Source organism: Lemur catta, chromosome 13 (assembly GCF_020740605.2).
Source record: "Lemur catta isolate mLemCat1 chromosome 13, mLemCat1.pri, whole genome shotgun sequence".
NCBI lineage: Eukaryota > Metazoa > Chordata > Mammalia > Primates > Lemuridae > Lemur > Lemur catta.
Window position 1 is genome coordinate 81,370,025 of NC_059140.1, and position 560,124 is coordinate 81,930,148.

Consider the following 560,124-nt stretch of genomic DNA (forward strand, 5'->3'; position numbering starts at 1 on the left):
AAAGGGAAAGAAAATAAGAAACCAGATAAGTTGCCTATAGAAAATAAAAGGACACTAGAAAGACACGCTAACAAAACAGATGGAAATGACAGCCTAATATTTCCAAACTAGTTAAAAGACATTTGAAATGATACAAGAATTGCAAAAACAACATAAATCATAACTGGAGAGACTCAGAAATGAGGTAATAGAATTCAGAAAAGAATCATTTGAGAAATGAAGAAAAAAACTAGAAGTAACACAAAAGTAAATAAACAAGAGAAATGAGGGAAATCAAACAGATATGAAGAAAGAGATAAAAATATTCAAAAAGGACAAATATAAAAGATAGGCAAAGGAAATTGAACATATGATAAGATTGCCAAAGAAGAAATCAAAGAAAGGAAACAGAATAAATATTAAAAACTAAAATTCAAGAAAACTTTATACTAAAATTTGAAAAACCAAAAGGACACACTGTACACCTGGAAAAACTGACCCTGAATGACAAACACTGACACATGTTATTTTTAATTGGTAAACTTTAAAAAAAAGGAGAATATTACTTGAGGATCCACACAAGATACAAGTAACGAAAGAAAACTAGATTGCCACCAGATGCTCTTGACAGTAATATTTTATGCCAAAAGAATATAAATATATTTAAGATAATCAAGGAAAAAATATGAGCCCCGGATCTTGTACCTGGTCAACTTAACTTTTAAATCTAAAAGGATGTGGAGAAACTGCCAACTACTTACTCCATGAATATTGTTACCATGCGCCCTTACTTCCAAATCTATGAAAAAACTATCTTTGGACACTAATAATTACTGGAGTGACATTGATAGAAAGATGTTACTTGACTAGATATTTATATGTAGAACTAAGAATGTATTTGGAATACAAGTCATAGTATTTAATGACTACATGCCCTAACAAAGTGTCATAGATACAACACACCTGTAAAAACAATGGTTAAAAGAGAACACAGGCAAACACATTTTTCAAAACTACTTTCAGTAATTATGTTGACAGTGATAGTGTTGCTACTGTTATTCTGAGTATATTTTATGTGTAATAGGGGATGCAGCATATGAGTAAGTATATTGTTACTATATTCTAATTATATCACTCCAATATTCTTAGTAAATATTTTCACTGTGAGAAAAAGAAGATGGATCTGAGATAGAATAGGTTAAGTAAAGACTTTTAGTTTGGAATTTTAATTGATGGCATCGGGATAAACTTATGAGGTATTTCATCTTTGTGGAGGAGGGAGTACAGATATAGATAAAGATTTCTTAGCTCTGTTGAACAGAGAGGACTAGATGGCTGATTCCACACCTTGGGCAGGAAATTCACAGCATGTACAACCTGAGCATGGAACAGCTTGTCACTCCAGGTAGTGAGGACATTTCTAACACTTTTGGGTTATGTTAAAAGTACTTGTAAGCCAATTGAAAAGGATCCCACTAAACAAACATAAGGCAATGTGGGCAAGAAATAAGGAAAATAATTGCAATAGAATGAAACACATCAGCTATGTTTAGAATCATGAACTCATAATGATATTTCTTGTAAAAAGAATTGGTCACCTTTGCTCAAAACAAGGGAATCAACTCTTCATTTCAAAAACTTAAATAAAGGGAAAGATTCCTATATTTATCCTGCCTTTCCTAATAACTGTACTACTGAGTATCCAAACAAAAAATGAGGGGAAGTTTCTTGTTATAGAAGGATTCCAATAAATAAATCAATAAGACAATAATATAATTTGAGTATTGCCATTTTGTGGTTCCCCAATCTAATCAATGAGCATCAATGGCTACTTACAATGCAAAAAGAGAGACAACCTAACATTACATGCACTTTATAAAAAACATGCCACCATCTATGAAGTAGCCTTCTCTCCAAAATCACATCTGAATATAATTAAACCTCTAGATTTACTAATTTGGGGGAAATTCTGAGGACAGAAAAAAATGTTAACCTATACTGTAGGAATCCAGTCAGCAAAATTAAAACTGAGTGAAATAGACAAATTGTCCAGTTTCTTAAACAAAGACATTGAAAAGAGCAGGGCTGGCTTCATAGGCATGTGGCCTGGCAGTGGTGCAGGGCCCACACTTAGAAGGCCTGTACTCATTTTAACACTCTGCGGTCACTGTCTTGAAACTATTAGTAGTTTTTTAATAGGGCTCGTAAATGATGTAGCTTCTATGGACAAAGGAAGAAAAAAGAAATGCCATCTGAGTTTTGACCAAGCAGACAAAAACATACACTGGGGAAAAGAATCTCTATTTAATAAATGGTGCTGGGAAAACTGGACAGCCACATGTAGAAGACTGAAACAGGATCGGAACCTCTCACCTCTCACAAAAGTCAACTCAGGGTGGATAACAGACTTGAACCTAAGGCATGAAACCATAAAATCCTAGAGGAAAATGTTGGAAAAATTCTCATCGACATTGGCCTAGGCAAAGAATTTATGAAGAAGACCCCAAAGGCAATTACAGCAACAGCAAAAATAAATAAATGGGACCTGATCAATTAAAAAGCTTCTGCACAGCCAAGGAAACTATCATCAGAGCAAATAGACAACCTACAGAATGGGAGAAAATATTCGCATGCTACACATCCAATAAAGGACTGATAACTGGAATCTATATAGAACTCAGGAAAATCAGCAAGAAAAAAATCAAATGACCCCATTAAAACATGAGCAAAGGATATGAACAGAAACTTTGCAAAAGAAGACAGACTAATGGCCAACAAACATATGAAAAAGTGCTAAACATCTCTAATCATCAGGGAAATGCAAATCAAAACCAAAATGAGATATCACTTAACTCTAGTGAGAATGGCCTTTATCAAAAGAGTCCCAAAACAACAAATGTTGGTGTGGATGCAGAGAGATAGGGACACTCTTACACTGCTGGTGGGACTGCAAAGTAGTACAACGGATATGGAAAGTAATATGGAGATATCTCAGAGAACTCAAAGTAGAACTGCCTTTGATATAGCAATTCTACTACTGGGTATTTACCCAAAGGAAAAAAAGATGTTCTATAATAAAGACATCTGCACTCAATGTTCATAGCAGCACAATTCACAATTGCAAAGATGTGGAAACAACCCAAGTCTCATTGATACATGAGTGGATTAACAAAATATGATATATGTACACCATGGAGTATTACTCAGCCATAATAAATGATGAACTAATACCCCTTGTACTATCCTGGATGGAGCTAGAACCCATTCTTCTAAGTGAAGTATCATAAGAATGGAGAAATAAACACCCTATGTACTCACCGTTAAATTGGTACTAATAGATCAACACTTATGTACACATATGGAAGTAACATTCATAGGGTGTCTGGCAGGTAGGAAGGGGGAGAAGGGGATGGGTAAATTCACACCTAATGGGTACAGTGCGTGATGTCTGGGGTTTGGGCACGCTTGTAGCTCCAACTTGGATGGTGCAAAGGCAATATATGTAACCAAAGCATTTGTACCACTGGAAGATTCTTAAATTTCAAAATAAATAAATAAATAAATAAATAAAAATAGATATTATAAAAAGAAAACCAAAGAGTTCATCAATCTTCCTGTGGCCTTCCTCTGATTATTTGATACTCAAATTTATTTTGCAGCCCTAAAAAATAAATAAATAAAAACATTGAAATTTGTATAATAAATTTCTATACTCACTACCCAGATTCTAAATTTCTCACAATTTTTCTACTCTTGCTGCACCTATAACTTTTTGGTTTTTTTCGTTCCTTTTTGTCTGTGAATAATTTTAAAATAAGTCTCAGATTTTAGTATCTGAAATAGAGATATTTCAGAACATATGTCTAAAAAAAGGATCTTTTATTACAGCTCCATATCATTACACATAACAAATTTAAAAATAATTCCTCCATATTACCATATATCCTCTTTCCTGTCTATATTCAAATCTCCCCAATTGTCTTGATATCTTTTTTTCCATTTAGTTTGTCAAAGTCAGGATCCTTCAAGGTCCACACATTGAATCTCGCTGTGTTTCTCCATTTTTTTTAGTCCAACCCCACTTTTTAATTTTGTGCATAAAGCATCCAGGTCATTAGATTGTTAGACTATTCCCTTTTTTTGAATTTGTCCTTTTGTTGTTTGATCATGTTACTTAACTTGTTCCTTGAACACTATATTTTCTGTAAGCTAGAAATTAGCTCTAGGAGTTTGTTTACAGTTTCAACTATTTTTACAAAACTATCTCATAGGTAGTACTGGATAATTTCATTTTTAATTATGAATAGGAAGCACATAATATTCCTACTTTTAGGAGTTTAAGTGATGATACCATGATTCTTCTTTTTAAATTTAATTTTATTTAATTTTATTTATATTTTTGCAGACTGAGTTTCCTCTGTCACCCAGGCATGTGTGTGCAGTGGCGGGATCATAGTTCACTGCAGCCTGAAATTACTGGGCTCAAGTGACCCTCCCCTTGCAGCCTCCCAAGTCACTGGGATTTCAGGTATGAGCTATGCACCCATTGATCCCTCCTTTTTAAAGTCCCCATCACACTCTCACTCAATAAGTTTTTCCCATTTTTTTCCCTTAATCAATTATTTAATTAGAATTGACAAGCTGGGCATGGTGGAATTTATAAAATGATCATTTATTTTAGTTGTTATCTCTAATTTTTTCTTCTTGTATATTTTATTTCTTTTTTTAATATTGTATGTTATTAATTTCTTAAAAGAATACGCTTTTGATTTTAAATCTAGCATTTCTTTCACATTTGCTATTTGGATTTCTTCAGTAAAGAAAAAATGTCCATCATTACATTATTAAATAGGGTTATTTGGTTACTCTTAAATACAGTTTATTTTTTTTAAAAGGCAAGATAAATTCTTAATTCTTTCTCTTACCAATTTTCAGGGTAAGGAGTTGTTGCCTTAATTATTTCCAAAGGTGACCAATGGCTTTTACTTAATTTTATAATGAAAATGATGGCTCTAACATCTTCAACATAATTGCGTATTTACTTTACCTTTAAATCTATTGAATGAATTCAACAATTGCATAATCACTACTAATAAGACTAGTCAAGGAGGTTTAAGATTTCTTTGTAGTTCTATTTGTCTTTATACTATATTCTACTAAATATGTATTTATATTCTACTAAATAGTGTAATGGGTTTTTAAATAATTAGAAATAATTCTTTTTTATGATGCTACTTGTGACATTTCCATTTGTTTTCAGTTCTTAGAGATTGCTTTCTTATTATTTAAAAAAACTTTTTTGATATGTAAACAATTATGAGTTTCCAGAGTCAAACCTACATGTGAAAATGCATGCAGAGAGTCTTTTCTCTATTCTGTCCCCTCTACCCCTATTCCGCCTCTCTCCCATGGGTATCCAGTAGTATTAATTTTCTGATTTTTCCCTCCAGTGTTTCTTTTTGCAAGTGTGAGCAAATATATGTGTGTGTATACGTATATCTATATATGCTTGTGTCCTCACCTTACATAAAAGATAAGGTAATCCAAACAAGCATTATCTGTGAACATTGGTATGAACAGCTAATATAAATTAGCCCTCCTTATTGGTCAGTTGACAATCTCTATTTCTTCTTATTCCAATTTTGGCATTTTATATTTGTGTAAGACTTTTTGAGTTTCTTAAAATTTTCAAATTTATTAGAGTACATATTTGTTAAGTATTTTATTATTATATTTGAATCTCTGTAGAGCACATGTGTACTGCTATTTCATTTATCAGTATATACTGGACATCTCCCTCATTTCTTTTTTCAGCTGTATTGTATTTCAGTGTATGGATGTAATATAAATTTTTACAATGGGTCCCTATTGATTGACATATAGGTTATTTCTAAGTTTTTCCTATTTCAAATAAAGACACAATTGAATAATTTTGTGCATAAGTTATTTAATATTTTCCCTAGGAGATCTTTAAGATAAATTATTAGAAGTGCAACCTGGGCAACAGAGGGAGGAACCCATCTCTACAAAAAATTAAAAAAATTAGCAGGGCATAGTAGTGTATGCCTGTAGTCCCAGGTATTCAGGAGGCTGAGGCAGGAGGATCGCTTGAGTCCAGGAGTTTGAGGTTGCAGTGAGCTATGATGATGCAACTGCACTCTAGCCCAGGTGACAGAGCAAGACCCTGTCTCAACAACAACAATTCTTAGATGAGAATTTCTGGATCAAAGTATAAATTTTATGCGTTTTTATGTATAATATTTTTGCCTATATTGCCAATTCCTCTCCGATGTTGTACCAGTTTGCAATGCCACCAGCAGTAGATAAAAGTACCTGTCTTCCTATGCCCTCTACAATAGTATATTCCTCACTACTTTCTGAACCCTCACTGGTACCATCCAGTGGCCCAAATTTCTACTAACACTTTGTTAGTGAAACATGTAAGTCAATAAATTGGAAAAAATTGATGGATTACATGCAAAGAAACAAGAAGGAAGGGATGAATAAGCATAAATTCAGAAATAAGTGAAATATAGAAAAGGTAAATAATAAAGAAGGTTTGGGCACCTGGAAGTGGGGTGATGCTGTTATAAATTCCTAAAAATATGAAAAGTGGCTTTGGAACCTAGCAGTGGATGGAGGCCAGATTTTGAAGAGCATGCTAGGGAAAATTTCCTGACAAATGTATTTTAAATTACAACTTCCCTCTAAGTTCTGCTTTGGGTCTTTTCCACATATTTTGACACCTTGTGTTCTTACTGCCATTTCATTCTTAAGTATTTTGTAATCTCCTTTACCCCATCGGTTATTTAGTAATCATTTATGTAGTTTTCAAACATCAGAGGGTTTATCAATCTGCCCTTTTGTTATTAATCTTAATTTTATTGGATTATGATTAGAGAATAAGGTATATTTTTGAATTCATTAAGGATTACTTTATGATCAAACCCGATCTATTTTTGTACATATTTTTACGCAGAAAAGAACATTTATTTTCTATTTAATTGTATGTAGGATTCTCTATGTATTTAATAACTCAATCGTGTTGTTCAGATCTCTTGTATCTCATCTTATTTTTAATCTGCTTGATCTATCAATTTCTGAGGGGGTTATTAAAATCTTCAAATAAAATTATTGGCAGATTTACTTACTTCCAACTTCACTTCTTTGTTTTGCTTTGTGGTTATATTGTAGTACAAATTTAAGCCACTTGGGGGCTTAGAACAACTGAAGCTTACTTCTCATCGCTCTGGGAGCCAGAAGCCTCAAGTCAAGGTGTCAGCAGGGCCCGGCTCCAAAGGCTCAAGGGCAGAATAATTTCTTGCTTCTTCCAGCTTCCAGGCATTCCTTGGCGTGTGGCAGCATAACTCCAATTTCTGCTTCCGTCTTCACATGGCCTTCTCCACTGTGTGTTCTCTGACAAGGACCGCCTGTCATTGGATTTAGGGCCCAAATTGATCCAAGATGAACTCATCTCAAGGTCTTTAATTGTATCTACAAAGACCCTTTTCCCAAACTTTCACGGGATCTGGGTGGACATATCTTTTGGGTAGGGCACCCTTCAACACACTATAAGTAGTAAGTTTCAGGTAAATATATGACAGTTATATCTTCTCGCTTGGTTGATTATAATATGCCCTTCACATTACTTTTTTTACATATAAGTATATATAGTAACATATATAAATCTATGTGTATGGGCATATACATAGATACACACATATGTACATAAACACATACATGCCAAGGGTGATGATGTGGGAGTTGTTAAGTAGGAGCTGCATTGTCTGTAGAGAATTTAAAGGCAATGATAAAATCTACTAAGAGTTTAGTCTGCTTTTTATTATCACTATGTGCGGGCAATTATAAACAATGACAGTGATAAAATACTTCTCCCCCCCAAAAATATCTTTTTTTGGTCTACATTCTAAAAATAATTACTGCAGGTACTATTAGGTTTTAATAATAATCTTGTAAGCTCCAAATTAACACGTTTTATTCCTTATCATCTAATAAGCATATTTTTTATAGAAGTTAATTTGGGAAACTCCCTATAATACTATCAGCCATCAATATACATGAACTGTCATACAATTTCATTTTCAGAGTAAGATTACAACAGTCCTAAATCACCATAGCTCATTTCATGTAAAGTTTAGGGCTTCACCATTGTGGTGCTACATATTCCTTCATTTAAACAATAAAAATAATGATGACAGCATAGTTATTGTAAAAGGTAGAACCTAATTCTAATTTTGTTATTGTATGTGACCACTTGGAGCTTTTGTCTGTTTAGAATTTCAAACAGTGAAACAGAATACAAGCTGCAAGGTATGTTTTTGTTCATACAAGAAACATATTTGTTTTACTTCATGATCATTAGAAAAAATAGTTTTGTTATATGAAAAGGTGCTAAAAATAATCTACTCAGCATGTCAAATATACTAGGTATGCCATAGTATCATATATATTTTATATACATTTATACATTTTTTATATTTCACATTTTTATATATTTTTATCCCTTTGTTTTCATTTTTCTATGTTAGAAGATGAATGCAGTGATTTCCTATAGAACTTCCTGCAATGATGGAAATATTCTGTATCTGTGCTGTCCAGTACAGTAACCACTAGCCACGTGTGGCTCCTAAGCACTTGAAATGTGGTTAGTGTGATTGAGGAACTCAATTTTAAATTTCATGTAATTTTGATTAACTTACATTGAAATAGTAATATATGGCCAGTAGCTATTGTGTTGGATTATATAGCTGCCAAAATTTATCAAGCTTCTACTAAATGTACCAGGTGCAGTTCTAAGTGTCATACATGTGATAATTCATTTAATCTTCAAAAAATCTCGTTAGGTATTTTGGTTACCCACATTTTGAGGCTGAGAGTTTAACTTGTCTATGATCACATAGCTAGCTGGTGATAAGTTATGATTCAAAGGCAGGCCATCTCGCTCCAGCAGTGATGTACTCTTGGTCTAATGCTACTCTGCTTTTACATTAGCCAGGCTTCCTTAATTACCAAAAGACAAATGATATTGTTGTTGCTGTTTAAAAGTTTCACAAACAAGTTTTTAACTTGGATCTTACAAAATCCTGTATTATTCTGTTACAAAATAGGAAGTGAGGCTGAGAGTGTAAGAGACTACCAAGGTCGATAATTAGCAGCAGAGGAAACAATAATCTAGATGCAAATCTTCTATCCTAGAAAGCTCAATGTAATTCAGCTACATCATATTAACCTCTATAGTTTGCTCTTGTCGTTACAGGAACCACGGTGTCTACCTTTAATAAAGAAAATTATTTGGAAAATTAATTTTATATGACATTAAATTTATTTAAGCATATATCAACAACGAAGACATTTTTGTTCTAAATTTTCAACGCCCCTTGAAATCATGGCAGCATACTGAAGTGAGAGTGGTTTTTTGTTTTTTGTTTTGATAGAGTCTCACTGTTGCCCAGGTTAGAGTGCCACTGCGTCAGCCTAGCTCATAGCAACCTCAAATTCCTAGGCTCAAGCAATCCTCCTGCCTCAGCCTCCCGAGTAGTTGGGAATACAGGCATGTGCCACTGTGTCAGCTAATTTTTTCTATATATTTTTAGTTGTCCAGATCATTTCTTTCTATTTTTTTTTAGTAGAGACCGGGTCTCGCTCTTACTCAGACTGGTCTTGAACTCCTGAGCTCAAACTATCGGCCAGCCTTGGCCTCCCAGAGTGCTAGGATTATAGGCGTGAGCCACCGTGCCTGGCCTGAAGTGAGAGTTTTCCTTGGCACATGAACCTGGTACTCTTGCCATCTCAGGAAAAACAAATGTTACCGATTTTTGATCTTTGAACCATACCAATGCCAAAGAACTGTGAGAAAAATACGGATTCTTAAAATATATGACATGGGGCTACTGAGTTTAACATGTAGTTTCTGTAGAACTTACTGTAAATTTTCTCTATGGAGACTTTCTCTTTAATAAGCTCAATGTACCACTGACTTTGCGCTTACACACGCCGACTAGAAGAGGGATGCTTGTAATTTATAGCAGTCATTAAAATGTTGACATTACGTTTAATTCATTTATCTTCAACCAGTAATTGAGGACCTAAAAAAAGTTGGCGATATTATAATTGTCTATGAAATACAGTACTGTGTAATATGCAAAGGCTCACAGAGCATCTCACTCATCAATCCATGAACATGCGTTAGTCACAAAGGATTTGCGTCTGATTTTCACTGAACAAACCTGCGCCTTTGCCATACTCCAGAAGAAGTAACAGAGGAGGACTCAAAGTGTATTTCAAATAAATCACATTATTTGTTTCCAAATATGACAACATAGTACTGCACTAACTTCTATCAAACCCAATGTTATGGTCTGAGATGCAAGAAATGACCACCTAAAGACCGAATTGAGCCAAATCAGGAGTCTTTATTAGCTGGCCAATGGCTACTCCCTGAGCTGCCGCCAAAGGCAGCAGCACAGAAAGCAGCCGTGAACTTTTGAAGCAGAAAGCTTTTATTGTGAGTGAAAAATCATGGGGCAGAGCAAGCATGATTACAGGGGCAAAAAGCAGCATTACATCACTCTCATGTCCTGGTGCAACAGGATCTGGGCAGTTTAGGGCTTGGTCATGCAGAACATGGGTGTCGTATTCCCACATTTGGGGCACTGTTTTTAGCAAGCAGTTTTACAGAAGCGAGATAGCAGGTTAATGATTTTTCGGCACAAAACTCACATTATGACATTATAGAAATAGCTTTGACAATGTTAAAATTTCAGCCTTTAACATTATATGGCCAAAAGTTATAACAGTAAGCAGTCTTGCAGCTTTTGGCCCTTAACACCCAACACCATCCGTTGTAATCCCACTGACAGCCGCCAGGGCGAGACGAAAGAGGCATCGCTTCATCTTTAGGTGGAGTCTTGGAAATCGTTCAGCACCATGACGTCCGCCGAAGACGTAGGTGTAGACTAGGAACAAAAGACGAGGCCCTCGAGGAGGCGGCCTGGGGCGCGCCCTCCCCGGGGCGCACGGCGCCGTCCGCACCTGGCTCGGCTCCCGGGCGCGGGGCCTCTCCCCGCGGGGGCCGCCCCGGGTGGGCGAAGCGATGGAGCGGGCTGTAGAGTGGAGCCTCCATCAACCGTTGAGGACCAGGAGCCCGTGGCGGGCGGTGGAGAGGCCGGGGGAGGCTGGGGCAGGGCAAGCGCCCGGGGCTGCGAACGGGAAGGACGGCGGCGCCGCGGGGCGCCCCGGTCCCTCCAACGGGCGGGAGCCCAGCTCCGGGGGAGCCCGCAGCTCCCTCCATCTTGGTTGTGGAGGCGGGGAGCGGCGTCTGGGGCTCCCCACCGTCGCGCCTGTCCCCCGCGGCCCGGCGGACGCAGACGCCGGAAGCTGGGGCCGTTCCCTCGGCCGAATGGCAGAGCCCAGTCGGGGCTTCTCGGGGACGAGTCTCCCGGCCCCACGGGGTTTGGTTTTGAATGGGTCCCAAGTTCCCACAGCAGTTCCGACAAAATGGAGGACGTCGTCTCCTCCTGCTGCAGCCATGACGGGAGGTGGGGGGACTATTCCCCACGGGGGCGCGGCGAGGCTGGAAGTGCCTCCACCGCCCTCAGAGCGCCCGAGGGTCCCACTTCACCCGCGGCCCCGACTGCCCACTGGGCCCCGTTCCAGCCCCTCCCCGGTCTCGGCCCTCGCGGGGGGCTTCAAACAACTGGACAGGGAGGGCGTTGGGGCATCGAGGCCGCGCCTCTCCTCGGGCAGAGTCGTGGGGAGCCGCTGCAGCGGCCTGTGCGCCCAGGCCCGGGCGAGGGGAGGCGGCCCCGCCCCAGTCTCTCGCGCTGTCCCGGGCCCGTAGAGCCCCCTGCCCCAGGGGCCGAGCGGAGGCCGGTGCGGTGGGCCCCCAAACTCGGGCTCCTGACCCCGGCAGACCCGGTGGGTGGGAGCAAGGGGACACGGCCCGGAGCCCAGGGCCAGCGGAGGAAGGAGTAAAAGGGCAGAGTCGAAGGAGGGGGCCCGCCCTGACGGACAGCCCTGCGGACCACCCTACCAAGGGTGGGTCCTGAAAGAAGGCCGACGCAGCCAATGGACGTGCCCGACGCACCTCGGCCCGCCTCCTCCACCAGCCAATGAGCGCGCGGAGAGCGGGGCCTCCCCAGGCCCGGCCGCGCCGCAGCCGCCGCCTCCTCTTCCTCTTCCTCAGCGCTAAAGCCGGGACTGGACCGAGCGGAGTTGTGCGTGTCGCCGAAGGGGGTTGGGTCGGGTGAGGGGAGGTTCGTTCCGCGGAGTCGCAGCCAGAACCGGGTGAGGCTTATCCCCGCTGTCTTTCCAGTCCAGGGCCGCCGAGAGTGGGGGTGGCTGGGAGCAGCGCAGCCTCTGGAGGAGGAGGCGGAGGCGACTGGGGAGGCGGAGATGGGTGAGGGCAGCCTCCGGAGCCTCCCACCGACCGGGGATTAATACCCCGCGGCGCGGCCTCTGGGGCTGCGAGAGTGCGGGCGAGGCCGGGAGGGCTGGGTGAGGCGGGCCCCAGAGGCGGGGGTCGCCGGGGGAGTCACGGGGCATTTTCCTTTCTCTCCTGCTGGGGGGTGGGGCGCCCAGGTCGGCTCTCGGGGCTGCGCTCCCACCTTGTCCGCCGGAGCTGAGGGCCACAAGTTTTTCGGGGTGAGAGTTGCTGCCTCTGCCCCCCGGGTACCCTCCTTCGCTCTTCTCTTCCCCGGCGCTGCGCAGCTTTTTATTCTACTTTTTTCTGAGGAGTTTCTAATGGCGGACCTAGAACCAGTCAGTCATCGACTGCAGGGCGGGCAAATCTTGGGCCCAGGGCAGCTGCGTGGCGCAAATGTGGGCCCAGCGCGGTTGCGTGAGCCGCCCCCTACTCCTGAATTCGTGCTGAGAGTGACGGGGATGACGCTGGGTGGGTAAATTTAGGAGGAAATAAAAATCCCTTGCTGGCGTCGAGGCAACGTTTGCCCTTCCTGGGAGCAGGTTTGGTGCCCTCAGCCCACCCCATCCCTCCCAATTCTGTAATTGGAAAAAGCAGATTTAGTTTTGTGTTGTGTTCCGGTTCCTATAGTTTTTTTCGAACTTGGTTTCTCCGCAACGTTTGGGTGGGGGAGGATAACAGAGCGCTGAAACTCCTTGACCTCTTCTTGTTCATCCGTTTTCCTCCTTCCTCTGTATTGCGAAGTTGGTGCTGCGTCCCGATTAGTCGTCACGAAATCATTCATCTCCTCTCATTCTAGGAGCAAGAATCACTTTCAAGCCAGTCTAGTGAGGATTTGGCAGAAATTAAGGGAAACATTTCGATTGTGAGTCATTTTACCCCGCTTTCCTGTTTAAAATACTTAGTGCAACAGTAGGGTGTTCTTCCTGTGGGATTTGCCTTTGTGTTGTCTTGCAGGCCTTGGCCTTCAAGCTAATTGTTTAGATGCCTCTGTCCCCAGAGCCAAGCCAGGGTAATCCCTGGGAAGGCACTGGGAGTGGGTGCTGGTATTTATTTACACCACTGGTACTCTCTCAAGTTCCGAAACAGTATTTAAAGTTAGCTCTCTTTTAAATGCTTTGCATTTAACATTTTCTTCTTCCTTTCCAATGGATGGGGAAAAAAGTGGTGTTTGATTGTTTGCTGTTGGATTTTTAAAAATTTACTGAATAATTTATTGTTTTAAGGTTATGGAAGAGAAGTTCTTTTCAATGTATTTGTCTTGTATTTGAGAAAGACTGTTAACTTATGTACACTGATAGCCCTCTAGCTAGCATCACGTCAGGAGATATATAATCTCATTGTCACACTATTCCTGATTCTAAGATGACCAGTAAATCCGCAGTGACTGCCTGATCTCCCTCCATTATGAAGTTAATGTTTTTTTCCGTTGCTACCAGAAAGTGATCTATGTGTTCATTTTGGTACAATACAAATGCCCTTTCTCCGATAGCTGTTGGGTTAATGGCTTTTACACCAATCCTTGCCTGAATGAATAATTTTATTAGGAGTCAAAAAAATGATGATTTTTTTTTTTTTAAAGCTCTGCTTCTACTTTCATCATCTGGGAATTTGTAGAGTCTGAGGTCTTACCTGTCTTGTCCTTTTAACCTTGATCAGTTTTCCGTTGCTTATAGAAACGAACTTAAAGTGATTAGTTTATCTCCTACAGTAGTATTCCTGCCTTCGCTTTGCCCTTGTTGCTCCCTGCTAATTTAGTTGCACTTACTGTCTTATATTTAACAGCACATCTCTTTCTTTAATTGATTAATCTTAGGACAGTGTCGGGTTGTAGAATTCTACGTCTAGCTTTTAGAAAAGATAGTTTGAAGTGGATAATCTTCATAGGATACCTGAAGGAGTGATATTTCACATTCCATGGTAGTAGTTCGGTGAGATAATGGGATGTGGATGTGGTCCTAGATGGACTAAATAGAGAAAGGAAACTAACGGGAACTAAGGAAGTTGACAGGGTAGCAGGTCACTAACTCAGTTATCACCACTTAGAACACCATTTTTCTTAGCAGGGTGTTCCTAGGGTATTTATAACACACTGTAGTACAAAGGACTTTGTTTTGGTGCTGGCCATGTTGAGATTCAAATCTCTGTTCCCGCATTTATTTTGGCAAGTCATTTATTCTCTGAACTACGTGCATTTTATAAATGTCTATCTTCTCTATATTGTTATGAGGATTGTAAAGAGTACAAAAATAGGTAAAGTGCTTAGTCCATAAGTTATAGGAGACACGCATATATATATATGCATATATAGTTAGTCGTAGATAGTCTTACCCTCTTTATTTTTTTCCGTTATTTCTTAAGATATCCCCAGCTTTGTCTTTTGGGGACGAGAAAGCAGATGGAAGAATGAGAGGGTAGCTTTCAACCAGGAGCTTCACAATAGGGTAATCTTTTGACTGATAAATGAGGGACCCCATGGGTCATTATCTTTAGGGTTTTCGTTTTTGTTTGTTGTTAGTTCCACAGGGAAGAATCTTTCTGAGAAAGAAGTCTGCCAGAGAATGGTTTGCTGCCTGGAAGGTAGAGGTCTGGATGCCAACTCTTTGGGAATCAAGTGGGAGAGGGGACATTTCTTACGCATAGTATTGAAAATTCACCAGTGCTTGATGAACCCAAGACAAGGATCTTATGTTCTTTCCTCACCAAAGAATAAAATTCTGTTATAGAACTTGTGCTAGGTTGGGCAAGAACATGTCTAGAACATGTCACCATCAACCTGATGGGAGGCAAGAGATTTACAGTCTCCCAACCTCCTCATTTTAGCCATCTACCCACTTGTTTCAGGAATATCTGGTGTTACAGGTTCCTTAGCCTTTTGAGGATTTTTCCATCACTGTTTTAGAGTTTGGCTGTCTCGGGTCAGCTGAGTTAATCACTCATCAACTTGCTCTCATCGTACAAAATTTTGTTGCATTTATTTCTTCATCCTTTCCTGGTGGGTAGGACCTTGACTACTGTTTAGCAGAGTTTTGGAAGGGAGTAAAGTTAGTTGTGTGTGATCAGTCTACCATATTAAACCCTATCAGGCTATTGATTTCTAGATAATAATTTCATACCTAGTCCCTGCAGTAATTCTCTTGTTATTTGTGGTGGTAGTTCAGTTGATTTTTATTTCTCCTATTCATTACTTTTGTTATACCTTCAGAATCATAGTACACCTTTATATTAAGAAAAATCTGTTAGTTGTGGGACAATGTAAATCCACAGAGATGCAACAACCTTCAGGGAAAAAAAGTATGAGGTATTTCTGAAAATAGTCTACCAGAAGAGAGCTAAATACTACCTTTATTTATGTCTTCGTTTTAGTGTTAAGTCTTATCTTTATCCTCAATTAAATATCCTGTTAAATTTACAAGGTTGTTACCCATTCCCTAGGGATAGTTTGCATTTAATCATTTTGCTTGGGTTTCAGCCTGTTTGTATAGTGGTAATATATTGACCACCTCTGTGCAGATTTTCCTTAGATTTTACATTGATGTGTGGTTTTCAGTAGTAATTTTCATTGTACCAAATTAAGTCAATTAAACATTTAAATCAATTAAACAAAAATAGTTATAATTTGTGGATGAATAACATACCACAAGAAGATTAGGTAAATGTTTAAAATTAATTTAATTAGGCACTTTTAAAAATCCTTGGATGTAGGCAAAGTATTTGCCTAAAATACCTTCTCATTGGAAAGGGATTTAATAATTTCTGCACTCTTTAATGTGGTTCAGGCAGTATACTAGGGATTTACATGTCCAGTTATCTCATTAAAACCCGTGAAGTTGGCCCTACACAGTGGCTCATCCCTGTAATCCTAGCACTCTGGGAGGACGAGACAGGAGGATCAGTTGAGCTCAGGAGTTCAAGACCAGCCTGAGCAAGAGTCAGACCCCCTCTCTGCAAAGAAATAGAAAAATTAGCTGGGTGTGGTGGTGTGTGCTTGTAGTCCCAGCTACTCTACTCGAGAGTCTGAGGCAGAAGGATCACCTGAGCCCAGGAATTTGAGGTTGCAGTGAGCTATGATGACACAGCTGCACTCTAGCCCCGGGCTACAGATTGAGACCCTGTCTTCAAAACAAACAAACATAAAAACCTTGACGTCAGGGATTGTTCTCATTTGCAGTTTACAGTTAGATCGATGGAGTGAAATAATTTGCTCAGTGCCACATAGCAAATTTGCTAAACAGGAACTTACCTGTTTTTGGACAGTATTGTAAAAATAGAACTTCTTTGTGGTCTTGTGTTTATGGAATTGAGAAACTGTTTGATGGTTAAATTACAAACACAATGGCTTTGAGTAGTGGTTTAATTTATAATCTGGGACTTAAAAGTAAGTGAATGAATACTTAATCTTTGTTTCAGAAGGAAATGACTGCAGTGAGCTAAGTGTGAAGAATACCCTATTATTTTCTGTGAAAAGAGTAAAATAGGAAGTAGGGGCCAGGGGGATACTGTGGAGTCAGATATATCTCTTTTCCAGAAATTGTTCTTTTCTAAGTTTTATTAGATATAGAAAGGACTGAAGAAATTCATGTATTAACCTCTCATATTTTATAACTGAGTTTATTTAGACTGAATTATTGCCCCTTTCGAACTGGTCCCTTAGTTTTGTTATTTCTTTATCTTTGAAACAGCCTTATTTGAATATTGATTTTTTAAAATTTTTAATTAGTTGGCTTATTTTAGTAAAAGATAAGTGATTTTTTTAAAAAATTGTTTTCCTCATTCATTGCATATAATGCAGGGCTAAGAAATAGGTTCTAGAGTCAGATTTCCTGGATTTGAATCCTGACTTTACCCTTTCCAGCACTCAAGACTTGGCCAGATTACTTATCTTCTAAGTCTTAGTTTCCTAATTGGTAAAGTGGGAAAAATAATAGTTCCTACCTCACTTAAGTAAACATTAACTGAGTTAATATATTTAGTGGCATAGTACATATTAAGAATAAATGTTACTTATTACATGACTATAACTATTACCGATTAAGATTAGGAAAATTTTAGAATAAAAATGTTAGCATATTTCGATATGAGATGTTTAAAATGGAATGATGACTGCCTTATGAAGCAAGTTTTCTTAATCATTCAACACCTTTACAGTTCCCACCCCTTTCACTTGAGTCTACTCTCAAAAAACTGAGGCCAGCATATATAAACAACCGCAACTTCCCGTCATTTCTACATACTTACATACATTTCAATTGTACTTAATTTTGCCCTCTTGCCATTAAGATAGAGGAGATACATATGATCAGTTTTACTACCATCTGTGCACGTGTCCCCATCTCTCATCTGCTTAAGAGCCATGCTCCATCATTTATTCACTTCCCCAGATTCTTCAAGTATTGTCTCTCTGCTGGGTCCTTTCCTTCATCATAGCTTAGCGCATAGTAAGTACACAAAAATGTTTAGTATAACAGGAATAGTTAAGAATTTGGGGCCTATAGTTAGAGCTCTGAGTTAAGTCCCACACAGACTTATCTAGAACAATTTAGTTAGCTTCTCAAAGCCTCAATTTTCTAAACTGTAAAACAGAGTAAATTATACCTACCATCATGAAGATCTGAGCTCATAGCATAATGCCTGACACAAAAGTACTTAAGCTTTCTGTATAAGGACAAGAAAGATGCAAAAAGATAATCACATAGTTACATTGGAAGCAGAGATTTTTGAAAAAACAATGACAAAGATACTAGAGAAATAGGAATTGGACTGGATCACAGATGCTGTAGTAGATGAAAGCATATGGACTATATAAGTGTTAGGACCTTGGATTATTGGTAATTGATAGAATTATTTTGTTACTATTTTCTGGTTCAAAGGAAGACTTATGTATTTTTTCAGTATAAAAAGTTAATAGGGTAAAGTACTGTAAATTGAGTATTTTTTAAAGGGCTGCCAAAAATTGCATCATTAATTTCCATCAAACTCCAAAGAAGTAAATATTAAATGGTTGACAGGAGAGGAAAAACAGGGATGGGTATCAGATAACACATAAAGAACAGAATTTAAAATTTTACTTGTGTCATTTCATTGCAGTAAAATGCAAAAAAACATAATAGAACTTGTTTTTTTCTTTTCTCTGTCTCTTACAGGTTCTTTGGCATGGATAAATGTTCAGTGGGAGGATTAGAATTGACTGAACAGACTCCTGCTTTATTAGGGAGAACAGCTATGACATCTAGTCTCATGAAAATAGGAGATTCATTTGGTGATCCAACTAGTCTTTTAGTCAATAGATCTAGCAACTCATCAGTGGAAGATGATGATGATGATGTTGTGTTTATTGAATCTATACAACCTCCTTCAGTTTCTGCTCCTGCGACAGCTGATCAAAGAAATTTTATATTTGCGTCATCAAAAAATGAAAAGCCACAAGGAAGGTATTCCGTAATTCTTCCTTCTTCAGGAGATTTGGCTTCTCAGAAGGGAAATAGAAGTGAGACAATTGTTATTGATGATGAAGAAGAGATAGAAACAAATGGAGGGGAGGAGAAAAATTCTTCTAGTTTTACTGAATGGGGACTTCCTGGAACTAAAAACAGAACCAAAGATTTGGATTTCTCCACTTCCAGTCATTCAAGAAGTAAGGTAAATTCAGGAATGGGTAATAGTGTTATCACTACAGAATCAACTCTGAAATACATATTACTAATGTTACAACTGTAGAAACAGGTATAAGCTCTGAGTGCTGAGCAAGACACGAACATAACAATTACACATATAACATCACTATAGAATTCCAACTTGGGAGATGTCGCTAAAGGACTGCAGTCAAGTAATTTTGGTGTTAATATACAAACGTACACCCCATCTTTGACTTCACAGACCAAGACTGGAGTAAGGCCTTTTAATCCTGGTAGAGTGAATGTGGCAGGAGATGTATTTCAGAATGGAGGATTTGCAACTCATAGTCCTGGTAAGTAGTAAGTGATGATATTTTCTTTCTACCTCAAGCAAATAAACTTTTGGCTGTTCTTTTTAGTATTCATATCTATTTCATTTATATCCTAAATGTGAAATATTTTATTTCTGTTGACTTTCATATTAAGATAATACATTTTACTTAATAGAACTGTACAGTCTGTTTGGTTTCTGAAATTTGGGGAATTTAATCTGTTTTACCCCATTCATTTACATCTAAAGTGTTTTAATTGAAACCCCCCCCCATAACTACTGCCCCCAGCCTTGTTTATCTTAATAAAAATCATAGAATAAAAAGATGAGTAGTCAACAAAAAGAATAAAGTAATATTATTTAATAATTTAACTTTATTTAATCTGTAATTATGTAACTTGAAGTTTCAGTTTTTGCTTTTTTTTTTTTTATTTCAGCTCTTCATGGGGGTACAAAAGCTCAGGTTATATACATTGTCCATGTCCCGCCCATCCCCCTGAGTCAGAGCCTCAGGCGTGTCCATTCTCCAGACAGTGCGCCTGGCACTCACCATGTAGTCATACCTCCATCCCCTCCCCCCCCAGTTTTTGCTTTTTAAGTGTTTACTTTTGGGCTGCATATCTCAAATTTTAGGCTTTGTTTTATGGTTTGTTTTGGGGGGGGGTATTTTGTTTTTTATTTATTTATTTTTTGAGACAGGATCTCACTCTGTCACCCAGGCTGGAGTGCAGTGGTGTCGTCATAGTTCACTGCAACCTCAAACTCCTGGGCTAGGCTCAAGCGATCCTCCTGCCTCAACTTTCCAAGTAGCTGGGACTATGGGTGCGGGCCACGACTCCTGGCTAATTTTTCTATTTTTTGTAGAGACGAAGTCTTCTTGTTTTGCTCAGGCTGATCTGGAACTCCTGGCCCCAAGTGATCATCCCACCTCAGCCTCCCAAAGTGCTGGGGTTACAGGATTTTAGTTTTTCTTTTTTTTTTTTTTTGCTGAGCTATCTCTTATAACACAAAGGATTTTAGTTTTTAAATCAGTATTTTATTAGTTGTTCGATTTTAAAAGTTGGAAAACTCTCTTGCCTTTAAATCAAAGAATGGTTACTTTTAAAATTTTTATGTGGATAGTCCTGTTCTGATAAAATATAACAAATTATTAAAAAATAACAATTTCCTTTTGTGGCTTTTTTAGGACTTCTGTGGGGTTGGGGGGGCTTTTGTTTTTAACCATTTTAGTACTTTTAGCCTGTTGAATTTTAGGAAACAGCTAAAAAGTAACTGAAACCTAAGAACCTAATCACTGTTGTTGCTTTAATGGAATGCTAGTGGTTTTTTCTTTATTTTTTAAGTCTTTTCCTCTGGTTATGAGAATACTGTGTGATTATTACAGAATATTTGGAAAAAAATCATAGTTAGAAGTAAGAAAATAATATGTCACCTTACCCCAATCACTGTTAAGATTTTGGTTTGTTTTCAGTCTTTTGCTCTGTGGTTTTTATTTATTTATTTGTCTATTTATCCATCTATCCATTCATCCTTGAAATTTCCGAAGTATTAGAAGTATCTGTGCTATATTCATGAGCCCCTTGGCTCATACCTAAATTTATGGTAAAAGATGAGAAGACTCAGGATGGGGGCTGGTCACCACAAAGACCAGCCATGTGATTAGACAGTTGGGTCTTTGAGCTGGCCCAGGCTTGGGGAGCGAGCCTGGACACTGAGTTCATTCATTTGGCCAATGATTTGATCAGTCATGCCTACTCAGTGAAACCCCAGTAAAACTACGGTAGACATTGATGCTCAGTGTAGCCTCTTGGTTGGTGAAAACATCAGTATGCCAGGAGGATGATGCTACTGATTCCACAGAAAGCTGACCCAAAAGCTCTGCATTTGGGACCCTTCCAGGCCTTGTGTGTCTCTTCATATGGCTGTTCCTGGTTTGTATTTTTTATAATAAAACTATAATCATAAATATAGAGCTTTCCTGAGTTCTAGGAGTTATTTTAGCAAATTATTAAAACTTAGGAACCTCCCAGATTTGTAGGCACTGGGAAGTGCAGGTGGTATTTAAAGTGAGGACAGTCTTGTTGGGGACCATGTCTTTAAACTTATGCAATACACTTATATTGCAGGTGTACCAGTTGGTGTTGGAATAACATCCATAAGTGAAAGTGATACTTTTTTTTTTGGCAAGTGCATGATAGTGGAAACTATTTGCTAGTAGTACAATTTGGTTCCACTGCCAGCAGTGTTGCTTTTATACTGTTAGTACAAATGCCAACATAGTGAAAAAAGCAAATAAATCTTGGTATCATTATGAAAGAGTTTGGCCTTGCACAATTCTCTTTTTCTAATACAATGCAGAATGGAAGTGGTAAGCATATAAAACCTTGTCTTATTCTTGGCCTCAGGGAAGCATTGAACATTTCATCAATGTGTTATTAGCTCATATCAAATACAATTATCTTTTTAAGTTTATGAATAATAATTTATTATTTGGGGTTATTTCTACTCTTTGAACTTATAAACAAAGTTTCTCATGAACATCTCTGTGAGTTTGGCATGCTTATTTTCTCGAAAAGTTTCTAGAGGTAGATTTGCTGTCAGAATGTCAACATAATTTTTAAGCATTTGATGGTTAATGCAAAATTCCTCCCACCAAAAAGTTGTATTACTTTTCTTACAACATAAGAGTTCTTTTTCAGTGCTGTCTGTAAAAAAAAAGAGGGTTTTTTTTCTGTATTGTAAGCACTCAGGTGTAGGAATATTACCTAAAGTTTGCTAAACTAAAAGGTGGTATCATCTTAATTTGCATATTATTAACCTTTTAAAAATATATTTGCAACTGTTTAATGAATTTGCTTAAATTCATGTCTGTCATCCATTTATTACTATGTACATCTTTTGTTTATTGATATTTAAACCTGAGAAATAACATAAAAAATTTGTGATCTCTATATTGAAGGATATGTTAGACTTACAGGCAGTGAAGAAGGTATTGAAGACTTTGAAATGATGTACATTGAAAATCATCCTTTAGGATCTGTTTATTTCTCTTACATACTACTTTTATAATTATAAATTTCAGATATTTATTTACTGCTTGTTTTAGATGCTATTCATGTTTATATAAACATGAATTTAATCATATATAAATAGAAGCTCTTCAGTGAAGTTTCAGCTAGAAACATTGCCATTTATTTCTTTTATGTTTTAGTCTTCAAGACCAGTTTTCACCTTCTGTATTAAGTTGATATATATTTAATGGTGGACGTGGGTAAATAGATGTTTTTCAATATAAAAGCATAATATAGACTAATACTTAACTGTAAAAAATCATACAGTAGTTAGATACAATACTATCATTCCACTCAAATTGTGGGCATAATTGACAATTGCCAAGGTTGTTTGAAAGCAGGCTTGATTACTCTTGGATTTATTTTTATTATTGTCATCCTTTTATTAATCCAAAACTATATTTTATATTTCTGATTTTTCTCATCACATGAAGTATCGATAATTTTAAAATGTTAATAAAGACTAAATGCATTAAATAACGCATTTGGCCCTCATTCATAAAAATGAAGCAGAAGGTCTTTATAACTACATCTAAACTATTTTATGATATAGGGCAATGAATTTGTATTGTCTATGAAGTATGGATAAATTTACAATGTTCCTGGGTTCTCTAAAGGTTTATTTTGGGGAACAAAAGTTACAGAACTATATCCTTTAAATAATAAGATTTAATCTGGAATTCTAAAGAAAATGTTTACCAGATTTTCAGGTGATAGTAAAAAACAAGTGAATATTTGAAGTTTTCTTAAAGATTAGGTCACTTGTCAAAAGGATGGTCTTTTTGTTGTCATTGCTCTTTTTCACTGTTTAACTTTAATATAAAATAGTAAAAGCAGTCTATTTTTAGTGTTGACCCTAGATTTTGTTTTTACTTGCTGTCAGCATTAGTAAAACGAATCATTTTTTACCAGGAAACTGTGAGAATAAAATGGCAGTGATTATATTATTATTATTATAATGTTATTATTTGAAGTCAAAACTCCTCCCGAGTGTCTTTAGTTGCTGTATACTTCCCACTTAAATAAATTGAAGGTTTTTTTAGTACCCGCCCCACAAAAGGCAAGGATTTCTGAAGTTGAGTTATATTTACATCCAGGGCTCATAGGTTCAATTCCATCATGAAAAATTATGGCTCTTCATAAAGTACATATAGAACTGTGCTTTCCATTTTATGAAAATAGGGTTTAATTCTTCAGGATGGACCCCTGAGCCATTTAATCCTTTCCAGTGAAAGTTCTCCAGTTACTACATACCTTGATATAAACAGTAAAAAAACTCATGACAGAAAATACTTAGAAATTACTCTTGTATCTATGTTGTATTTTTGTTGCATTATAAACATTTCTGGCCACGATACTGATTCTAGTGATTTGCACCTCTGATAATTAGGTAATTTCTATCCCTCCTGCTGAGAATAACTAGAGGAAAATGGCAAAAGTATATAAAATATCTATTTAAAGGCATCATAGAGTAGAAAAATTAGGGTTCCAAGATCTGAGAGAAGAAGCCTCAGAGAAGTAATCATAGTACTTGGGGCTGCTTTGCCTCGTGAGTATGTGTTCAGTTCCAGAAAAGGCTGCTGAGAAAGGCTGAGAAGCTAAGTGGGTCTTTCAGTAGACTCACAGGGGCCCTACAAGAGGACTACTGGTAAGAAAAAAAAACAAAACAAAAAACTCTTCCAAGCTTTGGAATGAAGTCCTAACATCTAGAACCTTAGAGTTTTTTTACACTTTCATATAAAAATAATAAAAAGGAACCTGAGGTATGAGAAGGCAGGACACTGTATGATAGAAAATCAAAAGAAAAATTCGGGTACAGTGAACATTGTCATGGTGATAGGCACCCTGAACGCCCTGACGTCAGCATTATACAGTGTATATTCATGTAACAAAAACATTTGTACCTGCTTAATATTTTGAAATTTTTAAAAAAAGGAAAATCAATGGCCGGGCGCGGTGGCTCACGCCTGTAATCCAAGCACTCTGGGAGGCCAAGGCGGGTGGATCACTCGAGGTCAGGAGTTCGAGACCAGCCTGAGCAAGAGTGAGACCCCCGTCTCTACTGAAAAACAGAAAGAAATTATCTGGCCAACTAAAAATATATAGAGAGAAAATTAGCTGGGCATGGTGGCGCATGCCTGTAGTCCCAGCTACTTGGGAGGCTGAGGCAGTAGGATCGCTTAAGCCCAGGAGTTTGAGGTTGCTGTGAGCTAGGCTGACGCCACGGCACTCACTCTAGCCCGGGCAACAGAGCGAGGCTCTGTCTCAAAAAAAAAAAAAAAGGAAAATCAAAAGAAAAAAAGACAGAAGTTAGCCTATCACCGTATAATCCCAGCTACTTGGGAGGATCACTTGAGCTATGATTACACCACTGCACTTCTGCCTAAGTGACAGAGCAAGACCCTATCTCTAAAGAAAAATGATTTTAATTAAAAGTGCACCTGCAAGGGTTCAGGGTAAGAGGGTTATCGGGCACAGATTTTAAGAAACTGTACATTTTAACTGTAAACGGGGCACAGCTGAAGAGAGTATGAATATGAACTAGAAGGTATATCAGAAAAGAGTAGCCAGAGTGAATCATAGCCAAAAGGGTGGGAAACACAGAAAAGAATATGAGACCTATGACCCTTTATGAAAAGAACATGTAATTAATGACCCAGAAAGAGCAAGAGACAAATGGAACAGAAAGAGGTGTGATGAATAATTTTCTGTAATAAAATTGAGAAAAAACATTAACACAAAGAGAAATTAAAAGGTTAAATTGTTAACCTGAATGTAAAATTTATTTAGATATACTTGATTTGCCATCCTGAGGAACTGAAAGAATTCCTTTTGTTACTTGCTTTGTACTGTTTTTGCCTGTAAAATAAAATAATTTGAAAATAGGACAAAGGAGGTTTGAAGCAGTAGGTGGTAATTTAGATATGAGTATAGATATGAAATAGTATGTTTGTTAGATAGGTAGGTAGTATTGTGAGAAGCCTTTGCTACAGTGACAGGTGGACAATCACAGGCCTTTTGCTAATGGACAAGTTATTTTTGAGACAGATCACAAAATAATTCTATACTCTAGGGCCTTGTTTCGCAAAGCTTCACCATCATCTGAGAGTTGGTTAGAAGTGCAGAGTATCAGGCCCTTCCTTGACCTACTGATTTTTTTGTTGTTATTGAGACCGAGTCTCACTCTGTTGCCCAGGCTAGAGTGCCGTGGCATCAGCCTAGCTCACAGCAACCTCAAACTGCTGGGCTCAAGCAATCCTCCTGCCTCAGCCTCCTGAGTAGCTGGGACTACAGGCATGTGCCACCATCCCGGCTAATTTTTCTATATATATTTTTAGCTGTCCAAATCATTTCTTTCTATTTTTAGTAGAGACGGAGTCTCGCACTTGCTCAGGCTGGTCTCGAACTCCTGAGCTCAAACAATCCTCCCACTTCAGCCTCCCAGAGTGTTAGGATTACAGGCATGAGCCACCGCACCCAGCCTCCACCTCCTGATTTAGATCTCCATTTAAATAAGATTCCAAAGTGACTTCATGTGCATGTTAAAGTTTGAGAAGCACCTCACCTATAAGTAATACTGTACCATTTTATGTACTCTAGTTTCTCTTTCGATGGTATAAATATTTACCATTTTGAAGCTAACAGTACTATATGATGTAGCAGTCCCTGTGTAACATTAGGAAAGCTAAGGCTTTCCTGAGTAATCCACTGTTTATATTAATGCCTGTGAAATAATATTTTAGAAGCCCGGGAAATAATTGTAGAAAGATTTGCTTGCATCAAAGTGTTATATCTAAAGTATTTTGAAGGGAAGTATACTAATGTCTGCAATTTACCTGAAATATGTTTAAAAAAGATGTGTTGCCAGCCTGAGCAAGAGCGAGACCCTGTCTCTACTAAAAATAGAAAGAAATTAGCTGGACAACTAAAAATATATAGAAAAATTAGCTGGGCATGGTGGCGTCATGCCTGTAGTCCCAGCTACTTGGGAGGCTGAGGCAGGATTGCTTGAGCCCAGGAGTTTTGAGGTTGCTGTGAGCTAGGCTGATGTCACGGCACTCACTCTAGCCCTGGCAACAGAGTGAGACTCTGTCTCAAAAAAAAAAAAAAAAAAATATGTGATAAGGCAAAAACAGTAAAATAGTGTTGAATCTAGTTGGTTGGGTATATGGATGTTAAGTGTAAAATTCTTTCAGCATCTCTGTATGCTTAAAATTTTTCATAATGTTGGGGGAAACTTATGAACATGGATATTATATATATAAACTGCCATACTACCACATTCCTCAAGGGTTCTGGATAGTCAAGCTTTTACTATAGTTATCTGTGTATGTATTATATATGCCCTTTGCTTTGTTCTATAAATGTATTAATACTTTCCGCTTAGGGAAGAAAAAGTTGCTAATATTTGTTGTGTACCCTGTGTGCCAGGCAGTGCTTTGCCATATGCATTGTCTCATTTATTCTTCATAACACTTGGTGAGTTAGGTATTGTAAACCAGTTTATAGCTGAGAAAACCAAGACAGAGCTTAATATATTTGTATAGTATATATATATTTGTATAGCTTAGGAGTTACATTTTGAACCTGTGGAGTCTGACTTAAGAACTGATTGCACAACTCCAGGGGCCACCATGTATTTTTTTATTGTTGTCAGCACAATGGAGTATCATTCACTTGGAATATAAAATGGATATTTCCCTTGGGATTGTGCATGGAGGCTGTCTGGCCTTAACCATGTGCTTATACAGCTGCCTCACTATTCACTTAATCTCTTAAATAAAAATTTAAAATATTTTTCTGATGTAAATTTTGATTTATTCCATGATTTTTTCTTGTATGTTTCATTTTTAAGATTCTTGGATCTCCCAGTCAGCTTCATTTCCCCGTAATCAGAAGCAGCCAGGGGTGCATTCTTTATCACCAGTGGCCTCGCTTCCTAAACAGAATTTCCAGCCTTCAGCCCAACAGCAACTTACTAAACCAGCTAAGATCACTTGTGCATATTGCAGAAAACCTTTACAGAAGGGACAGACAGCTTATCAACGAAAAGGATCAGCTCACCTTTTTTGTTCTACCACCTGCCTTTCTTCCTTCTCTCATAAACGTACTCGAAAGACACGAAGTGTAACATGTAAAAAGTAAGCAGTACCTTTCAACATTTTTCCACATGGTTGAATACTAGTGGTATAAATAAGTATTTTGTATGTAATTGCAGATTTAAATAGATTCATGGGTAGAATTGTTGCAGGAGTGTCTTCAAGTGTATTGCGCTTGAGTTGTATGGTGTATCAGAGCTGTGGACTCACTTGTGCTGTATTTACTCCTGGCAGGAAAATAGAACATAGGTATGGGAGTAAATTGCCCCCTCCCTGCCACTACCTTTGCCTCCCATTTCCCCATGTTACACATTAGTTCTACCAGCATTTTTTAATGATTCTAAAAATCTTAAGAACTTATAGCAAGGTTCTTATACTATTAGTACAAAAGACTTTTACCTCCGACTCTTCTCTTTCCATATTATTTAAGAACTCTTGGCCGGGCGTGGTGGCTCACGCCTATAATCCTAGCACTCTGGGAGGCCGAAGGGGGTGGATCGTTTGAGCTCAGGAGTTTGAGACCAGCCTGAGCAAGAGCGAGACCCTGTCCCTACTAAATAAATAGAAAGAAATTATATGGACAACTAAAAATGTATATAGAAAAAATTAGCCAGGCATGGTGGCCCATGCCTGTAGTCCCAGCAATTGGGGAGGCTTAGGCAGTGGGATCGCTTAAGCCCAGGAGTTTGAGATTGCTGTGAGCTAGGCTAATGCCATGGCACTCTAGCCTGGGCAACAAGAGTGAGACTGTGTCTCAAAACAAAAAAGAAAAGAACTCTTAGCAGTGAAGCCAAAAGTGGGTTTTGCTACATCCAAAAATTATTGTTGGCCGGGCGCGGTGGCTCACGCCTGTAATCCTAGCTCTGGGAGGCCGAGGCGAGTGGATCGCTCGAGGTCAGGAGTTCGAGACCAGCCTGAGCAAGAGTGAGACCTCGTCTCTACTAAAAATAGAAAGAAATTATCTGGCCAACTAAAAATATATATACAAAAAAATTAGCCGGGCATGGTGGCTCATGCCTGTAGTCCCAGCTACTCGGGAGGCTGAGGCAGTAGGATCGCTTAAGCCCAGGAGTTTGAGGTTGCTGTGAGCTAGGCTGATGCCACGGCACTCACTCTAGCCCGGGTAACAAAGTGAGACTCTGTCTCAAAAAAAAAAAAAAAAAAAAAATTATTGTTGATTCCTAGGATTAAATCATAAGAAAATGAAAAGTATCAATTATTGTTCATAAATGTGACTTTTATTAAAATGCAGTGTTCTGAAATTGTGTGTCTATCCCTTGTGTTTCAGAAATGCAGCTACAAAGAAGGCTACAGTTGTTCCTCTGGTGGAATCAAGCAAATCCTTCCCAGAATTTTATAGTACATCTTGTCTGTCTCCCTGTGAAGACAACCAGAATCTTAAAAAAGGAGTTTTTAATAAATCAAGATGTACAATCTGTAGTAAATTAACAGAGGTCTGGATTTTTATACCTAGGTTGTTATTTAGACTAACAGGGATAGTTTTAACTTTTAAGTGCTATTATATGCTCTGTCATCTACATAATGCACATGTCCTAGATGTACACCATTAAGATAAACGGAAGAATAAGGATATGTTAGAACTTTCTTACAAATAAATATCCCATTTGCATAGTATGGAAAATACACATCTGTTTCTGTGGAATTGGTTGTGCTTATAAACAAAACAATTGTTTATAATGGATTTTGTTCGTATTAGCAATGCTAAATAAAAATGTAGTTTCAGGACATGAAGGAAGCAACAGATCCTGGTATGAGAACATGTGGAACGAGTAGAGTGAATGTTCCATTTGCTAAACATTAAGTAAGTGGTATTGCAATCCTACCAGTGGCTAGAAGAGGAAGAAACATGTATATAGGCAGTCCTCATTTTACAAAGTCTTTGGTAACTAGATTTGGTGTTGGTTACCCTGGAGCCATACAGATCAGGGGCACAGTTATATCTCATTTACCACAGTAAGAACCACCCTAGTTATAAATATACAGGCACCATCTTCAATATAGATAATATTGATTCCCTTAGCCCCTCCCATAAATGTTCTAGGGCAGTGTACTTTATAATACTGCCTAAAAATTACTGATCTTTTTCTTTCTTTTTTTTTTTTCTTTTGATACTTAGTCACTCTCTGTCACCCTGGAGTATAGTGGTATCATCATAGCTCACTGCAACCTCAAACTTCTGGGCTCAAGCTATCCTCCTCCCTCAGCCTCCCAAATAGCTGGGACTACAGGCCTGTGCCTCAATGCCCAGCTGATTTTTCTATTTTTAGTAGAGACAGGGTCTTGCTTTTGCTCAGGCTTGTCTCAAATTCTTTAGTTCAAGCAGTCCTCCCACCTAGGCATCCCAGAATGCTAGGATTATAGGCGTGAGCCACCACACCCAGCCTGATCCATTTCCTTTAAGCAGGTCATATCAAAATCACTTGAGCCCAGGAGTTTGAGACCATTCAAGGCAACATAGCAAGACTGCATCAAAAAAAAAAAAAAATCTTTTAAACCAGTTTATTTTCTGTCATTCTTAAATATCTTTAGGGAAGTTATTACTGATTTTATTGCTTTTTGTTCTATACATCTTATTTTTCCTCTTCTAAATTCAAAGAATAATTTTTATAAAGAAAAAATTGAAAGAATAATGAAACATGCTTTTTTTTTCCCCCTGAATATATCTCCCATTAAGATATTATTAGGGGTTCTTTATTTATGTTGCAGAAACTAGTTATCTCTTTGCCTACTGTACTAATGTGGTTCACTTACTTTAGTTAATAAATTCTGGTTTTTCTTTTAGATTCGCCACGAAGTCAGTGTAAATAATGTAACACATAAACTGTGCAGTAACCATTGCTTTAATAAGTACAGATTGGCCAATGGTCTAACAATGAACTGCTGTGAACAGTGTGGAGAGTACATGCCCAGTAAAAGTACTGGAAACAACATCCTGATGATTGGAGGCCAGGAGAAGAGATTTTGCTGCCAAAGTTGTGTTAACAGATATAAACAGGTAATTCTTTTTAATGAGCCTTAAATGATCAGGTGTCAATAGATTGACCCTGTTAGCTTGCATTAGCCAGATTTATTTTAGAATCTCATTTATTAAGTATGAGATACTTGATTTCCTTAAGTACTAAGTTTGACAGTTGAAATCTCTGACATTTCACTTTCATTTGACACTTACAGTTTTATTTTTATTGTGAAGGTACATCCTCAGTCTCTCAAACACATGGTTTGGCTTGTGATTATCTTTCAAATTTCTTTTTAGAGGAATTTTTTGGAAACTATGGATAAGTCAAAAATTTGTGTTATTTTCGAATATGAGTTCCATTGTGGAACCAATGTGGTGCAGATAGCTTGAAATATCAATGAAGTGTTTGAGAAGGATGTGGCTAATGAATGCACAGTACGTCCATGGTTTGAGAGGTTCCATTCTGGTGACTTTAATCTTGAAAATGAGCCACGTTGGCGACCTGAGACCAAGGTGGATAATGATGAGCTGAAAGCTGTAGTGGAAGCAAATCCATCTTAACCTACACGTGAATTAGCAGCAAGATTTGAGGTTACTATTCCAACAATACTGGACCATTTGAAACAAATTGGCAAGGTAAAGGAGCTGGATAGATGAGAAGAGAAATCATCTGAAAGCTTGCCTTTCTCTGCTGTCACTACACAAAGGCGAACCATTTCTACACTATATTGTTATGTATGATGAAAAATGGATTCTTTTTGACAATTGCGAGGGTTTAGCACATGGATGAATAAAGATGAAGTGCTGAAACACAGTCCAAAACCGAATATTCATCAGAAAAAGCTAATGGTGTCTGTCTGGTTGTCCAGAGCTAGTATTATCCACTATAGCTTCATGAAACATGATCAGTCCATTCCAGCAGATGTCTACTGCAACCAATTTGACAAAATGAGGATACTTGCGATTAAGCAGCCGAGATTGGTCAATAGTAACAGGCCAGTCCTCTTGCAAGACACTTGACCACATATTGCACAAACAACACTGCTCAAATTCCAGGAGCTGGACTTGGAAACATTCTGTCTTCCACTGTATTCGCCAGACCTTGCACCAACTGACTACCATTTCTTCCAGGCTTTAGACTACTTTTTGCAAGGAAAAATATTCAATTCTCAACAAGCTGTGGAAAACGCCTTTTGTGATTTCATTACCACTTGCTCTCCAGGCTTCTTCACTGTTGGCATAAACAAGCTACCGTTAAAATGGCAAAACTGTGGCCAGGCACAGTGGCTTACTCTTGTAATCCTGGGAGGCTGAGGCGGGAGGATCACTTGAGTTCAGGAGTTCAAGACTAGTCTGCGCAAGAGTGAGACCAGCTTGAGCAAGAGCGAGACCCTGTCTGTGCTAAAAATAGAGAAATTAGCCAGGCGTGGTGGCAAGTGCCTGTAGTCCCAGATACTTCAGAGGCTGAGGCAAGAGAATAGGTTGAGCCCAGGTGTTTGAGGTTGCTGTGAGCTAGGCTGATGCCACGGCACTCTAGCCTGGGCAAGAGAGTGAGACTCCCTCAAAAAAAGAAAAAAGGGCAAAACTGTGTCAATAGTTTAGCCACGTAATTTCATTAATTGTACTGCTTCTTATTTGACATATAATAAACTACATTTTTGATTCGAAATCAGGCATTTCATATTTAATGACCTAACAATTTTTATGACTCATATCTTCTTTTGTCTATTCACAACTTCAGCTTATTTTAATTTATTTGCTTCTTTTCTTTGCTACTTTTTGTGTCCTATTTCAGGAATCTGGCTACCAAAGTTGTGTATTTTCCTACATTTTCTCCTAGAGACTTTTTAGTTTTAGCTTTTATTTTTAGGTCTGTCATTCATCTTGAATTAACTTTTTTATGGTATGAGTTAAGGAATTATCAACTACTTGATTTTAAGAGATTAAAAAACTACGATAATCAAGGCAGTATGATATTGGAATATAGACAAATAGATCAGTAGGAAAGAAGGTGGTTCAGAAATAGAATCACATAGATAGTGGATTTTAGAAGAAAGTACCAATCATTTTGATAGGAAAAACAAGGTTTTTAAACAAATGGTGCTGGAACAATTTTTTGTTTTTACAGAAATAAGTGAACCCTGACCCCATTTCCTCCCATACACAAAAATTAATTTGAGATGCATCTGGGGAATGGACACGCTTGAAGCTCTGACTTGGCCATGGGCAATATACATAACCTAAACTTTTGTACCCCCATAATATGCTGAAATAAAAATAAATAAGTAAATAAATAATTTGAGATGCACCAAAAATGTTAAACCAGGCATATTCTTAACCCCCATTTCACTGGATAAGAATTTAAGTGGTTATCTTTAGGGAAGAGTAACTGTGAAGTGCCAGGCTTTTACTGAACAGAAGAAACAGTAGATACCCATAGTTGACTTGTATGTTATTTTTATAAGAAAGGCTTACTTAGGTTAAATTTGTTTTCTTCATATGTACTGCACCTAATATTTAATAAGATTTTGGCTTATAGAAAATTATAATGAAAAATTTAAAAATACAGAAAGACCTAATATTTTAAGTTATCTTTTCAAAGAAAACCCATAGCAAAAGTAACCTCATGAGCTTCTAATTTGATAGTATAAAACTGTTAAGTCTTAATATTTTCCAAGTCTTTTTTATTTTTTTACCTGATGATTTACCTGTATCTGAGTTTTTGTTCAGGGCAGTGAGCTCATAAACTTTAGACAAATAGCATAATGCTCTCCTCTGAAAAACATTAGGCTTGCACCTAGATTATAAGTTTTTAACTCCTAAATGGACACCAGAAGAGGGCATAGAAATGAAGAAATATGCATAGTCAAAATAGGCAGCAGCTGTAAATTCAGACTTTCTTTAATAACTATTCCTTGCTATTCTGATCCCATAGAAGAAAGTGTTCATTCTGCTATGTGTATTTCAGTAATACAGAGTAACTCATAACTCATAAACATTTGGCAAATATAACCATGATATTTCTGTATAATAAAGTTGTATGTTTTATAAATGTGCTTCCCAACCCCCACCACCACCATTACTAGCACATAAGTGTTTTGAAATGATTGGTGGCAGGCCTTCTGAGGCCAATAGAGAAAGCCTCAGTGATCTATGAACACCATAAGAAAAAAATCTGAAATCTTGTACTTAGTGGCTTATTGCTGAATAATATACACAGTCATAAAATGCAAAGACTGAATCTGATCTAAGCCAGTGATTCTCAACCGGGGTAATTTTATCCACCGTGGGGTATTTGCCAATGTCTGGAAACATTTTTGACTATCATACCTGGAGGGTGCTGCTGGGATCTAGCAGATAGAGGCCAGGAGAGCTGCTAAACATCTTGCAGTGCACAGGACAGTCCCTCACAACCACCATCCTACCCAAGAAATCCTGTAACCAAAGGGTAAGTAGGTGGTCTGGTGTTGAGCATAGATGATGAGTGTGATGAGAGGAGGGAAAGCTAAGTTTTCATATTCCTCATTGAGAAGTCAATGGACACTTAAAGCTGGGAAGAAAAAAATTAGCAAATAGTGATACAAACATTACTATGAGATTGGGAAGTAAGCACAAAAAGAATCAGCTAAAAAAATTACGAATTCCAGGTGTGGTAGTCTATGCCTGTAGTCCCAGCTACTTGGGAGGCTGAGGCAGGAGAATAACTTGAGCCCAGGTGTTTGAGGCTGTAGTGCCCTATGATCACACCTGTGAATAGCCACTGCACTCCAGCCTGGGCAACATAGTGAGACACTGTCTCGTAAAAAAATATATATATATTGGGCTGGGTGCAGTGACTTTCACCTGCAATCCTAGCACTTTGGGAGGCTAAGGTGGGAAGATTACTTGAGGTCAGGAGTGTGAGACCAGCCTGAGCAAGAGCAAGACCCCACCTCTACAAAAAATAGAAAAATTAGCTGAGTGTGGTGGGGTGTGCTTGTAGTCCCAGGTACTGGGAGGCTGAGGCAGGAAGATCATTTGAGCCCTGGAGTTTTGAGGTTGCAGTGAGCTATGATGATGCCACTGTACTCCAGCCAGGGCAGCAGAGCAAGACCCTGTCTCAAAAAAAAAAAAGTATAATAAATACATGAACCATTAATATAGTTGTTTATTATCATTATCAAGTATTATGTACTGCACAAATTGTGCTGTACTTTAAACAACTGGTCGTACAGTGGGTTACACCAGCATCACCACAAACACTTGGTTGCACGGCTATGACATCATTAGGCAGCAGGAATTTTTCAGCTCCATTATAATCTTAGAGGACTACTGTCATACATGTGGTCCATCATTGAAATTTTCTTATGTGGCACATGAGTGTACTTCAAACTCACTGTGTCTAAAACTGAATCTCTAAAACCTGCTTTATTTCTTTGTTTCCCATATCATTGAATGACCCCGCCATCCAATCAGATCCTCATGCAGAGACTGAATTTTTTTTTTTGAGACAGGGTCTTGTTCTTTCATCTGGGCTAGAGTGCAGTGGCATCATCGTAGCTCAGTGCAATTTCAAACTCCTGGGCTCAAGGCATCCTCCTGCCTTGGTCTCCCAAGTAGCTGGGACTACAGGTGCATGCCACCACGCCTGGCTTATTTTTCTGTTTTGTAGAGAAAGGGTCTCGCTCTTGCTTAGGCTGGTCTTGAACCCCTGGCCTCAAGCGATCAACCCACCTCAGCCTCCCAGAGTGCTAGTATTACCAGCATGCACCACTGGGCCCAGCCTTGAATCATTCTTTACTCTTCCTTCTTCCTTAGCCTCCAGAGCAACTCTCATTTACTAGCTAATCCAGATTCTACTTCGTTAGCATCTCTCAACTCTATACTATCTCTACTGATATAATTTTAGACATAGCTACTGTCTTCTTTTCCCAGAGTTACTACCACAGCTTTCTAACTGATCTTTATACCTCTGATCTTGCTTCCTCATATAAGATTGGAAATTCATAATACAATTGAGTAATCTTTGGAAAGTACAAATTTGATAATGTTACTCTTTTGCTTTTTTTTTTTACTTCATTGCTGCCATATTGCTCTCAAAATTAAAACAGAACCAGGCTCTTTTTCTTCAGCTCCATTGTATATGGTGTTTAAGTTGTGTATACCCAGTAGAATGCCATTCACATTTTATACATCTTTGTTATGTTGAATCTTTTTTGCAATTTCATTATAATTTTATTGACACAAAAATAGGCAATATGTCTTTTTATTACAACAGATTTCAGTAGATGGCAGTAAAATGTTCAAAAACAAAAATTAAATTTGTGACAGATGTGCCAACTCTAACAATGTTAATTTACATACATTCTACTTTGAATTTACATTGTTAATCTGGCAGCATCTGAAAATAGTCTGTGCTTCTGAGCAAGGAGCTGTTCTTTAAGCTGATTGTTAAAATCAGATTTTAAAAGTCTTCTTTGTATTAGTATATGTTAAATCTGTAAGTACTGGCTGGTCCAAAGGTAGTGAGTTATCTCGATTGTTCACAGTTATAGACTGAACTCCTTGTTCTACTATTTCCCCCTTCTCACTACTATACTTGATTAGTCTTAAAAAAAATTAAAATTAAAAATCTATAAGTACTTCATTATGACATTTTAAAAGTAATAACAATTTACCATTAATGATGAATGATGCACAAAGTATTAAGTATAGCTAAATTAGCAATCTCTCTCCATATTACATATATGTGTATGTGTATACATCTGTGTGTGTATATACATACATGTATTGGAATATTTATGGAAATTTCACCATTAAAATGAATTGCTATTGGCCACGTGCGGTGGCTCATGCCTATAATCCTAGCACTGTGGGAGGCCAGGGCAGGAGGATCGCTCAAGGCCAGGAGTCCAAGACCAGCCTGGGTGATAACAAGATCCCTGTCTCTACAAAAAGTTTTTTAAATTAGCCAGGCGTGGTGGCACGCACCTGTAAATGGCTATTAAGTTTCAGTGACTTTTACAGCAACTTTGTTTAGATATTATGAATGTACCCTATAATTCACCACACTCAATTTTAGAGTATTTTCATTACCCCGGAAAGAAACTCCAAACCCAGTAACAGTCCCCACTTCTCCCTCCACACCTTTAAAGTTCTGGGTAATTATTTATCTTCTGTTTCTATAAATTTGCCTATTCTGGACATTTCACATAAATGGAATATATAACATATGGTACTTTGCAAGGGGCTTTTTTCATGTATCATACTGTTTTAAATGTTCATTCATGTTGTAGCACATACTGGTACTTCATTTGCTTTTATTGCCACAAAGTATTTCTTTTTTTTTTTTTTTTTAAACAGAGTCTTACTCTGTTGCCTCAGTTAGAGTGCTGTGGTGTCAGTCTAGCTCACAGCAACCTCAAACTCCTGGGCTCAAGCAATTCTTCTGCCTCAGCCTCCCAAGTGTCTGGGACTGCAGGCATGTGCCACCATGCCCGGCCTGTTTTTGTTCTATATATTTTTAGTTGTTCAGCTAATTTCTTTCTTTTTTTTTTTTTTTTTTTTTTTAGTAGAGACAGGGTCTCGCTCTTGCTCAGGCTGGTCTCAAACTCCTGAGCTCAAGCAATCCTCCCGCCTAGGCCTCCCAGAGTGCTAGGATTACGTGAGCCACCACGCCCAGCCCAAAGTATTTCATTGCGTGGGTAATACCACATTTTAATCTATCAGTTAAAGTGTTGTGGACATTCAAGTTGTTTCTACTTTGTGGTTATTATGAATAATATTGCTGTGAACATTTGTATATAAGTTTTTGTGTGGACATAACATTTTAATTTCTCTTGGTTATATACCATGGAGTAGAATTGCTGGATCATATGGTAACTGTTTAAACTTTAGAGGAACTGCCAAATGGCTTTCCCAAGTAGTGCACTATTTTGCATTCCTACCATCATATTATGGAGGTTCCAGTCTCCACATCTTTGCCAACAGTTGTCATTATCTATGTAGTATAGCCATCCTAGTGGTATGTCATTCTCATGTTGATTTCCATTTTTTTGATGGCTAATGAGCATCCTTTCGTATACTTATTGGGCATTTGTATATACATTGATTTTTTTTAAATTTTAACAATCGTAAAATAAAATTGTAATTTATCCTATTTCTCCCCAGATGATGGAAACAAAATCAAAAAAATTATCAGCATCAGAAAATAGAAAAAGAAATGCTGTTAGAGAAGAAAATGAAAGACAATTATATGGATCATCAGGTACACTTTTGGAAAAATTAGAAGGACTACCAGAAAAAAAAGGAAAGACTTCAGAGCTACAGATTTCAGCAGAGTGTAGCACGGATACATTACTGATTGAGCAGAATGTGAGTTTACCACCTTCTTCCCCATCAACCATATCTGATACATTTCAAGAGCAACTGGAAGAGAAAAAATCAGAAGACTCCATTATACCAGTTGTGCTTTCTACAGATCCAGGTACATGGCCCCGAATTTTGAATATTAAACAACGGGACACTCTTGTTGAAAATGATCCACCTCAAGTAAGAAATTTTAACTTTCCAAAAGACAATACAGGGAGGAAGTTTTCAGAAACTTATTATACACGAATTTTTCCAAATGGTGAAAAAACCACTAGATCCTGGTTACTTTATTCAACCTCAAAAGATTCTGTGTTTTGTCTATATTGCAAACTCTTTGGAGAAGGAAAAAATCAACTTAAAAATGAGAATGGGTGCAAAGATTGGCAGCATTTATCACATATTCTTAGTAAACATGAAGAAAGTGAAATGCACATCAACAATAGTGTTAAGTATTCAAAATTAAAATCTGATCTGAAAAAAAATAAAACTGTAGAAGCTACAGAACACAGATTATATAAAGATGATGAGAAAAATGATGGTGTGCTGCTCTTGTACACATAATATATATGAGGTTTGGTTTTTGACATGACAGGGTCTTATATTACTCAGAAAAAGTGTACCATAATAGTCAATACCATTGTGTTGTAAGGTTCCTATACAAAGTAACTTGCAACAGTTCATTAGCAATAAGTATAATAGCAAATAAATAATAAAGAATATTTTTATTCCAAATCTAAAACTAATTGGATTCTGTAGTCAATGCAAATTTTAATAAAGGCAATTTTTAATTTTCTCTGTCTATAAATTTACACCTTTTTAAAATTGGCATTTGAGGACTGCCATTTGACAGGTCTGGTTAATATTCTGATTATCTAGTAAGAAGAAAGACAGACTTGAATTTATCTGTACCAAATTTGAATAAGATATTTATGTGAACAAGCATTCTCAACATAATTAAAGTAAAAACACTGAAATAGTTTACAGAATGGGATCTGAAATTACAGCTTTTTGCTATTAAACCAAATACTTGTGATTTATTTCTTTTGAGCAATACATTTTTCTTTTTATTTGAGCAAAATAGCATTATTTGTTATATTAAATAAAGGTGGTCAATTTACATTTTATTGTTTTTCTTGTTTTAATTTAACTTATAAATGTTCTAGCTTTTGTTGTATGAGAACTATAAGCATAAAGAATATATACCTATTTTTTAAATTGGTGCAAATATTAAAAAAATAAAAATGTATTGTTAACCTTCAGGTATTGTGGGTTATTTTTTCCCCCTGTGAAAGGAGACTACATGCTTGAAATTTGGGAAACACTAATGAAAATTAAGGATCTAAAGATGATCAGTGTTCCCATCACTGTGTATTTAGTAAATATCCCTTCTGTTTCTTTTTTTTTTTTTTTCCAGCATATTACGGGGGTACAAATGTTTAGGTTATGTGTATTGCCCTTGCCCCATCCAAGTCAGAGCTTCAAGCGTGTGCATCCCCCAGATGGCCTTCTGTTTCTTTTTTTTTTTTTTTTTTTTGGAGACAGGGTCTTGTTCTGCTGCTGCCCAGGCTGGAGTGCAGTGGCACAATCACAGTTCACTGCAGCTTCCAACTCCTGGGTTCAAGCGATCTTTCCACCTCAGCCTCCTGAGTAGCTAGGACTACAGGTATATGCTACCATGCCCAGCTAATTTTTAAAAAAATGTTTTGGAGAGACAAGGTCTTGCTATGTTGCCCAGGCTGATCTCAAACTCCTGGGCTCAAGCAGTTCTCCCGCCTTGGCCTCCCAAAGTGCTGAGATTACAGTGGCATGAGCCACCGTGCCTGACCTTATTTCTGATTTCTGATGGCAATTTTATCATATATTCTTTTTTTTTTTTTTAAGACTAGTCAAGTGCAGTAGTGAGAAGGGGGAAAGTAGAACAAGGAGTTTAAACTGTACCTGACTATGAACAATCAAGTGAGGTAACTTACTACCTTCAGACCAGCCCATATACTCTTACATGTACTTGAGCTTGTTTCCTTTCACGTCTTTTCCAATGAAACAAAATGGCATGTAAACAATGACTACAGCAGATGTATTTTTCTTGGGGGACTGACACTGGGAATACTGCAGGCTTTCAGTGATGCCAGTGCATGAAACTATTTTTGGAATACCCATGAAAATCATTCTCATTACTTTATAACCATTTTGGTTTTTAATAACAAGATCATTTAATTTTTTCAGACTTGGGTCTGAATATGGCTTTGAGATGTTTCCAAAAATCTAGTTTCCTCTCAGAGGCCTAAGAAGGATACTCTAGACACAGGGTTTGATGTTTCCTTGCAAATGATTAATGCGCCCATTATTTCATTAAAGTTTACCAGTCAATGAAATGACACATTGTTGTATAATTATATTAGACTCTTTGGTATCTGTGCAAACTAATGAAATCAGTAAGTGGCTGCTTAAGATAAGTTTGTAAAAACATCAGATTTATTCATTGAGAAAAAATTATTAATAGATCCTCACCTTAAATTCATTCATTTCTAAAACCTACTGCCTATAAGATACCATAAACTCTACCCATAATAATTAGTTAAATATAAAAACTCAAACTGTATTATAGGTGATGGTTGACCTGTATTCACTGTAAATATTTTTCAACTTTTTAGTAGGTTTGACATTTTTCATAATAAAATGTTAGACCAGCTGGGTGCAGTGGCATGCACCTATAATCAGATTATTGGGAAGATGAGGGAGGATCCCTTGAGTCCAGCCAGGAGTTGGAGTCCAGCCTGGGCAACATAGTGAGACCCCATCTCTTAAAAAAAGGAAAAATCAACTGTAAATTCAGAGAAGATAGAAATGCAAATATCTTCAAACAGTTTAAGACTTTTCTACGTTTTTTTGTTGTTTTACATTGTAAAATTAACATGTGCTGACTGGAAGGAAGGAAGGAAACAGAAGTGGAAGTCCTGTTTACATCCCCTACCTCCCCAGCTGCAGGATTTGTCATCAGTGATCTGTACTATACCCAGGGTTTGTGTCTGACTTTGTACTTTCACTGAGAAACATCATTAGAAAAAATTATCTCCTACCACTAACTTAATACCAAAAATGTGGAAGGACAATCTCAGAATAGCAGTCATTGAAAAAATGGCAATGCTGATTAATACTGACTTACTGTTTTTCTCATCTCATAGAGGACAAGTGGAATTCTTTTCATAAACCTCTGATTTTCAAAATTGCTGTCTTTTACAATTCCTACTTTGACTCATTTCCATCTTGTGATTTTCTTGCCCTTCTCTCTTAGTGCCATGAGCCAGTAAGAGGTGGCTAATAGCCACTTAACACATACAAGGTACAATTTGCTAGGTAGAATGTAAAAGTGAATATATAATTGAATGGAAAAGCTGAGACAAGTTCACTAAAACAAATAATGCTGTATCTTTTTAGGTCACATCACTCTTTTTCAAAGCTTTTAAGTTCCCCATTGCTTTTAGTTTAAAACTCCAACTCCTTGGCACAACGTAAGATAAGCAGCTGCAATCATCAGTGGCAAATTAATAGGGAAAGAGGTAGACAAAGACAACATAAAGGTACAAAATTTTAGAAATGGAATAGCGCTCTATAATGACTTATAAGGTGTGACCATGTTAAGGTGAAGTTAAGAATTAGAGGCTGGTCCAAAGTGAGCCAGTGAGATAAGTGAGTTATCTAAACAATTAATTACGGATCAAACTCCTTGTTCTACCCTTTCCTCCCTTCTTACTACTGCTCTTGACTAGTTTTTTTTTTTTAAAGGAAGTTGAGAATTCCTAAACATGAAGGCAAAATTTGAGGCAATTACCCAAGTCTTAATTTTTAAGAATATGAAGTTAGTTCTAGAAGATAGTGGTGTTAATGTTGAAAACTAGAGAAGTTTTTCAAAAAACTTATAGTAGTGGTTTTTTTAAAGATAGCAGTGATTTAAAATGTGAAGAGTAGACGATTATGAACTGATATCCTGGAAGTCACATTTAGAATGAAGAGCAAATTAATCCAGTTTGCTTCTACAGATAAATAAAGCAAGGGGAACCTAAAACCTGGGAAATAGGACTCATACCTTACTCCTGTTGCTGTTAAAAAGACTTCTATAAAACATGCCTATAAATTAATAAAACTGTAAATCTCTAGGCAAAACTGATCAATGGATTAAAAAAAAGAACATCAGGAATCATGTAGAGATTTATGGACATTAAAAACATGAGAAGGTATTTTCCCATGGACATTAAAGGACATTAAAAACATGAGAACAATTTAGGTAAAATAATTTGACAAATTTGATGGACATATCCCTTGCAGTGCAAAATAAATCTGACCCAAGAAGAAATCTGAATAGATCTGTCTCTATTAAAGAAATTAACCCTTCCCCCAGAGCTAAATTTGACTGGCTTTAAAAAAAAATTGACTCTGAAACTCTAAGCATTTTCAGGAAGAAAACTGCAGGCTCAGATTGCTTCTCTGGTAAAATATAAATATTTAAGGAAGAAATAATATCAGTCTTATATGCTCCCAAAGAATAGAATGAAAGGAGCATTTCTTACAAGGTCAGATATATCCCTATTACAAATAAAAAAATGAAAATTACAGGTCAGTCTCATGAACATACTAAAATCCTACCCAAAATATCAGCAATCGATTCTAGGGATAAAAGGGATGATATGTCATAGCCATGTAGAGTTGTCAGGAATAAAAAGTTGGTTTAACATTCATAAATTAACTGATAAAATGTACCACATTAACACAGTTAAAGAAAAACAATATGATCATCTCAATACAAAAAAAGACTGGAGGTGGAGCATGGTAGTTCACAACTGTAATCCTAGCATTTTGGGAAGCCAAGGCAGGAGAATTGCTTGAGGCCAGGAGTTCGAGACCAGCTGGAGCAAGAGAAAGCCCCCCCACCTCCATCTCTACAATAAATAGAAAACTTAGCCAGCATGGTGGTGCTTGTTTGTAGTGTCAGCTATTGGGGAGGCTGAGGCAGGAGGATCGCTTGAGCCCAGGGGCTTGAGGTTGCAGTGAGCTGTGATGATGCACTCTAGCCTGGGCAACAGAGCAAGACCCTGTCTCAAAAAGAAAAAAAAGCAAGATTTGATAAAATTCAACAACGATTCATAATAAAAACTCAGGAAACCAATTGGTTTTTATTAAAATAGAGGGAAACTTTATTAGGTAAAAGGGAATCTACAAAAAACCTACAACTAAAATCATACTACTGAAATAGTTAACCCTTTTTCCCCTGAGTTCAGGAAAACGACAAAGATGTTCACTATTATCACTTCTACTCAACATTGCATGAGGTTCTCACCAGTTCAATAAGGCAAGATAAATAAATTGAGAAGGAAAAGAGAAGGAAAATTAGAAGGAAAGAATGAAATTTATTTTCAGGTAATCTGTCTATATACAGAGAAAAACCAAAAGACTATGGCAAACTGTTAGAATTCATAAGGAGTTTAGCAAGGTAGTTAGCTACAAGGCCAACATATTTAAAAAATTAATTGTATTTCTATATATTAGCAATAAATAATTAGAAAAGTAAATTAAGTAGATATTATTCACAATAGCTTCCAAAAAATTAAATACATAGGAATACTCTAGTGGAAGTTATGAACAGTCTCTACACAGAAGTCTATAAAAGACAGATTAAAGAAAACCTGAATAAAAGGAGAAGTATATCATTTTTGTAGATTGGAACAGCAGTCCCTAACCTTTTGGGGGCCAGGGACTGGTTTGATGGAAGACAATGTTTCCTCAGGGGTTGAGGGGGGGTGGACATGGTTTCGGGATGATTGAAGCACATTACATTTATTGTTCACTTTATTTCTATTATTATTACATTGTGACATACAATGAAATAATTATAAAACTCACCATAATGCAGAATCTAATGCCTCCAGTGATCTGACAGGAAGCAGAGATCGATGGCTGTAAATACAGGTGAAGTTTTGCTAGCTCACCTCCTGCTATGCGGCCGCTTCCTAACAGGCCACAGATGAGTTCCGGTCCAGGGCCTGGGGCTTGGGGACCGCCCGATTGGAAGACTTGATGTTAACATAAAAATGTCAGTTCTTCCCATACTGATCTAGATCCAACACAATCCAGGATAAGATCTCATCACGCATTTTTGTATTTTGTTTTGGGGTGGAAAGTGATAAAATGATTCTGAAATTTATAGGAAATGCAAAAATCTTAGAATAATAATCAAGACATTCTTGAAACAAATTTGAAGGATCTACCCTATCCTACCCTATCCAAATGTATTATAGGCCAGGCACGGTGGCTCATACCTGTAATGCTAGCACTCTGAGAGGCCAAGGTGGGAGGATTGCTTGAGGCCAGGTGTTCAAGACCAGCCTAAGCATGAGCAAGAGCCTGTCTCATGACATAGGTAAATTCCCAGCACCCTCATTTCTTTAGGGATGGACTAAATGGGTGCATCACTTACAAAAGTGTCTTGATGGACCTTGTGTTGAGAAATAAAGTTTATATTTGTTATTTTTGTCTTTTGATTCCATTTTCCATGAATGTTTTGAAGTCCTCACATATTTTCAAATGTTACCAAATCATGCAAGAGTAAAAGATCCATGCACAGTGCAAAATAAACCAATGGATTTTAATGGAACTGAGTATGAAGTTTATTGGTATGGTTTCAGATTCCATTTACAACTAATATTTAAGAAACTACTACTTGTTGTGTTTTTTTTTTTTTTTAATAGAGTCTCGCTCTGTTGCCCGGGCTAGAGTGCCGTGGCGTCAGCCCAGCTTACAGCAAGCTCAAACTCCTGGGCTTAAGCAATCCTTCTGCCTCAGCCTCCCAAGTAGCTGGAACTACAGGCATGCGCCACCATGCCCAGCTGATTTTTTTTTCTATATATATTTTTAGCTGTCCAGTTCATTTCTTTCTATTTTTTGTAGAGACAGGGTCTCACTCTTGCTCAGGCTGGTCTCGAACTCCTGACCTCGAGCGATAGTCCTGCCTCAGCTTCCCAGAGTGCTAGAATTACAGGTGTGAGCCACCGCACCCAGCCCTTATTGTGTTTTTGATTCAGCATCATAGAAGAATATTCACAATGATCTGACAAACCTATTAAAATACTTCTTTTTGAAAAAATATGTATGCATATCTGTGTGAGGCTAGATTTTCTTCATATGGTTCAACCATAACATTTTACTACATATTGAGCACAGAAGCAAATATAATATTCTAGCAGTTTTATATCAAGCCAAGCATTAAAAAGAATTTGCAAACTGTAAAATAGTGACATTCTGTTTATTAAATTTTTTGTTGTTTTGGAAAATGTTTTTTACAAAAAAAGATGCAAGATGACACAATATAATTGCCGTTTTGATTTAAAAATTGAGTATGAGAAATAAAGTATAAAAAAAATGGTGAATGATGATGTAGTAAGGACTTTTAAAAAATAACATGAGAAGACCAAACTAGGATGATGGCTCAGTCCATTTGTGTTGCTATAAAGGCATATCTCAGGCTAGATAATTTCTAAAGAAGCTTATTTGGCTCACAGTTCTGCAGGCTGTACAAGAAGCATGGCACTAGCATCTGCTGCTGGTGAGGATGTCAGGCTACTTCTACTCATGGCAGAAGGTGAAGGGAGAGTCCATGTGCAGAGATCACATGATAAGAAAGGAAACAATTGAGAAAGTAGGCAAGAAAAGGAGGGGTGCCAGCGTCTTTTTAACAACAAGCTCTTGTGGGAACTAACAGAGAACTCATTTGTTACCTTGAGGAGGGCACTGTGTCATCTCTACCAAAAAGAAAGAAAGAAAAAAAAACCCCAGCTGGGCATGGTGGCACATGCCTGTAGTCCCAAATGCCAGGGAGGCTGAGACAGAAGGACTGCTTAGAGCCCAGGCGTTGGAGGTTGCAGTGAGTTACAATGATGCCACTGCACTCTACCCAGGGCGGCAGAGTGAGACTCTGTCTCAACAAAAACAAACAAGGCAACTGAACACTCCTCCTCAAAACCCCACACCCCTTCAAAAAAACAAAAACAAAAAACCAAGCACCAATATTTGGTGTCCAGTGAGGGCTACATAGAGGAACTGCATGTCCTGTGGAATGGCAAGAGGGGACCAACTCCCTCTGCCAAGTCCCTTTATAAGGAAACCTAATCCCATTAATGAGGAAGGAGCACTCACGGCCTACGTACTTCTTAAAGTTCCCACCTCCTAATACTACCACATTGGCAACATCTGAATTTTGGAGGGACTGCATTCAAACCACAGCAAATATTTAAAAGTCTCTTTTTTCTTTGAAATTAGTCAGTCCTAGTTATGGGATTCTCAATAGAAATCAGGTAAGCCTATTTAAAGGGTATTTTTGCTAACATTACATGAAGTTTTTTTTCTTATTGTGGTAAAATGTTCACAACATGAAATTTACCATTTTAACTATTTTTAAGTGTACAGTCCAGTGGCAATAAGTACATTCATAGTATTGTGCAACCATCACCATCCATTGCAGAATCTTTTCTGTGATGACGCCACTGCACTCTAGTCCGGGCGACAGAGCGAGACCCTGTCTGTAAAAACATACATACGTGCAATAACTCCCCATTACTCCCACCAGCTAGCCCCTGGTAACCACTATTTTCTGTCTCTGAATCTGATTATTCAAGACCTCATATAAATGGAATCCTATATTTGTCCTTTCGTGTCTGACTTATTATAATACATTTAGCATGTTTTTAAGGTTCATCCATGATATAGCATGTTTTTTTAAAAACTTTTTTAAAATTATGGTAAATTACACATATAAAATTTATCATCTTAATTTATCATCATTTTCAAGTGTATAGTTCAGTAGTATTAAGTATATTCACATTATTGTGCAACCAATCTCCAGAACTCTTTTATCTTGAAAAACTGAGCTACACTCATAACACAACTTCCCATTCCCCAGTCCTCTGGCAACCACCATTCTACTTTCTGTCTCTATAAACTTGGCTAGCGAAGGTACCTCGTGGAAATTGAATCGGACAGTATTTGTCTTTTTGTGACTGGCTTCTTTCACTGAGCATAATGTCCCTGTTATGGGTTGAATTGAAATACATATGTTGAAGTCCTAACATCTAGTACATCAGAATGGGGCTATATTTGGGGATAAGACCTTTAAAGACGTAATTAAGGTAAAATGAGGTCATATGGGTGGGCCCTGATCCAATATGACTGATGTCTGTGTAAGAAGAGATCAGGGCCAGGCGCGGTGGCTCACGCCTGTAATCCTAGCACTCTGGGAGGCTGAGGCGAGAAGATTGCTCGAGGTCAGGAGTTCAAGACCAGCCTGAGCAAGAGCGAGACCCTGTCTCTAATAAAAATAGAAAGAAATGATCTGGACAGCTAAAAATATATATTGAAAAACTTAGCCGGGCATGGTGGCACATACCTGTAATCCCAGCTACTCGGGAGGCTGAGGCAGGAGGATTGCTTGAGCCCAGGAGTTTGAGGTTGCTGTGAGCTAGGCTGACGCTGCAGCACTCTAACCTGGGCAACAGTGAGACTCTATCAAAAAACAAAAACAAAAAACCACTGTCACTTCAGTATGCTGCCATGATTTCAAGGGGTGTTGAAAATTTAGAACAAGAAAGTCTTCCTTGTTGACACATGCTTAAATAAATTTAATGTCATATAAAATTAATTTTCCAAATAATTTTCTTTATTAAAGATAGACACCGTGCACAAGGCTACTCCTTACAAACACTGTTTCATTGGGGATTAAGTTTACAGCACATGAATTTTGGGGGACACATTCAAACCATAGAATCTTTGGGAAAGTATTCAAATTTTTTGTCCATTTTTGAACTGTTTGTTGTTGCTGTTGAGTTTTTCAGTTGTAAGTATTCTTCATATACTCAAGATGTTAATCCCTTACCAGAGATATGATTTGCAAATGTTTTCTCCCATTCTGTAGATTCACTTTCTTGATAGTGTGCCTCATCATTTTTTATGATTTTTTTTTTTTTTTTGAGACAGAGTCTCGCTGTGTTGCCCGGGCTAGAGTGAGTGCCGTGGCGTCAGCCTAGCTCACAGCAACCTCAAACTCCTGGGCTTAAGTGATCCTACTGCCTCAGCCTCCCAAGTAGCTGGGACTACAGGCATGCGCCACCATGCCCGGCTAATTTTTTCTATATATATTTTAGTTGGCCAGATAATTTCTTTCTATTTTTTAGTAGAGACGGGGTCTCGCTCTTGCTGAGGCTGGTCTCGAACTCCTGACCTCGAGTGATCCACCCGCCTTGGCCTCCCAGAGTGCTAGGATTACAGGCATGAGCCACTGTACCCGGCCTTTGATCTTTTATTTTTTGTTCTTATTTTTAGCTCCCTCTTTTATTTCTGTAAACACTTTAAATAAAATTGTTTTATATGCTACATAATCATTCCAGTGCCTGAAATCCTCCTTCTTTTCCCTATTGACTCTTGCTCATTGTGTATTTTTTTATATATGTACTTTATAATTTTTGATTGACTGGTCTTATATTATGGAAATTGACAAAGATTCTTTGTTTGGCCAAACTTTAGTCAGGCTCCTGGACCTTCTCCTATGCCCATCTGTGTACTTCCTTGTAAAATAGTTTTAGTAAAGAATGCTGCTAAGTCAGTTTAGCAAGAAACCCTTGCCCTTGATATCTGATTGGGTTCTTCATTCTCCACCATGCTCCAGGTAATGTCTGATCATCTTGGCCTATCTTCAGCAAGAACTCTATTGGGTTTGTTTAGCAGAATCTACCTTTACCCCTGATACATCCTCTTAATTTTCCATCCACTAATTGCTCCTTGGCTATAAATTCCCACTTGAAGCTGGGGGTGGTGACTTACACCTATAATCCCAGCATTTTGGGAGGCTGAGGTAGGAAGCTAGCTGGAGGCCAGGAGTTTGAGACCAGCCTGGGCAACATAGTGAGACCCCATCTCCATAAAATTAAAAAAAAATTAGCCAGGCATGGTAGTTCTTGAGTCCTAGGTACTCAAGAAGTTGAGGCAGGAGGATTGCTTCATCCCAGGAGTTTGAGGCTGCCGTTAGCTATGATTGTGCCACTGCACTCCAGCACAGAGCAAGACCCTGCCTTTAAAATGAATACATAAATAAATTCCCATTTGCCCATGTTTTATTCAGAGTTTAGCCCAAAAGACCCCATTGCTGTGGTCCCTATACCTATCTTGATGGACCTGAATAAAAGTCTTCCTTATTGTGCTTTAACAAATATCATTGAATAGATTATTTTTTGTTTGGTGGTGGGGCAGTCTCTCTGCCTTCATCTTTTAATGACCAGTAATAATTTTTTCTTTCACAGAATCTAGATCCTAAACTTTGGGGGAATCTCCTACATTTCCCCAAAGAGCATTTTTGTATTGTTTTGTTTTTCCAGAGCCAAGAGCGGCTGTCTGGGCTCAAACCACCCTATCCTTGAGCATATCACTCCTTGGCATGCTGGGGACTTTTGGGCTGAAGGAGACAGGAGGGCCTCAGAAGCAAGAAAGTCATCCTCTGACCTTCTGCCAAACTCTTGTATCCTCTTTGTCCCTCAAAGCAGGCCATAAAATCTAGAAAGGTCAATCTGTGACTTACCCTCTCTGAAAGTAGGTCATAAGACCCATATGTGACATACCTCCTTCCTTATACCTAGAGGAAAGGAATGCTACACAGAGAGGCCAAGAAGAACCTGAGCAAACAGGACTTGTTGAGTTCCTCCACTTTATTACCATTGGATCACATACCTTTTTGTGCAATCACATTTCTACATAACTATGCACTTCTTTCATTAGACTTAGCATAAAATATACATTTTTCCCTGGGTCTTCATATCTGAAAGCTTCTGTCATGTAAAACTTTGCTAAATAAGTTTGTTATGCTTTTCCTTTGTTAATCTGTGTTTTGTTATAGAGGTGTCAGCCATGACTCTTGTCAATTGAAGAATCAGGGATGCTGCAAAACATTCCCTAACAACAAATAATCATTTGGTTCAAAGTGTTAGTAGTGTCGAGATTTAGAAAACCTGCTGTAACTGCCACCTGAAACATGAAGTGAAATGAAAGGCTTTCCAAAGGTTTCTGTTTAACCCTTAGAGAAGAAAGCCTGATAGTGGTTAGTGAGGGAGGAGATAATGAGGCATGTCCAACCTCCCACGCCATCATGGCTGGGTTTTCAGTTTTTAAGGTTTCTCTAGAGTCCCTTTGTAGGGGTGCTTAGGACTTTATTTTTATTTCTCATAGCACATCTGAGGCACGTGGTGTGCGACGTCTCTCCAGGAAATGAGTGTGGCTGAAGAAGAGAGGGGAGCAGAGGCTTTGGTCCTCCAACATACTGAGGTCAAGACAGAGGACTGAGGAGTGGCAGTGAGGAGGAAAGAATGCAACAGAGTGTGACAGTACCAAGATGGAACAGTGTTTTCAGAAGGGGAAAGGAAAATGATCAACAATAACAGCACCACCTAACATTTACGATACCAGAAAATTTTCCAAGGACTTTAATTAATTAAGCATTTAATAACTTTGTGAAGTATGTAGTCCAGTTTATAGATGACAAAACTGAGGCACAGATCTACAATGTTAAATGCCGGTGAAAAGTTGAATAGCGTTAAGGGCTGAGATCTAACTGTGGCATCTGACAAAGTAGAGGACATTGCTGGCTATGACAAGAGAGGTTTCAGAAGAATGGAATGATGGCAGTAGAAATCTCATTAGTGTGATTTAAGGAGAAAATGAGTGATGACCAAGTGGAGACATAAAGTATAGACAATTCTCTTTCTTTTTTATTTTTATTTTTTTAGAGACAGGGTCTGGCCATGTTGCCCAGGCTGGCCTTGAACTCCTGCCTTCCCAGTAGCTGGGACTACAGACCCGCATCACCATGGCTGGCTCTTTCTTTTTTAAAGAGAAAAAGAAATAGTAGCCAAAGGACAATAAGAGGTCTAAAGAGGATAATTTATTTCCTTTTTTTTTTTAAGAAGAAAGATCAGCAGTTTGTTTTGCAGAATAGTCCAGTACAGATCAAAAAACTTATTATTCAGGAAGGTGATTAGAGAACTGCAGAAGCAAAGTACTTGGCAAGAGGATGGTATTGCATGGACAAGTGAGGGGGCTGGACTTAGAGTGGAGCATTGGCAGGTTGTTCACTAACAGGAAGGAAGGCAGAGCAGGTGGCTATAGGCAGGAGTAGGCTGGTAGATTCTGTACTGATAGGATGAGGCAATTTTATCTAATTGTATCTTTTTTTACAGTGAAATAAATAAAATGTGACATTATGAGCTGTGAGTGAAGCCGAGGAAGAGCGTTGGTCTGAGGAGAGAGAAAATAGTGTGATACAGTTGCTTAGGAAAGTAGGTGAGGGAAATAACCAGGCGCTAAGGTCCCACCTGATATTTGTGGTAACAAATTTAGAGAGTTCAGGGAGAGTAGGGAGGGAAAGTGAACGTGAGCGTGACTTTGCATTGGCATGAGCTTTTTGGAAATGGGATATTTGTCAGAAGAAGGAGGGGAAATGGTCTTGAAGTTGCAAGGGATCAAGGAGAAATGTCATGCATTCTACTCTTAAGTCCTGTGACACATGAGATGTAGGAGAAAACACATTCACTTCTAGACAGGGCTGCAGGGGAAGCAGTTCTCAGAGGCAAACCATGTTCTGGTTAAAGTAGGAAGGTGAGGGAGGAAAAAGTTAAGGGTAGGGGATTTTGCTGATGACAGAGTGAATTTCCAAGGACTCAGTACAGTAGAAGGCTTTGGAGCACCTGGGAGGGGTGAGGGCAATTGGATCAGATTAAGGAATGTACAGAGCTGTATGTGAATCTGGAGGATTAGAATTTGAGTGGTGACTGAGGTAAATAGGGATTAGCCTTGATTGTGTTTTATTTTTATTTTTGGGGGTAGTTTTAACATTGTTGTTTAATGTATAACTTAAATGTTGTAATAGTAACCCTTTTAGTTTATATACTGAGTTTTGACAAATGCATAAAATTGTGTAGTCACTACCACAATCAAGATATAGTTCCAACATTCCAAAAACCTCCCAGTGTCCTTGTGTAGTCAACTCCTCCTCACCCCCCAGTTCCTGGCAACTACTGAGCTATGTTCTGTAGCTGGTTTTGCCTTCTCCAGAATGTCATATAGACAGTATGTAACCTTTGGAGTCATAGTGATACTACTGGTATCAGTAATTTATTCCTTTTTTTTTTGAGACAGAGTCTCATTTTCTTGCCTGGGCTAGAGTGCCGTGCCGTCAGCCTAGCTCACAGCAACCTCAAACTCCTGCGCTCAAGCAATCCTCCTGCCTCAGCCTCCCGAGTAGCTGAGACTACAGGCATGCGCCACCATGCCTGGCTAATCTTTTCTATGTATATTTTTAGCCACCGTGCCTAATTTATTCCTTTTTATTGTCCAGTAGTATTGTATTATATGGATATGCCACTGTTTATTCACCAGCGGAAGGGCATTTGAGTTGTTACTGGTTTTTGTTGATTACAAATTAAGCCCCTATAAACATTTGCATAAGGTTTTTGTGTGAATACACGTTTTCATTTCACTTGGATAAATACTTAGGAATGGGATTGCTATCGTAAAGTAGGCAAACGTTAACCTTTTAAGTAACTGGTGAAGTGTTTAGCAGAATGATTGTGAGTTCATTTCCTTAACACTCATTGAGGAGTTACCATGTGCTAGGATAACCCAACGGGACAGAATGGAATATTTGTGACAACACATTTATTTTATAGAATTAGACTGTTTAATTAGGCATTATAATAAAAACCTTGGCCTTGAAACAGAAATAAAAGTGTTTTTAAGTTACTGGGAAATATCTTGTTATTGAATGCAACGTAGAAAAGATGCATGTTGCCGGGCGCGGTGGCTCACGCCTGTAACCCTAGCACTCTGACAGGCCGAGGGGGGCGGATTCTTTGAGCTCAGGAGTTCAAGGCCAGCCTGCGCAAGAGCGAGACCCCGTCTCTACTAAAAATAGAAAGAAATTATATGGACAGCTAAAAATATATATAGAAAAATTAGCCGGGGATGGTGGCCCATGCCTGTAGTCCCAGCTACTCGGGAGGCTCAGGCAGGAGGATCACTTGAGCCCAGGAGTTTGAGGTTGCTGTGAGCTAGGCTGCCGCCAGGGCACTCACTCTAGCCCGGGGAACAGAGTGAGGCTCTGTCTCAAAAAAAAAAAAAAAGAAAGAAAAGATGCATGTTTTTAATTTCCCATAGTCATTGAAAATTGAGCTTGATACTTAAAAAGGGTAAGGATGTTCCCCAAATCATTGTATTTTTACACAATTCTACACACATCACATAATTTGTCCCAAGAGTACATGCAACAGACACATTTTAGGAGGATGGGAAAGGGTATTTCTCCCTCCCAATAAGCGGCCAGGCCAGTAGTTGGCGTCCAACGTTATGCGCATGCGCAACGCGTGCCGTTGGCGCCAGGAATGCGCAAGCGCGTCGCTCCGGTGCCGGCCTTTGCGGGTGGGCGGGGCCTGCATCTACCTTTCTTCTTCCAACTGCAGCCTGTGGCAGCGCCATTTTGAATGTCCGGCTGCCGCGGGCCAGGGTTGGAGGAGGCAGGGCTGCTGCTGGTTCGCCTGTCTTGCCGTCTGCGATTTTTCTTATTTCATTTCCAAAGATACACGTAGAGACGTATACGTGTGTACAGACCGACCCGTATCCGGTATCCGAGGCGAACTCCCTAAGATGATGTTAAGAGGAAACCTGAAGCAAGTGCGCATTGAGAAGAACCCGGCCCGCCTTCGCGCCCTCGAGTCCGCGGCGGGCGAGAGCGAGCCGGCGGCCGCGGCGGCCATGGCGCTCGCGCTGGCGGGGGATCCGGCGCAGCCCGCCCCCGCGCCCCCGGAGGACCACCCGGACGAGGAGATGGGGTTCACCATCGACATCAAGAGTTTCCTCAAGCCGGGCGAGAAGACGTACACGCAGCGCTGCCGCCTCTTCGTGGGAAACCTGCCCACCGACATCACCGAGGAGGACTTCAAGAGGCTCTTCGAGCGCTATGGTGAGCCCAGCGAGGTCTTCATCAACCGGGACCGTGGCTTCGGCTTCATCCGCTTGGTGAGTGTCGGGTCGCCCGCGCGAGGGAACAAAGGAGCCGTCGGGGTGGCCGCGGGGGCCGGGGCCCGGGCCCTGTAGTCCTGCGGCCTGTGACAGCCGCGGCGTCCCTGGCTCTCCGTTCCTCAGGTGCGGGCTTGGCCGCCTTCCCGGCTCGGCGCCTTAGCGTTCGGTTTCGAGTGCGCGGGCCGGGGCTTCCTGCGCTGCGGGCTGCTTTGCGGTGACTGCGGGCCTGCTGCCGCGCGCTCCGCTGCCCGGCCCGGGCGGGTAGGGCTGCCTGGCTCCCCTGTGCTCCCGGTGCCCGCTGAGGTCGTGGGGAGGGACGGGCAGCCTTTCAGGGTGGGAATTCTTCGAGGCAAAATTGTGTTGTAAAGGAAATAAATTGGGTATGAATTTGGAACAGAAGCTACTGGACGCGAAGGACTAAATAACAGACTTGCTTCTTAAATAATTATTCAGATCATCTCCTTGGTCTCACCCAGGCTTGCATGCGTTTAACGCTAAACCACTTCTCACCTCGGCGTAGCCCGCTATTTACCTTAAACTGCCAAGGTGCCCAAACTACTGGAGAAACACTATTCAATCTGCAGAATGGGGCGGTGTTGAATTAAGTATCTAATGTTTTGCCGCCCAGCATTCTGGAGGTTTCCACGTTTTTCGATGATACTACTTTATACATTACTTAAATATCCTAATGTTAGACTAATATGTATTTTACTCCCACTTAATCTAAATTTTGAAGTTTTCCAATACTTTTTCAAAAACTCTATCTCCTTTATATTTTTAAAAAATTTGAACAGTGAAGAGTTTACATTTACAGGACGAAGTATCTACTTTTTTTAGATTTTCCTGTGTGCTTTGTAGTGAATTCATCAGTGTCAGTTATACAGCATTATTGTCACGTATGTGGAAGCTGGATTTTTTTTCAAAGTATCTTTTTTAGTGGAAGACATTTTTATGCAATAAGTGATTTTTTTTGGTTGTCTTTTTAGTTTAGAACCCTCAAATTTGATATTCATTGCAGTTTGTGAAAGCTTTCTTATTGGAACTTTCAAAATCGAGTTCTTTGTGTGGACAATGCAAAATCTTACTGTATAGAGAAAACTGGTTGTAATTAAATGATACTGTATTTTTTAGTTTTTACAGATAATACAAAAGAGAAAAGTAAATGGAAAGGAGATTTGTCTGGCAGTGGAGAGATGGGATGTTTTGTTAAGATGTAAATATCAGAAACATGGAGAGTTTAGAGAATTCTTTCAATGGTAGTTTCTGGTAATTGGCACTTGGTCTCAAAAAGTAGTATGTGTTTGTTTTAATATATGTAGGAGATTTTAAAACAGTATTGCTTTGAATATTTAACAGCTGGTAACTTATTCATCGAGCATTTAATCATTAAGTGATGACTTTTAACAGGAAAATAGGGTTGGGACTTTTTACTTTTGTTTAAAATGATCTTTGAATAGTTAATAAAAACCTTGTTATACCAAAGTTAAAAGATACAAAACCAAAGTGATCCTATCAGCCATTTCCTAAAAGTATCCAGTTTTCCCTAGAAGCAAACCACTGTTGTAAATTTTTTGTGTTACCATTATCTTTAAAAAATGGTTTTTCTTCTTAAAAAGGAATCCAGAACCCTGGCTGAAATTGCAAAAGCAGAGCTGGATGGCACCATTTTGAAGAGCAGACCTCTCCGAATTCGTTTTGCTACACATGGAGCAGCTCTAACTGTAAAGAACCTTTCTCCAGTTGTTTCCAATGAGCTTCTAGAGCAAGCATTTTCCCAGTTTGGCCCAGTAGAGAAAGCTGTTGTGGTTGTGGATGATCGTGGCAGAGCTACAGGAAAAGGTTTCGTAGAATTTGCAGCAAAACCTCCTGCTCGAAAGGCTCTTGAAAGATGTGGTGATGGGGCATTCCTGCTAACAACGTAAGTTTTAAATATCTTGTCCTTCTTATATTCGGTTACATGTGGGCTTCTCTCTGTTTTGGAATTCTGTGTTTGTTTGCAGTTCATACTGGTATATGGTAAGTAGGTGTTGAGTAATATTCAGTGAATATAAATAAAGAATTTTTCTGTACTGGTAGAAATCAGAAGTTATATACTTTCTTCAAACATCAGTGTACTGATTCATAGTTGAATCTCAGGAATGTTTTGTATTGTATTTTGTATTTCATTTAGCTTACTGAATATCTATATGCAAAGCAAAATCTTATTAACTTAAAGTAACTGTTTAAGAAATTTTAATCAACTTTATTGAGTTATAATTTACATGTATTAGAAAGCATCTTGGGGCTGGGCATGGTGGCTCACGCGTGGAATCCTAGCACTCTGGGAGGCTGAGGAGAGAGGATTGTTTGAGGTCAGGAGTTTGAGACCAGCCTGAGCAAGAGCAAGACCCTCATCTCTACAAAAAATAGAAAAATTAGCCCTGCACGGTGGCACACGCCTGTAGTCTCAGCTACTTGGGAGGCTGACGCAGGAGGATCGCTTGAGCCCAGGAGTGAGCTACGTTGATGTCACTACACTCTAGCCTGGGCAACAACACAGGACTCTTATCTCAAAAAAAAAAAAAAAAAAAAAAAAGAAGCATCTTGTTTTAAATGGAGAGCCAAGTGAGTTTTAACAAACGTATGTACTCATGTAACTCACCGCTATAATCAAAATAGAGAACATTTCCATCATCCCGAAAAAGTTATCTTGTGCCGTTTTGTGATTGTTCCCCACCCTGTATCCTTGCCCTAGACAGCTATTGATATTTCTGTTTCTGTAGATAAGTTTGTCTTTTCTAATATTAAATGAAATCATATAGTATGTTCTCTTCCATGTCTAGCTTCTCTTGCTTAGCATAATGTTGATGAGATTCCATTCATGTCATGGTTTATTCAGTATTTTGTTGCTCTTTATGGCTAACTCATATTCCATTGTATGAACATAACTATAGTTTGTCCAGTGACATGTGGGTGGAAGTTTGAGTTGTGTCCAGCTATTGGCCATTGTGAATAAAGCTACTGTGAACGTTTGTCTACAAGGCTGCTTGTGAACATTATGCTTTCAAGTGGCTTGGGTAAATATTTAGAGGTAAATTGCTCTATGTTTAACTTTATAAGAAACTGCCAAAATGTTTTCCAAAGTGGTTGTATCACTTAACATTCCCACCAGCAATGAAAGAGGCTTCTGGTTGCTCCATAAAATAACAGTGTTGGTGCTTTTAGTCTGTTAGATACTATAGTTAGTGTAGGGGAATCTCATTGTGGTTTAAATTTTATTTTCCTGATGACTAACTATAGGCATATTTTCATCTGCTTTTTGGCCAATTATGTATCTTTTGTGAAGTGTCTGAAGTTTTTTGCCCAGTTAATTGGGTGGTTTGTCTTCTTACTGAATTATTAAGTCTAGGTACATGTCTGTATTATGAATATTTCTCCTAGTCTGTGGCTTGGTTTTTAATTTTAATCACAGTGACCTTCAAAGAGCAGAGGTTTTTATATTTTGTGAAGTCCAGTTGTGATTATTTTTTTCTTTAATGGTTTGTGCTTTATATGCCCTATGTGTCCTTTGCCTATCCTAAGGTTGCAAAGCTTTTCTCGTGTTTTCTTTAAAAACTTTATAGCTTTTATATTTATACCTATCATATATTTTGATTATGATGTGAGTTAAGAATTCTTTTTTCTTCATGTGGATCTCCAGTTGTTTCAGCACTATAAATTGAAAAGATTATGATTTCCCCCTTTGTTACCTTTGTACCTTTATCATAAATTTGGGGGGAAAAAATCTGCATTCGTTTCATTAATTGGTATGTCTGTTCCCAAACTGCACTTACTTAATTACCTGATTTATCATAAGTTTTGAAATCAGGTAGTATAAATCATCCGTTTCCAAAATGTTTTTGGTTATTTAGGTTCTTTGTATTTCCTTATTGTGTGGTGCTGTCAGTTATTGGTTGAGATCATTCAAATATTTTAGTGTTTAGGGAATTGGAATAAAAAAATTGTTTCCTGGCCCCATGGAGCTTAGTTTGGTGATTTGTAAAAACTTTTTCAATTTGTTTTTAACTGTTAAGCATTCATGCTAAAACTGAAACTCGAGTTACATCTGCTATTTTACAACATAGCCAACTTGTTGTTTGTCAGAGACTTTGGTCTTGTTCCTTGTGCTTAGAGAATGCTCTCTCTCCAGATTGTTGCAAGTTTTTTCCATTTTATTCACACTTTGTTAAAAATGTTATCTTCTCAAAAAGTTGACCATTGTATCTTAAAATAGCCATCCTCTCTGCCCTGTCACTGATGACTTACTCCCTAATTTATTTTTCTTCCTAGCACTTACTGTTTTAAGTGCTTTATGTGTCTTTGTCTGCAAGTAGAGTATAAGTTCCATGAGGTCAGGGACTTATCTTGTTCAATAGTATAATTTCAGCACCTGTATTCTAATAATCCCTTGCCACACTGTAAGCTTGTGATAACTGTTTCATGAAGAAACTAAACCAATAGGCAAGGCATGTGATTATTTATGTGATTATTTTTTTTCTATTGAAAGCTTTGATTAATTGGTGTTTTTTATTTTTTTTTTTTATTTTTTTTTATTTATTTTTTTAGGGTTAATTGGTGTTTTTTAAAGTCATAGCCAGGCTTGGTAAATACTTAACTATTTCTTATAGGTGGGTTTTAAATAATTTAAAGACAGTTTTGAGGGAATGCACAAATCATTTTCTCTTGGATTTCTGCAGCAACTCTGGTTATTATTCGTTCCATTTTTCAGATGAGAAAATTGCCTCAGACATGTTATTTGCTTACCGTTGTACAGCTATTAAGTTGTAGTAAGTTGCATTAGTTGTAATAGTTTAATCTGATGCCAGATTCCTTGCTTTTTATGTTGTGCTCTCAGTGGAATGGTTTATTTGCCAATAGACTCTCCTTGCTCAGGAACTTTGTTGCTTGTTAAATAAACTTGCTCGTGGAACTCAGGATGCTCTTTTCCCTGCTGTTGTGTGTAGTCATCCCAGCTGAAATGTCACCTCATGGAGAATTTCCCTGATGGCCGTATCTCAAATGGGTTCCCTCTGTTGTTCTCTATGACAGCATTCTGTTTTTTCCCTTCCTAGCTCTTAAACTGTCTACTTTATTGTTTACTCACGTATTTTTTGTTTCTCTTAAGACATTAGGAACGTTTTTTTATTTACCCTTTGTATCATTGGCCCCAAGTACAGTCTTGGTACAAATTAGGCAATCAAATATTTATTCACTGACTGAATCTCAGATATCTGAATAAATGATAAGTGACTTACAGGAGTAGTACCATAGGGGTTTAGTTTCTAAACGTAAATATCTTGTATAATCAAAATTTCTCTTAAAAATACAGTTGACCCTTGAACCAACACTGGCTTGAACTGCAGGGGTCTACTTTCAACAGTTTTTTCAGTGAAAGTTATACCGAGTGTGCCTGCCTCTTCTTCTACCTCCCCTTCTGCTTCCCTGCCTCTTCTGTTACCCCTGAGACAGCAAGACCAACTTCTCTTCTTCATCCTTCTCAGCCTACTCAATGTGAAGATGATGAAGATGAAGACCTTTCTGTTGACCTACTTCCATGTAATGAATAATGTATTTTTTCTTTCTTAAGATTTTATTAATAACATTTTCTTTTCTCTAGCTTACTTTATTGTGAGAATACAGTATAAAATACATATAACAAAATATGTGCCAGTTGACTGTTATTGGTAAGGCTCCTGGTCAGCAGTAGGCTGTTAGTAGTTAAATTTTGGGGGAGTCAAAAGTAATAAGTGGATTTTTGACTGTGCAGGAGGTTGGTGCCCCTGACCTCTATGTTGTTCAAAGGTCAACTGTTAAGTTGCTGTAAAGTGCTGTATACTATACATGGTTTTGAGTAGATAGTATTATACAGTATGCATAATGAACATAATATGCAAAAGTATGTGTAAATTACATTTTTATGCTATTTTGACATTAGAAAAGAGGCAGACAAATGGGGAAGAAAAGGAAAATTGAACTTTCCCCTATGACGATGATGCTATACCTACATCTTTAAACATTAGAATCACACTTAGAGCATTAGAAATGCTCGCGCTCTAGAGCTGTGTAGAAATTGGGTAGGCATAATGATAAGCATTCACATAGTGAAATTATTTTCTTACCAGCTGCAGGTGCTTTTTTTTTCTTTTAAAGATCATTGCAGGTTAAATTAAATGAAGAGATAGTGATCTGTTTTTTACCATTTTCCAACTGGTATTTTAAAAATGTTGGGGTTGCTGCCACAAAAGCAGAAAAATACATGTTTCAGCTTGATTTAGGGAAGTAAATTTTCCCTGTAAAACAACCCTTTAAATTAACTTACATAGTATATTTTAATATAGAATAGTGTAAAGCCTGTATATGTCTGGCAAGGGAGGAATGTGGCTTGTATGACCTTATTCTCTCAGCTGAATACTGTTAGCCACTTGGCCATCATACAGTTTTCATGCTGGTTTTAGTATTAATCTAATACTATTAAGTGTTCCTACATGGCAGCCACCACCATCCAGGGGGTTATCATCCTGGCCAAGCTCTCCACGGTTGCTGTGCAGCAAGGCTACTAGAGGAATCAGCAAACTCTGTACCAGAGTGGCTCTGTGCTGGTGTGCCTCATTCCCTGGCGAAGTTGCCCAGGTGGCAGTGTAGCCCCTGGCCAAAGTGTAGCAGTTGTCAAATAAACCTTATGATTAATTTATTTCCATAGTGGATCATTGGTTAAAGAGAGTAAGCATAGGGAACACTGATTTTGAAGTATAACTTTTTATATGCAAAAAATTCATACCTATTGAAAAGTTGCCAACATAGTATGTTTAACACCCATACCCTCTACTCACATTTGTTAATTGTTAGCATTTTGCCACCTTTTTGTCATGCTATATATACACAAATTTTGCTGTATCATTTGAGTCAGCTACAGTTGGCATGCTTTATCTGTGAATATGGTATTTGACATTTATTTCCTAAGAAGATTGTCTTATATAGCCACAATACAGTGGTCATGTGAGGAAATTTGCATTCAATACTGTTATCTAACATACAGTCCATATTTAAATTTCCCCCACTGCCAGTAATACCCTTTATAGCTGTTTTTTTCAATACAATAGTCAAGAATCACTCATTGAATTTAGTTATCATGTCTTTAATTTCCTTTTATCTGGAATAGTTCCTCAAATGACAGAAATGGTCAGTATCATGACTTTGGCATTTTTGAAGAGTCCAGGATACTAGCTTTGCAGAATGTCTTTCAATTTGGATTTTTCTTCTTAGGCTTTTGAGAGTTTTTACTGTTAACTTTATTATTGTAGCTTTCTGGGAGAGAACACTGCTAGATGTTTCAGACTTTCCCTTTGCATCACTACCTATTTTATTAACTTTAGGGTGATTGCTTTATGATAAACCCAAGAATTTTTCCTTATTAGTATCCTTTTTATAAAGTGAAGTTTTTCTTGTGAATTATTTCTCATGTCGTTAAAGATTCTGTATAGTATTTCTTTATAATTATGCCAGATTTAGCTGTTCCTCTATTGGTAGGCATTTAGATTTTTTTCCCTTTATTATTGTAATAGGTAAAGTGGTGGTAAACACTACAGTACTTAATATTTGGTCATTCTTTGTTTTCTGGTTATAGATTTCTTTTTTACAATATGCTTAATTAGTTCACTGTTTTTCTTGTCTAAAAATGCTATGTAGTGGCTACAGCTGGAGCCTGGGTTCTTTGTATAGGACACTGGTATGTGTCTGTACGAAATAATCTGTGAATTCCTGATAGGAAGACTTGATGAACACAGTCTCTTACCTGAGGTTAGGGCTGAGGTAGCTGTAGATCTTGGAGATGCATCAAAGGCGACTTTGGCGAAGTTGCCCAGGGTGTCCAGCTCCTGGCCAAGGTGTAGCAAATACTGGCCATCAGCAGAAGCTTCTTGGCCATAGGTGCCCAGACAGTGGCAGTGTCTCTGGGGGCAGGGATGAGGCAAAACAGCACAGAGCCACAGTGGCGAGTCACTTTGCAAGGAATAGTATGGTATTCCCCCAGTAGCCTTGGCTCTCAGCCACCATGGAGAGCTTGGCCAGGATGGTGAATCCCTGGATAGTCATGGCTACCATATTGGAGCAGCACTTAACACTCAGACTAACATGGCCATTGTAGTCCCTGATGGTAACAGATGCCTCAGACCAGGTCTTCTGTCTTCTGAAGGTTTGCTTTTATATGTGGCATAGTCTTCAAAATCTCAGAAAAAGCCAATGGCAGGGAGAAGAGAGATCTCCTCTAGGGACTTGATCTTCATGTCTTTTACCAGGTGGGCCAGCTTGGTGTCTGGGGGCCACTCCATGTCCTCAGCCTTGTCTCTGTGAGCTCTGCATCCTCAGTCCCCAGCTATAGATTTTTATGGGGCAAATTTATTTCAGAATTTCCTTAGAAAAGGCTTAATGGTTTCTTTTAAACTAATTGAATTATGGTAACCCAAAATACTTTGGAAAGTAAAGGATGCAAGTGTCCAAATTAATTGTAAATCCTTTAACTTTGAAGAAAACCTCTTAGAATAATAGATAAGGAATATGTTAGTCCACTCAGGCTGCTATAACAAAGTACCATAGACTGGCAGGATTATTAAAAATGGAAGTTTATTTCTCACAGTTTTGGAAGCTGGGAAGTCCAAGATTAAGGTGCTGGCATATTCGGTATCTGGTGAGGTTCTACTTCTTGATTCATAGACAGTCATCTTTTCACTCTGTTTCTTTTCATGATGGAAGGGGTGAAGGGTCTCTGGAGTCTCTTTTATAAGGGCACTAATTCCCTTCATGAGGAGTCCATCCTCATGACCTAGTTGTCTCTCAAAGGCCCAGATACCATCACATTAGGGATTAGATTTCAGTTTATGAATTTTGAGGGGACACAAAATATCCAGTCTGTTGCAAGGAGTAACCTCTTTTTTGTTATAACTATTAATGTGGTTCAAATGCTCATTGTATGTAGCATTACTCTATTTGCTAATTTTTGTCCCCCTTTATTATTGTTTTTGGGAGGAAAATAATTTACTGTTTATTATTTCTCTCCGACACTAAGTTAAATTTCTGTGCATTTTTCTGATTCAGGAAAGAGATATTTGTGGCTTGGGTAGTTTTTAAGATTGACAGCTAGATATTTAGGGTTTTTTGGTTTTTTTTTTTTTTTTTTGAGACAGAGTCTCACTCTGTTGCCCGGGCTAGAGTGAGTGCCTTGGCGTCAGCCTAGCTCACAGCAACCTCAAACTCCTGGGCTCAAGTAATCCTCCTGCCTCAGCCTCCGGAGTAGCTGGGACTACAGGCATGGGCTACCATGCCCAGCTAATTTTTTCTATATATTATTAGTTGCCCAGCTAATTTCTTTCTATTTTTAGTAGAGATGGGGTTTCGCTCTTGCTCAGGCTGGTCTCAAACTCCTGAGCCCAAATGATCCACTCCTCGGCCTTCCAGAGTGCTAGAATTACAGACAGGTGTGAGCCACCACACCCAGCTGGGTTTTTTTTAATTATTAAAAGACAAAGCAGGCGGGCGCAGTGGCTCACGCCTGTAATCCTAGCCCTCTGGGAGGCCGAGGCGGGTGGATCGCTCAAGGTCAGGAGTTCGAGACCAGCCTGAGCGAGACCTCGTCTCTACTAAAAATAGAAATAAAAATTATCTGGACAACTAAAAATATATATAGAAAAAAAAATCAGCTGGGCATGGTGGCGCATGCCTGTAGTCCCAGCTACTCGGGAGGCTGAGGCAGTAGGATCGCTTAAGCCCAGGAGTTTGAGGTTGCTGTGAGCTAGGCTGATGCCAGGGCACTCACTCTAGTGTGGGCAACAAAGTGAGACTCTGTCTCAAAAAAAAAAGACAAAGCAAAACTTTAAAGAAACTATTGTATTGGCAAAGACTTAAAAATACCCAGGGAATAAAAATGAAGCCACATGAGTGTTTTTATAGATCCTGGTGCTAATGGAAATTAGTTATTTTGTTTCTGGAAGGGATTTAGCTACTAGGTATTAAAACCTTAAGATTCTGTGCTGGGCAGTGGCTCATGGCTGTAATCCCAGCACTTTGGGATGCTGAAGTTGATGGGATGGCTTGAGAACAGGAGTTTGAGACCAGCCTGGGCATCACCAGCCCTACAAAACGTTAAGATTCTTTGATTCATTAATATAAGATATATATATTTTAAGTAAATAATTTGACACCAGTTCTGGTGTATCTCTTTATTTCTGGTTTATCACTTGTGATAAAATTTTGGACAATTTTAAATTAATATGTAATTGCTCAAATAAAAGTATACTTACTATGGATTAGTATGTAATTAATTATTTCCCAAGGAATATTACATGACACTGGAAAATGCAACACTCATAGTAATAGTTTTTGTTTTAAAGGAAGATATGCCATGGAGACTAAAAGTAGACTAGTGGTTTCCAGAGGCTCAGGGCAGGGGAACTTATAGGGAGTTAACTGTTAATGGGTTCAGGATTTCTTTTGGGGGTGAAGAAAATGTTCTGGATTTAGATTGTGATGATTGCACATACTAAAGAACCACTGACTTACATAGTTTAAAAGGGGGAATTTTGTGGTACATGAATTATATCTCAATAAAAATAAAATTAAATAAATTATAACTCTAAATTTGGTCATGGCAGGGCATTCTGCTTATGCGCATGTGCTGTGTAACAACTCTTAAAATTTTTATTTTTTAAAACAAAACTTTCATTGAGCAAGCAAAAAAGGAAGGATGTAAAACTAGATGCATGCTGTGTTCCTAATGTGTTAATGAGCTGACTATAAAAAAAAGACTGGAAATAAAAATGTGAAAACATCTACAGAAGTTATACTTGGTTAGGGTGCTTACGGGTGTATCATGGGGAATCCAAGACCACCTCTGTGTTCCGTGGATCATGATAAGGACTTAGCAGCCTTCAGCATATAGTCGTACTCCAGCTAAGATTTCTTACAGTGAAAAGATAAGACGAAAAATCAGCAAAGGAAAAAGTTGCATGGTGTAGCCTTGAGGAAACTAGGTGCAAACTTCCAAGAGTCCTCTCCCATTAGAGCCACACAGGACATGCTGGATTCATCCAGCAGTGAATTGAGACAACGCGTATGGTGTGTCATCTGAGCCTAGGAGTCCAGGGTTTGTTTGTTTGTGTGTGTGTGTGTGTGTGTGTATGTTAGGGGATTGGTGTCAGTCACAACATTCCTAATTATCTGGCAATTACTGAAAATTCAGACTCTCAGAAAGAAGGATAATTTCAAAAAGGTTTATGTTCACCATAATCTGCATTATTTGTATTAGGTCTATTAGTATGAAATGTCCGATTTCGAATCAAAAGTGTAGTTTATTATATCTCAAACAACAAGCAAAAAGTATGAGCCTAAACTATCAACATAAGTGTTGCCATCTTAACGTTAGCTTGTTTATGCCAGCAACAAAGAAGCCTGGAGAGCAAGTGGCGATTTTTCCACAGCTTGTTGAGAATGGAATATTTTTCCTTGTAAGAAGTGGTTGAAAGCCTCGAAGAAGTGGTAGTCATTTGGTGCCAAGATCTGGTGAATACAGTGGAAAACAAAGTTTCCAAGTCCATCTTCTGTAGTTTGAGCAGCATTACTTGTGCGACTTGTGGTCAAGCATTGTCTTGGAAGAGGATTGGCCTGTCTCTGTCTCAACTGCTTAATCACAGGCATCCTCATCGTTTCATCCAGGTGGTTGCAGTAGACATCTGCTGTAATGGATTGACCAGGTTTTATGAAGCTGTAGTGGCTAATACTAGCGCTGGATCACCAAACACACACCATTAGCTTTTTTTGATGAATATTTGGTTTTAAACTGTGTTTCGGCACTTCATCTTTATCCATGTGCTGAACCCTTGTGATTGTCAAAAAGAATCCATTTTTCATCACACGTAACAATGCAGTGTAGAAATCGTTTGCCTTTATGTCATGACAACAAAGAAAGGTAAGCTTTGAGACAATTTCTCTTTTGACACTCATTTAATTCATGCAGAACCCATCTACTCAGCTTCTTTACCTTGCTGATTTGTTTCATATGGTCCAATATTGTTGCAGTAGTAATGTCTAACCTTGCTGCTAATTCATGTGTAGGTTGAGATGGATTTGTTTCCACTACAGCTTTCAGCTCATCTTCATCCACATTGGTCTCAGGTTGCCTACATGGCTCATTTTCAAGATTAAAATCACCAGAATGGAACCTCTCAAACCATTCTGTGTGTTCATTAGGCACATCGTTCCCAAACACTTCCTTGATATTTCGAGCTTCCTGCACCAAATTGGTTCACGACAGAACTCATATTCGAAAATAACATGAATTTTAGCCTTATCCATGGTTTCACAAAAATTGCTTTAACAAAAAATTTGAAAGATAATCACAAGCAAAACCGTGCATTTGAAAGAATGAGGATGTACCTTCACACACACACACACAAAAAACCCCAGAAGTGTCAAAGTGAAATCTCAGAGATATCAACTGTCAAACTTAGTACTTAAGGAAATCAGACATTTCATACTTGATAACCTAATGTGTATCTTAACAGGAAAGTCTGAAGTGGTATTCATGAAAATGTGTGGAGCTCCTCTCCACATGATAGGGCTTTCAGGGGACTGAGTTTCCTCTACAGAAGTTACTATGTTGCTTAAATTTTTCCAGAGTGGGACATTGTTGAAGTTTACAACCAAACTGATGATTGGTTTGGTGGCAAAATGGGGAGAAAAATAAAAACTCCAGATCCGTAACTCCAGATTTAACATGTTTGAACACTTCGATTTGTTTCCTTTGAGTCTTTTTTTTGGTGTATAATATGTACATACATTCATAAAAAGAATAAATTTAGTAATTGTATAGTAAACAGAATTTGTTAGATTTGACAAACTTTTGTTAGCATCTAAAGATGAACATGAAACAAACAGGTTGGGTGAGAAAATGGACAAAAGGAGCTACTGTAGGAAGTAGTACATACAATGAAATCATAGATGTCAACATTTTAGCATATGTCCCAATAAACAAAAAATAAGACAAAGTTCTTTAAGCATTTCCTTTGTATACCACACATACCCATGTTCCTCCATCCTTTTGTGTTGTATAATGTCATGAATGTGGTTGTGACTGATCTTTGCTCACTATTTCACATCTCTCTTTAGACGTGGAATTGTAGAAATAAGATGACTGGTTTGGGGATGATTATGAATTTTGCATGTATTATATAAGTTCCCTCCCAGAAGGCTGTATTTCCCCTCTCCCCTAATAAGAGTTGTCTAGTGGCCCATATTCATACGTTGAAGACATTCGAGAGTACAGAGATGTCATATTTTTCTCTTAATTTTATTTACCATTTCCCTTGGCTTCATATAATTTTATCAGTTCCAAGTAAGTCTGTCATGTTCTAAGAGACAGATGATCTGCTTAGTTTATTTTCTTTCTTGAGTCCGTTTTTCTGGATTTTCTTTGAGGTAGGATGGCCTTGTGTTATTGGAGGGGTGTGCTCATTTCTTTGATGGCCTCTACTCAGATTTAGCTCTTCTCATCTGGTTCTATTACTGTTCTGATGTTGGTGGTGCTGCCATGGCTTCCAGTGGGCAAATAAATGGTCCATATAATACACTTTCATTTTGGCCCTGGACCCCTTTGTACCTTTAGGAGTACCACACCCCAGATCCCTTTTCTTTTGGATTCCCACTCAGTTTATCTGAGGTTTCTGTAATACCATTCCACTATCCCATGGTATTCTGTACCTGCTTTTAAAATATCTGTAGTAGCTTAGTAATAATTAAAAAAAATCATTTTGTGTCTTTTCCTATAGTTTAGGATCTAAAGTCCATGTTAATCTCTGGAAATTTATGTGTCAAGGAAAGCTTTTGGAATCCAGAATGCCCCCTTCATTTCTCTAGCTTTTCTAGTTAAGTTCACTTAAGTGAAATAACTTAAATAAGTTAAGTTCACTTGTTTCTCTCTGAATGAAGCATCACTGTTCGAAGTATAAATAGATTTTAATGCAGCTTGTGTGGTGAAGAACTGATAGCAAAGAAAATTTTAATATTAGTATCTCATCCATTCTTCTTATTCCTCCCCCTCCAAGAACTCTTCCTCCTACTTGAGAAAATACTAAAGGTTTTCTACTCATAATCTTTGATCATCCTCTCTTGTCTCTTCCCTCTCTTCCTAACTTTCTCCTTGAATATCTAATGTCCTCTGCCTGCCCTCCTTCACTTTTGCTTGGCTGACATCTTTTAGGTCTCATTTTTGGTTTTAACGTTTTTGAATTTTTTAAGCAGTAATGGTAGACACAGGAGACTAGGAGGTAGGCAGAGATCAGTTGGTTGAGGTGGTGGGACATGCGGACAATGAAGGCTACATACATAAAAACAAGGGCATTTTTTTTCATTGTATTTTGTAAAAGTTAACTATAGTGGTTATGCTGGTCCATAATTGTTGCTTTATTTACTCATCTTTTTCTTGCTTTAACATTCATCTATGTCTGACTCAGCAAATGTTTATTGACTGATTTTATGAGTACCTATAGTATTTCTGAGACATTTTCCTAAAGTGAGACATTTCCAAGTATATATCTTTATTATTATAAAAAATTTCCAGCAGGATATTAATTCTAGACACTACATTAATTCTTATTAATGCTTTTATTCCTACCAGGACCCCTCGTCCAGTCATTGTGGAGCCCATGGAGCAGTTTGATGATGAAGATGGCTTGCCAGAGAAGCTGATGCAGAAAACACAACAATATCATAAGTAAGATTTTATTTTTTAAAATTTTATTTATAAATTTATTTTAAAATTTTATGGGTACATAATAATTGTATATATTTATAGGGTATATGTGATGTTTTAATACAGGCATATACAATGTGGATTAATCAAATTAGGCTAATTGGGGTATTCATCACCTTAGGCATTAATCATTTCTTTGTGTTAGGAACATTTCAATTCTACTGTTAGTTATTTTTAAATATGTGTCAACTTATTATTGACTATAGTCACTTTTTTGTGCTATCAAATGTTTATTCTATCTAACTATATTATTGCAGTAAGATTTTATTAATAAAGATATTTTAGATATGTGCTATCAAGGATGTTTATAACATTACATCACTAGACCCTGAACCCTGGAGTACTCTAATGTACAGAGGTTAGGAAGATCAGAAGGAATCAGAAAAGACTGAGAGGGAGCAGTCATGGGACTGAAGGGGACAGCTGTGTCCTGGAAGCAAGGGAAGAGAGTATTTCAGAGAAGGAGGAGTAGTAATTGATTGTAATTCACAACCATTTTAATTTCTCTTATAATGTTATTTTTAAAAGATTTACTATGATTTTCTGTTCACATGACTTTTTTCTTGTTATAGGTTATATTACAAATTTGAAATAGAGCACACTTTTGGATTTGGTAATTAGAGAACTGGAATTACAAGGGTTTTACAAGAAGTGGAATTTATAGGCAATATTTGTTCATATAAATTTAGTTACCCCAGCAAACCTTATAAGAACTAGTTATATTCCCAATTTTTCTACTAAAGAGTAGGGGAAGTGCTTACAAAGCATAACAGCCAAGATTCAAATTCAGTTCATACTCCAAAAGTACGTGTTATTTCAGTGGTGTTTCCTTTGGGAGAAAATGAAGAGTTTTAAACATTTGTATTATAGTCAATCTCTGCCTTAGGAACTGCTAATAAACAATTCTTTTAGAAAAATTAGTGGTTGCTAGATCCTCCTACTCCTTCCCACTTCCTAATCAGTACTTTAAAAAGGAAAAATACAAATAAGTTTTTCCGATTAGAATACCTAGGATCATGGCTAACTTTGATTTTCGTCATATGCCTCTGAAGATCTTCAAAGCTTTTTCGTGTTACTACATCTTTCCCTTTCTGACACCTTCCTTTATCTGTCTCAACTTTGTCCCACCCACTCATGCTCACCTCGCCACCCCAAAATAAAAGTTAAAATTTATAATTGCAGCAAAGTATCTATACTTTTAGCGGTAGAGTGGAGATTATGTTCCTGTCAGTACTTTTTTTTGTTTTTGAGACAGGATGTGACATGCAGTGGCACAATCATAGCTCACTGCAGCCTTGAACACCTGGGCTCACGAGATCCCTTATGTAAAATAGTTCATTGAATGAAAACCAGAAAGGCCTTATAGGAGGTTTTGGTATCAGATTGCATAGCTGTTTTTTTTATTTTTTTACATCCCCCCACCCCAATTGCATAAGTTTGAAGACTGCTTCCATCACTTATTAGTTGGGCATTCTTGGTCAGTTTCTTAAACTCAGGCCCATTAAACTGGCATCACAATATTGCCATGAGGTATTAATAATTCCTGTTAGAGTACCTGCCTGACACAGTGCCTTGAACATTGTAAATGCTTAATAAATGATAGTTGTTGTTATTTCTCATTTGTTGTTGTTTAACCTTTTGAGCATACATTTCTGTATGTTTTACTGTAAATTTAGGGAAAGAGAACAGCCACCACGTTTTGCTCAACCTGGGACATTTGAATTTGAGTATGCATCTCGATGGAAGGCTCTTGATGAGATGGAAAAGCAGCAGCGTGAGCAAGTTGATAGAAACATCAGAGAAGCCAAAGAGAAACTGGAGGCAGAAATGGAAGCTGCTAGGCATGAACACCAGTTAATGCTAATGAGGCAAGGTAAAAATGGATTTTCATATATTTGTGGTGTGATTTTCTTTTTTTCCTTGAGGTTCATTTGTACATACTACTGATAAGTATTAGTATTTAAGTTGCTTAGAGACATAGTTGGAATTCAACGTATTAAATATCAAAATCTCCCTTTTCTGTGAGAACTTCGTTTTAAAAAAAACTTATTAAAAGTAAGTTTTACCTACATGAGTAGTATTGTCAAAGGTAATTCAAGCATGTTAAATTCTGCTAGTAGCAGAACATGATTCTGTTGTCAAAAAGAAAAACCCAGTGGGCAATTCTTGGTAGGCAGACATGGCATAAAGCCACGTAGAAGATTTTGTTTGGTGAAAAGAAGAGTTAGGACAAATGCTGATGATGTAAGATTATTACTACACACCAAAAGAGTACAGATGGATAATTTGGCAGAGATGAAAAAGATGCGTTGGGTGTAGATGGATATGGGGATTCAGGAAGAGTAAATTCTTAGTAGTTGGCAAGAACATTTTAAACCCTTGATCATGGTAACTGAATTTCTAAGAATGGTCATAACAGGTGATAATTTATTCTTATCCACTGGTCAAATACCTAACAATATGACAAGCTGCTTAAATATATCTCAGAAGGTCATTTATCCCCTTTTTCTTCTTTCTTACAATGCCTGTCTATCTTTATTATTTGTGTCTTACCTCCCTTCTTGTCTGTTCTTTAATTTTCCAATTAATTTTTCCTAGTTCCTCCTATAATTTATCTTTTCCACTACCCATAGTAGTTTTATATATTTTTTTTGGCTTGTTTATTTTTGTATTTCTTTCTTTCTTTCTTTTTTTTTTTTTTTGAGCCAGAATCTCACTCTGTTGCCCAGGCTAGAATGCCATGGCATCAGCCTAGCTCACAGCAACCTCAAACTCCTGGGCTCAAGCAATCCTCCTGCCTCAGCCTCCCGAGTAGCTGGGACTACAGGCATGTGCCCAGCTAATTTTTTCTATATATATATTTTTAGTTGGCCAGATAATTTCTTTCTATTTTTAGTAGAGACAGGGTCTCGCTCTTGGTCAGACTGGTCTCAAACTCCTGACCTTGAGCGATCCACCCACCTCCACCTCCCAGAGTGCTAGGATTACAGGCGTGAGCCACCACTGCGCCCGGCCTATTTTTGTATTTCTTAAAATAAATAAGCACCTGGCCAATGTGGTGGCTCACGCACTCTAATGCTATGACTTTCTTTGGGAGGCCAACGTGGGATGATCACTTGAGGGCAAGAGTTCAAGACCTGCCTGAGCACCATAGGGAGACCCCATCTCTACAAAAAATAAAAAAATTAGCTGGGCATGGCCGCACACACCAGTAATTCCCGCTACTTGGAAGGCTGAAGTAGCTAGAGCCCAGGTTCTTGAGCCCAGGAGTTTGTGGATGCAGTGAGCTGTAATGGTGCCGCTGTACTCGAGCATGGGCAACAGAGCAAGACCCTATCTTGGGGTGAGGGAGGGGAGCATCTTCTTGCTTTCTATGTTCCTTTTTATTTTTTTTTTTTTTTGAGACAGAGTCACCACAGAGATCAAGGCACCACAGATGCCTGCCTGAGTTTCTAGAGTAGTCTTACTGAACTTTCTGCCATCTAATCTTGGCCTTCTCTAAACCATTCTATATATTAGAACCAGAATTTTTTTTAAAGGTGAAAATTTGATCATTCATCTCTAAATCCTTTTGGTAAATTCTCATTTCCTTTAGGATAAAGTCAAGGATTTTTTGTGTGTGTGTTTTATTTCATAAGTTATTAGTCAGTAAATGTTTGTTGAGCAGTTATGATCAAGTCACTGAATAATTGTGCTGATGACAAATTTTGTCAAAACAGAATTCAGCTCAGCAAATGATAGAAACTAGTCAGACATTTCTGATTTCATTTGGACCCTAAACCTGGTAGTTCTGTAAGTTCACTCTTCTAACAAAATTGAATTCATTCATATCTTATAGTATGTTTAAAAAGAAACTATCTCTTATTTCACAGAAAACTTGAAAATTGTTTTTTAAGATAAAGGTACTGAATCATTGGCTGTTAGTGCTAGAAGAGAGATCTTAAAGTTTATCCAGTCCAGTGGTTTTGAAATTTTGTTACATATCAAAATCAGCTTGGAAAGTTTTTACAGTTCATTTTCCTAAGGACCTTGGTTGCCCTAACACTTCTGTTCAATATGAATTATATTCTCTCTTTTAGCCTGGTAGACATTTCTCTTTGCTACTTTATTTTCCCATTATCTACAGTCATGCGTTAGGTAGGAGATAACATTGATTAGATGTGAAAGCATCTGTACTAAAGATTTCTTTTGTTACTACTGACAAACAGTAGTATAACTAATTCAGCACATCTTTAATGTTAGTTATAATAGACACTGTCTCAGGATACTGAGGATATATTGATGACAAAGTACATTTCCTTAGACCTTATAGAGTTTTTTTCTTGTAAGCTCTTAGAAAACTTTGCCTCACGTCTGAAAGTATTTTGACTTTTGAAGTAGAGTAATTTTGCAAAGTTATTTCCCATGAGTTTGAATTTTGTTTATTGTATGTGTTCATTTAAAGCCTCTGTTAAGTATATTTTCGTTTATATTATCAGAAAATCACATTGCTTAGTGCATTATATTCCTTGTTTCTGGGTTCACTTCTGCTGAAGTACATGGTGTATTTTAGCAAAAGTCTGCAGTTGGTAAATTTGTTTTAGTTTTAGTTTGTTTAAAAATTAAAAAGAAAATTTACAACTCTGTCCTTTTTGCTCTATTATTTTATATTTCATCCAGCATTTCCAAGAGTGTATTCAGGTTGAGGAGGGACTTTGGATAATCTTAATTCTGTGGTTCTGCAGAAACTCATATCATGATATACCATAGAAGTAGAAAGCTCAAACAGTACAGAAAAAGTGACCTCTCTCTCCCGCCTTCTGCTTTCATATAGGAATCACTTTTCTATGTTTTAACAGTTTCTTTTTTATCCTTTAATGAGAAAAAGTTTGCATGTCAGTAGATGTGTGTCTATTTATCTATCACCCAAAAAAACTATTTACCTTTTTCTGTACCTTTTTTTTAACTTTCTACATAAGTATGTACATAAATACCTGCCTTGTTTTTTAATGGCTGGATGATATTGTTAAATAATTAGTTCAGCTCATCATCTTTTGATTAAGTTTCTCAGTTACTAAAAGCAATGCTATAATGAATATATATGCATATATCTGAGAAAATTTTTGTAAATGTGTATTCTTATTTTGGGGCACACCAGTAGCTAATTGCTTCATTTATACTTTACTGATATTTATTAGTCCTTTCTAGATCCAAATCCTATTACACTTTTTACAAGTTATTTTTTCTTCTTTCATCTCTTTTTGATCACTAGTATAGGGGACAATTCCTGAATTTTCTTCATGGTTATTTTTATGTTACTTTTATTACCATAACTTACATAACTCCCAGTAGAAAGTATTAATGCTTCACCCAGTATTTATTTTATTTTATTTTATTTATTTATTTATTTATTTATTTTTTTTTTTCTGTATTTATTTTATTTTTTTGGAAACAGGGTCTTGTGTTGCCCAGGCTGGGGTGCAGTGACATGATCTTAGCTCCAGTGCCACCTCAAACTTCTGGGCTCAAGCGATTCTTCCACCTTGGCCTCCTGAGTAGCTAGGACTACAGGCACATGCCACTGTGCCATGTATTGTGCTGCTATTCCCTCTCTTTCCACTACTGGATTTTTCTAGATTATATTATGTAGCAGCAGTACTGTGAGGTGGCTGTTTCCTTAATGCTAAATGGGTGTGGATGAAGGAAAGCCGAGCCCGACCTGACGGAAAGCCGTCTGGTCAGCACCTGAGAAGTTGAAGTAAACAGCCATGTCTCCAGTGACTGCAGTCATGTAGGAGGCCTGGGAATGTTCTTTGAACAGCGCGTTCTCAAAGTACAGAGATTGGGGAGTAAACGGCCATTTCTTTCCTGCCCTTAAGTTCCCTCGTTCCCTCTTGAGTTATACTAATAAAAGCAAAGTGTGCACCAAGGACGGGGCACTTTGCTCTTAGAAGCATCGGGTCCCCCGTGCCCACTTATCCAGATAATTGGCTACTTTGTCTTCATTTCTGCGGAACCACTTCGTTTTGGATTCCCAGTGCTTAGCTGGACTCAGCAATATTATCATTTTTTATGTATGCCTTTGTACTTATAAATCAAATAAAAATATATTTAATTCCCATAAATGATATCTTTTGGTGCCTGATTACCAAAGAAAAAGAATGAGGAAATAGGTATATTAGGCCCCTCTTTCTTTCTCTTTTCCTGTCAGATTTTGTTATTTTGCCTCTGTTTTGTTTGTATTTATGACACTGACTTAATGTTCTTTTATCATAATCCCCATATGAGTTTAAATTTTAATCCTGTTTTAAATAGTTTTAGGAATGACTTTTCTGTTCATCACTTGTCTGATATTTATCCTATCTTGATTTGTTTAATAATGACTCATGGTAACAATATTCCATGACCTCTTGTATGTACTAAAATATTATCTGTGATCTCATTGTACTTTGGCTCTTGAATGATATACAATTCATGGTTCTTTTTTCCCCCTTCTTTCTTAAGTTTGTCTTCTAGGATTAAATGTTTCTGTGGGAGAGTCTAAAGTAAGCATGAATTTTTTTTTTTTTTTTTTTGAGATAGTGTCTCTCTCTGTTGTCCTTGCTAGAGTGCAGTGGCATCATCATAGCTTACTGCAACCTCAAACTCCTGGGCTCAAGAGATCCTCCTGCCTCAGCCTCCTAAGTAGCTGGGATGCAGGCACTCACTACCATGTCCAGCTAACTTTTCTATTTTTTGTAGAGACCGGGTCTCACTTTTGCTCAGGTTGATCTCAAACTCTTGACCCTAAACAATCCTCCTGCTTTGGCCTCCCAGAGTGCTAGGATTACAGGCGTGAGCCACAATGCCTGGCCTGAAGTTTTATCATACCTGCTTTTGTTACATCTTTCTGTCTGTCCATCCTTGTATTCAAAATATATCTTGTGCACCATAATATTTCAGCTTTTCCTTGACACTAGATATGCCTTTTCAATCTGCAGATTCAAATCTTACATTTGAATTAGAATTTGTATTTAGAATTGTTAGAAAGTATATATTCAGTTTTCATGACTTGCACAATATCAAATTGAGAAAGCACTTTTCTTCAGAGTCTAGCAAATCAAACTTTAAATGTCTGTGTTCCCTTGTAGTCCCTTTTTCTGTATATCCATATTTATGATATATTGAAATTGCGTATAGTTTTATGTTCTTTTATCATTAAATTTGTTAGGTAATCATTTTAAATATTATTTAGTCTAGTAGTAAGTAGTGATGCAGCTGATGTTTTCATTTCTGTGGATGTTTTTGTTTTATTTTCGTAAGAAAAATTCCTGAGGCCGGGCGTGGTGGCTCATGCCTGTAATCCTAGCACTCTGGGAGCCCGAGGCGGGTGGATCGTTTGAGCTCAGGAGTTCGAGACCAGCCTGAGCAAGAGCGAGACCCCGTCTCTACTAAAAATAGAAAGAAATGATCTGGCCAACTAAAAAATATATATAGAAAAAATTAGCTGGGCATGGTGGCGCATGCCTGTAGTCCCAGCTACTCGGGAGGCTGAGGCAGTAGGATCGCTTAAGCCCAGGAGTTTGAGGTTGCTGTGAGCTAGGCTGACACCACAGCACTCACTCTAGCCTGGGCAACAGAGTGAGACTCTGTCTCCAAAAAAAAAAAGAAAAAAAAAAAAAAAAAAGAAAAATTCCTGAGTATGATTTACTGGATCAAAGGATAAAAACACCTCTAGTTATATATTTATTGTAATTTTTTTCCTGGAAGGATATTATCATGGCAGTGTACAAGTGTATTAACTTTAGTGAAATTTCAGGAACTTGGTTATTAGCAACTTAAAAAAATAATTTAGTAAGTGTAAAGTGGTAGTTTTGTTTTCAGTTCATAGTTCTCCTTCTAAGTATCAGGTGACTGCTTATCTGATAATTTGATTGTTGGAGCCTTGAGCTAATTATACCGGTGTTACAGATCAGGAAATAAGATTTGAGAAGTTAAATCAGCTTTCTCAAATTGTGCAGCTTAAAAGTAGAAAATCCAGTTGTCAGAAAACAAAAATTTGTGTTCTTATTCCTTTTCATGGAAGAAAAGTAGAGTATATTTTCACATTTATTATATATGTTAGGTAGTCCCTTATTTAAGAGCAGCCAACCTACAAAACAAGGCATGGATAAAATTTTTTTTTTTTTAATTTCAGCTTATTATGGGGGTATAAAAGTTCAGGCTATATATATTGCCCATGCCTCCCCCCCATCCCCCCGAGTCAGAGTTTCAAGCGTGTCCAGACAGTGCGCGTTGCACTCATCATGTAGGCAGTATATACTGGATTGACTTTCTTGGATTGGTAATGATAGTAGGACACTTTCTGTACTTTGGCTTGTTGAAGCATTTCCTCTTAGGAAAGTAAGTAGATTATTTATTTTTGTTTTCTACTAGGTTTCCACAGCTAAAATAATTACGTGATAGTTGTGTGTTTTTCAACATTGGTTGCACAATGAAGGCATCTAGAGAGCTTTAAAAATAAATATGCTTGGTCCACATCCCAAGAGATTTTGATTTAATTGATCTGAGGTTAAAAGATATTTACATAATTCTATTGAGCATTTAAGGTTGAGAACTAGTGTTATAAAGATTTGAAATCATTATAGTCATGTTTAATGTTATTTGTTTTCTCTACTGGCATGTTATCACAGTCACCTGGGCCCTGTCCCATGTACTAAAATAGATTTTTCTGAGCAGACTCCCAAAATACATACTTTTAAAAGTTTCCAAGGTGAGTCTGATCAGCCAGGTTTGAGTTACATTTTGGAATAAGGAGAGAACTGGCCAGGCGTCCCAGTTGAATCATGTAATAGCTGGGTGGCAGGGCTAACTTTATAATCTGTCTGAATCCTCATCCTTTTTTTGTTGGTATAATTTAAATATAATTCAATGTTTTTAATCTCTAAAATGGAGAGAATATTTACCTTGTTGAGGTTGGGTTAACTTTAGCTGTAGTATTATATATTAAGTCAGCTATTGAGTATAAGGATTTATTAGGAAGCATTCAATTGATAAGTTATGTTCATATTAGAAATTTCAGATAACATCATAAAGAGAAAAGAAAAATAAAAACAACCAATAATTGTGCCATCCAGAGTATTTTATTTTATTTTTATTTTTTTTGAGACAGAGTCTTGCTATGTTCCCTGGGCTAGAGTGCTGTGCCATCAGCCTAGCGCACAGCAACCTCAAACTCCTAGGCTCAAGCAATCCTCCTGCCTCAGCCTCCCGAGTAGCTGGGACTACAGGCATGTGCCACTGTGCCTGGCTAATTTTTTTCTATATATGTTTTTAGCTGTCCAGCTAATTTCTTTCTATTTTTAGTAGAGACGGGGTCTTGCTCTTGCTCAGGCTGGTCTCGAACTCCTGACCTCGGGCGATCTTCCTGCCTCGGCCTCCCAGAGTGCTAGGATTACAGGTGTGAGCCACCGCGCCCAGCCTCAGAGTATTTTAATATTTTATTATATGCATGTATGCACACATAATTTTATACCATACATATTACAGACAGGATTTTCAAGTCGGAAAATTTTTAGCTTGGAACGGTTATATACTACTACTCAGATGTGCTATACAAATGTACTTTTCATTATCTTACTCTGGAATCGGGGATTGGTGTTGCTGTTGTTGAAAATAGTTTTGTTCATATCAGTATTCAGCTTGGTTTTCCCCTTTCAAAAATTCTCTCTTTGCCCGTCTCCGTAAGACATTGACTTAGTGAAGGAGGAACCTTAATTCTAATTGTGATGGGAAGTTTGTCCTTTGGGTTTTATACAGTTCCCCATCTCCTTATTCTTGTTTATCTGGTCTGGTTTTTAAGTGCCTTCTGCTTGGTGTCTCTCAAAGCATTTTGGGGGGATTTGCATTTGCTGCTGAAAAAAATTACAACTTCTTTAAAAATTATAAATAAAAACAAGTTAATATAGCTATCATTTATTATGTTTTTAGTATGTGCCAGGTCTTATGTTAAAGTAATTACTACCTATTTTAATTTCTTAACATAGAGGTGAATTTTAATACTCTTTTTATTATATTACATGCCCAGAAAGGATATTGATTTGATTATGCATCTTATATTTTTTCACTGCAAAATGATTAGTAGACAAGTATATTGCTGGAGATAGAGAATCTCTGTGCTTATTGATATAAAAGTACACAAAGGGAAGCTATAAACATTAATGTGCAGTCAACATTTTACAGATTTAATGAGACGTCAAGAAGAACTCAGACGCTTGGAAGAACTCAGAAACCAAGAACTGCAAAAACGGAAGCAAATACAACTGAGGTAATAAAAATTCATTGTAACACACACATGAACATTTTTAATTTCAAAATATTTAGGGGGTTTAAGTGTTTGTTGTATGTGGATGAATTGTATCATGCTGAAGTCAGGCCTTTCAGAGTACCTGTCATCAGAATAGTATATGTTGTACTTGATAGGCAGATTTTTGTCCGTGACCCCCTGCCCCTTTATTAGTTTCCAATGTTCATTACAGCTCTTTATCACCATGTATATCCTTCATTTTAGCTCCCACTTAGAAGTGAGAACATGCGGTAACTGTTTTTCCATTCTTGAGATGCTTCATTTAGGATAATGGTCTCCAGTTCCATCCAAGTTGCTGCAAAAGACGTTATTTTATTTTCATTCCATTTTATAGCTGAGTAGTACTCCATGGTATATACATATGCCACATTTTGTTTATCCACTCCTCAGTTGATGGGCACTTAGGTTGGTTCCATATCTTTGCAGTTGTGAATCGTGGGCGATAAACATTTAGGTGTAAGTGTCTTTTTTATAAACAGACTTCTTTTTCTTTGGGTAGATACCCGGTAGTGGGATTGCTACATCGAATGGAAGGTCTGCTTTAGTTCTAGATGGATATATTTGAATTGCTCTTAGTTTTTATTTTGTTTTGTATGTAACGCTACTGTGATTGTCTTTTTTTTTTTTTTTTTTTTTTGAGACAGAGTCTCACTTTGTTGCCCGGGCTAGAGTGAGTGCCGTGGCATCAGCCTAGCTCACAGCAACCTCAGACTCCTGGGCTTAAGCGATCCTACTGCCTCAGCCTCCCGAGTAGCTGGGACTACAGGCATGAGCCACCATGCCCGGCTAAATTTTTTTTGTATATATATTTTTAGTTGGCCAGATAATTTCTTTCTATTTTTAGTAGAGACGGGGTCTCACTCTTGCTCAGGCTGGTCTCGAACTCCTGACCTCGAGCGATCCACCCGCCTCGGCCTCCCAGAGCTAGGATTATAGGCGTGAGCCACCGCGCCCGGCCTTGTGATTGTCTTTATGCATCTTTTTGCTTCTGATAATTTGTTTTAGAAAAGATTTCTGGAAGTGGGCTCCATGGTAAAAAGGATATGAGCCTTAAAAATCTCAGTATCTAAAAGATAAATCATGGTGACCAACTTAAAATCTTTTAGGTTAAAGTAGAGAAGTTTGGGAGAGTGGTTAATCCAAGATGTGTAAACAAAAATTGATAGCTTTCCTTTTGCCTGTAATTTTTTTATTTTTTATTCTTTGTAGAAAAGGGTTCTTACTATGTTGACCAGGCTGGTCTTGAACTCCTGGCCTCAAGTGGTCCTCCTGTGTCCGTCTCCCAAAGTGCTGGGATTACAGTTGTGAGCCACCATGCCCGGCCTTATAATTTTTAATTGTAAAACATAATGAGATAAATGTTTCAAAAATCATGGTAATTAGGAAAAGTTATGAACAAAGCTATGATAGATGAAGCAAATTGGTTCTTCTGAAATTTGGTTTTGAAATATTTATTTTAAAAATAGTGCTTGTGGCAAGAAATAAAGTGGTTCATGGGAACGTGAAGGTAAAGAAGACAGTGAAAAACTGTGCATGACTCTGAAGCTTTTCCACAGTCTGCAGATAGGTGGTATTCAGTACATTTCAATGTATTTTTTCCAACTTTGTCTTTGTACTTGATTTTATCAGTGTATATGTATTTCTATATGATTTTACTGTACACACAACATTCTCAAATTATGGTCCTTAGACAGGAAGCATTAGCATTCTCACCTAGGAATTGTTAGAAGTAGTCTCAAGCCTCACTCTAGAACTTCTAAATCAGAAACTAGAGTGGTGGGGCCTGGCCACCTGGGAATCCTCTGGGTGGTTCAGATGCACCTGAAAGTTTGAGAACTACTGTTGTACACAGCTCCCCATGTGAACAGCCAACTTCTGAGACCTTTTTTCAACTTTTTGTTTCCCTTTTTACATAAACGTCTTCAAATCTCTTCTACTTTTACAAACAAAAGGAAACCTCCCCTCTCCTAACATAGGACCTTATCTAAACCCAGCTTTCTCCTCTAATATTTTGACGTGACGGCAGCTAGGCTTTTTGAAATGGTACCCTACCCTTTATGTTCCCCCAAAATAGACAAATAATGAAAACCAAGCAGAATATAGGGTGAAACCCAAAATAGGATACAAAAATGTAACAAATGAACTTAATTACATTACAAATGAATAACATAATCACACTGAAAGGGGATGGAGAAGAAAGTAAGGAACCTAAATAACTTTGGAAAACAGTATCTTGACTAGATACAATAAGATTAATGACAAGAAGAACCATTTATAAATTCTGTATTCTAGTTGTGGGTTAGCAGTTCTGAAATTACTTTATGTGTATACTTTTTTTAAGTGAACAGAGTAGTAAACACAGTTTGTCCTCCATATCCATAGGTTCACATTTATGGATTCAACCAACCTCGGATGGAAAATATTTGAAGAAAAATTGTCTGTACTGAATGTGGACGGACTTTTTTTCTTGTCATCATTCCCTAAACAGTACAACATAATAACTGTTTACATAGCCTTTGCATTGTGTTAGGTGGTATAAGTAATCTAGAAATGATTTAAAGTATATGGGAGGGCCAGGCTTGGTGGCTCATGCCTGTAATCCCAGTACTTTGAGAGCCTGAAGAGGAAGAGCTCGAGATCAGCTTGGGCAACATGGCTAGACCTTGTCTCTCCAAAAAAAAAAAAATCTGGATGTGGTAATGCGCCTGTACTTGGGAGGCCAAGGTGGGAGGACCACTTGAGCCCAGGATTCTGAGGTTACAGTGAAAGATGGATATGGTACTGTACTCTAGCCTGGGTGACAAGAGTGAGACCTTGTCTCTAAAAAATCTAAAGTATATGGAGTGATGTGCATAGATTGTCTGCAAATACTATGCCACTTTTTATCAAGTACTTGAGCATCTATGGATTTGAGTATTTGGGGGAGGTTCTAGAACTAGTTTCCTATGAGTACTGAAGTATGACTATATATTATATGTAATGAAATCCAGGTTTCTAATTACTGGGGAAAGATGAAAGGCACAAATTAGAATGAATCCTGTGGTGTTGGTTTGGTATCAGAGGTATAATTATGAAATCAATGGTATTTAATATTGATAGATAGGTATAGAAATAAAGATGTGTGTTTATGTATGGGTTTATATGTACGTATTCCATGTTTTATAGCTCTGTTCACTGAGAGGCCCTAAGAAGCAGTGATGCTTCAGTTAGCAGTGAGTACATCTAGTGCCCAGATCTTCATTTCTAAGCACCATTCCCTAATAAAAGGAACTGGAAATTTTTTAAGAAGTGGTTGATTCCAGGACTGAAAAACTAATATGAGACTGAATATCTTGTGTCAGAGAGAAAGGAAGTACTCCAAAAAGGATAGGGCATATCAGAAGAACCCAGGACTCAGCTGGGCATGGTGGCTCACACCTGTATTCCCAACACTTTGGGAGGCTATCCTGGGTGACATATTGAGATCCTGTCTTTACAAAAAAATTAAAAATTAGCCAGATGTGATGATGTGTACCTGTTATCCTAGCTGCTTGGGAGGCTGAGGGAGGAGGATTGCCTGAGCCTAGGAGTTCCACATTGCAGTAAGCTATGATCGCACTACCATACTCCAGCCTGGGTAGCAAAACAAGACCCTGTCTCAAAAAAAAAAAAACCCAAAACACAAAAAAAAACCCTCAAAAACCAAACCCACAGCAAAACAAAACATAAAGAAGGCAAGATTCAACCTGAATTAGCTCCTAATACCCAAAGTTGTAACAATTTCAGTAATAAAATAATAAATGATAATATTAGATTTTAAACCAGAGAATAAAATAAATATGCATGAGTCCATACTGATAAAAGTTTGAATAAATAAATTATGGAGAAAGCACAGCTCTTCCTTATAGTGGAATTCTGATTAATAAATGCAGAAAGAATGAGGGAGATAGAAAATAGTAGACAGGCAAATACTGTAGTAATAATTTTTACAGACAAGCTTTATTGATGGATGCCAAAGTTGGTAGGCAAAAACTGGAGAAACAGGATTTTTGCATAGTCTCAAAGTTGTATTAAATACAAATGGAAAAATAGTAAATTTAAAGTCAAGAAACCCAACAGGTACCACTGTAACCAAATATTAAATTTCATATCACCTGTAATAAGACAGTTGACATCCAGGAGCTCCTTGGTGCAATTCACTGAGTAGGGCACAACATCATTTCTGTGGTGTTTTTGCCCAGTATGCATAACCTCATTCCAGTCATGAGAAAACATCAGACAAACCAAATTGAAGGACATGCTGCAAAATAATCATTTCTCTTTAATAGTGTCAAGTTCATGAAAGACAGAAAGACTGAATCATTATAGTCTGGAGAGGGTAGTAAGGAGAAATAAGAACTAAATGCAATGTGGAATTCTGCTTAAGGTCCTGGAATGGAAAAAGACTTTAGTGGGGAAACTTGAAATTTTAATAAGCTCTATAGTTAATTACAATATTGTACCAATGTTTGTTCCTGGTTTTCATGATTTTAAGATGGTTATGTAAGATGTTAATATTAGGGGAAACTGGATGAAATATATAGTGGAACTCTGTACTGTTTATGCAACTTTTCTGTATGTCTGAAAAAGTTAAAAATACAGAAAAGAGAAAAATAGTACTCTGGTGTGGGGACAAAATGGAGAAAAAAAGACACAAGCTATGCTACTATAGAACTTACAGTAATAGATGAGTAAGGTAGACATTAGTTAGAATGATCAGGTTATTAAAAAGAAAGTAAAGTGCAGAGAAATAGTATGGTGTGCTTATGGGAATTTTTAGTAGGTTACTAATCTAATCACAGGTTGAGCTATTGGATGCTTGGTGTGAGATGTAGTCTGCATATGTGGTAATTTTTTATTGCATGATTTTTTCAATATGTAATCTTAATATCCAAGGATGTCAGATTCAATTTAAAATTTAGATAACTGAATACTAATGGTAAAAATATCTCAGCAATGATGGGTAACCTTTATGTTTGGCTAAATTTTAGCAAATGGAGGCAATGATAAATGTGTTAATACCTCCCTATCCTTGCCTGGTGGTTGGGGAATTTCTTTTGAAATTAACTGTAAGAGTCTTGATTTTAGAAATGTGAGTAACTTGTCTTAAAATTGAGTAGTTTTGCAGCATGTATAAAGGAAAAGAAAAATTGGTTGTGTTTAGAAACTTACTTTGTAGTAAGAATTGTCAAATATATCCCATACTTTCAAGACAACAAATAAAGAAAATTGTTACAATTAAACTGAAGCGATTTATCTGGCTGGGCTGCTACCACATAAGACCACCTTTACTTGTTAACAAGCCAGATCTTGGTTGGAAGATAGAAAAAAATGGCTTAGGAAAGTATATTTTGAGATAAAGAATGTCTTTAGGGTGCACAAGGTTCTAGTTTTCCTTTCAGTGCTACAAATAAATTAGTTTTTCATAGGTCACCTAATTCTTTTGTTTTTGTTTTGGAGACAGAGTCTCCAAAGGCTAGAATGGTGTGGCATCATTGTAGCTCACTGCAACCTCAAATTCCTGGGCTCAAGAGATCCTCCTGCCTTAGCCTCCCACGTAGCTGGGAATACAGGTGTGTGACACTATGCCTGGCTAATTTTTCTATTGTTAGTAGAGATTGGGACTCACTCTTGGCTCAGGCTGGTCTTGAATTCCTGAGCTCAAGCCATCATCCCTCCTCGGCCTCCCAGAGTGCTCGGATTACAGGTGTGAGCTGCTGCTCCTGACCTATGTCACTTAATTTTTCAGAGCCTGTGGCAGTACAGAAAGATGACCAGGATGAGGATCTTAGATGAGCTGGTTTAACTTGTGACTTGATCACTTAGTAGTTCTTTGTTTTGTTTGATCACTTATTTCTTCATTCCTTCTCCTCCCACCTACTTACTCACTCACCTGCCCTTCCACCCATTCATTTCCTTTGTTAAGTCATTAGCAAATTATTATAAAGCCGTTGTGATATCTTGGGCCCTGTGGTAGATGTGGGGGCATAGTACTGAACAAGAACAGCAGGAAAGTTCTATCCAGTAGGCATCATGGCTTAGTGTCCAGGGTCTCTCAGGTTTTCAAAATCTTGCAAAAATAAAAAATAAATTTGTGACCTGTAAATAATTAATGGGCTTCTGAATAAAACAAATTTTAGAATTGAGGGAACTCTCTGAACTTTTCTGGTTCTGAGAGGTGCCAAAAACAAAAAAAGTTGAAATTTTATCAGTTTTCAATAAAATATAATGTAAAGGATGTTAAAATTTGTCATAACCGTACTGACTAGTTCGATTTGTGAATATAACCTAGGAAGTAATCCTTGACCCCATCAGATAATTTATATAACTATAGAAGTGATATTTAAAGCATCTCGTGGAGTAGAAATAATTGAAAGCAAAGATGTGGACAACAGAGAATGTTTCTGTATGCTGTTTAGAAATTTAAAGTATGAAATTGTCATTGTGCTATAACCATAAGTGCAGTGCTCTTGTTCCCCAAATGATTTTCAATGTGGTATAAACTTTTTATTACCCTCTTGTACGCTCATAGAAAAGACTTTTGGAAGCCATAATAGGAATGCCATTCTTTTTTTACTTGGCTTTTTTCCGACAACCACACCATACACAGTCTTTCATGTCAGTAGATACCGACCTACATCTTTGTAACAGTTGTGTTCCTTGGCATCAGTGAACCTTAATTTAATTGTCCCCCAAGTATAACTGATTAATGTGTCTTCAGTCTTTTGCTTTCATAAATAATGCCACGGCATATATCTGTGTGTACATATGTCCTTGCATATGTCCTCTTTACTGGAAGTGGATTTTGCACATTTAAAATTATATATTGGAAATTGAACTCCAACAAGATCATTGTCCACAGTAGTCTCTCTGCAATTCTGAAGACCAAAAAGCCTTGAAACCAAAAGTTTTTTCATGTATCATTTAGTGAGTGGTAGGATCTGACATGAGTCTATTTGATGACAAAGCTTGACCCAAACTCATGTTGTGGTTGTGTAAAACCTTTATCATTTCCAAAGGGTGTGGAAGTTCAGCTTACTGCAGAAATATTAATGTGGTTGATTATGGGGGTGCTGCCCAGATCCCACTGGGAATATAAGTTATATTAGTATATTTTTCCCTTTTTAAAATGGGAAAAACTCTGAATTTGAATATATTTGGCCTTAGAGTCTTTTAATAAAGGAACATTTACCTGTACCTAATATACATTTTCAACAGTGCATGAATGTGAAAGTGTTTTCTTAACAATAAAATGTATGAAATGTGTCAAATGTCCAGTACACAGATTAACCAATTTACTTGAAGATTTTTTTTTTAGGAATGTAATAGAGTTATATTTTGGAGAGATAAACAACAATCTCAAAATAGCCCAGATTTTGCTTGAAAATCCCTTAGGAACATTGTCTTTTTACTTTATGTGGTCTGACATGAGGTCTTAACAGTGAGTTTTTCCTCTGGCAATGGAAGAAATCAAAGTGTCTTTAGTGGACTTGTGTTTAGGGGAGTGTTGTATAACAAACAACAACAAGGTGTCTTGAAATCTGAGAATTACATTATAATTTTGAATGTAGAAAAGTGCTTATAAGAGTAACTTGGAAAATTAGACCCAGTAAAGGGGAGTCAGCTTTACATAGCCTTCAGTATTTAAGTTACTATTACAGTTTTTTTGGTGGCGGTCATACAGATTGAGTATCTCTTATTTGAAATGCTTGGGACCAGAAGTGTTTTGGATTTTTTTCATGTTTTGGAATATTTGTATTATATTTAGTGGTTGAGCATCCCTGTCCTGAAATCCAGAATGCTCCAGTGAGTACATTTTTTTTTTTTTTTTTTTGGTATCATGTTGGGTTGCAAAAAGTTTCAGAATTGGGAGCTTTTTGGATTAGGGTTACTCAACCTGTATACATTTGAATTTGCATTGATCATTTGTCAGTGTAATGTGAGTCTATTACTTCAATATTGTAGGCTTTCCATCTTAATCATATTATAACTTAATTACTGATTTGATAATCTGCATATGCATGCGATTTTTGCTTGAATGTACCTCTAGGACAGGATTAGGCAAACCTGGAATGGGACTAAACCGTAAATATTTCAGTCTTTTTTGAGACAGAATCTCGCTTTGTTGCCCGGGCTAGAGTGAGTGCCGTGACATCAGCCTAGCTCACAGCAACCTCAAACTCCTGGGCTTAAGTGATCCTACTGCCTCAGCCTCCCGAGTAGCTGGGACTACAGGCATGTGCCACCATGCCCGGCTAATTTTTTCTATATATATTTTCAGTTGTCCAGATAATTTCTTTCTATTTTTAGTAGAGACGGGGTCTTGCTCAGGCTGGTCTCGAACTCCTGACCTTGAGCGATCCACCCGCCTCGGCCTCCCAGAGTGCTAGGATTACAGGCGTGAGCCACCGTGCCCGGCCGTATTTCAGTCTTTGCAGGTCATTGATCTCTGTCTCAACTGCTTAACTGCTCTAGCCCCAAAGTGGCTGTAGATAGTAAAGTAAATGATTATCGTGTAAAATTTAATTTATAAAAACAGGTTGTGGGTTACGGGGGATTTTCTTAGTGGGTTGATGAAAATGGGGGAGAGAGCAGTTAGTAAAGTTTCTGTCTGCACATAATGGGATTTTTGTCTAGGCATTGTGGTCCTTTAGGGTGATTTATCTCTCAATATGTTCTTGAGTGCCCTTCTGAACTGTGCTGTGCTAGTGATAATAGATCCTAGACTTTTCTCTTTTTATAGTAAGAGGGTACATGTTTGAGCTTTTTTGAATTCTTGATTTCTTGAATATGAGCAAATAACTGTCCCAGTTATATGTTACTCAGTTTAGTTAACCTCAGTTAAATTCTTTTATTTCTTTGTTTTATTTGATTTATTAAGGGCTTGGAGCAAAATAGAAGGTAGGTAAGTCTAGGACATCATGGCCAATCATTAATCATAGATTTGGCATAATGTAAATGAAATAAAATATTCAGTTGTGACTTACATGTCATGTTGCTGAAATTTATGTTTAAAAATTTTTTAGGCATGAAGAAGAACATCGTCGGCGTGAGGAAGAAATGATCCGACACAGAGAACAGGAGGAACTGAGGCGACAGCAAGAGGGCTTTAAACCAAACTATATGGAAAATGTAAGTAAAATACTAGTTAACTAAAATGGATTTTATATATTGTCAGGTTTACAATGTATATTTAGAATTCTGTAGATTTTGGTTTATGTAGTAGTCAATTTTTTAACCTTTTTGAACTTACCATGTTAAACTAGTAATTTTCTCAACCTCTTACAGGTAGTAAATCAAAATTAGTTTCTGAAGATAATATCTGTTTTATGAAGTGGATGTTATATTTTTTCCACTGATCTTTTAAAAATATTTGCTAATAAATTAGAGATCTATATATGTGTCATCTCCACTTAACTGATTTTTTAACATATACTGATATTAAAAAGTCTTTTTTGGAAGATTTTAGACATATACAGAAGGAAACTAGTATGTGGTCATCATCACTATAACAGTTACATGTGGCTGATCTTTTTCATCTTTAAGTATGCCCGCTTTATTTTGAAAATTATTTTGTGTGAAATTCCTGAATTGATATAATTTTATTAATAATTGTTTTCAGTATATATCTTTAAAAGATGATTTTTAAAAAATAACTTTATCATATCTTTAAAAATTGTCAGTTCTTTATTGTTAACTTCTTAAAGTTCAGATTTGCCTAGGTCTTACAAATATATATTTTTTACAGTTGATTTCTTTGGATTGGTTGATGTAGTCAGTCTTTTTGGTCTATAGCTTTTCTTCCTTTCTTTCCTTCTGTCTTTCTTTTTTTTCTTTCCTTCTTTGCTTCTTATCTATCTATCTATCTATCTATCTATCTATCTATCAACAGAGCTTCATTGTATAGAGTATCTCATATCCTGGATTTTGCAGATTATTTACATCCTTGCAGTCATGTTTAACATGTGCTTTTATCCCTGAATTTCCTGCAAACTGGCGTTAGTTCAAAAGACTTGATCTGACTGACCCAGGTTTTTGTTTTTGTGGGGGCAGGAAGGCGGGGCAAACAAGACTACTTCAAATATGTTAAAGTCTACAAGTTCTTAATGATAACTAAGAAAGAGGCCTCATTATTCGCCTTGAAAGATGCCAGTTTATCTCATTCTGAAAAGTATTTACTATTATTTTTTCTCTGGTGTTCAAAAGCCGTTAATAAGAACTTAAACTTTTAAATAAGTTTCTGAGGCTAAAAGTATTAATTGAAATCATTGGTACTTTTCTTTGGTCCTTTTCTGTCCCCATTCTTTTGTTCCTAGGTAATTAAAAAATTTTTTTTATTACAAAGAATATACACAGTAAAATAAATCCTAACTTGTATACTGATAAGAAATTTTTATCTTACTATCAAGTAAATGTCCTTTGAATTAAAATTACATAGCATTGAAATTCAGTTAGAGAAGTTTTTGTTTTATAAGTCATTCTAACGGTTTGATTTTAAAATTCCATTCCCAAATTAGTTGACTTAAGTTTTTTAAGCATTCTAATTTTTTTTTGAGTTATTTCTTGCATTATTTTGTCATTCTCTTTTCTTCCTTGAATATATAGCACTTAATTAGTGACATGTTAGCGTTTTTGTTACACTTGAATGTAAATTTGCTGGATTTATCAGTGTAAGGGTGTTTTATGATATTATAAAAGAAAAGTGAAACTTTTAAGTTTTCCAGACGTATATTTGAAAAATAGTAACTAGTGTTATTATCTTCAAAGAGAATCACATATAGACCATATATGATAAGTTCTTAGGGAAACTTCCTTTGAGGATTAAGATATTCTGCCTATTCCTTTTGTTTACCTGAATATTTACTAAAGTGCTTGCTTATAGTAAAATTGATGGAATTAACTTTCTAAATATTTTTCTGGCATAAATTTTACATTTTTGGAGTGAATGTGTAGCTATTGTAATAATGTCATACATAAATCATTTAGGGGACTAGAAGGAAATGATTAAATAAAATGTATTCTGCTAAACTTGATTAAGTTGGCTATATCATAAATTCAGTTGCAGACTCCTTATTCTTTAAAATAATTTTACAATTAAAATAACTTACACACCAGGATTTTCTATATGCTTAGTATTGTTTAGTATTGGTATAATTAACAATGGACTATTTAAATTTTACTTTTCCATCTTAAAATGTTTGAGGCCGGGTGTGGTGGCTCATGCCTGTAATCCTAGCACTCTGGGAGGCCGAGGCGGGTGGATTGCTCAAGGTCAGGAGTTCGAGACCAGCCTCAGCAAGAGTGAGACCCCGTCTCTACTAAAAATAGAAAGAAATTATCTGGACAACTAAAATATGTATAGAAAAAGTTAGCCGGGCATGGTGGTGCATGCCTGTAGTCTCAGCTACTCGGGAGGCTGAGGCAGTAGGATCGCTTAAACCCAGGAGTTTGAGGTTGCTGTGAGCTAGGCTGACGCCACGGCACTCACTCTAGCCAGGGCAACAAAGTGACACTCTGTCTCAAAAAAAAAAAAAAAAAAAAAAAACGTTTGAAACATTGCTACAATTTAAAATTGAATTACTGCAAATTCTTATTTAAACATTTTTGTGTTTAAAATTCATTTTTGTGGTAGGCAAAATTTTACAAATACCTAATGAACTTTGAGAATAGATTAATCAGATATTTAAAAACATTCATATTGAGTTTAGTGGCATTTCAAAAATAGATCATATATTGTTTCACAAGAGTATGGTCATGAAAAGGATTAGGTGATAGTGCGTTTAAATATTAAGGTAACTTTTTTTCAAGTAGTTACTTAAAGTTTGTGTTGCATACTTTTGAAGCATCATAATTAATTTGACTAGAGCAGAAGTCAGGAAACCATAGCCTGGGATCACTGCCTGTTCTCATGGAGCTCCACCACAGAGATAGGATTGGTGTTTATATTTTTAAAGGGTCATTGGAGAAAAAAAAAGGATAATAGTACTAGAAACTATTTGTGATCCACAGTAACTTAAAATATTTGCTCTCTGGCCCTTTAGAGAAAAAACCTGTGAACCCTGGGCTGGATTATTTGTGATCTTTTTTAAAATTAGTACTTATGTTAGATAGGCCACAAAGGTATTATGCTCTTGATTTTCTGAAGAGCATCCGTATTTAAGTATGTAAATGAGCTATCATAATTTGGCTAACAGTAAAATTAAATATTTAGAGAGAAATACAGTATGTGTTTTAATATTAGATTTTTTTGAAATTAGAAATTATATGAATAGGCATAAGTTTTTTATTTTGGTGTCAGTTTTATTTGGTTCGTAGCTTCATAATTCCTTGTTAATACAAACTTACCAACTACTAAAAAAAATGTTAACAAAAGCTCTTTACAGTTCTCATTTATTTTGTGTTAACAGGAAAATAGGAAAATATGGTGTTACTAGCAGTAACTTGAGGCAATTGTTATCAGTTATTCTTCATTTACTTTGAAAATTGTCTATGGAGAAAATTGTTAAACAATTTTAATGCTTGTTTGTTTTTTTTTTTAAAAGCTTTGAAATTAGGCCCTCTTATGTGCTTTCTTTTTTCACTGTTCAATTTAAAGGGAGGAGTCAAATGGTAAGTGTTCAGCTTGCCCGAGTAATGAGTAATTAGTTTTCAGATGCCACTTCTCATTTTTTTCTTGTTTTCATATTAGAAATATTCCAATGCAACTAAGAGTATGGGGCTTTGAAGAATAAAATAAATATTGATTTACATATTTTATGTCTTAAATAATATTTTTTTAGTGTAACAGAGGATGAGGAAAACCTCATCATGTTTGGTCATATTTTTCTTTGTCGGCCTTCAACTTGATCATAGTTTTATGAGATACATGGTAATATATTTTTAAGAGTCTCAAGGATATAAGTCACCACTCATCAATTATAAGTTGTCATTTTTATTTCATACCTTTCATACCTTATTTTTCCTTAGAAGTAGAACTTTTTTGATAATTGTTGTTACAATTATAAACATGATATTTTTACTTTTGTAGAATAATATAGTTTTGACTGCTTTAAGAATGCATTTTTATACTGTGTCTTAATTACATTTAGGTTTGTTCTTACTGTAGTGTAGAGTGTATTTGACCATTTTCTAGGCAGTAGTCACTAAGTTGGAAGTTATCTGCTTATCACAATCACATATTAGAAGTGATTATTCTGGAAACAATGAGAATTTTATGAGATTGTCTTTTATAATTGCCTTGTGATTATTTTCATGTCAGGTTGCTCCACTTACTGTAGATTAATTAGTTTAAATACTTAAGTACTACAGTGTACCAGTCTTTATTTGTGGCAACAATTTGCCTTCCAGTAAATGGCAGATTTTAATTCTGATATTTTGTTGATGCAGTTTCTTGGAGTAAAACTTTATTTCTTGGGAAAATGTCATCATAATATCCAAATGTCAGTCTTATTCTAGCTTTAGTAACTGTGTCACGTAGTCGTGAAATACTTTGTTTAGGAAAATTGGGGCAGAGTTTAGATTGTAAATTATTTAGTTTTAAAATCTGAGCAGCTTATTTTTCTCGTATGGTAAATAATGTTTGCTTTTTCAATAAAGAAAAGAATAGCTCTCTAGATCTGTTTCAGATATCCTGCATTAAATTAAATACATACCTGACTTGGTGCCAAAGATTTTTTGGGGTCTTATTTTAGTAGTTGAGAATAGCCTTCGATATTTGAAAATGTGTATAATAAATTTGTTATTCTGTGGTAAGGCAACAGTTTGACCCAGTTATCTTTGTTTGTCAGAGGTGTTCTGTTGTGGCACCCCAGGGATTATGAAATAGTAAGGCCAGAAATATTAAGGAAAGGTTGCCAGAGGCAAACAGTGTATTGCCTCTTCCAAGGACATTAATTTTCTTTTTTATTTTCTCTTCTCTTCTCTTTTCTAAAAAAAATTTTTTTAGAGAAGGGTCTCGTCTCAGCCTCCACAGGCATATGTCACTGGGCCCAGCAGGAGCGCGTTTTTCAAATGTACATAATAAACACTCAGGGAGCTTTTTAAAAATGTAAATTCCTAAGTTATATACTTAGAAATTGGTCTGTTTTGTGATCCAAGTAGATTGTGATGCATTGTTCTTTCACATTTTTTGCTAAGTCCATTAGTTTTCAACCTTGCAACACATCTGTGGAACTTGAAAAAGAACAATGCCTGAGATCCCATGCACCAAGTATTTTGATTTAGTAGGTCTGCATTGGGGCCATGGGATCTGCATTTTAAAAAACTCTACACCTTGCTTATTCTTTTTCTTAACAGGTTGAAACCACTGACTGTACACTGAAATGAGACATATGTTGAAATCAGAATAGTAGTAGTTGAATTTTTTATGGGTCCTGGGGAATGTGAATGGAGAGCATGCTTGGTGTGGTTTAACATGGAGGGGGTAGGATTCATATGGAAGACTATCTATTTCGAGGAGGAGTCTTGCTGTGTTGCCTAGGCTGGAGTGCAGTGGCTATTCACAGGTACTGTCATACTGTACTACAGCCTTGAACTCCTGGGCTCAAGCGATCCTCCCATTTCAGCCTTCTGAGTAGCTAGTACTATAGGTGCATGCCACTGCACCTGTCTTTAGAGCACAATTTAAATAGCACAGCATTTTATGTGAAGAGTGTCCTGTGAAATTTGGGTGTGGCAACATTGAATTAGGCTTTCAGACTATATGTGCAGGAGATAATTGTTTCAAACTATGCATTACTTTTTAGTATTTTAATTACTTCATCTAGACACCAGGGATTGACAGACTAGGCCATGCTCAACCTGCATGCTGCCTGTTTTTGTAAATTTTATTGTAACACAGGACATTTTTTTGTTTGTTTCTTTATGGTTGCTTTGCCCTAGAGAGGCTGATTTGAATAGCTGTGACAAAACTATATGAGACCGCATTGAGACTGTATGTCCTGCAAAGCTTAAAATATTTACATCTGGCCCTCTACCAAAAGTGTTTGCTCACTCCTGATCTAGAGCCAATCTGAGGGCTGGGGGGAATCTATAAAAAGTGGCTCATGTTAACCAAACTCATAGAGTTTGTGAATTATAATGCAAATTTATTAATTTATATATTCTTTTCCAGTGTTTTTAGAAGGCTCACTGAGCACAGAAAGAACCTCATATCCCAGATCCAAGTTTCCTGAGGAATCCAAATTAGTGTCCAGAAGGTTCATTGGTAGTCATGGTTATAAAGAGAAAATGTTATGGGAAGAACTGGTAAAGTGTCATTGCCCTACAGCTGATAACTTGGAGTCTTAAAATCTTTTATAGTTCTAATCAGTAGAGGTGTAAAACATTGTTGTTTCAAATGTTACCTCCTCTTGATCAGTATTGCCAAATTTGACCTATTATTTAACCAGTAACAACTGTGTCAGTCTTTTTTCTTGCTTCCTGCATGGGCATTGTTTTTCTTAATCACCCCTTGATTTAATTGTAACCTGACTTCCCCTGATGTGCCATGAACAAAATTCAAGAACAGAAATTCCAGTCAATAAAAATTTCCATTAATTGCTGCTGGCAGAGAGAAATGATCTCCATTGTTACTTACTGATAGGTACAAACTTATTTTCTGAAATGGGTGTGAAATTTTGAGAGGAGAAGTTAAAATTTTGTGGTTTCCACATGGCCATCATTCCTTTATCTGCAAATTTTTTAGCTCTAACAAATAGTTTATGTTGCAGTAGAAAATATTTTTGGTTTGTTTTTGGAAGTCTAAACACTTGAAGCATTCAAACAAAGGACACATTTTATGAGGGATTTTTATGGCCTCTACATTGTCCTCTGAAAATAACTGAAGAATTATTTGCTATAGGATTTGGTGTCAGATTTAGGTGTGACCTGTTGCAGGTATAATGGTGGCCCAGTCCCAGTGGTTTGGACGTGTTGGTAAAAATCAAAATGGATAATAACAGTAATATCAGTGATTTCACATGTAATGTTCTACTTGTGACCAATTTGGGTTGTTTATATTTTTTATTTATTCACTAAAATAATTTAATTGATTATCACAACAAGCCAAAGACTTTTCTGAATACTTGGATGGTGGTAAACAATTGGAAATTGACTTAGACTTTTGTGTTCAGATGAAAACAGAGATGTAAAGTTTGTAATATTTACACGTATCTGAAATGATCTTTAAAATCTTGACGATTTGGGATATTTGGGTTAAAGATATGTGTCAGATTTAACCAGGTGTTATTTGATCACTTCTCAGAAGGATTATTTAATAGTTTTGAGATTAGTATCATCTAATCCTATATGGGAAACCTTAAAATTTTTCATCAAAACTGGGACCAATGAATATGGATATTATTTAAAATACTTTTTATAGCAGGTGCATAAAATGGGCTTTCTTAGGTAAACCAGGATGTATAGTTACCCTAATCATATATTACAATTATGAGTAGTAGTTTTCTTTTCTCTGTTTTATCATTCATATCTTAAAGACTTTTCTGAATGACAAGGTGGAAATGATTACTGAATCTCTTATAGTCTATATATACTTTTCCAGAGGACTATTAATTGTACTTCATTATTTTTGTACCATATTAGATGACTCTAGTGTCTTTTTTGGTCTTACCTTCCATTAGAGTTTCAGAGAGGTTCATAGTCCAGAAAAATTTCTGTCTTTTTTTCTCATGAAGAACATCTGTGTAGACTCTGCTCGGATATTATCTGATTCCTCACCTGAGTTGTGATCCTTTTCATTTTTAATATAATTTTTATTGTACTACTTACCAAGTTGCAATGTAAGTTTTTCTGACTTTGTCCACTAATTGTGGGGTTTTTTTAAGTCATGAATTTTATATTTGTCATATTATAGTTAGTTAGACATAAAGTGAGAAAATTAAATAGTTGTTGATATCATGTTTTTCAAATGCCCATGTAGCTCAATCATGGTTTTCAGTGTTTTTTATGGTCCATGACATCTTGGTATTTATTGAATACTAATGCCTCAGTTGGTAAACATTTAGTACTTTGGAAAACATAGGTGGCATTGAAGTACAACTCTGTATTTTTATAGACTTCATAATGGAATCACATAATAAGAGTAATTTTTCAAAGCAGATAATTAATAATTATTTTGTACTTGGTTTTCAGCATACCTAACTTTTCAATATGCAGATCCCACTTGAATATTCCTTCAGAGGATTAGGCTTACAGGAAGACTTGGAGGTTTCCATTTAGGAAGAAAAATTTGTTTACTGTTTCCTGTGTTCAAAACATAGTGCAGAGCACCATGGATACAAAGGATATTAGAGGATTTTAGATCAGAATACTTAACACAGGGATAAAAGTTCTGAGAGTTTAGACAAATTCTCTACTGGCGAGTGTTAAGCATGCCATTAAATAGCCTTGCCACTATTGTGGAACTTAATTTGTTTTTTTTTTTAACTGATATGATTCATTTATTACTCTGCTGTGTTGTATTAATAGGTATACCTTATGTCTTTTCATTAGAAATGGTAAGTTCTCATCATTTTTCGTTCCGAATGGTAAGATTTTTCTTTTAGCTAATGTTGACCTTTATTTTTGAGGAATCAGAGAAGAGGAGACTCAAGACTGGTGAATAGAAGTGATTAACTAAAGTAAACATGTCTTGTATAATTTCTAATAAGTGTGATCCAGTTAAATTTTATCTAATTATTAGTTTTAATAATGAAAAGATCCTAGGAAGGCATAAAAATTTAACATGTTACTTCTGCTTTGAGAGTTTCTGAGTGCATTCAGAGCCACCTCACAGTTGTTCTGTATGGTGATTCTGTAAAAATGCTTTTTAGGCTTATCAGTATCTGATATCTTCTGTACTTCATATTGAGGGTGTGAAGCTCTGTAGTATCATCTGAAATGTCAGAATTTTATACTAAAACTAAAAAATGGGAATATCAATATTCATGTTTAATATTAACTACTAGTGTTGGGGTGTGGGAACTTGGTTTTGTAAGCATGTTCTGATAAGATGCATTTATTTACATTAGACTGTTGATAATTATAAATTTTCAAAGGCTTTTAAATATTTCAAATTACTGAAAACATATGGGTAAGTTGCTTCTTTGTCTTAAGGTATCTTCCACTATATTGTTTATTATGTTTCAAACTCTGGCTTTTCTGGTTGTAAATTTACCATATTTTTCATAAGATAACTTATTCATTTGGCATACCGCTTTTTCTAAATCCTGATTTTAAGCAACCAATATGGTTGTTGCAGTAGTTTCTTTTATAATTGTGAATTTTAAGTAACTTCTTAATTTCTATTTTGGTACTACTTAAATATTGAAAAATCACTATGTATTGAATCTGTTGCTTTGAGTTAGCTACTTAGGAAAAAATATATATTGTCAAAATTTCAAAACTTCTGGTAAACTATTGAAATAATTTATCTAATGCCTTAAAATCACAAACAGAAAAAGATATTCTCTAAAATATGTACTTAATTCCTCATACATTGGCCTTTTTTATATATGCCTTGTTTTCTTCTTTCCATTGCTTTCTTCTGTTAATGGGACCAATTTGGAATAGCTTCTTGTGCAGTTTACATTTGTTCTTTTGTTTCATCTTTCATACCTTGACCTGGGCAGTTGTGATAGTTGTTTAACTTTGTTAAGGGAACGTACTGAGTAAGAAAGAGGTTATGGATAAAAAAATGCAAACCAGTCACCAGTATTATGTGAACTTTGGTAAGAGTCTATTAATAGTATTATATTTGTCTTGTAGCTGATGTCATTGCTCGTTTCTTTAGGAGTTTTGTGTAAAGTAACTAAATTTGAGGAATAATTAAATATTGCTGATCAGTTTTAGGTTTTAAAAGCATCTCTTAGGAGAGTTTGCCATGATAATTGAAAATGTCAATCTTATAAATTTTCTCAGGTATATGCATTAAAAATAAAATTCTCAGCTGAATATGTTTAAAAATTAATTTATCTAAAATATTTATCTCCTTCTGTCTCTTTGATGTATGCTAGAGTGTATGTGATTACATTTAATTCCTCTTCAGTTAGAAAGCCACCCTGTGTAATATTAAAAAATAGCCATTAATTTTGCTACACATTCAGTTGAATTTGACAGTAACGTGAGAATAATCTGTTTACTCAATTACCTGGAACTAGGCCTTAAAAAAATACATTGTTGAATATATCTGGTTTATGAGGTGTATGTCAAGTTAATGAACACAGTAAGTCCCCCTACTTCTATTTGTAGTTGCCTCTATTTCTGAATTCAGTATTTAACAAGGAACAACTATTTTTGTTTCATGACTAAACCTTATAATATAAATTAAGATGTAATTAGCCAGTCATCGTGGCACGCACCTGTAGTCCGCTACTTGGGAGGCTGAGGTGGGAGGATTGCTTGAGCCTAAGAGTTTGACTCCAGCCTGGACCCTGTCCCTTAAAAAAGGGGGTGGGAGGAAGAATGTAATTGATTATTCAAAAGGAAACTTTTTTTTTTTAAAGAGGAGTTTGGCTGGGTGCTGTGGTGCACACCTGTAATCCCAGCGCTTTGGGAGGGCAAGGCAGGATGATGGCTTGAGACCAGCCTGTACAACATATTGAGGCCCTGTCTTCACAAAAAATTAAAAAATTATCTGGGCAATGGTGGTACATGCCTGTAGTCCCAACTACTCAGGAGTCTAAGACATGAAGCATCACTTGAGCCCAGGAGTTCAAGGCTGCAGTGAGCTGTGATTATGCCATTGCACTCCTGCGTGGGCGATAGAGCGAGACCCCATCTTTAAATAAGTAAAAAAGAAGTTTTAGGTTTACAGCAAAATTGTGCAAAAGGTACAGAGATTTTTATATAATCCTGTCCCCACTTACTTACTGCTATGCCTCATTATCAAAATCCTGCACCTGAGTGGTACATTTGTTAAAATTGATGAACCTACATTGACATATCCTTATCAACCAAAGTCCATAGTTTACATTTGGATTCACTCTTGGTGTACATTCTGAGGGTTTGACAAACATATAATGACATGCATCTACCATTATAATATCATACAGGGTATTTTTACTCCCATAAAAATCCTCTGTGCTCTGCTTATTCATCCCCGCTTTTTAACCCCTCGGCAACTGCTGATCCTTTTACTGTTATCACTTCCAGAATGTTATATAATTGGAATCATACAGTGAGTAGCCTTTTCAGATTGGCCTCTTTCACTTAGCTATATGCTTTTAAGTTTCCTCCATGTCTTTTCAGAGGTTGATGGCTCATTTCTTTTTAGTGCTGAATAATATTCCTTTGTCCAGATGTACCACAATTTATCCATTTCCTGCAGAAGGACATCTTGGTTACTTCCAAATTTTAGCAATTGTGAATAAAGCTGGTATAAACATTCTTAGGCAGGTTTTGGTGTGGACTTAAGTTTTCAACTCTTTTGGGTAAAAAGCAAGGAGCAGTATTGCTATATTGGATGGTAAAAGTATGTTTAGTTTTATAAGAAATTGCCAAACTCTCGCCCAAAATGGCTATACCAGTTTGCATTCCCATGAATGAGAGTTCTTTTTGCTTGCAATCCTTGCCAGCATTTGTTATTGTTTTGGATTTTGGGCATTCTGATAGATGGGTAGTGCTATCTCATGTTAATTTGCAATTCCCCTACTAATATATGTTGTAAAGTTTCATTTTAAAAATTTTAAAACTGAGGAACATTTTCCCCAATCTTCATTGTTTGAAGATATTTTAGAATGCATGTATTCAAACTGAGGGGAAAAAACCCACCCTAGGGATATATATGTTAAAAGATTGTCTTATATTTCTTAAAATAGTTTCCCTTCCCTATCTATCAGTGAGTAATATAATGTTTTAGAAATTATTGTTTTTAATCACCTGAACTAAAAATGTTAAGTTTTCTTAATATTTCATATAATTGTTCTTCCATTCTTTATGTCTGTCTAAATATGCTGTGTTAGTGATTATTTCTGGATTAACAGTTTTTATTTAATCTTTCTCATGAAAGTTTGGCTAGTTCACTAATATTCTTACTATTTATGTGAACTTCTAGTGTAGGAAGAGATAAAAGAATGCAGTTTGCTAACTCTAAAATACTTTCAAGTGCTAAATGTAATTGATTTTTTTTGGGAAATTTATTTTTAGGAATATTTAATGATAAAGAAGTTGGGCCAGGTGTGGTGACTCATGCCTACAATCCCAGCACTTTGGGAGGCCGAGATGGGGAGGATCACTTGAGGCCAGGAGTTCCAGACCAGCCTGGGCAATACAGTGAGACGATGTCTCTTTGAAAAAAAAAAAGCTGGGTATGGCACCGTGCACCTATAGTCCCAGCTACTCAAGGCTGAGGCAGGAGCATCGCTTGAGCCCTGGAGTAGCTGTGATTGCACCACTGCACTCCAGCCTGGGTGACAGGACGAGACCCTGTGTCCAGATAAAAGACGCAGCTGAATCTTGTTACTTGCTAGAACTTACTATACTTTTCCCTAGAATTACGTATTTTTTAGTGGATTTAAGTGTTCTCTATTATTTTTAGAATTTTCTTTTTTGAGACGTGAAACCTAAATAGCACATGGTGGTACCTAGACAATTCTTAGAAGCTTCAGAAGTCTGTGTGACTAAATCAGAATATTGATTGTGGTCCTTAATACTGTTTACTCAAATAAGAATTTGGATTGGTCAGAGTGTTAGGTGAATACATCTTGTCATTGATCATAAAATGTTCCAGTTTGACACAGGTAAGGCAGTTTTTATTTAGTTCACTGTATCGTTAGGTTTACTGTATCCTGTATCCTTTGCCTTTACTTTTGCCTTACTTGAGTACCATGGAATTCTTTTAAATTAGGTTAACTTGGGGGAAAAACCGCAAATTATACAGATTCAGTATCCCTTATCCAAAATGCCTTAGACCTGAAATATATTGGATTTCAGATATTTTTGGATTTTGGAATATTTGCATATATAATGAGATCTCTTAGAGATGAGATGAGACCCAAGTCTAAAGAAAAAATTTGTTTCTTCTTCTTTTTTTTTTTTTTTTTTTGAGACAGAGTCTCGCTCCGTTGCCCAGACTAGAGTGCCATGGCATCAGCCTAGCTCACAGCAACCTCAAACTCCTGGGCTCAAGCAATCCTACTGCCTCAGCCTCCCAAGTAGCTGGAATTACAGGCACGTGCCACCATACCCAGCTAATTTTTTTTATATATTTTTAGTTGGGCAGATAATTTCTTTCTATTTTTAGTAGAGACGGGGTCTCACTCTTGCTCAGACTGGTCTTGAACTCCTGAGCTCAAACGATCCACCCGCCTCGGCCTCCCAAATGCTGGGATTACAGGCGTGAGCCACCACACCCGGCTCTTCTTTTTTTAAGAGCCAGGTTTTGCTCTGTTGCCTAGCTGGAATGCAACAGCATGATTATTGCTCATCTCCCTGTAACCTCAAACTCCTGGGTTCATGGGATCCTCCTGCCTCAGCTTCTCTAGTAGCTAGGACTACAGGTGTGCGCCACCACAACTGGCTAATTTTAAATATTTTTGTAGAGATGGGGTCTCACTATGTTAGGCTGATCTCAAACTCCTGGCCTCAAGTGATCCAACTCACCTTGGCCTCCCAAAATGGTGGGATTACAAGCATGAGCCACAGTGCCTGGTTTATTTATATTTCTTATGTACATATCATGAAGTTAATTTTATCAATATTCTTAATAATTTTGTGCACAAAACAAAGTTTTGACTGTTTTGACTTGACCCATCACATGAATTTTCCACTTGTGGTGGGCATAATCTTGGTGCTCAAAAAGTTTTAGGTTTTGGAGCATTTTGGATTTTGGACTTTTGGATTAGGGATGCTCAACCTGCATCTTTAAAATCACAGATTGATAGAATTATTAGATATTATAGGAAAAAATCTGTATTTTAAATAAAATAGTGTGTGCCAGTAGTCGCATGTTTATTAGTACTGTTTGGGAAATATTGGTTAGGTTAATTTACACTAGAACAAGTTTTATGTTATTGTATATTTTCATGAAGGAAGTCTGACTGGAGGTTTAAAAATGGTGGTTCTCAAAACTTTTGGCTTCCAGATCCCTTCACATATTTAAAAATTATTGAGGACTTCAAAGAGCTTTTGTTTAGGTTATATAAGTAAATAACATGTTAGAAATTAAAACAAATTTTAAAGAAAATCTGTCGTAGAGGGAAGTGACCTTATTTTACATTTTTTGCAAGTATTTTTAATGTTCAACTTCAGTGTATAAAAATCTGTCGTAGAGGGAAGTGACCTTATTTTACATTTTTTGCAAGTATTTTTAATGTTTAACTTCAGTGTAGTGGGAAGAATGGTAGTTTTACGTTTTGTAAGTTTTTTTAATGTTCTGCGCTATAGAAAATGGTCTGCGTCCCATATTTATTCCATGTCCTACAAAAAGCTCTTTTGGTTAAAAAACATTAAGAAAATCTGTCTTTACATGGATAAGTGATAAGTAAAGAGGAAAATATGTTAATAATATCTTCAGATAATGGTGAATTTTTTTGATACTACAGTAAAACTTAACAAGTGGTAGTATCTTAAACGTACTCTTTTGCATTAAAATTTGTTGCTCTACCTTCAGCTTTTACTCAAGCATGATTTTGTAATGTCCTGTACCAATCAGTAGAAAAATACTGATCCATTGACCTAGGCAGATTATCCAAATGTTAATGTATTTTAGTATGGAAAGTCAAAAAGAAGTCACAGTTCTTAATACCGATCTCATTAGAAAACATCTGGCAAATACTCGAGTCAGTAATCATAGTTTGTCAGATGGTAGTATCTCAAGAAAAAATCATGTTTTATGAAAAAAGTGGCTTATTCAGCATGCAATCCAATTACAAATGCTTTTTCTTAAAATAACCATACTACTTCAGAATGCAGAGTGCTTTGTGTGTAAATTGGGTTTTTTAGAATATTAAAGGCATGTATCCAAGATTTACTAAAATTAATAATTTTTACTAATTCATCCAGGTATTCATAATTTAAATTTTTAAACTTCAGTTTCATGGATGTGACAAATTCAATGCTTATTAGGAAAAATTGAGTTCAAGTACCTTGATTTGTGCTGAAACACTGAGACTTTTCCCAGCCATTGCTTTTGCACCATCAAATGTGAATGTTGATATAGTAAAAAGCCTCATGAGATCATAGTATTATAGTTATGTCTTAGTGTTAATAGAAACATGAAGTGGGTTTTTTTTGTTTTGTTTTGTTTTGTTTTATTCTTTTATTTAAGGCAGGGTCTCACTCTGTTGCCGAGGCTGGAGTGCAGTGATACACGGTCATAGCTTCCTGTGTGGGCTCAAGTCATCCTCTTGCCTCAGCCTCCTCAGTAGTTGGGACTACAGGCATGGGGCTACCACTCCTGGCTAATTTTTTCTTTTTTCTTTTGTTTGTTTCCAAAAGATGTCTGATTGTGTTGCCCAGGCTGGTCTCAAACTCCTGGCCTCAAGCAATCCTCCGAATTGCTGGGATTAACCCACTCGGGCCACTGCACCCAGCCATGAAATAGTTTTAACTTTGAGCACTTCCTGAAAGGGTCTTGGGCATTCTTAGTGCTCCTTTGATATGTGGTTCTGGGAATGGGCCATACTTTTGCTTCCTTTTTTGGTCATCTTTTAGAAATACACCTTTTAGAAATACACCTTCAGTGACACCTTTTAGAAATACATATATGTAATTCTTTTCATGGAAAGGCATACAATCGTATAAACATTATAAGGATAAGTTAAAAATCTTGCCTTTTGGGAGGCTGACACAGGATCGCTTGAGCTGAGGAGTTTGAGGTTGCAGTGAGGTATAATGACACCACTGCACTCTAGCCTGGGTGGTAGAGCAAGACCCTCTTTCAAGAAAAAAGAAAGAAATCTTGCCTTTTGTTAGGTTTCGGTTATTGGAATTACTGAAGAATGAAGGTACCTTGTGAAGGTGGAAATCTTATGAACTGTATTTTAGCAGAATGTTATAGGTTGGCTCAACTAATTACTACCTGTATTACCTTGACCAAGTTATTTAACAGCTCTGTGCCTCAGTTTTATCATCTCTAAAATGCGTAACAGTAGACTTACCTTTCATAGTGTTGAATCAGTAGTTGAAAGCTGAGTTTTTGTTACAGCATTGTTTTACTGCACTGCAGTATTTTGAGATGCTGATGAGAAATAAGTTGTTTCAGCTTATAGTGCAACTCTTAATTTTTAGTAAAAAGGTATCATTAAAATTTGTAAAAATACTACATATTATGTACTAGTTTTAATTTGAATTTATTCTAATTTGAGATATTTTAAAACTAAATCATAGAAGTGAGGGCCTTGTGTATTGCTTTTTGGGTGGGCGACACAGTTGTAGTGAACTTCAAGTGATTTTCCTTATTGACATTTGATAAGTGGTAGTGAAAAATACTATCAGTTTACAGAATCACCTTAATAAATATAATCTCTACCTCTTTTGTATTTTACTAGAAGTATGTGGCAGTGGATTTCTAGAAAGTAACAGCATCCTGAAGACATGAATAGGAAGCTGAAAACTTATTTTGCTCCTTCTAAAATACTTACAAAATGATCCGTCATCAAATTATTCTCCTTTTCATAAACTCCAGTAAAGCTATGTAAAATAGTATTCAGTAATCTTAAGATACTGTCAATATTACTAAGTATAAGTGTACATATGGTGAAAAATGCAATATACAACATGAATTGGTATTTTAATATGGTGGTATGTTATATTAACATGGAACATTCTAAGGCATTCTGATTATCTCATTTACAGAAAGATTGTAGCATCAGAAGGGGAATGTTACTGACACTGAAAATCATAGATTTCTCCATGTTAAAAAGTTTCCCATGAAATTCTCTTAATAATGAAAATGAATTTAATAATAACAGAAAGTGCTTTGTGAATAATTATGTGTTAAACATTGTTCTGAGAATAGAGCTGAAAATATAAAGAGAGATTAAAAAAGATTGGTTATGCTCCTTTTCCTTACCTAGAGTGCTAAAGGTAGTTAGGGATATTTGAAAATTAAAGTCTCAGAGTATAGTAATTACCCTGTATTAGTGGTTAGACACTGCATTTCTGACCTACCTTATTTAAGGCAAATCCAAAAGTAAAAATATAAATTAAATCCATGTCCTCCCACCACCTCCCCACCCCCCAAAAAAAAGTCATGATTATAAAATCCATGTTTTACTCTGTGGTGCTGAAATGTAACCAGGGTCTCAGTAACAAATATCTGAGATTATTTATAGGTGCTTGTCTAGATACTATAAATATTATATGTATAGCTAGAAGACTTTGGGTGTGTTGAAGTCTTCCCTTTATCAGTAGGTTCTAAGTAGTGATGAGATGGCAACTTGATTTGCTTTATTGAGAAGTAGCGATAATTGTTACTTTAAAATAGTTTATTCATATAATGCTTGACTCAGTAGCCAGTGTTACCTTACAGTCTAGCTTTTTTTTTTTGCTGGTCCGTAATAGTATCCATTAATAGTCAAAAGTTTTATGAGAAGAGATTTATTTTTAGGAAAGTTAAAAAATAGCTTTTAGAAAGATTTGATATTTAAATTTTCTAAATAATGTGACAAAATATTTTTTTCCCCATGGTGGTATTTTTGTTGTACCATAGCTTCATTTATTGTACCATAACTTCATTAAAGATTATCTTTGGGTATCTCCATTTAGGTTAGGTAGGCAAGTATTTTATTTTTATTTTTTTAAAGGAGCCATTTGCTGCTTGATAGCATTTATGTTTCCATCATAGGCTTTTATTTCCAGGTATCATGGGTGCTTTTCACCAGTATTTTATATTATTAAATAGAATTTTAAATGAACATTTAGATTTTAGTAAGATTACTTTCCAGAAGTATAATTACCCTTTCTTTAAACATTGCTGCTTTTGTCTCATAATAGAATGTTTTTCATGATTGCTACATTTAGCGTACTTGTCTGTCTGAGATAAAATTGCAATTTTAATGTGATATCTTGAGTAATTTCACCTAGAGATTTCATCAAAGTTAATTCTATATAACTATTACTGGTAAATGAAGAGTTTTTAGGAAGCAGTTTCTGTAATGAAATTTCAAACATTTTGAACATTTGTATGACCTCTTGTGTTGTAGTTACTATCAAGGGCACATTGTTTCAAAACTTGCCAGCTGTGTAATACTTTAATTTAGGTTTTTAAGTAAAATTGCTGCTCAGTTAAAGGAAAGCAGTGTTATGTCAAGCTTTCAATAATTGTTTGTGTGGAGTAGAGACTTTTGTGTTATATGTATAGGCTGGATGAAATAATGCTTGACTAGTTGAATAAATATACAAGAATAAATTATATTTAGACAACGAAAATTGTTACTTTATTTTTAGCTTAGTGCTCTAAAGCTGTTTTGCATTGCATATTTGAATATATTTCAATATACACATGGTAACAGTCATTTCTATTTTACGACTTCAGTGGCCTGGGAGGAAAAAATAATTGGCCCCAGTGGTTATTATTAGTAGATTTTTTTATGCCTGAAATCTAGGCATATGTCTTTGATCTTTTAGAATAAAAATACTAAAAATAATCTGTGGTCGATTTCATGTAATCTGATTCACTAATTAATCTTACAATATAAACTGGGTGCTCTAAGCATTTGTAGTGTATATATGTATATACACTAATATATATGTATATCTGTATATATAGCCTGGGAGACTGAAGTTTCTTTTCAGTGTTCTTGTTAAGTAAATGATGATGGAAAATTTCAAAAATTTTAATGGAAAGTAATGTCCCATTTCACTCTTTTCTTTTTGATTTTAGATGGGAAATATAAAGTCATAAGATCGATAGGTTGACTGTGACAACTATGTTTACTTACAGAGAGAACAGGAAATGAGAATGGGTGATATGGGTCCCCGTGGAGCAATAAACATGGGAGGTAGGGATTTGAAGCAAAAGGCTTCTGTAACTTCCTTGTAATTCTTTGGGGGACTGTATATGCTGTTTGTGGTATCTGCATATCAGTAAGAAACTAAAATATGAAACCAATACTTGTAAAAGTGAAATCTCTTACCTTTATTAAATTGAAATAAAACACAATTATAGTAAAAATAAATTTCCAGGAAGAAAATTTTTATTTTGTTTTTTTGAAGGGTAAAAGCTATGTTATACTTTGATAGGTTTAATGAAAGACATTTATAAACCAGATTTTGATAACAGCCTGAAACTACTTTAGTCATTACATGGTGTAATACAACTCTGTTGTGCTTTTAAAATCAAGTTTCATACCTTTAGATTGGCTTTTTTCCCCTTGGAAATAGTTGGTTTCTGAGTTGTGTTTTTAAACGTTTTTAGAGCATTTTATAGATTTCTATTTTAAACTAGATTTTTGTGTAACTTTGAAGCTGCTAATCACTAAATATTTAACATTTTCCCCTTAACCTGCAGTATTGTGCACAGAAGTACACCATCTGGGGACCTCTGTGATTTGTTAAGGAAATGAGATGTGTCTTGCTAATGCATATCTTTACAATTGATGTGAAGTTTTTAGGAAAATACCTACATTACCTACTTTAATATAGATTGACATATATAGCCAGATTGTCAGGGAAGTAGTCCCAAGTAAATATACTGAGGGAAAAATTAGTGTAAAGTATCATAGGTCTTATTAAAATTGAAATTTGTAAAGCCATACATTCAAATATTGGATAATGAATTAAATTTTGTGTATATATTAATTTCACATTAAGTTGTCCCATGAAAGCTGTCATGAAGTTAAAAATCTTTATATGACTCAAATGTATATATTGTTTTAAAGATTGCATTACCATAGCATCTAATATACCTAACATGAACACATTTACAAAATCCAGTATTTTCTTAGACTATATAGTATTTAAAATGAAACTGAAAACATGTAATATGTGGATTGAGCAATTTTTCTGTGATTAGCTCATTTTTTAAAAAAACCTCTGATGCCAGTTCTTCAGATGATCTGAAATCATTTATTGCTGTTTATAGAACTTAATTGTGATAAAGAACTTAAAGAACGTAAAGAACTTAATTGTGATCTTAGTACATTTGATGCATGAAATAGTGAACCAAGAATATGTAAGTTGTAAATTATGAAGCATAGTTGAGTATATAATAATGTACTACTGGTGCAGTATTTGTCTTTTTTAGAGTAAATTCTGAGATGGTATATAAGATAATGTGGTTTTCAGGATTGTAAAAGTGAGATTATTGTGGATTGTAGGCAGTTTGAAAGGCCATTATAATTATTAGATTGTCGTTAACATCAGAACTAAGCTTTAAAATGGTATAAAACTTAAAATCATTTCTGATGGTGCAGAGAGACTCCAAAAGTATTCTGTTTGCTTGATTAGCAACTTTATCAGAAGTATGAGGACATAATTTTACAGTCCTCATTTAGTTAAGGATTCAAGAGAATTAAAAATTTTCATGACATATCATTCTCCCAGACAACCTTATTTACCTTTTAGCATTTATTCTACTAAAGTTCAGTCCATTTTAACTTTTTCTTTAGTCTTCATGCAATGTGAGGCTTCATAAAAAGGTTTCCTGGAGTTATTAATCATTATCATCCAGTTGGGTTGCTGTTGAGTAGGTAAAACTGTCATATCCCATCAAATTACATTGAAGGAATGTGTCAGCATATTTTCTGGTGTATCATTAGTTTGTATACCAAGTAAAACATAGATTATAAAGCTACTTTTCAGGTAACCAGATAATGCTAACATTTCTTAGATCTTTAAATTTAGTTTATTTATAGCTATGTGGTAGAAGATGTAATTACTAAAAATAAGGGTCTCAGTTAACTACTCATAGTTTGAAATACTATTTTTATTTTTTTATACCCATAGTTATATATAATGATATTCCAAATTCACAAATGTAGCCATTACATTCTGAGACAGAGAGAGAGAGAGAGAGGGAGAGAGATTAGTCCTTAATTTGTTTTTTGGGAGGAAAGATGAGATAAGACACTTCCTAGATACTGTTCTCTACTCTTCTTCGTGTCTCTACTCTTTCATTTCTACATTGTGGAAATTATTAAAAATGGGTATTTATAGCTATACTGAGGAAATGGAAGTATTGAATAAAGAAAGGGGTAGATTTCTCAGCAAGAGCATTTGGGATTAAAAAAATAATTCCTTCCTATGAAGTTGCAAGTTTCCCGGGGATTGGATTCAAAGAACAGAAATATGATACCCCCTGGGAGGAAATGAGACTTCTTTCTCTCAGCTGCTCCTTGGACTCAGCCATATACAGAGTTCAGCTGCATTATGGATTATGTAGAGTTGTGGGTTTGAATAAAGACTTCTACTCCTTTTATAATATAGGTTTGAGAACCTGAGTTCTGAGTGTCAGAAAATTGACCTACCTAATGAAATACTAGAAGAAAACCCTAAATTGGAATTAATCTTTGTTTTGAATTTTTGGTGATAAACAAACATGGCACTTAGGAAAAAAATTTCAAAGAAAATACTTAAAAATGTTCTATTTGTGACCATCATATATGTGGTATTACAGTGCAAACACTATTTCAATTAATAAGAGATAGGTGGATATCTTTTTGATGAAAAAGTTTGAAGTATATCAAATGATTGTCCTCATTGCTAGAATTCGAGCATGTCGAAGAGATCCAAATAGCTGGGTTATGAGTCATTTTAGTTTATTTTTGGTTGGATTGCATTTTTCAATATAAAGTTAAAAAGTACCTCCTGTAATTTTTGGGGGGGGGTTATTCAATAACTATATATAAAACCAAGTGCTTAGTTATAGTGATCTTTATTTATATATATCGCAGGAAACGGTTTTCCCTCTCACAACTTTACTTATTTGCTAATGTTTTTGGCCATGACTTGAAAACAATTAAGTGGTTTTCTAAATGCTGATCCTTTGTTCATTTAAACAGGTAGAGTTTAGTCACCATTGTTAGGGATTATTTGGTTTAAAAGCAGACTATAGCAAATAATGATGTTTTAAAACTTTCAAACTGTTACAGTCTTAAATATCCTAAAATAATTAATAGTTGCCTCATTGGTTATATGTACATTTGTTTTGGGGATGAACATTCTAGAGTGTGGGTAATGCTCTGTTGCAGAATAGATTAATATGTCCCATTTCCCTTCTTAAGGAAGGAAAATGGTTTTTATAATAATGGTCTTGCTATATAGATTGCGTAAGTATTGTTAAATTTTAAATGTTTACTAAACTAAGATAGGACAGCTCTAAGTATAGATTGTTTTACGTAGATGCGTTTAGCCCAGCACCTGCTGGTAACCAAGGTCCTCCTCCAATGATGGGTATGAATATGAACAACAGAGGAACTATACCTGGCCCACCAATGGGTCCTGGTCCTGCCATGGGACCAGAAGGAGCTGCAAATATGGGAACTCCAATGATGCCAGATAATGGAGCAGTGGTAATGTATCATAAACATTAATTTGATTATATACAGTAATATACACTTCTGCCCCAAAGATAACTTCACACTTATTATAATGTGGCATCATTTGTTTTGACAGTAGAGATCAATAACCAGTGAAGAAAAAACAATTTTGTGAAGTTACATGTTGATGTATAAGAGGTAATTTTTAAGTAGCCCACAAATCAGGATTACCACCTGTGGCATGCTGTGGTATCTCAGTGTATAGGAAATACATATATTAATTAGATATTTTTCAGTCTTTTAATTTGCATCCACCTTTTACGAGCATTCCATGTAATGGTCAAATTTTATGATTATGTTCTTTACCCGTGTGACCTCCTTACCTTTGGTGGGGACAGAACTCCAATATGTGTAAAAACACAGATTTCAGTAAATATTTTTGATAAAAATATCACTTGTCATGATTTATTTAAAAGAATTTAACTGTATAATTAACGTTGAAGTTTTTGTGTATATTCTAAACATACGTTGCTGCATCCTTTTCACAGAATTGCTAATTAACATTTGTTATTAAATTTAAAGTGGACAGTTTTACTTCTGGATCTGAGAGTGTGAAGATATCTTCGTGTGGGTTAAATATTATAAAAAGAAGGTTTTTCAGTCGCAGTTTTTATCTTTGAATATCAGTATCAAGAATGATACCTTTTATCATTTCTCTTAAAGTCTATCATTCTATAATTGGGCTTTATATAGGCAAAACAGTTTCTCATTGAGTATTTGGTAATGTTGTTTTAAATGACATTTAGAAAGAAAAATTGGTCGATTGTACATTTTGAAAAGGCAGTTAGTTTTGGAACTGCCATATCAAATCTTAAGGCGCCATTGCTGCTAAGGAAAAGCACTGCCAGTTAAACTCAGACATGTCGTCAGTTTTAAATTCATTGTGATTGTTAAAAAGTAATAAATCGTACATCTTAGAATTGATGAATACATTGTTTATGATTTTTTTAATTTATTTGCTTTATATACTCTTAAGAATTTGGAAAAATTGGACATGCATATAGTTGGGATTTTTAAATGATAGTTTGTACAGGGAGATAAAGAAGCAGTGTGTATCTACTACCAACAGATGGCGCATAATGCAGTTAGTGCATTTGTTCCTTTCATTAGAGGCTTTATTTTACAGTAAAATGTCTGAAAGCTAGTACAGACTTACACTACTTTGGTAAAGTTTTTGTGTTGCATATAATCAGTAGTAACTTACAAGTAACATTAACTGTCCCATTTTTCTACCCCCTCCTTGAAATTGTAAAGTTTGTTTAAATATCACTCTTGGTCTTTTCTGCACTGACGTTTTACTGCTGCACTTTAGGGAGTTCTATTCAAACTTTGAGATTAATATGTGTGGTTATTGTTGTGAAGTTTATTAAAATATTTGATTCAGTACATATTAAGTTATCAACTTTTAAAACTAAATCTATTTTCACAATAATAGTCTTTCAAGGAAAACACCTCAGAAGTTTCCATATTGAAATCATAATTCTTTTTGTGTTTGTACTAGTGCTTTCTGTCTTAAAAGCATTGATGTTAAAAATTTTTATAATGTTTACTTTTATAAAGAATGTGATGCTGCTCCCCAGTTTTATTTCTCTGATTAAAAAAGCAAAGTTTCACAGCATAGTTTTGTGCAATATAAGTTTTTTTTAAAAGCAATCAGCGCATTATTATAATACTGATTAGGCTTAAGATGGCATTTGTTTATGCCATAAAATCAGTTTTTTCATGAAATTGGGGCATAGCATTAGCAATATGTAAATCTTCAGATGCTGCATTTTTAAAAAAAACATAGTAACTAACTAAATTGCTCCTTTCTTCCTTCTATGTGTGATCCTGATTCTGCTGGACTTTCTGCTGAACTTCATGACACCACCACTTGGGATTTTGCCAATTTTTTTGTCACTTATATTTGGCGTGTTCCAAATGGACTTCATATTTATTATGTGGTATTATAGCACAATGATAGATTTCCCCAAGGGCCACCATCTCAGATGGGCTCACCTATGGGGAGTAGAACAGGTTCTGAAACCCCTCAAGCACCAATGAGTGGTGTGGGTCCTGTGAGTGGTGGTCCTGCTGCCTTTGGTAGAGGAAGTCAAGGGGCCAACTTTGAAGGCCCTAATAAGCGTCGTAGATACTAAACATTCTTTCATTCCTGGCAATATAGAAAAAAAAAGTCAGTGGTATGCCTTTATACTTTATCTGTTACCTGGAAGAAATGGTTTTATTGTTAATGTATGTAGACTTAAAGTTTTTTTTTGTAAAACTTGAGGTTTTTGTATTTTTCTTTATTCATAAGCTTTGTAGATTAGAATGGTAATGATGATGCTCATCATTTTGAATGTTAAAATGTGTTTGTGACTTTAGCTAAATATAAGTATGCCATAGTACTGTGAAATCTATGTAGTTACTTAATCTCAATAAAGAAATCATTTTGGATAATTTAAAAATGTTACCAGTGGTATTCTCTTATGGTCTTACTAAACTTTGCTGTAACAGTAATGCTTTGGTTGCTTTAACTAATCCTAGTCCTTTAAAAATGAAGATTATTTTGCTTTTTAGTTTGTGCAAGTAGCCCTGAAGATAGAAGCTTAATGAAAGCTAACGTCAATACGTGGTAGATAGAGTAGTATATTTGGGAGTGGGTGGGTATGGGAGTTTAATTTGTATAAGCCATTAATGTTATGTGAAATGAGTTGCTGCCTACATTTCATATAGATTCTGAATATTCAAGTATTCTAAGAAGGATTATTAAGGATATCTTTAACTTGTGCTGATTTTTCCAAATAAATCTTTTCAATCTTGAAAAACCTGTTTGAAGGCAAATCTCTTTTGCTTATAATGTCTAGTATGAATCTGTCTGCCCGTTTATCATTGTACAGTTAGTGGTACATTTTCTTTAAAATCAATACTGTTGAGTTGGTTGTTAATTAAGGATTTGCTTTGTGATTCATGGTGAATTAGACATTACTGGAGAATGTAGGTTTCTAGACGTATTAAAAAATGTCTTGACTCTGCAGTGTTTAAATATTTCTCCATAGTTTGGTAAGTCTCTCTAGTAAAACTTCTATGATGGGCAGGGACTGTCTTCAAGGACTACAGTTCAGGTGGTGATGTTAAAAAGCAGAGAATTAACTTGAGAAGAATGGGTAGGGTCATAGTAATCTGCTTGGATCCCTCTACTATCAAATACCTATTTTCAATTTTGATTTTCAATGCTAGGGAGAAACTGATTTTATCAAATTATAATGTTTATTCCAAAACAAAATTATACTTAAAAATTTGTATGTTAGTCGTGTTTATTTAAAATTACACTTAAGGAATGATACATTTAACTTATACCAGAAATCTAATTTATCAGACACTGATCATAGCATGGTTATTTCTCATATAACCTTTCAATGTATTATTATATCATGCTTTTAGCACCTTTCTGAAAGATAATATGCTATTTTTAAATAAACAGTGTGTAAATAGTTCTTTTTACTTTTCCCTGGTTTCTCTTTTCGCTGGAAAGCATATTTGGAAAGAAATAAATGTGGTTAAAGTCTTACGTAAAAGCAGTTGGTTGTAAAGCATAATTGAGATGTATTCTTTTGTACCAATTAAGTTTCTCATATGTACTATTTCATGTTCTAGTTTTTAGACACAATAGTGTGGATGGAATTATTTTCTAGAATTTGCACTATTCATGGGCTTTTGTTTTTGGCAGTTCTTTGAAAACATGATTTAGAGATTGTAAAATAATAGTTGAAGATGATTATTACATTTTTCTTGAGTGTGAGGTGATGGAGACTGGGATTTGCTTCAATTTGTGATGTTAATTGGGGAGGAATTTTAATATTAATTATAATTTAAGTGACATATATTGTACTTAAGTCTACCTTTCCCGTCATCTATATTTTATTCATATAATTCTTAGGTAAATTTTAGCATTATATTTTACTTCAAAGCTGAATTAAGATTGGGAGAATCTTGACTCCTTGATGTTAATACCAAGCTACCTTTGGCCAAGGCTGTGAAATTCTGTGTGATTCATTCAAGAACGTTTGAAAGCCAGTGCACAGAGAGATGTCTTACTCTCCTGAACATCTTAGTGTCCAGGCTCAACTCTGGCTCCAAGAACAGAGTTCTACACAGCTTTTTTCCGGCATCAAGAAAATCCTTGTTCCAGTATTTACCAAGTTTACCCTGGGAACAGTCAGCTTCTGAGTGACAGTCAAGTGGAGCATCCCTGAACTCCTAGTTATTCAGTTCTTAGCGTTTTTGTACAGTTTTGTATAGATAAACTTTGCAACTGGCTTAGTCAGTTTTTTTTCCTGTGAATTAGTACACCAAGGAAGATTTTTTTAATGTCATTTGCTTAAAGTGGTAGATATAAAAATAAAGAGGAAATTCAATATTAGCTTTCTAAATTTAACTATGAAGTTATTTATGCTATCATAATTTTTTCCATAAAAGGCAATATGAAACAAGTTTAGTATAATACCACAATATTATGTTTCTTTTTGTGTTGTGATTTGAAGTACTGACTTTAAAGTCTACAGGACTTAGGCTTCATATGCTGTTTGTAATTAATATGCATAAAATAAAGGAACACCCATTTTTCTAATTGTTCCACTCTAGCACTGTGTTATGTCAGAATTTGTGCCCCGTTTTTGTTTCTTTTGAAAATAAATACATTGATTTTCTTCTTGACAGATGCAGGTTTTAAAGTTCACTTGTATTTTGTAAAATTCTATTTGTTTTCTTGAGCTTTTTGGATTTTTCTATCTAAAGATAGTGCTGAGTGGTCAGTGAAAGAGATTAAATATTAATTTTTAACCTTAAAATATTGGTACTGTTAGAAGGAAAATATGTTTTAGCTGGAATTGCCTTTTAATAGAAATAGGAATTATTAACAAGGGCAGTGACTGAAACTTTCACTCTTGATTTTCAAACACTAATTGAAATTATACCTTTACAGTTTATTCAGAAACATACTTGTTGACTATTTCAGTAACTTAGTGTTTATATGTAAAAGTCTGTAATAATTATGAAATATCAATGTGAATGATTAATAATCACTAATTAATACATTGGAATTATGTTGATATTAATAATTACAACATAGATTCTGAATGAGAAAAGGACATAAATGTGTGATTGAAATAAGTTTTGTGAAAGAATGTGATAAAATGTATGGTAAAAGCTTGAAAAGTTTGAAATTTAGTGTCAAATGATACTAGTCAAAAATTAAAAGGGCCAGATCACTTCGAAAAATTAGAGAAAGTTACCTAGAGAGTATGGTGGTATTTAAATTTTTTTGGGGTGTTAATAGTTTTGTTACAACATCTGATATATTAAACTATATTCCTGAAGTGTCAGAGGATACCAGTGATCCAAAAAGTCAGACTTCTTATTTTCAAGAATAAGACAATGAATATCCATATACGTGTTTCCTAATTTAAAAGTTCGTGGTTTCCTTTGTATAATTAGATATTTGTAGGCATGGACTTTTTGAGGGGTGGGAAATTATTTCAGAATGTAGCAGGCTTTCAGAAAGAAGCAGACTTCCCCCCTAAATATTTCAACATCCTCTCTCAAAAAGTAAGAACATTTTAAGTCAGTTTTATACCAGAGAATTTCCTCATCAAATCAAAAAGTCAAGTCTCTTAATTTATGTGTCTAGTGTGGATTTATTTCATTGTATGCAATACATATGATTAAATAAATTGAGACTAGTCTTCTACTTTTAATAGCATTGTTTCTTTTCCAGCAGCCTTCATTATTGAATTTAAAAAATAAATCATTTTCTTGTGTTCATACTTTTTTCTAGTGGTTTAAAATGAAGTATGCCTACTGTTTCCCAAATGACTGTCCTTCAGGTAATTTACAGACAGTTACTCTGCAGAAGTACTGAAGAATTGCAGAAAAAATTTCATACTATCTGATCTTTAGAATCTGGATTTTTAAAAAATATCAAAAGCACTATCCTCTATGTCTTGTAAAAACATTTTAAATTTTTTTGTTTCCATAATTACTGAATAATATTAGTGATTGAAGTTTGAAACTTGTAAGGCAATATTTAAAGGCCCTATTACAGAGCTATGTTATGTTTTGATTTTATTTGACCCTTTTTCCTGTAAAACCATGTTTAGATTATACTTATCTCTAAGGGTTCTTCTTTATTGTTTGATTTTGTTTTTTATTTACCTGGTGAAATCAACAGTGTATGTTTTCTCTGTTTTATGACATCTTGTTTTCTTTTTGAATAACAGAAATGCATTATTTCCAGGTTGAGGATACTGAAATTCTTAAAGTTAGGTAGCCAGAGTTTTGTAAAGAAACATTTAAAAAACTTGTTTCAAGTATGTTGCTTGCTTTATGGATTGAATCACAGTTATCACTACCAGTTCCCCCTTCTGCAACAGATAATTATATTTTGTTGGCTGTGCTTAAAAAAAAGAAAAGTCAGAATTATTCCTTTCAGCTTGTCTTTCTGATTTAAAGAAATGAACTTCAAAAAAGATGGTATTGTTTGTATATATAAATAAAATTTCAGTTTTGTCTCATAGAATATAATCACCCAGATTTCATGTGAGGCACTTTAGTCTCAAAATTAACACTAGAATTCAATAGATTTAAGTGGAAGTGTACTTAACTTGAATACATGGGTTTCTTTTTTTCTTTTTAAATTTTCCCCACATTTTAAAATAAATTTGGTCAATAAGAAAGTTTTTAGAGTTAAAAAATTAATACAGTGTCCTGCATTGCATTGATAATAATATAGGTGGACTTTACATTTCAAAATGCTCTCTATAAGCAGTTTGTTGGTGGCATTGAAGATGTTAAAATTGATAATTTTATGTATATTTAATCTAAATTTTTATTTTTATCTTTATCTATTTTTATTTAAATGTTTGTCTAAAATTTTTTCTAGTCCTGTCAAGACAACGTTGCATTTTGATTAATTTATGTATTGTGTATCCTGTGAGGTAGAAATTATACGTATATGCACTAGTGTCAAATACTTAAATGAGTAGCCACAGTCCTTATGTTCTATGTTTTTTCTCTGACTGGATCTCTGATATGTACTCTGTGTTGTTCTAGCTTCTTTTACGGAAAAAGGCATTGTATGTTTGTTAACAAACCAGGCTTTTGTGACCGTGAATGACTGTATGTTTTTAGTTTTAGAAGAACTATGTAAGTATAATCCTGTGTTTATTAACTTTGTCGTGTTTGGTCTACAAGTTGCCTATGTTTTTATTTTTATGTTTATTTAAATAATTTTTTTTGCTAATTTACATTATCTCATGTGAAAATAGAGAAAACACCTTAGTGTACATTTTGTCAGAATGATTATAGTTTATTTTTCGTGTGGTTTTACAATAGTAGATAATGTAAATCAGTATATCAGACATTCTTTACATTTAAATTTATGTTTGGTGTTTTTATGTAATGAGAAAAAAGTAGACTGAATCTTACATGGTCATGCTATATGAGTTTTAGTTATTTCTGACCTTTTTGGTATTGGGGGCAATAGTAACTTGCTCAGTGGTGTACTTAGTTTATGTTAAATCTTTGAGTGTATTACTAGACTTGAATATTTATGACATTGAAGTGAAAAGTTTAGGAATCTGAAAATGATAATTGGAGTAATTGTTTACAAACGATTTTCTTAGTCATACAGGATTTTAGATTCATGTCATTCAGAATTTCACCATATCCGTAATTCACTGTAGCAATATGTATTGGGGCCCTACGTACTGTAGATTGGGCACTTTTCTAGGGCTTAAGCTAGAACAGTGGACAAAATCCTTCCTTTAAATTAAGGACAGCAGCCATATAGACATCCCTCTAAATCATTGTTTCCCAAACTTTGTAACATGAATTAGAATTACTTGGGAAGTTTATTAAAACACAGATCTTGGAATTCCATTCCTCAGTGGTCAGGAGGTCTCAGGTAGAGCCAAAGAATGTACATTTCTAACAAGTTCCCAGGTGATGGTGCTGATGCTGTTTCGGGAACCTCTCTTTGAGAAACTCTGTTTTAAAACATTGCTTCTCAAAAGAGACATCGTATTTTTGGCTGTGTGATCTTTGTTGTTGTTATAGATGACTGTGCCACTACACTGTAGTTTGTTTAAGATTCCTGACCAATCATTGAGACAATTAAAACACCGCCAACACATTTCCAGCGATTGCCAATTGACAAGCACTGCAAAAGTTCCTTATTTTTGACTAGGAAACATAGTAGCTGTGGAGTGGCACATAATACATAAATGTATTCATTATGCCTTCTCGGGTCTTATTGTTGGCTTTACAAACCTGGTTAATTCAGATGAAGAGAGACTATAGAAAAGTACATTTTGAAAATTTTGTGAAAGTTTTTCAGTTAACTGATCCACATCTGTCCATACCAGTATGAGTGATGAAACAGTGTAATAATCTGTATTTGTATCAGTGTATTTGGACATGCTTATGCCTGATGGATGAAGGTGCTAGAAGACCATTTTGGTCTTTGCTTACTATCCTGATAAATATGAACAGAATGATACAATTTTGGTGGATTAAAATGATGGCCTTTTTCTTTTGTATAAGCTTGTCTTTTGTTTTTCTAGATTGAAGATAAAAGATTTGATAACTATGTTTTCCAAGATGATGAGTATATTTATTACACATAATTTCATTTCCTTTGTAGCCTCAAATATATTTGTGTGATTCGAAGCTATTCAAAATTATGCAGTACATTAAATAATTAACTTGGCTAATAACGAGAGCACATAGTTGCTATATTGACAGTTTTTTTTCAAGATATTGTGACTATAATAGTGCGAAGAAACAGACATCCAATTTTAAGTCTTTGAATATTTCAGAAGTTAAGTTTCTAGAGAAACATTGGCTTTGATGTATGTACGCTAAGAGTATCTGTATGTAGGAAACACTTTAAGTGCAGAGACTTGTTTCTGATTTTAATCCATATATCACCTGGTGTCCTGACTCTGTTTCCCAAAGACCACCCCTAGCATAGAATTTAGTATCTTCTCAGTTTTTCCAGGAAACCTACATTGATCAAATATTTTGAGATTTTTGCAAATTAAATGGTTTTGGTTCTGGGAAGGTGCATCCCTCTGTGCTGAAGGAAGCCATCCTGCCTACCCTTTTTCTTTTAACTTTGCACCAACTCACTCCTCCCCCTTTTTTCTGTTCCAGAGTCAGATTCCTTGTTCAGGGAAGCCCAAAACTAAGATTCCAGGATTCTATCCCAACATGGCTTATTAACCTATTTTCCAACTTAGGAAATCTCAAGCAGACTAATGAGAGTAAAACTTTTTTTCATCTCTTTAAAATAAAATTGTTGTGGATACTTGAACAGTTTTTCTTGTTGAATTATTTATTACTAATTATCTTCAGCCAAGAAATGATTATTTTAACTCCTGTAACACTAAAATGAGTTACATATCTACAAAAATCTGTGCTTTACTTTTAGGCACATGAATGCAGGGAGAAAAAAGGGAATTGCCTTGAGTTTTGACGGTGTCCCATCCTGTACATTACTGAAGATTTGGAATATGTTTCCCACCCTCCCGCCCACATGCAAACTTAACAACCCCACTGTTACGTTATTGGGAAGCCATACAAATTTTAGATTACATTTGATCTGTTGCTAGTAATTGAGATTCATGCATGATGATTAATTAGGAAAAATAAGCCAACATGTTTTTTTTTTTTGTTTCTTAGCTGTGTATTATGCTATGTTGACCTTTATCTGGAGCCATTACATTTTCGTAAAAATTAGTGAGTGGAAGATGGGAAGTTTATGGGCAATGACATGTTCCAAGCTTGGTGGGTGGGAAGTGCAATGTAGAAAAGCTGTGTTCACATTCTTAAATTCTGCCTTGCAATAGTAATGTACTTAATGTATGTCCTGCTGTTTGTGCTACAAGTGTTAGAAGTAAGGTAAATAAAGATAAAGGGAGAGGTTTGTATCACAAACTTTTGGACCTATGAATGGATGAAATATTCCGTAGGTTGATTGAAGATATGGATCTCATAATTTGAATTATTTTGGAATTACTTGACTAATACAGAAGATGACTACTCTATCACAACCAGTTTCTGGTTTTTTATAGGTCATAAATGTAGCATAGATATGCATGTTAAATAATTCAGCAACATTTTAATCTCTCTCAGATACATACTGAGTTCCTACAGTTGCTATGTTGACAATAGTTTCTTGCAGTCTGGGCCCTGAGAATACAGCTGTGAACACAGTGAACCAATCCTTTGTCTCCGTGGCATTTGTATTCTAGACCTAGGGGAACAAATAGAGTGACATACAGTGCAAATATCTTACCACGTAGTTGATAGAGAAAATGACAGCTGTTGTTTCAGATAAGAGGTCTAGAAGATAGCTGTCATAGGAGATAAAGGGGAAACATTCTGACTGTACTGGTTACATGAGCTGTGATGAAGTCAGTGGATGCAGTAAGTCTTCTGTCTGGAGCTGCATTGTCCAGTGGTAGTCACATCTGGCTGTTGGATCCTTTGGATGGGCCTAGGGAGATGAGCAACTGAAATTTTAATTTTATTGTAATTAACTTAAATTCAGTTATTTATAGAGCATTAAGCATACTTGGAACAACTTTTGCATCTTCAATTTTATATAATCTAAGTACAGATGACTATTTTTGAAGAAAAATTTTCACCTGAATTAGATTTGCAAACATAATGTGATGAAAAGAATGTAAAATATCTCAACTTTTTTAATATGGCTACATGTTGAAGTGATAATATTTTGGATATATTGGGTCAATAAAATAAACTATTAAGCTAATTTTACCTGTTGCTTTTTTTCCTTTCATATGGCTTCAAGAAAATACGAGATTTCACATGTGGTTTATGTTTTTCTTCTAGACAGCATTAGTATAGAAGAATAACTGTGTCACAGTTTTTCCTTTCATGATTGTAGTCCCAGAATCCCACTACATGGACTGTATATCATGTAATTTATTTATTGTCACCTTTTAAAATGAACAGTTGTAAGGTTGAACTTCAAAGTTTGTTTATGTATTCATTGTTAACTGTCAGTGTGAGATCAATTTACTGGTATAATTATTTGCTGTAGTGCAGGGAAGGAGTTCGAGCACCAAGTTATCAGGAAATAAATTGTACACATTGATGTTTATGCCCCTTTCACTTTCGTTGCTTTTCTATTTGATAATGTTCATAAAGTTTAAAACAGATATTTAAGTACTGAAAAGATTTTTGTCATGGAAGATTTCTCTTAAACATTTGTGTGAGGTTTTCTTATTCATGTATTTATTCACTTTATTCCATCTAGACTGTCAGGGAATTAGGGACCTTATCATTTACTAATTAATGCTCATTTGCCAGTAAGTCCTTGTTAAATGTTTTCTTGGTGAATGAATGATGCCAACTGTGGGATGAGCACAGTGCTCACTAATGAGGATACAAAAATAAACAAAATATCATCTCTACTCTCTTCGATTTGAAGTTTAATGGGTGTATGTAGAGCTGTAAGGAAGCTGTTTGACCAAGTTATCATAATAAAGGGAATAGAAAGTGCTCTGAAAACCTAGAAATAAACATCCACTTATTTGGGGGGAGGCTGGGAAGACTTCACTAAGATTATATAACCTTTGATTGAGCAGGTCTTAAAGGTGAGTAGGTACTGTCCAGTTGTAGGGTTTTTGGAGGGAGATGGTAAGGAGGGTTGTGGGATGGCAAGATGATGATGGGGTCACAAGGGCTAATGGCAGTCAGCAGAGATCCTGAGACGCAGCAAGCTGGCTGAGGGGAAGGAGAGGTAAGACTGCTAGAGAGCAGAGGAGAAGTAGAGATAAGATTGTGATTGATCTCTGTTAAGTAGTTCAGACCTTTACCTTTTAGGTGACTGGGAGTCAGGACAGTTACCTTAAGTATATGTTCTAAAAAGCAGAGAGACCACGAGGGTCACTGATCCACCCCCATCTCCCTACATGATTTTTGAAAGGATCTTTAGTGGCAATGAGGATTGTTCAGATTCCAGATCTGAGCAATTCAGAGGTAGAGTGAGTTTAATCAACTGTGACTAGTGTATTGGGGGAGAGAGGGAAATGCAGTGTTTTAGGAGTTTCTAGTTTGAATGATTGGTTGAGGATACTATTAACTGAGACACCGAAGGTAAGTGTATTCAGAATCAATGGTGAGACCACATAGCTGCTAGAGGGAGAGGAGGGTATAGTCCCTTGGATTTTTTAATATTTTGGTTTTGAGTGCTGATCAGTGGTTCATTGGGAGTTTTAAAATTTTAGAAAACCTCTCTGCCTGGTGGTAAATACATTCTCTCTCAAGGAACTGCCGAGATGACTGTGATTCCCTCCTAACTTGTCCAGTTTTTACTTTTGCAATTTATTTTCCACAAGATATCCATTGCATCTTTTTAAAACATCAGTCATATCCTGGTCTCTTTCCTTTTTCAAATGCAGTAGCTGCCCATCTGTATGTAGACTACAGGGCTTTATCTGATTTTGACTCATTGCACCTTTCCAACCCCATCTACTCTGCCCTCCTTTTGCTCACTAAGGTGATTCCTCTGTTTCCCAGATATTTTTGTAGGTCTCTTATAAAAGAGCCTTTCCCAACAGACTTTCACATCACCTTTTTTCATTCATGTCATTTTGCCAGTATATGATATTTACTTATTTGCTTGTACCTGTATTACATTCATCTTCATTCTGATCTGAGAAAAATGGGGTAGTGGCAAGTATTTAAGAGTAGAGCTTTTAGTACCAGTTAAGGTGTGTGGATTAGAATCCCAGATTGTTTATTCATTCAACAAATATTTATTGAGTGTTTTTATCTCAGCCATGCATATATAATAGTGAAGGAGGTATACTTCATCCCTACCTTCTTTGAGTTTGAAGTTTAATGGGTGGCAAGAGAAATCATGGGAAGAAAGCCCCTAAAGAAACTCTTAGGCAGTTCCACATTGTACTGAGGGTCACAGCAAGAAGAGCCAGCAGAGAATATGAGTGAATAGCCCTGTTTTTAATAGAGAAGAATATATATTATTCTGTCTGTAGACCCTATCTCATGAAAAAGGAGAGAGGAAAAAGAAACAAAACATTGGGATGGATGGGAGTCAAGACATCCTGCTCTGAGTCTGGAGAGTGGGTAAGGGTGGCAGCATGGGAGAAGACAAGTTTTTAGCAATTGAAATAAAATTTAAAACTAAAATCACAGTGTATGTTCTGTGTTTTGGCTATACTACATGCATTGGTGTTTGGTATTGGTGGAACCCCAAGCATTAAGAAGAACAGAGGAACCTGGGAGTAAGTTTAAAAGGCCTGCCTAAAGTCTCTGTAGGAAAGTAGCCTTTATTCTAATTGAGTGTAAACTGAAGGCTACTGGTTTTACAAGTTTGTGTATTTGTTTTCTTCCTCTTGCATCTGTTCTTTGGTATACGTTGAAGAGAAGATTAGAGGCAACACAAATGGGAAAGGCTGGCTGCCCGGAGCAGCTCATCAGGCCTCCTGGTAAAATGTAGCCACTTGAACTCATCGTTGATGTGATTTTCCGTATACACTTCTACAGACACTGATGGTTTCATTATGTTAATTATTATAGTAATTGAACTTTAAAATGACAAAGTAGTTAAGATTTCCAGGAGAAATGATTTAGTAAAAATTGTATGTGATGAAGGGAATACCTAATCCTCTGGTAGGTTTAATGAGAAATTGGGTATTGTACCAACATAGATTGAAAAACTACCTTTTACAAATATTGGGAGGAAGCAAAGCATGTAATTCATAGTTTGAAGTAATGTTACTCCACAAGACATTTCTTTGACTTGGTCTTTGTGTTAGCAGTCCCTGTTTATGAGTGAATAATTATTCAGATAATCTGAAGACTTCTAAACATCACCAGTTTTCTTCTGCCTCATCCTTTTTCAGTTGCTTGCTGCTTCCTTAATCGTGGTTTTGATTAATATTTATTACTGTTTGGATGAATTATAAGGATTTTTTAAAATTACCTATAAAATAGACATTGTTTTCATTTCTGGTTTTTACAGTGATGATTTTAAGTGTTTTCTAAGAGCAGAAATCAAATTAACATTTTTCTTAGTTATGTGGTAGACATTACTCAGTTCCTCCATTTTGGTTTTTGTCTTCATTTGCAAAATACATTCTTTTTAGTATCCTGAGTTCTAAATTTTGTATAAGTACAAGTTAGGAAGAATGGAAATGCCACCAAGTCTGGGAACCTCTGTGAGAAACATTTTTTTCTTTTGCTATTTCTTTTCTCCTTGACCTTGAGATGAAGAAAAGTTGGGAGATAAATGTGTAATTGAACATTTGGAAAGGATTTTCTTAAATTTTCAGGTTTACGTTGTATAACTTTGCTTAATATAATCAATATCTTACAATGATATATATCTTCTAAGTACTTTAAGAGCTCAGGTAAATGGAATCAAGTTAAGTTAGCCAATACTCTTAATTCATTCTATATAGTTGATATGTAGTATATGAAATGTAAGATTTGAATACATTTAATAGAACCATGGTTAAATTTTATATCCGTAAGCCCACTAGTGTGGGAAAAGAACAAGTTTTAAAGACAATTAATTGTTTGAACTATTTTATATAAATTATTCATACAGTTTTTTTCCCTAGCATTCAGTGTCTTTATCATTTCTTATTTTTCCATATTATTTATCATTCTGTCTTTATTTAGCTCCTGTCTTCACCCCAGACTTCCTCTGGAGGCCTTCCTTTTTCTGCTCCAGCTGAACTGGTTGCTGTCTAGAATAGCTGGAGCAAAAGGACTTCAGTGCTCCTCTGGGTTGGATATGCTCCTGGCTTGGATTATCATTAAATGAACCACCTGATAATTTATTGTGCCAGTTAACTATAATTTTTACCTTTGTCCTTCACTAGTTGTTTTCCTTTGGATAATGGATACACAAACACATAAAATAGCATGGGTGTTAGTGTAGGAGCACTACAATGAGTTTTGAGGTTTTTTCTTTTTGGAATTTTATCACATCCTTTTATTTATTAATAAAATGCTAATTTAATCTGAATGTTTTGTTGCTGTCATATAAGCTAAGCTAACTGTATTTGATCAAATTGTGAGAGATTGTATCATTTTATTTGTGTGAAGTCTAGATTGTTAGTTTAGTAGACACTAGAAGTCATAGATTACGAATGACTAATTCTACAGTAGGTATGAGTGACATGGAATATAAACTCCATCCAGCAAGGATTTGCTCTATTTAAGACCAAGACAGCCAGTATATGGGATAGATAGGATGCGCTCCTGTCTTCAGCAACTCCAAACTACTGGTAAAAAAAAAAAAAAAAGCACAATAACGAAACAATGCAGAAAAGGACTAAGGAAAAACAAAAAGATGGGAAACATCATTTAGCATAGTAGCACCTTTTAACAATCAACTTGAGACTTGGATTACTTATGCGTGAATTGAGAGGCAGACTGAAGAAAGGGAAAAGTCAACCATGCACAAATGAGTACAGAATAAGTGTTGGAATCTTGTTCTCAATAAAGCATGCATTTTGTTAGCATCAGCTTTGGGTGTATCACGTGACAGGAGGTTGTTTTATATGGTATCCCATTATCAGTTTTCTTAAAATCGCCTGCTGTATGTATAGTTCGGTGACAGTACTAAGTATACTTGGATGACTTGACAGATTACACGTAAAACCTGTTGCCCAAAATAAGTGTGTTACAGGGAGTTTGTCAGAGAAGTGAATATGTGAAATAATTGAGAAGGATTTTCATAGGATGAGTTGGGGAGAATGCTCTTGTTTAGAGGTGGGAGTATTAGGTGACCATTCAGAACAAAGAGGGGAAGTAGTATTTTATCTAGGGATTGGGGTTGGTAGAACCCAGGTCTCATCTTCAGATTGAATGAAACTGGAAAACTAATCAGAGATCTTACTCTGTGGTAAGGACCCATTAGGAGATTTTGGGCAAGCAAGTGATGGTAGTCAGATTTGTACGTCAGACAGATAACTACTGGTTTTGGGGAAGGATGCATTTGAATGAACTCAGACTGCAGGGAGGAAGAGCAGTTGAAAATACTGGGTAGTAGGGCTGGAGAGGAAGGGCAGAAAACCAGTCTGGTTAGTTATGAAGTCAGGACTTGGTTAATTGAATGTGAGGGATTTGTGTGGAAGAAGGCAAGGGTGAGAGTTTTTGTTTTTTAACCAAATGACAGGTATTTTGGTGCTACCAACTTGTAAGAATAGTTGGGAGAAGCAAAGGCAGGAGGGAAGGCTTCAGACCCTGTGACATCCAGAAAGGGTGTGCAGCCTATGAAATTCCGGTGTTTAGGAAAAAGGTCTTCACTGGAGAATTTTGATTGTCACCAGTAAGGTAAGCAACAGTTGATAAGTGAAAATATGAAACGGATAATTCAGCAGTGCAGAATTTATATAGGTTAGGAGGTTGTTTAGGTAGGGAGACCCTGCAGGGCTGGTGAACAGTGTTGTGTAGGAATACGTCTAAACCCTTAAAGCTCCTATTTGAATATTGCAGTTGCATTCATTAGTTACGGAAACATGCACACTAAATATATGTACGTTCATTAAAGGTGGTTTTATTTGTACTTATTCAATGTTCGGGATGAGGAAATAGGGAAACCATAAATGGGCTAATCACTATTCTCTCTTACTCCTCAAACTTAGAAAGGTACGTACACAGGCCCTTTATTGTAGCCATCCTTCAAATCCTACTCTGAGATCTAGAGATAATCTTTATTACATCATTGTACTTTAGAAAGCATTAACACCTACTAGAAATCAGCTGGCCTTCAAACACTTTATAAATGTATCATTGGTGTTTTTTTTGTTTTTTGCTTTTTTTTGACAGGGTCTTGCTGCAGCCTCAAACTCCTGGGCTCAGGGGATCCTCCTGCCTCAGCCTCCCCAGTAGCTAGGACTACAGGTGTATGCCATCACAGCTGACTGATTTTTTAGATTTTTTGTGGAGATAGGGTCTTGCAGTGTTATCCAGGCTGGTCTTGAACTCCTGGGCTCAAGCAATGTCCAGCCTAGGCCTCCCAGTGCTGGGATTATAGGCCTGAGTCACCACACCTGGCCCATTTTTGAAGTTTTTAAATAATAATATGTACCTGGTACACAAAAATCAGAATACAAAATGGTTCATAGTGAAAGCAAATTTCTCTGTTGTCTACTAGCTATCCATCTCCCGTTTCTAAGGGCAGCCATTGTTACTAATTTCTTGTGTATTCTTTCGAAAGTTTCTGGGCATTGATAGACATATTTGTATACATTCTTAGTACTCAAGTTTCCCAACCTTTTCTTCATCATTGCTGCCTCCACAGAAGGATTTTAGACAGTTTTTCCTAATCGATTCCTTTGCAATGGCATTTTGACCACCCAGATAACTGTTTATGTACTGTAAATATGTTATATTTCTGCTTTATACATGAAAAAAGTAAGACGTTTGTCCTCTCCCTCCCCCCAACTAATTTTCTCCCCTTTGGGGGAGTGGGGTGATATTGTCCTGTTGAGATGGTGTGGTAAATAGTTGAGATTTTTTTTTTCCCTGAATGAATTGGGAAATCACTGGAGAGGCTTGGACCAGGTAGTGATGTGATCTAGTTTTTGTTTTAGAAAGGAATTATTTTTGCTACTCATGGAGAATTTACTGGAGGATAGCCAGAATCAAAGCAGGTAGACCAATTCGATCTATATAGAGGGGGGAGGTGATGGTGGCTTGGCCTATAAAGATCTCTATTGGTAGATACATAAGAGGAGAGGAAATAAAATAGGTGCAGTACTAATGGTCAACAATGAAGTATGTCTACGTACAATATTGACTAAATCTCGGGGGGGAAGTGCCCTCCAAGACATACAAAGGAAGGTTGCCGGTGAAACATACAGAAAACACTGGGAAATGAGAGACTCAAGTGGTTTTTAACCTTGAGATCATTTTAAGTTTCTTGCTTTTCAGTCATTTAGTATATATGTGAATGATAATGAGAGAAAACAATTTAGAATGGTCAAAATGCCAGACTTATTTCAGCCTCATTTGATCTCAGTGGGAACGTGGCCTCTATTTTGTGCCTTTTATTCCAGTCTCTTTCTTGGAGGAGAATCTGCTTAGAACCTGTTTATTCTTGTTCTGCTATAGTAGTCATGATTCTGCATTAGTATGTGGACACTTTGAGTTAAAATTCTAATACTGTTTCCATTAGATTAAATAATTCTTACCTAATACACAATTCTCAGGGCCTTGATGAGTTATTGAGAGAGATGACTCCATAAGGCATGGAGAGTCTCATAGAGATGCTTCCCCCACCATTTTGTTGACTTAGTAAACAGGCAGTTTGTCTGAGGTCACACTGGAGTTATTAGCAGAATCAAAATGGAGTTTTTTATACACACAGTTTTGCCTGAAAGTTGAGTATAATCACTGCAAAATTATTGGGAGTGCTTTAATGAGCCTTGATTGTGACTGCAAATGGGAAAGAGGATATATGCTTTTAAAAAGGGATGACATGGGATTTTTCAAAGGTTCGCCCACCACTTAGGGAGATGTGGGCCTGCCTTGCCGAGGGCGGGGCTCTGATGAGGCGGGGTGCAGAGCAGGTGTCGGGCTCCTGCTGATGGCAGGATGTTGCATTTACAAATGACGTGGAGGCAGGAAAAGTTTCCTTGTATTTTATGGTTTTTCTTGGGCCTTGTTTTTGTGTTACATATTAATCTAGTTTGTACAGTCTAAATTTATCAAACCTTGTGATAATAAACAGGGAGTTTTAAATGCGACATTTTAAAAACTCTCTTTGTTTTTATACTTCATTTTTAGAAAGTGTATTATCCTGTTAAGACAAATCATTAAAACATTTAATGATCTTAATTTTTTCACATAAATACAGTTGTTGGGACACTTGTGATTCAGAAGTAGTGTCCCGGTGAGGAGTAGGTGTTGGAGGGGCGCTGATCATCGCACCCCACCACAGATTGCCTTTAGGGCCTGTTTCCCTCACATTTAAATAGATGGAGATCAGCACAAAACAGCGCAGATTATACTTGTAGGGTAGTTGAATGATTTTCCCCAATACAACATTCTGGTGTTGGTGCATGTGAATATATAATGGATTTCTATAAGAAATTTTTTTCCTAACAAGTTGATTTACATGTTACCTTCAGAGTAAGTAACGGGATATTTTTAAGTGGTTTTAAGTATATGGTGAAAAATAAACTGTTAAATATCATTTGATAATTCATTTCCAGTGCCCTTTCGTGATAGATGCATATGGTTGATACATTAAATAAGTAACAGTGGGATTCCTGGATGTGGCAATACTGTACTTGAAATATTGAACTTTTAAAGAAAATAGTGGAAGCTGTTCAGATAGGTTCATAATAATGATCTGTTACCTTGAACTAAAAAATGCAGTTTATTGTTAGGATAGTCCAACATCTCTGATTATGCAGTGATCAGTGATAGGTTGTCCTTGGCTTTCTTTGTTTCGTTTTATATTTTCTATGATGCTTGAGAAATTTTGTATGGTCACAAGAGGGTAATGCTGAATTTTGTTTTTGAAATGCCTTTGTAGGAATCTGGGGACAAAATTAAATTAAGATTGAAAATTTTCAGTGGTGTCTTTCATTGCCTAACTAGCATTTACCTTATGACAGTTGCCTTGTGAATGAAACAGATACATGTTTTAAGACCAGATTCACCATTTTCTCTAGAATTTGCTTTTTTCAGGTCTCGGCACTTGAAACAGGGTTAAATTTTTCTTGGAAGTGATGAGTATGTTTGATGAAATCATTAAAATACGAGTCTTTGGACTTTACGTTTCTTTGTTAACTACAGGAAATGTTACCTTATGACCTTGAGAAGAAAAGATGGTGTATAAATATCAGTAAATTATTTTCCTGAAAAACTTAGTATTCTAGCTGGAATGTTTAATTTTTCAATATTTTTCTAAATTTTAATGTAAATTTTTCTTTTTTTTTTTTGGAGACAATCTTGCTCTCTTGCCTGGGCTAGAGTGCCGTGGCATCAGCCTAGCTCACAGCAACCTCAAACTCCTGGGCTCAAGCGATCCCACTGCCTCAGCCTCCTGGGTAGCTGGGACTACAGGCATGCGCCACCATGCCTGGCTAATTTTTTCTATTTTTAGTTGTTTGGCTGATTTCTTTTTATTTTTGGTAGAGACGGGGTCTCGCTCTTGCTCAGGCTGGTCTCGAACTCCTGAGCTCAAGCAATCCTCCCGCCTGGGCCTCCCAGAGTGCTAGGATTACAGCAGCCATGAGCCACCACGCCCGGCCGAAATTTCAGTGTTATTTTTAATACTCACAACTGATTCTCTCCTATATACTTGAACATGACATTATTTTAGGTACTTATTTCTCAATTTTGAATGGTTACATGAACTTTCAAATAATTTTCTTTAATGTAAGAAAAGTTTTGCTTTTTAAAATTGTGGGCAAGCCTGTCAGTTTTTCAAAGTTTGTAAGTTTTGTTCAGTTTGACCAAGTTTTCATAATCTTTAGCTCTTCTGAGCTCTCTTGCAGTTCAATCCATCCTACCCTGGAGCTAGGATGTTTTATCTCCTGTTCTGTTTTGATCGCCATAGATTAATTTGCTTGTTTTTGAACGTCATATAAATGAAATGTTACAATATATACTTTTTTTCCCCTCTGGCTTCTTTCACTCAACATAGTGTTTTTAAAATTTTTCTTTGTTGTTGCATATATGAGTAGTTAATTCTCATATTGCTAAATAATATACCATTAAATGAACATACCATAGTTTGTTGTCTAGTCTTCAATTGATATGCTTTTGGGGTAGTTTCTAGTTTGGGGCTATTATGTGAACACTGTTTTACAAGTTATTTATACATTCATTTCTCTTGGGGAAAATAGGAACAGAATTGCTGAGCATGGGATAGGTATTTGTTTCTTAGAAACTGCCAAATAATTTTCAAAAGTGTCTATCCTGTTTTATACTCCCATAAGGAATGTGTAAGATTTCTGTTGCTCCCCATCCTTGTCAACACTATGTACTGTTAGTCATGTTAATTTTAGCATTTCTAGGTAGCACATAGAGATGCCTCATTTTGGTTTTAATTTGCATTTTCCTGGTAACTTCTGATGTTGGGTACCTTTTATATACTTTCTTTGTGATTCAGATACCTTCTTTTGTAACGTTCTCTTGCTTTCCCTCTAACCACCATATACCCATATTGCTGTAACTAGATTGTGTCGTTTAATTGCCATCTAATGTAAAACTCACTGTTATGTGTATAAATTACGATGATGTAAAAGTGAGTTTAAACATAGATAGCTTTATACGGTTCTGAAAAGCCAGATGGTGTTGAGAATCCAGAATTGAATGTTCGTGTTACAGATTTTTGCTCCTTGCAAAATATCAGCTGAAAGATTGAACTTCTTTAATATTGTCCAGTTAATTTAGCTCAAAGTATATTTTAGTATGCCAAATCATTTTCTTCATCTGTTGAAGTTGAATTACATCAAAAAAGTAGGATGAACTTGTGGACATATTGTGAGGTATCTTAACATGTTTGTTGCTTTCTTGGGCATTTTCTCAAGCTTCCTTGGAAAATGTTGGCTCTTAAATTTTTTGCCTTATTTTTTTTTTTTTCTTTTGCTATGTTGTGTGTTCAATCACACTATTTCCCTACACTTTGGTGATACACTCTTTGTCGCTTAAAGAGAATCTTTTCGTTAACACTGAAATAGATTAACTTTGGTAAAAAGTATACTACATATTTTGACTTTTATGAGTTGCCTGTAACAGCATTTGGTTTATTTATTGCTTTAGCAGCCATTATTGTCATCTGTCTTTGTCATGAAGGCAAAGGATTCTTGTAAAGACTGTTCTATATACAATCTGTCTGGTATCCATGCTTGATAATATGGAAATCCCCACCCCTCCAAAATCTGCAAACTTCAAAACATAACATTTCTCAGAAGGGAATCCCTGCTGTTGAATAATGAATATGCTAATCAAAAATGCTATTCCTAGGCTGGCGTGGTGGCTCACGCCTGTAATTCTAACACTCTGGGAGGCTGAGGCGGGAGGACCACTTGAGGTCAGGAGTTAAAGACAATCCTGAGCAAGAGCAAGACACCATCTCTACTAAAAATAGAAAAAAATGAGCTAGGCGTGGGTGGTGCATGCCTGTAGTCCTAGCTACTCGGGAGACTGAGGCAGTAGGATCGCCTGAGCCCAAGAGTTTGAAGTTGCAGTGAGCTAGGATGATGCCACTACACTCTAGCCAGGGCAACAGAATGAGATTCTGTCTCAAAAAAAAAAAGAAAAGAAAAAATGCTATTCCTTGTGGCTCGATACCCACAGACATCTGCTTCAGAGGAAATCATTGCCTTTTAGTTTGATTTTATAGGAAGGCATCTTTCAATATGTCATTATTAAAATCCTGTTTCTTGGCTTTTTATAATTCATATCTTATAATTTGAACATCTCAGCCTCTATGCTTATTGGATTATATATTATCTATATTTTATACATCCATTCCTTAGAATTTGCTATTATTTATATATAATTTACATATTACATAATATACGTCATGTAATGTATGAATGAGAGTAGACTTGTGTCCTCAGTGGAAAAAGAGCATCTCCTTTCACTCAAAGGTTGGGATGTTAGGTCTGTTGTTACATGGTTGACCATTTTCGTAAGAATGGGGTTTCTGTATCCTTAATGTTTTATTCTTTATCAGAAACAGTGTATGTGGTATTGACCATTTACATTTCTGATTACTCAAATTTTGGGTATGGCTAGAGGGTCTTTGTTCACTCTTAACTATTCAGATGTTTTTGCATGGGAGGGGAAAATCAAACATTAGCTGGGTAGAGTGGTGCACACCTGTAATTCCAGCTACTCAGGAGGCTTGGTGGGAGGATCTCTTGAGGCTAGGAGTTCAAGACCATCCTGGGCAACATAGCGAGACCTTATCTCAAAACAAAACAAAACATTAACACGTACACAGTTATTATTGACCCATTTTTATTCTCAAACTTGTCCAAGGTGGTATCATACAGTCTTGTTACTGTTATGCTTAAGTTTCAGTTAAGGGAGACCTTTTCTTTTAATGCAATTTAGTTGGTTTGTTTTTTTTTCATATTTGGCAATATCATTTTAATGGGGACAGCTGTTCTTCAGGATCAGAAAAGTCTTTCTGTCTTTTGTGTGTCAGCTTTCCAGGGCTTCACAGGTTTTTAAATCCACATTATGGGTATCATTGAATGGATGTACTTGTGTAGTAGCTCGTTGTGATTGTTTTATTAGGGTTAATGACAATGCAATGTATGATTACAGGCATGAGCCACTGCACCCAGCCAAGACTCTCTTTAAACCGAACTTTAGTGATTGTTTTTGAATATTGAATATGAGTATTAAGCTACCTTTTTAAAGATTAAATACTGACAACTAGCATTGGCTAAATTCTGAGGATTACTTTTTAGGTTGCGATAAAATTAATGCTTTGTAAATGCAGATTCACAGTTTTGAAAAGTTGAGAAGGCTTAATTAAAGTTTTTTAATAGTCCAGGTGTCATTGAGAATTAAGTAATTCTCTTATCTAGTTTGGTTTATGGTTGTATTTATTGTTCTCGTTAGCCTTTATTTTACCAAAGGCATGTATAGTTGTTCCTCAGTACCTGTGGGGGATGGTTCCAGTACCTCCGTGGATACCACAGTCTATGGATGTTGAAGTTCCTGCTATAAACTGTGTAGTACTTGTATATAACCTATGTACATCTTCCCGTACACTGTGTTGATTGATTGAGATAAAATCTCCCTGTTGCCCAGGCTAGAGTGCAATGGTGTTGTCATAGCTAACTGCAACCTCCAACTTCTGGGCTCAAGCCATCCTCCCATCTCGGCCTCCAGAGTAGCTGGGACTACAGGCACACACCACCATGCCCAGCTCATTTTTCTATTTTTTGTAGAGATGGTGTCTCACTTTTGCTCAGGCTGGTCTCAAACTCCTCCCGCCTTAGCTTGAAACATGTATACAAGATTTTGCATGTTAAGGAAAGGGGATCTACAGATCCCCCTGTGTACCTCAATGACCCAGTGGTACTCATATGGTCCTTGTTATAAAACCTTAAATATTTTTTGAAACAAGGCACATCATAAGTGAAGAAAATTGTTTTTATGTATTTCCACCAGCAACCAGCATTCTGCTACACAAGTTACTTGTTGAGGATCTCCCCCTAAATTCATTCATATTCTTAAATTGATTTTATAAATATTAATATGTTACTTCTGTATACAGTCAGCCCTACCTATACATGTGATTGAGAATGTAGTTAGGCCTATGATGGTTCCTTCTGTACTGAACATGTATTAGATGTTTTTTCTTGTCATCATTCCCTAAATACAGTGTGACTATTTATATAGCATTTAAACTATGTATGTTAGGTATTACAAATAATCCAGAAATGATTTAAAGTATATGGGAAGGCCGGTCACAGTGGCTCTTGCCTACCACTCTGGGGGGCTGAGGTGGAAGGATCACGTGAGGTCAGGACTTTGAGACCAGCCTGAACAAGAGCAAGATCCTATCTCTACCAAAAATAGAAAAATTTTCTGGGTGTCATGGCATGCACCTGTAGTCCCAGCTACTCATGAGGCTTAGGCAGGAGGATTGCTTGATCCAAGGTATTACTAGGCGAAGAGAGTCTTTTTCTGAGAGAGCACAACAGATATACTTTTATGCCCTGCCGTGGTACAAGTAGAATGAGATTTTGTAGACACAGTAGGAGTTAGGATCCTTTGTAGGGTTTTGCAATGTCAGGTTTCAAGCTGTGTTGTGCTGAGGGAGCAGCAATCCAATCGGAGGGCCTGTGGAAATAGCATTTGGTAAAATACTCTTAAGAAAACACTTTTAAATCATTAGGAGATTTGAAAATGATTTAGTATTTTAAATAGAGTTCAATGCCAAAAGAGAAAATTAAGCTGAATTTTACGTGGGTGGTGCTGGTTCTTTGAAGAAATGGGGGAATATTTTGAGTTAAAAGGAAAGTCCTTACTTGAAGGAAGTAATCTCACCATGCAGCTGCAACAAGATGATAAATTCATAGAACCTTGATTACTCCTAAGAACTTTGAGAGACAAGTTAACATTCTGGTCTTTGGTTGATTACTGAAATCAGTTTTTAAAAGGCTAAATCTGATTTTATTGTATTCCTAGGGTGATAAAAGGCAACATGAATGAAGCTACCTAAAGGTAAGCTTCCAGCGTAATTCAGAAGAGCTTGAAGGCCAGGAGAGCTGGAATTATCCTTCCTTTCAGGTCAGTCAGCATCGTCTGTTCATTATTTTCTGACAGCCCCTCAGTCATTCTTCCTGATTCTCATTCTGTTTACTATAGTGAACATACGTAACGGCTTCAGCATTTTGAGTTAGTAGAATATTTGTGAGTAGTTTATAGCTGAAGCTGCAGCCTCTACATCTCCACCTTGTCTTCATACAGAAACGCCCAGCGTCACTGCCTGTCTTTTGAGCAAAGCTGGTGGAGACTTTCAGCTCCAAATTGCCCTCCTATTATTCCTCATGGGTAGTAGTGTGTATTATCTTTAGGGAAAACTGGACTAAGATGAGGAATGACATAGAGGTTTGGGGGTTAGGAGAGAAAAATAAAAGATCTTACAAAGGGAACAAATTATCTATTGGTTTTTATTGACCCCCAAACCTAAAATTTTAGTTTTATGCTCCTTTGGAAAGTGTTTAATCTTAAAAATGGCATAAAATCCGGGTCCATGTTAGGGATACTAGCTCCATTCTCCCTCTCTGCTTTCAGCTCTCTGGAGAGTGGCCACAATTTTTCTTTCTTTATGTCAGACATTATAAAATTTTATGGAAACATTACATTATGTAATCTTTATGATAAATTTCCAATGGGTATATTGTCATCCTGATAGATCCAGAAAGTATTATTATTTTAACCTGTAGAGTCCTCTTTCCTAGCTAGCTTATCTGATAATAAACATCATTCTGTCTTATTCTTGCTGTTCCAAGTGTGGTGCTGGGGACCAGGAGTGAAGCCGTTGCCTGAGAGCTGCTTGGAAATGCAGCATGTCCCAAGCAGGACACAGGCCTATGACCCAGAACGTCCATTTTCACAAGACCCCAGCAGGTATCTGTGCACTTTGAGAAGCACTGAAGTATTCTGTACCTTTGATAAATGTTAAGTATCTTCGTGTGGCACAAAGGTGTGCGCAGTTCTTTTGCATACTATTACCCAGGTGTAGAAAATTAATCTTAGCCGTTGGCTCTCAAGCCTGGTCCCTAGGCCAGCATCATCATCTGGGACCTTATTAAGAATGCACATCCCCAGGCCTCACCCTTGGCCTACTGAACGGAAACTCTGAGATAGGGGACCTGGCAATATGTTTTCTCTATTTTTTTATTTTAAAGTCCTCCAGGTGATTTTGGTTTCTACTAGAGAACCACTGACCTAAGGAATTACTAATGGAAAAATTAGAATTGCCCTTTGAAATGTGTTTATAAAGTGACTTTATGTTCTGTGGACATTTTGTTGGGATTAAATTTTCAAATTGCTGTATATGTAGATCCCTTAAAATTTAAGAAACAATCTCAAAATATATGGATAGGAAAAAAATCTGTATGTAGGCTACCTGTGGCATAGATAAAAGCTGTAGCATTATGTGGCCTTCAAAAAGAGAGGGGAAGAGATTTTGTAAGCTTGTCAAGCAGATTTGTCGCTGAACTTGAGGATTTTGAAATTAATTGATTAAAAGTTGTGAGTACTGTTTATGATGAAAAGCAGTTATTTTCATTGAGTTTATTTCCTAAGAAAGTGAAAAGAAACTGGGGGTTGATTCCAGAAACATGTAAAGAAAGTTAAATGATTAAAGTGTCAAATATACATTTAATTCTAATAGAAATGGCATTGAGTCTGCTTTTTATTTAAGAAAGTACCATTTCCATATGGTTTCCTCTTTCAAAAATTTTAATATTGAAATCTCTGAATGTTTGTTGGGTCTGCTGCTCAGTCCAGCAAATTATTTTATGACTGAAACCTCTTTCTTTAGAAAAACTATGGAAATTAGTTCCTGTATACTACTGAAGAATTTGTCTTTCAGGTCAAATCATTTTGTGAGAAAAATACTTTTAATAACACAGGAGAAAATGACAGGAAACATTTTATTTCACTTATGAATTTATTATTCCATTTAAGTACATTTTGGAGTAAATCTAACACTTTACATTTTAAAACATGCCTCAAGGGCACATTTTCTGTGGTTAAGGATTTCCATTTTTATTCAGGTTCTTTGTTTTATAAATTAAATCAAGATGCTTGGAGGGAGAAGTCACGTCTGAAAACCCGGCTTTGGTCTGTGAGGAGGAGCGTATCTGCAAGTCGGCGTAAGACGAAGGCAGGCGGTGTGGCTTCCGTAAGTAAGTGGTCTTCACTGGGCAGAGATTTGGGACTAAGTTTAAAACTTTATGCTGTGAAACGTTAACTGCACGAAGTATTAAAATTTCAAAATCCTCTGTCATTTTCATGAATCAGTTTTTTGATAACTGTCGTATGTGTCCTGCTTTTCCTCAGCCTAAGCTACTAACAGAACTGTGTGCAGATTTTCTGTTTGGGTTAGTTTCAATGTTAGCCCTACCTTGATAAAGGCAGATCCTACCTTCTGATCTGGTCCTGTAAGGCTGTTCGTCTTAGGCATAATTTTGAGATAACAGATGACATCCTGAGACTTGAGATAAAAAGCAAATAGACCAACATTGTGTTGTTTTATTGAGGAAACTATGGGAAAAGGCAGTTTTAGGATGTAAAGTAAAATGGTTCTCTGAAATGGCTACACAATGTATGTGGGTGTAACATCGTAATGTGATAGTCTGAAAAACCTGCATTAAAATATTTCATACAGTTATAAACTAATGAGGAACTAAACAATTTTCAAAATCCAGACTGAGCTTGATTTTTATGAGTGTTCGCCAAATATTTAAGAGGATGTAAGAATTAGACCTGTGGGGCCGTCTACAGAAGCAGGAGCTCTTCCCCAGAGGCACAGCCTGACTCAGCCCCTGGGACAGCCAGGCGTGGCTGGGATCTGAGGCTGGTCTTCCCGGTTAGTGTTCACAACAAGGGCACGGGATGTGGCTTTTCAAAATTACTTGAGATTCCAAGAACAAGTCTAAAAGTTTACATTTAATATTCTTTTAGGCCTCATAATGTCCTGGTTTGTACTCTTGCTACATCTTAGATTTTCATTTTATTACCCTGTTAGCATTTGAAAGGATAAGTGATTACTGCACTTTTACTGAGTTACTGCCACCGCCACCCTTTCTGCTTGGGGAATATGTGGCAGCTGTAGATTAGAAAAGATCAGGCCTCTCCCCCATTGCCACATTAATCACCCTTCCAGGGCAGCAGATCCACACTTATTTGGCATTGGGTAAATTGAATATAACACAGCTCCCTTGCTATAAGCAAATGCTTTATAGTTGAATATTCCCCCCTCCCCACCCCCCTTTTTTTTAACACAGAAATTCACTGTGGCTAGTAGAAAATTTCAAGTTAAAAAAAAAAAGTCTTTAATTTCCTTAAATAATCCTCATAGGTACCATCCACATTGTGGAAAAACTGAAAATACGCAGTCTGGACACAACACTGAGATTCCCCAACACTGGCACAAACACATCTGCATCCCAGCTTACAGACTACAACAGACGACAGGCTTACACCACAGGAGGTTTGCAGACAAAACTTTACATGTGAAAGTTTGACATGTGCCAGAAGAATTCCAAACTGCTTCATAGAGAATATTTAGGAATCGGTCTGAAAATAACTGCATCCCAATCCTTTCTGCTTGGTCACTGCAGCTGCACTCTGTATGCTCCTATTAGCAACTTCACCTATTGAAAGAAAAAATGAGCGTGTCAGTACACAGAACTAGAATTTTCCTTTCTTACAAGCAAAAAACCACCACCCATGGCCAAGAATTATTTCTCTAATTTGGCAATATTTTCAACTTGGTTATCAATTTACATTGTTAGATTGATTATTGCTCTTTTATTTTTGTTTTTCTAAAGTAGAGACAGGGTCTTGCTATGTTGCCCAGGCTGGAGTTGAGCGGCTATTCACAGGCAACATCACTGATCAGCACAGGCGTTACTGACCTGATCTGTTTCTGACCCGGGCCAGTTCACCCCTTAGGCAACCTGGCAGCCCCGCACTGCCCAGAGGTCACCATATTGATACCAAGCTTAGTGCGGAAACCAGATCAGCACAGCACACTAAAGCCCAGAGCAGCTGTGACTACAGGTGTGCCGTTTTAATTAATTAAAAAAGAATCCAAGTGCTTACAATTTCATTTTAGGTTATTACGTTAAATAACTATATTATTCGATGGACTGAATATTTCACTCCAGCTCCCTTCACAGAAAGATTGGTGACCAGCCTAAAGATAAAGACATACATACGGCAATTCAATACCGAAGCCTAGAACACGACTCACACTGTTCCATCTTCCAGACAGAGGTTCTTCTCAGCTTCTCCCTTCGTCCCTTTCCTGTCTCACTGTCTGTGTCCAACTAATCCTACATCAGACGCAGCAGTGCGCCTAGCACTGCTACCCCAGGGAGTGCTTGTCTCTAGGACAGGCACACTGAAATTAAGGGGACTAAGGCACATCACGACATTCTTCAAATTTTCTTGTAATGATCCTAAGTGATCTAAGAGTGACAGTTTGAGCAGTAACACTAAATATGATGGAAAGATTTTCACCTTAGCAGAGGGTGCTTCCGACAACCTTATGAAGAGTCTATTGGGGCCTGCAACGGGGCTGAATGAGTAAACAAAATGACTGTCCTGGAGTGGAAAGAAAGAGAGTCACTGTTTCTGCAGACAAACCCACACATCTAGAAATGAACAGCTGGACTGCGTAGAGACCAGAAACCTTTAAAACTCCAGTGGTATAAGAGAATCACATCATGTGTAAGTTTTATTTTTGATTTTATAAGTCAGTATGTTGATTTCTTTAATTTTTTTTCCTGCATTAAAAAGATACAAATGAGAAAAAACAACGGCTAAGAAAATCTTTGGGATTAGACAGAATGCATCCTGCCACATACAGTACCAGTGTTTAAAATGTCCATACCCAGTTTATTGTGCTTAATTCGGGCCAAGGAAAGAATTCTAAAGGTGGCAAGAATCTTGGGGAGCAATTTTTTATGATGTTAAAAAAGAAATTACACAGCCACTAATATTAATTATGCATTAAAACTAAGCATAGATACAACCAATGTTACACTGTGATTGCATTTAGTATTTGAAGTATGAAAGAATGTTTGTTTGTAATTACAATGGTGAAAAAGGGCATAATATTTAAAATCAGACAGTATGTTTCTTGTACTGTTAAGAACTTATATTCAGAACAATGCTGGTTCCAAGACATGTTAAGCATAATTTAAGGGAAAGAAATGAATTAAACATTTAGAAAAATCACTACTGACAAAATTTAGGATAATTTTGTGATTATGGATATTGCCTCATTCCCAACAACTGATTTACTGAATCATTTATTAAATGATTGCGTTTTATTATAACACAGGCATTTAACATTCACTCATCTGTGCTTCTGATTAGAACAATGTACTTTTCAGTACTGAACTATGTAATATCTTACCAGAAAAACAGGAAGTTGAAATTTATCATTTAAAACCACAGCTTGTACACTACATGGTCCACAGAGGCGAGCAATGACTTCTTTACCCAAAAAGTTTGCATGGAAAATGAACAACAGGATGCCAGAGCCTGAAAAAGGGAGATGTGAGTAGATTTATTACACTTACAGCCTTCAGACCCCTGAGGGAGGAGCACCTGTGCAAGAACTGCCAATTTCAAAGCATGTATGAGTTACCTAGCATTTTTCAAACCACAGAACAATTTTTACTTTTTCTTTTTTTTGTGAGACGGGGGTCTTGTTCTGCTGCCCAGGCTGGAGTGCGAAGATGTGATCGTAGCTCACTGCAGCCTTGAACTCCTAGGCTCAAGTGATCCTCCCACCTTGGCCTCGCCTGAGGAGCTGGGACTATAGGTGTGAGGCACCACGCCTAGCCACTTTTTACTTTTTGTCCAAAGTAATCCCTACCGATAGCTCCTGGAAAAGACTTAAATACGATTTTCTAAAGTTAAACAATTTTTTAAAAAGCAGTATTTTAAAGTTGCTGCCAAATGTGTGTACATGTCCTTGGAAGCAAACCCACAGACAACTCTATAGTGGTTATATCTGGGTATGCCTTTGACTGGTTTTCCATTTTTTTCCACATATTGTTTTGCCTTTTCCAAATTTTCTGATTAATACCAAAAGATCTTACTTGAAAAAAAATGCTAACATGAGATGTGAAACTTTTACTGAATATCAAAAATATATAACATTTTTTTTCAACAATAGCCATACTTTTAGTAATAAAACAGAAAATAGGTATATGAACTGTATGACCTGTGAAACCCACCAACCATTTTTAACATGATACAGCATTGCTCTAGGCCAGTAAACAAGAGAAAACTTTACCAGACCCCAAAGAACCAGGAAAAAAGGGCACCTGGGGCCCTGGCTGTTGGGCCTCTTTTCAAGCTGAGGTTGGACACAGTTTGCCCTCTAGCCTTATTGTGCACACACCCCCAGCCCCAATCAAGGGGGAGACAAGGCCTGAATGTAGGGACAGTCTTGTCTCTGTCTCCTTCCCCCAGCCAGGTCTACTGTGAAACAGCACATGGGATGCAAGGTAGGGGGTCCAGGAGAGCCTAGTGTTCCTCAAGTGTCCCCGCCCCATCCCCAGAGGAAAGCAGTGCACAGCCCTGGCAGGCTCAGGGGGTCTGCAGGGCAGTCCTCTCAGGGGATCACGTTTCTATTTCTGTCAACCACAGTGAGTTACATGTAAGGGAGAGATGTTCATCAGTCTGACCAATACTTGAGTTTCATAGATCTAAAATGACACAAGCAATTTGCTAACAGCTGTTTCATTGCAAACTCTGATAGAAGCTTTGTCTTCAGCCAAACTATGCATTCACAAACAAGATTACAGTTCTTAGCAGCCAAAGTCCCTCAAGAGGCCAACAGCAGTGTATTTAAATTTTAATGTGGTTACAAATTGCCTGAGATCTTGCCCAAGAGAAGACTGACATTCTTAGGCCCCAGCCCCTGGCTGCATGCAAAGACCATATCCTGAGCAGCAAAGGCCAGGAAAGTCTACTAGCATCTTAGATTGGAGACTTCACATGAGTAATAAAACTTGGTGGATGCAGACGTTGTGCGTGTGCAGGGAAAACTCTCACCCTAAGCTGGTCCAGTTGTGCCAATCTCATGGACTCATTAGGTGGCCCAGCCCAGCTTGGTGCTCTCTGGCGCTCACACCCGGCAAAGCACATCATTCACATCAACATCAAAACTACAAATGATGAGTCTTCGATGTCAAGTTCACTCAACACCAAGATGTCACAAGTGGTGCTCTTTAATCAGTAGTGCTCTATTTTCTCTAGTAAGTTTATTAATGCCATTTTTAAAATGGGGAGTGGGCGTTTCTAACAACAAAAAAAGGCCCAGTTTCCTCCCTCCTGGCAGAGATAGTGTCACCCCCTCCATGTGTGTGCAGCACTGTGTCCCAGAGAGGGCCAGGGTCGGGCCATGGTCATCGTCCTACCTGACGGAAAGCCTCTGGAAGCACAGGCTAGGAAGAGAACTGAAGTTTCCATCTTTCCCACTCTGCTATGAAGAATTTTTTTCTTTTTAAAAGGGCAAAGACTATCTGTAATAATAACCCAAATTCTGGGTTACAAAGATTCTAGGCTTAGAATTGTGAAGCTAAGCTCGAATAAAATGTAATAAAAACTTGTGTAATTATTTAGACCCAACTTTCACACTTTTTAAAGCAGTGTTAACACAGCGCTCTGCAGACCCTACAGAGTCCCCAATGGGATGGGGGCATTAGCTGGGTCTCTTATGTCACAGTAGCTCTGCTATTATTTCATAGAATTACACATAATGGAATTTCTTTAAGGTTTTGTTCAAAGGATTCTGTCTAAAAATCAGTTAATATTTATAGTATCACACTTCAAACTGAGAGCAGCTTATGCTTACCTTCCGGAATGTTCTGTGGGGGTTTGTAACTAAAATCTGTTGAAAAATCTGGCCCCTCACAGAGTCGATGACATGCTATTGGAAAGACTGGTTCTAGTAGAACAAGACGAGCTTCAAAGTAATCCTTTATTGTTTCTTCCGCTACTCTTGAAAGTCTAGGAAAAAAGGATAGTAAGAATTGTTAATATTAATGCTGTGAAAATAAGTAATGTAAAATTTAAGCTGTTGGGGCTTTTAATTATTTTGAGCCTTGAAGTAATGTGGTTGTGGGCCTGAGGTCCGCGGCCGCCGGCTGTAACCCGGGCTCCTCCGGCGGTAGACCGGCCGCCTTCCTCACGGCGCTGCCAGTGACTCCAGGGCACAGGGAAGACCCCCCCTCTGCACTGCCGATCTTCACCACGGATGAACCCCCTCTCACCGTTCTCACACGGAGACGGCGTGACTAGCACACTGTCTTAAGATTGAATGTTAAATACACTCTTTTAAACTGGAAAGAAAATGAAAACAAGCCATATGGAAAAGAAAAAAAACAAACTGTAACTAATTAAATTGTTGTAACTCATAAAATAAAAAATGTTACAATCCTACCAAACTTGTTTTCTGTCTACATAAACATGAACTTCACTAAAAGTTTGGGACACTGGCCCCATTTCTATGGAGTCTGTGTTTTCCAAATGGCCATTCCCAGCTTTCTGCTTGAATAAACCTTTTAAAACTGGATTCTGACCCTTTCTGTTATTTCAGGTTGACAATGTAGAAAGAGACCCACAAGCCGTATACTGTGGAATGCCAGCGAGGCCTTTCCAGGTCAACCTTTATAAAAAAAAAAGAGCCGCAGCCCTGCCCATGCCCACCCCCCACCCTCCCCCCGACTCGACTCCTCTTCAGCTCTGGGCACGCGGCCGGCCGAGCGCTATCTCTTGTCTCCCTGGAGCTGGGGTCAAGTCTTTTTCCCCACCTGCTACTTCCACGTCCCTGAGCTTCAGAACAGTGCCTGGCACAGAGTGTACTCAAGACAGACTTGTTCACGGTAGGACAGAGACCTGCACTCCCACATTTACCTAAGTGTCCATCGGGGGGAAGGGAAAGAGAATGTGGCGTATATACACAACGGAATACCACTGAGCTATAAAAGAGCAGAATCCTGTCTTCTGCACAACGTGGATGGAGCTGGAGGCCGTTATCTTAACTGAAACGACGCAGACACAGTGAGACAAATACGGCATGTAATCGTGTCCACATGGAAGCAGAGTGTGGACTGACAGACGACGGAGACTTGGAAGAGCTGGGGGTGGGTGATAAGAAATTGCTTAATTAGCGTGGTGTACGTCACTCCAGGGATGCATACACTAAAAACCCTGACTTCACCACTATGCAATATATCAATGCCACAAAATTATGCCCCACAAATTTATACCAAAAACCCCATATTTGTCTAATGAATAGATGGAAAACCAGAAATGAGAACCCCTCAGTCCTGGGCACACAGGAAAGGGGGTCATCCTACCTGCTGGCTCCCCAGGTTTCCCTGCAGCCGGAAACGGCCTGGCACACACTGGGCCTGCTGGGGAGGCCCGGACAAGCCACCGGTCCGGCGAGGCTCCCAGCAAAGGCTGTCAGGACAGAGCAGGTATGCACCTTTTTTGTCTCAACTGAAATTTACCTTACTTTCTCTTTAGAATGTAGACCTTAAGCCTGGAGTTGGAGTAACCATCTTGAGGGCATGACGATACAAGTCATTTCTAAGTGTAGCGGACCAGGAGACACGAGTGGCTACTCCTGCCCAGGGCTGCCCACCCCAGGACCCCTTTAGGTGAAACATAAGCACCTTACTTGAGTTGGCTACTGTCTGTAGAGTTCCTGATGTGTGCTGAGAAAAGAATTATTTTCTTCCCCATTTATTTTTTATTTCTATACATTCACGGGATGGTGTGAGTGCAGTTTGCTGCACTGACAGACTGCACTGTGGTGGAGCCAAGCCTTCAGCACGTACACCACGGAGCCACCTACTGTACCCACCAAGCAACCTCCCACCATACAGCCCATCCCACCCCTCCGAGTCTCCACTGTCCATCATTCCACACTCTGCTTCCAGGTGTACACCAAGAGAATTTTTAAGTGATAAAAAATTATGAAGTATGAAGCTACAATAAAATTTAGAATTCATTTGTCAAAGAATGAACTTGCTGGGTATGGTGGCTCACACCTGTGACCCCAGCACTTTGGGAGGCTGAGGCAGGAGGACCACTTGAGGCCAGGGGTTCAAGGCCAGCCTGGCTGGGCAACACTAGGGACATCCTGTCTTTACAAAAATTTTAAAAATTAGCTGGGCACGGTGGCACACACGTTGTAGTCCCAGCTCCTTGGGAGGCTGAGGTGGGAGGATTGCTTAAGCCCAGGAGTTCAAGGCTACAGTGAGCTCTGATCTCACCACTGTGCTCCAGCCTGGGAGACAGAGCAAGACTCTGTCTCTATTAAAAGAAAAAGAAAAAGAAAAAGAATGAACTTTGATAAACCGTGGTACATCCAAACAATGGAATATTAGTCAGTGCTAAAAAGAAATGAGCTATGAAGGCCTGGAAGGAACCTTACATGCTATTGCTAAGCGAAAGAAGCCAATCTGATAAGGCCAAATAATACTGGATTCCAACTGTTCTGGAAAAGGCAAAACTATGGAGACAGTAAAAGGAGTGGTGGTTACCAGGGGTTAGGGAGAGGGAACGACCAGCAGGTGGAAGGCCGAGGACTCCTAAAGCTGTGAAACTCTCCTGTATGAAACGGTAACAGAAGGTACTTGTCAGCGTGCATCTGTCCAACCCACGGAAGGTAACGCCGAGAGAGCGCGAGCCCTCACGGAAGCCACGGACTATGGGTGGTGACCGGTGTGTCAGCACAGGGCCACGGGCAGTAAGTAACAGCATGCCCCTCTGCTGGGGACCTCAGTGGAGGGGACGGAGGGCCTTTGAAAAAACTCTACCTTCTCCTCAATTTTGCTGTGAACCTAAAATTGCTGTAAAAAATAGTCTATTAGAAAGAAACTAAAGTTTAAAGGGTTTTTTTTTTTTTTTTTTTTTAGACAAAGTCCCACTTTGTTGCCCAAGCTAGAATGCCTTGGTGTCAGCCTCGCTCACAGCAACCTCAAACTCCTGGGCTCAAGCGATCCGCCTGCCTCAGCCTCCTGAGTAGCTGGGACTACAGGCATGCGCCACCATGCCCGGCTAATTTTTTTCTATATATATATTTTTAGCTGTCCATACAATTTCTTTCTATTTTTAGCAGAGACGGGGTCTCACTCTTGCTCAGGCTGGTCTCGAACTCCTGAGCTCAAACAATCCGCCCGCCTCGGCCTCCCAGAGTGCTAGGATTACAGGCGTGAGCCACCGAGCCCAGCCAAGTTTAAAGGGTTTTAAGGAAATGTTTGCTAGCCAAATTAAGAGCATACTTAAGATTTTAAGGAGATATTCCCTGATATGCCAGTGTTAAGTGTGAAATTGTCTAAGACTCCAATAACTTGCAGAAAAATAATTCATATACCACTTATTAAATTCATAATCTAATGGAAACAGAAACCAATCAGGACTTGTACTTAATCTTTTTCTGAGCTGTTCCAATTTTGATGTATCCAAATGAACAGTATACTTTGTGACTTCGCCACGGCAGGGTCACTTGCCACTTACGTCTCTAAATGGCTCTTCAGCAAGTCGTACACGAGCACATTGTTACACTGCTTTGCAAAGTGCAGGGCACTGTTTTGGTGCTTTGACAAAATATTGCAGTCAGCTCCACATTCAATTACAAGTCGTACGATGTCCGAATTTCCCCTCTTACAGGCCTAGGTCAGGAAAAAAGTAATAATTACTTAACTGTAAACCACGGTAACTACCAACTGGCACTGGTCCCTCTCTGCGGGCGTGCCTGGCAGCTCTCCGTGAAGAGGGCGAAGGGCGATGGAGACGCTGAGAGCACCTGGGCCAGGCCCGGCCGGTGCCGGTGGCCGTGCGGCGCTGCAGACGCTCGGCGACAGCACACGAGCGTGAGCCACGTTCAGTCCCCGTCCTCACCGACTCTTCAGGAAACGAGCAGACACCAGGCCCCGCTCCACGGCCCCTCGAGCCAGCGCTCGACAGAGGACCGAGCAGCCGCCCTCAGCGTCAGGGCTTTTCTCAAGAATCTCTGACGTGCAGCTCTCTGGCTCGCAGGGCAGCTCAAACTGTCCCCAGCTGCTGCTGTGACAGAGGCTACCTGAGCACAGGCAGGATTCCGCATTTGCCAGTCTGACACGGAGCTGTGACACGGTCTGGAGACCACTTCTGGAGAAAACACACCTGGGGCACGGGTTCTCTCCCTCTGTCCCTCACCAGCCACGTGCCTTCAGGTAAGTGAGTTTCCATTTGTTAAAAGGGGACCACGCTCCCTGTGTGTCACCACACTGGGGGGAGGACACTGGAGGGCCAAGGCCAGGCCTCCCCTTGGGGCCACTCTGCCGAGCAGGCTCCGCGCACAGCTGAGTCCCTGGGGACGGAGCTGCACTGCCCTCCGCGAGGCGTCACCCAGGGCTCCTCACCGGGGACACTTCTGTATCAGACTACGGTGGGGGTGCCACTGGTGGCCAGTATGGCAGTTGGGGACACTGGGAAACACCCTGCAGTGCCCAGGACAGGCCCAAGACAACCAACCCACACCACAGCAGGGGGACAACCCCTGCTGGGCCCCAACACCAATGGGCGAGGGCAGTTATCTGCATCCCCACTGGTGAGGACCAATTTCACATGAAAAGGTTTTTTATTTTAATTTCTGAAATCTCTATGTTTATCTCTTCTAATTCTAAAATTCAGTAAAACTTAATATACCATTATACATCTTCTAAGCAATTAAAATACTGCTTTTCAGGAATGGGTACCTAACTAAATAAAGCTAATTGTAGGTACGGGCAGCCCATCTACGTTTTTTTTTTTTTCCTGAGACAAGGTCTTACCACTCTGTCACCCCAGCTAGAGTGCAGTGGCCTCATCATAGCTCACTGCAGCCTCCACTCCTGGGCTCAAGTGATCCTCCCACCTCAGCCTCCCGAGTAGCTAGGATTGCAGATACACACCACTGTGCCTAGCTCATTTTTTCTTATTTTTTGTAGAGATGGGGTCTTGCTATGTTGCCCAGGCTGGTCTTGAACTCCTGGCCTCAAGCGATCCTCCCGCCTCAGCCTCCTGAGTAGCTGGGACTGTAGGCATGCACCACGGTGCCCGGCTCATTTTTCTGCTTTTTGTAGAGACGGGGTCTCACTATGTCATTCAGGCAGGTCTTGAACTCCTGGCCTCAAGTGATCTTCCCACCTCAGCCTCCCACAGTGCTGGGATTACAGGTGAGAGCCACCGTGCCTGGCCGCCTGTCTAAACTAGACACCAGTTAAATAAGCTCCAAGTCTCCTCTCAGAGAGGACAGGACACCTCCCCTTTCCAGGCATGGCCTCTGCCCAGTCAGGGCTGCTGAGCGCCAGCCCTCACGGCACGTCCTACACCTCCACTGCCAACTCGGCACACGCCCCTGGCGGGGCCCCAGCCCGCGTCGCGGGCTCCCAGGCACTCTTCCGCCTGGGCCCTGTGAGCCACCTTCTCCCCTTGGCTCGAGACCCCCCCGCCCCCCATCTTCATCTTTCTCTGGTCTTTGCCACACAGCCTCCTTCCCTCTCTGGCCTCTCCTTCCTGTCAATTCTTGACAGGTGACCTACTCAACCAATGGCTATACTGTCACCTCGCTGGACAACTCCAAATCTGAATCTCCAGCCCAAACCTCACTCCTGAGCTTGCGTTTCCTGCGTGAAACGGCTTCGGAGCATTTCTGGCACAAAGGCAACGCCTCAACAGCTCAACTGTCCTGCCCCTGTGCTGCCTGCATCCCAACTCGGAAAACACGATGACCAGGTGTCGTCTGTAGTCACAAGTTCCGTGAATTCTACCTCCTACCAAGCTGGTGAATCCACCCACTTAATCCCTTCTGTCACTACCTGGGCAAGTGCTACTACCACGTCCTGTCATTTGCGGACCCTCCACGTCTGCAAATTGCCTTTCTCTGCGATCCATTGTCCCTACTGGACTAAGACCATTAAAACAAATGAAAAACACTGTAATCCGATTATATCTTCCTCCAGCTTGAACCCCACAGTTCTTCCAGCCGCCCTCAGGATGAGCCCAGCTCCTCAGCCACCAGGAGCTTCCGTTCTCCCTCCCCCACGCTCCAGAAGGCACCGCGGTGCCTGCTGTTCACAGCGCACCGGTCACACCCGTCACTGCTAAGACGATGCTCTGAGAAGCCACCTCTGCTCTAAACATGCAGCAATGACACAAACACGTAAAGGGAAAGTCAAGTCTCAAAGTCCAGGCTCCTAAACAAAGCAAACATTTCCACAAACCGAGCATGAAAGAGAAACACAGAGCAGACAGCAAAGCTTAATTAAGCCTCGTGTGACAGAAGGGACAAGACAGGCAGCGCCCTTTGCTTGTCGTGCACCGCGTGCCTTCACTTGTGACGGGAGCCAGAGACGGGGACTGCAGGCGAGTCCCTGCTTGGCTTACATAAAGCCACGTCCCAGGCCCGGCAAGACACAGTCACCCCCAGCTGGCCGTAGGCCCTGCCATGTGCTACTGACATCTCGGGCCAGGAACCTGCAACTGCCACAGAAGAAGGGGCCAGACTGGGCTGGGGCCCCTAAGGCAAACTCAAACGGCTCAACAGGGAGGGATAATAATAAGGTGTGTGGGGCAAGCTGGGGGCCTCCAAGTCTTCCACTCAAAGGCATCTGCAAACCTCAACTCTAAAACACAGGAAGCGCCTGAGGCCGAGGAGACGAATTCACCAAAATAATACAATTCACCAAAATAATACGGAACACACTGAGCGGGCTCTGTCCCACTCCCAGCCTCCGCCCCTGCCAGGGCTGCAGTGGCCTCCTCCCAGCTCCCGCTCCCTGCAGACCTGTGCTGCCTTCCAGGACACAGCCCGGAGCCTGCCCCGTCTACACTAAGGCTCAGGGAGGTCCCCAGGCCTGAGCTCGGGAGCACCCCTGTGACCCTGCGGCTCCCTGAGCTTGCTGCAGTCCCACCACTGCCACACCGCTCTCCCCTCCCGCCTCGCTGGCCCACTCCTCTCCTCCGTGAGCTGCTGGGTCCGGGGCCGTCTCCTCCCCAGGCTATTCCCAGCCGCAGCACCGGGTCTGGCAGCGCCGGCGCCAACAGCAATACCTGCCCTGCGGCAGGGATCTACCTTCATCAGCGCCGTCTCGCCGTTGCTCTGCTGGACATTCACGAAAGCTCCCGCTTCCAAAAGGATGGCCACTGTGGTTAGAAAGTTCTATAAAAAAAGAAAAAAAGTGATCTGACATCAAAAATTCTTTAAAAGACTTTTTTTATATGTGTTGAAATTTTTATTCATCAGGAAAAATACTCAGCAGACTCTACTGCAAGCGGGCAGCCGGCCTGCGCCTGGGGCTGGACCTGCCCCGGGCACCTGTGCGCGGCTGCCTGAAGCGGGACCCAGGCCTTGTACAGGAGAACCTCTGCATGTAAGTCCTTCCAAGGACGATACATGGGGACATTTAAATCCAATTATTAACCAAAAGGAATACTTCATTTCAGTTGGAAAAGACTTTTAACATTATCTAAGACTAAAATCAATATTAGAATTTTAATCAGAGTACTTTATTTTTTTCAAGACACAGTTTCACTCTGTTGCCCGGGCTGGAGTGCAGTGGCATCATCACAGCTCACTGCAGCCTCCAACTCTTGGGCTCAAGTGATCCTCCTGCCTCAGCCTCCCGAGTAGCTGGGACTACAGGCATATGCCACCACACCTGGCTAATTTTTCTATTTTTGGTATAGACAGGGGTCTTGGTCTTGCTCAGGCTGGTCTCGAACTCCTGACCTCAAGCAATCCTCCCGCCTCGGCCTCCCAGAGTGCTAGGGTAACAGGTGTGGGCTGCCATGCCCGGCCTAATCAGAGTGCTTTAATTCAACATAAATTACTCCCAACGAGATAAATCATTATTTTGAAAATTTGATTACAAAGTACTACTGATGATTAAAAAATCTATTCATTAGAAGTCACAAATCAACTGAAACATGAAGTAACAAAGTTACGTGACCGTATGGCTGCTACATCGCACTACAGAGGCAGACTCTTAGTCCACCGGCAGGAATTCCCACCAAAACCCTCACACCGACCTTCTCAGCAGCGTGAATAAGGGCAGTGGTCCCGTTCTTCTGCCGGCCGTTCACTTTGGCACCTTTAGTGATGAGGAGTCGCAGGAGGTCATCCTGTCCTCCTGCCGCAGCGAGCATCACCAGTGTCATCCCGCTGGCATCCTGTGTTGGTTTTGTGAAATAAAAAAATTGTTCATCTTTAACCAGAACAATTCGAGAGCCATGTCTTTTCACCTAACATGTTTCAATGTGAAGTCACTAAATCGCGTTGATTTAAGCATCTTAGGTCTTTCACTAAAATATCCTAAAAATCAGAAACTGTAACTTTAGATTTTTTTTTCACATATAACTGTTACCATAAAATTGTACAACTTTCCTATACAGGCATACCTTGTTTCATTGCACTTTGCTTTACTGCATTTCAGAGATTCTGCATTTTTACACACTGAAGGTTTGTAGTAACCTTTCACTGAGCAAGTCTGTTGGCACCGTTTCTCCGACGGCATGTGCCCACTTCCTGTCTCCATGCCAGCATGTCTTAGCAGTATTTTTTAATGAAGGCATGTACATTGTTTTTTCAGACATAATGCTACTGCACATTTAATAAGGTCTGTAGTGTTGTATCAACCTAATTTTGTATTCACTGGGAAACCAAAAACTTTGTGTTTGCTTTACCAGACTTGCTTTACTGCAGGGGTCTGGAACCGACCAGCAATATCTCTGAGGAATGCCTGTATTAAATCCTAATGGCACATCAACAGTTTGCATGATAGAAAATGATCAGTGGATTATTTGGGGGCAGATGGTTCTCTACCTAGAAAATCCAAAGACAGTAACTTAAAAATTAAGAGTAAGAGAATTTCATTAATTGACTGGACACACACATACATACACACGCACAGAGATATCAGTAGCTTCAACATCTATAAGCAGCAGTTAGAAAACAAACTCTGAGTGAAAAAGGACTCTAATGACCATAGTAAGGTAACAAAACATTACAAAACTTGTAGAAATATATCTAAAAGAAATGTGCAAGACTACCACAAAGGAAATGATCCACAGAACTTTGCTTAAGGGCAAAGAATAGGCTGAATGGGGGGTGGGACGGTGGGCTGTAACCCTAGCACTCTGGGAGGCCGAGGCGGGAGAACTGCTTGAGCTCAGGAGTTCGAGACCAGCCTGAGCAAGAGCAAACCCATCTCTACCAAAAATAGAAAAATTAGCCAGCTGTGGTGGCGCATGCCTGTAGTCCCAGCTACTCAGGAGGCTGAGGCAAAAGGATCACTTTAGCCCAGGGAGTTGAAGGTTAGAGTGAGCTACAATGACACCACTGCACTCTAGCTGGAGCGACAGAGTGAGACTGTCTCAAAAAAAAAAAAAGAGCTGAATGAATGTATAGAGTTATCATGTTCCTAGATGGAAGAGACTCAAATGTAAATAAAAGTGTCAATGCTCAAATTAATCTATATATTTCATGCAATTTTAATCAAAACCCCAATAAATTTTTTGAACTATAATCCCAAAGGATTAAACCTAAAAAATCCACAACCAAAGGAGAAAATAGAAAAATCTTCTAAGCAGTACAAGAACCAAAACACAAAACTTAAAAACCAGAAGGATTAATGTGCTTCCATATAAAAAAACCCACATACATCAAGATGAATAATCCCCAGCAACAACAGAAAGATGGGCAATTGCTACAAATGGGCAACTATCAAAGAACACAACAGGCCACATGAGAATGGGAGTCATTTTACACTCCTCAAAGTCGCAGAAGGAAGATCATAGACAAAACCAGCCAGCTCATAACCAAACCAAATGGTCATCTGGGAGGAGTCTGGAATTACAGGGACTATAACTGCACATTTACAGAGTTCTACATTTGAATTTTGCACAGTGACCACATATTACCTTTATAAAATAAATGAAAAATCAAATTGAATTCTTTTAAAAGAGCTACTTTCCAACTTCTTTTCATGAGATTTTTTTCAAAAACATATTACCTCTTGGTCCAGGTTATATTCTTCATTTGAATTAAGTGCAACCTTTACAGTAACATAATCCCCATTTTTCACAGCATCCCTCAACAAATCTAAAATGAAGAAAGACAAATTAGGCTGTATGTATACATTTGTGAAAGGGATTTCTACAATTCCAAAACTACTCACTACTTGGAATTGCATCAGCTGTAGCAAAATTCTCATCTTCCCCATCAAGATGCTTTTGAAAATCTTCTAATTTCATCCATTCCAACTGCAAGTCCATGCCCAAACTCAAAATATGTTGCCGGCCATCTGGAACACACAAAAGCCTTATTAACAGACATTTTTCTCAAGTATAAAAAAACCACAATACTATTTACTTAAGTTGTAGTGTCTTAACCAATACCTTATGCATACTTTTTTTTTTTTCCAAAAGAGATAGGGTCTCGACCGGGCGCGGTGGCTCACGCCTGTAATCCTAGCACTCTGGGAGGCCGAGGCGGGTAGATCGTTTGAGCTCAGGAGTTCGAGACCAGCCTGAGCAAGAGCGAGATCCCGTCTCTACTAAACATAGAAAAAAATTATAGAGACAGCTAAAAATATATATAGAAAAATTAGCCGGGCATGGTGTTGCATGCCTGTAGTCCCAGCTATTCGGGAGGCTGAGGCATGAGGATTGCCTGAGCCCAGGAGTCTGAGGTTGCTGTGAGCAAGGCTGACGTCACGGCACTCTAGCCTGGGCAACAAAGTGAAACTCTGTCTCAAAAAAAAGAGATAGGGCCTCACTCTTTGCCCAGAGTGGAATGCAGTGGCTGGACCATAGCTTACTACAGCCCCGAATTCCTGGGCTCAAGGGATCCTCCTGCCTCAGACTTGTGAGTAGCTGGGATTACAGGTATGTACCACTAGACCCAGCTAAATGTTTTAGTTTCTTTTTTTTTTTTTGAGACGGGGTCTTGCTATGTTGCCCAGGCTGGTCTCAAACTCGTAGCCTCAAGCAATCTTCCCGTCTCAGCCTCCTCAGTCACCGGGATTACAGGTGTGAGCCACCATGCTCACTTTTAACATAAGTCATTAAGTCTTTTCTTTAATTGATAAAATTCCTCATTTCTTTGGGAAGTAATACAAACTATCCACATTTAAATACCATGGTGCTCCAAAGGTAACCTGTAACTGAAAAATAGTGAAAGATGAATTTTAAGTGCAGGACTGAGTAGCTCAAGGAAGCAGAAACCACAGGATTCAGTAAGAAGAAAGGTGAGTAATTCTACGTGACTTCTTTCTGTGGCCATTCTTCTTGGATATACATTGCTGCCAACCATTTCCACAAGTAATGTAATTCCCAATGTGTGAAGGAGACCAGCATGTAAATGGAAGTCATCGTTCCAGACTCGCTGGAGCCCCTCCCTCCCGGAAGCCCCTGTTCCCACACCCCACTCACCAAGAAGCTCTGCTAGCCTCTTCCCTGGTCTGGGGACCCACAGGTGCAGTAACACTGGGGGTGGCCATGTCCTCTCACTCATTACCATTGCAATAAATCACTAAGACCTCAGCATCGTTCATGTGGGAGATCCAAAATGGCTCTATGCTATTTCTTTTTCTTAGAGACAGAGTCTCACTCTGTTGCCCAGGCTAGAATGCTGTGGTGTCAGCCTAGCTCACAGCAACCTCAAACTCCTGGGCTCGAGCAATCCTCCTGCCTCAGCCTCCCGAGTAGCTGGGACTACATGCATGTGCCAACCATGCCCGGCTAATCTTTTCTATGTATATTTTTAGTTGTCCAGATAATTTCTTTCTATTTTTAGTAGAGACGGGGTCTCGCTCTTGCTCAGGCTGGTCTCGAACTCCTGACCTCAAGCGATCCTCCTGCCTTGGCCTCCCAGAGTGCTAGGATTATAGGTGTGAGCCACTGCGCCTGGCCGGCTCTATGGTATTTCAAAAAATAAAAGCCAGAAACATTTGATGGTAAGAGTTAAAGGATTTTCACATAAAACCAATTCTTCAAGCTACACAGATGATGTTAGGCAGATAACCTTGTCATGGAAATGAAGTTTGTAAAAGATATACAATAAATGAAGTAACTTTTTTCCAAAGCCCTCAACTCAAATACCTCTCTTTGCTAACTCTGAGAGCTGATGTCATAGGGAAAAAAGCGTAGCCCTTGAGCTGCCACTCTGGCCCAGCTGTGTGCAATCTGTAATCATGTATCTTTTATCATTTAAAATATTGTTTAAGCCTTCATTCTTTTTTTCCCTCAACCGTGTCACGGGCTTGTCTGTTTTATCAGTCTTTTCAAGAACCAACTTCTGCCATTACTGATGTTCCTACTATATCTATTCTTCATTGCTTGGCCTCCAATAGCAGTGCTGCTAACCAGCATCTGCCCTCTGGGCAACCGACTTCCTCCTCCTCCTCCTCCTCACCCTCTGTTCTTAGAAATTATCCCAATTTCCTGCAAACTCAGCAATGCATCCAAAAGCACATTTTACCTACGTATCTAGGATTTAGTTGTTTTGCAGTAAAAGGGTCTGCCAGACCAGCCTGTCATATACTTTCAATTTAAAAAATTCTCTTAAACTATTCCTCAAGATTCATAAATTATACAAAGTTTTATCAGAGTAATCTCTTATCTATTTAGTCCTAGTTATGAACATACATGTTTACTGTTTTCACTCATCCCCATAGCTGTTGTCCTCCGTATTCTATACAAGATCCTCCCCTTCTTCTCAACCAATCCGTGTCCCTAGGACAGCATTTATCATATATCTTTAGTGTTATTTACTGCAAAATTGTAAGGGCAGAATACAAGTAAGTCTCTGAGGCAACACTATAGGAGACAAGGTGTTTAAAAAAAATAAAGAAAGAAAAGAAAAAAATAAGGAATACAAGTAAGTTTGTATTTGATAATTTTCTGAAAGAAATCCAAGAAGATATACAATCAGGCCACCAGGCAAGAGCAGGTAAGGTAGAAAATCAGAAATCTTTATAATTTCTAAATGTGCTGAGACATTCATTATAGGAACTCAGAAAAAGTGGTTTGACCCATTTAGAAGTCACAGAATGACCCAAGTCTTCAATATGCAGGCAATCACATAAAATCTTCTACTCCATTATTTCTGATCAAGATCAGAATTACAGTGAAGAGCAGACTGAAATACTATGGTGCAATACCCTGAAAAAATTCTGCAAAGTGATTCCAAACAAACCCACCCGCATTCTCATCCATTTGGTACAGACTGTCCAAAACCTCCTGGTCACCTTCTGCAGCAATGTATGCCCAAGTATCCGTTTCGTCTCTTGTACTTCTCCTTTCTTTAAGTAACTCCTTGCTTTCCTTGGTTTTGTGATCTTCTGTGGTTTTGCAGTCCAGTGGTATTTCTTCTCGTTTCCGGTTACTATCAGGAACATCATTTTTTTCTTCTGGAGTTAATTTAAATAAGTCAAATGCATTTCTGATTTCCTTAAGTGCTAGTGAAAAAATTAAAATTGATGGTAAGTATGAGTCACAAATGTCTGTTGTAATTGAAAGAAAATCTAGGTTAATGTTTAAAAAAACAGATATTTTCTTTATTTTCACTAACATCTGCCTTGGTCATAAAGCACAGTCAGATTTACTATCGAAGCCACAATCATTTCCACTGATCTTTCTGTTGGCTGCTCCGTATCTACAGAGGACATCCCGAGTGAACGGCTAGGGGCAGTGTTCTGACCCACTCGCCTCCAGGTGTGACTGCGGCTCAATGACAGCAGCGAGCCTCAGAGCGACCCTGCTCACACTGTCACCTCTCCTACCGCTAAAGGCACCGGACTATCTCCAGCTGGATCTCCAAGCCTGTGGCAAAACAGTTTCTGCTGGTGAGCGGGGCCACGGCAGGCTGCAGGCCATGCACCCAGGAAAACTGGACGTGACGTGACCAGCTTTCAACTCAAGATAAAAGTGGGAAGAAAACTGGCAAAGCTCCAGACCTGAGAAGTAACCCTAAAAAGAAGAGAACAAAATTAGGAAGAACTCCCATAACCACTGGGTACGACAGGAGACAGGCCAGTCACTTCATGTGCGACCCACTGAAACAGCCGCTGCTCCTTCCTAGTTTCACTTACCTGCTGCTACGCTGAGCCTCAGCCTGGGCGTACAGCAAAATCCACTTTTTATACTACTTCAGTTACACGTAGCTTTGGAGAAAACGCAGAGAAAATTACCCATCTCTTATCCTAGAATCACTGCTTCCAAGAAAACATGTGTTCCAAGGAGTTTTGGTACATAAACTAAAATACTTACCTGCTAGGGCTTATTCAAACACATTAGTGGTGATTTTTTCCTTTACAAAGTACTTGTCCCAGTATTGATATGTATTATGGAAACCCAATTATGATATATCTTGAAGTAATGCAAAATGTGTATTCGGTATTACGTTTATACAAATGAGAGTTAAATATTGAATATATTAGGTTATTGAATATGAAATGTCCAATTTCAAATTAAAAGTTTAATTTATCTCAAACAAGAAGCAGTACAGTTAATCAGAATATGCACCTAAACTGTCAACAGAGTTTTGCCATCTTAACGGTAGCTTGTTTATGCCAGCAACAAAGAAACCTGGAGAGCAAGTGGCAATGAAATTGAGAAAGGCGTTTTCCACAGCTTATTGAGAATTGAATATTTTTCCTTGTAAGTGGTTGAAAGCCTGGAAGAAGTGGTAGTCAGTTGGTGCAAGACAGGTGAATACGGGAGAAGACAGAGAGTTTCCCAGTCCAGCTTCTGTAGTTTGAGCAGCATTGTTTGTGCGACTTGTGGTCAAGCATTGTTACAAGAGGACTGGCCTGTCTCTACTGACCAATTGCTTAATCGCAAACATCCTCATCATTTTGTCAAATTGGTTGCAGTAGACATCCGAATGGACTGACCAGGTTTCATGAAGCTGTAGTGGCTAATACCAGCGCTGGACCACCAAACACACAGCATTAGCTTTTTTTGATGAATATTTGGTTTTGGATTGTGTTTCAACACTTCATCTTTATCCACCCATGTGCTGAATCCTTGCAATTGTCAAAAAGAATCCATTTTTCATCACATGTAACAATATGGTGTGGAGACGGTTCTCCTTATGACGTGACAGCAGAGAAAGGCAAGCTGGGACGATTTCTCTTCTGATGCTCGTTTAATTCTTGCGGAACCATCTATCCAGCTTCTTTGCCTTGCCCATGTGTTTCAAATGATCCAATGTTGTCAGAATAGTAATGTCAAACCTTGCTGCCAATTCAAGCAAAGGTTGAGATGGATTCACTTCCACTACAGCTTTCAGCTCATCATTATACATCTTGGTCTCAGGTTGTCCAAATGGCTCATTTTCAAGATTAAAATCACCAGAATGAACCTTCTCAAACCATCTAAATACTGTGTGTTCATTAGCCACATCCTTCCCAACACTTTGTTGATGTTTTGAGGTGTCTGCACAGCACTGGTTCCACGACAGAACTCATATTCGAAAATATCACAAATTTTTGACTTATCCATGGTTTCACAAAAATTGCTCTAACAAAAAACTTGAAAGATAATCACAAGCCAAACCATGTGTATGAAAGACTGAGAATGTACTTTCACAATAAAAATAAAACAAGACGTGTGAAAGTGAAATGTCAAAGATACCATCAAAGTAAATTGGACATTTCATACTTAATAACCTAATACTTAAAAAAAAGCTGTTTTATTTAGCATCCACTATAAAGGACACATTGATTTTTCAGCCACAACTAATTTCTTCTATTGGTAACTCTAACCTACTCCCTCACAATACTGAAAAGGAGGAAAAACAAAGTGAACAGAAAGAAAAAATTATATAAATTGTTATATAATAAACTTAGGTATATGGTTAATCAAAAATAGCATGCAACTCTAAATTTCCCAGTCAATGAAATTTTCTATAACATTCCATGTTAGAAATGCAAATGCTTTCATACTCAATTAAGTTCTTTGTAGGAGGATGGCGGTGCAAATGTAACATGTTTGTATTTATACTCACTCTTTAATCCCCTCGGCTCTTTTCGGCCTTTTTCTTCCTTGTCTGAATCATGCCTTTTCTGGTATTTTTCTTTGGGTTCATTTTTTTTGGTCTCTTTCTCCTGAGGAAAACAAACATATAAAACCCAAAACAAGAATGGATAAAGAGCTAACACTGTATATTTGAAAACTGGAAAATATAGGTTCCTCACTTCAGTGACTGCCTTTGTATGCTGCATGTAACTGATCATTAAATCCTTTTCACATAAACTGCCTCCTTAATCAACCATATAATAATTTATAAAATATCAAATTCAAAACCTAACACCGGTTTACCTATTCAAAATTTTATTATTAAAAATAACATACTATAAATTCCCAAAAACATTTCACCTGCAGTCTTATTAAACAAGCATGACTATTTTTATTTCTCCATGTTCCTCTGATTCTTGTACCTCTGCATGGATTTTTTAAAAATCCATTTTTCTTCACATAGATATTTTTACATAATTATGTTAATATGTATGTAGGGTTTTCTTCTCCACATTTTCTAAACTTTTCTGTTTTTGCTACACTGACCTCAGTGCTATACTGACCTCAAAATCAGTATTTCAATGGCTGTAACAGTCGCTCAGTTGGTACACCAACATTTTCTTAACCATTTCCCCCACAGCTAGAAAGTCACACTGCTATCAGTTTTTCACTAATGAAAATAACTGTCATAAATAACTTTGTTTGTATACACAGCTTTTTCCCCCTTTGAAAATGATTTACTTAAGATAAATTCCCAAAACTGGGAATAGTGAATAAAAAGAAAATTACCTTTTGCATAGCCCTTGATAAACACTGCATATGTAAACACTTGCATAATTTGGAAAATATTTCCATTTTGAAAAACCATATAATAATTTTTATAATGGGACAAATTCTCTACTAAATATATTTTTGTAAGAATTAAAAGATTTATAATGTTAATGCACTCTGTGTACTACTATTTAAGTAAACAGTGGTATATTCTTAACGTAACGGGGGAAAATACCAAGTAGGATATGAAAAGCTAACAAAGTAAGCTCATGAAGCTGTAACCCTGACTACACAATGCTACATCTCAGTACCTCTAAAAAGAAATCCTTACTTCTGTTCACACGTTAGTCCTCGATTTTCTAGCTGTAGTTAATCTAGGAGAAAATAAGTCAGACCAAGAGATAAACTTGGTGGGGGTGGTGTCCAACAGCTGGAGGATCTTCAGCACTTAAAACTGCCCATAGTTGTCACACTATTCCATAACTAGCTGATGATGGAAACACTTTTTACAGTTTATCTGTCTCATTATTTGTGAAACTTCCTGACCACTCACAAGGGCACTAGTCTGCTCGGGTATTTCTGTAATCTGCAAGGTTATCTCTCCGCCCGCTGGTAACTCCTCAGCCCTTACCTCCTCCGTCGTCGGGTCAGTGGACCTGAGGCCTCGCTCTTCCCCACCCAACCTCAAACCCTTTTGCTTCTGGGCAGAGGCAGGCGTCAGCTTTTCTAACTCAGTGGTACTTTTGCCTTTATCTTGATTCTTCTGCTTTTTGGGCACAGTTTTCTTCTCTAAGAAAGCATTCCTGTTTTCTAGCTTCCTGTTCTCTTTGGGTTCCTCAGCCTTTCTCAGGGTTTTTTTTTTCCTCTTGGCCTTGACATCAGCATCCTCGTCAGCACTCCCAACGCTGTCCAGCTGTTTATCAGGAGGTTGGTCCTGCCCTGCATCCTGCCCTGCTCTATCTTTTGCACTTTTAATGTTTTGTTTCTCTTCTCTATTGTCAGAATGTAAATCTTCACTGTCTTGCTCCTGCAACGGGGAATCATTAAGTGCACTTGATTCAAATTCCACCTGAGATTCAACACATTTCTCTTTCTTTGTTTTTCTGTTTTCTTTGGGATCTTCTCTTATTTTAATCTTTAAATCTCTTGTTTCACCTTTTTTAACTTTCTTTACTTCTTTAGTTTCTTTTATTTCATCTTTTTTGGGCTTTTTGGACTCCTTTAATTCTTCTTTGGCTTCCAAAATCCTTTTCTTTGTCCTTAAATCAAAGACTAAACTTTCCGAGGGGCTCTCCAGGTCTGGTTTGGATTTATCTCTCAGTTTCCCAGTCTTTACTTTTTTCTTTTTCAGATCATCTGGGCTTTTCTCTTCTCTATACCTTAATTTTTTCTTTTTCTTCCTCGGGGAAGTATCTTCTTTGGTCTCACTTTGCTGATCACTATCGGAGTTTGCCTCAAATATATCATTATTTAAGGATAGTCTCTACAAAATACAAAAAAAGTTAAAAAATACTCGTTAACATAAAAATTAAGGGCTTTGAAAAGTAGTACCAATGAAATCTGGTAGAAGTGTTCTTTTCCCAAACAGAATCTCAACTCCTTAAACTTACTTACCTAAACTGAAGTTACATACTACTTCTTATATATTTGATTTAGCACACAGGTCCTGCTGGTGATGATGAACATCAATTTTTAAAAGCTGACACAGACAGAGGGACAAAAAGCTCTAGTGCTGCTAAAGGCCCCAAACAGAAGCAGGAGTGAACAATAACAGTCTCATAGTGGGTTATAAATAATAGTGGGTTAAGCAGGCGCGGTAGCTCACGCCTGTAATCCTAGTACTCTGGGAGGCCGAGGCAGGAAGATAGCCTGAGCTCAGGAGTTTGAGACCACCCTGAGCAAGAGCAAGACCCTATCGCTACAAAAAATCAAAAAATTAGCCAGGTGTGGTGGCACACACCTGTAGCTCCAGTTACTTGGGAGGCTGAGGCAGGAGGATCACTTGAGCCCAGGAGTTTGAGGTTGCAGTGAGCTATGATGATGTCACAGCACCCTAAAAGAGGGGCAACTCTGTCTCAAAAAAAAAAAAAAAAAAAAAAAAAGACAAATCCATGAAGGAAAACCCAGAAATCAAATTTGTGCATTAGTTTCATATTACCCAACTGCAGCCTACCATCGCAATCTTTTTCCAAACCGCTCATGATAGAGGTCTGACTTATCTGAGTCCCTCTGATTTCTTCACTCTCGCCTACTATCAGGAAGAGCTACTAAAAAGCAATAAAATAGCTAAAAATTGAAGTCCAAATAGAAAAGAAAAACAAGACCCGGAAAATCTGCCTGTGAATAATCTGAAATGGACTAAGATTTATAACCGTATAAAGTGATCTAAGAATTATTTTATTTTAACTAGCAGAAAAAGCAGACATAAAACATAGGCTAATAATGGAGATTAAACATAAAATATACAAAAACAAGTTGCTCACAACTTGGACAAACAAGTTTTGACATGTCTTTTTTCCTACTTTCATCTCACTCTTAACTTAAAGGAAAATGCCAATATTCACATCCAAACTATGCTTGTTTGTCAAATGCAATCATAGGTTGCATACAGAAAGAAGAATTCAGCAAAAATCACTGAAAGCAATTCTGTAAGAATCAACTGGCTACATGGAATTTATACTAAGGAATATTGTATATTTTGTTATTCGTAAATTATTTACAACACATACTTTAAAACAGTAACATTTATAATAAACTACGTACATGAAAAAAAAAAACAAAAAAAACCAAATGTGAGTCAAAACACGATACCTGAATGTCCTTCTTAATTGCTCTGGCTCTGTTCTCCGCAACTTTCTTCCTAAAATCAAGAAGCACCTCTTTACAGTCCTCCAAATGAATCTCAGGCTCCCAGGTATCATCTTCTGACGTATACCCTTTCCAGCGGACTTTGTAAAGCACTTTACCCTGTGCCATAAATTTTAAAAAGGTAAATAAAGGACATTACTGACTTGATTAAATTTCCCAAAACACAAAACTGCTGAGAAGATATGAAAGAACTTTAAAACAAGTGGCTTAAGAAAAACACCATCGCTGATCTACAAACAATGTGTGTAATATTTGAAAAGCAATGAAAATAGGAAGAACCAAATCATCCAAAGATATTGATAACAATTTGATCTATTTTCCTTCACCTATTGCATTTATTAACATATATACAGTATGTTTTTTAAAACACTGGGATAGACCAGGCATGGTGGCTCATGCCTGTAATCCCAATACTTTGGGAGGCGCCAAGGCAGGAGGATCACTTGAGGCCAGGAGTTCAAGCCCTGCCTGAGCAACACAGCAAGACCCCACCCCATCCCCACCCCGTCTCTATGAGAAATAGAAGAATTAGCCAGGTATGGTGATGCGCACCTGTCGTCTCAGCTACTTGGGAGGCTGAAGCAGGATTGTTTGAGCCCAGGAATCTGAGGTTGCAGTGAGCCATGATCATGCCACTACAGTCTAGCCTGAGCAATAGAGCAATACCACCTCTTAAAAAAAAAGGAACTTTTGTACATCATAGGACATTACCAACAGAGTGAAAAGATAACCCACAAAATGAGAGAAAATATTTGTAAATCTTGTATCTGATAAGGGATTAGAATCCAGACTATACAAACAAGTATAACTCACAAACAATACAAGAAACCAATTCAAAAGTGGGTGAACGACTTGATTAGACATTTCTATGAAGAAGATATACAAATCGCTAACAAGCACATGAAAAGATTCTCAACATCATCAGTCCTTGGGGAAATGCAAATCAAAACCACAAAATGAGATAACACTCCACACCTATTAGATGGCTATTGAAAAAAAAAAACCACCAACAGAAAACAAGTGTTACTAAGGATGCAGAGAAATTGGAACCTTCTTATGTTGGTGCTGGGAATGTAAAATGGTACAGCCACTATGGAAAACAGGCAGTTCCTCAAAAAATTAAATATAAAATCATCCTATGACCCAGAAATTCCACATGTAACTATATACCCAAAAGAATTGAAAATAGGGACTCAAATTTTTTTTTTTTTCTTTTTGAGACAGAGTCTCACTTTGTTGCCCGGGCTAGAATGAGTGCCGTGGCGTCAGCCTAGCTCACAGCAACCTCAGACTCCTCGGCTTAAGCGATCCTACTGCCTCAGCCTCCCGAGTAGCTGGGACTACAGGCATGCACCACCATGCCCGGTTAATTTTTTCTATATAGATTTTTAGTTGTCCAGATAATTTCTTTCTATTTTTAGTAGAGACGGGGTCTCGCTGTTGCTCAGGCTGGTCTCGAACTCCTGACCTCAAGCAATCCACCCGCCTCGGCCTCCCAGAGTGCTAGGATTACAGGCGTGAGCCACCACGCCCGGCCGGGACTCAAATATTTTTATACCAATGTTCACTGCACCATTATTCACAACAGCCAAAAGTGGAAGTAATCCAAGTGTCCATCAATGGATAAACGGATACAAAATGTGATACATACACAGAATGGAATATTCTTCAGCTTTAAAAACGAATGAGGCCGGGCGCGGTGGCTCACGCCTGTAATCCTAACACTCTGGGAGGCCGAGGCGGGAGGATCGCTCGAGGTCAGGAGTTCAAGACCAGCCTGAGCAAGAGTGAGACCCCGTCTCTACTAAAAATAGGAAGAAATGATCTGGACAGCTAAAAATATATAGAAAAAATTAGCCGGACATGGTGGCGCATGCCTGTAGTCCCAGATACTCTGGAGGCTGAGGCAGAAGGATCCCTTGAGCCCAGGAGTTTGAGGTTGCTGTGAGCTAGGCTGACGCCACAGCACTCTAGCCCGGATCCCAAAAAAAAAAAAAAGAAATCCTGACACATACTACAACATAGATGCATCTTGAAAATATACTAAGTGAAATAAGCAAAACACAAAAGGACAAATATTTATGATTCTACTTATATGAGGTACCTATAATAGGCAAATTCATTAGACAGAAAGTAGATTAGAGGTTACCAGGGACTTGGGGTAGGAGGAATGGGAAGTTATCGTCTATTAGTTACAGAGTTTCTAGGATGATGAAACGGTTTTAGAAATAATGGTAACGGTTGTACAACATTGTGAATGTAATTAATGCCACTGAATTGCACACTTAAAACTGATTAAAATGGCTGCCAATTTTATGATATATATGTGCATTTATAATAAAAAAATTCATTACCTGTTGTATCTTTTGCCCATTTTTCTTCCTCATCTATAAGAATTTTTCTTTTTACTACTTTATGGCTATTAAATCTTTACCATATAGATTTCCAAATTTTTGCTTTTCCAGATTTCTAGTTTATCTTTTCTGCTCAATACCCTATCTCACTGAGAAGCAAGAACATACAACGTGGTTGTTGTCCACATGAACTGCAGAGCACCTTCTAGCTCTATGCTGAACACTTGTCTGATTTTATTTCTACCACCACCAAGGAAATAAACTGTCCAAGTTGACTGCCAAGAACTGCTCCCTCTCATTTTACCCTTCAGTCATACCCAAACTTCCCTTCACACTCGGCCATCTGTAGAAAGATCCAGTATCAGCATTTAGTAGGATTAGAAACTAAGAAATAATGAGAAAAGAGCAGACTTAAAATCTTTACTTTTAAAGATAATTCTGAAAATCCTTAAAATTTTAAAATAATAGTTAAGGGGACATCAATATACTTTTATGGCTCAGCTACATTAACTGAGAAGACAGTGATTATGTTAGTTGAGAATGTATGCATATTCTTTTTAACAAAATAGTGTACAAAAGGAAAACTACTATTATATACAACTTTAAAAGAGCTTCTATAAAGGTGCAGTTAAAATTGAAGAAATTAAACAAAGGTGAGACAGCATGCATGAATAGGGGGAAAGAAAAGAAATCTTAGTCAATAGCATGCACAACTGCCTAAAAGCAACATGCTTGGTCTTGGTAGAACTATCATATAAAGGGTTATGTCATTATAATAGGGTGCAGGAATATGCTATTTTATCAACAAGAGGTCATGAGAACAAATGATCCTTGTATATGTGTGTGCATAAAAATAACAGTAAATTTGTTATTCAATACAGCTTTTAAAAAACACTATTTACTAAGTCAATTATCAACCAACAGTCATTTACAAAACAACTTTGTATTTGCTATAATCATTAAATTTACTGACTAATAAAAAAAAACACTATTTAGTTTCAAATGGGTCGAGAAAAAAATGTATATAAAAAGAACAAAAGATAAAGCAATTATGATAAATGATTTGACAACTAGGGAATCTGGGTGAAAGTATATGAGACTCTATAAAATTCTTGCAACTTTTCCAATAATAAAAAAAAAAGTAGTGGTGGTTGGGTGCGGTGGCTCAAGCCTGTAATCCTAGCACTCTGGGAGACAGAGACAAGAGGATTGTTTCAGGTCAGGAGTTCCAGACCAGCCTGAGCAAGAGTGAGACCCCGTCTCTACTAAAAATAGAAAAACTAGCCAGGCATGGTGGCTCAAGCCTGCAGCCCCAGCTACTTGGGTGGCTGAGGCAGGAGGATCGCTTGAGCCCAGGAGTTTGAGGTTGCATGATGCCACTGCACTGTAACCTGGGTGACAGACGGAGACTGTCTCAAAAAAAAAAAAAAAAAAAAAAAAATTGAGCAGTGGATACAATAGTAAACTTTACTTCTATGTTAACAGTGTCATAAATTTAAGGCCAGTCACCAATGAAATTTGATTTAATCAACAAGAATACAAGAATCAGGGTATTAACATTCTAAAGTATGAAGAAGCATATCCCACTTCCAGCTCCAGATTTAAATTACTGATAATGGTTATCAGCCTCTATTTCAGCAGTTTTGCTTCATTTATTCAGTAAATATTTACTGAATGTGATCACTATGTGTCAGGAACTTTTTGGGTCCTAAAGGCATAGCAGTATACAAAAACAGATGAAATCCCTGTTAGATGTCCTTTTATAGGAGTTGTGTAGATCCAAATATTGTCCAGGGGGTTGCCAAATATTAGAAAATTTCACAACAGCCTGGAATTTATAAACATGTCTTCAAAATTCCAGAAATAGTCTATTTTCTTGATAGCCAAAGTTTTCCTTTAGCTTAATCAGTGAGCCAAGGTAAAAGGCAGGAGATAATCCTACTATCATATCAGATCGTATACACTAGATAATCAGCTTAAAATTTTTGTTTAAAAAAAAAAAAAACAGCCACGCCTGGTGGCTCACACCTATAATACCAGCACTTTGAGAGGCCGAGATGGGACGATCACTTGAGGCCAGGAGTTCAAGACCACCCTGAGCAACATAGCGAGATCTCATCTCTACGACAAATTTTAAAAATTAGCTGGCTGTGATGGCCCACACCTGTAGTCCTAGCTACTGGGGAGGCTGGGACAGGAGTCTGAGGCTGCAGTGCACTATGATCACACCCCTGCACTCCAGCCTGGGCATCAGAGTGAGACTCAGTCTTTCAAAGAAAAAGAAATCAAGGCCAGTGGGTCTGAATACATTATCAATATGAAATGTTAATAAAAATGCACAACTGTAATTAAGCATTTCAATGGACTTCTACTGAATATTAGCAGTTTGGGTTTTTCCTAAAACCTCCTTAGAACAAGAGCTCAAGCAGCTCTCCACTGTACACAGAGGTTACAGACTATTATCCTTTTAGAAGTATGTTAATAATAGAAGTAAAAATTTAGTATAACTCTAACAAGAATCACATTAAAAAAATGATAGTTACAACAATCAATTTTAGGATTATGAAGTACACAGATTAGCCTGGATTAAAAACACAACCTCCCCACCCCACAAAAGTTAAATGCACCGGAAAGATTTAATAATTCCAAAGTAAAACTCAAAGCAAGTATTTATAGCAGAAATTATATAATTACAAAGGGAAAAAGGACTAAATCAAAACAGGACATTTAAACACATCTCTCCAGGAAAACACATAGAAAATAAAATCAAGCCAAAAAAAAAAAAGGCAAAGCACAATCTCAACAGCACAGCACAGTTAGCAAATCTGACCTATCTGACCAATTTCACTAAACAATTAAAGATCTATTTTCAAGCACACATGAAGTATTTACCAGAAATGACCATATGCTAGACCATAAAGCATGTTTCCACAAATTTCAAAGACCATAATATAGAGAATATCCTCTGACCAAAACACAATTAACCTAGAAATCATTTTTAAAAAGATAAATATAACATCCTCAAATATTTGGAAATTAAACATAATATGCAGTACTGGAATTTAATTTTTTCCGTATTCTATCACCCTAAATAAATTATAAATAATAATGTGTTAGAATGGTATATGTATATATTTCCATAGTTCTTAGGCCAGTTATTCATACATAAGTTAGCAATCAAGAAATATACAAACTGGTAAAAAGTGAGTCAATTTTAAGTTTTTCTGATTAATTTTAAACCCTTAGACTATGAGGAAGCCTAACAAATCACTATCAGAACCCTTATGTTTGTGAATGACTAGATGGCAGACCACTAGCTGGCTCACTCAGTAGCTAATAAAGAAAACTGGCCGGGCGCGGTGGCTCACGCCTGTAATCCTAGCCCTCTGGGAGGCTGAGGCGGGTGGATCGCTTCGAGGTCAGGAGTTCGAGACCAGCCTGAGCGAGACCCCCGTCCCTACTAAGAAAATAGGAAGAAATTATCTGGACAACTAAAAATATATATAGAAAAAATGAGCCGGGCATGGTGGCGCATGCCTGTAGTCCCAGCTACCCGGGAGGCTGAGGCAGTAGGATCGCTTAAGCCCAGGAGTTTGAGGTTGCTGTGAGCTAGGCTGACGCCATGGCACTCACTCTAGCCTGGGCAACAAAGTGAGACTCTGTTTCAAAAAAAAAAAAAAAAAAAAACTGCCACAGCTGTGTTCTTCTGAACTGATAATACCTTCCATCTTACAAACCATTTAGTTAAGAGGACCTAAAAATCCAAGAACTAGAATTTTAACTCAACCTTACATCACTAAAGTCTAACTGCCTTACACATTTAAGTTTCTTAGTTTCATCGACCTTTAGACTAAAAAACACAAGGCCTACAGTGCCTACAATTCTTTGAGGCAAAATTAAACACTGTACGAATGGGTGAATCATCTTAACCCTAAAGATATTACCCACCTAGACAAACATTTTCTAAATATCTTCTATGTGCCAAGCACTGTGTTAAATGCAGGCAATACAAAACAGTCTATGACTGGCTTCTCCTCTCACCTCAAGGTGCTTACAATATATCTGGAGAAATTATAAGTAAACATATTTCTGTCTTTGCTGTACTGCAAATAACAATATTAGTGACACTGGATTTCAATTATTTCCCTGGTCAAGATAACTCTCCAGTGTCTGCAACTGTGTAGGCTTCAATTAATCTCTATATTGTGAGGACCTAACACAGCATCTGGCACACAGTAGTTGATAAAAAAAAAAAAAAGTGCCAAATGAATGCACAAAAAAATTAACACAAAGTGGCATATGACAAATGAGAAATAACAGACAATAAAAAGAATACAACATAGAGACCGCCCACTGCATGGGCCCTCTGGTCACCTAACTATTAAAACATTATTTTCCAATTGTCCATGCTCCGTCCCCCCCCCACCCCCGCCGCTTAAAGGAGTCCACAATCTAGCAGGACAAACAAACACAATGTCTTCAGTGCCCTCACGGAGGTCTTACGAAGTGGAATAGGGACAGAGACGAGAAAGCACCTCACTCTCAGGGTCAAAAAACGCTTTCCCCAGAGAAATGGACCCCGAGGACTTGAAAACTGAGTAGGGTTTCACAAGGACGGGGAAGACAACGGTTCGGGCGAGAACAGCCGAGCGCCCAGGCACGTGCGCGTGCGGAGCAGCCCCAGGTGCCGCTGCGAGGCCACCGCCCCACGGCGCACGGGGAGGGAGCAACGACACCGCCCAGGTTTTGAAGGCTTTTAAATGCCGCCCTCTTGAGAGAGACTGGGACTCCATTCCGAAGGCTGATGGGAATTCCTTAAGGTTTTAAACCAGAGACTCGATCGCGGGTTTAGAAAACCCTGGAACTATGGCGTGGACAATGGACTACGAAGAGCAACATTATTTCGCTACCCTACCACTCCTTCCCGGCATAGCGTAGCGGCCCCTTCACGCTCCCCAACACCGACGACCACCGAAGTCCTTCCCAGGCGTCTGCACCCCCAGACAGCCACACACCACGTCCCAAACTGCTTCATCTCTCCGGCCAAATCAATTCTCTAAAACCTGTTGAAGCATCCTTCACACACGGCCCCAAAGAGTCCATTCGCAACGACATTCCGCTTCTCCCCCGCCCTCGCCCGCTAACGTTCGGCTCCCGCTCTGTCCGCACACACCGCGCGCCGGCTCCGCACCCCACGTCCCCGCTCGGTCTCCACGGCCCGAGCTCCTCCCCGCGAACACAGCCCCGGCCCCCACCTACCCCCTCGATCTTCATGTCCAGGATCTTCTCCACCTCGAACACATCCTCTCCGTCCTCCTCGCTCTCCCCACCGGGCTCCGATCCTTTCGCGGCGGCGGCGTCCTTCTTCTCAACCGCCGCTCCGACTCCTTTTTCGACTTCGGGGGAGTCATCATTGGTGTGGGCACCTGACACAGCGGCTGCGGTCGCGCTCGCTCCCTCCACAGCCGGCTCCATGGCAGCGCAGGAGCTCAGCAAACCGCCGAGGGAAACTGGCTGCGACACACACCCAGCAGCTCCTCGCGCTCCGCGCTCGGCCTTAATCCACTTCGGCGGCGTGACGAAAGCCGGCCAATGGCGGGCTCTGGGCCCTGGAGTGACACGTGCAGGAACCAATCACGTAAACGCGGGCGCGCAGGAGCCCCCGCGGAGCCCACGGGAAGCAGGTGGGCGGGGCGTGGGGGGGGCTGTCCAGGGCGGAAGAACGCGGCCTGCGGGCGGGGCGGAATGGGCCTTGGAGCGGAATGGGCGAGGCCGCTGCCGCGCGGACCTTGGGCAGCAGGAGGAGGGCGGCCTCGGGAGGACGCTGGCGGGCCAGAGCCGGTGACTTTCTAGGAAAGGGACTCTGCTGCTGCCCAAGCCCCGGCCTAGCAGAACAGATGCTCAGGAAATCCTTCGGCCTCAAGGCTGCAGGTTTCCTCTCCCATGCCACGTGAATGATCCAATCAAATATAACTCACACCGCTGTTATATTTTAATAGGTATTGTTTAAAGATAAGGACAAGCACGCCTGGAATCCCAGCAATTGGGGAGGCGGAGTTGGGAGGATCCCCTGAGCCCAGGAGTTTGAGGCTACCGTGAGCTATGATCACACCATTGCACTATAGCCTGGGCGACAAAGAGGAGAAGAACGTGATGAAAGAAACAAATCCTTTCATCACGTTCTTCTATATTTTCAACGAAAAAACAAAAAGGCACTACTAGAACTTGGAAAACGAATGCTTTGTAGCTTCATACATCTCTTTTTCGTTTTGTTTTGTTTTGATATACAGGGACTCCTCTTTGCAAAATCCTGCTAGGAAAATCCACATAAGGGTAATATATTTTTCTCACTTTGAATTTCACATATGCAACTGAAGTCTTTATGGCAGTGAGCTTTTTATTTTTGTTGCTTTGAATGGTGAACTTAATTACAAGATGGTCCTCATTGCCAAATCTGAGGTTTAACTAAAGAATAATCTATGATCCAGCAAATCTCTTCAGAGAGGATCACCAGATCTTTAAGTTGGCTCAATGATTTATTATTTGTTTGGCTTATTAAATGCATCCTATGTACTATCACTATATTAGGCATTAGGAATAGTAATACAAAGATCAATAGAACATAGTCTCCACCTACGTGGGACCACTCAGTCTATAGAGGAAGCCACAACAGTTCTGACAATTATATTTATGTAGAGATTTTAAATAACTTTGTAAAAATATTGTAACCAAATAATAATTAGTTGATGGGGGAAAGCTCATTTTTACAGAAGAATTCCAGATAATAAGTATTTTTTAAAAGTTAGAAAATCATAATATTGCATGAAAAAGAGCCAGAGAACAAAGCCATTAAATGAAAGGTTGATGAGGAACTGGGTATTCACAGATTATTTATTGGTTACAGGGGAAACCCAGTTTCACATTGTAAACCCCACTGATGAATGTTAGCATTACTAAGAGTAGAACAACCAGACTATATGCCTCCTGTTAACAAAAATGTTGATCCTTAATCTACTCAGGCATTTAGATCTAATTTCCAGTTACAGGAGTAAAGGGGAAAGAGGAAAAGGAGACAGTCTGACAAATCCAGAATGTGGGATATCCGGTAGGACAACTGACCCTGTTTCTTCAAGTCAAAGGAAAAAGAAGGCCGGGCATGGTGGCTCACACCCATAATCCTAGCACTCTGGGAGGCCGAGGCAGGCGGATGGTTTGAGCTCAGGAGTTCAAGACCAGCCTGAGCAAGAGCCAGACTCCGTCTCTACTAAAAATAGGAAGAAATTAGCTTGACAACTAAAAATATATATAGAAAAAATTAGCCAGGCATGGTGGCACATGCCTGTAGTCCCAGATACTTGGGAGGCTGAGGCAGGAGGATTGGCACTCTAGCCCGGGCAACAGAGTGAGACTCTGTCTCAAAAAAAAAGGCAAGAGAAGACTGTTTTAGGTTTATAAAAACTTGAGATGAAAAACATGGCAACATATTTTAAATATTTTAAATCTTGATAGGTTCATTAAACTATTCTCTGCTTTTATGTATCTTTGAAATAAAATAATTTTAATACATATATTCATGGTAAAAGTCGTTCAATTAATTTAAAAATACATAAAATAGAAATAAAGTTCCTATTTATCGAAGGTAACCAGTTTGTAATATGACATCACACGTTTGTATCCCATACATATATAAACACCCATATAAACATTTTTTAAATGAGCTCTACAGTATATTGTTTTACAAATGCAATATATACATATATGCATATATTAATATATATAGCATGTGTGTGTTTACATATTCCTCTAAGATAAATTTCTAAAAGTAGAATTTCTATTAGTGGAATTTATAGGTCAAAGAGGGTAGTGATTTATATTTTGATAGATGCTACAGCTTAAATGTCTGTCCCTATCTAAACTCATGTTGAAACTTAATCCCCAATGTGGTAGTATTGAGAGGTGGGGACTTTAACAAGTGATCGGGTAATGAGGGCTCTGCCTTCATTAATGGATTAATCTATTCATGGATTAATGGGTTAATGGATTAATGAGTCATCAGGGGAGTAGGACTCCTGGCTTTATATGAAGAGGAAGAGAAACCTAAGCTAGCACCCAGCCCCCTGGCCATGTGATGCCCTGTGTCACCTCAGGACTCTGCAGAAAGCCCCTACCAGTAAGAAGGTTCTCACCAGGTGCCCTTCCCTCAACGTTGGACTTCTAGCCTCCAGAACTATAAGAAATCAATTTCATTTCTTTATAAATTACCCAGTTTCAGATATTCTGTTATAAGCAATAGAAAACACACTAAGACATTAGACTAAGGCAATAGATATTGCCAAATTTTGTTTTACCAATACAGCTGTCCCTTGGTAACCACAGGGGATTGGTTCCAGGACTCCTGTAGATACCAAAACGTACGGACACTCAAGTCCTGACATAAAATGGCGTACGTAGTATTTGTGGATAACTTACACACATCCTACCCTATAATTTAAATCATCTGTAGATTATATGACCTAATACAATGTAAAAGCTATGTAAATAGTTGCTATACTGTGTTGTTTAGGGAATAATGACAAGAAAACAAAGTCTGTGCATGTTCAGTACAGATGCAACCATCATAGGACTAACTACATTTTTGATCTGCTGTTGGAAGGCCAACTGTATTTGTTTCCAGCAACAATGTAAGGAAGTATCTGTTTACCCATGCTGTCTTTGCCACTGGGCACTATCAATCTTTTAAATCCCTTAATCTAGTAAACCAAGAAAAGACAGCCGATCTGCTGTGATTCTGTCCGGCACACAGCAGGCAAGGCCAAGACCTGACAGATTCAGCCAATAAAGATACAACGAGCCCTCTTTAGATTTGGATGGTTTATTATGTATATAAACAGCAAAAAGAAGAGTAGTCTAAGATGCCAGCTCCTCCTGGTCCTTGTCCCACACCCCAAAAAGGACATGGAAACAAAAAGATCTAGATTATTATGACATGAGTTGTGAGATACCCTGTTGCTGAGGGTCCAGCGCTAGACTGTAGCTTTGAGGATTTGTAGTATGAGCTTCAGACCCCATCAGAACTGGACAGCCATGAGAAACTCTCTCCTGACAGCCTGCCAAGGGCGTGTGGGGAGGCAGGTGGGAGAAGGCCTGGGGCAGCTCCTCTAAAGCTGTCATCCTCTTGTGTTCCAGGGGATCACAAGGTTCACAGTAGCTGTGGTCCAAGCCTTTGCCTGTGTGGCCTATGGTGATAGCACAAGCTGGCTAGGGGCCATGGTGGAGTGGTTCCCCTACAGATCACTAAGCTATTCAGGCTTTTAACATCTTGATCTGATAATTTACATATTTTCCCAGAAAACTGTTCATTTACCTGAGATTTTGAAATTCATGGGCATGAAGTTATATATGGAATTCTCTCATAGTTCTTTTAATCACATCCATGTATGTATTTCCCCCTTCCTCATTTCTGATGTTATATATTTGTGTTTTTTTAATTCTTTCTTGTGCAGGTTTGCCAAGGGTTTGTCTATTTTTTTTTTTTTTTTTAAGATCAAGCCCTTGGTTTTCCTTAGCAATCTATTGCTGTTTGACTTTTTCCTTTGTTTTTTAAATTCATTAATTTGTTTTATCTTCATTATTCCTGCTTATTAATTTCTTTAGGTTTATTCTGTTGTTCTTTTTCTAGACTCCAACATCACTCTGATAAATTCCTGCTTAATTTATTTTTATTGTTGCAAGGACAGAGTCATGCAATTGGCTGATAACTCTCCACTGTCCCTGTCATCTATTCTAGGTCTAGTAGAACAGCCAGTTAGAGTTACAAAAAGCCTGCTTCTCCAAGGTGTGAAGAAGGTCCTCATCAGTCTAGTGGTTGGACTCGTAGACTAGTGTGGAGCTCAGACTAGCCTTTCCCAAACCACCCTCCTAACAGGGAAACTGAAATGCACGATTCCAGGGGCAGGAACAGCTCACAGGTAAGTTCCTAAATCCCATTTTTTTAAAATCCACTTAAGCAGGACCAAATTTTCTATGTGAGGAACTCTCAGTCTCATCTGACTACGTCATATTGTGGCTTTGAGAGCACATGAAACTTGTTCCTCTCTGGACCAGGTCCAAGGCTAAAGCTGACAGCAATCCCACAATATGATTTTCAGGCTGCCTCCTTACAACTGACAGTGGGCACAGGAATAACCTACCTATTAGGAACACTGAAGGAGAAAAGACCAGTGTCAGGCAACATGGCACCCTCCAAGGCCCAAGAAGTCCAACAGCAGCAGGAATAACTTGGTGTTGATCATTTATGTTAAATTATAATGTATAAGTCTGGGGGATTTCTTTTGCCTCATGTTGGATCTCTTGGTTTTTTGGATTCCGTTTCTCCCTCTTTCTTGGCTGACTCTTTTAATTTTGTGAGCCCATCCTGTAGGACTGGGTTTCTCAACTTCACACTATTGACATTTTGGGCCAGATAATTCTTTGTTGTGTGAGGTTGGAGGGGTGATCAGAGACTTTTAAACAATAGGGGTCTTGTAAACCTTTTAAAAGAGATTGGAATTTATCCCAAGACAGTGGAGAGCTGCTGAAAGGTTTTAAGTGGCAGAATAACAGGGCCATATACGCACTTGAGGAGAATCACTCTACCTACAGTTGGGAGACTAGATTGCAGGGGTCAGAGTAGAGGCAGGTAGGCCATTTATGAGACTGTTATAATCATTCAGATAAAACGGGATGGTGTTGTATAGAAGTAAAGAGAAATGGATAGGTTTGATAGCTATTTCTGAAGCAAAATCAAGAATATTTGGTTAATAATTTGATGCGGGGGAGAGGACACAGTCAAGGATAATTCCTAAGTTTCCAGTTTGAGTACTGGATGGGGGCACGGTGCTGCTGTGTCACTGGAGAAGGAACTCTCTGGGAAAACAGGTTTCAGGGAAGATCACAAGTCCAGTCGCGACATACTTGGAAGTAACAGTGCTGAGGGACGTAAGCGAGACGGCAGAATAGGAAGCCCAGGCCCTTGTCCGCCATGGAAACACCAGCTTAACAACAACATATGCACAAGCTTGCCTTTCTGAGAACTCCAGATGAGAGGCTGCGGCTCCCATGAAACTGCCCTTCAATAATGGGGTGCAAGGCAAGAACTGTGGTAAGGGCCTAGCTAAAATAGTGCACAGGCCTACCTAAAAATAATGATAATAATTAGTAACTGTCCCCCTGTAATTGCGACTCCAGAGCCATGCAGCTGGTGTCCATAGAGATTCTTAACTTTCTCCATAGATAACATCACCGTTTCAAAACCTAAAGGTAGTTCTTCCAGGCCCCTCATTCCAGTGGATTGGCTGGCTCACCCAGACCTGAGGCCCATACCAAGAAACCGACTCAACTGGAATTGTGACCCCAGGGACTGAAACAACGCAAGAAAATGATTTCTACATCCCTATAATTTTGCCCCAATTAACAAACCTAATTGCCTAATCCCTTCCCTGCCAAACTACCCTTAAAAACCCTCTCTCAAGCTCTTGGGGAGGCGGATTTGAGAAATTTCTGTCTCCCTGCCTAGCGCTATGTGGAATCTTTCTCAGACTTTCTCAGCTGTAAAACCTGCTGACTCAGTATATTGGCTGTTGCTTGGGCAGGGGTAAATGAAGCTGGTTGGGCGGCAACACCCAGAGGTGCACAAAGCCAAGAAGAGATGTGCTGAAGCAGGTAGGAAAATGAGTGGCATTTTATCTCTCCTTGTCAAAGAAAAGCTAGGATAATTATCCAGTTAGAGGAAGGACAAGCAGGGATTTATAGACAAGGAGTATGGGGACAGTATGAGTGGATAGAAAATTACTAAGAGGAAACATCAAGGGTAGGGGGAGATTCTGATGAAACTGATTTGACAGGATTCTTGCTAAAGACAGGCCAGGGTGATCAGATATTGCCTAGGGGATGGTGGAGGATGAGGAATTTTTTTTTGTAGAGACAGGGTCTCACTATGTTGCCCAGGCATGTCTCGAACTCCTGGCCACAAGGGATCCTCCTGCCTCAGCCTCCCAAAATGCTGGGATTACAAGTGTGAGCCACCACACCCAGCCCAAAGAATTTGATCAGAAATCGAGGGTGATCAGATATCAAGAGTGGAGGATTCCTGATAAACTGATTCAGTAGGGTTCTTGCTAGAACTTCAAGATGCGGTTTTGTGATGAACACAGAAGCCCAAAGGTCAAGGCTTAGTTGCAAAAAGGGTTCAGAGGAACCTGACCAAAGTTTGGTCAAGGAGAGATTCTTTGTTACCCCAGCCACTTCCCCTCCCTGGGATGCTGTAGTGTGATTAGGAAAAAAATCCCAACTCCTATCTTCTCCCTCAAGAGGGAAAGAGAAGAAGGCACCATGCATCCAGTGCTCAGGCTCTTCAGGGACCTGCCTAAGGGACAGGTTTCTGTCTCTTCTGACTTGCAGTGCTGATGACAACAGAGGTTTTGATGCCAGGTTAGGGTCACTAAGAATCAAGGTTTGCACCACAGCTTCTTATGGCAACAGAGACTGTAGTCAGACAGACAGACAGATACCAGGGGCAGCAAGAGATTACAGGCTCCAGATAAGAAGCAAGTAAACCTCTTTAACTGGGAAATTACAGAAACAAGCCCAGATAAGATGCATCACCAGAAAAGGTTTGAAAAATCTCCAAAATCTCTAGCCAGGTTGATTGGTGAAAGTCTTCCCTTATACAAAACCAGTTTGACATGCCCAAAGCTTAAAAAAGGTCACAAAGCATTCAAAAACATGGGGAAATGCGGCCCAATCAAAGGAACAAAATAAAACTTCAGAAACTGAGCCTGAAGAGATGTAGATCTATGAATTACCTGACAAAGGATTTAAAATAACCATATTGATTCTTGGACTTTTGGCTAAGATCAAGTGTAAACATTGCCATCTTAAAGATGCTCAATGAGCTAAAACAGAACACAAATAACTAAACAAAACCAGGAAAATAATGCATGTACAAAATGAGACTATCAACAAATAGAAACTATAAAAAAGAACTAAACAGAAATTCTGGAGCTGAAGAATATAATAACTGAATGGAAAAATTTATTAGAGGGGTTCGGATTTGACTAAATAAAAGAAAGAGTCAGCAAAATTGAAGATGGGTCATTTGAAATTATTGAGTCAGAAGAAGAAAAAAACAGAATGAAGAGAAGTAGGGAGAGCCTAAGAAGCTTATGGGACACTATCAAGTGGGACAATATATGCATTTTTGAAAATCCCAGAAAGAGAACAAAGAGAGAAAAGGTCAGCAGCCTACTTGAAGAAATAATGTCCCAAAACTTCAAAGTTTGAGTAAAGAAATGGACATACAAATTCAAAAAGCTCAATGAACTCCAAGTAGGAGACCCATATGGAGACACATAATAATCACATATTGTCAGAATTGCAAAGAGAATCTTGAAAGCAGCAAGAAAAAGGAGACCCAACACATACAAAGGGGCTCCTGTAAGATTATCAGCAGATTTTTTCAGCAGAAGCCCTACAGGCCACAGGAGAGCAGGATTATATATTTAAAGTGATTTCAAAACAACAGAAAACAAATCCTTGCTGACCAAGAATATTATAGCTGGTAAAACTTTCATTCAAAAATGAAGGAGAGGCCGGGCGCGGTGGCTCACGCCTGTAATCCTAGCACTCTGGGAGGCCCAGGTGGGTGGATCGCTCGAGGTCAGGAGTTCGAGGCCAGCCTGAGCAAGAGCGAGACCCCGTCTCTACTAAAAATAGAAATAAATTATCTGGACAACTAGAAAAATATATATAGAAAAAATTAGCCGGGCATGGTGGCGCATGCCTGTAGTCCCAGCTAATCCGGAGGCTGAGGCAGTAGGATCGCTGAAGCCCAGGAGTTTGAGGTTGCTGTGAGCTACGCTGACGCCACGGCACTCACTATAGCCAGGGCAACAAAGTGACACTCTGTCTCAAAAAAAAAAAAGTGAAGGAGAAATTAAGACTTTCCCAGATAAACAAAAGCTGAGGGAGTTGATCACCACTAGACCTGCCCTACAAGAAATAATACTAAAGGGAGAGCAATATGAAAACATATGAAAATATTATACAAAGCTCTCTGGTAAAGGTAAATAAACAGACAAATATAGAATCACATAGTACTATAATGTTAACGTATAAATCACTTTTAATTCTGGTATAGCATTTAAAAGATAAAAGCATAAAAATACTTACCACTGGCGTCCGTTCGGATTGGGCCGGCAGCATCTGCCTGACTGGTCTATGCTGCAGCTGTCATGAGACGCCGTCACCCTGCTCCTCTCTATCTAGCACTGCAGAAGTAATTTTTCCTGGTTTCTTCTTCCTTATGCTGATACTAACTTAAAATAAGACCTAGACAGAGTTCTCTTACTTTGTCTTTCTGCTTTTTATCTAGTGAAAGGAATGTTTCCAAATACAGGCAAGAACTCTTCACTTTTCCCTTTATTTAATTTCATTGCTCATATTTAGATCACTATAAACAGAACTTAAAAAAGGTTAGTAGTGACAGCCCAGGGCATTAAGCAGGGCATACCTCGGGAAATGGGAAGTCACTGCAGATGAAGGCAGGACAACCCTTAAACACATGACTGAGGGAGGTCCTGGGCATCTGGGGAATGGCAGCAATGAGAACAGGCAGGACTGTAGCCAAAAGACAAGGAAGTCAAAGAAATCCATCTGGTCTTACACAAAGGTCGAGGGGCGACGGCCTGCAAATGTTGTGTAAATGGAAAGTGACCTCACACCTTTCACAAAACGCCACTCAAAATGTTCACAGACCTGAATGTAAAATGCAAACCTAGAAAACTTCTACAAGATAACATAGCAGACGTGCTAGATGACCTTGGGTCTGGTGATGAGTTTTTATACGCAACACCAAAAGCAAGATCTGTGAAAGAACTGCCTGGGACATCTAGTTTCTCTAAGTGATAGGAAGTGGCTCCAGGCACCTGCAGACCAGGAGCCACACCGGGGAGTCTGCACCGCGCCCTGGAGACAGGCTGCTCAGGCCGGCGGGCGGCTTTCCACAAGACCCTGAACCGGAGACAGAAACGAGCCCCGACGACCAGCCACACGTGTCTCTCATCACCTTAAAACTCTGAAACACAAAAAAACTGTAATATTGTAATTTTCATTTTATTATTGCTCGTTAGTTGGTTAAAACAATCTGTTGGGCTTCCATTTATTTGCCTTATTTTAAAGGGACTGATTGCTATACTAAATAAAATCATAATTAAATTTCATGACAGGCATTTATTAACGTTTGATTATTTTCTATACAGAAGCATGAGGAAAGCTTAAAATCCAAATCCAATTTCATTCGGTTCAGCCTTGGCTGTAACGAAGGACTCTGTGAAGAGGAGAGGCGGTGTTTACGGGCTGAAGTCCCAGCAGCTGCTTGGTGGCAGAGTCCCAGTCTTTACCCAGTTCCAGCCGTGGGCAGATAGATGGGTACTGTCCCTCGGTTCTTCTTACCCATTCATTCGCTTTCTTTATTGCCTCGAAATCCCAGGGAATATTCCTAGGTTAAAGAGAATGTTTCCATTGATTTTAGAATATAATTGCATGTGAAAGGTAATGAGATACTAAATCTATCACATTATATTGGACAAAATGATTCTGTCAAAAATGAAGATATTTAACACATTAACTACCATGTGAGTTATATTTAGTTTTGAGCCTGGGGCCTCGTGAAGCATATGTAACTCATAACGTCTCTTTATCCTGGAAGCCGAGAGAACTATTTTTCAAGTTACATATAACTCACGCACAGAAAATGATAAAAAAATAACAAATTTTTCATTAAATTAGAAAGGATCGTTTTGTTTTTGAAGTTTTTATTCTATTTTCATAATAAAACACCGTGGCCCCAAGCAAAAAAATTTTTTTTCTAATGTGGCAGTCAAAGTGTTAATAAAAGCAGTTCTCCTTGACATCATAAGAACGTTCTTTCTACCAGTCTGACTGCTTGAGCTTACTCTCTGCATTGCCAAGTGAAATCACTCCCCGGCTTCCACATGCAGCCTCCAGGACAACTGAAGCTGCTCCCAGCCTCTACGTACTTGTTAATTGTTGTCCCCTGTCCACTCTTCTGGATCTAAATCCACTCTTCTTCAGGCACAAGCCTGAGCACAACTTTACAAATTAGGCTGCAGTTTCTCTTTCCTTTTCATTGTACCGGGATTTCTCAGCTTGATCAGGGACTTGCAGAATCCCTGAGAGTCCCCTGTGGAACTGGCGTACATTTACTTGTGTAACATAAACCAGGAACAACTTACTAGCAAAACGTGCATAACATATAAACATCAAGTTTGTGTCCACAAAATGATGTGGACACAACTGAATATTCAAGACTGTCAGGCCGGGTGCGGTGGCTCACACATCTAATCCCAGCACTCTGGGAGGCAGAGGTGGGAGGATCGCTTGAGGTCAGGAGTTTGAGACCAGCCTGAGCAAGAGGGAGACCCCGTCTCTACTAAAAATAGAAAGAAGTGATCTGGACAGCTAAAATTATATATACAGAAAAAAATTAGCTGGGCATGGTGGCACATGCCTGTAGTCCCAGCTACTCGGGAGGCTGAGGCAGAAGGATTGCTTAAGTCCAGGAGTTTGAGGTTGCTGTGAGCTAGGCTAACGCCACGGCACTCTAGCCTGGGCAACAGAGCGAGACTTTATCTCAATAAAAAAAAGAAAAAAAGCAGGTTGGAAGTTAATCCTTGTTCTAACAGATGTCAGAGTTGGGAAAACTCTACACAGAAGAAGGACCTCATTGGATGTGCCCATTAAATCAAATACTAAGTTTTTAGTCTCATCTACTAGTTGTTCAAAGTGGTTTTTCTTGATATTTATTTAATAAATTCCTACCTTTCTCAAGGAGTTGTTTTGGCAAACTAAAGAGGTGTTGCTTTTTAAAAAATGGAGGTATATATTACATATAGTGAAATGCTCAATTCAGAATTTTCTCAGTACCTACTTTATGTTTGATGCTGTTGGGAATAAAGAATTTAATCAGTCTTTGTGAGAGGCTAAAAATAGTTCTACTTATTTAATTTTACCTGTAAATATGTATCTCACGGGATGAGAATTACTTTTAAACATGTCACTTAAAAATAGTTATTAATAATTCTTTAATATCACAAAATAGCTAAGTAATATTTAATTTTCCTTACCTCATCATTTTTTAATACAGTGGGTTTTCAAATCCAGATCTAAACAAGGTCTACCCTGGCTTTGGTTGAGGTTTTGAGGTTACTTATAGGTTCCACCTGCCCCTGCTTTTTGCTCTTATCTTTTATTTCCCCACATTGCAGACGTTGCTGGTTACACGTCCACGGTGTCATTTAACATGTTCCTCTATTCTCTTCCCTAATTCAAGTTTAGGATTCAAGAGGTTTCACTTAACTTCTTTGATTTTATACATCTTAGTTCCTAACAATATTAATATCTATCTTTCAAAATAACAAAATCAGAAGTGCTCTTAACAATGTGATTACTCACAGTAAGAATTCTTTGTAATTCTTCTTACCCTTAGGTGCTATCCCACTGGGGAGGTATAGACAGATTATGTACTATGTTTTAAAATCATCTTAAAGTATTCCTCTTTGGGTGGTTAAGCCACCGACTTGATCTATAGTTAGATTTGTTTCATTTTGCTTCCTATTTTCATGGATTACTTGTTTATCTATTTGATTAAACATTTTTTTTTCTTTTTCTTTTCTTTCAGAGATGGGGTCTTATTCTGTCACCCAGGCTAGAGGGCAGTAGTGCGATCACAGCTCACTGTAACCTCAACTCTTGGGTTCAAACCATCCTTCTTTTTTTTTGTAGAGACAGGGTCTCACTATGTTGCCCAGGCTGGTGACAAACTCCTGGCCTCAAGCTACCCTCCTATCTCAGCCTCCCAAAGTGCTAGGATTACTGGGGTGAGCCAACATGCCTGGCCTATTTGAGTTTAAACTTTATACATTATTACAACAATTTTTTTTGATACAGAGTCTCACTCTGTCCCCCAGTTAGAGTGCAGCGGTGTCATCATAGTTCACTGCAGCCTCAAACTCCTAGGCTCATGCGATTCTCCTGCCTCAACCTCCCAAGCAGCTGGGACTGCAGGCACAGGCCACCACACCTGGCTAATTCTTCTATTTTTTGTAGAGACTGGGCTGGTGGGTGAGGGGTTGTCTGCTTTGTTGTTGCTCACCCCTGGCCTCAAGGGACCCTCCCACCTTGACCTCCCAGAGCGCTAGGATTACAGGTGGTGAGCTATCACACTCAGCCAATTATTATGTAAAATATTTACATATAGTTCCGAAGTTAAAACTACAAAACAGTAAATTAGGAGAAACCTAGCCCTGCCATTATTGGGAACAGGCCTGGTCCCAACAATCATATGGTGGATCTTCCAAAAGCACACAGGACCAACATGCTGTAGTGACAAGTACCAAGTCAGGAGCCAGGAGAGCCGTGCCCGTGTAAGCCACGCGCTCATGTAAACCACACGTGTAAGCCACACGTAAGCCCCTGGGCCCCAGTCTTCCTGTGCAGCCTCAGGCAAAAATGTGGCGTCAGCTCTGCCTACCTTAGGGGATTGTGGGCAAGCTGCTACCTGTGAATACTTACAAAGTAGTAAACACATGTGAGGTAATTCCCCTATAGCTGCTTGTAAGATTTAAGAAATGGTTGAAAATATAAGTGAATTGCTTAATACTGCAGTTAAAGCCACCTGGAAATGGAAGCAGCGTCATCCAATTTCATCAGTGATTTGAAGACTATTCCCTCGTGTTCCAACCTGGTCCTAAGAAACTGTAGCACTAGCAATGTGGCAATTAGGTCCAGGAGACGTTCTCTTCCTTTTATACCTAAAAGAGAAAAAAACTCCTTTATGTCTGCTGGAAACTCTGCATCTCAAACTGTGCCTGTCTGTAACATTTCCATTAAAGATTTATACTACTGTTAAGCCATAATACGTGAGCAGATCATCAAACTCTGTATTACTCTACTAAGGCTAATTAAGATCCTTAATTAGCCTATTTAAATAAAAAAATGGAACATGTGCCTATCACGTATTCTGACAGTTGTTAGGAAGCTGAGCGGTACCCAGAGTGCCCCTCCCTTGCCGTTGTCAATAACCAGAGCAGCTGTGCGGTACGATGACAAAATGCCAATTTCTAGGCTCAGAAGAGTAGACCGAAATATACAACAGCAAACAACAGATATGACTGATTATGCCGGTCTGTGAAATTAATTCTAGTGATTGGTACCTACAGGTATCCAAATCAAGATATTTTACTGTATTACAACATATCAAAATTGAAAAACGAATGCTTATATATATTGAACTCAGAAATTAACCCATGTTTATTTTAAAAAATGCAAGTCCTCTTTGAAATCATTTCATATAAAAATTAGTTTTGAAATATTCTTATTTTTCCAAGTGCACATTTCATGAAACTAATTTTATTCTAATCCTCCACATCTATCTTCATCGTCATTAGAGCCACAGTGAGGCATCTGATGGTTTCCCAGGTAAGTCACCTTTATTGCCACCAAAGATGTTTGATGCCCAGCACTGTTGTATCACTACAACATACAAAACCATGCAGCCACTTAACGTGGTTCTTTGGTTATGAGATATTTTAAGCATACAGAAAAGAGAGCAGTATGATTAATACCCATCCACTGCCCAGCTCATCACCCTCAACATTTCCCTACACTGCTTCAAAGTCTTTTCCTTAAAAGAAACAAGATATCATGAAGGTGAAGCCTCCCCTTGTATAATTGCCACAATCCACCCTCCACCCTCAACTTTTCAAAGAAAAACACTCTCCTGATTTGGAGATTTCTATTTCCAGGATGAGTTGTTTTTAAAAGTTGTTTTCAAAAAGCTTGTAAATGAATATTCAGTGTTTGCAATTTTCAATTCATATTTCTAGGAATACTTAATAAACCTGTATTAAATTTCTTTTTTATCTTTTTTTTAGGATTTCGGTCAGATAAGTTCTCTAAGCATCCCAAATCTGGCACTAATTAAGGCCATTCAGGCTGAGTACCTTCCTCAATTGGCACTTAGTTATTCAAAACAAAGTAATTGGGAGAACACCTTACAATATTAAATATTTGCAAAGACTCAAATATGTCTACTTTTCTGGGTGATGGTTTTGGGGAAAAGTGGCTTTGGAAAAAAACTCCAAACCTTGTCTTATAATTAAGAATATACAGGCCAGGTGAGGTGGCTCACGCCTGTAATCCTAGCACTCTGGGAGGCCGAGGTGGGGTGGATTGCTCAAGGTCAGGAGTTTGAGACCAGCCTGAGCAAGAGCAAGACCCTGACTCTACTAAAAAATAGAAATTAGCTGGACAACTAAAAATATACATAGAAAAAATTAGCCGGGCATGGTAGCGCATGCCTGTAGTCCCAGCTACTCAGGAGGCTGAGGCAGGAGGATCACTTGAGCCCAGGAGTTTGAGGTTGCTGTGAGCTAGGCTGACGCCATGGCACTCTAGCCTGGGCAACAAACAGAGTGAGACTCTGTCTCAAAAAAAAAAAAAAAAGATTGTGCCCTCTCTAGTTTCTGCCTGTTTTGGATTGTGTTCCAGGCTTTCAAAGAGTGGTTTTCAAATATTTTGTCCAGAGTTAATAACTGTTATTGGCAGGAGACTTAGTCAGATACAAGCTCTTCTGTTTCTCCAGGAGTAAGCACTGCTCCTCGTGCAAACTGTCATTGTCCCTTTCTAGCCTAGCGCAGGACAAGCGGGCTGTGCATCTGCCCGCCCCTCAGCCTGGCACAGGAACACCCTGACATTTCAGGGGGTGTCAGAGCAGTGAGACACTGCTGTTGTATTTATCCTTGACTGCTGGCTAGTTGTTTAATAATGTCTATTTTAGTTTTTAAAAAATCTCCTATCCCAGGGCCAGCGTTTGGCCTTCAAACCACTTGCTGGTTCAAGGATGCCCAGGACCTCCTCATCTGTCCCCTTCATTGTCAAAATAAGAAACAGATCCAGAGGTTGAACAACTGGCTCTGGCAGAGGCTGGCTAGATGCTCACCAAAGCTGTCTTCTTGTCCTGGACACAAGGCTAAAAAGTCCATTTCCCGGCCCCTCTGTACCTGGGCGGGGCTCTGTGACTAGTGCTCTTCCTCTTGTCTGCTGGGGATGACGCCACATGTTGAAGGTGATGAAGCCATAATATGGAAGGAGCCAAGGTCTCCAAATGACCGATATTTGACTGTGATGCAGGTAAGAAAGTAATCTTTGATTGTGCTAAGCTACTGAGATTGTGTTTTGTTTTTTACAGCAATTGGTGCTACTTATGCTAACACATTTGCACAGACAATACTCTAACAAGTGGTAGATATGACAGAAACCAGTCTCCTATTTCCTTTGATGGTTAACAAATATAATTCCATTCATATGTAACTTTCATATTTATTATGTTAATATACTAGTTTACATAATAATTTATGACAATTAGGAGTATGGCTATGAATAAATGAGAAATGAATGAAAATAGTGACTTAATAAATGGAAAGATAGTGACTTACCTAGAGATTGAATGCCTTTTTCTTCAAGAAACCTGAGTAAAGCATCTATATTAAGGTTTAATATAAATCCTAGCTCTGCTGTAAGTTTCCAGAAGCCATCCTATGAAATTGCGAAAACAAATTTATGTTATTGAAATTTCATCACAAAAGATGTTATGAATGTTTCCATTTTCCAATTCAGTTAATTAAGATATTTAAAAGATGTTTATTACTGTAAAATCAAAATTCTTCATAGACTAGTGACATAGTATTGCTTGGAATCCCATAAATACTATGGTCACTAAGTATCTGGTGGCATTTATAAAAACTCTGGAAAGAGTTTCATCTGTAGAGACTTTTTAAAATGGTACTATATATTTTTTTCTTCTAGCAGTTGCATTGCACCAATGTTTCTCAAACTTTTAACTGGCATGATTCCTTTTTCTAAAAAAACTTTTTGTATGATTGACATACAAAAAGCCATATATATTTAATGTATACAACTTAATGAGATTGAAGATAAGTTCACACCCATGACACTATTAAGCCATTATCACTTAATGGCTTAACTTATCCATCACTTCCAAAATTTTCCTTTGTTTTGCTTTGTTTCTTCTTGTGGAAAAAGCACTAAACACAAGATCTACCTCTTAGCAATACTGTTAGCCATAGGCCCTGTGTTGTGCAATAGATCTCTAGCATGATTCCTTTCATGCAACATAAAAATGTACTCTCACATAGTCTGATACATGAAGATGATGATTTTTAAACTACCTTTCCTGTGCCCCACACCCTCTGCCCGCTCCAGCACATAGGAGAGTGTGGTCAGCCTGCACGTGGGGCTCCTGACCTTGCAGGAGACAGACCCCAGGCCCCGGGGAACTAACACAGGGAGCAAAAAGGAGGGTGCAATCCTAGGCAGGGGCACAGGTTAAAGGATCCAGGGCAATAATTTGAAAAATGACAGCAGTGTTAATTAATATGTGCCAACCCATATAAAACTGGGACCAGGTGCTGTTCTTTTATCTTTTTAGCTGCTTCTTGTGGAGGTACTATTATTATACCCACATTGTAAATGAGGACACTGAGGCACACAAAGGTTAAGCAACATGTCCAAAGTCACACAGCTGACAAGCAGTAGAGCCAGGACCGTCTGCAGTTCGCCCCCTAGAGGCTTTCACGTGCACTGCCTCGCCTAGGGAAGCCAGACAGCTGCTATCCTATTGAAACCTCAAAACCACTCCACAAGTAGACACCATCATTATCCCCATTATGTGGATGGGGAAACTGAGACTCAGGTTATCTGACTTGCCCCATATCACCAAGTGGTAGGGCTGGGACTCACACTGGTCTTTTCTTGTTTTGGAGACAGGGTCTCACTCTATCACCCAGGCTGGAGTGCAGTGGTGTGATCATAGCTCACAGCAACCTCAAACTCCTGGGCTCAAATGATCCTCCAGCCTCAGCCTTCTGAGTAGCTGGGACTACAGGTGTGTGCTACCATGCCTGACTAATTGTTTTTAGTTTTTGCCAAGATAGGGTCTTGCTATGTTGCCCAGGCTGGTCTCAGACTCCTGGCCTCAAGTGATCCTCCCACCTTGGCCTCCCAGAGTGCTGAGATTACAGGCATGAGCCACCATGCAGGGCCCACACTTGGCCTTATACTACATTAAGTCCTTTCCACTTCACTAAACTACTTTACATCAAAACAAATAATTTCAAATATGAGGTCTTAGTACCAGTGCAGGAGCTAAATTAAAGGGTGTTTATTAGTTTAACAAATAGAATGATAAGCTCTAACACGTATTACATGTTGAATACTATCTATAGTCCCACAAGCTTATATGAAAATATTTAGAGTATACTTACAGCACTTGTGCTTTATGTTAACATGGGAAATTTATATAAATTGCAATTCATCAGTTCTGGAACCTCAGAAATTAAGGTCTTACCCCATGACCTGTTCAGGGATGCTAATTTTCTACTGACGAACATTAGCACTCACTAGCATGAGGGTCTGGCTCAACAGCGAATGGCTAAAAAGCACGCTGTTCCTTCGGCTGACTCCATTGTTTTGTTTTGCAGCAAGAGTCTCGTGAGGCAGGAAGCAGCGTGATTTACGGGATGGTAGGGCCCCTTACCTCACTACAGAACGGTAAACAAACAGTTCTGTGACCAGCTACTTTGGGTTACATTGTCCTAAACTATGAAGCTAACTACCCATAGATTAAGCAAAAATGAAACAAATACCTCAGTTTGTAGACTGAAGAGTTCAGTCCAAGGCACGACACTGCCCCGGCTTTGTTTGCAGACTATTTCGTCCGTCTGTCCTGCCTGAAGGCTCGCAGGGAAGTCACTTGTTACCTTAAGATATGACTGCCTTAGGAATGGCGCTAAGTCACCACATTCCGTTTCACAAAGGCTTTCAGGACTTGAGTCAGCCCAGTGACCTTCGAGAGAAAGTGACGAGGCAGTTCTAGCAGGCGGAGGTGACAGACGCCCTGGGCCACTGGACGTAAGCTCAGGCAAATCTACTGGCGGCTTGTGACTGGTGCTCAAAGGGACCGAGTAACTTTCAGAACGAAAAGCAAAGGGGGCAGAGGATAGGAGAAAAGTAAAAGCCTCGGTGGGAGGCGCAGCTCTGGGACGAGGGAGAGAAAGAGCCGGCGGCCGGGGCCGGCACAGCGCGGGGGACGTGCCAGCAGAAGGGCTGCCCTCCCCGTCACGAAGCTCACGGCACGAGTGACCCGGAAAAGCGCCGCCAGCGGGGGGCCCGGGAGGCGGTGGGGGGAGAGCAGCTGACCCGAGACGGAAAGAGTCAGCGGCGGCAAAGCCGCCGCTCTCAAAGCCTCGGCCATACTGGGGTGGGCCAAGAAGCCCGGGACGGGGAAAAGAACCAAACAGACCGCACTGAGAGCCGAAGGCGGGGCCGGGGAGGGGGGGAGGAGCGGGGGCAGGCGGAGGGGGGGCGGGGGCAGGAGGGCGGGGCGGTGGCGGGAGGAGGGCGGAGCCGGGGAGGGGGGCAAGAGGAGGGAGGGGCGGTGGCGGGAGGAGGGCGGAGCCGGGGAGGGGGGCAAGAGGAGGGAGGGGCGGTGGCGGGAGGAGGGGAGGGGGGGCGCGGGAGGAGCGGAGGGCGGGGGCAGGAGGAGCGTGGGGAGGAGGAGGAGGAGGGAGGCCGGGGGCGGGGCGAGGGGGGAGTGCCCGGCGAGGCGGACGCGCGGCTGCGGCGGCCGGAGCGAAGCCGCAAAGAGGCGCTTCTTGGTAAAGGGCGCTGCAGGGCTGCGGCGGAACTCCTGTTGGTTTACTTGAACAACGCCGTAGAGCCGAGGGCTTCGCCACACCCTTCCACTCAAAACGGGGTGTGGAGGCTCGTGCCGCTAGTTGCGAACGTGGGCTCGGCCCTTCGGCGTCCGGGGACGCTTTCCCGGTGCGCGGTCTACGTTTCCGTGCAGCCGTGCGTGTATATTCGGTGAAACATACTTCTTCGTTCCTTTCCGAGGATGCTGAAAGAGGCTGCGCAGAAGAGGAAATTGTTACTGTGAGGGGAAAACGGAGGGAAAGGAAGAGTGAACACAGTCCCTAGCAGCTGCCTTCCCGGCAGGCCCCAACCGCGCGTCCCGCGTCAGCGCCGTCGCCGCGGGCGGCCTGGACCGGGGCCCCGGAGACGCCCCGGCCTCGAGAGCACCAGGCCCTGCCCCGGAGCCCGGACGGGCCGGGGAGGACGGCGGCGGCCCGCGCGGCGAAAGCTTTCTCTGTTCCCGCAATCGTGGAACGTTAAACACATGAGGAAACTGAGGACCACAGAAGTGAGCTGCGCAGGATTTTGCAATGAGCAGTATCATAGTATGTAAATCAGCCCTACACTAAGCTAGTAATTTAGATTATTCTAGTCTCTTATATTGCTTTCCAGCAATACTAAAAAAATGAGAAAATGGAAAATTTCAAAAGTTGTAAAGTAACTAAATGAATGTATCTTTTCACCAGAAAATGAACAATATGTAAAATAAAAGGGAATGAGGAATGCTATGTTACTACTATTACTTAAATCTAAATGTAAAGAATGTTCCTTAAAAAGCTGCATGTAAACCAAATCTAGTTTTATATGGATAAATCCTCAAGATATTTTGGAATCATTACCTGTGTACATGAGCTATTTTAAAATAGGAACAGTCCTTTAAAAAAAGCAGTAGTCAAATTTCAACTATACCCTTGAATAATTAATATTATAGAACATATGACAAAACACATTTCAAAATAATATTTAAAAATAATGCTTAGGCCGGGCGCGGTGGCTCATGCCTGTATCCTAGCTCTCTGGGAGGCCGAGGCAGGTGGATCGCTCGAGGTCAGGAATTCGAGACCAGCCTGAGCAAGAGCCAGACGCCATCTCTACTAAAAATAGAAAGAAATTATCTGGCCAATTAAAAAAAACATATATAGAAAAAATTAGCCGGGCATGGTGGCACATGCCTGTAGTCCCAGCTACTCGGGAGGCTGAGGCAGGAGGATCGCTTAAGCCCAGGAGTTTGAGGTTGCTGTGAGCTGGGCTGACCCCACGGCACTCACTCTAGCCCAGGCAACAAAAGGAGACTCTGTCTCAAAAAAAAAAAAATAATAATAATGCTTATCTGGTTAAATTTTTTTTAGTTAGACAAGCAGACTGAAAAAGACCAATAGTGATAGACTGGAGTTATCAGATTTTTTAAATAAAACTATAATAACAGATGGATCAATGGACAGATAGTCCAGCAATAGCTCCTAAAATGTAAGAATTTAGTAGAGAACAAACGTTGAATGTTGAGTCAATGGGAGGAAAAGAAGTATTCAATAAATGATGCTGAGAAAATTGGGTAGGCACCTGGAAAAGAATAGCTTGTCCCATACTTCTTATCTCATACCAGGATAAATTCCAGTTGGATGAAAAACTAATGCAAACATGAAAACATAAAACTAAAGAAATAAGGGGGGAAAATTTAAAAATATAATCTCCAAACAGGAAAGGTACTTCTAGGCATGATGGAAAACAACACAACACAAAATAAAAAGAGGAAACCCAAAGATTAAAAGTTTGACTGCATTAAAAAATCTGCATGACAAAAGGATAATAAGCAACATCAAAATACAAACAGCAAACTGGGAAACAAATTCTCACAACTCCTATCACACAGGGCTAATTTCCCTAACATCTAAAGTCTTCCGAAAATAAATAAGAAAAGGACTATAACACCTCAATTAGAAAAAGGTAAAAGACATGAATAGGTAATACAAAGAAAAAGAGATACATACGGCTCTTAAGAATATAAAACATGCTCCTCTTCAATCATAAGGGAAAATTAAAATGTCACCGTTATATTTTTCATTTATCAGATTTGCAAAGATCAAAAATTTGAATAATACACTGGGTTAAAGAGGGACAAGTAACAGCCTCTCTCCCGTGCTGCTGACGGGGGTGGAACTGATACACCCTATATAGAGGGCAATTTGGTTAGAGCTAATTAAAATTTTCAAAACAGATTTATTTAGGTATAATTGATATACAATAAACTACATATTTAAAGTATACAGTTTGATGAGTTCTGATGTAAGCATACATCCATAAAACCATTATCACAATTGGGAGAGTTAATATGTCCTTTGCTCCTAAAATATTCCTTGTGTTCTTTTGTAACACACCTCAAGCCTCCCCACATTGTTCCCAGACACTGTGAATTGCTTTCAGTAACTATATAGCTCAGTGGTCCCCAACCGTTTTGGCACCAGGGACTGGTTTTATGGAAGACATTTTTTCCACAGATGGGGGCGGGCAGGGAAGAACGAGGGCAAGCTCTGTGGCCTGGTCCCTAACGGGCCATAGTACCTGTACGGGACCCCAGCTATAGACTGTTTTGTATACATTTCATATCCATGGAGTCATATAGTATCTATTCTTTGTTTCATATCTTTTACTCAGCATAATTGTCCTGACATGCGTCCATGCCGCATGCATGTATCAATAGCTAACTTTTTCACTGCTGAACAGCACTGCATCATTTGGCTGTATCACAATTTGCTTATTCACTCACCTACTGATGGTTGTTTACAGCTTCAGGCTACTACTAATATACCCCACAGACATACTGCAACACATAGAGGAATAACGTGCAGGTTATTCACAATAGCACTGTTTGTTATAGACAGGAAACAAACCAGATTGTCCATTGATAAAAGACTTGGCTGAGTAAGTTCCAGCACATGCATATAATGTAATGCCATTCTGCCATAAAGATAAAGCAGCTGTGCTGTACTATACATTTCCAAGGTACAGATAAAGAACAAGGTACCACACGGTGTGTCGTATTAACACCTGCTGCGGTTGGAGAGATGCAGTGAGCTGACTCCTGCACGTGCCGTCTCTGGAAAGACAACGTAAGGGACCTGTCGTAACACGCCCTGGCAGGGACAGGGAACTGGGCCAGGCCCAGGACTCCCGTCTCCCCTGTTGTCCTGTGGGATTTGAAACCATGCTGACCATCCCAAAGCCAACTTTATTAAATGAAAGGGTGAATGACCCAAAGGACACATTTCACACACAGGCCAGGTGGGAGTAACATGGCTGGTTTATTCACCCGGATGCGGGTGGGCTGAGTCCGAAAAGAGAGTCAGCACAGAAGGGGGTTTAGTGAGGGTTTTTATAAATGGGGATAGCAGATCCCCTTCCACCTGCCCTGTTCAGTTCTTTGTTTCTGGGCCAAACTGGCAGGTGAAGAATTGTTTCCTGCTACGTGTAGCAGAGGAAGGTGGGCAGAACAGCTGTTTGTGGTAAATTTTTTTTTAAAAACCCTTTTAGCAAAAGGTTCCCCTCATCATCATGAAAAGGTGAAAGCACAATATCGGTGTATTTGGTGACCAGCACTTACCTGCATCCCGCCGGCATCTGGGTGATCCTCCTGCCAAGTCATGTACGGCAGAAGGTCTACGTCTTCTTTGGCAATAAGTTCAGAAACACTTGGCACATTAGGAAGAGGAGACTCATTCTCATCCTATATTGAATCACAATCAGATTAAATTAAAGCAGACATCATCCAATTCAGTGACCATTACACATTCTAAAGCCTGTGGGTGTTGGTTTGGGCCGTCTGCCTGTACGTCTGGATCCTGTCCAGGCCGCAGACGGGGGAAAGGGGAGGAGGCCGCGGCTGGGTGAGCGGCTTCCTTTTTAAGGAGTGCTCCCTGTGCTGGGCGCCGTGCTAAGTGCTTTGCGTGGATTTTCTCCCCAAACCTACGAAGGGGAAGGGGCCCCTCCGAGAGTCAGGGAAACCCAGGCCTTTTCTGTTTTCTTTTTGAGGGTCTTGGATTAATAAAAGATGAGAAATGCCAAAGATGTAACAAAATTGTAGTGTATCTTAAAATGCATACGTAGCTATGAATAATTATAACATTAAAAATGATAACATGCAATTCATTTAGAAAGATCACCTTAAGTCCCAAAGCCTGGGTCCTCTGTGAATGGGAGGCCCTGGCCCCTGGGGCCTTGTCATTAACCGGCCTTGTCATTAACCCTCAGAGCAAGAGTGACTTTCTTAAGGTGGAAATATAAATAAAATAATTTAACCACGAATTAAAACAATACATACCCTTTTCTCAACTGCCACAAAGCTTGTGAATTGTGTTATGAGAGAGTTTTCTTTACTGAGTTTAATAATCACAGATTTCAAGATTTGTTTCTTCATCTAGGATAAAGCAAATGAAATCATGTCTTGTTCTATTTATTTCTATTTAGCTATATATGACTAATTAAGGGAGCATTCAATCATCTGCAAAGCTATTTTTCTACGATAGTAAGTCATTTTATAATTAGTATTTCAAAATAAATATTGAGTCAAGGGGTCTTATCTAAATATCTTAAGTAGGTGACTAAATGTTCCCTGCAAAATGGGATCAACTGACTCAGCTAAGTCATTAGGAAAAAGTATACAGCTCTCTGTGGTTCCCAAAGCGCTCTCGTACGCAGTGAGCTTCCTCGTGCTTTTACAGTCTGTGGCTCCCGTGTTAGAGCTGAGGGACTGGAGAGACGAGTGACTTGCTCAGTATAAATGGGCCTCGGCATAACAGAGCACAAAGGCTGCTAATCCAAGGGCCCTCGAGGAGAACAACGAAAGCACCAGGCTATCTGTCACCCAATGTGACTGTCTGCAAGGGTATCTGGGTCCTGTGTGGCACGCCGGCACCTTCTTCTGGGGATGGCACTGAAGACCAACACTCGTAGCCTCATTAAGACCACAGTCCCTGAGAGACCAGCTGGACGGTCCTGGTGGGTGGGCTGAGTGGGACCCTCTGCCAGGACCTTCCCTAAGAGGGGGTCAGGTGGGCTGTGGCTCCGCCGTGTGTCCCCAGGGTGTCACGCACACCCTGCACCTGGGCTTCACATCAGTAAGATGGGAATACCAAGGCTACAGCGTGTGACATCTGAGACGATGGGCCTCTTTCTGGTGGGCAAAATATCACAGAATTCTTGGGAAACGGCTGAGATCCCTTCTTTCGTTAATTCATTCAACAAACATTTATTGTGCACCCCACGTCCCAGGCACAGACGCCACAGACACCAGTGATGAATGCCCTGACATCCATCCAGCCAGCCTCCCTTTACATTTCCTAGATAAATCAATTTAAAAATGCTCAAGAATAATGCATAATTATTACTGTGGAAAGAACGAACCTCGTGGCCGGTTTCATTTTCGTGAAGAATGCCATCTTCATAATCTCGGATTAGAGCGCGTGCTGTCAGCTTGTGAATCATCTGTGTTTCAGCAGCAAGGAAAAAGAAAGCTTCAAATGGATTTTAATTAAAGACTTGCAGAGAACATCATTTAAAAAACTGAGGTATGACTTAACATGCAGTAAAATTCACCCCCTTATTGGTACCAACTGTTTAAAAAATTATAATAAAAAATTTTATTAGTATTTTCTTCCAACTGAGTGTTTTAATAAAAAAAAAAAATCACCCCTTCTAAGTGTATGTTTTGACAAGTGTCAATGAACGTATACAGCCGTGTGACCACAACTGATGTGGAGACACAGAACATTCCCCTCAGCCCGAAAGCCCCCCCGGGTCTCTCTGCAGTTACCCCTAGCCCTTTCTTGTCCCTAGAGTTTTGCCTTTTCTGTAAAAGGCCACTTTGTCGATTCAATTTATTTCACAAATTCCAAACTGCTTCCCTGCCGTAGGAAGAGCTGGCTTAGTGCCGACGCCCACCAGCGAATGAGGCCTGCGCTCTGCATGATGGGGCCTTGGATACCTCGAGGTGTGGTCTCTGAAATGACTAAGAAACGGAGCTGATCTGCAGTGGCAATGTCCACTTTCAGTAATTCCAACTCTTGTAACTGTGTCATTGGTAAGGCCACCGTTCACAGAGGAAATACACCTATAAAGACTGTGATTTTATGGAAAAAGACCTCTTCCCAGGTAAAATCCTTTTAGTTTATTTCCCCCTTAGAACCTATTTTTAAAGCAATACAGCTTCCTTTAAGTTCTACACATAAGTCGCTGGCAAGTAATAAGTCAATAATATTGACTCAGTTCCCAAAAAGTAATCTATATTTTATTTTTAAAAAACCTAGCAATGTCTGGGGAATGATTTATCTGGTTATACAAATACTCCTCTGAATAACAAACTACATAAATAGCATACATAGGTTAAGACTTTCCAAGGTTAAACTATAGTGGATTCAGTATAATGCAAATACAGCAAACTTTTTGGTGTTAATTTGTGACATTGTGGTAAGTGGGAAACCAACATATGCCACCTCAAAACCTATCTCCTCGGCATATTTCAAGGTGACTATTCTGAGGGGCTGCGGACACAGGAATGGCTCCGAGGAGCCGTCCTTTTCTAGGGCAGGGTTCCATGCCCACAGGAAACCCACACCAGCGAAGTAAACAGCAGGTGCAAACAGGCTTTCTCCAGACCCTCCTTCCTGCCCTAGCCCAATCTAGCAAAGATGAACCCACAGGAAAAGACTAAAATCTGACACTTTAACGCTGTGACAGAGACGCCGTTACCACAGGCAGCTCTCTGTTCTTTTCTGTTCCTCATTTGTATAGGTACCCATCTCATACTGTGTACTGAAATGTCCACACAGAAAACGGCAACAAAGGAAGCACATGGAGCATTATATACGGGAATTTAAGATCATAATTTTCAAATAACAGGCCCATTGTTTTAAGTTTTGAATCTTACAGTTCCAGTTGTCTTCTGAAGCTCAGTAGTTGACACCATCGTACAAAATTCTTTCTCTTGAATTAGTGCACATAGGGTTGCCTGAAACAGGGAAAAACATTAATTCCTCATTAGCTTTTCCACTCCACAATGCCTTGGTTAGTTTAACAACAATTGTTTCAGTGATTTCCTCTCCCATTTCCATGGAAATTAGAAGCCTCCCCAGAGCCTTGGCTAACCACCAGCTATGCTCCCAGGAGAAAATCTGCCAGTAAGAAGGAGAAGGAAGAAAAAAGGGAAAAAAAGTCACGAGCAAACTATATCAGTCTTCCAGTAGTATAACGCACCGTGCGCCTGCCTACCTGTGTACAATGAGGGATAAACCCATAGACAAGGAGTCGATCGTTGTGGAACAGGGATGGCACCTGGGCTGGGGCCTGCAGGGGCTCCGGCGCGTCTGTGCTGAGTTGCTGCCACTTGACGGAGACAGAGTGACAACTGGGAGAACGTAACCTGGCCATCTGGTCTTCTATCTATTCACAAAAAGGGAGTTGTTCCTCTTTCAATGTTATATCCAGATAAATTACTTAACACAAAACAAAGTTTTCATTCTATCCTTCGGGGATATTGTAGCTCTTTGGTTTCTTCTCTCCTTCTTGCTACACAGTACTTTTCCAAAAAGATTTTAAATAGAATTTTTAATGATAGCACTATCACATCATTTAAATTTACAAAGCATCCTAAAAATCATTCCATTAGCTAATTACTAACATACAACTTTGGTATGGGTAGATTCCAGTTATAAAAATTAACCCTACAAAGGACTTGAATAAACATTTCTCCAAAGAAGCTACATAATTGGCCAACAAGCGCATGAAAAGATGCTCCACATTACTTGTCATTAGGGACATGCAAATCAAAACCACAATGACATACAACTTCACACCCATTAGGATGACTATCATTTAAAAACACACACACACGAAATAGTGGATGTTGGTGAGGACGTGGAGAGACTGGAACCCCTGTGCTGGCGGGAAGGTAAGACGGCCCAGCTGCTGCGAAAGACGGTACGGCGGCTCCTCGAACAACTAAACACAGAATGCTACGTGATCCGGCATCCTGCCTCCAGGTGTGTGCTCAGAATAACTGCAAGTGGGCTCTCAAACAGATATGTGCACACCACGTTCACAGCAGCACTACCACAACAGCCCAGGCGTCCATCAGAGATCAACAGATGAATGAAGAAAACAGAATGCCGAACGTAGACAGGACAGACTAGAGCCTACCCAGCCTTAAAAAGGAAGGACAGTCTGACACGTGCTATGACACTGATGAACTCTGAAGACATTACGCTAAGTGAAATAGGGCAGTCAGAGAGAGACAAATACTGCACGATTCTGTTTACAGGAGGTACCGAGCACAGTCAGAGTCAGACAGAAAGTAGAACAGCGGTTAGCAGGGGCTGGGGGTGGGGAATGGAGAGCTACTGTTTAACGGGGACAGAGTTTCTATCTGGGATGATGAAAACATTTGGAAATAGAGAGAGATGATGGTTGTACAACATTGTGAATGTACCTAAGGCTACTGCACTGAAATACACACTTAAAATGGTTACAATGGTAAATTTTATGTATATTTTATCCCAATAAAAAATTAATCCCAGCAACACATATATAGCACTTTATTTTTAAAAATTCATGACACTTTATAAGGCAGAAATCAAACGATTAGCTCGGAGAATGACCCAATTAAGTATTGACTGTGTTCCCGCCAGGTGCCACATGGGTGGCACGGGGTGGGGGGGGGAACAGGGGCTCACACCTTTGGTGGCTTTTGCCTCTTTATAGCTCCCCTGCCCATTCAAGAAAACACAGAAGTTACCATCACTTAGACTTGTAAGAAGATACTATTTCCACATGTACACATAAAATTAGAAATAAGGTGTTGTATTAATAAAGACCTACCTGTTTTTTCCAATTATGTTTGGATTTTGTGTTAAAATATTCAAATACTCCGGCACCACACTGGGACAGAGTCCTTAAGACATGACGATTTGCTGTAGAACTGACCACATTTCACACGTGTTAGTGTTCAAGACATTTTAGAAACATGTTTGAAGTACATGTTAACAATGCTGAGAAAGCACAAAACTAAATAGGGGAGACACATTAAGAAAAATGTACTCTTCTATGGCTGAGGTGAAACACATAAAATGATAACAGTAGGAAACGTCTGAAGGTTTGTCTAATTTAAGCTCCCATATGTCAGAGAATTTATCTTTCACAACAGGAAAAAGTAGAAATTCTTTTTATTTTTTATTTTTGAGACAGAGTCTCGCTCTTTTGCCTGGGCTAGAGTGCCGTGGTGTCAGCCTAGCTCACAGCAACCTCAAACTCCTGGGCTCAAGCGATCCTCCTGCCTCAGCCTCCTGAGTATCTGGGACTACAGGCATGTGCCACCATGCCCGGCTAATTTTTCTATATATATTTTTAGCTGTCCATATAATTTCTTTCTATTTTTAGTAGAGACAGTAGAGACGGGGGTCTCAAACTCCTGAGCTCAAACAATCCACTAGCCTCGGCCTCCCAGAGGGCTAGGATTACAGGCGAGAGCCACCGCACCCAGCCTAAAAGTAGAAATTCTTGACTTCCAATTTATCAAGGAAGGGACCAGATGGTTAAGAAAAAAAACAAACCCAAAGGTATCAGAATGCTGATAAAGATATCAACCTACTTTCGATAAATACCAGTTACCTGAATCTGATCCCAAAGGCTAAGGACTGGCAAAAGAGTTAATAGTGTCCCTCTTAAAATTTGATGCATATCTACAGAGCAAAAGGTAGCAAGAAGTAACTCTCACTCTAGCAAAGAACATCTTTGATATTTAAATAAGTGCCCTATTATGTTTCTCTCAACAATAACTCTACAACTTTTAAGGACTCCTTTCTTAGAGGGGTTCCTCCTGATACCAAAGAAATGATCAATTATTTTTGAGAGAAACAGCTCATGAAAGTTATTTCTGAAATTTATTTTAGCCTATTGATAAAGACTGGATTTGTCTATAGTCATTAACACTAACTGGTTATGATCATAACATCGACTAGAAAATCGTTAAGATGGGTCCATTTGTATTTCACAGATCGGCTGGTTGGAATCTTTCCTGTGCTGCTGCGTGGCCCTCAGAGGGCAAGTCCCTACACCAGGGAGAAGGTGGGATGAACCAGCCACTCCTGGAGAGCTCAGCTTACTAGAGTTCGTAAAGGCAAACCCGTGTGGGGAAGAGGCAGAAACGCTTAGAGCCCAAAGACTTAACAGAAGAGCAGAAAGGATCCCAGCCCCTGTCACCATCACACCCCCTTGAGTTCCTCCCAGGCACTGGGGAAAACCCCATCCCTGTCCTAGGACAGGCCCCAAGGAGGAAGGAGGAGGGAAGAAGGAAGGAGGGAGGAGGAGGAAGGATGGAGGAAGGAAGGAAGGGGAGAGGAGGGAGGATGGAGGAAGGGAGGAGGAGGGAGGAAGGAAGGAAGGGGAGAGGAGGGAGGATGGAGGAAGGGAGGAGGAGGGAGGAAGGAAGGAAGGAGGGAGGAGGGAGGGAGGAAGGAAGGAGGGAGGAAGGAGGGAGGAAGGAGGGAGGAAGGAGGAAGGAACAAGGAACTTTGTTCCGTGTCCCTGCCTGGCCACGGGCACGCAGCCCCATCCAACACCCGGGCTGCTCGGGGCAGGCTGGAGACTTGGATCCTTAGGTAAAATATGAGCATCTGACACTGATTTGGAGCTTATCATGCGTCAGTTCTGTTCAGAGCGCTTTCTATATGTGAGCTCATTTAATCCTCACAGCAACCCTGTGAGGCAGGTACTTTCATTATCATCTTCCTTGTCCAGGTAAGAGGTTAAGCCACTTGTCCAAGGCTAGTGAGTGGCCCACCTGGGTGGGAGACCGGGCAGTGGCTGAGAGCCCAGACCCAGAGCCTCGCCCCGCTGCGCTACGCTGACATCCCAGCACCGACGCCCAAGTTCACAAGTGCCGCAGGCCAGCAGCCGGCGCTCCCCATGGCCGCCGTTTGCTCCCAGGGGCTGGACCGGGCGACCAGCTCTCCGGGACTCACCCGACGCCGCAGGCAAACAGCCTGGTGTGGGGGAGGCTCCTCCTCACGAGCTGCAGCGTCAGGCTCTCATGCTGGAGGTGCCCGTCAGACACAAGGAGAATGTCCCGTGACCCCTGACTAGGGTACAGTAGACTCAAATATCGGAGCGTTTTCCAGAACTCTGTGTTGCCCATGGTGGGAGTGGCCGACTGGAGGGAAGAAAGGGAGAGATGACGTCCTTTCGAGCTCTGCTTGCCGTTCTGCATCTTTACATCTCCTAAGGAGGGTTTAGAGAATGGATCTTTCCCCCTAATTATACATTTGTGGAACAACGATACTTCTATCCCCTCAGTTTGTTTCATGTCACAGTAACCGTAACATCATCACTTGGCACTTATTTGCTTTTTCACAGTTTCCAGAGAACTACTAGCTCCATGGGAAAGAAACGTCCCAGTAGAGCACCCCTCGCCTTGCCAGCGTGTGTGAGGCACTGGTCATTCTCAGCTTGTTCTATTTTTTGTTTTGTTTTGTTTTTGAGACAGGGTCTTTCTCTTTTGCCCAGACTAGAGTACAGTGGCGTCATCATAGCTCGTTGCAACCTCGGATGTCTGGGCTCAAGCGATTCTCCTGTCTCAGCCTCCTGAGTAGCTGGGACTACAGGTGTGAGCCACCACACCTGGCTAATTTTTCTGTTTTTTTGTAGAGATAGGACCTCGCTCTTGCTCAGGCTGGTCTGGAACTTCTGGCCTCAAGCCATCTTCCCGCCTGGGCCTCCCAAAGTGCTAGGATTATAGGCAGAGCCACCACGCCTGGCCAGCTGGCTCTATTTTAAGAGAAAGAAAATAAAAGACAGAAGAGAACTTTCCAAAGCTGTTAAAGCTAGTTGGGTGGTGGGACCATGGGTGATTGTTTTTGTTCTACTCTTTTTAATTTCCATTTTTTCCTTAATGAGTTCCTATCACTTTTATTAATGAAATAAAGAACCCACCAACACACAGACACTGAAGGACTAGGAGTGCTCTGGTGGCTTCAGGGCAGCGGGCCCTGGACAGCTCCACAAAACCGTGATTGGAAGAGGCCGAGGAAGGCTCTCGTACTCACCATGATGAACTCTGCCGGCACGACACTGCTTGGGACGTACTTGGGATATGAAAATAACTCCTTGTAACCTGTGTGATTAGATCAACATGAGGTGCTGTCGTCCAACGTTCACCTGCTTGACCACCACCAAACAACAATGCTACTTCCTACCTCTGCCATGTAAAGAATGCTACATGTTTATGTGCGTACCTTCCTTTTTAGAAAACCATGTTTGATAATTTTAACATAAGAAATTCTCCACAGTATTCCCCCACATACATTTTAGAGCAATCAAACTGTGCAGTTTGGTGTGCAGAACGTTCTGAGTGAAATTCCACATGGAGCCCTCACCTCTGCAGCACAACACCTGCACGAAGCAAGCTGCAGGGCGTCTCAACAGCACGGACACCTTGGCCCGGCCGGGCTCGGTCTCTGTCCACGCCCCTTGCACTCCCCGTGCCTATGTGACCTCTGTGCCAGCAGCAGAGACCCAGCTCTGTCACACGGGCTGGGCCTTCTGCTGGGTGGCACGGAACATGAGAATCAAGAGGGCGGGATTGTCTCCTGATTCCACACTGTGCTTCTTCTCTCTTCCCTGAAGTGCCACCTTCTAGTGTCTCAGATGTCCCTGGGCTCCAAATGGAGGGTGGCATCACCTTCTTTCCAACAGTGCTGAACTGAGCTCCCTGAGACCATTCCTTACAGATTTTCTATGACGTGCTGATTGCAAATATTCTATTCTTAGCTCTGGGACCCTCCTACTCAACAGACTAAGGGTCTTGCTCTGGTTCAGTTGGTAATAAGAACCATAGTAACATTTACATCTCATCTACTATTGAACAGGCACTGTTTAAAATCCTTTCCATACATTAGGTCAATCCTCATAATAACACTGTGAGTTACAGACGATTATCCTTGGATTACAGATGGGGAAACTGAGGCACCAAAAGTTCCAGCAGCAAGCCCAAGGCGACACAGACACGTGGAGCTTGTGAGTGGTACAGCTGGGATCGGACCCAGCCCCCTCGGATCTAGCTCCAGCGTTCTTGTTCGCCGGCTCCTGCCAGGCAACCTCTCTCCCTACATGTGAGGTCCAGTGCTGACAGTCATCGGTTCTGCATGGCGTGTGCGCGCAGGGAGGAAGCACATGTGGGCCCAGAGCCAGTGCGCACTCACCTGTGCCGAACTGGACGATGTTTACTTTTTGCTTCTCACCCACCAAGGACAGCGCGTGCAAAGCGATCTGCTTGGCTTGCAGGAACGTCACGCCCTCCATGGAATTGGAGCAGTCGAGACAAATGATCACTTCGCTCTCGTCGGCTCGGTCAGGGAGGCCCACCTGGAGGTCGGGTTGAAAGACGAGCATGCAAGCCTGGGAGGACAAAGAAGGTGTGGGATCAGAGCTTCTTACGACTGAAACTGGAAAAGATCTACTTGTAAAACTCTAAAACTTTCTAGTGAGGTGAACCAACGCTATCAAAACAAAAAGAATAAGATTGAGTCAATGGTGAGACGGCCTACTAGGAGTTCGAGTCAAAAGCGTCGTGTTAGAGCTGGAATTTCCAACATATAACTCCCCAGAACTCAAGAATTAATATAGAATTATTAATAATATCTGAAAAATCATATAGCATCAACATCGTCCGCAGAACAAATACGTCTCTCTCCCTCGCACCCACTATTCTAAAAGGAACGTAGATACTATTGCGATTACTAAAATATACCCGCATACCTTTAGTTGTAGTAATTAACCTACACTTCAAGTATAACTACTGTCATACAAGTTTTGGTTCTTATTTTAGCTTTAGAAGTGATTCTTTGTCACAGTCACACAAAATGGTCTTAGGGCCAGACGTAAATAATTTTTTGTTTCTCCAGCATGAATATTTAAAAAGTATAGAAAGTATGCGGACTACTCGATGTAACGTCTGATGGCAGATACTCTTGCTAGTGGGGACTAAGGTAAGAAACAACCACCTTTACAGGGAAATAGGGAACAAGGGGGTTTTGGTTGACAGTTCAGAAGTACTGTCATGCTTGACAGCATAAGTATTTTTAGTTGCAAAATCTTGGGGTGTTAGAGTTCATTTTGTAATGCTACTTTTTCAGGACAGTAAATAATTTCCAAATGTAAATAACCCACTTATTCTAAAATATTTTTCCAATAATGTCTCCTACTTTTCTTTTTATTGGAGACAGAGTCTCACTCTGTCACCCCAGCTAGAGTGCAGTGGCATCATCATCATAGCTCACAGCAACCTCAAACTCCTGGGCTCAGGCCATCCTCCTGCCTCAGCCTCCCAGTATCTCCTACTTCTAAGCAAGAAGAAATATACCTCGCTTTCTTGGTCTGGATGTTTTTCAACCCACATTCTTGGGAGATACGCTTCAGACAAACCGATGCGGAGAGAGAATCCACTGCTGTCCAGGGAGCTGCCTTCCGCAGTGCTGACTACAGCTTTGCAGTCTGTGCGCTGTAGGGCAAACCACCACGACGGCGGGGTAAATAATGCAGTGATACCACTTGCAGTTCGCACTTCCTGGCAAGTAGCAAACCTCTGCACAATTTATATCACTCTATTAAGAATCAATAATGTAGTAATAAATTACAAAGTTATGAAATGCAGGTTTTAGAAGTAAGACCATGATCATATCAGTTACCCTCCTGAAATTCTAAGGTTGATATACACAGTCAAATTTCGGTAGGTTTAAGACAATCTCAAACCCTGGATCCAAAGATTATAGACCTGTGCCTTCAGTTAGACTTATCTGGTGATAGCTGAGAGCACACCAGACATCAAAACCTAGAACAGAAAATTCAACAGATATCTTAGAATTATACCTTATTTGCAAATTATATTTTCATAAATTTTAAAAAACTTTTGAAAATATAAACAATAAGGTTTACAACAATGAAGATGATATGATGGGCTGTAAAGTGGCCCCAAAGTCTCTCCACTCCTGTCTGCTCATGCCTTTGCAATGTGACTTTGAAGCTCCCTCTGTCGAGAGGCAGCATCTATATTTCCACCCTTGAATCTGGAGTTGGCCATTGGGACTTGCTTTGGCCGATGATGGGGTATTGGCAGATGTGATACAAGTAGGGGCTTGCAAGTGTCCATGCAATGAGGCTGGCCCTCTCTTGTTGCTGGTGGGGACTCTTCCACCACTGTACGAATGAACCTGAGCCGACCTGTGGATGGCAGACGTGGCCACCCGCCCCCCCCGCCACTGACGCCGGCGAGCAGCCCCATGGGCGTGAGGCTGTCCTGGACCAGCCTGGCCCAGCCCAGACCTGGGCAGCTGACCCACAGAACTGTGAGAATAACCATGCTTGCCGTTCCCAGTCACAAAGTTTTGGGACCGTTTTTTATATGGCGAAAGCTAACTGATGCAGAGGGCTCCTTGTTCAGGATGGAGCTCATCTCCAGTCCCTAGCAAAATGCTAACCTTCCCTAAAATGAAAGGGAAGCAATAAAAGGTTATGAAGCCACAAAGACACTGAGAACAGTAACGAAGGCAACAGCAGAGGAGCGGTGTCAACACACGTCAGGAAGCTGGAGAGCCGAGGGAGGTGGGAGGCGACTCCACCAGAGTGGAAGCGGCAACTACTCAAGTGCCCGGAGAGGGGACGGCCACAGCGGTGGGCTCGCCAGCCCTGCAGGGGTCTGTGGGGAGGGCTCGCGGGTCCTGCGAGAATGCGGCACCAGTGACCAGACGGCACGGAGCTGTCGGGCCAGGGCCCTCCTGCCCTCCGCAGCCAGGCAGTGGGCGCCGTTCAGCCCTGTTCTCTCACTCAAGACTCATTATTTAGAGAATCCAGCCACACAGAACCCAGACTAGGGAACGTGAGGGATGAGGGGCACCGGGCTGCTTCCTTCGGGGAGTGAGTGCAAGCCGCACCGTCACACGGCCCGAGCTGCCCGCCTGTCACGCGTCATGAACACCCCAGAGCTTCCAACTGACTCTCTCGTGCCTCAGTCTCAATGATTAACACAGAGAGAGATACCCAGACTGTTGAGGAAAAGCCTCTAACACGAAATATGGAGGCCAAAAAACAAACAAAAAGCCAGAGTTTAAAAAAGAACTCAAAGAGAGGAGATACAACACGGGGAACAAAACAAAAAACACATTACAAATGTTTTCAGAGAGACGAGGGGAGGGCGAGGCATCCACAAAACACACAAAGATGCTACAAAAAAGGAAGACTTCTAGAGTAGAAAAGAGCTCTGACAAATAAAACACAGGAGAACTAAAGTGAAAATTTTAGTAGAATGGCTGGAGTGTTAAATTGGAAAAAGAAGCCACCCAGAAAGTAGAAAAAGATAATAAAATGTGCAATAGGAGAAAAAAACAAGAACACAAGGGGCTCACTCCAGGGACACCCGACTGAAAGGCATTGCAGAAAGGAAAAAGAGGGAGGAACAACTAATTTTTTTTTTTTTTTTTTTTTGAGACAGAGTCTCGCTCTGTTACCCGGGCTAGAGTGAGTGCCGTGGCATCAGCCTAGCTCACAGCAACCTCAGACTCCTGGGCTTAAGCGATCCTACTGCCCCAGCCTCCCTAGTAGCTGGGACTACAGGCATGCGCCACCATGCCCGGCTAATTTTTTGTATATATATTTTTAGTTGGCCAGATAATTTCTTTTTATTTTTTTTTTTTAGTAGAGACGGGGTCTCACTCTTGCTCAGGCTGGTCTCGAACTCCTAACCTCGAGCGATCCACCCGCCTCGGCCTCCCAAGAGCTAGGATTACAGGCGTGAGCCACCGCGCCCGGCTAATTTTTTTTTTTTTTTAAGACAGAGTCTTGCTCTGTTGCCTGGGCTAGAGTGCCGTGGCGTCAGCCTAGCTCACAGCAACCTCAAACTCCTGGGCTCAAGCAATCCTCCTGCCTTAGCCTCCCGAGTAGCTGGGACAACAGGCATGGGCCACCATGCCCAGCTAATTTTTTCTATGTATATTTTTGGTTGGCTAGCTAATTTTTTTCTATTTTTAGTAGAGACGGGGTCTCGCTCTTGCTCAGGCTGGTCTCGAACTCCTGAGTTCAAGCAATCATCCCACCTTGGCCTCCCAAAGTGCTAGGATTACAGGTGTGAGCCACCACGCCTGGCCATGAACAACTTATTTTTTGAATAGAATAAAATTTCCTGGAACGAAAGGCCACCAGTTACAAACAATGAGTGACTATCACATTGGTATGAAATTTCAGAATACCGGTAACAAAGGATCTGAAATTTTTCCAGAATTTTAAAAAGCAAACAAAACAGACTAAACACAAAGAATGGGGGGATAAGGATATCATTAAACTTTTCAAAAGTCACCCCAGAAGCTAGACAACACCCTCAACGTTCTGAGAGAAGATGATTTCCAACCCGGGATTCACACCTCACCAAAGGATCCAGATGGCAGGCGGGCGCCACCAGGCCAGCAGGCAGCGGCTCTGACCGACATGTTAGCTCACGGGAGAATGAACAGTCTAGAAACGATGCACATGAAAAACGCACTTTTTTTTTTCTTCCAGGAAATACTATAGGAAGTTTTTTAAAAAAAGAAAATGTCACCATAATACATTTCTTGGCTCAGTGGTAAACACTGTTTACAAGGTCATAATAATTTAAACGCAGACTCTGTGTGCAGGTCTCCTGGAATGAAGGGCAGAAGAAGGGGGAGGGTGAGGTGGGTGGAGGGGCAGGAGCTAGATGTTCACCTACGATAACAGAAAGTCAAAAGATAATTCCTGAAACAGACGAATAAAGAAAAAGCAGTAAAATATTATTATTTAAAACCCGATAGTCTTCTTAGCTGTAAAATGGAATAGAAGAAAAAAAAATAAAATAAAATAAAAAAATAAAACCCGGAGGCAATGCCAGAGAAACAGCTCCAATATTCCAAGTGGTTCTCTGGCTCTGGAAGCTGGTCCTGGGGGAGAGGTATGGGTGGGACCAACTGCTACTTCTTATTAGAAGTTGCTGTCAGCATTATTTCACTTTTAAACCATGTACATGCGTTGCTTTGATAAAATAAAAGTAATGTTAAATTAAGAGCTCTTCTATATGTTTGCTGGCCATTATTTCACCTTCTTTTGAAAAGTTTCTGTTCGTTTCCTTTACCCATTTATTGATGGGGTTGTTTGATTTTTTTCTTGTTAATTTTTTAAAGTTCTAGATAGATTCTTGTTATCAGCCCTTTATCGGATGTGTAGAGAGCAAATATTTTCTCCCACTCTGTAGGCTGTCTATTCACTTTAATGATAGTTTCCTTGGCTGTGCAAAAGCTTTTTAATTTGATCAGATCCCATTTATTTATTTTTGTTGCTGCAGTGATTGCTCAACATCTCTAATCATCAGAGAAATGCAAATCAAAACCGCAATGAGATATCACCTAACCCCAGTGAGATTGGCCTCTATCAGAAAATCCCCAAACAGCAAATGCTGGTGAGGATGTGGAGAGACGGGAACACTCTGACACTGCTGGTGGGACTGCAGATTGGCGCAACCTCTGTGGAAAAGAATCTGGAGATACCTCAAAGAGCTAAAAATAGAGATACCGTTCGATCCAGCAATAGCTCTATTAGGCATCTACCCAAAAGAGCAAAAGACATTCTATAATAAAGACATCTGCACCCGAATGTTTATGGCAGCACAATTCACTATTGCAAGGATGTGGAAACAACCCAAGTGCCCGTCAATTCATGAGTGGATCATTAAAATTTGGTATATGTATACAATGGAATATTACCCGATTATAAGAAATGACAGTGATCTAGCACCTCTTATATTTTCCTGGATAGAGCTTGAGCCCATTATCCGCCGTGAGATCACAAGATCGGAGGAATAGCCTCCACATGTACTCGCCGTCAAATTGTCACTAACTGATCAATACTATGGTGCTCCCATGGTGGTAATATTCTCCAGGCATTAGGGGGTTGGGGGACGGTAAACTCACAACTAATGGACGCGGTGAGCATTGTAGAGGGGAAGGGCGTGCCTCTAATCCTCGCTTGGGTGAGGCAAAAACATAAAATGTAACCAAAACGTTTGTACCCTCATAATATCCTGAAATAAAAAAAAAAATAAGAGCTCTTAAGAAATCAAAGATTTACTAACCTTTTGTTTCAATTCATGTGTGTCACTGGAAATGAATTCAATCACGTATGGCATCTCAATAGACATAGTCAAAGAGAAGCTACCAGAAATGAAGAGAAAGTTGTCTTAGTCTATTATCTTAAATTTCTACCTGAAGTTGTTTCAAATAATTTTAATTTATTGTTATTTTTAATTTTAATTAAAAATTTTTTTTTGTAGAGACAGGGTCTTGCTATGTTGTCTAGGTTGGTCTCAAGTGATCCTCCTGCCTCAGCCTCCCAACGTGCTGGGATTACAAGGGTGAGCCTTCACATTTGCCTGTTTCAAATGATTTTAAATGAAAATTTAAAACATAAAACTAACATCCTACTGAATGACTGACAGGTTATATATTCTAGGTACTAACCTTTGCTTTGTTCCTATTTCCTTTATACAAATCTTCTTTACTGTATCCTATTAAAAGAAAAATATATATGTATAACTAAGGATGTGTTAAGCTTCACAATGAGACTCTACACTGAACATAATACCACCAAGGCCACAACTGGCAGCAGCAAGACTGCTGTTGTCCCTTCCAAGTAGTGAAACAGAGCGTTTGCTCGTGGAATGACAGGAGCTTCTAAAACACAACTGACCATTTGCACAGAGGTTTCCAACTCCACCTATGTCTCTGTGTGTACATGCACATGCACACACACACACACACACACGCATTTTATATGTATACACTGTACCTACACAGTAGGAAGACTGGGGGGAAGGATATATACCAAAGCATTACCCAGAGCCTATCTCTGGGAGAAGGAATTAAGGATTATTTAATTTTCCTCTTTTGGCTTATTTGCATTCTCTATGCTTACCTAAATTCTTCATGATGTACACGTAGTACAGAAACAAAATTTTTCTGACAAAACAAAAATATGCCCACCGAGCATATTCTTTTCATTTTACAGACATAAGGTGTCTAAATGTATAGATGTCAGTAAAACAGACTTTATGCCAAAAAAGATTATTTCAGATATGTTTTTCTTCCCTATGCATAAATCCCCACAAAAATGCTTCTTCAGATCTTCAGTGTACAAACCTGCAGGTTTTCGTTCAGAGCCCTGTCCCGCTGCCAGGGCGCGACGGCGGCCGGCAGGAAGAAGACGGCAGCAGCGCCTTGGATGCTGAGCTCCGTGATGTAGGTAACCTTGATAAGAACCTTAGCCCTGGGGGGTAAGTTCCCAACACTGACGGTAAAAATGTCCTGAAATGGAAACATAGGACTTCGCTTGCAGCTCTAAAGCACACTCGTTCTCGTATTACTTAAATGACCTGAATTACGATCTGCCAAATTCTTCCTCAGAAGACAGTAAAGGAGCCCACAGCACACATGTTGCTGGGTGGGCTCTGCGGCCAACGGCCCCCACCCAGCCACACGGTTCTCTCCCAAGAGCCCATGGGCCCTGACCTGCACGGCACCCAGCCCCAGTTCCACCAGCAGCTGCAGAACCAGAGCAGCTTTCGCTAAGCGTGGCCCTCACTTACTTCTGTCACCTAGAGTAAATCCATCATTTTATTTTTTAGGAAAAGTATTTCACTTTCTTTTAATGGGATATTGATAATCACTATAGAAGGCAGCAACCTCATGACTACCTAGGGCAGAAAGAAGAGGGCTAGATGAATTTTTTCCTGGTACCTACACAGAGATCTCTCGGCATCCTCAACTATGTTCACCATTTCAGCTGACCATGCTATCATGACAATTCTGTATATTTAGGTTAGGAGTAGAGAATATTAATGATTAATATAGGGTTAAAGAGTAAATTTTACTTTTTGACATTAAGGATATCCACCTCAATTAATGAAGAGGTGATCATTAAGTAGTTAATAGTGCTAGCCCCTAAAAGAAGTGTATATGTAAAAACCTGGGGTTCATTTGAAAGACTGCCACTTAGTAGTGTGGGGCAGCAGTTCCATTTCTGGGTGGGATATAGATAGATGCAAGATAACACACCAGATAATCCACAAAATCATACCTTGTCTTGGACCCATCAACCAAGGGAACTGAATTCCAAACAGTGACAAGCCCATCTGAGGACAGGGGACACAGGAACTGTGTGAGTTCCTACAGGCTGAGAATGGGCTAGCATATCGGGTTATAAAAACTGGAGGCCCCCAACCCGAGGGGGGTCTGCACTCTTCCGAAAGCGTTTCTGTGCGGCCTCCCACGGGGCCCACTGGAAGGCCTGGGCAGGGCGGGAGACCAGGGAGCCCCTCTGGGGGAGCAGGGAGTGGGCAGCGGCGGGGGGACAGGCCTGGGATTCATCCTGGATCTTTTCCCCACGGGAAGCAAAAGCCTCAAGCTGCTGGGGGAGGGCAGCACACCCTTCCGCTTCCAGGGCTGCTGGGGAAGGGGCAGAGGCAAAGCAGGGATAAGAAACCTTCCTTACTACCCCCAGCAACCAGGCGAAGCTCCAGCGTCAGAGAGGACGCAGGCAGACGCTGTCTCCCTACCGGGGAGGGCATGAACCCCTCCTGGGCCCAGGACCCTGCGCGACTACAAAGCAGGGGGTTGCTACAACTAGAGGAAACTGTCCCTGGCACAAGTCTCAACAGACATGGCAGAATGTGGCTGCCACTGGGGTGGGAAAATGGGCAAAGTGCCAAGGCCCCGCTGTAAGGCCCCGGAGCACAGGTGCTGCCCCAGATGGGGCTGACCCAGAGCACCCTGCCCTAGCATAAGCCGGCACTGAGCACCAGCAACAGCGGGCTGCTGGCGAGGGGCAGTCTCACAGACCAATGCCAGGCCTCTACACACACAGTTGGCCCAGGGGCCAGCATTACTAATTGTTTAATGATCACCTCTTCATTGCTCATTCCTATCCGCAAATGGGAATCTTAGATGTCAAAAGTAACAATTCACCCCTTAAATCTAAATTAATCTTTAATATCCCCACCCCCAACAGACGTTAAACGTTCACAATACCATGGCGATGTGTCAGTCTCAGAGCTGGTACCTGAGGCAAATGGCCCCATCTGCAAAAACAACTAAAGCACGTGCACCAGAGACACTGCTGCAATCCAGCACCTGCCAGAGGCACGTTTCAAATATCTTATATTTAGGAAAAGAAGTCTGGTGGCCGTGACAGCTGTTCCTTCTTCCAGGCTGTCCACATCACCTCCCTCTCAAAGCTGATCGTCAGAAAGCACAGAAGCTGGGCCTCCCTCCGGACCCCGCAGAAACGCCTCGATAAATTGCTAGGTGAGCCTGCTTCTAGGAAAATTGTAAATATATGATACTCTTTTATCAGAAGATGAAAATTATGTACCCCAAATATTTCCTTTTTGTCATCACTTCTGGGACACTCAGTTCCCAATGACAGGACTGGCTCTTCCTGTTTGTCTGGCGCTACTGACACTGCTCCTCCTTTGTTTAGACAAGTCAGATGGGTCTGACTGGCTTGGCTTATGGAAAGTGAAACGCTGGGGTCTAAAATAGTGTAAGTTGATCTTGGCCTCCAGTACGAATTTCACATTCGAATCCTTTTCCTTTTCCCCCTTTCTCATAAGTGCTCGGACCGCCGGGTGCGTCCAGAGCTGGGAGCCTTACCGGGGCTTCCTGATCCATCAGGTAAGCGCCGTGGCCCTGGCTGACGGCCGCGCGGTACTCCCGCCGGGCTTCCTCCTTCTCCTTCACCTGGAAAGGAGTACGTTAAAACCACTCCTTATATGAAGAGTGACTTCAGACTTCAATAAGGAAAACTACATCAATGATTGTGAAAACCTAGGCAAAACCAGAAAACTAAGAGTCTATGATAAATGGAAACATACAAAGTGATCATCAAAATGTATTAATACTTACCTGGTAAGAATCTGAACCAGAAAAGGCCAACTAAAGAGAATTCTCTTTAGGTTGGGACCAAAATATTCCAGAGTCAATAGTGGAAAAAAATGTTTGTTTGCGACCTCATGTTGAACAAAAAAATAATGAAGTTTATTATCAGTTTAATAAATTGTGGGTTAGGATTGCAACTGTGTGAGCCAGTCCTTGGAATAAACAAAGAGTAAGTCAACTGTTATTTCTTTTTTTTTTTTGAGATAGAGTCTCGCTCTGTCCGTGGCAACAGCCTAGCTCACAGCAACCTCAAACTCCTGGGCTCAAGCAATCCTCCTGCCTCAGCCTCCTGAGTAGCTGGGACTACAGGCATGTGCCACCATGCCTGGCTAATTTTTTTTTCTATATATATTTTTAGATGTCCATATAACTTCTTTCTATTTTTAGTAGAGATGGGGTCTTGCTCTTGCTCAGGCTGGTCTCGAACTCCTGACCTCGAGCGATCCACCCACCTCGGCCTCCCAGAGTACTAGGATTACAGGCGTGAGCCACCGCGCCCGGCCTCAACTGTTATTTCTTTGGGTACAATTTGTTTTTAGAAAGCTACAATGGTCTTCACTTTGGTTTGACTTTTATAGCAGGGTGGGAGGATCAGTTTTTGCAAAAATATATAAGGGTTTCACCAATTTTCCAATGTCCTTCTCTTAAACTTTTGATATTGAAATTTCTCTTTTTTGAAGAGCCCATGCAAAGAATTTGCAAGACGCTGACAATGAAGACTGGATGGGCAGAGGCAGAAGGCAGCTCATCCAGGAGGGGCGTCTGGGTGGGGACTAACTGTGTAAGAGTTGGTTCTTCAAAGATTATTCTTGTTTTATGGTAAGTATGATAAGGCCTCCACTCAACCTTATCGCCATAGGGACTCGGAAAACGAAGATCTGGGTAAACAAGAAACCGACTCTGAAAGCCAAGAGGGGTCACGATGCTTTTCTCTCCTCACCTCTCCGACTATGTGCTTCCCGTTGATGAAGGCCTCAAAGCCACACACAGCCGCCTTCTCATCCAAAGGAAAGACGTATTTTGCCTCAATGGGCACAGGACTTTGATTTGTGTACGTCTGAAAAACCACGACCTGAAGAAGGGAAGAATGCATACATTTGATGAGACCCTATGGAAGAACATTTGCAGGAACAATGACTAATAAAAACAATTTTGCATATTTGTATTAAATTTCTTCAAATTTAATCGCATCCCTCAAATTTCCCAACCCTGGGGGATAGCACGTTCCACCCCGGCACTGTCAGGTCCATATCACGTGATAAAATGCGTCAGCTGCATGTTCAGGTAGTTCAGACACGTCGGACTGGAACATAAGTCACCTGAAGTCATACAAACAAACACTGACTTTGCAGAGACAATGCAGCTCCTGTTAAGACGGCTGGAAAAATAGCCCCTTTCAGAGTTTGATGCCTCCTTAGTGTCACGTGGGCTGGAAACTATTCCAGAAAAGTCCTTCTATCCGATCTGCTTTCAGGTCTTGGCCTTTCCTCCTGGAGCTGTCTCTGTGGCCTTCCCCTCTCCACACAGCCCTCTGGTGGTTTCTCCTCCTCTCTTCCTTCCTCCGTCCTTCCAGAATCAAGGTTTTCCCACTCCTTAGTTCCTGTCATCTATTGTTTTCCGATTGATCTTTCTAACAGACTGGTATTCATTACTTCACTCCTTGCTCAGGAAAAGGCAGGAGGCTTTAAATATTTGAAAATTAAAAAGAAGGCCGGGCGCGGGGGCTCATGCCAGTAATCCTAGTACTCTGGGAGACCCAGGTAGGAGGATCGCTCGAGGTCAGGAGTTCGAGACCAGCCTGAGCAAGAGCGAGACCCCGTCTCTACTAAAAATAGAAAAAAATTAGCTAGCCAACCAAAAATATACATAGAAAAAATTAGCTGGGCATGGTGGCACATGCCTGTAGTCCCAGCTACTTGGGAGGCTGAGGCAGGAGGATCGCTTGAGCCCAGGAATTTGAGGATGCTGTGAGCTAGGCTGACGCCACGGCACTCACTCTAGCCCGGGGGGCAGAACGAGACTCTGTCTCAAAAAAAAAAAAGATTGAGCAAGGATTCAAAGCTAAACCTTTGGACTCCAAATCCTTTGCTTTGTACAATCTGTACCACGTTGCACTACAGAGTGGTAGTGAAGAGCCTGGATGGTGGAATCAGAATGATCTGAGTTCAGATTTGGGCTTTATCTTACTGATAAAATGTCCTGAGCCTCAGCTTCCTCATCCAAACAATGGGCATAATCACAGCTCAGAGTCTGGGAAAAATTAAATACTGCATGTGAAAGACTCAACCCAGGGCCTGATTTGTAGGTTACAGCTCCTAAACGGCTCCAGACGGGTTGGCAGATATAGAACATTTCCCAGGAGCCCACATCCGGGTCTTCCCAAAGACTGCAACCCTGCCCTGAGCTCCCTCAGGGGTGTGGGTGCAGATCCCAGTGGGCCCAGGAGTGGGGGTCGGCTGCATCCAAACTGCTCTTCCTCACCCTCCACCCCCATTTCCCCATATTAAGGTGATCACTGAAGTGAACCTACTTTCCCTCTAAAGGGATCAGAACATCACAGAACTGGACTCATGTTCTCATTCTCCTAAGAGGCCTTTATAGCTGTTCAATGCAATCTTTAGTGCTGGGAGCTGATGACGAGGCCCAACCTCAGCAAACCAATTCAACTGTAGAAAACTGAGAACTTTCCAAGCCCCAGTACCAGGCCAGCTGGCTGCACATGTGCCCCTGCCTCTGCTTGCTGTCCTGGGACCTCAGATGACCAGCTGCAAGCCCCTGGCTGCGGCCTGGCTAGGGACGGAGCGTTAGATCACCCTCCTGCCTGCAGGACAGAGCTCCGCAGATTCCAGAACATCAGCTTTCCCTTCCTGCACCGGCTCACACACACGCTATTGTTTCTTAAGTCTTAACAAAGAAAACACTCAGCCCCACTTCTCTTTGGCCGTGGTCCATTTTCTCTCCTGTCTCCCAATTCTTTCCTCCCATTCTCTCCTGAACTCACTCAGATCAGCTGTTCCCCCGACCACTCCACCAAAAAGGCGTCTGTCAAGGTCACCAATGACCTCCACATTGCTAAATCCAGGGGTCAGGTCTGAGTCTTACTGTACCAGCCCTGCCAGCGGCCTTTTCCTCCCCTCGTCAGCCTCCCCTGGGTGCCTCCAAGGCTCCCTCCCGACCTCTGCACGTTGGCCTCTCCTCTCTCTATGCTGGTTCTCTTGATGAGTTAATCAGGGCTCACGACTCCGAACAGCATCTGAAGGGGATTCCCCATTTCAAGTCCGGCCTGGGTCTCTTCCCTGAACTTAGACTCCCATGTCCAATTGCCTCCGGGCCTTTCCATCGGATGTCCAGTGTAGACGTCTTGCATTCGTGTGGCCAAAGATGAACTCCTTGCAGCCCCCAGCCCCTTCCCCATGTCAGTAACAGCAAACGTGATCCTCCTGGTTGCTCAGGGCACAAACCTTGGCCATCCTTGACTGCTGTCTTCTTCCCATGTCCCATCAGCAAATCTTACTGGTTCTGCCTTGTGCCGGAATCTGTCACTTCCTACAGCCCCACTGCTAACATTCTGGTCCAAGTTGCCACTGGCCTTGACCCAACCCCATCAACAGTCCCCTGTACGTGATGCCATGGTGTGCCCCAACGTCCCCGTCAGGACTGAGACTGCCAGGAGCAGCGCCTGTGGAGTCCCTCCCCAGAAACTGTCCTTGGCCAAAGACGAGCTGCCTCAGCCAAGGTTCTGACCCCTCCCCAGGGCAGCCAAGTCCAGGACTGGCCCCTGCAGAGGCACAGAGCCCAGCCCTCTTGTCTCCATTCAGAACATCTCAGAAGGGCCCCGTCGGCCCAGAGATGGCCCAAGGTCGTCACGGTTCAACGTCTCCTCGGCCGGGGCCTGCCTCCCTCACTCCCTCGCAGGCCCTGCTCCCGAGGGCGCCGTCCAACCAGCTTCCTGAAAACCAACTCCCAGCTAGAGTCTGTTCTCCAGGGAACGTGACCTAAGATGTCTCCTAACTGGTCCTCTGTGACCTTTCTCCACAGAAAGGTCACTGTCCAGAGTGAGCTGTTAAAACATAGATCTGATCACACTGCTTCTCTGCCAAACACCTCCCAGAAGCTTCCATCTCACTCAGAGTCAAGGACAGCATGTCCCGTGTCCTGACGAGAGCCTCCCCCACCCCCCTGACCCAGTCCCTCTCACTGTCTCCTTTCCCACTCTGCTCCAGCCACAGTGGCCTCCTTGGTGTCCCCTGGCCACACCTGGCTCCCACCTAAGGGCCTTTGCGTGTGCTGTTCCCTCTGCCTGGAACGAGTGTCCCCTGAGGTCCACACGGTTTAGCCCCCACTTCCTGCAGGGCTGCAGGCGGCTGTCACCATCGTAGTGAGGCCTCCCCAGCTGCCCCACTCCCAGGTCAGAACCCCCTTCCTGTGCAGCATGTACCCCCTCCTGCTTTGATTCTTCTCTTTAACGCCTGTCCTCACCTAACGCGTTGTGTGTTTTACTCATTTATCTGTTATTGCCTATTCCCTGCACGTGAGGGCAGAGCTCTTGTACTGTTCCCTGCGGGTGCCCAGAGCCTAGGACAGTCCCTGGCATGTGGCGCTCAGGGAATATCTGACGAAATTTTAGAATTTTAGAAATGCATATATTAATATTTTCTTTAGTTCATGTAACTGCAATTAAATTCTGATTTATGATTTACATCCATTTAATTTAAGTATTCTAAGGCCACCAAGAACTTACCTGGGCTACAAAGTCTATTATTCGCCCCTTGATGTGGACATCCTCGAGGGGAACCAGGTTCCCAGAGGGGTCCTGCAGGCCGGCCTTGGTGTCGCTGGGAGGTTTGGTGTCTGGTAACTGGTAATCTGTATTAAACAAGTTACCGTTAGCTTTGAAAAACACCCTGACTGTCTCTTTTGTTATTCTGGCCTTTATTCCTTATCCATCTCTTTATATATTACATTTTAGGGAAAATGAACAAATAGCATTTTATAATCTTCAATAGCCAATTCTGAAAAGGGAACCCACGTGAGAAAAATGGGGGTGCAATCTCAAAGACACTATTGCCTTTTTAATCTAGAGGCTCTGAGGCATTATGTTAAAAACCCACAATTATGCTATCACTTGAAAGACAAACATTTAAACATACACACAAGTACACAGAGATCTCAAGACTATCTCAGTTTCAGTGAGCTCAGCCGGAACACGAATGTAGCTACTTGCATTCCCCGGCTTGTAATGAGGACTCGGCTGGTTACTGTTATATACTGTGCCACAACAGCATTTTGGAGCAATATGAAACTACCTGGATTTTCAACCCAAGGAAGACTGAATCAAACTCCTACAGCACTTTGAAAAATGTTCATATCCTACACTAAGTGGCACGAAAATACAGACAGGGTTAAATATATAAATACATAATGTCTTGCCAGATATTTCTTTTAATGACTCCCAGAGCAAAAATTAGAGTCATCTCCTGGAACATACATGAACTCATACATTTCTGATAAAAAACAATTTGATCACAGTCAAAAATGTTAATGTGTTTTCCAGTCCTATTAATATTAATTCCTATCATAATAGTTTGGGCCCATGATTCTCTGAGCTATCACCCTGTCATATGCGTGTACTACTGCTAACACACAAGCCGCACATGACAGCTCACAGAGAACCTTCCCTTTCTCCTTCAGTCACGTGGGTGTGCTCGCAACCCACCTGAGCGAAGGTGAAGCTCAGATGGTCATGTGGTTCGTCCAAGATTGCGGAGCTGATGAGGTAGCCAGGTGACACCCAAACCTCCTGGGCTCCCTGACTCTACGGCTGGGCCAGATGTCCGTCTACTCACTGTCCAGGGGTGGGGACCTGCGGTCGTGGGGCCACATGGGCCTTCTGGATCCTTGAGTGTGGCCTTTTGACTGAATCCAAATTTTACAGAACAAATCCTTTTAATAAAGAGATTTTTTCTGTGGAGTTTGGATTTAGTTGAGGGGCTACATTTGGGGATCTGGAGGCCACAGGCGGCCTTGAGGCTGCAGATTCCCCACCCCTGGCTGGCTATTCCTGAGGAGAACAAGCTCAACTTCGGTGTGCTAACGAAGTAACGTGGAATTTTGAGATCCTTTAACCTTTTTCAAGCATCTTGGTGTTATGGAATACAAAATAAAAAAGGAAATGAGATATTTATGTATGAGGTATACTTACCAAACATAAATATGAATTCCATTGAAAATATAACATTTGAGTTCTATAAATATAATCACGTAAAATTGCATTCAAGACAATTGTCCTACCTTCAACTTTTGAAAAATCTGAAAACTCGGGTCTGTGTTCCTCTAATTCAGCATTATCTGGAGGATGAAAGTCCTTTATTTGATCTCCAGGCATGCAAAATTTAACAACATATTTCATTTTAACCTGATTGGTTTTATAGACAACAAATTCATCATCCTAGAGCAAACAGAAATTAATAGGTGGTTAAAAACAACAACAATAAGCCTTGTTGGCAGATGTTCTCATAAAAGCATGTTTGCTAATTTAGAAAATATTGAATTCAGGCAATAGAAGTACAATAATTATTTAAACTTCAGCATATTTAATGAAAACAGGAGCAAAAAACCAAGGCTGTTCTTTGGCATTCAGGACCCTTTCTGCCTGTTTCTTGATATAAAAATACCTCAAAGTCTGTGGCGACAGAGGCGGCTTCTGAAACTCCATGCACGCTGTCGTAGCCTGCTGGTGCCTCAGTTAAGGACGAGTCCTTCTTGTGTAAGTCCATACACTTCCCGAGGGCTACGTCACAAACTACCAGGAGCCTGGTGCCGTCTGTCTCCCCTGGGTGTGCATACTTGACACTTGTGCTGTATGGCAAAGGCAATAAGCACATATTTACAACTTACAGTTACCCGTTAATGACATTTTATTGCATAAATAGGAAATATTGTTGAACAGACTTTCTGGTAGACCATTCCAAGTTTTAATTGTGTGATTGAAATATCTCCAAGGTTCAATTTAGAAGTTTATTATGCACCTATTTCCTTAAAATTTTTATGTAACAAACATGTATATTGCCCTTATGTTGTGCCAGGCAGTGCTCAGAGCACTTTGTTCCCAGACACAGATAAATTCTACTGTTGCCCCAGATCTTTGTTAGCTCCTAAAATACACACATTGTGCTATCATAAATACCAGCATGGTTAAAGACAAGAAAAGAAACCCCACCTTCTTAATCAGGAAAAAGCAGATTTAATTCTCTGCACCAAAGCTCAGAAAGAGCTTGGTGTTTTCATTAAATACCAAGTGAGTGAGAACTGGTCAAAGGGACAGACGTGCATTGTACTCCCCCAAAGGCTCCTGAGACCACATGGAAAAGTAAGAATTCCAAACGACACCCAAATGAGAGACGTTGTTTTACCTTTCTTTGGGAATCAGCAACTTCAATAAAGCAACTTTTGCTAGTAATATTAGGAGCACAGGTGAGTACACATCTTTGGGGGCAACATTTTTGTGACACACTTTTATTGTCTTTTAAAGATCAAAACCAAAATGTAAAAGTGTTGCTGTAGGACCCTTCTTTGTTCCACCTCCTAAGACTTGCACTTAAAAAAAAAAAAAAGGCCGGGCGCGGTGGCTCACGCCTGTAATCCTAGCTCTGGGAGGCCGAGGCGGGTGGATCGCTCGAGGTCAGGAGTTCGAGACCAGCCTGAGCAAGAGTGAGACCCCGTCTCTACTAAAAATAGAAAGAAATTATCTGGCCAACTAAAAATATATATACAAAAAAAATTAGCCGGGCATGGTGGCTCATGCCTGTAGTCCCAGCTACTCAGGGGGCTGAGGCAGGAGGATCGCTTAAGCCCAGGAGTCTGAGGTTGCTGTGAGCTAGGCTGACGCCACGGCACTCACTCTAGCCCGGGCAACAAAGTGAGACTCTGTCTCAAAAAAAAAAAAAAAAAAAAATTTCCCCCATTTCTCCCACAGCCCTCTCCCTTCTGAGGGCTCTCTCCCTGCAGCTTACAAGCCTTCGTCCTTCCTCCTCCTCAAGCCCAACCCTGGACTTGGCCCCGGAGCTCCTCCCCTGTCTACCTCCTTCCTGTCTCACCACCTCTTGGTGGGGGTCTGGTGACTGTCTCTTCTTGCTCAGTCCTCTGCAATCTCGCTCGATCCATGTCTCTCCACTAAAGCCACTCTACTGGAAGTCACTGAGGACTTCAATGTTCCCAAAATCAACTGAGTACCAATCTATTTTTTAAAAAATATTGTAACATCTAAAAAATTTTTACTTTGAAGTATTTCATTCATAGGAAAGAGCATTTATATGATAGACGTTTAAAGAATAAGACAGAGGAGGGAGGCAAGATGGCGGACAAGAAACACCTTCAGCCAGAGCATCTCTGCAAGAAGGAGAAATTTTAGATGAAAGAGAAACAAACAAACAAACATAGATCAGATCAGGGTCGGAAGGAAGGTGCCTGAACCTGCAGGAGACTCCAGGGGAAGAGGTTGCGGAGCAGAACTCAAAGGAGAAAGGTATGGGCAGGGATTAAGCCCCGAGAGGCCCGGAGACCAGCGAGATGGGCAGGTGGAGCGGTTGACATTCCCTCCCTTGCATCTGGGACTGCTGGTGGCTCCCGAGCTGCGGGCGAGGCCTGCAGACACCAGCCCAGAGACGGCCACTGCCAGTGAGCGGAGAGCCTCTTGCGGACGGGGCACCTCCCGCCCCACAGACCTGAGCCAGTTGGCAGGTGCCACATTGCCCCACTACCCACTGGGCACTTCTGTCCTCCCTGGGGGGCCTCAGCTCCCCAGGATTCATCTTGCTCATCCCCACACAGACATTTCCCAGCTCTGGCCCAGACTGCAGGAGCCACAGGGCCCTGTGGGCCCCCAGAGATCTGCAGGACCCCAGAGCCCAGTCATTCTGGGAGGCCGGAGAGAGGGTGGAGACTACCCGGTGTGCAGCCCTTCCTCCACCTAGTTCTTCATTCTCCTCCTGCCTTCCCCTACCTGTGGCTGCTGAGAGAGACAATTCAGCCACCACCCAGAGGCATCCACAGGGAACGGGGCTCAGACCTTTCCTTTGGGGCCCTGCAGTGGACTGAGGGGTGCTCGGACTATGAGTTCCACCTGCCAGCCCTCCCTAGAGCCGCTTGTCCAGTGACTCCCGCAGAGCAGGACAGACCCCGAGGCAGAGGGACATTGATCCAGCTTGGGCACCCGTGGGTGACTTGGGATGAGCATTCTCCCTGGCATGGTCAGGGATTGATCTCTGGGGCCGGGGGACAGGCCTGCAGGCCAGGTCCCCTACACCCAGCTCTCGATGGCATTGCCCGGGGGCACAGAGGGGGTATTTGTGAACTACTCTACTGCGGTGTGTGCCCTCAGGGCAGATAAGAGGGGGTCCCAGCCCCGTGTGCTTGTGGGGCACCCTCCTCCCACGGGAGGGCTGAGGTCCCAGCTCAGGCCGGGATCCTGGGCAGGGAACCTCCCGGCTCACGTCACAGTTGTGGGGGAGCTCAGCGGGCTTGAGGTCCTGCCTCCAACAGAGGCCCGGGAGAGACCTCTGAACGGGGAGGGTGCAAAGGAGCGAGGCCGGCCCCAGACAGCCAGGCTGGGGGTCTCGGACAGCCCCACCCCACGCTCAGACTTTCTGGGTCAGTGGGGCCACGTCAGCCCCTCCCGGGCAGCTTCGGCCAGAGACGGGGAACAGACCTTTGACCCCTGCTAAATGCATTTGTGGAGGTGGAGGACAGCCCCACCCAACCCAGCCACCCACCTGCCCCCACCGAGGGGGAGACAGGGACACACCTGCAAGTCCCAGGGCCCCACCCACCACCTGAGGCACTAGAGAGCTTCTCCAGAGGAAGGAGAGCCGGTCCCAGGACCCCAAAACAACCCTGCAGCCTGCCCCTCCCAGCAAGCGCCACCTGCTGACAGGGAGGTCAATCTGCAGCCCCTTTTCCTGCATCTACTGACTCATCATCACACAGGGTGTTTCGATTCTCACCCACAGGCAGCACCTGCTGGCTCAGAGACCAAACTGGGCGTGTCATTATGTAAAGGAAAACCCAAAGGTAAGAAGCAACAGCTGCTCCAGATGGGAGGGAATCAGCGAAAGAACTCCGGAAGCATGAAGAATCACAGCGAAACGACACCCCCAAAAGGGAGCACGAGCTCTCTAGCAATGGATGCCAACCAAAATCAGAACACTGGAATGACAGATGAAGAATTTCACACATGGATTGTAAGAAAACTCAATGAAATGCAAGAGAAATGGATACTCAACACAAAGAAACCACAAAATAACCCAGGAAATGAAAGAAAAATTCACTAAAGAAATGGAAATATTAAAGAAAAATCAAATAGAACTTCTGGAAACAGAATTTATTCGAGGAATTACAAAACACAGCGGAAAGCCTCAAGAATAGGGTAGATCAAGCAGACTCTCAGAGATTAAGACAACGCCTTTCAATTAAACAAGTCAGTCTCAGAGATAGAGCAGAGAAATAAAAGAGCAAAGCCTACAAGAAATGTGGGATTATGTGAAGAGGCCTAACATAAGAATCATAGGCATCGCTGAGGGTGAAGAAGAAAATATACAAGTGTTGGATAAGCTATTTGAGGATATAATGGAGGAAAATTTCCCCGGCCTTGCTAGAGATCTAGATATCTAGGTACAAGAAGCTCAGAGGACTCCTGGGAGATTTACTGCAAACAGGAAGACACCACGACACAGCGTCATCAGACTGGCCAGAACAAACACGAAAGAGGCCCTCCTACGAGCTGTAAGGAGAAAGCGGCAGGTAACCTACAAAGGGAAACCCATCAGATTAACTGCTGGTAACTTCTCAACTGAGACCTTATAAGCCAGAAGGGACTGAGGCCCCATTCTCAGTCTTCTCAAACAGAATAATGCCCAGCCTAGACTTCTGTATCTTGCAAAACTAAGTTTCTTATACGAAGGAGAAATAAAGACCTTCTCAGACAAGCAAAGACCGAGGGAATTCATCAAGACAAGGCCTTACGGGGCGTGATGGCTCACACCTGTAATCCTAGCACTTTGGGAGGCCGAGGCAGGTGGATCGTTTGAGCTCAGGAGTTCGAGACCAGCCTGAGCAAGAGCGAGACCCTCACCCCGCCACACCCCATCCCTACTAAAAAAATAGAAAGAAATTAGCTGGGAAAAAAATTTAAAAAAAAGACAAGACAAGACCTTACCTCCAGGAAGTACTCAGTAATATGCCGAAATTAAAATAATAATAATAAAAATAAATAAATAAAAAGAGGAGAGACACGTCATAGGAGGCCAAAGAAGATTCTATAAAGTGAGGATGAGAATGCCTGCTTCACAGCAGCTGGCATTGTGAGGAACAAATTATAGTGTACATGAAAATGCTTTTAGAATAAATGCTCCCTTGTGTTCCCAGAAGAAAAAACAAAGAATAGTAAGACAAACACCCACACAGCTACTGCCCAGCTTAAGAACTAGAACACCCCAATATTTCCATGCTCCCCAATGACATTACCTTCTTTCCCACCTGGAGCTAATCTAAACACTGTCTTGATTTTTCTGTATATTATTTTCTTTCTTTTATAGTATTGATACACAATGTGTGTATGTATCCCTCAACAATGTAACGTACAGTTTTGCCTGTTTTTGAACTTTACTTATATATAGAATTATATAGTAATTTTTGATCTACTATGCTCCTAAGGCTCGTCCACTTGACACATGCGGCTGTTTGCTGCCCACTTGTGTCACCTGCAGTGCAGGACTCCATGCAGGACTCCATCAGCACTTACGGATCCGTTCTGTCCATGGACACCAGCATCACTTCCAGTGTCCCGTTGTTACAGTGTCCCGTTCTCAGTGACCCTGTGCATGCCTCTGGCACACGCATTCTAGAGCTTTCCTAGGGTAGTGACTCCTAAGCCTGGCTGCATACTGAAATCACCCAGGGAGCTTAAAAACTACTGATGATAGCCAAGCCTCGCCACAGGAGACCCTGACTTAGCTGTTGTGGGGTGTGTCAAGCTTGCCCGGGGCATCCCGTGTGCAGGCAGGACCGAGAGCCGCTGCTTCCTGGCCCACAGGCTCATCAGCAGGACTCCTGGGCCACAGCTGCACCAGATGAGCCAATGCTTTCAAGAGCATTTACCAATTCATACTCTGACCAGCAGCATTTGAGAGTTCAGATTGTTCTAGAGATTCACCCACACCTAGAGATGCGAAACTCATCTTTTATTTTTGTCAGTCTGCTAGGGTGAAATGGTATCCCATTATGGTTTAATTTGCATGGTTTTGATTACTAATCTTTTCAGACATCATCATCCATTTATGTTTCCTCTTCTATTAGGTTTCCATTCACGTCTTTTGCCCATTTGCCTATAGGGTTTTTCATCCTTTTCTTATCATTTGTAGGAACGCTTTAAACATCCTGGATAATTATCCTTTGTCCTGGACCTGAACCCAGCCTCCATCCCTTACCTGGCCCTGCAACCTTAGGCAAGTTACACAACCTCCCTGAGTCTGTTTCCTTTCAGAAAATGATGTCACGAGACCAACTTAGAGCCCTCACCTGGTGCCTAGCACAGGTGGGCACTCAATACATTGTGACCCTTATGAGCAGCTTTAGATATCACCAGGGATGCCGAAGATGAAATAGTATTCCAGGCGTATCGAGGTCACATACGATAGATGAATTGTTTTGATGAGAGATCCTGTGCTGTGGGAGTTAAGATTGCTGTCTCTGGAGAGAGCCCGCCCGGAAAGCTGAGTCCTGCCCGCATCCTATTTTAGCTGCATGACCTGAGGCAAAATACTCTCACTGTCCCTCAGTGCTCCCATCTGTAATCTGGGGACAATGACAGGACTTACCTGAGGGGGATGTTGTAAGGACTCAGAGAGAAAATATATGTAAAAACTCTAGGACAGTAAAATCACTAAGATGATTTCAAATATAATTTTCCCCAATATTTACCACAAAGGACATGGTTCCACAGCATACTGAGAAAACTGGTTGCTTTCAGTGAATTTTTTTGGGTGATAAAGTCCCCTACCAAGCAAAGGCAGAGGAAAACGCATAGCAAGCACCCAGTAACGATTCCTTGATTACGGACAGAACATACCTGAGTGAATCGCTGAAATAAATCCCACTCCCAAGATTTCCAATATCTGTTCTTTTCACGCCACGATCTTCAACTACTTTGGGTAAAAGCAACCCTCTAAAAAGAAAAGGAAATTTTAACGATCAACTAGAAGAAAAAAAGGAATCTTTTGTTATAGTCTTGTAATTCTAGCAGAGGCAGCTACTATTTTAAAAAAGCATAAAATGAAAAGAAAAACACAGAGAAGCTCTGGGTGCCATTAAGATGTCACAGGCTGAGGCCCAGTCCAGTGGCACAGGCCTGTAACCCCAGCACCTCTGGAGGCTGAGGTGGGAGGATCGCTGGAGCCCAAGAGTTCGAGGCTGCAGTGAGCTATGATTGTGCCACTGCACTCCAGCCTGGGTGGCAGGAGACCCCGTCTGTAAAAATACTACTACTACTACTACTAAGAAGAAGAAGAAGAAGTCACAAGCTGCAGCCAGTCTCTTATCACCGTTGGGACCAGCCCCATTTCCTGCACCCTCTAGTCTTAGGCCGAGGTCGGAGTGCACAGCAGGGTGAGGGGTCAGCCCAAAGCTGACCGCAGCTCTCCCTGGCTCAAGAACTGACGCAGAAACTCCTTGCAAACAAAGCGAAACCATGGTTATTTCTGGGAAGGTGGGTAAAGGAAGATTTCTGCCTTTTATTATACAAACATCTATTGTTCGTGGCTTTGGGTTTTCTTATTCAAAGATTATTTTTAAAAATATCCTCCTATTTTTCACTTAGTACTTTTATGTTTTCATTTTAAATATTTAAATATTTGCTGTATCTGGAGTTTACTTACGAGGAATGAGGTAAGAGTGTAACTTGATATTTTTTCCAGGTGGTTACCCACTTATTTCTACATACAGTATTGAAGAAACTATCTTCCACAGAGCTAAAGCTACTTGTATCAATCTTCGATGTTTTTGAGTTCATTTGTGTTTATTTAATATGTTTTAATGTCTGGCTGGTCAACCCTCCCTTACTACTCTTCTCTTTCAGAATTATTCTCATAATGTCAAAAATTTTAAAAATATGTGCTGTAGAATCAGCTTTTTATTTAAAAAAAATCTTAATAGTACTTTTATTATGATAGCACTAAATTTATAGATTAGTTCAAGGAAAATTGGCATCCTTCTGGTTAATCCTTCTGGTTTGTATTTTGGGTCCCTTAACAGCACTTTAAAGTTTTTTCCAGATGGATCTTATTACAGATTTCCTTTGAAGTTTCTTTTAAGTACGTAAAGTATCTAATTTAATCATATTTTCCCCTGTCCCTGTGACCTCAGTTTCAGCTCTAATATTAAGGGATTATTCAAAGCAAGCAGAAAATTAGAGTTATGTTTTGAATAAATAACTCACACTATCTGGGGACTCTGATGTCTAGACCTTTCTCTTTAAGCATTGGGCTGTCCCCAGATTAGACACACATGGAAGAGTCATGAAACGTAGAATCACTTTTCTTCATAGGATAGTCTTCAAGAAGCTATTCATACTCATGTACTATACATTAAAAAAATAATAAATACATAATTTAAGTGACATACTTAAAGCATGTAATTAGTATGTAATTTTCTCCAGAATGCAATAAGCTGGCTGATTTTAACTGAAAAAACTTCTATAATACAGAAAAAAGTAGGAAAAAAAAGTAGAACCCTTCACATTTGTGAGGCTGAAGGTTCTGAAGGGTAAAGACGGCCCTCTCGTACCGAGACAGGATTCCGACGGCGTTTCGCACCGCGGAGCCGTGCAGCAAGGGCCTGACGTTGCCAAGTCTGCTCAGAAACTCTGTGGTTTCGTTCACTCTCCCAACCCTAAATATCTCCAAGATATCCACTGGACTCGCACTGTAAGAACCAGAAGAAAAACCGTGAGATTATATAATTGGAAGCAAAACAAAAAATCAGCATCAGCAGAAGAAATCCTGACGCAATCCAAATGTCCATTATCAGAGAACGGATTCAGTGAATCGCAGCACAGCACATCTTGGAAATACTACGCAGCTATTAGAAAATCACATTCCTAAAAATAAATAAGGATATGAAGTAAAGCTTACAGTGAAATCTAAAATTTATAAGTCAATCACAAAAGTTTATACATAATATGATCTCAAGTTTTGTCAAATATATAATATACAGGATATACAGTTTCATTCATATATATGAATGAATGAATGAACCCATTTACTCTTTTGTCATATATATGAAATGGATATATAGTTTCATTTCATATATATGTGACAACAGAGTAAACGGGTTCATTCATTCATTCATGCCTTCGTTCAATGGACAGTCTGTGCCGAATATTCTGCCAGGCATTGGAAATAAGACAATATGGGCTCTGGCTTCATGGAACTTATATTCTAATGAGAGAGACAAAAATTAAGCTATCAAATACCTTATTTTAAGCACTACTAAGGAAATCAACCAGGTTCAGAGGGAGGGTGGTCAAGGAAGGGCTCCCTTGAGAGGTGACATTTATTGGAATGCGACCCCATACAATGCATGTTTCAAGATCTAACTGGTCGTCGTGGGAAAATGGGTTGGACGGGGCAGGAGTGGAGAACGTCGGGAAGGACGCTGTCCTGGCAGAGCAGACGGGACAATGGGATCTGGACTGAAGACGGCTGCGCAGTAAACGGCAGGAAGACAACAGACGAGGATGACAGAGCACAGTGACGGTGACGGGGAGGCGGGGAGGAGACCCTCCAGGGGCTCTGGTGGGCTCAGACGGGGCAGCCTGGGAGGAGACCGGGGTGCTGCTGAGAGGGTGCCGGGCGGGGCCCGCAGCCTGTCGTGCACGTCCTCCCAACCCCACGCTCAGTGGTGTCACGTCGGCACCTTGGCATTACCCGTGGTGGGAGCGTTCACGCCACAGAAATCAGCAAATATTACAAATATTACTTTCATTTCGGAGAGCTGGCTTCTCAGCACACCACGGGGTGAGGAGAAGATTCAACAGTTGAGTCTGGGTTCATTCTACACCAAAATGCTAACAGGGGTTATATTATCTCTGGGTGGGGAGATTTTGAGTGATTTTTAGTTGTCTTCATATTTTTACATATTTTCCAAGCTTTCATCAAACAACATGAATTTTATAACTAGAAAAAAATTAATATATATTATTAGTGAAATGAAATGGAGAAAATCTGGTTTTCCACAGTGGCAGAATCTGTCCCTCGGGAGCGGCCCGCTTTTGTGGCGGGAAGATTCAAGCCCTGGGAGGCGAGGGGGTGGGGTGTCCCTGAGCCCCCTGGGGCGGCACCAGCTGGCTGGGCTGTAGCTGCCCCTCCCCAGGGCCTGACACAGCCCTTGCTTCCCATCAGCCCTGGAGAAGGCCACTTATTCCCCTCCCAGTTCTACCTTCATTGTCACCGGGAAGTCAGCTAGGGGAGGGTCAAAGGTCAAATCAGATCAAAATAATCTGATGACATATAAAAACTAAATCTGGAGAAGGTGGGTAGGAATGGATTTTTTAAAAATTGAAGTGAAATTCACGTAACATAAAGGTTACCATTAAGTGTATGATTCAGTGGCATTTGGTACAGTTGACCCTTGACCAACTCAGGACTGAACTGGGTGGGTGGACTTATATGCAAATTTTCCTTCCCCTCTGCCACCCCCGAGACAGCAAGACCAACCTCTGCTCTTCCTCCTCCTCCTCCTCAGCCTACTCAGCGTGAAGACCTTTATGATGATCCACTTCCACTTAGTGAATAGCAAATACATTTTCTCTTCCTTATGATTTTCTTGGTAAGTTTCTTTTTTCTAGCTTACTTTGTTGTAAGAATATAGTATGTAACACATATAACATAAACTGTGTGTTAACCAGCTGTTTATGTTAAAGCCCATACACAACCCCAATTTGTAGCATTTTCTGACTTTCGTGGTGCAAATCCTCCCACTGTAGCTGATTTCAAGCTACCAATGGTTTAACAGCCAGTACACAGAATCTCAAGAACTTCAACGAGTTTCTGAACGTGAAGTTGGGCATGAACTCGGCCAAGGTGACCTTCAGAGGTACATGTTTAGATCTTAGTTTAAGTGGATTTTCTCCTGTAATACCCTTCAAAACACAAATTCAAACACATTTTGATTTAAAATTCCTAAATTTAATCCTCAACAAGATTAGGTAACCTTGAAGTCAGAGTGGAATAGTAGGGAGTGTTTTCCAGCACAGAATCCTGCCTCAGGCTCTGTTACAAACACAGAAGAAAGTAATTTGTGATCACCCCATCACCACTGTATCTTGTTGCTGCGGATTAAATTATCCAGGTAATTACTGATCAGCTCTTTAACAGAATCTCAAAGAGTATTACAGCATAACAGATCCTGAGACATTTCCTTTATGCTTACCTGCGATTATTCTGCAATACCACTTTTTTAACCCTGAAAAATTCTTCAGTGTTCTGTTCAACATGCTCAATTTTGCATCTCAAAGCCCGGTATTTGGCAAGAGATGGTGGGTTAGGTTTAGACAAGCTAGTTTCACAGACATTAACCAGGTCTCTGATTAGCTGTGGGTGGAAATAACACACAGCCGTTAGAATCATCACATATCAAAATTAATATTACATTAACATTTTCTCAGAAAGATTGAATCAGTTTTTTTCCCCAAAGCTTTTGATCAATATTTGATGTTAGTCGTGTATTAAAGTTAATATAGTTGCCTCACTGATAGCACAATATACGATCATGGTACTTGTGTACATCACATTAGCATAGCACGTTATTATTAAAAAGTGTTTCCAGATACATTATTCATTTAAGCCTAAGATACTGAGGGAGGTCTTATGATCCTCACTGTATGGGTGAGGAAAGCGAGGCTCTGAGAAGTTAGATTACTCAAGATCCCACAGCAAGCAGGAGATAACGACTGAATGAGATCTCAGGATCATGAGAGTTCAAGTCTAACTCTGCTTAAAAAATTCTTTAAGTGTGCTCAGTGTGCAGACGTTGTATCAGTTTAGGAAGATACAAAGATGCACGAGACCCGGGTCCCCTCCCTGAGAGAGAACCCGAGCATCCCTTCTCCCTTCTCAGGCCCTGGAGCCTGGGGGCAGGGCTGCAGCCCCCGAGGCGTGGACTCTGCTTGGCCTGTGGATCTGTGGACTTGTGGCTTTGATATCTTTGAGAGGAGGGAGCCAGTGAAGGGGGGCACTGGCCATTCCGCTCCGTGCGTCTTTATGACCTCAGCGTGGGTAGGGCCTAACTGTGCCTCAAACCCAGCAGCCATAAAATAAAATACTAATGCATTTTTCTACACAAAAGCAAAAAACTTCTGTAGGGTAGAAACAAAACAAGTCAGCCACTGCTACCACCAACAAAAAAAAAATTCACCATAAGCGAAGTAAAAAGACAAAGGGGGAAAATATTTGCACAACTCACATCGCAGACTAAGCCCCCTAATATGTGAAGAGCTTTTAAAAATCATGAAGAAAAACAGCAAGACTCATAAGAACAAGAAGCAAAGGACACGAATAGACAGTTCACAGAAGAAACAAATGGCCCTTAGGCACCGGGAAGGTGCTCAGCCTCACACGGAGGGGCCGTTTGTCACCCCTCAGATTGGTAAAAGGCTAAGAGTTTGGTGAACTTGCTCTTGGTGAGACTTTGGGAAATGGAAACTCTCCTTCTTTGACGGTGGGAGGACAAAACTGTACAACGCTCGTTAGGGAATCAGACGACAGTATCTATCCGTTAAGCCAGCACTTCTACTTCTGGGACCCTATCCCAGGGATACGCCTGTCCAAGTATGAAGTGACAAATACACGAGGTTATTCACTGTGGCACTGTTTGTTGTAGCAAAATCCAGCAATAATCCAAATGCCTGGCAGTAGACATATATGGCACGTCCCCACAGTGGGATACAAGAACGAGGATGACCTCCATGTGTAGGATATATTGAGAAAAGCGTGATGCAGGACAGCAAAGATAGTCGAGTTATGTAAAAATGAGAATAATAATAATATATTTTAATAAATATATAAACAAACTCTGCAAAGATGAGATGAAAGTAATAATGGTTCCCTGTTAGAGGGGGGGATGGGAGTGGGGCAGGCAGGACAGGGTAGAACAGAGATTTCTCTGAGTACATTTTTTAAATGTAATTTTGGCTTTTGAATCATGTAGATGTTATTATCTATTCAAAATATGAATTTAAAAAGTATTTGGACGGGCACCATGTTCCCTCTTAGCAAAACTGATGATGAGATTCTTTATGTTTAGTGTTAGGTAAATCATATAATTTTTAAAATTTGGAAAGGTCCTACATCTTCTCATTTACTGGTTCTTTCCTTATTTTGGATTACTGACTCCTTTGGGAATCTGTCGAAAGCTGTCATTTCCCCCAAACATGCAAGATTTCACATCCATAAACTCCTCTGAAGCCTAGGTTATGGATCTCTGATCTTGTCCCCACCCCTCAGGCACAGATGAGGCAATTCAGACCCAGAGGGTGACTGTGGCTTTGTCCACGCAGGGGTGGCCACTTCCTTCCTCTTTGCTGACTGAGCCCTGCTCCCTCCCCGCAACCAGGGGAGCTGGCCCGCTTCTGAGAAACTCCACTTTCCTCATCAGACACTGGTGTAGGATGTGCACATGACTCAATTCTGACCAAAGAAATACGAGTCTGCCAGCGTCTTCCTCTATGAGACACAAAAAGAAATATTCCTGATGGGATGCCATGAGCTACCGCAGTCACACACCGACTGTGAGGGAGCCGGGCTGAGGGCGACTTTATAGGAACCACAGAGAGACAGGAAGAGGCTGGCACCCTGACCGTAACTCTGAGTAACTGAGTCACAGGGTGACCTGGGACAGCAACCAGCCCACAGCTGGTCTTTGTATATGCAGGGTCACAAATTGTTTGAGTCAGGTGCAGTTTTCCATTTCTTCTCCAGAGAGAATCTCAGGGTCTGGACAGTCATTTTAGGATGTGGCAATTCTAAACACAGTTCTGCATTTGCAGCACCATGCCAACAGTCACACTTGGGAATATGGTTTAAGTAACTTGTGTGTGCACCCAGAGCATTCTGAAATGGTACAACAATTTATTTTTGAGCACAAATCTGGAGACAACTCTTGTAATTCAGTTTTACCTTATTCATCAGATTTTTAAAGATCCCCCCCAACATATTTTAAATTGAATTCTATATTTCAGAGGTTTACCTGGCAAAGGTCCTCTTTCTTAGCTAACAGTCCCAAGTTAACTTCTTCAGGTGCTGGAGTCTTGTGAGGTATCAGCCTGTAGAACTCAGCCATCGTCTTCTGCAACTGCTCTGCCGTCTCTCCAGTTTTCAGTGCTGTCCTAACTAACTGGAGAATTCCCTCTGCCCTGCTCACCTTTAAACACAAGATCATATATACTTAGTAAAGTGAAATCTTGACAATCACAGAAGGAGTAAAGAAGAATGTACAAAAAAATATTTAAAATAATTGTTGGACGTGTCACAACTATCTGTTTTCTACTGGACAGCACCACAAGACAAACACTGATCTTTATTGGAGACATATCTCAGCTGTCGAGGATTCTTCCAAAACTGGGCTCAGCTTAACTAGAGGAAAGAGCCAGAATCTTATATTTCTACACACATATTGCCAGGCGTACATACATACGTGTACAGAGAGGAGCACTAATGCAACTGCGGGAGACGTGCTTTCCACGTGAGAAATACAGACAAATGTCAAAATCAAACCAGGAGCAAAAACCTCCTGAATGTGTTTCTAATTACACAAGCACTTCACGGACTTTATCCCAAGAAAGCTTTTTCTCCCTGAGAGAGATTAGTTTAATTCCATAGAGGAAATTTGTCCATATTACTTTACTACGATAATGCAATTGCACAAGTCGCACCATTGGGGATATCGTCTTTCATTTGCTTTCACTTGCAATTATACGTAATCAAGAAGAGAAGAGCATTTCCTGGTGGGCTGGAAGCATGCCTGCCTTTCCTAGGACAGTCAGAAGGTACAAGACTGTGAAGTCACTGTGAAGTGGGTTAGGGTCTGGGCCTCTAACTGGGGACCAAAACCATCCGTGTCCCTCAGGCCTCCTGCAAACCTCTTGGCCCAGAGGGTCGGGCCTGCTAAGTAGCCGGCACCAGAAGCCTACCTTTGATCAGCTCTTGGGGCTGACATTTTATAAACAGGGGTGTCTAGTTTTCTCGGAAATACATGGTCTCCTTAGTGCTCTCAGTGCCCCTTTCTTCAGGGTAAAAGGAAAGAACAGTGAGGACTGAATTCCAGAGCAATCGGATCAGCACGCAAATGTAAGGGTTATTATTTAAGCGAATACTCCAGGAAGCAGGTTCGTCGTGTTCCGTTTCCACAACACACTTGACTTACATCGTTGAGGCTGATGCTGTTCACGGGCTTGAGAAGCGTGTGCTCCAGGTGGCCCAGGGCCTCCGCCCAAATCATCTCCACCAAGTCGCCCACCTCTCGGCTCAGAGTGCTTGAATTTATGACCTCCTCCAAGAGCAACTACAAAATAACAAAGAAATGCCACTAAAAAGTCATGAGAGGGGTGAGAAGAAACAACTAACTATAGCCTAGGAGAGTCACCCTCAGCCAGGTAACTGAACCCTCTCCGCTGGGCTCTCCTCCATCTTGGAATGAAATCTGTCAAAAGCCATAGGGTCTGTCGCCATTAAAACAGTCCATGGCTTGCCCTGGAACTCATGCCCCGCTCAGCTTCGGTGCCTTTCTGTGGGTTTACCGTTCCTTTTCTTTTTTTCTTTTTCTTTTCTTGGAAATATTTAGTGAATTTACTCAAATGAAAGATGTTTAAGAGAAACATAAATGAAAAATATTAGAAATCTATATACAATAAAAAGTGCATATGAATTAGCCAAGTCCATGGACATATCCAGTTAAACATTCACACATACTCACTTTTTCTTTAGATAGGGATGAGACATACATATGTGACATGATTCTGGAAAAAAAATCATGAGATACTAAAAATATTCTCAAGTTTTAAAAATGGCGTGGAATATGTTTCAACAACTTTCTACATGACTGTAAACCCCTAATTTAATTCCATGATTTTATCCTGCCAGAAGAATGTTTGGTTTTAATTTTTTAAACAGATATTGGTGTCATAACACATTGGCTTATTAATAATTAAGTCATTTTGCACATGCAGTATCTCAGTGTGGGCAAAAATGTTCAATATTGATTTTTGCCACGATGTTTTTAACTTTCAGTCTTTTCAACATAAGAAAATAGCTGCACACGTTTACGTGGTTTTTTATAAAACAGTCTTTAAAAAATGGAATGATGGCTGGTCTTTGTGGCTCCTAGTAATAAGTCCTGTCTTATGTTTTCACACAGTGTACACTATGTTCTTATGCAGGATTGCACTGGGACCGGGTGGTTCTTAAACAGTGTCCCCAAATAACCATATAAATCCCCAGTCTTCCTAGTGCACTCTCACCTCAGTGAAGCTGCTCCTTTTGGATATTTTCCCACTTCAATGTGAAACAGATTGTTAGGGTTTTACTAGTGGTTTTATTACGTGGCTTTTTAAAAGGAAAAATGGTTGTGATTTCTTCCACAGCTCACAGTTCTCGAAGGAGACCTTTCTCTGTAAACAGTCCGGGGATGTTTTGAATAACCAGGTGGTCTACAGTAGAGGAAACTCTCCACGAAACTGTAATAAACACACATCTCCGTCCTTAGCTATGTTACCAGCGTATCCTGGAACCAAGGTAAGATGTGTTTCTGCTCCCGTAATCCACTTAATTGTTGTTTTAAAATCAGAATATTTCCATCATTTATAATTTCTGTTTTGGATGATAGCTCTGACCATCGCCTTTTTATGACTGCTTGAAGCCAGTTTAAACCAACTATTACATGTGCTTCAAATTTGCTTGCAAGCAGTGGCTTTACTAGACAAGTCTACACAGCAGCCGCGGCAGGTACATTGTTTTTCTCCCTGGAAACTACTGGTGAGCACAGGAAGGCAGTCTACGCCAGCTCCAACCTGCAAGTTCACTTAGACTTCTCTTTCTCCAGAAAGTTAAAGCTATGTTCAATCTCAAATTCCTACTGAACAAAACTTGAGCCACTGTTTCATGGTCCTGAGAAACCTCAGAAAGAAACTCACTATATTTTGATCATGGCTGTCTGTGAAGAACCAGAATCACGGGCGCTAATCAAGTATGTTCGACCCCCATGGCCTGATTTTTCAGGCAAGTAAGTGGCCTGCACAAGCCAGTTCATTTTCTTTATTTGCCATGTCAACGCCCACACTTCGAGGGGACTGTTTTCTTCTGTAACAAGGATTTAGAAAGGGACGATGAGCTTCCCTTCTGTGACAGATCACCTTAGGCAGCTTGTCTGGGCTTCCAGCAGCTTGTCCACTCTCTATTCTTATAAGCAGCCAATTGTTTTGGAGATTTCTTAACCTCCTTCACGTTCTTATTAGTGAAAACAGAGATCCTTTTTCTAGGAAGATCAATGGAATGATCCTTAATATTATCACAAAAGTGCCATTTTTTATCATTGTGGGTTTCAGATGCCATAACCTCTTAAATACCGGTGCCTCGTGGTACCACAGTGCCTCAGCCCCACCTTGGCACTGACGCAGCACTGGCAGCCCAGAGTGCCCCTCAGCTCCGGGCCGGGCCCACTCAGGGCCACGTGCCTCACCTGTCCCTTTCTTAACTCCTCTCCTGCCAGTTTTTTATTTGTAAAAGCAAAAACATTTCTGTTGGAAATAATCAATAACACAAAGTAACATGTATAAATCAATCTTACTGCTTGCAATTTTTCAGATGCTAATTGGGTTGCCTCGGGTGTAAAATGTTCTCTCAGTAGAAATCCTTGTTCCTTCAGCTCTTCAATGTAATTTTCATAGTATTCGCTTGCATCCGCAGAGGTTTTCTTTGCAGTGAACTGTCTTCTATGCTGTGAATTACAGTATAAGCAAAAGTGCAGTAATTATTTACATATCTATCTTTATTGAATACCCACGATGTACCAGGCATAGTAAAGCATTAATTAGGTCCCTGCCATGAAGGAGTTTAAAACTTGTTTTTTCAAAGAATCACTTAAATTTTCAATGCTTCACAAAATCGCCTAAAACCTGGAGGTACGAGGGGAAAAAGCTCAAGAAGGCACAACAGATAGAAAAGACCTATTTGATTCATCCAGAGTCACTCAAAGGTTCGTTCAGAGCCTACAGACTCTTATTTTACAAACCATTTACATAGCTTTGGAATCTGGCTTTCCAGCTTTTTGGAAATGAGAAACATAAATCAGAGGAAGAGAAGAAAAGAAAAATACCTCAGAAAGGAGCTACTGTTGGAGACAGGCACTCAATCAAAGCCAAGTAACAGCTTCCAGCCAGGAGAAAGGCAGGAAAGCCATTAGGTTAGGGTTCAAGGCACAGTAAGGCGTCCTTTGGAGAGGGACAGATTCGTCTGTCATTCCAAACTGTCCATGGATGTGGCATTTTCTGCTCTTCATGGCAATCCCTGCTCCTGCAGTGAGCAGTTATCCTAACATGAACCCCAGAGAACATGGGAGAACCTGCTCCAGCCCTGGTGTCCTTGTAGGCGTTGGCCAAGCCCCTGGCTCGGGGGCGTGTGGCCCCCGGGGAGCCCACACTACTCAGGACACGGATGGGCCCTCCCAGGTGGTGGCCGCAGGACACCTCTGAAACTTGGAATAAAGAAGTGCGTGTTGAGCCACCCCATTTAAGAAGGTAGAGTTTAACATAATTTTGGAAGATGTCCCTCAGAAAGATTCTGTTAAGGAGAAAGGCAAGCTGGAAAATCCTCTTCTGCAGAACATCCTTTCACTGCTGGTTAGATGTGGGTAATTTCTGTCACGGTGGACGGACTTCCCTTCTCCACAAACCAGGCTCCCCCAGGAAAAGTTCTCAGACTCAGGCTTGCTAAGGGAGGAAGGCACCACGAAGGGACGGGTAGCCAGGCAGCATGACAGTTTTCTTTTTGAATGAAGGAAAAGATTATAACACATCCTATCATGATTTTCAACTTGATTTTTGCTTACTCTCTACCCTAACAACTAAATCCTCCACAAAATATAGTATATATTTCTGGGTACCAGGTTAACAAAACCCTTTCTCGTTCTTTCACACTTTTGACCCTGCATTGACTTTCTAGTTTTGTTCCCATGGAAACCAGATACAGGTGGAATGTCAGCTGTAATATCAGCCTAATTGCTTAGGTAATAGTGACTCCGCACTGATAAACTTCACCAGGAATGGGAGTTCATGGTGGGAGCCTTGGGTTTCTCTGAGAGGATGACACATAACTGGGTACATCCCATAAAGGCGTCTGGAACCTAGGCCAACGTTACAAGAGATATGGGCTCCTGTGGGGATAGGAGTTCGAAGCCCCGTGGAACTCATACCCACCTATTGTGAGTCTCCTTCCCCTGTACCTGAGCTGACATCCGGTGTGGGGGCAAAGTGCGATGCTTCCCGAGCCCGCGTGGACCTCGGAGGGGGCCGCTCCCACTCAAAAGCAACTGCGTTTCCCGACCCACGGTAGATCTGTAAGTCTGAGAGTCTAGTCGAGAAGGTACTCTCGTAGGCATCACGCCATTTTGTTTGAACTTCAGGCATCAATTCTGAATCTATTTCTGTGTGTTGATCGTTTTGCATTGGACATGTGCTCTTGAATTGACACTGACCTAGGGCAAAGGTCATGGCGTCTGCAAAGCCTCCTTGCCATTCCCAGGGCTCTGTGACCCTGAGCCGTAGATACTGCATATACATTTGAGGATTGGAACTGTCACAGTGATTTGTAACGATGCACGTGTTGCTTCCTTACAGATGGTGATTCCTGAGGGTCGGGGTGTGAGGCATTTTTATCTTTGGGTCCTGGCCCAGGTAGGTCGCTTGGTACACAGCAGGCACTGAATGAAGTATGGCAGTGGATCGCTTTTAGCGTTGGAAACATTAGGAAAAGAGCCTATAAGTGACGTGGAACAAGAGAGAACAGGAATCCTATACGCCCACACCCAGTGAATATTCTGGGCTGGCAGGACCCTGTGCCGCTCTATCCGGGGGCGAGGTCCTCACCTCCCATATTCCAAGAGAGAACACATTTCCACTCTACCAAGTGTTACCGGCTGAACTGTGCCCCCACAAAATGTATGTTCAAGTCCTAACCCCTAATACCTCAATATGGGATCATATTTGGTAATTAATTAAGTTAAATAAGGTCACAAAGGTGGGCCCTGATCCAATCTGACTGATGTCCTTATAAGAAGAGGAGATTAGGACACAGATTCCCACAGAGGGAGACCAGGTGCGGACACAGCAAGAAGGGGGCCGTCTGCAAGCCAAGGAGAGCGGCCTCAAAGAAATCAACCGTGCTGCACCTTGACCTTGGACTTCTAGCCTTCAGCACTGCAAGAAAGAAACGTGTTGTCTGAGCCCTCAGGCTATGGTGTTTGTTGCGGCAGCCTGAGCTAAGATACCAGGTAAGAAGAAAAAGGTTAGCAGGCTGCCTGGTTCCTTGACCAACTTTAAGGAAACTATTTATGAACAGGGGAAGATAAACACAGGAGTCAACATAAACAGCATTACCTGCATGCCGTCCGCCAGGAGGAAGTGCGTGGATATCAGAAAAGGATGGTCCCCGGGGTCCTGGGAGCACTGCAGCTCCACCACCACAGCTTCCCGGCCTCCCTCCACCCCCACCTGAAAAACAGGACGTGGTTTCAGAAGCCGCGCTAGGGAAATAACAAATCTCACGCGTCATCTGGAAATGTTGATTATAATTATCAAGTAATGCATGTTCTCAACACATTAGATTTATAATTTAGAAAATACAGAAAAGTATCAAGAACAAAATTTAAATAATGTCCGGGCGAGGTGGCTCACGCCTATATTCCTGGCATTCTGGGAAGCTGAGGTGGGAGGATGGTTTGAGCTCAGGAGTTCAAGACTCTGTCTCAAAAAAAAAAAAAAAAATCACCTGAAATCCTACTATAGATATATAATCACTTTTAATATTTTGGTATTTTTCCCTCCTTTATTTTCACTATAGATATATCTGTATACTGTACTGTATGGCACTAATGTTGATTTTCATTTGTGTGACTTTGTTAAAAAAATTTTTGTTTTTCTTTTCAATGCAAAAGGAATGGGAAATTCGACATGGTGTAAATACTTACTAAGTCTACCCTTTCCAAATACTAGAAACTGTTAATATCACGGAAGAGGAGTACTTTTTTTTTTTTTTTTTTGAGACAGAGTCTTGCTCTGTTGTCCAAGCTAGAATGCAGTGGTGTCATCATAGCTCACCGCAACCTCAAACTCCTGGGCTCAAGTGATCCTCCTGCCTCAGCCTCCCCAGTAGCTGGGACTACAGGCTCGAACCACTCAGCCCAACTAATTTTTCTATTTTTAGTAGAGACAGGGTCTCAGTCTTGTTCAGGCTGGTCTTGAACTCCTGACCTCAAGCAATCCTCCTGGCTCCGCCTCCCAGAGTGCTAGGATTACAGGTGTGAGTCACCGTACCCAGCCAAGGACTTTTATTTTCAATGCCATGCTAATACGTTACACTGCTTAAAATTTTTAAACGAGCATGCATTACTCTTATAATAGAAAATTAAACATTAAATTTTAAACACCAAGCTTTTCTTGACTATTAAAAATCAACTCATATTTTAAGGAATATCTGATATTCAAGATATGCACAATTTTTCAAAACAATGAGAAAATGTACAGGAAAAACACTTGTGATATACTCAAACAGTTTGGTTTTTCGCTAGATAGAAATCAGACTCTTACTTTTTCCAAGGTGTTATATTTTGCAACTTCAAAATCTTGAGGAAAATGAGAAATTTCAACATCTTCTGTATAAATCCTGAAGTGAGTACAGCGTATAATTAAAATTTTTACATTAAAATGGACTTCAGGCTAAACATAAAATTTATCTTGTAGATCTCCTAATTCCTTACGAAACACATTATGAGTCTCTAACGCCTCCTCAGGTATCCTAGAAATGGTTCAAGGACCCTGTGATGGGAGCTGGATTCTTCCTCTGCACAATTCCCAGCTCTGACGGCCCCCGGAGGGTGCGCGGCAGGGGCAGGACGGGAACCGCCGCCCCCGGAGACAGGCCGCGGTGCTGCCCTGGGCTCTGACCCGCAGGAGCCCTGTCACGCCTCTCGGGACCACAGTCAACTCCTCTTTAAAACAAGGAGTCAGATTGCTCAGATCTGCATTTTTTATTCTGGATTTTGTTCTCTTTAAACACTAACACCATGGAATAAGATCGAATGTGGTGTCTAATTAACGCTGCAGTTCTGGTAAGCTTTACGAAGCCATATATAACTATAGATTTACATACTCCATTTGAGGAAAGTTGTTATTTCCACTTTTGAAAATATCAGGTAAAGAGTAACAAACCTTTTTTTTTTTTTTAAGAGACAGGGTCTCGCTCTGTCACCCAGGCTGGACTGGGAACACTATAACAGCTCACTGTAGCCTCAAACTCCCGGGCTCAAGCAATCCTCCCACCTCAGCCTCCCAAAGTGCTGGGATTACAGACACGAGCCACCACACCCGCCCAAACTGTCTTTACTCTAAAGGCTGCTCGGTAAAATCACAGAGTGAGCAGGCTGCCCAAATCTTACTGCCAGTGCCTTTTCTTTTGCAAAATCAATTAATCTAATCATTACATTCAAGCTCATATAATACTGAGAAGATGAAAATAATTACCACTATACTAGTTGAAGTAAAAAGTCTTAAATAAATAAATACTAAAGAGTTAAACAAAATAAAATACTACAAAAGTCTACAAATAGTATTTTAGTACTGTGCTTGAGGTTTACAAAACATTTGAGTCCTACAGATCAGAAGTAAGTTACTTAGTGAATTCCACAATGTTTTTCTTCTCTGAGGCACCGTCCAGGGATAGATCGTCTGTTTTCACTTCTAGGATTAAAGCAAACAAAACACTTGTTTACTGCTCAAAGGTTTATCATAATGAGTTCACCTAACTGCTGAATTGTTAAGATTCATGGATATAGACCATATTTGCTATGCTATTGTGATTTAGCCATAGTTATTGCTAATTAAGGACGATACCAGTAAAAGAGGAAGGTGTATAAGATAGAACATATCCTAATCCCATTTTAATAGGCATATGAGGAGAATTCTAACTAGTATTATTTGCAACTCTGTTTTAGAGTGGCACTTTTCTGAAGAGTATGGTAAGCACAGTTATAAAATGCATTTCTAATATACTACAGGATCAGAATGAGTTCCTAAGAGTCCTCAGGTCACAAATGAAGGAGCTGTGGATGTTCTAGTTTATAGAGACGGGAAATTCAAGGGCTCTTTGTGAGCTTTTGCTTCATATTTTTCTTATAGAAGAGTTGTAACACCATAGCATCATGATATATAGGAATAACTTTTTTTTTTTTTTTTGAGACAGAGTCTCGCTCTGTTGCCCGGGCTAGAATGAGTGCCGTGGCGTCAGCCTAGCTCACAGCAACCTCAAACTCCTGGGCTTAAGCATCCTCCTGCCTCAGCCTCCCCAGTAGCTGGGACTACAGGCATGTGCCACCATGCCCGGCTAATTTTTTCTATATATATTTTTAGTTGGCCAAATAATTTCTTTCTATTTTTAGTAGAGATGGGGTCTCGCTCTTGCTCAGGCTGGTCTCGAACTCCTGAACTCGAGCGATCCACCCGCCTCGGCCTCCCAGAGAGCTAGGATTAAAGGCGTGAGCCACCGCGCCCGACCAAGAATAACTCTTTTAATGCAAGCATTTCTTTCCAGTTTTAATTATACTACCAAGATTTCAAACATCATCAGTGTATTTGCAGTAATCTGAAACTGAATAAACTATTCTGAATGTTGAACGAAATGTTTTCAGTCTGAAAGAAGTCTACTGTTCTCCCTATTTATGTTTTAATCACCATTTTCTGAGACAGCAAGAAAGTCTGATGACTGGAGCAGCATTTCTGGGTGACTGCTTGCCTGAAGAGGGTTCACCCTTCCATGTGATTATGATATCTAACATATGCCATATGCTTATTCCAGCTTAATATATATCAGAACTGCTTGGGGTTTTTTTAAGACAGGGTCCCACTCTGTCACCCAGGTAGAATGCAGTGATATCATCACAGCTCACTGCAACCTCAAACTCCTGGGCTCAAGCAATGCTCCTGCCTCAGCCTCCCGCATAGCTGAGACTACAGGTGTGCACCACCATACCTGGCTAATTATTCTATTTTTTGTAGAGACAGGGTCTAGCTATGTTGGTCTCGAACTCCTGGCCTCAAGTGATCATCTCACCTTGACATCCCAAAGTGCTAAGATTAAAGGGGTGTGCCACCGTGCCTGGCCCAGAACTGCTTGATTTTTGATGTGACTCATGAGGAGTGCATTTCTCTATGTCCAAAGCCTTTCTTCTTGGCCAGATTCCAAAATAAAAATCTGGGTTTATAAAGGAGTTTCTTTTGAGAAATCAACTTCTTTAGAAAAATGCTGGTCATAAACTTTCTAGCCATTAAGTTGTGGTAATAATTTTTTAACACAAAGACTCCCCACCCACTCCCTGGTTAAAATGACAATCAAGTTTTCTGAGATGATTAGTGTTTTTGTGGTAAGCTTCAATCTGACCACACTAAACTCAGTATTAAGAAATCTATTTCTATTGCTAAAGTAGTCTTTTGTCCCTCACTATTTCACTGTCCATTTTCTGAGGTACTAAGATGTCTAATTGTTTTCTGTTTTTTTTTTTTTTTAAAAACAAGAGTCTCACTCTGTTAGCTGGGCTAGAGTGCCACGGCATCAGCCTAGCTCACAGCAACCTCAAACTTTTGGGATCAAGCAATCCTCCTGCCTCAGCCTCCCAAGTAGCTGGGACTACAGGCATGTGCCACCATGCCCAGCTAATTTTTTCTATATATACTTTTTAGTTGTTCAGATAATTTCTTTCTATTTTTAGTAGAGACGGGGTCTCGCTCTTGCTCAGGCTGGTCTCAAACTCCTGACCTCGATTGATCCTCCCGCCTCGGCCTCCCAGAGTGCTAGGATGACAGGTGTGAGCCACCGCACCTGGCCCCGGCTAATTTTTTATATATATATTTTTAGTTGTCCAGCTAATTTCTTTTTTTTTTTTTTTCAGTAGAGATGGGGTCTCACTCTTGCTCAGGCTGGTCTCGAACACCTGAGTTCAAGTGATCCACCCGCCTCAGCCTCCCAGAGTGCTAAGATGACAGGCATGAGCCACCATGCCCGGCCCATCTAATTGTTTTTATAGTATTTCTAGACAATTCTCTGTCTCTAATATCTCCAACAAACCCCAGTGTTTATTATAGCACCTGTAACACATCAAGTGCTTGCTGTGACATACTTACCAGAACTGCTCGCCTTTTGATCAGGACATGGTGTGATGTCCAGTGACTGCCTGGGATCATAATTCTCTACATCCAAGAGTCTCCTTTCTTTGACAGATTCCCATATAAAATCTGGGTTTGCTATATGAATGTGGTTCTTTTGGATAGAGTTCAATTGATATTGACTCAGAACATCAGCATTGTCTAAGATTATATGTGTGCACTAAGAAAAACAGAGAAGAAAAAAAAGAGTCAATCCATTATACAATAGTAAAAACAAAATTTAAATAATTTGTATCTGTAATCTCTACCCTTAAAAAGTCTTATTTTAAAGTTGTTCATAATAATTTTCTCAGATTTCTAAAATATTTATAAATAATACAATTTCTAATTATGTAAAAATTTTAACAATCAACAGTTTTTAAAGAATATTGAGATCAATGTACCATAATTGGTTAACCAACCCTAGTGGTTATTTCTAGATTTTCACTATTGTAAACAATGCTGTGAGGAACATCTTCATGTACACATCTTTGTGCACTTGTTCAATTATTTCCTTAGGAGTGGAAAGGGAGGTTCAACACTTATTTTTTATTTATTTTGTGAATTTGTAATTTTGTTTAGTTTTGGATAAATAGTACATGCACATTGTAGAATGTCTAAAAAGTACAATGATAATAAGGTATGTTAACTTCTTCCCCACTGTTGTTCCCAGTTCCTCTCCCCAGAGGCACCAGCTATAACTAGCTGCTCATGCATCTTCCCAGAGCTAGTCTACATGTAGACAAATGGGGGCACACTATAATATTTACACTCTTCTGAACTTTTCCACTTTATTTATCTTGGTGATCATTCCTTATCATTATACACAGAGCTGTCTCCTTCTTTATAATGTTGGTATACCACTTTAAATGCTTATACACGTTGACAAAAAAAACTGCCAAAAGGTTGCACTCACAATATGTGAGAGCTTTGAAAAAGAAGAGAGCATGTTGGCAATTCTCCACCAGGAGGCAACTGAGAAGGCACAGCAGGTACGAATTCCTCACTGGTCCACAAAGGTGGTGAGACAGGTGAGTGAGGGCAGCAGTATGAGGGAGGGAAATAGGGATAGCCCATCTTTGGTATTCAGCTCGAGTTGAATGCACTTCACAGAACAGATGAGGCTCACTGTGGCCAAGACCCAGCGCTGAGGTCCAGGAAGGGGCAGGCCAAGTCAGCCCCTCAATCCATCAGTGACGGAAGGGCCAACCACAGGGGCAGGCAGCCCTGGCACCTGACGCTTTTGGACTTCAATTTTTACTTCTTACAATGAGGTGGTTAAAAAAGAGGAGGTTCACCTTAATTATTTCCAAGATTTCATCCATCTGTGAAATTCTGTATCTGTCAGGCCTACAGTTCATTTCAAGAGATGGAAGGTGGCTTAGCCTTTAAACAAATAAAACAAGCAGCACAAGCTACACCACAAAGATCAGTCTGCACGACATGTCTTTCTGCCCCTGGGAGCCTCACTTATAAACGTCATTCCAGGGTGGATACACTAGAGAGTCACTACGGTGTGGTTTTTGCAAATGCTGTGCACTATGACTTTTCGCATTCAAGAATAGATGTGGCTGGCCTGAAATTCTTTCTATGTTTTAAAATAATAATGAGTGTATGTTATTTTTTACAGCAATAACAATAACAAGTCACCAGCACACCATGCTTGGTCCAGACAGTGTCTCGACAAACAGCGCCTACAGCTTGTGCTGAGTCTGTGGAGGCTGAGAAAGAAAAGTGGCGCAGAGCAGCCGGAGGAATGTGAGGGAGAGATAAAAATAAAATCCTAAGCGCCCAACTGACTGAACAGACCCCCTCTTGGCAAGGGGATCCCAGAAAAAGCTTAAAACTGAGTTCCTGGCCATGACAGGCAGGAGGTCAGATACGCCTCATTGTACCCCCTCCCTTGCTAACCAGAAACTGAGGGCCACACGGAAACCAGCCCTTTAGAAGGGCTTGCTTCCTTCTGATCTCAACCCACCTCCTGACTGCACCTCCCTTTTTGTGGTTTCCACAATTGACCAGTGTTCCTCCCTGGTCTGACACCATCTACCATGGAGTGGTTCTGGTCAGTCTACTGGGGCTGTGTACAGAGGCTGAAATTCTTTCTAGTTTTGTCTTTGGCTGGGCTCTAATAATACCTGCTTCATGAGGCATGTGGAATGACTGTCTCGCAGCTTGGGGGACCGCTGGGCCTCCTATGCCTCTCTGGGCCCAGCCTCTCACAGGGCTGCAGCGGAGTTTCTCCGGCTGTGGCTCACGGCTCACTCACTGTCTCCTGCTGCCAATCCTCTCTGCTTTCTCTTCTAACCCAGACCCACGTTCAACACATGATGTTTATCATACAGCACTTTATGAGATTTGGAAATACCTGAGGATTTAATAAAAGGGAAAACTTTCCCCCATTTTCCGTGATGTCAGTTTGTAGCTTTTTCTTCTGCTGCCGAGGTAAGGACTTGACTTTCAAACAGAAGGTACAATTTGCAAAGATTCCCACAGTCATCCTGTAGGAGAAAAAGTTTCAAGTCATTGTTTTAAGGAGTCTCTTTTAAGTAACTATAATTACAGTGAATTTAGAATTGTTCTACATGCAAAGTGTTGGGAAATTGGGCATGATTTTAAACACACTGCAATCACGTCAAAGCAAAAACCGAACGCCATCCTAGCTTGCAATATGTGTTGGCTTTAGAATCATTTCTAGCTTTCACGGCTAATATTATGATACCAAAAATATCTTTGTACAGCTCATAATATACATCTTAATGAAAACATGACAGATTTCAGTTACAGATCAAGTGTGTGGCTCAAAAACACGGAAGCATTTATTTGTAATTTAAAATTGGAATTATGTGATAGTGAAACCATGGGCTTTTATGTATAATTCTATGAATTCAAAGAGACTCACTAGTTACGCGAGTTTCTGTTAAGCCATTCTGGAGAAGAACTGAATAATAACTGGTAACAAAAACATACAACTTAAGGGGAATGTGTGTGTGTACACACACACTAGAATGCATTGGAGGTGAATTCTTTTACTGTACCACACATTCTCACATATAGAAAAGAATTTCTTCTAAGAAAAACAAGCATATTTTGAATTGAAATGTGTACTTAACAATAAACTAATAAATGGTGAGATGTGAGATTTAACTCCCAGTAGCTGTGTGTCACTTTTTAGGGGCCGGAGTTCCGTCTCACGGGTTCCCCGAAGCAGGCCATGGCACTGGAGTGGTGCTCGCGGTGACAGGCTGCGCAGGTGGCCCGGAGGAGCGCCCCGCGACACTGGCCACTCGCCACTCGTCGCTCGGGAGGGCGCTCTGCTGTCCTGCGGTGCTCTGCCTGCGGTGGGGTGGCCGTCGGCTCCCCCAGCCCGAGTCCCCGCCCAACCCTTCCCCTGGGGGTGCTGGCACCCATTCCCCGAGGCTCCCAGTTGGGGACGCAGGGCCACCTCCCGGACACCCCCCACCTTCAGTTCTGTCCCTGCCCCAGAGGGCGCCTCATCCCCAACCTGGGCGACCCAGCTGGCTCTTGGCAATGGACGCGGCTGTCCCGATGGCCTCTCAAGCTGCCCGGTGCCATCCTTGACTCCAGGCACCCCCAACCCCTCCGCTGGCCGCATCTCCAGCCATGGCCGCCCCGAAATGCAGCCTTTTTCTACCCGCTTGTCCACGCCACTGCCACCCTGACCCACGTCCCGGTCCGTGGAGTCCTGACTCGACCCCAACTTCGGCACACTGTAGTTTGAAGAATCTTGTTTTGTGAAAATCATATTTCAATTAAAATACAAATTGCTTATCATGGTTCAAGGGCCAGCAGGTGTCTGCAGCCTCACCCTGCCAGCTGCTCAGCCTCACCCTCCCTGCCCTCTGTCCCGCTCTGTCGCGGCCACACGGCTGTTCCTTCAGGGGGGTGAAACCCAAAGCTTGGTCCTCTAGGCCTTCACACATGCCAGCCCTTCTCCCTGGAACCCATAACCCACCCCACCCCACACTGTATCCCCCCAACCCAAGGCATAGGGCACTCACGTCCACTGAATGAATAAATTCGTTCACATTCTTTTCCTATGCGTTCTGGTTAAACTGAAGTACCTGCATTTAACGCTGCCTTTCCATAACATTAACATTTACTAATTTCATATTTGTTCATTGCCTCTTACATTCAGATTGATTAATAACTAGCATCTGTTTGTAGATAGGAAGGATAAGATATTAGACCACACTATTTAGGATAATCTATCCTACTCTTAATCTCTGGTAGTTAAAAACCAGACAAAACACTAACACTTTTAATCTTTAACAATGTTCAGGACAGTCCCTATGTGACACCACACCTCTGCCTATGCTGGCCAAGGCCCACCTGCAGATCTGTTCCGGGTGTGCTCTTAAGTCATGTGACCTGTTTTCTTTTAAAAATGTTTTCTAGAAAAGCAATTCATGCTCAACTGTGGAAAATTCAGAACTGAATTAACAACAAAATAATCTCAAAACCCAGAGGCCCCGTTAACATCTTGTTTTGCTTTTTTCTTCCAGGCTGTTTTCTAGGTCTATGTGCTGTAACAGACACATCACCATCACAATGAAATCATCCTGCATATGTAACACTAGTCCCACGGTTGTCAGTCAGCATCGCATCTTTAGCATTTTGTCATTAAACATTCTTGGAAAACACTTTTAATAGAGGCTGTATTTGGTGTGTACCATAAATAAAAGATTTCTTTATTGTTGGAAAATTAAATCATTTCTATAATAATTTTTAGTATCAAAAAAAGCTGTGATGATCATCCTTATGTGCAAACCTTTGTTTGCATCGCCAGTGATCATCTTCAAAAACAAATACTTAAGTAGAACTACCAACAAAGAGTTTGAATAATTTTTTTATATTAAACATTAACCACTATTAAGGAAAAAAAAAGCACCCAAAGTAATGGAAATGTTCAAAATTAGACTATGGTGATGGTGCACAACAATAATTTACCAAAAAAATTGGTAAATTATTAAAAGTCTTAGAATTGTACAATTAAGATGGGTGAACGTAATCATGTTAATTATACCTTAAAAAAGGTTTTTAATAGTTTTTTTATTATTACATAATAGTTGTACATATTTATGGGTCAACAAAGTTGTTTTTAAAAAAGTACCTGATCCCTCCATCCATAAATAACCCACTATTGATATTTTTATGTATTTCTTTCTGCTATTATTCTTTCCTATGTCATTATATTTTATAAATTACTTATTAATATTGTATATTTAATTTTACAGCCAGTTGTTTTTATTTAACTTTTAATGAGAATTTTCCTATGTCACTATTCTTTGAAGGTATTTGTAGTGGCTATATAAGTTTTGCATTTATTTCATTCTTCGTAAGTCATCAGATATTTGGTTATTTAAAACTGTTCACTATTTGTTAGGTTTGTTCCAGGTGGGAACCCAAAAAGTATACATAGGACAGAATGTGGTTAATGCAAAACTTAGGCTTGTAAAACAATAGCTGCAGGAGTCTGGAGAGTCCCCGGACTTTATAAATCTAACAGACAGCTGCAGCCAGCATTCCTCCCTGACAGGGACAAAGTTTATCCCTCCCTAGCTCTCCTGATAAGGACAATGTCAGAGCTGAAGGATGGATGTGACCGGAGAAGGGGTCCTAGGAGTTGGATATTTGAAGAAAAATTTATTACAAGCAGCTGTTCTGGTCCACTTACTTACTCCCCCTGAAAAAACCCTCTATAAAACCCAAGGCTCTCCCCTTTTCTCTTGTGGGCGCTTTTTGGCCCCACCCATCTGCAACCAGATGTTCAAAATAAACAACATTTTGCTATAATTGAGGCTTCATGTGTGTCTCTTTCCACTCCGGACCTAACACTATTAAAAATATACTTTGAGGAAGATGTGTATACATACATTTTTGGCCAAATCTCCACCATTGTTTCCTTAGAATAGATGGCCAGAAGTGGAATTACTGATTCAAAGAGTATAAACATTTTTCAGCCTTTTCTTTATTTGTGGTAAAATATACACAACATAAAATTTGCCATCTTATACTCTTAAGTGCACAGTTCAGTGACATTAAGTACATTTACATAGCTATGAAACCAGAGTATAAACATTTTAAACATAAATCTCTGGCCTGTTCTTAGCATGCGAGGCTACGTAGTGAGTATGGAAACACTTTGAGTTTTGTGAAATCTCAAGTCAGGCCTTGACTTCTGTCTTCCTGCAGATTCTCTCAAGTCTCTCAAATGCCAGACCCCTTCTGGGTTAACAGCTTCCTAACAGACATGCGCCACCAGTCTTTTCTTTCTTCCAAAGCATTCCCTAAACAGACGTCATTCATGTTTTCACCAGTCCTGGCTGCATATATATCCAGGCCAGGGGCTAGTTATCCTAAGGCAAATCCGCACAGGCCACTCCAGTTTGTCCCCTTCCTGGGTCCTTCCTAAAACATTTACTGAGCATCTTCTATGTAAAGAAAGTAGGGCACAGCCCCAGCTCCTGAGAAACTCTTGGCACTTCCCCTCCAATTCCAGGCTACTATACTCATAAACCACTGCTGCAGTTGAAATTAAGAGGCTTCCCGCCTCACAGGTCCTGGTCTCTACTGCTGGCATGTCCTCTAAGAAAGCCCCGGGCTCCCCATCCAGAAAATCTTCCTCCGATTGCCCAGATTTGGGCCTCCTGGAATAACCCTGGAGCTTTGATCACACACCTCTACAATCATTGGCTGTTCTCCATTCTTAACGTCAATTTCTCCAACGTGGGTCAATCCTACGTGAGGGGCAGTGCCTTGTTTATATGCCTGGAATCCAGACCATTTTTGATACACAGTGGGCATTCAAAAAATGCTTACTTACTCTTTTATGCATCAATTAAACCCCAGGATTTTAGAAAAGCCTCTGACACTCCATGCATATTTGGACTGAAATGGCATCAATACCACACCCACCAAATGTGATTATTAAGCCCTTAAAAAGCAAGGGTACTGCTTCGGTTTCACTCCCCATGGGATACAGTAACTCTAAACACACAGAGAGCTCCTAATAAATGCTCACTGAACAAATGATCAAGTCAAATATAATACAACAAATTGCCACACGCACATATTCAAAAGTGAATTTCTCCTCTGTCATAATACCATGCATGGAATATTGCCCTCTATTTATTGTCATTTAGCAGTCCAGAATCGAAAGGGCTTGAGCTTGACTATTGAGCGGCGCCCTGGTTTTCTAGAAGTTGTGATCTACCAGCTCCCTCCCTGGATGACTCATTCAACATTCCCGTAGGAATTGTTTAACTGAGTCGCAGGTTTTCAACTTTGGACCTAGAGAAGCGCATTGTTTCTACCCCGGTGCTCCCAATTACGAGGTCAGATGCTATTTCCTGATTCTTCACCAAACCGCCATGATTCCGCGCAAGTTCCCTCCGAAGCCTCCTGACTTTCCGAAAGACGAGCCGTCTGGACGACGCCCTGGCGCGGGGAGCGCCGCGTCCTCCTGCGACCTGCTCATTTCCCGAGCACGGCAGGGGTCGGGACACTCTGGCCCGAGCGCGGCTCCCGTGGACGATCTCCCGAAGCCCCCAGTGTCCCGTCGCCGCAGGGCAGAGCGGAGCGACCGCGACACGCGCGAGGGCCGGCGGACCCCCGGCACCGACGGCTGCGCCACCGCGGTCAGCAAGGCGCCACCTCCAGGCCAGAGCCACGGAGACCCTCACCGCGCACGGTCTCCGCGGGGACCGGCCTGGCACCCCCTGGCGCCCCGCGGCCCCCGCGCACCTGCTGAGGATCCGGCTCGCTCCGGGGCCCCCAGTTCTGGGTCCTCGACGCTCCCGGCGCCCCCGATCCCGGGCACTCCCCGCTCCGCCGCTTCCGGACTCCGGGCTCCCGGGCCTCCGGCGCGGCCAGGCGGGCGGGGCCGGGCGACGGCGGCCAGAACCCGCCCTGCACCGCGGGCCGGGCGCCCCCAGCCGGGACGTTAGGCCCCGCCAGGCGCGGGGCGGGACCGGCGCAGGCCGGGTTTTTCCTTCCGGGATTCGCCGGAGGATCAAGGCTGGGCGTCAGTTTCACCTTTCGGGCAGGACCTGGCCCACGAGGATAACTCCCAAGTTCGAGTCTGGGAGAGGTGGGTGGGTGGATGGTGCTGTTATTAACTGAGAAACGGCAGGAATCCCCAGGGTGGGAAAGAAGATTTCGGGAAGGTTTGAGATTGAGGAAACAGGAGAGTAAGACAATAAACTTAATTTAGGACTTCCTGGGTTTGAAGTTCGCGGTAGTGCTTGTAAATAGTGCACATCTGTCATTCAAAAGAGGTGGCGGCTGGAGATAGGGATCTAAGAATGCTGAGTAGGAAGTAAAGTAATGGGAAAGAATCAGATTCCCAGGAACGGGCTTGGCGGAATCAGCGGGGGAAAAAAAATTAAATTAAAAATAAAAAAGAATCAGATTCCCAGGATACTGAATGAAATGAGACGAGAAGGAATAGAATAGAAGATTTAGTGGACAGGGTACGGATTTACTTTACTTGTCAAAGGTTTACAGCAAACAAGCAAATGCTGAACCAGGAAAAAGGCCACTGCCAGAAAATCAATCCACACTAGGTAGAGACATGCATGGTATTTTAACTTACCCTCGCTCCACTCCCCTTGTCAGCTCTCATTCCTGGTGGGGATACCTGGTTCCATAAGGAACAGAGCACTTTGTCCCAAGAAATTGTGTTTGTCTATTTCAACCTGTTTGGGGGCTCCCCGAAGGAACGATACAGGGGCTTGCCTTTGTTTTCCTAATTCTGAACTCTTGTCAGGGCAGAAAAGCAGCTGCATGGAAGGGCATGCCTCAAAAACCCCAAAAGGCAAAGCCCGGCTTGGCTGAGGCAGGAGGATTGTTTGAACCCTGGAGTTTGAGTCTCGCCTGGGCAACATAGTATCGAGACCCCATCTCTTTATAGAAAGAATTGAAAGGCAAATGAACAAGCTGCTGCTGCCTGGGGAAAACAAAAACAAAGAAACAAAAACCCCCGAAACAAAACAAAACAATAGGGGCAAAAGTTAGACAAGACCAAAGCTTAGGAGGAAAATGCAGAAGTGAGATATTCGGGAGAATAGGGCTTTGAAGCGCTCCCATTTATACCGGGGCACTAGAAAGCTGTGTGCATGCCAAGGGCAGGAAACATGCTGAGAAAAGACCTGAGAAGGACCTAAGCTTTACCTCTGGTTGGTTTTATGTTTAGTGCAAACAGTAAGTGACAGCTTAAGCAGAGTTATAAATGCCCTGGCTAAGTATAGAATGAACGCCCCAATACAGATTCACTTTGCAAAAACCTGGCAAATATATTTTTTCTTTTTTTTCTCTTTTTCCTTTCTTTTTTCCTACAACCATTTAAGAAAACCATCTCAAACCATTAGCTGAGCACTAAACTAAAGGAACAGAGACTTCAGACACAACAGATGACAAAAAAAATACAATCTTTAAAAAGATAGTTTTAAAAAGTCACTAAACACTGGGAGGCTGAGGCAGGAGGATTGCTTGAGGTCAGGAGTTGGAGACCAGCCTGAGCAAGAGCAAGACCCCTGTCTCTACTAAAAATAGAAAAAATTAGCCGGGCGTGGTGACATGTGCCTGTAGTCCCAGCTACTTGGGAGGCCGAGGCAGGAGGATTGCTTGAGTCCAGGAATTTGAGGTTGCAGTGAGCTAGGCTGATGCCACGGCACTCTATCCAGGGCGACAAAGTGAGACTCTATCTCAAGCAAAAAAAAAAAAAAAAGGTCACTAAACAATCAAACAACTACAACCCACTGCAAGCAACAACAAAAAATCCTGGGGAGGAAAGATAATCTGATTTCAAGAGTTACCACATCATAATGTCCAATTTTCCACAAAAAATTATAAGGTATGCAAAGAATATGAAAATATGACTGATTCACAGGAAAAAAGAAATAAACAGAAACTCAATGAGGAAGCACAGAGGAATTACTAGACGAATACTTTAAATGAACTGTCTTAAGCATGCGCAGAGAGTTAAAGGAAACCATAGACAAAAAATTAAAAGAAACCAGGAGAACAATATCTCAACAAATTGAAAATATGAATAAAGAGATAGAAATTATAAAAAGGAACCAAATAAAATTTTTGCAGTTGAAAAGTATAAAAAACGAAAAATTTCACAAGAAGGGCTCAGCAGTAGATTTGAGCAGGCAAAAAAGAATGAGCAAACTTGAAGACAGGGTAATTGAAATGATCAAGTCTGATGCACAGAAAGAAAAAAGAATGAAGAAAAATGAACAAAGCCCAAGAGAACTGTGAGGTACCATCAAGCATGCCAATATATGCATAAATGGGAGTCCCAGAAAGAAATGAGAAGGTAAAAGGGGAAGGAAGAGTATCTGAAGAAATAATGGCCAAAAAGCCTCAAATTTGTTAAAAGATGAGAAGCAACACATCCAAAAAGCTCCATGAACTGAAAGTATGATAAACTCAGAGAGATTCACACTGAGACATGTTATTATCAAACTGTCAGGAGACGAAGACAAAGAGAGAATCTTGAAAGCAGTAAGAGAGACGTGATCATTACTTACAAGGGATTCCCCACAAGATTAACAGCCAATTTCCCAGCAGAAACCGAGGAGGCCAAAAGCCAGTGGGATTATATGTTTAAGATGCTGAAAGAAAAAAAGAAACTGGCAATCAAGAATTCCATATCCATCAGTACTATCCTCCCAAAATGATGGAGAAATTAAGACATTCCCAAAGAAACAAAAGCTGAGGGAGTTTGTTGCCAGTAGACCTGCCCTACAGGAAATACTAAAGGGAGTCTTTTACCCTGAAATAAAAGGACATGAGATACAGATTGAATATCCCATATCAGATATGCTTGGGACTAAAAGTGTTTTGCATTTTGAATTTTTTTGAATTTTGGATATTGGCATTATACTTAACAGTTGAGCATCCCAAATCCAAAAATCTAAATCCGAAATGCTCCAATGAGCATTTCCTTTGAGCATCATGTTGGTGCTCAAAAAGTTTCAGATTTGGGAGCATTTTGGATTTGGGATTTTCAGATTTGGGATGCTCAGCCTGTAGTAACTTGAAGCCAAATGAAGAAATAAAGAATACTGGGAAAAGTAATACATATAAAAGCCAATAGTGCTGGTTGCAGTGGTGTGCGCCTGTAATCCCAGCACTTTGGGAAGCTTAGGTAGGAGAATTGCTTGAGCCCAGGAATTCGAGGGTGCAGTGAGCTACGATCGTGCTACTGCACTCCAGCCTGGGTGACAGAGACCCTATCTCTAAAACAAAACAAAAAAGTCCAATAGTATCATATTTTTGCTTTGTAATTCCTTTTTTCCCTATATAATAGACAAATACGTATAACAATAATTATAAAGCTATGTTAATGGACACACAATGTATAAAGATGTAATTTGTGACAATAACACATTAAAGGGGAGGGATGGAGATATACTGGAGCATAGCTTTTGTAAGCTATTTTAGCTAAATTGGTATTAATTCAAACTAGATTGTTATAAGCTTAAGATTATAATTGCAATCCCAAAGATAACCACAAAGAAAATAAATAAAAAATATATAAAAAAGATGATGGCCATGGAAAGAAAGTGGTACACAACAAAAAATAAACATAAAAGAAGGCAGTAATGGAGGAATTGAGGAACAAAAACGATATAAATCATAGCATAATGTCTGAACTAAGTCTATCCTTAGCTATAATTAGCTTAAATGTAAACATTAGGTCAAACTCTCCAAATAAAAGGCAGAGATTGGCAGAATGGATTAAAAAAAAAAAAAACAACAACCATGATCTACCTATATGCTGTCTACAGGAAACTCACTTTAGATACAAAGACACAAATAGGTTGAATCAAAAGGATAGAAGAAGATATTCCATGGAAATAGTAACCAAAAGACAGTTGGGGAGGCTATACTAATATCAGGCAAAATGTAATAGATTCTAAGTCAAGAATTGTTACAAGAGACAAAGAAGGACATTGCATATTGATAAATGGGTCAATATAACAAGAAGATAGAACAATCATAAGCTTATACACACCTAACAACAGAGCTCAAAATATATGAAAAAAATGACAGCATTTAAAGGAGAAATAGACAGTTGGACAATAATAGTTGGAGATGCTATTCAATATACAACTTTCAATAACTGATAGAACTAGAGGGAAAATTAATAAGGAAATAGACACTATAAACCAATGAGACCTAACAGACATATACAGAATAGTCCACACAGCGGCAGAATACACATTTTAAATGCACATGGAACATTCCAGGAACATAGACCTTATGTTAGGCCACAAAACAATTCTCAGTAGATTTAAAATAATCAAAATCATATAAAGTACCATCTCTGATCACAATGGAATGAAGCTAAAAATCAATAACAGGAAAAACTGGAAAATAGCAAATATGTGGAAATTAAACAAACACAGTTAACCTATGGGTCAAAGAAGAAGTCACAAGAAAAATTAGAAAATATTTTGAGATAAATGAAAAGAAAAACATGACATGTCAAAATGTATGGGATGCACCAAAAGCACTCAAGGGAAATTTATAGTTGTAAATGCCTACATTAGAAAAGAAAGAAGATTCCAAATCAACAACCTAACTTCACACCTTAAGGAGCTAGGAAAAGAAGAGCAAACTAAATCCAAAGTCAGCAGAAGGAAGAAAATAATAAGAGCAGAGATAAATGAAATGGTGAGTAGAAAAACCACAGAGAAAATCAGTAAAACCGAAAGTTGTTTTTCGAAAAGATCAACAAAATTGACATATCTTTAGCTAGACTGTCAAAGAAATAAAACAAAGACGACTTATTACTAAAATCAGAAATGAAAGTGGGGACATGCTACTGACCTTTCAAAAATAAAAAGGATAAGAGAATCCTCTATGAAAAACTGTACATCAACAAATTGGATAACCTAGATGAAATGAATAAATTCCTAGAAACACACAAACTACCACAACTTAGAAATAAACAGAAAATCTGAATAGATATATACATAAAGAGATAAAATCAGTAATCAAAACCACCCAAAAAGGAAAAGCCCAGGATCAAATGGCTTCACAGGTAAATTCCACTAAACATTCCAGAAGCATGTGCCTGACACAGATGGTTTCAATATTAAGGAATAGGTAGGCCGGGAGCGGTGGCTCATGCCTGTAATCCTAGCACTCTGGGAGGCCGAGGCGGGTGGATCGCTCAAGCTCAGGAGTTCGAGACCAGCCTGAGCAAGAGTGAGACCCCCCCCCATCTCTGCTAAAAATAGAAAGAAATGATTTGGACAGCTAAAAATCTATATAGAAAAAAATTAGCCAGGCATGGTGGTGCATGCCTGTAGTCCCAGCTACTCGGGAGGCTGAGGCAGTAGGATTGTTTAAGCCCAGGAGTTTGAGGTTGCTGTGAGCTAGGCTGACGCCATGGCACTCACTCTAGCCCGGGCAATAGTGCAAGACTCTGTCTCAAAAAAAAAAAAAAAAAGGAATAGGCAGTGGAACAAATGTACAAGTTTTTTGAATAGCTGTGCCTTTTGTAGTTAATGTAATTCTAGGATATGTGAACCACTGATAATTTTTATCTTTGTGAGAAGAAAAATGCTGCTTTAAAAATATGTAATAGTATAAAAACCTATAGAATGCTTGAAGAACCATCAGACCATTATGCGAGGATATCAATTATTGTTATTTTCTTTTTTCTTTTTAATTTTTAATACAATTATTTTTCATGTGGGACCCGAGTCCTCCTGGGGAGGAGGGTAGGTGGGCCCCCTATTGTTATTTTCAAGAAAGCAAAAACACAGGTGTGACAACTATCATGGTATTGCTCTGCTGCTATAGCAAAGATTCCAGCCAGAATTCCTTTATTGTCTATTCAGCATCATCAGTCAGGCATTCTAGAATGTAGTAGATGTGATAATCCCTTTGTTGTGTAGACTCACAGGTTTCCATGATCTTTTGCTTCAAGTCCAATGTACCAGCAATAGTTTTATCCATATTAAAATGCCAAGATTTTAGAAAAAGATTTATTTCAGCATCCAACATTGTTCTTAAAAACTTCTTTAAAAATTCTAGAAATCTGAGGTTTGGGGCCTTGGTGAGGAACTGCCTCACTCTCTTCCCACAGGTGACATAGGCTACTGGCTTTTTTGCCTTTGCCTAGAGGCTGGATACTTGCATTTCAGTGCATCTCCCCCACTTACTGCAGGTACTCTTTTTACCCTGGATGACCCAGCCTTGGGGATTGCCCCTTGGCCAAGCTTGCCCTTCTGTCCTCTCCTGATAGAGCAGTCACTGCTACCACCAGTCCAGCAATGAAAAGTTCTCAATTCTCCAGATATCTTTCATACTCAGGATCAACTTTGTTAAAATAATTACTAAGTAATTTGGAATAACATAAGTATTATTCTGTATCTCACACACCATTTGACATGACCAGTAGAGCTGGGCTCTGGCAGACAAAGTGAGTTCATCAACAGATGAAGTCACCATAAAGATGAAAACACCTCCTGCTCAATGACTTTTTGCTGTGTGCTAGGGGTAGTGCTGTTTCATATATATATTCTTTCTTTTCATGTAATCTTCTTGACAATACTAGGAAGGAGGTATTATTATTACCCCCATCTTGCAGATGAGAGGACTGGTTTCAGAAAGGTTGAGTGCTGAAGACTACAAAGCTCTTGTAAACTTCTAAGCTAGGGTTTCTTTCTAGGCCTGCCTGACTCCAAAGTCTGGGTTTTAACCATCACATGATAATGCTCTCCTGCCTTATATGACAGCATAAAGGATTGTATCATATTGGATAATTTGGGGCTACAACCCCTGTGTAGGAGCTGTTAGTCTAATGTTTCTTTGTGGCAACACCTGAAGATGCAACAAGGATCAGAGCAGCTAATGAGGTCGAAACTTTTATTGTCTGGCAGAGTAGAAGCTGCAGGTTCCTCCCCTCTACCTACCCCTTCCACCTGGTAATGGATGTGGAGGACCCTTCAAGCTTAGTTGGCAGTTTTGAGAATTACCTGGGCTACAGGTGAAAACTATGTATTAGAACTTTAACTTAACAGCCAATGAAGACTGGAGTGTGGTAAAAGACCCACTCATCTTTTCAATTAACAATGTAATACTATACTAGAATAAAAATATAAAAAATATATAGTTTTATCTAGTATATACTATACTAGAATAAAAATATAAAAGGCACAAAAAGTAGAGGATATTGTAATTATCGTCAAAGACACACATTTTAAGAAAAATGATGAGACTTTTGGGCATGCTTTCAAGCTAAAGGGCTATTATCATGAACGAAGATGAAGATTGTTGTGCCCTTGTCCAGCATCTTAGACAGTTGTGTCATCTTAGAAGTCTTGAGCTTTGGTTTCCTTACCCAGAATGAAAATTTAAAAAAATTGAAAACAGCAAAACTAAAACCTTGATTTAGGGAAGAAGGACTGTTTTTGAAATAGAAAGCAAAACAGATTTTGGGGGACCAAATTTCTGTGAAATGTTTTTACTTGTCTTTAATTAGTGGTAGTTTGTTTCAACTTACTATTCTGGTTGCTATAATTGGCAGGCACTTCATTAGATTTCTTTAAAAATTTTACTTGGTTTACTGTTGATTAATTAAACCGACACGAAGCCAGATACGTATCCCCTATGGTAACTTGCGGTGCTGTAACTTTCTAGATTAAAAGGCCGTGGGCATTAAAAAACCATTTCTTGAATTCTGCACTTTCAGTATTCAAAATAAATGGTTGCAGTATTGCTTCCTTCCTCCCTCCCTCCCTTCCTTCTTATTTTTTTCTTGCGCAGGGGCCACGGTAATGTCTGTATCGCCCCAATTTTAGGATATGTGCTGCCGAAGCGAGCACAGTCGCAGTATTTAATGGACACACTGCGAAACCACCCATTAGCCATCTGAGAGAGCGATGACTATCTTGGAGTGAATTCTCAGGGTCATCTTCGCCTTATGAAATAATGTGGCAGACGGCCTTTTTTTCCCCGTTTACTAACTCACACCCAGCCAAAGCAGAAATCAAAGATTAAAAACAAAAATAACCTCCAAAAGCATCGGCCGGTCTCTACGTGAGCTTTGAGTCTCTATGCTCCTGGCTTTGCCGGGAACAGGTAGATCCACTGCTCGCTTAGGCGCCCCTAGTTTTCAAAGGTGTTAGGAGCCGAGGATTAGACCCACCACGGAAGTTCGCGCTGGGTAACCGTTCCCCGTCCCGCCACGCCGCCCGCCAAAAGCAGCCACTTGCCCGCCGCCCCGGCGGAAGGCGGCGCGCGGTCAATCCCCCAGGCAACGTCGCCGCTATGGCCGCTGGGAGTTGTAGTTTGCCTGGGCCCAGCGGCGCCCGCGCCTAAGCGCAAAGAGGCCGGTGGGAACTACACTTCCCCGGGGGCCTCGGAATGGGGGCGGGCCCTGGCCGTGGGGGCGGGTCTCCGACGGGAGGCGAGGAGTGTGGCGGCTTATTTGTAAATGCAGCCGCGACTCCGGAGTGGGCTCGAGATACTGAGCGGCTGGGACGCTGCAGAGCGGTAATTCGTGGGCGCTGAGGGAGCTGAGGAGCTCGTTGTCCGCCGCCCCGCACCTGCGTGGGCCGGGGCGGTGCGCGGGGAGGGCCCCGCTCGGGACTCGGGGCTGGCTCGGCCGGGCGCGGAGGGAGCGGGGTGCCGGCCCACTGCGGCCCAGCGGCCTCGCGCGTTAGCGCCGCTTTGTCCTCCGCAGGGCCTGAGGCGCCTGCCGCTCGGGTGGGCCTCTGCCGGGGCTGCGGCCCGACTTCAGGCTTCCGTTAGAAGCGCGGTAGTAGCGGTCCGCTGCAGCGGGGGCGGGGAGGCGGCGAGGCTCGCTGTCCTCTGTCAGAGCCCGCGTCGCTCAGCCTCGCCAGGGGCTTCTCTCGTGAAGCTTCGTGCGGATTCGTAGCTTTCAAGGACGTGTTGTATTTTGGGGGACTGGCAACTCACCCCCCAAACCAGCTAGTTACTTCTTATGGTCTAAGGGTGGCTTTGAATTTGCTGTTTGTATTCTCTTTTCCCCGTCACCGTACAGAGGATTTATCTCTTTTCCAGATTGCTTTAAAGAATCTTTAAAGCACTCTTTGGAGGTTTCAAGGCTGTCACATTTTTACAAACAGCTTTATTGACGTATAATTGATATGCAGTAAAATGGCACATGTTTAATGCATACAGTTTGATGAGTTTGACGTATTCATACACTGATGTTCTTCAGATTTTGATATCTGTAAAATCTGAGTCCACATACTAGTTTTTTCTAGGCATTTTGCTATGTATGTGCTCCCTTTACCAAGACCTTAGTATCAGTAATAAATAGCAGATTCATGTGAAACAGTTTTTATACTTTTTGCCGACATTAAATATACTTTTAGGATCACGGTCATGAAATTGAAATGAAAATATAGAGGATTTTTTTTTTTTTTTTGAGTGGAGGTTTGGGGAGAAATGTCTTAATGTAGCACCACAAGGGTACTTGCATTTGTCAGTCTAGTAGGGAATTTTTCTTTAATACTTTTCTATGTTATGAAATGACCTTGTATTTTGTCTCCTTTCTAAATGTAGATTTCAAAAGATTGCTTGGTAAGGTCATTGAAATTTAAGCAAGTTTATCTGGTTGATTTTGAAGAAAAGTCATTACATTTTTAGATAGGTTTCCATCTCCAATACAGTTAGAATTAGTTTGATTATAACAGATTTTAAAAAATTATTCATAAATAACAGATATCCAGTAAAGCGTGCTAATCTTAAGAGTACAGCCAAATGTGTACACCCCATGTATTGAGCTTCCCATTTGTGGAAGGCAAAATAAAATTGTAGGACAAATCTCTACATTTAGCATTTTTTTTTTTTTTTTTGAGACAGAGTCTCGCTCTGTTGCCCAGGCTAGAGTGCCGTAGCGTCAGCCTAGCTCACAGCAACCTCAAACTCCTGGGCTCAAGCGATCCTCCTGCCTCAGCCTCCCAGGTAGTTGGGACTACAGGCATGTGCCACCATGCCCTGTTCATTTTTTTTCTATATACTTTTAGTTGTCCACCTAATTTCTTTCTATTTTTAGTAGAGACGGGGTCTCGCTGTTGTTCAGGCTGGTCTCAAACTCCTGACCTTGATGATCCTCCCGCCTTGGCCTCCCAGAGTGCTAGGATTACAGGTGTGAACCACCACGCCCGGCTACATTTAGCATTTTATTTGGGAAGAAAGAATTTAAGTTTGGGCATATGTGCAAGTGGTCTTCAGTAGGTCTAGAAAACAAAGACAGGTTGGAGGTTTTATAAAAAAGAGAAATGTTACATAGGGCTCTTTGAGAAAGTTCATTAGCACTAGTAAGGTTCTAGGGAGCTGGCAAGTTTGATGGGTGAAAGCGGTGGGCTAAAGCAGTCCTAGAGTTGCAGCAAGTTATCTCAGTAGTGAGAGGTAAAACTGGTCTCAGTTTCTAACAGGCAGTTTCAGCAGCCACACTTGCAGAGAATTTCATTCTTGGAGCAATGTTATGTGTCCCGAGTGTTTTTCACCCCTGGCTTCTTGACTGTTTTAGTTGGTTATAACAAAAATAATATAATTTGTATGATCAACTTTCACATGGTCAATACAGCCCCCATCTTCCTGGATAACTGGTCTGACTTCTATAACTATGCATTTATTTTGCCTGTTCTTGAACTTCATATAAATGGAAACATGTAGTGTATGTTTCTGTCTCATTTTCACTCATCATTACTCATCCATGTTGTTGCCTGTGGCAACCATTTTTTGTAGACAAGAAAGGAGGGTAGTAGGTTTTATAGTCTGGTCATATGAGATTCCAAATTGTTTTTTATGGTGGAGGGAGAGAGAATAGAAAGAGAAAAGAAGAGTAAGAACACATGTTCTACCCCCAGGCCCAATGGTTCAAGGATATGGGCCCCATAGGAACAAATGTTCTCAGAAGGTGAGGGAATGCTCCAAGAAGAGGTTGAGGATAATAGGGATTTTGCTGATGCTGGACAGTGAGTGTTCTTATGCTGGGGATGCTTGGGAGGTGGAGGCAGACTGAGGCAGGGGGATTAGAGCGTAAGAGATGAAGGGTGGCCCTGGAGCCTAGGGCTTCTTGTGGTGAGTGATAAGGTAGATTTAAACATAAAGAGATTACTCCTGGAGAATTCAAGGCAGATAGTGGTAAAGAGGCTTTGAGAAAGGGGTTTCTGGAGGAATGGGGTGTTGGTGGGGGGGGGGGGTCATCCTGCTAATGACAGTTAGGAAGTCAGGGCAGCTAAGTCTTCACTCTTGATAGCTGCACAACTTGCACCTTCTACTCTGTCTGGTCCTTAATTTTACCCTCTAGATGAGGCCTCCCTGTCTGCCCTCTCTACACTTGCAACCTCCTTCCCCCATATAGCTTTTATTTTTTCTGCTTAGCGTTTATTACTATTTAACATACTGTATAATTTACTTGTGTGTGTATATGTGTATTTTCCCAACAAGACTCTGATTGATGAACTATGTACCCAGGGCCTTAAAACAATATCTGGCACAGAGTAAGAACTCAATAAATGTTAGCTGAGTGAAATCAGACATACAAAGGGGAAGAGCTTAGCTTCTCTGTGATGTCCTATTTAAGTATATCTATCACACAGTGACAAAGTTACACTAGGAGTTTGGTTATTTTAAAGTCTTGTAATTCATAGAGTGGATATCTTATGGTATGAGTCAATGTAATTTTTATTGTTAAACATTGAACACAAAGAATGCTTTATAGTATAGAATGTATTTTCAATTTAACCTTAGTTCTGATTTATTTTTTAATTTTATTTTACAATTTTCTATTTTTAATTAAGGGTACAGAATGTATATATTTATAGGGTATATGTGATGTTTTGATACAGGCATACAATATGTAATGATCAAATCAGGGCAATTGGAGTATCCATCACCTCAAGCATTTATCATTTCTTTGTGTTATGAACATTCCAATTCCACTCTTTTAGTTATTTTAAAGTATACCTTTATTGTTGACTGTAGTCACTTTGTTGTGCTACAAAATATTGTTCATTCCATCTAATTATCTAACTATATTTTTGTACCCATTAACCATCCCCACTTTATCCCCCCTCCCTGCTACCCTTCCTGGCCTCTGGTAACCATTATTCTACTCTGTCTCCAAGAGATCAATTATTTTAATATTTAGCTCCCACGTATGAGTGAGAATACTTGAGATTTGTCTTTCTGTGCTTGGCTTGTTTCACTTAACATAATATTCTCCAGTTCTATCCATGCTGTTGGAAATGACAGGATTTCATTCTTTCTTATGACTGAATAGTATTCCATTGTGTTTATGCACCACATTTTTTTATCCATTCATCCACTTAGGTTGATTTCAAATCTTGGCTATTGTGAATAGCGCTGCAATAAACACGGGAGTACTTCTGATTTATTTTAACTTAATTTTAACAAACATTTATCATGTTTATCCTATCTGTTAGGCACGGTGCTAGGCAGTAGTGAATATACAGGTATTTTAAAGGATCTCCACAAGTTGGCAGAGTATGAACATGGAAGCAAAATACCATTCATAATGAGATAGATGCTAAAAGAGTGATGTCACTATATTACCCCTAGGAATACAAATGAGGGGCTGCCTGGTGGATGAGGGGTTAGACGGGGGAGGAAGGGACAGAGGAAACATGTGGCAGGAAAAGCTGCGGGTGGTGGTAGTGACTTTTGTTCTGGAACTAGGGAAAAAACCGGTTCCCCAGTTGGGCAAAGAGGCAATGCCAGACTAGGACCAGAAGCAGGAAAGTGCTTAGTGTGGGTAATATCTGACATTAATGAATGGTGGATTTTTTTTTTCTTGTTGTTGTTAACAACAAAAACACCTTAGAAAGGTGTTTTAGGTCCCGTAGTTTAGTTCGACTGATGTAGCACTTGTATAAAATCATGAATAATTGAATGATTCAACCAGAAGGGATCTTAGGTTTTCGATACACTCAATTTGGATATTTTTATTAGGTCCATAGCCAAGAGAGAGACACATGAAGCCTCATGTGCAGCAAAATGCCATTTATTTTAAGCATCTGGGTGCAGATGAGTGGAGGTGAAAAAGCATCCACAAGAGAAAAGGGGAGAGCTTTGGGTTTTTACGGGGGTGAGTAAGTAAGTGGGCCACAACAGCTGCTTGTAATAAATTCTTTTTTAAACAACCAGTTCCTAGGACCCCTGCCCCAGTCACATCTATCTTTGAGCTCCAGAGTCGTCCTTACCAGGGGAGCGAGGAGGAGGGATTAGACTTCATCCCTGTGGTGGGTGGGGGAGGGGGGAGGGATGCTGGCTGCAGCTGTCTGTTCCATTTACAATGTCTGGGGACTCTCTGCACTCCTGCGGCTATTGTTTTACAAGCCTAAGTTTTGCACTAACCACATCTGTCCTATACATACTTTTTGGGTTCCCACCTTATAATTTTTAAGACTCAAAAAAACCCCCATGTATCTTAGTGCTCAATTGCTTTGCTGGTAAAGTCTTGTATGTATGAAATATTGAGTAAATTTTTATGCTGTATGTGAAATACTGAGTAAATTTTCCTGCTGGGTTGAGGTTTGGGCTCATTTTGGGTAGAACATCTAATAGCTTTAACTAATACTTTTTGTTGGCTGTCTTTGTCTACAGGTGTTGGAAATCGATAGCTCTTCTAGCTTGTACTTTATTTAAATATAATAGTATCATTGGACTAAAATGTTCCTGATGCCAGCCTCTTCCGAGTTAAACAGTGGGCAGAACTTCTTAGCCCAGTGGATGGCCAATCCTTCCCGGGCTGGGGTCATATTAAATCGTGAATTTCCTATATTGGAAGCAGATGAAGAAAAGCGAGCAGCTGCGGACGTTTCTGCCAGCTTTCCTATTAAAGCCACACGTTTTTCTAGTAGCTTCAGCTTTATAAGTGAAGAAGATTCACTTCCTGAAGAACAGAGGTTGGAGTCTAACAGCCCTTACAAACTACAGTCAGATAAATCTGAAACCCATACAGTCTTTCCATTAATTAGAAAGGGACCACAAATAGCAGCACGTCAGGATGCTCCTGGACACCAGGAAGATGATAAGCTTAACGTTATCCTGGATCCTGCAGATGAATTCAAAGTGGCTTACAAAGACCCACTTTTTAAAAAACTTGAACAGGTACAGTAGGATTTGGCCTGTGTATTCGTGTTATTGCAGGTTTCTCTTTATGTAGTAAAGTCATCGGTTCCAGGTCCTCTTGTTTGTTTCCTTTATTCTAAGCTCCTCAAAATGCCAGATTTTGCCTTTTGTCTAATGTGAACCATTAAAATGTGTTTAGTATGTAAATTTATATCTTTAAGTTGCTACCTCATTGGTAAAACTAGGTTAGAAATGATTGATCAAGTATTAGAGGGAAAAAGTTGATGTACTGATCCATCCTTTTTTAAGAATCAAAGGATTAATATAGCTTTTTCTGTTTCTTAGTTGAGATAGTTGATATAATTTCCTTCATAAGGAATTGGATTTTATTTTATTTATTTATTTATTTTTAATTTAACACTGCTGGCCCGGAGGTGGGTCCGCCATTTGCGACTGGGCATGTCGGGGTCATGGCTGCTGCTGGCCTGTGCTATGGCCCTGGGGTGCGGACTGTCCCAGGAATTGGATTTCAGAGGTTTTTTTTGTTAGAATTAAAAAAAAAGCCTACAGCACCCTGTATTCCCAGGTTGTCTCCTATCCAAATACTATCGAGGACCAACCCTGCTTAGCTTCTGAGGTGAGAAAAGATCGGGCGCCTTCAGGGAGTGGATTTTAGAGTTTTAAAGGCAGATTTGTTACTTACGGATCTCTCTCTGAAACTTTTTATCAGGGAAGATATGAGAAGGGAGGTGGAGGGATTAAGAAAAATGTATGAAGCAAGAGTCCGTGAGAAATGTGAAATTGGTTTAATAAAGTTAATTTTACATTTAAAAAGCTGAAGGAAGTACAGCAGAAGAAGCAGGAACAACTGAAGAGGCAACAGTTAGAGCAACTGCAAAGACTCATGGAAGAGCAAGAGAAACTGCTTACCATGGTGTCTGGACAGCACACACTTCCAGGTACGCTTGGCCCACACAGGGCCTCAGTCCCATGAGAAACAGTTACGTGTATTTCTCCCCTGTAGTTTGACAGGTCATTTCTGTCATTCCTCTGTTATATGCTATAAACTCCAATTTCTTAAGGGGCCAAGCAGGGATGTGTGAAGTGGTGGTGTTGTAATATTAATATAACTGGGACAGGTAGGAGCTGTGGCATTCTGAAGTGTGCCTGCCTTACTTAAAGGCATTCATGTTTGTTTTTTTGGGGGGAAAAAAAAAAAAAAAAGCCCTGTGGAAGGATAGCCAAATGTGGCCTAGAGCTACTGGTATCCACCCCTGCCTGATGAATGAAAATTGTTTGGCATCATAAAGGTAAATATGTGTAGGGGCCGCTCCGTTCAGCTGAGAGCCACACCAAACATACATTCTGTGGAAGTAGGTGACAGTGTTCTGTTGGATGCTGCATCAGTTAACAGAAAGCATCACGTACTAATCAGGGCAAAAAACTGTTGAAATGTGATCTGTAGCAGTGGTTTGAAAGTTTTTTTTCCCACACTTGATAGTAACAAAAATATTTAAAATCATGACTTACAATGACAAAGAAATTTCATATTATCAGTCCTTATTGGTGTTCATGGCATGTAGTAAGGATATTTTCTATTTTGTTTATTTTAATTCTGTCATTTTAAAAAATGCCAGTCATGACTTGTTGCATCTGATGATAAAATTACTAATGGATTCTGTCCCACAGTTTGAAAAACCATGAGCTAGAGCAGTGTGTTTGCTTTTTGGTGCTGCTTTTTAAGAGATATTTACTGATTCAGGAAAGTGCCTGTTCTGTTCAGAGATTGTGCTGGTCATTGAGAATACAAGGAAGAAAAGACACTGGCAAACGAGTGTGCAAAGTGTGGCTGGGTGCAGGGGTGGGGTAGGTCGTGGTCATGAGAAATTGCAAGTAAAGAATGGCTTAGGAAATTTGGATATATTTATCTTGGTTAGGATAGAGAACGTGGTATGTATCTTAAAATAGTTGAATGGTTTGAAGTTTCCTTATGGAATACATAAGAAGAGTAATCAAGACACTTGAATAATAGCCGTGATACTTAAAGTAGAACCAACATTATGGCAGAATGACAGGGAAGCAGATTTCAAAGCTATTAATATAGGACTAGCCCCATTCAGTCATGGGGCAGTTTGCTTTGGGGCAGTGTTTTCCAAACTTTTTGGTCTCAGGGCCCCTTAGCACTCTTAAATTATTGAGGACCTCGAAGAACTTTTGTTATATGGCTATATTTATCAGTAATTTACTGCATTAGAAATTAAAACAGGCCGGGCGTGGTGGCTCACGCCTGTAATCCTAGCACTCTGGGAGGCCGAGGCGGGTGGATCGCTCGAGGTCAGGAGTTCGAGACCAGCCTGAGCAAGAGTGAGACCCCGTCTCTACTAAAAATAGAAATAAATTATCTGGCCAACTAAAAATATATATACAAAAAAAAATTAGCCGGGCATGGTGGCGCATGTCTGTAGTCCCAGCTACTTGGGAGGCTGAGGCAGGAGGATCGCTTAAGCCCAGGAGTTTGAGGTTGCTGTGAGCTAGGCTGACGCCACGGCACTCACTCTAGCCTGGGCAACAGAGTGAGACTCTGTCTCAAAAAAAAAAAAAGAAATTAAAACAGACATTTAAAGACTAATTCATTTAAAATAATAAACCAAATATATGTTACTGTAACATTTTTAAATGAAAAATCTTTTCAGAAACAAAAGTCAGTGAGAAAAATGACATTGTTTTTATATTTGAAAGTTTCTAACTTCTGGCTTATAATAAGTCAGCCACTTCTCATATCTACTTTTGCATTCAGTCTCTTGAATTATATTGTTTGGTATGTGAAAAATTCCAGCTTCACATGGGTATATACATAATGGGAAAAAAGAGGAGTATTTTAGTAGCCTTTTAGTAATTGTGGTTATTCTTCTTTGATATTATACCTTGACTCAACAGGTAGTCATTTCTTAGTAGTTATTGAATCTGAAACCATATTAATGAACTTTGACTATGTACTCTATTACATTGAATATATTTAATAATTAAATATATAATTAATACATTAAAATATATTGAATATCTTGACATTTTGAGTGGATTTTTTATGATGCATGTTCTAGTACACTGGTGATTTGGAAAATAGTGGTTCACTAAATTATGTATGTCTTGAAAATGTTAACGTGCTACACTCAGTATCATCACCAGTCACATCTTGAAAACCTTAAGGAATTGTTAAGCTTTTAAGCTCATGGTAGTGGATTTGTTCTCCAAAATGCAAATTTTTATTTGAAAGGTCAAATTTTATCATTGGCAACAAATACCGTCAGTTGTTTTCTTTGAAGTGACTGGCTCACTTGTTTCTTTTTTAAGAAAATGTCTGCCAGATACCCACATTGAAATAATCATAATTTGTCATTCATTCATTCAAGTAAAAATGGTGTTCCTTAAAAGAAGCAGCTAGTTGTGTTTGCAGTTAACGGCACAGCCATATCTTGGTTTGCCGCAGAAGTAAATTGTGCATACTTCCCATTTTGTCTGATAAAATGTTCAAAATATATGTGCTTAATGGTTGAGGTTTAATAAAATTAATAATTTTTGCTATTTTATTAGGACATTCTTTTTTTTTTTTTTTTTTTTTTTGAGACAGAGTCTCACGTTGTTGCCCAGGCTAGAGTGAGTGCCGTGGCGTCAGCCTAGCTCACAGCAACCTCAAACTCCTGGGCTTAAGCGATCCTCCTGCCTCAGCCTCCCGAGTAGCTGGGACTACAGGCAGGTGCCACCATGCCCGGCTAATTTTTCTATATATACTTTTAGTTGTCTGTATAATTTCTTTCTATTTTTTAGTAGAGACGGGGTCTCGCTCTTGTTCAGGCTGGTCTCGAACTCCTGACCTCGAGCAATCCACCTGCCTCGGCCTCCCAGAGGGCTAGGATTACAGGCGTGAGCCACCGCGCCCAGCCTAGGACATTCTTAAGTAAAACTTTTTTTAAACTATGAGTGCATGGTGGTGACAAATACAGTGACTGCAAGGACTCAGGTGCTGCTGTCCAGCTTTGAGCAGAGGCTCCAGCAGTTTTCCATTTTGCTTTTGCACCATCAGTGCGTATTCTGTGAAAATAATTTTGTCCTGGTGGATGCCCTGAAAAAGTCTTGGAGACCTGCAAGAGCATATAGACCACACTTCGAGAACAGTGCTTCATCAAAGTCTTCTTCAGGCTGAAGTGGGATGACTGTTGGTCAAAAATATTTACGTGGGGGAAGGTGTTGCTGTGAAGGACGGGAGGTTGAAGCTGGTGTTCAGTGAGGCGCTGCCTGATTTTCTCGTTTTATTTTTGGGCTGGGGTGAGGTAGATGAGTGACAGGTGGCAGTGGCTGTTGTATAAATCATTTCCCATCGTGTCTTCACTTCCAAATTTAGACTAGACAACCTGGGAAAGCTGAGGGCTGGCAGCAGGGCCCCCTGAGAAGTGTGGTTTTGAGAGGGATAGAAGGAGCAGCTTCTGTGTTTATTGCATTGTTTCAAAAGCAGAGACTTAAGAAACAGAAAGTAATACAGAAAACTTAGAAATTAAAGAAAAATGCAAAAAGAAAAAGTCACCCATAATTCCACCACTCAATGAAGTGTAAAGGGCAGTTATTGGTTATTAGGGAACAACAACATGGTTAGCATCATAATCTGCATTGGTGCTCTGTGTCTAATGCGCCAGTCACAGGGCTGCAGAGCTGACACCTGCGTGTCCTCACAGATGGAACAGGAATGGCCTTCTGGAGTCAGGTGGTGCTGCGGCTCTGCTGTGCCCATGCTGTCTGCACAGAAAGTTGAGTCTAAATATGCCCTTACTTAAAATTATATGAAGTTCATTTTGGAATTTGAGAGTTTCATGATTTTGTTAAACACTGCTTCCTGATAAGGAGAAAAAAAATACTTTTATCATTGTGGGGAAGACTAGGGGGGTGGGGTTACTAATGGGTAGAGAAGAGAAAATGTGGAAGGATGTGATCAGCTTTGTTGATTTTCTTAATTGCAAGGTTTGACTTTCCTGCCTGATGATCAGAAGCAGGCATCTCCAGCAAGTTCGGGGACAGGAGAGCGAGCCACGCCCTTCTCACCACCGTCTGTCTTCCCGAATCAAACCCAAGAGAAAACACACTCTTCCAGTATTTTATCCGATGAACAAAACAATTTCTGTAGAACTACTCAGCAAGATTTTGTCTTAACTTCAAAAAGCGCACAGTATCAAGAAGCACTTGTGAAAAAAAATGATTTGAAGGAAGAAAACCATAACCATCCTTCAGGTGAATTACTTCTGTTTCTTTCTTGTGTTTGACTAACCATGTTACCATGTTAAAGTAAGACACGAGAAGGCCTTTCTGCGTGTTTTTTATTTTATGTTATTTTGTATTGGTTTTTGTGTTTTTTTTTTTTTATTTTGTTTTTTTGTTTGTTTTTTTTTTGTATTTTCTTGGAGACAGGGTCTTGGTATGTTGCCCAGGCTGGACTTGAACTCCTGCATTCAAGCAGTCCTCCTCCTTCAGCTTCCCAAGTAGCTGGGACTACAGGTGTTCACCACTGTGCCTGGCTCCTTCTGCATTTTGTTTTTTTCCTGTCTCCTGTAGCTTTAATTATAAGGTCCCACATGCCACAGAGCTGCTGAGTTTGGCTTGGACCCAAAACTGGACTAGGGTTTGACTTTCTAAGAATAATTGCCATGCTTATGTTAACTTCAAACCTTGTATGGTACCATGGGTCTTCAGAAAGGGAGGCAGCGACTTCTGCATGTACCATTTTTCTTTGAGAGCTTAGAAACAGCTTGGGGTTAATTTAAAAATGTGTGTGGTGGTGGTGGTGGTGGTGGTGGGGGACCTGGTGAGATGAGAAATGTGAGAAATAGATTGGTGACGGGAGTTAATTACTCCTAAAAGAAATCCCCTCTAACCCAGACACTTGGGTTGTCTTCACTGCCCTTCTGTATTCTTAGCACCCAGCATGTCCCTGCCAGAGACCTGGTGCCCAGTGTTCGATGCTGTGAACTCATGGAGCGCACTGGGCATTGTGGGGGTATTTTTTTCTAGTCTATTCTTTCAGTCCTGTTCCTGCCTCATTCTTCCAAGCCGCCGCCCCCCTCCCCGTTTTTTTACATTGTTGTAATTATAAAATTTTGTATAATAATATTCTGTCCTTTTCCTACTCAACATGAAAAATTCTTATTAGCATGTTCTGTAGTCTTCATAACCATAATTTTAGTGATTGTCATTATGCTAGCCATGAAATATTAGTATTTTATGTTCCTTGTAATAGGACAAAATTGTTTCCAGTATTTTAAGAATTTAATTTAATTTTTAATTTTAATGATGTTTTCATGAATGTGCTCCTTTGAGTTAAATTATAGGAAAATGTGAATAATATAACAAAAGATTTCTATACTTACTATTTAGGATTGGGCACCTTTGTGCATAATGCCCTATTTCTAATTTAGAGTTAATTCCTTGATATGGAAAGCTCAAATGTCTTTTTCTTTTTTTTATACAATATACTTCCTAACTTTTTATTTTGGAAAACTTTAAATATCCAGAAAAGTTGAAAGACCACTGCAATGATTTCTAATATACCCACTATTTACTTTTGCCCTATTTACTTTTTCAATATATGTATGTGTGTATATATCTGTATTTATATCTATATCTGTACCTATATATCTGTATGTGTATAATTTGGTAAACCATTTCACGGAAAGTAACATGTAGGCATCATGCTACTTCATTCCAATTGTTTCAGTATGCATCAAGTAAAAATTATGGCATTCATCTATATATCCACAATTCCATTGTCATACCTGAGGAAATTAATAATAATTCCTTAGTATTCAAGTCCATTTTGAAATTCCAAAAATGTTTTTTAAAGGTGTTTTTTTAAAAAACCAGAATCCAATCAAGTTCATGCATATCCAGTCAAATTCATGCATGATGCTTGGTTACCTCTTTAGTCTTTTTTATACTAGAAGAGCCCACACTTTTGTTTTTCACTAACTTTTGAAGAATGTCAAGTGTCTTAATTGGGTTTGGTGGTTTCTCTGTATCATATTAAAGAAATCCTTGAGTATTCTCAAATCTTTGGCATACTTTACTTTTAATTAAAATTCTTTTTAGCATGGTAACTTGTAAAATTCTCATGTTTTAAGACTTTAATCTGTTTTTTTTAAACTAAATTCTTCCTGATTTTTATACTAGGAGAAGGTATTTTATCATGTTGGGAGAAAATGACGGAACAAATTCAGGAAGGAAATGATATGAACTTAAAAAAAGTTGGTGATTCCTCAGAAGTGGTTAATATCGAAGAAAGGTATTGTTCATGTTGAAAGGAATAAGAACTGTGACAGTTTACTATAATATGTAGTCTTTATTATTGAGTACTTTCTTTGTTTGAAAGATCCATGCTTTGTTTTTGCTTGAATATGCTTTTTTAAAATATACCATGTTGTCACTAATCAACCGCTTGAATATGCTTTTAAGTATAAGGTTGAAGATACAACTTATCACATACTGTTGGCAAAAGAAAGAGGTTAGGAGGTACATCAAAGTAGCTTTGACATTGTATTGGAAGAACTGAGTAAACTTTTTTCATTTAAGAGAAGCATCTGTATAAAATTAATCTTCTCTCAAATAGTTGAATCCTATTTTGGAGAAGAGAAAAATTAAGTATTGGAGTCTCACATTTGGTGTCATTTATAAATTATAATTGAATAGTTAGTTTAGTTATGGAATTTAAAAATGTTATGGCAAAAATAAAGTACTTCATCTTTTAAATAGTTTGTTATTTTATTATACATTTGAAATATTTTAATGTAATGGTATGGATGAAACAACATTTCTGATAGTTGCTCTACTTCCACTGTAAAGACCTTTCTTAATTTAAAAAATGCATGCATATGGCCGGGTGCGGTGGCTCACGCCTGTAATCCTAGCACTTTGGGAGGCCAAGGTGGGCGGATCGTTTGAGCTCAGGAGTTCGAGACCAGCCTGAGCAAGAGTGAGACCCCGTCTCTACTAAAAATAGAAAGAAATTATCTGGCCAACTAAAAATATATACATAAAAATTAGCCAGGCATGGTGGCGCATGCCTGTAGTCCCGGCTACTCGGGAGGCTGAGACAGTAGGATCGCTTAAGCCCAGGAGTTTGAGGTTGCTGTGAGCTAGGCTGACGCCACGGCACTCACTCTAGCCTGGGCAATAAAGTGAGACTCTGTCTCAAAAAAAAAATAAAAAATGTATGCATACTTAATGAACTATTTTTGAAATATATTTTCAAGTTACATAATAAGCATGTTACTCCAAAAATTAATCTACAGTTAGTAGATAGACTTCAGAAGCGTTCTTGAGGACCCCTCAATCATGTGCAGAGTGTTGTGTATTTCTGTATTTCGGGCATGGTGGGGGATTGTAGCTTTTGTTAGATTCTCAAAGGAAGTCCCTGATTTTGTAAAAGGTTAGTTCTCAGTATTGTCAAGGGTGTCTATATCAGGTACACTAAGTGTAAAATATTCACACATTATGATTTGCATGTTAAATAATTGTTTTTATGATTAGGCCCATTAAAGCTGCTATCAGAGAACAGAAACAGACATTTGAAGACTACTTAGAAGAACAAATTCGGTTGGAAGAACAAGAACTGAAACAAAAACAGCTAAGGGTTAGCATTTGCACTATTTTAATTAAGTTATTCTAAGGCTTTAGAGATTTATTTGTAATTTGCTTTAAAAATAGCTTTGAGATTACTTGGATACACCAGAATTAATTCAAATAATGTCCTTTTATTTTAGGATGCAGAAGGACCATTGCTAATCAAAGTAAAACCAAAACAACCATTCTTGAAACGAGGAGAAGGTTTAGCTAGATTTACTAATGCGAAATCTAAGTTTCAAAAAGGAAAAGAAAGCAAACTAGTGACTAACCAGAGCACTTCAGAGGACCAACCTCTGTTTAAAATAGACAGACAACAACTCCAGCGGAAAACTGCTCTTATAAATAAAGAACTGTGTGCAGAGCACCCTACTGTTCAAAAGGACAATAAATCTAGAACCAAGAGTAGTCCTGTCACCCTCAGTCAGAAGCCAAAAGTGCTTAAGAGCAATAATAGGAAAAATTTTTCTCCGTCAGCAGTGAAAATACAGACCTCGAAGAAATTTGATGGGCAGTTTAGAGACCAGATCAAATTAGAAAAAAAAGTTGAATCTAATGATAAAGAAAATGTACCCGAGTATATAAAACCTTGTGATACTGGTTGCAAAGTGTGGAATAAGACACAAAGTAAAGACAGGCTTCCTCTTTCAACAGGGGCTGTCAGCTGTGTGTCTTCTAAGAGCTCGAGAAGTGAGACCATGAAAGAGGTGGAATCTTCTCTTGACGTTTCTCTTCAGAAAAAGTTAGAGAAGTGGGAACGAGAAAAAGAAAAGGAAAATTTGGAATTAGATGAATTTTTGTTTTTAGAAAAAGCTGCTGATGAAATATCATTTTCTAGTAATTCCTCATTTGTGCTGAAAATCTTAGAAAGGGACCAGCAGATCTGCAGAGGTCACCGAATGTCTTCCACCCCTGTCAAAGCTGTGCAGCAGGAGAAGACAAATCTGGCAGATCCCATAATTCAGTGTAACCGCAGTGAGGAGCTGGCGCATACTGCACGTGAGAGTAAGCGTGAGTGTGAGGTCACCCCCAAACAGGTTGGCTCAGTGTCCTTACCTGACACATTGAGGGAGCAGTCTTGTGAAATCAATAGGAAAGCCTTCCAAAAGAGTACTTCTGAAAATCAGACTCGGTGGAATGCAAGCGATGATGAAGGTGTTACAAACAGTGACAGTAGCACCGACTCTGAGGAGCAGCTTGATGTTACCATAAAACCATTGACTGAGGATAGAGAAAGGGGTTTCAGCAGCAGAGAGGATAGTCCACAAGTCTGCAATGGCAGGGGGCCTTTTAGGGACACCAGGACTCAAGAAGATAAAAGAAGAGATGTTGATCTGGATTTGTCTGATAAAGATTATAGTAGTGATGAGTCTGTCATAACAGAAAGCATAAAACATAAAGTGTCTGAGTCCTCAAGAAGATCCTCATCTCTAAGTATGAGTAAAATCGACTTTGAAGATGAAAGAACTTGGACTGACCTTGAAGAGAATTCATGTCAACATGATGTTATTAAGGATGAAGGCATTTGTGGAATGCCCGAGACACACTACCGTAATAAGAGTGAAATATGTGTCCTGGACAGAACAGTAAAACGGAAAGTTGCACCAGTCAAGAAGGGAGAAGACTTGAACAAGTCCAGGAGGAGCAGAAGTCCTCCTCCTCCATCTGAGTTGATGATGAAATTCTTCCCTTCCTTGAAACCGAAACCAAAGTCAGATTCACACTTGGGAAGTGAACCCAAATTAAACATAAGTCAGGACCAACCACCTGGTGAGTCAGAGCATTATAAAGTATGGATCAGAATTATAAATTTAACATTTATTTTATCAGTATGTTGTCAGAATGCTTAAGATCCTAACTTGTTGCTCAGTTGAAGTCAAATTAATGGGTGATTTGTGAAAATTTGATTTATTTTGTGGGTCTAAATAACAGTCACTAGTGTAAAAGATTAAGGTGAATTGTGCTTTCAGAGTTTTCCAACATAAACTTATGTTTTGACTTTCCCAAGGCTTTAAAATTAATCACTTTATATTACGTGAGATAATATTTGTTTCTAAGTTTCCTGTTTTCCCCAGACCTTGTCCTAGTCTCTTTTCCTAGAGGTACCAGCGTTACTATTTCATTTGTATATTCTAAAGAGTTCACGCATATAAAAGCATGTGTGTGTTATTTCTTTTCTACACAAATGAAAACATGCTATTTATATGCTGTCCAGCACCTTGATGATAAATTCATATGTGTTCTAGCACATACACACATCTGCCTCATTCCACTTAATGGCTGTGTAGTATTCAGTTGATTTGATGGATTTCAAATTCATACCGAAAGACTCCTTTCTTTTATATTATGTTATCTTATAAACTCTGAATGCCTAGCAGAGCATAGGTGCTTTAAAATGTAGATTATAACTTAAACCTTAAGCTATTTTTTAAAATTTTTAATTTTTAAAACTAATACTTTTTGCAGAAAGTTTGGAAGCTTAAAAAGTATAGAAGCAAAAATATTTATTTATAACTAACCTACCCAAAGGTAACGGGTATGCCTTTTTGGAATATTCCCTTCCAGTCAATTTTCTTACGGATTTTTAATGTGATAGAGATGTATGTTATAACTTGTGTCATCCTTTTAGCCTTGTGATATAGGTCAGATTTATTTTCCAAAAGGGTAGTAACTAATAAAATCTTTGTTTCAATTGACGAACAGAAGCATTGGCTATTTTACTTTTTTAAATAGCAAATTTGTTAAGAGAAAAAACTGTTAATTTGCGTTTCTTTGATTAGTAGTAGAGGGGAAGGTACACTTTTATTTCAGTGTTGATTAGCCCTTTAGATCTCCTGTGAATTATTTATTCAAATTCTGGAGCTATTTGCATATTAATATATTCATCTTTTTAAAATTGATTTGAATGATTTTGTGTATCATTGATTCTTAGTTAAATCGGTACTCTTGAAGTAGAATAATTTAATTCTTTGTTAAGTTTAGACTGGTTTCCTCTGGAAAGTTAGGTCAGTTTTTTCCCTTTTTGTTATTTGAAGCATTGTTTCTAATGCATTTTAGTGGCACTGGTGTTTGCCATATTCCTGGCTCCTAGTGTTAATAGCTAGCTAATGTTTTCGCTGCTGTAAGGCATTTTGTAAAGTTCAGTATTTACGGCCTGTTTTAGGTGACAGTGCTCGATCCCAGGTTTTGAGAGAGAAAGTTACTGAGTTGGAAACAGAAATAGAAAAATTTAAAGCTGAGAATACATCTTTAGCTAAACTTCGTATTGAACGAGAAAGTGCCTTGGAAAAGCTCAGGTAAGTTTGTGTCTGTAAGTTGGGAAAAAATATACAGTGATTCAATGACATCTTTAAGACTATATATAAAAATTTAAAACATTTTTAATCAATCCAACAAATATGAATGAAAAAGAGGTGAAATCACGTAAGTTTTTTAATTAAATAAAATGACCCAGTGTAGTCAAAGATGTGTTAAAGGGGAATTTCCTTAGTGATGAGGTCATAAATTGACAACTGAAAAGCAGGTTGGAGCTATGAATTCAGGTGATACCTTGGCTAGTGGATTAGTTTCCTAGGGCTGCTTTAACGAAGTTCCACAAACTGGGTGGCTTCAAACAATAGAAATTTATTTTCTCTTGGTTCTGGAGGCTAGAAGTCCACAGTCGAGGCATCAGCAGGGCCATGCTGTATCTTCGAGCTGCTGGCCATCCTTGCTGTTGGTTGGCTTGCAGCTACAGCACTCTGCTCTCCAGTGTTTTGTTCACATGGTCATCTTCTCTCTGTGTCTGTGTCTTCGTGTGTCATTCTCCTCTGTGTGTGTGTCTGTCTCTGTGTCTCTCCTCCTTTTCTCACAGGGACAGTGTTATACACGCCCTACTCAGTATAACCTCATCTTAACTTTCATCTTAAGTTATATCTCCAAAGACCCTGTTTCCAGTAAGGTCACATTCACAGGGATTAGGACTTCTACATAATTGTTTTAGAGGATACAGCTCCACCCACAGCAGTCAGCAGTATAACATAAGTAGTTTTCCACCCTAGGTCGTGATCTGACCTGAAATTTATTGGATAGGAAAACCTGAACTGGACATACATATTTTTTAAATTGTACTTATTGTCAATAGTCATAGGTTCTGTTGAAGAAATACTAATGCATTTTATTCCAGGTGTTGCTGGGGATATTATATAAAATATAGCATACACACTGTTTTTTTTATTGTTATTTTAATGTTTGAGGTAAAATCCATACAACTTAAAATTAACCATTTTGAAGTATACAATTCAGTCCTGACTTCATGAGTGCCTTGCCAAGAAAAAAATAATAATATACAATTCATTGACATTTAGTGAACCTCTACTTTTTTTTTTTTTTTTTTTTTGAGACGGAGTCTCGCTGTGTTGCCCGGGCTAGAGTGAGTGCCATGGCGACAGCCTAGCTCACAGCAACCTCAAACTCCTGGGCTTAAGCGATCCTACTGCCTCAGCCTCCCCAGTAGCTGGGACTACAGGCATGCGCCACCATGCCTGGCTAATTTTTTCTATATATATATATTTTTTTAGTTGGCCATATAATTTCTTTCTATTTTTAGTAGAGACGGGGTCTCACTCTTGCTCAGGCTGGTCTCGAACTCCTGACCTTGAGCAATCCACCCGCCTCGGCCTCCCAGAGTGCTAGGATTACAGGCATGAGCCACTGTGCCCAGCCAGTATTGAGTTCTTGATTTGACTCTTGGCTTGACTTATTAATATATAGAAATGCTACTGGTTTGTGTACATTACTTGTGTAACCTGAGACTTTACTGAATTTACCAATTCTAGGAGTCTTTTGTTGGAGTCTTTAGGGTTTTCTAGATACAAGATCAAATTGTCGGCAAACAATAGGGAGGGATAGTTTGACCTTCTCTTTCCCTGATTTGGATACCCTTTATTTTTTTCTCTTGCCTGATTACTCTGGCTAGGACTTCCATCACCCTGTTGAGTAGAAGTGGTGACAGTGGGCACCCTTGTCTTATTCCAGTTCTTAGTGATAATGCTTTCAACTTTTCCCCATTCAGTATGATGTTGGCTGTGGTTTTGTCATAGATGGTTTATTATTATTGTTATTATTATTATTAGAGACAGAATCTTGCTGTTGCCTCGGCTAGAGTGCAGTGGTGTCATCATAGCTCACTGCAACCCCAAACTCCTGTGCTCAGGTGATCCCTTCTCCCTCAGCCTCCTGTGTAGCTGGGCCTACAGGTGCATGCCACCATGACTGGCTAATTTTTTCTATTTTCAGTAGCTCTTGCTCAGGCTGGTTTTGAACTCCTGACCTGAAGCGATCCTCCCACCTCTGCCTCTCAGAGTGCTAGGTAGGATTACAGGTGTGAGCCACCGCCCCTGGCCTCTTTTATTATTTTGAAGTATGTTTCTTCTATGCCTAGTTTGTTGAGGGTTTTTATCATGAAGGGGTGCTAGATTTTATTGAATGCTTTTTCTGCTTCTATTGAGATGATCATATGGTTTTTGTTTTTAATTCTGTTTATGTGATGAATCACATTTACTGATTTGTGTATGTTGAACCATCCTTACGTCCCTGGGATGAAACCCACTTGATCATGGTGAATTATCTTTTTGATATGCCGTTGGCTTCACTTTTCTAGTATTTTGTTGAGGATTTTTATATCTGTGTTCATGAGGGATATTGGTCTGCAGTTTTCCTTTTTCTTCTTTTTTTGTTGTAGTCCTTTCCAGGCTTTGGTATTAGGGTCATACAGTCTCCATAGCATGAGTTAGGGAGAGTTCCCTCCTTTTTGATCTTATGGAACAGTTTCAATAAGATTGGCACCAGTTTTTCTTTGTATGTGTGTTAGAATTTGGTGATGAATTCCTCTGGTCCTGGGCTTTTTTTTGTTGGGAGATTTTTTATTACTGTTTCCATCTCACTGTTCACTGTTGGTCTGTTCACATGGTTTCTGTTTCTTTCTGATTCAGACTTGGGAGATTATATGTTGCTACGAATTTACTCATTTCCTTTAGATTTTCTAGTTTGTGGGCATAGGGATGTTCGTAGCAGTCTCAGATGATCTTTTGTATATCTGTGGTATCCGGTGTAATGTCTCTGTTTTCATTTCTAATTGAGCTTATTGGAATTCTTTCCCTTCTTTTGATCAATCTAGATAGCGACCTATCAATTTTGTTTATCTTCTCAACCAACTTTTCATTTCATTGATCCTTTATATTATTTTTTAGTTTAAATTTCATTTAGTGCTGCTGTGATCTTTGTTATTTCTTTTCTTCTGCTAGATTTGGGTTTCATTTGGTCTCATTTTTCTAGTTCCTTGAGATGTAATATTAGGTTGTTAATTGTGATCTTCCTGGTTTTTTTGATGTAGGCATTTAGCGCTATAAACTTCCCTCTTAGCACACTGCTTTTTCTGTATCCTGGAAGTTTTGGCAAGTTGTGTTCATATTATCATTCATTTCAAATTTTTTAAAAATTTCTGTCTTGATTTCTTTGTTAAGCTAAAGATCATTCAGGAGCAGGTTGTCTAATTTCCATGTCTTTGTATAGTTTTGAGAGTTCCTCGTGGAGTTAATTTCTAATTTTATTTCACTGGGGTCTGGGAAGTTACTTGATATGATTTCAGCTTTTTAAAATTTATCGAGACTTTTGTGGTAAAACAGATGGTATTTTGGAAAATGTTCCATATGCTGATGAGAAGAATGTATATTCTGCAGTTTTTGGATAGAATGCTCTATAAATGTCTGTTAGGTCCATTTGTTACAGAGTCCGGTTTAAGTCTGGTGTTTCTTTTTTGATTTTCTGCCTTGATGATCTGTCTAGTGCTAAGACTATTAATTTTAAGTCTTTGAGTAGTAAGTCCCCTGTCTGGCTTCCTCAGTGATGGTTTCTGTCAGTTTCTTTTCTTACCTGTGAATGGGCTGTACTTTTCTGTTTCTTTGTATGTTTTGTAATTTTTGATGAAAAGAGAACATTTTGAATATTGCAGTGTGGCAACTCAGGAAATCAGCTTCTCGCCCTACCCCAGGGATTGCCACTGTTGCTCTTTGAGGGCGTCAGTTGTCCATTAGTAGTTCAAAGGCTTAGTAGTTCAAAGGCTTTATTCCTTGTCATGTGTGGCCACTGAAGTGTATTCTGTTATTTCCATGGTCAGCCAGTGATATGACATTGAATTCCTTAAATGCCTGGATCCAATAACAAAAGAAAATTTAAAAAATTTGTCTCTTAAAATTCTTTCGGCAGGCATCTCCTGGAAAGGGGTTTGACACATCCTGCCAGCTCAGTAATTATTTTGGTGGAGGGACCGATTCCTGGAGCTTCCTATTCCACCATCTTCCCTGACAGCACTCCCATATTTCTTTCCTAAAACCTGAAAAATTATGAATTCTAAAACACACCTGGCCCTGAAATTCCAGATAAGGGATTATAGATCAGTATTAATCCACTTAAAAAGGAAATTCAGTTATGTGCTATATTCTGAGGTGTCTCAGAAACAAATTCTGCAGAGTTTTATTTTTTAATGGAAATATTTTTGTTTTTCTACTGATGGTTTAAATATATGCTTAGTAGGGATAGCTAAGATGTAAGAACTTATTCCAAACCCCTTCTCCACCCAAGGTAACTTTTTAAATGTCTATAGTTCATTATTTTGAAATGTATATTTTTTTCTTTTAAAGAACATTTAAATCATAAAATAATATCTAGTTTTTTGCTTTGTTTTTAGCATTTTTACTATGCCAGGCTCTGTTCTAAGCAGAATGCAATCCTTGAATTTAGATTTTGTATTATCCTTCCCATTTACAGATGAGGAAACTGAGGCACTGTGAAGCTAAGAAAGTTTTTTAAGTTTTCCTCCTTAGTAGGTGACAGAGAGCTTCAATTCCAACCTATGCAGCGTGGCTCTGAGCCCTGGGCTCTGTTACATGTCTTGTTCTTTAATGTGCTTTTTATTTCAACAACATAATAGACATCTTACCCTCTCAGCACACCCTCATCTTCTGCAGCCTTGAAATGACTGTGTGGTGTGAACACTACTGTGATCAGTCTGTGGATGGAAATTTAGCTTGTTCACAGTTTTTCACTGCTACAAATTATTCTTCAGAGAACATTGTTATACATATGAGGCTACTTTTTCTAAAAAACATACCACCCTCTTATGATGAATCTGAGGCTCCTGCTCATCTCCTTGAGCATTAGCAGCCTTTCAAATCTTGCCAACGTGATCATTATGCCATTTTCAGTTTCTAAAATTTCCTTTTCTTTAATTATTGATAAAGTTGAGCATACTTTTATATTAAGTGGTCATCACGTTTATTTTGTAAATTTCCTTGTGACCTTCGCTTACTTTTCTAGTGGGAGTTCTGTCTTACTGACTGTAGTTTTGTGTAGATTTATTAAGAATATTAAACTTTGCCAAATATGCTGCAAGTATTCCTCCCCCAGTTTGTGCCTTTGAATATGTGATTTGTGTGTATGTTGTAGAAGTTTTGATTATTTGGTCAACTATGAATATCTTTAATCTTTTCTGTCTGCTCTCCCTCCTGTGGAGCACTCACCCATTTTTGAGGCTTTAAATAACATCGGGTGCCATCGTGTCCTAAAGCCGAATCTCTAGCCCACATCTGACGTCCTACTGCCTAGTCGGTCTCTCTGGTTGGAGATCACTTCCAAAAAATTAGCCCCCAATACTCCCTCCCGTACCTACTCTTCTCTCAGCCTTCCCTATCTCAGCACATGATGAGTCTGTTCTTGTGTTTGCTCAGGCCAGAAATCTTGAAGTCATCCTTGAATCTTCTGCTCTCTCACTCCACATCTAACCTGACCTTTTTGCACCTTCCTCAGAGCTGCCACTCCTGGCCAGGTGGCTGTCAGGTGTCCCTGATGATTGAAATGACTTCCTTGTGGTCTCTCTGCCGCCCTGTGTCTCCCTGTGCTCTTCACACATACCCAGGGCCAGCTGACTGCAGACAGTTCCTTTGCTTGGCCTTCTAAGGCCGATGCCAGCATCCCCACAGGGGATGTGAGACCCTAACTCATCTGACCTTCTTTTTTGATATCTTCACCTACCTTCCCTCTTTTGCTCACTCTGTTTTAGCCACACTGGCCACTACTCCTCTTCTTTGAATGCCTCAGGCACATTCCTGCCGCAGGGTCTTAGCACGTGCTGCTCCCTCTGGCTGCACTGACCTGTGCAGACATCCTCATGGCTTGTTCTCTCGCCTCCTTCCGGTTTACTTCCTGTGTTATCTCAGCAAGACGACCCCTCCAAAATGCGAACCTTCCACCCTCATGTTTCCTAACCACCTACATAGCTTTATTTTTCTCCTTAACACGTCTAATACTCCATAGATTTTTTTACCTTATTTATTATTGTCTGTCTCTCCCATTTGAATGTAAGAAGCTTCATGGGAGTAAGGAGTTTTGTTTTTTTCACTGTGGTTTCTCCACTACCTCATAGAGTGCCTGAGTCCTAGGAGGCGCTCAGTGAATACTTGGTTGGATGAATGTTTTGGTGAGTGGACTGGCTGGTATTTCAGGCCTATAGATTGAAGATGGGTTCAGCTCCTCCTAGCTTGTCACCAGGTTCAGTTTTGGTGCCATATGTGGATTACTGTACTGAGATGGACTGCTTAGACCGATGGTCCCCAATCTTTTTGGCACCAGGGACCGGTTTCATGGAAGACAATTTTTCCATAGTCGGGGACAGGAGGCAGAGCTCAGGCGGTGATGTGAGCGATGGGGAGCGCCTATAAATACAGATGAAGCTTCACTTGCTCACCTGCGCTCACCTCCTACCATGCGGCCCAGTTCCTAATAGGCCACAGACTGGTACCAGTCTGGCCCCGGGGGTTGGGGACCCAGACTTAGATGATAACGTGGTTTGGTCATTTTAGGAAAGAAATTGCAGACTTTGAACAACAGAAAGCAAAAGAATTGGCTCGAATAGAAGAGTTTAAAAAGGAGGAAATGAAGAAGCTACAAAAGGAACGTAAAGTGTTTGAAAAGTATACTACAGCTGCAAGAACTTTTCCAGATAAAAAGGAGCGTGAAGAAATACAGGTATGCCAGTGCTTTACATTATACCCAATTAGTAAAGGTGACAATCTTGTAAGACTCTCATTAGAGTTGTTTCGTGTGTCAAAGAGAAACTGGATATCAATCTTTTATTCATTCATTCAGCAAATAAGCTGTCTGAGAGACATTGCATCAGGAACATCTTTTGTAGTCTCACTTTTATTTATTTATTTATTTTAAGAGACAGCATCTCTCTCTGTTGCCCAGGTTGGAGGGCAGTGGCCTGATCATAGCTCACTGCAGCCTCACACTCCAGGGCTTAGGTGATCCTCCTGCCTCAGCCTCATGAGTAGCTAGGATTACAGGTGCACACCACCACACCTGGCTAGTTAAAAAAAATTTTTTTAGAGATGGGTCTTGCTATGTTGCCTAGGCTGGTCTCACTCCTGGGCTCAAGCAGTTCTCTTGCCTTGGCCTCCCAGGGTGCTGGGATTGTAGGAGGTGTGAGCCACCATGCTCAGCCTTGTCTGACTTTTAAAGAGTAAAATATATTAGTTTTTTTTTTACTAATAAACGCTTAGAAAAGACCATGATAATGACATAAGTGAATTAAAAAGCCAGGAGTTGGAAATTCATCAGTGTAAAGTTGTTAATCTTTTTGATCCACCGCATACAGAATACTATTAATTCTATTCATTTATAATACTTTCAGACCCATATACTAATTAGGTGTTTAATTCTAAAACTTATAAACTGATAAGCCAAATTATCAGTCCTGTTGATTTCATAATTAGAAATGGACATGATCAGAGGGATGTAGCAGGTAAAAAGAACGAATGCATTTCTTGATAAAACTATGAGCCTTCTAGAAAAAAAATGTAGGCGAATATATTCATGACACTGGCATACACAAAGATTTCTAAGAGAAGACACAACTCACTATGAAAGAAAAAAATGAATACATTGGATTTCATCAAGGTTAAAATGCCAGCTTATCAAAAGAAAAATTTAAAGTAGCTATCCATTGCTTCTAGCATAAAAATGCAAATGTACCTTCCACTTTCTGCATTGTAATTATTAGTAATTTTGAATTCCATCCTTTGCTTTCTTCCTTTGTCATAGTGTAGCTGTCCTGGAGCGATCTCACCTGCACACCTACAGCTTAAGCTACTGCATAGCATACTGCTCAGTCAGGGTCTCTAATTCCATTTATTTATTTTTGTGGGAGAAATGTTTTGGTTAATGCTCAGTTTATTACATCTGATATGTTAGACTTTGGCAACATTAAAAATTTTATTTTGAAAGGTAATATAAATATATTCTCATTCAAAAGGTACAAACAGATGTATAGTGAAATTTCTCCCCCTTGCCCTGGGCACTGAATAGAGCTCTTTTTAAAAAAATTTTTTTTTTTTATTATAGAAAATTCCAAAAGTATATGAAAGTAACAAGAATAATGTAATAAATTCTCACACTTCACCAGTGATCATTTTGTCTTTCTAATTTTATCTTTCTCTCCACTCATTTTTTGTTTTTTAATCTGTAATATTTTAAATTAAATCCCAGATATCTGATCATTTCACCTGTAAATAATCTCCATAACTGAGAAAGTTACCTTCTAAAAGATGTGACTATCATACCTGTGTCACAGCTAACAAAATTAACAATAATTCCTTAATATCTACTAATAATTAGTCCATATTCATATTTTCCTGATTGCTCAGGGTGTCTTTTTACAGTTGATTTGTTTCCATTCCGATTCATCTCTCTTGAGGCAACCAGTGTTATCAGTCTCTTACATCTTCCCAGAGAAATTCTTAGTATATACATAGGTATTCATGGGTTTTTAACATTAATGGTAGTGTACTGAAATCATTATATATCTTAAAAGAGCATCATTATTATTTGTAATTACATAGAGTAGCAATATAATGATGTGCCACAGTTTAATGACCTAAGCATTCATGTTATTTCTGTTCTTTTTCAAGTGACAAGAAGTGCTGTACTGAATAACCTGGTGCATATTCACCCCTCACATTCCTTCTCCTACTAATTCACCCCACATGCGGTTGCTAGTACCTAGTATGGAGCAGGCACGTGCTGGGAGTGCAAATCGTGTCCTATGTTGCTTACATCCTCGAATGTATTTGTAGGACCAATTCCTAGAAGTGAAATTTCTAGGTTAAAGGGTATGTACATTGACAAATGTTGCCAGATTACCCTTCCATAAATATCACGCCAATTTTTAATTCCATTAGCAATTCTTGAGTTTTTTTTTTGCTCTTCTTTAAACAAAAATCTCTCTTGACCCCACAGGCCTATTTCTTTGTTTCTCTTTGCAGCAAAACTCCTTGAAAGCCTTGGCCTTCACTGTCCCCAAATCTCCCAATCTCGGTGTCTTTTGTCCACATGAGCTTCATTTATGCCTCTGGCCATTCCACTGCTCTGAAACCGCCCTGTGGCAGTCACCGTGCTTCCCAGGATAGCTGGGGCTGTGGGTCCCCATGCCTGTGCCCCGTCTCAGTCTCTGCTGCTGCTTCCTGCCCTTGAACTCAGCAGCTGCAGGAGGTTCAGCACCTGTGCTGACGTTAGGATTGACAAGCTGAGGAGCCTGGGCTTGCGCCCCATCCTAGACCAGTGTGGTCTGACTGGCTGCCGGACACTGCAGCACATCTACAAGTGGCCCCCAGACTGTCCCCCTCATCCTCATCCTCCCTGTGCTGAGGCCAGGGGCCTAGGATCGTTCTTGAGGCATCTCTGTCTCTCATATTCCAGGCTGTTCTGTCAGAAAATCCACCCAGATTCGAATTGTCACCTCTGAATTAATGACTCACCAGGCTGCCTGTCCCTGTGGCTTCGTTCAGTAAGGAGGCAGCCGCGTCCTCTGTGTGCTCAGACCCTTTGATGGCTCCACTTCTTTCTTCCTACAGGAACCTCAAGGTCCTATGTGACCTGGCCTCTTCTCCCTTTCCTGTCCTCTGCCAGTCCTCTCGGCATTCCCTGGTCCCCTGCGCTGGCCCCATGCTGTGCTGGGGCTGTGCCCGGCGCCTACACCTGTGCTTCTGGGCACGCTCTTCGTGCAGGTCTGTGTCATGCCGTGCTTCCCGCCCTGTGCGCCCTCTGGCACCTGCCGCCCTGTCACCCTCTCACTTGCCCTCCCAGAGGGCAGCCCAAGGACCTGTAACGGTGCCTGATAGTAGATAGTTAATAAATATTTGCTGTTGAGTTCTTAACTCATTTAGACTTGCATGTTTCCATTTTAGTATTAATAAGTGTATTTTCCTACATGATAAAAATGCTTGTCAGAAATTTCTCATTTATTGGCTATAATCCACAATTTTATAAATAGGGAAGTTGATGTTCAGAGAAGTTCTTGACCTTGTTTTAAGCTTTCACGTTACAAAACTCGTATTTGAGCCTTGATCTCACCAAATCCAAAGTCCACGCAGTCTGTGGCGTGGCGCCCTGAGGGGAAGGTTCCTCCCTCCGTCCCTGGGCTGCTGTGTGGCCCTGAGGTGGCTGGGGTCAGGGCCTCCGCTGGCACCTGTCTGTGCCCCTTTTGTCAGCTCTCGGCCACTCCCCGTCACCTGCACCTACACGTGATCTCAAATTGTTCCAGACATTTCCATCAGTTTTTTCACTTATATGTCCATCTAAAACAACTCATTTTCTTAAAATCTGTTTCTTCTCACAAATTTCAGAGAGAATCAGTTTTAGGGCACGTAGTTTTGACTTTGGCTTCTTATTCTTCCTTTTTCACAACTCTTCCTCCCGTTATTCATGAAATGCTGTTGATTTTTCTCTTGACCAGATCTCTCCCATTTATCCCCTCGGTTCTTCTCAGTGACTGACTGGGGTCGGGCCTTCGTCGTCCTGGCGCGACACGGTCGGCTCCTGCGCGGTCTGGCCCTGTCCCTTTCGGGACTGACGCGGTGTCGCTGCGGGGCCCAGTGTGCTCGGCGGTTTCCGCGCCGCCCCGCGCCGGGCTGTGTGTGTGGCACTGAGCGTGTCGCCGATGTATGTCTTTGCTTCTGTTACATTGGTTTAATTCTACTCAGGCTTTTTTTTTTTTTTTTTTTTTTTTTTTTGGAGAGGCTTTAAAACAGCAAATAGCAGATTTACGGGAAGATTTAAAAAGAAAGGAAGCGAAATGGTCCAGTACCCACGGCCGCCTCAGAAGCCAGATAGAAATGTTGGTGAGGGAGAACGCAGACCTGCGGGAGGAGATGAAGGTGACGCAGCGGGTCCGCCTGGACGCCTGGAGGACCGCGGCGGCCCCGGAGCGCGGCCCCAGGGCGGGTCCCCGAGGGGCCGGGCCGAGAGGCGGGTCGGCGGTAGGTGGCCGGGTAGGTGCCGGGTCGGGGGCCGGGTAGGTGGCCGGGTAGGTGCCGGGTCGGGGGCCGGGTAGGTGCCGGGTCGGGGGCCGGGTAGGTGGCCGGGTAGGTGCCGGGTCGGGGGCCGGGTAGGTGCCGGGTCGGGGGGGCCGGGTCGGGGGCCGGGTCGGGGGCCGGGTCGCGCAGGGCAGGCGAGTGGGACGCGGCCTGAGGCGGGGCGCGGCGGGCTTCAGGCTGGCCGGGTGGGAAGGTTCTGGAGCTGGCGGTGGCGGGAAACGCAGTCGCTGCCCCGGGACCGGGCGCTTAACAGTGGTTAAGCTGGTGAATTTTATGTGATATATATTTTATCACAATTTAAAAGTTTTTTCAAGCATTGCTCCATGCTCTACTTTGAATTCTTACGAAGGAGGGGCACGGTAGGCGTAACCGCAGCTCAAACAGCTCGGGCCATTTCTGCAGAGCCACGCGCTTATCCCTTGTCACCAAGCGTTGGTGGCGAGGACGTGCCGGGCACCGCCTTAGGCCTGGGGCCTGAGCCATGGACGGAACAGACAGAATTCCTCCCCCGGGAGCTCACACTCCAGCCGCGGAGAAAGGCTGGGACTGAGAGACCGGCCACGCGGGGGAGGCCGGGACGGCGGGGCAGACGGGACCCTGCAGGGATTCAGACCGCAGACGACAGTGGCCTGGCGGGGCAGCCGTGGCGGGCGGGGCATGGACGGGGTTTGTTGCTGGGCCGGTTGCGGTGACAGCAGGAAGGCCGGGCGCGGGCAAGGGAAGCTCGGACTGCCTCGGGACATCCGGAAGGTGCCGGCCAGGCAGCCCTGTGTGGCAGAAGTTCCTGCTGGGGACAGACACTGGGACAGCAGGGAGTGAGAAGAGCGGGGGCAGGCCCGGTGTCCTGGGCAAGTGAGGAGGGGACCCCAGGAGGAGGGTGGCTGCTGTTTGTAAGGACAGGACTGGGATTTACCGCCTGGGGAACCCGGGCCTCTCTGAGCCCCCTTCCTTGGGACGGGGGAGGACCCGTTGGGGACGGCGTGGCCGTGGCGCAGTTGGAGGAATTCTGCCGCGAAGTAAGGAGGTGCGGTAGTGGCCGCAGGGGAGGGACGTTTTGGTTTTTTAGGTGGTGATATGAATGGGTGTTTGGGTATCGGTGGGACGAGGGAGGAGAACGCCGAGGCAGGGGACCGTGGGGGGACTGGCGCCAGGGCAGGGGCAGGAGGCGGGGGCCGGAGTCCGATTCCTGCCGCCCCGGGGCCCACCTAGGTTAGCGACGTCTAAAGTGAGAGTTGTTCACACTGGCTTTTTCTTGTTCAGGGGTGCAGGGGGAATACCGCCAGGTGAGCGAGGGCCGGGAAAGCTGGCAGGGTGTGCGAGCTGCCGTGGGAGGGCGCGGGCCACAAGGTTCTGAGGACGTGGCGGACCTGTGGGCCGTGACCTGCGGGCGCTGTCCGCGGTGGCGCCGTGTCCTGTGGGCCCGTGACCTGCGGGCGCTGTCCGCGGTGGCGCCGTGACCTGTGGGCCCGTGACCTGCGGGCGCTGTCCGCGGTGGGCGTGGTCGGGCCGCTAGAGGGTGAGCTGCGGAGACGGGATGGGGTAGTCAGAAAGTGGCCTTCTCCCCTCCCTCTTTTTATTACAAAACTTTCCCAAAATAGAGAACACCTACCTGGATTCAACCACTGTGAACATTCTGCCGTATTTTTGTACGTTTTGCTGAATCATTTGAAAGAAATTGCAGAAATCATGGCATCTCACCCCTAAATACTCTGGCATTTTATTAAATGGTATTGACTTTTTGAAGACAGCAGGCTAATTATCTTTTTGGATCTTTTGAAGTGGAATGCTTTGACATTGAGATTTTTGCAGTCTGATAACTTCAGACAGTGATAGCACCGATGAGGGCAGGTTCTGGGCTGGCCAGAGGAGACTGGAGGGGGCGAGGGGGGCGCGGAGCTCGGTACAGGGACTGAGTCAAAGCCGGGCGGGTGGGGGAGTTGATGTGGTTTGGAAGTGGCAGCCCCCCTCGTCCTCGTGTTCTCGGGGAGAGCCGGGCTTGGCCAGACTTCGTCTGCGCTAGAGCCAGGGAGACGCCGCCGTGAGCACCCTGAGCTGAGGGCCTGCGTTCTCCTCCGCTGGTCTGTAACAGTCAGAGTTTAGGTTACTTTGCCTGTGTTGTAACTTGAAGAATGAATGTATGTCAAAAGGAGTCTGTGTGTATATGTTGTATATATATAGTTCATTCCTGATAACAGCTTGTTCACTGGGGCCTGTTATATTTGAAAGTGACACCAATGAACAGCCTATAGCATTCTCATCGCCGAGTTCTGCTAGTCTCACTCAGCGTACTAACATGCAGACTAACACTTAACATTCAAAATTATCTCCCATACTATAGAACCCATCTGTTCGATCTCAAAAGAGTCAAATTTCTTCAGGAACCCAGCGAGAAAAATGCAAGAAAAATTATTTGCCAACACAAGGTAAGAAGCTGCATGATATTTTTATAAAATATTTTAGAATTTAAAGAATTTATACCTAAAAAATAAAACACTAATATTATCGAAGCCCCTGTGTGTCATATACTCCACCAGTTCATTTCTGCCCCGTTAGCATTCCATGCTTGTTTTCTAAATTCTTTTACTACATTGTGTCCATAATTTAATATACAGGTTGAGCATCTCAAGTCTGAAAGTCCAAAATGCTCCAAAATTGAAACTTTTTGACCTCTGACATGACATTCGAAGGAAACACTCATTGGAGCATTTTAGATTTTGGATTCGGGATGCTCAACCTGTAAGTATTTGCAAATACTTTAAAATCAGAAAAAACCAGAAATCTGGGACACTTCTGGTTCCAAGCATTTCAGATGAGGGATACGCAGCCTCTAGTATTGTTTCACGTTGTGTGTGTCCTGCAGTTTTGCTTTTTCTCTCTCTATGATTTACCCACATTAACACATTAAAAACTCCAGTTGGCTGATTTCAATAGCTACATCGATCCCATCGCAGTTTACTTCCGTGGTTCCGTGTCCTGGTGATGGACATTCAGGTTTCCCTGTTTTGCGTGATCACAAGCAGGGCTTCATGTGGTTTCTCTGGGCCATGCTGGGTCCTGTCAGGTTTGTGTAACTTTAGGAGGTTTTCCCTTTGCTCTGCAATGTGGCTGTTCCAGTTTTTTTACTATCAGCAGAATAAGCTTTGTACTTGCTAACGCTGGATCTGGTAAGAATTTTTACAATTTTGGCCACATGTGAAGTGGTGGTTCATTCCCCTATCACCGGTAAGCCCTCGTGAGCATCTTTTCTTACCTTTAGTGGACGTTTGGGAATCCTTATTTGTGAATTGCCTGTTCATTTCCTTTGCCCATTTAAAATTTTGGGTGTGAGTGTGTGTGTGTTTCTCTTTATTGACGGTAATTATGCTGCATGCTAATCCTTTGTCAGTTACAAGCACTGCCAATATTTTCTCCCACTTGGGGTTTAGCTTTTCAGTTTGTTTTTTTTTTAATATATGTTTTTCCTTGTAATACTGAATTTGCCAGTCTTTTTAACAGTTTTTGCTTTTCATGACTTAAATTCTCAATCCTCAGGTCATAAATACACTGTTTTCTTCTATGAAGTTTTATATTCACAACTGAGTCTTTGGTCTACCTGGAATTTTTAAAGATTATTTTCGTGAAATAAATTTAGAATAGTGGCTATAACATAGGCAATTTGACGATTATAAAATACTTGGGTTACCACCACCTAGGTAAAGAAATAGATTAGCAGCACCCCAGAACTGCCCCTCCACGGTTTTACATTGCTTTTCCTTAAGGTATACCTTGTTTTATCATTGCAATGTATGGATATTGAGTTTTTACAAATCGAAGGTTTGTGGCAACCTTATGTCTAGCAAGTCTATCGGCTTTTTCCAACAGCATGTACTCACTTTGACAATTTTATTCTAATAGGCAATCCACCTCAGAGATCTAATTCTGCACGTCCTCGTGATTTTGGCCATTCGGATAAGGGACAGGTAAATCTTTCTATTTTTATGTATTCAAAAGATTCCTCAAGGCTTGAAATCAATTTGTTAACTGACTTAAGTTTCTAAACCATGTGTAAAGGAGGCTTTTTACTTAAATTGTAAATGTATTACATATAAAACCACACACTAGTCATAGAATTTTACAGCACTGGTATCTGGCTTTTGGAAATACGTGTAGGTTTGAGCTGCCTGAGATGTCTTGTCCTTATAGGCCACCTCACCTGGGGAGCCCCTGGAACCAGGGAACTTACCAGATCCTGATCCTGAATGTAAACAGGAGGAAGAAAAAGAAGAAATACAGGGGGAAATCAGTCATCCTGACGGAAAGGTCAAAAAATTTTTTAAAAATAATGAATTCTGTAAAATAGAATTGAAACACGTAGATTCTAAGATAATTTCTCTTTAAGCCTGCTGATGGTGACTTCACTTCAGTATCTTGGGGCTTGAACCTTTGGGGCTTCTCTGAAAATGCTCAGTGCACAACATGCATTTAGTTGCCATTTCGGGTTTAGAGATGCAGCAAAAGGAGGAACACAGTCCCTTTGTTTAAGCTTTTTCTTCCTGCTCCAAACAGAGCTAAACCGGGTTTGTAATCCTTGGCACATTTTAAAAAGCTCAGTTCATTCTAGGCCTTCCTTTCCTGCAGCCTCCCTTCTGTAGCTCCTGGGTCAGGGGCCCTGTCTCCATCCTCAGCCTGCACAATTTATTCTCGTGCTTAGGAAGTTTCTGAGTGGGAGAACCGCCTAGCGGGGGGTTCTAGCTAAGAGGGGGAATGAGAAGGGAAGGGATATCAACAGGGTTTGTTAGAGGGAGGTGATGAGGGAAAGTTTCCTCAGGTTTACAGAAAATTTACTTTTTCAGAGTACCCCAGTCTGATCCATTTTAATTGAAATCACAGGGTCTGAGTTCATTGCTAGCCTTGAGGAATGAGAGGAGCACACACAACAGTCAAAAGAAGAGTCAGACTTTACAAAGAAAGGTTTCTTTTAGATGAATTCCAGCTAATAAATAAAGGATCTTTTGAGAGAATATTTTACTTATGAAAAACTTTAAAGTAGGCAATTAGGAGAATTACGGTATGTTTTATTCATGTGGTATCTGGAAGAAATCTTCCCTGGTGACAAGCTTATGGGTTTTTTGTTTTTTTTTAGGTGGAAAAGGTTTATAAGAACGGGTGTCGTGTTATCCTGTTTCCCAATGGAACTCGGAAGGAAGTGAGTGCAGATGGGAAGACTGTCACAGTCACGTTCTTTAACGGTGACGTCAAGCAGGTCATGCCGGATGAGAGAGTGGTATGTTTCCACAGGGTCGTTCTCCAAAGCGTAACTGTCTCTGGGGAAAAGGCGTCCTGACTTCGTGTCTTTGCAGATCTACTACTATGCAGCCGCACAGACCACTCACACCACCTACCCAGAAGGACTAGAAGTTCTACATTTCTCAAGTGGACAAATAGGTACAAACTTACCCTGCTCTCTCATTAAATTCTTCCTTTTCTTTAAAAAAAAAAAAAGGTTATTGTAAATACTTTATTTTTTAAACAGAAAAACATTTCCCAGATGGAAGGAAAGAAATCACGTTTCCTGACCAGACTGTTAAAAACCTATTTATTGATGGACAAGAAGAAAGCATTTTCCCAGATGGTACAATTGTCAGAGTGCAACGGTATGACGCCATCACCCAGAGAGGACCACCCTCTAGCACCTGGCATTCTGTTCAGGAGTGGTGATTCCCAGTCTTTAGCCCCAGTCTTGTTTCTAATGGCATATATTGCACCTGCATTTGGGGTTTTAGTTTGAATGTCCCACAAGCACATTACGCAGTCAACTTGGTGTTATGTTGTTCCATTGTTTCAAAATAGATCTTAAGTCTGATCGTGCCCCTTCCCAGAAATACAGCTTCCTTCCCCCCCGATAGAGCAGGCACTCAGATGGTTTTTAATTTAGTGGTAAGAAGGGTCAATTTTAATACAATGATCATTTTTCTTCCTTAGAGGCAGAACACATGTAAAGCTAAAAAAAAAAAAAAAAAAAACCTAAGCATTTTGTGGTGAAAATATAAATTTACTAAAACAGGCTTTTCATGCACACATTTAAGTGCTAATCTGATAATTGGAACTATCAACCCAAAGCAGAAACATTGTAGAGGGAAATGGAACAAAGGACGTATCTAAAAAATAACTGCCAGCATCAAAAGGCTACTTTTAAATAGTTTTCCTGTTGTATGTTTCCTATTTTTTAAAGAAATTCTATTTTAAATTTTACAGTGACGGCACCAAAATCATAGAGTTTAATAATGGCCAAAGAGAACTCCATACTGCCCAGTTCAAGAGGCGGGAGTATCCAGATGGCACTGTTAAAACTGTATATGCAAATGGCCATCAAGAAACCAAGTACACATCCGGGCGAGTAAGAGTTAAGGACAAGGACGGTAACATTCTAATGGACACAGAATTGTAACGACCCTTGTGTGACTAATCGTGAAGTAACACTAACTGATTTTCTTGTTAAAAAATGTACATTTCTGGCGGATTCTGTTTAATTTATGGAGTGTGTGTGTACAAGGGGAAGAGACTGTACGGATTCTAAAATAAAAGTTTGCCCTGTAGCATCTTCATTTTTATATTCTTTGAAATGCGACAAGGACAGCTTTCATTTATAAAATCCACCTGCCCTGTCTTTCTACAGTTAGACTAAGGAAAGCATTATTATTATAAACGGCACAGGTCTTTGGAGATAGTTATAAAGCCCAAAAAGGACCAGGGCCAGGCGAAGTGGCTCACGCCTGGAATCCCAGCCCTTTGGGAGGCCGAGGCAGAGCCCAGGTGTTGGAGGCTGCAGTGAGCTGTGATGACACCACTGCGCTCTAGCTCGAGTGACAGAGTGAGACTCTTTAGTACAGGAAGTACATAGATGTCCCACAAGCACATCAACCACAGAAGGACCTGCACAGACAGGGGACTTAAGCAGTAAAGGAAGGTCTCCAGCCAAAAGATCACTGTTCCGTTAGCACCAAAATTAAAGCATTTGATCTACTACAGAGGTTTGCTAATTGTAACAATGAATGAATACAAATAGGTCAAACAGTACCATAATCATAGGTAATCATAGTGAGGAGAAAGCAATTATAACAAGGTTGATTTATAACTTGTCAAAAATGGTGTCCTTGAGGGAAGGGCAAGTCACCTACTATTTGTAAATTTATATAATAAATGCAGATAGGTGAGACCTTGTCACTTAGTGCAATACAACAATAAATGTTGACAAAAAACCCCAAAGTGTATCAATTCCAGGTGATTTGAGACTGAATATGAAAAAACTTTAAAACTTTTCAAAAATAAGGACTTAACTATATAACCTCAGGAAGGGGAAGGATTTTTAAATGACACACAAAAAGCACAGACTTTAAGGAAAAAGGATGATAAATGAGTAAAAAGTTTACTTGTCAAAAGGTGATACAAAACAGGGAAAAGACATGCCACACATAAACCTGACAAAGGATTACTAACCAGAATATATAAAGAATTTCTACAAGTCACTAGGAAAATCACAACTCACTAGAAAGACAAAGGATATGAACAAGCAATAAACAAAGCACAGAATGCTCACTAATAAGCCAGTGAACGCATAATAAACAATGAGATACCTTTTCTTACTAGTATCACAGTCTGGCAAGTAAAGGCCTGGCCGCACCAAGTGTAGGCAAGGAACTCGGATGGCTGATCGTGAGGTCAATCGGTAGAAATATACTTTTTAGAAACCAATCACCCCCATGACCTGGCAAATTCCACTACTATGTGTATGTGCTAGAAAACCTCTCACTTGTACACAAGGGTCTTACAGAAGAATATTTGTAATTGAGAAAAAACCAGTAACCTCTGAATATCTAACAATAAATTAGGCACATGGATATAGCAGTGAAAATAAGAGCTGTACATACCAACGTGGCTAAATGGTGCAAATAAAATAGAAAGGACAGTTGTGTGATACCACATACAGTAACATGCACAGAGCGATACTACCCCTCATTTATGGATGCGTTCGTATACAGTAACATGAAGACTCCTGTAAGAATGATAAACACCAAATCACAACAACATTATGTCACCTCTACCTGGGAAGGGGGAGACTGTGATTGGAAGGAGCTTCAAGTGTACTGATAATATTTTAGTTCTTAAGCTGAATCATTAGTTATAAAAGGAACTAAAATTTTTTCATGTGTCTAAACTATTTCATTTTGAAATTATGATAAAAGCAAATATTTGAAAGTAAGTATTAACCATTTTTTCTGATGTCGTCCACACAATTCCTAGCAGTTCAACTCGTAAGAAATAAGGCGGGAAAAGCACTATTGCAGAACAAGTCAAAAAAACTAAGCCCAAAATGGTCTAAATACAACAAAACTTCCTTCTGGGCTACTACAGATGCTCTGCACTGTGTACCTGAAAAACAAAATGTGTTCCTATAAATCTCTGCTAAATGTTGATGTTCAAATCTAGTTGTTGAGTCACTTGTGGATAAGAAAAGAGTTAACTGGTTACCCAAGTACTTTCATCATTTGTTACGAGGACATCGGTTGTTCAGGGGTTTGAGGTGCGCACCACATACTCGCGTGTGAATTATGGTGCCCGCTCTGTTCTCTCCTGCTCAGCCCGTGCCGTCTGCTTCTAGGAGTCACGATGCCATTCCCAGCATTACAGATGTGGGACCTCTTTCACACCAGTGCTGAACAGGTGAGAGGGGCCTGTCAGGAAGAAATCTGGAAGAGAGATTCTTGCTGAGCTTCATCGTCATTCCTTTAAACCTAAGGGTGCTTTTAGGAGCAATTTATCATTAATTTCTGCCATAGTAATCCCATGCCTTATGCTGACTGAGGAGAACAAGAACTTACCTCATTCATCCACGTCTGCGAGCCCCATTTCTACTAATGACATGTGAACTGGGTACTGTTCATCTTCATATAATGTCACTGTTTGTTCTGGTGCCTGAGCCTAAAATTAAAAGATACAGTTGTAAAGAAAACACAGTAATGTAAAAGGCTGCTGCCTTTTCCCTCCTACATCTGGCCAGTCACACAGAAGGGAAAAGGCATTCTCTAGATTTATTTATAATTTCTATTCTGTACTTCCAAAAGGCATCTGTGATGGTTTCCTGCTAAATTCCATTCCTTCCATTCTTAAATTCCTCCCCATAAGGTTCTCCTAGATGGAGCCAGTGGGCTTTTAACACCACCGTCCATTAAAGTTCATTTGCATTCCACACACAAAGCATTGTATCTTTACGCATAAATTGTGATTTTAGGTGTGGACCGGACTGAGGGACAGCCCAGATGGCTGCTGAGGCACTGCTCCCGGGTGTGTCTGGGAGGGTGTTTGCAGACGACACTGATGTTGAGTCAGCGGGCCAGGCGGGGAAGACCCCCCTCAGTGCGGGCAGGCACCACCCACAGCTGGGGGCCCGGCTGGGACACAGGCGGGAGAAGGGGGTTCTCTCTTCCTCCCAGAGGTGGACGCCTCTTTTGCTCCTGCCTTGGACATCAGACTGCATGTTCTTCAGCATCTAGGACTTGGACCAGTGGCCTCAGACCAGGGGTAGCACTCTGGCGTCCTTGGTTCTGAAGCCTCTGCGCTGATGCGTCTCCAGCTCGCAAGGGGCCTAGCGTGGGCCTTGGCCTCCATGGTCAGGTGAGCCAGTTCCCCTAACAAATCCCTGTCATGTAGCCCATTGGTTCCGATTCTCTGGAGAACCCCAACATACTGACCAAAATTTGAATGTTACTCATAGAGGTGAAAAAATACATATCTGTAAGAAATACTGGCCCTGTCCACATTCTCACTGTTCTTGAGAGAAACCCTGCATGAACTATTCACATCACTTTGCACACGCAATACATGATACACACAGGGGTTTTCAAAAAGCACTTTCTAGTAACAGCATCTCATTATGAGCTCATTTTTCTTATAGCCAGTATGTCAGGAATCCAAAAATCGTGGGCCCAAGCAGGAACTGCAAAGGAGGGAAGCAGGAAGGGCTTGCGGCCAGTGCTGAGGCCTGGGGTGGGCTGCAGGCGTGGGCCCCTCTGCAGGGCGGCTGCTGCCAGCTCAGCTGACGGCCATTTCCAGGGGCAGAGCCAGCATTCCTAGATTTTATACTTAATCAGAAGCCAGAAATACAGACTTCTTGGGTGAAATTTCCAATTTTACAACACTATACACTAAATAAAACAGGATTTAGGCCAGACTCTGCCTGGGGGTACTGCTTTGTGACATCCTACACCTCAGGAGAAAGCATATCTGCATTAAACAGTCCGGAGTTTCTTACTTGACTTTTTTTGAATTCCCCTTGCAGAACTCAGTCTACTTATTTCATTGTTTGATATGGGTTCTACTACATTAAACAGTTCAAAATTAGTATGATTATGTGATTAGTACCATTAGTATAATTCAAGCCTTTCCATGACCAGAACTCCCTGTTCTTTCCCACTTTTCTTTTAGGATGCAGCTTAAATGCCACATCCCTGTCTTACTCAGTTCAGTACTTGAGTGCCTACTAGCGAGCAGCTCAAACACCCTTTTCTCAACTCTCCGAATGGAAAAAGTCACTCCTTGCCCTCCCCCGATCCTGAAAGGACCTGTATCTCTGGTGTGGTACTTCGTTCATTCAATAATTACATCGATGATTTTTTTTTTTTTTTTTTTTTTTTGAGACAGAGTCTCACTCTGTTGCCCGGGCTAGAGTGAGTGCCGTGGCGTCAGCCTAGCTCACAGCAACCTCAAACTCCTGGGCTCAAGCGATCCTCCTGCCTCAGCCTCCCAGGTAGCTGGGACTACAAGCATGCCCCACCATGCCCGGCTAATTTTTCTATATATATTTTTAGCTGTCCATATAATTTCTTTCTATTTTTAGCAGAGACGGGGTCTCGCTCTTGCTCAGGCTGGTCTCAAACTCCTGAGATTCAAACAATCCGCCCATCTCGGCCTCCCAGAGTGCTAGGATTACAGGCGTGAGCCACTGCGCCCGGCCATCAATGATATTTTATATCACTGTAGGGTAATAAAGTTTGTTAAATATAAACTAAGACAGCCTTTAACAGGCCTTAAAATTAATCCTATAGTATATATAGCTTTATATGCTTTGCTTTATTACATTTTTGCAGGTAGAATTGCACAGAAACAAAACATTTTACAAACTTAATAGGGACCAGACAAATAGCTTTAAAATAATTTTGGCTAATTAAGACAGATATTTACCACGGAAGAAGCATACAGTTGTTTTCCTTGAAGACAGTCTATCATAGCCCACAGTGCCTCCATGCTCCATTTGGGACAGTACGGTATTCTTATCTTTCCCGAGTCCCTTAAGGGAGGTTTAAACCCTGCCAAGAGAACCTTTATGGCTCGGGCTGGGTACTGCATAAGATGAAGAGGAATTTGACACAATCTGTCACAAAAGAAATTCTCAAAATGTTTAGAATGTCACAATTAAAATTATAGCTATAACTATAAAACTCTTAGAAGAAAACAGCTTCATGACACTGGATTTTGCAATGATTTTTTGGATATGACACCAAAAGCACAGGAAACAAAGATCAGATAAAATGGACTTCATCAAAATTTAAAACTTCTGTGTACCAAAGGACACAACAGAGTGTAAAGGAAACCTACACAATGAAGAAAACACACATAAAAATAGACATTTCTTCAAAGAAGATATAGAAACGGCCAACAGGAACGTGGAAAGATGGTTAGCATTATAATGCAAATCAAATCCACAATACCATACTCCCTCATGCCCATAAGGATGGCTACTATAAAAACAAAAAACAGAAAATAGGCTGGGTGCGGTGGCTCACGCCTGTAATCCCAGCACTTTGGGAGGCCCAGGCGGGTGGATCGCTTGAGGTCAGGAGTTCGAGACCAGCCTGAGCAAGAGCGAGATCCTGTCTCCACTAAAAATAGAAATTATCTGGCCAACTAAAATACATATATAGAAAAAATTATCCAGGCATGGTGGCGCATGCCTGTAGTCCCAGCTACTCGGGAGGCTGAGGCAGGAGGATGCTTGAGCCCAGGAGTCTGAGGTTGCTGTGAGTGAGGCTGACGCCACCGCACTCACTCTAGCCCGGGCAACAAGGCGACACTCTGTCTCAAAAAAAAAAACCAAAAAAAAAAAAAAAAAAAAAACACAGAAAATAAACAAGTACTGGTGAGGATGTGGGTAAACTGGAACCCTGGGCACTGTTAGTGGGAACAAGAAGCGGTAGAGCTGCTGTGAGAGCAGCACGTGGTTCCTTGGAAATTAAGCACAGAATTAGTACATGACGCAGCGATTCCATTTCTGGGCATATACCCCAAATAATTCAAAGCAGGGACGTGAAGAGATATTTGTATCATACGAGCATTATTCACAAGAGCAAAAAGGGTTCAGAAGCAACCCAAGTGTCCCTCTACCAGTGAAGGGATAATTAAGATGTAGTGTGTACTGTATGAGGGGACTTCAAAAAGTTCATGGAAAAATGGAAAAAATAAAAGTATAAGGTTTACTTCTCAGCATAAGGTCCGTCAAATTCAAGACACTTTTGTAAGCGATGACACCTGCCATTTAAGTCCATTCCTAAAGAACTGAGGGTCCTGGGAATTTAACCACGTCGATGTGGTCTTTTCTTACATTAACTCATGAAAAATTGGTGCACTACAAAGACTTTTTAAGATTAGGAAACAAAAAAGGAAGTCGGAAGGAGCCAAATCAGGACTGCAAGTGAGATGCCTACCGAGTTCCCAGTGAAACGCTTGCAGAATTGCCCTCGTTTGGTGAGAGGAACGAGCGGGAGCACAGTTGCGGGGAAGAACTCTGGTGAAGCTTTCCTGGGCATTTTCTGCTAAAGCCTCGGCTTTCCCAAAATACTCTCATCATAAACAGACATCTTCATTCTTTGACCTCCGGAAAGTCAACAAGCAAAATGCCTTGAGCATCCCCAAAACTGTCACCAGGACCTTTGTGGCGACCAGTTCAGTTTTACTTTGACTAAACCACATCCACCTCCCGGCAGCCACTTCTCTGACTGTGCTGTCTTCAGCGTCACAGCGGTGGAGCCATGTTCCATCTCCCATTACAGGACCTTGATCTACTTGTTTAACATTTCCACTGCAGTCTCTGCTCTGTCTGCAGCTGTCTGGTGCCCACTGAGGGAAAGTTTGCTCAACTTTAGTTTTTTAGTCAGAGTTGTGAAAGCTGAACCAGTTGAGCCGTCCATGGTGTTGGGTATTGTTTCTGCTGCTAACGGTCAGTCCTGTCCAGTAAGGACTGACAAGTTTCATTTTTTTCTTGCAAATTGAGGTGGGTGGTGCTGCTGCAGCTTCATCTTCAACATCGTTTCATCCCTTCTTAAAATGAGATATCCATCTGGAAATTACTGATTTCTTTGCGGCACTGTCCCATAAACTGTTCGTAAAGCATCAGTGATTTCACCATTCTTACACTCAAGCTTCACCATGAATTTCATGTTTGTTCTTGCTTTGATTTTAGCAGAATTCATGTTGCTTTTTTCAGTCTGACAGGGGCTCTTTTTCAAACTGATGTCTTATCTTTCTTAGTGCCTCAAACTAGATCCTCCTCAGACATGTTATAACAAGTTGGCAAAAGTTTATTTTTTAAGTATGGTTTAGGAGATGTGTTTTTTTTTTTTAAGTTTATTTTCGTGCAAAAAAAATTGAAATCCGTGCAGTTTTTTCATAGTATGCATTTTCTTTGAACTTTTTGAAGACCCTTCATACATATAATGGAATATTATCCAGTCTTAAGGAAGGAAGGAAATTTTGACACATGCTGCACAACATAAATGACTCTTAACAACTTTATGCTAAGTGAAATAACCCAGAAACAAAAGGACAAATATTGTATGATTTTACTTTTATAAGGCACCTAGAACAGACAAATTCATAGAGACAGAAAGTACATTATAGGTTACCAGGGACTGGCTGAGAATGAACTGGGATGCTATGGTTTAATAGGTACAGAGTTTCTGTTGGGACTAACAAAGTTCTGGAAATGGAAAAGTGGTGATAGTTGTATAACATTGTGAATGGTATTTAATGTCTATTAACTGCATACTTAAAAACAGCTAAAATGGTAAATTTTATACATATTTTAACAAAAATCTGGATTAAAAATCCTAATAAACAGCTTTAAAAGAGTTTTCTTTTAAAAGAGGCAAAATTTTCCCAATAAAGAACTACCCAAAAAAACCCAAAAAACAAAAGTAAGAGTCCTAATTCAACTAAGTTGATGATTTTATTTTTTACCTGTTTGCTGTCAGCTTTTCAGTGGATCCGTAATCAACAAATTGTACTAGGACAGTTAAAGGATTAAATTCTTTAATGGAAACAATTTTTGCTCTGTACCATAAGCCATCATCATATTCTGCAAGGCAAGGCATTTCTGGAAAGACAGAAAAAGGGAAAAAATAATATTGCCTTATATTTTCTTAAAATTTTTTTGCTTTATCCTAAGAAAAGGAAATCAGTACATCAAAGGCACATCTGCACCCCACATGGCAGCACCATGCACAGCAGCAAAGACAGGATCAGCCTCAGCACCGTGCCCACCAGTGGAGGACTGGAAAAAGAAGACGGAGCATAAACACAATGGAATACTATTCAGCTGTGAAAAGAATGAACTCCGGTCATTTGTGGCAACATTGATAGAACCGGAAGTCATTATATTAAGTGACATAAGCCAGGCACAGAAAGACTAATCCTGCATGTTCTCACTCATATATGTGGGAGCTAAAAAAGTGGCTCTCATGAAGGCCACAAGTAGACTGGTGGTTCCCGGAGGTTGGGAAGGGCGTGTGTGGTGGGAGTGGGGGATGAAGAGAGGGTCCCTTCTCTTCGTGCATGTTTAGATTTCAGAGCAGATGTGGTTAATGGGTACAAACATACAGTTAGGTAGAAAAAACAAGTTCTAATATTCGACAGGACAGTAGGGTGACTATAGCTAACAACATAGTGTCTATTTCAAAATAGCTACAAGAGAGGATTTGAAACATTCCCAACGCATAGATGTAAATGATACATGCTCGAGGTGACAGATATCCTAAATATCCTAACTTGATCATTACACATTTTATGCATGTAAGGGAATATCACATGTACCCCATAAATATGTGCAGATATTATGTATCAAAGAATTTTTTTCAACAGAAAAGTACAAAGAAGGATATGTAATAACTGTATGCTCACCATCCAGAAATAAACACTGAACTATTGGCCTTATGTTAGCTTTTCTTTTTGTTTATATTTTATAAATCTTTCTTCACTAATTCCTAAGGATTAAGCTTCAAAGAAAGGCACTTCTCCCATTCTTGAGCTCTAGTTCTTCCACCCCCGGGACTTAGCTCAGCCCGCCACTGCCCCACCTCCCATCTGCCCCCAGTCACTTTTACTTTGGGCCATCACCTTTTGCAGAGGATAATAAATATGGTTTCTGTTGTTCTCGCCTTCAGTTCTGTCCTCCAATCCATCCTTTTTAAGACCACTAGGATTTTTAAAAATCCAGTTACATTACCCTTGTTTACTAGTCTTCAGTGGCATATTAGCTGCCTGCGATATCAAGTCCTCAGCATCACAATTTACAGGCTCCTTCAGTTGTCTGTTCTCCCAAACAATCCCTACACATCCCCTCAATGATTTACCTCAACAGAATTACTTAAAGCCGTGGTGCCTCTATTTTAGCCCATGGCTGTCCCCCCATCCAGAATGTTCTCCTGAGCCTTTTTTGTGATAAACATCTCTTCTTTCAAAGCTCAGTGGCAACATAACTTTTATAAAGCCCTGATTACTAACTACTGATCATTGCTTTCTCTGTGATCCCACACGGCCTTATGCGTACTCCTTTAACATGCGCTGTTCTTTCCATACTGTGCTTGGTCAATGTCTCTTCTCTGCTAGACCACCTGTTCCTGAGTGCAGAACTGCTGTTTGTATTTCTAACATGGTACCTGGTACAAGCATGTGCTCGAGTGTGCTAATGAGTACTAGGCTTGAGTAAAACTGGAAAAATTAGTATAGTATGTACTTCCCTTCTCTTAGTACATGTTTATATTTCAGAGTAGATAGCATGTACCTGCCTCAGTTTCCCATCCTGCTCTATATCCTCCCTTATGTCCTCCTACCTTCTTTTATATAATTCCACAAAGAGGAATCTAGTTGTGGGTAAGTGGCATTGAAATACTGAAAGAATAATGTACACAGATTTTTATTTCAAATGTTTTTTATCAGAGATTTATAAACAATTTCTTGAGTATATAAAGCCACAAAGAATCTCATCTAGCAGAGCAGTTCTGCATATCAAGTAACTGAATCACTTAATCAGTCCCAACTTTTACCATTTCCAGCCTTAAAAACATGGTTGAAGTTTCATCTCCTCAAATAGAACTTTAAAACAAAAAACCAAAACATTAGTCGTCATTTTAACCCATGAAAACAACTCCTTCAATAAAAATTCCTTATTCAAATGTAACTATTTAATAGGCACTTGCCTTTGAATCAACTTGACCATATGCATACTCAAAAAATTTTTATTGAATCACAAAATACCTACAGAAAAATACATAATTACAGATAGCTGCATGAATTCTATATCACCTGCACAGACTGTTTGTGGGCTTTCCTTTGAGATTCGAACACAATGAAGGAATTGTTTCTTCCTGACTATAAATCTGAGTGTACGAAAGAAATGGTGAGTTCATTCTTTCACTCATTCAGTATTTATGAGCACCTACTTGTGCCAGGTGCCCTTCTAATTGCTGGTGACACGAAGAGGCCTGTGCTCACAGCACTATTTAGAAAAGGAGAGTGAGAGGGAAGGAGGTGGTGCTGCTGTACTTAGGGAGGCTGGGGAAACCTTCGAAAGGTAAAGGCAGAGCAAAATTGCCCTAGACAGTCTGGAGGAAGAAGATTCCAGGCAGAGGGAACAGCAAGGGCTATTTATCAGTTAAAAGTCAGTTACAACCAATTAAAATCTCATTGAATAGAATCAGGTGAGACATTAGGCTGATGTGTTTTTTTCCTTTGCTAAAATATCTTCTGATACGTACAAAACAGCAAGCATAAATACATCTCTATGTTATCACATGTTGCACTAACTAGATACATTTTCCTCATAGGAGAATCACACACATTTAATAAAGATGGGAAGAATGTATTGAAAAGAAAAAACAGTAGGAATTTGACCTATCCTGACAGAAACAGACATCATCTTACGTGGTTTGTAATTAAAATGATTGCCATTAAGGTCTGAATGACAACTCTCTTAATTTCAGCTACTGGTAAAACCTCAAGCTTAGAATATCATCTTTATGCAATTTTCCAACACAGCCTGATTTTTGGAAAGTGAAAATTTGCCAGGGGCGTCACTTAAGAGAAGTTCTTCTAATCTAGAAAATGGGAAAGAGATCATCTACGGGGTATCTTGAGAAGTCAAAGAAATCATGCACATGAAGTATTTTCCTCAGAAAAAATCAACTGACATTAGAAATAGCCCAAACTCATCAGCCCATTAAAACAAAAACGTTTTATTAAGAATCTTATTTCAGGAAAGTAGTATGGAGATACCCCAAAGAATTAAAAGTAGACCTACCATTTGATCCAGCAATTCCATTACTGGGTATTTAGCCAAAGGAAAAAAGACAGTTTATAAAGAAAGACACTTGCACTTGAATGTTTATAGCAGCACAATTCACAATTGCAAAGATGTGAAATCAACCTGAGCACCCACCAATACATGAGAGAATTAATAAAATGTGGTGTATGTATACCATGGAGTTCTACTCAGCCATAAAAAATGGCGAATTAATACCTTTTGTAACAACCTGGATGGAACTGGAGACCATTCTCCTAAGTGAAGTATTTCAAGAACGGGAAAACAAACATGCTCTCACTATTAAATTGGAACTAATCGATCAACACTCACGTGCACATATGGTAGTAAAATTCAATGGAAATGAAGCAGGAGGGAGGAGGAGGAGGGGATGGGTAAATTCACACCTAACAGGTACAATGCACACTAACTGGGTGACAGACACACTTGTGACTTTGACTAAATTGTACAAAAGTAATTCGTGCAATCAAAACGTTTGTACCCCCATAACATTGTGAAAAAAAATCTTATTTCATTCAAAAAGTAATACACATACCTGTTCTAAAATCTGTCACAGGAGGAAACATCTTTACATTCTTATTACACCTCCGCAGCGCTTCATCAAGGCTCTTGGATTCCGACTCCCAGCTGACTCCACTATCATCTGTGTCACTATGCTGGCTATACTGATTACAATTTTCCACAGAATCAAGGCAAATATACACCTAAGGGGAGAGAGGGAAAGGAAAAAAACTTTCAAATTCTGTAATTTCTAGTATTCATTGATGTGGACAAAATTATTGTGGCAGCCAGCCTCCAAAGACAGTCCCAGGGATCACTGCTTCCTGACGCTCACCCTGTGTCCCCCCCACATTCTTCCACACTTATCTTGTGGTCAGAACATGACTGAGGGGACGGTGCATGACTGCTGGAGACCTGATACAAGAGACATGTGGCTTCTGTCTTGGTGGCACTCTGCCAGGGACTGCACACTCCAGGACGCTGCAGCCATGCTGTGAGCAGACAGCCGGAGATGCCCGGGCACAGGCATGACACTGAACCCTCCAGGTGGCCTCATGTGAGTGAGTCTTTTGGGAAGTGGCTTCTGCAGTCCCCCATCAACATCCTGTCTGCAGCCTCATGAGAGATCCTGAGCTAGAGGACTTAAGCAGCTCCCAGATTCCTCACCCTCATTTGTATTGTTTTAAGCTGCTCAGTTTGGGGTAATTTGGTACGCAGCAAATAACCAATACAAACATTATAAAAACCAGCAGAAGCTGTACACTGCCACGCCTTCGGATGAAGTCAGACAGCAGATCCTTCCCTTGCCTTCAAGGAAACAGCTTACTGTGTGAAAGGCTGAAGCAGCTGCTGAGGCTACTTATCATTTCTTCCTTTCTGCCAAGGACATGCCGCTGGATTTTCTCTAGTGTAATTATTCATTCATTCAATCAATATTCATCAGGTGCCTACTATATGTCAGGCATTATCCTAGGTTCTGGGGATACATCCATGAACAACACAGACTGTCTTCACGGAGTTACATTCCGAGCGGCAGACAAACGTAACAAGCAAAGCAGTGGCATGGAAAGACAGGGCAGGTGAGAAGCAAGAAGAGGGAAGGGGAGTGAGGTGTTCAAGATTTCACAGGTAGAAAACAGTTCCACCTTAAAAATCTAAATATTCACCATAAACATAACATTGAATAAAGCAACACAATACTGGGAACCCAGCAGCTGCTTAAGAAATACTTGCTGCAAATATGAATATCTGAAGAGGACATTATAGGGTGGAACAAACTAGAGGTCACCACATTTCAATTATTTAAAATCAGGAAGGTAGAGAAGTGGTTTAATAAGACCAAGATAGCTAGTTATGTTTTTAATCACCAACTAATCATTCGGATTACATACTTCACTGGGTGAGACAACATGCTTAACTTGCACAGCATAGAGTTCTTCCGAGGGAGGCAGAGCTGAAGACAAATATGGTGGTAAGACAGGAGTCTCTGTTTCAGACAAAAGCAATTCCTAAAACACCACAAATAAATTCAAATTTCAGGATGGCAATTATAAAAATCTATATTATAAAAGTTCACTATGGTGCCAATTTACTTCAATTACCAGAAAGCAAGTTCTTTCAAATACTGAACACCACAAAATGATTTTGTTGCAGTAGGATCAAAATGTGAAGATAAACGAAGATCTTTATATTCTTTTATCCCCCAATTAAAAAAAGTGTTTTGTGCAAAAATGCATGAATGTGTATAGAGTTACATATATCTACAAATACACACATTCTAGAAGAATGGTTAACAAACGGTTAAGAGTAATTGCTACTAATGAGGAGGTCTGGGGTGTATGAGGCACAGAATGGGGAACATATCCTTTTTTTACATATTTTTTTGGTATTCCGTTTAAGACTAAGTACTTTATAATATAATGTAATAAAAATTTTTATTACATTATAAAATGTAATTAATGTATGAAAAATTAATGTATGAAATGCTAACAGAAGGTTTAAGTTAAAACTATCAAAAAGGTGTGCTCTGTAAAAGCTAAATACAAAGCTATGTGATTCCCAAAAGGATCACAGCACCTAGCAGCTGTTAAAAGCAAATACAAATAAAAACATGGGTGTATGTTTTTCTTTAAGTACCAGCAATATATTTTTAAAATATTCTTTTTAGTCTTAAAGAATATGGTAATTATCTTAAAAAGTAAAACCATCATATTCAAATTTGTAGGTTAATTTGTTACTACTTAACATTTCCAAACTGGTGGCTAATCAATCAAAAAACAAAACAAAAAAATATTTGCATCTAGGAAAGTTCAGCAAAAAGTGATTGTCCACTGTTGAATTTTACTAATTTGTTTCAAACCATTATAATAAGCACTTTACAATAACCATACATTATTTTCATGGTTATCATTCACAAGAATGAAAAAGCACAAGTGACAAAAGAAAAAACATACATTGGAGTTCATGAAAACTAAAAACTTTGGTGCTTAAAAGGACACTATCAAGAGAGTGAAAAGACAACCTATAGAATGGGAGAAAACATTTGCAATCATATCTGATAAGGGACTTGAATATAGACTATATACAGAATTCTTATAACTCTACAATAAAAAGATAAATAACCCAACTATAAATGGACAAGTAGATAGGAAGAGATTTCTCCAAAGAAAATATACAAATGGCCAATAAGCCACGTGAAAAGATGCTCAGCATTACTAATTATCAGGGAAATGCGTATCAAAACCACAGTGACACACCACTTCACATACACCCTAGGGTGGCTGGAGATACAGACGACAGCAGTGACCTGGGGTGGAGGGATCCTGAGGCACTACTGGCGTAAATGCAGTGTGGTGCAGCCACTCTGGGGAAGCCTTGGAGTTCCTTAGAATGTTAAGCACAGTTACCATAAGACTCAGTAATTCCACTCCTCAGAGAAGGGAAAACATACACATCTGCATAAACACTTGCACATGATCAGGATTACTCACAATCACAAAAAGGTGGAAACAACCCATGTTTACATCAACAGATCAGTGGATAAACAAAATATATCCACACAATGTAATTTTATCTGTCAATAAAAAGGACTCAAGTACTAACACATACTACAACATGCATGAACCCTGAAAGCACCATGCTAAGTGAAAAGCCAGTGACAAACGACCACATATTATCCGACTCCATTTAAATGAATTGTCCAGGATAGGCAAATCCAGAGAGACAGAAGATTAAGTGGTTGCCATGAAGCTGGGGAAGAGAAGAATGGGGAATGACTGCTGTTGGTACAGAGCTTCTTTCCAGGGTGATGGTATGTTCTGGAATTAGACAGTGGTGATGGTTGCAAAACTCAGTGAATGCTAAAAACCACCAAATTGCACATTTTAAAAAGGTGAATTCTATGGTATGTAAGAAAGTTTCAAGCTGTTATATAAAAAACTCTTATTTCCTGTCCTATATCAGGTCCTTTATATTGATGAAGTATCCAAAGTTTCTAAAATATCTGGATTGCTACTCACCTCAAACCTTATTTCCCATTCTTCTTCCTCATATTTTTTATTGTAATCTGTTGGTTTCTGAAATAATATAGTATTATTAATGAGTAAAACCACCTTTAACTATATAGTGTTATTTTTTATTTATTTATTTTTTTTGAGACAGAGTCTCGCTTTGTTGCCCGGGCTAGAGTGAGTGCCGTGGCGTCAGCCTTGCTCACAGCAACCTCAAACTCCTGGGCTTAAGCGATCCTCCTGCCTCAGCCTCCCAAGTAGCTGGGACGACAGGCATGTGCCACCATGCCCGGCTAATTTTTTCTATATATGTTTTTTAGTTGGCCAGATAATTTCTATTTTTAGTAGAGACGAGGTCTCGCTCTTGCTCAGGCTGGTCTCGACCTCCTGACCTCGAGCGATCCACCCGCCTTGGCCTCCCAGAGTGCTAGGATTACAGGCGTGAGCCACCGCGCCCGGCCTAACTATACAGTGTTTTAAAGCACTTTCATATTTCATCCCCACAAAACCTGGGTGCATGTCCTTGCTGCCATTGATTTAGTTATTTCAGATTAACTACAAGAAACTCTAATGTTCTGAGTAATCTTACTATCTTAGTTTTTCAACAATAAGAATCCTCAAAAATCCAGCCTGAGCAACAACACAGTGAGACCTCATCTCTCCAAAAAAAAAAAAAAAAAAAAAAAAAAAATTACGTGGGTGTGGTGGCATGTGCCTATAGTCCCACTATTCTTAAGAGGCTGAGGCAGGAGGCTGGCTTGGGCTCAGGAGTTCGACGTTACAGTGAATTATGACTGGGCCACTGCACTCTAGCCTAGGTGACAGAGGGAGACCCTATCTCTTAAAAAAAAAAAGAATCCTCAAAATAATGCCAACACATGTCAATGGAATTAGTTTAAAAAAAGAGTGGGAGCTCTTACCTTTCCCTATAAAATGTTCACAGCAAAAAGTCCACCCAGAAGGGAGAGACTAATCTTTATAAAACCAGCTTAACAATAGAACACTTTTATACACACACACACGTCTCTGCTTTAAAGAAAAGGCTGGCAGTGAGGATTATAGGTACAAAGTAATATCAGTTTCTTTTTTTTTTTGATGCAGAGTCCCACTCTGTTGCCTGGGCTACAGTGCCGTCAAGCTGTCAGCAACCTCAAACTCCTGGGCTTAAGCGATCCTCCTACCTCAGCCTCCCGAGTAGCTGGGACTATAGGTATGCACAACCATGCCCGGCTAATTTTTTCTATATATATTTTTAGCTGTCCATATAATTTTTTTCTATGTTTAGTAGAGACAGGGTCTCGCTCTTGCTCAGGCTGGTCTTGAACTCCTGAGCTCAAACAATCCACCTGCCTTGGCCTCCCAGAGTGCTAGGATCACAGGCGTGAGCCACTGCGCCTGGCCCACAGTTTCTATTTGAAAGAAGAAAGTAGTTTTCTATATTGAACAGAACACTCAATGGTTGTGTACTGTCAACAAAATGAACATTTAAAAACATTAACAAGAAGGCCCAGCATGAGTGGCTCATGCCTGTAATCCTAGCACTTTGGGAGGCTAAGGCAAGGGCATCGCTGGAGCCCAGGAGTTTGAGATCAGCCTAAGCAAGAGTGAGACCTCATCTCTACAAAAAATAGAAAAATTAGTGGGGAATGGTGGCTGCGCCTGTAGTCCAAGCTACTTGGGAGGCTGAGGCAGGAGGATTGCTTGAGCCCAGGAGTTTGAAGTTGCTGTGAGCTACGATGACACCACGGCACTCCAGCCCGGGCAACATAGCAAGACTATCTTAAAAAACAAACAAACAAAAACCAAAAAAAATACCCCTTGCAAATAAATTGTAACTCTAGACATAAAAATATCTTGATATAAAATGTTAATGATGCATACCCTATTCCTATAGAAGATTTACAGCAGCTTGAAATAGGAAACCATATCCATAGCAGGCTAATTATCTTTTAAAAAATATTAAACACAGAAGCACCAGGCAGTTGGAATGGACCATTCATGAAAGCTAAGCTCAAAACGTGCCTCTGAGTTTCCTGTGAGAAATTTTATAATATATGGCTTTTCTGTCAAGTAAAAGGAAAAAACATTTCATCTGGGGAAAGAGTCCTCTTCTGGTATTGAATTCTATTGAAGATTTTATAACATGCACCCCTGTACTCAAACAACACTAGATCACTAGGTTTGAAGGTACAGAATCATTAATTGAGTCTTAATGTAATTGAAGTCTTTTTCAGGACATTTACAAAGCATGATATACAGTGTATTTCTTTCTCTATAGAGAATTTACAAGTCCTCTAGACTCTCTTAATAGATCAGATACATAGAATCATATTTAAGACTTTAGCTGTAGGACAAAATGTGACACCTTTAACCAGAATTTATTTTTCTATAGTTTAGATTTTTATAAAAAATATAGTTCACTTACTTCTTTCAGTATCTCCTCAGAATGTTCAGAAGTACAATGTTTATAGTGTGCCATAAAGTAAGAAAGTGACATTCCACCAAAATAAAGATGAATAGATAATTTCTCCCAGGGATTTTTCGGTAATTCCTATTTAAGTTCAATAAAGAAGATTATTATTACAAAAATAGAGTCTATTTGATGACTAAAATTTTATAGTCAACAAATATGAAATTAGGCTTCTGACAATCACAGCATTATCAGTCTGGATAGTGACTCATTTCACAGAATTTTCTTCCTGGTATTTTGACAGGTTATGAGGCAGTAATTCTACTACTTAGGTTTATGTAAAATATATTTACATCTCCATAGTTTTCTAGCTATTTATTACAAAATAACCTATATATATAACTTCCTATATATGTCATCTTTAGATGATACCAGTAGTTTATACTAAGGAGAAAAAAAGGCATGTTCAGTGGTAAAAAAATGAAGTTTCATTAAAAATCCAAAAATAGCAGGCCTTAGAAGAAATTAATAGGCTAAAACAGGCATCATGCCATCTTTAAAACTCTGAATAAAGTCCATTTACAATTATTGGGTATCGACTGTGTCCAGAACTGATGAGCTGGCCCGTGGGGGCCTCTCTCCGTTCCCACTGGCCACACTGCGCCCAAACCCAGCTTCCCGCCGAGCCGTGGCGGCCGCCAGCGCGCCCTCCCGCAGGGGCCGCCCGCCCTCGTCCCCGTCCCCGTGCCCGCGCCCTCGGCGCTCGTCCCCAGCGCCCGCACGCGCTGTCCTCGCGCCTCAAGTGCCACCTGCGCAGCGACGTCTTCCCGACACCGTGTTTGAAATGGAACTTCCTCCCCTCTGATCAGCCTTTCCTGCTGAGTTTTTCTTCCCAGCACTGATCACTGACAGTCCTATAGTTCATGTTTGTTTTCTGCTTCCCACCATTCAACGGGAGCTGCAGGGGCGGCGGGTTCTGGGCGGCGGCGCCCGCGCTCGCGGCTCCGACACACCCGGCAGCTCCGCCGTGTCCCCAGCCACCGCCCGGCCGGCGTGACCTAAGCCGAGCAGCGGGCGGCCGTCTGCGCGCACCGAGCAGGCTCAGCCGCGGCCTCGTCCCGCCGCCGGCGCGGACCTGCCCGCCCGGCGGGGGCTCTGGGCGCCACCCTCAGCCGCTCTTCCTCAAGTGGGGCCGCGCCTCTTTTCACGGCCTCATCACTCTGTCCTCACCATTTTTATGCTTTCCCGCTCTCGAGTCCCCCAACGCAGCAGGCCGACCCGAGCCCACCGCGCCGAGCAGCGACCCCTCACCCCGCCCGCGCGCTTCCCCGCGGTCCCGAGAACTTGCCCGTCTGTTCTTTAAGGAACACCTCACTTCTCCCCGCCTCTAAATTCCTATCACATTTAACCCTTTCTACCAATCACTTGGCTCTCCGCATGTTGCTATGCAGCGTGAATTTTTTTGAGGAAGCGATCGCGGCAGGCTCTCTGGATCGCCGCTTGGACTGCCCCAGCGCTGCGCACAGCGCACCCTGAACACTGCCACCGACATTCATGCGCACACCCAGCAATTCAACACTGCCCTCTGTATTAAAATAAGTTGTTAATAAAAAATCTTCCAAATTACTGACTTCAATGGTTATGAAAATTCTCAGGAAATTGTTTAAAATTAGCTTTATTTAAAATAAGCCTAGGAACCAAAGGGGTAACTTCTTTTAAGTTAATGAGTAATTTACATTCACACAAGAATACACATATACCATTGCTTATCATTAAAAATATCCCTCAAATTATGTTAATTATAACATTTTATGGCAAATAATTTAAACTATATATGCTTTAAACACAAATTACCATAATATGTATTTCCACCTGTCTCTTTGAAAGCAGTTCCTGAAGAAGTTCTATTGCATCTGGTTGCCAGACATTCCCAACCTATTTGAGATTAATAAACTCAGATTCTTTTACACTTTCATAAAATAAGACAAATCAGGAGCAAATTAAGATACACAAAAAGTAGCCATAAACAAGTAATACTAGACAGTAGTGTAAAATACACAGTTTTCAGAGAGTATCATGGGTATATAGTAAAATTGATCTTAAACAAATAATTTTTTTTTTTTGAAACAGAGTCTCATTCTGTCACCCTGGGTAGAGTACAGTGGCATCATCACAGCTCACTGCAACCTCAAACTCTTAGTCTCAAATGATCCTCCTGCCACAGCCTCCCGACTGGCTGGGACTACAGGTGACCACCACCATGCCTGGCTAATGTTTTTCTACTTTTAGTAGAGACAGGGTCTTGCTCTTGCTCAGGCTGGTCTCCAACTCCTGACCTCAAGCAGTCCTCCCACCTTGGCCTCCCAGAGTGCTAGGATTACAGGCATGAGCCACCGCACCCAGCCTTAAAGCAGTAATTTGAATGAGCTACTTCCTATAGTACTTATAACATTTTATGCTTTAAAAATATAAACCTACATTAAAAACAGAACATCACATTGAAAATTTTTAAAAAAGACCAACATGCCAATGTAGTGCTTCTATAAGGCCTATAAAACATATTCATTAAGAAGCAGTGACTGTTAAATTTTTATGTGTTAAGAGGGTTATATGACAAGGAAGTGAGCCTTCTGAAGTGGATCCTCCGTCGCCAGTCAATCCTTCAGATGGCTCCTCCACTCCTGGTGGATATTTTGCTTAAAGTATCATGAGGGACCCCTTGTCAAAATCACCCAGCTAAGCCACTCCCACTCCCTGAGGAGAAATCCCTCACAGAAATTGTATGAAATAATGAAAGTTTATTTTAGACCACTAATTCTTAGCTTAATTTGTCATACAGGAGATAATTAATAAGCTACTCTTTTATCTGATTTCATCTTTAAAATTTATAATTTCATTTGATAAAGAAATAAATTTTTACAATCTTATGCCTTCCCATCTATGAACATATTACATCCCTTCATTTATTCAGATGTTTTATATCCTTCAGTATAATTTTGTAGTTTTCTTCATAAAGGCCCTTTAAGCTGTCTTATTAAACTTATTTGTAGGTATTTTATTATTATACCTATTATTTTTTGTTGCAACTGAGATTTTATTTTACATTCTAAATAGTTCTAAAAATTAATAAAAAATATTTAAAATTAATCATCCCACAAATTATTACATACTCACAGGTATAGTATTATAGAGCTGACAAGGAATACAAAACTGGGGTATATCAGGATACAGCAAAATAGGGTAAAGATGACACTGTGGAATCTTCTCAGTGAATCCATGATCTAAATATTGTACCTGAAACAGGCCAAATAAAATGTATAGTTAAAATTTATAACTAAAAGCTAGGGGACAGAGGGATTTCCTGGTATTAAAAGAAAAGATCCTATAAAGATAACTCAATTTGGATTTGAAAAAAACTTCCAGAAAAAAAGCAACATTGTATTTATTCCCTTATCCTATGGTGTATCAAACCTCAATGTAAGGCTGGGCGCAGTGGCTCACACCTGTAATCCATCCTAGCACTCTGGGAGGCTGAGGCGGGTGGATCGCTCAAGGTCAGGGGTTGGAGACCAGCCTGAGCAAGAGCGAAACCCCGTCTCTACTAAAAAAATAGAAAGAAATTATCTGGCCAACTAAAAATACATAGAAAAACTTAGCCGGGCATGGTGGCACATGCCTGTAGTCCCAGCTACTCGGGAGGCTGAGGCAGTAGGATCGCTTAAGCCCAGGAGTTTGAGGTTGCTGTGAGTGAGGCTGACGCCACGGCACTCACTCTAGCCCGGGCAACAAAGCGAGACTCTGTCTCAAAAAAACAACAACAAAAAAAAACCCCTCAATGTATAAAGGTTTTCTTACCATAATCTATAAATCAAAACTTCTTTAAAACTAGGTCTTATTAGATTTACAAATTCAGCAGCAACTCCTTTTTGAAATGCTTTATATAATTCTGACAATTCAATTTCTAAATTATCTTAAGAATAAGGAATGCCAGTAAGTTATTTCTTCTGCTCCAATGAAAAGAAATGACCATATCACTGTTTAATTAAGATGTCTTCACATTTTAAAACATAAAATAGAATTGAATAAAAAATATCTGAGTGTATCACAGGTAGTTAGGGTGTTATGGTTTCATGAAATGTTTATTTCTTAATGTAGATCACAGGATAAACTATAAAAGATACCAGGTTAAGGAATGAAAGCATTGTGTATACACTTGAAATGTAAAATGTATTTTTCCTATGGAAAAAAAAGGAAATAGGAAAAAGTAGGAAAAAAGAAAAGGCAACAATTAAACTCTCAAAGTACTTTTAAGTAACTTAAAATAAACAGGTATTCAGATAGCGTGAGAAATTTTTATAAAAGTTCACCGTCTTTTTTATTTGGACTTCACACATGTAAAGTTTATGAAGTGTGATAACTTAATGAAAACTGAGTTTCAGTTTACCTCTGTATTAAGGAAGAAAAGGGCAGTAGTTATCTGAACTCAAATGTACGTGGAAAACTGATGCATTTGCATATAAACACTTGGATCTATCATAAGTATCCAGATGCTTAAGTATTCACCCCAAAATCTAAAACTATTGAAAGTTTACAGTCCAGCAGAAGAAGCACAAGACTTAGAATCGGAAGTTCAGAATCAGACACTTGGATGTGAACTCCAGTATCACTACCCACTGATAAGGTGACCATAGCAGGTCACTGAAGCTAAATTGTAATTTTCTTATTAGCAAAATGGGAATCATAATCTATGTCTAGGATAGTTGTAAACAAATTATAAAATATGAACGCACATATATGAAAGAAGCTAAAAAACCTCAAGTGCTATGTACTTGTCAGGTATCATTGTCAAACACAAGTGCCGAATATCTGATAAAGTATTTCATCAGTTTCATTGGTTTACTTAGTAAATACAATGTCAATGGAGGTATTTTCATCTATATTTGTGTGTGTGTGTGTGTGTATACATACACACACACTTTTTAAAGCATGTAGCTATTTTTGAAGATTTTTTTTACAATTTCAAAATATTACAGGGGTACAAATGTTTTTGGTTACATGGATTGCTTTGTTATGCTTGAGTCGGGGTTGTAAGTGTGCCCATCACCAGACAGTATTCACTGTACCCATTAGGCAAGTTTTCACTCATCCCCTCTCCCCCCCCTTCCCCTGCTTGATTTCCACTGAGTTTTACTTCCCTTTGTGCACATGTGTGCTCATCAGTTTAATGGCAAGTACATGTGGTGTTTGTTTTTCCATTCTTTAGATACTTCACTTAGAATAACAGTCTCCAGTTCCACCCAAATTGTTGTAAAAGGCATTAACTCATCCTTCTTCATGGCTGGGTAGTATTTCGCAGTATATATATACACCATTTTGTTAATCCACTCATGAATTGAGGGGCACCTGGGCTGATTCTACATTTTTGCAATTGTGAATTGTGCTGCAGTAAGCTTTCAAGTGCAGGTGTCTTTTTGATAAAATGACTTCTTTTCATTTGCATAAATACCCAGTAATGGGACTGGTAGATCAAATGATAGGTCTATTTTCAGTTCTTTGAGGAATCTCCGTACTGTTTTGCACAGAGGTTGTACTATTATATAATTTGCAGTCCCACCAACAGTGTATAAGTGTTCCTTTCTCTCTGCATCCATGCCATCATGTTATTTTTGGACTTTTTAATAAAAGCCATTGTAACAAGGGTAAGGTGATATCTCGTTGTGGTTTTAATTTGCATTTCCCTGATGATCAGTGACACTGAGCATTTTTTAATGTTTACTGGCCATTTGTCCATCTTCTTTTGAAAAGCTTCTGTTCATGTCTTTTGCCCAACTTTTTAATGGGGCTGCTTTTTTTTTCTCGCTGATTTGCTTCAGTTCTTTGTAGATTCTGGTTATTAGCCCTTTATCGGATACATAGCTTGCAAATATTTTTTTCCCATTCTGTAGGTTGTCTATTTGCTCTGTTGATCATTTCCTTAGCTGTGCAGAAGCTTTTCAATTTAATCAAGTCCCATTTATCTTTGTTGTTGTTTTGATTGCCATTGGGGTCTTCTGCAATAAATTATTTGCCTAAGCTGTTATCTAGAAGAGTTTTTCCAACGTTTTCTTCTAGCATTCTTATAAGTTTCATGCCTTACATTTAAGTCTTTTATCCATCTTGAACTGATTTTTGTGTGTGGTGACAGTTACGAATCTTGTTTCATTTCTCTGCATGTGGCTATCAAATTCTCCCAGCACCATTTATTGAGCAGGGATTCTTTTCCCCAGTGTATATTATTGTCTGCTTTGTCAAAGAACAGCTGGCTGTATGTAGATGGTTTTATATCTTGGTTCTCTGTTTCATTGGTCTACATCTCTATTTTTGTGCCAATACCATGCTGTTTTGGTTACTATAGGCTTGTACTATCGTTTGAGGTCTGGTAATGTGATGCCTCCAGATTTATTCTTTTTGCTTAAGATTGCTTGTCTATTTGGCCTCTTTTCTGATTCCAAACAAAGTGTATAATTATTTTTTCTAGATCTATGAAATATGATGTTGGTATTTTGATGGAGATTGCTTTGAATCTGTAAATCACTTTGGGTAGTACGGACATTTTAACTATGCTGTTTCTATTGATCCATGAGCATGATATGTTTTTCCATTTGTTTGTCTTCTGCGATTTCTTTCCTCAGTGTTTTGTAGTTCCCTTTCACAACATCCTTGCTTAAGTATATTCCTAGGTATGGTATTTTCTTTGTGACTATTGTGAATGGTACCGAGTCTTTGACTTGACTCTCAGCTTGACTGTTACTGGTGTATATGAATGCTACTGATTTGTGTACACTGATTTTGTAACCTGAGACTTTGCTGAATTTATTTACCAATTCCAGGAATCACTTGGTGGAGTCTTTAGGGTTTTCTAGATATAAGATAATATCATCAGCAAAAAGTGATAGTTTGACCTCTTCTTTCCTGATTTGCATACCCCTTTTTTTTTTTTAATTGGAGACAGAGTCTCGCTCTGTTTCCTGGGCTAGAGTGCCATGGCATCAGCCTAGCTCACAGCAACCTCAAACTCCTGGGCTCAAGCAATCCTTCTGCCTCAGCCTCCAGAGTAGCTGGGACTACAGGCACAACCAGCTAATCTTTTTCTGTTTTTAGTAGAGACAGGGTCTCACTCTTGCTCAGGCTGGTCTCAAACTCCTGACCTCAAGTGATCCTCCTGCCTTGGCTTCCCAGAGTGCTAGGATTACAGGCGAGAGCCACTGTGCCTGGCCCCCTTTATTTCTCTCTTTTCCCTGATTGCTCTGACTAGGACTTCCAGCACTATGTTGAATAGAAGTGGTGACAGTGGGGACTCTTGTCGTATTCCAGTTCTTAATGGGAATGCTTTCAACTTTTCCCCATTCAGTATGATGTTGGCTGTGGGTTTGTCACATACGGCTTTTATAATTTTATATGGCCATATAAAAGCCATATGTGGCTTTTATAATTTTGAGATATGTTCCTTCTATGCCTAGTTTGTTGAGCATTTTTATCTTCAAAGGGTGATGAATTTTGTTGAATGCTTTTTTTGCATCTATTGAGATGATCCTATGGTCTTTGTTTTTGCTTCTGTTTATGTAGTTAATCACATTTATGGATTTCTGTATGTTGAATCATCCTTGTATCCCTGAGATGAAGCCCTCTTGGTCATGGTGGATTATTTTTTTGATGTGCTACTGAATTTGGTTTGCTAGTATTTTATTATTTTCGCATCTATATTCATAAGGAATATTGGTCTGTAGTTTTCTTTTTTTGTTATGTCCTTTCCTGGCTTTGGTATCAAGGTGATTCTGGTTTCACAGAACGAGTTGGGAAGGATTCTCACCGTCTCAATGTTATGGTATAATTTCCAGAGTATGGGTACCAGCTCTTCTTTGTAGATCTGGTAAAATTCAGCTGTGAATCCATCTGGTCCAGGACTTTTTTTTTGTTGGAAGCTTTTTTTTTTTTTTTTTTTTTTTTTGAGACAGAGTCTCACTTTGTTGCCCCGGCTAGAGTGAGTGCCGTGGCATCAGCCTAGCTCACAGCAACCTCAGACTCCTGGGCTTAAGCGATCCTACTGTCTCAGCCTCCCGAGTAGCTGGGACTACAGGCATGAGCCACCATGCCCGGCTAATTTTTTTTTTTTTTTTGTATATATATTTTTAGTTGGCCAGATAATTTCTTTCTATTTTTAGTAGAGACGGGGTCTCACTCTTGCTCAGGCTGGTCTCGAACTCCTGACCTCGAGCGATCCACCCGCCTCGGCCTCCCAGAGCTAGGATTACAGGCGTGAGCCACCGCGCCCGGCCTGGAAGCTTTTTTATTACTGCTTCAATCTCATTGCTTGTTATTGGCCTGTTCAGGAGTTCTATTTCTTCCTGATTGAAACTTGGGAGAGGTTGTGCGTTTCCAGGAATTTGTCCACTCCCTCTACGTTTTCAAGTTTATGTGCATAGAGGTTTTCATGGTATCTTTTTCATTTGTGATTGAGCTTATTTGAGTCCTTCCTCTTCTATTTCTGGTTATTCTAGCAAGAAGTCTATCAATTTTGTTTATATTTTCAAAGAACCAACTTTTTGTTTCACTGATCCTTTGTATTGTTTTTTTATTTCCCATTTCATTTATAGTTCTGCTTTGAGCTTAGTTATTCCTTTTCCTTTGCTGGCTTTGGGTTTGGTTTGCTCTTCCTTTACCAGTAAATTTTGAACAAAAATTGAGTGCTATCTCATTATTCTGGAAAGGTAAATTAGCCCTTACTCTGAAAGATCAGCTGGGCCATAAACAAATTTGCTAAGGAGGTATGTAACATATTGGAAAACAAATAACGGATACCAAGTATAACTAAGTGGTCCATCCATTAAGGTACCAGTGATCAAATCCCTACACCTGGAAATTTCTTTGGTTATTGAGGTTACTAAATGTATTTGAAAATAAAAGAAAGATTCTCACTACAAACAGAAGAGTAATGCAGGTGACTAATCTTCCTACACAATTAAATTCATCAAAAAACATTTTAATCAAATTTTCACATATCCAGACTCAAAAGATCACTTAATGCTGTAGCATTTAGCCTGAGAATAGCCACAAAAGAATGTCAGACTCACCCTGATCATGCCGCCTACAACTTCCATCACCTTGCCTCGATACCACATAGTATCGGATCCTCTTACTGCACAGGCTTCTCCCTTTTTCCAGAAATAAGGCTCCAAAAGACCAAGGCATTTTAAATTACACTGAATTTCATTCATCATTTTTACTAGCTCAAATTCTGGAAAAAATATTAAAGACAGAAAAGCATTTAGGAAAAATTTCCTATCACTTTTCGATAAGAAGTCATCACCAATCTTTAATAACTTCATAATTTAGATAATATAAAGAACTAAAAATCAATCCCACAGGACTTTCATAAAAATCTGTGTGTTTCAAAACATACTAACAGCATACAAATAGTTATTCTGATCTTTGATTATTATGATTATTACTTTTTTAAGAGATGGGGCCTCCCTCTGTCACCCTGGCTAAGGTGCAGTGGTGCAATCTAGCTCACTGCAACCTCCAACTCCTGGACTCAAGTGATCCTCCTGCCTCAGCCTCCAGGGTAGTTGGGCCTACAGACATGTGGCATCATACCTGGCTAATCTTTTCATTTTGTTTTCTTTTTTTCTTTTTTTTATGAAAAGAGGTCTCACCATGGCACTTGGGCTGGTTTCAAACTCCTTGCCTCAAGCAGTCCTTTTGCCTGAGCCTCCTTAGCTGCTGGGATTATAGGCATGAGCCACCATACCTAGAACTGATCTTTGATTATATTTTTAGAGTACAAACATCATAAAGAGCTCTAAACACATGCCAGATGGCCTAACATAAAAGAACTACCAACTCAGGATGTCATTTTGGCGGCACACCTAAGTAAAACAGAACATGAGCATGTATTACTTGATGCTTAGATATAGTATAACACTGGGGATATAAAATTAAAATAAAATTAAAATTTTGAATTTTGCTTTAACTGCCAATTCACCCATTATTTCCTCAGTAAATACATATCCCCATAACCGATACATAGAAAGCAAGCTCTGGAGTCCGTTCCCATCCCAGTCCTACAGCTTTAGTTGTGTGATCTTGGATAAGTCCCTTACCTCCATGAGCCTCAGTTTATTCTCTGTAAATTGGGTATTAAGAGCATCTACCTGCATTATCAGCATTGCAGGAGGGTTAGATGAAAGCATCAAGCACGGTGCCTGACACAGCAGTTTCCCAGTTTGAGCAATGACTTTATACATGTCAAAGCTTCTGGTTAAGTACGATTAGTACGGGTCTCAAACACTGTTCATTTTTTCTAGAACAATCAATTGCACAGATTTATTGTCTTTCAAATCAAAAAATGTTATTTAGGCATCAATAAATGACTGAAAAAGTTCAGTAAATTCACAGCTACCCTTATCTGTAGATGGACTTACTAGGGAGCTAATATCACTTAAGTCCTGTGAGTGCTAGAGTTACAGAGTATTCTGCCGTGCCCAGAAAGCATCTGCACATAAGCCTAAGGAGAACACAGGAAGGACGTGAATATTCTCAAAGGCTCCTGAATCTTCAGGCATTTGTTGTGATGTCTTTCCTCATTATAAATACATATAAACTTCTGTATTTTTTCTTAGCCTCCAAACTTCTACAAGTACCAGACCTTACAAACCTAGAACCACTCCCACCCTTATGTTAGTCCCAGTATGGGTAAAATAAGGGAGATTCATGGTGGAAGGCAGGTCAATTTGTGCTAGTCCTGATGTAAGTTGTTTAGCAGCCTCAGCCTCCCACAATGCTCCTCTTCCATGCTGGGAGAGTACTTAGGATGTCCAGATAATCACTGATGGAGTCTCTAAGTCCTAAATTCTGCTAACCACAGTATCACTGCCACCCTGGATGTGCAAAAAAAAAAAAAAAGTGGGGCTCCAGGATTTTTATATTCTCAAAGATCCCAAGGTTCACAGATACACAAAAACACTGGCACCATGAAAGAAGGAGACAAATTCCTGGGGGGCAGCCCTGACATAGCATGATGTCAAAAACCCAATGGCTTTCTGTCAACTATTTGATCACATCCTAATTCCTTTATTCTTATTAAACTTCATTACTTCTATTCTTCCAGCCAGGCTAGACCCCTTTATCTTACTTATGCCCATCCTTGTGTAAGCTCCTTCCCTATCTACCCTACAGTTTCTAACTCTAAAAAGGATTATCAGTTTTAATATTTTTTTCTGTCTATATCTATCTACATTTCCAAAGCCATGGGGTGCAGGGTGTTTCCCAAGAAAGGTTTCCTTCCTTATTTCTAGCCTAACTTTGACTCTGCTTTTTGATCTTGCAACAATTTGCACACAGTGTGTCCCATAGTAACAATAGAGTATGGTGAAGGAAACACAGGATTTAAAGAGCCAAGTATACCTAAAGAAGAATAAGGCAAGGAGCCTGGCCCCAACAGATTTCAAGTGTCATAAAATATAGAACAAATAACTTGTATACACATTACAAACAGTACAGGCTATATTAAGAAAAATATTGTGGTATTGCTGCATGGATAGACAAATAGATCAATATCACAGAATAGAAAGTTCAGAAACAACTTATGCATATATGGAACCTTAATTTTTTACAAAGGCAGCACTCCAGATCAGTAGAGAGTATGTGGAATATTAAGTAGAAGGCTTGGGACAACTAACTAATCCCATAAAAAATGAAATTGGATCTCTTCTTCCCATCTACCCAAAATCAATTCTAGGATGGCTTAAAGATATAAAAAACAAAATTATGAACATTTTTACAAGATCATATAGAATAGCTTTCTGATTTCAGAGTAAGAAAGGATTTTTATTATTATTTTTCTTTATAAAGGTAATCAAATTAAAAGGAAAGGATTTCAACATGAGACACAAAACAACAACAAAAAAAACCCCAAAGACAACTGATAAAATTACATTAAAATTAAGATTTTTATGTTTATCCAGAAAACTCAAAAAGACACTGAAAAGTGAGAAATTGAGAGAAGATATTTGTAACACAAAAAACTGAGAAAGGATAAGCATTTAGGAAACAGTAAGAAATATGAATCAGAAAGCAATGACTTAATGGAAAGTGAGCAAAAGACATGGACAGACATTCCATAAACATGGGAATTCAAATTATTAAAATAGAAGAAAAGATGTTCAACCTCATAGGTAATCAAGGAAATACACATTAAAGCCACAGTGAGACAGTGGCTTTAACGTGTCTCACACCCACCAGATTGGTGAAACTTAATCTGACAATGAGACCTGTTAGCAAGGACATGGAGCAATGGGATTCTGACATACTGCTAGTGATAAATGAAAACTGTTATAAACCACTTTGAAAAACAATATGACACAGTATGACATTACCTAGAAGAGGTGATCATACACACATAATCCCAAATAATCCACCAATTCCACTCACTGGGTATGTACCCTGATTATTATAAAAACTTTGCCTGTGTGTATCAAGAAACAGGTACAAGAATTTTCATAGCAGCATTTTTTGTAATTGTAAAAACCTAGAAACAACATAAATGCCCATCAATAGTAAAATGGATAGAGATATAATCATTCATTGGAATACTATTAATTAGTATTCAGATGCATCAAGGTGGCTGACTCTCAAACATTTTGATTAAAAGTCACAAAAGAATATGTACATTGTGGTTCTGTTTATACAAAATTTGAAAGATGGAAAACCTAAACAATTTGTTTAGTGCTACACACAAGAAATGACAACAGCAAGTTCAGGAGAGTGACTGTCTCGGGTAGTGAAAGAGGCAGACGTGATCAAGTCGGGGCTTCGCACAGCTTCCAAGGCTCTGCTGATGCTGCTTCTTATCCTGGGTAATAGGAACATGGCCACTGCTTTTAATGTTTTTATTTACTACTTTTTGTGCTATATATTCTTTCACATTTGTAAAATTTTACAATAGCTTTTTTTTTTCATTTTCTTGGAGACAGATTCTCACTCTGTTGTCCAGGTTGGAGGGCAGTGGTGCAATAATAGCTCACTGCAGCCTCAAACTCCTGGGCTCAAGTGATTCTCCTACCTCAGCCTCCCAAGTAGCTGAGACTACAGGTGCACATCACCACACCCAGCTAACTTTTCTCTTTTTTATAGAAACAGGGTCTTGCTATGTTACCCAGGCTGGTCTTGAACTCCTGGGCTCAAGTGATCCTCCCACCTGGGCCTCCAAAAGTGATGAGATTATACGTGTGAGCCACTGCACCAGCCTACAATAGTCTTTACAAATTCATTTGAGCATCTACTTTTAGTAATTTTTTTTTTTTTTTTGAGACAGAATCTCACTTTGTTGCCCAGCTAGAGTGAGTGCTGTGGCGTCAGCCTAGCTCACAGCAACCTCAAACTCCTGGGCTTAAGCGATCCTCCTGCCTCAGCCTCCCGAGTAGCTGGAACTACAGGAATGTGCCACCATGCCCGGCTAATTTTTTCTATATAGATTTTTAGTTGGCCAGATAATTTCTTTCTATTTTTAGTAGAGATGGGGTCTTGCTCGTGTTCAGGCTGGTCTTGAATTCCTGACCTCGAGCGATCCACCTGCCTCGGCCTCCCAGAGTGCTAGGATTACAGGCGTGAGCCACTGCGCCCGGCCTACTTTTGGTCATTTTTAGTGTGGTCAGCACACTGACCTTACACTGTGCTGTAGGAGTAATCCTTTGGGATCCCATCTTCATGCGATGGTTTCCAATTAGACTTCCCACTTTGTAAGAAAGGGGCCTTGGGCTTTATGTCCTTTTTCTTAAACTTTGTGTAGTTATCAAAGAGGAAGTTCAAGGTTCTAGTTGTGAGGCAACTCTAAGGATGAACATATTTTTTGGCACATGCTTACCTCCCAGTGTGTAATTTCACTTTGTTTTGGAGCTTGGTATATTTTTTACTTTCATGCTAACTCAGTAAATGTTAACTAAAAAAAAAAAAAAAAAAAAAATAGGCATTTTATCTGACTTGGGGTGTTATTCAATCGACTATAATAATGGAAAATGGAAATTCCAAATTCCTTTCTTCTTATATTGAGAATAGTGCTCACATAATCATTAATAATTGAAAGAAACCTCATTAAATGATTTTTATGTGCTAGGAATTATTAAAAGCACTTTGCACACGTTGTGTGAAATCATTTAATCCTAACAACTCTGTGAAAATGAAGTTCAAAAGGTTAATTACTTGCCCAAGGTATTTTAATTCATGTTCATCTTACTAGAGAACTGGGAGCTGCCAGATCTACTTTTACTGACTAAGCCTACATAACATAGAAGATCTTACCTGATAGTTTAGGTACTACAAAAATAGTTCCATCATCACCAATGCAGCTGACTACTGCCTCAAATACTTGCATGTTAGGAATAGCTGGTGGTTTATAGCATCCAGTGGTTCTTGGTTCTAGAATTTTCTCCTTAAATTCAGACACCTTGTGTTCACTGATTATATCAGCAGCTTTTTTGTCAGGGTCAAAGTCGATTTTAACACACTTAGTAACCACTGAACCTTCTTGTTCCAGGGGGACTTCGGGAGACTTCTCAGATAATAAATGGCTGTTGTCTAATTTATTAATTCTGTAACATCCAAAAAAGAAAATATCTAAACACGAGCAAATATAAAATTCTGGGGAAAACAATATAAAAAGAATCTTTCAAATATACTTGAAATTTACAGAAAATATTTGATTTAGTCTAGGATATACTAGTTTAATATGTTACATGAAAATTAGCATAAGTTATAATGAAAATTAGTTTAAATTATGAGACTAATGAGAAAAAGCAATATAATTTTACTTAAATATTTTAAATTACTATCTCATATTTACATGTTATTCTCCCTTAAAATTTAATAAGTATATCTAAAATATTGTACAATGAATTAGATTTATTGGAAAAAACAACACCTTCAAGTTGATTTTAATTTAATCCACAGAACATATACCTGGCAAGTTATTAACACTCATAAAATAAAGAAAATAAATCTCTTAAAAAACAGTAAGATACTTTTCAGATATTAGGTATTAGTGGTAATATATTGTATTTACTCAATTTTTCTACTTCATGTTAATTCCCTTCCAATTCAAAAACAGTATGCCTACTATGCAAACAAATAAAATCCTAGAAGGAAATATTAACACTGGTTATGTTTTAGCTGAATTATAGCAGGTTTTTGTTTCTTATAGTTTCCTGTACTTTCAAAAGGAAGCAAGCATTAATGAAACAAGTTATATAATTCCCTCAACTAACCGCAAGCCCCCCCATCTTCCCACCCCCACCCCTGCCTTTTAAGATAGCTAGCAGTTTTAGTGTCGTAAGAGCAGTAAAGAACATCACAACTGCTGGCAGAAAATGTCACTAATATTAACTTGCCTGGCATTTTCCACTTAAACATTTCTTTTATCAAGAGAACTGCTTTATCCTAAAGGCAACGAACCCAAAAGAGACAAGTGTGAGAGCAGGGATGTGGCACCTAGGTACTCCGACGCCCAGGCAACTCAGGCAGCACCTACCATACCTAGCCAACTACTTCATGTCCCACTTTATTTCTGATTTCTCATTCTCTTTTCATTTCATCAAGACTGAGGGCCTGGTCTAAATAAGGTAAGATATAATTTAAGACAACCATATCTAAGGAGACCCGGCCACGTATGGTAGGAAGTGGCTACCTGGGACATGTGTTTGCGATTCCAGATACTTCTACGTCTCTAGAAGGGCCACGGCAATAGCCTGATCCTGTCCCCTGAATGAGAGGTGCTTAAACCCCAAACTTAGTACCTTAAACGATCTTTAAATATAAATATTGCTCAATTACTTTTTCTGCTACTCATTCCTATTTCATAAAAATACATTTTAGTATATACCTACTGGAATTTCTAAAATGAACCTTAAACATTTCTGCCTTTGGCACCCAGTATACAATTCTCTTTTTCTTTGGTTTAAGTGTAAATGTCAAAGGAAAGGGGAAATTATAAAAGCAAATATGTCAGTATGGGGTTTAAGTGTGCAAGAGCTGATAGGCCCGAATAAACCAATGAGCAATTCTAAGGGAATCTGTCTTTGAGCTGGCTCCTCGGGGTTAGTTTATAAATCTTTAAGAGTAAATGATACAATTCAGGTTCAAAGGCACACATATAAGAAGATTTGCACAGGTAAATAAGAAGTAACCATTGCAAACTGATATCAAAAATTTTTTTTTTAAAGTCTGTACCTCCTTTCTCTCAAAGCCAAACCCTTTTTAATCAAATATTTAGAAACATCAACACGCTCTCCTTTTTCATCTCTGCAAAAAATTTTCACAGGTAGTGGCCATGTTTTGTTGTTTTCCTGCAGTAATTTAAGAGCAGAGTAAATATGAGACACAAAAGTGAAATCTTCTTCATAAACAATGTACATTTCATAGGCACTTTGTATTTCTCAAAGCAAGAAAAAAAATTTTGTCAGTAATTTTGATCTGTAAATATATCAGAGAGAATATAGCATGGAAGAAAGTCAATGGAGACATAGTTGTTTTGTGAAGTGTATCGGGAAACCTCACTGTCAAGGTGAAGCTTCCCCCAAAAAGAAAAAAATTTTAAACTTTTTTTTCAATCCCAGAATTGAGGGCTGGGAGGAGCACACACCACCAGTTAATAAGTTTCTGTATTCCCCTAAGCTCTTAGCAAATTATAGAATCAAAATATATTTTCCAAGGCATACCTTTTTCTCCTACAAAAAATAAAAGAACTGCAAAATATATATTCTACTTGATATGGGAGAAATTATAAAAAGGGAGAAAGTCCCTATGGAAAGAAAAAAGTAACATAAAAATGAATTATATAAGAAAATTCTAATCATTAATGCAATAAAACATATTTAAATTAGAAAAAAGTAAAGGAAGCAAAGTATTTTTATGTGTTCTGAAAAGATATATGCCTCTTCTCAAATCCATACTCTCACACAATTTTATGATACACAGTTAATATTATTTCACTAAAAACCTAACTTTCCAGTTTAGCAAAAGAATGGGTTTCAAAAGACACTCTATCATACATGTTACATTTTTAACATGCAAATTATCAACTCAAGAATGTCACTTTGACTCATTCACACAATCATTTGTGATACACCTATTATCAAACAGGCATTATACCTTGAAACAAAACCAACAAAGTTTGCAACAAAATCCAAATAGTTTGCTGTTATTTCCTCAACTAGAAAGAAAATAAATGGAATTGGTGGAAACATCAATAAAATCATCAGTAATATCTGTTGTAACTTGTTACCCCACTATCTGCCTGTAAGATCATTGTTGCTACAGCTCCAGTCAGGTACAATGAAAGACAGTCACAAGCTGTCGCTGTCCACTTGTCACTCCCACCAGTTGGTCTAAAACAAAAAACAATGACAACTTGTTTTTTAATAGCATAGGACACTGAAATATATAAGAAATACTAAATACACACACACTCATTGTTTAAAGCACCTAAATACGTAGTGAGAAATCAACTTAAACATGGATCCATGTTATTTTCACAATTTTCTTCCCCACTCTCAAGTCTTTCTTGATTCCTCTATTCTACTTAGGGCCCATATTACATGCTAATTTATTTATGTATATCTATTCTTCAGCTACACTGAGGACCCCTAAAGAGTAAGTTATGTTTTAAGCACTTTTTAAAGTCATTATGTACATTTCATATGTCAACTAGACTATAAACTCAGAGAGCAGGGATGATATTTATGTCCATAATCATATTCCCTAATGCCTAGTATAGTGCCTGGCACATAGAAGGTACTCCAGAAATATTTAACGGAAAGGAAAAAAAGTCCCTTTGCAATGATGATTCCATTGCCCATTTCTGGAAGTTTTCTGGAATTCAAATCTAATTTGAATCACTATCCATAAAAATCAGCCTCAATAGTTTACAGAAATTTTACTTGTTGTTTATTGTTGATGTAATTGTTGATTCAATAAAATTATTTAAATTGTTTGATAGATATGGCCATGCAATTTTAAATGAGTATAAAAATTCACAGATCAGCACCTAATTCTTTGGCAAACACTGAATGGCAGACAGTAATGCATAGTGGAAAAATGCTCAATAAATGTTTGACAGATCAATAAAAAGTGACATGTCCAAGGTCAGGCGTGGTGCTCATGACTGTAATCCTAACACTCTGGGAGACTGAAGCGGGAGGACTGCTTGAGGTCAGGAGTTTGAGACCAGCCTGAGCAAGAGACCCCACCTCTATTAAAAATAGAAAAAATTAGCCGGGCATGGTGGCGCATGCCTGTCATCCCAGCTACTTGGGAGGCTGAGGCAGGAGGATGGCTTGAGCCCAGGATTTTGAGGTTGCTGTGAGCTAGGATGATGCCCCTGCACTCTAGCCTGGATGACAGAGTGAGACTCTGTCTCTAAGAACAAACAAAAACAATAACAAAAGTGATATATCCAACTTCATCATCCATGATAATCTGCAGAATTGAAACTGAGTGACTTCAGACGTTTCTAACCATCAAATCTACCCCCAAAGAATAAAGAACTAGTACCAGAGAAGAGATTACAGGGAACATAATGCAGGCTCTAAAGGCTCTCTAAAGCTGGTTTCTAGATCCAGTTTCTTTGAGCTGACCCATTAACTCAGCCAATAACTAATCTGGTCAGTTTTTTTTTCTTTTCTTCTTAAGTGACAGGGTCTCACTGTGTTGCCCAGGCTGGCTTTGAACTCTGGGGCTCAAGCAATCCTCCTGCCTCAGCCTCCTGAGTCACTGGGACTACAGGCATGCACTGTCACACCCAGCTTAATCTGATCAATCTTTTCAAGTTAAACGTTTTATATGAGTGAACTAACCAAATCAACGGGGCACACAGTTTGATCAAATAGGATTTGGTAAATGTGCTACACTATTATCAAGACCAGAGAAATTTCTTATGAGCTAAGGAAACTTAAATTACTAGTAACTCTTAGAATTGGTTATGGTTTAATTTATTGTGATGGTATACAAATAAAAATCAGTGTAACATTAAGGTTATCCTGTGACTTATTATGGATATACATATTATAAATATTTTGTGGATATCTGTAGGTATTCACATTTAAAAAATGTATGGATACAGAATGTCAGTTGGGAGAGATGAAAAAGTTCTAGAGATGAATGGCAGCACAAGCTGCACAATAATGTGAATGTTCTTAATGTCATAGAACTATACACTTACAAATGCAAATTTTATGTAATGTCTATCACAATAAAAACAATCTATGGACAAGGATTTCTTAGAAAGGCAGTAAAACAAAGCAGTCAGAGCTCCAGCTCTGGATTCAGACCTTGTAATCCTACCTCAACAGTCAGCAGATGTTTTATCCTGGATAATAAAATACTTAACCTCTCAAAGATTCAATTTCCCTATCTGTAAGTAATATCTACACCTTCAAGGTGTTTTGTGAGGATTAAGTGAAATAGTGCCTGTAAGGTAATCAATACAGAGTCTAGAAGTGTGGAGGGTTAGCTATTATTACTAGACTCTTAAAATGATGGTATTCTATTCCAGTGCATAAGACATAATTCAAGCTGTGCATCAGAAACACATTCTCTACAATATTAGGTACAATTAAGGCATTGATAGAATTCTGTTCAATTATTCTGACTGAACCACTTAAGGTGAAAGTGAAAACTAGGATAGGATTTTTTATATAGTACAGGCCTGAAATTTCCATTCCGGGGCACTGAAGGGATTTATAGAAATGATCACACCATCACTATCAGTGATCATGAGAGGTACCCACAAGACTGGAGAATGGTCCGTGCAAACAGGTAGAAACTACCACTGATGAACTCTTCAAGAACATTCAAGTCCATGAGCACTCAGAACAGAAAGGGCTATATATTCTGATTTTGTCAATGTCAGAGATTCAAATAACATGCAGTTTGCTGCCTTCAAATTAGGGAGCAAATTTGAGACAATCCACAACCACAAACTGCCCTGAATGATAACTATGGTAGCACATCAAAGGAATAGGAAATGGTCTACTGGTAGGTTTGAATAATGATAGAGCTGCTGCTTCCCACTATGTAAAATATTATCTCGTACTCTATGGTGAATAGGAGCTAAGATTTATTTAACAAAAGTTAATGACTGTTTTGAACCTCTGGAAGGAAAGCCAATTATTTTTGGCAATATTGTTACCTCAGTGACTATATATTCTGATTTTTGTCAATGTCAGAGATTCAAATTTTTATGAGATCTACTGTTTTTAAAAAATGTTAATATTTCAAATTAAAAAATTCTGCAGGCCAAGTATATAATACATGTTAATTGGATGTGGCCAATAAACTATAGACTACTACCTCTGATAGGGGGATGCTTCCAAATTTACAGATAACATTAGACAGGACAGCCCTAGACACTGAATAACAAAAATATTTGAATTTCAAAACCCATTAAATGAAATTTGACAGGAATAAATATAAAATTCCATATTTAGGTAAAAAATTAATTATTTAGGTGTATAAAAAGATACAGTTTCATAAGAGCTTCAAGGAAAAAAGAGCAAGTGCCACCACTCTATGGAAGGAAGCCCTTCTAAACAGAAAGGCATGGTAAGGACGTCAGGCCTGTCCTGCTCCTTCAGCTCAGGGGCTGGAGCTTGGGTTGAAAACCCTGATCTGTCTCAGGTCATGTTAACTTCTTTGGAGCACATGGGGCGTGACAATTCTGGTATAGTCAATGAATGAGTAGACTGACATGCCTGGCACCTTTTACAGAACCATCCTTTAGCAAAACTGAAACTTGAAAAGAGTTACAGCTTCTGACTAGTACTCCACAGCTCAACGTGAGTTCAGTGAACACTGCTTTAGAAAGCCAGTCCAACCCAAATCAGTACCCCCAGAATGCAAATCAATACAGGTTGCATTAACCAAAGTGTAAATTAACAGAATCACGTTTATAGTTTTAGTGAGATCTCAGGATATACCTGAAATATTTCTTCCAACTTAAACCAGAAAACATTTAGAGAAGGCAAGCAGGACAATCTAGATATCATGCCATTTTAGTACTACCTGAGAAAAACAGAAGATAGTCTGGAAGAATAAAAGTCTTAGTGCAACATGATATCTACATTTCAATAGCTGCTGATCAGAGGAGTCAAGAGGTTTGTACTATAGGCAAAATTAGGATGTGTGGAAGGTAGAGGAAGGCCCATTTTAATGCAATGTAAGGAAAGCTTAGCAACTATGATTATCTAATGAAGAAACAAGCTCGCTTGAGAATCATGCTCCATAGCACTGGAAGTTTTCAAGCAGGTCTTAAATATCCACTTACCAGAACTTACTACGGTGATGCTTCTAAGCTCTTTGGATTCCAAGTCTAAGATTCTGTAATTCATTTTACAAAGACATTGGCTTTACTGCCACAGATTTAACAATGAAGGAAAGTCCCCTAGAAGCAGGAATTTGCCACTTCTATATTTTTTAAAAAGAAATCTGGCCGGGCGCGGTGGCTCACGCCTGTAATCCTAGCTCTGGGAGGCCGAGGCGGGTGGATCGCTCGAGGTCAGGAGTTCGAGACCAGCCTGAGCAAGAGTGAGACCCCGTCTCTACTAAAAATAGAAAGAAATTATCTGGCCAACTAAAAATATATATACAAAAAAAAATTAGCCGGGCATGGTGGCTCATGCCTGTAGTCCCAGCTACTTGGGAGGCTGAGGCAGTAGGATGGCTTGAGCCCAGGAGTTTGAGGTTGCTGTGAGCTAGGCTGACACCACGGCACTCACTCTAGCCCGGGCAACAAAGTGAGACTCTGTCTCAAAAAAAAAAAAAAAAAAAAAAAAATCTTAATATATATCCATGGTAAATACTCTCTTGGCAGGCCAGGTGTGGTGGCTCACACCTATAATCCTAGCACAGGCAACAGAGTGAGACCCTGTCTCAAAAAAAAAAAAACAAAAAACTTTCTTGGCTTCTTTCCAGGCTGGGAAAACCAGAAAATGAAGATCAACACTGAGATCTACGAAGAGTCCTATTTGGGTTTTAACAAAACAGTAACATTTTCCTCCTAAAAGTCTATTTAGAACAAGGCTTTCCTATATTCCTTTAAGCTGTATCTTATTTACAGATTTTTCTTAATAGTTGATGATTTGTGATTATTTGAAGCCAGTCCCAGATATCACATCATTTCATTTATAAAGAGTTTAGTTTGCATTTCCAAAAGATAAGTCTTTTAAAATAAAAATAACCATGGTGCTAAAAAATTCCTTAATATAAGCTCTTCAGATGGTAATTGCATTTTCCTGGTATTTTCAAAAACAGTAGGCCGGGCGTGGTGGCTCACGCCTGTAATCCTAGCATTCTGGGAGGCCGAGGCGGGTGGATCGCTTGAGGTCAGGAGTTCGAGACCAGCCTGAGCGAGACCCCATCTCTACTAAAAATAGAAACAAATTAGCTGACCAACTAAAATATATATAGAAAAAAATTAGCCGGGCATGGTGGCGCATGCCTGTAGTCCCAGCTACTCGGGAGGCTGAGGCAGTAGGATTGCTTGAGCCCAGGAGTTTGAGGTTGCTGTGAGCTAGGCTGACGCCACGGCACTCACTCTAGCCAGGGCAACAAAGTGACACTCTGTCTCAAAAAAAAAAAAAAAACAAAAAAAAACAGTTTACACTGGTAAGCAAAGTCCACACATTGTTAACAGTTGATAAATGTCTTGCAATTTTCTGTTGAAGAAAATGAATATTTGTTCTGCAGTTTCTAAGGTATGGATTTAGCTGATTGCATTCCCATGGTGTTGAACATGTTCCTTTGCCCTTGTATTTCCTTTAAATTCAGTTAGGTTGAGTCCTGATTGGATTCAGGTTTGCATTTTTCTTTTTCAGCAACACCGTTTAAAGGTGATGCTGTGTACTTCCATCAGGAGATACATGTCTGGTTCTCTCTTTTTGTGATGTTTGCAGCCACTGACAGTCATTGTCTAGATCTTTTAGTTTATTTGGGGTTGTAAAATGGTGGTATTTTAATGATATCACTTTTCCTCAGTGCGTTAGTTGGAATACTTATAAAGAACAACTTTGTGTTTATGAACTACTTGATTGTCCTCAACAGTTTATACTGGAAAAGCAAGGTAAATGCTCATTTCCTTTATTTAGCAGTTTTCAGAATAATGAGGTGGTTCCCTCTAAAATATGACCAATGAGTTTTTAATCACTATGAACTTATACCAAATGCTTTTAATACATTACAATTATCCTCTTGGTGCTCAAATGTCCCATCTTGGTCAGTGGAAGTTTATTCAGGTTGGCTACTGAGTCCTTTTGTCACAACCCCAATAAGTTTTTATAGCTTTCTTGATTGACCATGACAAGATACTCTAGGTTCATATGGTACATTTCCTTTCCAAGAGCTGGAATCAGACATTTTCCCAAGGAGTACTAGTGTCTTGTAGTCAGAAACAGTATTTAGAGACTAAAGTTTATACAACAGAATAGCTGATTGCTACTGAGTCATTCATGTTATGAGGCTAGAAAATACATATTTTTACAATTAAAATGCCTCATAAATTAGTATTGATATTTCTAATTCAAAATGAGGACTACAGGGTAAATTAACCTTATTTTACATCTTTATTATCTATCAACCATACCAGTTTTTAATAGTATGTACATAATTACTATTTTTTCTCTTTTTTAAATTTACTTACCTGCACAAGTGTGTGAACATATAATTACTACTTTGATTTAACCCATAATGTACACATAATAGCTTCAGAATAACAATACCAACACTACAACCAACTTTGGGATTATCGAAAACAGCTGTTGATTGGTGGGGGAGGGGGAGGGGGAGCAGGTGGGTATTCTGGTTTTGTCCTTAGAATATAAGCCCAGCAAGGACCTACAGCCAATTTATTGTGCTTTAAAAGTCACCTGAAGCAGTTTCTCTCTGAGAGGCCATGCCTCCATCATACACAGTTAATTTCGTTTTTCTTACCATTTTTATTGATTTGTTTATATAAAATATTTACACAGTTCCAAAGTTAAATCAATATTGTTAGTAACCTCTCTTTTCCCTAATAATCTTATGGAAGTACTCTTATTCCAGGTTAATACCAATAAGATAAACAGTGAGCTTATTCAACTTTTAATATACACCTCATTCTCCACCGTGTTTTTGAAATTGTGCTATATCTACTTTGTATACTGGACTGCTTCCCTAATAATGATCATTTACTTTTAATGTTATAGGTAAAATAAACATAATGTTAATCACCAGTACTTACGTCAAAAATCCCTCACGTCTTCTTGGTTATCTGAAGCCTACTCTTTAAAAATTCCTCAGGAAGGTTCCCAGAAACAATATTCCGTGAGTTCTTGAAAGGTCTAACTAGTTTGTGGTCTTTATATCTGAAGGTCACTTTGGCTGAATATAAAATCCAGAGCTTTTTGTTTTCTTCTTGAGTATTTTAAATATTATATGTTACTCCACTACCTTCTGGCATAAAGCACTGGTGATGACATTGTGATTTTCTCTTATGAACCATTAATTTTACTGAATTCTCTCAGTGTTGGCTGTTCTGAATTTATTTCCCTAAATATCCAGTGTGCCCTTTCAACATATAGCTTTAAATAGTCTTTCATTTACCTCCTTGAATGGCAGTTTTTACATTTGTTTTGCTTCACTGCTTTTAGTTTTCTTCTTTGGGATGCCTACTATAATTACATTGGGTCTTTTGGGGTCTATTTTAGATATCTTTAGTTTTCTTTTGAATCCTTCAGATTTTTGTTCTTTTTTTAATTTTAAAAACTGTCCTCCCTTCTATCTTTTATTTCTAGAGGCTTTAACCATTGTGTTTATTTGCTTTTGTATTTTTTCTAGTTTAGTCTACATTTCTGATTTTATTTCTAATTCTTTCCTGAATTCTGTCACCTCTTTCCAAATCTTCCTTTATCTCTAATCACCTTATTTCTGAGTTTTTCCAATTCTGCTTTATGTTGTTCATAGCATCTTCATTTTCTAAATTTCTTCTTTTTCCTTCTGAAGTGACAGTAAAAATATAAAAAAAAAAAGAAAAAAACAAAAAAAGAGAGAAAAAGAAAAAATAAAAAAAGACAAAAAAAAATACATAAATTCCTTCCAGTTCATTCTGGAATCTTAGATTACTATCCTGTGGGCGTGTCTCTGGCTGATTCCATTGCCTCCAGGGATCTTATTCGGGCCCTTACTCTCTCTTTCTCATAGTAACTTGTATGGGAGTTGACTGAATCCTTTCTTTTGCTCATGTTTAAGTGAAATAAAATTTCCTATGCTTTTAGGAGCGGGAGGTAGGTCACAATTGCTTTTGCAGCTTGCTTCGTGGCTCCAGAATTCTCTCTCCTGTTGTTTCCCCAAAGTGACACAACGTGTCATGCTGTCAGATCCTGCACTTCTGCCCTCCCACCCCCACTTTTATGTGGATCTTTTCTTTCCATTGCCCCATTATCTGTCTTGCTGAAATTAGACTCTGTTCCCAGTAGTTTCTCCTCAGTGTGGGCTCATGGAAAGGAGCTTGAGATCACTTCCAAGAGGCCGCCCGGCTTAGACGGCTCCATCATCACGGGACTCTGGCACACTCACAGGCCCCTCGCATCCAGGTGTGACCCACATCCCACATCACCCTCTTCTCAGTTTGGGCTGCTGTTCTCAGATTGGCCTGCATGCTCCACAAAACACTATTCTCAGAGCCGCTGGAATCCCAGTTAGCCTTCCAATTTCCTTCCACACAACTGCTGACACCGAGGGTCCCGATTCATGGTGTGCCCACCTGCTCTTATCTGGGGGCTCATAGGGGAACCTGTCACCTACTTTCGTTGTGGATATTGACCGTGCAGTCTTCAGTTTTGCCATCCAAGTGGCTCCGTTTTCATAGTGGGATTCCAACAGACTAAAAAACTACGCCATGCCGTTTTCCCAGAATCCACTATAATTCACTCTTTTTGGTAATTTACATACTTTTAGCTTTCCATGCAGTTCTAAATATAACTCATTTTATTTCTATCTGCCTTTGTTGTTCCTCAATATGTCTTTTATATTCAACAGTTTGAATTCTATATAGATACCTTTCATACTCACCCATCTCTGTTTTTAACTTTTTGTTTTGTACTTTATTATGTAGTACAGATGGGACCTTCTTTTCTTCTTTAACTTTTTAAAATTTATTTTTAATTATTATGGGTACATAATAGTTGTACATCTTTATAGGGCACATTGTGATGCTTTGGTACAGGCACATACAATGTGTATGAATCAGGGTAACTGGAGTCTCCATTGCCTCAGGCATTTAACATTTATGTTCGGAACATTCCAATTCCAGTTTTTAGTTATTTTAAAGTATACCCTAACTTATTGTTATTACAGTCACTTCGTTGTGCTATCAAATACTGTTCACTCTAACCATCTAGCTATATTTTTGCACCCATTGACCAGCCCCACTTTATCCCCGCCTTCCCTACTACCCTTCTAATTTCTTAACACCATTAAATTGATGTGCTCCAAATTTTTATCTTCCCCCCCCTTTTTTTTTTTTTTTGAGACAGAGTCTCACTCTGTTCCCCGGGCTAGAGTGCTGTAGCATCAGCCTAGCTCACAGCAACCTCAAACTCCTGGGCTCAAGTGATCCTCTTGCCTCAGCTTCCCCAGGAGCTGGGATGCCCGGCTAATTTTTCTATACATATAGATTTTTTAGCTGTCCATATAATTTCTTTCTATTTTTAGTAGAGACGGGGTCTCGCTCTTGCTCAGGCTGGTCTCGAACTCCTGAGCTCAAATAATCCACCCGCCTCGGCCTCCCAGAGTGCTAGGATTATAGGCGTGAGCCACTGCGCCTGGCCTCCCCTCTTCTTAAAACCCTAAATTAACTAGAATTTAGGAAAATTTCAGAACATCTTAGCAAAATTAAAACTGACAAAAATCCCATCTAAAAATATTTAAAATACTATTCAATAATGAGAAAATTAATTTACTTAGTTTAAAAACTACCTTATATCAACAAGAGAGCACTCCAAAGATAATCTTCCCATTTTCTTTAGATTTTCTTGAAGTTCTCTTAAACAGTTGATATTCACTACTAGTTGAACACCCACGTCATACAGCAAGACCTAAGAAAACAATAACTTTAAGTCTGTGAAAGACAACACTTCAAAATATTTTTTTGCAAACTGAAAAACATAATAAAAATTGGATTATGCATTCACTTTCACGACTATACTTTTAACTCTGCAATTTACCTCTACCAATGTGTCTGTAACCATTCTGATGATCTGGCCTCTTCGCCACTGATTCTTATCTGGGATCCTAACAGCACAGTGCATATCATTTTCCCATTTAACAGGTTCCCATTTTGAGTTTTCATAAGCAGCTATCATCTTTTCTTCTAAACTATATAAAGATAAAAAAGATTTAACTTTCTAAACCTTTTCTTATAATATGTAATTCTCTGACTACATGTTTTCTACCCACCCCCCCTTACTCATTCCCCCCCAGCCACACGGGACCCCTTGTTCTCCCTGGAGTAGACCAGGCACGTCTCCATCTCCAGCCTCTGCACGGGCTCTTCCCCTGACTGTGATGCGCTGCCCTCAGGTACCCACATGGCTCCCTCCCCCTCCTTCCTCAGGGCCCATTTCAAATGTCACTGTCTCTGTGAGGTCTTCCTTGACCACCCAAATGCTTTATTTTCTACTGTCCTTATCACTATCTGCCACGCTAAAAGTTTTATTTGTTCACTGTCTTTCCCTCTACTAGAATTTAAGCTCCATGACAGCAAAACCTTCTCCATGTTTTTACTACTATATCCCCGACACCTAGAATACTGGTTTGCCATATGGTAGGTGCTCAGTATTCGTGGAATGAATAAATTCTAGTATAGTGAAAATAACCAACAGAGATACCATTTTATACTTCTAATTTAGAGACCATTTAAAATAATCTTGCTTTTAAAATGTTACATTTGTGACTTCTAGATATTTGAAACAAAATATAGAAACAATAAAATCATATGCAATATGTTTTCCTTATATATTATACCTGTTAAGTAAGTTTTCTGTTAATAACCACTGAACATAAATCTTCTCAGGAGATATTACATTACAGATATGCACAGGCAGTTCCTTATTATAAAGTGATTGGAAATTCTCATTAGGCAATTTTGTAGACACAGCATTTGAGTTGTTTAATTCATTTGAGATAATTTCCTCTGGAGAAGGATCCCATACTTCAATATGCTTTTTAGAATTATCTTTGAGTGTATACCTGAAAAATAACAAAAGTAAACAAGAATAATATGCACAATACTTACATTTGCATTTGCTCAGCTCTGTATCTTGACTATGATGTTACATGACTATACATTTGTCAAAATTCATTCAACTATGCACTTAAAAAGGGTGAATTTTTACTGTATGTAAGTTATACCTCAGTAACCCTATCTTTAAGAAGAAAAGAGAAGATTCAGTCCAATGTAGTTTAAAAGTTTACTCTCATTTCTTTCTCCTCCCTCCTTCGAGATCTACTGTGGAAACACAACAGTCCTTCCTCCTTCTGCTTCTAGCTCCTCCAGTTTTAGGGTGGGCAGGGGAAGCTCGGCCACAGACATTAACACCAGGAGTTGTCACTGCAGGCCTCTGGTGGGTGTCATTACTTTTCTGGCTCATGCCGACAGGCCTCACAAGTGGCTGCTATCCAAATACTGGCCTTCCTGGGGGCCATATGTGGGAGCTCTGTAGAAGACCCCCCAGGGGTCACCCCCACTGCACAAACACAAGTCCCTGTTGTGGAAGAATTCTTTGTCTTGACCTCAAACCCTTCCAACCTGTCTTCACCACCACTCTGCTCTTCTGCTTCTGGGGTGGCCTCAACCACCAGCCTGTCCTGGGTGGATATCAGTACACTGGCTCAAGCCTGGTTATCTTTGAAACTATCCACTTGAACCCAGGAAAATTCACATTTCTACAAATGAGAATGTGAGCTCCTCTACCACTATGCTTACTCTCTATTTTGCCATTTCTCTACCCTGCCATTTCTCTTCCCAATTCCCTTCTCAAACAGCCACAAGGAGCTGCCTAAGCAGACGTGCCACCTGGAAGTAAGATGCCAATCTCCGTTTCTTAGAAGCACCCTAGAGCCTGCCTTTCTCTTGGTTTCTGGGTTCCTTAGGGATGAAGGGAAAAGCCACTCTACTCCTCATTAGACAAATGACTCCAATTATTTTCTATTTTTTCTGACCCAGGAACAGGGAAGATTCCCAAGAGTACAGCCTAAGCAGATATCCAATGGGGAATAACATGCCAGTTTCCCTTCTTGTGATTAAAATGTTACATACGAAATGACAATGAAAGTTTACACATTTACTCACCCTTCTTCATAGGACGCGAGGCCCTCATTAACAAGCTGGTCATTAATACTAGTAGGGGTTGTTTCAGGAGCACCAAGAGAATCAAAAAGCTCAACTAAGAGCACATTGTCTTCCAGAATTTCTGTAAAACCATTAAGATTAGTTTGGGTAAAGAAATAAATATGCCACAAAATATACTAAATGGGCAAATTTTTAAAAAATTGGAAACTTTAATTTCTTTCATTTTGTATATATGAGAATTCTTGCTGAATAATGTCACAGTTGTCTCTAGGACTTAAAGTAGCACTTTGCAGATATGAATGGTCAATGTTATCTGTAGCATATACAAATCAGTAAACATTTTATTTGAGGTTACTGTGTACTGTTTGTTCTATAATGAACCAAAATCAGCTTAAAGCTTTTAGGCTTAGAAAAGTACAAATTAACACATATTCATTGAAGAAGTATTCTGTTGCGTTCTGAAACTGTTTTATGGAATTCAACCAAGTTCCAGGAGGACAAAAGTGAATGAAAGTTAACTCAGGCCAGTGATTATTTACAAAGGTTTACAGCTTTTATAAGAATGGCACAAAGTTTAAAACAATAAAAAACCTAGAGCACTCAATTAACTGGAATTTTCTTCTATATATGTGTTTTTTAGGACAAACCATCTAACTTTTAAGTCTTTTTGTCTATCAGATCTATTTCTTAAACTAAACTGGGACTTAACAGACGGTAAAGTTTATATCTCATGTGCCTATGTACTTATTTACAGTAAATAGCACAGGGAACCCGCTGAATAAGTAACTGAATATGTGATAAACAGAGGAATTTCTTTAGAAAATACCTCAAAAATATGCACTGAGATCAGTATATACCTACACTTTCCACAATAGTAGCTGGTAGCTAGGCAAAATGATGATTCTAAATAAAAAGATAACCATTACCAGCAGTAACATCCTATATTTCCCAGTAATAAGTGTACATATTAGCTTTTTTCAAGAGTTGGAAAAAAATCATTCCCAGCTACTTTTCAATGGCCCAGATAAATAATTTGTAAACAAAAGGCTAAAGCCTCAATGAATTTTGATCTACTTTTCCATCTCTTGTATTAACTTTAGTTCTTTTGTTTCATACCTCTCATGCATAAGGTTCTTTATTCCCTTGGGCCAGCTTTCCTCATGTTCTTTACCTTTATCATTTCCCTGCTCTGCTCCTGATAAAACATAAATGTCCCTTGCTTTCTAAGGTACCAATATGCACTAATTCTCATGGGTGGTAGTTCACTTTATTAAAATGGTCCTGAACTCTCAATCTTAACTGCTGTGCAGGTAAATGGGGAAAGACAGTTTTGGCCAGGCAGTGCACTCCTTAAATCCATTAACCTGGGTTAATGACTACGGGACAACTAGCGTTTCGATGTCATTGGTGTAACAAATAATTAAGTGAGAAAGAATGCAGAGGAATCAAGAAAGAAACCCAGGAAGTCAGGTCTTGATGGACCGTCCACGGGAGGACATTCAAGGACAGAGCTAAAACTCTACAGAATACAACGCCCAGAGGAAGGCTGGAAAGCAGTTAAACAGGTTAAAGTTGACTCAGAACTCAGGGCAGGCTGCTCAAGGACTAGGAGGCCTTTAATTTATTGTGCATTTCAGAGGAGCCAGATACAAAAATTCTATAGACTAAGGATGTAATTTTTATAATCACATTCCTCTTCAATGAAACTACTTCAGAAAATTTCTTGTTCTGAAGTAAATTATCACAGATACACTCTCATTTCTAGAGTATGTGACTCTGAGCAGTTTATCTCTAAACTCTAGTTTCCTCACAGTAAATAGGCTAATAATTTTATGATGGTTTGGTTCATTTAAAGGCAGTGTGATAAAAGGGAAAAAAGGATACAGTAAAAACTACCCCTGAAAGTCCTATACATAACCTTAAGTAAACATGGTCTTGTGTATCCTGCACTAGTACTCATTAACCCAATGCAGCCAGTGTTCGTTAGGCTTTGGAACAGAGCAAAATACCAGATAAAAAACAGATTCCCAATCCCCCTATCCAAAACCCTTGGGGCCAGATGTGTTTCAGAAATTCAGAATTCTTCTAGTTGAGAAAAGCTGCGTGGTACACACACTGCATCTGTGTGATACCCCAGCAGTCTGGGGCAGCAGCCCGCAAACATCAACAGAAGTGGAGTATGTGAGTATTCACTGTGAAGGAGATAAAGACGACACGACATACGCCTTCATGGCAATTCAGAACAGATTTTGCTATTAGGACTTTTGATTTTCAGAACTTGTTATGCTACAAAATTGTGGGCTAGTGGTCAGACTGTGTTTTGGACCAAAACTGTTCCAAAACGGGAATAATTTTTTTTCAAAATATGCCGAGTCTACAGTTGGATTCACTTAAGCTAAACGAAACAACAAACAAAAGCTATTTACCAATCGTGTCCCATCTTCCTCACTTTCCTGAAAATTAAACCTTGGCATCCTCTGTGTCAAGGACAGGGACAGAGCCCCAGCAAAAATGGAAACAAATAAAAGAAGCCAATTCCTGCCTTTAGGGCTTTCAAGGGGCCATGTCAGCGGTGACGACCTTTGACAGTAATTTTCGCCCCCTGTGATGACTTCGGACTCCAGAGCCTACACAAGATATAATTCCATTGCACTTAACTCTCAACAAGTCTTACCTCTCACTATTACTACTGAGGGCACACTGAATTTATTCTAAGATTTGACAAATGTTATATCACCATGTTGCTCTTATTTAAAATTATGTATCACATAACAAGTAAAAATGGAAATATCTTACTAATAACTGAACATGTCATAAATTTATCTTGAGTTTTTTCTTCAAATTTTTCTTTAGCTTTTTTGGACCACTGCATTGTCCCTTTACATGGTTCAATATAGGCGAGCTTGCATTTAATTGCCTGTGTCAAACAAAATCCCACCATTAAGAAAATAAAATTAATTTCTAGTTATTTTAGAATTAAAAGAAAGTTTTTATATAAGTCTGTATAAAACTAATCATTGTGTTTGATTTAATTTATATTTCAAAATAATCAAATAAATGTGTGAAGGTGTCTGTAAAAGTACTTTACCAATGCAAATAACTGGAATGAGCACAGTATTTGGCTGAAAGAGTTACTGCACATTCATATACAGGAATAACAAGCAATCATTAAAAGAATTCCTGATACTTATGACACATTAATTATGAAAAGCAGGTTACAGGACTATTTATAGTCTGATTCTATAATTGTTAAAAACACAGAAGATGCATCTTGGAAGTGTATAAACACCAAAAATATTGAACAATGACTCTGAGTGAGTCTCCTCTTTTTGCTCATCTGTATTTTCAAGTTTTTTTCCTATGATACCTCAAATTTCTTAAAATGAAAAACATGGCTTAACACAGGATTACATAAATTAGAAACTGAGGCTCCTTCTTATCCTTTTCTCAGAATCCCACTTCTCAGAGATAAGCTTAAGTTTTTTTACATATTCTCTCAGATTTCTCTTATTACACATATATTATACATACTTAAACATAAATGGGATCACACTGAAAGTACTTCTGAGATGAACTTTAACTCAATGTCATGAACATGCAACTCTTATCACATTATGAGATATCTCAACATATGTTAAAAACTGCAGACCAGTAAGTACTTATTAAGACACAAATATACATATATTAGTAACGTTTACAATGAATGCTTATTTGCCAACATACACATTATTTCTTAACGAGTAACTGTAGCAACATTTATCTATAGCCCTTGTATCTGAAACTATTTACAGACAAAAATGGTGGTTAACAAAACACTTCTATGGTAAAATGACTTCTAAAAACACTTTCATATATGTGCTAATATTCTAACTCTAGAATTCATAGTAAATAATTACCTTCTCTGGGGGATTTAGAAACTCATCTTTTATCTTACGCATCTCTTTAAGTGTTATTTTTGCAGTATTACCAAAGTCCACATATTTAACTTCAACTTCTCGATGTCCAGGCAATCCTTGAAAAATTATGAAATTAGAAATCATAAACTTGGAAAAGCAAGACAATTATCTAGCAAAATTTATACTGATCTATAGTCAACTAGATTAGAATACTTTCAGGTTCAATATATAAACTTTATACTTTTTAGAAGGTAAAAAATATTTCTAATATTATGTATTAGATGATTCCAAAAAATCATCCATAATGCAGACTTGGTGGAATGAGAAACTAACCATTTTAAGATACTGAAAGGACAGCCAAATCAGACAATAAAATCTATCATATGGTCAGTAGCATAGCTTCAATGTTAAGAATTAGGCTCTGAGTCAGACTGACTGCATTAGAACCCTCGCCTGGTCACTAAAATGCTTGACCCTATTACCCTGAGCAAGTTACTTTTTCTAAACCTCATTACTTCATCTGTAAAATGGATATACCAATAGAACCTACTCTCATACGATGTTTTTGGAGGATTCACCTATTTAAAAAGCACGAGGCATAAAGTCAGCATTTAAGAAATGTTTCCTGTCAGTCAACATAGGTGATCAAGGCAAATATTCAAATCAAAGATTCATTCATATAACATTTAACTGTGAAATTTTGAAATAATGTTATATTTGAGGGATACTGCAAAAAAAAAACAAAAAACAAAAACAAGTAGAGACAGACCTCTATGTCACTCTAGTCTCTATACTTTAAACTTAACCTCTGGAAGGTTCACACAGAGGTTTGAGTAAAGACCTACCACACATTAACCTTTTTGAAAATCTCAAAATACACAGTTGACTTTAGCTCTTTCCAGTGTACTTATGTACATTGTTATTAAACTTGTTGCTATCATTTTCAAATTTAAAGACTAATACAGTGTATATCAGTGATTTCAAGATGGAAAAGATTCTCCATTCCTTGGCAGAAGTGGAAGGCGGCGGCTGCACGGCACGGGTCCTCTCAAGATGACACTTCAAACAACTCAAGCCCTACGGTGGTGGATATCTGCGATGGCTGAGAAGGCAGGTGTTATCACAGGTGTAAGGCCAGAAGACAGGGCAACCTCTCCCCACTTCCACTGGAATCTCCCTACTAGAAGGATAGTCTCAACTCTGCCGATGCCATTAGATTCTTACCCTTCCTTAAATCTCTGAATGGACATGCAGTTTTAAACAAATAGATGGATCTGAGATGGAATTTAAAGAACGTTATTGTTTTACCCAAACTGTCAATTACATATGAGAGCAGAGTCAGAAGACATGGAAGGTACAAAATTTCCCTCCCATTTATCCTCTCTGAGGAAACTACTGGAAGGTGACTCCACAAAAAAAGGAACAAACTGAAAAGGTAAACATGGGATTCAGAAAACAAGGGATCCAATACTGGGGAACAGTGAAGTATTCTTTGTCCAAGTGAAATAAATTCCCAGAATAAATGTGTGGTAAGCCTAGAGGGTAAGCAGTCCAACTGGAGAAGACAGGAGGATGTTTTCATGGTTAAGAAAATCAGACTAAAATTATCTGAAAAGTCTAATTATGTGGAAAATTGTTTTGAACTATGAAAAAAAGCCATAAAATAAAAGTGAAAATAGATACAATTATGAACTCAAAATACAATTAAAGTATATTTTATGGCTTTACTTAGAGTATGAATTTAATTAAAAATTGTGATACAACTATAGTGGGGAGGGCTACAGAAATCTAAAACTGCTGACAGAATAAGAAGTAAATAGATGATATTTAAGATTGAAGCATTAACTGAAGTATTACATATTATTAGAAGAAAAAACACAAGTAAACACCAGAAGAAATAGCTGAAAGAACAGAAAGTAATTGCCTTCAAGGAGAGGAATGGAGTGTGAAAAGTCTTTTAGCACTATTTAACTTTTAAATGAGGCAGACAGAAAACAAAAAAAAAGCTACTATTTACCAAACCAAGTATCATTTTCAAGGTGGAGTTCAACAGGGCCATGGAAGGCACAGGAAGACAGGGCAACTGAGTCATGTATTTCTATTAGCACCCCAAAAGTCACCATAGAAACTGCATCTTTCCCAAATGTAACTACTAAAAGATCACAGAGGTCTTATTGTGTACCAAATGGATACGTTTTAAAGATAATAATCTTAATCTGAAAAGCAGTTGCAAAGTCCTTAGTGTCATGAAAAATATCTTTATTTGTTCCAAAGATATTTACCCAAACATAAAGTGGTATCTCTATTACTATGGTTTGAATGCTTTTGTCCCCTTCAAAATTCATGTTGGAACCTAATCCCCAATGCAATAGTATTTAAGAGATGATTGAGTCATAAGGGTTCTTCCCACATAAATGGGATTAGGTGCCCTTTTAAAGAGCATTGATAAAGGAAGTTTGCCCCTTTTTTTTGCCCTTCCACCATGTGAAGACACAGCGTTTGTCCCCTCTGGAGGATGCAGCATCAGGGCCGCCATCTTGGAAACAAAGAGACTAAGCCCTCAATAGACTGGTGCCTTCATCTTGGTCTTCCCAGCCCCCAAAACTGTGAGAAACAAATTTCTATAGTTTATAAATTCCCTGGTCTGCAGTATTTGGTTACAGCAGAACAGAGTAAGACACTGATAAGAACCACATCTAAAAACTTTTAGCTAGTTCAAGTCACTAACCACTAACAGAATTAAAATCAATGATGATAAATGAGGGATAGAAAACTTAGGTTGAAAGAATAGTTTGACATAAGATACAGAACTGGTTACATATTAGGAATAACTTATAAAGATCTTAGATTACCTTAATAACAGAAAAACATATTAAACAGTGTCAAACTATAAAAATTTAACTTCACTCTTTTAATAAAAAAGTATATACCTACAAACTAGAAAGCATGTAAAAGGAACACAGCAGAATGGGTGAAACTGCCTATGGTATATCTAATTCCTGAAACCACAAAAGCTTAGTATATAATTGTTCTCTCTTAGCCAAAGCTAGGAAAGTAATCACAAACTTTCCTATTTCTGTTGCTAGTATCTCCATTTTCATACATCTTCTGTCTCCAAATCCACTTTTTATTTTTCCCATTATTTCATAAGTTGAATTCAATTACTTGACTTAAGAAGGGTGTAGAAAAAAGATACTGAGAAAACTCGTAGTTGGGTAAATAACTCCCAGGAAAGAAGAATATAATAAGCCAGAAGGGGAGTTGAGAGGACGTGAAAGACTCTAATTTGTACCTTGGCAAACAAAATAGCATGGGACAGACGTAAACAGTTAATATGAAGCTAGAGGTCACCAATTTTTGAATAATTAACTTTAACTGCTTTATGCAATCTACTAGTTTTCCAGCCAGATTCTCAATGGTTAAGTTCTAGTCAAGTCAAACAAAATTTCAGGAGCCAGAGATTCACGTCCAAACATTATCACCAACTTTCTAAAGACAGATGACGTAGCAAATGGTAAGATCAAATAATATCACCTCCAAGACTTAATTTGTACCAACTCAAACAATGTTAGTTTTGAAGTATTAACATTTCCCTGTGGAAACAGCATGCACTTTCCTACCAGTGACTTTTGCTCGGTACCAAACTCCATCTTCAAATTTAGCTACACAGGCTTGATCTTGAACTGGACAGAGGATTTCCAGATTTTCCCCATCTTCACTTTTATAGAATTCCTCGATTGTCTTTAATAGTAATAAAAAATCCAGGCCCTCTATCTAAGAAATAGAACGATAAAGCACTGTAGTTTCACAGAAACTTAAAATTTAAATGTTGAGTGAATTATAGGCACTGTTCATAAAATTATGAAACATTAAAACTTGAGTTTGATCTAAATCAATTTTGTTATGTAATTTCTTTTACAAATATTTTATTGCAGTACAGAAAATTAGTATATACAAACATAAGATCACATTCTGACAGATAATAACTTAGTGTATATTCTTCTATATCTCTTTCTATACACATACATGCATTCCCTTGTACACTTATTTTACCAGAACTAGACCATATCACACATACAATTTAATAACCTGCATTTTTGTCATCTCTCACTTTTTCTATTTCAGTAAGGGTTCCTACTAGTACTTCTAGACCACATTTGGTTTTCCCTAACTGATCCAAACCAATATCCAGAGCAAGATTACACACTGCTTTGGTTATTATCTCCATAACCCTCTTATAATCGAGCACAATTCTCTACTTTTAATGACCATGTCTTGTTGAAGAGAGACAGCTATCTTTCTGCAGAATGCCCCACACCTTCCAGATGGATGTGGTTACACCCTCATGCTGTCATTTAGCTTATTCCTCCATTGACTAGGGTGTATCTGCTGAGCTTCCAAAAAGATGAAAGTTATATTATACATAAAGGTTTGGTGGATCCAAGCCAAACCTTTTTGGCTAGACTGTATCATAGGTAAGGTAATTTTGTACACTCATGTTGCAACACATCAAGACATAATACTTACTGACTCACTATTAACATGCTAAGATTCATCTGTCGACTGCGGTGATGGTCCTGATCCCTCCCATTGTTCAGTTCTGTTTATCCCCCTGTGGCTACCAAGTAATCTGTGTGGCGCTACTTTGGTATTATATGAATGTCCAGTTTCATATCAACCATTCAGCTAACGGTTTTTATATGATTTGATAATTCTGCCTTAAATGAATAATTCAGAAGGGTTTGTGAAATGATTGCATTCTTTAACAAAACAGAGCTTTCCCTTATTAAATGGGGCTATTTGGTATAACTCAAAAATATAGTTTCTAAAGCTCCAATAGTAGCCCAAAGAATCAAGGACTAAGGTTTGATTATTTCTCCAAATACCAATTCTTAAGGTTAAAAAATACTTTGAAATACATCTCAAATGGGAAAAAATAAGGTTCTCCTGTGAATATAATGATGTAAGTGAAAATTTTCTGAATTCCTATCTTTTCATGTTATTTCATTTAAATTACTTTAAAACCACTTCACTTTTAACTTTCTAAACTTTTATTTCTAAGTAGATATTATGCAAATTCTTTCATTAACAGATAATCCAAAGTGAACATTTTAAAAAAGGGCTATAAGGCCGGGCGCGGTGGCTCACGCCTATAATCCTAGCCCTCTGGGAGGCTGAGGCAGGTGGATCGCTCGAGGTCAGGAGTTCGAGACCAGCCTGGGCGAGACCCAGTCTCTACTAAAAATAGAAATAAAAAAAATTATCTGGACAACTAAGAATATATATATAGAAAAAATTAGCTGGGCATGGTGGCACATGCCTGTAGTCCCAGCTACTCAGGAGGCTGAGGTAGTAGGATCGCTTAAGCCCAAGAGTTTGAGGTTGCTGTGAGCTAGGCTGATGCCACGGCACTCACTCTAGCCTGGGCAACAAAGTGAGACTCTGTCTAAAAAAAATTAAATAAATAAATAAAAATTAAAAAAAAATAAAAAACGGCTATAATGGAGGAAAGAAGGAACGAAAAAAATCTATAAGATGTATAGAAAACAAAGCAAATAGAACTCTTTCCTTATCAGTAATTACTTTAAAGGTAAATGAATCAAACTCTCCAATTAAAAGAAAAAGATTGGCAGAATGGATTAAAAAAACATGATCTAATTATACAGTGTTCACAAGAGACTCACTTTATACCTAATGATATACACAGGTTGAAAGTCAAAGGATGGGCCGGGTGCAGTGGCTCATGCCTATGACTCTAGCACTTTGAGAGGCTGAGGAGAGAGGACTACACGAGACCAGGAGTTTGAGACCAGCTTGACCAGCAGTGAGACCCCATCTCTACAAAAAGCAAAAAAAATTAGCTGGGTGTGTTGGCTAATTTTTTTAGTAGTACCAGCTACTTGGGAGGCTGAAGCAGGAGGGTCACTTAAGTCCAGCAGTTTGAGGTTACAGTGAGCTATGATGATGCCATTGTACTCTAGCCTGGGCAACAGAGCTATACCCTGTCTCAAAAAGAAAAACAAAAACAAATATATAAAAAGTAAAAGGATGGAAGACAGTATTCTATGCAAATTGTAATCAAAAGAGATCTGGGGTAGCTTTATTAATATCAGACAAAATAGACTTTAAGTAAAAAATTGTTATGAGAGAAAGGCCATTATAAACTGATAAAAGGGTCAACTCACCAATAAGATATAACAATCATAAGCAAATATGCAGCAAACATCAGAGTCCCAAAACATATGAAGCAAACATTGACAGAATTAAAGGAAAAAACAGATTGTTCTACAATAATAGAAGACTTTACTACTCCACTTTCAATACTGGATAAAACAACCATACAGAGTATCAGTGAGGAAAAGAGAAGACTTGAACAACACTATAAACCAATTAGATCTGACAGACATACACACTACAAGCAAACAGCATAATAAACATTTTTTCCCTCAAGTTCACATGGAACATTCTCAGGATAGACAGTATTTTAGGCCACGAAACAAATCTTAATAAATTTTAAAAGACTGAAATCAGGCCAGGAGTGGTGGCTCACGCCTGTAATCCTAGCACTCTGGGAGGCCAAGGCGGGTGGATTGCTCGAGGTCAGGAGTTTGAGACCAGCCTGAGCACGAGCGAGACCCTGTCTCTACTAAAAATAGAAACAAATTATCTGGCCAACTAAAATATATATAGAAAAAAATTAGCCAGGCATGGTGGCGCATGCCTGTAGTCCCAGCTACTTGGGAGGCTGAGGCAGGAGGATTGCTTAAGCCCAGGAGATTGAGGTTGCTGTGAGCTAGGCTGATGCCACGGCACTCACTCTAGCCCGGGCAACAAAGTGAGACTCTGTCTCAAAAAAAAAAAAAAAAAAAAAGACTGAAATCATAAAATGTATCTTTATTACAATGGAAGGAAACTAGAAATCAAAAAATACAGAAAACTGAAAAATTCAAATATGTAGAAATTAAACAACACACTCTTAAAAGAAAACATAAGAGAAAATTCTTTGAGACAAATGAAAATGAAAACATAACAAACCCAATTTATGAGACGTAGCAAAATAGTGCTGAGAGGGAATTTTACAGCTATAAACACATGCAATTAAAAAAACTCAAGAAGCTATACAAACATAAGGAAATAGAAAAAGAGCAAATTAAACCCAAAGTTAGAAGGAAAGAAATAATAAAGATTAGAGTGCAATAAATAAGAGAAACAAACAAACAAAAAAATCAATGAAACCTAAAGTTGATTCTTTGAAAAGATCAACAAAATTGACAAATCTTTAGCTATTAATAGAATGACTAAGAAAGAAAGAAAGAGGAGACTCAAGTCTCCTCAGAAATAAAAGTGGAGACACTACTACCAAATAAAAAGGATTATAAGAGACTATTATGAACAACTGTATGCCAACAAATTGAATAACCTAGATGAAATGGACAAATTCCTAGAAACACACAACCTTCCAAGACTGAGTCATGAAGAATTAGAAAATCTACATAGCCTTACAACTAGTCAGGAGGCTGAATCAGGATTCAAAAACCTCCCAACAAAGAAAATCCCTGTGGACCACATAGCTTCACTGCTGAATTCTACCAACCATTTAAAGAATTAATATCATTCCTGGCCGGGCGCGGTGGCTCACGCCTGTAATCCTAGCACTCTGGGAGGCCGAGGCGGGCGGATTGTTTGAGCTCAGGAGTTCGAGACCAGCCTGAGCAAGAGTGAGACCCTGTCTCTACTAAAAATAGAAAAGAAATTATATGGACAGCTAAAAACATATATATAGAAAAAATGAGCCGGGCATGGTGGCACATGCCTGTAGTCCCAGCTACTCGGGAGGCTGAGGCAGTAGGATCGCTTGAGCCCAGGAGTTTGAGGTTGCTGTGAGCTGGGCTGACGCCACAGCACTCACTCTAGCCCGGGCAACAGAGTGAGACTCTGTCTCAAAAAAAAAAAAAAAAAAAAAAAAGAATTAATATCATTCCTTCTTGAACTCTCCCAAAAAACTGAAGATGGAGGAACGCACTCTAACTCACTCGAAGAGGCAGCAGCACCTTGATAACAAAGCCATATGGCAACACTAAAGAAAACAAAACTGCAGACCCTTACCAATGCTGATGCAAAAATCTTCCACAAAACACTAACAAACCAAATTAAGCAGATTAATGTGTGCTGTATTTTCCTCTAATTTGGTCTTCAGGTGTCTGAAGAGTGGCAGCAAACTCTAGCCCTGCCCTGACAGGGCTCCAGGAGAGGGGGTCACAGATGTTTACAGCGTGCCTTTCACAGGGTACTTCTTTATCTCGGTGAATGGGCTAATGCCTAGGTGTCTGATCCATGACCAAGTGTCCCTGCCACAGGAAACTTGTTTATACTAGCAGACGCCCTTGTGTTTCTTATCTGACCTGTGTCCTGTTTACTGCCACCAAGGCACTCTCTAGGGGAATCCTGACCAGGAGGAGAGTTAGGTTAGGGTATGTCAAACAGTTAGGAGGCTGCACAACAAAACACATGAAATAACAGAAGTATTTTATTACTCACAGGTAAGTGAGAATGAACCTGTGGGACTATACTTTTATTAAGGTCCATGGGTATTATCCCTTAAGGTTTTCCAGCAAGCACTGTGGATTGGCCAATTTAAAGAAAACAGGTACAAAGGGGGAACTTATTTACATGACTCTGATGTCAACTCTGATGGTTAAGCAGCTGTGGGATGTGCTGGGTCAGTGAGACGAGGAACAAGTGAACCCCACGCAAACCACCACATGGGGGGAGTTTTTAACTAGGCCAAAGGTGATATGGAACAACTGGCTTTCAGACAACTTACATCAGGCCTAAAAATGGATGTGAAGGCAACAACTATATTAAACAAATTTATGACAAAAGGATTACATACCATTATCTATCGAGATTAGTTCTCAAAATGCAAAGATGCTGCAACACATGAAAATCAACGTGATACATCACATTAATAAGATGAAGGAAAAAAGACCAAAACATGATCATCTCAACTGTTTCAAAAAAGCATCTGAAAAACTGAACATCCTTTCATGATTAAAAACACCCAATAAACTAGGGAGAAAAGGAAGCTTACTCAATATGATAAAAGGTCATTTGGGAAAAACGAATAGGATAATATCATACTTAATGGAGAAAGACAAAGGTTTTTCTCAGACAGTAATAAGACAAAGATGCCTGCTTTTGCTTCTTGTCCTCAACATGGTATTGGAAATTCTAGCCACAGATATTAGGTAAGAAAAAGACAAAAGGCATCCAAATCAGAAAAGAGAGTAAAAATATCTCTGTTCATGGATGACATAATCTTGTATATAAGACAATCCTCAAAATTACACACAAAGACACACACAAAACCTGTTAGAACAAATTAATTCAGTAAAGCTGCTGGACACAAAATCCACATGTGAAAGTCAGTTACATTTCAATACATAAGCTATGATCAATCTGAAAAGGAAATTAAAAAAGCAATTCCATTTACAATAGCATCTCAAAGAAGTAAATACTTAGGAATAAACTTAACCAAGAAGGCAAAAGACTTATACACTGAAAACAACACAAAATTGTTGAACGATATTAAATAAGATCTAAATAAATAAAACATACCATGTTCATGGATAGGAAGACTTAAAACTGTAAACATGTCAATTCTACCCAAAGTGATTTACAATTCAATGCAATCTCTATCAAAATACCAATGACATTTCTTGCAGAAATAGAAATCCCACACTTAAAAGTCATGGACTCAAACGCCTGGCCTCAACCAATCCTCCTGCCTTGGCCTCCCAGAGTGCTAGGATTACAGGCATGAGCCATCTCGCCTGGCCATCATATGGAATCTTAAGAAACTCTGAATAGCCGAAACAATCTTGAGAAAGAAGAACGAAGTTGGAGGACTCACACATTTTGATTTCAAAAGTTATAACACAGCTACAGTAATCAAACAGTCTGGTGATGGTAATAAGGACAGACACAGAGACCAGTAGTATAAAATAGAAAGCTCAGAAATAAACTTTCATTTTTAATAAGGGTGCCAAGACCATTCAGTGGGGAAAGGACAGTCTTTTCAACAAATAGTGCTGGGAACACTGGATATTCAATTCAAAAGAATAAAGTTAGACCCCTACTTTGCACCATATACAAAAATTAACTCAAAATAGATCAAAGATCTAAATGTAAGAACTAAAATTATAAAACTCTCAGAAGAAAACACAGGGAAGAAGCACCATGATGTCAGATTTGGCAATGGTATTTTGGATATGACACCAAAAGCACAAGCAACAAAAGAAACAATAGATAAAATGGACTCCATAAAATTAAAAACTAGTGTGGATCAAAGGACACTATCAAGAGAGTGAAAGACAATCACAGAATGAAAGAAAATACAGTTGACCCTTGAACAAGACAGGTTTGAATTGCATGAGTCCACTTATGTGCAAACTTTCTTCTGCCTCTGCCACCCCTGAGATAGCAAGAACAACCCACCCTCCTTTCCCCCTTTCTCCTCCTCAGTCTACTCAATGTGAAGGTGATGAGGATGAAGGCCTTATGGTGATTCACATCCACTTAATGAACAGTAAACAGTAATTTTCTCCTTCTTATGATTTTCTTAATAACATTTTCTTTTCTCTATTGTAAGAATACAGTATCTAATACACATAGCAAACAAAATATGTGTTAACCAACTGTTTATGTTATCAGTAAGGCTTCTGGTCACCAGCAGGTCATTAGTAATTAAGTTTGGGGGGAGGCAAAAACTACATGCAGATTTTTGACTGCACAGAGGGTTGGCACCCTCAACCCCAATGTTGTTCAACGGTCAATTGCATTTGTAAGTCATATCTGATAAGGATTTAATATCTAGAATATATTAAAAACTCCTATAACTCAACAACAAAATAAATGATCCAATTAAAAAACAAAGGACTTGGACAACTATTTCTTTAAAGAAGATACACAATTGGCCACGTAAAGGTGTTCAACATCACCAGTCATCAGAGAAATGCAGATCAAAACTACAATGCTACACCACTTCACACTTATTAAGATGGCTATTATTTTTTTTAAAAAAATAGAAGATAACAAGTGTGAGTGTTGGTGAGGATGTGGAGAAACTGAAACCCTGTGCATTGCTGGTGGGAATGTAGAACTGTGTAGCTGCTGTAGAAAATAGTTGGATGGTTCCCCAAAAAGTTAGACATAGAATTGCTATATAATCCAGCAATTCTACTAGTAGGCACACACCAAAGGAATTGAAAAGCAGGGACCCAAATGGATACTTTTATACCAATGTTCATAGCAGCATAATTCACAATGGCCAAAAGGTGGAAACAATCCAAGTGCCCATCAACAGACGGATTAACAAAAATGTGGTACCTTCAGCCATATAAAGGAGCAAAATTGATATATCCTACAATATAGATGAAACTTGAAAACATTAAGCTTAAATGAAACAAGCCAGACATAAAAGGAAACATTGTGTATGAGGTACACCTAGAATGGGCAAATTCAAAGAGACAGAAAGCAAAATAGAAGTTGTCAGGGGCTGGGGGAGAGGAAATGGGATGTTACTATTTCATGTTATTGTACAGAGCTTCTGTTGAACGAAGAAAAAGCTCTGGAAATGGATGGTGGTGATGGCTGCACAACATTGTTAATGTACTTAATGGCACTGAACTGTATACTTAAAAATGGCTGAAATTGTAAATTTATGTTATGCATATTTTACCACAATAAAAAAAGACACTGTGAAAAAGAAACTCAAGTCCTAACTTAGTGATAAGCAGCTTCCACAACCATCTGGGGAGCCAGTACAGTGTGGCACGGCGCTGAGACGACAGACTCTGGAGCTACAGGGCGCAGTGGAATCCTGGCTCTCCCCTTTCACAGCTGCGTGACCCTAGGCAAGATGCTTCACACCGCTGCTGTTAGTGACAGTCTCCCAACCCAGATGGAGATAACAATATTTTCTCACAGGATCACTGTGAAGATTAATGAATTAAATCACTGAAAGCCTTAAGGTCCTTACGATGAGTTAATTTATATAAAGGACTGCAAGGTCAATAAGGATGACCTATTATTGTTACTAACTAAACAAACACATCAGTCACATACCAAAAGTTTAACATGAAATGCCTTCAATTTGTATCTATTTTGGTGTTCAACTTCAGAAAACTACCTGGGAATAATCAGTAAATTCTCAAATGTACATGGTCATAAAAAGGTTTATTTGTCATTATGACTTGCTAGCTCTATGTGCTTTCCTAGGTTCTAGATTTTAGAAGGTAGCAAGAAACATTCATACATTAGGTATCCTGCATCATTCTCTCAATTAATGAATCATGTGAACTTCTTGTTTACAGTTGAAGCTACTAAGAAATTTAAATGTATAGAAGGTTGACAGTGGTTTGTTTGCACAAACTAAAATTCATAGTTGTCACTCATTCCTCTTATACATTTCTAATTTAAAGTTTTTAAAATACTTCATTTCAAAAAACATTATATACTTACCAACTGAAGATAAAAATCAGTGGGACTATTTATATGACAAACCATGACGGAAACATCTGTCATTTCGTTAGGCAAAATAGGTGGATGGTAGTGTAAAGTTGTATTTTTTTCAGATTGTGACCTAAACCTAATTAAAAGTATAATGAAAAGTATAAGTAAGATCCATTTTCTTAAAGTCTTTCTTCTCTCAGTGACTTGATCTGAAGAAAGGACTTATACATACACTGACTTATTTATCAAAAGTATTCCTTTTCCAATTTCTTTCTTATAACATTTCTTGGTATTGTCTCCAATTGTTGAACCAGGTTAAATAAGACGCCAAGTCTCAAAACTCAATAATTAATCTTCAAATTTGTGTTAGGACATTTTAGAGCTGGGCCCGCAAGTCACACTTACATTCAAAGCTGCTTCTATTCTAACTTTTGGTTACATTAATAGCCATGATCTGTGGTAGTGCTTGGTGAGGCCAGCTAAGGGGTGTCTGTGGCCCTTGTCAGTTTCAAGACTTTAATTTTATTTTTCTAGAACGGAATCTACTTGGGTCACTTCCAGAGTCATCTAATCACCCAGGACAGAAAGTTAGGATCTTCCACTACCTCTATGGTTACTTAGCACATCAGAAATGAGGGAAAAAGAAACTTTAAATATGTATTCTAGATGCATACATTAAATATATGGTAGTGATCATGAACTCATTACAAAGGCTAGAAAATTTAAGTTAGGAACAGTTAAACTATAATTCTTGAAACCCTAGTTGCTCCTTGTAAAGTTATCAAGAGTAAAAAAAATGTTTAGTATCTACTTATACTTTCTATTCTGAGCTACCTTAATTTTTCAATTTTCTGAAACCAAATTACCTGAATGCAGTTTTCACAGACAACAATTGTACTTAGAAAACCCTAACAGCCGTGTTTTCACTTCTTAGGGTATGTTGAGGTTTACTCTAGAGCCATGGTTTTTAAAGGCAAAATCTGGTATTTCTGTTTAGCTATCATCTCAAAGAATATTTAAGTTTTAATAAGTTACTTACCTTGCTAGTTTCATAAAAACTAATGCATCTCTGAGAGACACAGGCATATCACTGCTTATTTTATTTGCTGGTGGTTTCTGCAGATCTACAATAAGCACACCATCTTCTTCTCCAAAAACTTTCATTAAAACAGCCTTGTTATTTACCATTTTCAAAAATTCCACTTTAGCTTCCTCTTTCCAGCCTTCATTCTGTAAAAGTAAAATTCCACAGTAATTAGTAATTATAATTAGTACTAATGTTACAATGTTCTGAATTTAGCTTTGTACCAAGCAAGTCTGCAACTTTGAGCCATGGCACTAAACAGACATTAAGAAACAGCCAGGACCACAAACCCAACGGCAGTCTTTATAACATATTCTCAAGTTTTTTGTTTTTTTTTTTCTCTGTTGCCTGGGCTACTCAAGATTTTACTTTAGAATTTAGTGTCACTTTTGAATATTAATATGAAGATTATAAAGATCTTAAAATGCAAGAAAGTATTGCACATGAATTTTCCACTTAAACGATGAAAATTCAAAAGATTGTTTTGAAAGTATAAAGTAATAAAATCAAAATATTTATAATCAGTTAACCTAGCTTCCATTACTAGCAAAATATGAGGTATGTGCTACTTAAGTAAGAAAAAATATTCACCTACTGGAAAAAAAACTTTTAAGTTGATTTTTGAACATTTAAGTATTATACCTAAAGTTCTAGGATCAAAACCAAAAATTCCTTAAAAACAAAAAGTAAAATAGCTTTCTAAAGTTTTTATGATTATAAACATAAAACCTACTCAGTATAGAAAGTGCAAAAAAATGTAAAAGAGAAAGTGAAAAACAAAACAATCTCACCATCATGAGGAAAACACCAGTGTTAATATTTTTATGTTTCCTTTTTTTATTCGTTTATTCACTATTTCAAGTATTTCTTGAATGCCTACTACATGGCAGGTGATCTGCTAAGTGCTGGGAATACAGTGATAAGCAAAGACGCAGACTCCTGCTATCACAGACCTTGTAATAACAGAGCTGCTTAACTTTATCTTGTTATACACAATTCCTGTCTCCTAGGAGTTTCAATCTTGCTGGGGAACAGACACTCATAAATACAAAGCAGAATGCAGTATCAGCCATAAACAGACTAATGAATGAAGTACAAGGAAATAGAGAAGGAACGTATAGAAATACACACCTGTATTGTATTTTAAACTTATTTCTCTTTATGTAGTAGACTCCAAAATCACTGGCTTACTTGGATATTTCACCAATTATATTCATATATGCTTGTTCAACTCAATTTCTCATTAAGAATATTTTCAGTTGTGGAAGTTAAAGTTCATTTCCTTTTTTATTGGCACTAATAGCTTATTATGCAAAGTGTATTTACCAAGATAACTGGTTCCTTGAGCTTACACTCTGCAATCTAATTGACAATACATAGCTAAAAGTATAATATTAAGCCTCTGAAGAAGAAATAATTTAAGTCTCACTTACTGAGTTCTGTGGAACAATGTCTTTCAATGAGCATGGCTGTGCTAATGGCTGGGTGTCTTTCAGTAGCCCTCTGATGTGTGGGTCAGACTTCCTCAGAACCAGACATAAGTCACTGAGTACAACATGCTGCTCGGCAGTGTGTTCTGGTCTCACGTGAGTGTCACCAACACTAAGAGGAATTCAAGTAATATTTCAGTAACGCTTCAAACTTGAACTTCCTTTTCCCCATAAAATGTATGCATTTCTAAGGATACTTTAAGTTGTATCTTCTAGAAAGTTATATTCCAAGTTCATACTATACAAATGTAATTTAGCTTCTACAAGCACAGACAGTTTTCATCCATAGAATTAAATCTCAGCTACCTTTATTTGAACTTTCACATACATAATATAATAACCTTCCCCACCCAACATAAATCCATTTATTTATAAAACTATGACAATAAAGTGACCATGCTACCATTAATACTGGTCCTTACTGCAGAAACATTTTGATTTTCCTTACAGACTCAGAAAACATTTAAGTGCTCAGAGTTAGACAGTATGATATTTTAACATTAACATTAATGACGCTACAGAAGTCTGATTAAAAATTTAACTCAATCATCTGCAGCTAACTAACATTTTATTTAAAAGAATTAGTTTCATGCATTATTCCTTGTTTTAAAGACATTAGATGGGTATTTAAGTTTGGAATACATCAAAAAGTTCCTTTTCCAAGCTCCCTATCTATTAATATAACTGATATATTTTATTTATTAAGATGACTATAGAGCAAAATATTAATTATTAAATATGAAATGTCCAATCTCCTTAATTACCAAGTTTGACAGTTGATATCTCTGACATTCCACTTTGACACTGCTTGTTTTTATTGTGAAGGTACATCCTCAGTTTTTTAAACAGGCGTTTTGGCTTGTGATTATCTTTCAAATTTTTTTAGAGCAATTTTTGTGAAACCATGGATAAGTCAAAAATTCATGTTATTTTCTAATATGAGTTCCATCGCAGAACCAATGCAGTACGGACAGCTCAAAATATTGAAGTATTTGGGAAGGATGTGGCTAACGAACACACAGTATGTTGATGGTTTGAGAAGCTCCGTTCTGGTAATTTTAATCTTGAAAATGAGCCACGTGGGCAACCTGAGACAGATGTGGATGAGCTTAAAGCTCTAATGGAAGCAAATCCATCTCAACCTATGTGTGAACTAGCAAGGGTTGACGTTACTATTCCAACATTACTGGACCATTTGAAACAAATCAGCAAGGTAAAGAAGCTGAATAGATGGGTTCCGTGTGAATAAAGCAAGTGTTAAAAGAGCAATCGTCTCGAAGTTTGCCTTTCTTTGCTGTCATGACATAAAGGAGAACCATTTCTATACTGTATTGTTACGTGTGATGAAAAATGGACTCTTTTTGACAACTGCAAACATTCAGCATAATGGCTGGATAAAGATGGAGTGCCAAAATACGGTCCAAAACCGAATATTCATCAAAAAAAGCTAATGGAGTCTGTTTGGTCGTCTAGTGCTGGTATCATCCACTATAGTTTCATGAAACCTGGTCAATCGATTACAGCAACCAATTGGATGAAATGATGAGGATGCTTGTGATTAAGTAGCTGAGATTAGTCAATAGAGACAGGCCAATCCTCTTGCAAGACAACGCTCAACCACATGTTGCACAAACAACGCTGCTCAAACTACAGAGGCTGGAGTTGGAAACTCTCTGTCATCTACCATATTCACCAGACCTTGCACCAACTGACTACCACTTCCTTCCAGGCTTTGGACCACTTCTTGCAGGGAAAAACATTCAATTCTCAACAAGCTGTGGAAAATGCCTTTTGCAATTTCATTGCCACTTGCTCCCCAGGCTTCTTTGCTGCTGGCATAAACAAGCTACCCTTAAGATGGCAACACTGTGTCAATAGTTTAGGCACATGCTTTGATTGTACCATTTCTTGTTTGAGATATAATAAACTACACTTCTGATTCAAAATTGGACATTTCATATTTAATGACCTATTAATAAATTGTATGCCTTGGAAGTGAAGAATGAAAAATTACTCCTCTATATCCCTAATTTCCTTTATTCCCCCCACAAATGTTTCTAAATGGGCCAGAAACACATACTATAAAATATCCTACCCTGTGACAATTAGGGCTTCTGAATTTCCAAAGTCTACCATGAATATTTGTATCAGTGCAATTTCACAGACTGAGAATTTGGTGGGACTGCAAGGTTTTCTAATATTTTTACTTTCTATTGGAATTAATTCAGTGATAGTTCCTCGACACCACATTCCATTTTCAATGCTGTTGACAAATATTCTTGTACCTAAATAACAAGGGAGACAAGTTGTTATATTTATCGAGAAGGACACCTAGTAAGTTCTAATTTACAAACACATTAGTTCTACCACTAAAAAGTCTTAGTTCATTTATTTACTGATCACTTTACTGTGTCAAGTACTATGAGAAGGATATAATGTAGTATATTATGATAGCTGCCATTATACAAGCTAAATGGCAAGATAGAAAACAGTACTAAGTCAGCAGTCATGGGTCAGCATGATGACCTATGTTTCACGAACTACATTAACAAAGATGAATGAGACTGTCTTGCCATTAAAAAGCTCAAGAGAAAGAGACAGACAAATTACTATAACGCACTTACCACAATGAAGACCATCTATCCTCACAAAGGTACATACATACGCTTATAGATACCCACACGCTGAAGTTTGTAATAAAAGAAGAAATAATTACCTTCTCTTGGTAAAGGAGCGTGAGAGTAAAGAAACAATGACAGGCAGCATATGAAACGCCAAAATTAACACCCCGTGGTGTTCAGAGAAGGGGAAGATGAGCTAAGGACTTAATAGAGCAAGACCCTATTGAGGGACCAGATGGATTACAAATTAATAACCAGGAAAAAAGATCAAGCAAGAAAGAAGCCTGAATGTGAATGCTCACTATGAGCTCAGCAGATGTTCTCAGTATTTTGTCTGAATTCACTTAATCCCCACCACAACCCCATAGAGGTGGTGCTTCCATTGTACAGGCGAGGAAACTGAGGCAGAAAACCTAGCCCAAGCCACATGGCTGCTTAAGAAGAGGCAGCAGGAGAACCCAGGTCAGCCTAGAACCCATCTAAAGTACACACTGGAGATAAATTTGGTAAGCCTTGATCACTGATTATATACAGGCGGATACTGTATAAGCCCCTCTACATATGCTGATAAGAGCGGGACAGTTAAAAGGCACATTAGGTCACCTTTTTAATTTTAAGTTCTACCAAAACATTTGTTTGGGCTTCGGACTGTCAGTGAACCTTCTCTTATTTTGATATACTATATAAGGAACACTCTCTTAGTTTTAAAATACAGTAAGTCCTCATTTAATGTTGTTGATAGATTTTTGAAAACTGCGACTTTAAGTGAAACAATGTATAACAAAAGCAATCTTATCATAGGCTAACTGATACAAACAAAAGTTCTTATGGCATATTTCTGGTCACAAAAACATCACCAAAATTCCACATAAAGACCCTAACACTGAAATAAATGTTAGCTATACCTACATTTAAGAAAGATTGATTAATTACTCACTCAATTTTTGATGAAATCAGTGAGTGACAGAAGTCATAGTGGTAGTGGCTTAAATCAAGGAATTAAAGTTTGCGAAGTGATAACTTGAAGGAGTACCTCCTACCACCATGCAGTTCAAAAACAAATAATCACAAATATGGTGGGCTCACTGCATCATTTATTGTCATGCATTTGTATGATTATAGTATACTTTATTAACTTATATTTTACAATAATTTGTATACATCGTTTTCCAACTTGCTTTTTCCAGTTTAGGGTCGAGGGTGGCGGGGGCCTACCCAGGCAGCTCAGGGCGCAAGGCGGAAACCCACCCTGGTCAGGACGCCATTCCTTTGCAGGGTATACTCACTCTCACACACACACACACACACACACACACACACACACACACACACACACACACACGCTCTTAGACTGGAACAATGCAGACACACTAATTAAATAATGTGCACATCTCTGTGGATGGCGGAGGAAGCTGGAGGACTCCCAGAAAACCCCACAGACATGGAGAGAATGTGCAAACTCAAAACAGACAGAGGGCCTGGCCGGGAATCAATTTTTTCTCAACATTATAGCTAAATGAATTATTTGAGGACCTGCTGTGTATATTCTATGAAACCATTCTTTCTTTCAATAAATGAAAGTCTACTGAAGTCATTTGTTGTTCTTCATAATGAAGTACAAAGGTAGGAAAAGGGAACAAGAGGATGCCCTTCTCTCCTACAGCACCAATTCACATTTCTTCCCTTATCACTAATTCTCAAAATATAAATGAGTATTTGAATCAACTATATTTACCTTGCAAACATAATTATCATTAACAACTTAAAGCAAAGGATGTCTTTTTGGCTGTCTTAAAACATTTTCTGAATATAAGCTGAGTTCTTTTGGGCATATATTACATTTTAGAGAATTATCTGTAACCATAAAAATTAAGTTTAATAGTATACTTCCCTCCTCCTTAGATACTAATAATTAAATGTTATTTTTTAAGTTTTAGAATTACTCATTTTTGTCAAAAGTATATGATGACACTAGTCTTCTGATAGTTTGAAAAGCTATACAGATGAGCTGAGAGCTAATTACACTTTTAAATCATTTAAGACTAGACAGATAAACTATTTTTGGTATTAATTATATATAGGCATTGATTGCTATTAATAGCACGAAAAATGCTCTATTAAAAATCAAATCATAGCTTTATCATATTATAGAGTATAATCAAATTCAGTCAACAGTGTTATAAGAAAAACAATTGTAACAAAAGCCTAAAGCATGGCAAATTCACATACCCTCAGAATTAAAATAGATTGATCACGTTTACAACTACCCTCCTTGGGGCACTAGGAATGGCTGCCACAGGCCTTCTGAATCTCAAATGCTCAATTCTAGCCTCAACATCCACACACAGAGAGTAAGAGACTAGAGTTACACAGGAAGAATCATCTTAGAGGCACAGTTTTCCCTGGAGACAAGGGGGTGGGCTATATAACCTGTTGTGAGTTTTGTAGTATATTTTTTAGAGACTGGGTCTTGCTCTGCTGCCCAGGATGGAGTGCAGCGACAATCATAGCTCACTGCAGCCTCCAAATCCTGGGCTCAAGCGATCCTCCCTATTCAACCTCCTGAGTAGTTGGGGCTTACAGGAGTGCACCACCACGCCTGGATAATTTTTAAATTTTGAGACAGGGTATTACTATGTTGCCCAGCTGATGTCAACTCCTGGGTTCAAGCAATCTTCCTGCTTCGGCCTCCCAAAGTGCTGGGATTACAGGTGTGAGCCACTCAGCCTGATGAGTTGTATAGTTTAAAAAGCAGCTCACCCCACTCCATAGTGGAGTTTTTGTGTATATCTCACTCTAAAAATATGTTAACATTCAGTTTTAATCCTTAACTAACATGCCTAAATAATCTAACTTATGTTACATAATTCTAAAATTTTTATGCTTACTATTAACTTGGAGCAGATATCTATATTATAACAAGTCTATGTGGGTTGGCCAAGTATTATAATATTTAAATTTTATTTTAACTTGGAGTAATATTTCATTACCTAGCTCCAAAATGTCTGAAGGATCAAGATGTGAACTCTTATTGCAAAATTCATTCACCTTCTTTTCCAATACTGTTGCATCTTTTATTTGTGAATACTTCCGAATGTAGAAGTGGCAAGGATGTATTACATGGCTTACAAAAACCAGCTCTGGAGAACCTGGATAAGAATCAATTAAACCACATTAATAAACCACAGGTTAGAAAAGAATTCACAAAGGCTGAAAAATTGTAATAGCCTCTAAAAGAATAAGTGTCTTATGGCATTGTGAACTCTAGAATACTGAATCTAGGCCCTATGAAAGAGTTCAAACCCTAAATGACTGATAAAACAAATGGATCACTTTCAATCATGAATTATTTAGCAATCTGAATGCGAATACTTTCTATTACTTGTAAAACGTTATATAAGTGGAATCGCAATTCATGTGACAGATTCTAAAGTCAGCGTACATGCTATAACTCCATAGTATCATAAAACTTAGTTTATTTATGGATATATTTGAAACTCAGAATCCCATTGATAATGATTAGGTTTCTAGGCTAGCTTACAAAAGCCAATTCAATCTATAATCTACTGTATACTCTACTATACCTATAGAACCAATATAGCTCATAGCCACTCTGAATCTCAAGTCTTAAAAATCAGGTTAGAGAGGTGTGAAAAAATGTCTAGGCAAAGCCAAAGTACTCATGCAGCATTTAGAGGAATATGTGTGTGCTCTGGTGGGATGAGTAAAGACAGTGAGAAAATTTTCCATATATATTAGAAATTTCTATACATATATTTCTTAATTAGGAGTAATTAAGCCAAATGCTTCTACTGATATTAATAGAAAAAGATCTTGGCTGAGTGAGGTGGCTCACACCTATAATCCCAAAACTTTGGGAGGCTGAGGTGGGAGGATCACTTGAGGCCAGGAGTTCAAGACCAGCCTGGGCAACACAGCAAGACCCTGTCTCTACAAAAAATTTTAAAAACTGGCATGGTGTGGTAGAGCACACCTGTGGTTCCAGCTTCTTGGAAGGCTGACGCAGGAGGATTGCTTGAGCCCAGGAGTTTGAGGCTATAGTGAGCTATGATCTTGCCACTGCACTCCAGTGTGGGCAACAGAGCGAGACTCTGTCTTTTAAACAAAAAGCAAACAAACAAACAAACAAAAAAAAAAACAGAAAAGATTTCCAAGGTCTCCAAAGTACGATATTAAGGGAAGAATGCAAACAACAGAATACAGAACAGTGCGTGTGGTATGCTATATTTTGTGTTAAACCACACACACAAAAAGAGGGTTAGAAAAATAATTTATGTGTATTTATTTGTAAATGCATAAACTATGGAAAGGAAGGACTGAATAGAATGGGAATAGGGGGGAGTTTCACAGACTATTTTAATATATATTTAATTTCTGAACAAAGTAAGTGTTTTATCTGGTAAAATGTTTAAAAAACAAAGACCAAGAGGAGTGGAATTAAATAGTCAAGTATAGACACATGACAGAAATTGAAAAAAATGGATCATTTTACCTATCCATTATAGACTACAAAGAATGATGCCCAGATTGAGGAAGGGATAAAAAGGCAAATACATATAACTGGGGTGACAGCTGAGAGAAATATTGTAAATTTCAGAAATATTTTTGCCAAAATGAGTCAAAACTTTTAACATGAGAAAGGAATAAGTTTTAGTTGTCAGTAAAATTCATTTTACTTACTGCCTCACACCATATGAAATCATTATACATACAGCAAACACCACTACATTGAGCTCAGACAGTTGTTAAAGTACTTGCTTTTGATCCAAAAGAAATAGATGAGTTTTTCTGAAGAGGCTTTTTTGGATATCTAGGTGTCTCCACAGGATGATCTGTGAAGTATGCTTCATCAAAATATGAAATAAAGAAACTGTACTAATTATGTTAAAGCTGACAATGATATGCTATTGTTTAAAAAGCTGTGCTTGAATTGGCAAAATACTTGAATGGCAAGACCCCTTCTGTCAGTAAGTCCAGTCAAGACAGGTATCTTAAATCACTGACACATCAGTGATGATACAATGGGAAGGAAAGAAAAGAGTATGTCCTTTTTTCAAAATGTCATTCTGGAGAGTCAACCAGTAAAATAGACAATGGAAGGGAGGGAATAAAAGCAGATCTTGAAAATGGTCCTAAACACAACTATTAGTATAAAACTAAACACAGTAGTATCTCACTCCCATGTTGATGGGAAGAATGCCAACACTGGAAATCTGATCAGACAATTGTGATATATCTAAATGTTATAAAATAGATGACATATTCATGATAGTTTACCTTGTAATAGATTAAATCTCAAGACAAAGACTTAAGAGAAGCTGGGTTTTTTTTTGTTTTTTTTTTCAGACAGGGTCCTCACTCTGTCACCCAGGCTGGATGGAGTACAGTGGCACAATCATAAAAAGAAACTGTTCTTAACTCAAGATAAATAAAACTGCTTCCATAAATCATATCTCTCTCATTTATTTATATCTCTTATAAAAGGTTTATATGTGAACACTAAAAAAGTCAAATACCCTAATTAAACCAGATATTAAATTTACAATTTAGAGGTAGCTATATTACTGCATTGAAAATAAAAATTATCCTAACTCTGGAAAATGTGAGAGTAGGGGCATGGAATCAGTAGGTTTTAACTCATAACGAAGAAGAAGATTGTAACAGCGATATGTTCCTGTTAAATGCACAGAACAAAAAGGTACCAATTCTTTCTAATTATAGATAGATTTTTTTCTCTCCTGCTTTTATATTTTCACTTACTTTCCAGGCTTTCTTCAATAATCTCTTCAATTATCACATCAGGGCTGGATCCCATTTGAGGCAGCACAGCAATGGTTTTAGACGACATCATTGCGACAACCTCTTTCTGTGACTGGAAGCTTTTTGCTTCTAAATGCACATTGTTGGTTTCTGGTTGCAAGGGAGGCAGTGGTGCCTCACCGGTTAAGACAGACATGTCAATCTTTTTCTTTTCTAGTGATGGGTATGTATCATGACAGGGGAGCTCCTTTTTATTATTGTATTTCTTTTGAACATGCTGTCCAATCTCATTTTCTTGAGGACATCTGTTTAAAAATACAGAGATATATGGCTATAAACACAGAAGTGTATGGTACAACCCTGAGCAAATCACTATAAACTTCTGCTGATGCCAATAATTACCATTAATCTGAATTCGCTAGGTATGATTATTCAACAGCCACAAACCCAAAACTAATTATCCATCCATTCTACTTCATATTTTTCTATCTTCTTCCATATATCCAGACAGTTAGGGCTGTCAAGTCTACAAGTATAGATATTTTACAATGAAATGAGATTGAATCTCATGAAGTTTGTATTTTATGAGATTTAGCTCCATAACAGATTTAGTTCCTTCACAGATCATTGTTTAAGAAGCCATTTTAGAAATAAGAACCAACAAAGCCAACTGGATTTAGCAATGATACATGTTTTTCTGCCTCTTTAACCAGAGAGCAGACATTTAACATAAGTAAAATTAATATATGTTGAATAAGGTCCAAATACCTGAGAGACACATGTATGTACACAACCTTGCAATCTAAACATCTCTTTTCATAACTCCCACTAGACCTTACTAAGATATTTAACAGTTAACCACCTTCCTCTGACTTGTAGAGCACCACACTTTCTTCTATTCTCCTTCAACCTCTGCCTGCTCCTTCTCAGCTTTGTTTTTGTTTTTTTCAGATTACCCTTTTCCTGCTTTAAATTTTCATATCTTTCAGGGTCCTGTCCTTGACCTATTTCAACACCTGCTCTCACTGAGCAAACCTGTGGTTTAACTACCACCTACCACCATATAATCAGTACAGGCAGGTTATAGCAACACTTTCCCTAAGAACTAGGAAAAATTTTTAAAAAACTGCTCCCAAAGTTAAATTTAAAATCAATAGAAGATCAGTATAGACTCTTAAAGAGACAGAATGGTTTTTAGTCTTAAAAATATTGGATAGTAACCATATTCAAGTTATGAAAATATCTACAAGAACATTGACTGCAAAAGTTGTTGATTACTCATGGAAGCACAAAAAGTGAAGCAACACAGGCAAGCAGGGGGCAGAGCTCACCCAAGCACTGGGGGAAGATGATTTGGGCCGAAGGACTGGTATTCCAGTTCCTCTGGCAAGATCCTCCCTCAGGTGGAGAGGAATGTAGTCAGCAATCTTACCCTAATGCTATTAAGCTATCTGATTAATCTCATTCCCTTTATTCCAAAGAAGACTAGAAACAAAGCAACTTGGGAGAATTGTGGGTATTGGAAAAAAGAATGCCAACACAAATATTCTAGTTCCTGTTATATTTGTCCATTAAGTTAACAAACCAGCATCTTGACTATACACCAGTTTTGTGAACTTGGGTTTTATGAGTTTAGCTGGCTCAGAGTAGATATGCCCATGTATGTTTTTGAGATTGAAAAACTGTGGCCCAGACTGATTTGCTCCCTAAGGTAATGAATGTGATGCTTCTTGCGGGGACCATTTCCCTTGGAGACAAACACAAGTGCATGAACTCATTTCTTTTTTGGGGTTTCCTACTACATCCATATTCTGTACTACTTGTAAACCCAGAACCAAGCCCAAGATCTCTTAAATTTCAGCACACGTATGCAACTGTGCTTGACACATTTCTCCCTAGATAGCTGGTAAACAACAGCAACTCAACATATCCAGTAGCTTCCCCCTCCCAAACTTGCTTTTCTTCTGTATTCCTAATTTTGATGAATAATTGACCACAATCTGTCAACTTAGTCACCAAAGCTAGACCTGTAAATCATTGAGGATGCTCCCCTTTTCCTAATTTGAAGTTTCACATTCAAACTTTACTAAGTTTTATTAATGTTTGTTATTTAGCATTTGTTGTATCTATCCTCAGTTCCTATCCTGTACTACTACTTAAGTTTGGGTTCTCATCATTGGCTGAGTCTACTGATACAATAGCCTAACCAATCCTCCAGCCTCCACTGTCATACTCTCCCCCAAATAATCCCCTAAATGGCCACCAGAGTTATCTTTTTAAAATGTAATCTAATTATTTTTACTTTCGTGCTTAAAACCTTTTAGTGGCTTTCTACTGCCCAGGGCTATATTGTACAACAGAACTTTAGGTGATAATGGAAATGTGCTAATGTTTCTAATATAGTAGTTTTAAATGTCTGCTCTAAAATTCATGTTGAAACTTAATCCCCATTGTGGAGATATTAAGAGGTGGGGCCTTTGCGGAAGTGATTAAGTGACGAGGGCTCTGCCCCCACAAATGTATCAGTGTCTTATAAAAGGGCCAAAGGGAACTAGCTTAGACCCGCTTTTGCTTGTCTGCTCTTCCACCATGTGAGGACACGTTTGCTTATGTGAGGACACAGCATTCAAGGCACCACTTTGAAGCAGAGATCAGGGCCCTCACCAGACACCAAACTTGTCAGCACCTTGATTTGGGGCTTCCCAGCCTCCAGAACTGTGGGGAAATAAATTTCTCTTCTTTGTAAGTTGTCCACTCTGATATATTTTGTCATAGCAGCACAAATGGACTGAGACAGGTAGCCACTAGCCACATGCAGATACTGAGCACTTGAAATGTAGCTAGGGCAATTGAGGAATTGAATTTTAATTTTATTTGGTTTTAACTATTTCTGCTTAAACAGCCACATGTAGTCAAGGGCTACCATATTGGACAGCATGAACCTAGAAAATGAAGTTCAAACACCATCAGACAGCACACAAAATCTGTAGGACTTTGTTTAGTCTATGTACCCTCAGGGACATACGGAATGGAATTATATATACAGCTCCCTGAATGCAGCATGCTATTTCACTGCCCATATATTGATGTCTACTTTCCTCTTCTCCTTTCCACTTGTTACTCATTTTTCACAGATAAGGAAAAATAAAATCTCTTTCCAAGTCCCCCGTTATTCCAAGAAGAACTGTTTACAAGTTTGTCTTCCTGTACTTACTGTAATGTCTCTGACATATATCTCAATATCTAGGGTGTCAGTGCCTAGCAATGCTCAATGCTTGCTGACCCTTCTAGGCCTAGAATTTAACTATAGAAGCTATTTTACCCTTTATTCTTTTAATCAAACTACATTCAGCCTCAATTTTTCTGTCTCTTAGAGAACACAGGTACTGTCCAGACATATTGATATTATACTTACTTTACTGAGTCCTCAAATTCAATCTTTCCCATATCGTTGAACATACAGATGATCTCACTGCAATTCATAATCAATCTAAAATAAAACATCAGCATACAAGCAAATTTTATAATATTAATTACTTTCTCTAAATAAAAATCAGTTGCTAACATTGAAATAGCTAATTGAAAAGAAAACATTTAAATAACATCCTAATTTATCATAAATTACACTTATCTTAATTTTGTCGCTAACTTGAGAAACATTTGTGACCCAAATTTTCAATCTATAACTGCTTGCTATTTTAATAAATTTACGGTCTAACACATCTTTATACTTGTTACGGTCTCTTGATTTATGACTTACTCACCTGGGAGGGTTCCTTAGTTTTAGAGAACTAACTTGTGACAATTCACTCTCTAACGTTAACTTCAAAGTTCGGATAATCTAAAATAAAAAAAAAAAGTGTCATTCATGCATGAATTTGCTTTTGTCACAAATATTGATGAGGCTGGGCGCAGTGGCTCACACCTGTAATCCTAGCACTCTGGAAGGCCAAGGCAGGAAGATTGCTTGAGCTCAGGAGTTCAAGACCAGTCTGAGCAAGAGTGAGACCCCATCTCTAATAAAAAAAAGAAAAATTAGCCGGGCATGGTGGTGCATGCCCGTAGACCCAGCTCCTCGGGAGGCTGAGACAGGAGGATCACTTGAGCCCAGGAGTTTGAGGTTGCTGTGAGTTAGGCTGACACCATGGCACTCTAGCCCAGGCAACAGAGCAAGACTCTGCCTCAAAAAAAAACAAACAAACAAAAAAAAAAAAAACCAAAAGACCCAAACATTGATGAAACAGTAACATTTTAAAAGGACAATTATACTCTGTAGGTATTTCATTAATTAATGCATTCAAGGCTCAATTTTGGGCACCCAAAAGGAAGGGATGCAAATAAGTATTTATGACTATTTTCCCTAAATGAGTTTAAAATATTTTGAAAATATGTATTAAGTCATTTAGTATGAAATGTCTGATTTCCTTAAGTACTAAGTTTGACAGCTGACATCTCTGATATTTCACTTTGACCCTTCCTGTGAAGCTACATCCTCAGTCTTTTAAACATATGTTTTGGCTTGTGATTATCTCTCAAAAAAAATTTCAGGGCAATTTTTGTGAAACCATGGATAAGTCAAAAATTCGTGATATTTTTGATATGAGTTCCACCGTGGAACCAATGCAGTGCAGACAGCTAAAAATATCAACAAAGTGGGAAGGATGTGGCTAATGAACACACAGTACCTTGATGGTCTAACAAGTTCCATTCTGGTGATTTTAATTTTGAAAATGAGCCATGTGGGTGACCTGAGACCAAGGTGAATAACGACTAGCTAAAAGCTGTAGTGGAAGCGAATCCATCTCAACCTATGCAAGAATTAATAGCAAGGTTTGACAGTTACTATTCCAACAATAATGTACCATTTGAAACACATGGGCAAGGTAAAGAAGATGGACAGATGGGTACCCACATGAATTAAACTAGTGTCAGAAGAGAAATTATCTCAAAGCTTGCCTTTCTTTGCTGTCACGACATAAAGGACAACCATTTCTACGACGTATTGTTATGTGTGATGAAAAATATTCTTTCTGACAATCAGCAAGCATTCAGCACAATGGCTGGATAAAGATGAAGTGCCAAAACACAGTCCAAAACCAAATATTCATCAGAAAAAGCTAATGGTGTCTATTTGTTGGTCCAGCACTGATATTATTCACTACAGCTTCATGAAACCTGGTCAATCGATTACAGCGGATGTCTACTGCAACCAACTGGATGAAATGAGGAGGATGCTTGTCATTAAGCAGCTGAGATTGGTCAATAGAGACAGGCTAATCCTCTTACAAGATCACATGTCACAAAAAACAATGCTGCTCAAACTACACAGGCTGGACTTGGAAACTCTGTCATCCACCATATTTACCAGACCTTGCACCAACTGACTACCACTTCTTCCAGGCTTTGGACCACTTCTTGCAAGGAAAAATATTCAATTCTCAAGATGCTGTGGAAAATGCCTTCTGCGATTTCAACACCACTCGCTCTCCAGGCTCCTTTGCTGCTGTGATAAACAAGCTGCCCTTAAGATGGCATAACTGTGTAGACAGTTCAGGAGCATACTTTGATTGTACTGTTTCTTGTTTGAGATATAATAAACTACATTTTTGATTTGAAATCAGACATTTCATATAATGACCTAATATTAAAAGATAATGACTTTTTTGTTCTCTTTTCCTAACCAGACTAACTAGAGTGAAGACCAATTTTTATCATTTTTTTTTTTATCTCCTGTGCCTAACATGTAATACATAGGAAATGACTATCATTGTTTTTAGAACTACAGTTCAGGGAGGCCAACTCTTTCTTTCATTTAAAGTTAGAGACTTTGGAGCCAGGTAAACCAATGGCTTCTGTATTTCAGTTCAGTCCCAATATTTGATTATCTATGGGAATGAGACTCTGAGGAGCTGAAAATGACTAGAGCAGCATCTACCCCCTTACAGAGTGAGGCAGAAATTGGCAAAGACGATCTGTGATTAACCCTGTCCTGCCAAACTATGGTATCTTACAAGAAACACGGTTTTTCTTTTCTTTTCTTTTTTTTTTTTTGCCCAATTCTGCCCCTTGGACACATGATTAGATGACAGGAAACAGCTGAAGCAGCTTGTCTCTTGACTTGCACTGAAGAGGTGGGAAAAGAAAAACCTGAATGGGATCTTGAATTACATTTTCAAGGCAAGAGTTGACAGCTACACCCGAGTTGTTTGTGAGGCGAAGACAGAGTCTCACTGGGGTTGTTACTCTTATTTGGCCTCACTTTTACCCAGGTGTCCTAGAAACTGCACATTCCACCTCCATGTCCCCTACTAGCTGCCAGATCATGCGTCACAAAGACCTTCTTCCACTATTTCCCTAAGCGGTAAAAAAAATAAAAGGCCATACACATTTTATAGTGTTTGTCTTAGATTTCAAACACCTAAGAATTCTAAATTGATGACAATACAGGTTAGGATAATCTGAAAAACATAGTCTTCTTAAGTCTTAACTATCATTCCAAAGCATGTAAAATAAGCTACCACAGAAATAATTCACATTATAAAGTATTAAATTACCTGATTAAGGTCACAATATGTTCTCAGAGAAGGTGCTGATTTTAACTCTCTTGCTATCTTCATTGCTGCATCCAAATCATTTTTTTTCTCTTCAATGTAGCTTTTAGTCATTGTTAAATTCGATAGATAATCATCTCTATTTCTTACAAGTTCTTCACACAGGCTCTTTTTCCTTCATTTAAGACCACAAAGTTATTTTGCAGTATTTCATAAACATTTATATAAATGTAAATTTATAGTAACAGTATCTGAAAGGGTAATTTTACTAGTTGATGAATTTAACAATTAGATGAGGCATATAATAACTGAACTATATCTAACAGGGTATTTTTACTACTTGATAAACTTAACATAAAAGATGGTAAATGAGGCATTTAACTGAACTGAAATGTATTACAGTTAAAAGATATGTATAATTAGAGAAAAAACAAATTTTCTAGAAGGCAAGAGATTACAGAGAGAGACATACAATAGACCACATAAAGCCTGGAGAAGCAGCTGAGCTGAGACGCTTAATTTGGGAAATTAAGAAATAAAAGCAGCTGTTTTTACAGGAGAATTGAGGCACAGGCAAGATGCATGCTCAGAAAACACCTAAGAAGACCTCCGGCCTTCACCTCAGGGCACATCCAGCTACTCAATGAAGGCCTGCTCCAGCAAAAGCCAGTCTGCAAAGACTGGGGGAGGTGGCTATTTTTTCAAATGCCCAGTTTCAACAAAAACACCACCAGGCATACAAAGAAGCAGAAAAACATCGCCCTCTGAAAGGAAGAAAACAGAGTGGTAGAAACTGTTCCTGAAGAAGCATTACACTTAGTAGATAGTCTTAAAACAACTGTGTTAAATATGCTCAAAGAGCTAAAGAGAAACATGGACAAAGAACTAGAAAAAATAAGGAAATGACCTAAGGACAAAATGATAATATCAACATAGAAAGAGAAATTATTAAAAGGAGCCAAATAGAAATTCTATAGCTTATATTAAAAAGTACAGTAACTGAAATAAAAAATCCATTCCCTAGAAGCAGACTGACAAAAAAAAATCCACTGAAGAGGCTCAACTGTAGAATTGAAGAGGCAGAAGAAAGAAGAAATTTGAAGATGGGACAACTGAAATTATCAATTCTGAGAAAAACAAGAAAAGTGAACAGAACCTAAGGGACTGGTGGGACACCATCAAGCCGAGCAACATATGCATTATGAGAATCACAGAATCACAAGAGGAGGAGAGAGAGACAATGAGACAGATTATCTGAAGAATCCCAAAACTTGATGAGAGATGAATCTACAAATCTAAGAGCACAAGAACTCCAAGTAGAATAAACAGGGAGACCCACACTGTGACACATTATGATCAAACTGATGAAGGACAAACAGAATCTTTTTTTTTTTTTTTTTTTGGAGACAGAGTGTCACTGTGTTGCCCGGGCTAGAGTGAGTGCCGTGGCATCCGCCTTGCTCACAGCAACCTCAAATTCCTGGGCTTAAGCAATCCTACTGCCTCAGCCTCCCGAGTAGCTGGGACTACAGGCATGTGTCACCAGGCCCAGCTAATTTTTTCTATATATATTTTAGTTGGCCAGATAATTTCTTTCTATTATTAGTAGAGACAGGGTCTCGCTCTTGCTCAGGCTGGTCTTGAACTCCTGAGCTCAAACGATCCGCCCGCCTTGACCTCCCAGAGTGCTAGGATTACAGGCGTGAGCCACCGTGCCCAGCCCAGAATCTTGAAACCAGAAGAGAAATGCAATTTGTCGAGTACAAGGGATCCTCACTAAGATTACCAATTTCTCTGCAGAAACCTTGGAGGCCAGAAGGCAATGGGATGATATATTTAAAAAACTGAAAGAAAAAATCCTATCAACTGAAAATTCTACGCAAACGCAAAAGTCTCCTTCAGAAATGGATTAATTAAAACATTCCCAGATAAACAAAAGCTGAGGGAGTTCATTACCAATAGGCCTGCCCTGCAAAAAATGCTAACAGGAGTCCTTCACATTAAAATGAAATAAGGCTAAAATCACACTAACTGGATGGGAAAAAAGAAAAAAAAATTTTTTTTTTTTAAGTGAAAGAAGGCTACACAGTAACTTAAATCCATGCAATGATAGAAAACATCTCCAATAAAGGTAAATATATGGGCAAATAAAAAGAAATCAGTATTGTGGTAATTTTGTTTTGTAATTCCACTTTTTATTTCCTACAGAAGTTAAAGGACAAACATGTAAAATGACTATCAATCTATGTAAATGGGTATACAATGCAGAATAATGTAATTTGTGACATCAAACAAGAAAAGGGGAGGCAGATATGTAAAGCAGTAGAGTTTTTACATGCAACTAAAATTAAGCCCTTAACTCAAAATAGATTCTTCTAACTTTAGGATGTCATACGTAATTATCATGGGCAACCACAAAGAAACTATCTATAGAATATGCACAAAAAGAAACGAGAAGGGAATCAAAATGTGTCACTACAAAAAAAAAAAATCAGGTAAACACAAAGAAAGGCAGTAATGGAGAAAATGAGCAAAAACAAAACAGGCTGTAAAATATGTGGAACAAAATGGCAAAAGTCCTTTCTTATTGGTATTTAAGTGTAAATGGATTAAATTCCCCAATTAAAACGTATAGATTTGAAGAATGGATAATAAACATGACCCAACTATAATGCTGTCACAAGAAACTCATTTTAGATCTAAAGACAGAGGTTGAAAATGAAAGGATGGAAAAAGATACTCCATGCAGATAGTAACCAAAAGAGCTGGGTGGCTATACTAACATCAGACAAAATAGATTTTAATATAACAATTATAAACATACATATACCAAACATCAAAACCCATCAAATATATGAAGCAAACATTGGCAGAATTAAAGGGAGAAATACACATATCTACAATAATAGTTGGAGGCTCCAATATTCCACTTTCAATAATGGATAGAACACCAGAACAGAATCAATAAAGAAACAAATTTCTTGAACACTATAGACCCAAGTGGATCTAATAGACATATTCAAAACACTCCACTCAACAACAGGAGAGTACACATTTTCCTTAAGTATATATGTAACACTTTCTAGGTTGGTTCTTCAATAAGATTAAAATTGACAAAAGTTTAGATACACTAAGAAAAAAGGATCAAATTACTAAAATCTATAAGAAAACTACACAGATTATCTTTTATGAGTATGGATACAAAATCCTCAGAAAATACCAACAAACCAAATTCAGCAGCATATTAAAATTATACACCATGACCAAGTAAAATTTATTTCTAGAATGCAAGGATAGTTCAACATACAAACATCAACTGATATAACACATCACATTAACAGAAAGAACCAATAAACCCACATGGTTGTCCTCACTGATACAGAAAAAGGACTTGACATAATTCAACACCCATTTATGAAAAAACACTCAAAAACAACCCCTATACATAGAAGAAAACTATCTCAACATAACAAAGGTCCTATATGAAAAACCCATAGTGATATCATACTCAATGAAAAGACTGAAAGCTTTTCTTACAAGATTAAGAACAAGACAAGGATACCTGCTTTTGTGATTTCTATGCAACATAGTATTGGAAGTTCTAGTTAGAGCAATTAGGGAAGAAAAAGAAATAAGGCATTTAAATTGGAAACGAAGAAGTAAAATAATCTTTTTGCAGATGACATGTTCTTATATGTAGAAAACCTGAAAGATGCCATAAAAATATTACTAGGGCTAATAAATATACTAAGAAAAGATGTGCGATAAAAAATCAACACATTAAAATATGCTGTGTTTCTATACAGTAACAATGAATAACCCCAAAAGAAAATCAAGAAAATAATCACTTTTACAGTGGCATCAAAAGAATCTAACACTAAACTTAACTAAGGAGGTGAAAGATTTGTACATTGAAAACCCTACAAAACTGCTAAAAGAAATTAAAGATACAAATAAATGAGAAGACATACCATGTTCACGGATTCAAAGAATTAATATTGGTAAGATGTCAGGTTAAAATGAGGAAGGAAATAGCAGAAGATGTAAAGAGGTGGAAAACCATACCATGCTCATGGGTCAGTAGAATCAACATTGTTAAAATGTCTATACTACCCAAAGTGATGTATAGATTCAATGCAATCCCTATTAAAATACCAACATTTTTCACAGATCTAGAAAGAATAATTCTATGCTTTGTATGGAACCAGAGAAGACCCCGTATAGCAAAAGCAATCTTAAGCAAAAACAACAAATATGGAGGCATCAATTTACCAGACTTCAAGTTATACTGCAAGGCTATAGTAACCAAAACAGCATGGTACTGGCACAAGAACAGATACATAGACCAACGGAACAGAACTGAGAACCCACATATAAAACCATCCTCATATAGTCACCTAATCTTTGACAAAGCAGACAAAAACATACACTGGGGAAAAGAATCCTTACTCAATAAATGGTGCTGGGAAAATTGGGCAGTCACATGCTGAAGACTGAAAGAGGATCCACTCCTCTCACCTCTCACAAAAATCAACTAACAGTGGATAACAGACTTAAACCTAAGGCATGAAACTGTAAGAATTCTAGAAAAAAATGTTGGAAAAACTCTTACGGACATTGGCCTAAGGAAAGAATTTATGAAGACGACCCCAAAGGCAATCACAGTAACAACAAAAACAAACAAACAAACAAACAAACAAACATGACCTGATTAAATTAAAAAGCTTCTGCACAGCCAAAGAAACTATCATGAGAGCAGACAACCTGCAGAATGGGAGAAAATATTTGCATGCTACACATCCAATAAATGGCTGATAACTAGAATCTACATAGAACTCAGGAAAATCAGCAAGAAAAAAGTCAAACAACCTGATCAAAAAGTGGGCAAAGGACATGAACAGAAACTTTTCAAAAGAAGACAGACTTGGTGGTTATTACGTTCGCCTAACACGCGAAAGGTCCCCGGTTCGTAACGGGGCGGAAACAGTGCTCGTTGTAACCTTTGGCCGGGCGCAGTGGCTCACGCTTGTAATTCTAGCACTCTGGGAGGCCGAGGCGGGTGGATCTTCTGAGCTCAGGAGTTCGAGACCAGCCTGAGCAAGAGCAAGACCCTGTCTCTACTAAAAAATAGAAAGAAATTATCTGGCCAACTAAAATATATATAGAAAAAATTAGCCGGGCATGGTGGCGCATGCCTGTAGTCCCAGCTACTAAGGAGGCTGAGGCAGTAGGATCGCTTAAGCCCAGGAGTTTGAGGTTGCTGTGAGCTAGGCTGACGCCACGGCACTCTAGCCTGGGCAACAGAGTGAGACTCGGTCTCAAAAAAAAAAAAAAAGAGTGAAAAGACAACCCACAGAATGGGAGAAAGTATTTGTAAGTCATATATCTGATAAGAATTTAATATCCAGAATATATAATATAAAGAACTCCTACAACACAACAACAGCAAAGTAAACAATCCAATTCAAAAATGGACAAGGGACTTGAAAAAATATTTCTTCAAAGAAAGTGTACTAATGGCCAATAAACAAGTACATGAAAAGATACTCAACATCACCAGTCATTAGGAAAATGCAAATCAGAATCACAATCAGATACAACTTTTCACTCATTAGGATGGCTACTATCCAAAAAGAAAAAAAGTAGTAATAAGTGATGGTAAGGATGTGTAGAAATCAGAACCCTTGTGTATTGCAGGTGGGAAAGTAAATTGGTACATTCAGCCACTGTGGAAAACAGTTTGGCAGTTCCTCAAAAAGTTAAACACAGAATTACCACATGCTACCAAACTATACGGTTAAAAATGGTTAAAAAGGAAAACAATGCAATTACCTTTCCAAGGAAAAAAATGGTTAAAAAGGTAAATTTTGGGTTATTTGTATTTGACCACTATAAAAATACAAAAAATTAAGCTCATGCACATGACTTATTACTTGAATATTATAATTAAAAACCAAATATGGGCCGGGCGCGGTGGCTCACGCCTGTAATCCTAGCACTCTGGGAGGCCGAGACGGTGGATTGCTCGAGGTCAGGAGTTCAAGACCAGCCTGAGCAAGAGCGAGACCTCATCTCTACTAAAAATAGAAAGAAATTATCTGGACAACAAAAATATATATAGAAAAAATTAGCCGGGCATGGTGGCACATGCCTGTAGTCCCAGCTACTCGGGAGGCTGAGGCAGTAGGATCACTTAAGCCCAGGAGTTTCAGGTTGCTGTGAGCTAGGCTGATGCCACGGCACTCATTCTAGCCTGGGCAACAGAGCGACACTCTGTCTCAAAAAAAAAAAAAAAAAACCAAATATGAGACAGCACCAACATGGAGAATAAAGAATATCAACCAATTCACACATAGTAGATCAAGCTGATGTTCTAGACATCCTCAGATTTAAAAAAAAAAAAACACCACTGATGTTAAGAGTCAAATGGACAAGTGGTATGACTAAAATATTACTTTGGGCATGTCACTTCTATGAGCCTGTTTCTTGAAATGCACAACGAAGGGATACTTACTTTACCTCTGTTATTTTAAAAAGTAATGGATATACAATAGTAATATAGCAATATTTGTTTAATAATGGCAGTTAGAAAGGCTTCTGCTCTGATGCAAATAAGCACACGAAAAATGATAGAACTATTTATTAACATAAGAAAAAGTGTGAGGCCGGGCGCGGTGGCTCACGCCTGTAATCCTAGCTCTCTGGGAGGCCGAGGCGGGTGGATCGCTCGAGGTCAGGAGTTCGGGACCAGCCTCAGCAAGAGCGAGACCCCGTCTCTACTAAAACATAGAAATAAATTATCTGGCCAACTAAAATATATATATATATAAAATTAGCCGGGCATGGTGGCACATGCCTGTAGTCCCAGCTACTGGGGAGGCTGAGGCACGAGGATCCATTTGAGCCCAGGAGTTTGAGGTTGCTGTGAGCTAGGCTGACTCCACGGCACTCACTCTAGCCCGGGCAACAAAGCGAGACTGTCTCAAAAAAAAAAAGAAAAAGTGTGTTTGTATTTTCCCAAGTTTACTGAATTCCACATGATTTACAGGTTTTGAAAATTTTTTTCTGTGCTGCTTTAAGACTGTTTAACAATTAATTTTGGGACCAGAAGGCAAACAGTCAAAATAAAAATAAAATGTACAAATTGTTTTTCATTTTGAAGTTCTAAAAATCAGTCTGTGGTGACCAAACTTGTTTAAAAGTTACTCGTTACTTCAATCTAAACAAAGGAATAAAATGACAAGTTAATGTTAAAAACTTCAGTTTCATTGAGTCTGTATTTTTTAGTTATTACCTGGAATCAAGAGAAGCAAAAAGTTGATCAAATTGTTTCTCCACAACCTCTAGGACACTTTTTGTCTCCTCTCTTGTTTGATTCTGTATGTGTTCAAGCATCTGGGAAAAACACAAAGACTTAATTTGGAATTCTTATTTTGTAGAAATTGTAGAATTTTGAAAGTAAAAGGTACTTTCCAGACTTTTCAGAATAACAACACAAGAGGAAATTAAGATGATAATAGAATAAATCACAAGGATCAACTTTAAATCCTGCTCCTTGTCGGCAAGATCACATCTTCTTGGCATTTTCTACTGATAATGTGGCAAAAAGACCTAAAAAATCCACTGATAAGTTTTCTAAACTTTTTTCTTATCCCCTTTTATCATTACAGGAGATTAGTCATTTTAGATAGTTCAATTTCTCTTTTGAAGGATTCCCTAGACTAAAAAAAAACAAACTTAGAAGCCACACTTGAATTAAAATGTTAACTACTCCATGCCTCTCTTTGTATTTTAAAACAGTTTTAAGTACCGCTGCTTGGGATCCAGGATCATTTTTCCTTCCAATGTCTCCCTTTTGGAATGGGAGTGTCTATCTCATGCCTGTTTCACCACCTTTTTTTTTTTTTTTTTTTTTTTTGAGACAAAGTCTCTCTGTTGCCCTGGCTAGAGTGCCATGGCGTCAGCCGAGCTCACGGCAACCTCAAACTCCTGGGCTCAAGCAATCCTCCTGCCTCAGCCTCCTGAGAGCTGGGACTATAGGCATGTATCACTATGCCCGGCTAATTTTATATATTTATTTTTAGTTGTCCATATAATCTTTCTATTTTTAGTAGAGACGGGGTCTCACTCTTGCTCAGGCTGGTCTCAAACTCCTGAGCTCAAACAATCCGCCCGCCTTGGCCTCCCAGAGTGCTAGGATTACAGGTGTGAGCCACCACGCCCGGCCTTACCAAGGTATTTTAGAAGCAAATAACTTCTTGTCTGGTTTCACAGGCTCACAGTTGGAGAGGAATTTTGCCCCAGGATGAATGATATTCTGAGTCTCACCCATATCTGACTTAGAAGATATTTAGAAGAGAATTTATACTTAGAACTGACCCTGGAATGGGTTAAGACTTTTGGGGATGCTGAGATGGTGCAAATGTATTTTGCACTGAGAAGGAGAGAAATGTTGAGGGGCCAGAGGGTAGTCTGTTTTGGGTTGGATTGTGTCTCCCTCTTCCAAATTCAGATGTTGAAGTCCTAACCTCTAGTTAGTTTACCACGGATTTGCTCTTCACTACATCTGGTGCTTGTTATAACTCTTTATCATCACAGATGGCATTCTTTTTTCCCTTCTTTCCTCAATATTTTTCTTCTCTCATAACTCTATCTTGTTATTTTTATAAAATTTCTCATTCCTCTTAAGAAATGACTTTTGATAGTGACTTTTAGCCGATCAAAAATGTCTTGTCCTTCCATGCAAAAAAAACAGCCACAGCATAAATCAGCTATAACCTTTTGAACTCCCTGATTGTAAATCTGTTGTTGCTGGGTGCTGAAGAGCTTGTTCCTTGTCACCAAATGAGTGAGTCTCTCTTTTGGGGTGGGGGAGGCAGGGGGAGAGCAGGGAGGAGAGAATAAGACTCTCTCAGCAGGCGGATATAGCCAAATAATAAGTAAATGTTGGAAAGATGATTTGCAATGCTGATTTGACACAAAATTCAGCTCACAGCAAGTCAGTGGTTCCTTAATAAAGCTCCATTTCATTAGGTTCCTAGCAAAATGATGCTATAAGACCAATCTTGTAGGCCTTGGCAAAAGTTTTCCATTCTTTATATATTTCTCTATTATTAGAGTATCATGCTTAATAACTCAATGCTAACTCTAACCTCAGTGATAACACATCCAAATGTACACATTTAAAGAGGACATGTTTCACTTCATGATAGAATTTAATCATTCAAAATGCTTACTTTTACAGCACTACTTAATTGTTCAAAATTATAGCCTGCTATCTTCAATGCTTCATCAATTTCTTCTGAAGTTTTAATTTCCTAAGAAGGGAGAGGAACCACATACATATATAAAACATAAAAACAGATACTTAGATACCTTACACTATAGTTGTAAAAAAATCAAGCTACCATTTTGGATATAAAAGCAATACAGCCCCACTACAGAAAACTCAAAATAAGCAACAAAAATAACACTTAATCCTGCTTACCCAGAAATAAAAACCATTTTAGAGCTCTGGTTATAGTATTCCAGAGTTTTTTCATAAAGATACATTTTCTAAAAAAACAGGATTATATCCTGCAACCCTTTTTCAGTTTAAAACTATTGAACAATTTATCATGGCAATAAATGTACACATTTGAACTTATAAACAGTTCTTCGGGAAAAAGATCATAATTTGGTTACGTTAAGATTTAAACCTGAAGGAAAAGACAGCAAAATTAAAGTGCTCTCTCTCTTCTTCTTCAGCCCATTAATGATCTTAACAAAAAACACTTAATTCATCACCATTTTGCAGTTTGTTCTATTTCTAATCTCATATTAAAACAATACATTATTTAAAGTTATCAGGAGTAGTAACAGGAAAATTCAATCTCCAACAACATTACTATCACAACAGCAACAAATGCAGTTAGGCCTTTTGGTCATTGTTAAAACAACTGGAAAATTACACTTAGAATCTGGAAATTTATACTTTATACATGTTTCAAAGAATCTGGATTCAACAAGTAGACTCAAAAGGAAGAAGTTACATATGAGTAAATGTTAAGAACTTGATAGTCAAAGGTGGAACTGACTGTATTAGGAAGAAAAGAGAATTGTTCAAGTATAGAACAAGAGATTCAAGTAAGGCAAGTGAGTTTATTTCTGTTACCTATAAGCTTCCAAAAAATCTATAATTATAGGGACCTAGAGGAGAAGAAAGTTAAGCTACCAGAGACAAAGTCAAATATTTGGCTTCATCACACTTCATGACCAACATGTTTCATACCGACATCACAGCTGATGAGTTTGAAACGGTCCTGTGTGTGCAGGCTGAATGTTCTGAACCAATAGTTAGCTGATCAGCAGTCTTCTTAAAATCCTGAGAACCGTTTATCCTAAAAAAATGTCAAGTACATTATTTTAAATACCTACATTAATATGATTTTAATCGTCTATTCAGATTTTTATCCTCTTAAAAATAATCCACCTATGACTTAAAGAATATGTTCTCAATTATCTATCAGCAAGGAGACAGAAACTATGAGTAAATATGCTTTCATATAACTTAATTTTAATAAAAAATTCAACTTCTTAACAAATTCCTAAAAATAATGTCTTAAAGTATATATTATGTTTTAATTTCTTAAGTACTGCTCCTTACCTGGTATTTTTGGTACAGGTGTTGATAATCACTGAAATATTTTAAGCTCATCAATTAAAGTAAGTACTTACACAAATGCCAGCTATTAAAAATGTACTTATATGTCTGAACAGTTTACAAAAAGGTAATGACTTTAAGCAAAGAAAAAGTTAGTAGCATTCTCTTGTCTATGGAAACCAGAGTTTTATTGGCCTGGAGCAGTGGCTCACACCTGTAATCCTAGCACTCCAGGAGGCCGAGGTGGGAGGATTGCTCGAGGTCAGGAGTTAGTTTGAAAACAGTTTTACCTACATTTATCTTTATATCACCATAGTGGCAATCATACAGTGAACACTTAGTGTCTGCTGAATAAGTTAAGCCCACAGTTTATGGAAGAAACTATGATGTTTAAATATGTTACTTTTATAGAGAAAAATATTAGACCAAATAATTTTAAAACATTCACTTTGAAACATTCACTATAAAACATTTCACTTTGAAAAGTGAATATTCATGTTCTTGAAAATATGTATGAGCAAGTTGGCCCTGAGGAGTCCATTACTGAACAGGAGTTTCAAAATACTAAAGATAAATCAAATCAGTAAAGAAACAGATTGAGTCAAGGGATACTACAATTTAAAAACATAACCATTTTAAACCAAATAGTCTTTAAATTAGAGAATATCAGTTTCTAACATAAATATAACTGAGAGGAAGAATTTAATTAAAAAACGGTAATTTGGAACAAATTTGGGTATTTTCTGGTTACGATGGATTCAGCTACTTCTGAAAGTGAAATTTCACTTTGCAGTCTTAGGAGATATTATGCACATCTCAACAAGAGTAAACAATCTGGTTTGACTTGTACAATGTACTAAAAGTGAGAAAATTTCGCATAGAAGTACAGATCCCTAGCTTGCCTTGGGGAGAAAAAAAGATCTGGCAACATGGGATTGGTCTTAACACGTAGCAGTAATTGGCAAGAGTTGAACAGAAGCTGCCTCCTTTGGGGGTGGTGAGTCCTCTTTATCTGCCACAATCCTTGCTGCGCATTCTTTAAACTCAGTCCACCTTACCCAGCAAGTCATCTGCTTCACTCCTGTACATGTTCAGACTTAGGAGTTCTAAATTTGATAAACATGGCTACTCCATGAGGACTCATGAGCCAGAAGAATTCCTAAAGATTCATTCTATTTTTATTTATTTTAGTTTAGTTTAGTTTTTGAGACTGGGTCTTACTTTGTTGCCAGGGCTAGTGTACAGTAGCATCCTCAAGCTCACTGCAACCTCAAACTCCTGGGCTCCTCAGCCTCCCAAGTAGCTGTGGCTACAGGCGTGTACCACCACATCTGGCTAATTTTTCTTTTTTTTTTTTTTTTTTTTGTAGAGATGGGGTCTCACTGTTGCTCAGGCTGGTCTTGAATCCCAGACCTCAAGTTATCCTCCCATGTCAGCCTCCCGGAGTGCTAGGATTACAGGTGTGAGTCACCACACCGGGCCTCTAAAGATTGATCTAATCACTCTACGGAGCTCGAGGAGGAAGTGACTGGTGTAATACATTTAAAGGAACTGGGAGAAGTACTGATATTCAATGAGCCTGGGTTCACATTCTGGTTCTGTTAACGACCAGCTCCCAGACTTTAGATAAGTGGTTTTACTACCCAAAGAAATGACTACAACCATTCTTTTGCTTTTTTCTAAGCACTCATTTAAAGTCTGGAGAGAGTAACTATAGCAGTAATATGAAGAGCCAAGAATTCTAAAGAATTTTAAATGTTATTTGAATAGGAAATGAATAACCACAGAGTAAGGGAAGAGTCAGGAAGTGATTAGGAGCTAGACTAAAGAGGACATGAACTAGGGCCGCAGAAATGGAAGGTAGGTTATGGGTAAGGATAGTGTGGAAGTTAGATTCTGCATGTGGTCCATGGCCTTAAAGGGGCTTATAGACTAGCAGAGAAAGACATACAGAAATAAGTGCAACAAAAAGTAACATAGGTGCTCATCTCTAGCTGGGGTGTGTTTAAAAATATCTCTATAATGCCCAGACACGGTGGTTCATGCCTGTAGTGCCAGCTACTTGGGAGGCTGAAGCAGGAGGATTCTTTGAGCCCAGGAATTGGAGGCTGTAGTGAGCTATGATCACACCACTATACTCCAGCCTGGGTGACAGAGTGAGACCCTATCTCTTAAAAAAAAAAAAAAATTTCTATTACTAATTCAAAGAGCATTTAGCAATGCATACCTGTATAAAGTCCTACAGAGTAAAAAAAATGAAGAACCCCAAAGTTATTATTTTTCCTTTTATAAATCACCCTCTCAAACCACCTCTTTCCAAAGTCTTCCATCATATTGTACTTCTTCTATTCTGAAGAATCCAGAGAGGTGGGGTGTGGCAGCTCACGCCTGTAATCCAAATCCTAGCTTGCTAGGATGCTGAGGAGGGAGGATTGCTTGAGGCCAAGAGTTTGAGACCAGCCTGAGCAAACAGCAACAGAGACCCAGTCTCTACAGGAAAAAAACCCAGAAAAATTAGACAGGTGTATGGTGTGTGCCTGTAGTCCCAGCTATTTGGGAGGCTGAAGGAGGATCACTTGAGCTTAGGAGTTAGGGGTTACAGTGAGCTATGACAACACCACTGCACTCTAGCCCAGAGAACAGAGTGAGACGCTGTCTCAAAAAAAAAAAAAAAAAAAAGAAAGAAAAAAAAAGAGAAATAAGTAATTTTTTTCTTTATAACTTCCTCTCATCCAGCACCAATAACTTTAGCTAGTATTGTACTCTCAGACTTTCTTGTTTTGATATGGTAATCCTTGCATTCTTTTTTCACTTTAAATAAAGACAAATGAATGCTGCTTCTTTAAGGAATTGGACTCTCCATTCCACTGACAGCTAAGAGGAATTATGAACTTAAAGAGCACTCTGCATAAACAATGGGTTAGAAACACAGATCTAATGATATTTTATCAATTATTTCTAAAATTATTTCAGAAACACATTAAACTTTAAATACAAAATAAGTACAGACAAAACATACATTTTAGGTTGCAGTTTTTCCATTAAAGAGTCTTCTTTAATACATTCATCTATCTGGTAGTAGCCTTGTCTCATATTTACAGCTGTAGCAATCTTAGGACAAAATATGATTAAAAAAAAAAAAAAAGACAAAGTCAATCATTAAATTGCTTAGCCAGAATCTAAACAACTATTTAAGTGTGCCATTCATAGGCAAAGTTAATGATAACCCTAAAGACCCTGAAACCCCCTTTAAATCAACAAGAAAATTATGCTTATGTGTTTTTACCCTATTTTAATTTCTGTAAGAAATCAGTAATTTTGCCACTATTAAATTAACTAAGACACTTCACTCTACCACAATTTTAAAGGAACTACTTACAACAATACTTTAAAAATTTACCGTAAAAATTTTTAGTGATATCTAAAGATATGCTCAAAACTCTAAAAACATTTAGGAATAAATTTAACAGAAAAATATAAGCTCTCAGTAAAGAAAACTAAAACAAATTTATCAGAGGTCATAAAACAAGAACTGAATAAATGGCGACTCACACCAGGTTCCTATAGATAAAGACTGAATACCCTAAAATCCATCAAATATAAAATTAATACAATTCTAAAGCTCATATGGGAAAATGTTGTACAATCACAAAAATTTTAACATAAAATTCACTAGAGATTTATCCCACTGATTAATAAGACTACTATAACACTACTGTAATCAAAACACTATGGTACTGGCATAACAAATCAGTATAACAGAGCCCTGAAACAGATCTACATATCTATGGAAACTTAATATAGAATACAACGGGCATTTCAATTAAATGGAAGGATTATTCAATAAATGGTATGGGAAAGTCAGCTAATCATCCTGACGAATAAAGTTATACACCCATCTTATATAAAATAACAGAATTAAATATATACCTTTTTAAAAAACATAATACAAGTATTGAAAAAAACATGTAACTTTGAGATAGGAAGGTCTGCCTAATCAAGAAAACCCTAGAAGCCATGAAGGGGGAGAAAAATGACTAGTTAGGAAGGAAATATTTCTGAATGTCTAACTGCAATAAAAGCAAAAGTGAGAAGTTGGAGAAAACAGTTACACAGGACAAAGTGTTAATATCCCTATCACAAAGTACTCTAACAAGTTAGGAAAAAGACAATTCAAAAGGAAAAGATGCAAAGGATCTGAGAGGATCTGTTAAAGATCCACACAAAGGGGCCGGGTGCGGTGGCTCACGCCTGTAATCCTAGCACTCTGGGAGGCCGAGGCAGGTGGATCGCTCGAGGTCAGGAGTTCGAGACCAGCCTGAGCAAGAGCGAGACCTCGTCTCTACTAAAAAAAAAATAGAAAGAAATTATCTGGCCAACTAAAATATATATAGAAAAAATTAGCCGGGCATGGTGGCGCATGTCTGTAGTCCCAGCTACTCGGGAGGCTGAGGCAGTAGGATCACTTAAGCCCAGGAGTTTGAGGTTGCTGTGAGCTAGGCTGACGCCACGGCACTCACTCTAGCCAGGACAACAAAGCGACACTCTGTCTCAAAAAAAAAAAAAGATCCACACAAAGAGGAACTGACACAAACATACAAAAAGTTGCTTAATTTCACTGATAGTAAGGGACTTACAATTTAAAGCAAATAAAAACTCATTTTTTGCCCAAACTGCAAAACATTAAAACAAATCTGACAAACCCAAACATGGATTTCTTTAGAGCTAGAAATTATGGAACTTGCTGGTGGGGATGGGTTTGATGAATTGTGAAAAATCAGAGTGAAAAATTTTGAAAACCACCTAAATGTTTGTCAATAAAGGGATTAGTTAAGGAAATTATAGCACTTATGTACAATGGTTTATTATGCAGTCATTGAAGTAATGTGGGAGACTTCCACGAGAACAGATGAATGTTGCTAAAAGAATAAAGGACTAATAGAATAGAATAGGACTAAATGTCCTATTTTTGTGAAATAAACATCTTTGGCAGGGATGAGGGATATTCTTTCAAGGTTTCAAGTATGATGTACCAAAGTTAGCCATGTATTACTAGTTTAACACAATTCTAAAGCTCATATGGGAAAATATATTGAATAATTATTATAAAAATTTTAACATACAATTCATTAGAGACTGGAGAAAGTGTTACTTCTAATGAGTCACACTGGAATGGTATTTAAAGCACCTTCCCACCAAAATGGGGGCTAAAAATTAATTTCTATAGGCCTCCCACTTTATCACACTTTGGTTTGGCATTTCACAGTAAGAGGATGATGTTACTGTCAGCAGATGTGATGCAGGACATTTCTTCCAGAAAGTTTAAGTACACATTAAATACCACTGATTTAAAAGATTTCAGTTAAAAATTGAAAAAAGATTCTTAAGCTGTAACATATATAATAAAGGTTTTATTTTTTCCCCATAGCTTGTCATTTAAATTTTATTTATGATGGTGTTTTTGCTTGTTTTTGTTTGAAAATTAAAAAATGTGGTCAAATTTAATAAGCATTTCTTCCGTGTTTTCTGACTTCAGCAGTATGCTTCTCATGGCTTCCTATCAAAGATTATACAATTATTTGCATTTTCTTCTAGTTTACATTTACAATTTTTATATATCAGTATTTCCAATCCCAATCTCAACATGGGATTTTAGAATATATTTATTTTCTATTGATTGGATGACTTATCCTTTCCTCATGAGCCAATATATTTTAGATTCAGGCCCAAAAGATCAATAAAAATGCCAGTATTTCTGGAATAGCACCTAACTATAATCTTATCCTTGAACAAAATCTGCCATTTTGCTGTGCAAAATTATAGAATGATTAACCGTTAATATCAAAATCCTAAAAATGATACAAGTATGATTTAAGACCATTTAACATGAACTCACTTGCCAAAAAAGGCAAAAAGTTACTGTTAAAATGTTTGTTTGTTTTGGAATGTTAGAACAGGATGGGAATGGGCAGAGACAGTTGCAGCCGTCTGCTCCCTCCCTTTCCCTGCACTTATTCCTCACCCAGGAGACTAAATCTTCCTGTGGTTATAATAGTAGGTCCCTGACAGTGAGCTCCCTCTGTCTTGAACATGTAGCCAGCCACATCTGAGAAGCTCCATGTCAAAAAAAGGAAAGGGGACAGGAATTTCCCTCAATAAAAGGCATAATTTATAACATATAGCTTCTCATATGTAAGTGTTTTTGCTATAATTAAAATTTTCACAAATTATAATATATGTATTTTTTACCATCTTTAACCTGAAAAATCAGTCCATCCACACCTAAGTAATGAAGGGTTATTTTATTATTGTAGTCTGGAAGCATGTAGAGAACTTTCAGATTTGATTCTTATAATTCTATGACATAAGACAAAGCAGGTATTATATCCATCTCACAAATGAGGAAACCCAGGCTAGACTGACAGAACAAGAATTGCATTCTAGGTCTCAAGCTTCCATATTGTCTGCCACAGAAAACAACTGATACAAATCCCCATCATCTGATCTCTCCAGTGGAACCTTAAGAATTTACAGATTAAAACAACTTTCCATGAACATACTATATAAACCGAACTACATTTATATTTGTAGTAAATGTACAGGTTGTCAAGTAAATTTTATTATAAATCTTTAATTTGTTCTCATTCTTAATTAGGTCGATAGATTTTTAGTCCTAATGGAATTGTTTTTAGTGCTTCTTCAGAAACACTTCAGTAAATATCAATTTTAGGCAGTAGCTCTGTCTCTCTGCCTTTTTATGGTATGACACCTATACAAATGTAAATTTGATGACACACAAAGGTTGAGGGGCCAAGAGAGTTCAAAATTTGCTTGTATTGGTGTGGAAAAGTGGCGGGAGTGGGCTAGGGTTTTGAAAGGACTATATTCCATTAAAATAAACAAAAAGAGGTAATTTTCCACAGAGGTCTCCACAGAATCAAAATATGCAGGCCAATAAATGTATGTTTGACTTTAGCTGTTTTTTTCTTTTTTTTTTTTTACTGCCTCCTATCCCGCCTCTCCTGTTTTTTTCTTGATAACTTTGAACACTTATAAAATGGATGAGAAAAGTTTTACCTTTTGTTATCCTTCTTTGCTTAAAGATTCAGCAGCAAACATGCCAGTTTTTAAGTTTCTAACCAAAAGACTATTTTACTTCTTCAACATTTTTACCTTTAACATTAGGCTGTATTGTATTTAGTATGAAAAATTATAAAACTTACCTCACAATCAGGGCATATAGCTGTGCTGTATTCTTCAGTTATTAACAAGCACCGTTCACAAAAAGCATGTCCGCAGTGAAGTTCATGGTAGTGACCTATTGATGAAATTCTATTGTGAATTAAACTTTCCATAGTTTCTTAAATATTGAATGGGCAATATTGATCAAAAGGAAAATTCAAAGGGGATTCTATTGTACAGGAAAAAATACCTAGTTTAGCTTGAAATGGGTGACTTATTAAGCAAAACTCAGGAGAAACTATTCAGGTCAGAAGGAGGGAGAAAAATCAAGAAAAAAAACAAGCAGGCCGGCACGGTGGCTCACGCCTGTAATCCTAGCATTCTGGGAGGCTGAGGCAGGAAGATTGCTCGAGGTCAGGAGTTCGAGACCAGCCTGAGCAAGAGCAAGACCCCCGTCTCTACTAAAAATAGAAAGAAACGATCTTGACAGCTAAAATTATGTATATAGAAAAAAATTAGCTGGGCATGGTGGTGCATGCCTGTAGTCCCAGCTACTCGGGAGGCTGAGGCAGAAAGATTGCTTAAGCCCAGGAGTTTGAGGTTGCTGTGAGCTTGACGCCACGGAACTCTAGCTCGGCAACAGAGCAAGACTCTGTCCCAAAAAAAAAAAAAAAAAAAGAAAGAAAGAAAAAAAAACAAGCAGAGTTATGTAATAACATTTTGTACACATAATACTTTTAATTTATGATATCTTACAATTATACAAAGTGTTCTGACATACTTCATTTGATCTTTGTAAATATTACAGTTAAGTAGGCGGGAATATCATATCCAACACATATGAAAAAATATTTTGGTGATTTGGCTAATTAAGTGGTTCTGTTTCCACCTCCAACATTCTAATTGATTTACTGCCCTCTTCTAATTTATATTTCTCATCCTGTGAAGGGGTCAGGAAAGGCCAAAATGAGACATTGGTAAGATTGCTCTCATACAATAATCTAAGACATTGGCAAGGACAGAAGACAGATGCTACTGTCACAAACACACAACCCACATAAAGACAATTTTCAGAAACCTAACATTTATGAAAAGAAAGATAACTTTTATTGAAAACCTAATATGAAGAATTAAATGCTCTAAGTAGAATTTGAAGTTTATCATAAATATTTGCCTTTGCTATGTAATTTCAAAAGATTGTCATTTTAAAAGACTTTTTGCAAGAAAACAAGTGAAAAGGGAAAAACAAATGATAAAAATCAGTCATCTTTTACTAGCAAAATAATTATAATGTTCTTGCTGAATTATAACTGCATTGATTTTTTGAAAAAGCTTTACAATTTTCTCAGCCAACTGCTATATCTGAAGCTTGCTTATAACCATGCTAAATTTTAAAGCCCTATTTAATTTCCAGAGATATTAGCAAAGAAATCAAAACTCATAACCGTTTTTATAAAATTTTTGAGACTGCACAAATCAAAATAACCTGTGGTGTGTTACAGCTTACAAAACACTTTTACAATTCTATACACATAACCACAATTTTTCCAATTATTTCTAAGCATTGTAATACAAATGTATGGAAGAACTGATTTTAAAAGGTTGTGTTCTAGAACTTTATTCTGTAATTGTTATTCCATTCAAAAATGGAGGTTTTCTGTGTAACAGCAGCAGTGATCTAAACCCTAAGTAGGAGCATCTTGGCTGTCCACCAAAAACACAACTTTCTCTACAAAGGCTCACATCTTATAAACGGAGTTCACCTTGCAAAGACTGAGAAAACCAGTCCAATGACCTTCACTTTCAAAGCATAAACATTAAACAATTACATCCAGTACTAAGAATTTCCAGTACCTCCAGAGATTCAACAACTCATCCCTGTCACAGACGCAGCACTCTAATGTATTTTAAGTTACATTAAAACCACCTGTGTTCACTTGAGTAGATTGTAAATTAGCAGATCAACAACAGGAGTGTAGTGTATTTTTCCCTCGACGTATAAAGACAAAAAACCCCACCACATGCACAAAAGGAACTACCGTTTTCCAAACAATGCATTAAGCCAATTTCAGCCATAATGTAAAAAAATAAAAAAATAAAAAAAATAAAGAACAAATTTTTTTCTTAATTTTTAAAAATTTTTTAAAATCCAGGAACATTTCACAGTGGTCTTTCTGTTACTCCTACAACAAAAGCTACACAAGAAGATCAAGCGTCATTCCTTCTAGCCACAAGACGACGGGCCACACTTCCACACCCACTTTCCTGCCCCTGCCAACCCCGGGAAGCGCGACAAACGGCGCTCCGGAGAGAGGGGGTTACAGCCGCCGCCCCCGCCTCCCACCGGAGGCTCGGCGAGACCGGGCTGCGGGAGCGGGGAAGCCCCTGACCCTCCCCCGCGCGGCCTCTAGCGGGCGGGCCGCGGCTCCGGCAGGCCCGTGAGGCGGTTTCCACGGACTCCGGCCTGGCTGCGGCTCCCGAGGCCCCGCGCCCGGCTAGGCCTCGCTCCGTCTGCCTCGCACTGGTTGGGCCACCCGCCCGCCGTGGGGCCGGAGCAACCCCGGGGCCCTCACCGGATGCTCTGGGCACCCTCCTTCCACACCGGGTGCACTGGATCTCGGCGGCACCCCAGGACCGCCTCCCCCTGCCCCTCTGCGGGTAGAAAGGCAGGGCCAGCGGAGCCGTCGCAGCCTCCGCCTCCATCGCAGCCGCCTTCCTCGAGGGCCACTGCCGCGTGCCCGGCCCGCCGCGCGGCACCCACCAATCACGGGCGCCCGCCGGTGGCACGCAGCCAATCAGAGCGCCGGGCGATTAAAGCCCGCCCCAGAGTTCGCGCGTGCTGAGCACACGCCCTGCGCCGCCCGGCTGTTGTCGGTTTCGTGGCGGCGTCTCTGTCCCGGGAAGGATCGCTTAGTTTTCAACTCTTGGCCCACTCTAGCACTCTCGGTCAACTCAAATGCAGATTCTGCCTGTTACTGCTTACACTGTGGGTGACCCCACAAGCAGCAAGCCCCGCTTTCTACTGAAGCAGTCCGCTTCCCTAGCACCCGTCCCGGCCAGAAACCTGCGCGCCGGCGCCCGCGGCCCGGCGAGGAGCGGCAGCCGTTGGTGGAGCTTGTCGCCACCACGCTTAGAAACTCAGGGTGATCATCATTACCAACCGCTGTGGGGCCCAATGATCCACTGTGCCGGGAGCAGCTGGGGATGCTAAGAATTCGTAAACAGGTTTCTGCCTGCCAAACTGAAGGCTTTTATAAGGTACAGGTGTACCTTATAAAAAGGTAACTTCTGCTAAGGTAGCCTGTGTTACACGTGTTAGAGACAATAAGAATTACTGCGTTCTGAAAAGATGAAGTCAATAAAGTCTACACTGGTATGGAGAAAGTCTTCCTGGAGGAATAGGGTTTGCACTAAATCTTAAAACCCAGGTAGTACTTACAGGAGAAAACACCCAAGGGAGGGACCGTACATAGGGGATGCAGTGGTTTCTTTAGAATTTAATTTATAAACCATTTAGCCAGAGTATGAGTTTCCTGAAAGTGAGCTTTTTGGAGAGGTATGTAGGGGAAGAATTTTGGGAATCTTGAATGTTGGTATAAGGAGTTTGGCTTTATGCTTTAAGCCATGGAGTGCCGAAGTGAGCAAGGAATGAAATAATTTGTTAGCAATGTGGCAAGCGTATTTCCAAAGAAGCACTTGGAGGTGGCAAGGTTGCCTTCTGCTGCTAAGAATAAAAGCCTGCAAATATTCCGTATTTTCTCTTTTCTCTCTTCATATTGTGTGTGTGTGTGTGTGTGTGTGTGTGTGTGTGTGTGTGATAGAAACAGGTATTTTGTTCAAAGGCTCACCCCTGCTTAAAAAACTTTGCACTTTGTTGCCTTCGGGAAAAAGTACTGATTCCCCAAACTATTCCCATTTTACCACTCATCCAGTAGTTTCTGTTACTAATCCATACTGGTACTCACCAAGCCAGTATTTCCGTTAATTCTTCTAGAATTTTATGAGTATTATTCCCTAGTCTCCTCATGTGGAATGCCCACTCTTCCCTCTTCATCAATTCATGTTCTTATCCTTTGTGGGTCAACTGTCAAAGCACTTTCTTCCTGAAACTTTCATATTTCTCCACATGTCCAATAGGACTCCAGCATGTAGCAATCCTCCTTTTCCATTAGGATAGCTGTATTGTAATTTGAATAATGACTATCTTATTGCACAGGGGTTCGCTGTGGGCTGTATGTGAATATCTAATATGGTGCAGTGCAGAGGAGTCCTCTCTATCACCAGAGAATTAAGCCTTTGGTAATCCTAGAAATTGAATAAATCTGGGATAAATCAGGGCCAGTGAGAAATACAATGATGTATGTTTAGACCGCATAGCTTAGGGTCTTAGCACTTACCAAGAACCCTTACACTGAGCAGCCAGAATTGTCTTCTTATAATAACATTCAATTTAGATTGTTTCAATCCTTTGTTTGGAACTCTTTAATGGCTTCCTCTTGACTGTGACAAATTCTTAAAATGGCCTTTGTCTACCTGTCTAGCTTCATTTTGTGCCATTTCTCTGCACTGTATTCCAGATACACTGACTTTTTCAGTTCTCTGAGTAGGGCAAGCTCTTTCCAGCCTCAGGAACTTCTGCCTGGAATGCTCTTCCCTGCACTATTGAAAAAAAAGTTACTATCAAATATTGTAGCCCCATGTAAAGGAATAAAGCACGGAAGTATGAATGCCCATGTGCCCTCCAGCCAGCTAAAGAAATAATCTACTTTTATTATGTTTGTTTGGATTTACTCACATGTTGGCCAGTTCTTTATTCTTCCTTGTATTTCATACCTTCCTTCTAGAATAATTTTTCTTTTTCAAGAACATCCTGAAGAAGTGCCTTTAGTGAGGGTATGTTATTGATGAATGCTGTCAGTTTTTATTTGAATGAAAATGTATTTTTATCTCACTAATTCTTCAATAACTGTTTAGTAACATAAAATTCTAGGTTGACAGGTTTTTTTTTTCAGAATTTAAAGATAACATTGTATCGATTTCTGACTTCTATTATTGCTATTGAGAAATTTGCTGTCAGTCTAAATGTCATTCTTATAGGTAAGTTGTTTTCTTTGGCATTCCATAAATTCATTATTATATCCAGGTGCAGATATTTCTTTACCCTGCTTGGGATTGATTGTAATTCTTGGATCGGAGCATTTTATCAGTCTGGAAAATTCTTAGCCATTTATCTCTTTGAATTTTACCTCTTCTTTGTCATTTTTTTCTAGAATTTCTACTAGGCAGTAAATCGGACCTTCTTGTTCTACCCTTTCTTTCCCTTAACCTCTTTTTCATATTTTCCACTTCTTTCTCTCCCTGTGCTGCATTCTGAGTAATCATTTCAGATATATATCCCAGTTAATTCTCTCTTCAGCTAGATCTAATCTGCTATTGAACATGACCATTGAATTTTAAAATTTCAATGACTGGACATTCTTTTTTTATTTCCAAATTTGCCTGATCTTTTTGGGTGGTAATATGTTCCTGTGACATGTTTTTGATTCCATCTTTTATTTCTTTAATATTCTAAACACATTTATGTTGTGTCCCCCAAAATTTTTCTCTGAAAATCTCGAGGGGTCTAATTCTGCAACTTATTATTTTTGCTGATTCTCATGAATGTTGATTTGTTTCCTCTTATATCTTGTAATTTTGGATTACTCATGTTTGGAAGTGTCAATCTGTGGGGATACTGTGAAGCTTGTATTAAGGATACATTTCTCCAGATTTTGTTTTTACTTCTTCCAGGTGCTCCAAGGCACTATGGGTCTAGGACCATTTTAATTTCTTGGCTTGTATTTTCCTGGACTACCTCAAGGATCATTATTTTGAATCCCAAACCCACCGGAAGGCAGGTGTGTATTCTTGATTATCAAGGGAGAATTTTTCTGCACTCAAAACTACACAAGACAGACAAATTTCTTTGCGTTTTGGCCTACCTGTTCACTCCCACCTGCAGCATATGAACCTTCTAAGAAATGCTTGGATTAGCAGCTGTTTTACTTTTTGTTAATTCAGTGGATGTACCATGAACTCTCTTTGTGGCTGTAATTCACATTTCTTTAATGACTAATGAAAGTGGCATCTTTTCATGTTGATTGGTCATTTAGGCTTTTGTATTCTTATTTGTCTTTTGGGTTGTTTTTATCTTTCAAATAGGTTTGTAGTAATTCTGTCTTTATTTTAGATTCCAAATATCATTGCAAATATACTCTTCCAGGCTGTGACTTGCTTTTTTGTTTTATTTCTCTTATTGTCTAAAGAGGTTTCATTTTTCTGTGGTATTTTCAATATTTTCATTAAGATTTATGATTTTTGAGTATTGTTTAAGAAATCTTTTTGCAGTCATTTTATTTATCTTCCATAATTTATCCCACATTCCATTCCATACTTATTCCATAAGTATCTTCCATATTTATTCCCTTCAATAAACTTCATTATCTTCCCTTCCACTGTAAAATTCAGCTTTGCTGTTGGTACTTTTGTAGGAGTGGGAGGCAGCTGAGTGCAATGAAAACACAAGAGCCCAGTAATTTGGATGAACAGGGTCATTGAAAGGGGAGCCCTTGCAGAACTCTGGAGCTGAATGAACAGAACCCCTGCAGGGTGCCTGCTAGTGAGAGAACTCACAGGATTGGTCTTTAATGATTACTGGGGAAATCACAGGATTAGGTATTTTCCTGTTATTTTTTCAAGGTCGTCCCTTTCAGTCATGACCCTCGATTTACCCTTTACATATTGGTGTAGTTCCATCTCAGAACATAGAGATAGACAGACATAAATATTCCACAATGGCATGTTATTATGGTTTTTTTTTAAAAGGATCAAGTATATTTTAACTTTGAGTCTGTTTCGGTTTTAATGAAACCTTGCGTTTACCATTTTTCTTCTAGACTTACTGAAAGTATCGGGTGGTAAACAAAATCACTTATAATACAATATCCTCAGCACACACAGCATGTGCTCAATAGAAGTGCAATAGTAAATGCTCACCTGTTGCCGGGCCACAGACAGCAGTGGGGAGACCGCACCAGCGTGGCACCAACCAGCATGACATAGTCTCACGGCACACCAGATGGCGCCAGACCTGTACCCAACGATACGTGCAGTTTGGTTTCTTTGTTAGTTTTTGGAGGAAGTTTCCAGGGCCTTTCCGACTCTGCCTCTGACCTTTCTGTCCTGCTTCACTACTGGCAGAGGTGTGCAGTGAAAAGGCACAAGCTGTTTTCCAGACATATTCCGGAGGAGGCAGATACCCAACTATGTCACGAAGAGACTGGTTTTTTCCTAGAAACTATGGGCCGGGGAGTAGGAAGGACCTTGAGCAATGCCCAAGTCCCACCTCCTCGGTTAGGACAGGGACTCCGAGGCCTAGAGCCACTCTCGTGTTTTTGGGTGAAAGGTGATCTCACTAGTAACCCATCTAACAGAGGAAAATAAACCATCAAGCAGAAAGGAAGAGAAATAAGCTCGCAACACAACGACCGTTTGTTTAATTAAAACACGTGTGGCCGAACTTGTTCTGCGTTTGTTCTCAGCCTTGAAAGAACTGCAAGCGTCCCCTGCTGCCTCAGGGAGAGACAGTACCAGGTGCCTCCTGCTCTCAGGAAGAAGGAAGAAAGTAATTTCTATCAATCCACTACATGAGAAATGGAAAAAGCCATCACATGGTGGCTAAGAGCACAGACTGTGGAGTCAGACTGATTGGGATTGATTCCTGGCTTTGCTACTTAAAGCTAATTACACAGGCCTGGGCAACTGAGCCTCTCTGCACTTCAGTGTGCTCATCCGCACAGTGGGATGCTAATACAGTTGTCCCTCAGTATCCTGGGGGACTTGGTTTCAAGACCCCTGCAGATACCAAAATCCATGGATGCTTACATCCCTGATATAAAATGGCATAGCGCCAGGTGGGGTGACATGTACCTGTCATCCCAGCTACCTGGTAGGCTGAGGTGGGAGGACCCTTTGAGTCCAGGAGTTTGAGGCCAGCCTGGGCAATATAGCAAGACCCCATCTCTATGCACATCCTTCTGTGTACTTTAAATAATCTCTAGATTACTTATAATACCTACTACAATGTAAGTGCTATGTAAATAGTTGTTATACTGTATTGTTTAGGGAATAATGACAATAAAGAAAAGTCTGTGCAAGTTTAGTACAAACGCAACCACCCATATTTCCCCCAAATATTTTCTGTCCGAGGTTGGTTGACTCTACAAATGTAGAATTCATGGATACAGAGGGCCGACTGTGTAGTACCCACCTCTTACGGTTGTTTCGAGGATTAAAAGAGGTAATACAGATAAAAGTGATTAGAACTGCATCTGGAAAACAAGGAGCACCAAATAAGGCCCACAGTAAGTGCCAGGCACAGTTCTGGGCACACTGGGGGTTCTGTAGCTGTGTGGGTCGTGTGCACCCTACGCCTGCCCTCCCTGTCCCACAGAGCCGACGTGCTCAGATATGCCCCGTGCGCTGGAGTCAGGCCCTGCAGTTTGGATGTCTGATGCTGACAACTGTGAAGCATTGCTGCTCCCTTTCCCCTTCCGCCCCACGCTGGGCAGGGTGATAAGGAAGCCCGGACCCCTCCAGCGGCCCCACACCCCACCACAAGGAGAGCCCCAGGCAGTCCCCTTCCCCTGCTCTCTCATTTGTGGACCTGCTTGCGAGCCACTCTGCCCTCGCCCAGAAAGTCTCAGTATGTGAGTAACAAACCTTTTCACATCCTCTTGGGCGTCCATGCGGCATGAATCGATAGTCTTGACATCTGCACCGAGTTTTGTGGGTGTCCATTCTGCGTATACGGAGTGCCTCCAACACCTTCTCTCCAGTGATGCAGCGGGTGAAATAGCCAACTGCTGCTTGCGAGAAGCAGCCGGATCGACATGTAAGTGGAATGGCTGCCGGCTCCCAGAGACTCCAGACTAGTCACCAGGGCAAGACAGTACAAATTCGCCTTGTTGCCCTAAATCTTTCATTTTTAGGTGGTAAAATATTACGCTTGTTGGACATAGACAGGACACATGTTGAGAGCCCGCCGTCCGGGGGATAGTCTGTGCACTGGGTTGAGAGCTTATTTGCAAACATGTCTTGTCTTCGTTTGGGATCGTTCTCCCTTCTGAGGCCGTGGTGCTGTGTCCCTAGCAGGTGCTTAACTTGCTGAAACAATGAAAGCAGGGGGAAGAAATCCCATTTTGTAAAGATAATACATTAAAAAAAAAATCCCCAGAAATAAGCCCTAGTGCTAAAATGCTGCACTCCACTGCATCTCAATTTACCTGCACAGCAGCTCTGTTGAGGGGAGCGTCTATCCCTTTAAAATTAATCAGGCTTTTACCCTAAATTTCCAGTTTATCTTAGAGCCTCTGGACCAAGATGATAAAACGCCCTGAGCTGGGTCTGGTATGTCAGAGGGGAGGGCTGAGCAGCAGGAATGGGGATGGGAGGCGGGAGCTTGCCCAGAGAACCGGTCTGAAGTGGAAGAAACAGCACCCAGAGGCCAAAGTGCAGGGGGAAGACCTGCCCGGGGCGGGGGCAGGAGCTGGGGTCAGAAGTGGGGGCCAGGAGCGGGGGTCAGAGAGGCCCCGTGGAGGGGCTGAGTGCCCTGAGCAAGGAGGGAATCCTGGTTTTCTTCCTCTGTCCACAGTGAAAGGATAATCTCATGCAGACATAAGAGTGAACAAGTGTTGAAGATTTTTAAAGCTCGCTATTGAAAGGAGGGAGCTGGGCAGTCGCTATAACTGGTTCAAAGGAGCACACGTTTATCTGGAGTCAGGGAATGTGGATGGCTGCGCAAAGGGAGCAAAACCGGCTTTTCCAGGGGAGGGAAGACAGTCCTGGTCCCCCAAAGCCCCAGGACAGGATCATTTGCGTGTGTGTAGACAAGAAATGCACAGCGGGCAGGCGGAAGGCTCCCTGCAGGCTGTGCTGCGTGGGCTCCTTGTGTCCGTGGAAGGGCAAAGTCTCCCTGCATCACGGTTCTCAAGCCTGGCCTCTGGTGGCGGGAGGGACGGACAGTGCTCGGGAAGTCACTCGGCCTCCAGGACTGCCTACTGCAAAGCAAAGCTGATGCCACTGCTGAAGGGGCAGTTCCAGCCTTAGTGAGATCATGCTGTTAGGGGGCGGCCACAGGGCACAGAACCTCACACCTGTTTAGGAATTACCAGCTATTGTCACTGTCCTTTCAAGAGACATTAGACACCACTGGTGGAATGACAAAGGCAGAATGAACCAAAGGAAACCTTCCATCTCCAGACCCTTGACAGGTGCAGCCTCTGTTCCCTGAGACCCGCATCTTGTTCCAGTTTGACAGGCCCCTGGGAGGGGACACCTCCTTCCCCATCCTGGTGGTGACCTGGGCAGTCAGGGTGGCTGGGGACGAGTTGAACATGTGTCTGCAATCACCCGCAGGGACCTCCCTTATACAACTCCTCCACTGAAGTCTGTTATCCAGTTAAAGGTACACACACGTACACACAGACATGCACACACATACACACAGACACACACATACACAGACACACACACATGCACACACACAGCCACACGCGGGTCTGGCTCAGGCACACCAGCCTAGCCTGTCACAGCTGTCCTGGCCAGTGAACTGCCGGGCCTGTCATCCTCTCCACAGAAGCCAAAGTGATCTTAACTTGTCAACTGGATCAGGTCACTGCCTTGTTGATCATCTTTGATAGCTTGTTTTTGAATTAAATCCAACATAGACATTAAAAACCTTGAGGACAGCAACGTGAATTTACCTTAAATAGCCACACACAATGCACACTGAATGTTAGAATCTGTGTATGTAAAGCTACAAGGACAGCCCCTTCCCTCTTTCCTGTTGCCACATGTGCCCCTGAGAGCAAGGTGACTCTAAGTATCCCTTTTCCTGTCCCAGAGACGCCCATTCAGAGTCCTCAGTAGCCGATGGATGGCCCTGAGTGAGCGACGGTGCTGGAGGAGGGGCCGTGGGCTGGGCCTCGGGGTGGAGAGAGTTCGACCCCAGCCATTTCCAGGTTCTGCCAGATCAGCTGGTGCTGGGTGTGCAGTGACCAAACCGCATGGAGGCTCCGTTCCCTGCAGCACCCCTGGCGGATGACAGGCCCTCCCGCGGGGTCGCCACCGAGAAACTGGGGCACTGCAGAGGCCCAGGCTGGAGCGCGGACTGTGAGGGAGGGGTGCAGAAGGGAAACCCCACATTTCCAGACCTTCCACAGATAAGTACAATAACAGGAGGGAAAAAAAAAAAGGAAACTGCATCTCATTTCTTGTGTGTCCTGGGCTCTTGGGCTCTGCATTCTAGAAACACCTGAATCAATGAGAACACCACAATAAGACCTGGTTTTATAAAACGTCTTTTACTTAAAAACGAGGCCTCTCCAGGCCCGTGACCATGAACATGGCTGACATGACATTACCGCTGGAGCGCGCCTGGCACCTGCTTTACAAGAAATAAATATCGAGTACCGAAACCACAGTGCTCTCCGCTGGGGTTGGATGCTGGCGACGCCCCTTCGCGTCAGCTGAGCATTCTGAGTTGGGGTCTGCAAGATGGACGTGGAGCTCAGAGCTGGTGGCAGGGGTGGAAGGCCATGGCGGAGGGGGACAAAAGGGCTGGAGAGGTGACGAGAGGTGTCAAGGAGGTGACACGGTCAGGGAAACAGTCACGGCCAGGTGGCGAGAGCCTTCAACAAGGACGTCCCTGAGTCAGAACTGAGGTCCTCCGTGCGCCTGCGACGTAAACCTGCCACCACTTCTATCTCCTGCAAATCTTTGGCTGAGTTAGCCTTTCCTGAGCAAGGCGATTACAAAAATATACGTTCTAGGGGATTCACAAGAATCTTGGGGAGGTCACTGGCCTTTAATAGGGTGTGGGAAGGCGGCCTAAGCAATCCTGTCTGGGGCGCGAGGCAGACCCCAGCGGATGCCTGGGGTTCAAGACCATTTAACATCAGGGAGTTTTATGTGCATTAACAGTCCTTCCCTAGACCAAGACCTTGAAATTCACATATCTAAAATAAGGAGATGGGATAGAGATGAAAATCATATATAAATAGTGGAATCTCAGCTTTAAAGGACAAAACCTCAGTGAGCGTCGTTCACGTGGCTTTCTGCACAAACGCTTGCTCGTGTGCATCTTGACGACGTCGGCGCTGCAGAGGGATCTCCGGGCGAGTGCCCAGAGGACAAACAGGAGCATCCCCAGTGTGCCGCCGGGAGCCCCGGGCAGGGAGGTGGTCTCAGTAGTACATGTTCTTATCCCACCAGCCTGCAGAGGCAGAAACAGGTACTGAGAAACGGACAGTCCACTGAAGTGGGCGAGCAGAGCCTCGGAAATCACGCTGCTACTCACTTCCAGGGTAGAGCCTGATGAAGAGTTTCCGCCCCTCGTCGTACACCCAAATCAGGATGGCGTGTGGCACGGCCACAAACCAGTACTGAGCCCTGGGAGCAGAAGGGAGGGAAGTGAGTCCTGGCTCGTCCAAAGGGACAGGCCAACCTGGCCAACGGGCACGGGCTTCCTGTCCATTTTCCCTGCTCTCCTGGAAAGACAACAGACCCGCTGGGTCCCACATCAGACTCGAAAGCTCCTCATTTGTCCTGGACTGTGACATCTGCCTGTGAAGCGCCCTGGGGGACGAGGGTGCAGAGGTCTGGCGAGGCCTGGAAAATCATCTCCTCTTGTAGGACGCTGTCAGGTCACAGCGTGTCCGGCTCACAGAGCGTGACATCAGGGTGATCTCTCTCCAAAGACTTTGGGACAAGAACCCCTGGGAATATCCTCATGTTTTCTGAGGCCATGACAGCTCAGAACCTGGCTGGCTCTGCCTTCGAGGCTGCTGACGGGGGACTCACCTGAGCACGGCGAAACTCAGGGCTGTGACACTCCCAAGGCCGTAGCAGACGAGCAGCCCGACGACGATCTGCGAGAAGATCCCCACCCAGATGACTTTATTTCTGCAACACACACAAAAGCAAACAGGAGGCGTCAAGGCCTCGTGTGTTACAGGTGCGGCCAGAGCTGGGTCCTGCAACCCCCAGCCAAGGGTCACCCTGGCACAGCCGCCTGGGGCTGAGCCCCGAGCGTGCGTGGGCCGTACCTGAAGAGACCCTGCTGGAAGATGGAGTTCCTCCGGGTCTTCCTGATGATCAGATCTGCTATTTGCTGGACGAGGATGCCCACGAAGAAAGCCGTGTAGCCGGCCCATTCTAGGTGTCGCCTCTGGTACCGAGTCTGGTCGTGGGCAGAGAGGGAAGTGACCACGAGACCCAGAGGAACACTTCCAGGAGGTTTCGGCGCAGTTCTGTATGGACTCACTGTTCCCCACCTCACCCAGGTTCAGAGCGGACCACCTCCCAGCGTTTGGAAACATTTTTTTCCTTACACCAGGTGAATAGGGAAAGAAGTTAATTTATTTGGCACGTGGCTGGGCCGGTCAGTTGTCCACACCAACAGCAAAGCTAATGTAAAAAAGTGAACTCTGCGGTACAGTTGGGGAGATGAGGCTGCATCCCTTGTCCCGGCAAAAGCCAAACCAGTGTCACAACGTGGCCCCGAGCCCTGTGAACTGAGTGTTCACTGTCTCTGCCTCGTCAAGGCCATTCAGGGACATGCAGGTTCTGGGTGACAACCAGGCAGACGCTGCCGCAGGGCTCTGGTCACTCACCCACTCCTGGCCGTAGCTGTCTTCCAAGTCATTCACGTAATCCTTTTCCCACTCCACCCGCAGGTTAATGAGAGCGAGGGGCAGAAAGCCCTGCTGCGCGTAGACGGTGAAATACACGAGGAAGGCTCCCAGGGCTTGCATGAGGCCTGGAGCAGTGAGACGTGGACGCAGCTTCTGTGACGGCTGCAGAGAACGGCCCCGTCCCGTCCCAGCCCCTTCCCCATCCTAACCCCACGCGCCACAGCAAAACCACACTCCTGACTGCGCCCACAGCTCCACTGAATTCTCGGTGGGCCCTGCCGTGACAGGCAGGCCGCGCCCTCAGCGTACCGATGTGCAGGTAGGAGTACACGGCAAGGGGCATGTTCACCAGTCTGTCCCTCTTCTTGTGGCGAGGCTTCCTGTTCATGATGTCACTCTCGGCTTTCTCGTAGGCCAAGGCAACAGAGGGGATCTGGAAGGGGAGAGGAGGGTGACGCTCACCCAGGAACGCTCTGCTCTACCCGCAGAAGGACGCGGGCAGGGCTGGGTGGGGCGACTGCTGGATGGTGCTGGGCACAGGCACCCGGTCCGTCCAGGCTACGGGCAGTAGGGGTGCACTGTCTGCATGGAATTTAACAACAGCAGCTTTGAGTCAATGTCTGCAGCACCACCACGTGCTGGCAGTTCAAACGATGCTGGGTATAAGACACTTTCCCCCACAAGGAGGATTTCTAGTGCCACCCCCTCCCCTTCAGGTGCCACCGGTTCCCCAAGCAATGTGGCACAACAGCGGGCCTCTCCCAGCCCCACCCGGGGCTGTGAAATGACAGAGGGCTGTGCCCAACCCCCAGACTGCCCCACGCCAGAGGCCTGGGCTGGGGCCACAGAGTCTGCATTTCTTTCTTTCTCTTTATTCAAAGATAATGAAGGTGCAACCATTTCTATTATTCCTGCCCTGGAAATCTGGGATATTTTTTGTTTAGTTTCATTTAATTAAAATTTTTCCCTTAGACACAAAGTCTCTCTATGTTGCCCAGGCTGGATTCAAATTCCTGTGATCCTCCCACCTCAACCTCCAGCGTAGCTGGGACTGCAGGTGCACAGAGCCCAGAATTTGCATTTGTGACAAGTGCCCAGGTGATGCCTGGACCGTGAGCGAATGCAAAGGGCTTGGGAAATGACCTATCAACCGTGGGGACCTCAATCTCCCCAAAGTAGAGACAGCTCCGATCTCCCTGTCAGTAGGGTCAGCTGGGGGCCAAACCAAGCCAGAGGGGCAGGAGGCAGCCCGCAGGCCCCCCTTCCGGCTGTGGGTTGGGCCTGCTCTCTCCTGCTTTGCCCCTGAGCCCGGAAGCCAGAGCCACAGGGTAACTCCCACGGGGCTGTCTTTAAATGGATCCGTACTGGAAAAGAGGACGGTTGAGGTGACGTTACTACAGGGCAAAGCTTTATAAAGTCTCAGTGGCCACGACTTCTTACTGTGTTCAGGACAGGGGTGTCCCATCTGATTCTGCCACTTCACAAGGGCGGCTGTGGGCTTGTCACTGCAGCCACTGGGCCCCAGCGGCACAGGCAGTTTGGGTGACAGCCTCACCTTCCCCAAAGAAGCAGGGGGCATGTGGGCGGAAACTGACCAGTGGCATATTTCCTTTTCTGGAGGGCAGAGAGTCAGGTCTTGGAGAGCTCTGCATGGAGTGAAGTGGTTTTCATCGCCAAGCATCTGAGGGGGTCTCTGGTCCCGTGCGTGGAAGTGTGGTCTGTGGCCCGGCAGGACCGGGGCCACCTGGGAGCCCGCTGGAACCGCGGAGCCACAGGCCCCCTCGGGCCGAAGTCTGAGAAGCACCAACTGAGTGGTCTCCCGGCCCCTGAGGGGATGACCCTGCACTCGACCCGCCCCGGGGTGCCAGCCCTGCGCCCGGAGCCACTTACGATGTCTGTGCCCAGGTCGATGAACAGGAGGGTGATGGTGCCGATGGGCAGGGGCAGCCCCGCGATGATGTAGATGAGGAAGGGGCAGAGCTCGGCGATGTTCTTGGTCAGGGTGTACGCGATGGTCTTCTTCAGGTTGTCAAAGATCAGGCGGCCTAGGCGAAGACTGTCTCCTCACAGGGCTGGCCGCCAGCCTCCCCGGCCTCCCGGGCTCGGGAAGCCCACCCCTCCGGTCCCACTCACCCTCCTCCACCCCCGTGACGATGGACGCGAAGTTGTCATCCAGCAGGACCATGTCGGCGGCGTTCTTGGCTGCGTCGGAGCCCGCGATGCCCATGGCGATGCCGATGTCTGCCTTCTTCAGGGCGGGAGAGTCGTTAACTCCGTCCCCTGTCACGGCCACGACCGCGTCCTGGGGGGAGCCGGGGACGAGACGGAGTGAGTGGCTCCGGGGTCACGGGTCGGCAAGAGCACCGCAGCCTCCCGCAGCCTCGAGATGAGTGAAGGCCCCATTTCGGGGAAAGATAAAGACAGCGTCCCCGAAGCAAGAACAAGCAGCTCTGAACAAGACGTGCTCAGTGAGAAACCCCAGTGTGTGCGGCAGCAGACGGAGGCGTTTTGTATCTTATGTCTGCGGGTTTTTTGTTTTACGTTTATACTTTAAAATCTTTCTCTCCTCACGCCTGCCACAGGGGCCAATGCCTCCCCGCCAGAAGCCCTCGCCCCCGTGATAAAGCGCAGAGAGCCGGCCTAGCCCTGCGGGGGGCGCCGAGCAGGGAGGCAGCGCCCCTGGCAGCGGAGAGGGCAGGGGACGAGGACCGGCACAGAACTCTCCCTGCACAGGGTTGAGGGCGTCACAGCTTTATCTGAGGCGCAGACGGCAGAGCCGGGCCAGGACCCTCGGGGCGCCGCGGCCCACCCACCTGCCTCTGGCAGCCCTCCACGATGATCAGCTTCTGCTGCGGGGACGTGCGGGCAAAGACGATTTCCGGGTAGCTGGCCAGGAGCTGGTCAAGCTGCTCCGGGCTCATGTCCTTCAGCTCCTGGCCGGTCACCACGGCGGCCTTGGCGTCCCTGGGGAGGCGCAAAAGAAACCTGGTGAGGCCCGGGGCCGGACCTTGGGGTGAGGCGCTGTTCCAGGCAGGACGTGGGCTGGAGCCCAACGCCCTCGACGGCCATGACCCTAGCAAGGTAACGGGGGTTATGAGCACTGGGGACACTTCGGTCTCCATTTCAAGATAGCAAACTGGGTAAAAAGGAAAAAAAAAGACCATTTCCTGGTGTCGTATAACAGTAGGATGACAAGCCAGAGCCTTTCCCTTGCCGGCACAGGTGAGCGGCGGTGTTCAGGTACAAGGGGGGAGATGCTGCCTGCTCCTATGTTTCGGGTCCTAGAATTCCCTTACACCAAACGCAGAGGTAACAATTCTGTGCTGTTGTTCAGTTCAGATTTGCAGAGTCCACTACGTGCAACGTGCTACGTAGGCGGGAAAGTTCACGGAGATCTTCTCCGAGCACCAGTGTCATCTGCGAGTAACCGCAAGGTTCGAGGGACTATTGACTGTGCAGAGCTGACCGCGCCCTCCCCGCTAAACTTCCTCCGGGGCTTCCCACTGTGCTCCAGCAGACCCAGCACCCCTGGGCTGCCCGCAGCTCCGCAGACTCCCTCGGTTCTGAGACCCCCACACCCCACCTCCCCACGGCCTTCACTGGTCCCCTCCCTTGCCGGGAAGCGGCATTTCTCACTCGGCTCCCAGGGCTAACACTCCACATTTCAGCCTCCAGCTTGAACACCACAGGCAGGAAACACGGCAGGCCCTTTTCTTTACGTTTTGTAAGTTTCGAGCTTTGTAGTTCTGTTTTTCCTCTTTTCGCTAAATATAGGAATTCTAGCACTCAAACTGCAGGCCTTCCTCCTGCGGGTAAAAACTAGCACAGGAAGAAAAGAAGGAAGGGTGTTTCCTTTCCCCTGACCCCTGCCAGCTGCGATTTTTATGGGTCATGAAGCCAGAGCCGAAGAAGAGAATACGCAAAACGTTCACAGAGGCACCCACTTCACTCGGCGGGGTGACTTGGATCAAAATGTACAATCCGCTCTTCCCTCCTGTGGCCGTTGCCAAAGTGGCAGAGCCAGAGGGCAGTTCCATCCCGTCGAGACCTCTGACTGAGGAGAGACTGCAGACGGCGTTTCCACGCACCCTCCCGCCTTCACGGGGAGAGCAGGTCTTCCCCTGTCCCACGGGGCGGAGACACAGGTACCACGTTCAGTCCACGCCCATCCAAGGGATGACGAAGGCCGGTCTGGACACTATGGAGGTTGTCAGACTGTCAGAGCAGTCGAGGTTTCAGGAGGAAACACGTCCCCTGCGCTGACCGGCTGAGGACACCACTGTCCGTGGGGACGTCCACCCAGCAGGGGTTCCCGCTAGGCTCAAACTGGACAAAGACCTAAAAGATCCCTGAACGGGAAACCAAATCTCATCACGCAGGGAAGGAAAAGGGCAAATATTTGCATAGGGAAGGAATGACTCAGGAGGTGCAGGAGTCATCTTACAGCAACTTTCTTTAAAAACTGCTAAAATGAAAAAAATGTACAATCCAATTATTTGGAGTAAAATAAACAAGCCTCAAAGCTGTTTCCGGAGAGGGATGTTATTACACGGAGGAGCATTAGCAGGGCAGACCTCAGACACTGCTGCTGGGCTGCCTGACCTGGTCACTGGTGACCAATGGCTCTGTGTCCCCAAGGCCCGCGTGCTCGGGCAAAGTCCAGCCATTCGCTGGTCTTTCCCTTCCCCCCCACATGCATGAAAGTATAATCCAGCCAACGACATTTCTCTTCAACCTGAGACTTTGGAGTCTTTGACTCGTTAAATCCACCCACAGTCCAGGCCACGCTCTGCCCACAGCCACCCCTCGGCCCCAGTGTGTCCACAATTCTGACCACAGCACGACTGGTGTTTCTGTGTCTCCCTGGCAGGTGGGATGTTGCCAAGGGTCGGGACAGTGCGTTCCATTTGCTACTATAGCTCCAGGTCTAGGGTAGTGCCTGGTGTGCAGCTGGCACTCAACTAATAATTGTTGGAAGAATTAGTAGGCGCATGAATGGCTAGACAGATGGACTAAGGGATAAACATGATTAAAAGAATTAGGAGAAACAAGGAAAAAGCTTTCTTGAGGAAGCTTTCATTCTATATACTACCAAATAGGAAAGAAGAGTAGGTTTACATGGCTACACATTTTGAAGCCAGCTGAATAGATAAAAACCCAAGATGCTCACTAGGGGTGCATGAAACCCCAAAGGTTCCTACTATTCCTAATTACACAACTGGACCACGGCCGAGGAATTGCACATAAACCATTTGTTTCAGTTTTTCTTACCCCAAATTGGCATGTATGTTTTCAGATCTATTCCACCGGATTTTGAAATTTCAGACGAGGAATATTAGAGGGTCATTTTCATGATATCAACACAGTGCCTGGCACATATTAAGTGCTCAATTAAATTTCGAGTGAACCCATGGATATGTGAATTATAGATCAAGCCAGCCTGCCATTGCCCGAGAGGGTGTTTGGCAAAAAGGTGACTTGCTCCAAATGGTGCCGCTCTTTAGAGCCAGCCGGGCTGCATGGGTCAGAGCCAGCGCGTGTGCTGGGCTGGCTCGGTGCTCACCACTTGTTCACTTGCTCCACAGCAATGTTGAGGCGACTGGCGATGTCTTCCACTGTCTCGCTGTTGGCCGAAATGATCCCCACGCTCTTGGCGATGGCTTTGGCTGTGATGGGATGATCGCCGGTGACCATGATGACCTAGAGCACAGACGAGAGGGCCGTGGACACCGAGGACTCGGCTGGCCAAACTGGGGACAGTTCAGTGTGGCCTCCTCCCCATTGCTGTGGTTTGCCAGGGGCAGTTCCGGATGTGAGACACACTGTCCTTGAAGGGCACACTAACGCCACGGGGGCTGCTCCTGCTCCTAAGCTGCTTACGCTTCTTCCTCTGACGTCAGACAAAGCCCCTCCCTGGGAAGTCACTTTGTCTGTGGCAGGGCCGGTACTTGTCTACTCGGGGCAGCCCACGTGGCTTCCACAGTCTCGACGCTGACGTGGTAACGGAGCTCACGTTTTGGCTTCAATATCATGAAGATAAATGGATGATGGAGGCTGAACCTCAGGATTTGTCATAAAGCCTTTTATGGTCTATCATGGTCTAGGGCCAGGTATGGCCGCTTCAGGGCACGGGGAGGTTCTTCTCACCTCCGTGGTTTTTCCACAGAGACACTGTCATTTGCTTTTACAAGACAGTTACTGACAGCGCAGTGAAAGTGGAGATTTGAAAAAAGGGGATGACGACATTTACTTAAAGAGACCTAAATACGGACCATGTCCCGTGACCAATGTTACCCAAATGGAGACCTCCTGCGGCAGGGACAGGCTCCCACCTTGATCCCCGCGCTGCGGCACTTGGTGACGGCGTCCGGCACAGTGGACCGAGGGGGGTCGATCATTGACAAGAGCCCCACAAAGCAGAGGTTGGAGGTGGGGAAGTTCATGGCGTCCGTGTCAAATGAGTAGGTTTCTGGGAACTTGTCTGTTGGCAGGTAGAGGTGACAGAAACCTGGAATGGGACGAATTTGGAGGTTAATGAAACTAGGATGAGAAATGACCACCAGAAAGGTGGGGGGGGAATGTCGATACACTCTCAGTCCTCACTATTTTACCAATGCCTTAGAATGTACCGGAATTGTTTACTTCCTTCCATGCTGGAATACATGATTTTTTTTTTAAGGAAAGACATATTTCATCTGAAAATGATTTGCTGTGTGCTCACTAGGTTCTGTGTTATGATCTAGAGACACGAAGGCCAGGAGCGCACAGCCTCTACTTCCGGAGACGCCCCAGCTCCGTGGGGGCGGAGAGCTAAAGAGACACAGCGTAGGGAAGGCTGAGCTACGCTCCAGCCATCGGGAGAGAAACGTCCCCAAGGGGGTCACACGTGCAATGAGCCTCAAGGGGCCACAGAGGTTTCCAGGCCAGGAAGGAAGGATGGGGGTGGGAAGGCCGTTTCTGGCAGAGAAAACAGCACGTGCTACTGCACCAAGTGGGCAAGGCACTGGGGCCCGCGGGGTAGTGGCCTGAGGGTCCGCCATTAATCAAGATGAGCACAGGAGAAAGGCTGCTAGGACCAGGCAGCACCGTCCTTTCCGGAAGACATCAGCCTCTCACAGGCTGAGACAGAAGGGACTCCTGTGTCTGGCAGCAGCGCCAAGATCGCACGATCCTCTTGTCAGCTTGTACAACAAATTATCCTCAGGGGCCACTGCTTGGCCAGCTGCAGGCAGGCAGACCTGGAAGGTCAAACGCGAGGCTCCCGCAGCGACCTGGCCAGGTGGGGATCCGTCCACCTGGTGCTGAAAAGACCACCTGGCGCTGGGGGCTACTGGCGGCGTGCCTGTGGCATTGTCACCTCACGTGTGCTTCACCTGCTGTAGGGACTCCCCAGCCGTTAGAAACACACACTGCACAGAGTCCCTCTCCGCTGGCAGGAGCCTCCGTGGTGTCCAATGGGCCTTATCACCCAGCGCGTACTTCCGTGTCCCTGAAGTCATCACTCTGGTCCTGAACAGGCGCCCTTCTGCCAACCCCGGTCCTGGCGACAGGACGCTGTCCCTGAGGTGCCGCCTCAGGTACCACCTTAGGCTCCCCCCACCAAGGCGGCCTTTCCAAGGCTCCTTCCCCCAGTACGGCCGGTCTCCCTTGTGGGCACCACTGTTTTCCTAGTTGCTAAACGGGGAGCTTCATCATTTTTAACTCACTCCTCTCCTGTAACCAGGGGTCAATCTTCCCAGTTCTGCCTCCACCAAGCCTCCTGCCTGGACCCCGTCAGACGCCTGTCCCCTTCCCCTGAGCGAGGGCAGCCACCTCCCACGGAGCCCTGGGCTCCTCTCCCTGCTGCCACCAGGCCCTGCTCACCCAAGCCTGTGGCTCCGGCTGGTCCCTCTGCTGCAAAGCCCTCAGCCTGCTCCACCGGCCGCAGGATGAAGCTCGATTCCTCGCCCGCAGGCTCACGACCTTCCATCTATCCCTCCAGCCCTGCTTCCCGCCACTGCACCAGCCCGTCTGCCCGGCAACCCCTTTCTGCCCCCGTGCTGGGTGAAGCTGTTCCTTCTGCCCTAGATACTGTCCCCACCGCCCTCCACGTGCTGTCACTCAAGGCAGTAAGGACGTAACTCCTTCCGCAGTCTTCCCCGATCCGCCTCCCCGGACCCCGCCCTGCTCGGTGCTGTCACACAGCGTCCTCCCCTCGGTGCCCCTCCTGTTCATCATATCCCCCTCTGCACGCTCCAGGGGACACCACGGCCACTCTGCTGGATGGCAGGCGGCCCCCTCGCTCACCCAGCACGCGCTCGCCCAGCCCGCCCAGCTCCATGTAGGCCGTGTGGAAGGCCTTGGCCGTGCCCGCGTCCAGCGGCTGCTCCTGGCCGTTGATCATGATGCTGCTGCACTTCTCCAGGATCCGCTCCGGGGCCCCCTTCATCACCATGAGGAAGCGCCGGTCGCTGGGGTCCTCCGTCTCGTGTATGGAGAGCTGGCGGAACGAATCGGGCGCGTCAGGTCCAGGAAGGTGAAGAGCACTCCCGTCTCTCCCCTTGTCCTCAGCACGTACAGGAGGAGGAACAACAGTGACATCACCGGTGTGCGCCATCCCTTTTATCTCGGTAGCCAAGTAACACGCAGAGATCCAGACTTGGGCCCAGCCCAGGGAGGCACTGAGTCTTTCAGACACAAACCGGCTGCTTTAGGGAGGCCGGACGTGGCCGTCAGCCCGTGAAATCTCGTGCCTTGAACAAGATCCCCCGGGGTGCCGGGGAGAGCTGGGGGGGCTGTGCACCTCCGCACCCCTCCCGCTCCGCCCGCCGTGGGGCAGCAGGGTCAGACCCCAGCTGTGCTGAGCTCAGGTGGGACCAGGCGGCAGGGATCCCGGTGCCTCCTCTCGGCCTCAATCTGGCCCGAATGTGCGGGTGCGAGAGAAAGCGGCAGGGGTGCGAGGGAGGGGACAGGCTCACGCACAGCCCTGCAGGACAGCCAGGCCCTCCATGTCACAGTCTTAATGTGAACGCCTTGACCTGGCAATTCTACTGCTAGATCCAACCTAAGATAATCAGAAAAAATGTCAAAAAAAATCCATATACGAGAATAAAATGACTAACTCTTACACCTGCCAGGCACTCTTCTGAACATTCAGGAGGAATCTCAGGAAGGTGGAGCATTTGGGAGAAAATCAGTTATAAAGAGCAGCCCTACCGTTTGGGGTCTGATGGTTGATTCCAGGTCAGTAACTCCTGGACTGTTGGACATGAACGAGAAATGCCAAAGCAGCCCCAGCGGGACAGGGCAAACGGGGCTGCCGGTGGCGGCTTCTTTAATGGCCAAGTAACAACACTAAGGATAAAACCAACCAGCCAAAACCAAACCAAACCAAACACTCCCATCTATTATAACCATCATTTTCTAAAAGATGAGGCTTTTCACATTTAACGAGCAAGAAGAAGAAGAAGCACTTTCAGGGGCGCCATGTGCCGGGCACTGCTCTAGTGCCACACACAGGGACGCCTCCCTTCCTGGAAACAACCCGAAGCCACAGGCACCACTGTTACCATCAAACCCTTCACAAAGGCAGAGACTGAGGCACAGAGGGTCAGAGACTTGCTCGAGGTCACACGCTAATAGTGGCGGAGCCAGGATTTGAACCCAGGTGAGCAGGCTCCAGAGTGTCCCTGCCCTTGATCATGGAGGACACAGAGCATAATCTTTTAAACTAAATACATTCATCTGCATATAAGACCATTACAAAACATTGTCCTAATTTTCCGATTTGCCATAAATCCTTTTAAATATTTTCAGGGAGCAGTCTGTTTGGGGCCTTGCTGTCCTAAGATCACTGGGACCTGACTTTCTTTCTTTCCTCCAGTGGAACAGACACCAGACACCACCCGAGGCTGTGACATCCGAAGCCCTGTTGAGGCTGAGTGGCTCACTTGTGCATGCAAAATGGCCCTAACGGCACCCACGGAGCATCTCTGACCTCTCCCGGGGAGCTCACACGGGCCCTTGGCCCTCTGCAGGCCCACTATGCATCCCTCACCCCGCCCCGCCTGCACACGGGGCCTCACGGGACCTCACGGGACCTGCAGTTCGTCACTTCTCCCCACGGGGAAGGCCACTGCCACGTGACACGGAGCCCAGCAGGATCCCGAGGCTCGTTCCCGATCAGGTCATCTCCCCGGTCTCTCCACGGTGCATGTGTGCTCTTCACCTCGCTGTCCTCACCCGCCTGCCACAGAGTGGTCGTGAGAACGAGGATTTGACACACGTGGAAACTGGCACTGAATGGCTACTGTGACTACTGGCATTTTAGGACGGTCACCCACTCATTTTCACTTAGGTGTGGAATAAGACATCCGATTTCCTGGCTTTAGTATTTCACATCACACACTTCTGTGAGTTGTCTGTTTAGCTGACTGGGATTCCTTATTGGTTCATTATCCACAAGGACGACAGCTGCAACCAGAGTTCTCCTCCAGCCTCAATTCTGCCCAAAGATGGGTGGATAATCACCAGAAATCTCTCTCCATGCGCACACACACACACACACATGCCGTCATCCTATTCACGCACCGCACACTTATGCAAAGCCCACGTCACGGTCCCTGTCTCCAGCTCGGGACTCCGGGACTCCACGGGAAATCCCATCTGCATCGGGACCTGGGGCTACCAACTGTCACTCACGGTAACACGAGGAGGATGCAGACGGCTGACAGTGTGGACCCTGTGATGAGGGGACAGAACTGGGCAGGGACAGCCACTGTCTTCCTGAGCAGTGGGCGCGAGGGGGATCCCGGCCACAGCACGTCGGGGACCCGAAAGCCACAGGCGACCAGCTGAGAGACCGTCCACGGGTCTTCCCAGAGGGCAGGGCTCGCCCTGCGGCCAGGCCTGAGCTGTCCTGCCTCTGTGTTGCGCTAGAACAATCATGGGCTTTGGAGTCAGACGTGTGAGCCATGGGAGTGCCACTCAGAGGCCGTGTGACTGTGGGCCCAGCAACACTTGCTAAGGGCTGTTTCCTCGCCTACGCCCCGGCCTGCTGTGCGGATCCCGCGAGACGCTGCGGGCGGGTGCAGGGCCTGACGTGACAGGGGTGCAGTATCCGCACTCACCCCACGCCCGCCTCTCCTCATCCTCCAGGATGCGGCTGTGGCCCCTCACCTGTGCAGCAGTTACCTGCTGGTGCGGCGGCGGGGTGTGTGTGTGTGTGTCTGTGATGCAGACAGACCATTCCTAGGAGCAGCCGGGCCCTGAAAGGATCTTCGCCTTCCTTTCTCCTGCAGCCCACATCAGGAAAAGGAAGGGGCCAGTGGGGGACACCTGACCCGGGCTGAGCCGGTGCCCAGGCCTGTGTCCCCAGGGACCGTTTCTGAAGTCAGGTACCGTCCAAAAGGTGGGTCGGCCCAAGGAGACTTGCAGGTAGAAATGTCATTCTAGTGATAACAAAGCTAGCCAGGTGTCAGGAAAAACTCACCTGAAATTTGTTAGTAGAGTTAAAGGGGATTTCAGCTACTTTGCGATTTCTTTTTCTAATTTCCATCACATCACCCAAAATGACCTCTGAGAATTTCAAAAGAGCAGTTTCGGAGGCATCTCCAACCACGACTTTCTGGGAATGGAGAGAGAGAAACAAATCCTTGCAGCACGTAGTCTGGTTCTTTTATGATTGTTTTCAGTGAACCAACATGTCTTCAGTGCATGAACCGACTTGCTGCTGCCGGAGCTCACGGTGCAGCTGGAGACAAGCCCAGCACCGCACCCGGCACCGACGCGGGGCAAAGGCAAGAATGTGAAACAATGCTGCCCCCTGCTGGTCCCGGGGAACTCAAAGCTGCTGGAGCTCCGTGAGCGAAGAAAAAAGCAGGATCCTGATGGGCGGGTTTAGAATCGTGCACAGAGGAGCAGAGAACCTTCTAGAAACGGGAATGCAGGAGCGCAGTGTGAAGTGGAAGGCTCCTCTGTGACTGCTCAAAGTGCAGGAGGACACGGAGGTGTGGGGGGCTATGGACGGCCTGAAAGGCAGGCTGCGGTCTAGACTCGGGGGCAGAAAATAGGGAAGCACAGGAAGTTTTCGAGCAAAGTTAGGTAAAGAATAGAGTGGTGTTTCCTGAAAATTAATGGGATTCCAGGAAGGTCCCAGGAGGGATAAACTGGAATTGGGGAGACCAGTTAAGAGGCTGCTACAGCTATTCAGATGCAAGGTATTGGTGATAATAGAAATATAAAATTATGTGTATTTTGAAGCAAGAATGATAGAAGCCAGAGACCCACTAAATGTGAGGAAAGGAGAGAGTCAGAGAGGACTTCCGAAAGCTTTGGCCCCTTGACAAGCGGAACGGTTATGTCACGGGAACACAGAAAGTCCGGGACAAGAGACTGATTTGCAGCCAGCCCGGGTGCAGGAGGAAGGTGGCAAATGCAATGTGCTGAGAGGCTTCCAGGCGGCACACAGCTGGTTAGAATGATCAGAACTTTCTGCATGTCCCGTGCTAGCACCGTACAAACTTTACTCAGCTGGAGAGAGTAAACCCAGCACCCACCAGAACAGAGCAAGTGACATCTAATTGGGTGTCATTTAACACATTGACTGCCATGCGAGTTGTATTTAACTCTGGCTAGTTTTGAGCCTGGGGCCTCGTGAAGCAAAACCCTGCAGCTGGTTCATGAAAATCTTACTTGTTGATGTTGTTATTGTTACGATTAATATTGACAATTTAATTCTAAAAACGTGGATTGCATTGCATGTAACTCACAGAAAACAATACAAATTAACAAATTAGAAAGGATCCTTTTGTTTTAGTAAAACACCGTGGCCCCGGGGAAAAGTTTTTTCTTGTGTGGGAGTCAGTGTGTTACGACCCAGCGCCAGGCACCCCGGAGCATTACCTTCATGATGGGGACACTTTCCTGCCCTGGCTTGAACTCGGCCCGGTTACACAACGTTATGATCTTGGATAAGGAGGCCCAAGTCTGGGAGCTTTGGTCAAAGGCTTGGTCTGGAAGACGGAGAGAGAGCAGCAGCTGCTGTGGGCCGGCCCTCTGTCCCGCAGCTCTGAGCCCGCAGACCAGCCCTGCCCCGCGGGAGTGCCCGGCCTCACGCCGCACCCAGCGCTCCAGGAGACTTACTGGAATGGTCTTCGCTGGTGTCCGCCACGAAGATCTGGCTGTCGAACCACAGATGGGCCACGGTCATCCTGTTCTGGGTCAGAGTCCCGGTCTTGTCGGAGCAGATGATGGAGGTGGAGCCCAGGGTCTCCACCGCCTCCAGGTTCTTCACCAGGCAGTTCTTCTTGGCCATCCGCTTGGCGGTCAGCGATAGTGTCACCTGACGGGTGGGGGAGACCTCACTGTGAACGCGGCCTCCCCAGCCCAGAGCTAGCTCAGCTCAGCTGCGGCTGTTTCAGGAGGGAGCTCAACTAGCCTCAGGAGCAAGGTCTGGCTGCCCGCTGGCTGCCCTCGATGCCACAATCCTTTTTAAAAAATTAAATATGAGACATTTCTGTTGTCCCTTCATTCCTTGAAGAAAACGATCCTGAGGGGCCCGCGGGCAGCGACGCAGGCCAGGCGCTGCAGCCGGCGCACAGAGCGGGAGGGAGTGTGCGCCGCGGCTCCCACCTCTGCCCCTGCGTGAACGAGCAAGAGAGGCCCAGCCGGTGCGGGCAAGAACTTGTCTCAAAGGACGCACTTGTTGCTTTGGGGAGCCAAGAAGCACATGCATTTCCTTTTAAGAGCTCTATATTTTAAATTTTCTTTTAAACCCCCAGATCTCAAAGGCTTCCTTTGATGCTAATTTCCCCCAAATTACTATCTCCTGGAGTCAGAAGAGACCTGGAATCCAAAAACTTCTCTTGCCTTTGGTCAGGAGCCACCAGGCCAGGGATCACACAGTTACAAAACTGGAAATAGGAATCCTCTCCTCCTACCCCCGGGCCTCCCCGGCAGAGACTGGGGGGCTCTTATCTAAGGACAGACTAGGTGCCCCACACAGCCACAGGCGAGCTGAGTCTGGGGGCAGGGACAGAAAGGGCTGGATTCCTCTGCGGGAGAAAAGGGAGGAATTTTTTTTTTTTTTTGTCTGAGAGAGGTAAGCAAAGGGAGGCCAAAAATGTAACAAGGAGCCTAAATTCCTAAGTTGTAGGAATTGCCAAGGAAATGTAGGGAAGGCATCAGGCTTCTAGAAAATCTGTAAGTGGTAAAGTCTGTCTTATCTAGATCTTAATGGGGCAAAGTGACATTTGTGGCTTGCAGACAGATCTGAAAACACAACATTTTCAAGGACAATGGATTCAAATATTAAAAAATGTCACAATTCCTCTTGACTCTCTCAGAGAGGGTCTATTCAGAATGTTCCCTGGCTGTCCCTGCGGGAGGGTATGTTGCCCTGGAGGCGGGTGACGGGTCGTGTGCACGTGGGACCCTCCCCGCGGTGCAGCTACGTGTCCACAGGGTCAGCTAAGGCTGCCTAACAGCACGGACTCACGGTGACAGTGGCCAGCAGGCCCTCAGGCACGTTGGCCACGATGATGCTGATGAGGAAGATGATGGCATCGATGATGTAGTACTGCATGCACACTGCGATGATGAAGAATATGACGCCGATGGTGACGGCCACCCCTGCCACGATGTGAACAAAGTGCTCGATCTCAATGGCAATGGGCGTCTTCTCGTTTCCAACTCCCAAAGCCAAGGAGGCAATGCGGCCGATGACGGTGCGGTCACCCGTGCTGATGACCATGCCGGTGACGGTGCCTGCAGGGGAAGCAGACCTTTCGTTCCTGGAGTCCTCAGCTGTGGGGGCATCAGAGCCGGCTACAGCCCTCCCGGGGCTCGCGTGACCAATTGGGCTGTGGCATCCGTCCTCCAGGCCCTTCGACTCCCGTGGTTCCTCTGGGACAAGCGTTGTCGCAAGGCGTGGCAAAGCGACAAAGACACAAGGTCGGGGAGGGCATGTGGCCTGAGAGACAGCCGGCCTTACCTTCCAGACAGGTTGTGGAATAGAAGCAGATGTTCTTCGTTTCCAGGGGGTTTTCGTGGGTGAACTCAGAAGAGCGGGACTGGGGCTCAGATTCCCCCGTGAGACACGAATTATCCACCTAGAAGAAAGTTTTAAAACGGTTCAGAATCAGGCATCTGGTTCCCTGACTCTTATGCCGAGACCAGGAGAGACAACAGAGCGCCAGCCAGCTCCCGGCACGGTCCTCAGGCTGGGCGCCCCGGTGCTCACCTTGCACCCCTGAGAAAACAGCACCCTGATGTCCGCGGGGATCTGGTCTCCTCCTTTGACCTCCACGATGTCCCCCACCACAAGCTGCTCTGCGGGGATTATCTTCTTCTCGGAATCTCGGATGACGATGGCTTGCTGCAGAGGAGAACGTGACAGACACCTCAGAGCCTGGAAGGATGCCACCTCCTGCCCCACCTGCGCCACACCCAGCCCCAGCACGGGGCAGTGGAACCTCGAGGTCAGAGTGGCAAAAATGAAACTGAAGACTGCTTCACCCCGGGCCCAAGCCTCTAAGACTATTTTTTTCTTGAGCTCACAAAGATGTTCTTGCAACCGGGAAAGGCTGCCGTGGTGCTCCTCTGGCAAAGGGAGAGCCCCTGCCGCGTGGGAAGGGAGACACTGAAAAGCAGCCATCCCGGCTGGGCGTCCGGAAGAGCACTGGGCGCCGCAGGCTGGAATGCTCCTGAGAAGGTCCAGGAAGCCCTGACGGGCAAGCTCAGGCTGCGTGGCTCTGCAGGAGTCATTGCCTCCACCCGGGGCCTTTCCCTCCAGCGGCAGCTCTCAGGCCAGGGACAGTGGGGTTGTCCTGTCCTGGACACCCGACAGGGGTTCCTGGGGGACAGGGAAGCACTGGGTTCCCCACTGAAAGCATTTTGGGGCAACATGCCCTGGGATCAGGAACGGCAGCAAAAAGGGCTGCGGACAATCACAGACGGTCTCCTCGGCTGCCAGGGAACCGATTCCCTGAATTCTACAGGTCCCTCTCGGAGCCACCCGACGATTGTCCCCAAATGCTGAGAGCAGGCACAGAAGATGCCATACAATGACGAGCAGCTTCCTGGATTGAGCCTCACGCGATCGCCTCTAACCCCTGTGCAGAACGGGGGTTCAGAGAGCGGAGGTGGCCTGCCCACGCTCCCTCGGACAGCGAAGCCCGGGCCGAGCAGGGCCCCAAGGCCTTGGCCCGCTGTCCCCTCAGCGCAGCCTTCCTCACCCGCCACTCACCTGCGGGATCATCTTACTGAAGCTGGACATGATGTTGGTGCTTTTTGCCTCTTGGTAATAAGCAAAGATCCCCGTTAAAATGACGACCAGGATAAGTACGGAGCCCAGGTACACCTGGGTGGGGAAGAGGGGCAGGGTCAGAGAAATGGGTATCGGGAATGAGCCGGGCCTGGGGCTGGAGCTCTCCGTGGGGGTGAGACACGGACAGTTGTGTCCTGGTGTCATTTACAGGCCACAGAACCCACCCCTGTTACCTGCACGACTCGCTGACATGCAGGGAGTTTACAGAGCTGTGCAGGCACCCCCACAGTCCAGCCTCGGGCCCGCCCATCCCTCCGGCAGAACCCTCTTGCCCCGGGTCACCCCCTGCCCCCATCTGGCCCCTGCACCCCCCATCTGCTTCCCGCCTTCCTGCTCTGCATGAGTCCCAGCCCCACGACTGCTGCCTCTGGTGGCTTTTCCCTCCGCTTCCTGCGGCCCATTCAGGTCTCAGCAGGCACAGACTCTGTGTTAAAGGGAGAGACTAGCTGGAGGACACAGAGCCCAGAAATACTTCCCATGGACGTGGGTTTTTTCCTCTTAGGAACTGAAGGTGTTTTATCTCTCTCTCTTTTTCAAATTCATGCTCGCACTGCCTCTGGGACATCAGAAAGTCAGATACCACTGCTGTTTTTTTTTTTTTGAGACAGAGTGTCACTTTGTTGCCCGGGCTAGAGTGAGTGCCATGGCATAAGCCTAGCTCACAGCAACCTCAAACTCCTGGGCTTAAGCAATCCTCCTGCCTCAGTCTCCCGAGTAGCTGGGACTACAGGCATGCGCCACTATGCCTGGTTCATTTTTTCTATATATATTTTTAGTTGTCCAGATAATTTTTATTTCTATTTTTAGTAGAGATGGAGTCTCGCTTTTGCTCAGGCTGGTCTCGAACTCCTGACCTCGAGCGATCCACCCGCCTTGGCCTCCCAGAGGGCTAGGATTACAGGCGTGAGCCACCGCGCCCGGCCACCACTGCTGTTTTATAGCTGGGAAAACTGCTGGTTATCCCACACCCACCACTGCTGACCCGTGGTAGAATCCTGCTTCCAGCCCCCTGCTGTGCCCACGAGGCCTGAGTCCACGGCTCTGTCCTGCCCCGGTACCAACTGAGCAACCAGGAGGGGACGCCGGGGCCTTACGTTGTCTAGGGAGGAAGAGGAGTCGTTGGAGTACAGAATCCCATACGCGATGTAGCACAGGACGGCTCCTATCCACAGGAGGATGGAGAAGCCCCCCACCATCTGCCTGAGGAACTTGATAATCTCCGGCGTCTGCTTGGGAGGGGTGAGGGCGTTGGGCCCGTCCCGAACCAGCAGCTCGGCAGCTCTGGAGCTGGAGAGACCCTGAGAAAGCCAAGCAAAAGCAGACTCAGACACAGACAGTATAAGTCAGACATTCCTCCTCCCTCGGGGGCTGGGCTTCATAGTTTCGTAGCTTGTGGTTAGGTGGGCATTAGGTCATTAAATATGAAATGTCCGATTTCCAATCAAAAGTGTGGTTTATTATATCTCAAACAAGAAGCAGTACAATTAATCCAAGTGTGCACCTAAACTACTGACACAGTGTTGCCATCTTAACGGTAGCTTGTTTGTGCCAGCAGCGAGGAAGCCTGGAGAGTGAGTGGTGATGAAATCCCGAAAGGCATGTTCCACAGCTTGTTGAGAATTGAATATTTTTCCCTCCAAGAAGTGGCCCCAAAACCTGGAAGAAGTGGTAGTCAGTTGGTGCAAGGTCTGGTGAATATGGTGGATGACAGAGTTTCCAAGTCCAGCCTCTGTAGTTTGAGCAGCGTTGTTTGTGCAACATGTGGTCGAGTGTTGTCTTGCAAGAAGATTGGCCTGTCTCTATTGACCAATCTCAGCTGCTTAATCACAAGCATCCTCATCCTCATCATTTCATCTAATTGGTTGCAGGAGACACCCGCCGCAATGGATTGACCAGGTTTCATGAAGCTGCAGTGGATAATACCAGCGCTGGACCACCAAACAGACACCATTAGCTTTTTTTGACGAATATTCAGTTTTGGACTGTGTTTTGGCACAGCATCTTTATCCATCCATGTGCTAAACCCTTGCGATTGTCAAAAAGAATCCACTTTTCATCACACGTAACAATACAGTGTAGAAATGGTTCTTCTTTGTGTTCTGACAGCAAAGAAAGGCAAGCTTCGAGACAACTTCTCTTCAATTCATGCAGAACCCATCTATCCAACTTCTTTACCTTGCTGATTTGTTTCAAATGATCCAGTATTTTTGGAATAGTAACATCAAACCTTGCTGCTAATTCATGTGTAGGTTGAGATGGATTTGCTTCCACCACAGCTTTCAGCTCATCATCATCCACCTTGGTCTCAGGTTGCCCACGTGGCTCGTTTTCAAGATTAAAATCACCAGAAGGGAGTTTCTCAAACCATCGATGTGCTATGCGTTCATCAGCCACATCCTTCCCGAGCACTTCGTTGATATTTCGAGATGTGTGCACAGCATTGGTTCCAGGACGGAACTCACATTTGAAACCAACACGAATTTTTGAATTCTGGTTTCACAAAAATTGCTCTAAAAAATTTTTTGAAAGATAATCACAAGCCAAACTGTGTGTTTGAGGAATGGGGATGCACCTTCACAATAAAACAAGACATGTCAGAGATACCAACTGTCAAACTTAGTATTTAAGGAATCGGACATTTCATACTTAATAACCTAGTATTGTGCCCACAGGAGGTCTTGGGGAATGTGGACGGTGCCTCATCTTGTTGAGGGAATATCTAATGGCTGATATCGGCCAGGCAGTGCTCCATATATTTAAGCATTTATCTTTTAGGATAAGCCTCTGAGGGGGCAACCATTATTATCCTCATTCGCATATGTGGAGTTTGAGGCATAAAGAGGTCACACAGCCTGCCCAGGACCCCTGGCGGGTTCGAGGCAGCACCAGGTCCAACGGGGGACCGGCTCCCGAGCCACCACACTGTGCTCTGCGGAGGAACTGTAGTATCTCAGAGATTTATCCAGAGACAGGAGTGACTTGGCTAAGGAGGATTTGAAACAGAGACACTGGTCACCAGGGTTAAGGACAATGCAGTGACCCTCCAGGAAACAGGAGCTATTCTGGAACCTCTGCGTAGCGAGCCTGTGGGCTCATTCTTCATCCTTAAGTCTGGTGCTTTTCTGCAGATCCACCCTAACTTCTCGTTCATCTTAGCAGGTGTAAATCCCACCCAAGCTCTGAGGCCCACTGAGCTGCCCCTGCCCTGGTGGGCCTGCATCCGGCTCCACAGGGAGGCGCTCCGCGCGGCCTTCACACTCCTGCACTCTCCCAGGGATTTCCCCCCAGAAACTACCCTTTATGGAGAGTCTGGCCAGAATCCACTGCTCTCTCAGAGTATCGTGTCAGCTTCTCACTGGCCACCCAGGCAGGATAGAGTGGGTATTACCACACATCCCTGAACACCTGCCTCTCCTACCCAGCGGCCTCCTCCTTAGGGCCAGGGGTCGCCTGTCCTCCTTTGTCCCTCTCCCTGCCAGACCAGTGGGAGCCACAGAGCAGGTGTTTCTGTCGACCTGAGCAGATGTGCATCCAGTGCCCAGACGCAGATCACTGCGGTCTCCAAGCTGCTGCTGTCGGCCGCTCATGCTAATGGCGCCTCTCCTTTTCCACACAGCTGCGCACGGCCTTCCCCTCTGCACAGCCAGGGCCTTGTCCTCCCTGCCCCGGTTCCCTGCTGACTCACCGTAACGATGTCCGTACCATATTTCCTTTCCAATTCCTTGTGGCTGAGTTTGTGGTCATCCTGAAGTTCATGAAAGGAAGAAGAACAGAGTGAATTAGATAATTCCAACAGACTCAAACTCCAAGCTCTGGCCAGCCCATGAAAGCTGGGTGTGGCAGCCCTGAGGATGGACGGGGCCAGGAGGTGTGGAGCAAGGAGAGAAAGAGCTCCTTGTGCCAGGGCGCTGGGCAGAGGGAAGGCACTGCTGCGGGACAGCCTCGTCCTGCTGGGTCGCCACCACCCTGAGTTCAGACTGCACGTGCCGCCTACCACCCAGAAGCTGTCTTTACATTTTATGGACAAAGCAACGCGCCTCACTTCAGTGCGATCTCCGCACACGCGAGTCCCAGCACACTCGTCCTCTGGGCCCTGCACATTGGATGCTTCATTCAGGCCTCAGTTCTGGGGCTGGCTGGCCGGCCATGGTGGGCAAAGCCAAACCAGACCCACTTCCTATGTTTGGACAACTCCTCCTCCCTCCCCGGGCGGTCTCTGGCAGACAGGAGCATGCCTCCCCTCATTCAAGTACGTGAAACTCAGGGAGTTCAATGGCGAGAGAAATCCTGCAGATTAAAACCTCCCAAATGAACAAATACCAGTATGGCCCACGCATGCTAATTTTGCCAAAGAATCATTAGACTGAAACAGGGTTTCTCAGCCTTGGCCCTACCCACATTTTGGGCCAATAATTCTTTGTTGTAGGGTCTCAACCCACTAGGTGCCACTCATTAACACCCTCCCCTGAGTTTGATAACGAAAAATGTTTCCAGACATCACTAAATGTTCCCGGGGCAGGGGTGGGGGATCCTCCCTATTCTCCCTTTGAGAACCACGGGGCTAAAGGACTAGAAGCCTGTCACTGTGGAAGAAAACCCAGGAGTAAGTCTTCCTACCCCCCACCCTGAAAACCCAGGACTCAGAATTCTTTAAGTCCTGACTATCTGAGACAAAGATCCACACTCTGGTGTCCAAACCATCGTTTCTTAAGTATACGCAAGAAAAAGTTCCATGTTGCAATAAAAGATTAGAATTTCCAATAAAGGATAATTCATTACTATTATCGTTACTTTGCTCTAGCCCTTTGGCTAGATTCTGCTTTGCTCGTTCGTCGTCTTCCGTGTCAGTGGAACGTGGCGCCGCCCTCGATCCGGACAACTGAGGCACATCCCCACACAGAGCACAGCACGGTGCGCTCCGTTCCGGGCGGACACAGCCGTGGTGGCTAGGGCTGTTGTGTGCAAGGATGGGCCTCAGGCTTAATGGGCTGTACCTTGGGGCAGAGGACCTTGCCTGTCCCTTCTGCCTGGGCCTGGGGATGAGAGGCTAAGGGAGGCGGCGGTGGGTGTCTGGGTGCCCCTTGCTGGCCATCACTGAAGTACCACAGGGCCGCACTGGCTACTGGGAGCTTGGTGGTTGCCAGGGTCTTTATTCAAAAGCCAAGGATACTTCAGTTGTCACCAGGGCTATTATTTGCCAAAAGCTTGGGATTCAAAAGTAACTACGCTGTCCCAAATTCCAGGACTCCTGCAGAAAGGTTGACAAAAAAGGGGAAGAAAGCTGTTCCTTTCTTAGCAAGGAAGCAGGGGAACACTTGGCTGATACTATGGAAATTATTTCCTACATTACACATCTTCACCAAGTGCTCAAAGAAAGGAAATTGTCATCCTAATCAACAGGCATATGGGGGAATGGAGATATATTCACAGCATAAGTAGCGATCTCAAGGAAGAATAGATACGTCATCAATCCTAAATGCCAGAGATACACAGGAAATCATGACTACCTGGCGCTGTGCTAAGTCTTTCCCGCTTTATCTCACGTAATCCTCTTAACAACCCTAAGAGCTAGGCCCCCTTTTTAAGTCCTATATTTCAAAATAGGAAACGGAACTTTGGCCACATTGGGATTTGAACTCAGATCAGTCCAATTTCAGGGCTGTATTCTTAAATGTCTATCAGCACAGATAGAAACGCATGCCCAGAGGCATGCTGCTGAATTAACAAGCTCTCCAGGAAAGATAAATAAAAAGCTCTGGTTTGTAGCATTTGCTGATTTCTCACCAGAACCAAATTCCAAGCTGCTAACAGGATGTCAGTCAGCGTGCCAAGTTCCCAAATATTTGACACATGGCTCTCCAGCCCAAATGAGCTGTCGCTGTCAGTCCAGCTGCTGCGGGCTCTGCAATCTCAGAGCTTTAAAGTCTGCAGTGGACCGTAGGGGCAATTGAGCCACGCTCTGCTCAGCATTGCCCCTTTGGCGTTCCTGAGATGAATCTGTCACACTTCAGATCCAAGGCAGCTCTTTATTAAAGGAGCCGAGTTAATAACTCCAAAGTTCTTCCTTAATAATAAGAATAATGATACTGCACTTCCACAAAGCACCTGAATCACAAAATCCTCATCTCATTTCTTCCCTTCACAGACCTCTGCAAATTATTTGTCTCCCATTTTACTTAAAGAAAATGGAGCTTCGGTGAAGTGAGGTCATTTGCTCCCCATTTCAGCTCAGTCATTGGAGATGTGGGAGGGACTTCGATTGAGCCTAAGGTCCTCTGAGTCCCGGTCCCACATTCTCACCACTGAAACTCTTCTTTTTCATGGGGTTTCGTTCCTGAAAGCTAGCACAGTCTAGCAGCTTTGCTTTCCCTCCTGGGAAGTTCTGGCTCAGATAGTTTTACTTCTCAACTAAAAACTGGCAGGAGGCTGTTTGATTCACTGAGGCGGCTGGGAAGGAGAGTGCGGGCCCTGCCTGTGGGACCCGGAGCCAGACTCCTCTCCGAGGTCTCCCTGGGACCGCCTGAGACCAGAATGCAGGATGCCTGCTGGGGCCCTGACCTCGGGGCAGATCCTATCACACCACCTTTTTTTTTTTAAACAAGGAAACAAATCTCTAGGGGATTTCAAATCCTTGAGACTGATTTTTCTTTTGCAAGAGGCAGGTTCTAGGGGCAAGCTGTTAGGGGGAAGGGCTTAAGGCTACTGACCAGGTCGAGTTCTTTCTTAAACTCCTCTTTCTGATGCTGCTTTTTGGGGTCCGGGCCTTTGTTCTTCAGGCCCCTGTACTTCTTCTCCTTGCCATCCCCCTCGTCTGTTTTCTCGATGTCTTTAGTTCCATTGAGCTCCACAGAGTAAATTTCTAGTGTTTTCTGAAAGAGAAGCAGAGGTGCAATGCTGGCCCTCGGTGGGTTTTGTGAGAGGGTGCTGAGCGCCTCCCTGGGGGGGGGGGCCGCGCGGGGGAAGGAGCCCCCTCCTCCCCCTGCTCTGGAGAGACTCCCCCGAGCTCCCCGCAGTCCTCAGTCTCCCGTGTAGAGCGGAGGCTGGGGGGGCACCGGCCTGCCAGCATCTCTCAGGGTGACCCTGTCCGGGAGTGGGAGCAGCTACCACCCCCGACTCGAGACGGATCCTCCGAGGAGCTGCAGGGTTTCCCTGGCACCTTGTTCCCACAGGGCAGCAGCTGTGAGTCCCGACTCGGGGGAGGAGGAGCCCACTGAGCTCAGGGCCTTGAGTCCGGAGCAGGAGGGACTTCCTGGGGGCTTCTCAGACCACAGGCAGCCGTGCACCCCGGCCCGCACCAGCCTCCGAATCGGAACCGGAGCCGCAGGTGCAGCGGGGCTGGCCCAGGACCCCCGGGGCCCCTCCGCGCACCCCTGGGTCGGCTCCTCCAGGCAGCCGGCGCGGGAGCGCCGCACGGGAGCTGGCGGCTGGCGGAGAAGCCCCGCCGGGGCCAGAGGGAGCCCAGAGTACCGGCGGCCCCCTTTCCCGGGCCACGACGTTCGTTTTCGCCTTTCTCTCCCTCGCTCCCCGCCCGTGCGCCCCGGTCCCGGACCCTAGGTCCCCGCGTGGCGTCCTCGGCGCTGCACGGGCGCGGGGGCTGCACGCACCTGGCGCATGCTGCGGGCGGGCGGGCGCGGGGTGCGGGCAGCGGCGACCGCGGAGCCCAGTGCGGGGTCCGGCGTGGGGGCGGCAGTGGGGTGAGCGGTGTCGGCGCGGGATCTGGGCAGCGGCGCGGGCCCTGCGCGCACCTCCGCAGCCGATCCAGCCACTGCCCCGGGAGGAGGCTCGCGCCTTATATGCCGCCCGCCCCGCCCACGCACCCGCCGCGCCGCGTGCCGGGGACGCCGGGGGACAGGAAACCCTCGGGCTCGCCGGCCGGACAGGGGGCTGCGGACCTGCGGGGCGGGTGTCGGGGACCTGGCTGGCTCGGGGGGAGCGCAATGCGGGGCCGGGGGGCCTCCGGGGTCCCCGCCGTCCTGGGCGCTCGCGCCGGCGGCGCCACCACCCGCAGCCCGCCGGGGTGCGCTCCGCCCCGCGCCCGCGTCCCGCACGCGCCAGCCGCCGACGCCCCGCCGGGACTCCCCTGAAAACCCACGCAGCGTGTTCTTTTTGACATGTAATCTGCTTACCAGTAAAGGAATTTGTTTAAAATATGTGAGCGGAGAGGGGGAGAGCGCAGTTCTCAGGAGCTGCTGCGCTCCGAGAAGGCGTCCTGGCCAGAAAAGGCCGATTTGTTCCGGGAGAAAGGATTTAGGAAATGCGAGCCTCGGGGCGAATTTGGACGTGACCGAGAGCGACTCTGAAGAGTAACTGAATTACTTTGCAGGGTGCAGATAAAAACTTGGGGTTCTTAGACAATTTTGGAGGCCAGAGTGGGGAGGACGGACGCCAGGGCGAGACCGGAGGGAGGAACCGGCCCGGCTGCCTGGTGCGTGCAGCCGGGCTGGTGGCGGGCTGGGTTGGAGACCTCTGTCCCCACAGCGCTCACGTAGGAGTCCTCTCCCCTTCTTCCTTCCTTCCTTTGCAAAAGCCTGGGGTCCTCCCTCTGCGGAGCTGGGACAACACCAATGAGTCACTTGTTAACTGAATGACAAAGGTTGGGAAGGCCCCTGGTGACATCCAGCTGGACACACCAGGGAGTCTTTAGAGTTGGAGGGAACATTAAATTCTAGTCCAAACCCAACCCTAGCAGTGGACTTGTGAGGAGCTCTGTGTTGTGTCCTACCCGCCCCTACCATGCTCATCAAAGGAAAGGTGTGCAGACGGTGAAGAAATACAGGATTTGTATGACACTGATGTCGCACTGTAGGGAGTCCAAGCTAAGGGGCTTTGCGTGCACAGGTGGCTGCTGCTCACCGTTAGAGGTCCCAGCGCTGGTCCAGTTGTTTGGACAGAGGTGGAACAGAGAAGCAGGGTGCCCAGAGGGGTGTCTCTGGGCTCAAGCCCAGTTCAAGCTTCAAGAGCAAACTCACCCTTCCTAGTGACTTGGCTGAGGGGACAGGAGAGTCGGAGGTGGGGGAAGGGGTGGGCTAAGTCACCCAGGCTGCACTGGGCTGTGCACCCTGAACCCTGCCCAGGCTGCGTGGCCTCTCCTGGGTTGGCGGTGGAGGCTGAGCTGCAACTCAGACACTCCTCAGCCCACACACTCTAGTAGCAGCTTCTGCTTGAGGTTTTCCTGGTTTGCAAAAGAGGCCTGTTCATGCCAAGGTTGTCCTCTCTACCTGCCCTTACTGACGAAGCCTGTGTATCTGGAACAGGCTGTCACGACACATGGAACTATTCCTGGCTCATTTTAATCCATCGTACACTTCATGGATTTGAAGCTGGACTAGACATTGGGGTGATGGGGACAAGTGGCAGTGCATTGTGCCATGCCCTGGAGAGGCACAATTAATGAAGAAACAGTAGCGAATGACCCAAGAGGAAATACGATCTAGCACTAACTAGCGTAGGCTCCAAGTGCCTTCAGAGTTTAAAAGAAAGAAATTTCTCTGGGGAAGCTGGCACAGTTTTTATTACTTAGGATTAGTTATTCAGATTTTTTCCTGTCCCTTTGCACACTCCAAGAAAGGTGGGGAGAGAGGCGGAAAGCTGTTTGTGGATTCCCCTGGGTATCCTGAGCGGCCCCTGCTGTGCACAGGGCTGTCCCGGCTGCTTGCTCACAGGTGTAACTGTGAGGATCCCCAAGTACAGGGAAGAGGATCCAGGTGCCAACGGGAAGAGGAAACTTGACTTCCTGCTTCTCACCCCACCCAGCCCGTGCCTCTGCTGCCCACCAGGCCTCTCCCCTGGTTTCCTCTCCTACCCACGAGGGCGGTCCCCACCTGGCGCACTCCCCACACACCTGTGTGCACGCTGCGAGCCGGGCATGACAGCGCCGCTCTCCCAGTGGGGGCAGCCTGCAGTTGGAGTCAGAATGAAAACACAAAAACAAAACAAAACAAAACTTCAGCCAAGCACCCTTCCACACTGCTTCCTCATTTCCTCATGCATGGGAAATCCAGAGGTTGCATATGGACATCCTACAGGAAAGAAACCTGCTTTTCAGAAATTAATTAGCACGTCTGCTCAGGTGACGATGCTGCGTGGGGCTCTGCCACCCACGATGGCAACCGGCTGTGTTCTCGGAAGCGGGCACAGGCTCGGACGAGCGCACGGTCTCCTCCCGGCACAGCTCCCCCAGACGCAGCTCCCACCCGGTGCTCCCGGCTCCGACGGTGTTTACTCTCCGTAACTTACCTGGGGTGATAAGAGGCTTTTTTACTGTATATGTTTAGGGTACACAACACGGTGTTTTGATACACTTACACATAGTGGAGTAGTGACTGCAGTGAAGCTAATTAACACATCTGTAGTTATCCGTGTGTGTGTGTGTGTGTGTGTGTGTGTGTGTGGCGAGAGCACCGGAATCCCCTCTCCCAACACCTTCCCCGTACACAGCACAGTTGTCACTCTGGTCCTCATGTTCTACCTCGGATGTCTAGACATCCTCGTCCTACACACCTGCAACTCCGCGTCCTCTGTCCCCCGTCTCCCATTGCGCCCACCCCCATAATAAGATGCTTTTCTAGAACATGACCATTTTCTTTTCAATAGGTGCTTGAAAAAACTGACTGCATTCTGAAGTTTCCTGACTTAGGATGAAAACAAGTTTTCCCCACGTGAATCCTCACCTTTGTCATGGAAGTTATAACATATGGTACAACACATATATGCATAAAATATACATAACAAAAGGGGTATTAGTCACACAAATATGCTTCACTTGGCAGGAATTTGCCTCTTGTCACCAGTGAGAAGCTGCTGTCTTGGTCACCGGCGACCCCCTTCGCAGAGTCGGGCCAACAGCAGACGCTGGCATTTGTTTATTCCTGCACTGTGGGTTGGAGGCGTGTGGTATGTGCGCAGCCCCGCGCCAGGCCTGTCGCCTGAAAGTGCCGCCAGCCTGGCTGGGGAGACCGGACACAGCGGCCCTAGGTTGGAAGCCTCGCGAAGACGCGTCCAGCCAGCCACGGCCGGCGGGTCAGACCCGAGGTCCAGAGGGCGGAGGGAGGGATGAGCGCCCTGCGGGGACGACGGCGCTTCTGGCCGGGGCTCCAGCGACCGAGGAGGAGGGGAGGGGACCGACCCCCGCACAGCGGCCAGGCGGGGCGGGGGGAGGGACACGGCGGCGCAGGGGACAGCTCCACCAGAGAGCAGCGCTGCGCTCCAGCCCGTGCCTCGGAGCCTTTAATGGAAACAACATTTGGGGAAATGTGACAGGGGCTGTAGCAAAAAACGCGCCCGCTCCTGACCCCGTGAGGTTGCTTGGCTCGTCGCTGCTCCCGCCTGAGCCAGCGCCAGCCCCCCACGCGGGCGCCCACCCGCAGACCCCTCAAGGACGCGGCTGCTCCTGCGCACTTGAGCGCCCAACTGCCCTGAGACCATTTCAGATACAATGTATTTGCCCTATCAAGAGTCTTTGAGATGAAACCAGGGAAGGGGCAAATGATAGCCACCCAGTCTGAGTCAGAGAAGGTTATACAACTTCTCCCCTCGCCGTGCCCCCAGTAAATGTATATTTATTCAGCATTTCTAGGGTGAACTGAGCTGTTCTGGGTTGTGTGGGGAGACGGCAACGATGGAGTGAAAGGATGTCGTAAGAGACCACGCTGCCCTGTCCACAAAGATTAGCTTCGATCTAATAATGATGGGGCTGTCATTCTTTTATCTTTTTGTTAGAGACAGGGTCTTGCTCTGTCACCCAGGCTGGAGTGCAGTAGCACAATCATAGCTCACTGCAGCCTCAAACTCCTGGGCTCAAGTGGTCCTCCCACCTCAGCCTCCCAAGTAGCTGGGACCACCACACCAGGCTACTTTAAAAAAAAAAATTTTTTTTTAGAGATGGAGGTCTCACTATATTGCCCAGGCCGATCTTGAATTCTTGGGCTCAAGTGATCCTCCCACCTCAGTGGGGGGATGTCATTCTTAAATGGTGGTCTAAGTTAATAATATTACAGTAAAAAAAGTAGAGTTTGAGATCATGGCTCTTTTTCCAGGGATGTGAGTAGAGCTGTGCTCATCCTCCCAGATTTTTATGCTCGACCTTTCCCTTGTAGGTGCCAGGCTGGGTTTATGGGTGCAGTAGAAGAATGACCTCATCCTTTGGAGTCAGTGTCCAGCCAGATTACTTCATTATCTTGCTGCCTCTTTTTTTCTCTCTGATGTACTTTATTATTTTTTATTTTTTAATTGTTTTAGAGACAGGGTCTCATTCTGGTGCCCGGGCTGTGGTGCCATCACAGCTCACAGCAACCTCAAACTCCTGGGCTCAGGTGATTCTCCTGCATCGGCCTCCTGAGTAGCTGGGACTACAGACACACTGCACCATGCCTGGCTAATTTTTAAATTTTTTTAGAGATGAGGGGTCTTGCTATTTTGCCCTGGCTGATCACAAACTCCTGGCCTCAAACAATCCTCCTGCCTTGGTCTCTGAACGTGCTGGGATTGCAGCTGTGTCTGGCCCTGGTGTGCTTTAAATAATTGTCTGTGACAACCCAACACCTGAAGTCAGCATGAAGCAAGTTGGTCTAAGTCTATGGACATACCTATCCTGGAATCAGCATTTCAAAATAACAAAAATTCACTCTTGAAGCAAGTGAGAACAAAAGAGAAGGAAAACAGCCCACATCCCTGGTCTCACGCATACCAGCACCTGACTTAGTTCTGGATGACCCAGAAAGGCCACCTCGATGCCCGTGAAGTTAAAAAGACACCAGGAGACCTTAGGCGCTTCATATACAAACCCAAGAAAATAAAAACCAAGGGGATGAGAAACTGTGCTGTCAAGGGAGAACCAAGAGAAAACTAGCAGCTGCTGGGCTGCAAATTCTCCCAGGAAGCTGGCCTGAGAGGTGGTGTGCGGCTGAGGTCCGGAATCTTCCCCGGCGTCTAGAGGCGGCGTGGCACCAGTCCTGCTGCTGAGGCGGCTCTGGGTGCGGGGGAGGCTGGACGTGGGAAGGGCCCAGCTTAACCACAGGACACCCCCTCAGGTCGGTGCGAGATAAACACGTGGTACTTCCATGGGTGAGCCTATTGTGACTGCCACTGTCCCCCTAGGAAATAAAGCCACTGGCTGCTGAAGTGCAGCACATGCTGATTAACTTGGGCCCAGCGGGATTACAGCCTGGGAAACAGGCAGAGTCCGAAAACAGGGCCAGCTGCGTTTGAGACGGAGGCGGGGGTCTGTCTGCAGCCGTGGGGGAGAAGTTACAACTGCAGGGAACAGCGCTGTGCCGTGGGATTGAAACTGAAGCCTTCAAAGACGATAAGATACTAAGGTGGTTCTTCAGAGTGTCTTCTTAATAAAGTGTTTGTGTAAAAACACAAGGTGGTGGGATCTAACTTAGCCCTGCAAGGATGCCCGAGAATAGGTTCTTCTAGGTCTGGGCTCTTGCAGTAGCACCTGGCATGGAAGACTCAGGGGTGTCATGGGGCTGGCTGTCATCTCAGGTCTAATGGCTCAGCTGTCACCAGCTTCCAGGCACCGGCACGTTTGAGCAGTTTGCATCCAAGAGCCTTCTCAGCCTCCATCTAACCCTTCTCATCCTAGTTTCTCTTTCTTCCCTTTTAGGGTTACCCAATAAAACACAGGGCTCCCTGTTGGAGGTTCACGTCAAGATAATGAATAATTTTTTAGTATGTCTCAAGTATTGCACGGGATACACACTAAAAAAGTTATACATTGTTGTTTAGCTAAAACCCACCTTTACCTGGGCAAGTGGTATTTTTGTTTGCTGACTCCAGCCGCCCTCCTCCCTCCAGATGCCTAAGGTGTGAGTCCCTTCCTGCTCGTCTGTGGGCACATCTGGGGACATTGCCTAAGCACCACTGGTGTGCTCGTTGCTAGGCCAACCACGAAAATAAACACATTCCGATTTTCGCTTTTCAGTGTGTTTGTTAGTCCCTCCCTGAGCTGGATTTGTCTAAGATGGTCAATTTGAATGAGTGTGAGAGTCTTTCTTTCTTTTTTTTTTTTCCCCCTAAATCAAATATCACTGCAGGCAGAAAATTTTTACCACTGTGCAGAAACCAGATTCTTGGGTCTGAGCAGAGCAGCGTGGGACTTCAATGCTGTCTCCAAGCCACTTGTCAGTTGTTGAGGTGACCAGCAGGGGGAGCAGATTCTATGACAACACTAGGGCTGAGGATACAGGGATGAGATCATCACCCACCCGGCCCACCTGGCATCACTCAGGCACCAAGAATGCATAGAACACTCCCAGCCTGCGCAACCGCATGCCAGCTACTTCATTTCTGACCAACCGAAGGACAAGTGGGCGAAAGACAAATCCCAAGCAAACCCAAACTCAAAACTGAAACAACAAAACACTCCAACAATAATCTGCATAAAGAAACAATGAACTAGAAAGAAGATCTAAAAGAAAAAACAAATCATGACTATTTCCCTTCCCCTAAGGCAGGATAGAATTTGAAAACCACGTTCAACCCTTCCATCGTCCATGGGGCATTCTCGGAGCAACAGCTCACCTCCCCCTCTGCCTTCCCCTAAGGGCTGAGGCAGCCTAGTCTTGGCCCTGCCATCCCCTGACTGCTTCACTTCATTTGCTTGTGTCCCTAGTGACACACATGGTCCTTGAGGCCACAACTTACACTTTCTGTAAGACTCTCAAAGACACGGCCACAGTGACTGGCATGTAGTGGCCTCCACATCTCAACGCTCTTGGAGAAGAGAAGGAATGTTTTCAAACTATTTTAAGAGATCTCACAATTCTCCCTTATCACCCTTGATTTCAGTGACGGACTTTTGCAATTAGGAAAGTTTTCCTTACAAGCAACTGAAAACACTCATTTTGGAGCTGGAGTGTATTTCTAGATGTGGGGGTTCTTGATAAAATAGAAAAAACATGGTTTTAATTTTTTGTGAAAACTAAAACATACTTCTTTCCATCCTGAGGGAGATATTTAGTCATTTCCTCATACACGATACTGAATTGAGAAACTGTTGACCTGAATTCTAGTCCTGACTTTCTTGTTTGCTCTGAGTTTGCTGCAGCAATTTCTCTTTCTGTGGCCTCAGACAGTGTTGGAGTTGAGTGGCTCGATGGCTCCCAAACCCGACTGACCACAGAATCTCCTTGGAGCTTTCAAAATAAGGATTCCTGGACCCCACACCCAAATAATTCTGGGATGGGTTCTGGAAGTTAACATTGATAAAGCCGCTCTGGTGATCTGTGAGAACCGGTGGGCGGGCGAACCATCGGGACATGTCACTGGTCCTCAGCCTGCCCGTGGGATGCCTGGACCCCCAAGAGGCTGGCTTCAGTGGTCTTCGGGGAGCTGAGGGTTGCCCCGTCCCCAGGAGCCTCCTAGGGGTGCGTTTGAAGGCCGAGGCCCTGGACTAGATGCTCTTTGAGATCCCTGTTGACTCTACACTTGCTTGTCTGAGAACTCTCACATTACCTTGCCTTTATGAGTACTTTGGTAGCTTTCTTGCATTTAATTAAAATGGGGTGATTTGCTCTTGTATCTCCTAACCTGTGGACTAAGGGGCAAATGTCTCATAGCTCCCCCTGACAAAGGGCCTCCCTTGTTCACAGAAAAAAGGGGCTGTGGGAGTGTGGGTGGGCCGTACAGCCAGTCACATCCCCAGAGACACCGGAGGTGAGATGCACCTGAAGGAGACCTGGTGGGTCCCTTGCCTTTTAGGCTGGGGTTTACATGAAAAAGCTGTAGCTGAAAGTCCTATGTTATCCTAAGACCACTCCCTTTTCCTAAACCAGACTTCCCCATGGTTTGTTCCGAAGCAGTTTATGCATGTCGGGCGCCTGGGTGGCAGAGACAGGCAGACCGTGGACGGTCGGGCCCCGGCAGGAGAAGCACTAGGAGCTCAAGCCCTGACTTATTTGAGAGGCTGCAATGACAGGGTTTGAATTCTTAGTTTTCCCACAGACTCAAAGAGGTCAGGTTACTTCTGCTAAATTTCATATTGGTTATAAAGTCAGTTTTTAAATGCAGCATGTAAACTCTTTCTACAAAATAAAGGGAAACAGGGCATTCAGCAACTCCCTTGTGAATGTGATGAACAGAGACATCAAGTCTGCCGCTTGTAGGATCACCTAGGTTTGGAGGTTTGGGAACAGGAAAGATCCAAACAAGTGCCTAAATACCCTTGTTTTCCTGGCCTCTCCGGTCTTACCCAAGTGGAGTCAGATTCTTTTTTTTTTTTTTTTTTTTTGAGACAGAGTGTCACTTTGTTGCCCTGGCTAGAGTGAGTGCCGTGGCGTCAGCCTAGCTCACAGCAACCTCAAACTCCTGGGCTTAAGCAATCCTCCTGCCTCAGCCTCCCGAGTAGCTGGGACTACAGGCATGTGCCACCATGCCCGGCTAATTTTTTTTATATATATTTTAGTTGGCCAGATAATTTCTTTCTATTTTTAGTAGAGACAGGGTCTCACTCTTGCTCAGGCTGGTCTCGAACTCCTGACCTCGAGCGATCCACCCGCCTCGGCCTCCCAGAGTGCTAGGATTATAGGCATGAGCCACCGCGCCCGGCCTGGAGTCAGATTCTTGAGCTCTGGTTATCAATGCATGAGAGGGGGGAACCCAGAAAGGTGATTTCTTGAGGATGCTACTTGTCAGTGGCTCCCCAGTGTGTGCCAGGGACTCCCAGCCCTGCAACTGGCCATGAGGACAAATACAATGGATGATGTTTTATACTCTAGTTTGCTCCTCCTCCGTAGACGGTTGCCATGCTATCAGTGTTCTAAAAGTGCTAGGACCCTTCAGAAGGACATTTTCTGAAACAGAAATGCACATTCTAGAAGACCACTGAGTTTTTGATTTGGAAAATGAGACTTGGCTTTTATAAGGTCATGTTAAATCAGGAGGAAGAGGTTAATTAGTCAAGGTATAATTAACAACAGTAAGTACATCATTAGCATATGCAGAGTCTAACCCATAAATTATGAAAACACTTCCTTCCTTTCCAAGCCCATAGAGTCTTTCACAGTCGGGGGCTGCTTCAGGAACCCTGCGACCGGGTACCACATGCGTGCCTGGAGCCTGAGGTCCTTCACCTCCCCTCACCCAGGGCTGAGCAGGCACATACGCAGCGGGCCCTTGAACAACATGGGTTTGAGCTATGGGGATCCACTGACACAGTAAGTTTTTTAAATAAATATATTGGGGCCGGGCACGGTGGCTCACGCCTGTAATCCTAGCACTTTGGGAGGCCGAGGAGGGCGGATCGTTTGAGCTCAGGAGTTCGAGACCAGCCTGAGCAAGAGTGAGACCCCCATCTCTACCAAAAAAAAAAATGAAAGAAATTATATGGACAACTAAAAATATATAGAAAAAATTAGCTGAGCATGGTGGCACATGCCTGTAGTCCCAGCTTCTCAGGAGGCTGAGGCAGAAGGCTTGCTTGAGCCCAGGAGTTTGAGGTTGCTGTGAGCTAGGCTGATGCCACCGCACTCTAGCCAGGGTGACAGAGCGGGACTCCGCCTCAAAAATAAATAAATAAATATATTGGAAAATTTTTGAAGATTTGTGACAATTTGAAAAAACTTACAGATGAACTGCATAGCCTAGAAATATCAAGAAATTAAGAAAAAGTTAGACATGTCATGAATACATAAAATACGTGTAGGTACTAGTTTGTTTTATCATTTACTCCTATAAAATATATACAAGTTAAAATTTATCACACACACACAGACACTTACAGACTGCGCATGAGGCCACTTGTAGTCAAGAGGAATGCAAACAAAATAAAGATGCAGTCTGAAATCATGACTGCATAAAATTCACTGTGGTACATACTGTACCACTGTAGTCATTCTGCGGCCACCTCCTGTTGCTATCGCGGTGAGCTCGAGTTGTATTCACTTAAAACGCCCTGTGACATTAATCATCTCTGCATGAACAGCTTGTCTCCAGTAAATTCCACATCACAGTAAAAAGGGATTTCCCGTGGTTCTCATGTATTTTTCAAAGTTTTGAGTGCAACACCGTAAAGCTTGAATAGCACCATGAGACCCACACGACGTGCTACTAGTGACACTAGAAGTGTTCCCAAGAAGTGGAGAAAAACCACGGCATTACAAGGAAAAGCTGCACTGCCTGAAGCGTGCTGGAGAGTGAGGTTTGTGCTATAGTTGCTGCCATTCCAGACACACGGTTCATCTTGTCAACAGATGACGTAAACTTACAGTATTGACACAGTACAGTACTGAAAACGTCTTTTCTCTTCCCTATAATTTTTTAAACAACAGTTCCTTTTCTCTAGTTTACTGTATTGTAATAATATGGTATATCATACATATACTAACTATGCGTTAATCAACTGTTCGCGTTATCACGAAGGCATGTGGTCACCAGTAGGCTATCAGTAGTTAAGCTTTTGGGGAGTCAAAATTTACACTCAGATTTTTGACTGCACAGGGGATTGGCGCCCCGACCGTTGCTTTGTCCCAGGGTCCATTGTAAGGGCAGTGCCTGCGATGGGCTTGATGCTTTGGAGTCTGTGAAGAAGTAGTGAGAATGGCTGACGATCTCAAGTAGCTTATGATCTGGCTAAAGAGATGCTAGGTGGGAGGCAGCATACGGTGAGTGGTGGCCGCGTTTCAGGGTTTGCACAGGGGGGAAACAAGAGAGAACATCATTACGGTCATGCATCGCTTAAGGACAGGGATACAGTCCGAGAGGTGCGTCTCAGGCGATGTCACTGTCATGCGGGCATCAGAGTGTACTCACACAGACGTGCAGCACACCTGGGCCGTACGGTACAGCCTGTCACTCCCAGGCTACAGACCTGTGCAGCAGGTCCCTGTACCGAATGCTGCAGGCAAGTGTAACACAAGGGTAAGTCTTTGTGTGTCTGTGCATATCTAAACCTAGCAAAGGTACAGTAAAAATACGGTATAAAAGATAAAAAGTAGTTCACCGGCACGGCACACTTACCATGAATGGAGCTTGCAGGACGGGAGGCTGCGCGGGGTGAGTCGGCGAGCGAGCGCTGAGTGTGTGTGAAGGCCCGGGACGTGACCTCTCACGGCTGTAGACTCCATAAACACTGGACGCTGAGGCTACCCTAAATTTATAAAAAATAATTTTTCTTCAGTAATAAATTAACCTTAGCTTACTGTAACTTTTTTCCATTATAAATTTTTATTTAACTTTTTGAAGCTTGCAATAACACATAGCAAAACACGCATTGTATAGTTGTACAACAATATTTTCTTTCTTTATGTCCTTATTCTATGAGCTATTTTCTATTTAATTTTTTTTTTTTTTTTTACTTTTTAAACGATTGGCAATGCAGTAGGTTTGTTTACGTCAGTGCCACCACAAACACCACTAATGTGCTCCACTAATGTGGAGCTGTGACAGCCACGTCACTGGGCAATAGGAATCTTTCAGCTCCACCGTAATCTTACGAGGCCGCTGTTGACTGGAACAGCATGTGGCACATGACTGTGTTTGGGAGAAGACACTTTCTGATGATTAAGGGGCTGTGTCTTTTAAGATCGACATACACTAATGATATAAATTTTAGGAAGAAAGCCATCCCAGTGATAGCAGGGCTTTAAGATAACAAGTGCTCTTGTATATTTTTAAAGTGCATTAGGAATTGGCCCCATCCCTCTGTAAAGCAATCGGCGCTGTATACATATAATAGTGACTAACAGCTTCTTCACATCTTTTGGTTTAGTAATTCCACATTTGGGACTGATTATACTTCAACGCAATGACTCAAAAGTTAAAAGTTATTTGTAGGCTGCGTGTGGTGGGTCATCCCTATAATCCCTGCACTTTGGGAGGCCAAGGTGGGAGGATACTTTGAGCCCAGGAGTTCAAGATCAGCCTGGGCAACATAGTGAGACTCTGTTTTCACAAAAAAAAAAAAAAAAAAAGTAGCCGGGCATGGTGGTGCATACCTGTAATCCCAGCTACTCGGGAGGCTGAGGAAGGAGGATTGCTAGAGCCCAGGAGTTCGAGATTGCAGTGAGCTATCATCCTGTCACTGTGCTCCAGCCTGGGTGACAAAGTGACACCCTGTCTCTCTGAAAAAAAAAGACCAAAAAAACAAAAAAAAAAGTTCTTTGTGTAAATATGTTCACAATAGTGCTTTTAAAATTGCAAACATTTAGAACTGTTCAAATAACCAAAATAAGGGGGCTATGACTTAAAACTATAGCATAGTAATACGAATAACTGCTATGAAATAACTGAGGAAAGTGACAAATATGTAGAAAACATCAGTACCAGTGCGTGCCTAAATGAAATCAAGTTAGGGGAAATAGTGGAAAGTGAGTTCTGGGTACACTGATGACAACTCTGTGGAGTTGCACGTCTGTACGCTAACAGGTACGAGAGCATCTGAATGAGGTTAGCAGTTTAGAATTTAATATTCCCTGGGTTTTTTTCTTTTTTCATCTAATTGTTCGAGTTTCTAAAACACAGCCGGTTTGAAACCTCCTAGTATGTGATGCAAGGGTCAGCGTTTCCCAGGTCTGGGGCTTGGCGGGGACAAACACGGCTGCGTGAGGCAGTGTGAGGTGCCCCTGGGCCAGGCTGCCGTCGCTGGCCATTCAGCCAGACTGTCACCAAGGTTGCTGTGGGGTTATTTTGAAGACGTGACTAGGGTTCCTATCAGCTGACTCTGAGCCAGGGAGATTGCGTCAGGGTGGGCCTGGGCCAAACAGGTGAAAGCGGAGCTGAGGCGTCCCTAGGAGAAAACATTCCACCTGTGACGGCAGCCTCGGCTCGCCCCAGCTCCTGCCTGCCAATCCTGGTGGCCTTGGGGCCGGCTGGCCCTGCAGCTGCGAAAGCCGGCTCCTCGCTTGGTTCTGTTTCTCCGGCCACCTCTGCAGGGACAACTGCTACAGCCTTCCTGCGTCGGCAAATGGAGATTCAGAGGGGCCGAGTGGCTTCCAGGGTACCACAGAGCAAGTGAGTGACAACACAAAGACCAAAGCCAGATCTGTGACCCGGAGTTACCTCCGTGGCCTGCACTTCATTTTCCTGACTCTGTGCGAAAGGGAAGGGAGGATTTGTTGAATGTTCTCTATAAAGTTCCACAAAAAGCTTTATGAGAGCTGACAGGAGCAAGAAGACTTCCTTTCCAATGTCAGAGAACTATGTGCCCAGCCCCCTCCCTTCGCCACACTCTAAGAATAGCACAGGCTCTGTAAAAACTTTGTAGGAGATGACTCCATTTTATGGCTGCTCACCTAGGAAGTGCAGGAACCGGCGAGCGGGAGCCGAGGGCAGCTGGTGGGTAGGGGCACGGAGGCATGGAGGGCTGGGCAACGTGACTGGCAGGGCCCCAGGAAAATGTGGGAGACAGGGATTCCCAGGAACTGGCAATTAGAGCTGAGTAAACTCACTTCCTATCTCACGGCCATGCGGGAATTCCAGGGCCCATGGTCCAAGTGCGTGACAGCACTGAAGATGGCAAAGCAGGACCGGAGCGGGTGGAGGTAGACGACTCACGTGGCCTCTGCAGCATGCTTTCCTTGGAAACCCGGAAAACTCGGTTAATTAACTCTGGAGACATGGAGATAAGTTTGAAAGTCTTGGAAAATTCCTCCCAGAAAAAATGAGTTTGTAAGTAAAAGAGGTACAAAATTCATTGTTCTAGAAAATAGACAAATGAGATTACATTGACCTAAAAAGCTTCTGCGTGGCAAAGGAAAACAATCAACAGAGTGAAGAGACAACCCACGGAATGGGAGAAAATATTTGCAAACTATCCATCAACAAAGGGTTAATAACCAGACTGTCTAAGGTACTCAAACAACAGCAAAACAAAAACAAAAACAAAAAAACACCCAAATAATCTGATTAAAAAACGGGCAAATGATCTGAATGGACAGGTCTCAAAAGAAGACATGTAAATGGCCAACAGGTGTATGAAAAAATGCTCAACGTCACTAATCATAAGAGAAATGCAAATCAAAACCATGATATCATCTCATCCCAGCTAAAATGGCTACTATTAAAAAGTCAAAAGATAGCACAGGCTTGTGAGGATGGGGACCAAGGGGACCTCTTGCACGCTGTTGGTGGGAATGTAAAGGAATATAGCACCATGGAGAACAGTATCAAGGTTCCTCAAAAAACTAAAAATAGAATTGCTATATGATCCAGCAATCCCACTGCTGGGTATATACCCAAAAGAAAGGTAATTGGTACGTGGAAGAAAGAACTGCACTCCCATGTTTATTGAAACCCTATTCATAATAACCAAGATACGCAATTCACCTAAGTGTCCGTCATCAGTGGATGAATGGACTGAAAAATGCGTTGTATATATACAATGGAATACTAATCAGCCATAAAAAGAATGAAATCCTGGCATAAGCCAGGCACAGAAAGACAAACATCACATGATCTCACTCCTATGTGGGAGCTCAAACGTTTGCACTCACAGAAGTAGAGAATAGAACAGGTCTACGGCCATACCACCCTGAACGCGCCTGATGGCGTCGGATCTGGAAAGCTAAGCAGGGTCGGGCCTGGTTAGTACTTGGATGGGAGAGTAGAGTAGTGGTTACTGGAGGCTGGGAAGGGTCGTGGCGGGGAGATGAAGAGGGGTTGGTTAATGGGTAGAGAGAGAAGGAATAAATTCTAGAGTTAGATGGCATAGTAGGGTGACTATAGCTATCAATAATTTATTGAATATTTCAAAATAGCTAGAAGAGAAGGTTTGGAATGTTCTCAACACAAAGAAATGATAAACACTCAAGGTGAAGGATACCCTAAACACCCTGACTTGATCGTTACACATTCTGTGCATGTCACAAAGTATCAAATGGACCCCTATAAATATGTACAATTATTAGGTATCAATAAAATAATAAAATATTCATCACTGTAGGTCGGAGGCATGGCTCCTCCCAAAGCAGATGAAACTCTCCGTGTAAAGAGGGAGAGAACCCTCCCCAAATATATTTACTTAGATTTGAACTTTGTATTTTCCTTATAAGCTCATCATATTCTTAAAACAGAATTTTTACTGTGCTCTCATAAAGTCTGTGTAAATACGGATTTGAATACAGGTTGGAAAATTACATCTTCAAGGCCAGATGTGTAAAATGTGTGAGTTGCACACAGGATTCGGTTTCCTTATCCTATTCCTTCCGTTTATCTGGGGAGCAAAGAACCAGGAATGATAAGAGTTTTTTTTTTTAAGTAAAAAAATATTTTTACACTGTAAAAGCAATATAGCACTGTATAAAGTCAACATGAAAGTCTCTGCCTCCTGTCCCTCCACCTCTGTTCGGGAAGTCATCGTCCTTGCAGGGGTGGCCCTGTCAGCGCTCGAAGGGTCACGACTCCTGCATGTTTATTGTGAGACTCCGACCACAAGCTTGGGTGTGTGAGAAATAGAACTTTCTTATTTTTTTATACCTAAGTTTACTTTCTATTTCAAAATCTATTTGCTGGGTGGTGCAAGGCCAGTATTGGCATCTTGGGTGTTGCCCCGTCTGGGCGGTATGGAGGGTGCAAGGAGTTCAAGGTTTTGAGGAGAGACCCGTCCGCCCCTGGAGTTTTTTGTCCTCCTGCAGGTGTGACGTGGGGGAGGGGAGCCCTAGCCATAGGACATCGGGCTGTGGGGGCTTAGGTCGCTGCCTGGGGGGTCCAGGCCTGGCAGCACGTTTGCTCGCATGGGTCGTGGCTGTGAATGACACGCACCCTCCTGCAGTCCTTCCCCACAAACTGCTAAGCCAACGCAGCCCTGGGGAAACTGAGGAAGGACCTGCGGAACTCTCAGGTTTCCCTCCTCATCTCACAGTGGAGAAGCAATGGCGATCCCGTAGGAAGGGAGCAGAGGAGGAAGTAGGAGATGGACTGAGAAAAACACGACCTATAAAGGCGAGCCTGTCGCTTTAGCTGGAATCCACAGCTCCCCTGTGGATGCGCTTCCGTTTCCTTGAGAAACAAGCTTGTCCCTTGCAAATAATGATCTCTCCCCATTTATTTCCAATCCTAGCGTCTCTTGCTTCTTTGTCTCCCTGCACTGAGTCAGCCTCCAGCACCATGTGGAACAGGGTGGTGAGAGCAGCCACCCTTGTCCTGCCCCGGCTTCTAACGCTGCACAGTCGGGCTGGACGTTTTTGGTGGATATCCTTCAACAGGTCAGGGAAATTCTTTTTTATTCCACGGTTGCCAAGAGCTTTAAAAAAATAATTTATTTATTTTATTCAATAATAAATTCAATAAATCAAACCTACTATCTTGTAATTAATGAACAATTGTGAAATTTTAGTTATTTTTTACATCTACGTGAAATAATTGTGTGGCTTTTTAATTGCTAGATTATGTTTTAGAACAGTTCTAGACTTACAGAGAAACTGAGCGGACAGTACAGAGTTCCCCACACCCTTGTTATTATAGCAGCGTTACGCATTAGTGTGGCACCTAAGGGACAACTGGTGACCCATGTCGAAGCACCATTATTCACTGAAGTCCACACTTTGTTTGCATTTCCTTTGTTTTCCCTGGTGACCTTTTTCTGTTCCAGGGTCCCACACAGGCTGCCACATTCGTTTAACTGTCGTGTTGCCTTTGGCGGCTCTGGCTGTGACAGTTTCTTAGACTTTCTTTGTTTTTGATGAGGTTGGCAGTTTCGAGGGTACTGATCAGGTATTTTGCAGAACGTCCCTCAGCTGGAATTTGTTTTTCCCTCACTGTTAGACTGGGGTTGTGGGTTTGGGGAAGAGGACCACAGAATGGAGGTGAGGAGCTCTCCTCCTTGCATCACAGCAAGGCTCTGTGCCACCCGCACGACTGATTACTAAGGATACTGGTCTTGATCACCCGGCTGAGGCCGTGTTTGTCAGCCGTGTCCACTGCAAAGCCACTCTCCTCCCCGACCCCGATCCGTGCCACGCTCTTCGCTCGCTCGCTCGAGGGCAGGGCACCGTGCACGGCCCACGCTGGGGAGTGGGAAGTCATGCTTCATTTTCCTGAGAGTGGAGTAGCTACAGAAATTATTTGGACTTCTTCTGTCTCCTTTAACCCCCTTCTATTCATCCCCCTGCCCCTTCCCAGTCTCTGCTACCTATTTTCCCACTCTCTCCCCCTATGTGTTCAAACTTTTTAGCTCCCACATATGAGTGAGAACATGCAATATTTGTCTTTTTGTACCTGGCTCATTCCACTTAAGATAATGACCCCCAATTCCATCCATGTTGCTGCAAATGATTTGATTTCATTCCTCTTATGGCTGAATAGTATTCCATTGTGTATCTATACCACATTTTCCTTTTTCATTCATCCAGACCATCATTGGCTGGGCGCGGTGGCTCATGCCTGTAATCCTAGCACTCTGGGAGGCCGAGGCGGGAGGATTGCTCGAGGTCAGGAGTTCGAGACCACCCTGAGAAAGAGCGAGACCCCGTCTCTACTAAAAATAGAAAGAAATTAGCTGGACAACTAAAAATATATAGAAAAATTAGTTGGGCATGGTGGTGCATGCCTGTAGTCCCAGCTACTTGGAAGGCTGAGGCAGGAGGATCGCTTGAGCCCAGGAGTTTGAGGTTGCTGTGAGCTAGGCTGACGCCACAGCACTCTAGTCCAGGGGACAGAGTGAGACTCTGTTTCACAAAAAAAAAAAAAAAAAAAGATTCCCAAACTTTCTCTGTTCACTGCATCCTTCATGTCTCAGTAATTATTTTTGTACCTCCCCTAGACCACAAGAAATACCTAATGGTTCTGTTTATGAAGTAGTTAGATCCAAATCACTTAATGAACATTCATGTCTTAACAACTCGTAGCTGTTGGGAAAAATAATACATGTACAGTAATTGAAAGAAAACAGTATTTTTAGCTTCTTACATAACCACGATTGCTTCTGGATGGGCTGTGCGTGTCTACTGGGCACCGCACAACTTCTCAACCCTTGGGAGCAGATTGGAGGCTGCGGCCACCTCGTTTCTCATCCATCTTGATTTTCCCATGGTGCTTGCCTTTGACACGGCAGCCGCTTCACAGAGATACGAAGCTATGAAAAGAGTGTAGCGAGATCTGATGTTGGAACTGTGAACTCTCAGACTCGAAGCTTGCGTGGTGCCCGACCAGACGCTGTGTGTGGCTGCTTCCCCGACAACCTCAACTCTCCGGCAGCGTCCTGTGACTGCACTGCCACACCCCGCGGCCCCTCAGCGCAGAGTCTGGGAACCCGGGGATTAGGCTCATTAGTTCCACTGTTCCATCATTCTCGCATTTTATCAATCAGTTCTACGTTGGATCTTTCAGTTTCTCATTTAGAAGTGTCTGAAAATCTCCCATTACAATTTATGCCAGTTTTTGCTTTATGGTTTAGAGGTTTTATAGTTTTACATATCGTGTTGTTACGTCTCCCTGATGGGTTTTTCTTCTTATCATTAGATAGTGTCCCTCTAACTTTATTAATAATTTTTTGCCCAAATTCTATTTTTCTGATATTGATATTGTGACACACGCTTTCTTTTTATTAGTATTTGTCTGATAGATCTTTACTTTGATCTATTTTCAATCATTCTGTGCTGCTTTTTTTAAGGTGTGCCTCTTGAAAGTAATCTATAGGGGGATTTGCAAAACAACACAAACTGATAGTTTCTGGTTTTCAGTGGGTGGATTTAGCCCATTTATTCTGATCTGGGTTTCATCTGCCTTCTTGTTTTGGTGCCGCACCCCATCCTGCACCCACGGAGACGGGACACTCATGACCTGTGCTCATGGGGACCCACTGGACCCCGGAGACAGGCAATGAGAAGGACAAAGTGGGGTAGTGACTTCCTCCAGCAACCTGGATGTCAGCGGTCTTCTGCTTAATGGTCGGAGCGCAAGGAATCACCCTCTCTCGGCGGGATTCTTTCTGCTGTTCAGTTGGGAACACAGTTGTCTGGAGTCAGACACGCTTGCCAAAGGGGAGGCTCAGTATAGTGAAAACAACACTGGATAAGGGACCAGAAAGCCTGTGTCCTTCTGTCAAGTGGCACTGAAGCCATGGTCCCCTTGCCTCCTGGTAGGCAGGCCGCGAGGCTCCAGGGCTTGGGTGCACGGGAAGGGCCTCCTGCTGCATCCAGAGCTTTGCTGGGCAGTGGCTTCCTGGTCGTCAAGGTTGATAGGCAGCACATGGACTGCCCAGCCCTTGGTTTCCCTCCTGCCTTCCCTTGTTGATCACCACCGTCCCTTCTAGTAGAGTCTCCCGCAGAACATGGAAGGGGCCAGAAAGGCGGCAGTGCAAGTCTGTTCACTGTGCTGTGCTGGGACAGCTGGGAATAAGCTGAGCCGGGAGGGAGGAAGCGGAAGGTGTCCGTAAGAACTGCCTGGGTTTTCTTGGCATTTGCTCTCTTTGTGGTTTCACTCAGCAGCCCTACGCGGAGCACCCAAAGCCAGCTGTTACTCATGGGCCTGACAGCAGGTTACACAACGAGCAGGAGTTAACGGTTTGCGGTTCTAGCATTAATACACCACAATTACTAGACTGGCAGGAGTTTCTAGAGCCAGGAAAACATGTCAGCTTTGGAGACTTATGTCCTTGGGCAGGATGAGCCTAAAACACGTACCGAGTTTAGTGCCCATGTAGTCTGTGAAGGATCTAGCAGGTCCCCGTATCCCTCCAATGTCTGTAAAGGGACTGAGATTCTTCCATTATAGTTTCCTCCTTATGGATCCTGAAGTCTTTTTGATTTCTAAGAGGCTTGGCTGAAACATACACATCCTTCGGCCTGGGTCAGCTGGTCATTCTAGAGGGACTGGAAGGCTGGCTGGTGGGGACACAGAAGTGGGAGAACGGGCCAGATAAACTTTGCCCACCTCACGCCTGCCGATCGCTGGTCCTGGTCTAGTTGATGTGATGTGAGGTACTCACTTCCACTGTGTCGGCACACAGGCCCCGGGATGCGCAGGGACGGGTGAGCGCAGGGGCCGGCTGGGCGCTGCGGCCTTGGCGGTCCTGCGGGCGGGAGCCGTCTGGGAAGGGCCCCCGAGATGCACTATGCAGGGCGGGGCTCTGGGACAGCACAGGGGGCATCTCCCACGGCACACGGCAGCTCTCCCTGGGGGTGTGCGGGGTGATGGGCTTGACTGTGGGCCCTTCCCAGAGTCCTCAGACGCTGACAGCGACCTGTGGAGCTCGGGGGAACTCGCGTGCAGTTGGGGGGTGAAGACTGTCCCAAGTCAGCCCGGCCTCTCCCACTGAGTCGGCTGCTGGCCCACGTGGCCCCTGTCAGGGACTGACTAGTAGTGGCAGGGCTGGGCTTCGGCCTGAGCCCCCTGCCAGGTGCCTCCTCCTTCGGTGGCAGAAGGTGTATCTTCCCGGGCCATGGGCCCAGCATCCTTCAGTTTCCTTCATCTCCACCTTGCGTCACTCTGGCCCGAGGAGAGGTTAAACTGGTTTGAAGAGGCCACGCCAGGGTAGTTAGCATAGTTCCACCCGAGCCGCTCACTGGGCGAAAGCGGGCGAGAGGTCTCGATGCCCATGACCTCCAGCAACTGCGGAGAGTCCCACGCGGCCCAGCCTCCCTGGCCAGCCGAGAGCGGGAAGCCAGAACATCTCTGGGCTTTTACTTGGACTTGAGCTTTCCTTCCATTTTTTTGGTGCCATCTTTTCATTGTTTCTTTAATATATATTTGTTTCTGTTTTTGTTTTTTTTTTCAAACAGTGGAAACATTTTTCTTTCTTGCGTTTTCTTGCTCTCGGTTCCCAATCCTCTAATTTCACTCTCCTGTTGTTCTGTGTCTTGACTCGTGGGCATTTGCTTACCGTGTGTTGTAAGAGCTGCCGTCCACACGCCTGGCACAGCACGGGCTTTAGACGGCGATGTGTGTCTAGGTCAACCCACCAACGCCAGCTTCTGCTAGACGACACTAATTAGAATTCAGATGTGATGACGTGACATTCCCCTGGACACTCTGGAGTTGTGCAGTGAGTATTGAGCTCCTTCTCTGTCAGACCTCACTGTGTTTTGAAAGGTTTGTGGTCTGTGCCCAGTGGAGGAAAGGAGGAAATGGAAAATTCCAGAGTCCACTCAAGTCCTCCCAGCGAGGCTGGCAATGGGGCCCCCGGACGGCAAGGCCCCAGCTCCGGCGCTGAGACTTCTGCAGCGAGGAAAGGAAGGGATCCTACCATCCCACTGGGAGCACCTGGAACAACCGATCAATAATCAAACAAGAAATGCTTGTCGAGGGCCTGCTGTATATGCCAGGCCTCAGTGACAGTGTGGGGCTCACGGGGGAAATCTGGGCACCCTCGGCGTGTTCACAGGACAGGCTGACGTAGGAAGGGCAGACCCAGTGCAGAGGGACGGCAGTGCAGGAGCAGAGCACACTCCCTACTCAGCACTGCAGGTGACGTGCAGATGGCACGGGGCCTCCCCTGTAGACCCGTGCTAAGACCCAGGCCGACAGGGCACTGCTGGCTTCCAGGGTTGCTCTGGAGACCACCGTCAACCAGTCGCTGGAGGGGAGGTGGGTGCGGGCCAGGCGTAGGGATTTCCTGGTGCTGGGCCCACGGAGGGGTTATGCAATCCCTATTCAAATCCACCCGCAAAGACTCGGCCCATGGCCACACCCCATGGCAACAGAGGCTAGAAATGAGTTCTAGCTGTGGACTCCAGGGGCCGAAAGCATGAATTTTGGCTGGTGGCTGGCAGTGTGTGTTGCTCTGGTCACAGAGTGGGTTGTGTTTCTAAAGTGAGACTACGGATGATTTAAATTCGTTTCTTTATATTTTCAAAGTGTATAATTACATGTGTTACTTTTATAATCAGACAAAAAAGCAATAGATCTTATTTTTAAAAATATAATCCTGGTCTTTGGAACTTAGAACATTATTTTTTTCTATAGAAATATTTAAAGTTGCTGTTTGGATCCCCAGGCAGGGTTAGAAAATCCTATATAAGCCACAGAATAGTTAAATTATACTAATCTAAGTATTAACTGCATGTCCACCTACCTTTGAAGCCAGCCTGAATGCTGTGCCCCGGGCGCCGGCCAGGAGGCAGGTGTGAGGACCGAGTGACCTCAGGCTGCCCCCGCTCCAGAGCTGGCTGAGGTCACTGCACGCACAGGGACGTCCTGCTGCTCCCACTCTACTGTTGTCCTCCCTCCTGGCACCCAGCGCACCCACGGTCTAAAGCGAGCCCTGGTCCCGGCGTCCTCTTCGTTCTCTGCAAACAAATGGCCTCAGCTCTCACTGCCCTCATCCAGGGCTAGTGGGCAAATCCTGTTTGAATTAACGGAGAGAGAGGAGAGAGGGAGAGAGAGAGAGAGGGAGGGAGGGAGGACACCACTTAGACTTCTCAGAGTGCCTGCAATTTTCAAAAAGAAGAGGCCGGGCACAGTGGCTCATGCCTGTAATCCTAGCACTCTGGGAGGCCGAGGTGGGTGGATCGCTCGAGGTCAGGAGTTTGAGACCAGCCTGAGCAAGAGTAAGACCCCGTCTCTACTAAAAGTAGAAAGAAATTATATGGACAGTTAAAAATATGTATAGAAAAATTAGCTGGGCATGGTGGCGCATGCCTGTAGTCCCAGCTACTCAGGAGGCTGAGGCAGGAGGATCGCTTGAGCCCAGGAGGTTGAGGCTGCTGTGAGCTAGGCTGACGCCACGGCACTCTAGTCTGGGCAACAGAGTGAGACTCTGTCTCAAAAGAAAAGAAAAAAAAAAGAAGAATCATGAAGCCAAATGCCTCCGTCACTGGTAGAAGTTTAGGCAGGGCGACCTAGTCACAGTTCTCACTGGGTCTTTCTCCTGGACCAATTTCTCAAAGCGCTTTCTGCCTTTTCTAGCTTCCTGCCGCCTCCCTTCCTCAAAGCCCCGAGTCTGTCACAGCAGCCCCGTGGCAGAGACAATTGTGCTCTTCAAATGTCCTGTGGCGCCCACACTCCCAGCCTGTCTCCCAGTGACGCTGGGGGCCTGTGACAAGCAGGGTGGGGGTGGCGAGAGGGTGGGCAGGGGAAGTGCTGGGGGTCGCCCTGGTGGAGGCGGCTGGGAGCGGGTGCGAGTCTCGGTGCAGCTGCCAGGGATGGCAGAGCTGCTGGAGGAGGAACTGCCCGGAGGCCGTTCTGACCCCGTGGGGTGTGACGTGAGTGAGGAAAGCCCTCGCTGGGTTGTGCCACTGAGACTTTGGGACTGACTTGTCACTAACACACAGGCAGTGGGGAGGGGGCTCCCTGGGAGAGGAGGGATGGAGAAGGAAGGGGCTGTGTGGGCCTGAGGCAGGAGTCACCTGACGGGACACTGTCCTTGCTGTGACTGCTTGGTCTGGGGCAGGCTGGTGATGCCACTTGTGAGGGAGCCGTTGAGGATGACATCATCATCATCATCATCATCGTCATCACTGGGTCATGAGCAGGAGTACCGCGGACAGACCGGTTTGGCTTTGGAGCGAGGCATGCCTGCAGAGAAAGAGCTGGGAGCTCAGTGAAAAGGCAAGAGGACGTCTCTGACTTCTCTAGTTGGAGACATGGGGACTGTCAGCCTCATGAAGTGTCGTAATACAGGAGTGTAGAGACACCGAATGGGCAGCACAGACACAAGAGATACACGGTGAGAGACACCATTACAGGCTGCAGCCCAGGGAGGAGGGACGTCTTCACGGAAGAGCAGGGTAGGGGACAGCCTCTAAAATAAGCTAAATTGAGAAGAGTGGGAAGAACAGAAGTGGGACTTCTGGGTGGGAGAGGGACAGGCACAAAGGAGCTAGAAAATCCTGTCGGACTGGTCTGACCGAGTGTGCTGTCTGGGGAAGGGCCACCACGGGGAGGTCAGACTTCAGAACCAGGTGGAGAACGCATTGTGGGAGCCTCAGAGGCCACTGAATACCTTTGCACTTTATCTTGAAAGATTGCTGTTCCCATGCAATCATGGGAACTGGTGACAACCTAGATGGCCATCGGCCAGGGACTGGTCAAATAAGCTGCGGTGCTACAGCCCACGGCACAGCATGCCGCGGTCACAGAGACAGAGCGGGACCTGCTCACGCTCCCATGGAAACTCTCCAAGCCACTGCTGATAGAAAGCATCCGGATAAGCGACACTGCTGTGGGCAGCGGGCACACGCCTGCACCCACAGTGCTCCGCATGCCTTGCTGTCCGTCTGTACGAGCACACATAGGGGTCTGGCTGCATCCTAGTGCCAGAAGGATAGAGGCAAACTGATGGCAGGGGTTACATGTGGGCAACGGCCTGGGGTTGCCCACCGTCCTGCCTGCTCTGACGGGTCGGTGCCCTGTCTGTGAAAAGTTTTGCAGGGAACGGAGCCCCACCAGGCCCCTCCTGATCACCTGAGCCTGCTGCCCTCCCCAGGCCCAGCACGCACTGGATTCGACCGTGGTCACCACCCGAGTGGACCAGTTTGGACCTGCTCTCCTTCCTGTCAATTAAAATGCATTTGTGGTGATGGAAGGCAGTAAACGCACTTGCAGAGATAAGCAGAGCTCCTTCTGGCCTAAAATTATTTTTCACTGAGTAAAAACATTTCTAGCCAACACACAGGTATTTTTAAGCTTTCAAACTGTCACTGGATTAAAACCCCAAATCATTTGCACCCTGATTACTTTCAAGAAAAATATGAAGTGGCCAATAACACACATTTATTAAAACCGTAAGACAACTGAAATATTTAAAAAGAAAGACTAAAAAGTATTTAGAACGTACACCAATAGAAAAAGTATGAATTATTCAATAAATTACATAAGAAAAATTAGCTCTAGAATAAACTATATTTTGGTACTCATCTCACTATATGCCCAACACATTCCAAATGTTAAAATCGCTATCAAAATACAATAACAAAGCAAGCAAAAATAAATTCAGAACTGTATTTTCATTAAAAAAAGAGCGATAGAGTTTATCTGAGAAATTCAAAGATGTTTCAATGCCAGAAAAAATCAACAAAATGTACTCAAATATCCCACTTTTGCTCATGATAAATACTCTTTAATTTTTTAAAGTGTATTGCCTCAAAACCAATAGCAAATATTATACTGAATGGTGAAATCTTAGAAGAGTCTCATTAAAATCATACAACATCCCTGTTATTACCTCTATAATTCAGCATTACCTTGGAGGTTCTGGCCTATATAAAATTTGTACAGTCAGATGAAATGTTTATCAGGAAAATCTAAGAGAATCTGGTTATGAACTATAACTACTATGGAGTTCAATAATTTGTTGGAGAGATCACTTATAAATTCAACAATGAAAGATATTTGGAAGATCCCTAAATATTTTGAAATTAAGTAACACACTTCTTAAACAACCATAAGTAAAAGAAGACATCACAAAGAAAATCAGAAAATATTTTGTACTGAACAAAAATAAAAATACAACATATCTATTGTGGGATACAGCATAAAAATAGTACATAGAGGGAAATTTTTAGCTTTAAATGTTTATGTTAGAAAAGGGAATAAAAAGTCTAAATCAACTATCTAAGCTTCCAACTTAAGGAGGAAGGAAATAAAAACGACAGGCATAGAAATCAATGCAATACAAAAGAGACAAGCAATAGAGAAAATAAAACACAAGGCTAGTTTTGTTTTTTGAAACATTGATAAAATATAGATGAACTTCTAGCTAAACTGAGAAAAAAAGGATAAAAGAGAAGAAATCAGTATGGTCTTAGAGACATTAAAGGATAACGGATATTAAAATTCAATAATTTCAAAGACTTAAATGGAATGGGTGAATTCCCCAAAGGAGTTAAATTACCAAATTACGTAAGACTCAAATTGCCAACTGTTAGCAAGGACGTGGAGCAACTGAGACGTGTGTTACAGGTGGGATGTGAAACAGCACTGCTGTCTGGGAGACAGTTTGGCAGCTGTTTGTGAAGGGAAGCACACGTTTATGGTGCCCTCGCAATTCCCCTCCTGGCACAGCATGCAGTCAAGAGAAATGAAAATGTGTGTCCACACAAAGGCTTGTGCGTCAGTGTTCACGACGGCTTTATGTAAAATAGGCCAGTTAGATGCAACTCAAATGTCCATCAACAGGTGAATGGATATACAATTGGCGGTCCACCCATACAGTGGAAGCAGTATACAGGAATTAACTACAAAAGAATATGTGGCTGTATTATTCCATTTGTATAAAATTCTAAGAAAGACAAATAGAATCAGTGAGTCTGCGGCGCTTGGGGTTAGGTGTACAGATGGGGAACCATGAGTGTCCACGGAGACATTCTGTATCGTGACTGAGGTCTTGGCTGCATATATGTGCCATATGTTATAAAAACACAAAGTAAAACACATTTTTCAAAACTTGTCCAAGTGTACCCTTGACATGTGTGCATTTTATGTAAATTATACTTTAATAAAGTTCATTTAAAAATTAATATCTTACGCAATAATCAACTATTAATAGAAAATGTAGTTACATACTACAAGATACTTTAAATGAAACAAAAATGTGCAAGAACTTTGTGTATTCATAGACGCGGCCATCGTCAGTTGTAAAGTAATTCTCACGTTTTAGATTCCGATTTGCAGGCATCGGGGTGGACATTCTGCTTTGCAAATCTAGGAGCCTAATGTGTGCTTCAGCCTGCATAGAAGCCCATGATCAGAGGGCCTGTGCGGAGGTCAGACACTTCACCCAGCAATTAGAATCTGTTGAGCTCTTCACAGTGCAGCCCTCCTCTCCTCGCCTTCATCTCCTCTCATTAAAAAGCACTTGACCCAGACTCCAGGGTTCTGTGGTCTTAGCATAGCAGAGTCCATTTTGGTCTGTAAATATTAGGGCAAAGGTTCCCAGTTGACCTCCCCAACCGTAATCATAGCAAAGCCTGGCCCCCAAGGTGGATCTATTTTGTTTGGGTCTTGATGTAGAGCTTAGTGGGGGACAGTACCATCATTTAAGCCCCCCAAGGTGGTTTAGAATGTTAATCCATTGAACAGGGTTATTTGGTTATATCCACTTGAACTTGGAGAAGCTCTGCTCAGCACATGGACTTCTGTTTGAGATCAATTGGCATCAGGCTCTTCTTTTCGGAGACAGGCCAACAGATCCAGCAACTCCTTAAGGCTGGTCCTGTTTGAGGAGGAAAGGAGGCTGCGTGAGTGGGCCTGCAGCCAACCCGCCCCAGAGGCCGACCCGGTTATTTCAAGAGAAGCTGGAAAGGAGAGAGGCTAGCACACAGTTCTCCATTTCACTGTTTAAAACTGGAATTCGAGCCTTCAAAAAGCTGTTTTTAATCACTTTCATGCTGGCAGAAGCCTTCTGGTACCGATTGTCAAGTCCCAGTAAGCGAGGGCACAGAGCAGTGTCAGGGGAGCAACCGTTTCCATCTTCCAGGGCTGATGAACCAAGTTGTTAGAATCTCCATGGTTTGCACCTGTGCTCTCCAAACACCTGTCTCACACCATCGTCAGTGAAAAAGTTTTGAGCACAAATCCCTGAGTATGTATATTAGTTAATTAACTAATGCTGTGCAGGTACTATGTGTAGTGTGTTATAAACGCACAAAATAAAATTAAATTAAAAATAAACATACAATAAATTTTAAGTACTATTAGTAATGATATCTTCGTGTATTTATTAGCTATTAACAGTATGTCAAGGCGACACAGTGCAATTCATCATTCAGGATAGCGAATATAAAGCCATGTTCACAATTGTCTTCTTGGATAATTTACATTTTTTGTTGTTGTTGACTTCTTGGTTGACCTTGTTGGAATTATCACTGTTTTTACTTCATAGTGGGACTTACAGAGAGCCTGCCCTAGGAGCAGAACTGCCAGCTTGGCCATTGTCTTCTGCTAGCACATCAGCATCGTCTACAATTCAGGATTCTCACTGAAAACCTTCTCAGCCATTTGTCAACTACATCACAGGAAATGTTTCCAAAAGCAAGTGTCCTTGGGAGAGTGACACGTTCAGCCGTTGATTCCCAGTGTGCCCGCAGCGACTTCAAGGCCTGAGAAGCTAGTCAGTTACGGGAGGGACAGATGCTTGTCCCTCCTCAGTTCCCGGCGCAGCGTCTTGAACCCGGTCGCTACGTAAGGAAGATTTCATGGAAGAAAAAGGCGCAGACGTGTTTCTGGGCAGTTGCGAGGGGTCAGAGGGCACAGGCTGCGGCCTGGGGTTAGGACACACATCCCGAGGTCAGAGGGAGGGAAGAATCGATGCTGGGCAATGCTCGGTCCCTGAAAAAGTCTGGAACACGATTAAAGAGTTAGTTGTCATGTTTTATTTTGAGAATGTGGAAGAGAAGGCGGACCGGACTGCGCGCGACGCGGGCCTCGGTCGTCACTGCCACGTCACAGCGCCGGCGCCGGGCGGCCTCGCGGGGGGGGGGGGGGCGGCCGCGGCGAGAGGACGGGGGGAGGGGGGAGGGGGGAGAGGGTGACGCCCGTGCCCGCCCTTTCCTCACTTTTTGATCTGCTAAAAATCTTGCATTTCTTTTCATTTATACTGTTTTGGACTTATCTTGAATCTGAAGATTTTTGAAAAGTTTCAGCCAGTACCTCTGTGAACGTGGCCCCTCACCTGTTCTCGCCTCCTGAAGCGCCCGTTGCTGCGCAGGGCTGCCGCCTCCCTCGCTTCCCTCACCTGTCTCTCATTTTTCTTTCTTTTTTTTTTTCCTTTTTTTGTTTTTTTTCAGCTGACCTTTGCATCCCTTGCCGATCTTTTCTCATTGCTCAGTGTGGGTTCCTCAGATGATTTCAATTTTACTAAATCTCTCTCTGGCTGTGTCTATTCTGCTATTTACCTGTTTATTGAACTTTTAATTAAAACGACTATATGTGTTTCATTTCTAAAAATTCTGTTTGGTACCTTTCAAAATCTACCCTCCTTTCTTTCTTTTTTAAATAGTGCTTTGTTCTTTTTTAGAGATTTGATTCGTTCTTTTATATTCTAATTGACTTAATGCACTTTAACAGCCTCCGTACTACTATCTCACATGCGGAAGGCTCCAACATTGCTGTTGCTCGTGATTACTGAATTCCACTCACTGTTGACAGTTTCCTTGTATGTTTTGTCATTTTTGATTATGATCTCATATTTAGTGGGGCTTGTTTCCTCTGTGAGAATCTCTTGTGGCTTCACTGTGAAAGTCCTTCTAGGCCAGTTTTGCAGCCAGTTCTACGGTAATACCCTGGCTTGGGGATACGAGGGTAATGTAAACTCAAGTTCCGCCTCCGCCTGAAGAGCAGGCCTGCACTGTGAATTATCAGGGAATATTTTCTTTTCACCCAGGGCCTAGAGCCGGTTAATTTCCTTTCAACAGCCTGTGCCAGTGGGTGAGTTTTTTCTAGTGTATCCTCTCACACGAGGAGGGCTTTGGGACTAAGTATCGCCCTTAGGCTGTGTTCTCAGTTCCAATATCCTTCTCATGAGGCTCACAGGTCTTGTTTTCTGTGCAAGCTCCCAGGGGACTGGCAGTGCCCCTCTCAGGGGGCAGCCGCAGCATCGGCTCAGACACTTACGGCACCGTTTTCAGTTCCCTTCTAATTCTTGGTTCCTGGGAATTACTGCCTTCTGTTTAAAGATCAGTCTTCCATAAAAACGTTGTTCTGTTTTAACAGTCCTAGGGACTTTAGGCCATCTTAATCAACCATATTTCCAGAAAGAGAAATCACCACTAATAAAATAGGATGACTGTAGCATGGTCTTCTCTTGGTTTTTTCTGCTTACCAGTGGTGACTGGGTTATAAGCCAAGGCTGCTGGTATTTTAAAAATCATGTTTTGTACCTTCCAATGCTATCAATGTATATACCGTGTATGTGCATCCATGTGGATGCCAGTCCACAGCAAGAGCCTTGGAAGTGTGAGGGTGACCTCCTCCAGCCTCTACTGTCCCCATAGCAGGGGGCAATATTCTCCAGTCATCAGTCAGAGCACGAGCTTTGGCCTTGCACCCCAGCTCCATCACTAATCTAGCTGTGAGATCTTGCATTAATTATTTTATGAACTTCAGTCTTCCCAGGTATTAAGTTGGGCCAATAATACCTGCCTTACCTGATCAGAGTAAGGATTCAATGAGATGCTTGGAGGATTTACAGTGTGTGGCACCTATTAACTGCTGCCAATAAACACTAAGTATTCCTGTCATCATTCCCTCACATCCCTTAAGACTAAAAACAGTGATAAAACATTTCTACACTCACCAACCCCTCTGTTCTAGAGTCTACTTTCCTGTTGTTTCCCTGTCATTTTTCCAAGAAAGGAGTCATCCAAGGTGAGTCAATGTGGGAAGCCCGAGCTTCCAATGCAGAGCCCGGGTCCAGACCGGCTCTGCTCTTGCTGGCCTTGGTAGCTCTCCAAGACTCGTTTCCCTCTGCTGTAAAATGGGGACATTAACCACTTACATGTGGGTGATTGTGAAGGAAAAGTGAAAGAGTTGCACATGGCAGCCATGAGATTTTCAGTAAGTCTGAATCCCAACCACAAAAGCCCTCTGCCAGCAGGGCCCGGGCGTTCCTTCATGCACGCACCGTGCCTGCTCAGCAAATGCGTGTGGAATCCAGGGAAGGAGGCGTGAGACCCAAATACAGTAGGGTGGGAACCTGTGGCTGAGCCTGCAGGGCATGGCTCCATGTGGCCACAGGAAGTCAGAGCCCGAGTGTTTAAGTTTTAGTGGTCATGGTTTTGCTGAGTGTGTACTGAAGAATGGGGACGTTGTCTCCATCTTCTTTATCTTTCCCCAGTGTGCAGAGCAGGCCGTGCACAAAGAACCTGTCAGTGATGCTGAACTCCTGACTCAGGGACCTCCCGGTGGTGGGTGTAAAAGGCCCAGAGGAATGTTGAGTCACTGCTGAGCCGATAATGGGAGCTGGCAAAGGGCGTGGAGCCCAAGACAGAACCGGCTTCATTCTCTTCCTACTTTGCATAAGAACCTTGAGCTTGACATTTCCCTTTCAATAGAAGGGGAAATACAGAGCTAAGAGGAGTAAAACAATACTTCTTCCTCAAGTGGCTCAAGAGTTTCACTTGGGCAGTGGATGAAACTGTTCACAGGACAAACTCATCTGGATGCTGGTTGGAGCTGTATAAACAGTTTGCAATGTCAGTTGGTCGCTCAGCTTCTCTGGCTTTGCTATGTTTGTGTCTATCCACCACCTGTCCACATTTCCTCCTCTTCCTAACAGCCCGTGTGCCCCGGCGCTGGCCTGACAGTCAGCCCCCACCCGACTTCTCCGCACCAGAGGTAATAACGTGCCCATTTTTTACAGATGGGAAGCTGAGGTTGGAGGAACTGAGGGGTGTACCCAAGGAAAAAACCTCAACATCTGGGGGGTGCTTGGCTTCAAAGATGGCTCTGTCCGTTGTGGCCTGTGGTGGCTTCCTGTTCACCGTGTCCTGCTCACAGAGCCCTTGGGAGATCCATGCTCCAGGCCCGCCTCTCCCTCCAACTGACAAACTGTAGGAGCTTAGGGACAGCACTTCCTCCCTTGTGTTTGGTCTCTTCCTCTTTGAAGTGAGGGTTTAATCAGCTGAGCTCTGAGGCCCCTTCCAGCTCCCGCTTCTGTGATTCTCCTGAGCTTTAGGGGAACACAGGTTTCTGCCCAGCCATCTTCTGTGTCTCTTCACCTCACACACCCATCCCTGAAAGTCTCGTGACAATGAGCAACGTGAAAGGTGACACAGGGAACTCCATGCTTATTAAGAGCTGACTTTGCACCACAGTTGTGCTGGGTACTGTTAGCCCAAGTCCCTGCTTTTCATTAGGCCTGATACTAATTTCCTTTTGATTAATTACTGGTATTCACAAACCCTTCCTCACTTCTATAATTGCTATCTTTCCACTCCTCTATGTCTAGAGTGCTTTTCTTCCCCCAGGGACTCAAGCAAGAATGGTTTCCTTTTGGTGGCACCCTACGAACACCCTACTATGTCGAGTTTTTGGTAAACAGCTGGAGAGAAGAAGGCAGGGTGGGAAGGTTGGCTTGAAAAGATGGCCTTGGACGATTCTCTCTTCTGACTGCTCATTAATCTGGACCATTTTAGGGACCTCCAGGGCTATGAAACCTTGACTCTTTTCGTGGACAGGGGTCAAAAGATCTTTTCTGCTTCTTTGTAAGATTCCTCAGGAACCTTTTGCTGTGCAGGAGTTTCCTGCTCAATAACCGCTTTTAATGCTTAATTCAGGGTCAGAGTTCCGTGGATGACTCATTTTCTTCACAAGAACTTGGGGTCCAGAAGTATCTAAGAAGACTTTGCTCTTGGTCTGTAAATGCTTTAAAGCGCAATTGGCAATTCAAAACCTTGTTCCATGTGATTTCACTGACTTAAATCTTGTTAAAAAGCCTTAGAGACCAGACTTTAGGAAAGTTACAGGGAATTGTTTGAAGACTCCCACCTGCTCTTGGCAATCCCGGGTGGTGGTGTGGGCCCCGGAGCCTTCCAAGTTCACACCTGATTGAAATATGGAGGCTGTGGGGCTCTCAGACTGGTGCTTCAGCCTGTTTCCGGCTAGACCTAAGAAGTATTAAACTCCCAGGCCTAAAGAGTTCAGTTAAATTCCCATCGATTCAACAGATTAATCAAAACTGTGCATTACGGAAGGTAAAGCTACTTACCGTATTTGGTAAACTCCAAAGTTTGAGTGGCTCTATGCGGTGGCAGCTCCATTCTCACATGAAGTCCAGGCTTGGCAGGGGAGGGCGGGAAGGAGGGGGTTTCCTCATGGCAGGTCAGGAACCGGCCCAGGGAGGCTGTGGCATGTGGCCTGGTCCGTCCTGTGTGTCACACCCAGCCTGCGGAATGAGGGAGACAGAGAGGGGCCACCTTCCAGGAGGGTGCAGGGCCCCTCAGCAGGACCGATCTTGGCGGTGCAAACTCGCACGGCTTCATCCAGCTGCAAGGAGACTGGGAGACGGGGCAGTGGCGTCCCTGGGCACGGGCTTCCCGGCCCGGCTGTGCATGCTGGAGGGAGCAAGCTCCTTGGTAGCCATGTCTGGCTGTCTCTGCCACACGCCGACTACGTGCATGGCATCGTGCTCCCGGGGAGCTGCCACAGTCGGCAGCGAGGATGTCCACTCCCCTCCCCTAAACCAGGTTCAGTCTTGGGGCTGTTGTCCTCGGTTACTGCGTGCCAGGGAGCTCGGGGCCTCCCTGTTGCGGCACCACGATACCCTCCCTTGCCTTTTGCCTAATGCCCTGCGTAATGCGGCCCCTCCTGCCCCGGCCAGGCGTCTCTTCGAAGTCCCTCTGCTCCCGAGCGGGGTGTGCGCGCTCCGCCCGCCTCTGCCGCCGTCCGGCCCTTGCTCGGCTCGCTCCTTCCCGCGGCCCCCGCTCCGCTCGCGCGTCCTCGCCGGCCGGAAGCCGCGGCCCCTGGCGGCCAGGCCGGGAACTGCGGCGGGGCCCGGGGAGTCCGGCGCCGCGACGGTGAAGGCCGGGTGGCCGCTGCCCGGGGTCGCCCCGCTGCCCGCGCTGGGGAGAAAACCCGGCTGCTCGGCGTCAGGCCAGGGATCTGGGTTCCAGGCTTCTGACTTCAGATCTCACCTCGTTTTCTGTCATTCCATTCCCTTCACCGATTTTCTGTGAAAATCACTGACGTTTCATTATTGCAACCTTTGCAAGTGGAGGCCGGAGGGATTGGGGACGAAAGAGTGGTGTGGGTGACCCGCGTTTTCATTCGGAATCTGTATTGACTTCCCAGAAGCCCTGACCTTCCAGAGGGCCACCCTCCCTGTCCCTGCCCCTGACCCTCCAGAGGGTCACCCTCCCTGTCCCTGCCCCTGCCCCTCCCTGTCCCTGCCCCTGACCCGCCAGAGGGTCACCCTCCCTGTCCCTGCCCCTGACCTTCCAGAGGGCCACCCTCCCTGTCCCTGCCCCTGACCTTCCAGAGGGCCACCCTCCCTGTCCCTGACCCTGACCCTCCAGAGGGCAGCCTCCCTGTCCCTGCCCCACCGTGCACACCAAATCCAACGTGCAGAGGAGTTGTCACAGAAAGGCTTTTCTCCTCTGGAGGGACAGCTTTTGCTGGAAGGCCCCGCCCTCTTCTTTTTTCTTCTTTTTGATTAAATATGTTCTAAGGACGAGGAGAAACTAAATTTGACTTCCATTTGTCTGCAGAGCCCTTGAGCCAAGTTTCTTCCAGGGTTCTGCTGTTTTCTCTAGCCGCGCGCTCTGATGTGGCCAGGGCTCAGCTGGCCGGGACATCAGATGACAGTGCAGTCTGACGCCGGGACTGTGCCGTGGCTCAGTGAAAGAGTGTGCCCAGGGCAGTGGCAGCAGGAGATGCCCATAGCCCGGTCATCCCCTGCCATCCCGGCCGCTCACTCCTGTCCCCGATGCCACAGTGGACATCAGGAGGGCACCTGTCTGCCCCTGACTCCCAGGAGGGCCCGCACGGCAGAGGTGACCAATATTTGTGTAGAGCCCTGCGGGGCACACAGCTCGGCACTCAGCCTCCGCAAGGACCCTCTTCAACACCCAGAGGAGTTGTTAGTCACATTTGAGGAGTTGTAAGTTCAGATGTTAAATAACTCGACAAAGGTGTCATTCTAGTAGGTAGCAAAGCTCATTCTCAAACCCGGCTCCTTGGATGCAGGTCCCATCTTTCTCCCCAGGCCCAGCCCACCTGCATCTCACAAACCCGCCCAGGGCCGCTGCCTGGTGGGGCTGCAGAGACGTCTCTCCCTCCTCCCCGTGGGAGACCACACTCTCTTTCATATGTTCATCTGGTGCCTATTAAATCTGTCAAAAGCCAAAATAACAACAAATTTAGTTTGAAGATCTTAATTGGCACTCTTTTTTTCTGTGATTCTAGAACTGGCAACACCTCATTCCATAAAACAGGATGAGTGTTTTGTTTGTAGACAAAAAGGGCTGAGGAGAGAAGAAACAGAAAGCAAAAAGCAGTTGGTCATTATAAAGTTACTTTTCCCCGTAAAGGTTAAAGCAGAGGGGACTTCCTCCTGCTGGTTAAAACTGGCCTGGGTGGGGATGTGGGTATATTGTCTCTCTCTTGCCTGATTTCTTGGAAGGTCAGATGAACAACTCGGCTTTGATTTGGTGGCAGGGAACATCAGCACCGGTGACTCCCTGTGCTTTGGTCCGTGGGAGCTAGTGCAGGAGTTCGGCGCAAGCCAATGGCCTCCTGTAAATTCCACTTAGCAAACTCCAGACGGGCTCCTAGGTGTGGGAAAGTAACGGAGAACAGAGCAGACACAAATCATGGAATGTTTTTTCCAGGGAGAGAAGACAGAAAATAATGTGAACAATAATAGGGCATGGCTGCTGCTGGTTAAATGCTAGGAAAGTCAAAGCTGTTATTCTCTTACACACACGACACTGGTTCATTTAAGAAGGAAGGAACAGAGTGAGATAGTAAGAGTACAACATTTGTTCCTATGAAGCCTGAGGGATCTTGTCAAAATGCAGATCTGCTCCTGTCTGTCCCCTCCCCACCAAGTACAACCCTCGTCCCAGCTCCCCCGGGCTGTGATCTGCCCTGAGCCCCTCCTGGGCTGACTCCCCACGGCCCCCACCTCCCCGCCCCTTCTTACCCTCAGGCTCTCTCAGGTGCTGCTCAGGGGCCTGCCTGCGGGCCTGGGGACACCTACCCCAGCGCCTACCTGCCAGGCCTGGTGCCCCCCTCGCCACCCTTGACCCCTTCACCCTTCAGCTACTGGGGCTCAGCTCACAGGCCTGTCCCTGGGCAGCCCAGCCGCCCCACTGCCCTCTGATCCCAGGCCCCTTACTCTTTCCTTTGCCTCTGAGCGCTGTGGCAACCTCAGCCTCACTGGGGTGTTGTTCCATTAACCATCGTCCCTCCCACTAGATGGGGGGCCTTTGGGGTCTGTTTGCCAGCCCGTGTGGTGCTGAGCCTGGGTTTGGGGGAGCTGCCAGCCCGTGTGGGGCTGAGCCTGGGTTTGGGGCAGCTGCCAGCCTGTGTGGGGCTGAGCCTGGGTTTGGGGGAGCTGCCAGCCTGTGTGGCTGGCAGAGGCATGGGCCGAGGTAGCCTCGTGTGGCAGCCTGTGGTGCTGAGTTGCCCAACTCCCCCCCAGCACTTTCTCTTTTCTTGGAACTGAAAATTTGAAATTGAAAGTCTCAGTGCCTTTAAGTATAGAGACTCGGTGCTATTGGCGGGGTTATTGCAGAGGAAGACAGATCAAAGAGAGGGAGAGAGAATAAGCGGGAGGGGGAGAGAGAGCTGAGCGCACACAGGGCCCCCAGCGGCCCGAGGGAGCTCAGGGAGAGCCAGGTCATCCTCTGAGTCCCCCGACACAGCCTCGTCATCACACCTTTCCTGGCCTGGCCTCCCCACTCACTGAAAACCCCTGGAAACTCACTTCACCGAGAAGACAGGAGATCCACTGAGGCCCTCAACTTCCCTGTCCCCATCTCCTTACATCTGCCCCGTCACCCCTGCTGTGCTCTTACCTTGTTGCACTTTCTTCTTCCTAAGTCACAGTCCCCTCAGTGTGGCCGTTTGTCCCATCCATGCCCCTCTGCTCAGGTCTCTCACACCAGGATGATTAGTGCTTCTTCCCTCTCTCTCACGCCGTCACCGCTGGGGTCTTTGTTCCGCACACAAATGTGTCCACCTTTTGTCCTCACTGACCACCCAGATGGGTCCTCTTTGCAGCCCAGGTGGCCCGTCACGCTGGCCTTTGCCCGACCTGGACTGTAGGAAACCCCCACTAAAGGTCACGCCGGGGTCTCACTCTCCTGGGCACCCTCTGCCTCCCAGAGGTGACTTCCAAACCCGCACCTGTCCTCTCTCTTCAGCCCCAGGCCCGAGACGCGCTTTCAGGCTGGTGTTACCGCAAGTGTTATGGCGGGTGGTCCCGAGGACAAACCGAGCGGCACACGGGGAGTCTGAGAATCAAGGGTCTCGCCACCAAATTCTGAGCCCTGTCTACTCGATTTTTCCCACTTTTATTAAGTTGGGGTGGTCAGGGGGGTGGGGTCTCAGGTGGCTGAGCAATAGGTTAGTTGATGGGCCAGGTGATAGGTTAGTGTTATGCTGATGCGGGTCTTCAGTGGGGGTGGGGTCTCAGGTGGCTGAGGCGCCAAGTAATAGATGGGGGTTTTCCTCGTCACTGGGACATCTCAAGGCAGGCACTGGTGATGAGGAAGACCCCACCTGGCACATCAATCACCTGAGACCCCTGCCCCTCTGAAGACCCTCATCGACATAATACTAACCTATTACCTGGCACATCATTAGCCACCTGAGACCCCACCCTTCGGACCACCCCAACCTAATAAAAATGGGAAGAATCGGGTAGACGGGGCTCAGAATTCAGTGGCAAGACCCCTCTGAGTCAGGTGGCGAATAAACCTTGGTTCTCTGACTCTCCGTGTGCGGCTTGGTTTGTCCTCGGGACCACCCGCTGTGACTCTTGCTGTAACAGTGGCGTGTGGTCAGCCTGACTGTCCTGGTGCCCTGTGCGGCTGTGGGCCTCCCGTCGTCTGTGATTCCCTGCCCGAGGCCCCTCGTTCCAGCCCGCGTCCAGGTGTTCAAGCACTGCCGACCCTGACGTTGCCTCGCACTCTGTGCCGGCCCTTCCTGCCAGGACCTCAAGTCTGTCCCTTGGAAGCTGACAAGCTGCTGAGGTCCCAGGTCCCCCCCGCACGCAGGACAGGGTCCCCCTTCCTCCACACACGCTCTCTGGGTTCCGGCCTCGCTGAACCCCGATCCACGGAACTGCTCCACCCTCCCGGCCTGCAGAGCCGCTCACGCCCTCCCTCTGCCTGGAATCTTCCGTCTCCTCCCACCGTCTCTCCGGCTGCAGAATCCCAAATCCAAGGCCCATCCTGCATGTTAACTGCCCACAAGGGATTTCCAGATCCCTCCAGGTCTCTGCCTCCCCTGTGTTTCCCCTGCCCTTTCCTGCACTTAAAAAAGTGTCATTTGCCGCCATCTGCTGAGTGTTCCGGCTGCCACCCTCCTGTCACTCTGCTGCTCTAAAGAGGGCAGGACCCGTGCTAGAAGATTGCCTTCTATATGCAGTAGGTTCTCAGTAAAAATGCTTATCGACTGAACTCTTACTATGGGCCAAATAAAACTGCCATAGTTAACATTTACTGGCCCGTTGATCTGCCCAGTGCTGTTCTGAGAGCTTCGCACCTCCCCGAGCCCTCCCCACAGCCTGGAAGGGCGCCCTGCCTCTGCATCCCAGCCCCGTAAGCCTCGGCTTTCACCTTGAGAAATGGGGACAGGAATGATGTTCTTGTACAGTTTGTGTGTCTGAAACCCTGCCCTGTGTATTACAGACACTTACTGATTTTATCTTCCTCCTTTCATCCAAGAGCTAAGTTGGGAAGATACACACAGAAAAATAGAATAAACCGAGTGCAAGTTAAGCGTTTGGTGCAGAGGTGTTTGCAGAGGGAAGAGGGCCCAGGGGCTGAGTTGCCTGCTCGCCTAGCCTGTTCAGAACGGCATCTCAGCTGTGTTTGGCCTCGGATTGGAGAACTCAGTCTAGGTTCAAGGGTCAGACATATTTGGCACAATCATTTTGGGAAGCAACCTGGAAATGTAACCAAAGCCAAACATTCACTGGAACTCTTTAACATAACAATGCCACCCAGAAAAACATATTACAATAAGATGATTGAAGAGAAAAACATCTAATCTTTGTAAAGTTATACATTGTAGCACTATTCACAAAAGTAAACATTAGAAAAATCAAAGAAGAGAATGTTTACACAAAGGATAGCCTATCACTACAGTCTGATACTATTTAGTTACAAAATCAAAGTGAAAACTGACATTCTCCTGTTTACATGTGGTGAAAGGTTGTTACAGAGAAAATAAGCGTAAGAAAAGCAGAACACAAGATACGTGCACGCTGATCTCGATATTTAGCATCTGTGCTTGGCCACTGAAGAGAAACAAAAGGGCAAATTAAGGTATGAATAGTGGGCATTTTGAAGTTATGTAATTTTAATTCTGTGTAAAGAAGTTTAGATAGAGAGTAATATTATACAATAACATTTGAATACAATTTTAAAATTAAAAAATAAACTAATCGATAGGTAGGCAATCCACACGTAGACAAGGAAGGGCCAACCTCATCCAGGAATGTGTTTGGCTGTGAACACCTTTGCACGTGTTGTTTATTCTAAATTTTGTAAATGCGTTGCTGTGTGCTAACATAGATGCTTTTGCCCAAATCTACGTTTTCCTTTTCAGCTCCCGGAGCGAATGGAGTTGGCCTAGTTCTAGTCCTCTGGCCTCTGGTGGGACAGCTCAGTGTGTGGAGCGGGCCATGGCGCCAGCCTGTGTCCGCGGCTTCCCTGGGCCCGGTGCAGCCACACGAAGGGCGGGCACTCACAGGCCGGCGCAAACCTGGGGAGAAAAGGTGACTGCACAGAGGACCCAGGGCCACCTCAGCGGCTGTCTGCAGTTCCCCCGTGTCTCTCCCTGGCTGTACTGTCCTCACTTTTCAAATTAAGGGAGTGATGCCTCACCTTCTAGGATCTGAGAACCACCTCGGAATGCAAACAATCAGCTCACCAGCCTCCGCGTGCGCCATCAAGAGCTTCACCTTCAGCGGCAGGATTTCTGATTGCAGCTGCAGCCCTCCAAGCAGGTGTTACCAATCCCCTGCCTTACCGACAGGGGAGCTGAGATGTAGAGACTGTAGCGCCTTGGTCGGAGCGGGCAGGAACCCTGTGGCCTTCTCACGGTGGCTCTTCCCTGTGGGAGAGGCCCTGTAGCCGCAGAACCCCTGGCCTGGCCCCAGGTGCCTGTGACATGCTCCCTGTGTCTCGCCGTCACCCAGGATGGAGCATCAGGTGTCCTTGGCAGCACAGCCCAGTTATGTCTCTGTCTGTCACAGGGGCAGGGCCGGGCAGGGGCTGCCATGGCATGTGAGCCCTTTCCCAAGGCGGGAACACTTGGCAACAGTCGAAACAGTGGCAAAGGGACGTCCTTGCCCTGAGTCTCTGATCCTCCCCTGCAGCAAAGGTGCTGGGGAGTCGGGGGCTGGCTGGGCGGTGGGGCCGTCCTCGGGGGTCCAGCATGTGATGGTGGAGACTCATCTGTGGAGGCCGGGCTGTCCTTGGCCATCAGCGCTGACATGGTGGACTGTCACCTAACAACTCAGTGTTATTGTGTCAACAGACTGGAAGGGAGGAATGCAGGGTGGAGGAGAATGCAGGAGGAAGGAGTGACCGGCAGGGCGATGGCCGGAGGCCCTCCTGAGTTCTGCTGTCTGTCCCCTTCTGTGCCAGGGACAGGATGGCCGGGGTTGAGAGCGCCTCCAAATGCGGAAATGCCCAGGTGGTTTCCCAGCGCTGCCGCCCACACAAGGTGGATGACAGGCCTCCTGACAAACCTGGCAGAGGCCAGGACTTCCCAGGGGGACCGGCAGGGCCGGGGCCTCGCTGAGCCATCGTGCTAACACCCACCGGCTCTCAGAGGTTCTCTTGTCAGCAGGGGAATCTTACTGCCAAAGAATTCCTACAAGGAGGAGTATATGAAATATGACAAAAGCCACCTTTTAATAGCATACATTATTTCATAAGATCAAATTCATTAAATTGGTATGAAGTAGTCGAAAGGAACACTAAGACTCCTCTGAGAAACACAGACACGCTGAACAGGCACCCACAGTGCTTGCTGGCATGTGCACACGACACACCACTGGGCCATGGCCTTCTGAACACATGGCTGAGCAAAATCAGGTTCCTATAGATCAACTATTACAAATGCCAAAAGTTTAAAAATGTCTTGCTTTGCAATTTCAGGATATTTTAACAGGGCAGGGGCTTTGGGAGTCTGCATAAGAACACATTAACCTAGCAATTGAAGTTAAAATTTTGGTGGTCTCCAGTGTGTTTACACGTTGGCTGCTATATTTACTTATTTATCTAGTGAACATGGTATTCGTTCCAAGCTATTATATTTTTCAATGTATTTTAATTTTTAATTTTAGAAATAGGTAAGAAATTGTACTTAGAAAGTGAAAGTGAACTCACATCCTTGCTGAACCCGTGGACACTGGCCCAGGGAGAGGCCTGGGTTTCCGAGGAGCCTGGATCTGACTCCCTGGCTCCGACGGGTCAAAGACGCCATCGGTGGCCTGGTCTCTCCTTTACCTGGGATTCTGCGGGTGGGTGCTGGGCTGTCATCACTAACCGCTCGTGCATCCCAGAATGTGCAGTGGCGAATGTGCTGCCAGGCGTTGCTCTGCCGTGGTGGCTGTGAACACCAGTTTGTTGTCCACGAGTCAGAACATGAACCTGCGCTTAGGAACGATAATCGGCCACTATTTCTCCACCCTCAGTCTCTTCATCTGTGAAGCACAAAATGGTGCCGCCTGACCAACGGCTTCATGGGCGGCTCCACCAAGACCAGGTACCTAAAGCTCTGAGCCCAGGCTTGGCTCTAAGAAAGTGCGGAGGTTCCTTGACTTCTGACGGGGCAGCTGGTCCCTCCCTCTGCGGCCCCCAGCTTAGAGATGTGCACCCCTAGGGGAACGGCAGCTCCCACGGGGAGTGCTGGGGGGCAGCAGGAACAGTCCAGGACACCCGTCACCCCTCTTGCTGGGGTTTTCTCTCCCTAAGCGGCCACCACCCGAACTCCTTTTGGCCAATATGTTGCCTGTCATCCTCGCCCAAAGCTCTTGCCCCAGACTCCTATCAAGCTGGAAAGGCCCCTTTCTCCCTGCCCTATCCAGCACCCACGTTCCGCACCCCAAGGGTTCAGTCAGTCCCAGCCCTGCCTGCAAGCGTCCCTAAGGGCTCCATCCCTAAGGGCTCTGGCCGGAGCTCCTCCCTCCATCCTAGTTTGTCCCCAGGCTGGGCACTGGTCCCGTACTGTCTTCTGCACGGCTCTCCTGGGGCTGGTGTGGCCTCCGGCCGAGCCTATGTGATCTCCGGGTTAGAGGCTGTGTCCCTACGACCAACTACATTCGCAAAGCACTGAGGGGTCACCCGACAGCCTGCACCTGTGGAGCGGTGTGCTCGGGTGTGTCTGTGTGAGTGTGACAGGCACCAAGGTGCATGAGATACACACCCCCCTTTGCGGAGCTCGGCCAGGAAGGGCACAAATGACGAAGGTGGGACTCAGACACACGGCGGAGGCCGAGGAGGGGAGGCCAGGGAAGGGTCCGGAAGAGCTTCGTGGCCAAGCAAGCTCTGGGGCAGGTCTTGGAGGGCAGTGAGCTCCCCATGGGCAGGGCGGCGGGGGAGGCAGGGCCTAGAGGAGGGAGCAGCAGGGGCCATGCGGTGCGGGGGCAGGAGCTGCAACCACGGGGCCCAGCTGTCCGGGGCCCAGGTTCCGGCATCTCCGTCTGGGCCACCTGCCTCCTTTGGGCTCAGTCTGTCATCCTGCCACTCACGAGGGAAGACGCTGGAAGCTACCTGGAAAGGACAGATGTGGGACGAGAAGAGGTGACCCCCGAGAGTTTTCAGCTCACTCTTCACGGAGCCGGCCCTGGGGCCTTGGCCATGACCTTGGCCACTCTGACACTCCCGAGGCCCCAACACCCACCCCACACTTGGCAAGATGCCAACGAGCTCCCTCCAGGGACTGATCTCATGATTAACTAATGAAGACACCGTGTTCCTGGGGTTTGTGTTGCCACATTAATGCACAACAACAGCCAATTATGTCATTATGCAATTGTCATGTTTAATAATTTGGAACAATTAAATTGAACAATTAATTCTCACAATATTTCATAGTCCTTTACCTCATCCTGTTTTTTTCCTTCCCTAATGCCAGGGATAGTTACGTAGAATGTTTCTTTAGAATGAAGTTCTCCTGTTACTTCACCCATCTTCTGACCTCTCGGTGCACCTGGTCCCCCTGCGGTGGGGCTGGCTTCACAGCTGCCCGTCTGGGGCAGAGGGAGGGTGGTCCGGAGAGGAGCTGACCGCTCAGCCCGGCACCAGCTCTTCGGATGGAGTCCAGAGCTCAGGGCAGGAATGGTCAGCGCAGGGAGCATCTGCTTTGGGGTTTCACAGGAAGGTCCCCCCCTTCGGGACTCAGGGACCCGTGGGGGTGTGGGGGACACACAGCCTGCTGGGAAGGGCATCTGTGCATTTCATGGCCACTGCTTGGGCCCCACCGTGTCTTTTTTGCTCACAAATTTTCCTTCAGTTTTTCAAGAGCCCAGGTGTCCTCTTGCTTTGTCTCGAGAGGCCAGTTAGACAAGAGGGGCTGATGCTCCGGCCCCCGACGGAGAGGCCCAGGGATGCGCCGCCCTCGTGGACCTCCCGGCTTTCCCTGCTGCGCGCAAACAGGAGAAGAAAACCCTCCCCCGGTCCCCCCTTGGCCCCACTCCCAGGTCCCTGGCAGGGGTCCTCCCTGCTGGGAAGAGGGACTCTGTGGTGTCTCGGGGTGTCCCAGCCCAGGTGCCCACTCGGGAAGACGGTGAGGGGAGGTGCCCCCCTGCCCCTCCACCACCCAGGGTGTTGGCATTTTTAGTAGCTCAGGGACTAGGGTAGGACAAGGGAGGCTCTGGGCTCAGGTGCAAAGGTCCTGGGGTCCAGGGGGACTCGCAGCCTAGAAGGGAGAGTTACACCTCACACAGCCACTGAAGTGGGAGCCAGAAACCCAGTGCGGACAAAAGGATCCGAGAGGGTGCCCAAAGCCTCCTGTCAGGACAGGTGGCATTTATGCAGTGTTAAACGGTCAGGCTTGAGGGCCAACGCCCCCAGGCTGGCTGCGGCTGAGCTCAGGGCAGACACAGCTGCGTGGTCACTTCTGTCTCTCGTCCTGTTGTCCCTCCAGCCTCCCCTGTGTCTGCACCCCAGAGCGTGGAGCTGGGCCGGGCAGCAACCTGGCTGGCAGATGCAGCCCACAGACGGCTCCTGGTCCCAGAGGTGTGACCGTGAGTTGGGCGACATCTGCAACAGCTATCTTTGTTGCTCCCTTTCCACCGTCTCTCCGGGCTGTGGATTCACTTAGAGCTGCAGCCCCAGGCGGATGGCGTGGCCTTCCCTGTCCCCAGCCCCAGCTCTCAGCCTTGCCGGCCTAGCCTTCCAGTCACCAGACCAACACACAGAGCCCGACTGCCTGGCGGGCTGTTCCGGTCCCAACTCCTTTCTGTGGAGGGGACCGTGACCCCGCGGGCCCCACCCCTGGGGACACCTCAGGAGCTCCACTTACGTGGAGGACCTGAGGTTGAGAAAAGTCCGGGCCCAGGAGGGGACAGCTCCTTCTCTGAGCTCGACTTACTATAAAAACCCCCACCGGCGGCAGACGGGGATAGCCCTGTAGCCGAGTCGGCTTCCTGCTCAGGGCCATGGCTGGACAAGAATCAGTGTGAGAAGCCGGAAGCCCGAGGCCACAGGCGGCCGGAACCTGGGCACCACTGCTCTGCGGGACAAACAGCCCCTGGGGCAGCACCAGGGTGTGTGTGTGTTGGGGGGGGCAGGGGAAGATCCCGCTGACCACGAGCTCCGAGAGGAGCACACAAAGCCACAAGGGGGCCCAACGACGTGACAGTCAGCGCACACCACAAAGGACACACCCAAGAAACCAGCGGTCACAGTGAAGTTTGCCCGTGACGGTCGTGTGAGCACATGTAAGTGTGGGGACAGAGCAAGGGGCGATGGGGTCCCCAGGGCAAGAGAAGGAACATTGTGGAAAAGAGAGACATTCTGGAAATGAAACATGTCAGCAAAGTGACAGTGTGGCCGGTGCGCAGCCCTCGCTGCCCTGAGCCGTGGGAACTCCCGGGAACCGGCCTGGGCTGACAGGTGACCCGGCAGGAGAGGAACCGGGGACAGAGTTCTCCCCACAGAGAGCCCCCCTGTCCTCAGCGTCCTGGGCTGTGCGAGGGAAACGCCGCCGTTGGGGGGGGCGCCGTGGGGGGGGGCGCCGTGGGGGGGCGCCGTGTCCCAGGGTGGGCAGAGCGTGGGGCTCTCCTGTGGCTGCCCTGCTGACAACACGCAGCTTCACCGATTTCCTCCCTTTTCCTCTTTCCTCCCACATCAGGTCTGCCCCTCACCTGCTTTGATTAAAAAGAAAATGAAAAACAAAAAAATATCTTCCAACTTTGGTTTTTCTAGTTTTAAAAGATAACACTTGCTCAGTGTGGATATTAGGAAAATATAACATTAACTATTAGTAAATATAACATTTAAAGTACAAACAGGGGCACCAATGTCACCCCTAACCCCCTGAGGTAGGTTGCACTGGTGGCCTCTGTAGGGGCGAAGGGAAAACGTCTCCTTTGCCCTCGGAGGCTTTGCTAAAAAATCCGCAGATGAAGGCAGATTAACAGGAGCAAAGCACCCGGGTTCATTAGTGTGCCCGGGGACAGTCCCAGAGTGCCTGCCCAGTGTCCCAGGGCGGCACAGGTGGTCCTGTGCTCTTCCTCATAGGGGCAAGGGGCATGGAGAAACATGGAGAATTTTAGGGGTAGTAAATGATTTTTAGGGGGATTCCATGGGCCTGAAGAATGCACAATGGCCTGGGACAAAGTCTGTTGGGCCCATGGAGCAGATAAGTGTTTCTGGCAAAAGCCTGTCCCGGAACGTTGACGGACTTTAGCCTTTCTCCCTGGGAGCTGAGTTCAGTTAATGGAAACTCGGGGAAGGAACCAGAGTGGATCATTTTCTTCCTGGCAGGTCCTTTAGGCAGATGAGGAACTTCAGGGAACAACTGCATCCTGTGCTTCGAGAGACACAGGGTTGGGAGAGGGGTGGGAGGGCAGGCAGGACCCGACAGAGCTTACCTTGCAGCCTCTTTTTCAGTTTACCATGTCAAAGTGCCGTGCTTGGGGGTATCAGTTTCTGGGCCCCAGCATTCCCGTGCCAGAACTTCCCTAGAAGTTTCACACGCCGAAAGCTGAGCTGGAAGCTGTGGAGAGAAACATCAAGTTAACAGTGTTGTGGCAAAGGAGCCCACTACACCAGTCTCCCCTTGCTGGGAATAAGCCCGTCCAGTGAACCAGCCGTGTCTCGTTGCAGGACATGGCGCTGCACACGGGTCCTCAGGCGGGAGCAAACAGAGGCTGACCGGCTCCTCAGTGCGGATGACAGGCGCAAAGCATCTTAAGTTGAAGCAGACACAGGCGGTGGCAATCTGACAGATTGTTTTCATCTGCTATTTGCACGTGAGCTTTGGCTTGTGGGGCCTCAGGAAAAAGGTGGGAGCAATTGCCTTGAGTCTGAGTCAGAAAAATGGAACAAAAAAATTCGAAACATTAGTTTGGAGACTTGTAGCCAGGAGAGAATTCAGGATTCAGTCCAAATTGTAGGCAAATGATAAAAACTCAAAACAACAAACAGGGCTAGAATCTAATAAGGGTGTATGTAGTTTTCTTTTGAAACATACTTTTTCTCTCTCCAGTTACCCATTTCTGCTAAAGCTAAATCATAGTAGGATGAACTTATTTGCAAAATAAGTTTTAGTCTTACTATACTCAGACAAATTATCTGCATAAAATGTAACAGTAATAGCCATCGGCCGTGTAAGTTCTTTTAAAGTTGGCTTTGCTAGAGCTTTTTCGTGACAAATCTCAGTTAGACTCTTAAAAGCGTCTCAAGGGTAGGAAGCCAAGCTAAGGATTCTTCATCAGACTGTGTCTGTAATACCTGTGTGACCTGCTGTGTGACTTGCTCTTTTCCCGAGGTCTCCAAAATATCTCAAGGTTTCGGGGCCTGTCGGAAAGCGACATACTTTACTCACTACAAGATCAAGAACCTGTGGAGGAACCGTGTAGACAAGGTACCAGGACCGTCTTTCTCCAAGTCTGTTGGCTTTATAAAGTCAACATCAATTCCTCAAAGCAGTCCTGTCACGTTTGAAAATACGACGTTCCATTTAAACTTTGGTAAAATAACCAGGTTCTCCGATGTGTCCTGTTACAAAAGAAAACAGGTTCTTTTTGAACTTATGCAGATAACTATATTGCCATGAGATAAGAATACTCACGAATAGTTTCTCAATTCTGGAGAAATCAGGTAAATGTTTTTTTTTTTTTTTTCCTTTTTTTGAGACAAGAGTCTCGCTCTCTTGCCCAGGCTAGAGTGCCGTGGCATCAGCCTAGCTCACAGCAACCTCAAACTTCTGGGCTCAAGCAATCCTCCTGCCTCAGCCTCCCGAGTAGCTGGGAGGACAGGTGCATGCAAACTCACCTGGCTAGTTTTTTCCATTTTTAGTTGTCTGGCTAATTTCTTTCTATTTTTAGTAGACACAGGGTCTCACTCTTGCTCAGGCTGGTCTCAGACTCCTGAGCTCAAGCAATTCTCCCACCTCAGCCTCCCAGAGTGCTAGGATTACAGGTGTGAGCCACCACACCTGGCCTAGGTAAATGTTTTAATTTTGCTCACAAAAGTACATGTTACTCAATTGCTGTAAGCTATAAATAGATTTTTAAAAGTTTTCTTGACTCTGAAAAACAAAACAGAAAGAATTAGCAATGTTTTAAACAAAAAGTCATAACAAGTCATTTTAGTCACCATCAGCTCAGTCCCATGTAATTAATTCTTGTTCTGCTTGATGATGGATTAACAATCTTCATAAACCCATCAGATTCTTTAAAAAAATGGTTCTGGAAGTTTTTACCTAGTCCAAAGTTATGCTTTCCAAAGTTATCAGAAACCTGTATTCAAGAATACTTGGCAGTGTTTTTTCCATGAATTTGCTTGAAGAAAAAGCAAATTTTGGACTATAGCTGATTATAAACTGCTTTTTAAGAAGAATCAAAGTAAAACAATAATTGCCTGTGTCTGACAAAGGACAGATTGTGGTTTAAAATGTGATTGAAAAAAATATAATTGACAAAAAAAGGTGGTTATCTGTGGCCATTTAACTAATCATAATTATGAAAGATAACATGTACCAAGACGGAACTTAGCAATCTCACATAATTTTGGAAAACATATTGATAACACATTTATACAAATATAACTCAAAGAAAGTTAAGTGCCATTTCCAATTTGAAAATGCTTCTCGTATGATTTTAACATACCAAATAAGTCAGTATGTGTCTCTGGGACTTCCAGGGGCCCTAGATAGACTTCTAGGCCCTAATGTCCAGAAGTTAGTTTGAGGTCAAAAAGACTTCATTTTAGAATTTGATTTTGAAACGTTTACCAAATATCAATGGTTTTAAAACCTTGATATCAAAAGGACAAAGATTTAAAGCACTTGATAAAAATAGGATCACAGGTCACTGTAAAACAGTCATTCATTTAGCCAAAGTAAGTGATAATTCAAAGATTTCAAAAAAGAAAAAAAAAGCCTCTATTCTTTGATAGAGGAAAGATGAGACTCAGTTCTCCAAACAATCAAGAGCCCTAATAAAGACAGCACGAGACCATCTATTCTCTTTGTTCCTTTAACAGTTTACTCAAAAGGTGAACCAAAGTGTTTTATTTTGTCTTATTAACACTAGATGAAAATTCTTGTTCAAAAGAGAAAAGCAAAACTTACCTTTGTATCAGTGTATTATTAATATTAAACCTAATTTTAATAAAACCTTATAAATAGATCTATCCAATCTCAATCAACTTTGACCACACGATAAGATTTCCATACAAACCTTTTATAACCTCTTACAATTTTTTCCACTCTCTTTCTTTCTCCAACTTTCTATCTGTTCAGTTTTATCTATACCATTTCTTTAATTGAAAACAACTTTTAAAAAACTTCTAAACTAGAAAATTTACCTTTTGATAAAAACCACATTTTATGTATAACCTTTTTTCAAAAAACACATCCTATTTTTCCTATACATTTTGCATACAGAATTGTTTCTCTTGTACTTAGTAGTTTTAATTACATATATTAATTATAATGTTAACTCTTAGTTACCATAATTTTCAGGGAAAAACCTAGGGAGTAAGCAACTTTAACTAAGCTTGCAGATAAGGCAAGTGGTTATCAAAAATATCACAAAAGCAACAGTTTTATTGACCAGACCCCATGTAGCAGGGACAACCTAAATCTGTTTGACCAATAGATCTAGGCAAAATGCCTGGATTATATTTAATACTGATTATTCTGAAGGCATTCTAATTTTATTTACCAATAATTTTAGAAATAGTTTCATTTAGCAAAGCTTACTAAAGTCACACAAACTTGAAAAATATTTGAGCTTATGAGCTCTCATTTATTAGTCAAATTATTACCACATAGACAATATATAAACATACATGTACACAGGTATACATAAAAAATGCAAAGATTTTGTAGCTTTGATTTTAAAATTTTAGCAACGAGACAGGTAAAACTCACTAGTTTAGGAGGACAGTTGAATTCAAACTTTGTAAATGGATCAAGTTAAACTTTATTTCTCATGGCTGAAGCCCTGATTGAGTTTTAGAGAAAACAGGTGTAGCAAGTTTACATCTCAAAGCACAGAAAAAGAATTTAACCATTCAAAAGGCCAACTTTACATTGTCCTTGGGAAAAATTACATAAGCAAAGGAACTGAACATATTAAATTAAACTGAGTTAAAAAGGGGTTTCAGTCAATTTTTTAAAATTCCCAGAAAAAGAATCTAAAAGGGAAAAAGCAGAAAGCCCTTTTTTTTTTTAAAAAAAAATTATAGCTTGGATATCAGCTTTTAATTAAGCTAACTTATGACCATAGAGCTCTTTAAAAAACATCTTTTCTCTCCTGAGCTAAAAGTGTCCCCTGAGGAGACAAATGTGGTCGCCTAGTGAATTCTGACTCTGGCTCAGATCTGGTCTCAGCTGCAACGCGCTTAGCTAATTCCATGAATGTTAACACTTCAAAGACACAAAGAGATTCACGTCTCCAAGAGACGGCAAAGTCCAGCAGGGCATCTAAAGGGTATTGTCTGATATTGGGTAAAGGTTTGATTAAGTTTATTTCCACTTTAATGAGAACATCTGGATATATTTTCCCAATATCAGTGAAAACTTGGGACCAATAGTCATCATTGTTATTCATTAGTCCCAGATTAGAAAATAATTTGTTGGATCTGTATCTTTATAATGTCAGTAGTTTCATTCTCATTCTGCAGTTACTCTGTTTGCTCCTTCTTTTCCAAATTTAAGTACATTTCCCCGTTTTGGGAGAAGGAAATGTGTGCGCGGTGAAATTCCAGGAAGATCTCTGCCCGATGGCGTTTCCCGGCCGAGGGCACCGGCAGAAAGCCAGGGGCGTGCTGTGGCTGCATGTTTGGCGCCTCCAAATCCCATGTTGAAATGTGGTCCCCGGTGTTAGCGGGTCCTACAGTGGGATCTTGGGCTCCCAGGAGGCTTACTCGGATGCTGGCCGTGGGAGCCGAGGGCCGGGTGTGTCCCCAGACTCCGGGAAGCGGTGTGACGTGCCCGACGGCAGGAGCAGTGGTGGAGCCGCCCGCTGGCACCCAGCCTCCAGCAGCTGCCCCGGGGTCTCAGCCAGGCCCTGGCGGGGCCCCAAGCCTGCTCCTCACTTACTCTGGGTGCTTTCTGTCCTGTTTGATCTGCGCAGACTGTCCCCGCGTGCTCTGGCTCCCCTCTGCGGAGAGGCACACACTGCCTGCGTCTAGCCAGCCATCGCGATCGTCTCTGGAGCCCTTTTAAATTCAGAAACGGTTTCAGCTGTCCTTTTGCTCACTTCTTGAATGAAGGCAGTTTTCTCAGAATCTCTTTTGGAAGCTCGTAGGTGGCGCTGAAAGTCAGTCTTCCGTTCAGCTTATCTGGTCCCAGGATGGGCTTGTTCCAAGCGTGCACACAGACAAATCGCACTAGGTCTTTTAACAGATCCCTGCTTTGGCCCTTGCTGTTCGTGGCCGTCCTGGGCGAGGTGGGTCCACGGTCCCAGGTATTCACAGGAGGCTGCCCTGCCAGTGTTACACGTAAATCGGCTGGTGTTCTTAAAGGTTGTTGTTCCTTTAAAAAGCATTCAGATTATAAAGCTTTCTTTCCCATAAATTAGGAACTTTTCGAAAGTGATCACGGCTGGGGATGTGTTCAGGGTCTAAGTGTGCAGCCTGTGAGCGTCATTCCTCTAGGCGCCCGTCACCCACGAGTTGTGAATTGCTCTTACCTGTCGTGGGCTGTCTCTAATCGCCAGTGGCAGCAGAGCACTCAGGCACGGAGCTCCAGACACTCACACCTGTCTGGAAGAGCCAGAAAAGGGGGCCCCTAAAATGTTCTTCTGGTGAGGAATGCCCTACGAGGCCACTTGTCCTGGGCCATGGCCCTGACACCTCTGCAGAGTCTCTAGTTACCTGGAGCCCCTCTAGTTACCTGGGGCAGAGGGAGCCATCACCTCTTTTCTTTGGGGCAAAAGAACTCACCCTCATACGCTTGTCAGTTTGGAACTAACAGGAATTGGTCACAAATAAAAAGCCAAGTACGAATTTCAAGCAAGAGAAGACACCTATAATCATAAAAGCAGGTTATATGAAATGAAACCACCAGTGCCCAACTGCCCACACCCGGACCCGGACCTTCTGCCGGGACGCAGAGAGAAGCACTTACTTATCCCGATTGCAGGTTGAGGCCAGGTGGTCAGATTCCCCGCTGACCTGTGTTGGCATTTTGGCTGCGTGTAGTTAACATTGCTGGCCTGACTTTGCCATTAGGGTGTGGTCACGTGGAATGTGGCCTTTCTGCCTCCCTCCACCGAGAGTAGGCAGAGGGCCCCAGGGCCAGAGGGTGGGGAATATCTTGGACAGTAGAGTAGGTCGTCACTGATCCTATTGGATCTGTACCCACAATTTCCTGCCATAAATGGCTGGGAAGACATTTATACCCCGTGGCGTGGCGGTGGGCCTCTCTACTGTGGTGTACTCGACACCAAATTACTTTGACAACCACTGCTGACACTGCCTCCCCCGGGGAACACATGCGAGCGACCTCTTTACTCCCTGCTCCCAGCGCATCAGCTAGCGTTGCTGCTACAGGTGGAGGAGGCCTTCCCCTGCAAGTACCCACGGCGTCTCTGTCTCCTCATCCCTGCTTGTTGTCCTCTGCTGGTGCTGCCACCAGCTGCTACCCATGAAGAAAACAGTTTTCTTCAATGAGCCCGGACTGTGCTGGTGGCGCACGGAGCCCTGCGGGGTGTCGGGCCGCTGTGGCAGGTACTCCCTCCAAAGACGAGGCTGGCTAGAATGTCAGGACTATATTAGTGGTTGTTTGTATTCCTGGTGAATCAGGCCATATCACTAAATTACTGACTGCTATGAGAACCCAAATAACCAATCTTTCCCACCACACCCCGCTTTGAATGATCGGCGTCGTAGCAGGTGTGGGTCCTGGGGTGGCGCGTGGCAGACGCTGCTTCTTGGTGTGGTTCGTATTCGTTTGTTGTTCACGGTCCTGTGTGTGCCCTGGGTGCTGCTGTGGCGCCTGCCTGCAGTGAAGCCAGCGCCCTGCTGCTAAGGCCACAAGACACCCAGCGCCCTGCGTCCCGCCCAGGGACTCTGCGGCCGAGGAGCGTGTGTGAGCCGGCGCGGCAGCGGGGCGCGGTGCGTGTGGACGACAGCCCGTGGCGTGGCAAGGTGAAGCCACCATGAAGCCAACCTGCCTTGATGGCCGGCGTTTGACTCGGGCAGCCCAAGGTGCTCCGCATTTCCCTGCTGAATGCAGACCTACACACTGTAGAAATAGCTTTTCTCTTTCTTAGGTACGGCTGAAGCCCCTATAAAAAAAAGATAGTAACAAGGGAAAAGTATATAAATTTATTTAATGTAAATTTTATATGACACAGAGGCTTTTATAAGGAAACAAAGACCCAAATAATAGGCAAATATGTATTTTTTTAAGTGCTAGGTTTGTTAAAAAAGGGTCACTCCCGGCCGGAGTGGAGAAACTGCAGCCTCAAGGCCACATGTGGCCCTCCAGGTCCCCGATGTGGCCCCTCGACTGAATCCAATTCAGTCAAAAGGCCGCATGTGGCCCCTCGGCCGCGGCCTCCCACCCTGGATGGTGAGGAGCTGAGGACTGAGCAGGGCCTGTGTGCTGAGATTCCTTTCTGTGTCCCCCTGTCTTCAGAGACAAGGATGTCCCTTTTCTCTGGGTCCAGGCAGGCCTCCCTCAAATGAGGGTCTGACGACCTGCTTCAGAAGGTCAGAAGTTCCTCCCTAGGCCTCACGACCTGCTGCAGGGGAGGGAGGTGGCAGTGGCCTTCCTGCCCCTGCTGTGCTCCCTGCTGCCAAGGTGAGTGTTCTGGGCCTCACGTCCTGACCCCCCCCCCCACACCGAGCACTTCCCACCAGACAGGGTCCTACACATCCTTGAGGTCACACACAGTCCACCTGGGCCCCTTTAACAGATGTGGCAACAGCTTTTGTTACTTTGCAATGTCCCCATAATCCCCCCAAAAAAGTGACTCGAGAAGTCAGCTGCCTCCAGAAATCACACGTAACCCACAGAGTAACTGTCGCGAATGGTGGACAGGGTGTGTTGTTAAATGCTAAAATTCTCCCTGCCTTTCTTTTTTATTATAAAACTTAATGTCATTTACAACCTTAATTCGCTTCATTTTGGGTCACTTGAGAGGAAGATTTGAAATGTCTGATGCTGACCCTCCTGTCCGCGACCCTCCCCAACAAGCCAGAAACTCCCTCACTCCAGGTCAGGGAGAGGGTTTTCTTTCTCAATTGTGGTAAAATATGCATCACATAAAATTTGCTATTTTAACCATTTTCACATACACATTTCAGTGGCATTAAGCAGATTCTTATTGTAAAGGAAATCTAAATCTCGGGACCCCCAAACTCATCGTGGAGAGCTAGGCCTGGGAACCGAGCCATGCGGCACCGCCACCCTCCCCTGAGAGAATGTCGCGACCCCGTCCCACACTGTCCGGGCAAGCCACGTCCCGCAGCAAAGCCTTTCTCCTCCCTCAGGGCCGGCCTCGGGGACTGCAGTGTAGGCCCATTTCTGGAGCTTCATCCAAGGTAGGACCCCCTGGATGGCCCCTGACCCCCAACAAAAAGGGACATGGACTGTGGGGCCAATCACAGAGGAAGGGCAGTGCTGGGGAGAACCCCCTCTGCTCCCCAGCCACCTGAGCTAGCCAGGGGCCTGAAGCAGAGGATACTTGTGAGGGGACAAGGAATGAGGGGGCCCAGGGCCCCTCCCAACCCAAACGACGCCTTCTGTGTTTCCCACATGGAGCCCTAGGGCCTGATGACAGAGGAAAATTGACCCTTGGACTTTCTGCTGGATGCTGGTACCACTCATGCCGTGAGCATTTTCACTTGAGTGCGTCACTCACCTAGTTGAAATGTTACAATTTATATGTGCAGCGGAGAAATTAATTTCTATATTTTGTGTTTGGAACTTGTTTTCCATGGTGTGTCCCCAAGAACTATTTCTGATTGAAAATTCCTGTCCCATTCTCAACCTTTCTCCAAGAGCTCGTGTATTCTACAGTTGAATGAGAAATTCTTTCATGCATTTTAGTTATATCGAGTGTCGGCCACACTCCAGGCACTGTCAAGGGCATGAACACGGCTTGCTCACAACTCAGTCCGACGGAGAAAGAATGTGAGCTGATGAAAACATGATCATGTAACGTTAAACAGTTACAAGTTCTTAAAAGACAATGAAAGCAAATATAAAAGAGAGTGGATGGGGGCTGCTATTCTTTGGGCTGACAAGTGACATTTGAACAGACCCCTTATCTGGTTAAGGGTGTGCCTGGCAGGGGAATGGTTAATGCACCAGCCCCAAGGAAGGTGCCTTTTCAGAAAACCAGGGCTCAAAAAGAAGCCAGTTTCATGAGGCAAATGAGCAAGAGTGACGGTGATGAGAGATGGTGTTGGGGGACGATGGAGAATGGGGTGGTCTCCTCACTGCTGCCGAATCTTCGAGACACTGAGAGTCCCTCACTCACGTGTTGCTCGAACCCCTCTGTTCGTGCAGCCCCCTAAGGATGAAGGCAGAGCAGCGGGTTCCCGTGGGTAAGCTTCCCATGGACATGTCAGCTTGGGATTTCATTCTGATAGGACCCCCACGTTGTGCTCCATATTTAGCAAAACATAAAAACACTCCTGAATAAACAGAGAGAGAAGAATGAAATGAACATGATGGGTGGGGGGATCTGCTACACACAGGTGGCACATGAGAGATGGTGACAAAGGAATCTTCCTTGGTTCTGGCAGGATTCCAGTCCTAGCTAAATGCCCTTGGTGCTCAGGATAATTAACAAAGAATAAGGAGGGATATCTCTATAGTTCAAGACACTTTACAGATTGAACATCCCAAGGGAAAAAAATGAGCAAAGAAAATAAATCCACAATTCAACAAATGAAATATACAAATTACAACAAAAGTGGGGTTTTTTTTAAAAAAAAAAGCAACGGTAAAAGATCTTTCTAAAGGATGGTAAATGCAAAAACATTTGGAATCAGAAAAAAACAGGTTTGGAACCTCAGATGTACCACGTACCAGCATTTGAACTTGGAAAGTCAACAAAACCATTGCAAGTGTTTTATATTATTTTATTTTTATGCATACGTAGTATTTGTAAATGTTTAAGGGGTACATGTGATATTCTAAGTGCACAATGTGCAGTGTTCATACCTGCATGATCAGGCTCTTTATCACTCAAATATCTATCATTTCTGTGTGTCGGAAACATTCCACATCTTCTCACTCTGTTGAAATATACAATAAGCTATTGTTGACTATAGTCACCTTGTTCTGCTATGGAACAGTCATTCCTACTAACGGAATGTTTGTAGTTATTCACCAACCTGTCTTTATCCTTCTCTCCCCACTAGACCTTCCAGCCTCTTGTAAACACCATTCTATTCACCACCCCCACGATGCCAGCTTTGTTGGCTTTCACATAGGAGTGAGAACACGTGACATTTTTCTTTCCGTGTCTGGCTTATTTCACAGTGACCTCCAGTTCCATCCCTGTTGCTAAAAAATGAGAGAATTTCTAAATGTTAATATCTTTTCCTCTATGCTGGTATAGGAGTATCAATCTTCCCGAGGTGGTCAACAGACTTAATTAAAATTTTACAGTAATTTGCAATGGGTCCTGTTAGCAAATAAATGGTTATCATTGGTGATGAGATGAGGTTCATGTTTTTCCTTCTCCTTCTCAGAAGTTTCTGTTCGTTTCTGCCCTCTCGGTTCCCAGTTCTACTGCCTCCTTTCAGTTCCTCGTCATCGCTCCCTGCCTCCCCAGTCTGGCACCCTCTATTCTGATATTGTCACTGATCAAGACAAATCTATCTTTAAAGCTGATCATTTAATGTTCCAACTTAACACCCTCCGCACCCCGTGATGCCTCATTGGAGAATGAAGCTGACATCCTGCATCTTCAAATACAAGGTTCTATTCTCTGTGAAGACCTTCCCACTGCCACCCACATAGATCTCCCTGAAATTGAACTTGACTTTCAGCTTCAACCAGAAGCCAGTGCCTTCACACTCTGAGGTCCCTCTGTCTGAGTCTCACCCACTGGTCTATCTGGAATTTTTTGCCCCATCTCCATCTGGAAAACTCCACCTATTCTTTTAGGACTCCTTCGAGTCACCTCTTTTGTGAGCCATTAAAAAAAAAAATTCCCACAGTTAAATGACACTTCCTTTATGCACTTACTTCAGATGTAGGGATTACCGTGGTGTCAATTTTATTTAATTCCAGGTAATTTTTCCCCGCTAGACTGTAGGCACCTTGAATGGTGTAATAATGTTATACCCTCTTCCCCATCACCCCAGACTTAGTGCAGTTGGCAACAGTAGCCAAATTAAATACATATTGTGTGATCAGAATGGGAGAAGGTAGTGTCCCAGGAATTTCTGATGATGAGATAAAGAACAGAAATGAAGAAATGGTAAAACAGGTGTGGAGGACATGAGAAAGGAAATTTTTCTGTATTCTGAGCTCAGAACCCATCAAGGGGTTAGGCCATGGTTTGTAAGAATTAAATAGAATAGAATAAGTAAAACACAGGAGAAAATGTCAGAGTGCATCATACATAGTGAGTCTACATGCAAACTCGTTTAATGATACTCTGTGTCTCTGTGGGTGTGCATGTGTGTATTTGTGTGTGCACACATGCAATGTAAAAGGTATTCTTTTTTTTACTCTCAGACACAGTCAAAAAAGTTTAGAATCCCTGCAGCAAAGGCAAGAATGATTTAAGAAGGAGGCCAGTCCCTGCTAAGAAGGGAAATGCAACCTCAACGGAGAGCCCCAGAGACCAGACTGTTGAGAGACAGCGTGGAGTTGACTTTACCTCCGGACTCCAGGGCCCACACGTCGAGCAGATTTGTATTGATCTACTTGCCTCACCATGAAGTCCATATGAGAGCCCTGGTCTGATTATATTCCTGTACATATTCCGTATTTATGGACCACACGTGTTTTTCTATGGCCCAGTAGTAGATGATGCAAACCCTCTTCTCACTTTTCTTTGTGACGTCTTTTCTTTATTATTCTTGGGCTTTGGGTTTTGATCTCTTTTTGACAAATTCAGTGAGCGCACTCTAGTCCTGGTTCTACTTCTCATCCAACCTGCAAAGGCCTCCCCAGACCACACCGTATAAAGTCCTGCCCCTGCCACAACCTATCCTCTCTCTTCACGTTGTTTATCCCTGGGGATGTCGTTTCGGACACACGCTTATTTCGCTGTGCTCTGCCATTGCCACTGTGACGTAAGATGCAAATGAGCAGGGAGGTCACCTCCCTTGTTCACTTTCGTTGGTTTCCCAAAGGTGTGCATTTATATAGAAACATATTTTAAGAAAATACGAGTTTATAAAATAAAAAGAGTGACATGGAATATATAACAAGATAAATAAAATGAATTCAAGACAATCATATTAAATTATATTGAACAAAAATCTAAAAACATCCTCAAAATAAAATATAAAATTCTCAAAATAAAATATAAAATATTTTAATCACAGCAACATGAGTCTCTAATTTAAGATTAAACTGAAAAGACCTGGATGTGAAATAATAAGAAATATACTTTTTTAGAAGTAGGGGAAAAGCAGTATCTAAAGTTATGATTTTATCTCATATAAATAAATGGATTTAAATATGCTTACAAAAAAGACATTGGTGATCTTTAGTTGAATGCAAAAGAATAGAATCCACAAGGTAGCAGAAGAAGATTGTTATTTAAAAAAGTAGATCCAATCACAAAAGGAAAACAGGTAGTCATAAGGAAAAACAGATGTGCAATAAGATGGCAGAAAGTATAAAATGTAATTTATTACCACTAATGCTGCAGAGGAACTTTCTAAGCTTAAGATGAAGTGGGGGTGGGTTCACAATATGACTAATAGATTTAACCACAAATTTTATAAACTTATAATTTTATAAAAATGTGCAGTGTGTTACATATTCCCTCAAAGATATCTATACATATATAAAATAACTAAATAGCAACTAGTAAATTCAGTGAAAAAACTTCAGTTCTTTCTTTGAAAGAATGAAACCAAGAGGTAAAAACAGCCAGGCACAGTGGCCCAGGCCTGCAGTCCCGGCACTCTGGGAGGTTGAGGTGGGAGGGTCTCCTGAAGCCAGGAGTTTAAGACCAGCTTGAGAAAGAGCAAGGAAAAAAAAAGGGAAAAGAGAAAATAAATACATAAAAATAAAAGGAAAAAATGTCACACCGCCGTCGGTGATGTAGTAAGGAAGTAAGAGCGAGTCAGCAAGCTGCAGACACAAACTCGGAGAGGAAGAGGCCGGCGCAGGTTCCCCGGAGACCGGGAGGGAAGAATAACGGCCCGCGGGCGACCCCTTGTGGGGACGGAGCCACGAGGCCCAGACCCATCCCGCGCCCGTCTGCCGCCGCCGCCCCGGGACACCAGCGGGTGCGGGGCCCGGCGCCAGGCCCAGGTGCTCATTTCCACCGTGGGTGGTTTACAAACAAAACAAAGCAAAAAAAAAAAAAAAAACAGAACAAAAGAAAAAATGAAAACAATTTAAAAAAGGAAAAATAAAAACACAAAGTAAAAAAAAAAAAATGACAGCGCTGTTCACGTAGTAAGAGCAAGTCGCAAGTCAAGAACCCGCGACATAAACGCAGAGGGCCAGGCGGGCGCGTCTCCCGCTTCCCGGGGAGGAACCGCACGGTCGGCCCGTGGGCCACGCGAGCCACCCCCGGTCCACCCACGGTCCGGAGGCAGGACCCGCGGCCCGCTCGGCCCCCGGGGAAAGGGTGAGAGCGGAGGAGAAAAAATAGAAAATGGGACAAAAAATTAAAAAAGGAAAAATGAAAACAAAAAGTAAAAAAAAGTCACACCGCTGTTCAGGTAACAAGCCGCAGACACGCCGGAGAGGGACACGCTGGCGCACCTCCGCCCCCCCCCCCGGGTGGAAAAAGTGCGGGTCTCCGGCAGACCCCGAGGGGTGGCGAGGCCCCGGGCCAATTCTGCCCCAGACCCTTCCTGGGCCCTAAAGTCTGACACGGTGTGTGCAGGTGGGGGCTGTACAGGTGTATATGGGGTGTGTGCAGGTACCTGTGCAGTGTGTGCAGGTGGGGGCTGTACAGGTGTATATGGGGTGTGTGCAGGTACCTGTGCAGTGTGTGCAGGTGGGGGCTGTACAGGTGTATATGGGGTGTGTGCAGGTACCTGTGCAGTGTGTGCAGGTGGGGGCTGTACAGGTGTATATGGGGTGTGTGCAGGTACCTGTGCAGTGTGTGCAGGTGGGGGCTGTACAGGTGTATATGGGGTGTGTGCAGGTACCTGTGCAGTGTGTGCAGGTGGGGGCTGTACAGGTGTATATGGGGTGTGTGCAGGTACCTGTGCAGTGTGTGCAGGTGGGGGCTGTACAGGTATATATGGGGTGTGTGCAGGTACCTATGTGGTGTGTGCAGGTGGGGGCTGTACAGGTGTATATGGGGTGTGTGCAGGTACCTGTGTGGTGTGTGCAGGTGGGGGCTGTACAGGTGTATATGGGGTGTGTGCAGGTACCTATGCAGTGTGTGCAGGTGGGGGGCTGTACAGGTGTATATGGGGTGTGTGCAGGTACCTGTGTGGTGTGTGCAGGTGGGGGGCTGTACAGGTGTATATGGGGTGTGTGCAGGTACCTGTGCAGTGTGTGCAGGTGGGGGGGCTGTACAGGTGTATATGGGGTGTGTGCAGGCGTGTGCAGTGTGTGCAGGTGGGGGCTGTACAGGTGTATATGGGGTGTGTGCAGGCGTGTGCAGTGTGTGCAGGTGGGGGCTGTACAGGTGTATATGGGGTGTGTGCAGGCGTGTGCAGTGTGTGCAGGTGGGGGCTGTACAGGTGTATATGGGGTGTGTGCAGGTACCTGTGCAGTGTGTGCAGGTGGGGGCTGTACAGGTGTATATAGGGTGTGTGCAGGTGTTTGGGGTGTGTGCAGGCGGGGGCTGTGCAGGTGTATCTGCAGTGTGTGCAGGTGTATATGGAGAAGGGGCTTCGGTCAGGATTCACAGCGATCCCCTCTCTGGGTTCAGGACTTGCCCCGCTTGTGGCCCTTTCTGTTAAAACCCCTACAGAGCCTTTGGCACATGGCCAGCAGCCTTCATCCCCTCCCCTGGGGACAGGAGGAGCACCCTAAGCCCCAGCACTAAGCCCAGGTGGCACTCCAGACGGGCCCCTTGGAGTCCCCTGGCTCAGAGGTTGGACCAGGGCAGGCCAGGGTGACCTGCGGCCCCTGCACCCTCCACCCCTCTGCTCCGTCAAGGCGAAGGTGTGTAGGTCCCAGCTGGAGAGGGGAGGGAGTCTGAGGGCTGATTTTCCTCTTTGTATCTGTGTCCTGGCTCCCGGGACAAAGGCTCTTTCAGCATGTGGCCACTCGAGCCCGGCTGGACAGTGCAGGGGGCCAGAGAGACATTCTGACAGCCTTGAGACGAGGCAGAGGGACCCTGAGCGTCTGAGGCCCTAGAGAGACAGCACCCTCGTGGCCTGGGCTGACGGGGTTGGGTCTTTGGATTTCTGTCCCTTCCTGCCCCCCTGTCTTCCCACCGCAGCACTCACAGCTCTGGGATGAAGCCCCACAGCGTCCTACGGGGCCTGTCCTCGCCCGTCCAGCCACGTGCGCTGGGCGAGCACACTGGGTGTGCGTCTGTCCACTGTCGCATCGTCCTTGCCAGCCGGGCCCAGCAGAGCCCCCGCAGGGTGGTGGCTTCTGTGTGGCCATGTGCCTACGGGAGGCACACGGGGAGGGACAGCAATGAGCCAAAGGAGGGCCGGGCCAGGTGCACGACGCCCCTCTGTGGTGGTGCTGACCAGTGGCCAGGGCCGTGCTCTTCCTTGGCCCCCCCAGGTGATTGGCGGGGTATTTTTCTTCCAGTTGATCGTCCACTTGATCACCGTCACCATCGATCCGGCTGAGCCCAACGTGAGATTGAAGAACTACCTCGACTCAATGTCCCCTTTTGGCCATTCTAAGCACTAGCATGTGATTGAAGACCAATACCATCACCTGCGCGAGGTCTTCATGTGAGTGCCCCTCACGCGGAGCCCCGGGGTGGGGTCACCTCCAGGGCCTGGGGGCTTGGAGGCTGCCGGCCTCTCAGAGTTGGAGCCCAGCAGGCGTTGGCCCTGCGCCAGGCTGGGACCCACTGCCTTGAAACTCTCGGCTCCGCCCTGGGAGGCTGCTGCTCCTGCTTCGGAGGTGGGACGCGGGCTGGGCTCGAGGGCTGTGTGTCCGCTTCCACACAGGTGGCCTCGCTGCCCCCTGGGAATGCAAAGCATTCCAGCCTGTGACCCTTGGGCGGGGCTGGCACCTGGGTGTCTGGCCCTCAGACATGTTTTATTCTCAGTCCCCGCTGCGGTCCAGGGCCAGGGAGGGCTGTCTTTCTTACGATTTCCAAGAAGAGCCTCCTGCCCCCTCCCCAGGGAGGAGGGAAACTGGTGGGTGGTCAGGGTCTCTGGGGCCCTGGGCACCTCTGTGGGCGGCCTGGGGCCGGGGGCTGCAGGGCTGCGTGAGGCTGCAGGGCGGCCAGTAGGCACAGGGTGGGACCCAGGTCGCAGCCTCAACTCCCAGCACCACGTGGCCTCCTCCCGGGTCTTCACTCAGTGTGTGTGTGGGGGGGGGGGTCAGAGGAAGGCTGGGGGTCTCTCTTCAGAGTGGCGCCCTGCCCCTGGGGCATGGGGTTCCTTCGCTTCTGTAGCTGCTGTCACCACCCACAGCTGTGCCTGCCTCTGCTGCTGCCCCGCGGGCCTCTGCTGCCCTCCCCTGGCCCCAGGGAGAGGCCTCGGCGGGCCTCCCATTCCCTGTTGGACACCCACTTCCCATGCCACATGGGGCTGGTCCCCCGTGGCACCCCAGGCCTGAGGACAGGGCTCTGATCTCACTCCAGCCTCCACACTAGGCTGACAGGCACCTCCCCAATTCTTCCTTCCAGGAGCCTGAAAGCAAAACATTGTAGCTCTTGCAACAAGTGCAAGACGGGCTTTGACCATCATTGCAAATGGCTGAACAACTGCGTGGGCACCAGGGACTCCTGACAGGGGGTTTTTGTGGGTGAGAGGGTGGAGGGGGCCATGGACTGCAGGGTCCGGGGCAGGAGGGATCCTCTTGGGACCACCTCCCCGCCCCCCACATGGCAGAACTCAGCGTCCTTGCCCCTCTGGTCTCCTGGTCTGGTTCTGACATGTGTTTGTGGAGCAGGCCCTGGACATGCCAGGTCCAGCTCATCACAGGTCAATCCTCAGGGACCCCATTATGCATACCCAGGTGCCAGCCCCGCCCAATGGTCACAGACTGGCCGAGGCCCCTGAACTCGCTGCCCTGGGCCCATCTGCCTCCTCTGTGCCAAGGCTGTCACCTCTGAGAGCAGGTGGTCAGACTGTGGAGCACAGGCGAGCATGTCCCCTGCACACAGGGCAGAGGATCTGTGGGGCTCTCGGGGCCCCGTGTTCCGAGCCAGGTTGTCCAGCAGCACACGAAGAGCCCCTGCTAGTCTGTGCCGGATCTGAAAGGGGCCTCGGCTGGGGGGCCAGAGCAGGCTGCCTGTCCAGGCCGAGTGTCAGCACCTGCCGTGGAGATTCAGCTCCCTCTGCCCGCCCAGCATGCTGCCCGGGACACCCTGAGACGCAGGACAGAGTGAGTGTCCAGGTGGAATGGCACGACTGGGAGGGGAGCTGGGTGGCTCTGTCCCTCCTCCTCCCCTGGAGAGGGGCAGCCCCAGGTGGCCAGAGGCAGGGCCGATCCTCCTGCTCACGCTGCCACAGCCCCGCCGCCTCCTGGGGGCTGGATGCCGGCTTGTCAAGGCAGGGTCTGGTTCCTCAGCTGGGAAGATTCCTCTTTGGTCTGAGCAAAGCGGGAGGTGGGCAGTGCAGGCGCAGCTCTGACCCTGGGGCCGGCCACACCCAGCTGGCCGGGTTGGCCTGGGCATGACAGGTGGTGTCTCCGAGCCTCAGTTTCCCCACTTGTGAAAAAGGGCTGGCTCCCCTCCTCACAGCCTCCTTGTGGGGATTAAGTGAAGTCCTGTCTGCAGGCAGCACTGCGTAAGCTGCGAGGCCGTCAAAACTGTAGGTGTGACCAAGAGTCATCGCCAGCCAGGGGCATCTGCCTAGAGGACGGGAAAGAAATGGTCAGAGGTGGGGCACGGAGTGCTCAGGCCCCTCTCTTCACAGGTGGCCGGCTGGCGCCTGGCCCGTCCGTCCTCGGCTGGCTCGTGTGCCCCAGCCCCAGCCTCTGCCTCTCCCTCAGGTTCTTCTGCAGCTCGGTGACCTCGGCCTCGGTCGGGCTGGTCTGTGCCACAGCCGTCCTGCTGTACGTCTTCGTGCAGTTCTACACGGACCCGGGCTTGACAGCGTGCTGCCGCCATGCTCCAGGGCTGCAGTGTCCACACTCGGCCTCCAGCCCCACGCTCCAGCCACCTTCCGGGCCCAGACTGTGGAGTCTGGGAGGCGTCAGCCCAGCCCGCACCAGCGAGAGGGTGGGGGCCGGAGCCGGCAAGGCCTGTGCTCCTGGCTGGGCCCCCTTGCAGGCCTCGATGGCCCTGTCCTGCCCGGGTCCCGGGTGCAGGGAAGGCGGTGCCCCCTGCAGGAGAGGGGAGAGCAGAAGGGGCCAGCGGGGCAGGGCACGGGCTCCCAGGGCCAGTTCCACGGAGCTCTCTGCTAAGCGTGTCCCGCCCTGCCTGGGGAGCCGATGTCTGCAGCAGCAGAGGGAGGGGTGTGTCGGGCTGAACGTGGCCTCCAGGCGGTGTCCACGTCCTAACCCCGGACCTGTAACAGTCACCTTATGGGAAAAAGTGTCTTTGCAAATGTGATTAAGGATCTTGAGATGAGGAGATCATCCTGGGTTACTTGGGAGGACCCAAATCCAATGAGAAGTGTCCTCGTAAGAGACAGAAGAGGAGACAGGCACGGAGAAGAAGCCACGCGGAGACGGAGGCAGAGACTGGAGTGACGCGGCCACAAGCCAAGGGACGCCTGGAGCCCCAGGAGCTGGAAGAGGCAGGAAGGAGCCTCCCTTTGAGCCTCTGGAGGGAGCGCGGTCCTGAGACACCTGCTTGTCAGCCTTGGCCTCCAGATGTGAGGGGATGCTGTTGCTGAAGCCCCCAAGGTGTGGCCCTCTGTCGTGACAGCCACAGGACACTGACCTTGGAGCATCTGAGGAGCCGCCGCTCAGGGTCAGATCGCAGCCGCCTCGTCTCCGTCCTGGGGTTGCATAGAGGCCGCCTGTCCCAGCCCCAGGCACGGCTTCTGTAGGGCATCAGCGCCCAGCCCGCACGGCAAGATGGGCAGGACCCACACATCACTCATTCTAGAACATTCCCAGAGCCAACATGGCGCAATGCTCTTTCAAGAGCGAGCTTTGCTGCACCTGTGTGGAAGGCCCTTCTGCCCTCCGCCTGCTGGGAAGAGCCGACTGTGACCCCCAGGGCTGCTCAGACGCTCCTGAAGCACTTTCTGGGGGGGCTCCGCCGGGTGCCCTGCCCTCAAGCCCAGCGCCACCCGCCGGGCACTAAGGAGTCGTCTTCCCAGGCAGTCTCCATGTTACCTGCCTCTCTGGTAGGATGCGAGGAGGGAGGGAGCGAGGGCAGAGCTGTTGGCCGTGGCTTCTCTCCTGGCAACATGCCAGTTCTGCTCAGGAGTGATTGGCTCTATGCAAGTTCCTGACTGTGGCCTGAGGCGATTTCCTGTGTTTACTGTTCTGGAAGATTCCACAGGGCTTCATCCCCACCAGGTCCCTGAGAAAAGCCAAGTCTCTCTGCTTCGCTCCCTTGAGCTGCACCCATCGTGACATTGCTGGCCGAGGGGGGTCCAGCTCAGTCCCACGGAACCCTGGCCTCCCCGCTGTGGGACGCAGATGTCGGGGCTGGGGCTCAGCCCCCCACTGCTCCGCCCTGCACACCCCCCAGTGTGTTTCTCACACCTGGTTTTTGGGAGTGGTGTGGCTTTGAATGTTGGCCGCCCCAGGGTCCCGAAAGCCTTCCTAGAGATGCCCCCAGGTGAGGCCTGTGGCCCCCTGTCCTATCTGAGGCTGGTTGAGAATGGAGGGGCCCACGGAGGCAGGTGGGCCTGTGTGGGGCCTGGGTGTTGGGGGCCGGCAGGGGGCAGGCTCATAACCTGGGCACTCAGTTTCCCTCCTGAGCCCCAGAGTGGGGATTGTGACGGCAGCCGTGGTCAGGAGGGGCCGGGCCTGGGTGAGGCGGGCATGCCGGGTGGGGCGGCACCCCCCAGGCTGATCCGACAGGGCCTCTGTTTCCACAGATCTCAGGGGCACCGACACGTGGCTGCGGTTCCTGCCCTTCTTCCCCGTCGTGGTCCACACGTGTGTCATGTTATGCATCCTCATTTCCACATTCCTGTGTGACACCTGAAGCCTTGTCTTCATCGGGCATCTGCTGATCTTCCACCTCTACCTGAGTACCTGTCCCCAGTCCTGCCTTCATGTCCCCACCTGTCCCAGGTAGGCGGCTCCTAGGCCAGCCCTTGCCAGAAATGAGATCATAGGCAAAATGGACAAATCACAGGAAGAAAAGAAATGCCACCAGAGGGCCAGCAGGTCCAGCCAGGAGCTGAATTCATGTTCCAAGACCTGCAGAAAACACAAGAGAGGTTTTTAAATTAATAGATTTAAAATATTGAAAGAGACAAAGGAATTGAATCTACTAGGCAGCAATAGGACATTATGAAGAAAGAATAGGTGGATTTTAAAAAGCACCAAATGGAAATTCTAGCAATGAAAATTCCTAGTCTCCATGGACAAGTTATCTACGCACAAGCACTGAGGGAGAGCGGGTGGGACAGGGGAAGGTGGAGTTTCTCCCCCTGCAGGAAGCCTTTTTTCGGAAGTAACCACCATGCCCCTCCTCGTGGCACATGAGGTCTCTGCCACGGCGGATCAGCCCCGGGGCTGCAGTCTCAGAGGATGTCACAGGGGCCAGCGGCCAGGCCGGAGCGGCTCCAGGCTCCTGTGAACGCCCTGTCTGTCCCCTCTGGGGTGGAGGGAGCCAGGCAGGGTGGGCTCTGGTCTCACCGCGGCCCCCCTTCTCCCAGGGCGGTCCCCTGCCTGGAGGGACAGACCAGGGACAGCAAGGCGGCCCGTAGCCTGCTGCTGCCGTTCCAGATGTGGATGATGAGTTCACAGGGACAGATACGGCGAGATGGGAAGAACATCAGGATCTCAAACCCGGCAGGACTTAGTGGTGGGCAGGCCGAGTTGAGGACGGGCAGGCTGGCGTGGGGCCCTTGTCCCCTTTGAGAGGGAGAACAGCCCAGCCAGGGTCTCCTGACCGGTCAGGCACACGTCGGTGTTAGGGTGTTTGGACATCAAAGAATAGATTTCCAGGACAAAGCTGATGTATTAGTTATCCTTAGCTGTGGTAAAACTACCCCAAAATGTAGCAGCTTAAAACTACGCCTATTTTTTACCCACCAGTTTGTGTGGTCAGAATCCAGCTCCGCTGAGCGGGGCCTTCTGCTCAGGGTCCCTCACGAGGCTCCCACCACTGCCGGCGGGCTCACCTGCGGGCTGGGGCGTCTGCCCCCGAGTGCCTGTAGGGTGGGGGCTGGTGCAGCTCCTCACGGGCTGCCAGCCGGGAGCCCCATGGGCGAGGGCAAGTGGCAGCAGGGCAGCGACGCAGGTCCCCTGTGCGCTCCTCACCCTGGGAGGCGGGGTCCCAGCACCGCCTGTGTTCTGTTCGTTGGGCGGCAGTTGCCAGGCCCAACCCCCACTCAGGGATGGGGCCACAAGCCCTGAGCACCCAGGGTGGGCTGTTGGGAGCCGCTGGGGCTCAGGGGACAGATGCCCCAGTGAGTCCTCAGCTCAGCCTGGCCAGGCCGCGATCCCCTGGGAAGGTGTGTGCCACCGGGCGCCAACCAGAGCTGTGAGGAGCAAACCCGCTGGCTGCGGTGGGGGACACAGGGTTTCCCAGGCGCTGGAGCTGTTGGGAGCGTCCAGTCACGCTGGGGGACAGTTGCCTGGCGTCACGCTGGGGGACAGTTGCCTGGCCTCAGGTTCCCGCTAGAGGGTCTGAAGTCTGCAGCTGCCTCTCACCCTCTATTTTATCAGGTTAACACAATCACCGTATTTAACTCAGGCTAGTTTTGAGCCCGTGGCCTCGAGAAGCAAAACCCTGCAGTTGGTTCATGAGAATCTTCCTTGTTGATGTTCTTATTGCTACAAGTAATATTGACAATTTAATTCTAACAATGTGGATTGCATTGCATGTAACTTACGCACAGAAAACAATAAAAAATAACAAATTAGTAAAAAATAACAAATTAGAAAGGATCGTGTCGTTTTAACAAAACTCCAGGGCCCCAGGGAAATTTTCTTTCTTTCTATCTTTTTTTTTTTTTTTTTAGTGTGGCAGTCAGTGTGTTAACTGTTTCCCGTGGAACTTACCCAGGCTGAGCGCAGCCTCCGGGACGTTCCAGGGTGTGCTTACAATCTGGTTTTGACGGTATTTCTGCAAAGCCAGGCACAAGAATGAATATTTTAAACAGAATACAAACAAAGGCACGTTTATGTGCTCAAGCCATGACACAGGCTGTGAGGGGCTGAGGGAGAAATGAGAGCCTGGGAGGTAATCGAGGCAGCTGAGTCAGGCCCAAGAGCAAAACCTTCGCAGAAACCCTCCAGGCCCAGGGGGGGCTGCTGGCCCCGCCCACCCTGAGCTGCAAACAGGCTTCCCCAGGTGGCCTTTTCCCTTTCTATAGATAAGTATAAACCACCTGTTCTCATGTTTGTTGGTTTTTTGGGAAAGAAAAAGGAAAGTTTGGCTTCTCCAGGGAAGCACGCAGCGGCAATAGGCACGGAACCCATTTTTATCAATATTGCTCCTTTATCGATAAACACATCTCACGCCCTGGGGTGCTTCTGCCCCGGCTGGACGCAGAGACCGAGCTGGCGGCACCTGCCAGCGCTCCGCGCTCACCTCACGGGCCTGCGTCTGCTCTGTCACCAAACCCAGGGGGTCCGGCCTGGCCTGTGCTGTCCACACAGAAAGCCCAAGAGTGGGGCCAGGAGCACTGCCCAGGGAGGAGGAAGGAAGCTTGACGCAAGCAATGTCGGCCGGAGCACGGGAGGGGAGGGCAAGGGCATCCGTAGCGGGCCAGGTTTCGTGGGGCTGGAAGGCGTGGGGTCTGCGGGTGTCCTGTTGGGCAGTGGGCTGCTGGTGACGGTGGTGAGTCGCCGGGGTCCTGTGCAGAAGTTAAGTCTGTTCTTTAGGCTGCACCGTCTGAAAGGCCGAGGTATCGGGGAGAGAACAAAAACTGCCTTAGGGAGGGGTCACTTTGCAAGGCCGAGTCCTTGAGCGCCCATGGGGCAGTGCGGTCCCAGGACCCAGCGGTGTGGCCTGAGGCTGGTGGCGGCACCTGTGCAGCCAGTCCCGGCCCACACTCCTGTCTGTGCATCAGACGTGAGGACCCTCACTGGCTGCCTGGACCCTCAGACTGAGTGGGCTTCCCAAGCTGCCTCCAGTGATGCAGGGCTCTGGGGTGGCCCCCTCTGCTGCCACCCACACTCGCAATGCCAGCCAGGTGTGGTCCTTCAGGGGGCAGCAGACACAGAAGAGCCATGATGACGCCACTGCAAAAGTGTCACACAAAAATCCCTGCAAATTCTTGAAAGCTAGAGTTCATACCCCCTGTAATATTGCCATTTCCTAGCAGTTTATGCCGTACCCAGTCAGACATCTGAGGCCCCTCACTGGATCCAAGCCAGCTAATTATCAGATCCAATCGGATCCCAGACCCAGTGCAATTTCTATTGCACTTTTCAAACCAGTTAGGATAAAAAATTTGCTCAAACTCGGAGAGCACAAAACAAATCTGTGGAGCTTCAGAATCCAAGAGGGAACTTACCCACGAGCCCCAGTAATAGGCACAGCCTGGCAGGTACCTCGCTTGTCCACTCGGTGCTCCTGGGGGGCCTCTGGGAGCTCCCTTTTGGAACCCACTCCTGAAAAATATTTAACAGAGCAAATATTTAATATTTAATTGAGCCAAGAACAATCCGCAGATGAGGCAGCCGAAGCAGAACAAGCGCAGAGGCTGCTGCGCCCCCACGTGGTCAGAGTGGATGCGCAGACAGCACAGCTCAGAGTAAGAAATCTCTCAAAATCTATTTTAAATTGCTTTAATTTAAAGGATCCATTTTGGGCCATTAATTTTTAACAAAGTACTTATTTTAATTTAAGAGTATTCTTCTAGACAGACTTTCTATTTTCCGTCCAACCGGGGAGAAGTTTCCCCAAGACAAGACTTTTCCTATAGCAGAGGGAAAGCCAGACAAGACTCACAAAAGAACCAAAATGCCTCCAGAGAGGCCAAGAATCTGGAGAAGGAAGGGGTAACTTTGCACACTTTGAATACTCACCAGGACATCCTTAAGTTCTAGAACTGTTTCTCTGCTGTAAACAGCCCTCGGTGCAAAAGAACTGCGGGGCTGCTGGGTGACTCCACTCCACTGGCTGGCGAGAGGCTGCCAAACGCGGGTGGTCCCGGACGGGCCCTCAGATTGTTGCGGCCCAGCCAGGTTCACGTGCCCGCGGCCCAGGAGGAAGCCAACAGGCTGATCAGCAGGGTTTGCAAGGCAGAGAAAGAGTCTTTATTCCACATAGCGCTAAGCAGGGAGACAGGAGAAATTTCTCAAATCCGCCTCCCCAAGAATTTGGGAGACAGGGTTTTTAAGGGTAGTTTGGCAGGCAAGGGATTAGGCAATTAGGTTTGTTAACTGGGGCAAAATTACAGGAGTGTCGAAATAATGTTCTTGTGTTGTTCCAGTCCCTGGGGTCACAGTTCCAGTTGAGTTGGTTTCTTGGTTTGGGCCTCGGGTCCGGGTGACCCAGCCGGTCCACTGGAATGCCGGCCTGGAAGATGTCTTAAAAACTACCTTTAGGTTTCAAAAAGGTGATGTTACCTATGGAGAAAGTTAAGAATCTCTATGGACACCAGCTATGGGGAGAAGTTAAGACTGTTTATGACCGCCAGCTGTGTGGCTCCGGAGTGGCAATTCTAGAGAAGCAAACAGTGGGACAGAGACTAATTATCATCATTATTTTTAGCTAGGCCTTTACCATAGTTCTTGCCTTGTGCCCCATTATTGAAGGACAGTTTCAAAACTTTTACCTCAAAGTTTTTTTTCTGACTACCAAATCAATGCATATTTATTATACAAAACTTTGGAAGTACACTACTCCCAAGTAAAAGTCATAATCACCTAGAGTCTGCCACCCATGAGCAGCAACTGCAGGAATTTTGATTGGTATCTTTCAAATTATCGATTCTAATAATTTTTCTATGCCTTAAATACATATTTTTTTAATGAAATAATCATTATACAACTCTCTAGGAGCCTACTCCTTATACTTTAAATATTGTGAAGTTTATTCTGTTGAAAGAAAAAAACATGATTTTTATGGGCATAAAATATTTTATCTTGGGGATGAGTCATGTTCATCTATTTTGGAGTCTTCTTTTTTGTTTCAATCCAGTCTATAATTCTCCAGGAAAATGAACTAATATTATTTAATGGAAGGGTTAATGATGTATAAAATGTGATACAAATACAATGTAAGTTTACAAGTCCCCAAGATACAATGGGCGATAAACTACCACTAGCCCCTTCTACTGCAGGGAATGTTTCCAGGGTAAGTTACCAGCGCGGCTCCAGCTGACAAAACAGACCTTTCAGATCACCAGTCACGGCCTTGGCTTCAGGCCAAGCACACTGTAGCCGGCCACAGCCTCGGTTCCTAGAGCTCAGGGAATACGTCTAAGTCACATGACACCATGTCCATACAAAAAACGCCCCTCAGTAAATGCCTGTGGAGTGTGATGTTATTAATTACAGGCATAATTTAGTGGAAAACTTTGGGTCAAACTTTATAAAGTATCTCTGTCTAGTGGCAGTTATCAGACCAATTTATTGGGAGTATTTCTTCTGGCCCATTTATCTATTATGAAATATTAAATGGAATGGGTGTATCAAAATTCACCAAATAGGATGAAAATAAGAGTGGAAAGTAGGGTCCCACAGACGAAGACACTTCTTGTCTAACTGTAAGGGAGTTCCAATCAGCTAATGTCCACCAAGTAGCTTACATTAGTTTTCTATTTCTGCAAAGCAAATTGCCACAAACTTAGTGGCTTAAAACCACACTCATGATCTCACAGTTCCCAGGGGTCAGACGTCCAGGTGCATGCCACTGGGTCACTCACCTGACCCACAGGACACCAGTGTGTGGCCGGGGCTTCGCTCCTTCCTGCAGGTTCTGGGGAAGAGCTGCTGCTTCTGCTCATCGGGATGTTGGCAGAATCCATTTCTTTGTCACACTTCTCACCTTGCCCTCTCGGTCTTCAAGTCAGCAATGGCCGGTTAAGTCCTTCCTTTCATGCTTTGAACCTCTGTGAATTCTTCCTTCTCTGTTTTTAAAGATTCAAATGACTCATTGGGCCAACTTGGGTATTTCAGAATAACTGTCATGAGTTAGTTTCCTAGGAGATGCTACAACAAATTTCTACAAACTTGGTGGTCTAAAACAACAGAAATGTATTTTCTCAAAGCTCTGGAGGCCAGAGTCCAAAACCGTGGTGTCAGCAGGCCACGTGCTCTCTCTGAAAGTTCGAGGGGAGGCCATCCTTTGCCTCTTTCAGCTTCTGTGGGCTCCTGGCACTCCACGGCTTTGGGCGGCACCACTCCAGTCTCTGCCCCACGTTCACGTGGCCTGCTTCCTCGTGTCTGTGTCTTCTCATGAGGACGCCAGTCCTTGGATTTAGGGCCTACCTTAATCCCAAGTTGATTTCACCTCAAAATCATTCTTAATTACCTACATTTGCAAAGACACTAGTTCCAAATCTAGTCACATTCTGAGGTTCTGGGTAGTCATAAACTTTGGGGGTACACATTGCAACCCCATGACCCCTCCTGTATTAAGGTCACTGATCAGTAAACTTAATTCCATCTGTTGAGTCCTTTTGGCATATGATGTGACATATTCGCAGATGTGACACCATGGGCCAAGATGGAGACCCGCATTCTGGCCGCCACATGGCTTCTGTCCATCATTTACCAACATGAGACTGGAATTTTTAAACACACTTTTGTCAAGTGGCCCCTGTGATCTGAGCCATGGAAATGTGCCTGCCACAGACAAGTCCCACAGCTCAATGAAGACACAGTAACCTCTTGTCAGCTTGTGGGATGTGTCATGGAGAAGAGGGAGGCGAGGGGCGTCAGGAACGACGTGGGCATTTGGGAACAGACAGAGGAGGAGGGGGACAGAGCAGAGGCCTTGAGGGAGCAAAGGAGCAACCGCTAAAACACCTGGAGAGGGGCCGCGTTACAACACAGCTTCCCAGGCTCCTCTGCGGAGCTGCTGATCCTGTGGGTTCAAGCTGGGGCCCCGGAATCTGTGTTTTTATCAAATCCAGGCAGTTCTGAGGTTGAAATCTGAGGAGCCAGTGAAGACTTTGGATGTTATGGGAAGGTCTCGGGCAGGGCAGGGACACTGCTGGATCCCGATTCCACACAGATGGCTCTGGTAGTGGAGTGGGAGTGGGTGGTGGTGGCCTGGGAGGGCAGCAGCAGGGAGACAGGCAGAAGTTCTGCACTTGTGCAGACAGACGGTGTCTGAGGGTCCTCTGTCCCACGGCTCGGCATGACATTTTGAAGCATGCAAAACCAGCTCTGCCTAAACACAGCGCAGCCCACAACTGCTCCTTCTCACTTGACTCTTCCTCTCCTGGCTTCCAGTTCAAAATCAAGTGAGTGACCTTGGGGCCTGCTCTCCTCGCCTGCCGAGGACAGAGCACTGCCGGTCACCTGCTCTCTAGAACTCCTCTCCGCTGCTTCCCTGGCCACCCCCTCCCCAGCTTCTCCCACTACCAGCAAGCCCCAGCAGCCCTCAGACCACCCCCTGGGAGCTGCTGGCCTCCAGGGTTCTGGGGCAAGAGAGAAACCACAGAGACGGCCACGTGGTGCCTTACAGCCCTCAGAAGCCTGTCATGAGCGAGGCCCTTTCTTGCTGATGTGTTTTCCTCTTCCCGCCCCATCCCAGCACAGAGAAAGAGAGAACAAGAAGTCCCCACAGGTGTCCAGAGGCCCAAGCCCACAGTCCACACCCACTCGTCCCAGAAGCAACCCACCAAAGGTGAGGCAGAGTTGTTGGGCAGTGGCCTCGGACACAGGGGTGCACGCCAAAGGTGGGGTCTAAGGCTCCCTCCAAAACTGAGGCTAAGACCGTATTCAGAATTGCTTGTTTGACTGGTATTAAGCATTTATAATCTACCCAAGGACGCTACTCAAACAGGAACATGGTGGGTGGAGAACAGAAGAGAAGGTGAGGGACAGAAACCAGTCTCCACTGTGGGGTGTGAGAGAGCAGACAGGTGGACAGAAAAATGGTGCTGCCAGAGTGGCAGCAGCACGTGCACGCGGTGGTGTGTGCACTCGTGTTTCTGGCAGGCTCTGACACGTGCCAGAACATACGGGGACAGATAGTGCTGTGACAAAGGGTGTGGGGCAAATGTCAGCAAAGGCAGCACCTAGGTGCCGGCTAGCGTCCCCGTGAACTCCTCTCAACTCTTTTGTATGCTTGAAATTTTTTATGACAAAATGTCGAGAAATAACCGTAGGAAATGTATAGGAAATAAAGATGTGTGTGTGGCGTGTGCATGTGTGTATGTGTGGGGTGTGTATGTGCATGAATCTCTGTGTGGTATGTGGTGTGTGGGTAGCTGTGTGTGAGGGTGTGTCTAGTCTGTGTGTGTGTGTCTGTGTGTGTGGAGTGTGTGGTGTGTGCGGTGGGGTGTGGATCCAGGTACTCATGAAGTACCATTACCCCAAACTGACTAAGAACAAACTTGAATTTCGTTTCTGATGAGAAATCAGGCATTATCAAGGATTCCTTGCTTGCGACTCATCACTTTTCTCTTGCTACTTTCAAAATCCTCTCACTGCCTAGGTCTTGACAGTCTGACTGTGAAGTGTCTCAGTGTGGATCTTTTGAAGTTTATCTTGCTTGGAATTCGTTGAGCTTATTGGCTCTTATAGATTCATGGACCTTGTAGAATGATCAGATTTGGTAATTTTTCAGTCATTATTTCTTTAAATACAGTAGTCTCCTGCTTATCTGCAAAGGATACATTCCAGGACTCCCAGTAGATACTGAAACAGCGGATAGTACCAAACCTATATACACTGTATTTTCTCCTATACAGTAATGGGCTGGTAGTGTATACAGTATGGATATGCTGGACAAAGGGACAATTCACATTCTGGGTGGGACAGAACAGGACAGCATGAGATTTCATCATGCTACTCAGAACACCATGCAACTTAAAACTTATGAACTGTTCATTTCTGGAATTTTCCATTGAATAATTTTGGACTGTGGTTGATCACGGGTAACTGAAACTGTGGAAAATGAAACCTCAAATAAGGGGACTAAGGAGGGACTCTACTATATTTTTTCTGACACTCTCCCTGACCCTTCTCCCTCGGAGACTTCCATGCCTGTGTTGGTCCCTCGATGGTGTCCCATGGGTCCTGCAGGCTCCATTCATTTTCCTTCATTCTTTCTTCCTAGTCCTCAAGTTGGATAATTTCAGTTGTCTTCAAGGTAGTTGATCCTTTCTTCTACCTGCTCAAATCTGTTGAACTGCGCTAGTGACCTTTTCATTTCAATTATTGTGCTTTCTAGCTCCACATTTTCTTTTTGGTTCTTTTTTGTAATTTTCATCTCTACTGATAATCTCATTCACTTATATATCATTTTCCTGATTTCCTTTAGTTCTTTGTCCATTACTTCCTTTAGCTCATTGAGCATATTTAAGACAGCTGATGTAATGTCTTTGACTAGTAATTCAAATGTCTGCGCTTCCTCAGAGGTAATTTCTGGCAAGTCTTTGTCTCCTGTGAATGGGCTATATTTTCCTGTTTCTTTGATCTTCACTTGAGGTCAAGAGTTTGAGACCAGCCTGAGCAAGATCAAGACCTTGTCTCTACTAAAAATAGAAAAAATTAGCCAGGTGTGGTGGTGTGCACCTGTAGTCCCAGCTACTGGGGAGGGTGAGGCAGCAGGATCCCTTGAGCCCAGGAGTTTGGGAGATTTTTTCAGGCATGAGTAAACCTCCCCAAAGGAAAACTGTTAGGAAACTGATTTCTACTTCCACTTAAGGTGTACAAAACTGAAAAGAGTGTTGCCCTGACAGAGGAAGAATCCAGAAAAACCACAAGTCAAATGTTCCTTGAACCCATCAGAATGCTGAGGTCACAGGGAAACCAAGAACCCTGAAATCTCAGGATGGACAGACTCATCCAAGGAGAGATTAGACAAGAAATAGGCTCTCCCATGGCAGAGAATGTGCAGATGTAGAGGCTGCCACACAATCTCCCATGGTATAAAAATATTTGTGGATGTGATTCATGGCCAGTCTTGTCATAAAAATGGAACTGAAGTTGTTTACAGCATTAACTACTTACTGCCTAATGAACATTGTTCTGTGCTGTCTGATTAAAGTGAGGAAATATATCTTGATTTTTTTTTAACCAGTTGTGCTGACTTCCAAGGGAAGACAGAAAGCATTTTTTTAAATTGATTGCTTTGCTTGCTTCTTGTTTGTTTTGACTTTTATCTGTGTACAGAGACTTAAAAGCTGAGGAATGTTCAAAAAACCATTTAACATTTGGGTCTGTGCTCAAGTCCCTTGGGTCAATGAGAGCAAGTAAGAAGCAAGTAAGAAGAAATAGGCCAAACTATTTGTGAATATTTAGAGGCCAATTTTAGCCTGATGTGTGAGATACAGTATGTGGGGACCCTGCACATTGCAGGAGGAAGGTGTGCATTCACTCAAGGGGCACTGACAAAAATGTGAGGGCAGGGTGAGAAAAACAGGAGCCCCACTAGTAATACGGCAGGCAGGAGGGACTGAGCATGTGGTTCAGGCATGACCACCGCCACCTTGCCTAGACCCTTCTCCCTGAGAATGCAAAAGGACCAAGGGGCAGGCAAAGATTCACTGCAGCTGGAAAAAGGTGGAAGCGAAAGCCCTGTGCCCCTGAGAGGAAGGCAAGAAGCCATGCTTAACCCAGGATTCTATATTAAAACCAAGGAAAGAGCTCCTGCCCCTGAGGGAGTGGGGGGACAAGGCAGAAATGACACAGTCTAAGAAACAAAGGGCATTTACAAGAGTGAAGCTGGGCCAGGATGACAGAGCACCCCCCTTCCCCTCACCTGGAGCACTGAACCAAGTCACAGGTAGCACCTCCCACTGGGGTGGAGAAGACCATGGAGAAGTCTGGATCTGAGGGACACACATACAGAGATGGCTGAAAACTGAGCAGGGACTGCTGCATCTGAGGAAGACTTTTCAAACACCAGCACCCATCCTACATGTGAGGCAAGGGCAATGTGTACAATGAAAGCAATTATAACAACAAATCCCAAATTCAATTCATCACCTGTCTACATTTTTATCAACCCTTTACGTTAATGGCTTCACATTATAAGAAGCAAGCAACTTTCAGGAGTGTTTGCTTTTTAGGTCAGTTTTCCCTGTTCTACACATGATGTTCAGCATTAAAAAGAAAACACACAAACAAGCCAAAAAAAAAAAAAAAACCCCAAATGAAGCCATTTTATCAAAAAGACACCTGCACTTGAATGTTTATCACAGTACAATTCACATTGCAAAGATGTGGAATCAACCTAAGTACCCTGCAATTCATGAGTGGGTAAGGAAAATGTGACACAGCCCCATCCACCCACCCACCCCATGGAGTACTACACAGCCATAAAAAGGAATGAAATAATGTCATTTGCAGCAATGTGGAGGGAACTGGAGACCATTATCCCAAGGGAAGTATTTCAGGAATGGAAAAATAAACACCATACTTTCTCACTAATAAGTGGGAGCTAAACAATGGGCTCACACGGGCAGAAAGAGATATAAAGGACATTAGAAACCAAAAAGGGGGTAGGGCAGAGGGGTGGGTGTGGGATAAAAACTTACCTACTGGGTACAGTGAACACTATTCTGGTGATGGGCACACCAAAAGCCCAGACCCAAGCATTATACAAGATATTCATGTAATAAAAACACTTGTACCACCTTAATATTTTGGAATTAAAAATAAAATAAAAAATACAACCCACAGTCGAGACAAAGACATCAACAGAAGCAGACGCAGAGATTACCCAAATGTTTAAAAACTCTAAGACTTTAAAAACATAATCATTAATATGTACATAGTGGAAATGGTAGCCAGCACACATGGGCACATATATGTTTTCAGTAGAGTGATGAAACTCACCCCCTCAGTGTTGGCCTTTGTCACCAGTACCTGCTGCAACACTCCTCATGTTGACATGCAAAGGTCCAATGCTTCAGGTCCACAGATCCTCTAGGAAGCAAAACATTCGGGACAGGAATGGACGCAGATGTTATGCCATGTCTCCTCCTGTCTTCATTTTCCTGCTCCATTCTGGTACCCGGACATACAACAAATGCCTGTCTTCTTTACCCATGATCTCACAGGGGACTGAAATGTCTCATTTAGGGTGTGAGCAGGAGTGTCAACAACAATCAAGTCTTTTTCTCAAATGTGAGAGGCGGCCTAGGATGAATGACCCCAGTGGAAGTATCAGATGCAGCGGAGAAGTCCCATCAGCGAGGACATGAGAATGCCATTTTTGCAGCATGGTGGAAATTAGTGACCTTTGCCAGGGCAGGTTCACGGAGTGAAGGAGCTGAAAGACTAGACTGGCACACCCTCTCACCGTGTGATGCTGTGGCTCCTTTTGCCTTACATCATGAATGAAAGCTTCCCAAGGCCCTCACCAAAAGGAGATGCTGGCACCATGCTTCTTTTACAATCTGCAGAACCATGAGCCAAATAAATCTTTCCTTATAAATGACCGAGCCTCAGGTAGTCCATTATAGCAATGTAAAATGAACTACAGTCCTAACAGTGACCCTTTGAGGTAGGGTCTACTATTACTCCATTCTTCCATGTGAAGAAATAGTAGCCCAGAGAGGTTATTACAGTCAAAAGTTATTTACATAACAAGTGGAGCCGGGATTACCTGTGTTGCCACTATTAGCAAGGCACAGTATGGCACTCCATCACTGCAAACACAGACACTCCCCAGTTACACAGCACTTGGTGCACAAACATATAATTGTGCTGCTGGCCCATTTAAAGATCAGAGAAACAGGAACGAAGGGGAAATTTTCCCCCAGGGACTGCTTTATACTGAACAGAATGAATACTATTGTCTACAGCTTTTTATAATAATTCAGACTTAAGTTTTTAAAAATTATGTGCCTGATGAGTGCACTTTGATAGAAATGTTTCTATGTGACACACTGGCCAGCTCTGTGTTAGCTTCAAACTTTAGGAAAAGAATTATCTTAAGAACAATTTGGTAGTAATGGTCATGTAAATTTACATACACTAGAAAAATAGGGAAAAAGATGTATTTTAGAACTCATATATGCAACAAGACAAAAAGAGGCTAGTATTTCATGTGGAAAATGACTACTCTAAATGTACATATTCTCTGCCCAGTTATGCTGGCTTCCATTATGAAAAATTTCTTTTACAGAATTTTTTTTTACAGAAATTTCTGTAAGTATTTACAGAATACTTATATGTGTACATACTACATACTTGAGGGGGTTGTTCTGTGACTTGTAGGCCACTTAACCAGCATCCCTCCTGACCTCCAGTTGTGACAACTGTCTCCAGACATAGACAAATGTCCCCTAGAAGAGAACATCATGACTTAAATTTAACGACTAGTGTTTTGTCAAACAGTTTAAAAATATTCTTGATAGGCTGGGTGCGGTGGCTCACGCCTGTACTAGCACTCTAGGAGGCCAAGGCAGGAGGATCGCTAGATATCAGGAGTTCGAGACCAGCCTGAGCAAGAGCGAGACCGGTCTCTACTAAAAATAGAAATAAATTAGCTGGACAACTAAAAATATATACAAAAAAAATTAGCCGGGCATGGTGGTGAATGCCTGTAGTCCCAGCTACTTGGGAGGCTGAGGCAGAAGGATTGCTTAAGCCCAGGAGTTTGAGGTTGCTGTGAGCTATGCTAACACCATGGCACTCTAGCCCGGGCAACAGAGGGAGATTCTGTCTCAAAAAAAAAAAAAAAAAAAAAAAAAATTCTTGACAGAGTATCTAACATTTCTATTTGAAAATTTACATCCACGTTACATAAATTAAGTTTTCCCTTCTGTTTAAATACTGGTAAGTAAAAAAGTTGGAAGTCTTAGAGGAAGCTTTGACATATTAAAAAGATTTATAAAGACTTAGTTTATTCTCAGTGTTCAGTAAGATGTGCTTGACTGATATGACATTGTCTGACTTTTTAATACACTGACTTAGGGCTAAAAGATGACAATAGTTTCTCTCCTATGCAAATGTTGTCATACACAAGAATTGATAATTGCTTTCAGGAATTTCATAAAGTGAATTAGCTAGAATGGGCTATGTTATAATGTAAAGAGATCACACAATGGCTCAACAGAGCAGGTATTTATTTCTCATTCATCTAAGTATAAAAGGGAGATTTCTTAAATCACACTGAGCTTGTCCATCTGATGGCCCCCAAGACCACTCTGGAGGTTATCTGAACATTAGTCACACATGGTGTGAAAAACCAGGGAAGACCATATAGGTATTTTTGTGTGGCCAGGCCTAGAAGAAATGTTCATTACTTCTGTCCATATTCCCCTGGACAGACCTCAGCGTTACATGGCCCTGCACACAATAATAGGACACTGAGAAATGCAGGTTATATGTGTATTTCAAAGAAAAGAGAATGGTTTTTAGAGATCACATGGTCACTCTCTCCCATATGAGATTTCTCCCTTGTGTGAATTCTCTGATGTCTGCTGAGGTGTGACTTCCGGCCAAAGGTTTTTCCACATTCACTACATACATAGGGTTTCTCACCAGTGTGAGTTCTTCGATGTACAGTGAGGACTGACTTACAGGAGAAAGTTTTTCTACATTCTTTACATTCATATGGTTTCTCATCTGTGTGAATATCCTGATGCATCCTGAGGGTGGACTTCTGGAAAAAAGTTTTTCCACAATCATCACATTCATATGGTTTCTCACCAGTGTGAGTTCTTTGATGTCTGGTGAGGTCTGAATTACGGTAGAAAGTTTTTCTACATTCCTGACATTCATATGGTTTCTCACCTCTGTGAATACCCTGATGCACAGTGAGGTTTGACTTCCAGCCAAAGGTTTTCCCACATTCATTACATTCATAGCGTTTCTCACCGGTGTGAATTCTCTGATGTCTAGTCAGGGTTGACCTCCGGTCAAAGGTTTTTCCACATTGTCTGCATTCATAGGGTTTCTGACCAGTGTGAGTTCTCTGATGTACATTGAGAGCTGATTTGCAGTAGTAAGTTTTTCTACATTCTTTACATTCATATGGTTTCTCACCTGTGTGAACATTCTGATGGTTCCTGAGGTGTGACTTCTGGCCAAAGCATTTTCCACATTCATTACATTCATAGGGTTTTTCCCGTGTGTGAGTTCTCTGATGGATTGTGAGGACTGACTTCATACGGAATGCTCTCCAACATTTACTACACTTGTAGGGTTTTTCCCCTGTGTGCATTCTCTGATGCACAGTGATACCTGACTTGTCACAGAAGGTTTTCCCACATTCACTACATGCATAGGGTTTTTCACCTGTGTGGAGTCTGTGATGCACGGTAAGGGCTGACTTTTGGCGAAAGGTTTTTCCACATTCATCACAGCCATAGGGTTTTTCCCGTGTGGATTCTCTGATGCATAGTGAGGCCTAGCTTCTGACGGAAGGATTTATCACACTCATTACATGTATAGGGCTTTTCCCCTGTATGTGTTCTCTGACGTTTTCTAAGGACTGATTTTCTACAGAAGAATTTCTCACGTTCACCACATTTATAGGGTTTCTCTTCTGTATGTTTTTCCTGAAGTTTAGTGAGGTTAGACTTTGTAGAGGAAGTTTTGCCACATACATGACATTCAGAAGTTTCCCTATCTCCCTGAGTAATCTCTTGGGCAACAGGAGCTGACTTATCATAGGCTTTTCCATATTCATGACATTTATGGGTCATGTTTCTCCTATCAACATGCTTATGTGTTAATAATACTGTCTCCTCGTTAAAGGCTTTCCCTTGTGCATTATATTCACAATGTTGCTGCCCAGTTTGAATCTTGTGCTGCTGACTAAAATCTTCAGGACCTCTGAGGGATTCCCCCATTATATTACAAACATCAGGTTTCTCTGAAGCCTTCATCCCATCAAGATTACTAGGAAGCAGCTCATTTTGACCTATGTTAAGCTCCTCAGGCCTCACTGCTGAATAGTTTCCATTATTTATAATCAGTGTTGGTATATGGTGTGAGTTCAAATTACACCTATTTCCTAATGCCACCCTCTCCTTTGTAGGTGTATTGCAATTGGTGAATACAGCTTGCCACAAATGTCTACTGTGACTTTCCTGGCTTCTCCCAATTAAACCATCAACCATCTGGACATCTGAAATGAGAAAAAAATAACCTTATTCATGTGCCACAAAAAAGCATTTCTTATGCAGTGCTCATGTAAAGGTAAAGAAGCTTTTTCCTAGCTTAGTGGCATAAAATTTTATAAAAATCAATCATGGGTATTGGTTTTCAACTATTTGATTTTTCTTCCTATGGACATAATGTAATAACTGGCGTGAATAGGTTTTCTAATGTTAATTCATGTTTTCATTTTATCCCTTTCTTAATTTATGAAGAAATATTCAGTAAAAGTATTCACCTACTGCCTAGTTCCTACAAGCTTATCAGCTTCCATTTGTATCCCCATTTTCTTCCCCTATTTTATTCTTTTAACAACGGTTTTCTCTATTTTATTCTTTTCACAACAGTAGATATCTTGTTTTGGTATTTTTCTCATGCAGGTGAAAGAGTGGGCTATTTGTTGGTCATCTAAGTAGGAATAAGGCTTAGGAACTGGATTAGCACATATAGCTGTTCAGTTTTAAGTCTTACCAAGAAAATGATTATATGCATCTGGGATTTTTACAAACTTTCTTCTTACCCATGCTACATGAAGACAGCTTGACCAAAATTCTTAATTTAATCTGACTTTCTTTGCCTCAGAGAGCCATAGAGGGACAAAATGCTCCAGTCCACCACACTGGGCAACTTTTCTCTGCTGCACACAGGATTTGGTTCTGCAACCCAGGCTGTGCTCATCATCTTGGCAAAGTACATTTGTGGCTCCTTCTGAAATCAATAGCCCTGGCATTCTTCCCTGAATTCCTGGTACATGCACCTCTGGTTAGTAATTCACATGGTTTCTAAGGCTTTTGTGTGTTGGCAGTTCAGTTGTCTCCTAGTTTCATAGAAAACAGAGTCTCCTGTATATTTCTTTTTTGTTGTTCTAGAACGATTTCCACAGAGAGAAGGGACAATGCTAACTTTTCTACTCCAGAACAGAAATCTGAGTCCTTCACCCTGAAAGCTTTGGTTCCCTTGGGACAAAGAATCTCCTGATTCTCCTTCCAGAACGGCAGCCTCTTTCCATGTTCCTATGTGGGGTCCTCCTCTCCTTCATGATTTCTTAGGCTGTGGTACACAAGGCTAACTCTTGCAGATCTTTGCTCACTTTTAAAAAAATCAACTCCCTGGGCAATCTCCTCTCTAAGTAGGACTTTGCCAGCTTTAAGTTACCAATTTATAAATTTGTATCTGCAATACTGATGTCCACTCTTGAAGATAGATTTTATATTTACCTATATGTGTCAAAATTAGAAAAGAGTTTTCAAAATCTGAAGCTATGCCAAAGAAAGCAATAATCCCCCCAAACTGCTTTTTCTGACCATCTTTCTTAATTTATCACATCCCACTTTTCTCTCTCTCTCTCTCTCTCTCTCTTACTCTAGTTAACTATCCCTCGTGTTTTTTATCCAATTACTTAAGAATTATGTTCTTTTTCTCTCATCAAAATGTAAACTCTATGAAAATAAAACATTATTTTAATCATTGCTATTACAACTGTAAGTATAAAGTGATCAATGCTTGAAACTTACCAACTAAGATGCGTTGAAAGAATAAAGTGTGAATAAATGAAAAAAATACAGTCCATGAGAAGGGAGGAAAGAGGGCAACTGAGAATACTAAGAATGTATATAACCTAGAAAGATATCTCAGAAGTGGAAGATAGGCATTAGATTTTGGGTAAGAACATATTCAGAAATATTAAAGTGGAGATAAACACGTAAGAGCCTTCCTTATGCATAATAGAATGCACATGATTTGACGTGCACAGGCCAGGTGTCCTCAGGTCTGGGATGTGCTGAAAAAATTGGTTGGAACAGGTCAACACCACCACCATCGGCTGTCTGCTACTCTCCCCAGCCTCCCTACCTTGTATGCACTGCCTAACCTGGGAGTCTCAGTTCTGCGGGTTCTTCTCCCATGCATGGCTCTGCTCCTTGCTCCAACTTGAAGATTACCTCAGGTTTTGTAATGCAATGTCCTGTTAATGGGAAAAAAAAGTAGAACTTGGCAAAACTGCTACATCAGGTCTTTTGAAGGATGACAACAATTCAGTTTGAAGAGGTGTATTATACAATGCCAATATAAACTCTTCATTAAAGACAGGCAACACTCAACATTCTTGATGGACTAGAATCTTACATCCAAGTGTCATTAAACCTTATAATTGATTGCTATATTTGCCAACACAGAAAAAAGTGTTGCTACTTGGAGTTACTGTGGAATTTCACTCACCCAAGGATACCAGGCAGTTGTAGGTGTCCAGCATCACATCCTTGTATAGGGTCCTCTGAGCATCATCTAGGCTCTGCCACTCCTCCCAGGTAAAGTCCACAGCCACATCCTCAAATGACACCAACCCCTGTAATGGCATATTTCTCCCTGGTCACAAGAACAGGAATTGGGGAGATCACTTTTCTTTGTTTCTGTCTGTGTATGTACTTTATATAAGATGCAGCTTGCCATGTAGACTACATGGTGTATATATATAAAAAAATCACAGTAGAAATGCCCTGCCTGTGTAATCATTTATTAATTACAATTGACCCTTGAACAACAGATTTCAACAGTATGGGTCCACTTATAGCAGATTTTCTTTCACTTGCCATCCCAAAGAGAGCAAGACCACCATCTCTAATTAAGGAACAGTAAATATATATTCTGTTCCTTATAACTTTTTAATAGCATTTTCTTTCCTCTAACTTACTTTATTATAAGAATACAAAATATAATACACATAACATATAAAATATGCAATCATTGACTATTTTATCCGTAAGGCTTCTGGTCAACTGTAAACTATCAGTACTTAATGTTTTGGGCAGTCAAAAATTATAACTGGACTTTCAAAAGTTCTGGTGGTTGGTGCCTCTACCTCTTTCATTGTTCAGTGGTCCCTGTACTATAGATACTATTATAAAAATAACCTTCCAAATAGAACCATCCTTGTTGGTAGGGATAGAAACACAAATAAAAGTCTGTTCCTCCAAGGATCTTATGACCTGGTATGCAGACGTAAGTATAAATACATACTTCGACTAATGTGCTAATAAACTAATTAAGATACAATTTCAATGTACACTATAATAAGAAAGGAGAAAATACAGTTCTATTTTGTATTACAAGGATGCATATCACTGAAAAACCAAAGATGTTTATTTTAGCTCATCCATGTGAACAACATTTTGTCATGACTAGGAGTCCACAACAAAAGCTCATTCCCAAGGGCACAGAGAACATAAACTACACTAATGAAACTACACAGTAATGTGTCTATGTGAATAATCGTTGGCCACGATGACATAAACACAATATTGAAGGAACTAATTATGAATTCTCCATTTAAATATTTGACCTAATTCCAACAACAAAAAAGTCTGTGTACCTATCAGCTTTTAATTACTTTTAAATTAAAATCACATACACCAGTATTCCAAAAGTTCCTATCCATATGTCAAAGGGCTGCCTGTGTCCATCCTGGGATGAACATAACCACTTCCCGAGCCACAGGGTGTCAACAATAAGATCCTGTAAGAACAGAAGTTACATGACTACATTTACATTTCCAGTCATCCCTAGGAGAACAGGGAAAGGCTTAAAAGGTGAGTCAGAGGGGAAGAAAACAGGTGACAGATGACCAGCGATTTCAGGACACAGAAACAATACAGAACAGTGAAGGAGCACTAAACTATGGAGAAAAAAGGAAAAAGAAAGTGGCAATAGATTTGCTATTATTTACTGAGCACGTAAAAAGAGGAGTTTTATTTCCAGGCTATGTGCATAAATGCAGCTAGTTAGATACTGGTGCCATAAAGTAAAATTTGTAAAGGGAAGAAGCATAGGATGGGTCAAACTAACAGATGTGGACACATCATATGGGAAGTAACTGTGGGCAAATACGTGGGATGTCCAACTGGTGACTGCATATATGATTCCAGAGTTCAGCAGAGACATCTATGGTAAAGTGAGAAGATATGGACAGTAACAGAATCCCAGCGTTGCCTGACATAGAGTAAATGAAATGGCTTGAACAGTACCTAAGAAATCGAAGGAGAAGAAAAAGAGCAAGTATAGAATTTGGGGAAATGCTAATATTTACTCATAGAGAAGACGTGTACACCACAAAGAATAAGAATGAATTTTGAGTTTATTCCATGAATAAAGGAAAGCTCCCTATTAAAAATTCTAATTCATCTTATTCATAATTCTGAGAAGAAAAATTCTTTGATTATCCACAAAGACATTAAGAAGATACGTACTTTTAAAAATATCATTTGGGTTTCCAGGTCCACATGAAAGAGGCTTGGAAGTCTTTGCTCCATTTTAACAAGATATAAAAAGTTAAAGAGACTAACCAACAATTCTTGGATCCAAAAGTGAGAACAAGACACAGAGAAAACTGCTACCCACAAGACTGGAGAGACGGAGAGGCAAGTATAGGGTCTCATGGCTCACAGGGGCAGAGACTGACTTGGAGAAACTGCTGTGGAAACCAGTGCCTGAGTCGGAAATGTTGAACAGTAACCGACTAATTGCTGGAGGCTCAGTGTGGCCGTCTTCCAGAGTTAAAAACTCCCCTTGGACACACAGTCACCACACACGTTGGATAGACACATAGTTCCCAAGGCATAAAAGCTCAATGCTGAGTAACACATCCTTCAGGTTTTGCTGAGAATGACCTTTCCAACGTAACGAACACAGTCAATGTGTTGTCTGTGAGCACTAACAGCTCCTCCCCCTACATTGGCAGTGGATGATGTTACAACAAATAAAAATAATAAACAAACAAAAGTAGCATGAGTGGGCACCAGATGATAGTAGACCTGAGAGAGAGGGGGAGGAATTCATAAAAAATTCCACTTTGGTGCCTGGGACACTGGCTGGATGGCAGTGATATCACAGGTGAGGGAAGAGAGGAGCACGTGCTTTCCATTTTGGATTTGTTGAGCTGGACATGCCTTTTTGACAGCTATAAACAAGCATTCAACAGGGAGCTGAACCTATGGTCAAAAGGCTGGGAGAGGGGCAGAAGCCAGAGAGAAAGAGAAGTGTAAACCAGAGGGCCAAATACGTCAAGGAGAATTGCAGAGTGAGAAGAATGGGGTCCAGGATGGAGCACTTGGATGATAAATGTTAAGGAAAAGAAAAGTAGAATTTGGGGAATCAGAGAAGATATTACCAGCAAAGCCGTAACAGAAATAAGAGAAGAATTTCCAGAAGATCATGGACAATATATCAAGTATGGCAGAAGACTCAGGGAAGGCATAGAGAGTAGTCATTGGATTTAACTGTAACTCAGGTTTCCGGTGAGCATTTGAAGAACTGAACTAAGTCTACCCTAAGTGGGCTAAAATGTAAATTAGTGCTGGAAATGTTCACCAGAAAATATAACCTTGCACACGCTGCTGCAAACCTGCATATATACACACAGCCTGAGAGAAATATATGACGGTCTACTCAAGGACTTGTCATCAACTCAGTCATTTAGATACGCCAGCTTTTTCCATGACATCAAGTAGTCTATCAAAAGCTGTCTGGGACCACACTGTTTTGGTAAGTGGTAGAATCTTAATATGTGAGTTTTGCTTTAGCACTAGGTAACTGTTTTCCACTACTGAATGCTGAAAATGTTTATTTCTAAGTTTGCAGTAAAAAATTTTCCACTACACCATCTGTGTGACCAATGAACAAAGCTTCAGACTTTAGTGTCAGCACCCCTTCATATCCTATGAGAATTTAGCATGCTCTCTTCTCACATTCTATTCAAATGATGTAACATGTCTGCCTTTTTGTCATAAAATTAAAAAGATCACTGACAAATTGGCAGTCAACTTAGATGACTCTAAAATCTTATAACTTGCCTATATGAACAACCAACTTCATCTTATTTATAGACATGTCTCTGAAGCTAAGTTTTACTAATTTCTACCTTCCCATTTTAATTCATGGACCCCATGAAGCTCATAAAATACAATGTAAAACAAAATGAGGAATAAAAAAACACACAACTCACCAGTGATTTATTAATTTTTTGTTGCTCTTGGAAACACATTATGGATTCTGGAAGCATCCCTCAGAGAATAGGCGAATGGAGTAGAGTCATGAGAAAACTGGTGTGGTTAGGTCCTAGATTCTCAGGCTCAAAACACTTTACACATTAGGTGGATAAGATCAAAGATTACAAAGCCCGCCATGACAGAATGGTCCTGTAGACAGGAAAGGGCAAAAAAGACCCCATTGAAGATGTACCATCCACCACTACATCAACTGGTAAAGATTTTAGACATTTATTTTATTATTGGACTAATAAAAACAAACATTACCAAGTGATTTAGCAACAATTAATGTTCCTGAAAGAAACATTTGGTAAATTACATCAGAGGGTGAAACACTGTATCTTCACTAAAATTAATGTTATAGAAATACACTTGGGTTGGCCAGGTGCAGTGGCTCACGCCTGTAATCCTAGCACTCTGGGAAGCCGAGGTGGGCGGATTGTTTGAGCTCAGGAGTTCAAGACCAGCCTGAGCAAGAGTGAGGCCCCATCTCTACTAAAAATAGAAAGAAATTAGCTGGACAACTAAAAATATATAGAAAAAAAATTAGCCAGGCATGATGGCACATGCCTGTAGTCTCAGCTACTTGGGAGGCGGAGGCGGGTGGATTGCTCGAGGTCAGGAGTTCAAGACCAGCCTCAGCAAGAGCGAGACCCCGTCTCTACTAAAAATAGAAAGAAATTATCTGGTCAACTAAAAAATATATATATAGAAAAAATTAGCCAGGCATGGTGGTGCATGCCTGTAGTCCCAGCTACTTGGGAGGCTGAGGCAGGAGGATTGCTTGAGCCCAGGAGTTTGAGGGTTGCTGTGAGCTAAGCTGACACCATGGCACTCTAGCCCGGGCAACAGAGTGAGACTCTGTCTCAAAAAAAAAAAAAAAAAAACAAATACGCTTGGGTTATATGAGGTATTCTCCTATACAGGAATACTACACAGGACTCTGTATGAGTGTTTCCACTAGAACACCTCTTGCATTTTTCTTTTCTAATCAAGACAGGGTCTCACTCTGTTGCCCAGGCTAGAGTGTAGTGGGTAGATCATAACTCATTGCAGCTTCAAACTCCTGGGTTCAAGCAGATCCTCCCACTTCAACCTCCAGAGTAGCTGTGGTTACAGGTATAAGCCACCACACTTGGCCCCTCTTGCTTTTATATACCCAAATTTCACAAAAAGTAAGCATGTTACAACCTAACATTTTTCACCCCATGATTACACAGGAAAAAAAGTGTATGATTTGCATTTCTGTCCCAGTAATGGCTCCAAATGACACAATTCCATATATTCACACCCTCTATGGCCCCTGCTGACAATACCCTGGGCTTTGCCATTTGAATTGCCATGGCCAAGAAGACATGAATAAAGGTGATACAAACACAGGTAGGCTGCAAGTCAGCAGAAACCACCAAACACTCAAGTGAAGCTATCCTAAACCAACCACCCTCAGTCAAAAAGCCAGGGGAGTAAAGCCTCATTTGTGATCCCAAACATTATCACATAGAAGATTCCCAAATGAGGTCAGCCCAAATGCTGATAATATAGAAGTATGATCAAATTAAGTGGTTCTTTTTTTAAGCCTATAAATTTTTGTGTATTCACTGCAAAGGAAAGGACATGATACATCTAAGCCCTGAAATTCAGTATTTTTAACACATATGGGAGTGGGAGAAACAATCTTCAATTACATACCAATACAGTAACTAAAACTTCAAAATCACACGTACAAGTTTTGCCAAAACCAATATATGTCAAGTTTATGGACTTCAGCATGGTTGAAGCCATGTGAATCAAACAAACAATTTATCTAAAAATTCAAAACCTATGTTTAAAGTTTCTTATGGTATAACATTATTGTTACTTATATGGAGACATTTTTCTGGGTTTTAGTTGCAGTTTATGGGCTTGAGCAAATGTGCTTCAGTCTAATTTTCTCGTTTCAAATAATTTCAAATACACTCCTTGCATTCATGCAAAATTTATGATTTTTAGAAACAGATTACTGACACTGAATGGAAAACAGAAGTGTTGTTGTAATAGGCATGTTTAAGATGAGGTATTTTAAAGCAATGTTGGTTCTAAATTGGCTTCAGTGTCACAAAAGTAATCTCAGAAATAAGCATTTGTTTTGAGTTAATGGTGCAAAAATGTATAACATTAGCCAAAACCACAAGATGCCTCACATGTATGTAGCATGTGATTCTGGGAAAGTCACTTATCTTTTCATACTCAATTTTTTAAGCCTTTTTTTAAACAAGCAGATATACTTAGCAAACCCTTCCCGAACTGCCAGAAAGAACGATCAGGATAGACAGAGCATCAGCTTACCTCTAGATGGCAAATAGGTTTGGGAGAGTTCAGACTCTGAAAACAATCAATGAGTGGAGATTACAGAAATCAGAGCATCTTCAGAGAGTTGTGTAGAGAAATTCTTTCAAGTATGCGAGGGTAGGCCTCCACCTCAGACCTCAAAGCACCAACCCGTAACATTTCCTAGGCACTTGCCTATCTTTCCAAGGTACCAAAGTCACCCCTGCTTTCCAAGCTATCCAAACCTTCCCATAGCCCCAGAAGTTCCTAGCTTCCTGAGAAAGCAGCATCACCCGATCTTGTTCACTTTAGGCAATAGGATCATTAATTGCTTGAGTGATAAAAGCTAGGATCCTTCCTTTCCTGAGACGCTTTTGCCTCCGCCCTGAGGAGCTAGTGAATTTAGGTCAGCGGGGTTTTCTTTCAGGGGAAATTTTTATTCACAGGATGTTCTCTTTCAAACTCTGTTAACACACTTTATTTCCGCCCCCCCCCCAAAAAAAAACCAAAAAACAAAACAGAACCACGACCCAGGACCCAAATTTCCCTCGGAGAGCTAACTGTCCCTGGAAATTGGGTGTTGAATAAACTTCTGTAAACTGAAACCAGGAGCGCTGGGCAGGCTACACAGTGTGGCAGGAGACCAGAATGTCACTTGCTGAAGAGACACCAAGAAAGCCCCCAAATAGGAAGACTGTCACATAGGAAGGCTCAGTCTGCACACAGTTCACAGCTACTCCACTGGGAACTTGGGGATATTTCACCGGTATTGCTAACCCCTTCACCTGACAGGTGAGTAATCAGAGCGTCGGGCAGGTCAGCAACAAGGTCCTCCAGGGGCGGAGCAGGGCCGGGAACTCCCCGCCCCCGCCGCCATCTTGGGCGCGACCACCCCCTCGCGGAGCTTCGGGAACCGGCATCTGCGCCCCGGGAGCCCACCCCCCCGCTCCGACGGAGCGACCGTGGACGGCGCAGCCCGAGTCGCCCCTTCCCACGTCCCGGCTCGCACCTGCACGCCAGGCCCCGCCCGCCTCGGATCCACCCGCATTTCTGCTCCCACCAAGCAGGGACACCCGCCCGCCCACCAGGGTCCGCATTCACTGTTGCACCAACCTCTAGGGGCGCAGAGTGCAAACCCCGGTCTGCAGAGCCACGGAGACCGCCGGAGCCAGAAATTCCTCGAGGACAACAGCGGAGGTGGGCTGAGTTGCGCATACGCAGAAGGATCCCAGAAAAGTCCTTCCCGCGGAACGGCGCTGGTGACGTCACGGGGTGTGAGGCTACATTCCCCACAAGGCCCTGCGGTCTTCCGCTGGGAACCAAGGGAGGAAGTTCTGTTTACTTCCGGGGAGTCCGTCGGGCTGCTCAGGGATCAGGACCCGAGGGATCCGCACTGCTCTCTAGCCACGTGACAACGACGTCTGCTAAATCCTGGATTGACAACCTGAGACACTGGACCACGGGAAGTTAGATTGTGGACAAAATAGTCTACCATATTGATAAATAGGTTTAATTTTTTTTTACTTCGGTTAAAAGTATTGCGTTTTTAGGAGCCACGACAGTATTTTACAGTTAGGATTATAGAGCTTGAAAAATCCTGTCTCTGTTATACTTTAAGCTCGTTAACAAACAAGGTAATAATGTAACGCTGTTAGATTCCGTAAAAAAGATGTTTGTTCTTTCCCACTAATTTGTGCATCTTCAATGGATTATATTATTGAGTTGGAAAGACTGCTGTAATGTATGTAGTGAAGTAAAATACCAGGGTCCACAATCCTTTGCCCAAGTACACATCCAGTGTCTCGTAATTATTTTCCCCCAAACTCCCACGTTCCTTCAACTCATCCATCTGTTTATAAAGTCTTTAATGTTTTTATTTATTTTTACATATGTGAGATAGACCTTAATTTTGCTTCTCTTTCCCTGGTGTCTGCCACAAACTAGGAAAAGAATTTCTTGTAGGAGTCTTTCAGAGTTCCAACTACTAGTGCTGTTCTTTTTGAAACAGAAATTTCTGGCTTGAGTCATCTGGGTTATTATGGTTTCCAGTGTGGTAGGGTTTGGGGTAAAAGGTGGCTGAAGTTTGGGCAAGGGTGGATGAGGGTGTGAGAGATTTGACTCTTGCCCAAGACCTATCCATGATTTTTCTTTTCCTAACATATGCCCTTCTTTGTTCAAATTCCAGTATCTTCTCTGATCCACAAATTACCACTCAGTGACTCTACCCTACAGATCCAGGGAACTCAGCCTTGATTTTCTCAGAGCACTGTTCCCTCAAACGTCTAATCTCTAGCCTCCCTTCCTCAGAGTTTTGAATCCCAGGTCTATCTCTTTAACAGCTATTAATAATAATATCATACCTGGTGATCCTTTAAATACAGGATGATTGGCAGGGGCAGTGTGGGGGAATCAGTGCCTGATATTCCCCCCCTCTAAGATGTGTATCATGAATTCTTTTCATTGTGGCCCTCAGTCATCTGTCCATAAAAATGGAGACAGTAATACACATTTAGCTGTGTAGAGCTCACCCTGAGCCCACCTCTAATAATAAGGCCAAGAATGTAATCCCTTTCCTCACCCTATGAAATGAAAGTCCTTATAGCCAAGGAGGAGAACCTTAGGGATTATATCTCACTGTTTCCAACACTAGCCATGTATAAGAATTTCAGTGTTCAAGTTTACATGTTTTGTGTAATTTCTAAGTGTTATTTCTAAGTATTTTCTTTTTTTTTTTTGTAACTAGAATTGTTTATTTTTGGGTTCACTTCTGTACAAAAATACAATTGATTTTTTAATGTTGATCTTGTATTCTGGCACTTCCTTTAACTATTTTATTAGTTCTAATAATTTTTAGTGAATTTCTTATGATTTTCTAAACACAATATTATGGGAAAAGACATATATGACAGACCCACAGCCAGTATCATACTGAATGGGAGAAAACTGCAAACCTTTCCTGTAAGACCTGGAAAAAGACAAGGATGCTCATTTTCATCACTGTTATTCAACATAGTACTGGAAGTTAGAACAATGTGACAAGAGAAAGAAAGGAAGGGCATTCAAATTGGCAAGGAAGAAGTCAAATTATCCTTGTTTCCAGATGATATAATCTTATATCTAGAGAAACCTAAAGAAACCACAAAAAAACTATTAGAACTGATAAACAAATTCAGTAATATTGCAGGATACAAGAATCAACATACAAAAATCAGTAGCATTTCTATATGCCAACAGTAAACAGTCTGAAAAAGAAACCAAGAAAGTAATAACCCCATTTACAGTAGCTAGAAATAAAATAAAATACCTAGGTATTACCTTAACCGAATAAGTGACAGCTCTCTATAATGAAAGCTATAAAACTTTGATGAATGAAATTCAAGAGGACACACGAAAAATGGAAAGATATTCCATGTTCATGGATTAGAAGAATTTATATTTTTAAAATGCCATACTACCCAAAGCAATCTACAGGTTCAATGCAATCCCCATTAAAATGCCAATAACATTCTTCACAGACATTAAAAAACTAATCTTAAAAATTTATATGGAATCACAAAAGACCCAAACTAGCCAAACCTCTCCTTAGCAAAAAGAACAAAACTGGAGGAATCACAATTACCTGACTTCAAATTATACTACAAAGCTTTAGTAATCAAAATAGCATGGTACTGACACGAAAACAGACACACAGACCAAAGGAATGGAATAAACAATCCAGAAATAAATCCACATATCTACAGTGAACTTTATCTTCAACAGAGTTGCCAAGAACATACAGTTGGGAAAGGACAGTCTCTTCAATATATGGTGTTCGGAAAACTGGATCTCCATATGCAGAAGAATAAAACTCACCACTTACAAAAATGGACTAAAGATTTAAATTGAAGACCTGAAACTATGAAATTATTGAAGTAAAACATTGGGGAAATGCTTCAGGACATTGGTGTGGGCAAAGACTTCTTGAGTAATATCTTCAAAGCACAGGCAACCAAAACTGGACAAATGGGATCACATCAAGGTAAAAAGCTTCTGGACAGCAAAGGAAACAATCAACAAAAGGACAACCAACAGAATGGGAGAAAATATTTGCAAACTACTCATATGACAAGGGATTAACAAGTAGAATATATAAGGAGCTCAAACAACTCAATAGGAATATTAATACATCAAATAATCTGATTAAAAATGAGCAAAGGATCTGAATACACATTTGTCAAAAGAAGACATACAAATGACCAACAGGTATATGAAAAAGTGCTCAACAACAATAGTCATCAGAGAAATACAAACCAAAATTACAATGAGATGTCATCTCACCCAGGTTAAAATGGCTTTTATCGGCCGGGCGCGGTGGCTCACGCCTGTAATCCTAGCACTCTGGGAGGCCGAGGCGGGTGGATTGCTCAAGGTCAGGAGTTCGAGACCAGCCTGAGCAAGAGCAAGACCCCGTCTCTACTAAAAATAGAAAGAAATTATATGGCCAACTAAAAATCTATATAGAAAACAATTAGCCGGGCATAGTGGCGCATGCCTGTAGTCCCAGCTACTCGGGAGGCTGAGGCAGTAGGATCGCTTAAGCCCAGGAGTTTGAGGTTGCTGTGAGCTAGACTGATGCCACGGCACTCACTCTAGCCTGGGCAACAAAGTGAGACTCTGTCTCAAAAAAAAAAAAAAAAAGATCATAGCAGGTTATGAATTGAAACATTCCTTCAGTGATTTTGGATGCAAACTCATTTTTCACGTTCACAGAGTGGCCAGAGATGGAACTGTTGGCACCACCTGGTATTTTGGTTTTCCCTACAATCACCATGAGCACCAGGGAATCCAGGTGCCCTGAGGTTAAAGTGAAAGCCCTAATGTACATTGAACTTGGCCATGTTCTTTCCTGGGTACTACACATGCTGGTAAATATCAGAATTCCTGTGTTTTTGACTGACAAATGGAATGCCAAAAACTTTACAAAATCTACAGATTTTTATGCAGATTAGCTAAGTTTATGACACAGAGTATTTGTAATACTGCAATCCTACCATGATATTTTTAAAATCAATATATTAAGTGAAGTATCCCAAGAATGGAAAAATAAGCACCACATGTACTCACCAGCAAATTGGTTTCCCTGATCATCACCTAAGTGCACATTTGGGGATAACACCAATTGGGTATGGGACAGAGGTGGAGAGTGGGGGGAGGGGATGGGTGTATACCTACATGATGAGTGCGATGCGCACTGTCTGGGGAATGGATATGCTTGAAGCTCTGACGCGGGGGGATGGGGGGACATGGGCAATATATAACCTGAACTCTTGTACCCCCATAATAAGCTGAAATTAAAAAAAAAATATAAAATATACATATATATTCATTTTAAATTGACAGATAAAATTGTATGTATTAATCATGTAAAATGATATTTTGAAGAATATATAGTCACATGTTCAATTTTAGCTAATAGTAAATGCTTTACCTCATAATTATCTTTTTTATGGTGAGAATGCTTAACATCAATTGTCTTAGCATTTTTCAAAGATAGAACATATCATTTACTATATCCACCACGGTGAACAATAGATCTCTTGAACTGATTCCTCCTATCTATGTATGTATCCTTTGACAGACATCTCCCCAAATCTCCCTCCCTTCTAAGAACTTCAGCCTCTAGTAACACCATTCTACTCTCTACTTCAATAAAATAAACTTATTTAGATTCCACATATGCGGGAGATCATGGGGTATTTTATTTGTGTATGTGGCTCATTTCAATTAGCATAATGTCCTCCAGGATCATCCATGTGATGGAAAATAACAGGATTTTCTTTTTCGTGGCTAAATAATATTCCATTCTGTTTATAATACCATATTTTCTTTATCCATTAATTCAATTATGGACACTTAGGTTGATTCCATATCTTGATAATTGTGAATACGGCTACAATCCACAGGAGAGTACAGATGTCTCTTCAGCATACTGATTTCATTTTTGGATACATACTTAGTAGTCTGACTGCTGTATTACATGTTAGTTTTGTTTCTAATTTTTTGAGTAATCTCTGTACAGTTTTCCACAATGTCTGTACCAACTTACAGACACACCAACAGCATGCAAATGTTCCCTTTTCTCTATATCTTTTCTAAATCTTGCTCTCTTTTATATTATTAATAGTAGTCATTCTAACAAGAATGAGTTGATATAGTGGTTTAGATTTTTATTTCTGTGATGATCATTGATGTGGGACAATCATATTTTTTGGCCATTTGTATGTCTTCTGTCATTTTAGAAATGTCTGTTTAGATCTTTTACCCATTTTCAAATCGTTACTGGATTTTTGTTTTATACTTGAGTTTCTCATATATTTTGGATATTAATCCCTTGTCAGGTGTATTATTTACAATTATTTTCTCCCATTTCTATATTGTCTTATTAATCTGTTGATTGTATCTGGTGCTGTGTAGAAATGTTTTAGTTTGAAGTAATTTCATTTGTCTATTTTTACTTGTGTTACCTGGGTTTTTGACGTTAAATGAAAAGAATGATTGTCCAGACCAAAGTCATGAAGGTATCACCCTGTTTTCTTGTAGTAGTTTCAGGTCTCACATTTAAGTTTTTAAAGCATTTTGAGTTAATTTTAATATATGCCGTGAGATGAGGGTCTCATTTCATTGTTCTGCAATGTTGATATCCAATTTTCCCACTGCCATTTTTTGAAGAAATTATCGCTTCCCCATTGTCTTTTTTTGTCTCCTTTGTCTAATATTAGTTAGTTTTAAATGCATAGATTTATTTTTCCAGCTCCCTATACTTCTTCATTGGCTTATATGTCTATTTTTCTGCCAGACCTAAACCATACTGTTTAGGTTACTATAGCTTTATAGTATATTTCAAAGTCAAGCAGTATGATGCCTCTGGCTTTGTTGTTTTAGCTCCATTGCTTATATGATTCAGGTTCTTCTGTAATAACATGAATTTTTTTTTTTTTTGAGACAGAGTCTCACTTTGTTGCCCAGGCTAGAGTGAGTGCCGTGGCATCAGCCTAGCTCACAGCAACCTCAGACTCCTCGGCTGAAGCTGATCCTACTGCCTCAGCCTCCCGAGTAGCTGGGACTACAGGCATGCGCCACTATGCCCGGCTAATTTTTTCTATATACATTTTTAGTTGGCCATATAATTTCTTTCTATTTTTAGTAGAGACGGGGTCTCGCTCTTGCTCAGGATGGTCTCGAACTCCTGACCTCGAGCGATCCACCCGCCTCGGCCTCCCAAAATGCTAGGATTACAGGCGTGAGCCACCACGCCTGGCCTGTAATAACATGAATTTTAAGACTTTTGTATTATTTCAGTGAAGAATGTCAGTGGTATTTTGATGGGGATTCCACTGAATCTTTATACGATTTTGTATAGTACAGATATTTTAACAATATTCTGCCAGCCCATGACCAAGGGATATCTTCCCATTTATTTTTGTTTTCTTCAATGTCTTATCTCAGTGTTCCTTAGTTTAGAGCATAGAGATGTTTCACCTTTTTGTTTAAAAATTTTTTTAAGTATTTTTTGGTAGCTATTGTGGATAAGATTGTTTTGATCTTTTTTCACGTAGTTCATTTTTAGTGTATAAAAATGCTAGTGCCTTCTGTATGTTGATTTTGTGCCCTGTCAGTTTATTGAATTTACTTATAAGTTTAAAAATGTTTATGTGGAGTATTTTTTAAAGTTTTCTACATATAGGATTATGTAGTCTGAAAACAAGGACAATTTAAGTTGTTGCTTTTCATTCTGGATGCTTTTTTATTCCATCCTCTAATTGTTCTGGCCTGGAAATCCAGCACTGTGCTAAATACAAGTGGTACAAATAGTCATCCTTGACTTGTTCATGCATCCCCAAACTCTCACCATGCTTTTTCAATGTGCTTTTTCCTTGAGTGCCTACTTTTCCACCTCACCAACTTTCTCTGCCCAGTTCTTTCTAATAGTAAGTTGGATATCCATTGGCCTGGTTTTTATTTTTTACTTTTGATTCTGGCATTTTCATAGAAGAAATTACCAAGTGTGATCAATTCTTTAAAAAGTACAGGCTTCCTGGCCGGGCGCGGTGGCTCACGCCTGTAATCCTAGCTCTGGGAGGCCGAGGCGGGTGGATCGCTCGAGGTCAGGAGTTCGAGACCAGCCTGAGCAAGAGTGAGACCCCGTCTCTACCAAAAATAGAAAGAAATTATCTGGCCAACTAAAAATATATATACAAAAAAATTAGCCGGGCATGGTGGCTCATGCCTGTAGTCCCAGCTACTCGGGAGGCTGAGGCAGTAGGATCGCTTAAGCCCAGGAGTCTGAGGTTGCTGTGAGCTGGGCTGATGCCACGGCACTCACTCTAGCCTGGGCAACAAAGTGAGACTCTGTCTCAAAAAAAAAAAAAAAAAAAAAAAAAGTACAGGCTTCCTGTGAGCCAAAATGCATTAGACCAAAACTACCCTCAGCACACTGTCCCCAGGCCTAGGGACTGCCCCACACCTCCCAACACAGTCTGCACCTGTGTACACAGTCCAGGAGGTTTAACACAGGTGTGTATTGTCCAGCGATGTGCCTCTTTCCTGCCCAAGCATGTAGCCCAGGTACATGTTGATTGGCACATCCAATCTGTCACCCCAGGTGATCACACGCCATTAGAAGGCCTGATGAAAGTCCCAGCCACTCTGCACTTACTACCCAAGCACAAGATCTGGGGGACTGGTGATCACCCCAACTGCCCACCAGAGCCTGTGCACATACCCACCATCAAAGGATCTGAAGAAAGGCCTGTAACACTTGTCCCCCAGTGCTTGAGCATCCTGCTAGGGACGTGGGGATTGCTGTAATTCGCAGGTCTCTGGGGGCATGCACACACAGTCAGGGGTCCTATTAACAGCCCCACAATGCCTGCTGCTGACACCCAACCATGACAGCCTGAGGCCTGGGAATTGCCCTGCCCCACCCACAACATCCTGCACACACCCGGACCATCAGGGGGCCTGAAAACAGGCCTGCCTCACCCACCACTGCCTCTTCCATAGCCTGACTGCGATGTTTAGGGACCTGGGAATTGCCCCAGCTCCTCTACCACCACTATCTGTGCAGTTCTCCTGGGGGCCTTGGGAGGAGCCCACTCAGCTTGTCACCACCATCACTGGCAGCCTACACACACACACGCACACACACACAACACCTGGGGACCTGGGAACTAGTTCACTAAGCTTGTAGCCACTGCCACTAACACTAGTGCATTACACGTGGGAGCCTGGGGGTTGGCCCAACACCCCTATTGCCATAACACATATAATGCATACTGCCTAGCCTAGGGCCTCGAGAACCAGCAACTCCCCAACCAATCTCCCAGCACACTGCTGCCACTGAGGACAGACAAGCCACCTGGATTCAAAAGAATCAACCCACATGCATTCACTAATAGCAGTGTTGATGTACATTGCTGGGGGCCCAAGGACAGAAAGTTTATAGTAGTAAAAGCCTACATCACAAAACTAGAAAGATTTCAAATAAAAAACCTAATGGTACATGTTAAGAAAGTATTAATACAATACCAAGAAAAAAAAACAAACACAAAATTCATAAAAGAAAAAAATATAATGAAGATCAGAGTACATCTAAACAAAATAGAAACTAAAAATGAACAATATAAAGGATCAATGAAAGGAAAAGTTGGTTTCCTGAATAAATTTAAAAAAAAAATCAATACGCTGGTAGCTACACTAATCAAAACGTGAGAGAAAGAGAGCGAGAGAGAATACAAACAAAATAAGAAACAAGAAGGAGGCCGGGCACAGTGGCTCATACCTGTAATCCTAGTACTCTGGGAGGCTGAGGCGGGAGGATTCCTCAAGGTCAGGAGTTTGAGACCAGCCTGAGCAAGACTGAGACCCTCGTCTCTACTGAAAATAGAAAGAAAGTAGCCAGACAACTAAAAATATATAGAAAAAATTAGCCGGGCATATTGGCACATGCCTGTAGTCTCAGCTACTCAGGAGGCTGAGGCAGAAGGATTGCTTGAGCCCAGGAGTTTGAGGTTGCTGTGAGTGAAGCTGATGGCACAGCACTCTAGCTGGGGCAACAGAGTGAGACCCTGCTTCAAAAAAAAAAAAAAGAAAAGAAAAGAAACAAGAAAGATATTACAACTACTGCTACAGAAATACAAAAGATTATAGATTATTATGAACAAGTATATGCTAACAAACTGCAAAACCTAGAGGAAATAAATAAATTCCTGAACAAATAAAACCTAATGATGAAAGGAATTGAAGAGGACACCAAAAAATTGAAAGATCATCCATGTTCATGAATTGAAAGAATCGTCTTAAAATGACAATATTTCTCCAAGAAATTTACAAATTCAGTGCAATCACTTTTAAAATACCTATGGCATTCATTACAGAAACAGAAAAAACAATTCTAAAATTTGTATAGAACCACAAAAGACCCAGAATAGCAAAAGTAATCCTAAGCAAAAAGGACAAAGCTGCAGGTATCACACAACCTGACTTCAAAAAATACTCCAAGGCCTGGCGCCGTGGCTCATGCCTGTAATCCTAGCACTCTGAGAGGCCAAGGCCAGATGATCGCTTGAGATCAGGAGTTTGAGACCAGCCTGAGCAAGAGCAAGACCCTGTCTCTACTAAAAATAGAAAAACTAGCCAGGCATGGTGGTGAGCGATTGTAGTCCCAGCTGCTCATGAGGTTGAGGCAGGAGGATTGCTTGAGCCCAGGAGTTTGAGGTTGCTGAGAGTTAGGCTGATGCCATGGTACTCTAGCCTTGGTAACCCAGTAGACTATCTCAAAAAAATAAAATAGAATAAATACTACAAAGGTACAGTAACCAAATCAGCAGGGTATCAGGAAAAAATAGACACAAAGACCAATGGAACAGAATAGAGAACTGAGTTATAAACTCACACACTGGATTTTAAATAAAACTAAATATGAATGTGAGTGTGGACAATTTTAAAAAGCTTTACAATACATTAAACGTTGGTAAAGCTACTGTGAATGTAGACATTATCATATTTATACAAAAGTATTTACAGATAGTTCAATGAAATCACATAGAGGGCAAACACAGCCCGGATAATTTCAAAGAAGTCAGGATTCAAAATGTAAATAGGAGTAACCCACCTCAACAGAGTGTAAGCAAAACAGACTCAAAACAGAAAAAAAAAATGTTAAATATCAACCACAGGAAATGGCACATCATGTGAGCCTCAGGTGTGTCCAGACTGTCTGGACCTTTAGACCACCGGAAAACTCCACTCACAGCCTTTGTCCACCCTATAAACACCGACCAATGATAGTGCAGGCAGATCTAGGCCCACATGTAAACAGATTTGTGATTACCACTGTTCCGGAGGTCACAGGAGACTCACTCTGTAGTCTGGGCAAAACATTCACCATGCAGGGCTGTACATGGACTATGATGATGGGCACATCTTGGTCATGTGATGTCCCTGTGGTCACACACCTGGGCTGTTATTAATGTGGGAAAAAAATGTTAGGAGATAAAATGTACTTCAAATAACAATTTAGGACATGATGAAGATGGTATTTCAAATCTGTGAGTTGTATCGACTAATTTTGCACTGGGAAACTCTAATGGCTCATGAGACTGTATTTGGACACAGGGCCTTTAAGAAGCTACTGAGAAACAGACACCATACCTGTCCTCTTTCTCCTCCAGGAGAACAGTGGATGGACCACATGAGAACACAGCCAGGTGAATGTCTGCAACCCTGAAAGGTTTTATCAGAAATAAACCAGTTGGCACCTTGACTTGCATTATTAGCATCCAGAACTCTGAAAAAATAAATATCTGTTGTTTACATCACTTAGACTGTGGTATTTTGTTATGGCAGCCTGAGAAGGGTAACACGATGGGTTAGGAGTAAATGAGACATGTCATAATATAAGGAAGTGACATTAGGAGAAAGTGAAGTTAGACCCTCAAGTCAAACCAAATCTTGTCAAGCAACACCCGGAAGAGGTGAGTTGTCTCTTTACTTTCTTGATTGTTTCCTTTGGTGTGCCAAAGCTTTTTATCTTAAAGTGATCCCATTTATCCAATTTGCTTTGAGGGTATTACTCAAGAAGTCCTTGCCCACACCAATGTCCTCAATCATTTTCCCAATGCTTTACTTTTGTACTTTCATACTTGCAGGTCTTATTTAAGTCTTTAGTCCATTTTGATTTGATTTCTGTAATGGTGAGAGATAGGTCTTCTGCCTATGGATATCCAGTTTTCCCAACACCGTGTATTGAAGAGATTGTCTTTTCCCCACTGTACTTGGCAACTAGGTCAGAGATAAGTTCACTATAGATGGGTGGGTTTATTTCTGGATTCTCTATTCTGTTCCACTGGTCTATGTGTCTGTTTTTATGCTAGTACCATACTGTTTTATCAGCTCTGTAGTATAATCTGAAGTCAGGTAATGTGAGTCCTCCAGTATTGTTCTTTTTCCCCTGGATGGGTTTGGCTATTTTGGGTCTTCCGTGGTTCCATATAAATTTTAGGATTATTTTTTTCTAGTTCTGTGAAGAATGTCATTGGTGTTTGCGGGGGAGGGGATTTCACTGAATCTGTAGATATCTTTAGAATGTATTTGTATCATACAGTCGTGGCTGCTAAAAACGCAATACTTTTAAACGAACAAAACAAATTAAACCCAATTATCAATATGCTAGACTGTTTTGCCCACATTTTAATTTCCTGTAGTACCTAGTGTCTCAGGTTGTCAATTCAGGATTTGTCAGAGGAGCCAAGCTCCACGTCGCTGTCCCGAGTATAGCGAGCAGTCCCGATCCCTCAGGTCTTTGTCCAGGAACAGCCAAACGGGCTTCCAGGAAGTAAAGGAACAAAACTTCCTCCGTTGGTTCCTAACGAAAAAGCGCACGGCCTCCTGGGAAATGCAGTCTAGGGCTCTGATGACGTCACCAGCACAGGCCCGCGGGGGGGGGGGGGGCGGAAACCTACCGCCTTCCTTCTGCGCGTGTGCAGCTCCGCCTGCTGCCGCCATTTTCTTCTCTGAGGTTCCGGGGTTTGTGGTCGTTCTCCGTCGCTCTGCGGGCTGGCGTTGGGTCCTGCGTCCCTGCAGGTTGGTGCGAGGGCGAAGGAGGAGCCCGTGGGCCTCGGGCGGGTGCCCCCACTTGGCGAGAGGAGAAACGCGGGTGGATCTGAGGCGGGCGGGGCCTGGCGTGCAGGTGCGAGCCGGGGCGGGGCCGGGAAGGGGCGGGGCCTGGCGTGCAGGTGCGAGCCGGGGCGGGGCCGGGAAGGGGCGGGGCCTGGCGTGCAGGTGCGAGCCGGGGCGGGGCGGGAAGGGGCGGGGCCTGGCGTGCAGGTACGAGCCGGGGCGGGGCCGGGAAGGGGCGGGGCCTGGCGTGCAGGTGCGAGCTGGGGCGGGTCCGGGAAGGGGCGGGGCCTGGCGTGCAGGTGCGAGCCGGGGCGGGGCGGGAAGGGGCGGGGCCTGGCGTGCAGGTGCGAGCCGGGGCGGGTCCGGGAAGGGGCGGGGCCTGGCGTGCAGGTGCGAGCCGGGGCGGGGCCGGGAAGGGGCGGGGCCTGGCGTGCAGGTGCGAGCCGGGGCGGGGCCGAGACGGGGGCGGGGCCTGGCGTGCAGGTGCGAGGCGGGGCGGGAAGGGGCGGGGCCTGGCGTGCAGGTGCGAGCCGGGGCGGGGCCGGGAAGGGGCGGCTCGGGCTGCGCCGTCCGCGGTCGCCCTGTCGCACGGCGGCGCTGCCCGAGGGCGGGGTGGGCTCCCGGCGCGCAGAAGCTCTTCGGCCGGAACGCGCTCTCTAATGCCTCAGAGAAGACGCAGAGGAGTTCCAGAAAAGGAAGAATTTAAGTTTTTATGGCCGAAACCATTAACGATCCTTCTGAACTAGTTTGGGAAATGCTGCCTCCTCTGGAAGCTGTGAAGGGCCAGTGCTGTTGGCAGGTTTGGACCGAGGTTCAGAAGGGAGAGGCGAGTTTGGCCCAGAAGGACAGGCAGGGGTCTAGGAAATGTCACTTCTCGGCGGTGTGTGGTCTGAGGGGGTGGAGTATCCCATCTGTCCATGTGACTCTTTGAAGGCATCTGATTCCTTTAATCTCCCCTCCTGGAATGTTTCCAGAATGTGGGCTATCTCAAACCTGCTACCAAATTTGGCCTCCAGAGGTCTTCTGATGCTCCCTCTGTCTTGATCTTTCTGGTAGTTCATAAAGGGCTTGCCAAGGTATTCCTGCCTTATAAAAAAGTGGAACTGTTTGGACATGGAGAGAGAAGTGACTTAGGCAGGCTCACATCATATGTAGGTATCAAACATCCTGACATCTTGGCTAGAGTTACTCATTTGCCACAATTAACTCCAAACACGTGTTTGTTTATGACTCACGTTTTTGTGACAGTGAAACCTATTTATAATAGAACCACCATTGATTTAATTTATCTCATTGTAAACATGCCTATCCGTTTTTAGCCCCAACGTTTTCTGGGAATTATGTAACCTCAGAGGGTTTAATCACAGTAGTGTTTTCCACTTAATGTCAGTAATCTGTTCCTAAAAGTCATAAATTCCGCAGGAAAATATGAAGAGCTTATTTAATGTTGTTTAGAATGGGAAAATTAGACTGAAGCACTCCTGTGCAAACCAATAAAAATGTAAATAAAGCGCAGAAAAATGTCTGCATATAAGTGACAACAGAATCTTGTAAAAAATCTTTAACATAGTTATTTAACCTTCAGATAATTGCTTTGTTTGATTCACATGATTTTAACCATGCTGAAGCCTGTACACTTGACAGTTACTGTGCTTCTCAAAGTTTCTACATTCGGTTTTGAAGTTTTAATTATTGGCATGTAATTGAAGACTGTTTCTCCCATTTCCATGTGTTTTGAAAATATTGAATTCCAGGGCTTAGATGTTTCGATTTCTGTCCTCTCTAATGAATCAACAATAATTTATAGGTTCACAGAGAGAACCCATTTATGGATGGTATTTTTTACTAATCAGCATTTGGGCTGACCTCGGTTGAGAAATTCCTATATGGTGGTGTTTGGGATCCCAGATGAGGCTTTAGTCACCTGGTGTTTTTACTGAGGCTGGTTGGTTTAGGATTGCTGCACTTAGATGTTTGGGGGTTCCTGTGGAAACATGGATAGGTCCTTTGTCTTCAAGATATTAGCCCCAGGCTTCTTCACAATATGACTGTGTCCAAGAAGGCAAACATCAGTGGGGAAGTATTTTTCAACCCATATTTGCATCACTTTCACTGATGTCCTGTTGGCACAAACAAGTCAGATGGCAAAGCCCAGGTTATCATCAGAGGGGACGACATGAGGGTGTGGATACTTGGAATTGCATCATTTGGAGCCATTACTGGAACAGTGTACAAGAAGAAAGGCACATTACGTACTGTTTTTGTATATAATCATGGGTAAAAACTGTTGAGTTGTAACATGCATACTTTCTTTGAAATGTAGGTATATAAAAGCAAGAGGCATGATAGTAGAAACATAAGAAGTCCTGTGTTTTGTCTCCCTAGTAATAGGAAAATACTTCATATGGCCCAAATGTATTTCAATAACCTTAATTCTAGTGAAGACATAATGTTTGATTCTTTGGTATAAATTATTAAATTATTTCTTGCAAGAACATTAATTGTTGCTAAATCAATTGCTAATATTTTCATTAACTCAAAAATAAAATGTATGTCTAATCTTAATAAATGTCCTTGTTGGGGCATCTTCAATGGGACCTTTCTTGCATAAGGGTCTGTTCACCTACGTGGAGGCTTTTATGTTGTTGGTCTCTTCCAGCTAATGTGTAGAGCATTTTTATCAGGAGAATCTAGGACCAAGCCATGCCAGTTCTCTCATGGCTTCACTCCATTTGCCTTCTCTCTCAGGGATGCTTCCAGAATCCTCTATGTGTTTCCTAAAGCAGTCAAACGTGGATAAATCTCTGGTGAGTTGTTTGTTTCTTAATTCTTCACTTTGTTTTACATTGAATTTTATGATCTTCATGGGGTCCATGAACTACAGTGGAAGAGTTAGAAATTAGTAAAATTTGGCTTCAGGGAAATGTATGTAATTTAGAATTGATGTGTTAATATAGGCAGGTTATAAGACCTTAGCATGATCTATGATAACTCTAGATTTGTTCTTGGTATTTTTGATGCCGTAAGAAAAAGTCAGACATGTTTGTCACATCGATGATACAGTGAACAGTTTTTTTATGACCAATCTGGAAATAAACAGTTTCAGCCTTCAGTAATGGAAAGTTACCTAGTGCTCATGCAAAGTTCACATAATAACGTTTTTCTGGAGTAGCTAGAATAGTGTCATCCCAGACAACTTTAGGAAGGTTGTATTAATATTTTATTCATGGGTAAAACCTGGAATAGCTAGAAGATTGAGTTGAGCACAGGTCCTAGAGTAATCCTTCGTACGATTCTCCCAGATTGTGTATACACATGGTTTTGCAGCAGTGTGTTGAAAATTCTGTTTTTTGACAAATATTGTTCGTGCTCATTTGCATCTTAACCCAGTTAGGGTAGGCTCAGTTCAGTTCTTTGAATACCGGTTACAGTTAAATCCAGTGATCACACTTTGATCTTTTACTTGAGTCTCCTGTCATATTTGATACTACTGTCCATGATCATTTGTAAATTTCTCTCTCTTAGTTTCTGTCAGGGCCTCTCTGATGCTTTCACTCTGATTCCCTGAATGAAGTTTGCTTTCTTCTTGATCCTGGATCGCATTCTTACTCTGCAGTTCTCCTTGATGCATTTGACCCTCTGTGGTTTACACTTCTCCTTCTCTCTGGCTTGTGCCTCTTACCCCAACTTTTGACCATAGGTGCAACTCCCTGTTGATTGCTTCTTTGTAGCTGTCCAAAAGACCCCTCCAGCTCAACAAATCCAAAAGGGAAAACACATCTTCCTCTCTTCCCTTACCTGTGATATCACTGCCGTCCAGCCAGTGTCCAGACACCAAAGTGGAATCTTTTTCTGGTCTCCTCCATCTCTCTCAGGTCTACTCTCATCTGGTGTTCACTCCTGCTACTTTTCTTTGTTTATTCTTTTTATTTATTGTAACATCAGCACAGTGCCAATTCCGGTGGAGGAGCTATTAGTGTTCACAAACAGAATAACTTTGTTCCATTGGAAATGTCATTCCTGGCAAAACCTGAAGGACATATGTGCTTATTGATGTGGTTCAATCACTGAGAACTGTGGGTCTATCCAACACATTTGGTGACATCCTTTGGTGCCTATGGAGAGAAAGCATTCAGGAGTTAGTGGGGCAGGTTTGAACAAAGTCCAAAAGAAGATATAAACAAAATAAAAGAAAGTTTTTATAGTTAGTACCTTTTACTTATTTTAAATTTACATCAGTGATTTTATCTGTAGTTTTTGTTTAATGTACAATTTTATGTTTGTAGTTCAAAAAGACTTCTCATGTTTTCAAAGTTTTTTTTTTTTTTTGAGACAGAGTCTTGCTCTGTTGCCCTGGCTAGAGTGCCGTGGTGTCAGCCTAGTTCACAGCAACCTCAAACTCCTGGGCCTAAGCGATCGTCCTGCCTCAGCCTCCCAAGTAGCTGGGACTACAGGCATGTGCTACCATGCCCGGCTAATTTTTTGTATATATATTTTTAGTTGTCCAGATAATTTCTTTCTATTTTTAGTAGAGACGGGATCTCACTCTTGCTCAGGCTGGTCTCGAACTCCTGACCTCGAGCGATCCACCCGCCTCGGCCTCCCAGCGTGGTGTGATTACAGGCGTGAGCCACCTCGAGCGGCCATTATGTCTATTTTTTTGTAACTTTTCGCACAAAAAAAACACGTCTTATTTTCTTTGTACACTCTGTGTGTAGAATTGTTTCTCTTCTTTTCTCTAGTTTTAGTTACATATGTTAGTAAGAATTTTAACTCTTAGTAACTTTAATTCATAGTGAAAAACCTAAGAAGTAGGGAAATTTATCTGTGACTCACATTCTAATAATTTATAAACATGCATTTTATAATTGTTAGAAGCATAGGATTTGTAATGGAATAATTTTAGAATGTGGAACAGGACATATTTACCAATAGAACTAAATATTTTTTTTTCTCAGAAGTAATAACCCAAAACTATTATAAGCTTAAACTCATATTTAATAATTAATGTTTTAGCATTATATCTTATGTGGAAATTATATATTCAATGAATATCCATCATTTAATTTATCTTAGTAAAATTCTAAGGGTATGGTTAACAAAAAGATTTGAATAACCTTTTTAAGTAAACATATTATGAAACATTGTTATTATAAGTTCATTTATAAACTTTTATTTCATTTATGTCTGTATTATTTATTCATTCTGAAAAATTATGTTTGTAAAATCTCATGAGACCTTAGGAAAATCTAGTATCATCTCAGGTTTAGCTTTTTTATTAACCATTTTTATATTACTTTGTTAGGCAAGTATCATAAAAGCAGTAAACTTAAAGTTAAGTACATATATATTTTGCTGACAACTCAGAAGACATAATTATTTATATTAAACTAACAATATTAAACTAGTCATATTGACCAAAATATTTACTGAAGGCGTGAACTGGAAAAATATTTGGGTGCATTAATTTATGAGCACTCATTTACTTTTAAGTTGATTTGGTACCATGTAGACAATATACAAACACATGTAGAGATGTATAGATACGTGTAGACATTATATAATAACTTACATATGTACACATGCATGCATCTGTACAAGGGAATAAGGAGTTAAATGTAAAGGAGAGTAGAACTTTAGACCTAGGAGGAACCTGTCTACCCAGAAGTCTTGGGGTTCCATGAGGGAAAAGCAGTATCCTGCCCAAAAAGGAGGAGTCTGTGGTGCCTTTTCTGTGTTTCTCAGGCGGCTCCCTGGCTGCGACTGGTTTCCTTTAGGTCCCTTCACATGGCGTCAAAGGTAGCAAGGGGAAGGAGAGACAGATAGAAGTATATGGAAGAGTAAGTCCTAGAGAAACTAATTTGAGAAGACCTTGTTTTCCAAAAGGCCAATAAAGCTTTACATTTTTCTTGGCAAAAATCACATCAGTAAGAGAAGAAACAGATGGAGGTAGCACACACAGTTTATAGGTGTTTAAAAGAGAGGAATTGAGTTAACTCAGAAGCTTTTATTGAGAGAACATAGGCCTCAAATAAATACATTTGTACATGTATAATATCTAAGTACTGGTTATAATTAAGTGAATTTTTGACTATGGAGCTGATAAAAATTTTATCATGTAAATAGCAAAGATATCTGTGTTTTGGCTTTTTCTTTCTGAAATTGACAAATTTTGACACTAAGAAGGGGTTTTGTAGGTAGGGGTTATTTGTTTATGAGGACAACCACGATTTAAAGCTGTTTGTCTTTGAGATATTTTAGCGAACTGTTTCCTTTTTTTCTGAGTATATGGTTTCATTTAGCTAAACAAAGAAGTCTAAACAAACAAAACAACAAGGAGTTTCTATCACACGGTCAATATAAATCAAAGGTAGACCTGAACAAATGACTCAAACCAACCCAGATAAACATGCATAAGACCCAAAGCAAGAACTCCTTTATGGCATTAACCAAAGTCTCCACAGAGGTAGCAAAAAGTCACAGCCCTCCCAACATCCAGGCTCCTCCCAAGGACAGCTTAAAGAATGTTTGCCTAGCTGCAAGGAAATGCAAGCCGTGTTTTCTAAGGTCTTAGCTGCTTGTCTGACCATCCACCCACAAAGGCCAGAAGGAATATTAAAAGACAGTCAGTAAAACAGGAAAACCAAAGCTGTCCATGGGGGAGAGAAAAGGTTACAAATGGGTATTCCAAAATGTCAAGAGTCATACAGATAATTCAGAAGAAACAAATCAAATTAATTCCTACAAATGTTTCTTGTTTAAGCTAGAGGTATCCATTGAGAAAATAAATTTTGTTTGACATCTAAAGATCTTAAATTTTCTTGGAAATTCAATCTCACCTGGAGTGCTGTTTAGCTAATTCATCTCTAAGGGACTGACAAGGGTGTGGGAAAGGTTACTGTGTCTTTTGTAAATCCTTCAGCAAAGTCAGACAGGCAGATTGAGCATTTAAATGGTTTTCTGTGGGAGTTGCAGGAGAGCCCTCTATAAAAGTACTTTCAAATCTCATACCAGATTTCAACCAGGAGAAACAGAGAGTAGGCCTCCTATTAAATTTGTCTGGTTCTAAAATCTGATTTTCCCATTGTGCATACAAATATGTTCAGGAATTTCAAGAGAACCCAATTTTGGCCATTGTGTTTTTGGGTCATCTTGAGTCATGTGGGTCCTTTTACCTGGGCATTTGCAAGATGGAGCTCCGTAGATAATATACATAAGTTTAGCTGGTGTTCCCAGGTGGGGTTGACCTATAAGAAAGCTCGGGTTTGACATGCAGTCTCCCAACATTTAGGAGCTTTTAAAAGTTACCAAGGCCAGAATAGTGTACTAGGTCAAAGTGTGCTACTTATGAGCATTGCTCCTCAAGGTGTCACCCAAGAGTTGTGAATCACTCTCTTTCATGTCTTAGAATCTCTGATCACCTTGTGGTAGAAGAGTGCTCAAGGTGCTGGGTGCCCAACCCACATGTGCACCTTCCAGCTGAGCTGAAAGTCCCTGCAGATATGGGAGGCCCTGAGACTGCTACACATCCGTGAGAAATGTCCCAACACTTCTGTACAGTCAGTTGCCTAGAGCATCTGAATGGCTCGTAGGGAGAAACTGGTTCTTTGTGGGGGGTGAGAGAATTCATCCTACTCCATTTTGTGGTTTGAATGTAATAGGAGTTGGTCACAAATGAAAAAAAAAAGTCTGAATGACAAACAGTAGAAAGCTGCAATCTTAAAAGCGTGCTATGTAATTTTATGCCAAAATAAGTTGGAACCACAGTGTTAGATTGCCAATACCATGAACCAGACCTTCTTTCTGTCTTAAGGCAGAGGTAGAGATGGAAGGTTTTTTTTTTTTTCTTTTTTAATTTTGAAACCTGAATCCAGAGATAGAAATCTCTGTTCTAGAAAGAGAGTGGTGAAAAAAGCTCAAGTGAACTCCAGACCCACTAAAGAGTAGGGAAGTCCAAATTCAGGAGGACTCACCGCTTATATGCAATAGTATATATGCAAAGGGAACACAGGGGCTTCTGACTGGCCAGGTACTGAGTCTCGGAGGAGTGCTTGATGCTTGCCAGGAAGAAGGTCACTCAGAATCTTGCTCAGAGCACCAGAAATGCCAACCTAAAGGAAGAAGCTTGAGACACGAAATATAATTTTAAAATTTACTTGAGCCAAAGTGGGGACAGCTGTCTGGAAGTTTCAGACCCATATAACCTTGGATATGAGCTTTGTTTGGGTTTTGTTATGACAACTCAAATAAGTGACTGAGGCAAAGATCTCAATCAGTTGAGAATTATTACACCAAAGTTTGAGGATGTGCCTGGGAAAAGCACAAACCACAGAAGCATCTGTGATCTGTGCTCTCTGATGAGGGATGTGGGAACTCAGTATTTCAGGGGAGAGAACGTACAGAAAGAAAAAGGAGCGGGGAAGTGAGGCGTATGGTTACATTCTCAGAATTTCATTAGTGCCCATTTTACACATTAGTGTGGAATCAAACAGACTTTAGTTTTTTTTTTTTTTTTTTTTTTGAGACAGAGTCTCGGTTTGTTGCCCGGGCTAGAGTGAGTGCCGTGGCGTCAGCCTAGCTCACAGCAACCTCAGACTCCTGGGCTCAAGCGATCCTACTGCCTCAGCCTCCCGAGTAGCTGGGACTACAGGCATGCGCCACCATGCCTGGCTAATTTTTTTTCTATATATTTTTAGTTGTTCAGATAATTTATTTCTATTTTTAGTAGAGACGGGGTCTCGCTCAGGCTGGTCTTGAACTCCTGACCTCGAGCAATCCACCCGCCTTGGCCTCCCAGAGGGCTAGGATTACAGGCGTGAGCCACCGTGCCCGGCCCAGACTTTAGTTTTAAGAGTGGACTTAGCCTGCAGACCCAAAGTTACAATTTGTATGTCTTTATGGGAGCCCAGCAAAGAATTTCCTTATGAGTGATCTGTGAGGTCAGTCCTCATAGATGCCCAAGGCCTTTTACTCTCCCCTGGGGATCTGGCTGAGGCATAATGTTAGTAACAGCTGTTCATTTGGGAGTGTTACATGACTCAGCCTCCAGACTTTACCCTCCCTTTTACATAAGCAGTTGGGTCTGAGATTGTTGTTTTATTTACAGGAGAAATTTATATGCAGTGTAATTATTCCTTACATGTGTTTGGGTCTGTAAACTGGTTTATAGAGTTACCTATGCTTGTATTTTAAACTGCAGATTAAGAAAATCCGTGAAAGCTTTCAAAATAAATAATACTTCTGTTTACATAAAAGTAAGAATACATTATTTAGTGGCTTAGTGGGCTTATTGTGGGCTCGATGTGCTCATCTGGGCAGCTTTGTGAGTATTCTGATACAACCGCACAATTTATCAAACATATGGGAATGATTACCATGAAATCAGGCTTCTGGCATATATTTTTCTCCAATTAGTGGGAAAACATCACATGTGGGTTCATATTACTTAAACTGGGAAAATTCTTTTTAAAGTGTAAACCAGACTATACATTTTTGAAGAGTTACTCAGTAGAGCTTCTTGAAAAGGTCTTGTGAAAAATAAGTTAAATTAGGTTTGAAAAAAATTGGACTAGGTATGTCTACCCATTTGGGGCTCAAAAAGGCCACAATGTGGAAGAATACCAGATTATGTACAAAAGAATGACCCCTGTGTGTGTTTTCCTGCAAGACATAAAGGCAGGCTTTCAGTGTGGCTTTCCTCTTTTCTCATCTCTTAAACTAACTCAGTATAATAGCATATTTTACATCTTCAAGGATACTTGCATTTCAATACTGTATCCATATACATAATATATTATTTAATGAAATTCTGGGCTCAATTAAATCTTATTTTACTGGGACTTTGTACCTGTTTTGACACTTGAAATTAACTTCAAGTTGTCCTGTACTGTCTTTATCCAGTTTTTACTTAAGGTAATACTACATCTTAGAAACACACTGGAAGCTTTCTGTATTTATATGTTTAGCATCAGTTTCTGGAACCTGGAAATTATGTCATTTTGAATGTCTGGTACAAATGGAATATGTATACTCCACTAAAAATGTCTTATTAGTATATTGCACTTTCAAGTCATGACAGCTAAACTTTTCTCTGTGTGGTCATGTTGGTATGATACGTAGTTATTTTCATTCATTTTAGTTAGTTTTTAGTGATGATGTGTCTGTGTGCATTGGCGCCTGATAGTAATTGGTCCAGTTACAGTCCATGTGAATTTTGTTCATTTGGCTAAGATTCTCTCTGACAGATTTTTTCCAATGTAGAGTTATTTTTCTCTTAATTAGTAATAGGTACCTTGTGAATAGATACCAGCTGATGTGCATAAACCATCACATTTAATCTGGAAGCTCCCTCTCCTTTTTAGATTCCCTTTGCATACAGTTCGCTTTGAAAAATGAAGGCTCTCGTCTTTCTATTTCCTGGTCAGATGAACTGGGATGAAGCCAGGCCCTGGCACTTACTGGATGTTTGAAAGACACTCCTCTTGGGCCAGAAATACTGACATAACTGGTGATCTTGTTAGAAATTCGGAATTTCAGGGCTCATCCCAGATCGCCTGAATAAGTCTGCATTTAGGAAGGTATCCAGTTCATTGTTGTACACATTAAAGTTTGAGAGGTACGTTTTACCTCAGCATGACTTTTCCATCTCAAATACATACACAGCTTGTCCTGTATGACATAAATGTATTAATAGCACTCAAAAATATAAATGTGTTGGTACCTTGAATTTTATATTGTACAGAAAACTATAGTATCAACATGGGTTTATGGATCTTATGTCATCCTTTCCTCAGAGTTAGAGAGTACTTTAGACAATATTTCTGTGTTAAGATTGTCTTTGTGAATAAATCCAGTCACTCATTAAGAACCAGTACTTTTCCCTCTCTCATTTCACCTGGAGTCACATTAAGAACTCTTCCCACAGCCACTTTGTAAGTATATGTTTTTCTTTCAGGAACTGTTGACATTCAGGGATGTGACCATAGAATTCTCTCCAGAAGAGTGGGCTTGCCTGGACCCTGCTCAGCAGAATTTGTATAGAAATGTGATGTTAGAGAACTACAGAAACCTGGTCTCCCTGGGTGAGGATAACTTCAATACACAATTTGTATTCTACATGAAGGATTTAATATCCTTCCTTTGTTGAATGTTTTCTGGAAGTTTCTGCTTTATATGAATGAGTTTCGTATCCTCATTTCTAAGGAAAACTTGGGGCTTTGTTGGTATAGAAAAAAATCTTCAAGATGTTTTATCTTAACATTAATCTTACCCTTTGTTGAGCTGATCTGTGTCCTTCACTCTAGATCAGTGGTAATCCCAGAAATTTAATGACACAAAATATTGTTATACACATCTTAAGATCCAATTTCCACCATCAATTTTTGAGTCATTAGTACTGGGTAATAGAGATAAGAACCCACAAATTTTAAATCCTTCCTAAATATTCTAACATTTCTGTCAGGACATGGTACTTTTTGATAAATTTACTAAAATCTATAATGTTCTTTCTTCTCTACTGAACACAGCACTAGGTTGTTAGTTGGAGAGTCCTAGCAAGAGTCATGTTACTGTTTTCTAATAAAACAGGACTTGCTGTCTCTAAGCCAGACCTCATCACCTGCCTGGAGCAAAGGAAAGAGCCCTGGAAGGTGAAAAAGCATGAGACAGTAGCAGTACACCCAGGTAGGTTGGAGTGAACAAAGCAGATGACACAGGTGAGAGGTCCAAAGGTCAAGGAGAAACAGACCTTATAAATGGGGTTTGGGAAGCTCTGATCCAGTGGAAATGGTTTCTGAGAAGGCTGGGTTTCCCTTAGTCTCACATGTGGGCATCTCTGGCCCTTGTCTTTAATTTATCTAGGGACTGCCATGAATATTTACATAATTTTCTGAAAGGGAAGGACTTACTATTACCATTTATTAGTTGCTTTTTTTATTCTTGTAGCTGTTTTACCCCTCTTTTCCTCTCTTTTTGTCTTCTTTGTGTCTCTTTGATTTTTGTAGTGACATGCTTTCAATTCTTTTTTATTATTTTAGTGTCTATAGGTATTTTCATTGTAGTTTCCATGGCAATTACACAATACTTGTTATGGTTACAACAATATATTTTGAACTGGCAACAACTTAACTTTGGTGGTGTATAAAAATACTTCCTAATTACGTGTGCCCTTAACTTTGTTATTGACATAACCAATGATATGTAGTGATACTGCATATCCATTAACAGAGGTTTAGTATTGATTTCTTTTTTTTTTCCTTCATTTTATACAGTATGATTAAGAATGTTTTCTGTACTATCATTGTAATACTACTGAATTTTATTTAGGTGTTCCTAAATGTTCTTCTCAAGAGTTATCTATTAATAGTTTCATATGATTTTTCTTGTTTTCTATAATCTTTTTACTTAATGTTTTCAATAAAAAGGGACCCCTTTGGCATTTCTTCCCGGGCAGGTCTATTGGTGATAATCTTTTTCAGCGTGTGGATATCCTGATAAGCCTCTATTTTTGTTTTTATTTCAGAAGGGCAGTTTTTCTGGATGTAGTATTTATTCTTTGAAGTTCTTGTTCTTTTAGCATATTTCACATCACTATTCTGTTGTGGCTTTCAAGATTCCTTTCCTATGTGTGACTTTCAAAACTTTGCTTACAATCTGTCCTGTTACAGGTCTCTTTATGTTTATTCTAGATGAAGTATGTTGAGCTTCTTGATTTTATAATATTGTGTCTTTTTTCTTATATTTGAGAATTTCTCAGTCATTTCTGTGGTATTCTTCAGCTAAACATTTTTCTTTCTGTGCTTTCATTTTTTGTTGATATTCCTGATTTCATTACGTTGTCAGTTTGTTCCCATGTCACTCACTGAGCATCATTCAGATCCTTATTTTTAATTTTCCCAGGGAATTTATACATCTCCATTCCTTTATGGTTGATTTCTGATTATTTTTTTTCTGCCTTTGATTGGGTGTGTTACTCTGATGTTTTGTGTATGTTGTATCATTGGCTGAGATTTGAGGATTAGCAAAATGCCACCTTTCACAAACTTTATCAAGTGGTTGTTTCCTGGGAGAATTCAGACACCACTTAGCCTTCCTAGAGATTCAGGGGGCCTCTGATCTGTACTGATGATGTTTCTTGTGTGGAATTGTATGTTTTTCAATTAAGGCAATTTTCCTTTATTTCTTTCTTAAGAGCTTGTCATCATTTGCTACACCTGTTATGTGTCGAAGGTACTGAAGTTTCTCTGCTGCTATAACAATCTTTTATGTTTGGTTTCAGCACATCCAGTCTGTCTTTCAAACTATAGCATCATTCCTTTCAGCACTCTGTGTTATGGGAGACAGAAAGCACTGTTTGGAACGGCCCCCAAAAGCCAGAAAGATGGACACAATTGTCACTATTTTCTTTCTCTTTTGAGGGAGAATCTGGGAGTTTGGAGTTTACTTCTGTATGCACCATGCTGTATTAAGAAGAAGGAAAGGCCATGGTCAGTAAGCATGACAAACTGTTATTCCCCTTCCTTGTGGCTCTTCTGATTGTGCTCCCCGATGTGCTGAAAACTTTAACCTGGTTTTTAGAATTCCCACAAAGGCAATTTTGGCAGTATGGGTTTGTTGTATTTATTTCTCTAAAAGAGAACTGGAGCCTGTGTAATGTATTATGCCACTTTGCTAATTTGCTTGGTATAATTTTATGTATTAAATTTGTAATGTATATTCATATGATTCTTAAAAAAAAAAAGTAGAATCATTTATTTTTTTAAAATTTCTTTCAGGTTTGTCTTGTTGTACCCAAGACCATTTGCCAGAAAAAAACAAAAATGTTTCATTCCAAAAAATGGTATCGAGAACATATGGAAACTGTGGCCTTGAGAATTTAAACTTAATGAACTGGGAAAATGTGCATGTGTATAAGGAGCAGAAAGGGTGTTATAATGGAGTTAACCAATGTTCAACAACTACCCATGGAAAAATCTGCCAATGTAAAAAATATTTGAAAGTCTTTAAAGCATTGTCAAATATAAATACCCATAAGGTGAGACACACTGTAGAGAAGCCTTTTAAATTTAATGAATATGGGGAAGGCTTCAAGCAGTGCTCACACATTAATGAACATAAGAGAATTCATAATGGAGAGAAACCTTACAAATCTAAAGAGTGTGGCAAAATCTTTAATCAGTGCTTATACTTTACTAAATGTAAGAGAATTCATACTGGAGAGAAACCCTACAAATGTGAAGAATGTGGCAAAGCCTTTAAGTGGTACTCCTGCCTTACTGAGCATAATAGAATTCATACTGGGGAGAAACCCTACAAATGTCAAGAATGTGGCAAAGCCTTTAACCGGTACTCACACCTTACTAATCATAACAGAATACATACTGGAGAGAAACCCTACAAATGTGAAGAGTGTGGAAAAGCCTTTAGCACATGTGCATGCCTTTCTGTACATAAAAGAATTCATACTGGAGAAAAACCCTACAAATGTGAAGAATGTGGCAACACCTTTAACTATACCTCAAGCCTTCGTACACATAAGAGAATTCATACTGGAGAGAAATCTTTCCAATGTGAAGAATGTGGCAAAACGTTTATCTATAACTCAAGCCTTCATAGACATAAGAGAATTCATGCTGGAGAAAAACCCTACAAATGTGAAGAATGTGGCAAAGCATTTAAGAAATATGCACACCTTACTGTACATAACAAAATTCATACTGGAGAAAAACCTTACAAATGTGAAGAATGTGGCAAAGCCTTTAAAACATATGCTTACCTTTCTGTACATAAAAGAATTCATACTGGAGAGAAACCCTACAAATGTAAAGAATGTGGCAAAGCTTTTAAGTGGCATTCAGACTTTATTGCACATAAGAGAATTCATACTGGAGAGAAACCCTACAAATGTGAAGAATGTGGCAAAACTTTTAACTGTTCCTCAAGCCTTCGCACACATAATAGAATTCATACTGGAGAGAAACCCTACCAATGTAAACAATGTGGCAAAGCTTTTAACTGCCGTTCGCACCTTACTATCCATAAGAGAATTCACAGTGGAGAGAAACCGCACAAATGTGAACAATGTGGTAAAACTTTCAACTATAGCTCCAGCCTTCATAGACATAAGAGAATTCATACTGGAGAGAAACCCTACAAATGTAATAAATGTGGCAAAGCTTTTAACTGTTCTTCACACCTTACTAAACATAAGAGAGTTCATATTGAAGAGAACCCATAAAAATGTGAAGAAGGTGGCAAAGCTTTTAATCAGTGCTTATACTTTTCTAAACACAAGATAATACATACTGAAATGGAGCCTCAGCAATGTGAGTAATGTGGCAAAGCCTATAACCAGTGCTGAAACCTTTATAAACATGAGAATTCATACCAGAGAGAAACCATACCAATGTGAAGAATGTGGCAAAGCTTTTACGCAGTGCTCTTACCTTGCTGTACATGAGAGAAGTCATACCTGAGCGAAATCCTACAAATATAAAGAAAAACGAAAGCCTTTAGTAACCGGTCAGATATTACTTGACCTCAGGAGTTATACTGGGGAATAGCAGTATAAATGTAACAACTATCAAAATACCTTCTAGAAAATAAAAGTCTTAGTGTGCCACCAGGGTATTTATACTAAGAAAAAAACATTACAACTATAATGAGAGGTCCAATACTTCTCTCATAGATCTTACTGTGCATAGGATAAAATATACTGTAATGAAACCCTTCACTAATTGCTCAAACCTTTTTAAGTTTAGAGAATTTAGATTAGAGAAAAACTCTACAAATGTAATAAATCAAGAAAAACATTAGTTTAAAAAAAACAGCTTAGAGGAACACCAGCATTTTTAGTACAAGATAATATTCAGATGCCATTGTCTTATGAAATATTTAATAAAAAATCAACTTTAAATGAGCATCATAGGATTCACAGTAGAAAGAACTAAGGCACTAATACTTTCAGACATTACTCTAAAATGGAGTGTCAATTAAAGAGAACAGTCCAAGGTTAAAATGGTTAAATAATTTATGTGCATGTATGTCTAAAAGGAACAGGAGATTGACTTTATGGCAAGTTATAATTACATTCAAAGCATACTTTTTGCATTCACAGTTATAGATGCTTTTGAAAATTAAGTATTGATGTAATTCAGCTCTCAGATTCCTTGATGCTAAGCCTTCATTCTTAGAGTTTCCATGAAAGCATGTGGCCAATTGTTTCTTCATCAAAACTATGAAAGTTCCGTGTAAATTAGGTGGGCATCATTTGTATCGTACACTCTTCCAATGAGTATTAAGGACACTGAAATGTAAGATGCATGAAGAAAATCTAAGTGAAGAGGCTCTTTGTTATTGACTTAGAAGAGTATTGTGAGTGATGTCAAAGGTAGGCATGTGTGTGAACTTAATTTGTTTTAAATAAAACAAAATTATGTTTAATGTGTTGTACACAGAATGAAGTGTTATACCGCCACCAACGTTAACCCATCCCATCTTATTCAAGGTTGTAGGTAAAATAAAAAAGGTGTTAACAATGTACTATTGGGTAACATAATGGAATAACATCTTTAGTGACTTTTATTCCAATAGGCTTTAAACTTCAAGTATCAGAAGAATACCATTTCCATAGTGTATATTTTTTATCTTTAGGTGTCTAGATCATTATAATGGTAATGAAGATTATATAGGAATATAATCAGAAGCCATATATTTGAGTCCTGAATGACTACAGAATTTTATCTCACATTCTTCTTTGAACATGTGACCTCTCTGGACTGCAAAACATGCACTTTTATTTTTTATTTACATGGAGTCAAATGTAGAAGTATGTCACTCTGAACTGTAGTGGTTAAGAGGATTATGGAGAAATTAATTGTGTTTAAGTGGGTGTGTACCTGTTTTGAGAAGAAAAATATATTGGGGCTTCCTGCTTCCATCTTGGGCCATGGCCGGCCGGGCTCTTGCGGCCTCCTCAGGGTCCTTGTCGTTGTAGGGCCTGGTGACAGTGCAGACACCAGCTGGGGGGGACCAGTGTCAGTGCAGAGACTGGCTGGGGGACACAGGATCAGTGTAGACCAGCCTGTGGGATCTGGTGGTGGTGTAGGGACCGGCTAGGGGGTGGACCGGGATCAGTATATAGATCCACTGGTGGGAACTACGTTGAAGCAAACCCATTGGTAGAAACTGAATTGGCGTGGACCGGTTGGTAGGAATTGTATTAATGTGGATCCATTAGTAGGAACCATAGCAACATGGGCCGGTTGTTGGTAATGTTTTGTTACATATTTGCTTAACTTTATAATGCATTTAGTTGGCTGACTTCTCTGTTGAACCAAAGTTCTCTTTCTTTGCTAACAATTCAAATACAAGAGTTTCAATTACATAACCTTATTAAAAGTGAAACCAGATGACTTAAATAAAGCCCAAATGTAGTAAGATAAGTAGACCACTTGTTCAGAAATTGTTTATTTAACTGGGCACAGTGGGGTACAGCCTGTAGTCCCAGCTACTGGGGAAGCTGAGGCAGGAGGATCAAGAGTTTGAGGCTACAGTGCTATTATACTCACACCTGTGAATAGCCTGGCAATACATTAAGACCTTGTTTCCAAAAAAAAAAAAAAAAAGTAGAAATTGTTTCTTCATAGGCAGTGCCCTAAAACTTTTTAGGAAGACATACTGGAATACTGGAGGGTGGAGGAGTTGTATGCATATATGTGCAATCATGGTAAGTGTTTCTGTGAATTTACAGCACTTAGAGAACCACTTTCAAACCTAGGCTTTAGAATGCCCCATTTTATGCCTGAACTGGGAAGGGAGCCTGTTCAGATACCTGCTCAGAGCCAGGAGACAAGTCCATGTGGATTTGGGGCTGCACACCTGCTTGCTTGGGTGTGATGCCGAGGGCGTGGTTGCTCTTGCAGGACTGCTGTAAGGGGAGCGCCACATCCGTGGCTCACCTCTTGTGATATTTTTCAAGAGAAGCTGGAAATTTGCAGTTTTGGAACTAGTTAAAATTTTTTGAAGCACTGTGAGGATCAAAGAAATTGTGCCTGTGGGCCAGTGGTTGGTGACCTCTGCAGTGGTATTTTCATCAAAGGAAAACAATTTTGTCCAGAAGAAATGGAAAGCCATATATTGGAATCTGGTGTACTGACTCCTGGGCTCAGGTGGTCCTCCTACCTCAGCCTCCCGAGTAGCTGGGACTGCAGGTGTGCGCCACCATGCCCAGCTTCACACTAATACTTTGATACTGCTTTTGTATATTTATGCCTAAGAATGCTATTTTAAAAATATTTTCTGGGCAGGTGTTGTTGCTCATGCCTGTAATCTCAGTGCTTTGGAAGGCTGAGGCAGGAAGATCCCTTGAGGCCAGGAGTTTAAGACCTGCCTGGGTAACATAGCAAGACCCTGTCTCTACAAAAAACAAAAGATTATAGGCATAGTGGTGTGGGGCTTATAATGCCAGCTACTTGGGAGGCTGAGGCAGTAGGACTGCTGGAGCCTAGGAGTTGGAGAAAAAGAAAAATATATTGGAACAAAACAATTTCAAAAGTGTTCATAATTTACTAGCAAAGGAGAAACCTCAAAGATTCTGTTAAGTAATTGTATTTTCTCTGCTTTGTATTGAATTTCTCTAAAATTTTTGTGGCTCCTCATTCAAAATATCCCCATAAAAATCCTCTAGTTTTTATTTATTTATTTATTTATTTTTGAGACAGAGTCTCACTCTGTTGCCCGGGCTAGAGTGAGTGCCGTGGTGTCAGCCTAGCTCACAGCAACCTCAAACTCCTGGGCTTAAGCAATCCTCCTGCCTCAGCCTCCTGAGTAGCTGGGACTACAGGCATGTGCCACCATGCCCAGCTAATTTTTTCTATATATTTTTAGTTTTCCAACGAATTTCTATTTTTAGTGGAGACAGGGTCTTGCTCTTGCTCAGGCTGGTCTTGAACTCCTGAGCTCAAATGATCCACCCACCTCGGCCTCCCACAGTGCTAGGATTATAGGCGTGAGCCACTGTGCCCGGCCAATCCTCTAGTTTTAATGGACTCTTACTTATGCTACAGCTAATAAATAATTTTCTTCCAATATTTATGAAGTATTCTTTATATTAGCTCAGAGATGAGTAATTCCATAGTCAGTGTATCAAGTTAATTTGTACAATGCATTATTTTCTTCTCATTTGGATAATCCTATTTGAGCTATTTTTTCTTCATTGTTTCTTTTACTTTTTATAATTGACATAACTCAGCCAGTTTACTTTATTGGGCCAATTTGTTTAAATAAAACTGGGAAGCTTCATAAATCATGGGTTATTTTGACACTTACATAAAGTGGACAAATGCAGTACAGCACTAGGTTTGTAACAGATACTCCATAATTAGCAGTTAGTATTTCTGTTGGAGTCAGTTTTTGGCTTCATGTAAGAGAGATAAAATAGCCATACATAGAAGTGGCACTGATTCTTCATGTGGAAAGACAACACCTGTTCCTAGGCTGCACAGTTGACTCTGTCTGAATTTAGAAAGAGAAACTCTGCTTCTTTCATTTTATAACTATCTCCAGATATTTGGTATCTCTTTATGTTTATCTCCTGCTACACATGCATCTCAGTCCTTCTCTTTCCTGTGTTATGACCAACGGCTTTCCTGCTCTTCCCACCTCATGTCGTTTCCGCAGTACATTTTAGGTTTTGATGAGAAGTTTGGGTTTTTTTTTTAATGTGGTGAAAAATTATTTTTGTGTGGACAGTTTGAGAGCATTTTATAGAGTATAAAGGAAACATTCTGATAATTTATAAAAGAAGGATGCAGTATGCATGGACAAGAAGGTTAAATTAGGCAGTTAGCATTGTTTGTTTTTCCTTGTAAAAGGAAAATGTTACTAGGTCCTAACCCAAAGTGCGGTAAATATTAAATTAGACTAGGCAAAGCATTAGTAACAGTGGGCCTTTGAGTGTGCACGTTAAGTATTGGATAATAATAGAATGATGTCTGTGGATTTAAAATTTGAATGATTTTTCTTTTCCAGAAATTGCAATATTGGGGAATTTTTCACTCATATGATCATATCTTTATTTTAATGGGAGCAGTTCACAGTCCACTGTTTTCATTCTTAGTCACCTACCTGTAGCCAACTCATTTGTTCATTCTCTCTAGAAAAATCTCAAACATCATGGCAGGTTTTGAATTGAAACAGAATTTTTTCATCTTCCCCTGATGAAAGCCTGCATGCATTAGACATTAAGTCCCTAATCCCCTTTACCCTGGGCCCTGGCAACCACTCTTCTATTCTGGTGATTGGTGCAAATTAACGTGATTATACTTAATGTCACTGAATTCTGCACTTAAAAATGATTTAACTTCACATTTCTGCAGGGGTAAAGGGTAAAGATATTAAATATGAATACATAAAATTTTAAAAAACAATACTAAATTTAAAAAATAATTAAAACACCAAATTTAGGTTATATTTTGTCACAAGTTTATTTTTAACCATTAACTACAGTTCTAGTCCATAATCACAGTTAAGACTGATGAACGTATCCATTTTTCCCTAATTTTTAAGTGATCAACTGAAATAAGAGAATAAAATCCTTTAAAGCTAGAAACATAATTTTATATTAGCACATACTACAGTAGAATCACTGGCATACATATATATATAAACAAAATAAAGGTGTAGGATATTAAAATCTGTGCTCCTTTTTTGGGGGGGAGCATAGATTAGTTTTATTTTCTCCTTTGTAATTTCCAGGGTTTTCCACAAGTTTACAAAAAGCATCTAAAATCTTATAATCCCTCCCCATTCCATTTTTAAAAAGAAGGTAATTGGAGGGCAGAGGAATGCCCAGCTCTGTACTGAGATCCATCAGGCAAGGCCAACCAGCAGTCGTTGCGCCAGAGGCCCCATGCTGGAGGAAGCCCTGAAGCTGAACTCCAAGCCTAGTGCCCACGGCTGCCTGGGCAGCCTCACCCTCCTCCCTGCCCCTTTGCTGCCGCCATACTCTGCTCCTGAAGTGTCCTCCCATTATACTGCCAAATTGGACTCACTTAGGGGTTTCGAAGTCCTACCTCTTCCTATTGGGACAACACTCCTTCTCCCTCCTCTGACCATGGTGTCACTTTACTTTATCATCTTCTGGAGTCATTTGCACCCAAGGCCGTCTCTGCTGCTGGACTGAGACCTCTGCGTGGGCAGGGCCTGCGTGGTATTTGCTGTTGTGTTCCCAGTGCCATGTGCGCCCCGTTTTTAATCCTTGTGTATCTTTCTGTCGGCTCATTTCAGTGTATCCCACTAACTCCTGAATGCTTTCTCCCCTCCGCTCCTACAGCTGTCACTACAGCTGCTGTAGTAGCACAGCTTAGGATCAAACCTCATCGTTGAGCAAATACACCTTTCAGGTTTTGCCAACAGTGACATTTCCAATGTAAAAGAGAAAGTTTTTGAGCATCAATTCCTACCCCTGCAAATACACTCCATATAGGCATAGAATTAAAATTTAAAAACAAAGAAACAAAAGTAGCAGGATTTGACACCAGAGAAGATTTGAAACGAGAGAGGGAGGAGTCCAGAAAAGAATGTCTTGGTGGTTAGGGTCAAGGCTAGTTGGTACACAAGGGAAGAAGAGAGGATGTGGTTTCATTTTGGACTCATTGAGCTTTAGTTGCCCCTTGGATAGCTCCAGGGAAGCATTCAACAGGGAGTTAAAGTCTGGGGAAGAGGCAGAAGCCAGAGCGAAGTAGGAGTGCACACTACTGAGGTCTGAATCAGTCAAGGAGAACTGCAGAGTGGGACAAAGGGGGAACAGGATGGAAGACATGAATAAGCTGTGTTAAAGAGAAGAAAGTAGACGAATTCAGAGAAAAAGAGAATTTGTCAGCAAGGTCTTGATAGAAACTAACAGGAAAGAATTTCCAGGAGAAGATCATGAACAGTATTTTCAAATATGGCAGAAGGTTCAAGTCAGGCAGACTAGAGAGCAATCATTGGATTTGACTATATTTTAAGTTTTTGATGAACCATGCAAGAACTTAACTAAGAAACTACACTGAATGGGTTATGGTTCAAATGAGGATTGGAAATATCTGTCAGAAAATGTACCTGAGTACAACCTGCAGTAGAATCTAGCCATCAAACATTCCAGGTTTTACCCATTCATCACATGGGCCCTTCCAAAATCTGTCTGGGACCAACAACTAGCAACTCCTGGGACCCAGGGTGCAGCCAACGGCCTCTGGTCTGGGCTTGTGCAGGACCCCAGCACCCTCATCTGCCACCCCCACCCCGGGAATGGGGCTAATGCTGACGCCCAAGCCCTGAGCACGGATGAGCAGAAAGGGAAGAGGCCTTGGATGTGGCTTCCGGGGTTGCCCCAGACCTGGGATGTGGATTCCAGGGCCAGGGTAGGAGCTTGAAGATGGCCCTGGGGGAGAGAGGTGCCTTCTCTGGGGACCGCAGCCCCTGGACGCAGGCAGACTGGCTTTGCCAGGGCTCGGTGACATGGCCTGGGAGGGGTGGCTCAGCGTCTGCCCCCACAGATGCAGTGGTGATGGCAGAATAGCAATCTCACCCTGCTGCCGGGGCACACGGCGGGCAGGCCAGCGCTGTGTGCCCTGTCTCACTCCTGGGCCTTCAGCTGTCCTCAGTTTCCCCCCAGGCTGGGGTCGGTGCAGACGCAGCGGGACCTGACTCCCCCACCCTGGCCTTCCCATTGGAATCTGGGCCACCGCCCCTCCCCACCACCCAGCCCAGGCGTGGCGGGAGCCCCTCTCCCCATGTCTGCGAGGGTATCAGTCCTTGCGCTGTTTCCACTTGACGTTAGCTCTTGAGCTGTTTCTGACCCTTGCCATCAGGTGTCCTGGGCACCGGGCACCCCACTGTTCTTCCTCACCGTCTCATCACGCCTAGCAGAGCAGGGGCTCACCTACACGTCTGTACACCTCACCAAGACCCTCCTGGTCCCTGTGTGATTCCTTCTGTGAACGCCTTCGTGCGCCGTAATATCCTGCTGCCAATCCCAGGCCCCAACAGACTCCCAGGACAGGGTGGTCACGCAGAGGGCACCTATTTTAACGCTATAAACTGGCCTTCTGCCGCTCCGACCTGGC

General features: G+C 41.8%; 10 protein-coding genes, 1 long non-coding RNA gene and 1 pseudogene across 33 annotated transcripts; 4 read left to right on the plus strand and 8 right to left on the minus strand.

The window, feature by feature from the left end:
• Positions 1-10,900: 10,900 nt before the first annotated feature.
• On the plus strand, positions 10,901-39,093 carry ZMYM5 (zinc finger MYM-type containing 5). 11 transcript variants are annotated; one of them, XM_045567700.1, is made up of 8 exons: positions 10,924-10,944; positions 13,221-13,286; positions 18,565-19,060; positions 19,298-19,388; positions 27,293-27,578; positions 28,825-28,990; positions 30,340-30,552; positions 37,663-39,093. In XM_045567700.1, exons 3-8 carry the CDS (start codon positions 18,575-18,577, stop codon positions 38,422-38,424), a joined length of 2,004 nt encoding a protein of 667 aa, XP_045423656.1. In that variant the 5' UTR covers positions 10,924-10,944; positions 13,221-13,286; positions 18,565-18,574; the 3' UTR covers positions 38,425-39,093. The 11 variants fall into 11 exon arrangements, with proteins under 11 accessions (XP_045423658.1, XP_045423656.1, XP_045423653.1 ...); XM_045567697.1 differs by lacking the exon at positions 10,924-10,944 and adding an exon at positions 11,890-12,285; XM_045567699.1 differs by lacking the exon at positions 10,924-10,944 and adding an exon at positions 11,890-12,215.
• Positions 39,094-53,388: 14,295 nt separating this feature from the next.
• PSPC1 (paraspeckle component 1) lies at positions 53,389-138,126 on the plus strand. Of its 4 annotated transcripts, none has more exons than XR_006739026.1 (9): positions 53,390-53,958; positions 55,578-55,879; positions 68,642-68,737; positions 70,453-70,649; positions 78,977-79,061; positions 88,145-88,250; positions 135,800-135,901; positions 136,627-136,744; positions 137,899-138,126. XR_006739026.1 is itself a non-coding variant. In XM_045567709.1 (9 exons), the coding sequence occupies exons 1-9, from the start codon at positions 53,587-53,589 to the stop codon at positions 112,711-112,713; spliced, it is 1,572 nt and encodes a 523-aa protein (XP_045423665.1). In that variant the 5' UTR covers positions 53,390-53,586; the 3' UTR covers positions 112,714-113,022. The 4 variants fall into 4 exon arrangements, 2 of the variants coding, with proteins under 2 accessions (XP_045423666.1, XP_045423665.1); XR_006739027.1 differs by having other exon boundaries at positions 137,926-138,126; XM_045567709.1 differs by lacking the exons at positions 135,800-135,901; positions 136,627-136,744; positions 137,899-138,126 and adding exons at positions 106,981-107,038; positions 110,379-110,548; positions 112,528-113,022.
• Positions 137,762-171,484, minus strand: MPHOSPH8 (M-phase phosphoprotein 8). The gene is made up of 14 exons (XM_045567708.1): positions 171,184-171,484; positions 163,514-163,669; positions 161,334-162,185; positions 159,921-160,020; positions 157,111-157,368; positions 154,087-154,212; positions 153,922-154,010; positions 151,940-152,080; positions 150,984-151,070; positions 147,404-147,558; positions 143,727-143,881; positions 141,273-141,400; positions 140,372-140,455; positions 137,762-139,500 (listed from the first exon to the last, which is right to left on the minus strand). Exons 1-14 carry the CDS (start codon positions 171,397-171,399, stop codon positions 139,459-139,461), a joined length of 2,589 nt encoding a protein of 862 aa, XP_045423664.1. The 5' UTR covers positions 171,400-171,484; the 3' UTR covers positions 137,762-139,458.
• A 9,571-nt stretch (positions 171,485-181,055) lies between these two features.
• PARP4 (poly(ADP-ribose) polymerase family member 4) lies at positions 181,056-253,203 on the minus strand. The gene is made up of 34 exons (XM_045567011.1): positions 253,063-253,203; positions 247,664-247,796; positions 245,275-245,476; positions 242,772-242,838; positions 241,690-241,765; positions 240,481-240,594; positions 237,675-237,824; positions 235,257-235,394; positions 234,081-234,254; positions 231,267-231,427; positions 228,621-228,758; positions 226,909-227,004; positions 220,460-220,643; positions 220,077-220,233; positions 218,527-218,651; positions 214,726-214,857; positions 213,501-213,587; positions 210,990-211,154; positions 210,312-210,358; positions 209,927-210,005; positions 205,157-205,294; positions 203,997-204,192; positions 202,842-202,909; positions 201,762-201,949; positions 199,621-199,720; positions 198,016-198,186; positions 197,675-197,755; positions 196,153-196,233; positions 195,071-195,166; positions 194,354-194,476; positions 189,708-190,970; positions 187,479-187,578; positions 184,658-184,793; positions 181,056-181,459 (listed from the first exon to the last, which is right to left on the minus strand). The coding sequence occupies exons 2-34, from the start codon at positions 247,793-247,795 to the stop codon at positions 181,264-181,266; spliced, it is 5,361 nt and encodes a 1,786-aa protein (XP_045422967.1). The 5' UTR covers position 247,796; positions 253,063-253,203; the 3' UTR covers positions 181,056-181,263.
• Positions 236,257-237,662, minus strand: LOC123649504 (annotated as a pseudogene).
• An 8,553-nt stretch (positions 253,204-261,756) lies between the features above and the next one.
• Positions 261,757-297,064, plus strand: CENPJ (centromere protein J). Of its 4 annotated transcripts, XM_045567714.1 has the most exons (18): positions 261,757-261,843; positions 266,953-267,459; positions 268,256-268,379; positions 272,431-272,697; positions 274,630-274,741; positions 275,986-276,088; positions 276,219-276,282; positions 276,733-277,848; positions 279,242-279,374; positions 285,975-286,140; positions 290,190-290,441; positions 292,825-292,909; positions 294,381-294,445; positions 294,669-294,785; positions 295,609-295,749; positions 295,826-295,910; positions 295,999-296,119; positions 296,721-297,064. In XM_045567714.1, exons 2-18 carry the CDS (start codon positions 267,019-267,021, stop codon positions 296,911-296,913), a joined length of 3,585 nt encoding a protein of 1,194 aa, XP_045423670.1. In that variant the 5' UTR covers positions 261,757-261,843; positions 266,953-267,018; the 3' UTR covers positions 296,914-297,064. The 4 variants fall into 4 exon arrangements, with proteins under 4 accessions (XP_045423670.1, XP_045423668.1, XP_045423669.1 ...); XM_045567712.1 differs by having other exon boundaries at positions 276,219-277,848; XM_045567713.1 differs by having other exon boundaries at positions 276,219-277,848; positions 290,190-290,429.
• Positions 297,065-297,756: 692 nt separating this feature from the next.
• On the minus strand, positions 297,757-398,405 carry RNF17 (ring finger protein 17). Its single transcript, XM_045567012.1, has 36 exons — positions 398,276-398,405; positions 395,744-395,838; positions 391,540-391,631; positions 388,149-388,257; positions 387,115-387,195; positions 385,173-385,273; positions 377,882-378,053; positions 375,092-375,168; positions 374,743-374,817; positions 371,328-371,632; positions 368,537-368,695; positions 365,021-365,210; positions 362,869-363,037; positions 361,391-361,581; positions 360,361-360,487; positions 351,459-351,612; positions 347,839-347,954; positions 346,739-346,859; positions 343,943-344,063; positions 342,616-342,840; positions 341,817-341,967; positions 341,569-341,687; positions 331,847-331,949; positions 330,793-330,908; positions 328,870-329,159; positions 323,643-323,806; positions 317,707-317,826; positions 316,387-316,467; positions 314,548-314,673; positions 312,132-312,188; positions 310,005-310,121; positions 308,648-308,816; positions 304,755-304,890; positions 301,704-301,893; positions 299,345-299,444; positions 297,757-299,212 (listed from the first exon to the last, which is right to left on the minus strand). Exons 1-35 carry the CDS (start codon positions 398,403-398,405, stop codon positions 299,346-299,348), a joined length of 4,848 nt encoding a protein of 1,615 aa, XP_045422968.1. The 3' UTR covers positions 297,757-299,212; position 299,345.
• Positions 398,406-407,085: 8,680 nt separating this feature from the next.
• Positions 407,086-433,404, minus strand: ATP12A (ATPase H+/K+ transporting non-gastric alpha2 subunit). Of its 2 annotated transcripts, none has more exons than XR_006739028.1 (23): positions 433,346-433,404; positions 432,449-432,610; positions 429,427-429,486; positions 426,836-427,039; positions 425,661-425,774; positions 424,656-424,790; positions 424,407-424,524; positions 423,912-424,180; positions 422,558-422,756; positions 422,318-422,427; positions 420,906-421,040; positions 417,722-417,914; positions 415,768-415,943; positions 414,999-415,135; positions 412,249-412,399; positions 411,569-411,737; positions 411,326-411,480; positions 409,745-409,868; positions 409,415-409,560; positions 408,848-408,981; positions 408,603-408,704; positions 408,100-408,289; positions 407,086-408,015 (listed from the first exon to the last, which is right to left on the minus strand). XR_006739028.1 is itself a non-coding variant. In XM_045567716.1 (23 exons), the coding sequence occupies exons 1-23, from the start codon at positions 433,352-433,354 to the stop codon at positions 407,987-407,989; spliced, it is 3,123 nt and encodes a 1,040-aa protein (XP_045423672.1). In that variant the 5' UTR covers positions 433,355-433,404; the 3' UTR covers positions 407,086-407,986. The 2 variants fall into 2 exon arrangements, 1 of the variants encoding a protein (XP_045423672.1); XM_045567716.1 differs by having other exon boundaries at positions 408,100-408,191.
• An 80,055-nt stretch (positions 433,405-513,459) lies between these two features.
• LOC123649508 (zinc finger protein 25-like) lies at positions 513,460-514,705 on the minus strand. The gene has a single exon (XM_045567722.1). The coding sequence runs from the start codon at positions 514,573-514,575 to the stop codon at positions 513,733-513,735; it is 843 nt and encodes a 280-aa protein (XP_045423678.1). The 5' UTR covers positions 514,576-514,705; the 3' UTR covers positions 513,460-513,732.
• On the minus strand, positions 514,705-525,229 carry LOC123649507 (zinc finger protein 717-like). 4 transcript variants are annotated; one of them, XM_045567717.1, is made up of 5 exons: positions 524,972-525,229; positions 521,509-521,701; positions 517,731-517,857; positions 517,384-517,476; positions 514,705-515,484 (listed from the first exon to the last, which is right to left on the minus strand). In XM_045567717.1, exons 2-5 carry the CDS (start codon positions 521,563-521,565, stop codon positions 514,712-514,714), a joined length of 1,050 nt encoding a protein of 349 aa, XP_045423673.1. In that variant the 5' UTR covers positions 521,566-521,701; positions 524,972-525,229; the 3' UTR covers positions 514,705-514,711. The 4 variants fall into 4 exon arrangements, with proteins under 4 accessions (XP_045423673.1, XP_045423674.1, XP_045423677.1 ...); XM_045567718.1 differs by having other exon boundaries at positions 517,731-517,877; XM_045567721.1 differs by having other exon boundaries at positions 515,422-515,484; positions 517,365-517,476.
• An 8,503-nt stretch (positions 525,230-533,732) lies between these two features.
• On the minus strand, positions 533,733-535,598 carry LOC123649509. Its single transcript, XR_006739029.1, has 3 exons — positions 535,550-535,598; positions 535,230-535,358; positions 533,733-533,770 (listed from the first exon to the last, which is right to left on the minus strand). It is a non-coding gene; the product is annotated as an uncharacterized LOC123649509 (long non-coding RNA).
• A 1,306-nt stretch (positions 535,599-536,904) lies between these two features.
• Positions 536,905-553,456, plus strand: ZNF678 (zinc finger protein 678). 3 transcript variants are annotated; one of them, XM_045567723.1, is made up of 6 exons: positions 536,905-536,980; positions 539,765-539,823; positions 547,971-548,097; positions 548,603-548,698; positions 550,432-550,500; positions 550,789-553,456. In XM_045567723.1, exons 2-6 carry the CDS (start codon positions 539,767-539,769, stop codon positions 552,249-552,251), a joined length of 1,812 nt encoding a protein of 603 aa, XP_045423679.1. In that variant the 5' UTR covers positions 536,905-536,980; positions 539,765-539,766; the 3' UTR covers positions 552,252-553,456. The 3 variants fall into 3 exon arrangements, with proteins under 3 accessions (XP_045423679.1, XP_045423680.1, XP_045423681.1); XM_045567724.1 differs by having other exon boundaries at positions 550,293-550,500; positions 550,789-550,974; XM_045567725.1 differs by lacking the exon at positions 550,789-553,456 and having other exon boundaries at positions 550,293-550,765.
• Positions 553,457-560,124: the final 6,668 nt, after the last annotated feature.

Coding starts and splice junctions, on each gene's coding strand:
- ZMYM5 (XM_045567702.1), top strand. CDS start 18,575: ATGGATAAATGTTCAGTGGGAGGATTAGAATTGACTGAACAGACTCCT. Junction 19,061..19,297: donor CCAGTCATTCAAGAAGTAAG/GTAAATTCAGGA, acceptor TTGACTTCACAG/ACCAAGACTGGAGTAAGGCC. Junction 30,553..37,662: donor GTGTTAACAGATATAAACAG/GTAATTCTTTTT, acceptor ATTTCTCCCCAG/ATGATGGAAACAAAATCAAA.
- PSPC1 (XM_045567709.1), top strand. CDS start 53,587: ATGATGTTAAGAGGAAACCTGAAGCAAGTGCGCATTGAGAAGAACCCG. Junction 68,738..70,452: donor AAAACACAACAATATCATAA/GTAAGATTTTAT, acceptor CTGTAAATTTAG/GGAAAGAGAACAGCCACCAC. Junction 107,039..110,378: donor TGGAGCAATAAACATGGGAG/GTAGGGATTTGA, acceptor TGTTTTACGTAG/ATGCGTTTAGCCCAGCACCT.
- MPHOSPH8 (XM_045567708.1), bottom strand. CDS start 171,399: ATGGAGCCGGCTGTGGAGGGAGCGAGCGCGACCGCAGCCGCTGTGTCA. Junction 152,081..153,921: donor AATATAACCTGGACCAAGAG/GTAATATGTTTT, acceptor AAACCAACACAG/GATGCCAGCGGGATGACACT. Junction 139,501..140,371: donor CGGAAGCACCCTCTGCTAAG/GTGAAAATCTTT, acceptor TTCTTTCAATAG/GTGAAGTTGCTAATAGGAGC.
- PARP4 (XM_045567011.1), bottom strand. CDS start 247,795: ATGACTGTGGGAATCTTTGCAAATTGTACCTTCTGTTTGAAAGTCAAG. Junction 231,428..234,080: donor AGAAAGAGGACCTTTGCCAG/GTAAACCTCTGA, acceptor TTCCACCCACAG/CTAATCAGAGACCTGGTTAA. Junction 198,187..199,620: donor AACATAATTGGAAAAAACAG/GTAGGTCTTTAT, acceptor TTTTGTGAATAG/ATAGAAGACCAGATGGCCAG.
- CENPJ (XM_045567712.1), top strand. CDS start 267,019: ATGTTCCTGATGCCAGCCTCTTCCGAGTTAAACAGTGGGCAGAACTTC. Junction 272,698..274,629: donor AAACCATAACCATCCTTCAG/GTGAATTACTTC, acceptor TTTTTATACTAG/GAGAAGGTATTTTATCATGT. Junction 290,442..292,824: donor GGTCGGCGGTAGGTGGCCGG/GTAGGTGCCGGG, acceptor CCCATACTATAG/AACCCATCTGTTCGATCTCA.
- RNF17 (XM_045567012.1), bottom strand. CDS start 398,405: ATGGAGGCGGAGGCTGCGACGGCTCCGCTGGCCCTGCCTTTCTACCCG. Junction 378,054..385,172: donor TTTGCTTCTCTTGATTCCAG/GTAATAACTAAA, acceptor TCTTAAATGAAG/GAAAAAGAGCCTGTGTGAAG. Junction 374,818..375,091: donor AAACTAAGGAACCCTCCCAG/GTGAGTAAGTCA, acceptor GTTTTATTTTAG/ATTGATTATGAATTGCAGTG.
- ATP12A (XM_045567716.1), bottom strand. Junction 424,181..424,406: donor TTCCACAACCTGTCTGGAAG/GTAAGGCCGGCT, acceptor CTTCCCCTGCAG/GCACCGTCACCGGCATGGTC. Junction 422,428..422,557: donor CACCAGCGAAGACCATTCCA/GTAAGTCTCCTG, acceptor TCCGTCTTCCAG/ACCAAGCCTTTGACCAAAGC.
- LOC123649508 (XM_045567722.1), bottom strand. CDS start 514,575: ATGCACACAGGGGAAAAACCCTACAAGTGTAGTAAATGTTGGAGAGCA.
- LOC123649507 (XM_045567717.1), bottom strand. CDS start 521,565: ATGCTTCCAGAATCCATAATGTGTTTCCAAGAGCAACAAAAAATTAAT. Junction 517,477..517,730: donor CAACTGCCTGGTATCCTTGG/GTGAGTGAAATT, acceptor TCCCATTAACAG/GACATTGCATTACAAAACCT. Junction 515,485..517,383: donor CGCAGAACTGAGACTCCCAG/GTTAGGCAGTGC, acceptor TTCTCATTTCAG/ATGTCCAGATGGTTGATGGT.
- ZNF678 (XM_045567723.1), top strand. CDS start 539,767: ATGCTTCCAGAATCCTCTATGTGTTTCCTAAAGCAGTCAAACGTGGAT. Junction 539,824..547,970: donor CAAACGTGGATAAATCTCTG/GTGAGTTGTTTG, acceptor TTTTTCTTTCAG/GAACTGTTGACATTCAGGGA. Junction 548,699..550,431: donor GACAGTAGCAGTACACCCAG/GTAGGTTGGAGT, acceptor TTCTCTTTTGAG/GGAGAATCTGGGAGTTTGGA.